The sequence below is a fragment of the Bos indicus x Bos taurus genome, chromosome 2, assembly GCF_003369695.1.
Source record: "Bos indicus x Bos taurus breed Angus x Brahman F1 hybrid chromosome 2, Bos_hybrid_MaternalHap_v2.0, whole genome shotgun sequence".
In the NCBI taxonomy this organism is placed as follows: domain Eukaryota; kingdom Metazoa; phylum Chordata; class Mammalia; order Artiodactyla; family Bovidae; genus Bos; species Bos indicus x Bos taurus.
In genome coordinates this window covers 123,840,207-124,346,599 of record NC_040077.1, presented here as the reverse complement: position 1 = coordinate 124,346,599, position 506,393 = coordinate 123,840,207, and the positions used below count along the sequence as shown (strand labels likewise).

The window sequence follows — 506,393 nt, the reverse complement described above, 5'->3', positions numbered from 1 at the left end:
GCACTGTGCTAATAACCCTGTAGTAACCTGGCCACATATCTTCTGTGCAAAATAGGTAGAGCCCAGTATCAAGGATATACATGTTTAATCTGAAATATGACTGACTTAGGCAGGATTCCATGTGTCCCAAGAATAAGAAATTCCAATGGGAATTTCACAATTCTTTGTGAACCATGTAACCATAAGGGTAATTGATTCATCATTATTTATTTTCTAAGGTTTGGAGATTCTCTTTTTTCTTACAGATTTTTAGCCCTTAAGGTGTCTCAGTTAAATGTAAAAACTTCTGTAATAAGAAAGGATTCAGAAAATAGATAATACTGTTGGATCGTGTTTTGCCCTCAAATGATTTATTCATCCCATTCTACACAACCCAGGCTACTAACTCAAGAGTGTGATAAAATTAATAAATTGCTGATTAATAACTAGCATTATTGTTAACGCTTAGAGTTGAGAACTTTGCTTTGCCTGAGACACGGTCCAGTATATCTAGATATTCCTATTTGCTAAGCTTTTTGAAATACAGTCCCCCCAAATCAGGGAGTCCTTTGTGCTTTTATCAGTTTGAGGATGCCCAGTTTCGAATTGGAGATGTAACATTTATTGCATTCAACTTAAGGTGAGACTTCTGTGACTTCTAGAGGACTCCCATGGGCTTAATGGACGTTTAGTATTTCACTTTTGAAAGGGAAAAAATATCCTGAGAAAAGCAAATTCAAAATCAGTTTCAGCTAGATTTTCCTACATTGTATTCAAGTTGGATATGAGATCATTTAAGATGCTTTTCTGCAATTTGAAATGTTACTGCCTCAGTATTTAAACCAGTCTTTACTTTTATATCACATAGAAAATACTGGTATTGCTTTGAGGACAAGCTGAAAGGAATTTGGAGCCTTTAACAAGGCTGCTCACTTGAGTGAGTATTGAGGGAGTCAGGATGTTAGATTTGTGTGTTTTTTTTAAAAAAAAAAATTGGACTTTTAATATATAAGTAGTATAAAAATTAGATTATATTCGCTCTTAAAGAGTTTGTCCAAAAGTTGGTTTGGTGAAGATCCCAAAATGCAGCTAAACTAGTTCTCTCATTTGCTAATGACAACTTTGCCAGTGGAAGTTGTTGACTTTTGACTGTTTGCCCTTAATGCTTTGTCTGTCATTTGTGGATGTAAGACTCCCAACAGCCATGCTTGTTCACCTCTCTCCTTTGTTGAATATGAAGGGAAACTGAACAGTCTCACAGCGTGCCATCAGTGTTAACTCAGAGCATTTTAAATCTTTAATGTGAACAAACTGTGTAAGTCTCCCATTCACTTGATTTAATACTTAATAGGCTACCGTTCTCCAACCATGTTCCATTTTTTAAAAACTTTGCAAAAATGGTGTGAAGAGTTCTCATATACCCTTCACTCAGCTTCCCCTAAATGCTAACGTTGTATATAAGCCACTGAACCATTTTCGAAAGCAGTAAATATCAATCCAGTACTGTTAACTGAACTGTAGACCTTATTTGCCTTGTGCCATTTGTTCAAGGAGTGTCTTTTTATTTCCAGCTCAGCATTCAGTCCAGGATCCCATGGTGTGTTTAGTTGTCTTTAGTTTGTGGACTGCAAGTTCTTCAGCCTTTATCTTTTATGATTTTGACACTTGGGAAGAGTACTGGCCAGTTGTTTATATAGTGCCCCTCGAATTGACTTTAATACTGTCTCACCACTGGATTGAAGTTATATTTTGGTAAGAATACTGCAAAAATCATATGCCCTTCCTGGTGCGTTATATCTGGATACATGATGTCCATATGTATTATTATTGGTGGTGTTAATTAATTTTGATCACATTAAGGTAGTATTTGCTGTGTTTCTCCACTGTAAAGTTATTGTTTCCCTTTGTAGTGAATAAGTAACTTGTGGAGGGATATAATTTTAAGCAATCTTTGTTCACTAATTTTGACACCTTGGATTGTTACTCACTGGCTATCAAGTATGTGACATTTACCAAGTGTTAATTCATTATGTCTATTATTTCTTCTACATTTGTACTATTAGAATTCTATAAGGAGACACTGTCCCTTGTCCCCATTTTATTTAGTGACATCATTGTGGACTCATAAGTATTTTATTCTATGTGTCACTGCTATCATTTGTTGCTCAAATTGTCCCAGCTTTGGTCACGGGAGCTCCTTCAAGTTGGCTCCTGTGTCCTTTTGACATGCCCCCAGTGTTCTTTGGAGCCTTTACTTAACATTCTGGTATGTACTATAAGATGTTCTTGGCTAGTCTTGTATTTTTAGTCTCTCAGCCCCATTTTTCCAAGGAACAAAGGTTCTTTTTATTGGAGAATATTTAGAAACCAACCCTTGATTTTTTTTTTTATAAAGCAACACTTTGAATTGCAATGGATTATTAAAGTGGGGGCTTTATTTCTTGTATAAGTGAAGAATTATTTAGCCTAATGAAAACACCTAACCACTCATCTCTTCCACTTTTGTAGAGCTGTGTACCAGTCTTCTGGAGTTGTGGAGAGGGCTTTTCACTTGGCTTATTAATACTTCATCTAGAGTAGGGGACAATGAGTGCGGGTTGGTTTGCACCCTTCATTAATTTCTATCTTTTTAGTGTTGTAAATTAGAGACCCAAAATGTTGAAAGTTCTGGCTTCCACCCCACCTAAACTATTTTAGGGGTTCAGAGCTTTTTCTGCCTGTGGAAAAGTAAGTGGTCATATGCTGACGTTTTTCATGAGGGAGCAGATAGCACTTGAATATTCCCACTCTTATTTGAAAAATGATTTTTTTTCTCCTGGAAATGTAGTCTTGTGTCATGAATGTAGGAGCCTTCCCTCTGAAAATGAAAATGAGTTTAAGTGTCCTAAGGATTCAGGTTTCATAAAGCCAGTTTACAATCTTCCTGTTTTTTGCCTGTGATAGTATCGCCACTTTCTCACGACTGTAACTCTCACTGCTAGCCCTGTTTCTGGCAGCGGATGAAACTCCTTACCCCTGAGACAAGCCTTTCTTTGCAACTAATACTTGTTACAACTGCTGGGTTTGCACGTGGAAAGCTGACATGGCTGCAGGGTAATCAGCCGCAGGGAGATTAAGTGGGTTGGAGGATGCCCCACAAACCTGCAGGGCTCTGCTTGCAGGCTCCCTGGACTGGCTCTAGCCTCGCCTGCAGGGGAGCGAGCATAGGGCACCCGCCCGCCCTTGTTCCCGTCGCTGGGCTCCGTGACTGGACAGCGCGCGCAGGTTGGTGCTGCACTTGGTGGCCATGGCATCGTGATCCGCAGGGAGGTGGAAACTTGTGCTCTGCTAACCTGATTCTCCGTACTCCCGCAACCCCGCTAACTAGCCCGCTGCAGCCTGGGGGCGGGGGGGCGGGGGGGCCCCGCTGTGCATACCCTGTCATTTGGTCTGATTTTCCCCTGACTTTGACCGCGAGAAATATGGGTTCAAGATGGTGTAGATACTGCTTTTGCGCTCTTGCAAAAGCCTCTCTTAGTGCCAAGCCTGTTACCTTCACAGGTGAGCTGGGTCTCTGCTGCCTAAAGGACAGGGAACTGGGGTTTCACACTGTCCTGCTAGCAGGGCAGAGATGACATTAGTGCCATGCATGACTTGCTGCTTTCTTCTCCCTTTTAAAATAATGCTTAACCGCGTGGCTGGCTGAAGGTTGTGAAACTGTTACTGTGGCCCCACCTGCTGGCGATGGGCAGTGTTCACGTGCTCTAAAAATAAAGTTACCCTGGAGTTTCCCTTTAAGGGGAAGCTCCCTAAAGAAACTCCCAATTTTGCTGCTTTGTCCAGTTTTTCGTGAGAGTGTGTTCATCTGCTTTCCCCATCTATTCAGTCATTCAGTCTCTATTTTGTGGGCCCCTGTTAGTGCTGTTGGGCACTGGGGGAGAGGGAATGATTAAGATTCTTGCCCTCAATTTAGTTCAAGGATTGCAATGTAGTGCGGGTTTACAGTTGTGGGAGGTACACAGAGTAGGAAGAACAGAGGGGCTGTACCCAGCAGGTTTCCCTTTCAGTACTGGATCTTCCTAGATTTTTCTTAGTGGGAACCACATGAGCTCCATGCCTCTTCATCTTCCTGTTGGCAGTTTGAGCTCACTCCTAGGTACTCTGCTCCATCAATGAGACGTCTGATTGGGAAAGTCAGGGAATTACTCTTTGCATGTATTTCCTCACTGGAAAGAGGAATTGACCTCTGAAGCCACTTGATGTATGGTTTTTGTGGGAATTTAGATTCATTTTAACTACTAGAGCTTTTCTAATCAAAACAACCTGTCCAGACAGTTACATATATAGACTAAAAAAAGTATATCTTGGTATAACACTTTGCTATCTATCCTTCTAAACCATTAAACAGATTGCTTTATATGTAAATTCAGTATATAGTATATAGCATGTGTGTATTCCTGAATATAATGCATATAATTTTAAGTTATTTTACAAAGATGGAATAATACTAAACCATCTATAGTGTGTGCCTCCCTGCCCCTTCCCCATCAAAATTTCAGGAATTTTTCTATTTTGGTCTGCCTGAGAAGGACCCAGGTCTTATAGAACAATATGGTTGACCTTCTGGGATCCTGGAGTGAGTAGTGCCCCAAGGACCTAGGTTTCTGTCATCAAAAGCTACCTGGCAGAACCTTGAACTTGTCATCTTGTTGTTCTTAAGCACTGGGACCCAAATTTTCCAGACCAGCATTTCCCCAAAGTCTTTCAACTTGAAGAGTTAGGCACTGTGTTTTCAGATGAATGTCATTCCAAGTCAAGGTACTTTGATGCAGAAGTCTAGGACATGCCCTGGATGTGGTTGAAGAATAAGCTGGCCAGGATTGGGATAAGGAGGATAATGTTGGGGAGCACTGCTAAATGCCAGGCAGAATTCTAGGCGCTGGGGCCACAGCGGAAAACTGAAAGCCCTTCCTTCAGTGGGACTTCAATTCTGGGATGAGTGCTATAGAGAAAAGAACACAAATGTTTGAGGCTGGAAGAGTCATGCTAACAAATTGAGAGAGGTGAGTGATGAAGACAAGCTGGGTAAGGCTTTGAGAAAGCACTTTTGAGAAAAATATCATTTTACCTCACAGTACCTCCTCCCTCTCGTTTCCTAAACTTGATGGTCCTCATAATCTCCCTCCCACCTTGTGTTCACTGTCAGCTCTCATGCCGCTTTCTCTTCATCTGTTTTAATTGACAAACCACAGTCTTGGTTACATAAAACTCTACCCCTACCCGCACCTGTGCAGTTCACAGTGGTTGGATAAAAACATTCAGCCAGTGTCTTGTCTTAGATTCATGATTATCAACCTCAGGAGGGGGGTCATTTCAACATTTCCCCCATCTATTCACTTTTCTGACTCACAAGATAACCATTTCCTACCATTTCCTCCCAACACCTCATATCCCATCTTCACTCTCAATGACTTTACATGACTGAGAAAAATGAAGCAATCAGAATGAAAATCACTGACTCCTGCCACTACATCTACTTACCTCATAACTGTGGATTGATGTTTATTAAAGCCTGGTCTCCAGGCCAGCAGTATCGGCACCACTGGGGAACTTGTCAGAAATGCAAATTACTGGATTCCACTTCAGACCTATTGGATCAAATTCTGAGGATGGGGCCCAGCAATCTGTGCTTGAGTAAGTGCTCCAAGTGATTCTGATGAAGTTTAAGAGTTTGTGAACCAATGCGTTTGGGACTATGTATGTTTCTATAAAGAGTCCCTTTCCGCACCAGACCTTAGTCTTTCAGCATCTCAGGAACATCACTCCATCAAATCTTCCACATCCCAATTTTACCTTTGTTGGATCATTCCCATCAGCATAAAAATGTGCTGCCTTTTTTCCCATTTCTTCTGTCAGTTACAACTCATTTCTCTTTCTCTTTGCAGCAAGACCCCAAAGAGGAAGCTGTTACTCCCTGGCTCCATTTCCCCCTCATTTTCTCTAACCCACTCCAATCAGGCTTTCATCCTCTTCATTTCAGTGGCACTGATCCTCTTAAGGTCACCAGTGACCTTACATTGTTAATTCTCAGCCCCTATTTGACCTATAAGTGGCATGTGATCTCCTTGATACACTTTCTTCACTTGGATTCCAGCATGGCACACACACTTCGTGGTTTTCCTCTTATTTTACTGGTTGTTCCTACTTAAGTCTCCTTGGTTGGTTCCTCCTCTGCTTTTTGCCCTCTTGATGCCAGAGTGATCTAGGGGCTTAGTCCTTGACCTACACTCACTAGATTTCATCCAGTCCAAGGGCTTTAAACACCATCCATGTGCCAACTACTCCCAAATGTAGAGTCAGTTCAGGTCTGTCCCTGGCACTCTGGTATATTCAGTTGCCAGTGCAGTCTCTCCACTTAAGTCTCACCAACATCTCAAACCTAACACTTATATAAACCTACAGCCCTCCCCTCCTCATCTGCCCCATCTCATGTAATAACTTCATCTCTCTCATTTCTCAGGCCAAATCCTGAGAGTAATGTTTGACTCTTTTCCTTATATCCTGCGTCATAATTGTCCATAAGTCTTACTGGTTGTCCACTTAGCATATCTATGGTCAAGTTATTATCCTGTCTCACCTAGATGACTGCACCAGTCTTTTAGCTGGTTTCCCTGATAGCTCAGTTGGTAAAGAATCCGCCTGCAATGCAGGAGACCGCAGTTTGATTCCTGGGTCAGGAAGATCCACTGGAGAAGGGATAGGTTACTCCAGTATTCTTGGGCTTCCCTGGTGGTTCAGCTGGTAAAGAACCTGCCTGCAATGCAGGAGACCTGGGTTCGATCTCTGGGTTGGGAAGATCCCCTGAAGAATGGAAAGGCTACCCACTCCAGTATTCTGGCCTGGAGAATTCCATGGGGTCCATGGGGTCGCAAAGAGTCAGACATGACTGAGCGACTTACACTTTCTGTCCTCCACACAGCAATACAGGGATCCTGTGGAAAAGTACATCAGATCATGCCACTTCGGAGCTCAGACTTTGTCTTGGCTCCCACCTCACTCTAGAGTAGAGGCCAAAGCCTTCAACAGCTCACAAATTCTTAAGCCATCTTGAGTGTTGCAATTCCATTTTCCTCTCACTGTGCTTGTCTTTTTCACTCACCTTGTTCTCCCCGCTTCTCTTCAGACACGCCAGGTTCCTATCACAGAGCCTGCACCCTGGTTGGGTCTTCCACCTGGAATACCTTCCCTCGTCTATCTGCAAGTCCCACTCACCCCTTTTTCAGCAGGGATTCCTGCACCAGTGAGATCTCTCCAGACTATCCTGTTTACTTTCGCTCTTCCATCTCCCATACTGCCTGCTTCCCTTGCTCTGGGCTTAGAGTGGGCAGCAGTAAACCTGAGATCGCACTCACCACAGATCTGTCTCTCTAAGGTGGAGAGTCAGGAAAGCTAATAAAAAGCTGACACAATTTAAAATAATTGAATATCAATTACTGGTTAACAGAATTTTTAAAATACAGTTTCTATTCTCCAATTCCAGATTTCTTGGGGAGATAGAATACTGACCTGGAAGCCAGAAGCCTTGAATTCTAGCCCTGGATCTATCATAAAGGCACTCTGTAACCTGTGGCAAGCAAGTCATTTAGGCTTGGTCAGCCCAGGAAGTGAGCGAACTAGGCTAAATGATCTATGAGGTTGACCTTCCAATCATGTCAACCCTGCTACCAAAATAAATTCCCACACCGTCGGTGTTTCTCATCTGCATTGCACCACCTCTCCATGCTGTTTTTATTTCCTGCCTGGGGTACTGCATCTGCCTCCTTTCTCATCTGTCACTCTTGTCCTTTAATCCTCCTTCCACACGGCTGCCTGAGTGAATGTACACGTATAAATCAGAGCATGCCCATTTCTCTCTTGAGCCCTCTAACAGCTGCCCGCTGCAGTTAGAATCACCCTGCACTCCTTCTCCTGGCCTGCAGGGCCCATCACCGTCTGGCCCTGGTTTCAGCCACGGTGGTCTCCAGCCCCTCCAGCATGCCAAGCTCATCTCCGCCTTGGCAGTCCTTTGTCTCGCTTGCACGTTGTTCCTCCTGTGGTCTCCTGGTGATTTCCTCTCTCTCTCTCTCTCTTTTTTTTTCTCGAACTCAGCTTCAACATCATTTCCTGAGCGTGAGCATTCTTTCCTGATCACTGAAGGTAAAGCCAGTACTCCTTTGTTTTTTAAAATTCACCTCCCTATTTCTGTTTACATCCTAACATTTATTATTTTAAATAACTCAACATTCACACAATGGAATACCATACAATTATACAAAAGATAGCTATGTATTGATATAGAATGATTTCTTAAGATATATTGTTGAGTGAAAAAAATCCCAAGGTGCAGTGTAGAGTGTGTAGAATACCACTGTTTGTATAAGAGGTGGGGGGTGGGGAGAATATATTTGCTTGTATATTCATATGTTTTCTCTGGACGGGTACAGAAGAAACTGATAACATTGCTGGCCTCTATGGAGGGGGCTAGGTGGCTAGGGGCAGGAATGGGAGGCTTCACTGTGTACCTTTTTGTATTTTGAATCATACGGTGTACCACTTATTACAAATAAAAACATAAATATTAAAAGTTGTGTACTTGCTTTGTTTCCTGTCTCCCCAAAGAGAACACAAACATGTCCTTATTCCCTACTATGTCCTCAGCACTTAACACAATGCCTGGCACCTAACAGTGCTCAATAAGTAACTACAGGATGAATGAATGAAAGGATGAAGGTCTCTTCCTGCTCTAAAGCTGATTTCAAGACTAGAAGACATGGACTCAAGGACCAGCCATTTAGAGGCACCGAACGAGAACTATTTTGTAGTGTGTACTGTTTTTCTTGTTATCAATAAACTTTGAAAAACAAAAGTGTTGGGGGGTGTATGGTGGGTGAAACCTGGAGAACCTCCTTCCCAATCGAGAGCCCAAGTGCCACAAAAGGACAGTGTCCTGCTTAGACCATGTCCCAGTCATGGCCTCGGCACATGGCAGCCTGAGGGACAGGCAAAGCAGCCCCCTTTCCTGAGGTCTTAAAACGTTCAGGATCATACCACACTCCAGTTCTGAGACTGTCTTCTTTCCTAGATGCTAAACTTTTTTGAGGTCAGGAACTGCATTTGTCTTGTTCACCAGTATACTTAGAGCCTGGCATAGACGTGATGAAAGAATGAATGAGAGAACAATTTGCGTGGAAAGCCCACGATCAGGACCTGTCATTTCCCATCTAGCCAGGAGGTGGCGTCAGAGGAGCATTTTCTGGGTTGTCGGTTCCCTCCAGTCTTGGGTGTAGAGCTGTATTTTGACCAGGGACCTGGCGGAGGCGGCAGGTACCTGATTTTTTGACAAACTTACTAAGCGGCTCTACTAGGCATTGAGGGTTGTAAGAAGAGATATAGATGGGAGACAGAAGCCTCACACAGAAATCAACACTATGTAGGAAGAGAAGAGCTATTTCTGGCCCTTAGGAACTCTGAGAAGGGAGGATTAAGTTTGAGGCATTTGGGGAAAGTGACATCTGAACTGGGCCTTGAAAAGGAGGGTTTAGGCAGTTGGAGGACATTATGGGTAGAAGGAATGGCTTCATGAGAAATTGTGAGACTGGTGAATTGCCAAGAATAGCTGAGTTATCCCAATTTGGTGGGAGACATTCTGCTCTGAGAATTTACCCTTTTGTTGAAAGGACAAAAGACTCGTGGAATTAATGCGATTCATGCACTAGTAGCTCAAGAAATAGTCAATGGACTGAGATCTTTGGGTCAGGTAAGTAGTAGAGACTCAATACATGTGTTGTTGAATGAATGAATCATGGGGCTCTGGTTTTTTCCGTGCTATGTCACATGTCCTTGCTGATGCGTTATGAGTGTGTTTTCCAAGGCTCTTTCCTCCTGTGTCTGAAGCTCCTCACGGACAGCTTTTCTTTCTCTCAAAGACAGAAAGCCTGACCCCAAAGGGGAAAGGATTACAATTAACCTGTGAGGTTCCCAGTGTCCAGAGCCTCCCTTATTAGAGGGTTCCCAAGTCCTGTTTCTGGAACATAGTCTCCTTCTTTGTGTGTGCGTGTGTGTGTTAGTCGCTCAGTCCTATCCAACTCTTTGGACTGTAGCCATGTAGACCCCATGGACTGTAGCCCACCAGGCTTCTCTGTCCATGGAATTGTCCAGGCTAGAATACTGGAATGGGTTGCCATTTCCTTCTCCAGGTCTCTTTCCTTAGGGCTGAGATAAAAGTAATCATCACTTATATTTTTATAGAAACTGATGTCTTCCATAGCTTTCCTATTGATAAACCCACTGGAAACATTTCAATCCTCATTCTTAATTCAGAAGACTGCTTCTTTCTTAAAACATTCTCCTTCCAACTTGTGTGACCCCGTGCTCTCTAGTTTACTACCTGCCTCTCTCCCCTTTTCGTTTCATCGACTGACTTCTCTTCCCCTCTGTAGCCACTTCAGGCTGAGTTCTAGGTCCTAGCCTCCTCTTGCTTTGTTCTCTGCATGGGTGATATTCTTGCCTGTGGTTTCAGCTATCTAGATGTCGGCCATCCTCTGGGCACCAGCCCACACATCCCACAGCCTACTTGACTTTTTTGTTTGGATGTTTCTTGGGCATCTTAATTTCAATATGTATAAAAACTCCTCATTTTCTCTACCTGTTCCCCTACCAGGGTGAGTGGCTGCATCACCCAGCCTGTTGAGCCAGCCAGAAGCATGCGTGTGTGTGTGTGAGTCATCGTTGTCTCAAGTCCTGATCACTCCACCCCCTCACTCTCCTGAATCTTTCCACTTTCTTCCCTTCCCGTCATCACTACTGTCACCTCCAGCTACCTGCTCTGCCAGGTCATTCTCTCCTCAGTAGCCAATGTGACTTTTTAAAAATGCCATTAAGATCATGCCACAACTCAGCATCATTCGTATCCCTTCCCATCTCTTTGAGGTCATTATTGTTGTTCTTCTATTTCCCTTCTATAAAGTCCTAGTTAACCATGACCTTCAAGACCCTGCATGATCTGGCTGATGCCCACCTCTCAGACTCCTTCTCAGGCTGATGCCCACGTCTCAGACTCCTCCTTCTCAGACTCCTCCTCCACTCTACTTCAGCTAGGAGGAATTTCATATAAGCATTCATTCATCATTCCTTCAGGCAGCCAGGTATTTATAGAGCACCTTATTGGTGCCAGGTGTGGTGCTATGTGTTTGGATGTGAACAAGGTGAATATCTCTGCCCTCGTGACCCCTCCCGAGGTTCCTCTTCCTGCTTCAGGCTGTTTTCATACACTGCTCCCTCCGCCTCAACTGCCTCCTCCAACATACACACTCTACTTCCCTCAACTACTAACCCCAGCTCCTTACTCAGGTCAAAACTGAACATCACTTCCTCTCTGAAGCTCTCCTGGGGCTGCCAGGCTCCGTTAGGACTCCTGTTACAGATCCCAGGGGTCCTGACCTTGCCTTCATTGCACATTCTGTTTCCCCTGCTGGACCAGAGGCTCCATGAGAATGAAAACCAGACCTCCGGTGTTCACCAGTGCCTGGCACGATGCCTGGCTCACGTCATGATTTCAATACAGAAGAATGAAAGGGCACAGGCATTTCCTTTGGGTCTGCTCTTTTAGAATATTTGAGGATGACACCTTAAAGGCTCATAGACAGGGCCACCCTAGTCGCAGCCTCGCACAGTCCAGTCTACCAGGTGCCAATGCTGTGCTTTAAAGGAGGCCTTTGACTGCGATATCACCTTGGTTCAAGGAAGCAAACACCCAGGCTGCACAGAGATTAGCTGCTAAAGCCTTTCATGCAGTCAGCCTGTCCTGCAGAAAGGCAGTCAGCGGTGTCAGACAAAGGACCAGGGCTTTCCAGGGGGAGGCATTCTAGCTTCCAGTCTTGGCCACTTGTTAGTTTCTGCCCCACAGCCTTCCCATCTGTGGGAAAGACAGGCATAATCATGTGTGTTGCTGGGCTGATGGGAGGAGTTCGTGAGCTGTCACAGAGGACTTGGGAGCCATTCATGTCAGTCTCCTTCGTAACTTCAGGGCAGTGCAGATTATTTGTTAGCATCTTGGTTCTGGGTCAGACAGACCAGAGTCTGAGACCTGGCTCTGTCACTTCTTAGTGATCTGACCTTGGGGAAGTCATGTCACATCTCTTAATCTTAGTCTGCACGCGTGGAAAATGCAGACAAAGTTGTACCTACATCCAGTGAGTGCTTATGCGAAGAGCATGTATATAAAGAGCTCAGCCCAGAGCCTGGTAGTGCTCCATAGACGCATACAGCATCAAGACGGTGACGGTCAAGGAGACAGAAAGTGCACCTGAAGTTCTGATCCTCACTGGTGAGTTCATTTCGGAACTGTTTACCAAGCATCTAACTTGTGGAGCATTTTATGGAAGGGTATCATTCAATATGGACCCCCTGTCTCCCAAGTCTAGGATGGGAGAGAGGACATAAATAAGAAAGCGTGCGCCAGTGGTAAATGTTATTTTATCAAAGGTTATTAAGGGAGTTCCCTGGTGGTCCAGTGGTTAGGACTCCTGGTCCTATTGGATTGGATTACTGGTCAGGGAACTGAGTGAGATGCCACAAGCTGTATGGTGTGGCCAAAAAAAAAAAAAAAAATACTAAACTAAACCAAACCAAACCAAGAGACTCAAAAACTTGTTGAATGAAAGAACCTAGAAGCAAAGGAGTCCGTACCACATGATTCCACTTTTATGAAGTTCTAGATCTGGTGATGGAGAGAAGTGTGATTCCCACTGGGGCACTGGCTGGGAGAAGCATGAGGGAACTTTCTGGAAATGTTCTGTCTTGATCTGGGTAGTGGACCCCTGGTCGTATGCAAAATATGCAAAAATTCCACAATTCGGACTTGTGGAAATCTTATATACAGTAAACTGTATGTAAATTATATTTTAAAAAATTGCACCAGAGTAGTTTAGAGAAGGGAGCGACTTCTTCCAGCCATATGGGCAAGGAAGGCTGCATGGACTGTAGAGGGAATAGCAGAGAGGAAATGACCCCTTTGTCTCTCTTGGTGGCTCAATAACAAAGCATCTAAACAAAGCACTTAAATGGAGTCAGAAATCATCAGTAAGTGGTTTTGGAGATTATTTGCTCTCTGTTTACATTGAAAAAAAAAAGTTTGAGATTATGTAATTGCCAAAGTTAAAGTCAGGGAGGTAATTATCAAGTGTAACATGAGTGCTCTATTTTTGGCCTCACGGCTAGCTCTTCTGGCCCTTCATTCCCTTCAGCTAATGTGATTGCAAGTTGTTTTGCTGGTTCTCTTCTGTCGGAGGCGGCTGGATGATGGGAGGCAGTGGATGGGGAAACACAGAGTGGAATGATAAATCATATCTCTGCCGGGCTTCGCTGTTCACAAAGCACCTGTGTGCACAGCGTCTCACTTGATGATAGCAATCTAGGAGGGGGGCGGGGGTATCAGTCAGGGTTATTGATTGCAAGCAACAGAAACCAATTCTGGGTAGCTTAAGCAGAGAACGAGTGTTATGGGAGGTCATTAAACAGCTCACAGAGTCACAGGAAAACTGGAAAACTAGGGTCAGAAAATAGGCAGGAATCAAAGGAAGCTTACTTAAGTCTGGGTATTTGAGGCTGTCTTTGCTTCAGCAGCTTAACTATCATGGTTACATTTGGAAATCATCGAGACAGATCTTCACGTAAGTGGTAGTGTGGACATCGCTGATGGAAAGTAATTTGACCAGCAAAGAAGGGAGTTTCCAGGACGGACTCATTGGATGAGCAGAGGCAGGGAGGTAGGAAGAATGTTGAAGGTGTGCTTGGGGAACTGAGTTTGTTGCAAGGTAGCAGAGAGCTAAAGCTGGGAAGGGAAGTGGAGGCTGTACCATAAAGAGCCTTGTGTGTCTGGGTGATGAGTTGGTACTTGAGCCAGTGGGCAGTAAGGATCCTTGGAAGTTTTTATTTACTTATTTATTGGGCTGCATCAGGATTTATTTGGGGCTTCCCCAGTAGCTTGACTTCCCTGGTGGCTCAGACGGTAAAGCATCTGCCTACAATGCAGAAGACCTGGGTTCAATCCCTGGGTCAGGAAGATCCCCAGGAGAAGGCAATGGAACCCCACTCCAGTACTCTTGCCTGGAAGATCCCATGGACAGAAGAGCCTGGTAGGCTACAGTCCATGGGGTTGCAAAGAGTCGGACACCACTGAGTGACTTCCCTTTCCCTTTCCCCAGTGGCTCAGCTGGTAAAGAACCCACCTGCCAATGTAGGAAATGTGGGTTTGATCTCTGGGAAGATCCCCTGGAGGAGGAAATGGCACCCCACTCCAGCATCCTTGCCTGGAAAATTCCACGGACAGAGGAGTCTGGCGGGCTACAGTCCCTGGAGTCATGAAGAGTCAGACACGACTGAGCATGCACGCACTCACACAGGGGTCTCATCTGCGGTGTGTGGGCTTGGTTGCCCCGTGGCATGTGGGATCTGAGTTCCTCAACCAGGGATCAAACCCACATCCCCTGCATTAGAAGGTGGGTTCTTAACCACTGGACCACACGGGAAGTTCCCCCTTGGAGGTTTTTGAACAAAGGAGGAATAACCTGGTACCCACAAGAGGACTGTGTGAAGCAGGAAGAGTCTGGACCTGGGCCTGAGATGCTGAGGCTGAGGACCCTAGAGGGCTTCTGTGCCTGGGTCACTGGAACCACGAGAAAGCAGTTTCGGGAGTGCGCTGAGGCCAGTGTGCAATGTTAGAGGCTGAGTTGGGGTGAGGATGCGGGGTTTCAGGCAGATGAGAACATAGGTCCTAAGTCCAAGCTTTCCACCAACTACCCCCCCAGCCCACCACTGTCCTCAGCTCCATCTGGGCTCCCTGTATCTCCCCCCACCCAACACTCTTCCCCTGCCTCAGGGTTGAGTCCCTCTGAATTTTGCTCTTTCATCCTGTTTCCCCAGCTTGATGGAGAATCTTAGCATCTGGGCCACCTAAAGACCTTAGATGGACCAGTGGAGGCTTGGGGAAGGGACGGGACTAGCCAAGGACAGAGCCAGGGAGAGGCAGAGCCAAGAGTGAAGCTTCGTCTCTTCTGCCCTGTTCAGGGCCCCGACTAGACACGTCTCTTCTGAGGCACTGTCCCCGACTGAGCCCTGTCACTGGGTTATATCATAGCATCATGGTGGCATGCATTCAGTTTGATTGCATATTCTGTGAGTAACTTAAAATTCCTGATTTGAAGTGTCTTCCAATGAGACGCGGCAGAGGCCTATTTTTTCGTCCTTGGTGTTCCCTCCAGAACTAGAGTCCAGGGCTCTTCATGGGAAGCTCTTAGGCCCGGGGTTGAGGCTGGCTCTCCATCTCAACCTGGGGAGACTTCTGAGCACAGACCCTGCAGCCTTCAGACTAATTCCCCAAGGCAATGCCCCGTGAGAGAACACGAAGCTAGGAGGTGCCCTGGTAGAAGGCTTAAGCCAGCCTTCTCCTCCTTGGAAGTCCCTCTAGAGACCGCTTCACCTTCCAAGGAATAGTCTAGCACCACCCCCAGGCTGTACAGGCCTGGTATGCTATGTCTTTCTAGAGTATCCTTAGGGGCCCAGGACACATTTTATGTTCATCCTTCAGCTTGTGCTTCCAAGGTCATGTGAGGAGTGTCAAGTCAAGCTACAAACCTGACCCTGAGGACTTTCCTGGTGGTCCAGTGGTTAGGACTTGTCATTTTCACTGCCAAGGGCCTGGGTTCAATCCCTACTCGGGAACGAAGATCCCACAAGCCACAGGTGTGTCCAAAAAACAAACATACAAACAAAAGACCAAAAAACAAGCCTGAGCTTGGATTAGAAATTCCCAGGGCAATACCCACCCTCCACTCTAACGCAGGCCAAGACATACACATTTCCTTGTTGTTCCCTGTGCCAGACAAGAAATTTTTTTCCTAATCTCCTCTTCTGCCAAGGATGTAGTCCTGGGAGGGTCCTGTCTCATTTCTAACTCCTCATCCTGTATCATTAGAACCTGGACTCAGCTACCCCTTGTCATCTCTCCACTCAATTCCCTACCCTGAGAATCTTCCCCTGCTGTTCCTCAACTTCACCCTGGAGGAATTTCAGCATGGCTCTGATCATGCTCAAGAACCTTCAGCGGCTCCCCATGGATTAGAAACGTAGCACATCATTAACTAAGTAGCGTTTCAGACCTCTCATCACCAGTGACTCCCAGCAGAGAGGCCACCGGGCAGGCAGAGCAGTAACCCAGGGGTATCAGGGAGAAGTGCCTGCCACCTGCTGGCCCTTGCTTGGCAAAACGATGCCCCCTTCTCTGTCCCTCACATTCTCCTCAGATTTCTTGTGCCTATTTTATTCATAACATAGAAGGGATGAGAAAAAAATCCTATTTTAAAAAAGCTGCCCCAAATGGTAAACTTTATGTTATGTATATTCAACAAGGGAAATAGTGGGGGAAATAGAAAGGGGAAAAGTGGAAGCAGTGACAGATTTTCTTTTCTTGGGCTCCAAAATCACTGCGATGGCAACTGCAGCCGTGAAATTAGAAGACGCTTGCTTCTTTGAAGAAAAGCTTATGACAAACCTAGACAACATATTAAAAAGCAAAGACAGCACTTTGCCAACAAAGATCTGTCTAGTCAAAGCTATGGTCTTTCCAGTAGTCATGTATGGATATGAGAGTTGGACCATAAAGAAGGCTGGGTACCGAAGAATTGATGCTTTTGAACTGTGGAGTTGGAGAGGCTCTTGAGAGTCCCTTGGACAGCAAGGAGATCAAACCAGTCAATCCTAAAGGAAATCAAACCCTAAATATTCATTGGAAGGTCTAGTGCTGAAGCTGAAACTCCAATACTTTGGCCACATGATGCAAAGAGCCAACTCATTGGAAAAGACCTTGATGCTGGGAAAGATTATGGGCAGGAGGAGAAGGGGTCAACAGAGGAGAAGGGGTTGGATGGTATCACCAACTCAATGGACATGAACTTTGGCAAACTCTGGGAGATAGTGAGGCACAGGGAGGCCTGGCCTTCTGCAGTTCATGGGGTTGCAAAGAGTTGGACACAACTTAGCAACTGAACAACTATAACAGTATTCAACAAGAAAAAAAATCTGCCAGGTTTCATTTTATCTTGGTGTAAGACTACTTAAAAAAATTTTTTTTAATGTTCTATTCACATTTGCTTTTTCGCTTTTAGTGTGCTCACAGAAAATTGGGACACCTTAAGCAGTTTAACAGGAATTTTTGTAAGCAAAGTTACATTCCATCTTTATGTCAAATTAGTCAAAGCTTCTCCAGTATTTACAAAACATGATAGACAAGATGCTACACAAAACCACTGCATCTGAAGATCTTTTCCTTTGTTCTGAAAGATCACTGGAAAAGAAAGCATTGTCAGCAGAAGACTGCCTTTTGGGGGACAATATTCCTACTCTGCCTCCCGTGATGCCAAGCAAGTCTCAGGATGAAAGTGCAGAAAGAAGCTGAGACCAAAAGATCAAAACGCGTCCCACCAGGAGATAAACGGTCAGCCTCTGGCTGATCGTTTCGTGGTTATTGTTGTTTGCTTTTGTTTGATTATAGATGCTGTGGTTCTTTCTCTGGAGGACCCAAGAAATGGGTGTGCGGCACAGTTTGGACACAGTAAAGTAGGGGCAGGGACGAAGAAGGTCTTGATTCGAGCAGGGAAGTCCCCTCTCCTGTGGCAGAGGCTGGAGTGGGTGGGCTGAAGGACCGGAGGGGCGTGGCTGAGGGGCCTGGTGACGGCCATACTGAGTTATCTAGCAGGGCATCAGTTTCCAGCTTTCATTAACTGAATTGCAATTTCCTCTCGACGTACCCAAGCTGTCAGCAAGGCTTGTGAGCGCCACAATTAGCCTGGGGCTGGCGCTGTCTTGGGGAATGAAGGGAAGAACCGAGGCTCTCTCTGGGTGGAGGTGATTGGGAGGGCGGCAGCAGCCTGGAAAAGTGATTACAAGGCAGCCTGGAGTCATCCGGAAGCAGCGAGAGCAGCTGTTCAGGTTACATGGCAACAAGACGTAACTGTAATCTATGAGTGTTTTTTTGCCATACTGCATGTCTTGTGGGATCTTAGTTCCCCAGTGAGGGATCGAACCTGGGGTCTCCTTTTCACAGTGAGAGCACCGAGTCCTAATCACTGGGCTGCCAGGGAATTCCCAATCTATGACTTTTGGATTCAGGCAGCTGGTTTTGATTCATGGTTGTACCTTACAAGCTGTGTGACCTTGAGCAAGTTAACTAACCTCCCCGAGCCTCCATTGTACCCTCTGTTAAATGAGAGTAACAATCCCGACCCCACAGGGCTGTCATGAGGCTGAAATGAGATACAGCACTCCCCACCTCATCTCTGGTTCTGCTTTCTGAAGTTTCAGTTACCCATGGTCAATCACAGTCCGAAAATATTAAATGGAAGTTCCAGAAATAAACAATACAGACGTTGTAAATTGTGCCATGTTTTGAGTTTGAGATGAGATCTCATGTGGTCCTGGAGAAGGAAATGGCAACCCACTCCAGTATTCTTGCCGCCACCCCACCCCCGCAAAAAAAAAAAAAAAAAAAAAAAGCGGCTCCGAGATCTCAAGTGGTCTAGCTCAGCCTCTCCAGTCATGAATCATCCCTTTGTCCAGCATATCCTGCCTGTTACTCGCTCAGTAACTGCCTCCGTTATCAGACCGACTGTCGAGGCATCTCAGTGCTTGTGTTAAGTAACCTTTATTTTACTTAATAATGGCCCCAAAGCTCAAGAGTAGCGATGCTGGCAATTCAGATATGCCAAAGAGAAGCCATGACTTGCTTCTTTTAAGTGAAAGTTCTAAACTTAATAAGGAAAGAAATCATATGCTGAGATGGCTGTGACCTACAGGAGGAACAAACCTTCTGTCTATGAAGTTGTGAAGAAGGAAGAGGAAATCTGTGCTACATTTGGTGTCCACCTCAAATAGCAAAGGTTGTGGCCACAGTGTGTGATAAGTACTTAGGTAAGATGAAAAAAGTATTAAATTTGTATGGTAAGATATTCTGAGAGAGTGTTATGTGCATTCACATAACTTTTATTATAGTATATCATTATAATTGTTCTATTTTATTATTTTTGTTAATTTCTTACTATGCCTATTTATTTATATTTACTATGTATAATTTATAAATTAAAATTGATCATAGGTAAGTATATATAAGGGAAAAAATATCATGGTGTATATCTGGTTTGTACTATCCTGTTTCAGACATCCACTGAGTGTCTTGGAACATATTCCTCTGAGGACAAGGTGGGGACTGCTATGCTGTATGTATAATTCATGTCACGTAGACCTCAGTTCAACCATATGATACCCTTTTTTGTGTTCAAATGGGGTTAAGAGGCAAATTGATATTGTTAGGCCTAACAAGGACCTGAGGGGCATCCCAGGTGAGTCAGTGGTAAAGAATCTGCCTGCAATGCAGCGGACAAAGTTCCGATCCCTGGAGAAGGAAATGGCAACTGACTCCAGTATTCTTGCCTGGAGAATCCCATGGACAGAGGAACCTGGTGGGTCCATTGGGTCCATGGGGTCACAAAGAGTCAGATATGACAGAGCAACTACACAATAAGGACCCAACAAGCACAGGACATTATTTTTATTGTTGTGTATCTCCTCTCTGGGAACCCTCAGAAATATTGGCAAGAAGACTGGACTCCCTGCAATTGTTCAGAGGGGAACTGGAGCGGTTTGGTTCTGATAGTAAAGGGAAGGGGAAGCCGGGGAGCTCAGGAAACAGGGGACTCTCAGGTGACAGTTGTTACCCTCTTGAAAATAACTTCTCTTACTTGGACCACATACTAAATGTACCTTGACCTTTAATTCTAGGTATTTCCCTTTCATGGCCCCTCTAACTCCGTCACCCAGTCCCACCCTCATGCAGATTTTACCTGGCCCATAGTTATTTTTTAAAGTAATTTATTATTTCTTTTATTTTTGGGTGGGCTAGGTCTTTGTTGCTGCACTTGGGCTTTCTCTAGTTGTGATCAGCGGGGGCTACTCTTCGTTGAGGTGCACGGGCTTCTCATTGCTGTGGCTTCTCTTGTTGCGGCTTGTGGGCTCTAGATCTTGGGGTCAGTAGTCGTGGCGCCGGGCTTCGTTGCTTTGAGACATGTGGGATCTTCCCGGACCAGGGATTGAACCCATGTCCCCTGCACTGGCAGGTGTATATCTATCCACTGTACCATCAGGGAGGTCCCTGGACCATAACTGGAGGGGGAGGCTGGTCCTATGGAAGCAGGTGAGGCAGAGCCTGGGCTGCAGAGAGGAAGTGGGGGTGGGGGGGGTGGGAGGGCAGGGTTGGCGAGGGGAGTCTCCAGGAGGAGGGAGGGGGGAAGGCCTGGCTCCCTCTGGGCTGCATGTTCGGACAGCAGGGTCTGCGGGCAGGAAGGGCTGGGGCCTTCAGGAGGGCGCTGGAAGCTGCAGAGAAAGGGGGCCTTCTCCAGAACACAGACCTGGGCATGAAGCTGGGAGGGGAAAAGATGGAAATGAACACCCCCGCCCCCAGCCCGCGTTAACTTTCCTGGCCTTGAGGGCAGGTGGGAGGTGTCTCTGGGGCTGGTGGGCAAAGGGCCAGGAGCTGGCTCTCTGGAGACAGCGGGACACTTGGGTTCCCCTCACTCTCCCTGTGGAAAGAGACAAGGGAGAGATGGGCAGCTTGCAAGTCCTTGGGATCTCTGTGCTCATTTCACAGACGCTTGAAGAGCAGTCTGAGTCACGTTGCCAATTGCAGTGAAGGCAGGACACCCAGCCTCTGTCTCCAGGCCCCTACCCGCACCCTCCCCCGCCCCCCACGCCGGCTGTCTCTGCCACTTCAGCCAGACTGGCAGCAGGAGGAGATTCACTGATTTAGAGGGAAATAGCTTTGTTGGATTTTTTTTTTCTGTTTATTATAAAAGATTTAGACAGTGACATAAAGATATCTGTCTTTCTTTCCTGCCTTCCCTCCTTCCTTCCTTTCTTTCTACCTACCTATTTATCCATCTGTCTATAAGTAAACAAAATCATGTGTTCCCTCCAGCCTCCAGATGTAGCTCCCATTAGCATTTTGGTGGCAAGCTTTCCACACTTTGTTTTCTTATGTATTCATATGCAGGTCACCCAGAAGTCTGTTGGGGTCTTAAGACGAAGAAAAGGTGGGCTTGAACCCTTCATCCCATGCCCATTGGAAATCTAATTCCCTCCTCGAAACGGAGTTTCCCCAGGGAGAAACATGAGCTCAGTCACCTCTGTCTCTATCTTCCCAGCTCCACCAAATGGCTTCCGTGGTGGTTTAGGAGTAAAGAATCTGCCTATAATGCAGAAGACACAGGAGACCCAGGTTTGATCCCTGGGTCAGGAAGATCCCCTGGAGGAGGGCATGGCAACCCACTCCAGTATCCTTGCCTGGAGAATCCCATGGACAGGGGAGCCTGGTGGGCTACAGTCCATGAGATCGCAAAGAATCAGACAACCTGAAGCGACTGAGCACACACAGCACATGAGTAACATATCCAGGTGGTAGCTGAGACTTGCAATTTAGCTCCTTTACTCCATTTCCAGAAAAGTTCTCTTCACAAGAAGCCATGTGTATACATGTTGCAAACTTTTCTAAGGTAGGAGGGATAATGGTGGGGAGTAGAAGCCACTGAAGATTGAAGGTTGACATACTGTTAAGTCCTTGGTGCCCATTCCGCCCTCCTTCCTTTTCTTGTTCCTTCCGCCCCAGTTCATGTTCTTCTTAATGCATCTCTCTCATAGGCTGGTCTGAGAGTGAATGCCCTTGGGTACACGCTTCCTCCTCAAGTGGTTTATCAAAGTGTTATCTTAAAGAGCGACAATTCTCTCTCCAAGGAGCCCACTGCCATCTGTTAAGATGACAATTCTTTCCATTCTGCTAGACATATCTTCTTTTTTTCAAATGAGCTCATTCTACGCATCCTCTATGACAACGAAACTGATATTTCCCCCCCTCCATTTTACAAAAGAGGAAACTGAAATGAATCTTGGCTCTTGCCTAAAGGCTGCTCTGCCCAGCTCTTCACGTGGCCAGGACTCTGGGTCAGGCAGCTCTATCCCTGGGGTTGCACACACTTCTGAAAATATCTCTCATTAGTGTGTTTAATATTGTGTTTCTTTTTCCTCCTTCCTCCAGAAGGTAAACTCACCGAGGCCACAGACTGTCCATTTTGTTCACTGCTCTGTCTTCAGAATTAATCACGTAGTAGATTGTTTCTTCAGAGAAACGGAGTCAATAGGATGTATATATGCAGAGAGACTCAGTTATTTTAAGGAATTAGCTCAGGTAATTATGAAAGCTGGCAAGTTGAAACCTGTAGGGTGGGCTGGCAGACTGGAGGCCCAGGGAAGAGCAGTTCAAGTCTGAAGGTTGTCAAGCTGGGGAATTTCTTCTTGCTTGAGGGAGTTTAGACTTCGTTCAATTCAGTCCTTCAGCTGATTGGATGAGACAGCCCCCACCCCCCGCCCCAGCATTATAGTGATTCCAGATGGTAGAGTGGTAAAAAATCTCCCTGCCAATGCAGGATATGCAAGAGACACAGTTTCAATCCCTGGGTCAGGAAGATCCCTTGGAGTAAGTTAATGGCAACCTACTCCAGTATTCTTGCTTGGAAAATCCCATGGACAGAGGAGCCTGGCAGGCCACAGTCCATGGGGTGGCAAAGAGTCGGACACTACTGAGCGACTAAGCATGTACGCACACTCACATTATGGAGGGCAATCGACTTTACGTGAAGTCTACCAACTTACATGTTAATCTCATCCAAAAACACCCTCAGAGAAACATTCAGAATAATGTTTGACCAAATATCTTTGCACAGTGCCCAGCCAAGCTGACCCATTTTATGTGTCACAATAGGCACGTGGTAACTATTTGTTGAATGAGTGACAGACTGAATGAATGAATGAATGAACTTAAGGAGAGTGAGAGTCTTCCCAGGTTCACACAGCTGGTAAAAAAGAAGGCCCAAGTCTTCAGAACTCAGTGCAGGCAGCTGTTCTTTCCATCCTACCGAAGGGCATCTAGGGATGCTGACCAGAGCCAGCCTTGTGTGGTTCCCAGGACTGCTTGTCAGGGCATACAAGACATTCTCCTTTCACGTCCCACAAAGGTCTTCGCTCCTGTCTGCTGTTATTACAAAATGACTCTTTTGATGGAAATTTTCACTACCTGTGTGACCTGAAGGGCTTCCCAGGTGGCGCTAGTGGTGAAGAACCCACCTAGCAATCCAGGAGATACCTTAGAAAAGGGTTCGATCCCTGGGTCGGGAAGATCCCCTGGAGGAGAGCATGGCAACCCACTCCACTATTCTTGCCTGGAGAATTCCATGGACAAAGGAGCCTGGTGGGCTATAGTCCATAGAGTCATAAAGAGTCCGACACAACTGAAGCAACTTAGCACGCATGCATGCGTGTGACCTGAAGCAATCAAGAACTTATTCTTTTACAAATAGGAGAGCCTCACCTAAAACCTTCTCCTGCAGGTATGAGTAAGCTAAGAGCTGGACGCTCTGGTGTGGAGATCTCACTCTAACCCACTAACCTACTCGCTGGATCCTTGCCTACTTCCCTTCCTGCTCACTCCTCTCCAGTCAAAATAAGCTACTTCCTGTGTGAGGTACAGGCCCTGCAGTTAATTCTCTCTGCTCTTGTGTTTCACCTGGTGCTGTTATTGCACCTGGAATGTATCTTCTCCTCCTCTATATTTTATCCATTTATTTATTCATTCAACAAAAATTTCCTTAGCATCTACAACAGGGCGGGTAGTAGGACTTAGCACTGGGGACACAGAGATGAATAGAGAGATAAAGTGCCTGCCTTTCTGGAGCACTTACATGCTAGTACTGGGAAAACAGACACAACTCAATCGAGGAAGCGAGCAAGATAATTTCATGTGGTCATCAGTGCTGGGAAGAAAACCGGGAAGTAATAACAGGTGACAAACAGGCTGATGTGAAAGATGGTGCTAGGAATGTAATTTAGATGGAGCTTAGGGCTGGTGTTTGAGGTGAGACCTCAGCCACGTGTGGAGTGGGGGAAGAACACTCTAGGTGGAAGGAACAATAAGTGCCAAGGTATAAGGTAGAACAAATTTGATGTGTTAGAAGAGAAGAGAGAAAAAACTTATACCTATTACACAGTTTCTGTTAGACATGTGCTAGGCTCTGGAATACAAAGATAAATAGGGCATGGTCACCAGGGGGGACTTCCTGGTGGTCTAGTGGTTAAGACTCTGAGCTCTCAATGCAAGAAACACAGGTTCAATCCCTGGTTAGGGAACTAAGATCCCCTATGGCAGGACCAAAGAAAACAAAAACAAAAAAGTAGGGCATGGTCCTTTCCCCTAAAGAGTTCATTATTGGGGGAAAGACAAACATGACAGCTGCCACCCTTTGAGAGATCTACCCACGCCATGAACCAATGACTGCATCCCTGGCAGCCATATTTGTACTCTGTGGCCACGGCTGATTGGTTGGGAAGGGTGGTCACCTGACTTAAGCAGGACCAATCAGATTTCTTTCCCTCAGGATCACTGAATAGGGGGTCAGACACTACCCTTGCTTGCAGGGTAGTGCTAGCTGGTATTAGTTATGTCTTGAGCAGGTATTGTCGGGGTGACTCAGCCTCCTGACTTTCCCAGGACTGAGAGGTTGCTGTGGAAAAACTTAAGAGCGTCCCAAGATGGTCCATCATCCTATCTTCAGTGTGCCGGATTGACTGTTAAACCTGAGAATTTAGGAGCTGGTGAGGAGGGGGTGTCAGACCTGTCACTGTGGCTGGAGCAGCAGAGGATGCTTGTCTGTAGAGAGAGGAGAAAGGAGGAGCGATGAGAAGCAGAGATCGAGTTCCTGGGATTCTATTCTTGGTACCAGGGTCTTTCCAGGGGCCATCTACATCCCTGACTATGGATTCTCAGACACCCTTGTTCCCCTACAGAAAATCTCCTATGTCTACTTGAGTCAGTTGCAGTGGGTTTCTGTTCCTTGCAACCGCAGACTTCTAACCGATAGAGACAATGACTATAAACAACTATAACCCAGGAGGTGTATGCTTGATAGAGAGGTGTCCGGAGCCTGGGGTGCAGTGAGGCTGTGGCCTGCCTACTTGGCTACATCCCCAGGAAAGCCTTCCCCAACTCAATCTATGGTCTCTGGCTCTCACCTCCCAACAGCCTCATCTGACCCTCACTCATAACACTCACTCCTCCCTTATATCTTCTGTCACCTTCTAGCCTGTAAAGACTCGTGTGAAAAAAATCTTTGTACTTTCTTCCAAACACAGTGTCTTATGTGGCTAATATCTTGTACTTTTGCAATGCTGCATATATAAAGCATTTTTTTTTTTTTTTTTGGCCAAGCAGTGCGGGTTGTGGGATCTTTGTTCCTCCACCAGGGACTGAATCTGGGCTCTCAGCAGTGAGGGCAGAGAGTCTTAGCTGCTGGATTGCAAGGGGATTCCCTACAAAGCATTTTCAAGTTCATTATCTGATGTGCATCCAACTCTTCAAAAATTTGAATATTAGCATTAATAATAGCAGCTGCTGTTTATTTTGTGCATACTCTACGTGCTAGGTGGGGGAAAAAAACTTGAGACTTAGAGAGGATATGTGATTTGCCCAACCAAGATCTCTAAATTTATGTGTCACAGATCTGGCCATAGAACGTTATTTTCAGGCTATAAACCCATGATCTCTCTGCCCTGCCAGCATCTTGGGGGCAGAGTGCAGGCTGCTGATCCCTTCCCTGGACCCTCTGACTCAAATCCTTTGGGCTGGCCCCAACTCTGCCTTGACGTTTTCCAGTAGGACAGGTCTCAGGTCACTCAGTTTGCCAGTCTGGCCAAGTCAGGCAAATTCGGCCCCCTGGAGCCGCTGTGGTTGCCATGGCACCTTCCCTGGGCTCCTCTCAGTGTAAACCTGGGGGCGAGCTGTTTTGCAGCAAATAGGGGTGAACACAGAAATTCTCCCATGAATGTGGGCAACTAGCAAACAGCTTGCCTTTCCTTGGAATTCCTTTTGATGCCTTGCAGGTGGGTTTTTAGGGCCATGAAATCTAATTCCTCCATTTCACAGGTGAGGAAACTGAGGCCCAGGGGCTTAGTGTTTCACAAAGAGATTTTGTGCTGTGGCTAGGAGGTCTCTGGAGTCAGAGAGACCTGGGTTCCAATCTAGCCTCTGCCTGACATTGGGCAAGCTCCTGAACGGCTCTGAGCCCTGCACTCCTCATCTGTAAACTGGGGCTCATGACCCTCCTTCTCTGAATGAGTTAGGGGAAGGGTTAAATCATATTTTTTCATATGTATACATAAAAGTGCTTCCCAAGTGCCCAGTATGTGAATAGATGCAATTGCCTAAGGTCACCCTGCCGGGAGTGGGGGAAAGTATGTTGTTACATGATTCAGGAGATATAGATTCTGGTCTTGACTTTGCTGCTAACTTGCTGTGTGTAAGTATCTTCACCACCTTGAACCTCAGCAACTTTTTCTATAAGCGAAAGGTGGGTTGGATGAGATGATGCCTCAGTTTTCATCTCCCCAGCCCTACAGTTCTGTGTATCTGCTGACAGAATGCTGGTTCCCAGGGCTCCTAAAGCTGTGCTTGTTCACCACACCATCCTGCCTCACCACCAGAGTGGCCCTGGGATCCAGTCAAGAGCCCCAGAGTCTTTGGCAGGAGAGGAAGGGATGCTCCTGAAGGTAGGAACTCTCCACGAGTGCTGGGGCTGCACTCATTCTGACTCCCCAGTGTCCTCCTCCAGTTCAGAGTCCTGCCCAGGCGTTATGGGGAGGACAGGGCTGAGTGGAAGGGAGAAGAAGGAGGCTGGGGACTTGCTGGTGAGGGAAACCCATCTGATGAGGTCAGCTGAAAGCAATTTTAAATGCTGTCAGCATTAGTGGGTGGAGATGAGAGGTGGGCAGTGTCGAAGCTCCGCTCAGATAGCAGCAACGACTGAGGAAAGAGGAGGAGAAACGGGAGGGGGTGGCATTAGGGATCCAGTGGAGGAAACAGGAATCCACGTTCGGGGGAGGAGGAGGTGAGCAGTGGGATGGGGAGCTGGAGGGAATGGATGGAGGAGAAGTAGAGACAGGAAAGGGAAGAACTGCTTTTTGTCGAAGGAAAATGATGGCTTGATAGAAAAAACTGGAGACAGAGCACGCTCACTCCCACTCACTGTCACCAGGAGCCAGGCTGGGAGGCATTGAGCACTGTCCTCAGAGGGGAAGTCCAGTGGCCCTTCTCCCCCACTGGGCTGCCCTGGATGGGCTGGCCTGCTGGGGCCCCGGGCCCCTGAGGGGCCTCACCTTCTGCATGTAGCACCAGGCTTCTAATCACGGATGAGCTGGGGGACTCTGAGCCTGTCTTGCACTCTCTTCCCAGCCACTATCCCTCCCCTGCTGCCGCCCAGGGGAAGTCCCTGAGCAGGACTCAGAAGTCCCTTCTAATCCCTTCCTCTCCTCCACTCTAAACAAACACATCCTACAGTTTGACACTTGGGAATGAACTCAGCACTGGCTCCTTGGGGGGGTGGGCCCATCTAGATCTGGGATCACTTTACCTCACAAGATTGAGAAAGGAAGCTTGATATAAGCATAGTCTTCTTGTTATTAGTATTGGGCATGATTATTGTAACAGTAGTACTAGTTAAGATAAGAACTTTTTGAATGTTTTCTGTGTCAGGCACACAAGCTCTGTATTTGCATTACCTCATTTATCTCCTTCATAATCCTAAGAAATATGTATTATTACCATTTCCTCTTCATAGATGAGGACACTGAGACTTGAAGTTGAAAAACTTATCCAAAATCATATAATTAGCATGTGACCAACCCAGTGTTCAAACCCAGAGTCCATACTCTTTAAGAATGCTACCTCCCCCAGTCTCCAGACAAAGTTGTAGTCATGCAGTAAGCCACGCCTACTCATTCTTGTGTCATTCTTGGATGTTACCCTTGGATGTTATCCTAAAGGATGTTACATCCTTTAGGAATGCTTTAAGCTACAAGTAAACAAAAAGCCATCATTAAGAATGTCTTAAACAAAAGATCTTGAAGTCCAGAGCCAGTATACTTAGAGTTCAACAACCTCATCAACTATCCAGGCTTATCCTTTCTTTCTATTGACAACCTCATCGTTTTGGCTTTTCATCCTCATGCTTATTGCTTTGTAATTGCAAGATGGCTGCTATAGCTCCAGGCATCACACCAGCATCCCAAGGGGTCTGGGCAAACAGATTTCTTCTGATGCAGCTTAGCTTTTTATCCTGAAAAAAAGGATGTCAGCAGATTTCTCTACACATCTCATTGGTTTCACATCCATCCTTAGACCAATCACTGATGTAGGAAGGTATGTATGTACCTATATATCATGATGGCTCCTGCTTAACAGATCATCCCAAAACTTAGGGGCTTGAAGAAGCATTCACTAGGGCTATGAATCTGTGGATGGCTGAATGGTTCTGCTGATTTGAGCCAGGCCAGACTCATCTTGGTTGGGTTTCCTTCTGTGCCTGTGAAAGTTGATGGGTCAGCTGGGAATTGCCTGGTCTAGGACAGCCTTACTTACTCACATGTCTGGTGCTGGCTGTTTGCCAGCTGGGGTGATGGAGTGACTAGGTCTTTCATCCAGCAGGTTGGCCCAAGCTTGTTTCCATGGCAGCGGTAGGGTTCCAAGAGATTGGGTAGAGGAAGGCAAGGCCTCCTGTGGCCTGGACTCTGGACTGGCACACTCATTTCCATCGCATTCTTTTGGGCAAAGCAAGTCACAAGCCAGGTCAGGTGTGGGGGTGGGGAAATGCATTCCGCTGTTTGATGGGCGAGCTGCAAGGTCACGTGGTAAAGGGCTCAAATGCAGAGAGTGATGAAGAATTGTGACTGTTCTGCAGTCTACCACAGATTTGTTGTTTCGTTTAGTCGCTCAGTTGAGTTCAACTCTTTTGCGACCGCATGGACTGTAGCCCGCCAGGCTCCTCTGTCCATGGGATTTCCCAGGCAAGAATACTGGAGTGGGCTGCCATTTCTTTCTCCAGAGGATCTTCCCAATCCAGGGATCGAACTGGTGTCTCCGGCATTGACAGGCGGATTCTTTACTGTTGAGCCACCAGGTTCATTTAGGCCAGTTCATCCCCTAAGGGTGGGAAGCGCTCCTTTCCCCCAAATCAAGGGAATACCCCTATGTCCTGATTAGGGTACAGGTGCAGGGAATAAAGGGAGGACATGGCTTGTGGGTAGACTGCGTCTAGACAGGGGCCAATCCCAGGCACAAGATGGGGAAGGGAGATTTTGCAGCTTCAGTTTCTCCAGGTCACCTTCCTTCTTCTGAAGAGGGTAATTTTCATCTGTCTTTTGTTGATGCTTGGTCTGGGCCTCATGATGCTTCCACTAACAGGCATATGCATTTCCTCAACACTCAGATGCAAAAAACAATTTACAAAAATAAAATGAACTCTGCCACCATCCACTAGTTGTGGGAAAATCCAGTGTCAGTCACTGAGGACAGGCCAGGGGGTTGTCTAGTCCTTCTCCCTGAGGTTTGCATGATTTAGGAAACATGAGGCAAAGCCTTTGGTATTTGGTCCATTAAAGTTTCTTGGGAGGTGCTTTTGTCCAAACCCCACCCAGGTGTCCATTCAAAAGCAAGAGACTCTATCTCTGCTCCCTTGATCCCCTCTTATTGCAGAAAATTTCCAGGTTCATGAAAGTTCCCTGGTGGTCCAGTGGTTATGATCCCACACTTCCATTGCCAGGGGCCTAGGTTTGACCCTTTGTTGGGGAACAAAGATTCTCCCAAACCCCACAGTGTGACCGAAAAAAAAAGACCTCTAGGCTCTTACTATCCATCAAAATCTTCACAAAAGGAACCTACAAACCTCCTCTGCTCTCCTTTTCTCAAAGAATACAGCTCTCTCCTGCCTCCCTATTCAACTCCATTCCCTCTTTTTCCTAACAGACCCAGGCCTCCCCGACAATGTCTGGGTGGGATTGTTTTCCAGGAACCCAAGACCTGACTGTGCTTCCTGGAAGAAAAAGCACCCCAAGAGAGCAGACAGTACGTGACAGAAACGAGTCTGAGGGATCAGGGAAGGAAGACACATCTCAGCTGAGATGGGCAAGAGTGTAGGAGTGGGTTAGATGACCAAGGGGCCGGGAAGCCTGCAGTAGAGTGTTCCAGGCAGAGGTGCCATCCTTACCGCAAGAGCCAACATACTGAGCGCTGCCTACATGCCAGGGTCCATGAAGCAGATGCTTCTGTTGTCCCCACTTCATGAAACTGACAGAAGAAGTTAAGGAACTGGCCCAAGAACGTGCAACTAGTAAGGTGCTGAGCTGGGATTTTCAATCCAACCATTTTGATGCTGAAGCCCCACTCTTAATTGTTTGGAGTACCAAAGGGAGTTTATTTTGCCTGGAACATAGCATGTAAAGGGGAAGGTGGTACAAGAGGTTATGGAGGTAGAGAGAGATGCCAGTGTGGCGACTCCTGCTGCCACGTCACTGCTTGGAGGCAGCCAGCCTAGAAGCATTTCAGAGGCTATTTCAATAAGCTTAGCAGGAAATGATGGTGGGTCAGTCTAAGCAGATGGTAATAAAAATAGTTAAAAAAAAATAAAGGACTTCCCTGGTGGTCCAGTGGTTCACTGCGTGCTCCCAATGCAGGGGGCATGGTTTGATCCCTGGTCAGGGAACTAAGATCCCACGTGCTGCCAGGCATGGCCCAAAAGTTAAAAAGAAATGGCAGGATTTGTGGGTTATTAGGAAGAATGGACAGCCCTTGGTGATTACGTAGTGGAAGGGGATTTGGGGTGGGGGAAGAGACAGGAGTTAAGAGTGACCCTCAGATTTCTGGGTTGGGAAACTAAATGGATGTTCTGACCCTATTCACTGGCTTGATTTGAAAGCATCTCCCCCAGGCTCTCTAGCTGTCTGTCTTCCTCGCTCTAAAATGAAGATAATGAAACCTGACCTCCCCATTATCCAGATGGTGTCAAGATAACATGAAGTCATCAATTTGGAAGTGCTTCAGGAAAGTCAGAAGTACTTTGCAAATGCAAGTGGTTATTATTTTATGGCTATCGCTTAGGTCCTGCCCCTCCTGGGGCTTGCAGATGGAGCCAGACTCAAGGCAACCCAGGGGAACTGCCCGCTCGCTCTCTCACTCACTCTCTCTCTCACTTGGAGGCAGTCTCAGCATTCCTAGCAGGCAGGGCCTCTTTGGCAGGTGGGAGCCACAGTCCTACGTACTAAATTGTTAATAGCTTCCCTGGGGAGTTCCTTTCTGCTCTGACTCCTTCAGTAATTTCTGTTTCTCTACTGCTGACGCCTTCTGATGCCCTGGGTTGGCCCAGGATTCCCCATCCATTTTGGTTTGTGTCTTTGTTCTGACCTGAAGTCAAGGATAGGGTCAAGCAAAATTGAATTGTTTGGCTGTCCAGGCATGGAGGGCTGTGTATTCTGTGCTCCACCAAGAGCAGGGACGGACTTAAGAATCCCTGATGTTCAATGACTCATTGTCCTTCACAGCCGGGGAAAGTCTGCTGAACAGAGACAGCAGCCACCGGTTCTTGTGTTTTGGGGGGACTGACTTTCTAGGTTTTGCTCTGAGCAGCAGGAGTGAGGTGCAGCAGGAGCGAGGTCTGTCAGGAGTGGCTTTTGGGGTCACACAGACCTGGCTTGACGTCCCTGCTCCGGCATCAGCATATCACCTAAGCTCTGCCAGATGGAACCACAATAGAAAGCTCTCACATTTCTAGAGCTGCCGAGAATTAAATGAGATAATCCACGGAGCACTTGGCCTCGGCGCCTGGCACACAGCCGACTCTCTCTAAATGGGAGCCAACGGGATCATTTATGAGTTGTGACCACAGAAATGAGACTGTCTTTTAAAGATAAGTAGACCAGAATGCTCACATCTGAGTAAGAATTGATCTCTTCAAAGTGTTCACTTTGGGAGTTCATTGGGGAAACTCCTTTGAGATGCCATTCAAGTTTCCATGTGTCCTTCCAGTGTCCTCGGGGCGGGGTCGGGGGGGCTCAGTTCACATGCACTGGCATGAGCCTTAGTCATCTGAGGTTGCTGTAACAAAGTACCATAATGGAGTGGCTTATCAACAACAGACATTCATGTCTCATAGTTCTGGAGGTTGAAAGTCTCGGTGCAAACAGGACTGGGTTCTGATGAGAAACCTCTTTCAGCTTGCAGACTGTTGCCGTCTCATCGTATCCTCCCATGAGAAAACAGAGATGGCAAGCAAACTCTGCAAAGGCACAGCCCATCATAGCATATGTGGTGTCTTAGCAATCGTGTCCCTCGTGTACTTGGTCATTTACTTATCTGTCACAGCTTCTTGACTGCGAGCTCCTTTAAGAGGGCAATGGTCTGACTCATGCTCTTGGTTTCATAACTGGTACTCATGCAGCCCTTTCTCAGTTGGCACAGCATCTGTTGTTTCACCAGATCCTCACACCAATCCTGCCTCTCTCTACTTTCTGGATGAGAAAACTAAGGCTCAGAGAACTGAAGGGAAACTTTCTGTCTTTTGCTTTCACCATAGCTGTGACTTTCCACCATAGCATTTCCTTACCCAAGAGGGACTCAAAAAATATGGTGGAATGTAATGTTTAAAAATTCCCTCCAGCCCAGTATGGAGAGGGTGTGGAGTCAGAAGAGGGGAACAGTAAACCCTGGGTAGGACCAGACTGGTCCCTGTGTCATTCACTCATGTCAGATTCTTTTGCAACCCTTTTGGATCGAAGCCTACCAGGCTTCTCTGTCCATGGGATTTTCCAGGCAAGAATACTGGAGTGAGTTGCCATGTCCTCCTCCAAGGGAGCTTCCCGACCCAGGGATCAAACCCATGTCTTCTGTGTCTCCTGCATTGCAGGAGGATTCTTTACCCCCTGAGCCATCTGACTGGGAAGGGCCTCAAATGCAATGCCTAGGGGTGACGGTAGACCTGCTTGGTAACAGTCAAAAGCCAAGGAGGCAATGGAGTTGGGAACTAGTACAGATGTTCTCTGCTTTGCAACGGTTTGATTTAAGATTTTTTGACTTCACAGTAGTGCAAAACTGCTACACATTTAGTAAAAACTGTGGTTTGGATTTTGAATTTTGATCCTGTCCAGGCTTGTGCTATGCAGTGTGGACAGCATCAGTGAACCACAGCTCCCACTTAGCCAGGAGATCACGACAAACAGCTGGTATACTTACAACATCCTGTGCTCACACAGCCATTTGCTTTCAGTAGAGTATCCAATAAATTAGTGAGATAGTCAACACTTTATTATCCAATAGGCTTTATGTTGGCTTTGCCTGACTGTAAGGAGTACATCAAGGCTGTATATTGTCACCCTGCTTATTTTAACTTATATGCAGAGTACATCATGAGAAATGCTGGGCTGGAGGAAGCATAAGCTGGAATCAAGATTGCCAGGAGAAATATCAATAACCTCAGATATGCAGATGACACCACCCTTATGGCAGAAAGTGAAGAAGAACTGAAGAGCTTCTTGATGAAAGTGAAAGAGGAGAGTGAAAAAGTTGGCTTAAAGCTCAACATTCAGAAAACTAAGATCATGGCATCTGGTCCCATCACTTCAAGGGAAATAGATGGGGAAACAGTGGAAACAGTGGCTGACTTTATTTTTCTGGGCTCCAAAATCACTGCAGATGGTGATTTCAGCCATGAAATTAAAAGACGCTTACTCCTTGGAAGGAAAGTTATGACCAACCTAGATAGCATATTCAAAAGCAGAGACATTACTTTGCCAACAAAGGTCCATCTAAGTCAAGGCTATGGTTTTTCCAGTGGTCATGTATGGATGTGAGAGTTGGACTATAAAGAAAGCTAAGAGCCAAAGAATTGATACTTTTGAACTGCGGTGTTGGAGAAGACTCTTGAGAGTCCCTTGGACTGCAAGGAGATCCAACCAGTCCATTCTGAAGGAGATCAGTCCTGGGTGTTCATTAGAAGGACTGATGTTGAAGTTGAAGCTCCAATACTTTGGCCACCTGGTGCAAAGAGCTGACTCATTGGAAAAGACCCTGATGCTGGGAAAGATTGAGGGCAGGAGGAGAAGGGGACGACAGAGGATGAGATGGTTGGATGGCATCATCGACCCGATGGACATGGGTTTGGGTGGATTCCGGGAGTTGGTGATGGACAGGGAGGCCTGGCTTGCTGTGGTTCATGGGGTCACAAAGAGTCAGACATGACTAAGCGACTGAACTGAACTGAAGCTAATGTAAGTGTTCTGAGCACGTTTAAGGTAGGTTAGGCTAAGCTATAATGTTCGGTAGGTTGGTTGTATTAAATACATTTTTATTTATTTATTTTTTGGCTGTGCTGGATCTTGGTTGCCATGTGGGCTTTTCTCTAGTTGCAGTGAGCAAGGGCTACTCTTGGCTGTGGTGCACAGGCTTCTCATTGCAGTGGCTTCTCTGATTGCAGAGCACAGGCTCCAGGATGCGAGGGCTTCAGTAGTTGTGGTGCGTGGACTCAGTAGTTGTGGCTCACGGGCTCTAGAGCACTGGCTCAGTAGTCATGGTGCATGGGCTTAGTTGCTTGTGGCATGTGGGATCCTCTCGGACCAGGGATCGAACCTGCGTCTCTTGCATTGGTTGGCAGATTCTTTACCACTGAGCCACCAGGGAAGCTCTTAAATACATTTTTTAGTTACCATGATATTTTCAACTGACAGTAGACTTATTGGGACATAATCCCATTGTGAGCCTTAGTTCAGGGCTGAGATTAAAGCCCTGGAGGTGCTGGGATGTGCTGGGAGTTCAGGGCCAATACTATGGGCACCTGATACAAAGAGCTGACTCACTGGAAAAGACCCTGATGCTGGGAAAGATCGGGAGCAGGAGAAGGGGGCGACAGAGGATGAGATGGTCGGATGGCATCATTGACTCACTGGATATGAGTTTGAGCAAACTCTGGGAAACAGTGAAGGACAGGGAAGCCTGGCGTGGTGTAGTCCATGGAATCACAAAGAGTTGGACGTGACTGAGTGACTGAACAACAACAATCCCATTGTAATTGAGGGAGATCTGTACTTAAGTTCCAAATAAGATGTGACTGCAGAGTTTATGCAAAGGGTTTTGAGTTGCTTAAGAGAATTCATAGGTCCTGTATTAAGCTGTAAATGCTCTGTCTCCCTCATCAAAGAGGGAGCTCACCAAAGGTGGAATTGAGCTTTCTAGTCAATCACACACCAAGCACTAAGGAGGAGGTGCAGAAGTGCACGAGATCTATTGTAGAGGTGATGCACACAAATCCCGTGATTATCCAGATAAATTTCTTTGAGGAAGAGGTGCATGATGCTGTGAGAACAAACGATAAGGACAGCTTCATCTAATTGTATGGGGCAGTGGAGGAGGGCAGTCAGTGAAGTTTTCGTGGAGGAAGTGATATTTAAGCTGAAACTTGAAGGATGAATAGCATTTAGCCTAAGGAGGTGGCGGAGCCCTTCCCAGTGGAAGAAATAGAATATGCAAATGTCCTGAAGTGGGAAAAAATTTGGCTTGTTGGAGGAGTTGGGAGGGGGCTGGAACTCTAGTAAAACAGCCCTCCTGCGTCCTGTCCCAATTTCTTTCCTCTGGCACCAGAAAAGTCTCTGAGTATACCAGGCCTTTTGGGATAAGGGAGAGAGTTTTGGCAGCACACATGACCACAGAGTAAAAAAATCACCTGTCTGATGAGTCCTTAGATGGTTGGGTGGGAAAGCCTTGAGGGGTGGGGAGTCTGCTGTAGCTAGTAGGGGGACTTGGACAGCAGCTGAGAGGGACAAAGAGAACAGAGAGGAGAGCTTCGCTGGTTCCCCTTCCAGTGGTTAAGAATCTGCCTGCCAATGCAGGGGACACAAGTTTGATCCCTGGTCTGGGAGGATCCCACATGCCAAGGAGCAGCTGTGCCTGAAAGCCGCAACTACTGAAGCCCATGCGCCTACAGCCATGCTCTGCAATAAGAGAAGACACCGCAATCAGAAGCTGTGCATTGCAACAAAGAGTAGCCCCCACTCAGCAGAACTAGAGAAAGCCTCCATGCAGCAACAAAGACCCAGCACAGCCATAAACAAACAAACAAATAAAGCTGTTCTTAAAAAAGAAAAGAATGGAGAGGAGGATGGTCTTGGGAATTCTGGCTTTGTTCTTTCTGGGAAAGGGTAAGAGTCTTGTGCGTAGGTGGATGACTCAAGCCAGAGAGTGAGGGGTCCTCACCCAGCCACTCACAGGGCCAAAAGTGTCACAGCAGAGTCCAGAGCTCAGGAACTCCAGTATTGTCCCATTCAAACCACCCCCCCCACTCCAACCCGGGTCCTTTATTCATCCAACAAGTATTTCCTGAGCATCCACTGTGACCCCAGCCCTCCATTGGGTTCAGGGATCAATCAAGCCTGGTCTTCCCAAGGAGGAAACAAACTTGGCTAGAAATAATTACCATGTGGGGTTCCAGTGATTTAAGACTTCTTGCTGCCACTGCAGGGGGCATGGGTTTGATGCCTGGTTGGAGAACTAACTGAGGCCAAATAAAAATTATCATATGAGAATATTAGTCTTCTTGTCTGTAAACTGGGGAATCTATGTCAAAGTGTTGCTTTGGATAAAGGGCTCAGCACAGTGCTGGAACAATAGGGAGAATGTTCTGGGAAGGACAGGGGCCCCCAAAACGAAGATGGCTCTGGGTTGGGGCTGGTCAGGTCAGAGAGAAGGTGTCAGAAATGGCCTCTTTCCACCTGCGCCTATAGCAGCCACAGAGATCCTTAAGGTGCTCTTTGAGATCCTGCCCACCTCCTCATTCCCTTCTCCCCACACTCCTTTTCTGTCCTCTGCTCTTCCTGGCTTTTTATCCCTCTGACCATAGGGTCTTTGCACATGTGATTAAAAAAAAAATTTAGAAACACTTTCTTTTAATTTTTGACTGTGCTGGATCTTCGTTGCTGCACGGCTACTCTGTACTTGCAGTGCATGGACTTCTCATTGTCGTGGTTTTTCTTGTTGCTGAGTACTGACTCGAGAGTGCTGGCTCGGTAATTGTGACACTCAGGCTTAGTTGCTCCATGGCAGGTTGGATCTTCCCGGATCAGGGATGGTTTAAACCTGTGTCTCCTGCACTGGTAGCCGAGTTCTTTACCACGGGGCTACCAGAAAGCCCCCATGTGTGACTTCTTTGACTGAAATGCTCCTCCCCAGTCTCTTTCCTGAGTCAGTTCCTCCTCACACTTCACATCTTACCTTAAGCGTCATTTCCTCAGGGAAGCTGTCCTGACCCCTGGCTTTTGTAGGTCCTGCCAAAGGAATGCCCTGCTTTCCTTCACTCTCCTCCGTGTGTGACCAGATCTTCCTCAGTGTGATCTTGCGATTGAAATCTCTCTCCTCCACTGGGCTGTAAGGAGGCAGGGCTTTATGCACTAGCGGCCCCTCAGTTGGGCTTCCCTGGTGGTTCAGATGGTAAAGAATCTGCCTGCAGTGCAGGAGACCCAGGTTTGATCCCTGGGTCTGGAAGATCCCTTTGAGGGAATGGCAATTCACTTCAGTATTCTTGCCTGGAGAATTCACCTCAATAGTACCTGGCTCATATTCCGCACCCAAAAAAGATCTGTTGAGCAAGTGAATGGGCTGCAAAAAAAAAACAAAAGGGATAATAATGTTTATTTATGAAGCGTTTACTGTGTACCCGGCACTGAGCTAAATTCTTTAACCGCATCATGTTAATCTTCCCAACAACCCTCTGAAGGAGGTGGTGTGATTATTCTCACTTTACAGAAAAGGAAAATGAAGTCGAGGGATGTTAAGTGACTTGCTCAAGGTCACTCTGCTTGTTAGCGCAGGGGTGAGGGGCGGGATTCATATACAGGTCCTTCCCACCCCCAAAGCAGTGAAAGATGCGGAGGTGAGTGCCGGCTGCGGTCCGCGCGGACGCACCAGAGCCGGCGGAGCATCCCTAGGGAGGGAGTGGGCAGTTTCCCCCGGCTCCACTCCGAGCCGGTGGTGCAGCGCCCGCCCCCGGTCGCGGGCGCAGACTGGCGGCCGCCTCCGGGCCACGTGGTGCGCGCCGCGGGCGCGTCCGAGGAGCCCGCAGCGGCTCCGGGCTCAGAGCTCTCCCGGCTTGGAGAGCGGGCGGGAGCCGGGGGCCGGGCCGGTGCGGACGGCGAGGCGGCTGAGGAGGCGCGGAGGTAGCAGGGAGGCCGGAGCTTAGCGTCCGGCGGCGTCGGGGCCGCGGCCTCGTCCCCGTCCCGGCCGCAGCCTCTTCCCTTGGCGCGTTGCTGGCACCGGGTCTCTGCGCCCAGGGCGCACGGCGGGCAGGGACGCAGTCCGGCCTCTTGGCCGCCATGGAGCCGGCCCCCTCCCGCGACCCCGAGCTGCAGCCCCAGCTCCTCGCCAACGCGTCGGAAGCCTTCCCCAGCGCCTTCCCCAGCGCGGGTGCCAACGCGTCGGGGCCGCCAGGAGCACGGAGCGCCTCGTCCCTTGCCCTGGCTATCGCCATCACCGCGCTCTACTCGGCGGTGTGCGCCGTGGGGCTCCTGGGCAACGTGCTCGTCATGTTCGGGATCGTCCGGTGAGTCCGCTGCGGGTTGGACCGCGCGGCAAGGCCCCAAGGGTGAGGGTGGGGACCGCGGACCTGGGACCCTGACCTCGGACTCCGCACACCCGGGGCCTCTGGGCTTCCTGAAGGGGGCGCCCGGGGGCCCAGCAGAAAGAGCCCTTCCATGGCAAGGGGGACCCTGGCGTGTGTGTGTGTGTGTGTGTGTGTGTGTGCGCGCGCGCGCGCGTTTAACTAACATTGGATAATCTGTGGGCCTCCCCCTATTTCTGTGTCAGACTGTGTGGGACAGACAGTTTGGTGACAGTTGTGTGTCTGTCACAGTTTGCGAGTGCGTGATTCTGTGTTTGTGACAGTACCGATGCGTGTTTGGACCTCCACAATCCTGGTAGTGGTGGGCAGAGATGCCTGAGGTGCGCTGGGCCTCGGGCGAGACAGCAGTGTGTGGGCTGAATATGCAGGTGAGGGCACAGGAGCGCTTGGGTATTTGCATCATGCTGACAGGCGCTTACCAAGTCACATTTGGGGACCATCTGTTGGGGTTCCAGTGTTGGTGTATGTGCTTGTCTCACACTGTCAGTTGGTGATTCTCTCTGTAAGAGCGAGTGACAACGTGACTGTTGTTTCTTGTCGGACCCTGAAGCCCCCATGGGAGGAGAGCATCCAGAGTGGCTCTGGACACTTGTGTGTGCATCTGCTGAGGGGTCGCCATGGTTCCCGGGTACAGTGGGCCAGCCAGTCACTCTCTGCTTCCTTCCCCGGGGCCATCTGGTTCTGAGCTCTGGACGTGATTCAGAGAGGCCGCGGATCCTCCTCACAAATGTCCCCTCTCTCACCTCCTCTTCTCCAACAGTCTTTTTTTTTTCCTGGCAAAAGCAAAAGTGATGTGGTTGGGCTGGACTGGAGTTTGTACTTTCATCTCAGGAAGTAAAGTTCTCTTCTGTGTCTCTGTTCAGTGCAGGGACCTTCTCAGAGAGTCTAAAGCATCATTGGCTTGCCCAGAAGCAGTCTTCCTGACCCAGCCCTACCAATGCAGACACAGGCAAAAGGGCTTGAAAGGAAACTCCCATCCTGGTTAACTGGAAATGGGTCATCTGTGCTGGCTGACCAAGGGACAACCCTAAACCTCTCTGGGGCCTGGTGCCACCAGACAGGGCAGAGAGCAGGGGGCAGATTGTGGATTCAGAGGCTGGAGATGTGAACTGTGGTCTTGGCCCAATTGCTGATGCCTGTCACACTGGGGGCCCTTTCTTCTCGCCCACCATCTACCCCACCTGCCTCAGTTTCCTCGTCTAGGGGATAGAGACCCAGTCTCTGTAGCTGGGACCATGAGTTCCAGAATGGGAGGTCTCTGTTGGACAGAGCACAGTACACTGGAGTGTTGTGTGGTGTTGGGGTGTTGTGGGAGCTTTGGCTTGGATGATTTCGGGGGAAGCTTTGCTCCCCCAGGAGGAGTGGAGGGCACAAGAATTTCCTGTTCTTTCAGTGACTCATCACCAGCTCCAGTGGGAGAATTTTCCCAAGCACAGGCAGGAGCAATCTTTGCTTTGTCGGTGGTTCTCCCCACTTTACCTTGGGAAGTAGTCCATGAACTGGCTCTGCCACTGGGGTAAACCGCTTGGCCTCTTTGAGCCTCAGTTTCTTCATCTATAGAATGGGGAAGTAATAGAGTCTTCTTTGACAGTGTTTTTGTGAGGTGGCACTCAGAGAGCATTATAAATGCAGCTGGCATGGTGTCTGGACCCAGTAAGTGTGAGGAGGAGGAGTAAGATTTCTCAGAAGGAGAGTGAGGGGGTGCTTTTCCTAAGGTGGGCCTGGGAGTAGCTCTGATTCCAAGAGTCCCAGGTTCCTGCACTCGTGCTCTGGGGGGCTGGGGCGGAGGTCTCAGTGCTCTGATCTGGGGAAAGCCAAGTGTCAGTGTGCTCACTTCCACCTCCAGTCTCTTTCCTGGGGCCTCTGACTGGTCGGCTGATGAGTGAACCCCCCCGCCCTACTGAGCCAGGGGAGGGCCTCTCACTTCTGAGGGTCCACTGAAGGCAGGCTCTGGGCTGCATGTGCTAGGGTGCTGCCCATCAACCTTCCCCACATCACCCTGTGTCAAGTGCATCTTGCAAGCAGCATAGCGGACCCCTTAGGTCCCTGTGTCGTGCCGACATTTCCCGGGGCAGCCATCTATGTGATCACTGGGCCCGACTGATTGAATCCTCTCCTGCAGCCTGGTAGGATAGGCATCAGCATCCCCATCATTGTCACTTCCAGTGTACAGTTGAAGAAGCCGCAATTCAGAGGGAGGCAAGGTGGCTTGTTCCCCTAGGTCCAGAACTTTTTCCAGAGCTGCCTGGGGTAGGGGACAAAGAATCGCATAGAGGAGGGGGCGGAATCCTATCCATCCTCTTGTCCTAGGGTTCTCAGAGAATGATGGAGACAAAAGCACGGTGACTACACATGTTATTCAGCACATGTGCTTTAGGCTGCCATCCTTGGGGAGGGGAATGACAGGCCCTGGCACTTAGTCCTCCCCCACTGAAAGGGAGGCTAGGGACAGGGCAACTGTCTGGGGCTCGACTTCTGCTGGCAAAGTCCCAAGAGCAGTGTGTGTACAGTGGGGAGCCAGGATGAAGAAAACCTCCAGTGTATCCATGGTTCTTTGAGCATGCAGAGCTCAGCCCCACCAGTAAGTGAGTCAGTTGATTGGCTGAATGAATGAGTGATTGAATGGATGAATTCTGCCTGTGAGTCCTGAGCTCAGCCTACTTGGAGAGCAGGGGAGGATTTGCAAAAATGATCCAGAAGGCCGTTGGGACAAAGAAGGAGGGAGGTGAGCGGCAGAGCTAGGGCTCTGAAGCCAGACACTGCTGCTGCTAAGTCACTTCAGTCGTGTCCGACTCTGTGTGACCCCATAGACGTCAGCCCACCAGGCTCCCCTGTCCCTGGGATTCTCCAGGCAAGAACACTGCAGTGGGTTGCCATTTCCTTCTCCAATGCATGAAAGGAAAAGTGAAAGTGAAGTCGCTCAGTCGTGTCCGACTCTTCGCGACCCCATGGACTGCAGCCTACCAGGCTCCTCCGTCCATGGGATTTTCCAGGCAAGAGTACTGGAGTGGGGTGCCATTGTCTTCTCCAGAAGCCAGACACATCAATGTGCAAATCCAGAGTTCAAAGCCACTTACTTGCTGTGTATTTGGACTAGTGACTTCACCTTTCCGAAACTCATTTCTTCGCGTGTAAAGTGAATGTAACAGCAGCACATCTGGGGTGGTGGTGAGGATTAAAGGAGACATGTTGTGTCTGAGCCCTTTAAGCCCTTTGAGAACAGGGAGGGTTTCTATGTGAAGGAATGAAAAGAATTAACTCATTCAATAAAAATCCATACTAGATGCTGAGATGTGATGGTGGGGAAGAAAATCCACCATCCCTGCCCTCGTGGAGCTTAGGTCTGGGAGAAATAGACATTCGTCCACTAGTCATCCAACAGATAGAAGTTTGCAGCTGTGCTGAGGGCCATGGAAGAGTGAGCTGTGAGACCCGGGATCGGGGAGGGTCTCACCTGGTCTGGAAATTCCAGGAAGGCCTCTGAGGAGCTGAAGGGTATGGAGAGGGTAACTAAGTAAAAAGGTGAGGAACAAGGCTGACATGAATGAGGGGCTGGAAAAAAAAAGATCACAGGAATCTCAGAATCCCAGAGCACAAAGCACTCCCTGTTCCCCCATCCCAACTTCCAAGGATATGCTTGGGAAGCCTGTTCACCCTCTGGATACACAAGAGGGGCCTCTGGGAATTGCACTCTTAGCCAACAGCCTGTGGTTTCTGAAATTTCCATGAAATGTGAGCAGGAGTTTGGGGATATGTGGTCCCCAGGCAGATGCTCCCTCCCTCCCCTTGCTGGGTGAGTTCAGCCAGTGTGGGGACTTGGGGAGTCTTTACAGCAGATGCCCGACAACCCCTCCTTCCGGGTGGAGTCATGCCCTGAGCAGGGCTGGCATCTCAGAGTTCCCATTCCAGCTCTCTAGGTGGAGTGGAGTGTGAAGGGCTTAAGGATCCCCACATCTCTGATGACTCCATCTTTAGAAGTCATCAGTGATGATGCCATCTTCCCTGTACGTGGCCCAGAACTTCCTGGTTTGCCTACCCCAAATTCAGGGAGGAGAATGGAGTCGATGCTTCTCCGGTGTGGCTGCTCGTCCACCTGCCCTGTCTGCTGCCTCCTCCTCTCCCTGACCCTGGTTTGGGCGTGTTTATACCTTGCTGTGTCTCTCACCAACCCCCCACCAGGCCTCCCTGTCTCTTCATAACTCTGCCTCTTGAGCTCTTCCTAGGCTGGTGTCTCTTCTGACTCTTCTCCTTGTATCAGATGCCAGCTCTGCCACCTGCCCAGATCTTTAGCAGGCTGGATGGCTGCTCTGCCCTGCGGTTTCGTCATTTATAAAATGTGGATTGTAGCACCTGCCTAAGAGGCACCTTTGTCCTAAAGATGACAAGGTGGTGTAGCTAGAGCATTGTGTTTTGCCTCCCATCCCAGGGAGCTGCAGCACAGAGCAAGCAGGGAGGGGGGGTTGGGCCTGGCAGCCTGGTGTGGGGCAGGGTCACGACAGATGAGTGAGGCATTCTGGTTGTCCCCTCTGTCTACTGCCCAGGTGCCAGGCGTGGCTGGAACAAGTGCTCGGTGGGGGGAGCCCTGAGTTCCTGTCTTGCTCTTGGAGACCCAGCGTGAACCTCCTGCCTTCTGGTCTCCCTCCCCTCTCTTGCCTGGATTGAGGTCTTGCAGACCCTGGGGCCCTTGGACCACGAGAGATCCCAGTGAGGTGAGACAGTGCAATGGAGAAGGTCACACCAGGAGGTCAGGTGGTGCTGGTCTGCCATCCCTGCTCTACCATATCCGGTGGCGTGGCTTTGGGAAACGGCTTAACTCTCCTGAGCCCCCTTTCTGCATTTGCAAAATTGTGGTGATCAGGATAGGCTCTTGGGAGGACTACGTGAGATCATGCATGTAAAGGTCATAGCACAGCACTGGGCACAGAGTAGGCCTTCAGCACATGCCAGATTCTGAGATTAACTGGCACCCCAGTGGCTGTTCCAGGCAGGCAGAGCTGGTGGCCATGAGATTGTCTACACTTTCCACCTTGGGTCCTTTCCTGCTTCCTGCATCATCTGCACATTTACTCATTCAACAAGCATTTGCTGATACTGATCCTGCCGGGCCTGTCCAGCTGCAGCCCCCACGGCCCAGATGCTCAGCTGAAGCCGCATCATGGGCCCTGGCTTCTGACACAGCCATGCGCCCTGGACCCCCTAGTAAGTTCCAGTTCCAGGGACAATTGCAAATTTTCAGAGCTGACGGAGTCTGGAGGCACCCAGCCAGGGCAGGTGGTGTCTGTGCTGAGTCGTGATGTGGGTGGGAGCAGTGGGTTGGCTCCACAGAGAGGTGAGGATGGAGCATTCCAGGCAGGGGGAACAGCACGAGCAAAGAAATCTTCAGGAGATGATCAGAAGGCAGCACTGCAGAGGGCGGGGAAGTTCACTGTGGCTGAACGAGGAGTGCTAGAGGGCAGGGCTGGCAGCCAGGCGCCAAAGCAGGAAAGGTCTTGCAAGCGGGTGTCCGCCTCAACAGGGTTGTCAGGTGCACCTGCTGAGAGCTGAGCTGCAGCCAGGCCCTGGGGCTGGTGATGAACCACCGACTACAATCTCTGCTTTCCAAAATTCCTGGGGGAGTGGGATGCACATATTAGAGGAACTCCATGAGCCAGCCCCCGGGAATTGGAGGGAGTCATTCTGGTGGGGGCTTCGCTGGTGGCTCAGATACTGGAGCTGTTAAGTTGCCCATTCATGTCTGACTGTTTGGACTGCAGCATGCCAGCTTCCCTGTCCTTCGCCATCTCCCGGAGTTTGCTCAGACTCATGTCCATTGAGTTGGTGATGCCATCCAACCATCTCATCCTCTGTCACCCCCTTCTCTTCCTGCCTTCAATTTTTCTCAGCATCAGAGTCTTTTCCAATGAGTCAACCCGTTGCATCAGGTGGCCAAGGAATTGGAGCTTCAGCTTTCACATCAGTCCTTCCAATGAATCTTCAGAGTTAATTTCCTTTAGGATTGACTGGTTTGATCTCCTTGCAGTCCAAAGGACTCTCAAGAGTATTCTCCAACACCACAGTTCGAAAGCATCAATTCTTTGGCACTCAGCTTTCTTTATGGTCCAACTCTCACATCCATACATGACTACTGGAAAGACCATAGCTTTGACTATACAGACCTTTGTTGTCAAAGTGATGCCTCTGCTTTTTTAATGCACTGTCTAGGTTTTGTCTTAGCTTTCCTTCCAAGAAGCAAGCATCTTCTACTTTCAAGGCTGAAGTCACCGTCCACAATGATTTTGGACCCCCATTTTTCCCCCCATCTATTTGCCATGAAGTGATGGGACTGGAACCCATGATCTCAGTTTTTTGAATATTGAGTTTTAAGCCAGCCTTTTCATTCTCCTCTTTCACCTTTCTGGGGTCAATCCCTAGGTCAGAAAGATACCCTGGAGTAGGAAATTGCAGCGCATTCTGGTTTTCTTGCCTGGAGAATTCCATGGACAGAGAAGCCTGGTGGGCTGCAGTCCAGGGCGGGTCACAAAGACTCGTACAGGACTGAGCGACTAACACTGTTACTACTATTCTGGCGCGGAGAGGGGAGGGAGAACTTAAGAGAAGCCTGGATTCAGGCCCAGCATGGCTGTATGAGGGGCTGGAGGCTGTGCTGAGGCTCGAGTTGTGAGACTGGACAGGTTCTTGGGCCCACGGTAAGGCAGCCATGCTGGGAAATGAGGGAACTTGGAGTCACAGGACATGGGGAAGAGGACTTTGGAGCAGTCTGTGCAGAATGGAGTTCAAGAGGATGAATTTGGTGTAGCGGGGCTGGATCAGGGCAGTGGAGAGCTGGATGACCTTGGGCAGGCCCTGGAAATCCTAGCCTTGGTTGTCCCTTTCAAACTGCAGTGTTGTGGGACCCGAAGAAGGCCGGAGGCTGGGCCGGATGAGCCCTGGTGACGCTGAGCAGGGAGGGCAGCTGCAGTCCTGGCCAGTGTCCCTGTGCCTCCTGGCCCTGCCCCGGGGCCCAGCTTCCTAGCCTGTTGGGTTTACTTTCTGGGGAGTGTGTATGACTCATAGGCACACCAGGGAGAAGCCGGAGGAGTCAACTTCCGCATTCCTGCCACAGGCCAGAGGCTCCTCTGAGCCACAGTGGGCCTGCAAGGGAGTGAGAGATGGGGACCAGAAGGCTCAGATGGAGCAGGTGGCTCTCACAGCCAGAAAGGGGCAAACCCAGGTCTTCCTGGCTCCCAAACCCCTCCAGACCCACTCTACCACTGCTGTCCGTGAGACACATGGGCAGTGGAAGCGAAGGCTGGGCCTGCCTAGTTAGAGGAGGGAGGACCAGGGCTGGGGCGGAAGGCAGATTGCTGTCTGCAAACCTCTTAGGCCTCTGCATGAGGTAACAGCACTTGAGAGCCTGGATGTCAGAGCCAGACTGATCTGGGAATCGCATTTACTAAGAGAGGGAGCTTGGGAGATACATGCATGACCTTTCTTGGCCTCAGTTTTCTCATCTGTAAAATGGGAGTAGAAATAGACCCCTGTGAGATCCCAACCCTCACAGGGTGGTTATGAGAAGCTCGTGAGGCTGGATGTGAAGGAATTCAGTACAGAGCCGGAACTTGGTAAGTATGCTGTACATATTTTCCGTGATTTTATCTATTTAGAAGAAGAGTGAGACTTGCATCTCATTCATTTGATTGACATTTCTCGAGCCCCAGAGGAACTAGAATTTTGGGGTGGATACTACAGGGAAACTATCAGCTCAATACTAAACATTTTCTTTTACAATAAACACAGTAACACATGTTGCTATAAGTAACACTAGTTATTTCAGAAAACACTGAGGCAGTTAAGCAGAGACAAATGTTACCAATGATCCTACCATAAAGAGAAATGCTTTGTCATTTTGATGTATTTGCTTCCCATCTCTTTCTGTGTCTCTCACTGTGTGTGTGTGTTTTAATGACATTGGAGTCATACTGTGCTGAAATAATGGGCACATCATATATAATATTTTGCTAGCAGCCTTCTCACATCGTTCAGTTCAGTCGTTCAGTCATGTCTGACTCTTTGCCACCCCTATGGACTGTAGCATGCCAGGCTTCCCTGTCCATCACCAACTCTTGGAGCTTACTCAAACTCATGTCCATCGTGTCAGTGATGCCATCCAACCATCTTATCTTCTGTTGTCCCCTTCTCCTCCTGCCTTCAATCTTTCCCAGCATCAGGGTCTTTTCCAATGAGTCAGTTCTTTGTATCAGGTGGCCAAGGTATTGGAGTTTCAGCATCAGTCCTTCCAATGAATATTCAGGACTGATTTCCTTTAGGATGGACTGGTTGGATCTCCTTGCAGTCCAAGGGACTCTCAAGAGTCTTCTCCAACACCACAGTTCAAAGCATCAATTCTTCAGTGCTCAGCTTTCTTTATAGTCCAACTCTCACATCCGTACATGACTACTGGAAAAACCATAGCTTTGACTACAGAGACCTTTGTCGGCAAAATAATATGTCTGCTTTTTAATATGCTGTCCAGGTTGGTCATAGCTTTTCTTCCAAGGAGCAAGCATTTTTTAATTTCATGGTTGTAGTCACCATCTGCAGTGATTTTGGAGCCCCCCAAAAAACAAAGTCTCACTGTTTCCATTGTTTCTCTATCTATTTGCCATGAAGTGATGGGACTGGATGCCATGATCTTAGTTTTCTGAATGTTGAGTTTTAAGCCAACTTTTTCACTCTCCTCTTTCACTTTCATCAAGAGGCTCTTTAATTCTTCTTCACTTCCTACCTTAAGGGTAGTATCATCTGCATATCTGAAGTTATTGATATTTCTCCCAGCAATCTTGATTCCAGCTTGTGCTTCATCCAGCCCAGTGTTTCGCTTGATGTTCTCTGCATTTAAGTTAAATAAACAGGGTGACAATATACAGCCTTGACATACTCCTTTCCTGATTTGGAACCAGTCTGTTGTTCCATGTCCAGTTCTAACTGTTGCTTCTTGACCTGCATACAGATTTCTCAGGAGGCAGGTCAGATGGTCTGGTGTTCCCATCTCTTGAAGAATTTTCCACAGTTTGTTGTGATCCACACAGTCAAAGGCTTTGGTTATAGTCAATAAAGTAGAAATAGATGTTTTTCTGGAACTTTCTTGCTTTTTCTGTGATTCAGTGGATGTTGGCAATTTGATCTCTGGTTCCTCTGCCTTTTCTAAAACCAGCTTGAACATCTGCAAGTTCATGGTTCACATACTGTTGAAGCCTGGCTTGGAGAATTTTGAGCATTACTTTGCTAGCATGTGAGATGAGTGCAATTGTGCGGTAGTTTGAACGTTCTTTGGCATTGCCTTTCTTTGGGATTGGAATGAAAACTGACCTTTTCCAGTCCTGTGGCCACTGCTGAGTTTTCCAAATTTGCTTCTTTGAAGACATGATTTTATTTGGTTGTGCTGGGTCTTAGTTGAAGTACGTGATGTCTTCCATTTTCACTGGGGCATGTGGAATCTTCAGTTGCAGCACTCAAATTCCTAGTTGCAGTGTGTGGGATCTAGTTCCTTGACCAGGGAGGGAACCCGGGCCCCCTGCAGTGGGATGGCGGACCCTCAGCTCCTTGACCGCCAGGGAAGTCCCTGCAGACATGATTTTTGATAGCTGTGTTGTATGAATGTCTTTTATATGGGGGTACTTATGCTGTTTCCCATATTATGCCAATCTAAATAATGTGTCTGTGAATGTTCTTAAATCCATATGTTTGTGCACATCTCATATTATTTCCTTAAGGAATTTTCTGATAGAGCTCTTCAGGGAGGTATGGGCCACTGTGTAATACAGGGAGTTTCCTGTCCATGAAGCTGTGCAAGAGGGTTCTGGCAAACCACTATGTGGAGGCTTGGCACTGGAGATTCAGGTAGAGAAAAGACAGACAGACATAATTTCAGGCTCCCCTTCCCGCAGCTGGGACTGGAGGAAGAATGCTTCTCAGATTTCCCTTCTCCCCTTCCTGGAGGATGATGCCTGAACTTTAGAGGAAGAGGGCTGTGCAAGGGCAAGACATGATTTCATTAACGTCAGAGTCCTGGGACCTCTAAATCTAATTGGCTACCCGGAACATCATAACATGCACAGGAAGAGGGATAATCGAGGGGTAGAGCAGAAGCCAGGCTTAAATTAGCAATTTACCATCATGCAAGCTGCAGCGGCCCCATTACCAGCTGAGGGGCACAGAGTAGGACGGGGTGTCTGGTTGTGTTCTATTGATTCAGAGCTCCCAGTGCAGCTGCAGAAATCAGCAGCTTTGTCTCTGGCCGGGGTGGGTGTGTACAGCAAGAATTTTTTCTTCTGTAACTTCCCAAGTCTTTCTTGATAAGTGGAAGGAACTCAAACTTCAGAGTCCTTTGAAGTCAAAAGGTCCCATTCAGGGCACTTCCCTGGTGGTCAGTGGCTAAGACTCCATGCTCCCAATGCAGCTGGCCCAGGTAAGCCCCATTCAACAAACATGACACAGGGAGAGGTAGAAATGGCCTCGCTGCCCTCCCCTGCAGAAGTAACCTTTTCACCAGGGCATAGAATTTTGAATCACAGATGATGATTCTCTTTACTGAATATTTATTTTGTGCCAGGCACTCCGCTTAGATATGTGTATATATTATCCTGTTTAATCCTCACCCTATTAGTGAGTACTGTTTACCCTATTTTCTAGATGGGGAAACTCAAGGCTCAGAGAATGTTTGATATAATAACATCCTCAAAGTCCTGGAGTCGGATTGAAGTCAGGTCATTCTGATTGCAGAGCCCACACTCTTTTTTTAAATTGAAGATTCATTGGTTTACAATGTTGTGTTAATTTCTGCTATTCAGTAAAGAGATTCAGTTATATATATGTAACTGAATATATACATATGTTCTTATTTATATTCTTTTCCACTGTGGTTTATCTTAGGATATTGAATGTAGCGCCCTGTACCATGCAGTACAGTAGGACCTTGTTGTTTATCCATCCTATTTATAATGTTAATAATTTGCATATGCTAATCTTGAGTTCCCACTCCATCCTTCCCCCACGGCAGTCACAAGTCTGTTTTGTCTGTGAGTCTGTTTCTGTTTGGTAGATATGTTCATTTGTTTCATATTTTAGATTCCACAGAGAAGTGGTATCCTATGGTATTTGTCTTTCCCTTTCTGATTTGTTGCACTTAGTATCACAGTCTCTAGGTCCATTTGAGTTGCTTCAAGTGGCATTATTTCATTCCTTTTTTATGGCTGAGTAACATTCCATTGTATATATGTACCACATCTTCTTTATCCATTCATCTGTTGATGGATATTTGGAGTTTCCACATCTTGGCTGTTGTGAATAGTAGAGCTACGTGCTTAGCCTTTGCCCTGTCCTCTGCCATCTTGTATGTCAAGTTCAGCCCCTCTGATTTACCAGTGAGTAAACTGAAGCCTGGAGAGGTTCTCTGTCTTTTGAATCAGTGGCCAGTGCAGGACTGGAACTTTGCTTTCCCTCACTTACATCTCTTTCCATGCTTGGGATTATCTGAGCCAAAGGGTGTCTGGAAACAGGAGTAGCTGGGAACGTTAAAAGTGAGTTCCTACACAGGGCAGCCCAGCCTGGGGGCCACTGACAACACAAAACGGGCCCAAAGAACCCAGTTCCCCCAGGGGCAAGGCCAGCAGCTGGTGAAGCAGCCTGTCCTTCAGAGACGGGATGCAAATCCAGGTCTGCTTCTTGTTGGCCTTCCACCCTTGGGCTCACCTCACTGAGCCTGTTTTCTCCTCTGAGAAATGGGGATGATAGAAAAACACCTGTGTGGCAGGTAAACATATATTCGGCAGCTCGTCCTAAGTACCAGGTAGGGTTCTAGGTGCTAGGTGTGCAACAATGATAAGACGCAGTCCCTGTCCTCATGGAGCTGACATTCTAGTGGCGAAAAGTTAGATGCTAAAGAAATAGATGTAAGGCCAATGGCATAGGCAATGAAATCAACTCACGCAGGCTCAAGGAGAGAGAGTGGCGGGGCTGCTGGTAGAGATGGCGAGGATGGTGGGGGACAGGGGAGGAGACCATCGAGTAGAGGCCAGTTGCTGGGAGGAGGTGTTTTAGCAGAGACAACAGTGAGAGCAAGCGTTAGGGGAAATGATGCAGGGCCTAGCGCAGGGCCTGGCCTATATCAGGAAGTTATTGGTGAGAACGATGCCTTTTGGCTGGTTGCCTGGGACTTGGGAGCAGGGGTAGGGATTAAGCCAAGGGAAAGAAGCTGCTTCTCCCAGCCAGGCCAGATGCCCCTGCAGGACAGATGGAGGTAATCTGTTTCCCTTGGTTACAAAAACTCATCCTCAAAAAAAAAAAAACAAAAAACAAACTCATCCTCCTGAAGTGCCGGGAAATGCCCCACATTTAGTGATTTTCCATTCCTCTCGGTGAGGAGGGCAGGAGCTCACATGTGGTCACAGGGCTGCCCTGTTGGGAGGGGCAGGTGGCCCCAAGACATTTCTTCCGTGGGCTCAGGCCTGGTCATTCTGGATAAGCGAGAGGTCTACAGCAAAGCATGGCATATCGACTTGTTGGACTTAACATCAAAGATACCACTGCTGACCTTTCTCGAGGGCTGACACACTGGGCAGCTCTGTACCGAGTGCCTCACATACATGGTCTCTTTTAATTCTCCCAGCGCTTTGACATACACGGTCCCTTGTTTCTTTCCATTTGACAGATGAGGCCACTGAGCCTCAGAGGTGGTAATTTGCTTGCTGAGGGCATCAGTGGGTAAATGGCAAAGTCAGCCTTTGAACCAAGGCCTGAGATTCCTGAAGCTCGGTCATGCAGTGCCCATGAAGGAATGTCCGTGAAGGAGGTCGAATTCAGGATACTCTCTGGTCCCAATTGTGGAAAAATGACTCTTTTGTACAGCAAGGGATTACAAGAGGCTGTGGAACGGGGTAAGTTGATTTATAGTTACGAAAATACTGAATTGTTGGGGACTTTTCTGGTGGTCCAGTGGCTAAGACGCTGCTCTCCCAGTGCAGGGGGCCTGGGTGTGATCCCTGGTCAGGGAACTAGATCCCACAGGCCGCAACTAAGAGTTCTGCAACAAAGATCCCACAACTAAGACCCGGCACAGCCAAATAGAGAAATAAATGAAAATAAATATTAAGACAATAAGAATAAAATAAAAGACTGAACTGTTAATAAATAAAACAAAAGTAAGACTGCTGTGTGTCAGGCAGAAGGAGGTATATATAATAAGGAATGCTCAGCATAGCCAAGGGCCTGGAGTGGGGAAGCCTGAGCTTTTCAGATCATGTGACTTTAGACCCTGGTTCTGTTCCCTCTGTGCTTCTTGACAAGCGCCTCTCTGTGCTACAGGTTCCTTCTGTGAATGAAATGTATTGATACCCACTTCCCAGGGTTGGTGTGAGTCAGAGGAGACTGAGTGTGAAGTGCTCTGCACGAGGCCTGCCTTGCCCATCGCCCTCCAGGAGTGGCCCTGGGCGTGAGGTCGGTGGAGGGACAGATCAGGCAAGCTGTGTAGCGTTCATATAAGATCACTAAGGATGATAAAGTTGTGGGCATTTTTTACACTGAATTATGGGATGGGAACATTCACTTGGCAATGGCAACGACTCAAAATAATTAAGAATCCAACCAGTTAAAACTGTGGCAAAAACGAGCCTGTGCTTTGGCCGTATTACAAGGTGCCATGCTGGAAACCTTCCATGCAAAATCCCACTTAATCTTCATAGCACTTTAATGAGAGAGGAACCACTGAATATGCCTTTACAGATGATGAAGCTGAGGCTCAGAGATGTAAGACTTTTGCCCGAGGACACCAAGGTTAGTAAGTGTTCCCCTGGCCAGGCCTGCCCTCTCTCCACTGACCACTGCCCTCATCACACTCGACCCCCTAAACAGCCTAGCACTCTGGTGGTTGTCATTGTCCTTTTCGGGGTGAGGAGATGGTGGCTTCTTGGCACCACCTTAGCCTAGAGCATGATTTTCAGGTCTGTGTCAGTCAGAACCCTACCAGAAAAAAAAAAGACCAGTGAGATATAGTTCAAGGAATTGGCTTATGCAACTGTGGGGTGTGGCTAGGGAAGTCTGAAATTTGTTGGGCAGGTTGGCAGGCTGGCAACTCTCAGGCAAGAGCTGATGCTGTGATCCACAGGCAGAATTTCTTCTTCCTCTGGGAAGCCTTAGTTTTGCTCTTCAGGCAAAACTCATTATCATGGATAACCTCTTAAAGTCAACTGATTGTAGATGTTAATCATATCTACAAAATCCCTTCACAGCAACAACTGGATTAGGGTTTGATTAAATTTGTTGTTTAGTCGCTAAGTAGCGTCTGACTCTTTGCGACCCCATGGACTGCAGCACACCAGGCTTCCCTGTGCTTCACTATTTCCCAGAATATGCTTAAACTCATGTCCACTGAGTCGGTGATGCCATCCAACCATCTCATCCTCTGTCACCCCCTACTCCTCCTGCCCTCAATCTTTCCCAGCATCAGGGTCTTTTCCAATGAGTTGGCTCTTTGCATCAGGTGGTCAAAGAATTGGAGCTTCAACTTCAGCATCAGTCCTTCCAATGAATCTAAAGGGTTGATTTCCTTTAGTGTTGACTAGTTTGATTTTCTTGCTGTCCAAGGGACTCTCAAGAGTCTTCTCCAACACCACAGTTTGAAAGCATCAATTCTTCACTGCTCAGCCTTCTTTATGGTCCAACTCTCACATCCACACATGATTACTGGAAAAACCATAGCTTTGGCTCTATGGACCTTTGTCAGCAAAATGATGTCTCTGCCTAGATATGCTGTCTAGGTTTGTCATAGCTTTTCTTCCAAGTTGCAAACATCTTTTAATTTCATGGCTACAGTCAACAGTCTGCAGTGATTTTGGAGCCCAAGAAAATAAAATCTGTCACTGTTTCAATTTCTCCCCCATCTATTTGCCATGAAGTGATGGGGCCAGAAGCCATGATCTTAGTTTTTTGAATGTTGAGTTTTAAGCCAGCTTTTTCACTCTCCTCTTTCATCTTCATCAAAAGGCTCTTCAGTTCCTCTTTGGTTTCTGCCATTAGGGTAGTATCATCTGCATATCTGAGGTTGTTGATACTTCTCCTGGCAATCTTGATTCCAGCTTGTGATTCATCCAACCCAGCATTTTGCATGATGTGCATATAAGTTAAATAAGCAGGGTGATAATATATAGCCTTGTTGTGCTCCTTTTCCAATTTTGAACTAGTCTGTTTTTCCATGTGCAGTTCTAATCATTGCTTCTTGACCTGCCTACAGATTTCTCAGGAGGCAGGTAAAGTGGTCTGGTATTCCTCTCTCTTTAAGAATTTTCCAGTTTGTTGTGATCCACACAGTCAAAGTGTTTAGTGTAGTCAGTGAAGCACAAGTAGTGAGTTTTTCTGGAACTCACTTGCTTTTTCTGTAGTCCAACGGATGTTGGCAATTTGATCTCTGGTTCCTCCGCAATATTGAGTAAGTAACTGGGCACTGTAGCCTAGCCACATAGACACATAAAATTAATGACCATCACGGGGTCAAACAGACCTGGGATTGAGTCCTGGTCGTATAACCTACTGGCTCTATGATCTTGGGCAAGTTTCTCTGCCTCTTTGAGCCTCAGAGTCCCCTGGTCTGCTAAATGCAGTGACAGTGTTCACCAGAGTAATTTGTCATGAGGATTAAGTGCAGTGATGGAAATCAAGTACCTTCATCCAGTGCCTGTCATATAGGAAGAGGGGAGACACACACAAACATCAGTGGTCTTGAATTGGGCATTTTCTGGCTGTAGTGTAATCGCACGTTCCGGTGCTTGTCTTCCCTTTTACACTGGTGGCTCTTGGAGGGCAGGGACTGCATCCCATCATCTTCTATCCTGTTTTCTAGCTCAATCCCTGGCTCTGAGGAGGCTTCACTGAGTGTTTCTTAAATATCTAATTGGGACTTTGTTAATGAGATTCCCTCTGAGGGGCTGGGATGTATAAGAAAACTCTCCCAATGACAAGACAAGAGGGAAAGAAGATGTGCAGGAACCTCAGACTTCTGTTTGCTCTACAGTAACACCCCTTCCTTTTCAGCTTCGTAGGGCTTCCCTTGTGGCTCAGCTGGTAAAGAATCCGCCTGCAATGCAGGAGACCTAGGTTTGATCCCTGGGTTGGGAAGATCCCCTGGAGAAGGGAACGGCTACCCGCTCCTGTATTCTGACCTGGAGAATTCCATGGACTTTATAGTCCTTGGGGTTGAAAAGAATCAGACACGACTGAGCGACTTTCACTTTCACTTTTCACTTTCTGCTTAGTAAGTCTCTCCTCCAGGGAGCCTTCTCTGATGCCTCCTCCGTGTTCCCACAGTGTCCAGCACATGCCGCATCAGAGACCCATACAGTTTTCAAACCCCTGATCACTCATTCCTGTCTCCCCAGATGAGGGGGTGCAGTGAGCATCCTTTGGAGCCCCAGTCTAGGGTCTGATACTCAGGTAAGCATATCAGTAGGTGTTTGCAGGACGGACATGTTCTATTTCCAGAGACCCATGGGCTGATACGTCACATCTAAGGAAATCTGCCTCTGGGGCAGTGTCCAGCTGCCTCATCCGCTGGTCCAGTCATCCTTACGCCAGAAGCAGAGCCAGAGTGGAGACGAGTTTCTCTTCCCTGCCTCCCATGGGTGTGTTGTGGTTCTTGAACTGAACCAAACAAGGTGCCTGCCCTGTTTATTGCTGAGTGCTCTCTGGAGGCCACCCCACCCCCCTCACTCATGTGCAGCTCAGGAGCCTTGTATTTCTATGTTCCAGCCTTCAATCTTCTCTTTCGACACGCTTGCTGGGCCTCGTTGTCATTAACCACTTTGCTTCCTCAGGCTTTGCCAAAACTGAGATAACTAACTAGTTTCTGGCTACTCGCCACTCAGATGGTGGGCAGGTCATAGCTTGCTGCCCTCCCTGCCCACCCCAACTTGTTTTGCCAGTGGGAAGAGCAAGCACCCCTTGTTTACAAATACAGGGAGCCTCAGCTGGACCGCTGGGTGGCCGTTGCTTTATTTAAGCTGTTCATCCCCCAGAGTGGGCACAGCCTTTGGGATCACCACTGTAGCTATGCCTTGGTTTCTTCATTTGTAAAACAAAGGGATTGAACTTGACCAACTGAGAGAAGATGGGGTAGAGGTCAGGACTCTGGGTTCTGGAATTAACCCAAGACTTACCCAGGTCCTGCCACTCCTAGTTCCAGGATTTTGGGTGAGTCACTTCAGCCCTCTGAGCCTCAACCTTTCTCACCTGTAAATGGGGAGAATAATGGTCACCTCCTGTGGTGGTTATGCCCCTTCAGTGGGATGGTGAACACACATATGGCCCTTAGCAAGGCAACTGGCACATAGTAAATGCCCAGTAAATACTCTTATCAGCTGTCTTTCTTTCCAGTGCTAGCATTCTGTATTTCTGATGAAAAAAGTCTTTTTGCTGGTCTTGCAGGGGAGTGGAGCAGTTTTAACAGACATTGCTTCTGTGTTTTAGGCCACTGCTGGCAAGACGGTTATCCTTATGTATTCATTCCCTAGGGCTGCCATAACGAATCACCATAAACAGGGTGGTTTATTTTTGTTTTCTAAAAAATATTTATTTTTATTTGGCTGTGCTGGGTTGCAGCAGGCAGGATCTTAGACATTCCATGTGGCATTCGGGATCTTTAGTTTTGGCCTGTGGACTCTCATTCCCTGACTAGGGATCAAATCCAGTCCCCCTGTCTGGGGAGCGTGGAGTCTTAGCCACTGGACCACCAGGCAGTCCATCAACTGGGTGGTTTAAAACAATAGAAATACTTTCTTTATAGTTCAGGAGGCTCGAAGTCTGAAATCAACAGGACTCTGCTCCCTCTGAAGGCTCTGGGGAAGAGTTCTTGGTCCCTGAGCTTCTGGTGGTGGCCGGCACTCGCTGTTATCCTCTGGGCTTGTAGCTGTGTCCCTCCAGTTCTTGGCTGCGTTTTCACATGACCGTGTCGCTCTGTGTATCTCTGTTCTCTTCTTACAAGGACACCAGTCATTGGATTTAGGGCCCACCTTAATCTATTCAATAGGACAACCATTTCTTTTTTTAAAAAAATAACTTTATTGTATTCATTGCAGTGGCTTCTCTTGTGTAGCATGGCTCTAGGGCACAGGCTCAGTAGTTGCAGGGCATGGGCTCAACAGTTGTGGTGAATGGACATAATTGCTCCATGGCAAGTGAGATCTTCCTGGACCAGGGATTGAACCCGTGTCCCCTGCATTGGAAAGTGGATTTTTAACCACTGAACCACCAGGGAACTCCTTAGGTGTGAATTTTGAGGGCAACTATTCAACCCAGTATGCTCTCCAAGGCTCACTTTCCTCCTTTGTTATGAGGATGATAATAGCAATTTCATAGGGTTGTTGGAGTGATTGAATGAGATAGTCTTTATAAATGTCATGGTAGGATGCAGTATAATACACCAGACTCGTGTTAAGTACTGAGTCTGTGTAGCTGTTGTGTTGGAGATGGTGGCAGAGATGCTGACAGTGATGGGGACAGTTGCATCCATGGACCCACCCTCCCTGGTTAACCACTGGACGCAGGGACGGACAGTGCAGGCAGCAATCTTGTCAGGAACTCTGAAGCCGTGGACAGGAGCCCGTTTCCCTTTGGCCTCTTACCTTGAACCCTCATCTGAGATTTAGCTCCTGGGAGGGCAGCTTCAAGAAGTAGAAAGAACTTGGGCTCCTAGAAGTCGGGGGAACTGCTATTCTGTGTGACCTTGCACAATTGTCTTTCCCTCTCCAGGCCTCAGTTTTCCCATCTGCAAAGTGGGTGGGGAAGTTTGAACTCAGTGTTCCAGATCAGAGCCTCTTCTAGGGAGGAAGTTCCAGAACAGGGCTCTGTGTTTCATCTCGATGGTGGTAGGTTACCAAAGGGCCAGAAAAGGAGTCAGGAGCCTGGGACCCCAGGGATCATTCTGGGCCCATCTTCCTCATCTGGACAAGAAGAGAAGCCATATGATACGAATGTGCCAGGAGTGTGCTAGGGAGATCATAGGCATGAACTCATCCCACACTCACCACACCCTCGAGAGGAAGGATGGTTATACCCAGTTCACAGAGGAGCAAACTGAGGCTCAGAGAAGTTAGAACTCACCCCGGGTCTTACGGTTAGAAGCATCTGTTGTTGTTCAGTCGCTCAGTCGTGTCCGACTCTGCAACCCCATGGATTACAGCACGCCAGGCTTCCCTGTCCTTCGTCATCTCCCGGAGTTTGCTCAAACTCATGTCCATTGAGTTGGTGATGCCATCCAATCATCTCATTCTCTGTCATCCCCGTCTCCTCCTGCCTTCAATCTTCCGCAGAATCAGGGTCTTTTCTAAATCTGACTTTCTGATGTGAAGTCAGCTCTTCGCATCAGATGGACAAAGTATTGGAGCTTCACCTTCAGCATCAGTCCTTCCAGTGAATCTTCAGGGTTGATTTCCTTTAGGATTGACTGGTTAGAAGCAGAGCTGGGGCTTAAATCTAGGTGTGTCTGGTGCCAAAGTCCATGCTTCTCCTTGGCTGCACTTTTACTGTATCATTTCCCAGAGCTGCTGTAATGCATTGCTGCAAACCCAATGGCTTAAGACAACAGAAATGTAGTCTTTTATATTCTTGGAGGCCAGAAGTCCAGAAAGTGTCTCCAGGACTGCATTCCCTCTGAAGGCTTTTGGGGAAAAATCTTCCTTTCCTCTTCGGCTTCTGGTGACTCCAACAGTCCGTGGCTTGTGGCCACATCAGTGTAATCTCTGCTCCCATCTTCACATGGCCTTCATTCTTCCTGTGTGTTGTGTGTCTCTTACAAGGACACTTGTCATTAGAGCTAGGGGCCCACCCCAATAATCCAGGATGGTCTCAAGATCCTTAACTTAGGGACTTCCATGGTGGTCCAGTGGTTAAGATGCACTCCCAATGCAGGGGGTTCTATCCCTAGTCAGGGAACTAAGATCCTACTTGCACAACCAAAAAGAAAAAAAAAAAAACGTATAAAAAAAAAAAAATGTAATTACATGTGTAAAGACCCCTTTTCTAAATCAGGCCACTTTCACCAGTTCTGGGTGTTGGGATGTGGACTTGTCTTTTTAGGGGCTGCCGTTTAACCCACTACGGTTGTTACTGGAACTTTGGTAGTGACACTACCTGCTGGAGGTGCAAGGAGCTCAGGGAGAAGTAGAAGAGGAACAAGGTTGTGAGCTGGAACAAAGTTGCCCGTCTGGGGTGCGTGATGTGATGGGAGCATGGCTTAAGCTGATGTCCCACCAGCAGTGATGTCAGTGAAGTAAGAAATACACAAAAACGCATCTGGGGGAAAATAAAAAGTAAAAAAATAAATAAAAGGAGAGACCCCACCACGTCTATGTATGGTGGATGCAGCCAGCCAAGGGGCAGAAACCTGAAAACGTATCCACAGAGGCCACCCTTCCTGGTGTGGCCCGTGTCCACGTTAATGGCTTTGGGGTTATAGATCCCACTGAAAGTAGATTCAGCCTCCCTTACCTGCCTGGAGAGATGGGAGAAGGCCTGAGCGTCTGTGATGTGGCTTACCTGCATCGTCTTGGCCCTCCCTTAACCCAGAGGTTGGTACCGTCTTTACTCGCATCATTCCATTTTTAAAAAGATTTTCTTTGTTTCTTTTTGGCTGCGCTGGGTCTTCGTTGATGATGGGCCTTTCTGCAGTTGCAGTGAGCAGGGGCTGCTCTTCCTTGAGGTGCACGGGCTTCTCATTGTGGTGGCTTCTCTTGTTGCAGAGCGTGGGCCCTAGGCACGGGCTTAGCAGTTGTGGCACAAAGGCTTAGTTGCCTGGAGGCACGTGAAACCCTCCTGGACCAGGTATCGAACCCATGTCTCCTGCATTGGCAGGTGGATTCTTAACCACTGGATCACCAAGTTGGATAATCATATTCTTGAATGCCTGAGGCCCAACTGAGATGGGGGCTCCAAGGAATGGCTACTCGGTGTGAGAAGGCAGCTTACCAACCAGCCATACTGAGCACTTACTCTTCTTCATATTAACTCAGGTCTCACCAAGCTGGGTGAAGGGAGTACCATTAACATCTTTATTTTCCAACACGTGGACAAGAGAAGGGTTAGGTTTAGAACCTGTGATTTGTGAGTGTAACCAGGAAAAATGGTGCCAGGTGACAAGGAGGGAGTTTTCAGCTCAGATAAAACCAAGAACTTGTTTTCCTGTGAGTTGTCCCCAATGGGAAGGACTGTGCTGCAGGTGGCGAGTTCCCCATCTCTGGATGTACATAAGCAGAAACTGCGTAGTCATTTGTCTGGAGTGCCACAGAGGGAATGCCCTCACTGGGAAGTTTCCTTCTAGCTCTGAGATCCTAGGAATTTCCCAAGGAGACCATCAGATATCTTTGTGCACAAAGACATTTATCACAATACTGTTTATAATACCAAAAGAGCAGAAGCAACCTATGTGTCTTTTAATCGGAGATTTATTAAGTAACTATCTTTGGGAGCATTAGTGTCTGTAAGTGAGACTAGCTCCAGCTTGTAGTCTGTTCTTGTATAGTCCTTGAGCTAAAAATGTTTTTTTTTACACTTTTCAGTTCAGTTCAGTCGCTCAGTCGTGTCCGACTCTTTGCGACCCAACAGGAATTCCCTGGTAGTCTAGTTGTTAGGACTCCACACTTTTACTCTTAAGGGCTGGAGTTCAATCCTTGTTCAGGAAACTAAGACCTCCACAAGCCCTGAGGCCAAAAAAAAAAAAAAAAAAACGAAACACACAAACAAACATGTTAAACAAAAAGCAGAAGAATATGCATCAGAGACCTTAAGGGGCCTGCTAAGTCACTTCAGTCGTGTCCGACTCTGTGCAGCCCGATAGATGGCAGCCCACCAGGCTCCCCCGTCCCTGGGATTCTCCAGGCAAGAACACTGGAGTGGGTTGCCATTTCCTTCTCCAATGCATGAAAGTGAAAAGTGAAAGGGAAGTCCCTCAGTCGTGTCCCACTCTTTGCGACCCCATGGACTGCAGCCCACCAGGCTCCTCCGTCCATGGGATTTTCCGGGCAAGAGTACTGGAGTGGGTGGCCATTGCCTTCTCCATTAAGGGGCCTATCGAGCCTAAAATAATTACTTTTTGGCTCTTTACAGAGAAAGTCTGTTGACCTCTGGATTAGAATAACAATCAGTCCCCCCAAATTATATTAATTTGTGTCTGTGGATATGGAAAGATGATTATAGCATATTTTTGAGAAGAAAGAAACAGGTTATATAATAGTATTAGAGCCAGATCCCATTTATTTAAAACAGGGCCTGTATATTTGCCTGTTATCTGTCAATGATAGTCTGTCCTACTGATGGTTTTTAAATTTTCTTTATGAAATGATTCTGTATTATTTGGACCTTCTATAGTGAGCAGCTGTTATTTCTGAGATCTGACAAAGCACTGGGGAAGAAAATTAACTCTGAATACTCCCAACAGTCCATGCTGTTTGGGACCCAGTGAGTTTTGATCTAGGCTGAAGCATTTTGTTTGATTTGGTTCCTAAGGTGCCGTAAGGTCGATCAGCCTGATTGGTGCCCTTACTTTGTTGCTGTTATTGTTTTTAGGTCTCTTGCCCCGTGAGCTCTTATGTATGAGAGGTAAAAGAAAATAGCCCTCAGCTCAGATAAAAACAAATTTGCTCCTTTCGGTAAATGATCTGACAAGATTTCCTTTTGCCAAGGCATAGCTGAGTCACTGCAGATTCAGGGCAGGTAGGGTCAGGCCCGGATGTCCTTCAGGGACCCTGGGTTGGCCTGGGTGGAGGAGAGAAGGGATGAAGGGAGCACCGTGGTCTATCTCAGAGCTCTTGGGTCTATGGTTGGTTACTTCCAAGGATCAGGGTGCTGACCCTCCGTCCTCCGGGAATCCCTCAGTAAATGCTATGTTTATGACACGGTTCCTGCCTGAAGGCTGCCCTGTCTAGTGTGGCGGACAGATGCAGTGACATTCATTCATTCAACAGATGTGCTTTGAGCACCTGCTTGGAGCTGGGAAGTCCCAGGCTTAGTGGTGACCGAGACAATGCCATGCCTTTGGGACTTAATGTTTTCCTTGTCAAAGAGAGTATGTTAAGGGTGCGCACTCTGGGTTTGCAGGGGAGAAGCTGAAATGGAAGTCCAGAGGAAGGCACCAGGGACTTGGAGATGCCCACAGGGGTGGAATCTCTGCTCCGCCTCTTTCTGCCTCTGCATCCTTGGGCAAGTTCCTTTATTGCTCCCCATAAATCAGGAATGATAAATCCTATCCACCCCATAGGGTACTGGGAAAATTAAATGATGTAAAATGCTTTCCCAGTGCCTGGCACAGAGTCAGTGTCCAACAAATGCTTATTATCTATTAAAGAATAAAACGAAGCACAGGTGTAAGAAGTACCTAAAATCATGCCTGAGAAAAACCTGGGATGCAGCTGTAATGCCACAAATTCTGGCTGCCACCCTTGTGACCAGAAGTGGACATATTGTTCTGAACTGACCTCTCTTCCTTGCCCCACCGGGCCCCATCATGACATCTGTGCCATTGTTCTGAGGTGTATAAGTCTCTCTCCCCTACCCTACCTGGACTGTGAACAGGTGGTCTCCAAACTCCAGATCATAGCAAAGTTGAGGAATGTGTGAGGGCAGGTGAAGGCTCTGGAACCAGCCCACCTCTGGACCAGTTCCCTCCCTTTGGTCCCTGCCTCCAGACTTGGCCCCTCTGCCATGGCTGATGTGTGATAAGCTAGGTCTTAACACTCAGGGTTGCAAAGAGGTTGAAATGAAATCATGCATTCAGTGCATTTGGCATACTACCTGGTACATGCGGGCTTCCTTGATAGCTCAGTTGATTCCTGGGTCGGGAAGATCCCCTGGAGAAGGGATAGGCTATCCACTCCAGGATTCTTGGGCTTCCCTGGTGGCTCAGCTGGTAAAGAATCCACCTGCAATGCGGGAGACCTGAGTTTGATCCCTGGGTTGGGAAGATCCCCTGAAGAAGGGAAAAGCTACCCACTCCAGTATTCTGGCCTGCAGAATTCCGTGGACTGTATAGTCCATGGGGTCACAAAGAGTCGGGTATGACTGAGTGACTTTCACTTTCACTGGTACAGGAGAGAAAAGACACTTAGAGAATATTGCTTTAAAAAAAAAAATGAGCCACCCAAAGCTGTCAGACCTGTCCCCTTGGGGCCTTGTACATAGGAGGGAATGTTTTAGTCTTCTTCTGGGCGCTGGGCATTAAGATGTCAATCAGTCTAACCAACCGCTCTGGGTTTCCCGGGGGAAGGAAATTCTTACCAGGAGCTTACTTGTCATCAAGAAGCCCAGCTCTCCAGAGACCCAGGAGCATGTGTGGATTTCCTGTGGCCCTGGCTGTGCATTAGACACTGAGCAAGGCCAGTCTGTATCAAGTTAAAGGGAAATGGATAGAGGTGGTGCCTGTTCTTCCCTGCCTGGGGCTGGCGGGGAATGGGGCTTGTCTGACAGATGGTGGAATGGGTTTAGGGCTCTGAAATCAACATGGTCAGGCACTCGGTGCTTCCTATAAGGGAAGCCTCCCTGAGGTCTGAGAAGGATTGTTGTTGTTGTTTAGTCAGTCGTATCTGACTCTTGTGACCCCATGCACTGTAGCCCACCAGGCTACTCTGTCCATGAGGTTTCCCAGGCAAGAACACTGGAGTGGGTTGCCATTTCCTTCTCCAGGGATCTTCCCCACCCAGGGATCGAACTCACGTCTCCTGCATTGGCAGGCAGATTCTTTACCACTGAACCACCAAGGAAGCCCCTGAGAAGGATGGTTGGGAGGAAATTCCCTAGCAGCTGTGTAATTCAAGATGCGCTAAAGGGGATTTTGACCTAGAAAAAAAGAAAAGCAATGAGTTTCCCAAGGCATCTCAGAGTCAATAGAGTTCATCCCCAGGGTTGGGCCCAATTCAGAGAGGATTGAATTCTATGAGAAAAATAAGCATAAAAATATCAGGGAAAATAAACCCTTAAAGGCTGCTAATTCTTACCTCTGTGCTGGCTAGTAAGCTAGAGGCTTTCGCTTGTGTTGGCTCCAAAAGCGTGATTACTCTGAAATTACCAATGAGGAAACGGCTTCAGAGAGGCGAAGTAATTTATTCAAGATCACACAGCTAAGTGTGTTGAGGAGCTAGGATCTGAATGGCACTAAAGAACTTCCTCATCAGACTCTCTAGCTCAGAAAACAGGCACAGTGAGAGCACTTGATTAGCCACAACTTATTTATTGCAGTAAAATACACATAAAATTTGACCATTCTTAATTGCACGGTTCACTGACGTCACGTATATTCACATTGTCATGCAGCCATCACCAGCATCCATCTCTAGAACTCTTTTTCATCTTCCCAAACTGACACTTTGTACCCATTAAATAATAACCCCTCAATTCTCTCTTGCTTCCGTCCCTGGAAAGCACCATTCTACTTCTGTCTCTGTGAATCTGACTACTCTCAGTACCTCATGTGAGTGGACTCACAGAGGTCTTCGTCTTCTTGTGACTAGCTTATTTCACTTGGTGCACGTCCTCAGGGTTCCTCTATGTTGGAGCATGTGTCAGAATTTCCTCTCTTCTTAAGGCTTGATGATGTTCCATTGTATGTATAGACCACGTTTTGTTTATCCATTCATTCATCTGTGGGTACCTCCGGCTGTCGTGGATGATGCTACTATGAGCATGCGTGTACCGATTACTCTTCATGACCCTGCTTTTTTTTTTTTTTTGTCTTTTTTTAGAATTTATTTTTAATTGGAAGATAATTGCTTTACAATGTCATGTTGGTTTCTGCCATACAGGTATACATATGTACCTTCCGTCTTGAACCCCTCTCCCACCTCCCAGCCCATCCCACTCCTCTGTAGGTTGTCACAGAGCCCCAGGCCGAGCTCCCTGGGTCATACAGCAAATTCCCACAGGCTGTCTATTTACACTTGGTAATGTATATGTTTCAGTGCTGCTCTCTCAGTTCATCCCACCCTTTCCTTCCCCCGCTGTGTCCACAACTCTGTCCTCTCTGTCTGCATGTCTATTTCTGTCCTACAAATAGCTTCATCAGTACCATTTTCCTAGATTCCATGTATATGTGTTCATATATGATATTTTTCTCTTCCTGACTTACTTCAATCTGTAAAACAGGCTCCAGCTTCATCTACCTCACTAGAACTGACTCAAATGCATTCCTTTTTATGGCTGAGAAATATTCCATAATATATATGTACACAACTTCTTTATCCATTCCTCTATAATGGACATCTAGATTGCTTCCATGTCCTGGCTACTGTAAATAGTGCTGCAGTGAACACTGGGGTACACGTGTCTTTTAGAATGGTTTTCTCAGGGTATATGGCCAGTAGTGGTATTGCTCATTACATGGTAGTTTTATTCCTGTTTTTAAAGAAATCTCCATATTGTTCCCCATAGTGGCTATATCAACTTACGTTCCCACCAACAATGCAAGAGGGCTCCTTCCCTTTTCTCCACACCCTCTCCAGCATTTATTGTTTGTAGATTTTTTGATGATGGCCATTCTGACCCATGTGAGGTGATACCTCACTGTAGTTTTGATTTGCATTTCTCTAATAATAAGCGATGTTTAGCATTTTTTTTTTTAGTCATCTGTATGTCTTCTTTGGAGAAATGTCTGTTCAGGTCTTCTGCCCATTTTTTGATTGGGTTGTTTTTTTCTAACATTGAGCTGCCTGAGCTGCTTGTATATTTTGGAGACTAATCCTTTGTCAGTTGCTTCATTTGCAATTATTTTCTCCCATTCTGAGTATTGTCTTTTCATTTTGTTTATGGTTTCCTTTGCTGTGCAAAAACTTTTAAATTTAATTAGCTCCTATTTGTTTATTTTTGTTTTTATTTCCATAACAACGCTGCTTCTAATTCTTTTGGGTATATACCCAAAAGTGGAATTGTTGGATCGTATGGCAATTCTGTTTTCAATTTTTTGAGGAATCACCATGCTATTTTTCACAGTGGCTGTACCATTTTACATCCCCACCAATAGGGCACAAGGACTCCAATTTCTTCACATCTTCATCAGCACTTGTTACTCTCTGGTTTTGTTTTGATTTTTGATAGTAGCCATTCTAATAGGTATGAAGTGGTATCTCATTGTGGTTTTGATTTGCATTTCTCTAATGATTAATGATGTTGATCATCTCTTCATGAGCTTATTGGTCCTTTGTATATCTTCAGAGAAATGTCTGTTTGAGTCCATTAGCCATATTTTAAAACTGGTTGTTTGCTTTTTTATTGTTGAGTTGTAGGAATTCTTTAAATATTCTGGATATTAACCCCTTGTCAGATATGTGATTTGCAAATATTTTCTCCCATTCTGTGGGTGGCCTTTTCACTCTGTTGATCATGTCCTTTGATGCATAAAAGCTTTGAATTTTGATGTAGTCCAGTTTATCTATTTTTTTAATTTGTTGCTTTTGGTATCGTGTCCCAGATTTTGTTGCCAAATCTAGTGTCATGAAACTTTCCCCCTGTTTTCTTCTAAGAGTTTTATAGTTTTAGTTCTTACATCTAGGTCTTTCATCCATTTTGAGTCAATTTTTAAATCAGGTATGATATAAGGGTCCAATGTCATATCTACAACTTTTTGAAATAGAAAAAAAAAAGAATGAGAAACCAACAGTAGGATTTTGAGATGTGGGGAGATAAAATTTATCTTCCTAGAAGTCCATTTTCTCAACCACTTTTGCTCTGCCCTCCAACCCCAGCCCCCACACGGTCGTCAGGATGACCTTTTGAAAACCACACATAAGTCAAACCCCATCACTCCCCTGCTTAAGAAGTGCAGCAATTTGTTCAGTGTCTGCCCCCTCCCTAAGATCATAAGTTTCAAGAAGTCAGACTGCCATCTTCACTCCTGTAGCCCTTCCTCAGTGCCAGCACATACCAGCTGCTCCACTGATACCTGTTGGATGAGTGAACAAACTTCAGCTTATAATAATAAGCTCACATTCTTTGACTTTTTCAAGGAATGTGGGGGAGGAAGGAAGTGGAGGAGGAAGGTAGCAAGCACTGAGGGGCAGAACAGCAAAGTCATTACCAGCTGTTGGCACTAGACTTCCTGATTTAAGTACCAGCCCTGCCGTTTCATGGCCACGTGACCTTGGCAAATCGCTTCACCTCTTAGGTCTCAGGTTAAGGGATGGCAACACCTATTTGGGTGATGAAAAGCAATTTGAACAGGAGGAACAGGCCGAGCAAGGGTGAGATGTGGGGCTGAAAACAGGGGTAGGGAATCAATTACCTATAGACAGAACAGTGAGACCCTTAGTTCCCCATCCCTTGTACCCTGCACAGCCAGGTGGCCGCCCCTCCACTCTGCAGGAGGGTGTTTTCCTTGGAGAAGGTAACCTAGGGGGACTGAATTTGCAGCTGCAGACACAGGAAGGGTCACAGCGAGATACCAAAGGAAACAAAAATGGCTTTCCAGACCCCTTCTGCTACCAGGGGTAGCTCTGCTACCAGAATCCTGACAGCCAGAAGTGTGCTCTCCAGGGAGGAAATGGCAGGATTCTTTTCTGAAGCCCCCAAAGAAGGGAGCTACAGTCACTGATATTTAAGTGTTCCTAGAAGAAAAGCCAGATCTCCATTCAGTCCACCTAGAATGAAGCACACCAGTTGACAGCCACTCCCCAGCCCCCAATGTTGTCAATTAATTAATTAGTGCTTCACTCAAATGCCAACCTTTAGGGACTTCCCTGGTGGTCCGGTGGCTAAGACTTCACACTCCCATTGCAGGGGGCCCAGATTCAAACCCTGGTCAGAGAACTAAACTCCACATGCTGCAACTAAAGCGCTGGCATACTGCAACGAAGATTGAGGATCCCGCATTCTACAACTAAGACGTGACACAGCCACATAAATAAACACTAAAAAGAAAAGGGCAACCTTTGATCACATATCACCAGATATCCAAGTCTCCGGGATAAAAGAGGGAGGCCAAAGCAGACAAATAAACAAAACTGTGTGAAGCAGATAGACCATGCAGAGAGCAGAAAAAAATACAAGACAAAAATTGTCAGTATCCTCAGAGACAAAAGAGAAGATATTACGTTCTTGAAATAAGATGCTATAAATGCTATATAAAAAGGAATAATAAGAGAAGAAGAGGCACTGGGAAATAAAAATGAGAGACAAAATAACATTTTAAAAAAGTCAATAGAAAGGCTGAGAGGTAATGAAAAGGAAAATTCCCAGAAGATGTACTGCAAAGACAGCAAATAAAAAAGAAGAAAAGGAGACAATCAATCTAGGAGGCCCAATATCTGACTACCGGATTGTCCAGGGATTCCAGAGAAAGCAGAGGGGAGGAAAGGACTGAAGAACTGATGAGGGGACATTTTATACTGAAGGGCATGAACCTTTGGACTGAGAGGGCCCGATAAAAATGAAAAAGAGCTGTCTTACGGCATATCATCACAAATGTCAGAAATCTAGGAGTAAAGAGAAGGTCCTAGGACTTCCCCGGTGGTCCAGATGTGCTCCCAATGCAGGGAACCCTGAGGTTCGATCCCTGATCAGGGAACTAAGATTCCCCCATGCCACGCGGTGTGGCCTACAGCGTTAAAAGGAATTAAATTTTAAAAAGAGAGAGAGAGAGAGAAGCTCCTAAAAGTTTCAGAGGCGGGAAGAATAGACTACATACAAAACATCAGAAATTAAAATGGTTTCAGACACCTCAGTGGCAACACTGGAAACTAGAAGATGAGGGAGCCATGCCATCAATTTTCTGATGGAAATGATTTCCAATCCACTATTTTACGTAGAGTCAAAGGAATCAGACGTGAGAATAGAAGAAAGACATTTGCTGGCTTGCCAGGGTGTAAATTTTTTCCTTCCTATGTACCCTTTCTTTAGGAAGTGACTAGAGGATGTGCTCCACCAAAACAAGGGCATAAGCCATGATAAACAAGACTTGTAATCCAGGAAACAGGGGCTCTAACACAGGAGGACAGGTGTTCAGCGCTCTGAAAAGCAACCAGTTCCAGATTGAGAGAGGAGGAGGGAAGCTCCGGGAAGTGGATTCACTAGAAAAGCAAAAGGAACTTGATAGATTATGTGAGTGCACGGAAAAGGCTTTTTGTGGGTCTGCTGGAGTGTTTGAAGAGATTTATCAATGTGTACACAGAAGTAAGCAAATTTAAAAAAGAAGCAATTGTTTTTTTATTGAGATACAGTTGTTTTACAACGTTGTATTGGTTTCTGCTGTACAACAAAGTGAACCAGCTTCGAGTACACCTATATTCCCTCTTGTCCCTCCCTCCCGTCTCTCCATACCCCACCCATCTCGGTCATCACAGAGCGCCGAGCTGAGCTCCTTGCATTATACAGCAGGTTCCCACTCTCATTCATGTCAGTCCCCATCTCCCAGTTCACCCCACCCCCCTCCCCCCGGCATGTCCACATGTCTGTACTCTATGTCTGTGTCTCTATTCCTGCCTTGCAAATAGGTTCATCTGTACCATTTTTCCAGATTCCGCATATGTGCATTAATGTATGATATTCGGTTTTCAAAAAGAGGCAGGTTTTAACTCCACAAAAAACAAAAATTAGTACCAAAAAACAAATACAACTATAGTATACCATTTGGCTCAGCAGTGGACAGTACCAGAAAGTCATAAGAATGTGAGCCCTGGGGACTTCCCTGGTGGTCCGGTGGCTCTGACTCTGTGCTCCCAACACAGCACGCCCAGGCTCAATCCCTGGTCAAGGCACTAGGTCCCATATGCCACAACCAAAGAACTCACATGCCACGACGAAGACTGAAGATCCTGTGTGCCACGACTAAGACCTTGGCACAGCCAAAGAAATATACATAAATAATTTTTTTTAAAAACCATGAATGTAAACCCTGGAAAAAAAATAAACTCTGGATATCAACTTGACTAAACAATTTTAAATTGTGGTAGAACTATATTGGGAGGATGGAGAGGAAGCTGGGTAGATGAAGAGAGTTCATCCTTATTGTGTGTGGAGGGCCTTAGTGGAGGTTTCCCTGGCGGCTCAGTAGTAAAGAATCCACCTGCAATGCAGGAGATTCAGGTTTGATCCCTGGGTGGGGAAGATGCCCTGGAGAAGGAAATGGCAACCCACTCCAGTGTTCTTGCGTGGGAAATCCCATGGACAGAGGGGTCTACAGTCCTTGAGGTCACAAAAGAGTGACACGATTCAGCAGCTAAACAACAAGGAGGAACTTAGTAGTATTCACTAGTACTTGGTGCTCCCTCCTTCTGGACACACAAAAGATTACTTTTCAGTCCCTTGCAATTGGATGAGGCCAATATAACTACTTCTGGACAGTCAGCTTCAAGAGAAAGTGCTGTGTTGCAGCTAGACTGAAGCTTAGATGACTGTGTCTGTCCCCTCTCCCTCTGTGGTGGCCAAGGCAGCCTTGGGTTAAGATAGCAGAGCCACAAGATTGAAGCAGGCTGGAACTGCCTCATGGAATATGGATATCCTGGAGACACTGAATGGATTCTGCAAGGGTAAGAAATAAAGCTTCTTCATGTGTTAAGCCATCAAGATTTTGGGATTGTCTGTTACTGGTGCATACCCTGACTTTGTTATTTTGTTTAGTCACTAGGTCATGTCCGACTCTTAAAGCCCTATGGATTGTAGTCCCCCCAGGCTTCCCTGTCCATGGGATTTCTCAGGCAAGAATAGTGGACTGGGTCGCCATTTCCTTCTCCAGCGGATCTTCCCACCCAGGGATCGAACCCACGTCTCCTGCTCTGGCAGGCGGATTCTTTACCACTGAGGCACCAGGGAAGCCCATAACCTGACTTAACTGAATACAAACTTCAACAGCTACTGTCTAAAATAGATAACATCAAGAAATAGACATTTAAACATAGTATTTAGAATTATGGAGATAATCACTAGAAGAATAACTTAAAAACATTAGAAGTGGTTGCTCTGGGGAGCAGGGCTGAGAAGTAGAGACAAGGTGGGGCAGAAGGGCAGCTGGTTTCATTACAGTGCTCTGACACCAGGGCGTTGTATTACACTGGCAGGAACTGCGTGTATGCAGTCGGGAGGATTCCTGCCAGACCAACACAGCGGCCGGCTCTTCAGAGGGAGGGCACGCTAGAATGAACAAGTGTCTGAGGCAACCACAGATGGGATTGGACAGGATGGGCGGGCGCAGTGGGGAGGGAGGCCACCCAGATGAAATGCCAGTGTGAGGAGTTTGGTTTTTATCCAGATGGCCATGGGGAGCCATGGAAGGATCATAACGGATAGAGTCGAATCTGCCTGAGCAGACTCACCTTTACTGTGAGCATCCTGACTCAAGTGGAGGATGAATGGTGGGGCAGGAGGCTGCTGTGATGGTCCCCATGAGAGCTGAGGAGGCCTGGACTGAGACATCTGTACCACAGATGTTGATGGAGAAGCTGCTATTCATCTGGCAGGCCTGATGATACGGCAGGGTACGAGATAAGCAACATGCCCTACCTTCAGGGAGCTTATGTGGGTGAGAGAGACAAAGGGGGAGAAAAGAAGATAAAAGACAGGCGGTGGTTCGTACTTCAGTCTTCATAAAGAAGACTGAAGCGGTGTAAGGAGATAGAGGGGTTTCCCTGGTGGCTCAGCAGTAAAGGAGTCGCAGGTTTGATCCCTGGGTTGGGAAGATCCCCTGGAGGAGGGCATGGCAACCCACCCCAGTATTCTTGCCTGGGAAATCCCATGGACAGAGGAACCTGGCAGGCTACACTCCATGGAGTCGCAAAGAGTCAGACACGACTGAGTGACTTAGCATGCACGCACACAAGGCGATGGAGGGGAGAGAGGGTACCAAGATATTGGGGCAGCAGCTCCAAGGAGGACATATTTGAATACAATCCTGGATTAAGTGAAGGGATGGGGGACTTCCCTGGTGGTCCAGTGGTTAAGACTCTGAGGTGCCAGTGCAGGGGCCTGGGTTCCATCCCTGGTCAGGGATCCCGGGTGCTGTAAGACTTCTCATGCTGCAACCAAAAATAAAGATTCTGCATGCTGCAACTAAGACCCAACACAGCCGCAAAAAAAAAAAAAAAAGAAGAAGAAGAAGAAGAAGAAGGAACAAGCCATGAAAAATTTGGAGGATGAGGGTTCCGGGCTGAGTGAACTGCAGTCCGGTGGCCCTGAGGTGGGATGGGCTTGATGTGGCCAAGGCACAGCACAGAGGCTGTTGGTGGGGGATAGGGGGCGGGGGCCGGGGTGGCGGGGAGAAGGGACACCCACCAAGAGGAAGGTTCTGGGAGCTGAGGCCTGAGAGGTGGTAGGGGCCAGTCTGTGGAACGTGGAGAGGACTTTGAGGAGCTCCTAGGGGACTGGGAATCCCATGGGCAGAGGAGCCCGGCGGGCTACAGTCCATGTGGTTGCAAGAGTTGGACACGACTTAGCGGCTAAACCACCGTCCCTAGGGGGCTGAGAGCCGTCAAGTGGCAGGACTGGCACTGAGGAGGCAAGGAGGACCCGGCTTGGCGGCCAGTGGACCTCCCCCTCCCTATTCTAGGCCCCACCGATCCCCCGAGTCAGCCGTGCCTCAGCCCTGTCTGGGCCAGCTACAGCAGCTTCATCACCCACTCCCCTTATCCCAGCCCCCTCTGGGAATTGAAGGATCCTTCACAAATCAAAATAGCAGGCAGAGAACAGCCTCTAATTGTTCTGCGTAAAAGAAGTGAAATTAGACGAGTCAGCTGTGGGGTTGGGACCGCCTCCCACACAGCTGTGATCCCGCACCCGCTGAAGGCAGACTTCCCGAGACTCGCAATTCTGCTGTCTCCGAGCAAAACTTTTTGCTTCTCCAGCCCCAGGGCAAATGACAGCTATTTTGGGAGGAAGTGAGACAGATGCTGGCCCTGGAGGACAATGAAAGAGTCCTTTTTATTTTTTAGCCAAAAAAGAAAAAAAGAAAATCAGTCACTTTGTGAAGGAGCAGCCTTAGATGATGTGAGTTCGTTCAGTCATTCAAAACAGTGGGCGCGCTCATGCTGGGGGCACCAGACTTGGCCGCTGTCAGGTAGGTTCGGCCCAGAAGAACAGAGGTGCGCGGTGTGGCTCCAGCCTTGGTGGAGCGGGGAGAGAGCGCTATCTGGGCGCCAGGAGGGCCAAGTTCTCCCCTTGGTCTGCCACCGTCGCTCTGTGGCCTCAGATCACTTTCTCACCTCTCCCCAGTGTGGGCTTTAGGATGCGTTGGGGCTACTTAGTCTTTCAGTCATGTCCGACTCTTTGTGACCCCACGGACTGTAGCCCACCAGGCTCCTCTGTCCATGAGGTTTCCCAGGCAAGAATATTGGAGTGTGTTGTCATTTTTTCCTCCAAGGAAACTTCCCGAAGCAGGGATCAAACCCATGTCTCCTGCGTTGACAAGTATTCTTTACCACTGAGCCACCAGGGAAGCCCTTTAGGCTACATAGTGTTTCTCAAGCATTAGAGTCCATGAGAAGCGCGCGCACGTGTGTGTGTGTGTGTGTGTGTGTGTGTGGTGTCTGGTTGAAGATGAAGATTCTCCAGGCCCGATTTCCAGAGATTAAGATTGAGAAGACCTGGGGTGCGGTCTAAGAATCTGCACTTCTCACAGACTCTTCTGGAAATTCCCTCTGGAGTCCCTGGACCACAGGGTAGTAAAAACTTTCCCTCAATCTCTCTGGGCTCTTCTTGCTGTGAAACTTGAAGAGTTGCTCATGCCTGGGTTTCTCAGATCATTCCAGGATCATGGAATGTATCCTTACCCCTGCCTTGGTGTCTGTGTGTTTCTGTGATGATCATGCTGCATGGGGATGGTCTGTTTCAGTGTATTTCGCCTCCTCCAGGCTACCTGGTGCCCAGCCTAGGCCTCCCCAGGAGAGGTCATGACTGTAAATGTTGGCCCAACAAGAGGCCAGCTGTAGGGCTGGCAGCTGGGCAGCAAGTAGACCAAGGAAGGATGCTGCCGAGCTCTGGGTGCCCGGCGTGGCTGCAGACATCTGGTTTGGACACCTGGACTCATGCCCTGGGTCAAGTGTGTGACTCTGTCACCTGCTTCCCTTGCCTGCAGCTGGGGGAGTCCAGCCACCTGGGGCTAAGTTGGCCTGGACAGGCCCACCGACTGGGAGCCCTGGTCAACCCTGGAGAACACCCAGGCAGTCTGAGGCCCCAGCCAGTTTGTCTCGGCTTCCTCAGAGTTGGGCTGATCATATTCCCCAAAGGCCAGGTCAGTGGCAGAGGCCAGAGGGTCATGTCACTCTGGTCTAGCCCCCAGCTTCATTTTTATATATGGAGAATAATAACAAATGTCATATACTGAGCACTTACCATGCTCTGAGCTCAAGGCTAAATGCTCTATCTTCTGTTATTAAATTTTATAACAGCCCTATGAGGTTGGTAAAAGTATCACTTTTTTTTTTTTTCTTAACAATATGGACACCAGGGCTTAGAGAGGTCAAGTTACTAGCCCAGAGTCACTCAGCTAATAAATAGTGGAGACAGTATTAGAACTGAGACCTGTTTTCCTCTGGAGCCAAGTTTTATCTTTAAGCATATTGCTTAGAACCCCCGAGAAGATAAGGGTTTTTCCTTGAGTAGCTTCCTACTAAAATTACTCCCTGCTGGAGATCTCCTTTTGAATCTGTTATAGTGGAAAGGAGTGATGCTGAATCAGATAGGTCAGGGTTCTAGTCCGACCTCTGCCCCTGACCTTTCCCGTCACTTTGGGTCAGTCATTCCTCTCCGTAAGTTTCATGTGAAACTGAAATCCATGAAATGGAACAATTATATATGCACTTCCTTTTAAGGTACACTAAGATGAAGACGGCCACCAACATCTACATTTTCAACCTGGCCTTGGCAGATGCCCTGGCCACCAGCACACTGCCCTTCCAGAGTGCCAAGTACCTGATGGAGACATGGCCCTTTGGGGAACTGCTCTGCAAGGTCGTGCTCTCCATTGACTACTACAATATGTTCACCAGCATCTTCACGCTCACCATGATGAGCGTTGACCGCTACATTGCCGTCTGCCACCCCGTCAAGGCCCTGGACTTCCGCACCCCGGCCAAGGCCAAGCTGATCAACATCTGCATCTGGGTTCTGGCCTCCGGTGTCGGTGTACCCATCATGGTCATGGCTGTGACCCGCCCCCGGGGTGAGTGAGGAAGGGAGCCTTGGTACAGATCACTGACCACAGGAGGCAGCACACAGGCTTCTGTGGGTTTGTAGACCTTTTACCAGGGTGGGTGTAGGTGGATCACCAATGGAGTGTGGGTTGCTGATCAATGAAAGGGTGGATGGCTGGCCAGTGGGAGTGTGAATAATCAACCAATGGGAATGTGAGTAATGGACTGATGGGAGAATGAATGACTGGTCAGTGGTCATATGGGTGGTTGGCCAAAGAAATTTTATGAATGGGATTATGGATGGCCAGATGTGTGGATGGATAGCCAGTGGGGTAAGGGTGACCAGTGAGCAGTGGGGGCCATAAGATCTGCAATCCCATCCCAAAGTCCCTTCCACCCCATTGGCCCAGATGACCAAAGCAGGGCCTAGAGAATGGCCTCCATAGAATGACAGGCGCATTTCCTCAGAGTAAAATGCTGTACCAATTAGTGTAGTATAGTAACTACCTGTATCAGTCAGGGTGGCTGCTGTAACAGCCATAGCTTAACACAGTAGAAGTTTATTTCTCACTCACATCACAGTCCAGTGTGAGTAAGAGGAGGAGGGCCTTCTACTCCACACAGTCAATCAGGGATCCAGCCTCCAAATGATGGTTTGGGCTACAGTGTGCTGGCATCTGGGCTTCCATGGTGGCTCAATGAATAAAGAATCCATCTGCAACGCAGGATATGAGGGTTTGATCTCGGGGTCAGGCAGATCCCTTGGAGGTGGGCATGGCAACCCACTCCAGTATTCTTGCTTGGAGAATCCCGTGGACAGAGGAGCCTGGCAGGCTACAGTCCATGGGGTCACAGAGTCAGACACGACTGAAGCGACTTAGCACACACACGTACTAGCCTCTGGCCAGCAGATGAATATGGGAGTGGTGAGAAAGCACAATTACTTGAAATGCAGGGTCCATCACTTCCTAGTGATAGCTGGTTAGTTGTTGCTTTAGTCATGTCCGACTCTTTTGTGATCCCATGGACTGTAGTCCTGCCGGGATCCTCTGTCCATGGGATTTCCTAGGCAATAATACTGGAGTAGGTTGCCATTTCCTTCTCCAGGGGATCCTGCATTGGCAGGCGAATTACCAGTGAGCCATATTGGAAGTCCAGTGATAGCTGGTTATATGACCCCAGCTTGATATAAATGGGAAAAGTAATTTAGCAGGTGTCAGAGATACTGGTCACTAACCTCTCTTGAGCCATGCTCTGTCATGGGGTGTTGAAAAGATTAAATGAGATGATAGATTGTAAAACACTTAGGACAAGGCCTGGCTTATTGTCAAGGCCCAATAAATAGCAGCTATTAGAATAACTGAGCCTGTGAGATAGACAAGGCAGGGACGCCTGCTTCCATTGGGCTGAAAGCAAACTGAGAATCAGAGAGGTCAGGTGGTTTGTTTAGCAGGCATCTGGGAGAATCTGGCCTAGAGCCCAGGGTTCCTGTCCCCATAACTGTTGCTCCTTTTTGCCGCCAGGGTGAAGGTTTGCATTGTCGTAGGAGAGGGAACAGGCCTGGTGGGGAGTTTCTTGGCTACCCTCGACCCTCACAAGGGTAGAGCTCCCCGTGCCCTTATATAGTCTCTGAGTGATTTGTCTTGACTCAGCAGCTGGACCTCATTCCTCACTGTCAGCCTTCAGTTTACAGGCCATTAACTTCAGCCCTCCTGGGGGCTGGGCCAGATGGGCCTCTTCATCCCCCGCCCCCTACTCGCTTTCTCTCTCAAACACACACACTCACACACATACACACACTCCCTAAGTGTGTGCCATTGGCACTCAGTTCTATAAGCCACTTGCTGTGTGACCTTGGACAAGTGCTGTTCCTCTCTCGGCCTGCTTCTGCCATCTGTACCATGAAAGTCCTTGGGTCCAGTTGTGGCTGGTGGTCCTGCCAGCCTGATGTCCTGTGGACCCACTCTGTCTGTGGACCCCAGCCCCTTTCTCACAGCTCTCAGGCTCCAAGTCTACTGGATGGGTCCTCAGATTCCGGGATCCCAAGAGGTCCTGGGAGTCCCCTGGGCCAGCCTCAGCCCTGTATCTGAATTCCATAACATCCCCAAGGTGCTCATGCAGCCTGAGCCCACACTCCAGGAGAAGGGAGCTTATTCCATCCCCTCTTATCTGTGGACAAGAGTGGCAGTCAGAACGATCTTGACATGAAGGTGAGATCTGCCTCCTTGGCCCTAGCTCTGACCCCTGGACTCCCATGTTTCTGCCCTGTGAGTGCACTTAGTGTTTGAACCATTCTGTGCTAAATGCTTTCCACACCATGGCCCATTTGATCCTCACAACAACCCTATGAGTTTAGGTACTGTTGTTAGTCCCACTTTATGGAAACTCTGGTAGAGGTTGAACAATTTGCCCAGGCCACATCACACAGTTAGCAGGGCCTGAGTCCTACTCTTAACACGTGCTCTCTAAGTCAATCTTAGCAGTACTGTCCCCACTGGAGCTACTTTGTAAATGTGTGCAGTGTTTTCAGTTATCATCATGATAGACATTTAGTGGGCTTGAGCTAAATTCTATCATTATATCACTGCTCCCCACGGGCACAGAGGCTGATAAAGGGACTGGGAGAGACTATAGAAAACAGACCTCCTTGGTTAGGGCCAGTTTTCTGGGGTCTTGAAGGATGAGTAGGAGTTCACCAAGTGCAGAAGTGGTGGAGGACATTGCAGGGAGGAGAATCGAAAAGGCCAGGAGGAGGCAGCGGGGCTTGGCTAAGCCTAAAAGGGTGGGTGAGCAGGGAGACAAAGTCCTTAGGCCCACCAGCCCCTCACCCAGTGTCTCTCCTTGTTCCCTGGCTCAGACGGAGCAGTGGTGTGCATGCTCCAGTTCCCCAACCCCAGCTGGTACTGGGACACGGTGACCAAAATCTGCGTGTTCCTCTTCGCCTTCGTCGTGCCCATCCTGGTCATCACCGTGTGCTACGGCCTCATGCTGCTGCGCCTGCGCAGCGTGCGCCTGCTGTCGGGCTCCAAGGAGAAGGACCGCAGTCTGCGGCGCATCACCCGCATGGTGCTGGTGGTGGTGGGCGCCTTCGTGGTGTGCTGGGCCCCCATCCACATCTTCGTCATCGTCTGGACGCTGGTGGACATCAACCGCCGCGACCCACTTGTGGTGGCCGCGCTGCACCTGTGCATCGCTCTCGGCTACGCCAACAGCAGCCTCAACCCCGTGCTCTACGCCTTCCTCGACGAGAACTTCAAGCGCTGCTTCCGCCAGCTCTGCCGCATGCCCTGCGGCCGCCGGGAGCCCAGCAGCTTCAGCCGCGCCCGCGAAGCCACGGCCCGCGAACGGGTCACCGCCTGCACCCCGTCCGACGGCCCCGGCGGTGGCGCAGCCGCTTGACCCGGGGCCGGCCGGCCCGCCGCGCGCCCCTCCGGAGGGACCCGGCGGTTAGGCGGAGTCCTAGTGGGGGCGGGGGCCACGACGCGGGGTGGGGCGGGCGGCGGCCCTGCCGTGGGGTGGATCGCTGGTCTGGGACCGGCTGGGAGTGGGCCGGTCGGCGGGGCGATGCCTCTAGGCCGAGCTCAAGGTCAAGGGCTTTGGGTTGGGGCAGGGGGAGCTCGCTAGCCCCGGGGAGTGGACCTGTGGCTCTGGGATTGGGCCGCTAAATCGGGGCCCCTTCGTTCTAGTTGGAGCTGGGTTGGCGGGAGTGAGAGCCTGGTCTGAGACCCGGCCCAGGACCAAGGAGGGCCGGTGCTGCGGACGGTGGAATCGAGCTTCAAGATCCGGCCCGGTGTGATGGGGAGGGGCCTCCTGACGGTGAGGCTGACGGTCCAGCTCCGGATGGGGCTGGGAGAGAGGGCCTGTGTACAAACAATGGGGCCGCAGCTTGGAGTCGAGTCCCAGCCCGGAGTTCCAGAAAGGGGAGGGGCTCGCCGAGGTCCAGGCCCAATTTGCCATTTTTATGAACGAAGAGAAAATAAACTAGAAAGGATACACCTTTTCTCTCCTCGACAGTCGTTTCCCTGGAATGGGCAGGGAGGCGCAGCATCGAAGTGAGCTTGAGATGGGACAGTGGAATTGCAGGACAGGGTAGCAAGCAAGACAGGCCTCAGCTGCGGCGGGGTCCCCACGGGGAGGAGTCAGGAGGGCTTGCAAATCCCAAACCAGAGCTGCCAGTTGGCCTCTGTGCCAAAGGCTGGTGAGGGGGGCTGAGGCAGAGGAAGGGGGCTTCTACTTTGAAGTTAGGTCCTCAAGCCACAGGGAGGACACTTTGGGGGTCCCCACGGCTGTGGCTTCTCTGGCCCAGATGCTGGAGGACAGAGGGCCACACTAATAGCTCCCTGAGTGTAGGAGGCCCCTGGCTCTGGGGGTGTGTGTGGGGGGGGGGGGGGCGGAGGGGGTGGGGGGGGGTGGTTTCTAAAGCACCAGGGTGGCATTTTCCTCCTCTCAGACACTGGCACCCTATAAGAACCTCCAAGAAATCCTCTCTCCCTTCTCCCAACATCTGGCTGCTACACCCAGTATGTCTGATGAACTGCATCCCGGCCCTGGGACCTGACTTGGAAGGGACTGGGGAGAAGAAGGCTTTTATAACCACAGTGCCAGCATCAGTCTGTGTCCCCAGGTCCCCACCCCCTGCGCGAGCTGCCCCATTCAAGCTGCTGAGGGCCAGGTCCACCAGACTTAGGCATAGAAGTTTTCCTTTTCATTTGGCATTTTATTCTGGCATCCCCAGGTCTTTGCTTCCCCCTATATCAGGGTCTGGTCTGTTCTCTGTGTCCCCCACCCCAAACTTCATCTCCACCATCCCCCCACCTCTCCCCTCTCTCCACAACACTGCCTCTGTCACATACACCCTGACTCCCTATTGAAGCTGTGTGCTGACATCTTTGTAAAAACAAATTTAATTTTCTTCCCTTTTTGGGACAGATGGAAAGAAATTGACGTCTTTGTCTTAAACAGGGAAAAAAAAAAAAACGATATACCTCTTCTCTCTTTGACAGTCATTTCCTTGGAACAAAAGCCTTTCTCCTCTCTGGGAGGCTGTCACTCCAGCAGGGGCTGAACTAGCATTCTGGGGGTTGGGGCTCAGGCACCAAGGTGGGCTTTGGGCACAAGAGGGGCAGGGATGCCCTTTGTGGGCAAAACGTAGTCACCTTCTCAGGATGAGAAGCCCCAGACCTGGGAATGTCCTTCCTTCAGAAGTGGCTCCACTAGTGCCCTGGAAGATGTGGGATCATAGCCACACTCCGATCAGGCTGCTAAGCTACCAAGGCCTGGGGTCCCAGTCCACCTGGATCACTGTCACCATCCAGATGGAGCTTGTGACTATAAAGATCTCTGTGTCTGAATGGGTAAGGGGTTCAGCAAGGCAGGGGACACACTCCGGGACACTTGTTATCATCACTTGGGACCCCTCCTGCTAGTGCTTTCTGGAGATGTCATAGAAAGGGGACAATTTAGGAACCAGGGAAGACTCTTGAAGGTGGTGACATTGGAGCCAGGGCTGTTTATTCTCCTTGCAAACACTGGGTCCCCTTCAACCCCTCTGGGACAGGTCTGTCTTGAGGCTGCTCTGGACCCAGTCACTGCCATTTCCTGTGGCTGTCTGGATCTGCCTGCTTGTTACCAATCCTGGTATATAATTTCGTCTTGGAGTCAGCAAGGGGCTGGGTCCTGACCACGTGCATTTAAGGTAAAGCAAACGTTGAAATCTACTTCCTGTGCGCACTGGGCTCTGGGACTCAGAAGTGAGTCCAATATGGCCCCATCCTCAGAAGGTTCAAGCCTATGCTTGGACCAAAGCATAAATGAATCTTTGCATCTCAGTGTGATGCATGTGAGGTGATAGGGAGCCCTGGGATGGGCGGGGGTGTCACAGGGAAATGCCTTTTCTAGCTTTTTACTGAAACCCATATTTGTAGCAATTCTGAGAAGGGTGGAAAGGGTCAAAGGGCCTTAAAAGATGACTAGGAGCTAGCCACTCAGAAGAGAGAACAGTGTGTATAAAAGCATAGAATGATCAAGCGCTTGGTAAACCCAAGAAGTTGCGTGCAGCTGACGCATCGGGCTCAGTTGAATGCTTCCGTGTGCTAGCCCCCATGCCATGAGCTTGATGCCCATCATTTCTCTGGTCCATGACAGCCCAGTGGAGCAAGTAATACTGCCTTTATTTTAAACAAGAAGTCAGGCTCAGAGAGGTCGAGCCACTTACCCCTAATTCACAGAGCCCATTCGTGGTCGCAGAACTCAAGTCCATGGAACTCCAGGGTCCAAGTTTTCAGTGAATTCCGGGCATCATTGAAGTAGAAGAGCCTTAGTAGCCGGTATCCTGGGGTGATGTTTTTGAAAACTTAAAACTAAATGGAAAAATCTGAGGGAAAAGGGCAATTTTCCGTGAACTTTTGTTCCTCCTGAAGCTCTCCAAATCTTCAAGTTTCAAAGTGTATTGTGCATGATGCATTTTAAAGCTGCAAATTGACAATGTAATTCTAGATCATCACCGGGCTCTCAAAGCGGTGGAGTAGGTCTGATTTCCTACAAAATTTCCACTCCTCTCTTTTCAAGAGGTGGGAGGAAAGTTTTCGCTTCTGGTTTCAAAATGTCCTACGATTTCATATCTCTTCTTGTAATAGAAGTAGTGGTTAAAGCTGGGGTCAGAGCTTGGTTTTCCCTCTCTGTGTCTGTTTCCTCATCTGAAGAATGGACTTCCTTCATGGGATTGTTGTGAGGATTTAATGAATTAATGTATGTACAGGGCCCAGCACATGAGCTATTAACATGTGTAAAGTATCCATTATTACTCAAAAGTAGAGTGGCTGTGCAAGGTCAGAGCTGGAGACCCAGATGGAAAAGGAGGTGAGCTTTCAGGGGTAGTGATGAAGAGAGAAGAAATGGGGGACCCAGCCTGGGGATCCCCTGCTTTTTAGGCTCAGGCGCCACCATGGAGAGTGAGAAGCTGCCAGAGAGGCAGGAGGAAGATGGGGAGAATGTGCTACCATGGAAACCGGAGGAGGAGGGCGTTCCCAGGGGGAGGGAGTGATGGATAATGTCAAGTGTCATGTAAGAGAGGTTGGGTGGGGAGGGCAGGAGAGTGAAGGGAGTAAACTGGAGCCTTCAGGTTCAGTCCTAGGTGTGGCCTGGAAGCCTCGACAGTGGATTCAGAAATCAGCTCTGATGTTAACTGTCTGGCTGTGTGACCTCTGTAAGGAATTTGCCCCCTCTGTGCTTCTGCTTCCTTCTAGACGTAAGACAAGGGAATGAATCAGCCTCTAATATGATGCTCAGTTTCTAGTAAGTGTCCTGATTTTGACGGATTCTTGACCACTTCTAGCATTAGGATCTTAAGCAAGTCACTTCACTTCCAAGTGCCCTCTCTGAAGGTCGGACAGGGCACATGAAACGTGAAAGTGTTAGCGCTCAGTCGTGCCCGACTCTTTTCGACCCCATGGACTGCAGCCCACCAGGCTCCACTGTTCATGGGGTTTTCCAGGCAAGGATACTGAAGTGGGTTGCCATTTCCTTCTCCAGGGGATCTTCCCGACCCAGGGATCGAACCTGGGTCTCCTGCACTGCAGGCAGATTCTTTACCGACTGAGCCACCAGGGTGCATAGTAGGCCTCCAAGCCAGGGTTCTCCTGTAATAAGAATGGGGGTGCTAGAGGCTGCTGTCTAGGGAGGTTTGCTTGGCTTGGAATTTGAGATGTTCCCCAAGATGAAGAGGGGTCACCATGTCCTAAGAGAGGAGGAGCAACAGTCCAGGTTGGGCCTCCGCTGGGCCCCTGGCCCAAGACCAGCCCCTTGGTTGTCAGCAGCAGATCCTCAGCCTGGCCTCTGCCTGCCTTTCCGCCTGGCAACTACCACAGATCCAGGCTGGGAGTCAGCTCAGGGGCTCCAAAACCCCTAGGAAGTGGTCCCCGTGGATCCTGACTCCAGCACTTACACACACACACACACACACACACACACACCCTTTTCTCTTATCATTTATTTACTCATCATCATCTCTTCCTTTATTTCGTCTCTGGGCACTGCGCACATAGTATGGAGTCAGGGGAGGTGTTGGATGAGGAGCCTCTAGCAGGGGCTCGAATTGTAGGCTGGGTGGTTCTTGGGGAGGGCAGCTTGGAAATTCAAAATGGTAGCCAGAGGGGAGCTGATGTGGTCAGGATGGACCTCCTAATGGAGCAGAGCGCTACGCTTGGGGCTTGCTCAGTCTCTGGTTCATCGGCGGCACCTGCCACGAGTCCCAACTGTGTGCAGCTCTTCCCGGACATGGAGTGCCTTCGCATCTCCATCTTGGTGAGAGGCCAGTGTCATCACCACAGGGAATACAGACAGCACGTAGGGCCCTTCGTTGTTCTAGGCACTAGACGTGGGGTAACACTTCATCTTCACAGCATAACTATGAATAGGCATTACTGTTACCCCTATTTTATAGGTGAGAAAACTGAGGCTCAGAGAGGGCAATGACTTGCCTAAGGGCACACAGCTGGTCCATGGCTGGTCTGGCTAGAATGCTGTCTTGGGTCTGTCAAGTCCACTTCCTCTGCTTGCCTGACTCCCAAGCGGACACTCTGTGATTACACGAAGGGGTACTAGGGAGACCCTCGTGTCCAGCTCACAAATGTGAACGGAGCACCCTCCCTGGCAGGCTCTGTGTCTCATCACCTGGGCGGCAGGGGCACCAGCCGGCCGCCCGAGAAACTGCTGTGACTTTGGTAGTTGCTTCTCTCCCATCCAGTCACCCTCTGCCTCGGAAGACTGCTTTGCTCTGTGAATTTGTGGGCTGCCTACCATGTCTGTGCTGTGTGACCTCAGGAAGTCACTTCACTCCTTGAGCCCATTTTGTCCATCGTGGACGATGATGCTCCCCTGGTAAGAAGTTGTGGGGATTTACAAAGAAGCTATGAGTGAAGGACCTGTCTGTGTGGGTCACACAAGCGTTCCTGGCAACTGAACTGCAATGACACACAGTAGTTGTTTTACTGAGTGGAGGAGAGAGGTGCTTGGCATGCAGTGAGTGCTCAACAAATGGAGCTTTTTTTTAACATTATCTAATGTTCTTGTTTATCCCTGCTCCGAACCCGTCTCTGAATGCTGTAGGTTGGTCAGGAGCAAAGAACTTTCCTTTTTAGCCATCTGCTTGAGTTTGAGTTTCAGAAGGTGGGACAGCATGCATTGGAGAAGCAAACTTCAAGAGGATGTCTTCTCCCCAAGTACCTTCTACAGAGCTGGCTCCTTTGGTCCTTGCCGGGTCTCCGAGACCCTAGATTGGGGCACAGCCTGGGAGGGAAGAAAGGTCCCCAGGTGGCACTGGCCTGGGCCTCCTGGCTTGCCCCGGCAGGTGTCATTGCAGGCGACATCCATCCAATGGGCTCATCTTCTAGAATCTCCTCTTGAAACGAGTCCCAGGCCAGTAGACAGGGAACGTGGGTTTGACTCTCCATCTCCCACTTGCTGTGTGCCCCTGGGCAGGGCTCTGTCCCTCTCTGAGCCTCTGCACCATGGACATGGGTTGATGGATTCTGAGGGCACTGTCTTCCTGGGAGAGAAAGAGATGGTTCCCTCATGTTCCTTGATCCCAGAAACAGACATCTATTGGTAAAATGCCCTGGGGATTTGGCAGAGACTGGGAGAACCAGAGGCCCTCTAGGGGTCCAGTGTGTGTCATTGGAGTTGGCCCCCTTTGTGGGTGAGGGAGGTAGGCATGTCAGAAACGAAGCTTGACTCAGACACCTGGCTTTTGCCTCTCCCAGGTTCCATTTGGGGACCAAGGACCCGACTTTCTGTTTTCCCAATAAAGTGAGCCCTGTTCTCAGTGTCTGCAATCTCCGGCTGTTTCTTTTGCTCACCCACTTTGGTCCTCTCATGAGGGGAGCCCAGTTTGTGGGGGGATGACCTAGACCTGCCTGCTCACAGAGCGAAAAGTATAGCCCCACCCTCAGGACCTGACTCAGAGGGTGATGTGACACTGTCCTGAAGAACCCCATCTGGGACTTCCCTGGTGGTCCAGTGGTTAAGAATGCAGGGGACGTGTGTTCGATCCCTGGTCAGGGAACTAAGATCCCACATAACTCAGGGCAACTAAGCCCACCGCAATTACTGAGCCCGTGTCAAAAACTGATCTGATGGGAGAAGGCGACACAAGAGACAGCTGTAGCCACTTCCTAGCATGTGCCCCACCCCTTCCCTCCAGATTGACTCCGCCTTCTTCCCTGTGGCCCACCCCCCTAATCTAAGGGCCCACATGCTCGCAAGCCTGTTGGGGCTCCCACTAATCCCCTCTCCCTCCCCTCTCCCTCCCCTCTCCCTCCCCTCTCCCTCCCCTCTCCCTCCCCTCTCCCTCCCCTCTATCTCCCCTCTCCCTCCCACCTGCCCTACAATGGCCCTGCCTTTGGTCATGAAAGTGAAAGTCTCTCAGTCGTGTCCGACCCTTTGCGACCCCATGGACTACACAGTCCATCGAATTCTCCAGGCCAGAATACTGGAGTGGGTAGCCTTTCCCTTCTCCAGGGGATCCTCCCAACCCAGGGATCGAACCCAGGTCTCCAGCATTGCAGGCAGATATCTTTACCAGCTGAGCCACCAGGGAAGCCTTTGGTCATAGAAGACCCAAATCTCCTCTGTGCGCGTTCAAGGCCCCCCTAGGAGCGGAAGTCAGAGCCTGAAGCCTCAGAGAGCGTCCCCACCTCCTCAGGGTTCTCCTCAAATAGATGCTGGCCCCGAGGTTACTCTGTAACTTTGGAAGGTGGACTTCCTGTCCCAGGACCTGCCTCCCCGCCGTGTGAGACCAGGTCCTGAAGAAAGCATCGAGGCACAGAGCCCCTCTTCCCCTCGAGACAGCCTCCCTTCTGAGCCCGGAGCCCTAGTCCTGGGCTGCCCACCTGGGGCCTGCTGTGTCGAGGGGGTGAGGTCCAACACGGGGGAGACTCGGAGCTCAACCGCGACCCCCAGCGGCAGTGTGGGCGGCAATGGCAGCGGGGCTACCAGGCTGCTCCGGGGAGGAAGGGGGCCTGACTGCTTGGCCTCACCCTCCTCAAAGAACCGCCCAGAGGCCCTACAGCTCTGCCCAGAGCCAATCCTCCCAGAGGCTGGAAAGAACAGCTCTGAGGGTGTGTGTGGGGGGAGGGAAGGGGAGAGGGAAGCGTGCACCAGAGCTTTAGGCGTTTGAGTATGTGCATGCTAGAGATTTTCTTTCTTCATCGCTGTATGTATGCCCCGAGGAAAAGCATATCTGCGGGACCACTCCGGGCATCTCTTTCCTTATTTGTAAAATAGGAGAGCAGTTACTGTAACCAGGATTCTCTTCAGGACCCAACAAGACAGCAGCTGTCGTGTAACGAGGGCGCATTATTATTGATGGGGAAACACATTCTGCTTTTCACCTTCAATAGCTTCCAGTTGCCTGAAAAGTCCAGATGATTTCTCCGTGCTCCTTCCCAATGGAGGATGCTAGGAGCCTGAGTTCAGTCTTGCCTGTCCACCACCTCAAAAGCCCTTGGAGAGAGAAGGGGACCCTCTACAGGGACAGGGCTACCGAGGCCCAGCCCAAGGACGGGCAGTTCTCAGAGAAATGGGGCAGGTGGTGCAGGCTCCTCTCAGGTGCCAACGTCATCACACTTCCAGGTCAGCGCCGCTTCCTCTGCCTCTAGGAAGCCTTCCTGGATTGCTCTGTGCTGACCCTTGACCCTGCTGGGATATCTTGCATCTGCTATCAGACCCCCACCCCACCCCCATGCTGAGCAAGACCTGCCCTTTCTCAGAAGGCGGCTGGGCCCCCACAGCACTGCCCAGACTCGGGAACCTAGCTGTTTTCTAACGGGGCGTGGGGAGGGGTAAGGAAATATGGTGGAAAGGAACACAGGTTTTTTTTGGTTTTTTCTTCATTGATGTTTATAGTCATTATAGAATGCTCATTATAGAGACTGAGAATAAGCTTAAAAAGAAGGGGGAAACATCACCCATAGTTCCCCATTCTGTTAACATTTGAAAGTACTCCCTTTACCCAGGGGAGCCCCTGGAGGTCCACCATGATTCTAGAACCCTCTGAAATGGGGTCTGCACTCTGTGTCATTAAAAGACGCTTGCTCCTTGGAAGAAAAGCTATGACAAACCTAGACAGCGTATTAAAAAGCGGAGACATTACTTTGCCGACAAAGGTGCGTATAGTCAAAGCTATGGTTTTTCCAGCAGTCATGTATGGATGTGAGAGTTGGACTATAAAGAAAGCTGAGTGCCAAAGAATTAATGCTTTTGGAGAAGACTCTTGAGAGTCCCTTGGACTGCAAGGAGATCCAACCAGTCCATCCTAAAGGAGATCAGTCCTGGGTGTTCATTGGAAGGACTGATGTTGAAGCTGAAACTCCAATACTTTGGCCACCTGATGAGAAGAACTGACTCTTGAAAATACCCTGATGCTGCAAAAGATTGAGGGCAGAAGGAGAAGGGAATGACAGAGGATGAGATGGTTGGATGGCATCACTGACTCAGTGGACATGAATTTGAGTGAACTTCGGGAGTTGGTGATAGACAGGGAGGTCTGGCGTGCTGCAGTCCATGGGGTCGCAAAGAGTCAGACTTGGCTGGACAGGACTGAGCCACTGAACTGAACAAGGAGACAAGCTCATTTCCCAGACGCTTCTGCCACCTACTGGTCTTGTGTGGCATTAGCACCCTTATTTGGTCCCCACTTTCCCCTGTTCTAGGAGAAGGCAATGGCACCCCACTCCAGTACTCTTGCCTGGAAAATCCCATGGATGGAGGAGCCTGGTAGGCTGCAGTCTATGGGGTTGCTAAGAGTCGGACACGACTGAGCGACTTCACTTTCACTTTTCACTTGCATGCATTGGAGAAGGAAATGGCAACCCACTGCAGTGTTCTTGCCTGGAGAATCCCAGGGACGGGGGAGCCTGGTGGGCTGCCGTCTATGGGGTCACACAGAGTCGGACACGACTTAAGTGACTTAGCAGTTCCCCTGTTCTGCTGTCTGCAGCTGATCCACCTGGTAAGCTCTCTCATCCCTGGAAGCTGTAGACTGGAACTGGTTCCTGAAAGAGGGTCTTGAATGAGGGGAGGCATTCTGTTGGGAATATTGGATGAGCATGGAGAACTATGACTGACCATCCATTATGTACCAGGCACTCTTATCCTTTCAAGTTATTACCTCTTTTATTCTTTCTACCCCATGGGCCTTATGCAGTGCCTGGCACATGAAAATTCATAATAAATATTTAAAGTGAATAATTAAAAACACCTTAAAGTGAGTATTTTTGACAAATGAGGAGCTGGAGGCTCAGAGAGGGGAAGTGACTTGCCCAAAGTCACACAACAGCTTCCTCTGATAGGACATTGCTCCAGAGAGAAAGAGAAGGAAGACACAACGAAGCTGAAATATTTACTAGGACCTACAGGTAGTCCAGCCCAGATTCCAACCCCCAGAGGACCAGAGGAAACACCCAGAGATGGATGAGGTCAACCTGGAGGGATGATTTCCCCACCCAAGAAGAATCCCCTGAGCTGCTAACTCAAACCCATTCATTCAACTAATAATGCCAACAGAGTGGCAGGCTCTGTGCTAAGACAGAGGATAAGCAGTGAGCAAACAGACAAAAGTCCAGTCTTTCCCCTTATTCAGCATGGGCTCCAAAAGGGCCCCTCTTCCTTGCTGTCCCACTCCCATGGCCCCTGGGACCACTTTGAGCCTCTCTTCACCATCCTGGCTGTGCTGAGTGGATACAGAATCCAGAATGAGACTGGAGGAAGATGTGAGTCGGCGGGGGGGAGGATGGTTCAGCCCTGACTGTCCAGTACTGAGGCTGAGCAAAGACAGCCTGAAACCTGGGCAGGCAGACTTAGTGCTACTGAACCAGGTTCATCTGCTTGACATGCAGCATGTCAGATGCTGAGATGCAGAAGTTTGCAGCAGTTATTGCTGTTGAGTTGCTAAGTCATGTCTGAATCCTTGCAACCCCATGGACTGCAGCACATCAGGTTTCCCTGTCCTTCACTATCTCCTGGAGTTTGCTCAAACTGGTCCATTGAGTCGGTGATGCCATCCAATCATCTCATTCCCTGTCATCCCCTTCTCCTCCTGCCCTCAGTCTTTCCCAGAATCAGGGTCTTTTCCAGTGAGTCAGTCCTTTGCATCAGGTGGCCAAAGTATTGGAGTTTCATCTTCAGCATCAGTCCTTCCAATGAATATTCAGGGTTGATTTCCTTTAGGATTGACTGGTTTGATCTCCTTGCAGTCCAAGGGACTCTCAAGAGTCTTTTCCAGCACCACAGTTCGAAAGCATCAATTCTTTGGTACTCAGCCTTCTTTATGGTCCAACCCTCACATCCATACATGACTACTGGAAAAACCATAGCTTTGATGGACCTTTGTCAGCAAAGTAATGTCTCTGCTTTTTAATATGCTGTTTGTCATAGCTTTTCTTCCAAGGAGCAAGGTCTGTTAATTTCATGGCACAGTCACCATCCGTAGTGATTCTGGAGCTCAAAAATTACAAAATCTGCCACTATTTGCAGCAGAGAAAGGGTTTATTAACAAGGCAGCCAAGTGAGGAGACAGGAGAAGAAATCTCAGATCTGCCTCCCTGAAGGTGAAGGGCTGGGGATGTTTATGGGATAAAGAAGCAGAGTCTCAGCATTGGGAAAGGTGGTTGGAGGTGGAGAAAAGGTGAGGTAATTGGGGTTCTGTGCAGGTGCATCTGAGTGACATGGCTTCTTTCTAGGATGTATGCTCAACAATGGAGGTGCTTAGCATGATCTGGGGAGAAGGCAATGGGACCCCACTCCAGTACTCTTGCCTGGAAAATCCCATGGACGGAGGAGCCTGGTAGGCTGAAGTCCATGGGGTCACTAGGAGTCAGACACGACTCAACGACTTCACTTTCACTTTTCACTTTTATGCACTGGAGAAGGAAATGGCAACCCACTCGTGTTCTTGCCTGGAGAATCCCAGGGACGGGGGAGCCTGGTGGGCTGCCGTCTATGGGGTCACACAGAGTCGGACACGACTGAAGTGACTTAGCAGCAGCAGCAGCAGTAGGATCTGAGGGTTGAGTTTTTGGCCTTTGTTGTCCAAAGGTCATTCATCTGACTTCTGTGCAGGCCCAGTTTTAGGGTGAGTGGTCTGATCCAGTCCTAGCCAGCTTGAACTGGACGGGAGCTGACTCCAAGCTCCTGGAAAACAACATAAGCTCCTGTTACCGTAGTGACCCATATCTCAGAGGTGTTATCTATAGGGGTGATTAAGGAGTCAGAAAATAATTAAGTCAGCTTGGTCAGTGGAGGCAGGTTATAAGCAGAGGGTTTTTTTTTTTTTTTTTTCAAACCATTCCCTTACCTGCTGTTCTGTAAGACAAGCCCAAGAATTTCTAATAGTTACCTGTTTCTGTTAACCCTATGTGGCATGGTTTCAGGATTTTTTAATCATATGGGGTACAGTTTCACTAGGTTTGAATATATCCTTGGCTACTAACTTGTTCTGTGACCTTGGTCACATCCGTTATCCTTGCTGCTGCTGCTGCTGCTGCTGCTAAGTCGTTTCAGTCATGTCTGACTCTGTGCAACCCCATAGATGGCAGCCCACCAGGCTCCCCCGTCCCTGGGATTCTCCAGGCAAGAACACTGGAGTGGGTTGCCATTTCCTTCTCCAATGCATGCAAGTGAAAAGTGAAAGTGAAGTCACTCAGTTGTGTCCGACTCCTAGCGTTATTCTTGCTAGGCCTCTGTTAAAACAACTTGATCTTAGTGGTTTCAACTCTTAGTTTCTTAGAAGGGCTGGGGGAGGCCAAGCAAACAGAATTTCCATATCCTCTTACACCCATCGCTTCACTCAGCATAGTCCTGCTTCTCTCTGTTTCTTACACTGAGCTTCTGTGGCTAAATGAGTTTGATATCACTTGGACTCGTCCATCTCAAGGTTACTGCCAGGCCTGAAAATTTTAAGACTCAGTCTCCATCTTACCTGATCACCAGATTATGAGCTAGAGGAGGGCTGGGACTGGGTCTGAGTCCTTTCTTTGTCTCTCACCCTCCACCCCTCAGGCCTCGCTGAAGAGGAGGGCCTTAGGATGTCCATCTAGGCTGACCACACGTGGATGACACCCTATGGACAGCACTTCAGGGATTCAGACAATGACTCTATACGGACCAAAGTGCCAAGCACAGTGCTGGCACTGCCTGGGGAGGTGAGGGCAGGCAAAGAAGGCTTCCTGGGGCTTATGGCCTGGGACCTCCCAGTCTGGAAAGCAAATGAGGGTTGGCCTGGATGGAACAGAAGATCCCCGAGCAGTCCTGGCTGGAGCAACCTAGCTGTTAGGATGTGGCCACACACAAGGTCCAGGTTGGCAGCTCTGGAGGACATGGGTGAAGAGCCTGGCTGTGGGGTATGGCAGTGGGGCTGGGGTGAAGGGGATTGGTTGGGAGACACGAACCCAGCTCCTGCTCTGGCTTCAGAATTCCCACATCTCCCATGTGTACCTAATACCTGACCCTGCCAGGCCTAGGGGTGGACTCACCATGAGGTCTATGTGTCAGTCAAGGCTTCGCACTCGCATAGGTCCTTCCCTAGGAAGGACCCTGGCCTTGTGTTCACAAGGTCGTAAATGTCTATAAAATTTGCAAAAGTGAAATACATTAACTTCAGTTGGTTAAGAGCACCGTCTCTTTCCATTCTGATTTTCCCTTCTTTCCACTTGTGTCCTGCAGCCTTGAGTGGCTACATGCATGCGTACTAAGTCGCTTCAGTTGTGTGTGACTCTTTGCAACCCTATAGCCCGCCAAGCTCCTCTGTCCATGGGATTCTCCAGGCAAGAATACTGGAGAAGGTTGCCATGCACTCCTCCAGAGGATCTTCCTGGCCCAGGGATTGAACCCATGTCTCTTATGTCTCCTGTATTGGCAGGCTGCCTCTTTACCACTAGCGCCACCTGGGAAGCCCTAAGTGGCTACAGGCATTTTTTATTTCTTTGTTGTTCAATCACTAGGTTATGTCAGACTCTGTGATCTCATGGACTGTATCATGCCAGGTTAGAGCTTCCTCAGATTCATGCCCACTGAGTCGGTGATGCTATCTAACCATCTCATCCTCTGTTGCCCGCTTCTCCACCTGCCCTCAAACTTTCCCATCATCAGGGTCTTTTCCAATGAGTCTGCTCTTTGCATCAGGCGGCCAAAGTATTGGAGCTTCAGCAATAGACCTTGCAATGAACATTCAGTGTTAATTTCCTTTAGGACTGACTGATTTGACCTTCTTGCTGTTCAAGGCACTCTCAAGAGTCTTTCTCCAACACCACTGTTCGAAAGCATCAATTCTTCATCACTTAGGCTTCTTGATGAACCAACTCTCATATCTGTACATGACTACTGGAAAAACCATAGCTTTGACTCTAGGCACCTTTGTCGGCAATGTGATGTCCCTGCTTTTTAATACACTGTCTAGGTTTGTCATAGTTTTCTTTCCAAGGAGGAAGCATCTTTTAATTTCATGGCTTCAGTCACTGTCTACAGTGATTTTGGAGCCCCAAAAAATAAAATCTGCCACTGCTTCCACTTTTTTCCCTTCTATTTGCCATGAAGTGATGGGACCAGATGCCATGATCTTAGTTTTTTTTTTTTTTTTTTAATGATCTTAGCTTTTTAACGTTGAGTTTCAAGCCAGGTTTTTCACTTTCCTCTTTCACCTTCATCAAGAGGCTCTTTAGTTCCTCTTCACTTTTTGCTATAGAGTGGTATCATCTGCATATGTTAGGTTGGTGGTATTTCTCCCAGCAAACTTGATTATAGCTTGTGATGCATTCAGTCCAGCATTTCACATGATGTACTCTGCATATAGACCCAGGGTTCGATCCTTCGGTCAAGAAGATTCCCTGGGATAGGAAATGGCCAACTACTCCAGTATTCTTGCCAGGGTATCCCATGGACAGAGGAGCCTGGTGTGCTACAGTCCATGGGGTTGCAAAGAGTCAGACATGACTGAGCAACAGCACACATTCTGCATATAAGTTAAATAAGCAGGGTAACAATATACAGCCTTGTTGTACTCCTTTCCCAATTTTGAACAAATCAGTTGTTCCATGTCTGGTTCTAAATGTTGCTTCTTGACCCACATACAGGTTTCTCAGGAGATAGGTAAGGTGGTCTGGTATTCCCATCTCTTTAAGAATTTTCCAATTTTTTGTGATCCATACAGTCAAAGGCTTTAGTGTAGTCAATGAAGCAGAAGTTGATGTCTTTCTGGAACTCCTCTGCTTTCTCCATGATTCAACTAATGTTAGCAGTCTGATCTCTGCTTCCTTTGCCTCTTTGAAGTCCAGCTTATGAATCTGGAATTTCTCAGTTCACATACTGCTGAAGCCTAGCTTAAAGGATTTTGAGCATTACCTTGCTAGTATGTTAAATGAGTGCAGTTGTACCATAGTTTGAACATTCTTTGGCATTGCCCTTCTTTGGCATTGGAATGAAAACTGATTTTTCCAGTCCTGTGGCCACTGCTGAGTCTTTCAAATTTGCTGGCATGTTGAGTGCAGCACTTTCACAGAATCATCTTTTAGGATTTGAAATAGCTCAGCTGGAATTCTGTCACATCCTAGTACAGAATTTTGTTCCTAGTACTACTTCCTAAAGCCCACTTGACTTCACAGTCCAGGATGTCTGGCTCTAGGTGAGTGATCACACCATCGTGGTTATCTGGGTCATTAAGAGTTTTTTCATGTAGTTCCTCTGTGTATTCTCGCCACCTCTTCTTAATCCCTTCTGCTTCTGTTAGGTCATTACCGTTTCTCTCCTTTATCGTGTCCATCCTTGCATGAAATGTTTCCTTGATATTTCCAATTTTCTTGAAGAGATCTCTAGTCTTTCCCATTCTATCGTTTTCCTCTATCCCTTTGCATTGTTCATTTACTCTTTACATTCACTTAAAAAAAGAGAGACCCCCCAAAGAAGCCCCACAATCCTGGACCTGCCCACTAGGTCCTGAGTTTTTCCAACTTCAAAGATGAGTAAAGGCTGTGAGGGTCTTCACAGGAGTAAAAAGGATCTCTTTTCATCCTCTCAAAGGCAGTGAGAGAAACTGAAGAATGAGGGTAAGAGACGTGCCAAGGGCCTCACACATCACAGTGAGTTGGGCTTGCAATCTGGGAGACTCTCATTCGAATGCCCACCCTCTCATGACAACCCCTGCCTTGGAGCTGACCCTCAGGCACCCAAAGCAGCCTCAGTCCCAGGCTGAGCTCCCTCTGGCAGCCTGGGTGGCCGGGCTCCACACTTCCACTGCAGCAGCTCTAAGGACCACAAGGTGGCAGCAGACACCATCTTTCCTCCTCGCTCCTCCCAGATTCCTGGCCCCAACTAGCCAAATCTTAAGCCTTCCCCCCAAATATCCCATCAGCATTTTCCTTCCCTCTCAGGAAACAGGGAATGCTGCTTTCAAGTCCTGGCCTTGTCATTGGCTAGTTGTGTGATTGCAAGTAGATCATTTCACCTCTCCCAGCCTCAGCTATAAAATAAGGGGAACTCATGGGAATTGGTTAGTGACATACCTGGCAGATATACAATAAACCAATCGCTGGCAACCACTGCTGTTTGAAAAGGGGCTTCTGGAGATGGCACCTTCCTTGGGAAGGGGTTCTCCTGGAGGGATTGGCCCCCTCCCCACACCTTAGCAAAGCAGAGGCCCTCTGGGGGCAGCGGGGCCTTCAGAGACCTTCCGTGTTTATTGGTGGGCACCCTCTCTGCCCCTGCATGCATCTTTCCCCAGACTGGGGCATCTGACTTGGCTTTTTCTGCATCCCTGCCAACCCCCATCTCTCCCTTGGAGGGGGCTCTGCAGCCTCTTGCCCACCTTAATGTTATCCTGGGGATCAGCCGTGGGCTTCGGTTGGATAGGAACAGGGTCCCTGAACCACCGCTCATCAATTTTCTCTCTCTCCACTTCAGGTGCCCCCAAGTGACTGCCAAAGCCCAGCCAGCAAATGGCTGTCTCTACCTCCAAGACTCCCTGGCTGACCCAAATGTCAGTATCTCTTCCCCCCCCCACCTGCCCAGCTCTTAACCTGGCATTCAAGGCCTTCCACTATTCGGTCACACGATGCACTCTGTGCTCCACATATACTGGAGCATTTTCTGTTCCCAGAGCACACCTTCACTATTCTATTTCCAGGCCTTTGTGCAGGCTGTCCTCCCCTGGAAGGCCCTCTTCCATTTCCATGCAGTAAAGTCACCCTTAAAAGTCTAGCTGGAAGGTCCCTTCTCCGGGCAATCTTCCCTAATCCTGCAGATGGAATCCTTTTCCCTTCCCTGGGCTCTGGGTACACAGCTGCTTTAGGGCCTTCATCACAGGAGGCCGTGAATCTCAACAGGAATGAATGTCCATTATGTATGGAGAGCAACTTTCAATTTACAAATGGCTTTCCATCTAATTATCTTAGAGTCTTAATGTCCCGGAGTCAGGAAAGGATGACAGGATGAGCGCCATGACCTCATTTGACTGGTGAGGAGACAGGCTAGGAGAGAAATATGACTGGCTGGGTCCTACGCCCACCCCTGAGAATGGTGAGATCGGGATTCAAACCTGCAACAGATTCCAGCCCCTGCCTCCTGCCTGAGCTTCCCATGCTGTCTCCACTGTTCCTTGTGACCTGGTCTTGTGACACCCTTCCTCACTTAGACTGGGCATTGGTCAGTTTTGAATAAAGAGCTCAATTAAGTTTTGTTGATGCAACAGACGCTCTCCTACTGGCCCTGCCTCCCACCCTCTACCCTCTAAGCCCCTAGCCCATTCCTTGGCCTCTTTATCACCCAACTCAAGACCCAATCACCCAGTGGAGGCTGATGGTAGGGCCCAGGCTCTGGCAGGATAAGGAGTTGGCTGGAGGCCCAGGCAACTCAGAGGAGGAGGGGGAGACAAAAACAGGTTCCTTCCCTGCCCCCCAAGCTTATCAGTCCCCCTCAGGCTCCAGGCACACTTGGTACTCAGCCGGGGGGGGCAGAGATCTGTTGCCTGCTTATAACCCTTAAAAGCTGTGTGACCTTGGCTGTCTTCTGCTCTCAGACCCTCTTTAGAACACTTTAGGTATAAGGATTCAAAGGAATCAAATGAAAGAATACAGGTAAAATAACAGTGATCACCTCCTCTGGAGGACTTCCTGAGAGGGAGCATCTCAGGAGGCAAATAACACCAAGTCTGGGGAGGGAGATGGAGACTTCACTGGCAGAGGCAGGGGGGCAGGGGGCTTGAAGTCCACGCAGGGACAGCATCCACCCATCCCACAGGCCCGCCCAAGCCAGCGACTTTCACCCACACAAGTGCACATGTCACTTCAACAAGAAACCCAGGCTGTGTCCTGAGAGAGGGTCCTGGGCAGGGCTCCAGGGCTCCAGGGCCTGGCTGGAGGTGGGGGAGGCACCAGTTTATATGACAACACAGAGACACAAATAGAGGCACACCCTCTGTGCAAACTCACCATCAAGGGCACACTGTCACACCCATAAATGCATCTATCCCGCTCCAACAATACACAGAGATGAGAGACACACACTAGGTCAAGATCACAAGCTCACTCCCACGTGGACATCCCAGGCACAAACTCAGAAATACAGAGCCCTCCCTGGCCACCCTCACGACACACACACATTCCCAGGCACACACACTTATCAGGCCGGGGCAGGCGCAGGCGCTGCTGAGTCACCCACAGGCAGCTCCAGCCTCAGAGAGGAGGAGCCAAGTGCTCGCCCCCATCAGGAGGGGGTGGGGCCTGCGGCAGTTCCTTAGAATAGCCGCGTCTGGGCCGCTGCGGGATTCTCCGCGCCCCGCCCTTTCGATAGAGGAGGAGAGTCAGAAAAGGGGAAGGAAACCCCTTTTGCGGAGGCTAGATCAAGGCATTCACAGCCTGCTCTCTCCAGGGTGCGCGAATACACGTGGGAGCAATTAAAAAAAATAACACTGGAACCATTACCGGGTATTTGCATATGTATTTTCACATGCTCATTTAATTTTCCCAACAGCTCTATGTGAAGTTGGGGCTATTATTAATCCAGAGGGAAAGGGATTTACCCAGAGGTACGGAGCGGCTAAGTGGAAGAGCCTAGACTCCATCATCTGCAAATCCCAAACTCTTAACCACTGGGCTGAGCCATACCACCTGGTGGGCAGGTGAGAATGTGGACAAGTGAAAGGTGTGTCGGTAGGCTTGGGAACCTGGTGTGTGTCAGCTTTCCATATGGGGTCCACTGGGTGAGGGACTGAAAAGGTCTCAAGGGTCCAGATTTCTGGTTAAAGAAACTATAGCTCCTGTGGTGCATTGGAGACTGTGCACCTTTATCAGAAGATGTGGGAGCTCAGACCTTCCTCTGCTAGACTGTGAGCTTCTTGAAGGCAGGGACTGGGGCTTGAAAACTAAAGACTAAGACTTGACCCAAAGGGGGCTTCGGTGAATTTGGGGGGCAAAACATGAATTTCTATAATAAAGGCTAACACTTCGGGAATGCTTACCCTGAGACTGGCACTGTTCTTATTAGTACTTTACATGGGTTATTTCACTTGATGGCCCACAGCTTGTAAGTAGTAGCAGGTTCTGACTCTCGGCAATCTGATTCCTGAGTCCATCGAATAGAAAGACCATTGAAGTCACAGGAAGTCACTTGTCAGTGACCTTCTCTATGTCCCATTTGCCCCCAAAAGGAATTCATGGGTCTCCAACTTGAAATAGCCTATGATTTTGTCATTCTCTAAGTCCTCAGCAAGGAAGAGGGATTAGGTTTGTTCTCTGTGGGCAAGACTCCTAAGGAGCAGAGTTCGGACGGGTTTAAAGTGAAGGAGGCCTGACTGGGAAGTGATAAGCTTCCCATCACTGAAAGTGTGTGCATTCATGCATGCTCAGTCATGTCCATGGCCCTATGGACTGTACTCTGCCAGGCTCCTCTGTCCATGGGATTTCCCAATAAGAATACTGGAGTGGATTGCTATTTCCTTCTCCAGGGGATCTTCCCGCCCCAGGGATTGAACCCTCGTCTCCTGCATTGGTAAGCAGATGCTTTTACCAGTGAGCCACCTGGAAGTCTGTGAGCACAGCTCTGAAATGCGATACAGAGGGGAGGGGATTTGGACCAGTGACTATGTAAGCCCCTTCCAGCGCTGATGGGACAGACGATAAGGAAGGCAAAGTCTCATAGTGGGAAGATGCGAATAAAGGGGACCAGAGTCCACATTTACTGAAGACCACCCACCGTGCTGGGCCCAGCCCTGCGCTTGGTACTTAACATATATTGCTAATTCTCAGGAAAATATTCTTCAAGATTTATAGTTGAGGAAACTCAGCTTCAGAGTAGTGACTCTGACACAGATGGCACAGGTCATCCAGGTGTCCTCTTCAGGATTACTTCCCTAGTCCCCTGTGACCAAGTCCGTGTCTCCCTTCCAGCCTTAGGGGGTAGCACCACGTGGCAAATTGCATCATACTTTTGCCATACGACGTTAGACACCGCGCCAGCCAATTCAGGAGCTCCCAGTGCGAGCCTCCGCAGACCCAGCGGGTCAGCAACCCTACCGGCCATCGCTGGGCGTCCCGTCAGGCCGCACCTGGAGCCCTCGCCCCTTCCCGGTTGCGACGCTCTCTCTGCCCCGCCCAGTTCCTCCCCCGTCCTCCCCGCCGCCCTGCTGACTAGCAGTTGCCTGCACCAATCCTAAGGCACCCCGGGTCGGGGGCGGGGCCTCACGCCAGAGTTGCCCTGTCAGTGCAGGTGGAGGCCCCCGAAGGGGCAAAGTGGCAGGAACCTCTTAAAGGGCGAGAGCGGCGGAGGGCGAGAACGCGGCCCGGCCCGGCCCGGCCAGGTCCCCGCCCTGTCCAGCCCAGGTGAGCCTGGACCTCCTGGCGGACAAGCCCGGGTCCCGGGAGGGACGGGGTGAGAGACAGACGGACGCACTCCCCAAGGGCCCGGGGCGTCCCGCGGGGAGCGGGGAGAGGTCTGGTTCTCAGGATCGGGGGCGCTATAGAGGTTCCGGGTCCCCAGTTCCGAACTGGGGGTCCAGTTGGGGGGGTCTGGGATTCCCGAAGTTCAGAGTGCGGGTAGGGGCAGGGGAGGCAGGAAGGGGGTCCGAGAGCTCGCGTCCGGAGCTGGGTGCTTGGCGCGCGGTCCCAGCCGGTTCCGGGCCTGTCCAGGGCGGGGGTCCGGGGTGAGGTGCGGGCGGGCGGGTCTCTGCGAAGGGCTGCAGCCCAGGCTTCCCCCCACCCCCCCACCCCCCCACCCCCTCAACCCCGCCCTGTCGGCCCTGCGTGCTCCTGCCGGGCGGGCTGCAGCGCGGCTGGAGCGGGCGGGAGGGCGGCGCGCGCCGGGAGCGGGCAGCTGGGTCCCGGCCCCCGCGCCCCGCTCCGGCCCTTACGTAACTGACTTTGAGTTTCCGGACTGAGGGACCCGCGAGCTGGGGCGCCGGCTCTGCCGGCCAGGGTGGCTCTGCTGTCGCCGCCCCGGCCGCACAGCTCCCTTTCCAGGCTGGGTTTAGGGGACTTCTCTCTGCCTCCGGTCGGCCGGGTCTCCCTGTCGGGCTCTGGTTCCGGCTAGATCTCATCTCCCGGTTCCCTGTGTCTCTCGTCTCCTCTGTGTGTGGCCCGGCCTCTCCCTGTCCTGCCCTCATCTACACTTTCTAGCAGACCCCACCTCTGTGGGTTGGGATAGGACTTCTTCTCTCCAGCAAATTGGAGGCCAGGACGTGTCCAGACCAACCTCAGCCCAAGCTTGCCCCAGATGGAGGGCGGGGAGGACTACCTGGTAGGATTAGGGGAGGTTACTCCGGAGGCCCACAGATTCTTCTGGGAAAGGAGTGACTGAATGTGACCCCTTAAATTCCCAGATTAGAACTGAAGGCAGCTCCTCCCCCCCACCCCCCCTTTGCTTCTGAGCCCTTTTCTCCAGGCTCAGGGAGAGCCTGACCTGGGTTGGGGCTTCGGGCAGCTGGAAGTCCCTGGAAGAACTGCTCAGCTACTGAAGGATGAGGGTGGGGCCCCGGGGCGCCCAGAGCACTGGCAGCAGAGCCCCAAAGGCTACTTACTGCATGCTCCCACCGTCACCCCAGTTACAAGCTGGGGACTGGCCTTGGCAGGAGGCTGGGGTGGGGAGGGGATCAACAGGAGGCCACCAGAAGACTTTTCATGGGGGGGTATGGGAGGGTGGAGGTATAAGTGACAGACTCTCAGGTCTAAGGGGCACTTGGTGGGGTCACTCTCTGCCTTCAGGGTCCTTCTGAGTGTCAGAGAAACAGACACCTCAGAAATAACTCCTGCATCGCAGCTGTCCAGTGCATGTAAACAAGGTGTTAAGGGCACCGGTGAGGTGGGAGTTGTTCATTCTGACCAGGGGTGGGGAGGAGAGACTTGGCAGAGGAGGTGGGAGTTAGGGGAAGAAGGGCATTCCGAAGCCGTAGGGAGCAGAGAGGAGGGACAGAAGGGGACTTCAGGGATCCTATAGGCTTTTCATGCAGCAGAACTGGGTTTGAAGCCTGGTCCTGCCATTTCCTTGCTATGTGACCTTGCATGAGTCACTTCACCTCTCTGAGCCCCAGGTTCCTCCTTCGTCAATAATCCAGATCTTACAGGCATTAGCAGAATCAAATGAGCACTGAGTGTGCAGTGACTGGAATGGTAGCTGGTCTGGGAACAGGCCAGCGGGGGTGCGTTAAGAAGGGAATGGAGTGAGGAAGCCCTGAGGTTTTCTCTGTGTATACAGAAGAGTCAGGCAGGACCTGCCAGGTCCCTGGAGATGTGGGATATGGGTGGAGTGTCTTGTGTGGGTGACACCCATCTGTTTTCTGATCAGCCCATCCCTGAACTGCCTAGACCAGGCTAGTCTCCCTCCTGAAGGCCCCAGGTACCAACAGAAGCTCTCAGGCTGCCCCGGTCCCTAGGCCAGTGGGAATGGGGCCCAGCACCCTGTTTGCAGAATGGACACTGGCCGGGAGCCTGGCTGGCTGCACCGGGCAGGAACATCCCAGCCTGGCTGGGAAGATGCTGACACTGTAGAGACCTCTGGAGGCCCAGAGTGCTGCTGGCTGGAGTTGGGTGGTGCTGATAGGATCTGAGACAGAGGCTGGCCAGGGTGGAACCGAGGAAGGGAGATGCATGGAGAGACCCCCTGGAGGGGGAGCCTGAGCAGAGCTATGGAACCAGAGAGGAATTTCATGTGGTTATTCCCCAAGCCTTCCCAGAGCACCTCCAGTGTGACTTGTATGGCTCTGCTAGCCAAAGGGCTAAATGTGCTGTGCTGTGCTTAGTCACTCAGTCATGTCTGACTCTCTGCAACCCCATGGACAATAGCCCACCAGAATCCTCATGGGGATTCTCCAGGCAAGAATACTGGGGTGGGTTGTCATGTCCTCCCCCAGGGGATCTTCCCAACCCAGGGATCGAACCCAGGTCTCCCACATTGCAGGCTGATTCTTTACTGTCTGAGCCACCAGGGCTGAATAGGATACCCATGAAAGGCTCACCGTAGAGGTCATGGTGACCTGAGACTTGTTGGGGGTTTGCGGAGTAGACCTTTATGACAGTCCCCTGAGGGATTGGTCACTCAGAGTTTCTCCAGGGCCTAAGATTCTGATGTTGGTTAACAGGGCAGGATTCTACTGCCTGATCATCTGTGGGCAGTCACTTTTCTGTCCGGGGTCTCAGTTTTCTTTCTGTGAAGGAACATAGAGTCTCTAAGATCTTCCAGCACTCATTACTGCAGCCCCCAGGACCTAGTTTGGGACTATCCTCACCCCACGTGAGGGGAGGGGAGAGAATGGGGATAAAGGGCAAAGTTGAGTGTAATGGGCACTCAAGTCCTGTTCTTGGCCTGTGTTCTTGAATCATAGAACTGTAGCCTCTTGAGCACTTATGCAGGGTGTGTTGTGCCAAGCCTTTCATATGCAACATTATGTATTTCTCATAATCCCAACATCCTCATGAGGGAATAGGTATTATCCCTATTCAGGGAGGTGAATTGACTTGAGCAGAGTCACATAACTAGGAAGTGGTTGGGGATTCTAAGCCAGGTCTGTCTGACTCCAAAGCCCAGATTCAGCTACAAGAGGGTGACTCTACCCAGTAGGTACTGAGGTGCCTGCATTACTTAACCCTTACTTGCAGAACCTGCCTGACCCCTGCTGGGTGAGCTCACAGCTCTGAGATGTTCAAGCTAGGGAGGTGGGGGACAGGCTGTGTGGGTGCACTCTGGGCCCAATGAACGGGGGCGGGGGTGGGAGTAAGGAACAGAAAGAGCAACTGTGGGTCAGGGCCTCACAGGGAACTTCTCCAAAGGGCCAGCCCTGCCTGACTATGCTCAGTGCAAGAGCTAGGCATGAAAGGCACCCTGGGGTATGTGGCCAATTTGGGCCTCAGTTTCTCCATCAGTGAAGCATGGGTTTGGAGTCGTTGAGTGCAGACATTCCTTGGCCTGTGGGTGAGTGGCTGAAGTTGGCAATGGGGTCAAGGGTTAGAGGAGGGGTCAGGTAGCAGTGACTGAGCCTGTGGAGGGAGAGCTTGGATCCTGGGCTGGCTGTTTGACATTTGAAAGGCTTGGCACAGAGTGCCATGCACAGTAAGTGCTCAGGAGGCTGCAGTTCTAATTATGATTCGAGATTTCAGAGGAAGGGACTGAAGCTGGAGATGTTCAAAGGCTTGTTTGGGACTGGACACATAGTATTGCAGAGACTGAAGGGGAAATGGAAGGGAGAGCAAAATCCAGGCAGGTGCCAGCTGGACTCTTGGCTCAACCACTTAACTCGGTTTGGAGATGTGAAATGAGGGCCCAAGAACACACAGAGAAGAGTTCCATCACCTCACTGTCTTCATCTGTAAAACGGGAATAGTAATCATTCTGTCTTTGTCCACTTCCTTGGTCACTGGGAAGGTCAAAGGAGAAGAGGCGTTTGTGGAATCAGGTGAGAAGGCTGGTTATTTTTCAGTTCAAAGCTGTAGTTCTAGGTGCATGTTTGTGGGGAGGGAGCATTTCTGACAGCAGCTCTGCAGGGATGCTTTATCCTGGGGTTGCACTGGAGAACAGTCCTATTTATGTCACCAATAAATGTCACCACTATTTATTGAGGAATTAGTTACCGTACACCAGGCACTGGGCTCAGAGCTTCACCTCTCATCTCTTTTCATCTCTACCTTCTCAGGTCAGTGGTGGCCTGACCCACACTAGAGGTCTCTGAAACCCACGCCTACAGCTCCCTATGGTAACAGTAGCTAACATTTCTGAAGAGTTTCCTCTGTTACTGTGTGCCAAGCGTTCTTCAAAATGTTTTACATATATTAACTCAATCTTCACAACAGCCCTGGAGGTGGGTACCAATACTTTCCCCATTTTACAGAAGAATAACTGAGGTGCAAGGAAATGAAGAAATGGGCCTGGTATCACAAAGCTAGTATGTCGTAGAGCCAGGGTACGGAGCCAAGTTCTCAAGTCTCCTCGTTGAAGCGCTCATCACAATTGCAATTCAGTTATTGTAAGATTGCCTCCTCACTGACTGTAGGTTCCATGAGGGCAAGGACTGACACCTGGCACACAGTAGGTGCTCAGCTAATGTTTGTGCACAGGGATCCTGCTGCTTCCAGTGGGCTGGGCCCTGGGAGAGCTCGTGAGCTCAAGGTAGATTATCAGATTTCTGACTAAGGGGGTATCTGTGCCAAAGAACCCCTGAGTCATAGGGAGGGCAGGGTTCCCCTGGGCCCACGCTCAGGCCGAGGAGGGACCCGAAGATGCATTTGCTGGCTGTACTGTGTCTCACTGCTGTTTTTTCTTTCCATGTGTCACCGTGGCGATGGCTCCATGGCTTCTCCCTGACGGCTGCGGGATCCTGTGGCTGCTTCTGGGTGAGTACTGGTTCTCCTAAGGAATGGCCACTGGGAAGTATAAAGGGAGGCCTGGGGTTGGGGAGGAAGAGACGAGGGAGGGTCCTAACTCTGAAGTTAGGATCCTGTCGCAACCAGCTGACTTCTCGCCGGATGCCTGGCATGCTGATGTGGTGATTTTGGGGTCACGTGACACAATGCAAAGGTCTCTGGGGCAGATTGGCCTGGACTAGAATCCTCATTCTGCCATGTGCAAGCTAGGTGGCTCTTTGCGTCTCAGTTTTGCCTCTGTGAGGTGGGAATATTCACACTTGCCTGATACAAGCATGTTTGTTGTTTTATTCCTGTGAACCCCACAAGGGGCCGGGATGTTTGTTCTCCTGCTCACTGCTGTCCCCCAGCACTGAGGATAGAATGGCTTGTAGTAGATGTGCAGTGAATATTTCTGAATGAAAGCACATATAAATTCGGAGTCACGGTGCACCCATCAATGTGCTTTGTATTGGATTAAAAGGCTAACACATGTGAAGTGCCCAGCATTATAGGGGCTCAGTGAACACGAGTCCTCGCTTTGCTCCCAAGATGGTGAATTCCTTGGGGTCAGGTCTCTGTTAAGTGAGCCCTGAGTCCTTTGAACTGAGCATGGTCAAGTACCAAGCAGGCATCAGGGAGCAGAGATAGTGGCCTAGGCAGCTAGACTCAGGGCCCTCTGCTTAGGTCTGGGGAAGGAGTGATGGAGCTTCTGGATTTCATCAGCAGGGTGGGGCTGCTTGCTGGGGAGGTCTAGGGCTGAAGGCGGGAGGGATGAGGAGGGACTCTGCCTCCCAAGACTGCCAGTTTCCTAGCTGTGTGACCTTGGACAAGACACAACCCTCTCTGAGTCCTGGAGACTTCATCAGAGACATGCATATCCTAACACCTGCCCCACGTGGGCAGCGGGAAGAGCTAGTGAGAAGTGCTGGGCACAAGGCCCTGCTTGGTAACTGCTGGTTTCCTCCCCACCCTGGGCTCATTCTGGGAGGGGACAAAGTAAAGGGTTCCTCTTTTGGGCTCCTTTCTCCTACTTTTAACTTCACACCCAGGAGGAACTAGAATCTAGGAGTCAGGAGCCCCAGACTCCCCAGCAGGCTGGCCAGGGTCCAGGGATAAGGGCTGGCTTCTGCCCAGTGTGGAAGTAGCTGAATGGAGGACTCAGCTCTGCCATTTTTTTTTGGTTGTGTGACTTGATTCAATAACCCACCATCTCTGGGCCTTGGTTACCTCACCTGTTAAAATAGGGTGAGTAAAACATACTTCCCTCAAAGGATTATTCAATGAGCAAACGGGGTGGAGCAGGGACTATCCTCACTGTTAGTGTTTGGCCCTGGCTGAGGAGGCTCCAGTGAGGGAGCCTGGAGAATTGCATCCTACCTTGGCCTGGGGATTCTGAGATTCGAGTCCTCATATGTACTATTGCTGCTTATTGGATTTTTTAATATGCTGGGCTGGTTGTTATATGTTATTTCAGACACATTATTTCATCTAGTCCTCCCAGTGACCCTATGAGGTAGGCATTATGGCCCCTACTTTATGGATGATGTAATTGGTGCTGAGTAAAGCAAGTGAGTTACAGAGTCACAGAGTTATTTGGGGGTAGAGTTGGGGCTCAGACCGAAGTCTGCTCACCCCATGGCCACAGTTCTTTGTGTGTAACTCACCTGCCCCACGAAGGTAGAGGCTGGGTCTGAGTCTTTTCTGTCTGTCTCCATCGCCCAGCACAGGGTTGGTGGGGGCTGCTGGACTCTTTGCTGCACGCACGCGCGCGCACACACACACACACACACACACGGCACCCCCACCCAGTCTGGTGCTCCAAAAGTATTGAAAGGAGAGAACAGAAAGCCAAAGCCCTGATAGCGTGGCAGTCGAGAGTCAGATAGACATGGCTTTGAATCCTGGATCTATTGCTTTCTGTTGCTTTTCTTTCTGTGACCTTGGGCAAGACATTTAACCCTTTAGAACCATACTGTCCTTATCTGTAAAATGAGAATAAAGAAATAACCTGCCTACCTTTTAAGAATTCTTATGAGGATTAAATAGTGTACATAAGGCACACGGTGAGTACTCAATGATAGCAATTATTGTTATTATAGTTATAATTATGAGTGTTATTTTGGGATTACAAAAACATCCCTCTTGAGACAGTGGAGACCAGGCCTGGGAGGAACCCGCTGGGGATGGGTAGGTAGTCACCAATCTAACAGGTTCTGAAAGGCGCCCACATGTGGGAAGGGAGGAGGCCTCTTGGAAGTAAGAATGTCCCTTCCTTTCCTATCTGTCTGCTTTCACTTACACCCACTCTGTGCCTGGCCCCGTGCTGGGCATGGGGCACAGAGGTGAATCTGTGTCATCTCTGCCCCCACTGTCTCCTGCCCTGAGGATGTCGGAGCCTGGCTGGGGAGGAGGAAACGGGAACTACCAGCTCCACCTCTGATGGATGCAAAGTGTGGCCTGCGACTGTCTCTTCAGGCAAAGACAAGGAGAAAGAGCCATCCTAGTGGAAGGAATTGCTTGGCTATGTACAGAGCCGTGACCTGCACTTGGGGGAACACGGCTGGAGAGACAGGTTCAGGGGAGTTAGGGGACTTGACGTGGAGGCCATGGGGGCCATTGGACATGAAGCTGGGGAAGGGGGTGGTCAGGCTTGTATTGCATTTGGATCACTGGGTGTGGACACAGACAGGAGGGAAGGGGCAGGGCAACTCTCCAGGTGAGCGGTGCTGAGATATGGGGCCTGGGACTGAGCTGGGGAGCGGGGAACACGCACCATGGGTGGTTGTGAGCTCTGTCCAGGAAGCAGAACCAGAGCCTGCAGGGCGTCAAAGGACCCCTGTGGGCAGGCAGGAGGGGACAGAGGTGAGGGTGATGTCTTAGGTCAGGGGGTGATGGGACCTGCTGGAGTCTCTGCTGAGGGACACAGCTGGGTCAGGGGGTAAAAGCCCCTTGTCTGCTCCTGGCACCTTCTGCCTCAGTTCCCCAGGGCCTATTCCCCTCCTCCTGCCTTAGGGGTCCCCTGTGGTGACTCTGGCAGGGATGGGAGCTCTTTGGGGGTGGAGGCCGGGTGGGGCTGTGAGATGCAGACAAGCCTTGGGTTCTAGCCTTGCCAATGCCATTGATGTCTGTGTGGCCCCTGGAAATCACCTCCTCTCTTGCCCTGTTGTCCTCGCCTTGGAAGTGTGGATGAGAAAACCTGTTTTGGGGGCTTCCCTGGTGGTCCAGCGGTTAAGATTCTGTGCTTCCACTGCAGAGGGCATGGTCTGATCCCCGGTCAGTCGGTTGGGGAAGTTCCGCATGCTGTGAGGTGAGGCCAAAGGGGAAAAAAAAAGTGAAAAGTAATAAACTTTTCAAGAAAAGAAAACCTGTTTTGCTTGCCTCAGTGTTTCAATGAGAAAATACAAGCAGAGACAACAAACATCTATCGAGCATAGACTGTGTACCAGGTTCTAGCGGGGCACAAAGATGATGCAGAGAGGAGGTTCCTCCCCTTCAGGAAGCATGAAGTGACTGAGCCCAGACCAGCAGGTGGTTAACACTGGGCATCAGGGGGAGAGATAGCTCAGCTGGGATTTGAAGGATGAATAAGAGCTCTCTAGGTAGGCAGTGGAGGGAACAGACTCTTAGGCACAGGGAACAGCATGTGTGAAGGCTCGAACCTACCCCATGTGCTCAGGTCCTAAGTACCTAGTTTGGTATGGCCGGAGCAGGAAGGGAGAGGTCGGCGCTGATTTCGATGAGGCTGGACAGGGAGGCAGGCCCAGATCCCACACTTGGTACCCTTTTCTTCCTGCGCCTTCGTAACTGCTGGCCCCGCCCCCCCCACCCCCCGAGACTGCCAGGGCCCTTTCCACTGTGCCCTCTCCCCACCCACCCTCCAGCTTCCCTCCTTGTTCCTCTCACCCCAACTCTTGTCACACCCAGCAGCTGCCTCTCTCAGGAGTTAACAAACTGGGGTCCCTGCTGGCTCTGCCACTTATGGGTTGTTTTGCCCTCCCTGAACCTCAGTTTCCACTTCAGTGAAATGGGGACAGTGGTCTTCCTCACAGGGAAGGGTGGAGGCTTCAATGAGGTAAGCCCCACAAATGGCCTTGTATGGTGTCTGAATGTCATAGGCCCCCGTCAAAGGCAGCTTTACTGAAATCATGATGATTTGGACTTCTTGGTCTCCCTGGTTCTGCCCACTGCTTCCCTTGCCTCTCCTGGCAGCCAGCACTGGCCAACAAAGGAAGGAAAGGATTAAGAAACAGCCCCATATCTCCAGAGGGGTCCTGGCCCTCAGCCGAGCATGTTCCCTCCTGTCCCTTGCCCCCCTTGGCCTCAGGCTCTAGGACATGTGGTCTTAAGGCCTGGACTCTTCCCAGCTCCCCACCCAGGAAGCTCCTCCCAGACTAGAGGCCAAAAGCAGCAGCAGCCCTGAAAAGGGGACTGAAATTTTGAAAATATGTAGCTTAATTTTTTTCCCCTGCAAGCTGATAATCAGGCCCTTTTTTTTTTCTGTGTGATTGGGAGAGGAGCAAATGTCATGTCCTGTTATCTGTGGGTGGCCCCGTAGTCTGGGTGGAACTGGATCCCTGAGTCTCTTGGATTTTACAGCAGAGGCTGGTGACCAAGTCTCTTTTGGTACAGATGTGGGAAACTCAGATCAGAGTAGGCGGCTGATGGCGCAGGGTCACACAGCAGGAACGTAGGTCTCCGGACCTGTTTTGCACTGTCCTGTGAATGCTTGTGATGCTGGCTATTATGGCACCGCCCTGAGCCTCGCTTTCCTCTGCTGTGGAACGGGGTGACTTTACTGTGAGGACTGGCAGTAAGGTGAATAGAGCACTCAGTCCGGGGCTCAGCACAATGAGGCCTCAATGGTAGGTTGTTGTTTAGTCGCTCACTGATACGGGATCATTGTGTGTGTGTGTGTGTGTGTGTGTGTGTGTGTGCTCAGTTGCTTAGTCATGTCTGACTCTTGCGACCCCATGGACTATAGTCCCCGAGGCTCCTCTGTCCATGGGATTTCCTAGGCAAGAATACTGGAGTGGGTTGCCATTTCCTTCTCCAGGGGATCTTCCCCACCCAGGGATCGAACCCGCATCTCCTGCATCGGCAGGTGGATTCTTTGCCACCAAGCCACCTGGGAATTCCCAGTGGTAGGGAGCAACTGTGATTGCTGCTGTGACAGCTGTTATAGCAACTGTGATAACTGCTGCCTCTGAGAACGTCTCAATCTAGGGACTTGGAGTAGTCGATAGTTTCTTGTTGAACAGATGACATCCAGTAGACTGGTTTCAAAGTCAGAGGCTCAGCATGCCCCCCCCACCCACACCCCCACTTCCCCCTTCCTGGTTGGCTGGAACACTCTAGCCTCACCCTTGGCCTGATTTTGGCCTCTGCCCCTGGCCCGTCTCTGCCCTCCTGGCACCATGCCTAGCACGGCCTCTCTTCCAGGAGTCACACGAGGACAGAGTTGCCCTTCTGCAGCCTCCTCTGCTCCATCGCCACTGCAAGTGCTTGGGAAAAGCAGAGTCGGGAGGGTCTTGCGTCACCCAGGCCTTGGCTGGTTTTATTACTGTGGGGACAGTTGAGGGCTCAGGGGCAGAGGTGGCTTCTGAGCTCTCTGGCACTGTCTTCAGGGAGCTAAGGCGACATGAAGACTTTCGCAGAGGCTGCGAGATAGGTCTCGAAGGGCAGACCTGGTCCAGGCCCCAAATCTGGTGGAGTGGAAGGACCGCTACACTGGGGGCTGGAGGGCGGCGTCCCTTCCCCACACCCTCTTGGAGCCTTTTTTTGATTTATAAAAGGAAGGGGATGGATTGATGTCAGAGGTTTCTACTAACACTACAGGATTAAAAGAAGGGATTTGGGGGCCAAGAGAGAGCTCCGTTTAGATTGCAGCTTCACCACTGACCAGCCATGGGGCCCCTAGCAAGGTGTTCTCCCTCAGTTTTCTCACCTGTAAAATGGGAAAAATATTAGCAGCTTCTCATGGGTTAAGGGCTAAATTAGATAATTCAGGTAGAGTACTCCTTCCATAGCAGGCACACTGAAATGACTGTTATTGTTGTCATTCTGAGATTAGCAGAGGCAAGAAGAAATCAGCCAAGGCCAGTTAGGGAGCAGTTCATGAAGAAGGCAGGGCTTGAGAATGTGCAGGATTCACCCATCTGTTCATTCACTCAACACAGACATACTTAGATTCGCCCAGGCGGGGCACAGAGAAGAGCAGCAGGGAGGCTGGAGAAAACCGGAGGCAAGCAGACCTGCCTGTTCTAGTGGTGTGGCGTGGGCTCACTGTGTGTGTGTGTGCTTGTCGTGTCCAACTCTTGTGACCCCGTTGACTGTAGCCCGCCAGGCTCCTGGGACCATGGAATTTTCCAGGCAAGAATACTGGAGTGGGCTGCCATTTCCTATTCCAGGGCATCTTCCCAACCCAGGGATCGAACCCATATCTCTTGAGTCTCCTGCACTGGCTGGTGTATCTTTTACCACTGCACCGCCTGGGAAGCCTCTGTGGGATCATTACCTCTCTTCTTTGGGTCTCGTTTCCTCAACCGTAAAGCAGTGAGACAAATGAGCATTATCCTTACCTCCAGAACTGTCCTAAGGTGTAAGAGAGCCCAAGTATACAGTAGGTGATCAGTCTAGCTGATGCCTTTTCTTTCCTATTTCTGTTAACGACTTGGAGGTTTGATCTCAGGTGGCAAGTCCTTGAATCTACCAGCCACACCGCCAACCCCAGGGCCTTTGCACTTGCTGGCCCTTCAACCTGGAACACCTACCCCAGATCCTTCCATAACTTGTTCTCTCATCTTCTTAATTTTTTTGTTTAAATGTCACCTGCTCAGTAAGGCCTTTCCAGACAGCTCTGTTTAACAGTGTGACACTGCAATGCCAACACTCCCTCTCCTCCCTCCTGGCTTATTTTTATCCACATCTCTTACCATTCTTTGACCTACAATATTTTATGGAGTATCTGCTTATTGTTTGACTCCCCTCACTGGCATGTAAGCTCAGAGATGATGGTGATATTTGTCTGTCTTGTTCATTGTCATATCTCCTGTACCTAGAAGAGTCTGTGGTACATAGTAGGTGCTCAACAAATATTTGTGGAGTGAATTTTTAAAAATTAATTAAGTTATTTTTTACTGTGCTGGGTCCTTGTTGCTGTTCACAGGCTTTCTCTAGTTGCGGCAAGCAGGGGCTGGATACGGTGCACGGGTTTCTCTTTGTGAGGGCTTCTCTTGTTGCGGAGCACAGGGTTGAGAACGCTGGCTCAGTAGCTGTGGCACATGTGCTTAGTTGGTCTGTGGTATATGGACTCTTCCCAGATCAGGGATCAAACACCTGCGTGGAAGGTGGACTCTCAACCATTAGCCCACCAGGGAGGTCCTTGTGGAGTGAATTAATGAATAAATGAAGCTTTCTTCTCTAGCACTAATCTGAGCATGCATACATACACACAAACACAATAAATTAATAAATAATTGCTTGAGTGGTCATCATTCTCTCCATTTGCCAGATAATACTTTGGTTGGGTCAATCCTGAAGCCCTTTAGCTTCTGACATTTTCTGCCAGGGCATCAGTTTCCGTTGGAGTGCCCAGATCTTTTGTTCCTAAGTCTGAGCTATGCAGAATTTCTAGTTGGGACTGTTTGGCTGTTGGGCCCACATGGTTATTATGTCATTATTGGTAATTAGCACTTAGGCCTAGAGGATTGAGCTTTTTGTTTCTCAGCAGAAATCACAGCAGACAGCTGTGCTGGCCAGTGGGGCCCCAGGCCTGGTAGCAGCTTCCTCTATAACCCCCCACTTCCAGCTATGGGTCCATGGCTTAGAGAGACCAAGGCAGAGGTGCCCAAAGCTAAGGGCAGCTGCATAACTAGTTTAATTGCTGTCTTTTCCAAGCAGTGTTCTGGAAAGTTTCTTCTCCCTTACACCTTTGGTTCTCCATGCCTGGCTTGGTTCAGAAGGGATCCCCATGCCCCTGGAGAAGCTGGGTGTGGTTTCCAAAGGTCTAGCTCACAGGGGGATTTTCTTTCTTTAAAAAAAATTAAAAAAAATTTTTTTAAAGTTCTTTTTGACTGCTCTGGGGCTTTGTTGCTACACACAGGTTTCTCTGGTTCTGGCAAGCGGGGGCTACGCTCTAGTTTCGGTGCTCAGGCTTCTCACTGCAGTGGCTTCGCCTGTTGTGAGCACAGGTTCCAGGGTGTGTGGGCTCAGTAGTGATGGCACACGGACTTGATTGCCCTGAAGTATGTGGAATCTTCCTGGACCACGGACCAAACCCATATCCCCCGCATTGGCAGGTAGATTCCTAACCAGTGGACCACCAGCGAAGTCCCATAGAGGCATTTTCTGATGCCCAGGATTCTGGTATTATGGGTAAAGGAAATAATCCAGTGTTTAAGACTCAGGAGCCTGAGTTCAAGTCCCTGCTTAGCTGCTAGCTGAGTTGTTGGGTCCCCATAGGCTTTTTGTTAACTTTTGTGGGGCTTCAGCTTTCTCGTCCAGAGATAAACAGATAAAGACACCTACATGGCTTCACTGGGAAAGAGAGGCAGGATAGTGTAGTGGGCAAGGATAGGGTTCTAGAATCAGACATACTTGGCTTCCCGACTATACCTCTCCTTAGCTGTGTGAAAGTGAAGGTGGCTCAGTCATGTCCGACTCTGTGACCCCATGGACTATACAGTCCATGGAATTCTCCAGGCCAGAATACTGGAGTGGATAGCCTATCCCTTCTCCAGGGGATCTTCCCAACCCAGGGATCAAACCCAGGTCTCCCACATTGGGGGCAGGTTCTCTACCAGCTGAGACACAAGGGAAGCCCAAGAATACTGGAGTGGGTAGCCTATCCCTTCTCCAGGGGTCTCCCCAACCCAGGAATCAAGCCACCCAAGAATCGAACTGGGGTCTCCTGCATTGCAGGCGGATTCTTTGCGAACTGAGCTATCAGGGAAGCTTGTGTGACACTAGGCAAATTGCTTCACCTCTCTGACTTCGGTTCCCAAAGCTAAAGAATGGGGTTAAAATAGTACCCACTCCATAGGGCTGTGAGAACTAAATCAGAGAATGCAGGTAAAGGATCTGGGCACACAGAGAGTGCTCTGTACACTGGTATTATTGTAATGACCATTACAGGAATGCAAACAATCTGTAAGCTGTAAGAGCACCAGCAATAAAGCCAGGCAGATGTGGGTTTGAATTCTAATTCTGACCCTTACTACCTGGGTGATCTTGGGGAAGTTTTTCACTTCTGAGACTCTTATTTCCTTATCTGTAAAATGGGCATTATAGTCATACCTTCCTCCAGAGGCTGTTGGAAAGGTTCAGTGACATGTTGCATAAAAAGTACTTGGTACAATGGTTGGCACGTGTCATCCCCATTTTATAGATAAGGAAGAGGAGTGGTGACTCGCCTGAACTCACATAGCATCTTAGTGCTGGAGCTATTGTTTTGTTTTTAATAAGGATTAAATGTATATATTTAAATTTGGCTGCACCAGATCTTAGTTGTGGCATGTGGGATCTGTAGTTGCAGCGTGTGGGATTTAATTCCCTGACCAGGGATCAAACCTGGGCCCTTTGTACTGGGAGTGTGGAGTCCTAGCCACTGGGCCACCAGGGAAGTCCCTGGTGGAGCCTTGATTTAAACCCAGGTCTGCCTACCTCAAAAGCCCCCGATCCTTTTACCTCTTCTTGCCATCAGCCAAATATGGGATGAGGAGGAGGATGTCTGTTCTTGGGGCTGCTGGACTCACCTCATTCATTCCATGGTCCCCAGTGCCCACACACAGGAGGTGCTCAATAAATGTCTGCGGGCTGAGGAAAGGGGGACCAGTGTGTCCTCAATTCCAGGGAGGCTTTTGCCTTGGGATTGAGAGTTTTTTCCTTGCTTGGTTGACAGCAGAATAAAATAAAAATAAACAATATAACTCATACTCAGTGCAGATGTGGGCCTGTCATCTGAAAAACCCTTTGCACCTCCTACATAATTGATCCTTCTTGCTACACTGTGACATCCTGGATAGGCACCTCCGTTTGATTGATGTGGAAATGGGAGCCCAGAGAGGGTGTAATGGATAAATATTTGTGTCCTGTTCAAAATTCACGTTGAAGCCTTAATCCCAATGTGATGGTATTTGGAGACAGGGCCTTTGGGAGGCGATTAGGGTTAGACGAGGTCATGAGGAGGGGCCCTCATGATGAGATTAGTGTCCCTGTGAGAAGAGACACCAGCAAGCTCCCCGTCTCTCTGCCATGTGGGGGGCTGAGAAGAGGTGGCTGTCTACAAACCAGGAAGAAAGCTCTTACTGGAATCTAACCAGGGTGGCACCTGATCTTGGACTTCAGACTCCAGAACTGTGAGAACATAAATTTCTATTGCCTAAGCCACCCAGTCTATGGCATTTTGTTAAGGCAGCCTGTGCTAAGAGAGAGGGTAAGTGACTTGCCCAGAGCCACACAGTGAACTTACTGCAGAGCTAAGGCTGGAGCTTATTTGTAGTGATTTCTCTCTTTTTTCCCCCACGGAAAAACTTCAGTCACTGGAAGGCTTAGAAATGGAGACTAGCTGAATGCAGGACAGACAGTTCAGGAACTGTCCTGCTTCAGCAACTTTGGAGGATCTTAGGGCAAGTCAAGCCTGGCCCCCAGTTCCTTCCTGCTTCATCATAGCTCCTCCTCTGCCCTCTCCCAAGGGAGGGTTGGGGCAGGCTGACTTCAGCAGGTTTAGAAGGGGCTCAGCTAGCTGGTGGCACTGAGCCTGTCCCCATGTTTCTTGGGAAACCCTCTGGGCCTGGAGGGTTCCCTGCCTGAGAGAGAGAGAATTAGTGGGTTAAGGTTGAGTGAGCTGGAAGCTTGGCTGGATCAGGGCCATTAGGCTCAGTCCAGCTGGTGAGAGAAGGGGATTGGAAGGGTCGTGGGAGGTCAGATCCCTGGGTCCCTCTTTAAATGTCCCAGGGCTCCAGTCAGAAGCAGCCGCAGCAGCCTCTCCCTGGGGTTTTGGGACAGACGTTGATGTTGCTCCTTCATCTAATTTCCAAAGTGCTTTCTTGAGAGTGACATGAAAGCCGTGTGTAGCAGAGGACAGAGGTAGAAGACAGATTTAGTTAAAGCTGTGTGACATGGTACAAATCATCTAATGTTTCTAGACTGTAGTTTCTTAGACTATAATTGAGGCTAATAACACTTTTCAGGGGTGCTATGAGGCTAAGTGCATTAATGCATATAAAGTACTCAGTATGTGCCTGGCACATAGTAAATATCTAATAAATATAATGGTCATTATTTTTAATAATAAGTTATTTCCCTTCTGGCTCAGATAGTCCTAGGTTTTATGGCTGTACAATTTATTGTGGCCTCCAACTTCAGAAGAGGAATGAGCTGGACTTATAAGAAGGAAGTGAACAGAATCTGTAGTAGGGGTCAGAAAACTTGAGTCCTGGTTTGGACTCTGCCACCCCTGTGCTGTGTGACTTCAGGCAAGCCTCTTCCAGTTTCTGGACTCCTTTTCCAAATTGTTTACATGTAGCTTGGGCTTGTTGATCTCTGAGGGCCTATCTAGTTCTACATTTTGTGAATCTGGAGGCCTAAAGAATACCTCAGTGACTGTCCACTGGAATCTCTTTTACAATTTCAATTTCCTTCCCTTTTGCCCCTTGTTTCTTGGAGTGTCTTCATAGAAGAAAGGACATAACTTGCCAACTCCAATATATGTATTTTAATCATATTTACTGTTTTTTTTTTCTTTTACTATGCACAGAGAACTCTCTAAAACAGAGCTTAACACAGTTTTTGTAAGCAAAGTGCATTCTATCAGAGGGGTCAAAACATGCTCTGTGTTTTCAAATATGTAAGAGTATTCATTTAAGATGTTGTCTTTCATTGCATTTGCTGATTTCTTTTGCTTTTCTCTTGACAAAGGCTAGCACAGGCAGCTTTGTATGCTGTAACTAAAAATATATATATACATATGTTGCAGTCAATGCATTCTAAAAAATAATCATGGGTATAATTTAGATATAAAAAGGATATTTGTCAAGTATTAAGAGAGACAAATGGGAAAACAGAAAAAGAGAAAGAAGAAAAAAATGAGAAAAGAAAAAAGAGAAAAAAGAAAAAAGTAAAAAGAGAGAAAAAGGGGAAATAACCTAAATGATTAACATTTAAATTTAATTAAATTATGGTACATCCACTTGAGGGCACTGTGGGTGTCATAATATATTATTAGGAGGAAAAAAAGTTGGTTCTGAAACAATACGATCTAAATTTTAAAAAAGCATTAGGCCGAACCATATGCAATTGCTAATAACTTATAAAATCAGCAATTTCATGTGACTTAATATATATATACAAAAAAGTATATGATAGGAGAGGTACTAGAAGGGAAATCTTTCACTAAGATATTGATGGTAGTTATTTCTGATTGATGGCTTTATGCTGATTAAAATTTTTAAATTATTTGACTATTTTTTTGTGAACAATGCAAGTACTACTAAAAGTAATCCCCTAGAAAGGCATATCATTGTAAAAATAGCAGTTTTTCTGCCTTGTTATAGCTTGTTTATAATTTGTGTTTAAAAGCTATAAAATGACTTCAATTCTATTATCAGGGGCCGTATGGAAAGCTCTACTCTTCATGTACTTTTGGTACCAGGGTTGGTTTTTATTCAGTAGTGACTGTTCAGAACACTTTGCTGGTGGGCCCAGCTTTTCAAAGCCTTCTTCATCTCTTGCTACCCCCATAACCAACAAATGCTTTCCATGAGCCCTATCACTGGGGCTTCAGGCCAGCTGTGTCCCTAATCCACCCACGTCCCAGATTTGGGAATGGTTCAGTCTCCAACTGTTCCCCCACCTACCCCTGCTTTCTTCCAATCTCATCTCTTCCAGGTCATCGGAGGCCCCATCTCCCCTCCCTGGCCTTCCTCAGTGGTCACCACCTAATTTCACCGTTTAATTTCACCCTCTTCTGTGCAGCTGGTGTTGCTTTTTTGCTGGAGCTCAGTTTGTAATGGGGAAGGATTAGGACCCTTTCATGCCGTCTTTTTCCTTTTTCCCCTTAGTGCCCTTGACCGCTCAGGGGCTGAGAGGCGGCTTGCAGGGCCTGAAACAGGAGGGATGGTGGGGGAGGCAGCAACGGGCTCAGCTGGCAGGCGGCATAGAGATGGCCGCTAGAGACCCCGTCTTGGGGCTTGGAGCGTGGCACAGCCGCCACCCAGGTGTGAGCATAGGACAGGGAGGGAGGAGGGAGCTGAGTTTCTTCCAAGGAAATTAGCTTCAGAGATGGTGCTTGGGACCTTTTACCCTGTACTCAAAGGCAGCCTCTGTGGGGTGAGCTGGGACCAGATGTCTGGTTTGCAGAGGCCTCTCCTGAGAGGGCAGATGGGCACAGGAGTTAGAGTAGTTTCTCTGCCTTTGATTGGGCATGATTTTTCTTCTCATTCTGTACTATGTGTTAGGCCCAGTTATGCCCAAGGATCTGGCACTTAGCCTAACAAGCTATGGTGTATACCTAACTAATTAACAAAAATCCCTCATGTGTGGATAGTACTTTACAGTTTCCAAAGCCCTTTCATCTCCAGTCTAAGAATTAAAAGCCAGGACTGGACTTAAATATTTTAAGATTCTAAAGCCTGCGCCAACAGTTTTTGATGTGGTGTCACACGGCAGTCTAAATTTGAGTGGTTTACATCTGCCTTATGTTCCGCTGTTTTCTTCTAGTCTGAGAACCCCACTTTTTTTTTTCAGGGTGATGATTATTAAATATTACCCACTCCAACCAAGCCTCTTTAAACAGAAACTATTATCCTTGCCTAGCAGTTCATGGCATAGAGAATATTGGTTTTCATGAATCTGTATTTGCTGGATAACACGGGGATGGTAGTGGTTAGCTGTCTTGTGATTGATCTTCAGGATTTATCCTTCATGGCACCAGATTTCCAGGTCTGACAGGTGAAGGGGACCTCTGAGGCACATAGGTGGTAGAGCTAGAGCTCCCTGAACCTGAAGACCTGAGGCAGGGGACCAGAATATTCAAGCACAGGTGCTTCACCCTACTACACAGAATGACCTTGGCCAAGCCACCTAAGTCTCAGCTTCCTTTTATATAACATGGGGATAACTCACTCACTCATTCAGCAAATATTTATTGAGTATGCACTGTTCTGGGGGATGAACAAAAAGACAAAGTCCCTGCCCTCCCAGAGCTTGTGATCTAGTGAGTCTAAACTGCAGCAATTTATTGAGAGGGACAAACAGATAAGTATACAGTAGAAAGTCAGGTAGAAGTGCCATGAAGCAAAATTAAAGCATGGCAAGGGTGTGCTGCTGCTGCTACTAAGTCACATCAGTCGTGTCTGACTCTGTGCGACCCCACAGACGGCAGCCCACCAGGCTCCTCTGTCCCTGAGATTCTCCAGGCAAGAATACTGGAGTGGGTTGCCATTTCCTTCTCCAATAAGGGTGTGTTAGTGGAGGCTGTTTTAGATAGGGTAATCAGGTGATCCTAAAGGGTCTCTTAGGATGTTTCAAACAGGTAACCATGTAAAGTGCTCAGCTCAGTGCTGACAATTTAGTGCTTACCAAATATATTATTGTTATGTCAGCGAGCCCCACGCCTCTCAGTCAATATTTTAGTCTCCAAATAGCAGGAATAATTAACACTTAGGTAGATCTTACTGTGAGCTAAGCCATTTACATATTTTAACTCATTTAATTTTTACAGTAACTCTTATGAGGTAGGTAGGAGTTTGTTACTATCCCCTTTTATGGGTTGGGAACAAGCACAGAGTAGGCCAAACAATCAGGGAGACTGAGAATTGAATTCAAGTAGTCTGTTTCTTGGAGAAGGCAATGGCACCCCACTCCAGTACTCTTGCCTGGAAAATCCCATGGATGGAGGAGCCTAGTAGGCTGCAGTCCATGGGGTGGCTAAGAGTCCGACACGACTGAGCGACTTCACTTTCACTTTTCACTTTCAGGCATTGGAGAAGGAAATGGTAACCCACTGCAGTGTTCTTGCCTGGAGAATCCCAGGGACGGGGGAGCCTGGTGGGCTGCCGTCTATGGGGTCGCACAGAGTCGGACACGACTGAAGCGACTTAGCAGCAGTCTGTTTCTAGAGGCCAAGCTGAGTTGTGAGGGGTCTAGGATTAGATACAAGGAGACAGCCTAGCTGGCATATACAGGCTCCCATGTCAGATTGCCTGGCTTCTTATCCTGGCAGGTCTAAGCCTCTCTGCTTGGGTTTCTTCATCTCTAAAATGGGAATACCAGAACTCTCTTACCTCTTACCATGCTTAAAACTGAGCCTTCTTTCTGCTCCCTGGTTTAGACACCAGCCTGGCAGGGAGTGTGGAAGGTTCAAGTGGCCTCTGAAGCTAATGAAAGGAAATAACGGGCACATCAGGCAATTGTGAGAGCTATTCTAAGCTCAGCTGGAGACCAGATTTCTGAAGCTAAGTTCTCACGATTTTGAGGGTGCCACAGCAAAATTAGGAGACCCGTAAATGCAGAAGACAGCTAAAATCTTGGCGTGGCCGCAACACTCAGCATCCATTTCAGGTCTTAACACAGCTACCAGGAGAGGTAAAGTCTCATCGATTGTCAGGGTTCGAATGGCGCCTAGAGATGTCAAGTTAGTAGGTGGGGAAACCGAGGCCCGGAAAAACTGAATGACTTATCCAAGGTCAGTAGGTGCATTTGGGGGACAGCCAGCGAGCGTGGTTAGCTTGGGAGCAACTTCCAAATCTCAGACCCTTATCTGGCCCTCCTGGGGGGTAAAGGGGTGGGGAGAGGAGCGGGAAAGGGCGTCACCTTCGTCTTGGGCACTAGCTACTCTGTTCCCCACGTGGGTAGCGCGGGGCCCCTGGGAACTTAAGGACCTGAGAGCCGGTTCGACCTGCGCTTGCGCACACGCGGCTAGCCCCTGGCCTTTTCCCCTTCTTTTCCCTTCCGCTCCCCTCTCTTTACCGGCCTAGGGAAGGGCGGGGGAAAACGTGAGGAGCGAGAACTCGGCCTTAGCCAATGGGCTGGCGGGCCGCGGGCCCGGCCCCCTCCTTCCCTCCGGCGCCGTCCAATAGAAATTTACTACAATGTTGTGGCGAACAGAGGGGGAGGGGCTCGCGGGGCGGGCTGGCTGCGGGCCGGGCCAGCCCTTGCCTCGCGGAGGGAAGGCGGGAGGGCGCGCGCCGGGGCCGCCCGCTCGCTCCCTTTGCTCGTTCGCTCGTTCCCTCCCTCCGGCCGGCGGGTTAGTAGTCAGTCAGTCAGTCCGCCTGCAGCCCGCAGGGCCAGCGAGCCGCAGAGGGCCGAGCCTCGGACGCCCGCGCCTTCTCCTGCCATTGTTCGTCTGGCGGCTGCGGCGGCGGGCGCGAGGAGCCCGGGCCCCAGAACCACCGGTGAGGCTAGGCTGTGGCGGCGCGCGAGCGGAACTGGGGTAGGAGGGTGGGGGGCTCGGAGCTGTCCCCGAGGGGACGGTCCTGGAGGCCGCGGCGGTGCCCCTGCCTCTTTGTCTCCAGCCCCTCCGCAGGCCCGGGCCGGGGGGCGCGGGCTGCACGGCCTCCGCAAAGCCCTCTCTGCAAGCCGGCGACCGAAGGCTTGGAGCCGGGACGCGGTCGGCCTGAGGGGGAAATAAGGCCGGGGTGGCGCTGGAGGGGAGCGTTTAAAAGTTAGGCTCCGGGTGCATTTTTGACGAGGGGGCGATTGGTACCGTCTGGTCAGGCAGTCATGGTACAGTGGGCAGGAGCCCTTGAAGGAAAGCAGGTGGGGGGCGAGTTGCAGGTTTCGGGTGGTGAAGGTGTGGGGTGCAGCCGCAGAGCGATTTCTCGGTGACGAGATAGCTGGGCGGTCTGAAGTCAGGCTCAGTTGTGAGGGGTGGAGGGAGCCTGCAAGGACTTGAAGGCCTTCCCGCCACAGATACCCATATCATTAAAAAAAAAAAAAAAAAAAATCCCCCCCCCCCCACCCCCAAGTCTCTATGCTTTCCCACTGAGTCTTCCCGGGTCCCAGAGACCAAGGGGTTAAACCGACTCCCAGCTTCGTGACCTCCTTTTTCAGTTTGTGCATCTGTCGGCTTGGACGTATTTCCTCCTGCTCGCTGGGCTGCCTTTACCTGTGGAGAGGGTAGTATCTGGGCTTGTCCACCGAGATGTATCGCCAGGCTGTTATTCCTGGTGGGGGTTTGCCAAAACAGGTTTGTTCTTCCCAGAAACCAGCGTTCTCTTGAGAGTGAAAGTGATCTCACGTGAAACAAATTGCCGAGGGATTGATTTCTGGCCACATGAATAGCGACTCTCATCCTGTTTTTTTCTCTAGCTGTACCCAACCGTAAATGACTAGTCTGTGGAGACTTGTCGTTTTTTGGCATGTATTGCTGATTAGGAGTTAGTTTTTTTCTTTTTAAGAGATGCCGAGCTTTTCTTTTCTTTTTTTTTTAGTAGTCTGTGTGATTTCACAGCTGCTATTCTGTTCTGTTTTTAGGGAAGATTGGAAGAAATGGTGATGTCTTCTATCTTGGATATTATTATAGTGAATTTATACTCTCTTGAGGATGTACACTGTACCCAGTGCTGTCAATATAATTCTCATCTCAGTTTTGTTATGCAGCATTAACTCTTACTTTTTAGGGAAACTTGACATACTCTTCATTTTCCTGCTCTGTAAGTTGGAAACAATAAGTTCTTTGCTAGCTGACCAATTTTGGCTATATAAAATAGTTTCTTGAGGTGTTATTAATATAATCCATGTGGAGTACATAACAATATATGGTACACAATAAGCTCTCAATAAATGACAGATTAAAAAGTGAATATAAACACTGAGCATCACATTGCCTTGATATCAAGGTGCTAATTCAGAATGCGTTCTACAGCAAGATTATAATTAAGGTAAAGATAAGCATTATTTATATCCGTGGGGAAACTGAAGTATGGTATATCTTTGTTACTATTAAAAGTGAACTTACCTGCAGCATGCTAACCTTCTGATTCCTCTTTCTTCTAGAACAAAACTATACTTTTTTCCCCTTGTATAATTGAATTCAGGCTTAGAAATATCAATAAATGATCTGACTCTTTAGACCTCACCAAAATTCTCCCAACATTTATGCCAGTGTTTTATAACCAAATGTCTTTTAGGTATGTCTGTACATAGTGTGGCCCTGGTCTACCTTTCTACCTTTATTCTCTTTATTACTTGTATTTTCCAGTCAAAAAAGAACTAACTACTCAGTAATAACCCATGCTTTCTCATTTGTACCTTTGGCCATGAGCTTCCATCTGTGCTTGTCGTTTATCAGTATATTCCTTCTGTTTTCAGTTCTCTTTAAGAATGTTCCATATTAATAATTTGAAGTGTGGGGGAAATGTCCCTTTGTGAAAGGGACTTGATGGAACTTTTGGTTTTGTTTTGAGTTTTCTTTGAGCTTCATTAATATGGCCAGCTGGTTGAATTTGAAGTGGTGTTTGTTAAAAGGATTAGGTCCTAAATGCCCCATCAGTATGCGCAACCCTTGTGGTAGAAGGTGGCTGGTGGTAGATTAAGAAAACCTCTTAGGGTTCCATTCTGCTCAGAGCTAAGAACTCCACCAGTTGACTGGTTGGACACTTGAAAACTCTGGCTGTCAACAAACAGACTAAACTAATAGAAGAAAGTTTTATCTCTTAAGTGGGCTTCTCTACATCTCTTCCGTTTCTTGGTGGTCTAAGAGCTGACATTTCCTTAATGTTTGTTAAACACTCAAATCATATTTATTGTGTCGAAGTAGTAGATATGGTATGGAGAAGAAAATGGCACCCCACTCCAGTGTTCTTGCCTGGAGAATCCCAGGGACAGAGGCCCCTAATGGGCTGCCGTCTATGGAGTCACACAGAGTCGGACACGACTGAAGCGACTTAGCAGCAGCAGCAGCAGTAGATATGGTAAACAAGCCTATATTTTAAAGTAAGCTTGTGTGCCTGCTCAGTTGATTCAGTTGTGTCTGACTCTTTGCAACCCCATGGAGCCCACCAGGCTCCTCTTTCTATGGGGTTTCTCCAGAATAGTAGAGTAGGTTGCTATTTCCTTCTTCTCCAGGGGACCTTCCTGACCCAGGGATTGTCTCCTGCTTTGGCAGGTGGGTTCTTTACCACTAGCGCCACCTGAGAAGCCTTAATAAAGTAGTTCTGTTCAGTCGCTCAGTCGTGTCTGACTCTTTGTGACCCCGTGGACTGCAGCACACCAGGCCTCCCTGTCCATCACCAACTTCTGGAATTTACTCAAACTCATGTCCATTGAGTCGGTGATGCTATCTAACCACCTCATGCTCTGTTGTCCCCTTCTCCTCCTGCCTTCAATCTTTCCCAGCATCAGAGTCTTTTCAAATGAGTCAGTTCTTTACATCAGGTGGCCAAAGTATTGGAGTTTCAGTTTCAACGTCAGTCCTTCCAAAGAATATTCAGGACTGATTTCCTTTAGAATGGACTGGTTAGATCTCCTTGCAGTCCAAGGGACTTACAAAGTAGGCTTATCATCAATATAATATATAAAATAATGTGATATGATAATTTATATATAAACAGAATAGCACACAAATCTTCCTCTTTTCATTTTAAAGGTACTTGTATCTCCTTTTTCTTTTTAGAAACATTTCTAAGCTAATATCTAAATTAAAAAATGATTTTAAATGATTCCTGTCTCTAAAAAAAATAGTTGTGGCATTTTGTTGAGATATGACCTATGTGTTTTTCCTGTTTTTCTCTTTTGTCAGGTTTGCACCTCACATTTAGAATTCAGCAGTGTGTTGTTTTGTATGCAGCTTGACTTTAACATTTTTGGAAACTACAGAGCCAGCCTTCCATTTCATTCCTTAGCTTATGGACTTCATTTTAAACAGATTCATTTTATGGGAGATAGTGTGCTTACAGTGTTGTTTGGTTTCCTAAAAAAAAAAGCTTCGGAGTTAAGCTTGTCAGAAGAGTTCCCTACAAGTCACAGGATTCTTGAATTCTCTAGGTACTTTGATATGCTTATCAGTAGATTGTGATTTAAAATACGAAGTCTGTGATAGGGCTTGCTTATATTGTTTTCTGAATGTCCAAATCTAATTTAATATTGGTGATCCGGTTTTATAACTTGGGAATGTTGGCAGCTATCAGGGGCTGAATGTGGTTCTGAAATCAAGAGGTGCATACTTTAGATCACAATCTGTTTCCTTATTATCTAAGAAGATCAGAGCAAATGCTGCCAGTGTATTTTTCCAAAAGTCCCATCAAATTTGTGATTGGTCACATGCCTATTCAGATACAGATTCATTGCTACCTCTAAAGGATTTTTTTTTTCCCACCTACTGCTTAAGCTTAGAATCATCTAATTTTATTTGTGAGCTAAACAAGAATAATTCTAGCAAGTTTTTTTCTCATGAACAACTTTGCTTTCTTTCTCTGAATAAAGCCCCCGAAGATTAAATTTAAAAAAATTTTTAAAGGGCCCTGTGAATTGATAAGTTACGAGTCTTATTTATGTAGAGAATCTAGAAGTACTGGAAGGTAATTGGTTCATTGTGTTTGTAATAGCTTTTAGTTAGAGAAGAGCCAGATTCTAAATAGAATGTTAAGTTTTGTTGTTTAAGTTTGTCGGTACGTCACTGGTGACTCTTTATGAGTGGCTTCAGAATGTGCGCAGGAAATGCACTGTAACAATCTGCCTGGTATGCACACTGCATTAGATCAGTATTTTGATTTACTACGCTCTGTTTTGATTTACTGTGCTGTTATTTAATGAATACACAGGGAGAAGGATAAAAGAGGTATAGCAGTAAACACTATTCAGAAATTGGAGGTGTTGGAAAAGAGAACTTGGATGTTTTGAGTGCCGGTCTTAGAATTACTTCCTCACTGACACTACTTCAAATGTTGGTTTTAGGGAAGTTATAGTGGGAAAATCTGATTATGATAAAAGTCTGTTTACACTTATTTTTGCTAATTATTTTTATTTAAGTGGGATTGTACCCACCTTGAAGTATTTGAAAATAAATTGACTACTTTTTGAACTTTAAAGAAAAGCGACATTCCATGGTTGTGGCCAGAACAATTCAAGGAATGACTTGGAGAGACTTTAATATACCCTACCTCCTAATTTTCATCAGTTTCCCCCAAGTCACCCTAAGTAAGTATGCCCCCCTAAAAAAGTCCTTTCCAAGGAGAAATTCCAGAGCCATTCTGGTATCATGTTTATTGTTTATTTCATTCTTTGTTGTTTTATTATTGTATTTATTAAGACCAGTCCTGATTCTGCAGGTACCTCTTGATTATCTCCAACCTAAATCCATGTGGATTAAATGGTGATTTGTGTATTGGATTGCCGTTCTCTTCCTTCCATGGTTGAGGGTTCTTTTGGTCGTTTCCTCCCAATTAATCTAGGCTGTCTTCTTTCTCACCTCTCAGGGCAACGTCTGCTTATAGAAATTAACGTTGTTTCTGAACTGTGTAGAGTAGAGCTTGGATAGGGATAGTGTAATCTTGGCAGAGTGGGGAGGAAGAGGCAAGATTATCTGATAAAATAGAAACTGTGATTAAATATAATGATAAAATTGGAAGAAGCAACAGATGCTCTATTTATATTATCTAATTCTGTTCTATCTACATTCAATGTATGTCCATAATTCTGCATTGTAGTTGATCCTTAATGCAGGGGTTAGGGGTGCTAACGTTCTGCACAGTTGGAAATCCATGTGTAACTTATAGTCGGACCTCTGTATGTGTGGTTCTTCCTTGTATGTGATTCTGCCTCTGAGGATTCAACCAACCTTGGATGATGTAGTACTGTAGAGTTCACGCATGAAAAAATCTAAGTATAAGTGAACTCACACAGTTCAAACCCCTGTTATTCAAGGATTAGCTGTATTATCTAAAAATATTATCTATTAATAGGGACAGGAACACCTCAATTTCTTTTGGAACTAGGTGGAAATAATAAGATAAAAAATTGGGAATAGTATATATTCCTATAGTTTATTGTGATTTATAAATGTAATCTGTCTCTCCTTGTGTCTTCCATCCCCTATAAAAATCCAAATAAACTTTTTGGTAGGCCCTTTATTCGTCTGAATTGTAACATTGGACACAGTATAGACTAAGGTTTAGTTACTTTCTGCCTTAATAGTCACTCAGACACTTTAATATTATATTTTGATAGCATCACCATTATAAAGTTATAAAAGTTTTAAGTGAGAAATTCTGTGATTTAGCAACAATACAGCATAGCAGTATTTTGAATTGGTTGCATTTGAGCCTGTTACCCAAAACTGTAACAAAATGTATACTTTTGCTAATTTGTGACTAGGGAGTACTATGCCAAAGTTCAGTTGTGATTGTGTTTCAGCTATTAATACTTGTGTAAATTAATAACACTATTATAATCATTTTAATGCAATGGGATTTTAACAGTACATCATCTTATAAAGAAATGCTATTTTAATTTATATGTCAGGCATGTATTTCAGTTAACCAGTTTGAAATTCTACATATATTCAAGTTAAAAGTGTTTCACCTTGATAATACACTTGGTACAGATTTTTGAAATTCATTTCCCCTGGTTGTTTTGACCATATGGACACAGGCAGAACTGTCAAGAGCTCCAAGGATTTAAGCTCTCAAATTTTACCTGCCAACCATTTCATCATGTAGTGGAGACACATGGAAGGCAGCTTAAAGTGAAGGCTCTTTGTTTTTTTTTTTTTTGCTACCACCCACTTGCAATTTCTTGCCCTTTTGTGATTTTTAATGATTCAGAGAATCGACACTGTTGCTAACTTACTACCTGCAGAGTCCTGCGAATCTTGATGGTATTACATAATTATATAAACCTTTTGCATGGTGTCATATGATGTTGTATTGTATATATGTCCTCCCACACGTGTGTCTTTAGAGTAATTTCTTTCCATCTGGTGTTGGAAACAAGCTCTTTGTGAGGTTATTTTTAAATCTTCAAGCTTTCTGGCATCCTCAACACTTGAAATAACACAATTGCTTTTGAAGGCAAGAAAATTCACACAGTATATTTAGTGCTTTTTTCCAGTGAAAATGTGAATAGTATTTTATTTTAAAAAATCATATCTTGCATTCCAAACAGGCAAAATATGTGCTTTATGTTTAGATCATCTCAAGATAGTTTTGTTAGTAGGAAATAATCACTCAGTTGTTGCCAAGTAGATAAAGTAAAGGAGAAGTGGTTAAAGGAAAAGGATGCCAAGAATAAGAGAACTGTTAGAAGAAAGAGGTTTCAAAGGTATTTTGTTCTCTGAGAGTTTATTGATGTCCTTTTCTGAGCTCTTGTGGCATTTGTTACAAACCCGATTTGTCACGTGTTGCTTTGTATTGCACTTGAAACTGGTGCTTCCCAGTAAGACTGTCAGCTTCTGGAGAGCAGAGGGTCAATATCCTGTCTTTCATTGCCCTCCTCAGTCCCCCAGACACAGACACTGCTTAGAACGGTAGTTAGATACATAACACTGGGGACATCCTAGACATGTAGAAGTGTAGTGAGAATGTGAATTCGAGCATAATTGAGATTTAAGACCGGGTTATGAATCTGACTGCTTCTGATTCCCTTTCTGTATGTGTGTTTTCTTGGAAAGTAAGTTGCAGATATGAAAATTTACCCCTAAAAGACTTCATTATGCGTCTTCTAAGAATAAAGACTTTATTCTACATAATCATAGTACCATTATCGCACCTAAGAAAATGAACAATATTTACATAATAACAATCAATATCCAATCCATTTTTAAAAAGATGTATCTCATCTACTGAAAGAGTCATCCAATAGTATCCTTTTTCTCCAGATGCTATTTTTGTTGACGTCTCTTTGCTAGTTGTATTATCTCTAACATGACTGTTAAGGTACACTGGTTAACTAGAAATGTTTAATAGTTAATGTACTCCCTTTGGTGTTTTATAGATTGAAAAAACTAGCATTGGGGCGATGATTGCATAATGACCATAGCATCATATTTAAATGCATATCTTAAAGGATATACCGGGTTTCCAAAGGTCAAGGTGTTTTTTTGTTTTGTTTTCATTCATGCAACAAAGACTTAGTGTGGTTCTGTTTCCTGGGGATACAGCAGTGAACAAACTCCCAGCCCACCTGAGATTCACATCTGGTCTAATTTGAAATTCTACTGCACAGTTGAGGATATCCACTGATGAGGATAAAAGCTGGTCTTCCAAAGGGCAGGGTGTTTTTGGATTTTTGTTATCTGTACTATGGTAAGCAGCCTTTAAGATGGCCCAGTGATTCCTGTCTCCTGGTATTTATGCCTTGCGTAATCCCTTCCCTTTGAGTGTGCCCTGGACCTGGTGACTTACTTCTGATGAATAGAATATAGCACAGTGGTGGGATGTCACTTCCAAGATTAGGTTACAAAAGGCTGTGGTTTCTCCCTCGGGCTCTCTCATCTCTCATCTCTGGCTCTCTTCCTGTCACTCGGATCACCAGCTGCTATATCCTAAGAACATTCAGGCAGCCTATGGAGAGGCCCACATGGTGAGAAACCAAGTCTGTTAGTAACTACCATGAAAATGAGCTTGGAAGCAGATTCTTCCGGCAGAGTTGAGCTTTGAGAGGAGCGTAAACCTGGTTGACAGCTTGACTGCAACTTCACCAGAGACCCTGAATCAAAGGTGTCGGACTAAGCCATGCGCTTGAATTCTTGATCCATAGAAATGGAGATAATAAATGTTTATTGTTTTAAATCACCAAATTTCAGAGGTAATTTGTTATATGACAGGAGACAACTAATACATCTATGCGTGCTCAGTCGTGTCCAACTCTTTGCAACCGCAAGGACTGTAGCCTGCCAGGCTCCTCTATCCATGGGATTTCCCAGGCAAGAATACTAGAGTGGGTTGCTGCTTCCTCCTCCAGGGGATCTTCCTGACTCAGGAATCAAACCTGTATCTCCTACGTTTCCTGCATTGCAGGTGAATTCTTTACCCACTGAGCCCTTGGGAAAGCCCCAATACATCTACCATTTATTAATTTAATAAAAATTTATGAATCATCTGCTATTTACCAGGTCCTATCCTAAGCACACTGGGACATAACAGTGAAGAAAGTAGATTAGAAATGTCTGTTCTTGTGGAGTTTACATTTAGTGGGAGAGGACAAATAACAAAGTATACAAATCAGGGATAAAATGTAAGGTTTTAGTGAGGATCAGAGAAAGCAGAACAAGGGAGTGAAGAGGGAGGGAAGTGGGGTGGATATTTTAGGTACAGTGGTCAGAAACAACCTCTCTGGTAAGGTAACTTTTGAGCAGAGTCCTGAATGGTATCTGGAGAAGAGCATTCCAGGCGCAACAGGTGCAAAGGTGAAGGATGTTTGGTGTGTTTGAGAAGCATTAAGTAAGCCAGCATGGCAAGATCAAGATCATCTAGGGGCAAATGGTAGGAGCTGAGTTCAGAGAGTCTGCAAGTGGGAGGAACAGTTGGTGTGGTGCCCTGGTGGCTATGCTACAGACTGCGCTTTTTTCTGAGATGAGAATTTTTGCAAGGGTTTTGAGCAGAGGAGTGGCATGATCATTTAATTAATATGTATTAATTGGTTGTCTGGGCTTCCCAGGTAGCTCAGTGGTAAAGAATCTGTCTGCCAGTGCAGGAGATGCAGGAGATGTGGGTTCAGCCCCTGGGTCTGGAAGATCCCCTGGAGAAGGAAGTGGCAACCCACTCCAGTATTCTTGGTGGAAAATCCCATAGACAGAGGAGCCTGGCAGGCTATAGTCCATGGGGTCACAAAGAGTTGGACACGACTGAGCGATTGGGCACACACACACAATTGATTATCTACAATGAGCAGGACCTTGTGGGTGTATGTGATCACAAAAATGTAGAAGACATGACTTCTTTCCTAAGGAAGTTTAGTGATCCAGTATTAGAAACGCCTGGGCAGGTCTTCACTGGGGGTCCAGTAGCTAAGACTCTGTGCTCCCAATGCAGGAGGCCCGGGTTCGATCCCTGGTCAGGGAACTAGATCCCACATGCCACAACTAAGAGTTCTCATGCCTCAACCAAAAATCCTGCATGCTGCAGCTAAGACCTGGCACAGTCACATTAATTAATTAATTTAAAAAATGACTGAGTGTATGCCTAAAGCTTAGGAATAGAGGCATTAGGTCCAAAAGACATATGGTTATGGGAAGAGCATGGAGTATAACCTGGGTTAACGTTCTGCCTCTTTGTTTTAACACCTTCAGCCACAATTTACTGGGGCATTGTATGTGCTTGATAAAGTAATAATGCTAGTATTTAATGATGACTTATTATGAGCCGTGCTCTGGACTGTGTTCTTTATAGGGATGACATAGGTATTGAAGGTTTGAGCCTGAGGGCTTAAATGCCTGGTTTTAATTTCTTGGTGTGTCACTTTTAAACTGGTGGTGACCTTGGGCAAGTTACTTCTGTACCTCAGTTTGCTCATTGTATAACGTGTGGATGATAAAAAATACCTTTTAAGGTTGTTATGATGATTAAATGAGTTAATATATGCGAGGTATGTGGGACAGTGTCTGGCACCAGATAAATGTTAGCCATTATTTTTACATTTAAGCCTCACCACAGCCCTGTGAAGTAGGTGTGAGTCATCCCATTTTATATTTTAAGTAGCAGGTTAAAAGTTAAGTAACTTGTCCAAAGTTTTATAATTAGCAAGTGAAAATTGGCCTCAAAGTCGAATTCTTAACTCCCTGAGCAGGGATCAAACCTATGCCCCGTGCAGTGGTTAAGACCACTGGACCTCCAAGGGAAGACCCCCAGATTCCTTACTGCTGCAGCTTTACTTAGTACAACCACAAACTTGTTAGGAGAGATGCAGTCTGAGATGATTTCTTAATGATGTGATCTTGTGAAAGTACTTTACTATGCCTCAGTTTACTCTTCTATAAAATAAGGATGATACATTACGCAGAATACATAATAATGACAGAAACAAACCTTGCAGTGTGCCCGTCATCTACAGGTAATCAGTGAACGTTAGTTCCCTTTTACCCTTGATAAAATCTGACTTGTGAACATGGGGAAAATAATCTTTGGTTAAGAAGAAGAATTTTTATATCTTGCCCCTTACATTTTCCATACTTCAATTGGGCATCTGTGGTGCTCAGTTGGTAAAGAATCTGCCTGCAGTGCTGGAGACCTGGGTTTGATCCCTGGATCAGGAAGGTCCCCTGGAGCAGGAAATGGCAACCCACTCCAATATTCTTGCCTGGAGAATCCCATGGATAGAGGGGGCTGGTGGGCTACAGTTCATGGGGTTGCAAAGAGTCGGACATGACTGAGCAATTAACACTTCCACTTTCTTTCAAATACAATATAGCTCTTTAGAAACATATATGGTTTTGTCTACCTTTGGATTTGATTCAGACCTACGCTGTAAGAGTTTTAAGCTTGCGTGTGAGTTTTCTAAAGACCCATTTCACAGCACCTCTGGCTTCAGAGCTTCATTTCCGGGTTGGTAGGACGCAGACATGTGGTTGATGTCCCCATTGTTGCTTTTATCTTTCACAGCAGATGTGAAAGTAAACATACGAGGTTGAAAAACAGGAAGAGGTCTGGCTGGTGTTCGTTGGGAGAGTGTTTTTGCAGGGGAACTGTACACAAGCCACCTGAAATTTGAAGTGCCTTGAATCTTTCTGACTTTTAGAAGATACAAAAGATGTTCTACCTTATTGCTGTAGACTAATAAAACAGTAAATGATTGTGCAGTTAATAATTTGTGAATTTGTGTTTCTGTGTTTAAACATATTGGAGAAGTGAGATAATGTGTTCCTCTTTTTGTTTGAAACAGAGGACTGATCAATAGCTTTATAGTCAGCCCCATTCTGTTTTTTTTCACTTGCGGAGTATTTTTTCAAGAAGGAGATATAGAGTTTTTGTCATCGTTGCTGTTGGGTATCTGTTCTAATGTCATCACACTTTAACTTCTTTAAAATCCAAAACTTGAGACGGCATTTTTCTACTATGCTCTTTGTTCTTAAGGAAAGGAATTAACACATGTTAAGTGTTAGCTGTATAGTAGGTACTGCTCTTCATATATGCTAAGTGCATACATTACTATTAACTATTTCCATTTTTGACATTCAGTCTGCAATGAGTTGTTTTCATTGCTTTGGAGAAATCTCTCCCTCTTTCCCTTTTTCTCCTCCTTCCCTTTCCTCTCGGCTTCCCTTCCTCCTCCTCCTAAATCATTCTCTCCCATATTTTTGCTGAACAGTTTTCTGTTAATATTATTTCGGAGGCAGTGTGATGTAGCAGCCAGTAACAATATGGATTTTGGAATCAGATAGACCTGAGTTTACAGTTAGGCTGTTTTGATAGAAAAAAACTACTTTCTCTCTTAGTAAATAAGAGCCAGGCTCCTCCAGAGTTGGCTTTTGAAGGAGATTCTGCACATGGGGTGGGATAATTGGAGCTCCCAGCAAGGACTTTTGTTCCTAAAGGTTCAGCTTTCCCTGGGGAATCCTTTGCTGGCCTCAGGGAGTGTTGCTTTCTTTTTAATTTTCAGCCCCAGAGGTGAGTCTTCTCTTAATACTCTTGTAGTACACAGCTGAGACCAGGCTGGAACATTTAGGGCTTTGCTAAAGGCTGCTGCTGCTGCTGCTAAGTCGCTTCAGTCGTGTCTGACTCTGTGCGACCCCATAGATGGCCTCCTACCAGGCTCCTCTGTCCAGGAGATACAAAAGAGAAATGAGCACTGAGTTACTGGAATGTTTCTGTATAATCTGTTTCACAAGATAAAACTCCTCTTTAATTGGTGGTTTTCTTTTGGGATGCCTCGCCTTTTAACTGCAAGGCATATGTCTGCCTTCCCATGGCAGAAGCTGTCTTAACTAATATTTCTACCTGAGAGTGCCTACAGCATATACAGAGTGCTCTACCCAGGGAAGGCCAAGAGGTGAAAAGGGGTTCTCTGTTTTGCCAGCCTTTGGTTATATTTGAGAGAGGAGCCACTTCTTGCTTGTGATCAACACTAGGTGTATACAACCCTTAAGGGAGACCACTGTTACTCATAGCTTAATAATTAGCATTCGTAGAAAAAAAAAAAGACAGTAGAGGAGTTTGGGAATAGAGGTGGGAGGGGGAGCTTCTTTTTGACCATTTATCTCAGATAATATAATCTCTGATTGTAACTCAGAAATTTGGCACAAAATAGCTCTCAGTAAGTATTCCCTCCCCATGTTTTGATTCTTAACATCGTTGGATGCCTAAGGAGCTATCCTTTGCGTTTGTTGTAATTTTATCTCAGGGTTTGCTTGAAGAGATCCTAGTCCTTAATCAGGTCCAGAGTTGGGCTGAGCACAGTGGCAATAAATGTAACTTGTTGTGATCCAGATGGAACACCGGGTGCTCTGAGCAGTCTAAGTGTAAATGTTAAAGGAAGTGTCTCTGGTATCACAGACTATTATTTCCAGAGGGGGACATATAACTAGGCTATTGATACAAGGTTTCTGGCTTGTTTTAATATAGAAAAAGTACAACAGAGTCAAAGACCTTTGGAGTCACAAACTTGCTTTATAATCCTGGCTCTGATACTGTTTAGCTGTGTATGGCAATGGCGCCCCACTCCAGTACTCTCGCCTGGAAAATCCCATGGATGGAGGAGCCTCGTAGGCTGCAGTCCATGGAGTCGTGAAGAGTCGGACACGACTGTGCGACTTCACTTTCACTTTTCACTTTCATGCATTGGAGAAGGAAATGGCAACCCACTGCAGTGTTCTTGCCTGGAGAATCCCAGGGACGGGGAGCCTGGTGGGCTGCCGTCTATGGGGTCGCACAGAGTTGGATACAACTAAAGTGACTTAGCAGCAGCAGCTGTGTATAAGTAACTTAGCCTCCCTATTTTTCAGTCTCTCTTTGTTAAATTTATATAAAGTTTAACATGACCTGCCTTTTAGAACTGCTGAAAAGACGCAATAATACATAATATGGTGGCACTAGTGGTAAAGAAGCCACCTGCTGATACAGGAGACACAAGAGACACAGGTTCAATCCTTGGGTCAGGAAGATCCCCTGGAGTAGGAAATGGTAACCCACTCTAGTATTCTTGCCTGGAAAATTCTGTGGACAGAGGAGCCTGGTGGGCTATAGTCCACGGGGCGGCAAAGAGTTGGACACAACTGAGCGCGTGCACACACACACACACCTGGTGCCAGGACACAGTGGGCACTTAATGAATAAAAAATTCAGTGACATTTCTGTAAAATCCATCTTCTCTGATTTATACATATTCTGACCTTGTTATTTTTGATAGCTTTATTGAGATATAATTAACAATATACTCATTTAAATATACAATTCAGTGTTTTCTAGTGTGTGCAGCTGTCACCTCCATCTAATTTTAGGTTATTTTTCTCCCCCAAGAAAGAACTCTGTACCCATTGGCAGTCAATACCCATTCCCCAACCTGTAATAATCCTAGCACTAGGCACCACTAACTACTTTGTGTCTCTGTAAATTGGTCTGTTCTGAACTTTTCTTGTAAATGGAATCATGTAATATCTGGCCTTTTGTGGTTAGCATCTTTTAGTTAGCATAGCATTTTTAGGGTTTGACTGTGCAGTAGTGTATCAGTAGCTCATACCTTTTAATTGCTGAGTAATATTCCATTGTATGGCCATGCTACATTTTATTTATTCATGTTATCAGCTGATGGACATTTGGGGTGTTTTCACTTGTTGACTGTTATGAATAATGCTGCTGTGACCAATCACGTACAGTGTTTTGTGTGAACATATGTTTTCATTTTTCCTGAGTATGTACGTAGGAGTGGATCCAGGCCTTATGGTAATTCTATGTTAACATTTTGTAGAACTGTCCTTGATTGGTTTTAATCATGTTTTCCTCTTTGACTGCATGATTTTCTGTTTTTTGCTATGGCTGACAGCCATAGCCATCTTCACTGTTAGTTACCAAGAGCTTACTGAATTTCTTTTTATTATCTTCTTACTGTTCAACTGTACCCTGTTTTGCTCAGCTCGCTAGTCATTGCAAATGAACCTCTTGTGTTTTTTTAATAGATTATACTTCCTATCCATGAAATGTTCTTTTCTGTTTCATCACCCTTGTTACTTGTAGTCTCTCCCCGGCTGAAGATGGGTTTAGAAATAAAAGTTCTAAATAAGTTCTATTGAAATTTGATCCATACTTCGGTTTACTTTACCTGGTTATGAATAATACTGAAGATCTATGATAGGAGGAGAGAGACTTAAATGAATATTTGGTACTAAATGTATGAGGCAGGCTAAATTATTCCATCCATATTCAAAATGCTTAACAACAGGGGCTTTTAAAAGAAAAAGAATACAAAATTAGAGATAAAAACAAATGTTTATTCAGAATGAGAAAATAAACCACAACAAATTTATATATTTTATTTATTTTTCTGTTGGTTGTGCCAAGTGGCTTGTAAGATGTTAGTTCCCCAACCAGAGATTGAACTGGGCCCCTGGCAGTGAGAGCACTGAATCCTGATCACTGGACCACCAGGGAATTCCCTAAACTATATCTTTTAAAAGCTGAAAAACCCAAACATCACAAAATTCAGAAAAACAGCATAATATTTTTTAACTACCTTATACACTGCTATAATTTCCCCTATATTCATGCTACTAAAGATTTTCATATTATGACTTTGTAATATCATTTTTATAGAGACCATAGAAAGATAATTCAGTCTTTTTTCTACCACTTGGCCTTGGCAGGGACCAATACAAATGAGGACCTTGAAGCTTAAGCTTCTTTAGCTTTATAGTAAACCTACCTCTGCATAGTAAATAAGCTTAAGATATTATCCAGGAGATTGTAAAATGCCTATTCTGTGTTCTAATCATTGATTACAATTATTTGTTGAAAGATACTTCCTGTGAATCATTCTTGGATTTAATGTTTACTTATCCATTTATCTTTGTAAATTTTTATAATATCTTTTCCTTCAGGAGTGTACAGTACTAATGAATCATCCTAAACTGTAAAGGGTATTTTTTTAACTCCTTCGCCCATCCCAGATGCAGATACTAGCTGGGTATTTGGTTGAATGCCCTTTATTTTAAGTTTGCCAGTTTTTTTTTTTTTTTCCCATGGTTAGATAGGTTGTGCATTTTTGCGGAGAATACCACAGAGGTAATGTGTCCTCATCACATCATGTCAGGAGATATATGGTATCAGTAGTTATTATTCCTGGTTAAGGTAAAGTCTGGGCTTCTCTGGTAGCTCAGCTGGTAAAGAATCCACCTGCAATGCAGGAGATCCCGGTTCGATTGCTGGGTTGGAAAGATCTCCTGGAGAAGGGATAGGATACCCACTCCAGTATTCTTGGGCTTCCCTGGTAGCTCAGCTGCTAAAGAGTACGCCTGCAATGTGGGAGAAAAGAGTACGCCTGCAATGTGGGAGACATGGGTTCAATCCCTGGGTTGGGAAGATCCCCTGGAGAAGGGAATGGCTGCCCACTTACGTATGTTGGCCTGGAGAATTCTATGGACTGTATAGTCCATGGGGTTGCAAAGAGTCAGACATGACTGAGTGACTTTCAGTTTCACTAAGGTAAAGTCTGCTAGGTTTCTCCACTGTAAAGTTACTAATTTTTTTGTGTCTTTTCTAAATATCTACTTTTCCTAAAAAGTGAGTCCCTAAGTCCAGCCTAGATTCAAGGTGGCAGAAATCAAGCTCCATCTCCTGAAGGGGAGAATCTGAAAAAATTTATGGGCATATGTTAAAACTGCCACAGGAATTAATAAATATTTTGGGGGACATACTTTGAAGCTATGCAAATATCATGTGTGTGTGTGCACGCTCAGTCATGTCCAACTCTTTGCAACCCCATGAACTGTAGCCCTCCAGGCTCCTCTGTCCATGGAATTCTGCAGGCAAGCATACTGGAGCGGGTTGCCCTTTCCTTCTTCGGGGATCATTCTGACCTGCGTCACTTGCATCTCCTGCATTGGCAGGTGGATTCTTTACCAGCTGAGCCATGGGGGAGGCCCTGCAAGTATGTTTCTCTGTAAAGTTTTGCTGCCTACTTTTAGTTTTATCAGGGATGTTGCCTGCAGTGACCGTTGCTGTGGTGTTCTAATAGTGATTTTCTATTTTGGGAGGGCTTCTAAAAACTAATTACAGGGCCCTATCCTGAGAGTTTTTGATTCTATAGGTCTGTGTGGGGCCTGAGAATTTGCATTTCTAGCAAGTCCCCAGTGACGCATTGATACTGTTCTGGGAATCTGAGAATCACTAATAGAAAGCATTATCACAATCTCAGCAAGTTCCCTTCCCAGCTAATCCCTGCCTCCCTACCCACTTTAGGAGGCAATCTCTGTTCTGATTTTTATGTAGTTACATTCTAAACACAATCAATCTTTTTAGGAAAGCTCAATTGATGAAAATCCAAATTAAAAAAAAAGGTAAATTAGGGAGAGTTGATTGTTTGTTAAATTTATTATTATTATTTATTTATTGGCTGTGCTGGGTCTTCTTTGCTGCACAGGGGCTTTCTTGAGTTCTGGTGAGCAGGGGCCACTCTTGACTTGCGGGGCGTGGGCTTTTTGCAGGGGCTTCTCTTGTTGCCAAGCGCAGGCCGTAGGCGCTCGGGCTTCAGTAGTTGCAGCCCGTGGGCTCGGTGGTCTCGGCTCTCGGGCCCTAGAGCATGGGCTTAGTAGTTGTAGTGCGTGATCTTAGTTGCTCCACAGCATGTGGAACCCAGACCAGGGGTCCAGTCGGTGTCCTCTGCATTGCAAGGCAGATTCTTAACCACTGGACCACCAGGGAAGCCCCAGGGAGAATTGATTCTCATCAAAGAAGGATTTCTTTCATTTTCTTCTGAAAACTTGCAGATATATGTGACATCTGCTGCCTTGTATCATTTTTCCTGTATGTGACAAGATTGTAAGTGGGGGACTTAGTCTTGTACTTTGTCACATTCCCTGTGGCATCTAGAAATCTTAGACATGGTCAGTACATATTCTGTTTTTTGGCCATGCCGCCTGGCATGTGAGGGATCTTAGTTCCCCCACCAGGATTAAAACCCATGGCCCTTGTGTTGCAAGTGGAGAGTCTTAACTACTGGACTGCCAAGGAAGTCCATATTGATTTTTTAAAGTCTTTTTTTGTTTCCCTTGCTCCCTTTTTACTAAACTTTAAAATAGCGAACGATTTCTCATTTAGGTTTCTCTTCTACTTCATTTTAAATTATCTAGAAAAACAGGTATGACAAATGATAGATCATTGACTCATTAGAGACCATGTTCTATGACCAAGACAAACTGGGTTTACTTTAGTGTATAAAAGTAACCCTTCACACATTGAAAAACTTTGCCTTTTTCTCCATATTTCATCATCTATTTTTCTAAGATTTTATGTATTCTTAGAGGTTCTATTGGGGCTTCCCAGGTGGCGCTGGTGGTAAAGAATCCACCTGCCAACGCAGGAGATGCAAGAAATGAGGGTACGATTCTTGGCTGAAGCAGTTGAAGATCTGTATTTTCCAATCTTGACACCCATATTCCATATTCCATTTCTGTCTTTTCACTGTCTCTGGGATAACTCCGTTTGGATATTTTGTGCCATCATCTCTCTCCACCATTCATCTATCCAATATTTTATTCTTTGCTAGTCACTGTACTAGAAATAAGAATTTCAGAGATGAAAATGGCACAATTGCTACCTTCAAGGATACTACCAGTAAAAGTGGGAATAGCTCCATAAGGAGATATGCACAGGACATTATGGGATTACAGAGGAGGAAAACCGAGGAAGAAAAGAAAATTCTACTAGGCACCAGGGAGTGGCCAAGGGAAGGCCTTCCAAGAAGTGACTGAGTAAATTCTTGAAGGACACATGAAAATAACGTTGTTCTGATTCTATTATAAATGGAATTGTTTTCCTAATTTCATTTTTGCATTGTTTATTGCTTATGTATAGAAATGGAATTCATTAAAAAAAAAATATTTGTTTTCGGCTGCACTGGGTCTTGGTTACTGTACATCAGCCTTTTCTAGTTGCGGCCAGCGGCAGCTACTCTCTAGTTGCAGTGCGGGAGCTTCTCTTTCCGGTGGCTTCTCTTGTTGCTGAGCATGGGTTCTAGAGTGTGTGGGCTCAGTAGCTCCCAGGCTCTAGAATGTGGGCTCATTGTGGCCCATGGGCTTCGTTGCCCCCATGGCGTGTGGAATCTTTCCAGAGCAGGGATCGAACCTGTGTCCCCTTCATTGGTTAACCACTGGACCACCATGGAAGTCTGAAATACGATTGCTTTTTGAATGTTGACCTTGTATCCTGCAATCTTGCTAAACTTGCTTCTTGTAGTAGGTGTGTGTGTGTGTGTGTGTGTGAATTCCATAGAATTTTCAATGTACAAGATTGTGTCATCTGTAAATTGACATAATCTACTTCTCCCTTTCTAATCATTTTTATATCTTTTTCTTGCTTAATGGCCCTGGCTAGAACCTTAAGTACAATGTCAAATAGAAGTGGTAAGAGCAAACATCCTGGTTTTGTTCCTGATACTAGGGAGAAAGCTTTTCCCTGTGTGTGGTATGTGTTGATGTTAGTTGTAAGTTTTTCATACTCTTCATCAGATTGAGGAAGTTTCCATCTCTTCCTTGTTTGTGTGTGTTTTTTCCATCATGAAAGGGTGTTGGGTATTGTCAGATGCTTTTTCTGCATCTATTGAGATGATCATGAAGAACTTTTATTGATATGGTGTATTACATTGATTTTTGTACATTGATCCAAACTTTCAAAGAAAAAATGTGATTTCATTGGTTTTCTCTATTGGTTTTCTGTTCTCCATGTTGTCTGTTTCTACTCTTACCTTTTCTCCCCACTCTTACATTTTTTTTTTCTTTTTGTTTTAGTTAGCTTGCTCTTCTATTTTCCAATTTCTTAAGGTGGAAGTTTAGGTTATTGATTTGGTACCTTTTTTCTTTTTTAGTGTGCTTGTTTATAGCTGTAAGTTTCCCTCAGAGCATTGGTTTCTCTGCATAAGTATGTTGTATTTTCATTTTCATTCATTTCAAAGTCTTTTCTAATTTCTTTTGTGATTTCTTATTTGATCCATTAGTTATTTAGGAGTGTATTGTTTAATTTTTATGTTTGTGAATTCTCCAAATTTCATCCCATTATTAATTTCTAATTTTATTCCATGTGATCAGAGAATATTCTTTGTATGAGTTTGATCATTTCAAATGTATTAAAGCTTGTTTTATGATCTAATTTATGTCTTTTTTGGAGAATGCTCTGTGTGCACTTGAGAAGAATATGTAGTTTTCTGTTGTTGAGTGGAGTTTTCTATAAGATGTCTGTGCGGCACAGTCGGTTGGTTGATTCTGTTCTGAAACTCTTCTTTTTCCTTGTTGGTCTTCTGTCTAGTTGTTCTGTCCATCACTGAAAGTACTTTTAAGACCTTGATATTTAAAAATTTAAAGGCCTACCGCAGTATTCTTGCCTGAAAACTTCCAGGGATGGACGAGCCTGACAGGCTTTGGGCAGGACTTTGTGAAAGTGGTTCATTTCCGCTCCATGTGGTGTGAGCTCGGGCAGCTTGTCTCTGTTTCATGCGGTGTGAGCACCAGTGGCGGGGCTGCAGCTGGAGGGCACAAGATGGGCTTGGGTTCATGTCTGATGCTTCAGCTAGGGTGGTTCATCATCTGGAGGCTGGCTGGAAAACAGGGCCTCATGTTGTGACTCTAATTCTTGATAGGAAGAGTTGGTGGCTGTCTTTGTAAGCAAACTACCGTAGCTCTTAAACAAATGTTAAGTTGGGTTGAGAGCTTAAATCTTTGAGCTGCCTTTTTTTTTGGCGGGGGGTGGCGGCAAGAATACTGGAGTGGGTTGCCATTTCCTTTTCCAGGAGATCTCCCTGACCCAGGGATTGAACTGAGAGCTTAAATCTTGAATTTAACTGTTCTTTCCTTTTCTGTACACTACTTTCAAAATAATTCTTGCTAATGCTCTGATGAAAGTTAGGTAACTAACATTAAAATATGTCACCTGAAATCAGATAGCAAAATATTTCTTGGGAAATGATTGAAATAACCAGTTTTGATATTATGTTTGGTTGGTTCAAGTCTGTTGGGGAAACTGTTCTAGTCTGGTTCCAATTACATTAAATTATGAGATGAGTTACTCTAGTCCTAAGTAGGGCAACCAAAATATTCAGAGATTGGTTGTATGTTGTGTGACTAAAAGAAAATGTTTACAACTGTCTGACCTGTGATGTGCCAGGAAATATGTATTAGGATATTCAATGTGTTGCTTGATAAGAAAATGAAAGCATGACATTTACTTTTTTTTTTTTTACTGGGGACTTTTCATGTCTCAACGTCTTAACGAATGAATTACCCATTACCCAGAGGTATGGGATATGAAAAGCAAACAAGAAGGCCTCAAGGAAAATCACTAGATGGTGATTTTGTCTTTGAGACACATTTCTTAGTATTTGAGAGTATATCAGATTATAATAACTTTTGTTGTGGAGACAAATGATGAGGAAGAATGAGTTGTAGGTAGTTGTAGGCAGGTTTTATTAAATGAATATTCTTTGGACGAAGAGCTTTTTTATTGAGTCTACACCGAGTTTTAAGACATATTTTTCAAAAATTACCTATACCATGGTATTAATTTATCAGCAGAGATAGTTTTCTGCAAAGAAGATCCATAGAAATAAATGACTTAAAATGTCTTGTCTTTAAATTTTAAAAGTAATAACTAGAATTTTAGAAATTTGGAGCAAAAAAGAAAAGTATGAATGCAAAATTAAGAATTACCCGTAATCATCAAATATCAGTAGCACTGTAAACATATTGATGGTATTTCTCTCTGGCCTTTTATATTTTCCCTTTTTGAGATAATATGGAGCCTTATGGATTTCATCCCTCCAGCCCCTCTCATTCTGATTTCTTTGGGAAGTCTTACTTTGTTCTTTTAATTATAATAGGAATAATAATAGGAAACTCAGTTTATTAGAAAAAAGAGAAAAGAAAAATTCCTTCCCTACACACATGCTAGGAGTATAGCTTTCAACCCTGGTCTATGGAACAAACAAAGAAAATCTAATGTTAGTTTGGTAAAAGCCTTTGAAGATAACAGTTCATTTGGTTCTAAGGGAGAAAATCAAGATTTCAAAATGAATTTGTAGAAGCAGACTATAATTCTATTTATAACATCTATAAATTTGGGAGTAATAAAAGTAGTTTTTAATAGTGATATGAACTGAATTATCTCCGATTATGCTATAATTGGCTTTATGTCCATGCAACCCCTACTATTGTTACTTGGTTAGTTCTCAGGCGATAATTACATGCAGACCATTCTTTGTATAATATATGTTGCTAAGGAGAACCTCACCTAGAACGTAAGTTGTCATCTTTTCCTTCTTCTCTTTCTTCTCCTTCCTCCTCCCTTTGTCCTTCTTCCTCCTTTGCTCCCTCCCTCTCCCCCTCCCTCTTCTCCTTCTTCATGTTGATAAAGATGGTTGTGTACATCTTTAAGGATGTACCTGTTACATAATATGAGTTCAGTTAATGTTTGTTTATGATAAGGACTACTTGGCAGTTTTTAAACTGATGGTTTTTAAAGGAGTTGTTTCCCCACCCAGAATATTGTAAAGGAGAATAGATAGAAGAATATCTTACATGGTAACATAGTGACACTCTAAAGGAAACAAAAGGAGTTTAAAAGAAGAAAGCAGTGTGCACCAGTAGAATGTACTAGGTGTAGGTATTTAATGTTCTTTTTCTTTTATTTTCTTTAAGTTAAACGATGAGCTATACTTATTGTGTTGATGTGTATTATGAAGTTATCATTCGATCTGTTAACAGCTGCTCAGACTTGCACTTGCAATAGTGACTCCACTTTTCCTTTCGTTCTGGTAGCGACTGTGTTTTGTTTCAATGCCTCCTCCTGTACGCCTTCCTCTCCCCAATACTCAGCATAAAGCTCTGACCGATAAAAATCAAGTAATGAAGAAGATGGCTAGCTGGTTCAACTCTCAAAGGGCTCTCCAAGGGTTCACTGGCCTCATTTGTGCTACTGATCTATTAAAGACATTTATAAGGGCACGTTGGGGCTCAGTGAATACCTCAGGTGTTTTACGTTTTTAATGTGGAATGAAGTAACGCACACAAAAAGAGAGAGGTGGAGAAGCCTACATCACGCTGAAAGGAAAGCTCCTGTGTATGGCAAGGACAGGCAGAGTGAGGCAAAACCAGAAAAAGTGAGACAAGGGAGAATGCATGCTTGTTCAGAAGTGGGCATGCAGCAGCTGTGGGCATGTGCAAAAGGGGAGACCAAATTCATGGATGTGTATAACTTCAAATTCTTTGCTTAATTATGAATTTTAAATAGATCTCTTAATCCTTGGAGGATGAATGGCTTTCTTTTTGTTAGGTACAGCTAGGGACTCTTCCAGTGTTTAGATGCTATTAAAAATGCAGCTAATTTTAGATATTCTACAGAATAGGTTGGAGATCTTAATGTTTACTTTTTAGGGTATTTTGTACTAATTCTGGTTAACTAAATTGCTTAAATTATTTTAGTATATTGACTAGAGGGCATTTTGGTTTGCCACAAATTGAAGTTACTTAATTACAAATGTGTTTTTCATGTTCTCTTTAAACATTCCCCTGATTCCTTATAAAACATCTTTGTGGAGATGGTCATACCTTAGCTTTTATACTATTCATACTATAGAAGCTATACTTTGTATGTCTCAGATCATGTGGAAATTTTGTTTCCTTTAATTAAGTAATTTATAGCTGTGCTGGGTCTTCACTGCTGCCCTGGCTTTTCTCTAGTTGCTGCAAGGGGGCTGCTCTGTACGGTGGTGCTTGGGCTTCTCGCTGCGGTGGCCTCCGTTGGGGAGCACAGGCTCTAGAGGGCGCGGGTTTCAGTGGTTGCAGTTCCTGGGCTCTATCTAGAGCACAGACTCAGTCGTTGTGGTTCAGGAGCTTAGTTGCTCTGTGGCATGTGGGATCTTCCCGGACCAGGAATCGAACCCGTGTCTCCTGCATTGGCAGGTGGATTCTTTACCACTGAGCCACTGGGGAAGCCCAGAAATTTTGTTTCTTCAAGTGAAATTTGTCATGACTTTGAGAGGAAACAAAGCATATCAACAGTTCTTGGAAAGCTGGGAAGGACAATACTATGGTAAAAATTGGCTATTGAGGCTCTGAAATGGCAAGTATGTGAGTGGAACAAGAATGGAATATCTTTTTTTTTTCCTGAAGTGTCTTTTTTTAATGATTTAAATCAGCACTCAGTATTCTTTCACACTATTTTTATATGCCTAACACGTGACATTTGATACATTAAAAGAATATGTGAAACAAAATGTAATTTAGGAAGTATAATAATAAAAGGAATGCTTGTGAACCTACTATCAACTTAAGAACAAGAACATTACCAATGCTACTCCTCTCCCCTATCTATTCTCCTGTCTTCCCCTCAGAGACAACTGCTGCTGTGCATTTTGTATTTTACAGTAATTAAAAAAATAATCTATTAATATGTATCCTTAAAATTATAGCATTTAGTTTTGCTTGTTTGGAGATTTATGAAAATGGTGTGTTTTGAATCCTTCTGCTATTTGGTTTTTTCACTCTACGTTGCTTCTAAGAGGCCCATGTATGTTACTTCATGTGATTGTAGTTGACTTACGTTTACCATGGTATAATATTCCATTGTGTAACTACTCCTCAATTAATGTGTTCATTTTCCCGAGGACAGACATTGCCATAAACATTCTTCTACATATTTACTTGTATTTGTGGGTATTGGATGAGTAGCCGTGGATGAGCACCTCAGAGTTTCTCTAGGGTAGATACTTAGGAGTAGAACTGCTGCCTGGAAAAATTTCTTGGGCAGAGGAGCCTGGCGGGCGATAGTCCATGAGGTGGCAAAGAGTCAGACATGATAGCACACGAGTGAGAGAGCATACATGTTTGGCTTTGCAAGATTATACCAGGCATGGCACTAAGAGCTAGTATTTAATAATCAGAATAGCTCATGACTTAGCAACAGTTTAACAAAGAAACAGTGGCTTAGAGATGTTATGTGTCCAAGAAGCCACATGGTAGCCAGTTGGCTGAAGAGGTTCAGATTAATGTTTGTCTAATTTAGAACCAGTCTCTTAAAAATCAGTCAATTGTTTTGCCTGTCTATGGTAAGTGTCCATAGCCAGATTTTTGATATGGTGTATCAGAATGTTTTTTCGTGTGAATGTTCAAGTCATGGATCTATTTTAGAGAGAAAAACCTATGTGTATTGTTGTTGTCCGGTCGTTAAGTCATGTCTGACTCTTTGCGACCCCATGGACTGCAGCATGCCAGGCTCCCCTGTCCTTCACTATCTCCTGGAGTTTGCTCAAATTTGTGTCTGTTGAGTTGGTGATTCTATCTAACCGTCTCATCCTCTGCTGCCCTGTTCACCTTTTGCCTATGTGTATATTTGAAAAAAAAAAAAACAAACTTTCTCGGTCCCATGAAATTAGAGACCTGGTCTTCTAAATTTATGCTCTAGCAGCCTCAACATATGGCTTCTATTCTGAAGGTCGTAAGATGATTACTTATACTGTAGCCAGCCATCTGTGTTCTAGGCTAGAAGGCAGTGGGGGGAGGGGTAAAAGGCCAAAGGGCAGTGCCTTCCATTTATATCCTATGGGTGCCTCTGTCTGTGAGGAGAGCTGGGAAATGTAGCCTTTTAGTTGAGCACATTCTGCCCTTAATTATATGGGGATTTTGTTAATAAGAAAAAAGTGACATAAAGGATAGGCACCCAGCAGTTTCCACACATGCGTATCAAGGCCAAGTGAAGAAATACAGCCCTCTTCCATTTACTAAGGATGGTTTATTGTTGTTGCTTTTTAATTATTGAGAAAAATGTGCTTATAAAAACCTACTTCTACATGTGAATAATAATCAGATTGAATCAGATAATCAGATTGAACCCAGCATCAGGTTGAACATTGTAGGTAGACTCATGAAATTTTAGTTTATTTTTGCATTATCCCATTGTATATTAGTGCTTAGAAGTAGGGCAGGTTTTAAGCAAAAAAGATACCGAAAAATGAAGTGATCTGATATATTTTGGAGACTGTGAAGCAAGAGACTGACAGGAGAACAATAATAGAGCAGAAGCAAATCAGTTAGAAAGCCTTGAAATGAGAGGGATAGTTATATGGCCCAGAATTGGTCTAGTAAAAGATTCTAGGTTCTGAATATTTCTTGAAACCAGGAGATTTCAAATTCGGAAATTATTTGAAGATTAATGTTACCTACCCTTTGAAATCAACCTATGGAGAAACAGAGATGACTCTGTCTTCTTACTCATGAGGAGAATGAAGAAAAAGATGTCTAGTTTACACTGGGACTGTGAGCAAGGGCAGGACTAAAAGAAAACGAGATTGTAGCCTATGTATTAAACTGGGCCAGATTGAGTTGTGCAGTGGGACTTATAATTCACTACATAATGTGGTAATTTAAGTTTTCTTCTGTTCCTGAACTGTAGGGACCCTTCTTTCCCCTGGGTATCAATGTGATAATACTCATCATTGTAAATCTGGAAGATACAAGAAAGGGGAAAGGAAAAACATCCCTTTACAGAAAGATAAGCACCATTTATTCAAGAGACTGTTTTAAAATATGCTATATCCATAATGTTGGTGTTAGGTTACCAATTTTGTATATTATACACATTTCAAAAGAAAAGCATTTATAGATAGTGGCTGCTCTCTAGAAGTTTCTCTCTCTTTTTTTTTTTTACCCATTTCTTTTTGTTAATAAATTACTTGTATAAATTAGACTAAAGATAAAGATTTAACTTGTCTTTTCCTGGAAACAGTGTGACAGATTTCATGCAGGACCTCAGCTGTGGTTTCTCCATCTCCCCATTTGGGGATAAGTTGATAGAGTGGCTCAAGGGAAGAACCAGCATATGTCTACACACTACAAACACTTAATAACGCCCTGGGCAGCTGAGGTCATCAGCGTAATTATCTGTGTGGACCTAGACCCTGGGATGGTAAAATACTGGTCATATTGTTTGCTAGAGAATTATGAAGACTTTGGAAGGCTGATCTCGTCACAAGAATATACTTTAGCCATTTCTTCCCTTAAATTGCAAAGTACAGTGCTCAGATGTGTGTTTTTAAGTTCTAAAAGTCCTAAATAGACATAAATGTTGAGTCTTTTCCTGATTGCAGTATTTCAGGTAATACTTGGGACAAATGTTACTGTCATAGCTTTGCCAATCTCTTTAAACTTGATTTAGTTAAAAACTTACATAAAATTTTTGAATGATTTTAAACATATATAATAGAACAGTTGACAGTATACTGTAATGAACCCCAGGTACTCATCACTCAGCTTCAACAGCTATCGACTCACAGACAATCTTATTTCATCTCTATCATCTACCTGCTTCTCTTCCCCATGTTATTGTGAAGCAAATCCAAGACATATAATTTTATATGTAATAGTTTGGTTTTTCTTTAGAGATAACTCTACTTTAAAAAGCTTTAGATCCTGAACTTTCATTATCCAGTGTTGTGTGTGTGTTGTGTGAGCCAGTGGTGAGTAATATCATTTCAATCACATTTGCAGTAGAATCTTAACAGATTAGACATGCCATTAGTGTGGTAAGAAAATTCCAGTTCCTGAGTAACATTTTTCTAAGGAAAGGCTCTAGCTTCATATGATACCCTAATATTTCTATTTTACATTCCACAGATCTCCGACTTTTAGGGCTGAAAAATTCTTTCACCAACTTGAAAAAACATGCAGAAGGGTGATTCCAGAGTTCACATACTTAATTTAAGGCCATGTTCAGTTTAGTTCAAGAACTAATTTATTAAATAACTTCTATGTGTCACCAGCAACAAAAATGACTTATGCACAGTTCTAATTCAAGGAGCCCAGTCTCATGAAGTGATTTTCTACCTAAGGTTAAGATATTCAACTCTTATTTTCAACCTCAATAACCATTAATTTTGTAGACTCCTCTTTAGATAAAACATTTTAGTAGATCTTCATGGGATTGTAGCTATAATTTTAGTAATTCTTGATTAACAAAATACATGACAAAGCTATTATAAATCAGTACATCTTTTAAGTATATTTTGATTTTATTAAGCGTAACAACATCTGTATACATTTGAGAAACAGTAATATATATCGGGGGCTTCCCAGGTGGCTCAGATGCAGGAGACCTGGGTTCGATCCCTGATTTGGAAAGATCCCCTGGAGAAGGAAATGTCAACCCACTCCAGTATTCTTGCCTGAAGAATTCTGTAAGCAGAGGAGCCTGGTGGGCTACAGTCCATGGGTCGCAAAGAGTCAGACACAACTGAGCAACTACCAATATATATGGGAGTCATTATTTAGTCTACAGGCAATAGTGGCTTTTTGAACGTCTTATAAACTTCAAAGCTTCCAACAGCCCATGGGGCCTTTACTTTCAATAAAATTGGTTATTATTTTTTATTATTAACAGCACTTGCTAGTGCAGGCTCACAGACCAGTTAAAATGGGAGTTTGTACAAGAATGAAGGAATTTTCATTCCTATTGCCATAAGGGAAAAAGGGGCAAATCTTTTCTTCCTATTTCTACTTGTAAATTAAATGTTAAGAAGTGAGTTGTTGTTGTTTTGTTCTTTAAAATCTGATGATTTATTTTGCTGCTTGGCTCTCCTCCATTTTCTGAATGGGTGTGGCTCGGAATTTGACAAGGTTAATGACAAGCTGCAGAGAAGACTGAACAGTGATGCTGGGTGGGAGTCAGAGGAGACTGGGCAGTGATGGGACTGTAAACAAGGTCCAGAGATCCTGCTTGTATATGTTGTCTGTGTAACTGTCTTAAGCACCGATCAATCAGATTGACTGAAAACTATGACTTTGCAGGAAAATCACAGAAAACTGGTAAGTAACAAATACTATAACTTTTGTTGTAACTTGAGAAGCAATTTTCTCAACAAATCTTAGGTAACTTTATTAAGGATTGCTTTAGGACCTGTATTCATAATTTTGCTTTGTCTCAAGTAAAATGAGTCCCTCCTTGAAATTAGATGTGGATAGGGTAAGAGAAAGGGATGCATCAATCTGCTGTCAGTGTTGTGAGTCAGTTGCAGCTGCTGTGTAAAACGTTCCCATTCAGCTACTGAAGTCTTGCATGTGCAAAATATTCCTAATTTGTTAGGAACACACATGGCTGTGTGTGTATACAATGTCATTGTGCTGTAGGCTGTTCTTTATTAGAAAAGTATAGATCCCTGTGGGGTACTAATTACAGCTTTGGCTAGCAAGCCGCGGAAAGGCAAATAACAAAGGCGAGGGAAAATATGAAGAGAAAAGAGGGAGCGATCTGGGCTTTGCTGTTTTACACCTCTCGCATAAATGAGCCATGGTGTGAGTAAACACAGCTGTATGGAAAAATTAGTTTTGAGGAACTGAAAGTAAATAACTGCCGGCTTATTCAGCAGATCTAAGAACACGAACTTTTCCTTGAAACTATAGAACTGTCACAGATTGATCTCTTTGTCTCTTGGGAAGCTGCTTGACATTAATCTTTGTGTTGGGTTGCAATCAGTATTACTACTACGGCCTTTATGCAACACATAACTACAAATACCCTTTAGGAGTTCCACGATTAGAAAATTACATGTGAAGGTTTACTATTTATGTGACTGTAAGGTAATTCACAGGAAGAATCATCTAAAAACACTGAGTGCCTACTGTACAGTTCCTCTGATTAGGCTCTATGGGATGTAATGACATTTAGGATATAAACCCCACCATCAAGGAGTTTGCAGTCTAGTAATATTCATGAAATAAAGAGGGCAAAGCAGAATTTAATAAAATGCTGGATAATGTGACATAAACAAGCTCTCTAAATTCCCAAAAGAGGAAGAGCAATTACAGAGGGCTTGCCTGGAAAATCCCATGGATGGAGGAGCCTGGTAGGCTGCAGTCCATGGGGTCGCTAAGAGTCGGGCAGGACTGAGCGACTTCACTTTCACTTTTCGCTTTCATGCATTGGAGAAGGAAATGGCAACCCACTGCAGTGTTCTTACCTGGAGAATCCCAGGGACGGGGGAGCCTGGTGGGCTTCCGTCTATGGGGTCGCACAGAGTCAGACACGACTGAAGCGACTTAGCAGCAGTAGCAGCAGCAGAGTTTAGGGAAGGCTTCCTGGAAGAGCTGCAACTTGAGTTTGGCCTTGAAATAAGCAGTGAGAATTCTATCAGCAAGACATGAAGAAAGCTTTGCTTGAGAAAGACTAGATCATATGTAGTGTGAAGAATGGGTTGGAGTGTGGTTGAATCTGGAATGTCAGTCCTATTAGGAGACTTTTGCACTGAAGCTTGAGTTGGTGTGAGCAGTGTACCCTGTAGGCGCACCTTAGGTCTGTCATACCTATTTTGATGGGGTCGAACCACACTATGTAGTAAAAGCCTTTCCCATGAGGGATGCTGTGCAGGGGAAGTTAGAGAATGTTTGAAGTAGTTTTAGACGTCATCGTGGCATATGGAGAGACTGTCAAAAAAAAAGCAAAAGAAGAAAAGAATGCTCAATCTGCTTGACAGAAACATAGCAAGAACATTTTTATGACAGGCTGTTGGTTTTAAGAATGGGTCTTTAAAAATAGCCAGTTTCACTATGGGGAAAAAAAAGTCAATTTCAGTGAACAGTTAATGAACCTGTGCTATTCCCTCAATTCTTCATACCCTTTTCTTTCTATAGTTTGATTACCTTAACCTTTTATATAGTGGAAGTAACCGTTATAGTTCTAGCAAATTTCTTTCTGTGCTGTTTGAGTTTTCGAATATTACTTTTTTTTTTTTTTTAAGGATCAACAGGTATTATCCAGCCAGTGGGATTATAGAACTTTTTTCTTCATATAAAAAAAGTAATGCTTTAAAAAAGGGCTTTCCAGGTGGTGCAGTGGTAAAGAATCCGCCTGCTGATGCAGGAGACACAAGAGACATGGGTTCGATCCCTGGGTTGGGAAGATCCTCTGGATTAGGAAATGGCAACCCACTCTAGTAATTCTTGCCTGGGAAGTCCCATGGACAGAGGAGCCTGGTGGACTGCAGTCCATGGGGTCTCTAAGAGTCAGAGATGACTGAGCAACTGAACACGCATCCTTGCTTTTAAAAAAAGTGTATGGCACTTTTTGAGTAAAACCTGTGACATTTATACAGTGGAATACTGTTCAGTTATTAAAAACAATGAGCTGGGGCTTCCCTGGTGGTTCAATAGTAAAGAATCCACCTGTCAGTGCAGGAGACACAGATTTGATCCCTGATCCAGGGGAGATCGCATATGCCGTGGAGCACCTAAGCCTGTGCACAACTATTGAGCCTCTGCTCTAGAGCCTGGGAGCGGCAACTACCACAGCCCATGGGTCCGAGAGCCTGTGCTCCATAACGAGAGGCCACTGCGATGAGAAGCCTGTGCGGGACAACAGGAGCAAGTAGCTCCTGCCACTAGAGAAAAACCTGTGTGCACAGCAGTGAAGATCCAGCGCAGCCAAAGTAAAGAAAGAAAAGAATGCGGAGATTAGTTCTGTTTCCCCATAAACAATGTATTGCATTGGTTGAGTGGTTTGTTTAATGAAGGAGAGAGTAGCACACTAAAGCTAAAGAACATTAGTTTAATGAATGTAAGTGAAAGTTTCTCAGCCGTGTCTGACTCTTTGTGACCCCCATGGACTATACAGTCCATTGAATTCTTCAGGCCAGAATATTGGAATGGGTAGCCGTTCCCTTCTCCAGGGGATCTTCCCAACCCAGGGGTTGAACCTGGGTCTCCCACATTGCAGGCAGATTCTTTATCAGCTGAGCCACCAGGGAAGCCCTAATGAATGTAAACCAGCCTAGGAATCAGAGCACCTGGTTTACAGTCCCAGCTTTAACATCCTAGGATCTTGAATAGATTGTGTTACACTCTAAGATTATATTTTTTGATAAAATGGGGATAATGTCTGTTCTGTCTACTTCATAGGATGAAGTGAGGTACCATTGTTGACTGCTGAAGTTGTGTCTTCCGTGTGTGTTAACGTGTAATACAATTTTAAAAGCTATGTATATGAATGTTTATCTCAACTCATACTTTCATGAAGGAGAAATAAAAAATTCAGCTTTATACTCGTGCAAATTACTGTCATAACTCAAGTTTGAGTCTTCCTTTCCAGATCCAGATCCAGGAGTTCTGTATGTCTTGAGAGTGCTTTTAAATTTTTAGAGGAAACTGTTATCAATTTGTTCTTCTTATACAAAAGAAGATATGCAATGTCTTTCATTAATAGAGAGATATAGCATACTTTAGTTAAAAGGCCCAATAGTGTAAAAGTGTCATTTTCCAAACATTGATTTACAAATTTAATATTATGAGAAATATATAAGTGGAATTTTGATAACTTGAAAAAATTTTAGGGTTCATCTAAGGGAATAAACAGACTAGCCAGGAAAGGTTAGAAACTGAGAAATAATAAATGAGGAACTTCTGCTATATTAATACTTAAAGTTTATTGTAACAATATAATGCTTTTACAACAATACAGACACATATCAGTAGACTAGAATACCATAGAATAGGAAAAAATAGGAAGAAATACACCAGAATGTTAGCAATGGTTATATGTGGTGAGGGTTTATATAATTTAAATTATTGTTTTTCATGCTTTTCATTGTTTTAAATTCTCTGCATTACATATTATTTTTAGCAAGGAAAGCTTACTTTACCTCCAATAAAAAATATTGAAGAAAAAATATAATTTTATTGAAATATTTTTGATTTGCAATGTGTGACTTTGTGTACAGCAAAGTGACTCAGTTTTATATATATATATTTTGTATTCTTTTCCATTTTATGGATTATCACAGGATATTGAATATAGTTCCCTGTGCTATACAATAGGCCCTTTTTATTTATCAATCGTATGTATAATGGGCTTCCCAGGTGGTACAGTGGAAAAGAATCCGCCTGCCAATGCAGGAGACGCAAGAAATGTGGGTTCAGTCCCTGGGTCAAAAAGATCCCCTGGAGTAGGAACTGGCAACTCATTCCAGTATTCTTACCTGGAAAATTCCATGGACAGAGGAGCCTGGCGGGCTACAGTCCACAGGGCTGCAAAGAGTCAGACATGACCGAGCATACATGCTGTGCCTATATGCAACAGTTTACATCTGCTAATCCCAAACGCCCATCCTTCCTTCCTCCACCTCCTACCTTGGCAATCACACGTGTGTTCTCTGTGTCTGTGAATCTATTTCTGTTTTGTAGATAGATTCATTTGTATTATATTTTAGATTCCACATACAAATGATACCCTACGGTATCTGTATCTCTCTTTCTGACTTACTGCACTAATCATCTCTGGTATAATATCTAGGTCCATCCATGTTGCTGCAAATGGCTTTATTTAACTCTGCTTTATGGCTGAGTAGTATTCCATTGTGTGTGTGTATTCTTTATGGTTAAATGTATATACACACACATTTATGTGTGTCATATATATAGATATACACACACATTTTCGTTATGGTTTTTGCTCTTAAAGTATTATATTTTGTGGGTTTTAATATGGTCAAAAGTTGTACAACCATCACTACCATCTAGTCCCAGCATATTTTCATCACCTCAAAAAACATCTTAACATATTAGTGATCGCTTCCTATTCTCCCCCCAGGCCCCTGGCAACCATTAATCTACTTTCTTTCTCTACTAATTTGCTGGTCTGGACGTTCATGTAAATTGAATCATCAATGCATTGCCTTTGTGTCTGGCTTCTTTCACTGGTGGCTCAGTTGGTAAGGAATCCACCTGCAATGCGGGAGACCTGGGTTCGATCCCTGGGTTGGGAAGATCCCCTGGAGGAGTGCATGGCAACCCACTGTAGTATCCTTGTCTGGAGAATCCCCATGGGCAGAGGAGCTTGGGGGCTACAGTCCATGGGGTCGCAAAGAGTCGGACATGACTGAGCGACTTTCACTTCACTTCTTTCACTTAGCATAATGTTTTCAAGGGTCACCCATGTGATAGCATGTATCAGTACTTCATTTCTTTGTATTGCTGAATAATATTTCACTGTATAGATATATACATACCATGTTCTGTTTGTCCATTCCTCAGTTGATGCACATTTGGAATGCTTCTGCTTTTTGGCTGTTGTGAGTAATGCTGCTGTGAACATTCATGTACAGGTTTTTGTGTGAACATGTTTTCGGTCTCTTGGGTTCATACACGGAAGCGCTGAGTTATGGTAACGGTGTTTATAGGGAACTTCCGCACTGCTTTCCGCAGTGGCCCCACCACTTTACATTTTGCACCGTTTTTCACAGTGGCTATTCCATTTTACCTTCCCGCCAGCAAAGTATGAGAGTACCAGTTTCTCCACATCCTCAACAACACTTGGTGTTTTCTGTTTATTTATTTTATTGTTTTTATTGTAGCTGTCCCCGTGGGTATGAAGTGTTATCTCCTTGTGGTTTTGAGTTGCATTAGTGATGTTGAACATCTTTTCATGTACTTGGTGGTCATTTGTATACCTTCTTTGGAGACTTGTCTATTCACATCCTTTGCCCGTATTAAAATTGGATTATTTTTCTTTTCATTGTTGAATTGTAAGAGTTCTTTATATATTCTTAGGGAATCCCCTAATAGCTCAGTTGGTAAAGAAACTGCCTGCAGTGCAGGAGACCTGGGTTCAATCCCTGGGTCAGGAAGATCCCCTGGAAAAGGAAATGTCAACACACTCCAGTATTCTTGCCTGGAAAATCCCATGGACAGAGGAGCCTGGCAGGCTACAGTCCATGGGGTCGCAAGAAGTCGGATACAACTTAGCAGCTAAACCACCACCAGAAATGTGCTGTAAGAGAAATGGCTATTCGCTTTTGCATGCCATTAACTTCTATTCAGCTTTTCTCTCTGTTAACAATACCGGTATAGTTAAAAATTCAGTGTTTTATTTGATATAAATGATTAACCAAAGGCAAATCAAAAGTCTCTGTGTTGTATTCTCATGTAAAGGAAAGAACGGTGTGTTAGTGATACCTAATAAAATATATTGACTAGTCCTGAGAGAATTAGGCCCCCGCTGTTCCACTGGCCTGTCATTGTTTAACTCCAAATATAAATATTATACTATGTTTATCAGTAACTGGAATTGATAATCTTTTGAAATCTTATCTCTTTTATTTGGTATTATATGTTTTTATGTTATTTTGATATCTGCTTAATCTGTTCACGCTAGCCTGTGTTAAAGTGTACTGAATTCTGAAGCAGTATATTTTTAAGAGAGAGTATACTTTTGATTTATACTTTTGGGCTTCCCTGGTGGCTCAGATGGTAAAGTGTCTGCCTGCCATGTGGAAGAACTGGTTTCGATCCCTGGATTGGGAAGATCCTCTGGAGAAGGAAATGGCAATCCACTCCGGTACTCTTGCCTGCAAAATTCCATGGATGGAGGAGCCTGGGTAGGCTACAATCCATGGGGTTGCAAAGAATTAGCATGACTGAACGACTTCACTCACTCATACTTTTGACAATATCATAAAACCTATCTACTCTAGATACAGTAAAGTGTGTACATATAAAGTGGGTAATATAGTATAGATACAAAAGCAGATTCCACTTTAATGAAGCAGAATGAATTTATCAGCTAATATGGACACCTGTCATTTATATAACTTACAAATGTAATATATAAAAGTTAATCTAGTTTTCTATCAGAATGATAGCTGACTATAATGTGTATTTTCTCATTTAGTCCTAACAACAGTTCTCTAAGTTCATTAATGTTTTTCAAATGAGATGACAGGTTTAGAGAAGTTAGGTGATTTTCTCAGGTTCCCAAGTTAGAGGAAACATAACTGGGATTAGATCTCAGATCTGTCAAAATGCAGAGCCATTGCTCCTCAGTCAAGGTCTTTATGACTGAGCTCACAGGCTATGTTGAACTGTCAGTGGTTGAGTATGGGACTCTCTTTTGCCACATATCTTATTTTTTTAATTAGGCAAAATTAAATAAATGTTGGCACAAATAAAGGTGTTTTTTATTCCTTCACTTAAAGTTTTAGGCATTTATTTATTTTGCTTTTAATGGATGACCTTGGGACTCTTATATATCTTTGTGTTCTTAGTACCTTCTTGGTAGGTGGTAGTAGCATTTATTGAATTAAATTGTAATAGGATTCTCTTACATGGAAATAATCAGTTCTCATTAGGAAGAAAAATTTCAGAAGTAAAAACAGCTTTTCATTTTTTTAGAAAAGGGAAATAGCAAAAACAACCCACAACCAATGCTTCTACTTCTTTCGATGTGCTAATGCCTATTCTCTTAGCACAAATGGGAAACAATTGACTATTGGGAAATGCCGATGGATCTAGAAAGCCAGATGAGGGCTACAAGCTGTAGTCAGTAAAATCTAAATTTGCATGTGTGTGTGGTTTTAACTTTGCATAACTGATTTGTTGTTGTTCAGTTGCTAAGTCATGTTTGATTCTTTGCGATTCCATGAACTGCAGCACGCCAGGTTTCCCTGTCCTTCAGTTTGCTCAAACTCATGTCCATTGAGTCGGTGATGCCATCCAACTATCTCATCCTCTGTTGCCTCCTCCTCCTGCCTCAATCTTTCCCAGCATCAGGGTCTTTTCCAATGAGTTGGTTCTTTGCATCAGGTGGCCAAAGTATTGGAGCTTCAGCATCAGTCCTTCCAGTGAATATTCAGGGTTGATTTTCTTTAGGACTGACTGTTTTGATCTTGCAGTCCAAAGGACTATCAAGATCTTCTCCAGCACCACAGTTCAAAAGCATCAATTCTTTGGCGATCAGCCTTCTTTAAGGTCCAACTGTCACATCCAGCTCTCACATATATGACTACTGGAAAAAACATAGCTTTGCCTGTATACACCTTTGTCAGCAAAGTGATGTCTCTGCTTTTTAATATGCTGTCTAGGTTTGTCGTAGCTTGAGAGGATCATGTCAGTTTGCTGGAATAGTGGAGAAAAAAACGTATGGAATTGAGAACCTGGGTTTGGGTTTGGACTTTGCTTTTGTTTGCAGTAAAAGTGAACACAGCCAAATTGTATTTCCATGTTCCTTGAGGAGAATAGACCAGGAGGTTCTTAACCAATTATTGGGAAGTTTTATTTTTGAAGATTTCTGAGGAGAAGGTCTTTACCTTTCATCAGATTCTCATGATAACAAAAAGATTAAGAATCACTCAACTAGATGATTTATGAGTTCTGATTGAGGTTTAGCATTCTCTGATGTTTCATTATAATCCTGGGTAGATCAGTTTACATACCCAAGGTTAAGCATGTATACTTGTGTTTACACTCAGGATTGTTTTTGAAAACTCAGAACTATTTTGGATGTCCTATAGACTCCTTAACATGTCTAAAAACAGAATAACCATCTTTCACTTTAAACCTGTTTCTTCTTTTAAATTTGTACTTTTCTCATCTATTGCTTTGGTAAAAACTTGTGCATCAACCCTAATTTCCTCTCTCTCATGACTTATATTCAGTCATGAAGGCCTGGTCACATTACTTTATGAATGGTAATTGCTACCATAAAGTTAGTGTTTACCAAGAGCAATTACTGAACTAAGTGATTTCCATTTTCTCATTTAATCCTTGTAAAACACTGTGAAGCTTTTACATATGGAGAAACTGAGGCTTAGAAAAGTTAATTTGCCAAAGGCCATGTTGCCAGTGAGTAGTTTTTCTGACTCTCAGCTGGTTGTAGCCCACTCTGTCACGCTGTCTTTTTTTTTCAGTAGTTTTAGAATCCATCTTCTTTTTCTGCCTCAACAATCTTGGCTCAATCTTGGCTTGTTTTGCGAGTTTCCGACCAGTCTCTGTGTTTCTGTTTTCTCCCATCTTCTGTACTCACTTACCAAAGAAGATTCTCTTAAAGCAGTTTTTCCTGTGGTACTTCCATGTTTAAAATCTTTTAATGGCTCCCTGTATTACAGAGAGTAAAGTATAGATTTTTGAAGTTGCAGAGGAGGGTCTACTCTAATCTACCCCTTTCTAATAGTTGCAAGCTTGTCATATCCTCTACGGTAGTCTCCCTTTCTCTACTGTTTGCTTTCTGTGGTTTCAATTATCTGCAGTCAACTGCTTCCTGAAAATACCTGCATAAGGTATTTTGAGAGAGAGAGAGAGATCACATTCACCTAACTTTTATTTTATAATTATCTACTTTATTATTAGTTATTGATGTTCATCTCTTACTGTGCCTAATTTATAAATTAATCTTTATCATAGGTTTGTATAGGAAAAACCTAGTGTGTATGTGTGTATGTATGTGTGTATGTATGTGTACGTATGTATAGGTTTATATGTATATATAGGTTTTGGTTCTGTCTGGTTTGGGTACTGTCTACGGTTTCAGGCATCCATCGAGGTCTTGGAAGGTATCCCTATGGATAAGGGAGGATAAGGGAGGACTGCTGTACTATTTTCTACCATCCTAAATTTTACACTCCAGTTGTAGGAAACCGCTGATTGTTCCCCATTCAGGTATTCATGCCCTTTCTAGGTGCTCATCCAGATGACTGTGCATTTTCCTCTTTTCTTCACCTCTTTCTACTCATCCTTTAAGACTTAGCATGGATTGTCTCTAAAAGGACTTCCCTGATAGCTGGTTTAAATGACTTTTTTCTGCCCTACTTAGTTTCTGCATATATTACTACATTAGTGCTTATTCTTGCCTGTCTTTTTAAAAATAGATTGTGCATTGTTTAAGAATAGCAGCCACATCTAGGAGCTTTTAGCTTGGTGCCTACAATACTAGTTAGTTACTTAAGGAAGGGGGAAAATTCTGTTTTCGATACTATAATTTTCTTGGCATCCAATGAGAATTTTATGATACTGCTTAAAAATGTTCATAGAATCTAATGCAGGGAACCACTCTATAGTTACTTATTTTTTTTATATAATTACCTTTTAAAGAATTTTTTCGAAAGTGATTTCCTGATAGGGTTTCTTACAGGGTAATTACTTAAAAGAATCAATTTTAGTTCTGAGACTGTATTCAAGAGAAGAAGATGAATGAATCAGAATAGATACAGAATGAGTTAACAGTGTTTCTGGGTATCTAGTTTGGTTCACAATTCTCTCGGCAGCACTGAAACACAACCTCGTTTTTTTTCTTTTTTTTCTAGAACACATATGAATGAAGAATGACCTAGAGGTTAGTTAGGAATGGCTAGACCTGCTTCTTTTTGGACTCAGACTCCTGGGAGCTGACCCAGAACTGTATACCCTTAGGGAATCTGAGGTCTTCACCACTCGTATTGACCCTCATCATTCTGATTTCCTTTATGTGCTACCTTTGTTATAGACTATCTGGATGACCCAAGAAATATTTAGAATGAACAAGCATTTTCAAGGTTTTGGCACATTGATTTCATTTTGCTGCTAGGCAACACAGTAATTTAGCTAATTGTTTTGTAATTAAATAACAAAAACATTTTCCTGTGAGCAAATGTTTTTCTTTCAGATAGTATTTGTAAGTTAAAAAAAAAACCCAAAACTTTAGAAGAGTAACACAAAGTTTCTAATATATTGCCCATCCTCAATTTATCCTGAAAGAAGGAGTTAACATGTCCACATCTGTAGTATCTGAGTATCTTGTTAATGTAAATAAACCTTTTGTATTCTTCTCGAGTGTCTGGAGTATCTTAATTTCTTTATCCTTCACCAAATGATGTACGATATCTCTTATCATGAGGAAGATAGTTTCTGGCCTTTAAGCCTATCAGTATCAGTTTCTTTCATTTGCTCATTTATTTCTTCAACTGATATTTATTGGCTCCGCATTCTAGGTACCAGGGATGTAGTAATGAATAAAATAGGCAAAATTCTTTTTTCCAGTGGAGTTTCAGCTGGTAAAGAATCTGCCTGCAATGCAGGAGACCTTGGTTCGATCCCTGGGTTGGGAAGATCCCCAGGAGAAGGGAAAGGCTACCCACTCCAGTATTCTGGCCTGGAGAATTCCATGGCCCGAATAGTCCATGGGGTGGCAAAGAGTCAGACACGGCTGAGTGACTTTCACTTTCATTTTGTATATTCTAGTGGGGTAGACAGACAAAAAACAAACTAGTAAAGACTATATAGTATGTTCTTGCTGCTGCTGCTGCTGCTAAGTAGCTTCAGTCGCGTCCGACTCTGTGTGAACCCCTAGACGGCAGCAGGAGTAGTAATTGCTATGGAGAAAACTAACGTAGAAAAAGGAGAAGTACAGTGGGGACTCCAGCTTAGGTAGGCTGGTTGAGTAGAGCCTCACTGAGAAAGTGGTATTGGAGTAAAAACCCAAAGGAAGCAAGCCTTGTGGCTACCTGGGCAGCAACTTTCCAGGCAGAGAGAACAGCACGCACAAAGGCTGCGTGCAGAGTGCCTAGCGTGTTTCAGGAACAGTGCGAAGACCAGTGTGGATGGAGCAGGGGAGGTGGTGGGAAAGACTTGCTATTTTTCCGAATGGTATGAAATGTCCTGGAGGGTTTGGGGGCAGTGGGTAGGATTTCCCGTTCCATTTGGGTAGACTGTGGTGTTTGGATTAAAAGCATCGTTCAGGGTATTTGGTGTTAACTTGAGATCATTGTAGCTAGGAAGGAGATTCATTTTCCTTAACTCTGTCTCGTGCATTGTTAACCTGAGTTCCAGGGGAACTCTGAGTTAGTTTATAGGGATAAAGCCTTATGTTGATGAAATTAAAGTAGCATTGGTCTGAAGGTTTCAAGGCCTGCATTCCTACCACCCAGACTTAATTATTAGCTGAGTTAATAGTTATTAAGTTATTTGTTATTTAAGTTGCTATTAGCTGAGTGACCTTAGGTAAATGACTTTGCTTATCTTTTTTTGAACCATAGTGACCTTGTATTTCAATGAAAGATAGTTGATAATTAAGGTATTTTTCAGTTATACATTTATTAATACATGATTTTAATAGTGATACCAAACTAACTAAAATGAAGGAATAGCCATTTCAACACTGGGTTATCAGTCAGAAAACAAAAAATGTATTCCTCTACTGGATCGTAAATTCCTTGAAGACATGAATGAACTGTATCTTTTTCATTTTTGTATTCCCTCATGTATCTAGAAAGTGTTTTTATTCGGCAATAACCTGAGTGTCAGTCATTGTGATAAACACAAATGATGTAAAGATTAGCAAGAGAGATACAATTGCTGCCTTTGTAAAACATTTTAAATAAGCAATTGCTATAAGGACAGTGTAATATATATGAAAATATTAGAACTGCAAGGGCACATGCAAGTGAGGATTTGAAAAGTTAGAAAGGATGTACTCTCCCCTTTAAAAAAAAAGGGAAAGCACACATAAAGTTTACCATCTTAAGTGTACAGTTCAGTGGCATTAAGTATACTGACATCATTGCACAGTCATTACCACTGTCCATCTCCAGAACTTCTTTATCCCAAGCTGAAACTCTCCCATTAAACCATAACTTTCCATTCCTCCCTCCCCCCAGCTCCTGCTAACCACTATTCTACTTGCCCTCTCCATGAATTTAACTACTCTGGGAGCCTTATGTAGGTGGAATCATATAATATTTGTCCCTTCGTGTCTGCCTTATTTTACTTAGAATAATGTTTTCAAGGTTCAGCCATTTCATACTAGTATATGTTAGAATTTCATTTTTTTTTAAGACTGAGTAGTGTTCCATTTCATATATACACCATATTTTATCCATTCATCTTACTCTTGCTTTTATATTTAGATAACTATAGTTTCTCCCTTCAGTCTCTAGCCTCCTGGAAAAAAAAATGAGAAAAAAATCCTCACCTCTTTTGATGGATTATCTGCAGTTATGGTTTCGAGACTACTCATTATTCTGGTCATTGGATATTCTCGGTTTGGTTAATGTCCTGCTTAAATTGTAGTGCTCAGAATGAAATAATACTCTGTGGTTAACTATAAGGAATGCAACAGTTCAGTTAATTCCATAATCTGGATACCACACTTTCATCAAGATTATGTTAATCTTTCTAGAAACCACACTGCATTTTTGGCTCATAAGAAATCTTTTAAAAATAATGCTACCAAGTTGTCTTTCCCATAATATAATTATGTAATTCTTAAAAAAATTTTTTTGTAAAATGTTTAAGAAATAGAAGGAGATAAACATTCCCCAGTTTACAAAATAGAACATAATTGATAAAGCTGAGTTCCTGCGGTACCTGTCTCCATTCTCATTACTCTCCCGCTCTTCAAAAATAACCACTCTTTTACATTTTGTGACTGCATTTTTTCGTACTTTTGTTACCTATGTGTTTCTAAGCAGTTTATATGATAGTGCATGTTTTTCAATTCTATATAGGTAGTATTACACAAAACATACTCTTCAGTATGCTTTTTCCCTCAAACGTGACATTCCACTGTGTTCATATGTATAGTTACAGTCCATTTTCACTGCTATAGTTCCATCCTATGAATTTATTATTAATAACTTCATCTGTTTTCTGATTTTTTTTTTATTAAAAAAATGTTTGGGGGGGTTGCACCACACACCATGTGGAACCTTAATCCCTTGGCCAGGGATCAAACTTGTGTCCCCTGGATTAAAAGTACAGACAGAGTCTTAACTACCGGACCACCAAGGAAGTCCCCATCTGTTCCCTGATTGACGGACATTTGTTTCCACTCTTTTTCTTTGTCGTTATTTTTCAAGCTTCAGTGTGGAAACCTTACATTGTTTTAAATTCCTTCTTGTTGGTTTTGATGCATCTTTCCAGCTTGAGATATTTTTGAACTCTGATTCAGTCATACTAACTGTGAATTTGGTAAAGACTCAGGTTTATTAGTGAATCTTAGATCAAATTTGGCAAGTCACTTCTGAACTTTGAAATAAGGTTTTTCTGGGATTGGAGAACTAAACACATTTTAACATATAAGGTTACGTATAATAGCCTAAATTATCTTTGATTATAAACCCTCCTTTATGTTGTTTGGTTTCAAAGAGCACAGTTAATTTTGTCTCTGGCACACATTAACACTATTCTGTTTTTCTCTCAAAGCTATAGTCTGAATTTGACCTTCCTTTTTTCGTCTCTTTCCTCCCCTCTCCTTTCTTTTTTGCCATTTTTAGAAGTTTTGTTTTGTTTGTTCTTTTTTTTTTTTTTTGCCTTCGGGTGTGGGGGAATCACACTAGCCTTTGTTAGGGTTCAGACTGTTGATCATTTTTGTAAGTAGTCCTTTGGAATGCTATTTTTAAAACTTCATTATATATTTCTATAATCTCCCTGCTGTTCATGACTGTCTCTAATACTTTCCTCATGTTTTCTAAAAATTTCTGATCATGTAGAGAAAATTTCACTGCCATATCCCCAGGGCCTAGAAAAGAATCTGGCACTTAATGTATATCTGTGAAATGTAATGAATGAACTTTACTTTCCAGAATTGCCTTATCCTTACAAATTCTATATGCGTGTAGATTCCTTGGCCATGCAGTCATGCCTTACTTTTCTTTAAGTGTTTACAGATTGGTTTATGGGGACTCCCCTGGTGGTCCAGTGGTTAAGAATCTGCCCTCCAGTGCAGGGAAACAGGTTCGATCCATGGTGGGGGAACTGAGATCCCACAGGCTATGGGGCAATTAAGCCAGCCAGCAGCCACAACTAAGACCCAATGCAGCTAAATAAAATAAGTTTAAAACAATTAAAAATTTGTTTATAATAAGCTCACATATTTGACTATGACCTACCTCTTTTCTCAGTACAAAAACTTTGTGAGGAATTCCCTGGTAGTCCGGTGTTTAGGACTCCATGCTTCCACTCAGGGGGCCTGAATTCTATCCCTGGTAGGGGAACTAGGATCCTACAAGCCACTTGGGGTGGCCAAAAAAAAAACTTTATGAAATTATTTTTTCTGTCAAGTTTCCTGATACATTCATGTCACCAACAAATTATTCTGTATTGCTCAGAATTAAGAACACAATAATAGGACATCTCCTTTTTGAGAGAGAAAAATGTCATCAAACTTAGTCAATAATTTTACTGAATGCTTTTAGCAAATAGTGGATTGTTTGAAATACTCCATCATTATTGAATCTTGTTTCTGTGCCAGTGTTAACACTGTATGAGAAAGCATTTTATCTTCTGATAGACTGTAGTGTATTTTTCACATTTAACAATACTGAATGACAGCCACAGCACATTTTCCAATCTTCACAATATCTGCTAATGCAAGCTATGATCCAGTGTTTTATTCATACGTACACTCTAATCAGATGACATTTGATATTTAATTATTCTACTGTAGTTTTCTGGCTAAAGTGAAGTTTGCAGTATAATAAATCTTAGGGAATTTCTTGAGTTTAAAATTAGTAAGTATTATTAGATTGAATTCTCTAAGATAATAAAATAAAAACAAGAGTGTAAGAAAAGTTCCATAGTCTTAGCCAAACCCCCTTTGCAGCTAGAAATTTTCGCGTATCTGCCTTGAGATTTTTGATGCTATTAAGTAGTTCTCCTCCTTTTCTGTTACATTTTCAGGCTAAATTGTTACTTTGTTTTTGGTTTTCCAAAAGAGTTTATATGAAATGTAACACTTTATATAAATAATAGTATTAAAGACTCTTGATCTCTACTTGTAAAGAAAGAGAATGTCATTATATTGGAGTGATTTATCTGAAAGTCATCCAACAGTCTCAACTAGTCACAGTATAATGGTAACCTCAAAGGTTTATATTTGAAGGGCTGAAGTAGATACCACAAAATCCATGGGACTAAATTATTTCAATGAATAATGTGAAGCATTAATCTTACTCTTCCTTTGCACTTCTTTTATTTTTTACACAATTTTAACACATTTGTCAATTTGACTTCCTATTCAACGGTAGACTAACAGCAGATTAGAAAAGGAAATGTCGGAAGCTACTCAAAGCTATGGTTTTTCCAGTAGTTATGTATAAATGTGAGAGCTGGACCATGAGGAAGGCTGAGTGCCGAAGAATTGATGCCTTTGAACAGTGGTGTTGGAGAAGACTCTTGAGAGTCCCTTGGACTGTAAGGAGATCAAACCAGTCAATCCTAAAGGAAATCAGTCCTGAATATTCATTGGAAAGACTGATGCTAAAGCTTCAATACTTTGGCCACCTGATGTGAGGACCTGACTCATTGGAAAAGACCCTGATGCTGGGAAAGATTGAAGGCAGGAGGAGTAGGAGATGACAGAGGGATGAGATGGTTGGATAGCATCACCGACTCAATGGACATGAGTTTGAGCAGGCTCCGGGAGATGGTGATGGACAGGGAAGCCTGGCGTGCTGCTGTCCGTGGGGTCGCAAAGAGTCAGACACAACTAAGCGACTGAACAACAACAACTCATTGGCAGACCATCTTGACATCAGCAAGAAATACAAGTTAATTGTTGAAATGAACAAACAGGAAAACTGTTAAAGGCAGATACATACATAACCCGCCCCCCCACCCCAGTTCTCAGGTATCCATATGGCAGAGTTCACCATCCTTATAAACCCAACTAGTCCTTGAGGACATTAGCTCTGCATAGTAATTGAGGTTCATAATGATGACTAAGTCAATAAAGATTTAATATGTTCTCTGGGTTTTTTTTTTAATGAAACAAGGGGCATATAATCCATTTAATAAAGATCTCCGTTCAGAATGGCTAACACATTTTGACAATTAAAGGGAGTAAAACTCAGTTCTGTGAGAAATGAATGTTTTGGTGTCACATCTTCAGTGATTCCTATTGTGATAGCACTATCATGAGGGTAGTGCACTCTTCTGGGAGAGCCCAGGTATTATACTTTTAGAATATGTCTGCTGCTGCTGCTGCTAAGTCACTTCAGTCATGTCCGACTCTGTGTGACCCCAGAGATGGCAACCTACCAGGCTCTTCTGTCCCTGGGATTCTCCAGGCAAGAACACTGGAGTGGGTTGCCATTTCCTTCTCCAGTGCATGAGAGTGAAAAGTGAAAGTGAAGTCGCTCAGCCGTGTCCTACTCTTTGCGGTCCCATGGACTGCAGCCCACCAGGTTCCTCCATCCATGGGATTTTCCAAGCAAGAATACCGGAGTGGGGTGCCATTGCCTTCTCTGAGTATGTCTAGACATCATCTAAGTACAAGCTTGAATTCTGTGGGGAACTAAAGAGTATATTTTGGTCTTCTTAGAAGGAGATGAGTAAGAGTTTGTTTATTTAAAAATATCTTTGAATGAGTTGGTTCAATGGTGTTAGTCACCATGGAAATGACTTAAATTAAAAATAAAGTTGTTGAAAACAGCATGTTCATGCTGAGTGACATTCCTGATTCACTCAATATGGCAAGAAAAGTTCACATAAGGAGTACTTTAAGGTCCAAATAATTTGGGGAGGATGAAAGAAGAATCACAAAGAACTTCTTTTGTGTATTTTAAGCTACCATTTTAATATTTTACATAAATAGTTTTCCTATTTTTCTAAAAGTGCTAATTAGCTTACTTAAATTGAGTTACAAATGAAAAACACTTTCCCTGTGGTTTTGAGGAGAGTGACTTTATTGGGAAACAAACTATTGATTTTATTGGGAAACAAACTATTTTATAGCAGATTTTCTGACACTTCAGTACTTGAACATTGTTTTCTTTCTGTGTGAAGGAATGTTACTGAATTCTGTTTTCTGACTAGAGAAGTAAAATGGCCTTTTATCCTTTTTTTACTTTTGGTTTTTCCCCTCTTATTTAAACCCAAATAGTAACTCTGACTTTATAATATAGTCTTTTAAAAAATAACCCAATTGCACCACTATTCTAATGTCCCTTTGTTTTTTTCCTTACCTTCCTTCCTATCTGTAAAATCTTAGCATTGGATGGAACCTTGTTTTTCCGTCGCTAATTTATGTCTCACTCTTTGCAGTCCCATGGACTGTGGCACACCAGGCTTCCCTGTCCTTCACTATCTCCCAGAGTTTGCTCAAACCCATGTCCATTGAATTGGTGAGCCATCCAACCATCTCATCCTCTGTTGCCTCTTCTCCTTCCCTCAATCTTTCCCAGCATCAGGGTCCCTTCAGTTCAGTTCAGTCGCTCAGTCGTGTCTAACTGTTTTTGACCCCATGAATCGCAGCATGCCAGGCCTCCCTGTCCATCACCAACTCCCGGAGTTCACTCAGACTCATGTCTATCGAGTCGGTGATGCCATCCAGCCATCTCATCCTCTGTCGTCCCCTTCTCCTCCTGCCCCCAATCCCTCCCAGCATCAGAGTCTTTTCCAATGAGTCAGCTATTCGCATGAGGTGGCCAAAGTACTGGAGTTTCAGCTTTAGCATCATTCCTTCCAAAGAACACCCAGGGTCCCTTAGAGGTCATTTAATGCAAGAACCCACTTTAGTGGAAGAATCCTTTCTCTGGCATCCATGACAGACGGTCATTCAGCTTTTAAGTAAATATTTCCAGTGATAATAAGCTCACTATTCCCAAGCAAGTCATTTAATTATTAGGTATCTCTAATTATTAGAAATCTCTTCCTTTTATATTGAGGTGAAAACTGTGTCTTTGTAATTTCCACTGACTAATTTGAGTTTTCTTTTAGGAATCACATAGAATTTGGCAACTCTGGAAATTTGTGAGGGCTGCAATCACTTCCCTGTTCTCTGTTCTCTTTTTCTAGGCTAAGTATCCCAGTTTCTTTCAATTATTTACCTTATGACATGTTTTCAAATTCCATCATCATTTTATATCTCTTCTTTGGACAGACTCTGGCTTCTTTAAACTGCCCAGAGCTGAATGTAAGGTTTAAGATGTAATATATATAACAAGAACTGAGACATTGTTACTTTCCATGATCTTGTGATTGGAGATTGTGGGCCAGGAGGTCAGGAATTACATTTATCTTTCTCAGTATTGTAGCCCACTGCTTACCATATTGCCTAGAATACTGTAACATTCTCAGAAAATATATGTTGAAGAATCAAATGAGCATTTTGGCCACTGTAAATCTAGAAATGTAGCTAAAGATTGTTAGCTCCTTTAGGATTTTATCTCTGTTGGAGTGTGTACAATCAAAACCTTAAAATTCTTATGAACTATTGTTAAATTGGGCTTCCCTGTGGCTCAGCTGATAAAGAATCTGCCTGCAATGTGGGAGACCTGGGTCCGATCCCTGGGGTGGGAAGATGCCCTGGAGAAGGGAATGGCTACCCACTCCAGTATTTTGGCCTGGAGAATTCCATGGACTATAGTCCATGAGGTTGAAAAGAGTCTGTCACGACTGAGCGACTTTCACTTTCATTGTTAAATTGGACAACCTCCATCCTGTATATGTATAATTAATGTGGTTAAACCTAAGTTTAACCTGATGCTGAAGCTCCAATACCATGGCCACCTGATGAGAAGAGCCGACCCACTGGAAAAGATCCTGATGCTTGAAAAGATTGAAGGCAAAAGGAGAAGGAGGTGCCAGAGTATGAGATGGTTAGCTAGCATTACTGACTCAATGGACGTGAATCTGAGCAAACTCCAGGAGATAGTAAAGAACAGGGAAGCCTGGCATCCTGCAGTCCATGGGGTCACAAAGAGTCAGACATGACTTAGCAACTGAACAACAACAAACGTATGCTATTATTTTTCCTATTTATTTATCCATTTGCTGAACAAATGTTTATTGAGTGTCTGCAGTGTTGTGCTAGGTATTAGGTTCTGTTCAAAGTCCTAGGTTCTATGCTGAGTAGCAGCACCAGTTCTGTTTTAGGTACTAAGTATACCATGGAAGAGAAAACAGCCCTTCTCTCAGGGCTATTACAGTGTGGCTGGAGGTGCTGGAGTGGGGCAGACAGACATTAAACAGGTAAATGACAAGTGTGATTGTATACATTGAGAAGAGGACTGTGAAGGAAGGAAGTAGGTACTGGGATAGAGAACTAGGGAAGGGACTTATGGACAGACTTATGTAGACATTAGGGTTGTCAAGGTAGATTGCTTTGAGGAGGAATTATTCAAGCTGAATTGCAAGGTATAAGAAGAAACCAGATTTATTGCAGGGGGTGGGGTGTATTCCAGTCCAAGGAAATTGCACGCACAAACGACTTTAGCCAGGAAAGCACTTGGCTAGCGTGACCATAGAATAGAGGCCAGGAGGAAAACGGAACAAGGTGAGGTTGTTGAGATCATACAAGGAGAAGTGAAGGAGGCTTGCACAAATGGGACAGTGGTGCAGAAGGTGGAAAATAGACTGGTTCTGAATCTATTTGGGAGGTTATAGGACTAACAGATGGACTTGATTGGGAAGGGAAATGGAGGAGGCTGAGCCAAGGATGGCACTTAGGTTTTCTGGTTAGAACATCTGGATGGTGTGTTTGAACCTGGTATAGGAAAAAGAATGCAAGAGTTTAATTTTGGACATGTATTGAAGATGCCTGTGAGATATCCATCTCACTTCTTTTCTCTTTTCTATTTTGGATCTAGTGCTAGACCTCTTCTGTTAAGCCATTTATCAGAGTGGGTTAATGAAGTGTTATAAAAATGCCTTCAGGCTCAGACATAAAATTGCCGGGGTTGTTGAGAAACATGCTAATGAGAACAAGCTAGAAAAACTAAGGGCAGTTGCAAGGCTTTTCAAGTTTATCTGCTCAGGATTGGTTTCATCTTCCCCAGGGATACCCACTGTGAATTTATTCACTGATAACCTGAATTTACCCAGTCATTTGTTGAGCTTCTCTCTGCGTCTAGGTCTGTCCTGCTTCCACTTTGTTTACCCGCTTCCCTGTTTAAAAATGCCCAGTGGTTCTCCACCACCTTCAGAATAAAGTCTGAACTATTTAGCCTTTCTTTCATAATCTTTCATAACATTCTTTCATAATCTGTTTTCTTTGTCTGTCTTTCCTTGTCTCCCCATTCCACCTTCACATACACTCCATGGGAAGAGAAATATGTATGTAAATTGTGAACTTGAAATTGGTGGCAATAGGGGTAGTCTTGGCCAGATTGAAAGCCTATCCATAAATTCTTAACAGATAGGAATTTGCTCCTTTCTTTCTCCTCCTCCTTCTTGAAATGTACTTGAATTACAATATTGTATTAGTTTCAGGTATACAGCAAAGTGATTCAGTTATATATATGTATTTTTTCTTCAGCTTATTTTCCATTTTGGGTTGTTAAAAGGAACTGAATATAGTTCCCAGTGTTATATAGTTGCTTATCTAATTTTTTGCATAAGAGTTTGTATCTTTTAGTTCAGTTCAGTCACACAGTCATGTCCGCCTCTTTGCCACCACATGGACTGCAGCATGCCAGGCTTCCCTGTCCATCACTAACTCCCAGAGCTTACTCAAACTCGTGTCCATTGAGTAGGTGATGCCATCCAACCATCTCATCCTCTGTCGCCCCCTTCTCCTCTTGCCTTCAATCTTTCCCAGCATCAGGGTCTTTTCAAATGAGTCAGTTCTTTGTATCAGGTGGCCAAAGTATTGGAGTTTCAGTTTCAGCATAAGTCCTTCCAATGAATATTCAGGGCTGATTTCCTTTAGGATGGACTGGTTGGATCTCCTTGTAGTCCAAGGGACTCTCAAAAGTCTTTTCCAACACCACAGTTTAAAAGCATCAATTCTTTGACACTCAGCTTTCTTTATAGTCCAATTCTCACATCCATACATGATCACTTGAAAAACCATAGCCTTGACTAGATGGATCTTTGTTGGCAAAGTAATGTCTCTGTTTTTTTAATATGCTGTCTAGGTTGGTCATAACTTTTCTTCCAAGGAGCAAGCGTCTTTTAAATTCATGGCTGCAGTCACCATCTGTAGTGATTTTGGAGCCCAAAAAAATAAAGTCTCTCACTGTTTCCATTGTTTCCTCATCTATTTGCCCTGAAATGATGGGACCGGATGCCATGATTTTAGTTTTATGAATGTTGAGTTTTAAGCCAACTTTTTCACTCTCCTCTTTCACTTTCATCAAGAGGCTCTTTAGTTCTTCTTCACTTTCTGCCTTAAGGGTGGTGTCATCTGCATATCTGAGGTTATTGATATTTCTCCCAGCAATCTTGATTCCAGCCTGTGCTTCATCCAGCCCAGCATTTCTCATGATGTACTCTGCATATCAGTTAAATGAGCAGGGTAGCAATATACAGCCTTGACGTACTCCTTTCCTGATTTGGAACTAGTCTGTTGTTCCATGTCCAGTTCTAACTATTGCTTCTTGACCTACATACAGATTTCTCAGGAGGCAGGTCAGGTGATCTGGTATTCCCATCTCTTTCAGAATTTTCCACAGTTTGTTGTGATCCACACAGTCAAAGGCTTTGGTAGAGTCACTAAAGCAGAAGTAGATGTTTTTCTGGAACTCTCTTGCTTTTTTGATGATTCAGTGAATGTTGGCAATTTGATCTCTAGTTCCTCTGCCTTTTGTAAAACCAGCCTGAACATCTGGAAGTTCACGGTTCACATACTGTTGAAGCCTGGCTTGGAGGATTTTGAGCAGTACTTTGCTAGCATGTGAGATGAGTGCAGTTGTGTGGTAGTTTGAACATTCTTTGGCATTGCCTTTCTTTGGGGTTGGAATGAAAACTGACCTTTTCTAGTCCTGTGGCCACTGCTGAGTTTTCCAAATTTGCTGGCATGTTGAGTGCAGCACTTTCACAGCATCATCTTTTAGGATTTGAAATAGCTCAACTGGAATTCCATCACCTCCACTAGCTTTGTTCATAGTGATGTTTCCTAAGGCCCACTTGACTTCACATTCCAGGATGTCTGGCTCTAGGTTAGTGATCACACCATCGTGTTATCTGTATCATGAAAATATTTTTTGTGTAGTTCTTCTGTGTATTCTTGCCCCCTCTTCCTAATATCTTCTGCTTCTGGTTAACCCAGTACTCCTGATTTATCCCTCCCCACACTTCCCTTTTCTCCTTTGGTAACAAGTTTGTTGTCTGTGTCTGTAAGTCTGTTTCTGTTTTGTGTATGGATTTATTTGCATTAGTTTTTGCTTCCACATATGGATGATATAATATTTGTCTTTTTCTGATTTACTTCACTTAGTGTGATATTCTCTAGGACCATCCATGTTGTACAAATGGCAATGTTTTATTCGTTTAGTGGCTGAGTAATATTCCATTATACATACACACACAACCCCCCACGTTTCCTTAAATCAGTCACCTGTTGTTGGGGGCTTGTGTCATTTCCATGTCTTGGCTATTGTAAATAGTGCTGCTGTGAACATTGAGGTACATGTATCTTTTCGGATTAGAGTTTTTGTCTTTTCTGGATAGATGCCCAAGAGTAGGATTGCTGGATCATATGGTAGCTGTATTTTTAGTTTTTTAAGGAACATCCATACTGTTTTCTATAGTGACTGTGCCAATTTACATTCCCACCAACAGCGTAGGAGAGTTCCAGATAGGGGTTTCTTTAGCAGAGAACAGTGGGATAGAAGTACCCAGATTTGGAAAGATAGACATTATTCTGGGAATTTACAATAGAACCATCAGCTTGTAGTATATTAATAGTTTCATTAAAACATGGTTTAATTCTGTGATCTGTGACAAAAAATTTAACCTCCCAGAACCAGTTTATATTTATCTGGGCAATGAAAACACCTAACGTTTAGAGTGATTCTAGGATAACGTGGTAAATTGTGTAATGTATGGTATTTCATAGGTACTCAATAAATGGTAGCTACTATTATTAGTATTTCAGTTATGATTCATTTTATTTTTATTTTTTTAGTTCTACCAGTTTATTGCTACCAACCCGTGACCCTCCACCCTCATGCACACATGCTCAGTCATGTAACACCATGGACTGCAGCCTGCCAGGCTCCTCTGTCCATGGACTTTTCCAGGCAAGAATACTGGAGTGGGTTGCCATTTCCTTCTCCTATGATTCATTTTAAATTGTACCTGTTCTCACCTTATGTCCTTGTAGCCCCATATCACCTAGTCTGGACTACTTAACTAGTTCTTGGATAGCTACAGTATTCTACTAGTGCTGGTTCAGTTCCTCATCTGGAATTTCATCTGTTCTTCGCACTTCAGGTTGCTTTCTATTGACATCTTGTGCTCACCCTCCAAAGCACAGCTTAAAAAACGGTTTCTACAAGACTTTTTGTGATCACTCTAGTTGAAAGTACTTTGTACTTCTCTGGTGCTTAATTGGTTCCACTCATGAAGCCTTGCCTGATTAAGTGCCAAGTACTACCTGTGTCTTGGTTATTTGTGTATATGTCTTATCTCCTTGAGAATTGTATTTTGTCCTTTTTGTTTCCCTCTCAGATGAGCCAAAACCTTATATATGATTAGCACCCAGTAAACACTGATAGATGTTCAGTGAACTAAGTTGAGGAGTATTACCAATAATTAAATTTTATCATTAAATGGTGCCTGTAAGGGAAATTTTCTTAGTCATTTCAAACTGTTGTGTTTTTACCAAGTTTTCCACCTAAAAAACATTAGTGGGGCACTGACTGTACTGTTAGAAAGAGATACCAAAAAAATGAAAGATGTCATCCAGCCCTTGCAATCTGCTCAGGATCAGGTTTGTGAAGATCTGATTTGCCTGAAGTCAACAGATGTACACTATTAAAGTAAGTGTATCTTTGAGAACAGATGGAGTATAATTCCTCGGGTTTGAAGGATTAGGATCACGATGGAATGAGACCACTCATCACTGTCTTCTTGGCTATGTTGATCTTTTATTCCCTTTTTTAAAATCAGAAGACATTTTTCTGACATTAAATAAACAGACAACTCCTTTTGGTTTTGTATCCAGAATAAAAATAGTATCATTTACACAGGAAGAGCCTGTTTATGGAGCATTTATCCTGTCTTTGCTGCTTGACTTTTTTGTATCTCTGTTCCTGGTTACCCATCCTACCTATTGTACTGTGAAGAACCTGGCTGCGTGTGTAACAGATTTGTCAGGATGAGTTTATTTGAGCTTTTAGGAAATGGCCTGTAGGACTTTTTTGTGTGTTTTTTTATTTTTTGTTTAATTCTCATCAGTCTCAGAGTTAACTGGAGATACTTGCCTGACTTATTGGTTTCAGTTGTAATATTCCCCATCCTCCCTACCTCCTTTTGCTCTTGTGACGCTTACTAAATGCATTGCTACCCACGTGTGCATGGCTGGAAAGGACATATATGAAAACTGTTGTTAATAATTAATTTTATTCCATTTATCCTTGTATAGACTGAATTGTAGTGTCTCTGCTGAAAATGTGTTGTCTGATTCCCTGGTTGTTTTCTTGCATTTATGGTATTACCTGAGGTTGGTTTCTGTGTGTTCTAAGAGAATTCTTTTACCCTTCTGCTTGTGTACCTGTTCTTTATAATGTGTTCTCATCTCTTTTTTACTTGTATTTAGCTTTTTTTTTTTAAGCATGAGTGTAATTATGTGTGGCAAAGTATATTGGTTTTATATTGATAGATATTGTTTTCTAATTCTTTATTCATATGTCTTGATCATTCCTTCCTAAATGTGGCAAAGAGGTTCATATCAATGGAACTGTCTAACCACCCAGGAATTGAACCCATGTCTCCTGCATTGGAAGCAGAGTCTTAACCTGCTGAGCCACCAGGGAAGCCTCACAAGAGATCATATCGATGGAGAAAGTCAGGTGTCAAGTAATCAGGTGTCAGGGCTGCATGGACAACTTGAAATTGCCACAGATCTGTGGTAGAAGGATTCGATTAACTTTTGATTAAATACCAAATGAGTTCTAAAAACATGTTAGTGGTCAGCTTCCACATTTAATAGTATACTGCATTCTTTGCTGATTCATTCATTAATTCAGCAAGCATTTGTTGGGCATTTATTGTGTCAACTATTTCTCGCTGTTCACATTCTACTTTCTGAAGGTAGCTTTCTCCCATCTTTGTTTCTGAGACATTTTGAGTATGTTTCCAAAGAGATAATAGTTTTCTCTGCCTTTCTACTCAAAGTGTGGTCAGTGGGCCAGCAGCCTTGGCAATATCTGGGAGCTCGTTAAAAATGTAGAGTCTTAGGCTCTGTTCCAGACCTGCTGAATCAGAATCTGTATTTTAAGATTACTGGGTGATTCAGCACACATTAAAATTTAACAAGCACACATATAGCATACAAATTGTAACCATGTGTGTGTTTTAAACAATTGAGTACTCATACTCATTCAGCTATTTTGAGATGACATCTTTTCATGGGAAAGAAATTATAGGAATATCCTTAGAAGATCTTTTCAGTTTTTTTAATGATAAAAAATTGAAAACACAAGAAAAATACTCTTTATTTATTGAAAAATACAAGTAAAAGATTGTTAGAATTGAATTTAAGCGATTTTCATGTCTGCTAAAATGTTCACGAAAGATTTATAATTTTTTATGGATCTTTGTGAGAGACCTTGTTGTAAAGTCTGTTGTGTAGGAACATTTCAATGTAGAAGTGGTTTCTGTGTCTTTTCAGTAAGATGAATGATAAAGTCATATCCAAAATCCGTGGAAAATAGCACTCAATCCTCAGCCTGTCCTCTTGTTTATTTTTGCGAAGGAAGTTTGAAGTAAATTGGTGCTCTTAAATCATAACTCTTTAAGAGTAACTGGTGGTTTGATATTCATGTTTTCTTTCTGGGTCAAGTTTGCTTATTTAGAGATTAAAGAAAAAGAACCTTGGAAAAATCAATTGCCTACTCCTAATATAAGGAGGAATTAAGACAAGTGTACCTCACTCAAGGGTAGCAAATTCAGAATATACATTGGTTGGTAAATGTTTAAGTAGTGTTTATAAAGGCCTTATTGTGTTTTTTATTAGCATAGACTAGTTTTGGTGACTTAGTAGATGAAACTGGAGAATATGCTTCTGTGAATATTTTGATTATTTAAAAATATTTTTAATGCTCAAAATAGAATAATTTGAGTAGATCAGCAGTAAGAACTCATATAAAGGCTTTTCCTTTTATTAATATGCCTTTATTTATTTCAGTATCACTTACAGTGGTTTGTCACCTACTATCAGTGTGACCTTGGGCCAGTTTTACTCTGAGTTAGTTTCTTCAACGATGAGATTAAGCAGTTCCACTTTCCCTTTCAGGGTTATTGAAAGGCTTACTTTAAATAATGTAGATAATGTCCCTGACCCCGGGGCCTGACACAGAAATAGTGCTTGATGCCATTAGCTTCCTTCCCTTTGCACTACTTTGTTCCACTTATACACAATTATTTAGATTTATGGCACCCCATTCCAGTACTCTTGCCTGGAAAATCCCATGGATGGAGGGGCCTGGTAGGCTGCAGTCCATGGGGTTGCTAAGAGTCAGACACGACTGAGTGACTTCACTCTCACTTTTCACTTTCCTGCATTGGAGAAGGAAATGGCAACCCACTCCAGTGTTCTTGCCTGGAGAATCCCAGGGACAAGGGAGCCTGGTGGGCTGCCATCTATGGGGTTGCACAGAGTCGGACACGACTGAAGTGACTTAGCAGCAGCCAGCAACATATTGTAAATAAGAATTCTCTTAAATATTCTTTCATTATACTGATTAAAGTTGAATCAAGACTATAAACTCCATGATGACATAGGCCTACTTGTTTTGTTTACTGTTGTATCCCTAGCATAGGACCTATGCATTTGAAGTAGATTTACTTAAATAATTTAGAGGAGACCTTTGCAGTTTTTGTCAAGTGTATTCAATTGAAATTAATTTATTCAACAGACTTTTTAAATACCTGTAATGTGCCAGGTACTATTCTGTCCTCATGGAACTTAAATTTTAGCTGGGGGGAAAGAAGACAAAAACCGGTTAACAGGATAATTGTAAATAGTAATAAATGCTATGAGACCATCTGGGGGGCCATTATTTTAGATAGGATGTGATTGGGAAGCCTTTGTAAAGAGGTGACATCTGAGCAGAGGCAGTAATGAGGAGGAGGGACCTGCTTTCTAATATACAGGAGTGGAAAATCAGAGAGAGAACAGCAAGTGTAAAGGGTCTGAGGATGGAATGGGCCAAATATGGTTCATCAGTTCAGATTTTTGGCATCCAAACTAGATGTACTTCATCTAAACAGCATGGAGCAGAAGCAAAGACAATGTAAACACTGCTTTTTGGGTGGAGTACTTTTAGGTATAGCAGTGAATCAAAATGTAAGGTCATTATTTAGTTCAGTTCAGTTCAGTCGCTCAGTCGTGTCCGACTCTTTGCAACCCCATGAATTGCAGCACGCCAGGCCTGCTTGTCCATCACCAACTCCCGGAGTTTACTCAAACTCATGTCCATCGAGTCGGTGATGCCATCCAACCATCTCATCCTTTGTCGTCCCCTTTTCCTCCTGCCCCCAATTCCTCCCAGCATCAGAGTCTTTTTCCAATGAGTCAGCTCTTCGCATGAGGTGGCCAAAGTACTGGGGTTTCAGCTTTAGCATCATTCCTTCCAAAGAACACCCAGGACTGATCTCCTTTAGAATGGACTGGTTGGATCTCCTTGCAGTAAAAGGGACTCTCAAGAGTCTTCTCCAACACCACAGTTCAAAAGCATCAATTCTTTGGCGCTCAGCTTTCTTCACAGTCCATACATGTGAAGAAACTCACACATCCATACATGACTACTGGAAAGACCATAGCCTTGACTAGGCAAAGTAATTAGTCAATTTCATTACTCAGTTGTTCCCTGGTATGGTGGTTACCCTTTAGTGACATTACTCTTTGGCATTATTATGCAACTTGACTAATAGCACTGGGAGTTGTGAGAGAAAGAAGCTGGAAATCAACAAGTTTTTGAATATGTGAGGCCTACAGCTTGCTTTCTCTTCTCTTACAGTTGAATCAGTATTTGCTTTCTAATCAATATTTTTCTTCTCTATTTTTCATCTTTATTTTTCTCTATTATCTATTTTCCTCTCTTGTAATAGTTACCTGCTGCTCTTAAAAATGATGAGTATTCTAAATCATATTTGTCAGAAGGAAAAAAGATCTTAAAAAACTTCAAGTCAGAGACTTTGGCGATTTAATGTTGTAACACGAAATCCTAAGGATTTGTTTTGTGATTATTTTAACTGTATACTTGTCATTGCTGTTGCCAAGCCTGATAAATGATCAGAATTCTACATTTCTGTTCTTAATATGCATTCTGAGAAATATAAACAATAAGACTGAAGAGCTGGGGAATCTTAATCCCATCATCTCTTGGGATGTAGAGAACTTTGCAGATAATTTCTACAAACCTTGTACCCGCAGATTGATGCTGTCAAAGAACAGTGTATAAATAAGATCTTTTTTTAGGAGGGATAAAACTGTGCTATACATAGTTTTGAGCTTTGAATTTAAAATATGCATTTCACTAAGCTGGCTTTCAGGGGGTCCTATTTTAAGCTAATTTCTCTATGTCATAACTTTAGCAAGTCAAGCATTAATAATTTATCCAGGGTGTATAGGTAAGATATTTTTGTGCTTTAATGGAAAGTCTCATGTTTAATGGATGAGAGCACTGTCTGTTGGTGGTTAAATACCTAAAGATACTAACTCTGTCACCCTTGACCTGATTGAGGGTTTTGCCTTCAGTAATGCGTTCTGTTTCTAAGAGACCCCCTTTGCCATCTTCTTTTTAATAGCAACATCATGACAACAGAGAAGAGTTTAGTGGCTGAGGCTGAAAATCCACAGCACCAACCGCAGAAGGAAGAGGGTGAGGGAGCCACAAGCTCTGGTCAACAGGAAACTCAGTTGGAAGAGGCTTCTCAAACAGCAGCTGAGGGAGATAATCAGTGTGAGCAGAAGCTGAAAACATCTAATGGAGACACTCCGACACATGAAGACTTGACCAAGAACAAGGAGCGGACATCAGAAAACAGGGGCCTGTCACGGCTGTTCTCCTCATTTCTCAAAAGGCCTAAATCTCAGGTATCTGAGGAGGAAGGCAAAGAAGTAGAGTCAGCTAAAGAGAAAGGTGAAGGAGGCCAGAAGGAGATAGAATTTGGAGCCAGTCTTGATGAAGAAATCATTTTAAAGGCCCCAATTGCAGCTCCTGAACCTGAGCTCAAAACAGACCCATCCTTGGATCTCCATTCATTAAGCAGTGCAGAAACACAGGTAAGAGGATGGGATTGAGAGGGAGGTGAAGGATTTCTTACTAGCTAGTTGATTGAAGTATTGTTAGTAATAAGTAACATAATGCTTTGGAGTTTCTGCTCTAAAGAAATTCACGTGGTCAAGATACTTATGTTACTTCCCTGGCAGTCCAGTGGTTAAGACTCCACCTTCAGTGCTGGGGTCACAGGTTCAATCCCTGGTGGGGAAACTAAGATCCCAGGTGCCTCTTGGCCAAAAAATGAAAACATGAAACAGAAGCAGTACTTTAACAAATTCAATAAAGACTTAAAAAAAGATACTTATACTGTCTAAATCAAAAAAGAGAAAATGAAAGAAATGTATCAAATGAATTTACATTTTGCTATAATAATGGAACAAGTCCAGGAGTTTTAATGGTGAGGGGGAAGGAAGTGAAGTGGTTCAGAGTTCATTTTGGTGGAATTATTAGAAATGGGATAATTTATCAACAAACGTAGTTCTTTTATGGAAATCTTTATAAAAGCCTTGGGATAGATTCAGGCCACCCAGAAGTAGGTAATAAGTTTGAACTATGTCTACCTTATCTTGTTGTTTTCTACAACTAGGTCATATTTCCACAGAGTGTAAGATACAGATGCAGGAATTTAGCTCTTTTATATCACCTTTGTAATATATAGTAGTTGTGGGGAGGCTTAATTGTTAGTGTAGTTAAACTGAGAATGAGTTGTGAGCCTGGTCATCGGTCCAAAACACTTGGGAAAATATTAGTACTGCAACTCAAACTATTTTCTAGGCATGTCATTTGTTTTCAGGCTTAATAAATTACAAATTAAGAGTTGTTTTCTAAGTATTTTATTTTTGAAACATGTGGGCATTATGTACATTGTAAAATGTGTAAGTCCTATATGTTTCTATTATAGGTTTCAGACTTGGGCTATATAGTTTTATTAGATTTAAAAAATAATACATGTATTTATGAAAATATTGCGTGTATATTAAAAGTTCTAAGTAAAATTTAGGATAAAGTTGTTATTATGTATTTGTTATTAGTTAAAGTAGGCTGAAGACAAAGTTTTATTTATAGTACATGACTAGAAGATTCAGTCACAGACAAGTGACACTTTTGCTTTATTAATTTTCTCCTCCGTACAATGAGGATAATAATATTCACCATACTTGGGCATTATGAGGATTAAAAAAGATACATATGTAAAGCTCTTGAGACATTGTCTGACATACTATAAGCACTGAGTAAATGTTAGTTGTTATTACTTAGTTAATAAAATATATAAACAGTAAAGGCAGAGAAACCACATATTTTAGTGTCATTAAATTAATTTAATTTTAGGAATACCAAAGGAGTTAAATTATGTTATGTTTCAGGAAGCCTGGTAGTTTCAAGAGGTTTTTAGCTGCCTTTTTCCCCCTTTGCTTTATGTACTGAAAAATCTCTATCTTGTTTTAGTTAGCATTTGAATCAGGATTAGTCTGTTTTGTCTAAAGATCATAACATTTGTACTAAAGTTGAAACAAATGACAAATTTTAGATTTAACTAAAATCTCATTCATCGATTTCATAGTAGAATTTCATTTTAATGGTCCTTTTCTATACAGGATTTTTTAAAATTGAGTTTGCATTGTAGGATTGCACTGGCCTTCATCTAGGGTACTTTGGGTTTTTTGGAAACCATGCGTCATTTTTTAATACTTTTTAATTTATTCACTCAACAAATTTGCTGAAAACCTACTGTGTGTGCCAGGCCCTAAGCTGGACAGACATTGGTAAATAAAAAACTACAATACGGCAAAGAGATCATGAATTCTGGAGTCTGACTGGTATGTGACTTGTTGACTGTATGATCCTACTTTATTAACTTTTCTTCCTTCAATTTTTTATTTGTCAAGGGGAGATAACAATAGTACACTTCCCACAGGGTTAAATGAGTTCATATAAGTAATGCTTTTAGAACAGTAATGACCCATTGTAACTTCTATATAAATGTTTGTTGTTGTTATTGAACAAACATGATCTCTACTCTTGATAACTTTATTGTCTAATGGAAGAGACAAAAAAAGTAGTAAATACAAAATAATTATTTATCGTCATAAATGTTACGAAGGCAACAAATAGGGTACTGACATGAAGAGTACTAGTAGAGTGGGGATAGGCCAGATAGGATATTCCACAGACAGAGGAGCCTGGGGGGCTACAGTCCATGGGTCGCAAAGAGCTGGACACGACTGAGCGACTTCACTTCACTAGTATCTAATGCAGGAGGAGCAGGAGCCAAATAATTAAATCCTCCTTCTCAAATGTCAACTATGTTTTCTTTTGAAAGAAAAGGATTAGTGAGGTTCGGTTAAGAATCTTTCAGCAGTTTTATTGTGTAAAAAGTAAGTAGGGGTATGCGAAAATGTCGTCTCACTTACCTGTATTGCTTTGGAATGACTTAATGATTGCCCTAGGGGATCCAGATTTCAGTGGATCTCTTGCTTCTCTGAATCTTCTTTGCATTTGTCATGGTTGATACCTGGTAAAAATTTAGATCACTGGTATTTGCAATTGTTAGCCTACTACATCTGTTGCCTTTTGCTCTAAATTGGTCAGGAACCCCTCTTAGCCATTCATAAAATTTAGACCGCATGACAAATAACAGCCTATTTTGCAATTCATAAGGCTACCTCATTAGAATTGAGGAGCAAGGGGCAAAGATGTTTAGATTTTGATAGAATTTAAGAATAGATAATGGTATAGCCAGTAAAAATGTATAGTGCTGAGAGCAACAGATTGGTATGCTCTAGTTTACCTGAAACCTTCATTTATTGATTTGAAAAATGACATTCCACCTGAAGATAGAATTTTACCTTGTATCAGGGGCCTTCCGTGGTGGCTCAGCTGGTAAAGAATCTGCCTGCAATGCAGGAGATCCAGATTCGATCCCTCGGTCGGGAAGATCCCCTGGAGAAGGGAATGGCTACCCACTTCAGTTTTAGGGGAAAAAGAGCAAATTTTACCTTATATTATAAAGTTTTGAGACTAGCAGAATCTGTGGATCTTTGGGGAGATCGTATCTCTTATAGAAAAAAATTATTTAATCTTCTTATCACTTGTATTTAACAGTTTTCTTCTTCAGTTAGTGCTTTTATTGGTAGCCACATTATAAGCAAACATGTGTACAGCATGTTGTGTGAAGTGTCTTTATTACTGACTTGGTGATGTCATGGCTATGTAGCCTGCTCAGGAAGAACACAGAGAAGATCCAGATTTTCAGACTAAGGAAGAAGGAGGACTTGAGGAGTGCTCTAAAATAGAAGTAAAAGAAGAAGGTCCTGAATCAAAAGCAGAGAGAGAATTAAAAGCTCCCCAGAAATCCCTCAGAAGGCACGGAAGCATGCACTGCAAGGTTTCTCTGTTGGATGACACAGTTTACGAATGTGTGGTGGAGGTGGGTGCGTTTCGATTTCCAGTAGTTAGAACGCGTACAGATTGTTTCATGTTTCAAAGCGGTGCTGTGGTCTGAGGTAAGACCCTGTATAATGACTGTTTCTATGGACTGAAATGTTAATTGTGATTTTCTAGGGGTGGAGGTGTGGAAGGATTATGAGTGAGTCTTATTTTCATCTCCAGTTTTTTCTGTATCTGCCAAATACATGTATTGTGAATTGAGTATGTGTTACTTTTATAACCCAAAATAATTTTAAGAAAAAAAAGGTTATTTATAGAGTGCCCTTCTGTGACGAGATTTCCCAGGATGGCCTCAGTTTCTAGGTCTAGCAGTCCCCATAATTGTACTTGTCAAAAAAAAAAAAATTACTACCTGTTCATTTTTGCTCTCCCAGATCTAAACTCTAATAAGCTTTGGTTTATTGAATGTATTTCTTTAGCTCCATGAGATAGGATATAAAAAGCTTACATCAAGTAATTCCATTTGTTAAAATTCTCTTATTTCCAGGAAGAATAAATAATTGAATCAAGAATAGAAATGTCAGAGTTATTAATATTTTAATTATTCTTTTGCTTCAAGACAAGTTAAAATCCTTGAAAATCTATCAGCTATTTTTTTAATTAGAGAAGTAATTATCAATTATAATATGCTTGATAAAAAGCAATTATTGAGATTATTTCTAATACATATAACTCATATATACTTGTATCTTAGGTATGTAACATTATTTTGAATTTGATTTATTTATATGCAAATATATCAAAGCACAAATAAGTAGTCTAAAATATTATATTGTATTTATTAATAGAAATTCCCCTTTGAAGTTTTGAAAAACAAGAAAAATACACTGTTGCATTTTAAAAATGGCTACTATTCCTGGTAACTAGAGGAGATCTAGGGTCTGCTCTTTCTGCTTCTCACTACTAACTAGTCTAGAGATGGAGAAAGCTATTCCGCATTCATTCTTCACACTCAGATCAAGATCTAGATAGGAATCCCTTTATCTGAAGCACGTGGGGGCAGATGTGTTTCGGTATTCAAAATATTTGGGGCTTTAGAAAAGCAATAAGTACATACTGTGGAAATTTTCGGGCTTCCCTGGTGGCATGGAAATTTTATAATACACCCAGTCAAGTGTGTAGCAGTAGGCACATGACCAAGCATGTTATTTCTATGGTAAAATATATGAAGACTCTAAGTTGGATAAATAAAAATGAAAAGTAGCCCATAATGGATCAGGTTAGAATTTCCCTTCAGATGAGCTTTGAACAAAAACAAAATAAACGTCACCTTTTACTTTTTAGGACTTCTGAATTTTGGAAGTATAAAGAAGAGAGTAGGGACCTGTATGTGAAGAATTCTCAAATCATCTCTGTCCTTTAGAAACATAGAAGGGAGAAAATGAAGAAAATGATGTAATGATATGGGATAAGTCTAAAAATGAATTAGCAACTATGTGAATTACTAATAGTCATTAAAAATAACAGCTCATTGAGAGAAGGGTATGTGTCATGTAGATGTGCCAATGATTTCTAATTTTTTGAAATGTTAAAACTATTTCTCAAAAGGTATTATCATGTTTAAGTTTTTCAACATTTCCAGCTGTTAGGTAGAGCAGATATAAATAATCTTTTCTTACAGATGAGAAAGTAATGTTCAGAAATATTAATTGAATCAACTCATGTTGTTTAGCTAGTAAATGAAAAGGCTGGGACTTTTTGACTCTAAATCTCAGTCCCTAAGTTATGGCATTTCCTCCCTATAAACCGGAGAAGGCGATGGCACCCCACTCCAGTACTCTTGCCTGGAAAATCCCATGGATGGAGGAACTTGGTGGGCTGCAGTCCATGGGGTCTCGAAGAGTTGGACACGACTGAGTGACTTCACTTTCACTTTTCTGTTCATGCATTGGAGAAGGAAATGGCAACCCACTGCAGTGTTCTTGCCTGGAGAATCCCAGGGACGGGGGAGCCTGGTGGGCTGCCGTCTATGGGGTCGCACAGAGTCGGACAGGACTGAAGCGACTTAGCAGCAGCAGCAGCCCTATAAACAGGAATATAAGTATCTCAAATTGGTGGTGGTTTGATTTTCTAGGTAGAAGAATGTTAAATTATTTGGAGCACAATTGTAGGAGTAATGTCTATAGAGCATCTAAAATCTTATACTTTATGCATTTTTCTGAAAGAGATGGCCATGAGTTGAGACACAGCTCATTGACTTGAGACTTTTGATCTGGGAATGATAGTCTTGATGATTTCCATAGCCACTGTTAACATCAGTGTCGACAGCTGATTTAGCTGTTTCAGGTGCTCACGGTGACTGACAGTAGCCCACAGCAAGCTTCAGGAAATACTGCACCAAAAATAAAGAATGTAATGTTTAAGATGAAGGATGGGGGATGCTTGATGCAGGGAATGTGGGATTTTGCTTTGAATTGCAGCACCATTTCCAAGCAACCATTTCTGTGATGCATATTTAAACTGACAAATTAAGAAACAAGACTTTCATTACATTGTTCTGTTTACACTGGGTAGCCATCTGAAAGTGTTAGTAACCAAGGAGAAAAGAGGAAATTGGAACCTGATGTTTTATGTTATTTCATAATAAATAAAAGAATAAGTGGAAACCTCAACCAAAATATGTATATCTTTGCAGAAACATGCTAAGGGACAAGATTTACTTAAACGAGTATGTGAACACCTCAATCTTTTGGAAGAAGACTACTTTGGTCTGGCCATTTGGGATAATGCAACCTCAAAGGTGAGAAGACTGCTTGTAATATAAGAAACTGACCTCCCCAACTTGCTTTTTTTTTCTTATCAGAAAGTATTTATTAAACATATATTTGTATTTCTTCCTGTGCTGATTTTGAAGCAGATAACTACAACAACTAGGTTGGTCCTCATTGCCAAAATTGTTTTAATTCATTTATTGTTGTTAAGAATGTATTTATGCCTGCCTGCCTCTCCAAGATATAGCGTAACTTAGTAAGGGAAGATCGAAGGTAACTCAATGTCTCTAAAACCACAGGGAAAAGCTTTCTGCCGCTGTGAGTTAGCAAATTCTCCCATGAACTGAGAAAAATATTCTGAGAAGTATTTTGTGTTATACAGTCTCAGTGAGATAAAATCGAATGTTTTTATATTATGTGTGTGTACCCCATTCAGGTGTATGTTACAGTATCTGAGAACACTTGAATTTGGCATATAAATAAAGTCACTAAGTACTGGTACCTACTTTAAAAAAAAAAATCACTGTTATAATTTTTCTATGAACCCAATATTCTTAAATTGCTGGGAACTGGCTCATCTGAAGGCATTCAGCAGTGAAAATTCTTTCAGTTTGCAGTTGAACTTCCGGGCTTACATTGGTACAAAACTGTTAGTTGCATTGAAAACTTTTCGCCTTTGTTAGTGTCATCTGCCCTCTGTCGTATCAGCAAGTTTTATTTCCTTATAGTAGCTCTTACTAGCCTATTTATTTTTTAATGAGAAAACATTAAATTGCTTTATTTATATTCATTGATATATTTGTGTATAAAGTCATGTTAAAAGTGTCCAATAAAAAAGCTGAATTTGTTTGTTTATACAGCAAAGTACAAACCTGGCTGTGTAAAAAAGGGCTTATTGTCCCCCTTCCTCAGATAAAATATTTCTGGGCAAAAAAGTTGATGTCTCTGAATCATAATCTAGTTTCAGTTTCTCTCATCTTTGCAAAAACCCCTTCTAGGGAAGCCAGTGGACTAGTGAATCCTGGGAAACATAGGGCCTTTCCCCCCTAAACATTCTTTTGAGAAACATTTTCTAACTGTCTCTAAGAATTAAAGACGTATTGATTGTTCACTATTAACCTTTTCTATGGGCTTCCCTGGTGGCTGAAATGGTAAAGAATCTGCCTGCAATGCAGGAGACCCGGGTTTGATCCCTGGGTTGGGAAGATCCCCTGGAGAAGGAAATGGCAACCCACTCCAGCGTTCTTGTCTGGAGATCCCATGGACAGAGGAGCCTGGCAGGCTACAGTCCTGCTGCTGCTAAGTCGCTTCAGTCATGTCCGACTCTGTGCAACCTCAGAGACGGAAGCCCACCAGGCTCCCCCGTCCCTGGGATTCTCCAGGCAAGAACACTGGAGTGGGTTGCCATTTCCTTCTCCAATGTGTGAAAGCGAAAAGTGAAAGTGAAGTCGCAGAGTCGTGTCCGACTCTCTGAAACCCCGTGGACTGCAGCCTACCAGGCTCCTCCGTCCATGGGATTTTCCAGGCAAGAGTACTGGAGTGGGGTGCCATTGCCTTCTCTGATATTCCTCTCCAGGAGCCTGGGGGTCATAAAGAGTGAGACATGACTGAGTGGCTAACACACACACACACACACACACACACACACACACACACCCCTCTTCCATTAGACTGACAGCTCCACACACACACACACACATACACACACACACACACACACACACCCCTCTTCCATTAGACTGACAGCTCCTTGAGGACAATCACTATTTTTAAATTCTTGTTTGTAACTTTGGTGCCTAGCACATGGAGGTATTCTACAAATACCTTTTGGCTAAATAAAATGCTCTGAATTGAATAATTAAACCTGGGTCCCCTGCATTGCAGGCAGATTCTTTACCATCTGAGCCACCAAAGGAGCCCTCAAAATAATATAATATATAATGTAAGATTGTGGTGATCAAGCCCACTCCTTGGGTAGAGCAGGGATGGCCACCTTGGACTTTGCCCTGGGTGGTACAGGGTGAGGAAGAGATACCTAACTCTTCTAAATACAACTGAAATTCCATTCTAAACTTTTGGGAGAGGGAATAGTGAGGGGGCGGGGATTGGGAGGAGGCATGGAATGGGCTCCTAGGGTACCTATAATGATGTATGTTCACTTTGATAATTTATTGATCTGTACGTATGTTTTATGTACTTTTTTGTATATGTCTTATGTCAATAAAAAATCTCTTAGACAATTCAATTTAGTCAAGTTGCCTATGAAATGGTGAGGCTCTTTTTAAGTGCTGTTAGTTTTGCATGGTCCACAGTGGGTTGAGGAGTCCTGCCTTCGTGGTGTGCAGACTTTAACTGTGGTTGGAGAACAGGGAAGGAAGAATTTAGTGTGGGCAAGAGTAGTCAGAGAAAGCAAAATAGTTATTCATTCAGTAAACGTTAACTGAGCAGGAACCGTGTACCAGGTACTGTGCTGACATGGAGAACTCGAATGATACTGGAGGTTAAAGTTGGAGTGAAAATTAAGGTCTGGGTGATATCAATAGTCCTGGTTGTAGAGCTTTACAGAATAATAAAAACAGCAAGTGCTTATTTAACATTTCTTATTTACTAAAAACTTGATATATTAACTCTCTTAATCTTCACAATAACTCTGAGGTAGGCACTACCTCTAATATCGCATTTTATTTCCTCTAATAGATGAGGAAACTGAGGTACAGAGATGCTTAAAATCACTAAGCCAGGAAGTAGTAGACCTAGGATTCAAGCCCAATTGTCTGACTCCTTGTTTCTCTGATCAGAAGCCCTATACTATGTGAAACAAATGCAAAGAACGTTGGAAATGTAGGTTGACCTGGAGACACTATTGGAGATGGTCCGTAACCCTGCTACTGGTACTCTGTGGTTAATGTATTTTGGAGTTCTATGTGAATGCCTTTTCTTCTTTTTACAGACATGGCTGGATTCTGCCAAAGAAATAAAAAAGCAAGTTCGTGGTAAGTGAATATAGCCATTTTATGGCTCTCTCTCTTTTTTTTAAAGTAGGTCAGAGGATTTCCAACCTTTTCTAGTGGTGAGTCACTTTAGAATCCTGGCTATGGCATATGGCTTTGAAATTGAGATAAAGCCTTCCTTTGAAAGGTAGAGATTCCATAATAGAAAGGCACAGCAGAGGTAGACACTATTGAGATGTAGGTCAGATCTTGATTTTTTTCTTTCTTTTTTTTTTTTTTACAACTAGGCAAAGTAGGGGAAGATAGGAATGACAGAGAGAAACAGAAGATGGAGACGAACAAAGAATAGAAAAGAAAAGGATATGAAGTCAGTTCTCAAAATGGTAGTGATTGAAACTGTAGCAGCCTACAGTTGAGAGCTGCTGCCTGATCCTGTTCCATTTAAATTGTCCTGGACTATTGAGTTCTAACCTTCTCCGTGTTTTCCTCTCTGTAGTTCTTTTTTGTTCCCTTTCAGCAGTCTTCTTTCAAATCAAAGTATGTAAGGAACTGTGGAAGGAACAAAAAGGATCGAAGAATGGAAATCCTTTGCCAGTGGCCCTTTGTCATTGTGGTTTTCTCTTTGCCCTGAGCCCATTGACACAAAATACTGCTAAACACCATGCTCAGACTTGTGCCTTGGGATAGATTTTTCTAGGTTGAAAATGTCTAGATTAGTATTTTGTGAGCTTCCCAGGTGGCACTAGTGGCAAAGAATCTGCCTGCCAATGCAGGAAACGTGAGTTCGATCCCTGGGTGGGGAAGATCCCTGGGAATAGCAAATGGAAACCCGCTCCAGTATTCTTGCCTGAAAAATTTCGTGGACAGAGGAGCCTAGCAGGCTACAGTCGACGAGGTCAGAAAGAATCAGACATGACTAAGCCCATACATGGTATTTTGTAGCCCCTGGTCCAGTATCTAAAGGGGTAGAGACTTTTCCCCTCCTTTATGACTAGATGTCCTTTTATTTTATTTTATATTTATTTTTTGACCACAGCATGCAGGATCTTAGTTCCCTGACCAGGGATTGAACCCATGCCCCCTGCGATGGAAATGTGGATTCTTAACCACTGGACCACCAAGGAAGTCCTTCAGTTCAGTTCAGTTCAGTTCATTCGCTCAGTTGTGTCTCACTCTTTGCGACCCCATAAATTGCAGCATGCCAGGCCTTCCTTAGTTTTGTTTATTTTTCAGTAAACTTGTAGGAACTGCAGTAAATGTTATTAATCATGATTAGTAAATTTTAACTGTATCACCTGAAAACAGATTTTGTTTTTCATTTGTTTTTGAAGGAAAACACTTTTGTTATGGTAAAATGTTTCCCTTTAGACCCTGTTTATTTATATTTCTTAATTTGGACTGGCAACTCTCCATATTTGTTCCCTGCCTGTAAAATCTCATTTTAAAATGAAAGTCAGAGTAAAAAATATTTAGAATAGTTGAGACATGACAAGAAAAAACTTGATTCCAAGCCCCTTTCAATGAGGATACTTTTTATATTCAATATTACTCAGGAGTAAATGATTGTACTAGAAAACTCTTTAGGGAGAAAAGTTAAAACAGAGTTTATGATGAGTAGAGAAGACTATCTAGTAGATTTTCAGGCTATTGGGGAAGAAAACTCTTACTAAGAAAAATAACCTAAGTGTTTGTCATTTTTTAAAAAAGAACTTTTCAAAATAATAAACCTCTTTCCTTCAATATGGGAAAGAAAAACCATATCTGTAACAAAAATCTTAATATCAAAATGTAAATATTTCATTGCTCCAAAGAGAAGATTGATATTTACCGATTGCAAAGATTTTCAATTCAGTTCAGTCACTCAGTTGTGTCTGACTCTTTGCAACCCCATGGACTGCAGCACGCCAGGCTTCCCTGTCCATCACCAACTCCCGGAGATTACTCAAACTCATATCCATGGAGTCGGTAATGCCATCCAACCACCTCATCCTCTGTTGTTCCCTTCTCCTCCTGCCTTCAGTCTTTCCCAGCATCAGGGTCTTTTCCAACAAGTCAGTTCTTTGAGTCAGGTGGCCCAAGTATTGGAGCTTCAGCTCTAGCATCAGTCCTTCCAATGAATATTCAGGACTGATTTCCTTTAGGACTGACTGGTTTGATCTCCTTCCTGTCCAAGGGACTCTCAAGAGTCTTCTCTAACACCACAGTTCAAAGGTATCAATTCTTCTTCGCTGAGCTTTCCTTTATGGTCTGACTCTCATATCTATACATGATTACTGGAAAAACCATAGCTTTGATTAGATGGCTTTTGTTGGCAAAGTAATGTCTCTGCCTTTTAATATGCTGTCTAAGTTAGTCATAGCTTTTCTTCCAAGGAGCAAGAGTCTTTTAATTTCATGGCTGCAATCACCATCTGCAGTCATTTTGGAGCCCAAGAAAATAAAGTCTGTCACTGTTTACATTGTTTCCCCACCTATTTGCCAGGCAGTGATGGGACTGGATGTCATTATCTTAGTTTTCTGAATGTTGAGTTTTAAGCCAACTTTTTCACTCTCCTCTTTCACTTTCATCAAGAGGTTCTTCAGTTTCACTTTGCTTTCTGCCTTAAGGGTGATGTCATCTGCATATCTGAGGTGATTGATATTTCTCCCGGCAATCTTGATTCCAGCTTACTCTTTATCCAGCCAAGCATTTCACATGATATAATCTGCATATAAGTTAAATAAGCAGGGTGACAATATACAGCCTTGATGTATTCCTTTCCCAGTTTGGAACCAGTCCACTGTTGATGTCCATGGAAAGATTTTGGGTTTTTAAAAAGATAATTTTATCCTATAAGTAATATATACTCATTGTGAAAAATTGAAACATAATGAAAATATATCATGAAGAAAGTAAAAGACCCCTAAATCCTACCCTCCAGATGGATCACTATTAAATTGGTGTAATCTGCAAGATTTTTCTAGGCATATATAAATTTTGCTTTTTAAAAATACAGTTATGTTGTACATTGTTTTATATTGTGTCTTCTGTGTACTATGTCATATGTATTAATAGTTTAAAATTTTAAAATATGAAGTATGAAATTAAAAGACCCAGATGAATATGAAACAAGATAAATTTCCCTTCTTCCCCTGTCCTTTAACTAACTTCTTGTGTTCTTTCCAGAGATTTTCTGAGTGTATATAGATAATACATTTTAATATAAATATGTATTTAATGTGTATATTATATTTTATATATAATATACTTTACAAATATATTTTGAGATAAATATGTATATTCGATATGTATTTAATATGCATATGCAAGCAATCTTTAATATAATTTGGGTACTCTTTATATTAACATATATAAATTCATTTCATTTGTTTAAATTTTTTTTAATGATTATAAGGTTTTAGCACCATATATATATTTTGGGTTGCAGTGAATATATATAAAGGGCTTCCCCGGTGGTGCAGTGGTAAAGAATCTGCCAGCCAGTGCAGGAGACCCATGTTTGATCCCTGGGTTGGGAAGATCTGGAGAAGGGAATGGCAACCCACTCCAGTATTATTGCCTGGAAAATCCCATGGACAGAGGAGCCTGGCAGGCTACAGTCCCATGGGGTTTCAAGGAGTTGGGCACAAGTAAGTGACTAATACTTTCATTTTTCCAGTTCAGTTCAGTTCAGTCACTCAGTTGTGTCCAACTCTTTGCGACCCCATGAATTGCAGCACGCCAGGCCTCCCTGTCCATCACCAACTCCCGGAGTTCACTCAAACTCATGTCCATCGAGTCGGTGATGCCATCCAGCCATCTCATCCTCTGTCGTCCCCTTCTCCTTCTGCCCCCAATCCTTCCCAGCATCAGAGTCTTTTCCAATGAGTCAACTCTTTGCATCAGGTGGCCAAAGTACTGGAGTTTCAGCTTCAGCATCAGTCCTTCCAATGAACACCCAGGACTGATCTCCTTTAGGATGGACTCTCAAGAGTCTTCTCCAAGAAAATGGCAACCCACTCCAGTGTTCTAGCCTGGAGAATCCCAGGGACGGGGGAGCCTGGTGGGCTGCCGTCTCTGGGGTCGCACAGAGTCAGACACGACCGAAGCGACTTAGCAGCAGCAAGAAGAAACATCAGAGAGGCATCTTTCTCTTTCTCACCACCACGTGAGGGCACAGTGAGCAGGCACTGTCTGCATGTCAGGAAGAGAGATCTCACCAGAAACAGAGTCAGTCAGAACCTTGATCCTGGACTTCTCAGCCTCCAGAATTGTGAGAAAATAAACTTTTGTTGTTAAGTCACCCAGAAAAAAAAAAAAAAGTCTTCTCCAACACCACAGTTCAAAAGCATCAATTTTTCAGTGCTCAGCTTTCTTCACAGTCCAAGTCTCACATCCATACATGATCAGTGGAAAAACCATAGCCTTGACTAGACGGACCTTTGTTGGCAAAGTAATGTCTCTGCTTTTGAATATGCTATCTAGGTTGGTCATAACTTTCCTTCCAAGGACTAAGCGTCTTTTAATTTCATGGCTACAGTCACCATCTGCAGTGATTTTGGAGCCCCCAAAAATAAAGTCTGACACTGTTTCCCCATCTATTTCCCATGAAGTGATGATGGGACCAGATGCCATGATCTTAGTTTTCTGAATGTTGAGCATTAAGCCAACTTTTTCACTCTCCTCTTTCACTTTCATCAAGAGGCTTTTTAGTTCCTCTTCACTTTCTGCCATAAGGGTGGAGTCATCTGCATATCTGAGGTGATTGATATTTCTCCCGGCAATCTTGATTCCAGCTTGTGCTTCTTCCAGCCCAGCGTTTCTCATGATGTACTCTGCATATAAGTTAAATAAGCAGGGTGACAATATACAGCCTTGACGTACTCCTTTTCCTATTTGGAACCAGTCTGTTGTTCCATGTACATATATATATATATATGTATAGTATGTGTGTATGTGCAACATATATATGTATATGTGCATCTAGATGTGGGGACTTGGCCAGTGGCTCAGTGGTAAAGAATCTGCCTGCAGTGCAGGAGCCATGGGAGATGCGGGTTTGATCCCTGGGTCAGGAAGAGCCCTTGGAGGAGGGCATGGCGACCCACACCAGTATTCTTGCCTGGAGAATCCCATGGACAGAGGAGCCTTATGGGCTACAGTCCATTCAGTCACAAAGAGTTGGACATGACTGAAGCGACTTAGCACTTGGCACTCATTCACCTAGATGTATCTGTAGTAAATTCCTAGAAGTAGAATAAAAAAGTATGAATATCTAAATTTGTAATAGACATTCACCAGCAAGATTTTTTTCTGTATTTCAAAAAATATAGAGAGAAGTATTGAGTTAATGTAGCATATACCCATGTACCCATCCCCCAGAATTAACATGGGTTAACATTTTACATTTAAAATAGAACAGTACAGGTAAGGTTTATCTCTTTTGTTTTCCTCTGCAAAATCTGTTCATGGAAATGTATTTTAATGAATTTGGGGTGATTCAGTCCATGTTATATTTTTCATTCATATATACATACCCATATACAATAGACAGTATTGCTTTGGCTGTGTTTTTGAAATTTCCCTCCAACCTAATTTTTTCCATTTGAACTTTCTTCTAAGGTCAGTCAGTCTCTCTCCCTTCTCCCAGCTTAGATTTTAGCTTTCTTTAACTTCCTTGGTTGTGAATGAGAGCGCTCTTACCTGCTGAGTTGGGCTAGCTACTTCCATCTCTTTCTGACATAGCACAGAGCAAAAGCAAGAAATCCTTATACCGCTGAAAAATAGTGATATATAAAAGAACACAAATTATGTTTAAGAAATTCTGTAGCCCAGAGTTTGCTCTTTCTAAATGCACCCCCCTCTCCTTCCCTTGCAGAAGTCCTGAATTTTGTGTTAATGATTCCATTGTATTTTTAAAATGTTTTTTTAGTACCTGATGTTTCAATGTTTCATACAATACATATTGAAATTTTAAAATTTACATTTTACCTTTTTGAACATCATGTGCTGTGTGCTCAAATAGCTCAGTCATGTCAGACTCTGCGATCCCATGGACAGGAGGCTGCCAGGCTCCTCTGTCCGTGGGATTCTCCAGGCAAGAATACTGGATTGAATTGCCATGCCCTCCTCCAGGGGATCTTCCTGGTTCAGGGATTGAACCTGCGTTTCTTATGTATATAAATTAAATTATATAGCAATCATAGTGGCTAGCTTTTCTTATGAACATGATACTGAAATTCATCTCAGTTGAAAAGAAAATTTCAAAAAACAGTTCTTATTCTTCACTATAAGTGATATCCTCTGACTTTTTTCTTCTCTGGCTGTGCCACGTGGCTTGCAGGGTCTTAGTTCCCTGCCTAGGGATTGGACCTGGGGCCTGGCAATGGAAGCACCAAGTTCTAACCACTGGACCACCAGGGAATTCCTCTTCTGAATTTTTTTCTTTTATACTCTTTCGTTTTTTAAAATGCTTATTTTGACTCACTAAACTGATTTCACAATGGATCATGAGTTCACAGTTTAAAACAGCCCTGATTTAACCTATATACCTTAAGGTGGAATTGCTAGATTATAGAGTATGTTTGTTTTCAGTTTTATCAGATATAGCCAAATTGCTTTCCTTTAAATTGATTGTACTAGCTTACATCTCTACCAATAGTGTATGAGATAGTTCCTGTTTTCCTGTGTACTTAGAAGGCAGAAATTTTTAAAATGTTTGGCTATAATTTCAGACTTAAAAGTTGAAAGAGTGGTACAAAGAACTCCTGGATACCCTTCAGGAATACACTCGATTCCTCAGATGTTGGTATTTTACTACATTCATTTTATCTTTTTTTCTCTTATACACACACATGACCTTTTTTCTGAACCAGTTAAGAGTAAGTTGCATCATAGCAGCACTATTCACAATAGCAAAAAGGAGAAAATAACCCAAATGTCCACCAATGAATGATGGATATATATATATATATATATGTTATATATATTCCATGTATACCATGGAATATTGTTTATTCTCAAAAAGGAATGGAACACTGATACATCCTGCAGCATAGATAAGCTTCAAACATGATGCTAAATGAGAGAAGCCAGACGTAAAAGGCCACATATTGTTTGATTCCATTCATATGAAGTATAGATCCATAGAGACAGAAAGCAGACTAGAGGTTTCCAGGGGCTAGGAGGAGGGTGGCAAGGGAGTAGCGATTGTTTAATGGCTACAGAGTCTCCTTTGTGGGTGATGAAAACGTTTTGAAATAGATAGAGGTGATGGTTATACAACATTGTGAATATACTAAGTGCCAGTGAATTGTATCATTAAATGTACTAAATTGTATACTTTAAAATGGTTAATATTATGTGAATTCCACCTCAGTTAAAAAGAAAAAAGAGTGAATTGCTGTTGCAATAGCTTTCTACCCCTAAAAACTTCAGTTTGCATATCCTAAAAGCTAGGATTTTTCTCTCATAGCCATAATACAATTACTAAAAGCTGGAAGTTAGCATTGAAACAATACTATAAATTATGGACCTTGTTTGTTACTTGTGTCAATAATATTCTTTATAGCGAAAATGCAAGGTGATGCTTTGCATTCAGTTGTCACATTGCTCTAGTTTTCTTTAATCTGAAACAATTCCTTAGTCTTTAAAATATTTCATAACATTGATAGTTTTGCAGAGTCCATGCTAGTTATTTTGTGAGTGGTCACTTTGAGTTTGTCTGATGTTTCCTCATGGTATATGAATCTTCAGGTTACACACTTTTGTCAGGAACATCATTAAAGTTTTGCTGAGGTAGAAGGCAGAAATTTTAGTGTTAAAAAATATTAGAGCTTTTCCAGTCTCCATTTTTTTCTAGTTCAAAATTGGGAAATGAGTACAACAAGGCTGTATACTGTCACCCTGCTTATTTAACTTATATGCAGAGTATATCATGTGAAATGCCAGGCTGGATGAATCACAAGCTGGAATCAAGATTGCCAGGAGAAATACCAATAACCTCAGATATGCAGATGACACCATTCTGATGGTAGAAAGTGAAGAGAAGCTAAAGAGCCTCTTGATGAGGATGAAATAAGAGAGTGAAAAGGCTGGCTTGAAACTCAACAATCAGAAAACTAAGATCATAGCATCCAGTCCCATTACTTCATGGCAAATAGAGGAGAAAAAGTGGAAGCAGCAGTAGATTTTCTTTTCTTGGGCTCCAGAATCACTGGGGATGGTCACTGCACCCACGTAATTAAAAGACACTTGCTTCTTGGAAGAAAAGGCTTAACAAACCTAGACAGCATATTAAAAAGCAGACACATCACTTTGCCAACAAAGGTCTTTATAGTCAAAGCGATGGTTTTTCCAGTAGTCATGTACAGATGTGAGAGTTGGACCATAAAGAAAGCTGAGCGCCAAAGAATTGATGCTTTCAACTTGTGGTGCTGGAGAAGACTCTTGAGAGTCCCTTGGACTGCAAGGAGATCCAACCAGTCAATCCTAAAGCAAATTGGTCCTGGTGAAGCTCTAATACTTTGGCCACCTGATGTGAACAACTGACTCATTGGAAAACATCCTGTTTCTGGGAAAAATTGAAGGCAAAAGGAGAAGAGGGTGACAGAGGATGAGATGGTTAGATAGCATCACTGACTTTATGGGCATGAATTTGAGCAAACTGCAGGAGATAGTGGAGGACAGAGGAACCTGGCGAGCTACAGTCCTTGGGGGTCACAAAGAGTCGGAGACAACTTAGTGACGCACCAACGGCAGCAGCCTTCTCATGTGACCTTCACAACAAAGCTGTGAGATCATTACTTTATGTCATTTGTTCACTCAACAAATATTTCTTGAGCATCTGTGATATGCCAAGCACTGTTACAGGTGCTCGGGGTATATACCATATATAAAACAGAAAAAAAAAAATCTTACCTTCAGGAATTTCCTTTATAGTGGGAGACAAAGATTACCCTTTAGAAAATGTGTGTGTATGCACACACACACAAAGTGTGTTCAAGTGGTATAAAAGAGTATATAGTGAAAATGGGTCTCTCTCTTCCCACTTTGCCCTCACCTCTCAGTTTCTCTCCCCAGGAGTTCCCCTTTCTAGTTTTGTAGCTACTGTACCCGGTTTACTGTGTATCCTCATAGGGAAAATCTTTGCCTAGATAATCATTCCTGTAATATGTACTTTTTTCTACCCCCACCTTTTGCAGTTGCTTTCTATGTGTACTGTTCTTTGCCTTGATTTTTTTTTCACTCCACAGCATGTCACGTTTGATGTAACCTTTGCTTGCTAAATAAGTACATTTAGGTTGTTTCCAGACCCTGTTACAATGTCTTGCACGTGTATCACGTGACCACTTTTAAGTGTGTGTTTAGATACATTTATGGAAGTGGAACTGCTGGGTGAAAGGGCATATACATTTTACATTTTGATAGACGTTGTCAGTTGTTCTCTGCAGTGTCCTACCATTTTATATTCACATCAGCAATGGAAGAAAGTACTTATTTTCCCTACCAACTGTGGGTGATATCAAGCTTTTTATATCAGTTAGCTCAAAGAGGGGGGAAAAAATCACACTTTGTAAACTGTTGCTTATTTGCTTTCCTTAATGTTAGTCTTCCTACCCTATTAAAAAATTGCCATTTATGTATGTTATGAAACAACTAAATTTATGTTTAAAGTTCTTAAATGCTGAATTCACATTTATTGAACATTTTTTAAGCTATCTTGTTTCCCATATTGATTTCCTTTAGCCAATACTTTTTTTTATAGGTAGCATGGAAGTCACCTTTTTAAAAAGCCTATGTGGGAATTATGAGTTAACGGTGATTAGATTGATGTTTTTATCGTATCAGAAAATGAAACAATAGACAATGTTTTACAGTATTTGAACTGTAAATACTGCCCCCCTATCCATTTGCCCCTTTTATGAGAAACAATTATGTGGTTGCTTTTCTAATCTAAGTTCCATTTTAAGTTTTGGGGATATGAAGAAGCATTGAAAGTGAGCTGATAGTAGACATTAAGAGTGACTAGATTTGAGACAGGTTTGTTGTACTGTCTGGAATTTGCCTTTTAACTCAATTTTTGAAGGAAAATTTCAACCATTTCCAAGAGACTCTTGTATTAAATGTTTCAGATGTTTAAAACTACATATTCATTAAGACATTCAAACTACTTCAGGTTGTAATTTGCATTTTGTCATTGCAACCAATAGTAATAAAAATGATATTTGGAGATTAAATACTATGGATGTAAAACATAACAATGTTTGAAACGGATGTATGTTATAGGGTATAGAGTCCAATGGTTAAAAGCATGGGGTTTGGAGTAAGAGAACCCTGGATTCATTAGCTATGTATTTTCTTAAGCCTCTATTTCTTCATAAATAAAATGAAGTATAAGAGAGCCAGCTTAATGCCTGGTAATGCAGTAAGTACTGAACTAAATGCAGCTCTCAGCATCATAACCAATCCTACTAAGATCAGGCACTGCCGTTTGGGAAACTAACAGTCACGTTAGAAAAACCTAGAACTGGTAGCACATAGCTGGAGAAACTGAAATGCATTCTCCACTTAATTTTTACTCATAATCCCTGATTTTCATTGCATATGAAAAGTGTAAAACACTTGTATGAGTTTTAGGATTGAACTCTTGTAGTTTTCATACCCAAAATATTTTATTAGAGCTATAGTTTCTAAGAGCCACGTATATTGCCTCTTCCTTCCTATTTCTAAAGTAATCTCCTAATCTCACCCATATGACTGGGAAGAATGTTTTTTGTTTATTTGACATAATATTGAGAGATGTCACAAATAAATAATACCAATACCAAAAGAAAACATCCATGAATCACTTGCAGGGCTTTTAAGGACCCAGAGTGGTATATAGATCACATTTTGAAAACCATTGCTACAAACATGTTGACCTAGAGGATAGTTTCATGTTATTTTGCTTATATTATTTTATAAGCAAAACTATTAAGTCTGGTAATAAAAAATGAGATAACTTCTTAGATGGTCTCTAAACAACTTTCTTATTTTTCTTTTTAAATAAGGGTAGTATTTTATCCACAGAGCAAAGAAGTATCAATATTAGAAGACCTCAGGGGAAAAAAAGATCAAAAAAAAATACTTTTAGGTAATTCTAACAACCAGAAACTTGGACATAAGTATAAAATTCTTCGCTTATTTTTACAGGTGTCCCCTGGAATTTCACATTTAATGTAAAGTTTTACCCACCTGACCCAGCACAGTTAACAGAAGATATAACAAGGTAAATAATGTATTAAGTTAAATATGTAATAAGTAATTTCATTATCATAAGGTCCAGGGAGTTCTTCATTCAGAATTAAAGAAAAATGATGAATTATTAAACCTAAGATAAAAAATTTCTAGTCACTTCAAGGCAGGCTTACAAATAAGTGAGGCAAAAAACCTCAAATATCTGTGACTTACCTGGAGGAAATTGGCAGGGAATTAACCTTGCTTATCAAGGATATTATGCCATGCTGTTGACAGGGACTCTATAAACCATGCCATCCTCCAAAGAATAGGACACAAATAGAGTGGCAGAATAGGGCTCTGCTGTTTTTTTGTTTTAAATACTCTTCTCTCGTGATGTTCTTTTTTAAGGGATCAAAAAAACTAAAGTCTCAGTGTTCTTATTTTTTCTTCCTATTCCTCTTTTAAATTGTAGGATTAGATACATGAATTGGATCTTTCTCAGTAATTTTTGGGCCTGCTTAATTTATGAAATAAATCTTGTACTCTTTAAAAACAGCTAACTGATTCCTTTTAAGAAAGTGTCCTTTATTGGATTCTATGTAAATATTAGCAAAAAAGGAAAATGGAAGAACAATATCTAATAAAAAGTACTACAGTAAATATTTCTATTCATAGCATCTTATGTAGAGCCTTATATATACATAGTAGGTATTTGGCAGTGTTTGTTCAATCAAATTGTTGTTGAGAAACTACTTTCTAATTCTGATTTTGCTGTCAACCGTCTGATTTCAGACACATATACTCTCCCAAATAAGAGAATAACCTAAGACTCCTAAAAAGTCTGGTTGTTAAGTGTCTATACCATTAAAAAAGTTATCTAGTTATTCTTAGTACATTCTTGAAGTTGAGATGCCATATCTCTGTCTGAAAAAGTTATCTTGGTTATTTCTGTTTCACAAGTAATACTTTCTCTTAGAGTTGCTGCTTACTCATCTTTCTTTGTTAAGGTTTATTATATATACAAATAACAAATCCCTAAAATTCTGTACTAACTACCTATGTTTTAGAGGAGTTGAAGACTCTTAATAATTTGATTGGAGAAGGCAATGGCAACCCACTCCAGTACTCTTGCCTAGAAAATCCCATGGACGGAAGAGCCTGGTAGGCTGCAGTCCATGAGGTCGCTAAGAGTCAGACACGACTAAGCGACTTCACTTTCACTTTCCACTTTCATGCATTGGAGAAGGAAATGGCAACCCACTCCAGTGTTCTTGCCTGGAGAATCCCATGGACGGAGAAGCCTGGTGGGCTGCAGTCCATGGGGTCGCACAGAGTCGGACACGACTGAAGCGACGCAGCAAATGATTTGATTGGCATTGTTCTGACTTTTAAAAAACATGTATGTAGTGACTAATCATAGACAGCAAAAATGATTGCTGATGCATATGTTATTCAATATCTTATTATAGTCAAAGCCGAGATATGATTCTAATTAATCATGGCCCTGACCTCCTTAGCCCTTGTTCTGACTGAGTTAACCAATTCAGACTTTTACCAAACAGGAAAACTGGAAGGTATGATTAAATTGAAAGAACCCAGTTTGGGCTATCTGACACTGAAACAGTACAATGAACAACCATATACCTTCTGCTTAGATTGAACAGTTTGTTAATATTAACTCATCTTTACTTAGTTGCTCTTTTTCTTCCTCCCTCCCTCCCTGTCTTTCCCATTTTCTTCCTTTCTCTCTCTATATATTTTGTTATTGTTTCTGTCACTGACACAGTAACGTCTTTTCTCTTTTGGCTATAGGTATTACCTATGTCTTCAGCTTCGGCAGGACATAGTTTCAGGACGTCTGCCCTGTTCCTTCGCAACCTTAGCGTTACTAGGTTCTTACACTATCCAGTCTGAGCTGGGAGACTATGACCCAGAACTCCATGGCGCAGATTATGTTAGTGATTTTAAACTGGCCCCAAATCAGACCAAGGAACTTGAAGAGAAGGTCATGGAACTGCATAAGTCGTACAGGTAAATATGTTTCCAGAGTTTGAGCTGTCTTCACTTTGACAGTAAGTTTAAATCCTTGACCTGGGATGATTTTAGTGTTCGTCTCAGTGGGAACTGGTGACAGAGAAAGAGTCAGCTTGAGCTCAGTCCCCTCCCAGTTCTTTGGGATTCTAGGCCTTCTGAACCTAAGTTTTTGGAGTAATGGTGCTGCACTGTTGGATGAAAACTAAATGAGGTAATATATGTAAAGCACTAAGCACAGTGGCTGACACATAGCAGGTGCTCAATAAATGGAAGCTATTATTACTATTGCCTTTTACCTTTTCTTTTTTAGATTTAAATGTATTATACTGTATTAGATGACCTTGAGATCTTTAGAGCAGAGGTTCTTAACTTGGGGTCTTTGTGCAAGAATAGACTTAAGAGGCCTCATAAAACCCCTGAAGATATTTTAAAATTCTTTCTTGAATTCACTAATTTTTTTTTTCTTGAAAATAATTGGTAATGTGAGAGATATAACACAGTGGTCAAGAACAAGAGCTTTAGTCAGACTGAGCTGGGTTGAATTTTTGTTCTGCTTGGTCCTAGCCTTGTGACCTCAGGTAATTCACTTAATCTCTCTGAACCTCAGATTCCTTATATGTCTGATAGAGATCATTACCTCAGAGGAAATAGGGTGATCCATAGGGTTAGAAAATGTCATAGGTGTAAAAACTTAATACAACGTCTTACACACAGTAAAAATTTAATAAACATTAGCTAATATTAATGTCCCAGAAAAAAAGTGTTTCTTTCTACAATATATCCCATTGTTATATGAGTGACTTCTCCGAGCTAAATTTTACCAGCTGCCTAAGGCATATCAAGGAGAATGTCTGATCCTGGCCTTGAGTTGGCACCTTGAATTATGTTAGCATGAATTAGGCTAGGATGCCCTTGAAGGTCACACTGCTGAGAAATCCCGAATGGTCATACAGTAGTCTATCTAGCTGTTGAACCATCTTATTTTCCTTAGAGTGGTTTCAATAGGATTGCATGGATTAAGATGCTTCAGATAAAAGAGTGTTAACTCAAGGTCCCCCAGTTCTAGTTGCCTTATTCCCGCTGTAGGTTCCAGTCCCTCAGTCATGAGAACCATAATAAGAACTTTAAAGTCTTTCATCTATGTAACAGTAGTCTTATAACAATTACCCCACTCTAATGAGATCATGCTGTTTCTACAGATAATTGCCAAGGTTAGTTTTTCAAGTTTGGGTATATACATTACAATACTTTGATATCTAAGAGCACTAATGAATCACTGTCAACTAGTTGATGATTCTAACTTAAAGGATGTTGTATTGTCCTTAAATATGTGTTTGGTGATGGCAGTTTAGTCACTACATTGTATCCAGCTCTTGTGACCCCCATGGACTATAGCCCACCAGGTTCCTCTGTCAATGAGATTTCCCAGGCAAGAATACTGCAGTGGGTAGCCATTCCCTTCTCCAGGAGATCTTCTCAACCTTGGGACTGAACCTATGTCTTCTGCACTGTAGGTGGATTCTTTACTGCTGAGCCACCAGGGAAGTGCAAAATATGTGTTTAAGAAACTTATTAATATTCTGATTATAATTCTAGAAATTTATATATATATGTAAAATATGTAATTATGCACACAAATACATGTATGCAAAAGTAAGTGGTAGAAGAAGCAATTAAAATTATTTGTTAGAATGTCAGGATTGTAGGGAAGTGTTCTTTTTATCTAATAATTTAAAAATAATTTTTATTAGTAGTATAATCTTTGAGCAATCAATAAAATGGTAAAAGAAAATATTTTACTGCTGCTGTGGAGCACAACAGCAGAAAATAGTGGTGTTAGATTATGATTGATGCCTTACTTCTGTCTCTGATGATTTTGACATATATTTGATCATAATGGAATTTCAGGTTTGGGAGGACTTTGCAGTCTAAATTTCATGCAATGCTTATTCTCCTTTATGCATTGTTAACATAGTCATCATCATATCATAAGCAGCTAATTATTATGTGTGTGTTATTATGTGCCAGATACCATGCTAAGCACTTTATGTATAGTATCATATTCAGTCTTTATAACCACTGTTTGAATTAAGCCATGTGTGCTCAGTCACTTCAGTCATGTCTGACTCTTTGTGACCCTATGGCCTGTAGCCTGCCATGCTCCTCTGTCCATGGAATTTTCCAGACAAGAATGGGTTGCCATTTCCTACTCCAGGGGATATTCCTGACCAGGGATTGAACCTGTGTCTCCTGTGTTGGCAGGTAGATTCTTTACTGCTGCACCACCTGGGAAGCCCTTTGTTGAAATGGTGGAGCACAAATCAAGGCAGTTGGCACCAAACTGTACTACTGGTCATTGTATGCTTCACTAGGGTGCACTTTTATTTTTTAACTTGCAGTTGAAAGGTGAAATATTTTAAAATCTGCCTGTTCACTTAAAAATTTTCATGATGAAGTAGTAAAAAGTATTGATTATTTTAAATCTTAAATACATTCTGTTTAATATTCTGTGTGATTTAACAGGAAGTACCCAGAAAGCACTTGTGCTGCATACTGAGGTACAACAGTTATCTTGAGGAAAAACACTTGTATAATTGTTTTACATTCTCAGCTGAATTCGTCACTTTTTTTTAGTGCAACACCTTTTTCGTTTGAAAAAAAATAACTATGATTAATGATTATGATTATTCAGACTTGGTTGTTTGGCATACATTTTCTCAAAAAAAAAGAAATGAGCCAGTCCTTTAAGGGTTGGTAAACAACTGACTGTTTGTTGCTAATGATAAAATTCAAGCTTTTAAGAGAAAATTAGAATTTTGTAAAACTTATATTTGCCATCATGGTCTTGACAGGCTCCAACTACTTAAAAGACTTTTCTGATGGAGTTGGTGATGACTTTAATGAATGTGATTATCTTCTTTTAATACTGTACAATGATATGTGTCAGCATTTGGAGGACTTGGATTATTCAGTCAGCCAATATTTTTCAGATATGAAATGCATGATGTTACAAAATCATGCATAACAATAAAAAGTCCATTCAAAAGGCAAGATAGGCCAATGGATTTTAATATAACAGGTTACAGAAGTTCACCATTATGTCTTCAGATTTCACATTGGAAACCCCCTTAGAAAATTGCCATTGTTGAGTTTTAGTGTAGTAAGTATCAAAGAAGATTTTTAATCATCAATTCTTCATTTTCCAACTACATATCTGTATGAGCTCAGGTTTCTTCATATACTACAACCAAATTCAACTATTGCAATAGATTGAATTCAGAAGTAGTTAGACAGGAGAATCCAGCTGTCTTCTAAGTCACACATTAAAAAAATTTTTATAAATATGGAAAACAATGCCGCTGCTTAACAACAGTTTGGGAAAATGTTGTTATTTTTAAAAAAGTTGTTAAAATATGAGTTTTTTATTGTTATTCTTTAAAGATTTAATCAGTTTCAAATTTTATTAGTTTTACCTTCCATTATAGTAAATATTGATAGAAATAACCCACATTTAATAAAAGCTCTTTAGAGTCCTCAGTAATTATTGAGAGGGAAGGGATCCTGAGGTCAAAATTTTGAGAACCACTGAGCTAGGCACTAAGGCAAAAGCCTGGGCTCAGGAGTCAGCCTGTCTTACTTTGAATTCAGTCTCCATTCCTTATTAGCTTTATGATTCTTAGTAAGTTACTTAAGGGCTTCCCAGGCTTCCCTGGTGGTTTAGATGGTAACGAATCTGCCTGAAATGCAGGAGACCCAGGTTCAGTCCTTGAGTTGGGAAGATCCCCTGGAGGAGGGCATGGCAACCCACTCCCAGTGCTCTTGCCTGGAGAATCCCCTGGACAGAGGAGCCTGGCGGGCTAGAGTCTACAGGATCGAAAAGAGCTGGACACAACTGCAGCAACCGTAGCACACATGCATGCTAGTTACCTAAGCTCTCCAAGTTTCCATTTTTCCATCTGAAACAAAAGGATGATAGTGTGAATTCTGTGATTATTTAATCAGAAATTCATGTAAAGTGCTTTGTACAATGATTAGTATATAGTAAAATTTCCAATATTTGTTAGGAAAATAATAATTCTTATTCCATTTTGCTAGTAATGAGTGTGAGTCTGGGTTTAGAGAACTGCTTTTTGGAACTGACTTTAAATCCAAATAGGTGAAACGATCTCAGAGGACAGATGGATGGATATGTTCCAGTTGATGTTCTGTGAGGTGTATGGGTAGAAATTGAGCAGTGATGTATCTCCATGATCAGAAAATTTAGAGGTCTGTCATCTTGGAATTTACTTGCTCCTTTTTGGAAAGATTGGCAGTCCTCACAAACAGAAAGCCAAATGGGAATTTTAATTATGTCCTGACAATGTGACATTTTAACCAGTCCAAAGAGACTTCTGCTTAGGCAGAAGCATTTACTATGTGTTGATCCCATTCCTCAGATAAAGAGAAGACAGTCTACATACATGGAATCCTTAGTAGTGGCTCTTTGTTTGCCAAGACAGAAACTGTGAAGCTATAATTCACATTAAACGTACACTAGCAAATCAAGGCTTAAAATTAATTGTCCTACATTTATGGGGACTAGGAAGATAATGTAAAGTTGTCACTTGTCCCCTACGTAATTATTTGAAACCACAGTCTTTAATCTGGAGATGCAACAATGTTATTAAAAGGCTGTCACATCCCCCACCAGATGAAAACTGTTGACTTGCAAGCATGTGGACCCCAAATTGGTTGAAATCCAGAAGATGGGTGATGCTTGAAACTTTGCCTTTATGCCAACCAACCTGAGAATTGTACACGAGCTGATCATGCAAACTGTACCCCCTCCCTCACGATGCCTTAAAAACCCTTGTCTCCTAACGAGCAACTTGGAGATGATTTTAGGACATTAGTCCACCATCTTCCTAGGTTGCTGGCTTCCTGAATAAAGCAGCTTTTCCCATTTAAAAAAAAAAGGAAAAAAAGCTGTCATTTAACACTGGAACTCACTGAGTGGCTCTGTATCCTGACTCAGTTTGCTCAAAATAAATACAGGGAAACTTTGTTATAACTTCTCTTTTTAATGAGCGAAAATTAACCTGTGCCAAACTCTCCGGTTAGGTACTTCTTGTAAGCTGCAATAATTTCAAATAGTAAATTATTAAGTGGTACTGAATTAATTCAAAACAGTACTCCTAATAGTTTAGAGCTGTCTAATCTCTTTCCAGCTAGTTTGTTACTATTTTCAAGAGTCTTGGAAAATATAGGAAAAAACACAATCTTTAAAACATTGAGTCAAAAATAATTAAGTTTAATTTGTGGTTTAATTGTAAAATATGATTGCATTGACATGCACAGGTATCTGTGGTTGGTGGGATTATGGGAAACTTTCTTCTGTTTTTTTTTTTTTATGCTCTTAAAGATATTTTCCAAATTTTATACAATGAATGTATGATTTTTATAATCAGAAAAAGCTTCCTGAATCAATTGTGTTCTACAGCCATTAGGTGGGATAGAGCAAGATAGTCATCCATGCTGGGAGGCAGTCTGGTTGGGGATACTGGGGCCTAAGCAGGGTGAGGAGAGTGTTTGTTGTGGGGGGCCAGCCTTGCAGGAGAAGTCAGAGCTCAAATAGGATGAAAAGGGAGTCATGGGTGGGCACGTGGTTGTGGTTATCAGACGCAGAAGAGAGTGAGAAGGGCGTCCATGTAAGGGTAAGGCCTGCAGAGGACATCCGTATGGAGTGGTACCTGATACCGGTGTTGAATCCTGAGCAGGGTGAAGATGTCTATGGAAGGGATAGCCTAACCCCAGGGGTCAGAATCTGAGTGAGGACACGTGTGGGAAGCAGCCTATCATGGGGAATTCAGAGTCTAAGCCAGTGAAGAGGGCATCCATGTCGGGGAGGAGTCAGTGGCAGGAGGTAGAGATTGGTTCTGTATGGGGGAGCAGGGCGGGGTTGATCAAATTAGTGTAGTAAGGATAATGGGAGTCAAGTTTCTGACTGTCAGTAAAGGGAGGTAGAAATTATAGTGAGAAGGAAACTAAAATGACTCCTATGGTATTGCGTTAAAACTGCAGGTTTCAGCAAAAACTGTTTCTGATGCATAGATGGATGGATAGATAGATAGAGATGTAAATAAGTACACACACACGCTCCAGCTACATCCAAAGATTAAAAAAAAATCATTTCTGATACTAGTCTCAGGAAGTAGGTATTATTACAGTTCTTACTTTATAGGAGATTGATGTCATACTCTTAAGTGCAGGAGCCAGCTCTAATGATGTGACTTGGGTCCTGGCTAAAGCCTGCTGCCTTAAACTAAGACTTATAACTTGCCCATGATCATGTAATCCCTTGAGCCCTATTTCTTTATCAGCAGAATGAAAGTGTTGGACTCTATAATCTAGCTCCATTCCAGCTTCAAATTCTAAACTTCAAGCTATCAATAATACTAACAACAACAACAAAATGCCCCAAATCTGGAAAGTGGGAGTAACCTTAACTAGAAACGTGTATAATTAAAGTGAGAGAAAAAACTGTAAAACTTTCCTGAGACGTTCTTAATGAGTTGAACATGCAAAATTGCTTGTTCAAGTGCTTATTTCCCCGTTCTTTTTGTGTGTATGTTCAATTTTAGTCATTAATAGCATTCAGGTGTGATATTTTTGTGCTTGCAGAAGTTTTTATTCAGGGATGCTGAGTCATTAACAAGTATGCAGTTTCTTTCCAGATTTTTTTTTTTTTTAATTGGGGAGGGGGTTTGTTATTCCAAGGAACCCTTTGTTCTTCTTTTCTTTTTTGGCGGCACCAGGCAGCATGTGGGATCTTAGGTCCCCAGCCGGGAATTAAACTCACACCCCCTGCACTGGAAGCATGGTGTCTTAACCACTGAACCACCGGGAAGTCCTCCTTTGTTCTTTTTAATGAGGATAAAGACACATGGTTTTGAAAGAGACTTTCTCTTGTTAAATGAATAGGTCACCGCTGCTTTTTCATAGCTTGAGGCAGGCAGTCTTTTGGGAAACAGGCATTTACGGTGGTTTTTCTTCGGGGGTGTGGCTGCATTATTGTTACTATGAAGTTCTATTTGATTGGTCCTGAATTGTGCAGCACTAAGAGTAATATCTTTTTCTTTAAAGCTCAACCTAGCTCATGAGCTCTTTTCAAAAGAGAAGAAAGTTATAAAGAAGAAGGAAAGACTGTCATAGTGAGTGTTTAGACTATGAGGCTGATTGTTTTCAAACAAATTTGATTCATTATATGCTTTGTAATGAAGACATCTTAATAACAGAGAGAGCAGCCCTTTTATCTACATGCTTCTATTAACCAATTTATTTTGTTTAGATCAGTGGGCAGGACACCATCTGTTACCAGAAATTTTCTTTTCATCAAGCCTGCCCCCATTAAGAATCCCCAGTTAAGCAACTTCAGCTGCCCTCCTGTTTAATTTCCATAATAACTCAATTCAGGGATATGGAGAGAAAAGGGCAGCTAAGAGGATATTGTAAACTGTATCATGCCCTCAGAGGATTTAATTTGGTCACCTCCTTGGCAAGATAAATTAGTGGGAGGAGTTTATGTGTGTTGAAGAAAAGGGCTAAGGAGAGAGAGGAACAGAACTAATGGTGGATGAGGCAGTTTTAAAGAATTTTAGTAGGATTAAAAAAAAACTTTTCTTCTAATAGCTTTTTGGTAACTTTTTATTTCTCCAAGAGCTCTTTTTCTAAGGCATATTTCAATTATTTAGACACAGGTAGGGATGAGTCCTTTTCCATATATAATATTCTATTTTTAGGAAAATGAAATACATCTACATATCTATTGGTATGTATACATTTATATGTTTATGCAAAGTAAAAGTGATATACAAATGCTATTATTATAAACATTGACACTGAAAGCTTTTTTTTTTTTTCTTCTATCAAAGGTCCATGACTCCAGCTCAGGCTGACCTGGAATTTCTTGAGAATGCCAAAAAGTTGTCTATGTATGGTGTTGACCTTCATAAAGCAAAGGTAATGGTAACTTATTAATATGCATGTATCAGACCTGTGTCATATAGTACCTCATACCAACCTTTACCTAGGGTATTATGAAACATTCAGAGGAGATAGTAATTCTTGTTAGAATGTTGTCTGTCCATTGAATCAGTCAAGGGTATTAAGTATATGAGTTGAGTTGCCTGTTTGCAATTCCACCAGCAGAACGAGGTTTCACACCTAAGCAACTGTAAAGATCAAAAGATACAGTGCCAAGAGCAGAAGAAATGGTAACTTCCTAAAATGCAGATACATTTGCAAATGCAGAGTGACAGCGAGGCTTGTTTCATAGCCAGTTACCTACCTCAGAATCACCTGGGGTATTTGTTAAGTATACCGATTCCTGAGCTCCTCCCAGATATTCTGATTGACTGTGGAGGAGAGGCTTAGTCTCCAGATTTAATGAATATCCCTTCATGCTTGAATCTGAGAATCACTTAGCATTGTCTAGGAACTTGTTTGAAATGCTCATCTCAGTTCCCATCCCAGAGTTACTGAATCAGAAACTCTGGGGGTAGGGCCCAGCTCTCTGTTTTAACAAGCTCTCCAGGTGATTCTGATGCACACAGGAGGAACACAGATGGCTCACTTGAGAACCACTGGTAACTGGAAACTTGAGCTTTCATCCCCATTCAACCCAAGACAGTCTAACACAGTGAATAATGCCAGGATGTCGCTTGACTTCTCTCACCTTCAGCTACTGAAGTGGCTGGGGAGGTTGAGGAGTTTGTGAGGGAAAAGACTCAAGGGATGATCGGAGGTTCATTCAGTGAAATTTAACTAGGATATACGATGAATCAAACCCATGTCCAGTGAGAAACAGGCAAAAGAATAGGGATACTTAACCCACAGAAGGGAAAGTTTAGGGAAGATATAATAGCAGTCTTTCTGGGTTTAGTGTGTGAAGCAGAGGTTTTACTGTGCCTCTAAGATGTAGCACTGGAGCAGGTAAACTGGGAGCTGCAGGGAGATACTGTTTGACTCAGTTGGGCAGTTTGTCTAACAGAGCTATTTCAAAGGTGGGATGGGCTACCTCAGAAGGGACAGAGTTCTTTGGAGATATTCCAGGTTAGGCAGAATAATCACTTGGTAGCAATTTAGAAAAGGACCTTCAAACATTTTGTGGTAATTGGACTAAAGTGACCTTTCAGGCTTCTCCCAACTTGAATATCTGTATCTGAAGTTTCTTCCTTATTTGGATTTCTAATAACCCTAATAAGATTCCTATGTATGTTAGTGAGTTTTCTTGATGTTGCTCTGGATTGTTTGGGGCTGGGTATTGTAACTTCTGTGACTCTCAGAAGTAGATGGTAGGAAGATCAGGTCAGGTCCAGAACTGAACTGGTGAGGTTTTGCTTCTCAATTTCTGCTGGAGGCTTGTGTGAATTCAGTAGGTATCAGGAATGCATGAGCAATCAGGCAGCATATTCCTTTGCCAAATGCTGTAAAGCAAATTATTTCTTCAAAACATCTAGTTAAAAGAGGGATGTAATTGTACCCACAGGCTTTAAGAACTTAAGGGGGCATCTTCTGGGAAATTGTGTTATGTAGTCATTGAGTTGAAGCTGAATATTATTTCTTTTTCTCTCTGTTGTGCTTGTACATAGCACATGTAGACACTAATATGTTTCTCTGTACTCATTTTGGGGAAAGGAGTCATTTAGAAGCATGTAACGTTGGGTTTTTATTACTTATCTAAATAAATAGTCAGCTGTAGAGATGAACTCAGGTGAAATTTATTTTCCTTGAATCAATTGTGATTGATAATACGGGCAGGTGACAAACTCAATGTAAACACTTACCAAGCATATTGTCAATAACAGGATTTGGGGTGATACAGAAATGAGTTAGATATAGTTTCCACCCTCAAGGACTGAATTTTAATTTTTTTTCTAGTTGTTTTCCTCATTATAAAGGTGCTGCTGCTGCTAAGTCGCTTCAGTCGTGTCCAACTCTGTGCGACCCCATAGACGGCAGCCCACTAGGCTTCCCCGTCCCTGGGATTCTCCAGGCAGGAACACTGGAGTGGGTTGCCATTTCCTTCTCCAAAGCATCAAAGTGAAAAGTGAAAGTGAAGTCGCTCAGTCGTGCCCGACTCTAGCGACCCTATGGACTGCAGCCTAACAGGCTCCTCCGTCCATGGGATTTTCCAGCAAAAGTACTGGAGTGGGGTGCCATTGCCTTCTCCGTTATAAAGGTGACATATATATATAAGTAATACATTTACATGTATGTATGTATATATTGGGGTTTCCCATGTGGTGCTAGTGGTAAAGAGCCCACCTGCCAATGCAGAAGACATAAGAGACATGGTTCGATCCCTGGGTTGGGAAGATCCCTTGGAGCAGGAAATGGCAACCCACTTCAGTATTCTTGCCAGGAGAATCCTTTGACAGAGGACCTTGGCAGCCTACAGTCAATAAGGTCACAGAGAGTTGGACACAACTGAAGTAACTTAGCACACACACAGCACACACATATGTATTATGCACACATAATTGTATGTGCCTAGAAAATAGGATAATTCAGGAAATTTTCAAAGTAGTACTGGTTACTGTTAAAGAGTATGGAAGGATGAGGGTAGATTTTTAAAATTTTACACATTTCTGTATTATTTGAATTTTTTACATACATGTGTTAGTTTTTTGACATTTGAATGCTTTTTAAAAGACAATACATGTCTATTGTAATTAAAGTATAGAAAACTAAAATAAAAAAATTTCGTAATTGTACCACCTAAAGAATGGCATTATTACCATTTTGGTGTACACATCTTTCTTCTATGAAAATCTTTTATATTCTTGGAATCAAATTATATATGCAATTTTGTCCTGCTTTATTTCACTTAATGTTAACAACATAGTTATTTTCCCATTTATCTTCCAAAGTCTAATCTAACTATTTTAACAGCTACATCATATTTCACTGTATGGATGGACAAAATTTAAGCCTAATGCTTGGATATTTAGGTTATATACAGTTTTTCACTCTTAAAACATTCTGAACATTATCATGTATAAAGCTTTTTCTGTGATTTGAATTATTTCCTTAGAGCAGATTATAGAAATAGTATTAAGGAGTGTCATTTGGAATTTTAAAGATAGTTATGATAGGTAATAATGATGATTTTTTTAAAACGCGGTATAGTAACAACATTTTGACGTAGACCAAGTAATTCCATGGGTTACAGTTGTTAGGGTAACTATTTTGGGTTGTTGATAGCTTCAGATTGTCTAATAAGAGTCAGCTATGTTGAGCATTTGGCTCAAGACTGACATTCTAACTCTTTTTTCCTCAGGACTTGGAGGGCGTGGATATCATCCTAGGTGTCTGCTCTAGTGGCCTTCTGGTTTACAAAGAAAAGCTGAGAATTAACCGCTTTCCTTGGCCCAAAGTGCTGAAGATTTCTTACAAACGTAGCAGCTTTTTCATTAAGATTCGGCCTGGAGAGGTACAGAGCTCATGATTCCCTTTCCTCCTGAATCAAACACAGATCATGTCTAAAACAGCTCTTCACGCCTGTTTCCCTCTCTACAGCCAACTGTTTAGGCGCTGGTATTTTGTTTCCTAAAGTAATCAGTCCCATGATGCTTCTTCCTTCCTTTACTGTTGTTGGTTTTCTGGACAGTTCTCTTCATGTAAGCAAATACACCAAGGCCAGCAGTGAAATTTGGATTAATAAACTTGTTCCTTGTTTGCTCCAGGTAAAAACTTGATGGAAAATATTTTTAAATTAAATAGCATGAGATATTTAACCTGTGAGTTTAAATTACTTTCATTTTGCACCACAAATCCCTTATCTTATATAAATAAATTTATTTGTATGTGTAGTTTCTGGTAGTGACTGGAAATGTGTTCCAGGGTCAAGTTCTAGATTTGTAGTAGAGTTGGATGTTCAACTTTGTACCAGATAACTCAGTTGTTAGTTAGTAGTCAATTTTCAGGATATACCAATGCTGGCTAAGTCTAACTTTTATATTAAAGCCCTGTCATGGTATAGCAGAAACTTGTTCACGTACGAATTAAATTAAAAAAAAAGTTCCAATACCTATTCTGCCACCTACTAAGTAAAAGACCCTTGACAGATCTCAGGCATTCTTTATCATTTAAGGGGGATAGTACCTTCTTCTGTCAAGGTTGATTTGAAGATCAAATGAGATGACAGCTGTAAAAGCTCTCAGCAGAAAAGCACACTACTAATGTAAAGAATCTTTTCTGTGTGTATATCACCATCTACTGGTGAAAAATGACTCATTGTTTCAGCATGGAAATACTGAATGTGCAGCCTTAAAATTTCGGATAAGGGTTATCGCTGAAGCATTTGTTTAGGACCGTAATAATTTACCTGTGCCTAGTTAAAGAGTTCCAAATACAAGAGTCATTCAGTCAACAAATGTTTTTTGACAGCTTTCTCTGTGTCAGACACTATTTTAGGGGCTAGGAACAGTGAATAGAAGAGTCTCTCCCTCTGCAGGCTTCCTTTTTTATGTTGGAAGGCAGAAAAGAAAACACACCATATATATATACATACATACATACACTTCCCATCATGGGAAGTCCTCTGTTTCTTTAAATGTTAACTATATAATATATACTAAAAATGCAAAAGTCTTACTTTAGAAAGCAATAAAGAACAACAGGAGGATTTTGAGAAGTGTAATGTAGTATTATGACTACAATAGATGATTTAGAAGTAGTGTGGTGTAGGGGAAACCATGAAATTCCGGTTCTGCCAGTTAAGAGGTGTGAGACTGAGCAAGTAACTTCTCTAATCTCAGTTACACATGAAGAAACTCGTGTGTAAAAATATAGATGATACTATCCAATCACAGTGCTATTGGCCATAATAGGCACTAGAAGTTAACTGACATTAACAGAGGCAAGAGGAGCAGGACAGTGTTTCTAGTAGCCCTGCAGGATGTGGTTTGCTTCAGTCAAAGAGGTTATCTAGATAAATTAACGAGCAATCAAAGAAAAAAAAGATATTTAATAATTCAAGAATCTGGTTTGAACCACAATCTTTAGTTTCTATTTCTAAAAATGACTGCATAATAATATTAGTTCATTGGAAGAATCATCTGTTATCCCAGTCCCTGATTATTGAGTAGCCTAGTATCCTAAATGCAGGAAGAACAGTGTCTGGATGATCAAAACATGACTTATTTATGTCTCAGAAAATGTACGGTGTATGTATACGTGTGTGTTTCTGAACAAAATAAGATGTGTAAATAGTATAAGATGAAAAACCACCCTCAGTGTACAAATTTCTTTTGTTAAGTTGGAAGAAATTTCAAGTGCTGTTTTATGTCCTTAGATTAGTAACATTCTTTCATTCGCAGCCATCTTCTCGTAGCACCGCGTTTCTCTGGTCCTGTTTCAGTAGTTGACTAATACTTTGTGTTCCGTGTTTATCTGTATGCTTACAGCAAGAACAGTACGAAAGTACCATCGGATTCAAACTTCCCAGTTACCGAGCAGCTAAGAAATTATGGAAAGTCTGTGTAGAGCATCACACGTTTTTCAGGTATTGTTCTCACTTCAGTATTTTTCAAGATTAAATTATTTATGCGTGTTTCTATTTTAAGCCTGCTGTTGAAATTCCCTTCTTTGTATGGTTGGCAGTCTTTTCTTTAGCTGAGGTGAAATCATCTTAAGCAAGACAAAATGAACCTAGTTCCCCTCCTTCGGGTTGAAAAACACGGCCTCCACAGCCCAGAGCATCTTTCTGTGTATGGTGGAAGGAGGAGGGAGTGAGGAATAGGAGCCTGTGTTTAAAAGAGACTCTGGGATTGCCCTAGGGGGCTAAATCCGGCCCTACCAGGAGGAGGGACTCTGACTGGCCTCCATGTGGAATGTTTTCTAAGGAGTGCCTAACTACCTGCTGTGGGTCTCTTACTCTAACAAGGTTAAAGATTTGAAGCTGATCCTTATCTTGGTTCTAATCAACCCCAGAAAGGGAGCACAGAGAACCACCTTTGAAGCCCAATTGTATCAGATAAACAGAAGACAGAAGAAAGTTTCATCTCCTTTACTTTTCCTGAGGCCACATGCTTAGCCCCTCTGTTCATCTGCCAAGCACTTCCTGTGTGCTTACCCTTCATACAGACATTGGGAATAACCTCTAGTAGTGCTGGTCTCAGTCCTAATGGAACTTAAAATCCAGCAGGCAGATCATTACTCACATTGAAAGGAGAGCCAACTAGTTGTTGTCATTTAGCCTTTTTAAGAAAATGAAAATTGCATGTGTAGCACAGTGAAGAGAATAATATAATGAGCTCTCCTTGTACCAAACCCCGGCTTCAATAATTATCACCCCAGTGCCAATCTCATTTCATCTGTATCCCCACCCACTCTTTCCTACTACTTCCCAGATTATTTTGAAGCAAATGCCAGACCTTATGCCATGTCATTCATAAATAAACTTGACTCTTTTTAAATGGCTCTCAAGAGAGAGAACCATGATATCTTTTTCTTCTATTTGTATTTCTTATGTCATACTTCACACTAAAGAACAGTGTACAGAAAAATAAGTCAGGGAAAATAACATTTCAATTCTCATTTCAAATAAACCATCAGGTTACACGTTACACTAAATTAAAAAATCTTAATTATTGACATTAAGATATTTCTTTATGCTTCCATCATCTACTTTAAAACCAAGAAATAGTTTTAAATGAAGGTGAGGAAGAATAAAAAGAACTTTTTTCTTTTTTTTTTTTAAATTGAATGATAGTTGCTTTACAATGTTCTGTTAGTTTCAGGTGTTCAGCAAAGTGACTCAGTTATATATATATTTTTTTTCAGGTTCTTTCCCCTTATACTGCTACTGCTACTGCTAAGTCGCTTCAGTCGTGTCCGACTCTGTGCAACCCCATAGACGGCAGCCCACCAGGCTCCGCCGTCCCTGGGATTCTCCAGGCAAGAACACTTGAGTGGGTTGCCATTTCCTTCTCCAATGCATGAAAGTGAAAAGTGAAAGTGAAGTTGCTCAGTCGTGTCTGACTCCTAGCGACCCCATGGACTGCAGCCTACCAGGCTCCTCCGTCCATGAGATTTTCCAGGCAAGAGTACTGGAGTGGAGTGCCATTGCCTTCTCCGCTTTTCCCTTATAATGACTACCAAATACTGAGTATCCTTCCCTGTGCTATATAATAGATCCTTGTTGGTTATCTGTTTAATATAGTAGTGTGTATATGTTGATCCCAAACTCCTAGTTTATCCCCCCCCCACCCCCCAAAAAAAAAGTTATTTTGAATGTTTAAATCTATGGTATAGATTTCAGTTGCATCTGGTGTATTTGCTTGTAGGATAGCATATTTATATCCACTGCATCAAAATAAGAGGATATATTGACATGTAATGCTTCATTGGGCTTCCCTCATGGCTCAGTTGGAGAAGGCAGTAGCACCCTACTCTAGTACTCTTGCCTGGAAAATCCCATGGACGGAGGAGCCTGGTAGGCTGCAGTCCATGGGGTTGCTACGAGTCGGACACGACTGAGGGACTTCCCTTTCACTTTTCACTTTCATGCATTGGAGGAGGAAATGGCAACCCACTCCAGAATTCTTGCCTGGAGAATCCCAGGGACGGGGAGCCTGGTGGGCTGCTGTCTGTGGGGTCGCACAGAGTCGGACACGACTGAAGCAACTTAGCAGCAGCAGCAGCAGCAGCAGCAGCAGCAGCAGATGGCTCAGTGGTAAAAAAATCCACCTGCCAGGGGAGGAGACTCAGGTTCAATCTGTGGGTCGAGAAGATTCCCTGGAAAAGAAAATAGCAACCCACTCCAGTATTCTTGCATAGGCAATCCCATGGACAGAGGAGCCTGGTGGGCTACAATCCATGGGCTTGCAAAAAAGTTGGACATAACTTGTGACTAAACAACAATGCTTCATTACATAAAAGAAAGTGTTTGCTGAATTAAAATAAGCTACCCCAAAGAGGGGCGGGGAGGACTGTCTTTTTGGTAGTATTTGATGTAGCAATGTATGTATACATTTATTCAGCAAACATTCACTGAATGGCCAGATTCAGCCAGGCACTATGCCAGAAGTTAAAACACAAAGATGAATAAGTCAGTCTTTATTCTTTATCCTTAGAGAGCTCACAGTCTCATAGTGGAGACTAGAACATAGATTGTTTCAATTCAGTGAAGTAAATGCCATGACAAAAGAGAGCAGAGAGTACTGTGTAGAAAGAAGATGAGGTTTCTGAGTTGAAAATACACTAAAAACCCTATTAAATAGATTACCAGGCATTGAGTTTGGAGTGCGTTTGACAAAATTATTCTAGGAGTGTAGAACAAGAGCCCTGGGCTTGAATTCTGTGACTACCCTATTTCTTAACAGCTATGTGACCTTAAGCAAGTAGCCTTTTTTGAGGTTCAGTTTCTTTTATATATAAAATGATGAAAATGTTACAGGGGTATAGTGATAATTCTTCAAGAGATGGGAATACCAGACCACCTTACCTGCCTCTTGAGAAATCTGTATGCAGGTCAAGAAGCAGCAGTTAGAACCAGACATGGAACAACAGACTGGTTCCAGATTGGGAAAGGAGTATGTCACGGCTGTTTATTGTCACCCTACTTATATATGAAATGTTGGGCTGCATGAAGCACAAGCTCGAATCAAGATTGCCAGGAGAAACATCAATAACCTCAGATATGCAGATGACACCACCATTATGGCAGAAAGTGAAGAAGAACTAAAGAGCCTCTTGATGAAAGTGAAAGAGGAGAGTGAAAAAGCTGGCTTAAAACTCAAGTTCAAAAAATGAAGACCATGGTATCCGGTCCTATCACTTTATGGCAAATAGATGGGGAAACAATGGAAACAGTGACAGATTTTATTTTCTTGGGCTCCAAGATCATTGCCAATGGTTATTGCAACCTTGAAATTAAAAGACAGTTGCTCCTTGGAAGAAAAGCCATGACCAACCTAGATAGCATGTTAAAAAACAAAGGCATTACTTTGCCGACAAAGGTCTCTCTAGTGAAATCTATGGTTTTTCCAGTAGTCATGTATGGATGTGAGAGCCGGACTATAGAGAAAGCTGAGTGCCGAAGAATTCATGCTTTTGAACTGTGGTGTTGGAGAAGACTCTTGAGAGTCCCTTGGACTGCAAGGAGATCCAACCAGTCAATCCTAAAGGAAATCAGTCCTGTATATTCATTGGAAGGACTGATGCTGAAGCTGAAGCTCCAATACTTTGGCCACCTGATATGAAGAACTGACTCATTGGAAAAGACCCTGATGCTGGGGAAGGTGGAAGGCTAGAGGAGAAGGGGACAACAGAGGATGAGATGGTTGGATGGCATCACTGACTCGATGGACATGAGTTTGAGTAAACTCTGGGAGTTGGTGATAGACAGGGAAGCCTGGCGTGCTGCAGTCCATGGGGTCGCAAAGAGTCGAACGCAACTGAGCGACTGAACTGAAGTGATGAGAGTTATGAAACTTTTTAATTCTTGATTTTGGCTTTAATTTCAGTCTCATTAGAGTAAGATAATGTATATAATATATGATTATTATGTTTTTTCCCTCCAGACTGACATCTACAGACACCATTCCTAAAAGCAAATTTCTTGCCCTGGGATCCAAATTCCGATACAGTGGCCGAACTCAGGCTCAGACCAGGCAAGCTAGTGCTCTGATTGACAGGCCTGCCCCACACTTTGAGCGCACAGCAAGCAAACGGGCATCCCGAAGCCTTGATGGAGGTTTGTACTGAGAATTAATGATTTCTTGTCATCGTAACTCTTTAGAGAGAGAGAAAGGAAATGTGTTATCGGATGTGATCACGTGCAAAGAAAGTACGGTTATCTATAAAAGAATCAAAGAAGGTCAGTGGAAAATGAAAAGGATCTTACTAATTGTATACTTTAGTGAAATCACCTTAAGAAAAGGAGAAAAAAGGTTCAGAGAGAGGAGTAACTAGATCAGGGTACCACTGCCAGGTAGTGGTGGGTTAAATACCAGTAGAATTAGAATTCAAAATTCTCTGCCACAGGGAGAAAACGAATGTAAAATACTATACTAACGCCCTCTTGGACATTCTTAAATAGTTATTTTTGAAGTAGAAAAGAAGGAGAGAGTCTGCCTCACTCTAGTGCTGTGGCAATCATTGGAAAAGTTTAGAATATTTGTCATGTGTCAATTATAGACAGAAAGAACAATCATATTATTGGAGTCTCCAAATTTTGTTTAAATACAAGGAGGAGGAAATAAATGTTTCATGATTGTATATACTGACAGAAGACCTGTTTCAGTTTTTCTAAGTTTAGTCTTAAGGATTTTAGAGCATTAACATTAATGAAATGAAGTAATAAGCCATATTCAGTTCTTTTTTTTCTCCCTGGCTGTGCCGCATGGCATGCAGGATCTTAGTTCCCTGACCAGGGATTGAACCCAGGCCCCAGCAGTGAAAGTGCCGAGTCCTAACCACTGAACATCCAGGGAGTTCCCAAGCCATATTCAGTTCTTTATGCCGCTAAAAAGAGGTGGCTAATAAATAAAAGTTCAGAAGGCAATAACAAAACAGAGTATCGCTGATTGCAGCTCTGTGTTGTCTACTGTAAAAGCAAGGTGCGTGGTACGGTAGTTAAAGGTTCGAGTTACAGAATCAGACCTGGTTCCCAGTCTCGGCCACTACATTTATGATCTATCTTGAATGAGTTACTTCATCTGTTTGAGTTTTCTCATTCATAAAGTGGGTATGATGAGGCTATAATATTACCTCAAATTTTCATGAGAACTAAATGAGATGATCTGCTTAGCACAGTGGTTGGCACTTAATAATTGATACTAAAATATTAAGTATCATTAAGATATTGTTAATGTTCTGGCCACAGAATTATTATTTTGTTAATTATTATCCAGAACTATGCTGCTGTATTCTGGTTTGTCGCATTGTGGGAGGATATATCAGAAACGCCTAACTCACTTTAAAGGAATCAGGAACGGGTTAGCCACGCTGGGAAATTATCAAGCAGCAGAACTTCTGTTCCTGTACTGCACGTCAGGTTTCTTTCTTTCTGGTTTTTCTCTACAAGGCAGATTGTAGTCTTTGATTTATTTATTCTTCATGATAGCACTAAGAATTAAGTTCCCTGGTGGCTCAGATGGTAAGGAATCCACCTGCAATGCAGGAGACCCAGGTTCGATCCCCGGGTCAGGAAGATTCTCTGGAGAAGGAAATGGCAACCCACTCCAGTATTCTTGCCTGGAGAATTCCTTGGACAGAGGCGCCTGGTGGGCTATAGTCTATGGAGTCACAAAGAGTTGGAGACAACTGAGTGGATAACACACACACAGAAATTAAGCTCAGAGATTAAATAATTTTTCTCAAGATATGATAGCAGGTAAGTGGATTGGAGTACATGTTGGTTGTTGGATACTTAACTCATTTATTTGTTCAGCAATTTGTTGTACATTTCTGTGTGTCAGGTATTATTCTAGTTACTGGGGATATAGGTGTGAACATGCAAACGTGGCCCTGTTCTCATGGGGCTTATGTTTATGGGTAGAAACAGAAGCAGAATAAAACACGTTCAGATAGTGGTGAGCGCTGTAAAGAAAACAGCCAGAGTGATGGGAGGGACAGTGTCTGGAGATGGGGCAGTTGAGAAGCTGCTTCAGGCTGAAGTGTTGTTCAGTCGCTCAGTTGTGTCCAACTCTTTGTGACCCCGTGGACTGCAGCATGCCAGGCTTCCCTGACCTTCACCATCTCCCAGAATTTGCTTAAAACTCATGTCCATCGAGTCGTTGATGCCATCCAACCATCTCATCCTCTGTCGTCCCCTTTTCCTCCTGCCCTCTATCTTTCCCAGCTTCGGGGTCTTTTCTAATAAGTCAGACTGAGTGGTCCAATCTGAATTCAGAAGGTTTCTCTGAGGAGCTTCATCTGAACTGAAACCTGAATTATGAGGTTAAATAAATAAATCTGGGGGAAGAACATTCCTGAAGAGAGAGCAGTGAGTATGAAGCCCTGGAGGTAGGAGTGAGCTTGGCAGGTGTCTAGATCAGTGCCGTCCCATAGAACTTTCTTCTATTTTGTGATGTCTAGTTTGATAGCCAGTAGCCACCTGTGGCCATTATGAACCTGAAATGTGGCTATGAAACTGAGAAACTCATTTTTAACTAAATATAAATAGACACATGTGGCTAGTGCAAAGATCTACTCCACTCCAGGGGTAGAAAAGCAGAATAATGGTGAAGTCTGTTGCTGGATTTGCATGAGAGATGGCAGCAGCTAGGACTTGAATATTGGCATTAAAGATAGTGCGAACTGATCAGGGATATAATTCAGAAAGTGCGAACTGATCAGGGATATAATTCAGAAGCCAGGTCTGACAGGATTACTGGTAAATTAAGTGTTGGAGATGGTAAGGAAAAGAAAATCAAGGTTTTTCCTAGGCTTGATCATTTAGTACAGTGCGAAAGTCTGAGAGAGGAGCAGAGTTGGACAAGTTAAGTCTAAGGTATGAAGACTCAGTCCTCATGTCTGCCATATTCTTATTTAAAAATAAGAATTTATTTAATTTTTGGTTGCACTTGGTCTTCATGGCTCTGCGTGGGCTTTCTCTGGTTGTGTGAGTAGGGGTTACTCTTCATTGCCGTGCACGGCCTTTTCAGGGCAGTAGCTTCTCTCGTTGCTGAGCACAGGCTCTAGTTTCAAAGGCTTCAGTAGTTGTAGCATGCGGGCCTGGTAATTGTGGCCCACGGTTAGTTGCCCCGTGGCATGTGGAATCTTTCTGGACCAGGGATCAAACCCATGTCCCCTGCATTGGCGATTGGATTCTCAACCAGATTCTTCCCTTAACAAGGAAAATCCTGCCATATTCTTATAACGGCATCAGGCATTGCCTTCTTGTCCAATAAATCACCCTACCTCCAGTTTAGTTTTGGAGAGCTATCATTCCCATTATTTTATCCCCATTTTTTAGTGAGAAAACTGTAATTGGAAATTTTAAGCAGCTTATTCAAGATCTCACAGATAGCTTAAACAAAAACCCATGTCTATCCAATACCATATTCCATGGCATTTTCCACTTTATGAAATTTCCTTGTTATATAGATATTATGCCTGATGTATCTTTTCTAATAGCAAAATAATCAACAGTTCAAGGGTTATTGAGCTTTGGTACTTTGACCAATTTAGAAAGTTTTACTTAGAAATACTCTTCTATTACTTATAGAAATCATATGTTGACTGTTTCTCTTTTTCTGGCTGTAGAAACCTCATAGTTCAAGATTTTAAAAAACCTTGATGTCTCTGTCTATTGACTAATATTGGCCAGTTCTTATTAAGTTATACACTGTGTTCTTAGGGGGGAAATCTGTAAGATATTATAGAAAAACCTGAATGAACTTTTTTGACCATAAAAAAGTTTTCAGTCATATCCTGATGACTAATGAACTTAAGTACCTTTTCATAATTTATAGCTACTTGCATATCATTATTTCTGAAGTGCCTGTTCAAATCTTTTGCTCGTATTTTTATTGGGCTGCCTGTCTTATTAATTTGTGGGTATTCTTTATATACTCTTGTCTTACTCTCAATCTCAGGGAGAAAGCATCAGTATTTCATCATTAAGTGTGATGTTTGCTCTGGGTTTTACATAGCTACCTCTTATCAGAGAAGGAAACTTCTGAGAGTTTTTACCATGAATGAATGGTGATTTTTATCAAATGCTTTTCACTTCATTAGTTCATATAGTAGTAGGATTTTTCTCCTTTTTTATGTTACATGATGGCTTAAACTGATTGCCTTTCCATTGTTAAGCCTTCTTGGCATTCTTGAAGTAAACTCAATTTGATCATAATATATTCTTCTTATGTCATTTAAAGCTTTCTGCAATGATATTCATGAGAGATAGGCCTGTAATTTTCCTTTCTTGTAAATGTTGTCAGGTTTTAGTATCAAGTTTATGCAGGCCTCAAAGTAAATTGAGAAGTATTCCCTCTTTCTGCTCTCTGGAAGAGTTTGGGTAAGATTGGTATTATTTCTTCCTTAATGTTTGGGAAGAATTCACCTATAAATTCTAGCCAGCTGGTTCTAAAGATCCCTTTGTGGCAGGGTTCTTTGCTTCCAGATTCAATGTCTTTATTAGAAAGGACTATTAAGATGTTCTAGTTCTTGTTTCAGTTTTGGTAATTGTGCTTTTTCTAGGAAATGCCCAATCCATCTAAATTTTCAAGTTTATTGCAGTAAAGTTGTATCTTTTTAATATTTGTAAGATCTACAGCAGTGTCCCCTTCTGTGTTCCTCATATTGGTATTATACACCTATCCCTATTTTTTTTTTTTAACAAGCTTGCAACTGATATGTTCATTTTATTAATCTTTCCAAAGAACCAGTTTTGGGTTTTGTTTTCTTCCTGTAATATATTTTTAATTTAATTTTTGCCAGCTAGTATTTTTATTATTTTCTTTTTACTTTTTTGAACTGTCCTTTTTCTAATTTCTTAAAAGAATATCCATTGATGTTTATTATTTCATCATTATTAAATTCTAAACCTTAGAATTTAAGTGACTTGCCCAATGTCACATAGTCAGTGACAGAGTTAAGAATATCTAAAACTGTTCTGCCAGTGCCATGTTTTTTATCCTTCACCAGGATAACTTCTTTTCTGTGGAAGAGGAAGGATAAAAGAGTTCATTAGGCAGTTCATTGAGCACTTAGCATGCTCTAGGTACTGTTCTAAATGTTTTTTATATATTATCTTTTAAACATCTAAATTGCATATAAACTGAGTAGGACTTTTTTGTAGTTCTGTTTTCAAACATCTTCTGTTTCTCTGCGTACTGTCTGCTCAGTATAAGAATTTGAAAACGTGTCTATAAAAACTATTTTTCCTCCTTTGCCCGGATCCTTTTCCATTCTTAACAGAGAAACTTTCCCCTCTTAGGCCTCCCTTTTTTTTCATTAATATAACCCTCTAAGCTCAAGATGGTGTATTAGGGAAACTTAGTAAGTATTACTTATAAGAGACCTCATTTTAATGAACACTCCCTTTCTCTTTTGTTATATCTGGTGCTCAGAGCATCTGCTTCACCAGCTAAAGAACTAAAACTGATTCAGATCCCAATTTATATGATAGAGTAGGAGGTCACAAGAATATGCTTAATAATGATGACAAGGATTTTTCAGCTTATATTTTTGTTGCATTTTTTTGATTTTCAAATCATTTCTATATATTCTTATTAGTGCCAACAATCTAGTGGACAAAAAGCGTTTAGGAATTCTTGTTTTATGATTGAGGAAACTGGGGCACAAAACAGTCATATAACTTCCCAGGTTCACACGCCAAGCCGTATCCGTCCTGTGCGTAGTTGGTTGCAGTGATTCTTGCTGGGGGAATATGTCCATGTCATCTTTGGAGCTTTAAAACAAAACAAATGCCCAAGCTTCACTCTTAGATACCACATCTGTCTGTGGTGGAGATGAGCATCAGCTGGGTTTTTTTGTTCGTGTCTTCAAGATCTAAAGATGAATCATGCTCCTCTGATAATGGAACCACTGACCCATTGCATACCCATTGTACCTATGCCATCCTAGCAGAAATTGTGCTAGGAACAGAGCTAGAACTAGAATTTAAGAGTCCTTTTACTCAATATGATCGCTTTGAGTTTTACTCATCACTGCTCTAATAAATAATTTGGTTCTATTGTTGTCAGATAAGAGCAATATAATACTGGAGTTAATGGGCCCACAAACTGATCACAACCAGGACCCTTCTTTGTCTAGACCTTCAGAAATGGGAAATAATTCAAATTTTTAGAGTTAATTGTTCTCTATATATGCACCAAAATCTTTTAATAGCTAACAAATGAACTCATAAAACTGAAAAGCCAGAATATCTTAAAAAGTAATCACTACGTCTAACACTGAATATATGAAAAAGCATTGAATTATACAGTTTACATGGGTGAAATTTATAGTATGTGACTTATATATCAAGTTGCTTAAAAATACAAGAAAAATAAAAAGATAAAAAGACAAGAACCACAGTCACTACCATGATTCTCTGTTGTGATCCATACTTTTTATAACTTTTTATGGAGAAAAGGAATTTGCTTCTCTCCAGAGGTCCTAGGTGATATTTTATGCTTGAATTGCATATCAGTGTGTACATAGTTAAGTTTTTGCTCAACATACTTTTGGGATAATATTAACCTGTAAGAAAAAAAGACAAAGATCTAGGTGTGACTTTAAAGTTACTAATATTTAGGATTTGTAATGTATTTTTATATCCAACTTTCCCATAGAGTTGGGGAAACAGATGGGGAAACAATGGAAACAGTGAGAGACTTTATTTTCTTGGGCTCCAAAATCACTGCAGCTGGTGACTGCAGCCATGAAGTTAAAAGATGCTTGCTCCCTGGACAAAAAGTTATGACCAATGTAGATAGCATATTAAAAAGCAGAGACATTACTTTGCCAACAAAGGTCCGTCTAGTCAAAGCTATGGTTTTTTCAGTAGTCTTGTACGTATGTGAGAGTTGGACCATAAAGAAAGCTAAGCACTAAAGAATTGATGCTTTTGAACTGTGATGTTGGAGAAGACTCTTGAGAGTCCCTTGGACTGCAAGGAGATCCAACCAGTCCATCCTAAAGGAAATCAGTCCTGAATATTCATTGAAATGACTGAAACTCTAAAAAAAAAAAAAAAAAAAAAGAAATGACTGAAACTCCAATACTTTGGCCACCTGATGCAAAGAACTGACTCATTGGAAAAGATGCTGATGCTGAGAAAGATTGAAGGTGGGAGGAGAAGAGGAGGACAGAGGATGAGATGGTTGGATGGCATCCCTGACTCAATAGACATGAGTTTGAACAAGCTCCGGAAGTTGGTGATGGACAGGGAAGCCTGGTGTGCTGCCGTCCATGGGGTCGCAGAGTCGGACACGACTGAGCAGCTGAGCTGAACTTCCCATAGAGTTAATATCTTCCATATTTTGCAAATGTTGCAACTTTCTGCCTCTGTTTCTAACTGCCAGTTACCACACTTATACCTACTTTTCCACATATAGCACAGATTGCCAGGGCTAGGAATACTGAAAACTTAAATCATTTGGCTCTGCAATATTAGTGTTGGATTAAAACCAAATGCAAGTGGCAAAATAACACATGGTGAAAGAATGGGCTGTGCTTCTCTGATGCCAGACAGAGTCGAATTAATTCTTTGAGAGGAGGTGTGAATACACATGTATAATGATACTTTAACGCAACTGTGAGCAAAATATTTTGTCACATTCCCCTGTGTTGTTAGATTTGGTCTGCCATCTGCCATTCTTGTGTTGACGGGCTTAGAGCACCCATGAGGAGCAGGGACTTGCAAGAGGCTACAGAGTTTCTACTGAAAGATAAATTAGATCCTTGGGTTTCTGTTGTTTTTTTCCTATGTATGCCCTGAGGAGTGATTTCTTTCTCTAGAGCTCATTACAGTACATCAAGCAATTCTTCTTTGGTGTTGTGTATATGACATTCTTGTGAATCTCAATTTTTTAATCTGTCCTGATTCATGGAATTCCTTTTATTTTACCTAATTTGTATTGCTTATGAGTCTAAATTTATTAGGAAAAGTTAAATTCAGTATACTTAATTTAAGAATGCTGGAAAGTGTGTAATAAAAAATTATACAGATTTCTATGTAATTTAATTAAGATTTTAAAGTCTCAGCACATGAAGGTTGATGATCAGAACTATTAAATCATATGGAAACACACTGCATTTCTAAACATTGCCGGCGAGCTCTTACTACAAAGTATATGGATGTCCTCTTTTAGTTCCTGAAAGAATGAAGATAAAAATCATAAAAAGAGTATGAGTGATTGTTTTAAAGTGAGTGATGTGAAACTTAGATGCCCAGTAATCCAAACCAAAACAGCTCTTAACTCTGTGAGATCAAGCTTTTGTCATAAGCATATATTGTATATTCCCTCTAAAGCAATCTATATATAGTCTTTGCCCTAAATTAGGGTTAATTAACCTAGCGATCAGTGCAAAGAAATAGAGGAAAACAATAGAATAGGAAAGACTAGAGCTCTCTTCAAGAAAATTAGAGATACTAAGGGAACATTTCATGCAAAGATGGGCTCAATAAAGGACAGAATTGGTATGGACCTAACAGAAGCAGAAGATATTAAGAAGAGGTGGCAAGAATACACAGGAAAACTATACAAAAAAGATCTTCACACACAAACAAAAAAAGATCTTCACGACCCAGATAATCATGATGGTGTGATCACTGACCTAGAGCCAGACATCCTGGAGTGTGAAGTCAAGTGAGCCTTAGGAAGCATCACTATGAACAAAGCTAGTGGAGGTGATGGAATTCCAGTTGAGCTATTTCAAATCCTGAAAGATGATGCTGTGAAAGTGCTGCACTCAATATGCCAGCAAATTTGGAAAACTCAGCAGTGGCCACAGGACTGGAAAAGGTCAGTTTTCATTCCAATCCCAAAGAAAGGCAATGCCATAGAATCCTCAAACTACCGCACACTTGGCACTCATCTCACACGCTGGTAAAGTAATGCTCAAAATTCTCCAAGCCAGGCTTCAGCAATACATGAACCGTGAACTTCCAGATGTCCAAGCTGGTTTTAGACAAGGCAACGGAACCAGAGATCAAATTGCCAACGTCCACTGGATCATCGAAAAAGCAAGAGAGTTCCAGAAGAACATCTATTTCTGCTTTATTGCCAAAGCCTTTGACTGTGTGGATCACAATAAACTGTGGAAAATTCTGAAAGAGATGGGAATACCAGACCACCTGACCTGCCTCTTGAGAAACCTATATGCAGGTCAGGAAGCAACAGTTAGAACTGGACATGGAACAACAGACTGGTTCCAAATAGGAAAAGGAGTACGTTAAGGCTGTATACTGTCACCCTGCTTATTTAACTTCTATGCAGAGTACATCATGAGAAACGCTGGGCTGGTTGAAGCACAAGCTGGAATCAAGATTGCCGGGAAAAATATCAATAACCTCAGATATGCAGATGACACCATCCTTATGGCAGAAAGTGAAGAGGAACTAAAGAGCCTCTTGATCAAAGTGAAAGAGTAGAATGAAAAAGTTGGCTTAAAGCTCAACATTCAGAAAACATAGATCATGGCATCTGGTCCCATCACTTCATGCGAAATAGATGCGGAAAGAGTGGAACCAGCGTCTGACTTTATTTTTCTGGGCTCCAAAATCACTGCAGATGGTGATTGCAGCCATGAAATTAAAAGACGCTTACTCCTTGGAAGGAAAGTTATGACCAATCTAGACAGCGTATTAAAAAGCAGAGACATTACTTTGTCAACAAAGGTCCGTCTAGTCAAGGCTATGGTTTTTCAGTAGTCATGTATGGATGTGACAGTTGGACTAAAGAAAGCTGAGCACAGAAGAATTGATCCTTTTGAACTGTGGTGTTGGAGAAGACTCTTGAGAGTCCCTTTTACTGCAAAGAGATCCAACCAGTCCATCCTAAGGGAAATCAGTCCTGAGTGTTCTTTGGAAGACTGAAGTTGAAGCTGAAGGCCCAGTATTTTGGCCACCTGATGTGAAGAGCTGACTCATTTGAAAAGACCCTAATGTTGGGAAAGATTGAAGGCAGGAGGAAAAGGAGACAACAGAGGATGAGATGGTTAGATGGCATCACCGACTCAATGGACGTGAGTTTGGATAAACTCTGGGAGTTGGTGATGGACAGGGAGGCCTGGCGTGCTGCAGTTCATGGGGTCGCAGAATCAGACACGACTAAGCGACTGAACTGAACTGAACTGAACCAGCAAGCTTATTCTGTACACACTAGAGCCAGTACCCCTTCCTACGTCTTTCCTCAGTTGTGACAACCAAAAATGTCTCCAGATATTGCCAAATGTTCATGGAGTGGGGGGCAAAATCACCCCTGGTTGAGAACTGCTGCTCTGAATATAATAGAGAATGGGAGTGATGATGCAGATTGATAAGACTCTGGAAGAGAGTAGGGTAGAACTCAAAGTGTTGTTTTGATTATTTTAAGGAGTAAAGACCAAAGGTTTTGAATTTATTTTATTTTTAAATTAATTTTTATTGGAGTGTAGTTGATTTACAATGTGTTAGTTTCTGATGGACAGCACAGTGAATTAGGTGCATATATGCACCTGATATATATATAATATATATGTATCTCCATTCTCTTTAGATTGCTTTCCCAATAGGTCATCACAGCTTATTGAGTAGAATTCCCTGTGCTATACAGTAGGTTCTTATTAGTTATCTATTTTATAGTAGTAGTATGTATATGTCAGTCCCAATCTCCCAATGTATTCCTCTCCACCCCTTTCCCCTTTGGTAGCCGTAAGTTTGTTTTCTACATCTGTCAGTCTATTTCTGTTTTGTAAATAAGCTCATTTGGATTGGATTGGCCAAAAAGCATCTTTTCATGTGTTGAGGAAAAACCTCAACAAACTTTTTGGCCAACCCAATAACACTGTTTTTTTTAATATTCCGCATATGAGTGGTAACATATGATATTTGTCTTTTCTGTCTGACTTAATCACACAGTATGACAATCTCTAGGTCCATCTGTGTCCTTGCAAGTGGCATTTTCTTGTTCTTTTCTATGGATGAGTAATATTCCATTGTATATACATACCACAGCTTCTTTATTTATTCATTCATCCGTCGATGGACATTTAGGTTGCTTCCATGCCCTGGCTGTTGTAACTAATGGGGCAATGAGTATTAGGGTGCATGTAACTTTTTGAATTATGATTTTCTCCAGATATATGGCCAGGAGTGGAATGGCTGGATAGCTCCGTTTTTAGTGTTTTAAGGGACGTGCATACTGTTCTCCATAGTGGCTGTACCAATTTACATTCCCACCAGCAGTGTAGAAGGGTTCCCTTTCTCCACACTCTCTGTAGCATTTATTGTTTGTAGACTTTTTTGATGATGGCTGTTCTGACTGATGTGATACCTCATTGTAGTTTTGATTTGCATTTCTCTAATAATTAGTGATGTTGAGCATCTTTTCATGGGCCTCTTGGTCATCTGCATGTCTTCTTTGGAGAAATGCCTATTTAGATCTTCCACTCATTTTTTTATTAGGTTGTTTGTTTTTTTGATATCGAGCTACATAAGCTGTTTGTGTATTTTGGAAATTAATCCCTTGTTGGTCACTTTGTTTGCAAATATTCTCTCCCATTCTGTGGATTGTCTTTTCGTTTTGTTTATAGTTTTCTTTGCTGCACAGAAGCTTTAAGTTTAATTAGGTTCCCTTGGTTTATTTTTGTTTTTATTTTCATTATTCTAGGAAGTGGATCAAAAAATATCTTGCTTCAATTTATGTCAGAGAGTATTCTACAAATGGATTAAATGCCCCAGCCGAAAGGCATAAACTAGCTGAATGGATTGAATTTTACTTTTTAATGAAAAAGTTAAAAAGGAAAGTGTCTGGTTCAAAGATTTGCTCTTAAATAACCATCAAAAAGTGTGCATGTCTTATAAGAAGATTCCTTTATCCCAAGTTATTTTGTAATCATTCCAAGGAGGCTTAACAGAAAAATCAGACTTAATCCTCTTTTCTAGAATATATTTTTAGGTTACTGAAATCACCTATTAATAAATGCATCTTTATTTCAAAAAGTCTTCTTGGAAGAAATCAGACTTAATTAACCCTTTTCTCCTTCATAGACTACCTAACAAGTTCTTAAAGCTAATAGATTACAAGGTTAAACAATGTTGCCAACTTTTTAATAAAATGAGCTTTTCATTTTTTTTTTTTAATATTTTGTTGTCCACATTCACCCCCGTCCTGCCTCCCATCCCACCCTTTATAGAATATGATCATCATCAGGAGTTTTTTAGCTTTTCTGTCAGGGTTCTTCTAACTTTTTTGTCCATTATAGCCGTTGGTCTCCTGCCAGAACACTGATAATTCATTTTTTACCTTCTGTGTGTTAACCACTGGACACGGTAACACTCATATGTGTCCTGAAGCCACAGTTCTTTGACCTGGTGGCTGTGAAGGTGGTACAGTGACTCTCGCCTTCACTTCTCTGTCACTTTTGTCTCTTTCATGCAGCAGCGGCCGTTGAGCCAGCAGACCGAAGTCCTCGGCCCACCTCTGCACCAGCCATTGCTCCGAGCCCAGCCGCAGAAGGCGGTGTCCCAGGAGCGCCTGTCAAGAAAGCGCAGAAAGAAACAGTGCAGGTTGAAGTGAAACAGGAAGAGGCACCGCCTGAGGATGCTGAGCCAGAGCCCTCGGAAGCATGGAAGGTATGTCATAAGCCCAGAGGTCCAGCTCACTCACTTTTGGTTCAGAGGTGTTGACTCCTTGAGCAGGAGGGTTCTCAAAGCACTGGTTTTTGTTAAATCCTAACGAAGTTATTTCTTCCTTACTCTTTCTGAAACAAGGTAACTCCCTGTAAACCTGTAAAATATTTTCAAAGAATTATGTCATGAAGACTGTAAGCTCTCCCAGATGTTTTCAGGTGACACACAGCTTTACCCAACTTAAATTTTAAAAACTGAGTCTGTAAAAGTCACCAGCACTGTGATCATCTGCTTTTAAAAATAATTTTTACTCATCCAGAAGGAATCTCCACATTCCTTTCTAAGAGTAAGCTCAGCTAGTATGATTAAAATATAATTTGATCTCCTAAAATGGATATATATGTAATGTGCCCGAAGAATATCCAGATACTATATGAAGCACATATATGTGGTTGTTCAAATCTTAAGTAACTTTATAAAAAGAAGATCCATTCTGTAAGGAAAGTTATGCTACTGAATTGTTTATAGTTCTGAGTTGATTGTACCACAGTCACTGAACTTTGTTGAAAAATCTCAAGTTTCATTAGTAGATTTCCCAGGAGTAACTGTACCTGAACTAGTCTTTTATATGTTGATGAGCTTTTAAAAATGCATTTAAGCAGCTATGGAGTTGAGGTGTCAGTTCAGATTTATTAAAGTAAATACAAGTCTCACTGTTGACAACAGAAGTTAATAGAAACAATCTTTATAAGAAAAGCTACATTTTTATATGTCTGTTAAGAAATGTAAAACTGTGTAAGACCTTAGTAAATGCTCTCACCTTGGCAGATAGATTGATTAATTCTGTTCTTTTGGAGCCAGTTCAATATCTAGTTCCTCTATAAAGCGTGGCCATTCTGGCTCTGTTTTGATTGTATTAAAAAAGTATTCAGTGTGACATAGTTCTCACTGTCCTTTGAGACCAACTCGAGTCCAGAGGTAGGGGGAGATTGAATGAAGGGTAAGTGTTTGCATTTTTGTATCTAGCCAAATGTGCTTGACATTGGCCACAAGGTTCAGTATCAACCGTGCCTTTTTGATGCTAGACTACTTCAGTTTTTAATGTTAGGGTAGCTCACCTGGCACTTTGACTATCTTTTCATTTATATTGCTAACTGAAAATGTTGAATTACCAGAAGTGGCAAGGGAATCTTTCTGGTGGCTAAGATTCCTTTGGCTTTGTGCTTACTTCCTTGTTCTTTCACCTATCTGGCAGACAAAAGTATCTTCATGAATAGGTTCCCTCCCTTTGCTCTTGGGACCTCAGCAGAGTGGAGAGATCACTTCCTGCTATATGCTCACCATTTAGGTGCCAGTAGGGGGCCTTCTTGCTGGTTAATTCTATATAAATACATTTTCAGATACTTGTATTGAGATCAGACTGAAAGCCACTTCTGATAACCTTCTACTACTAGTGACAGAGCTAACAGTGACTTGAGTTAATTTTATTTGTAGCAGTTAGAAACTAATTATGACATGTGCCTGAAGCTGTATTTACTATATAAAGCAGCAGTAGTAATAAAGTAGCCCTGTAATTGTGGAAATCTTATTACCTAACACTAATTTGGTGCCAGATAGAGAGAGCTTTTTGGCATCTTGAGTCATTTGACAAGACCTATTTTGCAGGTGTGGAGACAGTACCTTTCTTCGTGTGCATATTTATCTCAGTTAATATTCTCTATAGGAGCATATGCAGAACTACTTGGTCTCCATTCTTAAACTGTAGAGGCTCTCAACTTCTTGCTGTTGGATTGCTAAGGACCCAAAGCAAGAAGTCATTATTCATTTAAACAAGTAATTTAAGCTTTACCAAATAATTCAAAACTTACATTTGCTAAGCATTCACAACTCTATGGAGATATTGTCTCCATTCTATCAATAAAAAACTTGAAACTCAGAAAGGTGAAATAACTTGTGAACAGCCACACAGCAGGTGGGATTCAGAGCAGAAGTAACCCAAGTTGTTACTTACCCCCACAGTTAAAAGGGCTGTAGCCAGATGTGCTTATGATTTGACAGCATCACAAAATTCGTTGTCATCTTATGTTCCTTATATTCAGTCCCAGAGAAAACAGCACAATGACATAATATTCTGAGGTAAGGCTGCCAAATGTGATCAAGAAGAAGATGTCAAGGAAATTCCCTGACAGTCCAGCGGTTAAGACTGCGCTTTCACTGCTGAGGACCCAGGTTTCCATCCCTGTTTGGGGAACTAGGATCCAGCAAGCCGCTTGGAAGCCAAAAACAAAGAATATGTCAAAATCACAAATTAATGAAGTTCTGTGAAGAATGTAAAGATAGAGAGTGATTGATTTGACCCTTAATAAAAACATTTTTCTCATTTTGATATATCCAGTGCTTTAGGCATTGCTTACTATTATGCTTTCTCTTAACAGTCTTGTTTTTTAAATTTATGCTTACTCCACTTGGGGCATATACAATGACTGCTACTAAAGGTATTTCAAAGCTAAGCAGGAGGCCTTAGTTACTATCTTCCTACTACTCAGGATGAATCTTTCACACCCACCGAACACATGGGCTCCCACTCCCTGGAGAGGGGAGTACAGTGTGTTGAATGTTGCAGCTGAGCCCTGTGTGTGCTTATTTATAAATCAGCCTTGGAAGTAACTGCATGCATCAGTAACATTTGCATTGAGTTTATTGTGATATGTTGTTGCCTAATAAACTCAAGGGTTAAACTGCTTTCTTAAGTAGATTGATCAACTAACAGAATTTTTTTGTATTTACCTGTTTGGTGTCATATGTGATTTATTTTATGTGTCCTTTAAGTGTAAAGACTTTGTTTTTGTTTCTGTCATATATGTCACACATGTGTATCTTCATTTGTAAATTTGTTTTTAACTGTCATTTAAAATACTTCTACATCATTTTTTAAAAAGGAAAACATGACTTTTTAAAGCCTAAATTATTGTTTTTAGTAAATACTTTTTAAGAAACAAGTAGAAACATGTTTTATTCATCAATAGAATAATTACCTTAATTTTTTTTTTTTTTTTATCCTTTGGCTGTCCATATTACCTCTTCAGCCTTGAGAATGTGATGGTGAACTGACAGATTGTTATTGAGAACAGCAGCCTTCCCTGTAACACCCCCTGTACAATTGCATCATATCAGTTTATTTCATAACCACCTAAAGATGTGGCTGTTTTGGAAATATTGCCATTCATAGAAACCTACTAACCTGAAATGTTTTTACCACTTTATTTCTTAAATGTAGGTGGAAAAAACCCACATCGAGGTCACAGTACCCACCCCAAACGGTGACCAAACGCAGGTTTGTGCCAGCGGGCCGCTTGTTCCTTTTTCCCTCCCTCCCCAGTTTTTTCTTCTCCCGTCTTCCCTGCTCCTTAAAAAAAAAAAAAAATTATATATATATATAAAATGAAGGTTCAAACAAACTTCAATGAGACAATACTTTATCATTTTTCTTTCTTTTTTTTTAATAATGGCAAAACAGAAGCTTGCAGAGAAACCTGAAGATCTGATAAGAATGAGGAAGGTTAGCCATTTTTCACTTTCACAAAATCATATTACCATCACCCCTGCTGACTTTCATATTGCATTAAAAAGACAGTGATCCATTCTTTTCATTGATTTCTCTTAAGCTAGGAGTACTTTCAAGTAGCAGATGTATACACACACACACACACATATATACACACAAAAGTGTATATATATATATACACACACACATATGTATACTAAAGAAATTATAATCCTGTACTGTATATTGAAAAATGTCATTAAAATAAACTTTTTCAGTATGAAAACACCTTCTTAAATACAATGAAATAAGTGAAGGCCAAATCTATCCTTTAAACTATATAAGAAATATTTCACAGTGGCACCATATGCTTGGAATCAACATTATGCATTCAGTATTTATGCTCGATGGACTTGAGTTTGAGTAAACTCTGGGGATCCGTGAAGGATGGGGAAGCCTGGCGTGCTTCTGTCTATGGGATCATAAAGAGTCAGACACGACTTAGCAACTAAACAACAGCATTATGGAAACCATCATAGCAGCAACTCCCAGTATTGCTAATAATTATGGGTTTGGCTGTTCTGTGTCTCACTCTTCTTAGCTAGGGAGTGGGATGAATGTTTTTACTGAATAGAATATTGACTGACTCTGTATAAAATGTCCTTAGATCTTTCTTATGGAAGGCATTAGAGATGTATGTCCTGCAGTATTACTAAATACGAAACAATGTCAAAAAGCTAAATAATATTTTAAAGCATTTGCCTACTCCATGGAACACAGAGATTCAAGACTTCTTAAAGTCATGCGTTTTAAGATAACCCTCAAACAGCTTAGCTTCAAAAAGCAACATAAAACAGCTTGTTATGTAAGAAGCCAATGAAGCCAGGAGCACTGTCTGTTTAAATATCATCATCGCATTCTCCCATCATTCATGAACAAGGCCATCCATTTTCTGCTGGTAATTGTGTCCTCTGTGTGTCCTTGTGGTTCTGTGACCATTTCATGTTGGCATATGCTTCGCTGTGGACATTTAATTTTAAATATTTTTTTGGTTTGCCAATTTGCAGTTTTTTCCCGCAAGAACAACATTTTAATTTTTTATGCTTTTCTGTTTTTCCCTCTTTCATTTTCACAGAAAAAGAGAGAGAGACTAGATGGTGAAAACATTTATATCAGACATAGCAATTTAATGTTGGAGGTTTGTATGAACTTGAAGCTTATTTCAGTTGGTTGCCTGTAACCTGCATTCTTCGCTGATCCCCTTTCTTCTTTCTGTGCTGCGTTTGGTTTTGCATGCCATTGCATGAGAGAACTTTAGGTTTAAGATGCTTTTGCATGTTGGTAAACATGAAGATATGCAACCATCTCTACTTGTGAATCTTTAGTTTCCATTTCTCATACTTATCCAAAATATATGATTGGGACTACCTCTCTGCATCCCATGGTTCCATTGTTTTACCCACTTTCAGAAAAAACTGTATCACTGTTTAAAAGTTTCTTGACTTGTCCAAGAGTATAAATTCCTATATGTCTCAAGCATCAAATTTGTATGGTTTTTTAATCTTCTGAACCTAGAGAGTGTGGAAAAGTATGATCACAATTCAAAATGGACGTGTGAAAATGACAAAAGAGTAGTCAGGGAAAAAAAAGTAAAATACAGGAAGGAAAGAAGGGAGGCTGGCATTTAATGAGTAGTTCGTATGATATAAGATAGTTTAATTATAAAACAAGTCTGAAAGTGGAGGTCGCTCAGTTGTGTCCAACTCTTTGCAACCCTATGGACTGTATAGTCCATGGAATTCTCTAGGCCAGAATATTGGAGTGGATAGCCTTTCCCTTCTCCAGGGCATCTTCCCAACCCAGGGATCGAACCCAGGTCTCCTGCATTGCAGGCGGATTCTTTACCAGTTGAGCCACAAGGGAAGCCCAAAACAAGTCTATGGGTATGGAATTTTTATTTTAAAGAGAAAATTGAGGTTTAGAGAAATTAAGTAATTTATTTGTGGTTGTTATAGACTAGTAAATTGGTAAAGCTCGGATTTGTGTTGGGATCCATATAATTATTAAACTACACTTTTCTCCCATTCAGAAATAGCAACATACTATCTGCTATAGGAATTGTAAGGTCATTATATTCAATATTGATCAGATTTTCACCAAACTTATATTAGTATACTTTATCTAGTTTCAGACTCCACACTGGATAAGGAAATATAAAACTAACTAGAAGATTGGAGGAACTCTATGAGGAAAAATGAAGGAAATTGGAGTCATTCTGTGAAAAAACAGATCATGTTTACACATCAGAAACTCTTCTCTAATGACCTAATTATGACTCCACTCAAGACAGAACCACAAGAAACAAATATAAATTCTGACATCATGGATTTAACTCAAGTACAAAGGAAATATAACTGTGTAGGAAGATGATAATGGCACCCTGCTCCAGTACTCTTGCCTGGAGACTCCCATGGACAGAGGAGCCTGGTAGGCTGCAGTCCATGGGGTCGCTAAGAGTCAGACACAACTGAGTGACTTCACTTTCACTTTTCACTTTCATGCATTGGAGAAGGAAATGGCACCCCACTCCAGTGTTCTTGCCTGGAGAATCCCAGGGACAGGGGGGCCTGGTGGGCTGCCATCTATGGGGTCGCAGAGTCGGACACGACTGAAGCAACTTAGCAGCAGCAGGAAGATGATAAATGGCTCTTGCCTTCAGGAAGCATACAGTGTAGGGACAAGTGGAAGAGAGAAACAGTGAATAAATAAACTGATAAAATGATTGTAGTTATTATAAAAGCTATGAAGAAAATAGTATGCCATGCTAATAAAAAGGATCTGCTCCAAATAAGGTGGACAGGGAAGTTGTCTCTGATGAGGTAACACTTCGCTGAGACCTGAAAGATGAACATATGTAACAGAAAGTATTATTAAAGTGGAAGTTTGAAGAAATTTTTTTAGATAGAACTTAGCCTCCAGGAATTAATTAATCTCATCTTATTCTTTATCAATACATATATTTTGAGTGCCTGCTAGGTATAATATAATATACTTTGATAAAAATAAACTATGGCCAGTTTTCATTAACCGTGTACTGCATGGTGGGCACAATACCAAGTACTTTATATATATTTACCTCATGTAACATGGAGTTTCTTAGGCTGGATCCTAAGACATTTTAAACTTGGTAGCTAGATCTCTTTGCCTTAGCATGTAACTGAAACTAGACCTGAATGGTTCCACTTCTGAGATTAGGAAGAATAACAGATGTCAGTTGATCTCCTTATTATCAAGCAGTGTAACGTCTCCCAATTCCAAACATGCCTGTTTCTTGGCTTGCCCGTCTTTGATCCCTCCTCTTAACTGGAACCTGCAGTACCAATCATATATTTGTCCTTTGTTCCGTGAGGTGTGTTATGGCTTCTGAGACTCACAAAGTCCCTGTGTGTGATGTGTTTTTCCCAGCATTTCATTGACAGCCATGAGAGGGGATTTCTAAACAAGTGTGTGTGTGAAAATTAAAGCTACTAACTACCTTTTCAGAATATTTTCTATTTAATGACGTGTTTGGTTTGATTGCTGCTCAAGTTGTAGGATGATAGGCATCAAAAAGTGTCTCACCTGAAAACAGCCAAAACAGTTTGGCTAACCATCATTCTCTATATTGTAAAAGTTCCCCCCTACACCGCTCCCCCCCACCCCCGCCACTTAAGGAAGTTCTCTCAAGTTATCTGTCATACTAGCAGATTTTTAAAAGTATTCTATCCTCCCCCTACTCCTACCCCACCCCCACTAATGCTTTGTTCTGGCACAAATAAGGTCGAGTTCATTTTTAGATCTGCCGCCGCCTCCTCCATCTCCCAAAGAGAACCTGTAGCAAGTGTCTATGACAATTTCTATTTGGAACAGGTCCCTTTGAAATCTTAATTTTCCTCCGTGCCCCCACAGGTTTCCAACAGAGCCAGCTAAAAAGGTTGGAGAAAGCTCCCTCAGAAGCTACTGATTTTATTGAAACATTTATTTTCTTAGATGCCAAGCCAAACAAAAGCTAAGCAGGCCAAGTAACAAATCACCAACCTCTCATAAGTAAGAGGCTAATAACCCAGAGAGTTATGGTTTTATCGTAGCATCTCTTGATCATTTTTGTTTTGCTCCATTCCCACCTTTAACCCTCCCAAATCTGTTTAGTTGTTCTTGGCCCGAGCAGATTTGATTTTTCTCAGAAGCTAGGTCAAGAGCCGGACATGTCTGGTGGGTCTCAGTTGTTCAGCCAACTTCGGAGTCGTTGACAGAGCTTGTTTCTGCTTTTCTTTAGCTAGTAATCATGATTTTCTTGCTTTCAGCTAGAACAAAAGTGCAAACTGTGGTTTCCCCATGGTGATGCCCATTTTCATGAGCTATACTCACATGTCACCCCAGCAGGCAATGGGGGAGCTACAGGATTGCCCTTTTGGGGTTAGTTTTCTCTTGGATCTCAGATCACGTAAGCCTCTTTCAGTTTTGCAAAAATAAAAAGAATAGACTACTAAATGAATTTTCTGAATGAATATCTCCTGAATCAAAATTGTGTCATATGCTTCACTGATTCTTTTTCTTCTACTGTATTCTCTTTGACATTGCTTTTGAAGAAAATTTACTTAATTGAAGCCTCTATTGCCCCAGGAGAAACTTTTTAAGCAACTTTTTGTTTAAACAAGTTCCTTCCCCACCCCACCCCCTAAATGAGGCTGTTTCCCATGGAGCCAAAAAAAAAAAGACTAATCCTCAAAATTCACAGAGCGTATTAAGAGATATATTTAGTATTGTGCTTTTCTTGGATACAGAACTGCCTTGATATATAATAAACACAGAATTTTTAGCAGTCATCAAGTGACAGGCTCCCACATGTTTTGATTTCAAGCACAGATCTTTTGAGTTTTTTTGAAGAAATATGTTGGACAAAGAACATTTGAGGTTTTGTCTTCACATTGTATTTCCCAGATTATCTCTGGCCTAGTCTGTCTTTTGAAAGTTGGTTACTGCCTCCTGTTACATAAACTTGAATGTTATTTATTATATCATTTCTAGCTTTATTTGTCCAGTTTTGATCATTTCTCCTTGGAATATCCCCCATGAGAGTTTTCCCCTAGTTGTCCGGTAGTCACATCTGCTCGAATAGTTATTTTAAGTTGTCAGTGAGATATAATAAGGTATTTGACAAGTTCTTATTAAATTGCTCCCTATCCATTGACAGTTACTAGAAGACAGTTCTTATTTTGAATGGTACTAAGGGATGAAGTAAAGCTGTCAGAAGGTAGAAAACATAAGGCTTTTAGTGTGTGTGGATACTATTGACAAAGCAAAAAATTCCATTATACTGTATATCCTGAGTAATTACTCAGAGATAGTAACAATCTGCTCTGGAGGCTTGAGCCAGGAATTTCAATAATACATTTTTGTATCGAGAAGGGGTTATTCCTGTTTACCGAAACCCAGCAACAGCCACCAGGTATTAAGAAAGCAAAACTCTCTCCAGGTAGAGATAGAGGGATACTGTGCAGTAACAGTTCATTAAGGCAAGGCAGCCAGTAGTGGGAGTCAAATCTTTCACCATGTCCTTCCTTTAACAATTTCTCCTTATCTATTGCTATCTCCATCCTGCCTGAGCTGAGCCTTAATCAGTTCCTATCAAGCTGAGGCTAATTGGGCTGTAGGATTACCTGTTTGGGATGAGGAGTTGGAGATCCAGCGCTGTGACATGATGGGAAAAAGAGTTGTAACATTAAGGAGTGAGCTCTTTATAGGTTCTATAACTGCTAAGAGCTATAGAGTGATGATGCTTTACTGCTTCCAAGAAAAGCACCATGTTAAAAAAAAAAAAAACAACAAGAAAATATACCATATTGTATATTTACAATTTGAATGTAATTTATGGATTAATAACATCTATCCTGGATGTGGAGTTATTTTCTACCAGTGCCCATAGTATTCTGTGGGCTTCCATTGGTGTGGTCTTTTCCCTGAGTATTCATTGTTTTGCATCTTTGTCCTTTCAACTATAGGATTTAGACAAAAGTCAAGAAGAGATCAAAAAACATCATGCCAGCATCAGTGAGCTGAAAAAGAACTTCATGGAATCCGTACCAGAACCACGGCCTAGTGAATGGGATAAACGCTTATCCACTCACTCTCCCTTTCGAACACTTAACATCAATGGGCAGATCCCTACAGGAGAAGGAGTGAGTACTTTGTGTGATGAATTGTGAGAATGAGTGAAATAAATGCTTTTGTATATTGATAATCTGTACCTGAAAGTTTAGAGCTGAAATTTAGCTTTGGTGTCTCATCAGTTCATTCCAGCTTTATAACATTCGTGATCAGACACTTAACTTTTTAAGTCACGTGGACCACCCAGTCCAGTTATGGGAGCCATTTAGAGCGACCAGTTGATGATTAGGCCCTGAGATCTGTCTCTGCAGCTGCATGCTTCTGGCTAGTGTATGTTTACGAATTGACCATAAGCCAGTAGAACTTTATGTCCAAACTGTGCCTTCAAGGGCCAGAGAGTTTACTAAATTTAGTAAGATCAAAATTGGAAAGGGATAAGCATTTTTTAAAAACTCTGTTTGAACACTTGCACAACTTAGAAATGTCTGGAATGGTTGACCACAATTATATAATAAACTGAGGCGGCCTCTAAGCCAGAAAATGGAGAATACCAAGTCTTAATGATTGTATTTCAGTTTTAGAAGAACTATTGATGATTTATTTTATGAGTAACGTCAAATTTAATAATACTATTTTTTTTAAGATAGTCACAGTTAGAGGTGGTGATACCTTTTCGAGGCTGTCCTTTTTCTATTATTGTTGTCATTCCCTATTTTAGAAATCCTACACCTGAATAAATGAATCTGTGTAATGAGAACATATTGAAAGTTACTTTGAGCATGTATTCAAAAATCCTTTACTTAATCTTTACCCTGTACAGGTTAAGTATGTACGTGTGTGTATGTATATATAGTCATAGTCACAGTGTAATGATTTTAAAATTATATGTTTATTTTCCCTAAAAACAATAGCAGTTCTATTTAAGAAAGGTAAAGTGATATCTTAATAATTTTTCAAAATTTAGTTTTTATATTCAGAGTTCATAGTAAACTATTCCAACTTACTGTTTAGTTTCTGGAACTGGAGAAGATAGTAAAAGTTTGTTCACAAAGGATACATTTTATATTTTTCAAAATGTGATTAAAACTGGCTAACAGCTGTCCAAAGAGAGTTGAACCCACTTCACCAAGAAGGGTGGAGAATTCCTGAATGATGGGCAGTGAAAATGTTACTGGGGATGATAGGATGCAATTTTTCCTATTCTCTGTCCTCTCAGCCTCCACTCCCTGGTCCTTAGTTCCGTATCCCAAATCTGGGGCATGAGACAGTGACTACCTTCTATAAGCCCATGACCTCATGAGAAAGCACTTGTTGCTACCTCACCTGGCTAACCCTGCAACCTATAACTGCATATTTTCTAAATATGTTTTCTTTTTGACTCGTTGCAGGTAATAAAAGATGCTCAAATACTTTGAAAAAGTAACTTAGTACTCTCTTGGATGAAGTTTGGTAAATTTAAACCAGTCTCCATTTCCAGAAAATAATCTTGTGTCTTAATAGAAACCCTTCAGAAACCATCTCAGGGCTGGTTTAGGGAATATCTGTTTCATTCTGTGGATTTTGAAGAAATGACTTTTACAAATTAAATTAGATCAATATGGAGTACTTTAGCTCTAGGGTTATGGTGTTACCCCTCTGAATGAATAATGTAATACATAAGGACTATACTGTGATAACCTTTTATATAGGTTAATCCCACTTTCTGGCATATCTTACTTTTTCTTTGATAATTAGGGCAGTATTTCTGTTCTCTGGGATACCTCTTCCACCTTTGACAGCATTGTTGTTGCATTGTAAGGCAACTGAATTTCATATAATTTGTGTGTGACCAGGTGAAGAAAACCTCTGTCCTTCCCTCGGAAAGAAAGGTTGGTGGGCCAGAGGTAAAGCTGCCGTTATGACTTGTGCTTCTCAATCAGAATTGGCTCTTGTCGTGGCACTAAGCACATAATGCCCCCAAGCTGAACAGCAGCTGCTCAGTGATTTTTTTCTTTTGGCAATACTAGTAAATTCATATCCACCGCCTTTGGACCTAACACATGTAACATTTTCACTGCTGCATTTTGCAGCTTTCGATTTGCTTATTTCGGCGCATGGCTGGTTGAAAAGCTGCATGAAGATGTAAATATGTATTCAGAGAGAAAAACGAATTTAATTGTACCCTGTTCTTTTTATGTTGTCTTTCTTCTCCCTCTTATGTTCTTTTAAAAATCATTATAATTTTGCATCCTTTATTTTCCTTTTCTTCCTTGTTTTGCTGACCAGTCCCCCAGCTACTTTCTCCCTGATACATATCACTTAGGGGTGTGCAAAGAACCAGTGTCGAACTTCCCAACAGATCAGAGAAGGCTGGCTCAACTGAGAGAACTTAGAGCCAAGTTTTTCCTTTCGTAGCAAACATCTGTCTTGACTGGATGGCAGAGTACAGGAATTGCTGGGGGAGAAAAATTTCTCAATTGGGAAAAAATAATTTTCCGTAAAAGTATCAAAAACATTTGCTTAATGTGATGTATAAACCTTTGTGATGGTCCTTATTATTATTTTAAATCATGATTCTGAGTGGGTGGGGAGGGAGTTTGTAACTATTGAGATTTGTGAGGGTTTGGGTTAGGGTTTTTTTTCTGGTAGATCTTGGAGGCTCATATAAACTTTTATACTTTTGTTTTTCTTTTGCAATCTTTGAAATGTATAGGATTAAGATTTTTATTCCCTTGAGCAAAAGCTAATTGCCATACTGAATGAACTATTGAAGTTTTTTTAAGCCTATATGAAGAGATATGAGGATAACATTTTATATTCTGCCATTCTATTTGTAATAAAAGTAACTTTTTTGATGGCAAGAAGAATGCTTGATTATTGGCTTTGCCCAGTTGATCTAAGAAAAATTGGCAGCACCAAAGCAATGAAAAATGACTGAAAATTGGTTTGAATATCCTTAAAAGAGGAATAAATACTGTAACTAATGAAGTCCAGTGATTCCTTGAACTTTGAGGATTTCTGATCTTCATTCATTCACTCAGAAAATTACCTATTGAGTACCCTACTGTGTTCTAGAAACTTTGCTAGGATAATTGCCAAAGCAAAGTAAAATACAGTGTCCAAAAGATCTTCCCAAATCCTTTGCACATCCCCAAGTATCATTTTTGAGCATTTTCCATCTGTCATTTTGTTCATCTTTCTCTGTCTTTCTTGATCTTCTACCGTGAAAGCAGACACAGGAACGTGCTCTGTTAGTGCAGGACGAAGAGAAGGTTAAAAGGCAAGAGAGAGCTACTGAAAGAGCCTTGCCCCAGCAAGAAAATGAAGAAACTCTTCCCAAGGTTTCTATTCCAATCCCTGAGGATCACAAGTTTCTCAAAAAGTGCCACCTCTACTCTAGTACTTTTTCATCTCCTCGTGTTCCTTTCGTGATGTCTTTTCTCCTGGTTCTTGCATTGGCTGTCTGGTGGTTGGTCTTTCTGTGATCGGAAAACAGGGGGCTCGTCTGAAATGTCAAGACTAAAACCATTGAACTTTGTCGTTCGCTTCTACTGTGTTACCTCCTGTGTGTTACCCTCTGATCTTGATAGTTCCTGTCCCAGGGGAGCCCTTGTGATCATGTCCTGTCAATACAATGTTACTCTTTATAGATGATATATCATGGGGTACAAAGGAGTAGCCATGGATTGCCAAAGCCAGTTTTCCTCACTGAAGTTTAACAAGTTTAGGCAAATTGGATTTAAGCATGCAGCAGGTTGGTACTTTGCCCAGAAGCTTTAATTCTCTTATCCTGCATGTTCTTACTGTTTACTGTTGCTCAGTACTCCTCTCCAGTGCTTCTCACAAAGCAGGGTATCCTGTAGACACATTTGATGGAATGTCTTCCCAATCCTTGATAGTTACTTGTGTGGCATGGGCTTTGTAGTTTAAGAAAAAATTCAACTTGCTAAACTTTCCAAAGCCTTAAAATGGTACATTTTAATCTATGAATCCATAACCACTCCTTTTCTTGAGATATCAAGTCAGTACATACAAAAGCCTTTTTCTGAAAAGGGCTTTTGACTTCCGTGGCCTTCTTATGTATGTTTCTGAGGTGTACAGGGACAAACAACTTTTATCCTGCCCAATGTACAGAAGAGGTCTGCAAAAGTTAAACGCATTTTCCACAAATGTAATGTTGATGGTATAAGGAAAATGGTGCTGGTGCCCTTTAACCTCCAGCCAGGGCTGAATTTTCCAGACTACTCTGCCATCTTCAAAAGTCCTGGAATAACAAATTTCTTGAAGATCTGGACATATGCATACCCTTCTCTGAATTAGAATACTGTGTTACTTCTTTATTGAATTAAGTAATTATATTGCTAAAAGCAATATTTAGCCATTATGATAAGGTTAAAGTATATATTGATATATTTCGTTTTTCTGATAGACTTCAGACTTGTTTATTCTTACATGTGTGTTGAAATTAATTGTCTTTAATCCATGGTCTTGTGAGCTAAGGCTCTGTTGTGACAAGTACGTGTCTTCTGTTTGCATGTTGATTTTTAAGGCTTCCCTGAAGTAAATATGCGTGTGCTGTCTCTTCACAACCCAACTCAGATGCCTAACCTGTTTTTCTCCCCTCAGTATTAATGAAATCTTGCATGTAGCCTGTTTTTTATGGCACTTGAATGTACCAATGTGGATGATTTGGTTAATGTCTCAAATATTGTTTTGAAATCTGAGTTCATAGAGTTGTCAAACTGAGATTATTGCACTTTACTTCTCAACACTTTCCAGCTGATGAAACTTCTAAACAAGACTTTTTAAGGTGGTAGCTTCTTAGAGTTAAAAAAAAAAAAAAAAAAGAGAAAGAACAGTAGAGCCAAGACTCTTTAGTTCTTCAGTACCCACCACTGCTACTCTATTTTTTCTGGAGACATGTAGAAATAATACTATGGCATTTCCTGAAAACTGTGACTAGGTTATTATAGGCTCTCCAAAAAGATGGGAAAGAAGTGAGAAGCAAGTTAAAATTTAAAATCTGGTATAAGTGTATATATTTCATGTCACAGGCTACGTCTGTTTATAAGAAATATTTTGTAATTAAGCATATTTGTTTATACTCATAATAAGGAGAGAGAGACCTCGAATCAACCTGAGATATTGCAGAGCTGTTCTGTAAGACAGAAAGTGATCGTAATAATACTCCTCTTTATCTGAAATAGACATGGGAACTTTCCTTATGAAATAACAAAACTATAGTTATCGGTTAGATTCTTTTAAATTTTTTTCAAGAAACAAAGAAATAACCTTAGGATTTTATTGATGCTTTTATAACTGTTTCAGATTATATTTCCAGTTTTCATCCTTGTACATAGCTTTTTACTCATTATTGTAAGCATCACCTTGAGTTGTGTTTCCCTTTGTATTGGAGTTGATTTCAAGTCCATTAAAATTCTAGTGTAAGCCAGCAATACTTTTCGGTTTTCTGAAGTGCAGCAGGAGTTCTCAGATGGTCAAAGGAGAGGCCTTTTCTTCTGTTAATAGAGTAAGAATGGTTGAGAAGAGAAGGGCCAGTCCTTTGACTAATAAGCTGGCTGGTGCAGTCTCAAAAGATACGCCTGTCACAGTTATCTTAGGGAAAATAGTTGACACTGCTGTCCATATGTATAACATAAAGCTGTAAATAGTCTTGGTTTTCCTCTCACATCTCATTTCATTCTTGATACCAGAGACAGATCCAAAGAACTGTGTGTTGGTTTTAGCTTGATTCAATCTTCTTTTTTTTTTTTCTTCAACCTTCTTAACAATAGGTTGATGAGTGAAAAACAATTGGGACTAAGTAAAAAGTCTTGGGTTTTTGCCTTGGTTTTGCTAGTAGTTTATTCCTAGGGTGACTCTGAGAAGCTGACTTAACTCCTTGGTGCCCAGAGTTCCACCTAATAATGTAGAGACAAACCTACCTCTTGAGAATGTTCTAGGAACCAGGAGCTCTGGTGGGCATGGAATGCTTGGCCTTTTAGGGACTAGAAATTTTAAAAAAAAGCAAAGACACATTTGCTTCCTGGATTTTTTTAAAATAAAAGTAAGCAATTAGATAGCTGTATTTATTTCCATCTACTCCTTATTGACATTTGAGCAAACACTTAAAACAGCTAAAGTTAAGAATTCCTCTTACTCTTAAGCAATTCATCTTACCTCTGTGGTATACTTCGAGTGGACCATACTTGAAAATAAATCCCGCATCTATATTTTGGACCTGTCTTTTAGCCATCTTCTTATGCTAGACATATGGATTATTAGACATGTGGATTATGAAGGAGCTTCAGTTTTCATGGGTCAGTTCTATTACTTCTTTGTATCTTTAGCAAAAGTTTTGAAGGGAGAAGATACCAACTCTGTTGAGTAACATGAGACTAGGGATTATCTGTGGACTAGATTTTGTTGTCATCTTAGATCCTAGTACATTTCTTCCTATTAAATACTACTTAAATTCCTGTGGATGTAAGACAGTTCACCTTTTCCTACATTCCTAAGTCACTATTGTAATATTTCCTACAGAAGAGAATATAAGACATTTTTTGCATCAGAGGTTTGCTTATTTTTTGAAGGCATAACCAGTCAAAATTTATATTTAGCCTTTACCAGTGACCATGTAATTATGAAAGGAAGACAGAAAATTCAAAAATAGTATGAAACACTAGGAAGTTGCTTTTTTCTTGCCTAGGGTATTGAGCAGAGTAAAGCTATATAGAACTTTTCTACCAAGTTTTCTTCACTTTTGTTCTTCTTCATAGAAATTTTAAAGTCCCAAAGTTCTTTGCAGCATTCTCTGTCATACTGAGAGAGATTATTGTTATGTTGATTCTATTACATATAGAAATTCTGCCTTTTCCCACTGTACTCAAATGAGCCCTGTTGTTTGTAGTTTTGGTAGTAGGAGCAGAGACAACTCTTTACCTGTGGGATGACTCAATCTGCCTCCGCTACTCTGTAGGGAAGAGTATCCATAAGTCTGGTTCATTTCTGCTGCTTTTACCCCTCATGCCTTGGGATCTTCTTTTTACTGTGTCAGAACAAAGAACAGTGCAGAAAGAAACAGGTTGGTGTGGACCTTAGGATTGGATGCCTGAAACAGTTAAGAAGTTGTTTAAGTGAGGAAGCCATAGAAAGTTAGGTTGGAAGAGGAAGTGGGGGTAGCTATGATTCATGGAGTATTTCATTATGTAAATGAAATTCCTGCCATACTAGAACTTGAAAGATAAAAAGAAGAGAAAGTAGAGTGGTTTATTACTCCCACAGATCAGAAATAAAGGTTGAAAGCTAAATAACTTTAATAATAGTCTAACCAAACATACAGATGACAAATTGCCAGGGAAACATCTGCATTGAGAATGCTTTTCTAATCTTTTGTGATTGATATCCTAGAAGGGAGCCCTCCAGTTTATCATAGTCAGAATCCCATTTGGGGTAAATAACAGGATTAAATCTACTCTTAAAGATTAAAGGAGGTGGAGAGGCATAGAGTCCCAACTCTCTTTTCAGGTCCCCCAAATCAATAAAGGATGCAGTTAAATCTCTCATTTTCACCTCTGCTGCTGCTGCTGCAAGGCACTTTAGTCGTGTCCGACTCTGTGTGACCCCAGAGACGGCAGCCCACCAGGCTCCCCCGTCTCTGGGATTCTCCAGGCAAGAACACTGGAGTGGGTTGCCATTTCCTTCTCCAATGCAGGAAAGTGAAAAGTGAAAGTGAAGTCACTCAGTCGTGTCCAACTCTTCACGACCCCATTGACTGCAGCCTACCAGGCTCCTCCATCTATGGGATTTTCCAGGCAAGAGTACTGGAGTGGGGTGCCATTGCCTTCTCCTCTACTGTCTCTTTAAAGAAGAGTTTCCGTATGTACAGAATCCGTCTCAATGCAACACAGGGGATTAGAATTAAAGGCAAACCACTGTTTACTGATATCCATTCTTTAATCACTGCCCTCTAGGCAATGTGTTGCAGGGATGGGAAGCAAAGAAGCAGCATTATCAGAAATTTAGGATTGGATAGGTCCCCAGTCCAACTCCTCTCCCTTCCAGTGCTTGATTCTTCTGTGCTGTATCATTTAGATTAGCCTGTGATGAATTATTTCCCAGGATATAACACATTGTGTCTTTGGACATCCCAGATCTTTGGGTATTAATCACTGATGTATTCAGTCAAAGTCTGTTTCCCTGTAGCTTTCAAAAGTCTGGGTCCTAAATGGAGATATTCTGAAGAATTTTCCATCTCCCACGTTATAAGCTCTTCACAGAGTTAAAAGTAAGTCGTGCTGGAACGAGTCACAGTTCTTGCCCTCAGATAACTTGCCATCTGATATCCAGGTCTGTCCCAGTTTTCCCCCTAGCAGATTATCCTTCTGCTTTCTTCCTCTAGCTTTTCTTGTTTTATCGGCTCTTTTTCCTTCTGGCTCCATTATCCTTTGGTTAATTCCCAGTGGTTTTTTCAGTTTTATGTCCCTTCCCATTGACTCTCCCTCTCTAAAAGAACATTGTGAAGTTCCTGGAGATCTCAGCCTCACCATAGATCACAAGGCACACGGGGGTGTTTGTCTGTTAGATGAAGGAGTTGGGGCTTGCCTTCTCTGGTTTGCATCCTGTAATACCCCCACGTGCTTTGATGTATTCCACTTTGATATGATACAGTTACGGAAACTTATAACATTCTGATGATGATGTAGAGCCCCACCAGAGAAAGTGATACTAAAATTTTGAAATGTTAATCTCTCTCTTTTAGTTTTGCCTGTCTCCTCAAAGCCATGAGGTTCTCAGAGGTATGAAACCTTGTTTCATCTCTTTGCCAAAGATACCTCTGTATCTCAGATACATAACAAATAATTAATATTTGTTAAATTGAATTAAATAGTTCTACAGTAATGGATAAAGTCTAACTTTTCACTTAGAATCTCTTGTACTGGGGCACAAATTTGTACCAAGTGATCCCCACACGCGCAGTCAGTACATGCAGGTAGCCCAAACAATCCCTCTTCAGCCCAGAAGCCTCTCTCCCTCCTGTTAATCCTGTAGCACAGTCCTTGGTTTATTCACAGAATCTACATATACTTCTATGATGTTGTCAATCTCTCTTGTTAATATCTTATAATTTTATGCAGTTAAAAGCTCTTGTCCATTTATCACGGTAATAATCAACTATTTTCATTACAGAATGTTAATATTATCGAGACCAGGGTACTTGTTTATGTGTGTAAATTCATCCCGGGGTGTGATGTCGTTAAGAGTACCTGTTATTTGACATTTTGTTTATCTAAAATACATTTCCAAGAGCAGTTTGGTACATTTGTCTTGTGTTTTACATGCTATAAAAACACCAAATGTATCAAACTGTTGAGCTGTCAAGAGTTTTTGTGTATCAGATAGGCCAGGGGATCACAAACTTTTTCTGTAAAGGACCAGATGACATTTTAGGCTTTGCAGGCCATAGCGTCTCTGTCAAAACTGCTCAACGTTGCCGTTGTAGAGTAAAAACAGCATTGACAAGAATAAACCAAGAAACATGAATGTGTTCCCATCAAACTTTACTTGTGGACACTGAAATCTGAATTTCTTATCATTTGTGTCACTAAATATTTTTTCTGTTTTTCCTAGCCACTTAAAAACGTAAAACCATTCTTGGCTCACAGCTGTACAGAAGCAAGGAGAGGGCTGGCTTTGGCTGCGAGCTGTAGTCTGCTGACCCCCCAACATAGGTCTAGAGAAACAAAACTGATTAGTTAGACTTTATTCCTTTGTATTGTTTCAAAGAGCTGTAGTCACTACCTTAGCATCTTCATTCAGTGTTGAAGTATTTTTGGTCTTGTTTATGATTGAAAATGGAAAACAAAAGACGAGGCACTCATTCCTATTTATCTGGCAGCCAGGATACACGTGAACTAAAAGCTAAAATATCATCACTCCCGCAGCACCCCTGCCTCTGGCAGTTTCTAGACTGTTCTCTATTAACTGTGCTCTTAACATATTCAGTGACAGATTCAGTTAACCCCTCTGTTCTGTTGGATTTTTAAGGTTCCCAAATTCACCTTCTCTTTAGCCAGGTTTTAAAGATATCTAGTGAACATGGTAAGAAGATGACATGATTTTCACTCTGAACTTTTGGTACACCAAAAGTGTATAAATTTAAGGTTGGGTGACTAAAGGAGGTATTTGAAAGGTTCCCCTTTCAAAAGAAAGAAATTTCTCTGAGAGGAATTCCTTAATTCAGGGCCTACTTGGGCAGTATTTATCAATAAGTTAAAAGGAAGTTATATCCTTTTGGAGGCATCTTTGTGCCCTAGTCAACATGGTTGTTTTCTAAAGGATTTCTTCATATCTGTGACTAGCTTTGGGAGGTGCTCTGTAATACATTCCTAAAACTATGTTCCTTTGAGTCCCCTGGTCCAGGATCCTTCAGCTACGACACTCAGTGGAATAAATTGTTTATCCATTAGCAGTTGAGCAAGATATACTTCTCTTTGGGGGATATTTTCTTTGATGTTTTTTCACGTTATTTGCTCTGTTATTATGTAAATTGATCATGAATAAATCTTATTGCAAGTCTGATTCTGGTTGATACTAATCATTAAAGAAACAGGAGTCAGCGATACTGCACATATATAGACCCACTACCCAAAAGCGGGGTGAGGAGGAACCTCTGCTTCAGCAGATCAGCAAGAGATACTGTCAGCCAGTCTTTGTAGAACAATTCTCTTGTTTTCCCCATATTTTCACTCTTTTCTGTGGCCCAGTAATTGTCTTACGCTCAGTCCTAAAACAGAGATAATTTATTGACATGCATTCAGTTCTGAGAATATTAATGTTTTAAATCTGCTTTGGAACGATTTGACTTATTTATACCAAGTTTTAAAAATAACTTTTTTCTAACCCACATAATCAGTCACTACAACACATGTAATTATCACATCTGTTAGAAGCATTTTTAATATGCTGAATTTGTCTTTTTTTAAGAAGCACTCTACAAATTAGTAGTTATTAATACCTCTCTGATCATATTGAGAAACGAAGATATGTTGCAGGAAAAAGAGATTTTTTTCCTTTTCTCTCTTTTTACTGCAGCAGATGGACAGGTATGGACATATGGGTGTGAAGAGAGCTTGCTTTTATAATTAACAGAAGGCTCACTGCTCAATCTCTTATTTAACCATGGGCAAACCTTACCTCTTATCTTACTCTCACAGTCCTAGGGTCTATTGTATTACGCAGGTGGTTACTTAAAACCAACATTACACACTTTGAAGTGGTCTGTTTACTAGCACAAAGCATGTACCTTGTGGCCATGTCTGAGTAATATACAATTTTGTAGTGTTTCTCTACATTCCTCTTGGAAATTGATTGAAAGTGTTAACATGGAAAGCCATTTTCATTGTTATAGGATTTTTCAGGAAAAGAAGACACAGCTAATTAATATCTGATCCTTGTTTTCTGTTGTATGTAGTTCTGTGGAACCAAGATGCTGTTTTCTAGATATCAGATCGGGGTATCATGTTTTTCTTAAGTGCTTATTATTGGCTTTAATCATTTTTGGAATTGGGACTTCTGAGAAATCCTGCCAAATATGTTTGTGTTCCATACTAAGTGATCAGAGTTTTTATGCTGATTATAGCTTCTTGCTTTCCATCTCTTCAACTCAACCCTTCTTAGTATAATGAAATAAAATTGGCTGACCAAAGGCTTCGGGTCTCCTAGACGTGTGTAGTATAACCTTTAATGTATGCTCAATCACTTTGATTTCTGTAGCTCTATTCAGGTTTGAGAGCCCTCATTTGATCTGTGGAGTCCTTGCTGGTGAGTGCAGTGTTAAGGCAAAATTTTCTATTATGTAATAGTTAAAATTTTGCATCAGGCACTGATATTTTACAGCAATTTGCTTTTGCATTCACCTGTTCTGGGGATAATCTAATAACAGCTCTATTTAGGAAATGATAAAAACTGTTTTTGAAGGGTAATTGTCATTGGCAAATTCCATTTGCTGGCATTCATGAAAGGCTGCATTCGAGTGATTTTCCTGCAATAGGCAGTTCTACCAACTGTAATTTAATAAAGGCCAGTGTCTTCCTAAATAAGCTCCTTTATCCAGATGTAGTTTTTATATGACAGAATAGTAGTGGACCATGAAAATGACTCAAATTTTGTGGAGAAGCTAGCGAGCACCCCAAGGATGTATTTCTAGCCAAGGACCACCAGTAGCACACTAGCTTTATTTAAAAAAAAAAAAAAAGAGTAGGAGAGGATATAGACAAGAAAGAAAATGTAGGATGAAGATAAACATATTGTATGACTAGGAATGACACCATAGAGGGGAAATCTCTGACAATCCAGTGGTTACGACCCTGCGCTTCACTGTCAGGGGTCCGGGTTCCATCCCTGTTCTCTGTGTGGTGTGGCCAAAAAAAAAACAACACGCTAGAGAGGAAAGATGGAATTTTAGAATCATCTTTTGCTAGCTGCTTGGTCACTCTGTTGTTAGTTTATCCCCATCTTGAGTGTTTGTGATTCTAATATCCTTTTCTAAACTGCCAGTTGGTCTGAGTTTTCCACCAAAAGTGTATCAAACCTATTATTTATGAAGCTTTTGGGAGTGGAGGGGCCAGGGGGCGTTTTTCTTTTGGGTGATTTCTGTTCTCCTTTCTTCATTTGTTTCCTTTTTTGGCTGAAGAATGGGCTACTGCTGCTTGACCTGTCATCTTTATGTGCTGTTTACACATGGCTTTTACAAAAGAAGCCATTACCACATCTGATTTATCTCTTATTGCAAGTGCCCCTTTAAAAGCATTTGTTTTAACTTAACAAATTAAAAAAAAAAAATCACCAAGTTAGCATTGTCATACAACCAAGGGAAATACTGATATTATTAATTTTTCAAAATAGGGATAAGATTATAACTATTAATAATATAGTAAATGTATAAAGACATATGTTCTGTTTTTTAGAGCTTTTTCCCAAGGCATTTAAAGCCATTCTTTGCTAAGACATAAACTTGCCATATTTTGTTAGAGAGAAGTATGTGGAAAGAAAGCACTCGCAATTAACTGATTTTATCAGGATTGGAGTCTACATTTTTTAGTTTGCATGTTGTAGACCTTTTGGGGGTGTTATTTAAATACATTTTGATCATTTAAGTGACTGTAATATTTATTGTTTACTTTAGTTCAGAACCAGGAGCTGGACTCTTCTGCTGGGTATCTTCCTTCTGTGCTTTAGCAAGATAACCTCGATTCCTGCTGGTTCTGTGGTCATTTGCAGTGCAAAGCGTTTCTTACTGGGTTTGCAAAGCAAGGGTAATGTGCTCTGTGGGCGTATGTGTGTCTGTGCACACCCCTCCCCCTCAATCCCACTGCCACCTTCTGCTCATTCCCTTTGCCTTATCAAAACCTGTTTTTTAAAATTGTATAAGTAAGTCTAACGAGTCCCCCAAGCCCCTTTTTTTCTGACATACAGAAAAGCTGATAAACGTTTAATGTATTAACTTTCCCTGAGACATTTGCATTTTACCAGGCCACACAGTCATTGCAAAGATGATGGTGACATTACAGATTTGATCATATCAGTAAGCATGATTTCCAAGGTCAGTTCTGACTCTCGGTTTACTTGATTGAACAGCAGAATAGAAGGAAGAAAATGGGAAAACCAATGATAGTTTAATAGATGTAGGAGATTTAGGGTTCCTTTGGGTGAAATGATTATAGAGACAGTATGCTGACTCTGAGCCTCTTTTTACAGAAAATTCAGTAATTTCTGGAAACAGAATCTGGGTAGTAACACAAAAAGATATACTTTAGGCTTAGAAACAGCAATAAATCTATGAAGCTTTAAAATAGTACTTTTTGTAACTGATCAGAAATATTCTTAAAACTATTAAAAACAGCCTATCCAGTGTTCTTCTTGAGAATCTTGGCTCAGGAATACTTAAATATCTTCAGAGTGTATCAGTTTTAGTTATTATCTTCTGTCACAGTTTCTTTCTTCTAAGTTCTACCTGGTGATATCCTCTAAAATATAACGAGAACCTGACTCAGACCGTGCTAAGCTGCAAGGAAGACCGGCCTCAGTTAAACCCATGGTGTCGTTATTCGGTCACTAAGTAGTGTCCGACTCTTTGCGACCCCGTGGACTGCAGCACCCCAGGCTTCCCTGTCCTTCACTATCTCCTGGAGTTTTCTCAAATTCATGTCCGTTGAGTCAGTGATGCTATCTAACCATCTCATCCTCTGTCGCCCTCTTCTCCTGCCTTCAGTCTTTCCCAGCATGATGGTCTTTTCCAATGAGTTGGCTCTTTGCATCAGGTGGCCAAAGTATTAGAGCTTCAGCTTCAGCATCAGTTCTTCCAGTGAATATTCAGGGTTGCTTTCCTTTACGATTAGTTAAATCCATAGGGTTGGCTAATTTGGATACTTAAGAAACACTCATATAGGGACTAGTTCTGGGTTGTGTTTCTTTGCAAAAAGGCATATTTTGAGAAATACGACAAATAATATCTAGTATTTGCTTAGCACTTCATTTTGAACACAGTACACAGTTAACCCTCACAATACCCATATCAGGTATATAGTGGTGTTCTGGCTTTCTATGATAAAACTGAGTCTCAGAGCAGTTCAAGGACTGCTCAAGAACAGGCAGTTTTTAAGTGAGAAAACTAGAGCTGCAACGCAGGTCTTTGATGTTTCAGTTCAATGGTATTCTGTTATGCCACAGCTATATCCTAAGTCACTTAGTCCCCAGGTAAAAATGTGATGAAAGTTACAGAAAGTAAATTAAGAAGGCTGGAATTTGTGAGACTCTAGTGACTTATAAAACTACATATTAAAAATGGTGCTTTAAGATCCCCAACCACTAATGAGTTGATTTATTAACCCTGGACTGCCCTTAACTTGCCTTAAATCCCTCAGGTTATTTCACAGAAAGTCTTAGAACCTGAAATAGGATCTTTCAGTCAGTAGGAACCAGCAGATGGGCATGAGAAATGAGGCCTTGGGACTTCCCTGGTGGTCCAGCAGTTAAGACGTTGCACTTCCTTTGCAGAGGGTGTGGGTTTGATCCGTGGTTGGGGAATTAAGATCATGCATGCCATGGTGCAGCCAAAATACAGAAGAAAAAAAGAAAAGAAGCCTTGCCTACTGTTGAGACAGAGAGTCTCACAGCTTTTTTTGGCCTTGGGGGTAATCTGGTTCTTGGCTTTAAAATCATTCAGAAGAAAATAGTTTGGAAGAAAATAGTTGTTTCATTTACACATTTATTGGAAATATTATTAACAGATAGATTAATAGTTCAAATTCCCAGTAATTAAATCAGACTTCAAGTACCAGTTCTGAGGCAAATCAGATTTGGGTCCAAACGCAAACAAACTAGAAACACGATGTCATCAAACCAAAAGACATTTTATAACTGTAATAATTATTTGTTCTTCATCAAAGAGTATTTCTGTTTTTTTGTGCTTAAGCCTCTAAGTATATTTATGTAAAAGTGAAACTCTTGCTGATTTGGAAGTGAGCGTTAGAGACTCTTTAAGATGGCACTGGTAAAGTGGATTAAGACAGGATAGTTATGCATTTAGTGACAGAATTTGTATTTTGGTCTGGCCAGACTAAGAAAATTATTTCACAGTCATCATTTATGTTTCCTGCTTCTCAATTTAATCAATTTGATAAAACAAAATGTCACCTTATCCTGCTAATTGCCCTTCTCTTAAAATTTGTCCTGTATGATTTCAGCAAGTGCAATATTTATTAATTTGTCTATAATGACTGCACATGCATGTGTATATTTGATGATACAATTTTCATTGGTACTCTAAAAATAGATCCTGGAAACCACTGAGTAGAATATGAAGGAGAAGCATTTTTCTGAAAACGTAAGCATACCTTGATTCCAAGGCTCTCTTTAGAAGTTAGCTTTGTAGCTGATGTGACTCTATTTTCTTCCTTCTTTTAACATTGTTCTGTTAACTGTCTAATTCTGCTAATGGTGGACTCAATAACATTGTTGACTGGCTTATTTCAGTGTTTATGTCATGTTATAATACCTGAAAATGCACGCACACACACACACGACACCGTAATTAAGCTTACTCACCAGCTCTGTTAAAGTTTGCCTTCTCCCCAAGCTTTCATCATTGCCCCAACCACCACATAGCTCCGAGTTTATTATGCAGACATACTTAACTGCTGTTTGTATATATCATTGTTAATATCTTCATTCAGCTAAATCTAAGTACCCTGGAAATTGGATGACTTCCTTCTTTTATTTATCTCAAAATCTCCTAAAAGAGGATTCTCTTCTGAGGTGACAATTAAACAGCTATTTACTGAATTTGGCCAGTTCATTCTGATGTCTTGTACTTAATTTTAGTAAGAGAAGATTTCAACCTGAGGTATAGAGCACTCAGCCAAAACAAATAAAACCCACACACACAAAAGAAATATAAAGCATTCTGATGTGAAGTATGTGTTTATCCATAGTCAGTATCACTAATCTAGAGCTAATGTTCAGATCAGGTCTTGGGATACTTTAATATTTTATATTCCCAGTGCTTTTGTGACTTTGGCAAGTGAATGATCATTTTCCATGTGTCTTCAGATGTCTAATAAGACATTCTCAGAAAATCTGTGACAACTCACAGATACAGCCATATTTTTATTCATATGCCTGAGAATATCACTGCCATCTCTAAATCAGAAAACATTAAACAAAATGTAATTAAGCTACACTTTAAATTTGAGCTATTTTTTCCACTCAAATAGATTAAGTCCATCACCATTGACTTTGACTTTCAAAACCCACTCAAAACACTAAATTACTAGTGTTTTATATTATATTCTCCGTATAAAAGAATTTGTATACCATTACCAGTTGCTGACATTTCTTATTATTCTTTCCATTAACTACTTCTTCATTTAGGAAACCATTAAGGTTTATTTTTAACTGTTTTCAAAGGCTTGGAGGATATTAAGGATTTATTAGCACTTCCTTCATAGATTTTTTTACCAGACTCCTCAGGTTTTACAGATCATTTCATTATGAAACCAGTGTAAAAGCTTGCATAAGAAAAATCATTTAATAGCATTTTTATTATAGAGGTAATGCATATTCATTTTTAAAAGGTTGTGAAATACAGAAAAACACAAAGAAAGAAATTAAATTACTTGCAGTCCTACCTCTATTGATATTTTAGTATACCTTGAGGTCTTTTTCATGTGTATAATTACACATATTAGAAAGTATAATTCTTAAATGGATAAGAAATAAAACATAGTATATTATCAAGAGGAAGATTTAGTCTTTGAAGTTAGCATTTTTGCCTTCTTCCCTCATTCCAACAATCTAATCATGGTCCTGAAATCAAAATGTATCCCTGGAATCATGTGACAAGGTTGACAGTGAAAAAGCTGTTCTTCACTTGGTCCTCAACTGCCTACCCAGGATTTTAATATATACGAAGATAAAGTGAGACAATAGCAGGTTCTTTTTTTTTTTTTTTTTAACAGAGAAAGGAACTATTTTCCCATTGCCAACTAAAGGTAAAATTGGACTTTACTAGGCAAGGAACAAGTGACAAAATGGAGAGAATTACTACATAGACCCTCCAGAAAAAAGAAAAAAAAAAAAAACAAACAGTATATGGCTCTTGCTTATGCAGCAAAATTTTAGAAAGATTTCAGGATTTATCTTCACTGTGATGCTTATAGGATAAGAGAGTCTTGTCAGCATAACTGTACTTATTTCAATAAAATAGATAAATCCCTTCCTTCAAAAATAACCTAAAAAGGAAGACACTGGTTTGCATTTAATGAAATAACAGCGAAATACATATAAAACACCCATATCCCACTTTTAATAATATCTGTAATCCCTAAGTCAAGAGAGAGGTTATTTATAACTCATAAAAGCACATACATGCTCAGGGCTTGATCCTGTGACATAATCTGTTTGAGTAAGTCATTGTCAAGAGAAAGCCTTTAGGAGGAAAAAAAAAATTCCAAAAAAAAAAATCAAGAGTTTTTTCTCCCCCAAAGAAAATACTGGTTTATCATACTTAGCAGGAACTACTGACTTCTTAAGTAAAACAGAGTTTTCAGTCAAACAATGTTCCTGCTCACTTAAATACTGGTCTAACATTTTTCCTTCTCATATTCTTGAAACCAACTAGACAACCTTGTGACATATCCTTCAGAAGATCTGTTTAAAGTTTCCAGGCCAGTTTGGTATATGGGGCTGTGCAGAATCTTATATAATCCAATGGTCCATGCTGATGGTCATAGCCAAAGGCACAGCACTGTCAGTTAAAATTCTTTACTCATGTTAGATGCCAAATTGTGTGTGTCTTATGTCATAAGGATTTTATATCTTCTTTTTGCCCCAATCACTTCTTCTGGCTTTCCAGCCATCTGCTTATGTTTCAAAGTATGGTGTCAGCCACTAAGATCAGACTCCGCTGAGAGGACTTTGGGCAATTTTTGTACTTCTCAAAAGAAAAGTCAGGGTTATTGTATATTCTTTTGAATGTAATAGGATGTGTCCTTTGGGCCTACTAGAAATACTTTCTGTTGCCATGGGTAGAAATGGCCTTTGGAATCAGACACTGACCTTAGGGTTAGGTTAAACTCTAGTTCCATTAGTTCGCAGCTCTCGCCTGCTTACCCTCTCCATTTTTTCATCTATAAAATAGAAATAGTGACTACCTCGTAATGAGGTTGTGAAAAATGAAAAGAGAAAACTTGCTAGAGTACCTGTCACATGGTGAACATGCCATAATGTTAGTTTTCCTCTGATGTAGAACACAGAATGCTGGTCTGGTCAAGGGGGCCACTTTTTATGTTCTTCCTAAACGAGCCTTTTCAGTTTTTGAATAGCTTGAGGCAAAACAGTTCTCAGGGCTCCTGAATTTATCTAGTATAATTTCAGCAAGTTTTTACTGAACATCTATATGTGCCAAAAACTGTGCAAGAGAGATATAGAGCTAAGAACTACAGAAGTCCTTATCCCCCAAGGAGCTCAGTCTGATGGAAAAGACAGATGACTAAACCAATGATGGCAGGGTACAGTGGGAATGAAAGTCGCAGTATCTAAACATACTTTAGGCATCCAGGAGAAAACTTCCAGAAGAACTAACATGAGCTGAGTAAGGACTTGCAGGCAGAAGGAACAATACAATATTGACAAAGGCACAGGGGCAAAAGAAAGCATGCTCTGTTCTAAGAATTGCAAATTGTCTTGAGTTAGTAGAGAGAAGGGTGTGTGTGGAGGTGTAGCAGAGTGAAGCTGGAGAGAGAGAGAAGAGTCATATTTTAAAGTATTTTCTGTGTGTTAGAAAAGGACCTGAACGTTAACCAAAAGTCGGTGAAGAGTCACTGAAGAACTTTAAGCTGAAAAATGGAATTTTCAGTGTTTCATTTTTAGAAATAAACACTTTCACAGCAGAATAAAGGATGTGTTCAGGAAAGGATTGAGATGAGAAAGGAAGAAGGAAAAGAAAATTTGTTTAGGGCATTAGCAGTAAGTTGGGTGAGGCATTATAAGAGCCTGAATGGAGACATTAAGTGTGGGAATAGAAAAGAGCAGATACGGGACACACTAAAGTGGACTGGATGAGTTTAGTTTGGGGCATATTGTATCCCATATGCCTGGGAGAGTGTCCAGTAAGTAGTTGGCTGTGTTGTCCCAGAGATCTCGACAGCGGAGCCAACTGGAGCGGCTGATTCGACCATATGTGAGAGTGCTCTAAGTAGTAATCCAACCCAACTGTTATCAGTTTTCCTTTATTTCCAGTGACTAATACGTATTTGGTGATCGGTAAATATTTGTTGAATTGATATTACTGTGGCCACAGCTTTTACCCTTGGTCTCCTCAATTCCTGCTTTGGAAAAAAAATGATCAATCTATCTAATTTTACTCAGCAGTAGGCAACTTTGGGCCAGGTGGTGCTGGCCTCAGCAATGTTTGATTATCAGTTGGTCAGACTGGTATAAAATTGGCTCTTCCTTGATTATCTTAGGCATTTTCCTGGTTATTAATCAACCTTCTCAGTTGTGACAAAATTATCTGGAGAAGCCTCTCCATGTGACTGGGTTTGGATATGCTGTTCACAGCATTAGAGCTAGCATACAGCAATTTGAGAAAGCCAACTGTTTATTACCAGTGAATCTATTTTGGGCAGCTCCATAACAGCTTGTCTGACTCGAAAGAAATGGTGAGATAAGTGCCTTAGAAAGTAGTACAGAGTGTTAGTAACGTAACAACAAACTCATTCTGGTGTCCCCCAGGCCCTAGCCTATTATTGGTGCTCAGATAATGTTGATTGAATTAAGTGAATCTACATGGTAATTGAGAATTTACAGAGTGCTTTCCTATACTATTGTATTTGATCTTTCAGAACCCTGTGAGTCAAACCAAGTATTATTCTCACTTTAAATATGAGGAAATTCATATATGCTTAGCATGAATAGTTTATATATCTCTGATATACCTTCAGACAAAGACAGTTTCTCTTGTCATCTTTCAATCCCGTTTTTCATGTCCTACGTAATATTCATGATCAGTCAATGAAAGACCTACCTAATGTGAGTTCAACTTGTACCACTTTGAAATGCTCTTAAGTTAGACTGTTCTTAGAGGTAAAGTTGGCCTGGAGTTCTGAAGTGCAGTGCATCTTTTCTTCTCTTACTAGACCGCTGGTTTATATTCATCACAGTGTAGACTGGTTTACAACTTAAGGAGCAGCAACGATTTTTTTTTAAAAATATAATACACATAGTGTGATTGCAGCACTAAAACGTGTAGGCTGGTCCAAGCATAAGTTGTCTATTCCAGGAACACCTTTTTAAAAGAGTGCTTTTCTGTTAATTTCCTATATGGCATGTAATATGGTAAACTGATTTTACCAAAATTTCAGGCCTACGTGGCTTATTTATAGCTCTCTGGTGAGCACATGCCAGTTTTCCTAACATTTGGCTTCTGTTAGATTGTTCGTTTCTCACATGCTTCGTGTTCTTTTCCTGCTATGTGAGTTCCTACTCTTCTTCCAACCACATCACTTTTCTTTAAACATTAGGAATAGGTCCACACACTGTGATGTTACCTTCTCTTCCACATTCTCTTCAAAGTTCTTATTTTAGATCTGTTTATCCTTTGATGTGAGACATGTAGCCCAAGAGGGAACTCTGTGTTTCCAGGATTTATTTCTCTCAGGAGTTGGAGACATTGTCATTCATCCATGGAGAAATACTTCTCAACTGCTGATAAATCATGTTTATTCTGTTTAAAAGCATTGTCTCACTATTTCTGATATTATAGTTAATTCTTTGACCATGATTGGATTGTCTGTGCTGGATGTACTCACCTTCCATATCTCTGCCAACCAAAGTCTAGATTTCAGCTTCTCCATCATGGGCCAGCATGATGATACATATGGCTTGGAGATGTATGGAACATTTTTCAATCTGAGCAGACTCATCCAGCTATGTTTTATCAACTCATAAATTGCCCTGTGTCCTGTGCATAGTAATGAGTTAGGTATTTAGGAATAGTTTCCCCTCTGAGTATGAAGAGTATGTTTTACAGAGAAGTCCATAGTTAACACAAACTGTTCCTCTGTGAGGCACATCAGAATCATTTCTCAGATTAACCATGCTGTAGAACTATGACTAAAATGGTGTTGGAATTGTTTAAGCTGCTGACATGTTTAGTGAACAGCAAGTAATTCTTCCTTTTGACCACCTTCAGGAGCTTAGATTCCTAGTTTATATTAGTATTAATATTTTCGAGGCCTCCTAGAAATCATTGTTGATTCTCAGAGTTCACTGTGTTCCCCACCTACTCCTAATCTTCTCACTCTTGTGTGTGTTCATTCATTTGTAGAATATAAATGGCATTCGCACCGAGGAGGTGGCTGCCGTGACCACGGGGCCATCTACCAACCCTGACTCTGAATGGGAGGGCCCCAAGCGTTCAGTAATTCCTAGTAAGAGCCAAATGACCGCTTCACCGGAGTCTCCAAAAATCTTTGACTTTGGCTCCCTCCCTGTAAGCAGCAAGGAGACAGAAGACAAGGAGCTGGGGGCAGCTGGCTCTCTTGATATTAAGGAAGAGCTGAGAGGTCCCAGTGGGGAGTGTGTAGGAGTGGAGGAACAGGCCAGTGCCTTACGGGCCTCAGTATCACCAGCTTCCTCCCAGCTGCAACTTGGTGAGAAAAAGGCAGAGAGTAGTGAGCAACGTGTTGCACCAGGAAAGCCACTTGGAAAGCAAAATGGATCATTTCTTGACTCTCGTGTGGGTAACCAATTCCCCACCCTCATTCGAAGTTTCCAGGTAGTAACTGATTCAGTGATGCAGATCTAACGACTCACTTTGGGAGAGGGCCAGAATCTATTCTGCGGAGGAGGTGGTGGTGGCAGTGGTGAGGATAGTTGCCTCTTGGCTCTTTTCAAAAATCACAGAGTAAAATTGCAATTCTTGATTACTACAAGTAAATGTATTCAGAGTCATTAATACTACCCCCAAAACTCTTTTCCTCGATTGAGAACGGGCTTCGTAAAGAGGCGAATTTCTGAGACTTCTGTGATGAGGGGCCTTCAGTGTTCTGAGACCCTGCCCCCAAAACTCAAATACTCTTAATCAATTAAAAGGGGTAACTGACTTTTTAAATGAGGAGTCAGGCCCCAAATAATGGCTTATGTATTGCACCAAATAGTGCAGCCCACCACTCCCACTGACCGCACTCACGGGAGCTTCCATGATCATAGGCACTAATCTCCTATGCTAAGGTGGATGGCCACTTAACTTTACCACAATCATATGCTAGTTTCAGGGTGATTTATAGTCTTGGGGAAGGTGAGCTGATGGACAGGAAACCTTTGATATTTCGCTTAAGTTCATTCTCTGGAAATTCTGAGATTAATCACCAGGTGGTGGTAAAACTGATTATCTTCTCTCCACTTTTTCCAATATTGTTTTCTTTTCAATAACTCCAAAGTGAATGTCTGACATTGATTTGAAAGAAGTTAATGAATTGCAGGGCAATGTGTTCCAATGCCAGTGCTATGTCATGTACCATTTGTACTAAGGGGAGGAAATGTGGCTGATTTCCTTAATTTTAATGGTACAGTCACAAGGACAAACAGAAGTGATTGCTCTTTGGCAAATAGTTTTATATTCAAATTCTGAAGGTCCATCTGAAGTGTTCTGTTTCACCACGCGTAACTGTCTGATACCATTGCTTTCCATTAAGCCTGCGAAAGTGAACAGTAGTGCTGTTCTTTAATGTCCTTGGTGATTCGACACCTTGTCAGGGCTACACTGGAATAGTGTCCAAGGCTTGGGCAGAGGTTGAGCTAGCCCTTTGCTTGATCAGAGCAATCACTTTGATCAGATCAATGTCAGAAGATTAGGTAGCCACAGCCTCCAGAGGACTCCGGTAACTCTCTTTCTTTACTGCCTCACAGCCTCCCCTGGTGAAGACTCAGACCGTCACGATCTCAGACACTGCCAATGCTGTGAAAAGTGAAATTCCAACCAAAGACGTCCCTATCGTCCACACGGAGACCAAGACCATCACGTACGAGGCTGCCCAGGTGGGACACGGTTCAGTGTTTCAGAACCAGAGACTATCCAGTAAACATGATAAATCACCTCTCTACACAGGGTTTCTCATCACTTGCTGCAAATAATACTAGGCTTTTCTGGGGCAGTCCTTTTCAGAAGAGATCACTCATCTCAAGATGTCCCCAGATACTTTATTAAAAGCAAAATTATCTTGGATCTGATGGCTTATATCCACCGAGTTCAGTTAGGGAAGACAATCCAGTGTGATGGTTGAGAACATGGGCTTTGCGTCAAACAAACCTGAGCTCAGGTCCCAGCTTCTCCATATATTAACTTAAACAAGCGGTTGAGCATCTGGGAGCCCTGATGCCCCCGCTCCACCCCCCATACCCGCCTGCACCGTGTTAGTATCTACCTCATGATTCTGTTGTGAAACTTGTGTAAGATGGTACTTGAACACCACACCTGAAATGTAAGTAAGAGAAAGAAAGTGACGTTGCTCAGTCGTGTCCGACTCTGTGACCCTATGGACCCCATGGAGGACCAGGCTCCTCCATCCATGGGATTTTCCAGGCAAGAATACTGGAGTGGGGTGCCATTTCCTTCTCCAGAAGATTTTCCTGACCCAGGGGCTGAACCTGGGTCTCCCACATTGTAGGCAGACGCTTTACCGTCTGAGCCACCAGGGAAGTCTAAGTAAGGAAGTAAGAGCTAAAATATTTATAATCAATTTATTACAATTAAATTTAAAATCATATAAGAATTTAGTGCTTAAAATTTTGTTTACTTCCTACTTTTAGTAAAATTTCTCCTTCCTTGTTGATAATTTGAATGAACTCGTCTTGCTTAGGTTGAGTCATTTCCTTTTTCATTCACAGAAACCAAAAGTGCAAAAAACTTCTCCGTCTATAAACTGAACTGTTTATTCATTACTGCAGCAAGTATTTGAGCATTTATGTATTAGGCCAAAGCAATGTACAGGGTGGACACAGGCCCTTCTCTCTGAACTGACGTTCCAGTCTGGAGAGACAGGCAATAAAACCCAGATGTATACATTTCAGACAGTGATAAGTGCTTTAAAGGAACTAAAATAGGATCAAGAGTCAGACAATATGCGATAACATGAAGAGTTGCTATTCTGGGCCTGGAATAGTCAAGGAAATCCTCTCTGAAAAGGTGACATTTTAGCTGAAGCCTGCATGATGGGAAGGAGGCGGCCGCGTGGAGCTCTGGCTGGCTGGTTTCACACAAATCCTTTCGGTTAATCCTCACATCACCATAAGCTGGGTGATGACATCCACCTTTGGGCAGCAGTGTCACTTGCCAATTAAAAGCACATTCTTTGCAATTAGACAAGTGGAATGTATATCCCAGCTCAACCATGTACTAGTTGGATAACTTTAAACAAATCACTAATCTCTAAGCCTCTGTTTCCTGCCTATAAAATGGGGATAGTCCTACCTACCACTGCAGGTTTTGGAGAAGGATGAAGTGAAGTGGCGTCTGGACAGCGCTTGGTGTGTTCATAGACATTCAGTTAACGTGGTGTGCTTCCGGCTTCTCCCTCTTGTGGTCTCAGCTGTGGAATTTGAGTTTGGTAAATAATGACTTGCTCCATGGCTTCAGGTTTTCTGGCAGTGGTGATAAAGTAGCCTCATTTAGGCAGTGGTTTTGGAAGATGGTTCCTAAAGCTGTGTGCTGAATCTATTAAAGGAGGGGCTGCCTGGGGACAGGGATACGGCTTCTGGCAGGTTTAGGGGGATGCTTGTGAAGAACTGAAGTGTAGCCTGAGGAAACGAGAAGAAAGAGCTATGTCAGGAGAGACAGAGACGGATGAACAGGACTTGGCAGTGGCGGGGACTGCAGAGGAAGGCAGAGGACGTCCCTTTAAGATTGAGCACAGTGAGCCAGGAGTGTTTTGAAAGAAGCACTTGCATATGGGAGGGAACTCTCTAAGCCGTCACTACCATGGAAACCATGGAAACAGCTGTCTGTCAATAGAGAGCAGGTTTGCAATTTATAGTACGTCCAATTAAGGTAATTATGTGCAACCATTAAAAAAAGCTTCTGATGGGAATAATCTATGTGATAAATTGGTAAATGAAGAAAATGCAGTACAATATGGTATAAATAATATGCTGTTTATGTGAGGGAAAAGGGTTGTATGTATAGGTATGGATACAAAGGCTTATATGTGAATATACTGTCTCTTGAGTGGGTGCTCAAAAACACAAAAACCCACCACTGGATGGCCTGGGATGAAGAGGCCTGGGACTTCAGTCTGTGGTCAGGAGTGGGAGGGACACTGACATTTCATCTCCATTTTGAATATTTTAAATTTTGTAACGTGCATATCAAAAAAAATTTTTAATGGTTCAAAATAAATTACTTAAAAAACTGTTTGTGCCATTCTGCCCACAGAAGCCCATGTATGGTTTGAGTGTATCCCATACAAAAATTCATTTTAAAATATGCTAGCATGTAAGAGAAATACAGAGGCCCCATGATGTACAAGATAAAGCCTGTGGGCCCTGGAGTTAGAGAAACTTGGATCTTCTTTAAAAATATATATATATATAAATAAATAAATAAATAGTCATTTATTTATTTAGCTGCGCTGGTCTTCATTGTGGCATGTGAGATCTTTAGCTGTGGCATGCAAACTTTTAGTTGTGGCCTGTGGGATCTAGTTTCCTGACCAGGGATGGAACCCAGGCTCCCTGTGTTGGGAGTACAGAGTCTTAGCCACTGGACCACCAGGGAAGTACTCAAGAAACCTGGATCTTAATTCCAACACCTGCTAGCTTTGTGACCTTTAGCAAGTCAATCTCCAAGCCTTAGCTTTCTCTTCTGAGAAATACCTTTATAAGGTTATTGAGATAAAGATAATATTTTCCTGGTGCATAGTGGCTATTCCAGAATGATAGCTATTGTTATATTGTTATGCGTCTTCCTTTATTTCACTTTAACCAGGCTTAAGACACTTTAACCAGCTACCAGCTACCTAGTAGCTCAGCTGGTAAAGAATCTGCCTGCAGTGTAGGAGACCCTGGTTTGATTCGTGGGTTGGGAAGATCCCCTGGAGGAGTGATAGGCTACCCACTCCAGTATTCTTGCCTGGAAAATTCCATCGCCAGAGGAACCTGGCAGGCTTTAGTTCACAGGGTGGCAAAGAGTTGGATGCAACTGAGTGAATTTCACTTGTATACATCTACCTTCATTTCACTTTAACCAGGCTTAAGACAAATTTATAGTTTGTCTTACTTCTTACTGACTAGGCAGTGAAGTATGGTGGGGAAGTGTTGACTTTGAAATTGGATTTACTGGATTTGAACCTGTTCATCACTTACTAGTATCCAGTCAAGTTACTAAATCATTTTGTGCCTCAGTTTCCTCATTTGTAAAATGGGGCTAATAATAGTTCTACCTCATAGGGTTGTTGCAAGGAATGAATAAGTTAATGTACATAAAATGTGCATTTCAGATTAAGTTGTCACTACCATAGAAACCACCCAAGTGCCCCTGAATAGGGAACGGGTTACATAAATTATATATAGTACATCAATTATGGTAATTCTTTGCAGTTATTTTTTTAAGCTTCTAATGGGAATATCTACATGATAAATTGGTAAATGAAAAAGCACAGTGCAAGATGGTATAAGTAATATGTAGAAAAAAGTGACTGGCACATGATAAGCACCAGATAATTATTTGCTATTGTTACTATTTACTATAATTATTTCTGCTCCTGTTTTTAATATCTTGCCAGACAAGTAAACCTGGGAACCTTATTTCAATTGGTCCATAATTCCTACACTTTGGGATATGGTGAGAGGAGGTGGGGAGCCAGAATAGGGTTTTTTACTTTTTTCATGTATACGTATGTATGTGTACTTGAGGTAATATTTACATGCAGCGATATGCACAGTGATAAGAGTTCGGTTTGATTGGTTTTGATAAATGTGTCTATGTGTGTAACCAAGACATTTTGGGGACACAGAACATTTCCATGACCCCTGAAAACTTCTTCATAGCCTTTTCCAGTCTTTGCCTATTCTTGAACTTCATATAAATGGAAGTATACAGTCATACCCTTTTCTGTCTAAAGATGCTTTTTCAGAGTCACGCACGTTATATGAATCCATAGTCCACTGTTTTGTATCGTTGAGTAGTATTCCATTGTACAAATATACCACAATTTGTTTATCCTCTCATTTCTTGGTGGACAGTTGAGTTGATTCCAGTTTGGGGGAAATATAAATAAAGCTGCTTTAAACATTCACGTGCAAGTCTTTCTGTGGACACATGTTCTCACTTATCTTGGGTAAACACCTAAGAGGGGAACTGCTGTGTCATAGGATGAGGGAATGGTTAACTTTATAAGCAACTGTGAGAGCCACAGAACCCTTTTTGGAAACACCGGCAAGAAAAGAGGCCCCATGTGGGAAGAGCATAAGTCAGAAATCTTAACAGTGTCTCCTCCCTCTTCTACCTTCTCAAGACAGAAAAGGAGGAATAAGGGGGTGGGTGGAGGTAATAGATTCTCAGGTTTAGCAGAGGAGGAGCTCTTCAAGAAGATTTAGACCTCCTGGCACACAAATTCTTTTTTTTTTTTAATTAAAAATGTTATTGACCTTTGGCTGATTCATGTTGATGTTTGGCAGAAACCAACACAATTCTGTAAAGCAAGTAGCCTTCAATTAAAAAATAAATTAATTGAAATATAAATAAATTTAAAATAAAAAGTATTGAAATATACTTGATTTACAGTATTGTGTTTCAGGTATACAGCAAAGTGATTCAGTTATATATATATATGTGTGTGTGTGTGTATGTGTGTATATGTGTGTGTGTGTGTGTGTATATATACATTCTTTAGATTCTTTTCCATTATTGGTTATTATAAAATATTGAATATAGTTCCCTGTTGGTTATAGATAACCAACAGTAAGTCCTTGTTGGTTATCTATTCTATATATAATAGTTTGTATTTTAATCCCAGACTCCTAATGTATCCCTCCCTGCTACACACCCTTTCCTCTTTGGTAATCATAAGCTTGCTTTTGCTGTGTCTATTATTTTTTTCTGTTATACAAATAAGTTCATTTGTATCATTTTTTTAAGATTCCACATAATATAAGCGATATCATATAATATTTGTCTTCTTCTGACTTCACTTAGTATGATAATCTCTAGGTTCATCCATGTTGCTGCAAATGGCAAAATTATTTCATTCTTTTTTATGGTTGAGTAATATCCATTGTGTATATATTGGGACACAAATTCTTAACAACTTACAACATACTTTTATTTTTCAAATCTCTTTTGATCTTCACAGCTACAGTAGAAGCAGAGCACAAGACTTCCTGTTGTAAAAGTGAGAAAAACTAAAACTCAGAAAAGTCAGAATGACTTGCCAAGATCCCATAGCCATCCACTGTCTGAGCTGGGACCCGAACCCCAGTCTTTAGACAAGATGTCTTTGCCCTCAGTCCTAGTTGAAACACTTACTAGTGTAGAACCTTGACAGTTTATTTAACTTCTCTGGACCTCAGTTTTCTTAACTTTCTATACAGTTAAGTTATAGAAAGTTAACTTTCTATATAGTGTAATAATAGAACCTACTTCAGATATTGATAGGTGTGATTGAGGTAACAGTTGCATTATATGCTTGGCATATAGCATGAGTGCAATAAATATTAGTTGAGTCTGAATCTAAGGTAGAGCAGTGGGTCTGGGCTGAAGAAGGTGTTAGTGAACTAGTCAATAATATGGTAAGAGGTGGCTGGCATGAGTGAAAGACTTAGATGACACCATCAAGTTCCCTCTGTTTTATCCAGATTCCTACCTATCTGAGCCACCGTGGCTCAGAGGTTAAAGTGTCTGCCTGCAATGCGGGAGACCAGGGTTTGATCCCTGGGTCGGGAAGATCCCCTGGAGAAGGACATGGCAACCCACTCCAGTATTCTTGCCTGGAGAATTCCATGGACAGAGGAGCCTGGTGGGCTACAGTCCATGGGGTTGCAAAGAGTCGGACCCGACTGAGCAACTTCACTTCACTACTTGGAAGGGAGCCCAGCCAGGGACTCTTCCCTAATGCTCTTCCCCTCCTCCTGCCCTCCGCTCAATGCCTCAGATTTTTGGCTCAATGAAATGTGGTCCTTACTCAAAAGGGCTGGAGGCCTCTACTTATAATATAAATGACTTCTGTAAAGAGGCAGAGAAAGAGAGTAACCAACACATTGCTTGCTGCAGGATACTTTATGAAAACAATTGCAGTTCTCTAAATCCCCCGCTGAGTCAGTGTTTGATGCCAGTGTCAGGCAGTTCCGGCCTCGCCTGTCTGAAAAGCGTGTAGCTGTAGGTAGCCTCCATCCTCCTCCCCTCGTTTCTTTTCATCTTAGTCAGGGATTGTCAGCAGCTCTGAGTCTGCTACTGGCCCAAATGGTTGCTGATAACTGTTCATCAGGCGGAGTCTGGCTCCTGCCAAACATTTCTTTTCCTTTTTTGCTAATGTCGTTTCTCAGCCTGATCATAATATATTTATCTTGGTCCTAGTAGAGTGAGCTCCAGAGAAACAAGAAGTAGCCCCAGCCCTTGTTCTCTATGTAGACTAGTTGTGTAGCCCAGCGTTTTAAATAGTTTTAAACTCCTCCTGTAATGAGGAGGATGCATTTCAATGATAGTTTTGGTCTCAGTAAGTGTCATTGAGATATTCTATGTATTTCCCCCTACTTAGCCTTGAAAGAACATACCTCATGTGCTCCAGTCTTTCATATTGATCTTCAAAGAAGATAGCCCGAGATTCCTTATACCCCATCAGGGACCTTTCCTGGTTCTTTCTGGAAAGTTCTGGCATATGACTCAGAATCTAGCCTTGCTTTAGCAACCAAGAGTTTATACCTTTCCTTCTTGCCTTGGGTGGTGTGTAAATAGCTCTAGATTTGTAGAGAGGATTGGTTTTGAGTCCTTGGGCAAACCATTCACTTTCTCTGAGCCTGAGTCTTACCTCTAGTGGTAAAAAAAAAAAACAACCCACCTGCCAGTGCAGGAGATATAAGAGATGTGGGTTAGGTCCCTGGGCCGGGAAGATCCCCTAGAGGAGGGCATGGCAACCCACTTCAAATCTTGCCTAGAGAATCCCAGGGACAGAGGAGCCTGGTGGGCTACAGTCCATAGGGTTGCAAAGAGTTGGACACAACTGAAGCACGCACACACACACACCTTACCTGGGAGTGCTATTAAGTTTCTGCCTTTTCTACTCATATTGATAGGACTCATGTAAGCATCAAAAAAAGCTGAAGTTTTGAAAGTCATTTGTGAGCTGTCACATGCTGTATACTTATGCATAGTTACTGTCACTGGTTTTGAATCTGTGGTTACACAGCCTCCTCCGGTCTCTGATCCACTCCTATCCCTGACCCAATGCTGAGGAAACTGGACTCGTCCAGCTTTTTTGGAAGGAGCTTTGTTCCCAGGAGATTATTTTTATTTATTAAGTAAGAGATCACTGGAAGGGAATTGGGGGTTTGCTTTAGGATGCACAACTGCAGAGCAAAGCTGCATCTCCAGCATCTGCCCCCAAGGCTTCCTGAGAGGCATGCTGATGTGTTGTGTCTCCTTCTGCAGACGGATGACAGCAACGGTGACTTGGACCCAGGAGTTTTGCTGACAGCTCAGACCATCACATCCGAGACCACCAGCAGCACCACCACAACTCAAATTACCAAGGTAACAGACAGCTAGAAATTCCTTATGAAATCAAGTGGCATGCCAGGCTTCCTGCCTCTCTGCAAGAACCCCAGTCCATAAACAAGGATTTTCAGCTTTATCCTTACTGAGGCAAGTTATTCCCCATGTTCAGGTGGAAAGGCCCTGGTGCTTTCCCCAGTAATAAACCCAGGGAGACCCTGAGCATCCCTACCTCCTTAGTGGTCTCATAGAGTCACATGTTTTTCTCTTTACACATTCCTCTGTCTCCCTGGTCAGTGCTTCCTCTGTCTGGCTGGGGAGGTCAGTTTAAAGGCAAGTTTTGTTGGGATTATTAAGCAACCGTATTTTCTAAGCCAAAAATCAGAACTTGGGGGTCTCACAAAGAAGGTCTCACAAAGAATTTTTATGCCACATCGAGGATCCAGGCCATGGGAACTAGTTCAGATGCTGAAATATTGGAATCATTAGACTATTGTTTATGGGGGCAAGAGGGACAAAGTATCTAAAATTGGAACTACTCCCAGAAAATTATAGAGAATCCATGTTTGCAGTGGCACTAGAGGAAAAAGCATTTTCTTGTAAGTAAGAAATCTAGATTCCTGACCAAACTCCTTCATCAACACACAGATGACTGGAAGCCAGTTACTTTGTGTATCTGGACCTTGATTTCCTCATATGTCAAGTAGGGGCATTATTTGAGGATCTTTTGACATTAGTCATAGGAAACTGTTTTAAAACAAAGAGCTTAGTTTCAAGCTGCATGACATTTTTGTTTATAGTCTTCTGAGTTTTTTCCTCTTGAAAATAATCAAAATATACAGGAAAAGAGCAAAAAGAAACACCTGTTTTATTTACTCAAAGAATTATGTTTAGCTTATTAAGAATTTTTAGCAATACAGAGGAACAGAGGTGTGCTCATTTTAGCAGATCCAGTCCAAATTGTGAATAAGTGTGTGAGAAGGCTATCTATGCAGTACCCCACAGCAGATTAAAATTTGGAGTATAGTTTTCAGACTGATTGCTTGATGTTATTTGTTTTGCTATTTGGGTTTTTCTTTTCTTCCTTCCTTCCTCCCTTCCTTCTTTCCTCCCTTCCTTTCTTTATTTCTTTCTTACATGATAACTTTTCTCTTTGGTTGCAGACTGTAAAAGGTGGGATTTCAGAGACTCGGATTGAAAAGAGAATTGTGATCACAGGAGATGCAGATATTGACCACGATCAGGTAGGGATGCCAAGGAGATTCTGAATGTGGGAAGGTTTCCCAGTGGGTTGACCGATGGATACCAGAGTTGGCTTGCACAAGACAACAGCTTTATCTCCAAATAGCCCCCCAGCTTCTCCAGTCCTCAGTTAAGGAGGACAAAGGGAATCAGACCACGAGACCTGTTGGGGTAGTGGGGCAACGCAGATTGAGGAAGCAGCGAAGTGGAATAAAAGGAACATGGGCTGTAGACTCAAAAAGACTTGAGCTCGGATCCTAGTTCTTACCAGATTTTAGCTCTAACTCCCTCAAGCCTCTGTTTCCTCATCTATAAGCTAGATCTTCCTTCAAGGATGTTGTGAGAATCAAGTGAGATACAGATGTACATCGTGTGGCACGCGGTGGACTCCAAGCTAATGGAAAAACTGCCGCTGTTCGGGGGGGATCCTGTAACCTGTGCTGGAGGCAGTAGAGGCGATCAGACCAGCCTGTGATCTCTGCACTGGGAGGGGCCAGCCAGCGGGGACAGCGTGTGAGAGGATGGGACTCAGGAGACTTGGAACCTGCTTTCTTCCCAGACCTGTCACGAACTTGCTGTGTGACCTTGGGCAAATCACTTTACCTCTGATTTTTTGTTGTTGTTGTTTCGTCTCCTAAAAGAGAGTAGGTTGATCTAGATCATTTCTGGGCCCTTGTGAGTGCTAAAATTCTATGCTTTTATGTTAATTAGGTGCTAATTGTGTGCTTGAAGCAATTAGCAAATAATAAGGTCAGGATTAATGTTCCCAATTCTTTGGGAGCTGAAGTTAGAACAGTAAAGCTGCAGAAAAGAGGGGGTGGAAGAGACTGCATGCAAATGCTTCTGGAATCATTGACAGGAGCGCGGAGCCATAGTTCTGTGGCCTTTATGCTGATATGCTGAGTGCCTTAAAAAAAAAAACACAAAACTGAGCTACAGTGCTGACCATTCCCTTGGTAGCAGGGTTGAGACTTACAGCTAAAAACACTGGACTGAGGGTCCCAGCAGCGAGGCTGCAGAAGCCCAGGTGTGAGCCCTGGCAGCCTGTTTGCCCCAGCTGAGGGGATCATGCAGCGTTACCAGCCTGCATCCACCCACGCGGCCTGATGTGTTCTGAGCCCCTGCCACGTGCTTAGTGTGCTAGATGGCCTGGGAAGGAGCTTTGGCTTTGCTGTGAGACAGACCCGGCTTGAATCCTGACTCTGTAACTTACTGGTTATATGTCCTTGAGTGAGTTATTTGACTTCTCTTCTGTAGTTTTGCCATCTGTAAAACAAAAATAATCATAGGTTTCTTTCAGGTGACAAAGGGACATGCACATCTTGATAGCTCAGAGTGGTGCTTGATTGTCCTCCAGTCCCTGAGACATGGGGACACGTGGAGGGAACAAGACATGGTGGGCTCTGGATGGGGAGGGGGCTCTTGAAGAAGATGCAGGCTGTCAGAGAGAGCAGGTGTAGACCAGAGGAACCAGAGAGAGGGCTTGGGCGGGGCCTTGGTTAAGCAAACAGGATGAGGGGGGATGAGCAGGGCTCTGTAGGGGTAGCAGTTCCAGGAATGGCTTTCATGGAGTCAGGAGACCAAAAGAGGGATTTCCCTTCTTCCCATCCCTCCTAGGGGTAGTCTTAAGAGCCAGATTCAACAATCAGCCAGTCAAATCTAGCTCAAGCCCTTTCTGATGGAGGAGTGGGGTGGGGCACAGGCTGTCTCTGAGAATCCCATGCAGCCATCCCCCAAAGGCTGTATTGGGCTCTTCCACCTTGGGGTGCTCTGAGCTTGAGGCTCCGAGACTTGCAGCCCGAGGGGAGTAGCGATGTCATTGTGCGTGCATGCGTGCTCAGTCACTTCTGTCGGGTCTGACTCTGCGACCCTGTGGACTGTAGCCCAGGCTCCTCTGTTCATGGGATTCTCCAGGCAAGAATACTGGAGTGGGTTGCCATGGCCTCCTCCAGGGGATCTTCCTGACTTAGGGACTGAACCTGGTCTCTTGTGTCTTCTGCATCACAGGCGGATTCTTTACCGCTGAGCCTCCAGGGAAGCCCAGTGGTGTCATTACTCTTCTTTAACTTTTCATCTGCTCCTTTTTGCTTTCCTAAAATGATCACAACTCCTCCAGATGCTAAAACAGGGTCATCATGCCCTTCCACCTCCTGCTGAAACTGAAAACCAGTCTGGTAAAGGGGAAAGTCTGATGGATGTAAGTGAAAATCCCCTTTGTATTACTTACTAGCTCTGAAACATTAAGCATTTTAACCATTGAACCTTGGTTCTATAAAATGGAATTAAGGATACTACCTTGATTCATTGAGTTGTGAAGATCAAGAAATAATAATAAGTAATGGCATATCACACACCCTCCCACTCTCCCTTCCTTTCTTTTCTCTACTTCAGCCAAAGACATCTCTTCCTTCTTGTAGCATGCTTTATTATCTTATTCTCCTGTCCTGAGCCTCCCGGTTACCCTGCACTGAGCACAGATTTTGCTTTGTTCTTTAGACGCCCTGTCTTGAGTGAATCCTCCCAGAGCCACCCAGCCTGTCACCTCTGAAGTCCCCCTGACTTCCTGAAGACAGCTCTTAGCTTTCCCTGTGTCCAGCCCTCCCTAAGCAGCCCGGGATGGGTTCAGCTGTCATCAGTGTGGCTCAGCCCGCCCTCGGCCCTGCTTCTTCAGACAGCAAGGTTGAACTTGCCAGAGAAGTGGTGTCCCGTGACCCTTTCCTTCTTCACTAGCCAGCCTGCCTTCTGTCTGATGGGCGTCGTTTCTGTCTTCCTCAGGTCCTGGTGCAGGCCATCAAGGAGGCCAAGGAGCAGCACCCAGACATGTCAGTGACCAAGGTGGTCGTCCACCAGGAAACCGAAATCTCTGAGGAGTGAGCTCAGGTAGGGGCTGTTCTTGGGGGGCGGACCTATCCCTCCAGAGGGGTCCACATCAGCACTTGATCAACTGAAGGCGGAGGAAGGCTGAGGAGGAGGGTGTGGGTGGTTGTTAAGTCCCTGGCGCCCAACTAAAGCAGCCAGATGTCCTCCTCCTGCCCCAGCAGTCCCGTCAGTGATGGGTTGGAAGAGATTCCCCACACGTGGATGTAAACCCCACCCACCTCTTGAATCATCCCTCACCCTCTTGCTTTCCCACCTCCCTTTCTCCCTGCTGCTGTGTTCTCTGCTGTCACAGGGCTCTCTGAGTCGAGACCTGGGAGGTCAGAGGAAGAGAACAAAACCAAGAAAACCAGGACTACTTGTCCAGAAATGAGGCTTTTGGGAGGGTAGGAGAGAGATGGCTGAAGCCCTGGGGCCAGACTAGAGAGTTGGAAGCAGGGTAGCTGACTTTTGGGGAGCCAGGGTTCCAGATAAATCCATGCCTAAAAGTAGTTTACAAATAATTTGAAGAAGCCATCAGTCACCAGGTAGGACGGGGCCCTGTAAAACCCACTCAGGCCCTGATTGTCACCTGTGGCCTCAAGAACTTGGCAGGGGGACAGGGAGGTCTCCTTTGCAAGATTTTAAAACTTTGCTTCTTTCTTCCCTCTAGGAACTCTCCCACCCTCTCCCCCCAACCCCTGACCCCCTGCCCGTCTGCCATCCCAGAGAAAAACCAGCGGAATGATAAAGAAGCTAACCAGCAATAGTTAGACTTCAGACTTTTAAGATGATTGATTCTAAACCACCAGAAAATCAATTTCTTTTTCTATTTGGAGTTTATACCAAGAAAGTCTTCTAGACATCACTGATCCTTTTGAATACCTTTTTCTATATTGTGATACCAGAAATTGTGCAACTTTTCACTCTATGGACTGTTTTTAAAGAGCTTTTTTCTTTTTTTTTTTTTTTAAATGGGGTGGTTTGGAACCCCTTCAGACCAGCCCCTCCCCACTTACACTGACAGGGTCCATAGCATCCTGGAAATCCTCCAATGACACTGTCAGCTGTGCTGGGGGGACAAAGCCAGCTTAACGGGGCCTCCCCGATCCTCCCCTAGTCTATACTCTGTAGGCGACTGCAGAAACTTCATAAACCAGCCCTTCCTCAGAGCCAATGATGTCCCTGTACCAGAATGTCAGGCAGGGCGGCTGCCCTAAGGCGCAGGCCCTAGGCAAGTGCCCCCCATCCCTTTGCGGAGGTGGAGACTCTGCTCAGAATGCAGCGCTGTTTCCCTTCCTCTCCCCCAACTCTTTCTCTTTGGAGCCTCTTTAGATCAAAGACATAAGACGTTGCTTCAGACATATCTGATACTGTGAATGTTTGACTGTATCCGTGGCCTTCACCTTCCTGCCCTCCCTCCCCTCTTACCTCATCAGAAGCAGTGGCTCAGCTAAGAGCTCCCCCCGCCACCTCCCATCTCAGGAGACCAAAACTCACGGGGAAATAGGCACTTTGGGCCAGAAGCACTGATGGCACATTTTTACTGGTGATGTGGACAAGGCAAGCTGACGAGATTTTTTTTTTAAGGTTTTCTAGTTCTGGGAACGTGCACTTGACACGGGGGTGTGCTGGGGTTTGCCTCACTCAGCCAGATCTGCTCGGATGTATTTCCAGGAGACCACCCCTGGGCCTCTCTCTCTAATCCTCGGGTGACAGGGAGTGTAACCCAGCAGGCGACTGTGGTCCATGACCTTACTCCTCACCAGCGGCACCTGCTTGCAGATTATCCTTTCTGGAGCAGGGGGATGGCTTTCACGGGCCTCCCTCCCCACAAAACCTCCCTTGACAAAGGGGCACAAACACCAGCTCCGCTCATCCCCACTTGCCATCTGAGGTCTGTCCAGTTTCATGGCTTGATTTTTGTGGTGGGTTTAAGGTTTCTTTTTGTTTGTTTTTGAAAATGAGGAACTGATGTCCCCAATCCCACTATTCCTGGTAAAGATTTGGGGGCGGGGGGCATTTTTATTCAGTAGGCCTTCTCTAATCTTCCAGTAGACAGATCTGCCTACACGGTCTTAGAATCCTAAGTCTAGGACAGAAGGTCAGCTCCCTGAGGTGGACAGTGGGTCACACCCAGCCATCGCTGGGGGCTCCAGGGCGGTGAGCAGAGGCGGCTACAAGCCTCTGCTCCCCGCAATGGGACCCAGCAGCACATGCTTGGAGTCCACTGGCTGAACTTTGTCTCAACAGATGCAATTGGTTTGAACTGATCTCACGTGTGTGCGTTTTTCTCTGAGTCCTTCCTTGAGACTGTTACTAACCCACAGGTAGCTCTCTCTCTGGGCGGGGACAGGGAGGAGCTCAGGTAGGATGTGTCACCGGCCGTAGGGGAAGGAGAGCGCCCTGTCTCAGGAACAGACTGACAGCCTGGGAGTGTAGGTCTGGAGTGACGGGGCTTTCTGGGCGGTGCCCAAGCCAAGGGCTTTGTGACCCGGAGTGGTGGCGACCTTGGGAATCCAGCTCACATCAAGCAGATGTGCCAGATGAGCTTGCTTGCCAGTGGCCAGCTCTGCTGCTTGGAAGACCTGCAGGAGCCCAGAGCTGACACCTGTGGAATGGAGATGGGCAAAGGAAGAGGGCAGGGCACGTGCGTCAGGAATCTGATGCCCCTGTATCCCGTGATACCTGCTCAGAGTGGCTGCTTTCACAGCCCTGGACCACACATCGGGGGCCTGAACTTCCCCTCGGTCTGTTACCAGCTCACTTCACTTCTCCTTGCTTCCCTGACTATAAACTGGACCAGAAGATCTCCAATGCCCTGCCGCACTGTGAAGCCATGATATGGACAAGCCAATGCGAGGGGTATCCTCCCAAGCCTCTTTCACCTTCCTCCCTCTCTGGTTACCGAACTTGGTGTTTGGCGGTTGTTTGAATTTTTTTTTTTTCCTTCTTGCAATTGTGTGCGTGCGTGCGTGAGAAGAAAAACAGACTGTCCAGGTGGAAATGGTGAAGAGGGGAGAAGAGTTCATTTCCAGGGTCAACAACTTAGCAGGAACTTAGCAGCCATTTTCCTAAAGTGACTCAGACACACCACAGTACCAACTCTCGCTGCAATTTGATTTTTATTCCACTTGAGAAATAAAGATTTCCTCCAAGCCACTTGAGGTCTCTGTCACCCACCCACCCACAAAGCAGAACCTGAATTTATCAGCTGAGGCCCCACAGAGCCTGGCTGCAGGGACCTGTCAGGGAATCTTTGCCCGCCCCCAGTCCCCGCCGTGTGTTCTTCAGGGCGGCTAAGGGTGGCGAGGCAACAGTCCACCTTTGGAAATGGAGCCAGAGCTACGGCCTGACCAACACCAAGGAATGCTCATGGGAAATACCTGCCCAGTATCTCAGTCCCTGGGCTGGCTGGTTTTACAAATCTCTCTCAAATGTTTTATTTTGGTGACAAAAATGAAGGAGCTTTGTAAATTAAAAAAAAAAAAATTATGAATCATATCAAGTAGTTGTTTTCATTTCTCAACAAAATAGGAGACTATGGCAGCCGAATCAAATTGACAACAACCTTAGATTAAATAGGCAATATTTAGGTCTGCCATCTGGGTCTTTTGTAGTAAGAGAAGTGGTGGTAGTGTTTAGATACTACTGTTTAGTTTGGTCTTGCTTCCTCTTGTATTGCATTTTTCAATAAACTCAAAAAAAAAAAAAAAACCTGACTCTGTGAAGATTGATCAACTTTTAAAGTTCTCTTCCCCTACTGGCAACTTAGGAAAAACATGGGTCAGGGAGACCCAAATCCAAGCCATTTTCTAAGGCTATCCACACTGACCAAAAGGGTGCTTCAACATATAAAAGGATTTCTGAGAACTGACAAATGCATTTTGCCACCCGGAGAAAGATTTCACGGCATGGGCCACACGACAAAGGAGAGAAGGGGGCTTCTCAGGCCTGTTTGGGGAAGGGCCAGAGCCTAGTACGGAGGCATTGGCAGTAGTATAGCCCTTACCAGATGTACCCAGCATGGCTGAGGGTGAAAGAGGTTTAGGTGGTGGGAGTTAAAGGCTCAGTCCCAGATGGCAGTGGAAGGTCTCAACTCTACGGCGTTGCCCATCTTCCCAGAGGCCCAAACCCCAGCACCAGTGCCACCTTGGAGGGAGCCTGTCCCAGCCTGTAACACCACAACCTACCTTCCAGGTCTGAGGACCCTCACCCATCACTTGGGGTGTGCCAAGACACCCACCAGATGTATCCCCTGGGCCTCCAGCCCCCTCATATCTGTCCAGGGCTAAGGCCACTTTTGGAGGCTGAAGGAATTCCTGAGGCTGAGTCCTGCTGGTCTCCAGAGTCCACATTAAAACACAACCTCTCTAGCTTTTTGAACCCTTGTGCAGTTGGCATTTCTTTGCCGACATGCAAGTCAGGAGGCCTTGGCAGCTGTTGGGGCTGGAGCATCCATCCCCCTCCCCCGCTGGGATGTGACTGAAACCTCTACTAGACATCAGGACTCCTAGGGCTGTACCACGGTCCACGCTGCAGCCTCACAGCAGGCTGTGCCCCTCCTCCTCAGACCCGGGCCCCCAAGTCCCCTCCTGCTCCCAACTTGGCATAACCCCCCAGACTGAGGCGGTCCAGCCGTGGCCAGCTTCGGTGAGCACAGTCCCGAGCCGCTGGGGCCCCCAGCAGGAGCTCTCCGAGGCCCAGATCCAAAGACTTGGAATGTTCGATGCAGGAGCCAGAGGGCTGCACGGTGATGATCACATGGCCGGCCTGGGGCCGCGGACCCCAGGGTGGATGCAGTCCTGAGCCCTTCAGTGGGTAGCTGTTAAGCAGGGCAGGTAACCCCAAGCGAGGATTAGCTGGCTCTGAACGCAGACTCCGCACTGACGGGACGGGTGAGGTACCCCTACGCGGGGACAGGTCCCAGCTTTCTGGTTCCACGCAGCCTACGGCTCGGGGAGTCCTGGGGCCGGGGCTGGGGAGGAGCGCGCAGTCCCACCCTGGGCCGTCCGGGGGCCGCAGCGCCTGAGCCCGCAGCACCCCCTGGCGAAGCCGTCGCGTCTCCAGGTCGCGGTTCTCGTAGAGCAGCGTGTTGGCGCAGATGAACACGAACAGGCCGACGCCCATGACCACCGGCCCAAGGAGTCTCAGCCGCTCGTGCGGGCCGTGAGCTCGGCCGGCGCCGCGACCCTCGCGCCGCAGCTCGCTCAGGGGAGGCGCGCTGGAGTTCGCAGCCAGGGGTCCCGGGACTCCGGCGCGGTGCGGCCAGTAGCCGGCCACCGCGATGCCCATGCCCACCAGGACCACGAGCGCCCCCAGCGCCGCGAACGCCCCCGACGGCGAGCGCAGCCGCAGCCGCGCCCGCACCCGCAGGGGCTCAGGAGGGGAGCGCGCGCGCCGGCGGCGGCCCAGGCGGCGGCCCAGGCGCGAGACGCGGCCCTCGGGGCTCCTCCGCACCTCCCCGCAGTCTCCAGGGCTCCCGGCCGTCATCTCGCCGCCGTCTGGGCGCTCTGCGGAGAGAAGTGGGGAGGCAAGGAGTGAACCGACGGGCCTACGGTCGGAGCGCCAGGTCGGGGGCCCCAGTCTGGGAGGGAAGATGGGGCCGCCTCGCCCAGGACGCTTGGAGATCCCTGGCGGCCACCCCCGGATTTTCCCGGGCTGCGAGGCGGGGAGCCGCCCCCGCTCGGGTTTTCCGCAGCGGAGCTCCGAGCCAGGGACGCGCGGCAGAAGCCGGAGTTGGCCGGACCCGCGGGCGGAGACGAGGGAGGGGGGCGCGGGCTGCTCCTTGGCGCATCCTCGGCTGCGGGGCTCCGGCCGCCGGCGCCCTCTTGGCCAGCTTGCAGGTCCCTGGCTCAGGGAGGCGTAGGGCCCCCGGCAGCGGCGTCTGCAGGGTAAGTCCCGCCCGCGATCGAGCTCACCCCCGCACGTGGCTGCACCATATAGTAAAGGAGGGAGGGGGCACTTGGCCGCCCGGGGCCGCCGGGGTCGCTCGCGGGCCCCCCTTCCCCCTTCTGCGCTACACGTACCGCAGCGGAGGAAGGTGGTGGTGGTGGTGGGGGTTGTCACGGACTCCAGCCTCTTCCTGCCCGCCCCCTCCTTCCAGACCTCCTCAGTCAGCACTGAAGCTGCAGCAAGACAGACTTGAGCTAGACTCTGAGAAGACCGCTCAGACCAAAACCAGCGGCAGACTTTGCGCAGGATTTCTTGAAACTCCGCGAAGAGCCCCCTTCCCCTCCTCCAGCCGCCCATCTACGGTCCGGGCAGGAGGCAGGGGGCCATGGGTGCCAGGCTCCGGGCCTTGCCGGTGAGCTTCTCCTGGCCCCCAGGTTGCAGCGTTTCCAATTCGGGCTCCTCCGGATGAATCATCCCCCTTTCCCGCCGCCTGGCCTCCTTTCCGGCCTCCTCAGCCCGAGGCCTTAGTGGCCCGCGTCCCAGCCAGAGCAGCACCGCCCTTGCACCCCAGGGTCTGGGCCGCCAGGCGTAAGCCCTTCCCAGCTGCTGGTGCGACCCGGCCTGCGGCCTGAGGGACTGAATCCAGGCCGGGCGGGAGTAGCCGGGATACGTGTGATGTAGCCCCCACGAAAGACAGGGTGTGGGAGGAAACGGTGCCCCGGCCCAGGAGCTCCGGGCCCCGCAGGAGAGGAGGGTTAGGACCTCGCTGTCCGGTAGTGCGTCCTGACTGCCCCAGTCTGGTTTCCCAACAGCTGCATCGCTGGAACCCGTAGCTGAGGCCCCAGCAAGGCGGCCTTGTTACCCTTCTCTCTCCCCATCCGCACCCCAAAGCTCAAAGCAGGACATCCCATCCCTGCCTCCGACAGAAGCGCTGAAGGCCCAGGCCCTAGCATGGAGCCCGGCGTCTTCCGCGTCCAAGGCCTGGGGTTCACAGAGGGAAACTGCGGCCCGGAGAAGTGGACGGGTCTGCTGGGGTCACGCAGCGCACGCCACGCAGGACGGGGGGACGTCCACACAGAACCCAACCCCGGGCACTTCTCGGCACAGCCCTGGGAGCGTCCTGGGAGGAGGGGAGGCCCGTTCCCCTCCTGGTCTCTGAGTATGGAGCTCTTTCCCCAGCCCCAAACTGGAGAAATGACCACCCCAGCCCCAGCCCAGAGCTGGCGCCCCCGTCCCAACTCTCGAGCCACCCTCCGGTCCCGGCGGGTAGGGAAGGAAACGGAGGCCTGTAGAGAGAGGGATGGGGACAAGCTCAGAGACACTGAGATTTTGGAGGGCGTGAGTCGACGCTGGGGACCCCGGGAGAGGCAGCAACTTGGAGCCACAGTCCGAAGATCCCTGGTCGCAGGAAGTTGCCGAGGGCCGGATTCCTAACACTCCGGGGTCCCGCCTCCACGCGCGTCCACACTCCTGCCGCGGGAAAAAAGGGAACCCCGTTCCCGCTCCCCCTCAACCCCCAGGGCCTTTCTGGAGGTAGCGACCAAACAAAAAGTTGGGGAAAGTGGAGAGGCGAACCCCACCAGGCCCCTAGTTTCGCTTACCTGGCGCTCAGCGCCGGATTGGGTCCGGGTCCGAGTCCGCACGCCTGGGCTCCAGCCCTGCAGCGGTCTCCGTGGACTCTTGGCGCCCGGCCCCGCCCCCTGGCCCGGTCCCGCCCCGGTCCGGCCCCGCCCCCGCCCCGCCCACCGGGAGCCCCGGGGCCAGTTCGGCCGGTGTCCAGCCAGTGTCCGGCCCGGCCCCACGGCTGGAAGGAGGCAGCGAGTCTCAAGGCCGAGGCTCGAAGGTAAGCGCTGTGTACGCGCCCGGTGACTCGGAGGATCCGAGGGCCCCAAGTCCCCGGCTGACGTCTTTCAGAAGGCCTGGGAGGGTGCCCTCCCCACGTGGGAAGACTGAGACCCCTGCCTCTCCCCGCAACCGGAGCGAGCAGACCCAGGGCAAGCCGCACGTCCTCCCCCGCCTCGCACAGTCCATCCCTTCCAGGCGCCCCGGAGAGGACCCTCGGGCAACTGAGAGCCCACAGGTGCCAAGCGCCGTCCGGGGAGCTTCCCGAGGAGGCGGCCAGAGTTCCTGCTCCGCCCGACCTTACTATCTGAACCTTCCTGAATCTGAACCTCACAGTCTTCACCTGTAAAATGGGCGTGATGGTCTCTGCTTCACAAGATGCCGAGGGGTGAAAATTCGGCATTAAGGGCGGGGCACACTAGAGGGGCACAGCCCGGGGTACGCCCCCGAGCGCTCGGGAGAGGAATCACTTTGCTGTTTAGTTGCTAAGTAGTGTCTGACTCTTTTGGAACCCCCATGGACTGTAGCCCGCCAGGCTCCTCTATCCTTGGGATTCTCTAGGCAGGAATACTGGAGTGTGTGGCCATGCCCTGCTCCAATCACGTTGGCGGGGAGGTAAATAGAGAAGAACCGGATTCTCAGAGCCGAGGGAATCGGATGGAGCGTCGCCGGCCTCCCTAGCCTCCCCGAAGAAGATGCTGCCTAGCGGGAGTGGGGAGGCGGTGCTGGTCTCAAATGAGGAGGCGGGTTCGGAAATCCGCGGCGCCCCCCGCGGACCGGCCCAAAGGGGGCTGCCAGGCCTTCGTGTCCCGCCCGCCCCCAGAGGCAAGAATGTGGCGCGGAGCCAGGGGGTCGGCCGGCGGCCCAGTTTCCATGATGCGGGGGGCGGACTCGGAGGAGGAGGGGGCGGGGACGTGCGGGCAGATTGCCAGCCTCCGCGCCGGCCGCCCCCCCACCCCACTCCCGCAGCCCAGCTAGGGCCCCTCGGGAGGAATTTCCGGCCTGGGATTGATTATAACCCGCCCCTCCCCGGGTCGCCGAGACCCCCCGGCCCTCGGGGCGCTCGTGAAGGGGGATGGGCGGTAATGAGACCCGGCTGTGCGCCGGGGGGCCAGGAGGGGAAACTCGGTCCCCCCCCCACCCCCAAGCCCGCTGCCGGGTCCCGGAGCCACACTGCACAACTGGGCCTCGAACCCAGGCTCCGGTCCTCTGGCTCGACCGAGGAGACCAGGGGTGGCGTAGGCGCCCCGGAAGCCGCCTTGCCCCGCCACCGGTGACCAAGCATCCTCGGGAGAGACCGAGGCCACCGCCGGGGGCGGGGCCTCCCCCGTAGGCCGACCGCGCGGAGGCCGGGGTCCCCGAGGAGGCCGCAAGTGGGCAAGGCCGAGCCTCGGCCCCCGGAGCCACATCCCTGCGGGTCCGAGACCGCCTTCCTGCCGCCCGCGTGGGCCGCGAGGCTGCTGCGGCCCGAGCTCGCGTCTGGGCCGTGGCTGGCGCTCCGCAGGGGCCGCAGCCCCCTTCCTGCCTCCTCCCGCTTCTTGCTCCGCTGGAGAACCTTTCGTCTCGCCCTCGGTGCGCTCCTCACACACGGACCCCACATCCGCCTTCTCAGCGTTTCCCCAAGCCCCACCCGACCCCGTTGCCCCTCTCAGCTCACTGGGTCACCAACTCCAGAGGCCAACCCGGGGTCTCCCGGGCCTCGTCCCGCTGCCCCCTCTGCCCCGCCGTTTACCACCTGTTCCTCCCGCCTTCTGCCCTCCTCAGGACTCTGCCCTCCCCAGTGTTGGGGCTTCTTCCATTCTGGGCCCCAGGAGGAACCCCGCTTCCAGCAGCCAGCCATCTGCCTGGACCGCGGGGAGCAGTCGGTTCCTGCTCTTTCCCTTCTTCTCACTTTGTGAGTGGACCCATCACCCAGCCTAAGGCCAGATACTTCAGGGTCATCTGGGCACCTTCCTCTCCCGGTTCTGTCTAATCCATCAAGCCCCTGTGGACCCTGGTCCAGGGATCTTGAATCAGTGCCCCAGTGCCCCTGTCCTGCTGCAGGCTAGGCCTTGCTCTTCCCCAGGTGGGCACCAAGCATCTTTCTACTCACGATCAGATGAACCCAGGTCTCAGAGGTGGGTGAATCTGAACTCCTCACTCACTCCCTGCTTCAAGCCCTCAGGGGGCTCCCCAGTTTTTTCCCAAGTGTAGTTTGTGTACTGTGTGCTAAGTCGCTTCGGTCGTGTCCGACTCTTTGCAATCCTATGGACTGTAGCCCTCCAGGCTCCTCTGTCCATGGGATTTTCCGGGCAAGAGTATTGGAGTTGAGTTTAGATCCCTCTTCCTTCCACAAACCAGCCCTGCCCCTCTCACTCATGCCTCCTGGGTAGCTGAGCTTGTTTCTATCCCCAAATCCTCTGCGTTCTGGCACGTGCCTCGCCCCCTGTCGGGAGCTCCCGTGCCCCTGGTTGTCCCCGTGCCTCCTACTCATCCTTCAGACCTTCGCAGGGCTTCCCCTGGGCCCCCAGCCCAGCCCAGCCCGTCCTCTACCCTTCTGTTACCTTCCTCCCCACCACCCCCCCACCCCCACCTACCCACACACGCACAAGACTCCCCGCAGCAGCACTGCACGTAGATGAATTGGAATCAGTGTTAGGGAACTGAGTCTATGTCCTGTCTGTGTCCCCTGTGGCCATGAGCTCTGAGGGGCAGGACTCGGCTTTTCTTGCTCACCCCTGTGCCCAGCTCAGTGCCTGCCCACCACTGGCCCTCAACTGGCCCATCTCCCCCGCCACTGGGCCCCCTCCTAATTTCTACCCCTGGGGCCCATTTCAGGCAACAGGAGGTAAGAAAACGAAACAAAACTCTCTGTTTCCCCATCTGCAAAAAAGCGGGGAGTAATACTCCCAGTGTTTCGAAGGTTAGAGTCCACGTGCTCAGCCCCTGGCACAAAGCGGACATCCACTGAACAGCCGCTCCCCCTTTGCCTGTGGGCTTCAGACCCCAAAGACAGAGTTTGTGGGTCAGAGAAACTTTCTTTGGTCATTTGGGGTGGTTGGGGAGAAAAGGGCCCCTCTTCTTGGACACAACCCTTTTCAATTCTCTTGAGGGCTCAGGGAGGTCAATATTATGCCCACTTTACAGATGAGGCTCAGAGGAGCAAAGAGACCTGCCCACAGACACGCAGTCAGACTGACTGGTGCCCCCCAACCCTCCACAGATGGAAGTCCATTGATGGTTTAGCCCTGTGGGTGTGCAGGTGTGTAGACAGCCAGTGTCTCAATATTGGGACACTGATCTCAAATTGTGCCCTGGCCTTGTATGACCTGGACCCCTCCACTTCTGAACCAGGAGGGGCCTGGGTGAGCTGTCCCCTAGGGACCACAGTGGTCAGCGTGCTACCCTGAGCCTTCTTTGTGAAGGCAGAGAAACAGACACGGTGACCCTGAGGTCCCTGCCTAACTGAGGCTCCAGGTGCTTTCCAGAAGCCACCATGGGGAGGAAGCGACTAGTGACGCCTGCATGTCCCAGCCCCACCCTGGGGCCACACATCCGCAGGACCTGGGAATCCATCTTCTCTCATCATCATTTTTAGAACAGTGCATCTGCCTGGGGCTAGTCTGCCCTGGATTTCTTGCCTGAGCCCCAGAGGTTTCTAAAACCTTCACAACCCTGTGCCAGTGGGCTCCCCTTCCCCCCAACCTGCAACGGAACCACAGGCTCAACTAAGAATCCAGAACCCTGGTTCAGAGTGGAAGCCTGGCTCTGAGCCCCCGGTGTGATTATGCTGCTCAGTCATTTGCTGGGTGCCCTCAGCCAGGTCACAGCCCCTGCCTGTGTAACGTGACCTTCCCAGGGAGGAAAGGGCTGGGGTGCCCATTCAGAGAGAACTGATGGGTAAGTAGAGTCCAGAAGCCCAGTCCCGAGGCCCCCTGTTACAGGGATGGACACCAACAGCCCCAGAGGGGCGGGGCCTCGACCAGGGTGACCCGGCTGGTAAATAGCGAGCTGGGCTTCAAGCCCCAGAGTCACAGGTCCCACTGGGGCTCAAGGCCTTAGACGGCTCTGGGATATGGACCCCAAAGCCATCTCCTCCCACCCAGGGAAGCTCTGAGCTTGGCAAGCTGGGCTTCTCACCAGGTGTCTTGGTGCCACAGGCAGAACCAGCTCCCCATCTCCGCTGCCCTCCGCAGTCCAGAGAAGAGCCGATGTGACACTGGAAGGGCAGGGAGCTGAGATCCCTGCCCCGGGGGGACAGGATGAAGCCAGCCCCCTACCTGAGCCCCTAGACAGAGAGACAACAGCAGGAATACCACCACCGCGCAGAGCTCCCTGCTGCCGGGCTCTTCATACCTGTTAACCTCCCTAAGTGTGCCAGGCAGCTCTGAGAGTGAGGCATCGTCGTCACCCCTTGTCACACGTACAGAGACCCGACAGTGAGGTCCAGGCTTGCCTGCGGTCACACAGCCGGTCGGTGGCACCGCTGGGGACCGGATTTAACCACGATGTTACGCAGCTTGCCACTAGTCCCGTGACTGCGGCCCAATCAGCTCCCCTGCTTTCTGCCTCTCTTCCCTCCTCTGCAAAGTGGGGACAATGGCTGGAACGACCCCAAAGGGCTACGATAAGGATGGAGCCCCACGCTAGAGTTTTTCTGGCCTTTAGCTGGTTCTTACACCAATAAAACGTGAAGCTGAGGCTGGCGATTGTGTCTCCTTAGCCACCTCCTCTGGGCTGGCTGTTGGGGACCAGAGAGGCATCAGCCCTGGGCCTCATCCAGATGCTTCATGTGGGGGTGGTAAAAAGACCAGCCACCAAAAGTTGAGGAAGCAGCAGCTTGACCCCATGTCTGGGGCAGGCAGCAGGGAAGACTTCATGGAGGAGGAGTCCCCCTGCTGGATTTCAGGGTCAGAGTATTTTTCTGGCTGCAGAGCGGGGAGACATTCCAGGCGAGCAGGCAGGCAATCTGGAGGCATGGGTGGGAGTCACGTGCTAGAGGGGAGCAGAGGATGGCATGAAAGGGGGTCAGGGCCAGATTACAGAGCACTTCAAACAGGAGACTCAACATCTGGGGCTCAACCCCCTGGCACTGTGAGCCCTTGGAGGTCTGAAAACAGAGGAGAGGCTGGATCCCTGTGTACCTGGGGAAGGACTTTACAGACTGTCGGTATGGAACCTGAATTGTTTCTCTGAGAACACGGGAGAGGAGTTGCGTGATATGGAGCTGGGGCTGACCCAGGAGCAGGCGGGGAAACTTACCACCTGCAGAAGGAGATGAAGCCCCAGAAAGCCATGGGGAAAAGTGTCTGGAAGCAGCAATCCCCACCTCCCAGGCCCTATGGTTCTGTCTTTGAAGCCAGCTGCTTTGGCCTCCGCCCACCCAGACCCCTCCCAGTTCCCTTGCTTCACCCCTGCCCTGGGACCCTCCCCGCCTCCTTTTTCAGAGACAGGAGTGAAGGAAGGAAGAGAAGGAAGTGATTTAGATCAGGGCCCAGACCTAGGCATCTGAGACTGAGGCTGGAACTGTGGCTCAGCCACTTAACAGGCTGTGTGACCCAGGGGAGGCCACTCTGTATTCCTGAGCCTTCCTTTTCACTCTCTGTAAAATGGTGTTGTGATATAAACATAATCCCCCACTCCAAGAGAATGAAGTGGGACAGGCACAAGAGGGCTCAGCACCCGGTGCCCACCCGAAGGGGGCCCCGCCCTTAAGGAGGCCGATCTGCAGGGGAGGTGGACACACAAAGGGAGTACCGCTTGTGGTCTCTGGGTTGTGTCCAGCACTGGGGGCCCAGGGCATCTGCAGTGGAGGAGAGGGATGATGAAGGCTTTCTGGAAGAGGAGGTGTTTAAGCAGGGACTTGGAGATCAGGCAGAAGTCACTGCAAGGGCAGAGGTGTGGAGGCGGGAAGGAAAGGAATTGTGAGTCATTTGGAGAAAGCTGGGGGAAGAGTGGGGGATGGGGTAGGAGGGGATCTGGTACCAGGTTTTGAAGATCCTGGAATGCCCTGTTCAAGAAGTTAATCCCAGGAGAGACAGAGGTATGCGTGCCCAGATAACCTCAGGGCAGTCCTTTCCCCTCTTTGAGACTCAGATCACTTCATCTGATTACCGCCAGTTACCAGGATTTCATACTTGTCAAGCGCTCACAGATCCTACCCAGAAGCGCCTGATACACCTTAGCTGCCGTTATTTTCACTGTTACTATTTCTACTGCTATTAACTTAGTTCCAATATTCTATCTCATCTTCTGTGTCCTTTTTCAATTTCTTGAATATTTGGATTGGCTCAGCTTGGATCAGGTGTCTCTCCCTGGTCCAATCAGCTAAGGACTGGAAGTGGGAAACTGGTCAGGAGGTCCAAGCGAGTAGGGGCTAGAAATGTAGATTCTCTCTGAAGCCTGGAGGAGGGTGCTAGGTCCTGACTGCCGGGCTAGGGGAAAGAGATGGGACCTTGGGAGTTGAGTGATCTCCTAGCAAGATTTCCTGCTGGCCAGAAATGTGACCTTGAGCACCTATTTGGCACCCATGCCCTCAGCCATGACGTGTGCCCAGCAAAGGAGGGTCCCAGCTGGAGGGTCCCAGCAAAGATCTTTTCCCCCTTTGTTCCCTCTGGAGGGCTCACAGCAGACAGGTCACAGTAGGAACCTCAGAGCAAGAAACCTCACCCAAGAAAATCACACCTACGTGTTCTCCCTCCTCCCTTGGAAGTTAGGAACAGCAGCACTGATCAGGGAGGCATGTTTTTGAGTGGAGCAGGGCTGCAGACAACTCACAGGGCCAACATGTAACACCGTCAGGAAGCCTGTGTTTGTTGTACACCACTGAGATTGGACTAATTTGTTACCGCAGCATAACCTAGTGAAAGCTGGTTAATACACCTGGTGCAGTAAGCACTTGTTAAATAGTAGCTAGTCATATGATTGTCTTATTTCAATGACCAAACAAGGAAACTGCTGATGTTGCTAGAGCAGAAGTTAAGAACAATGATTTTAAGCAAGTTAAACATGTATTTCTCTTTATAGCCTGAAGCGCTAGCTGTGCAGCATCAATAAGGAGACCCCCACCACCAGCAGAGTTAGAGACCCAGGCTCCTTCCATCTTTTTGCTCTGTCATCCTTAGGGTGCAGCACCCTCCCTATCTTCATGGTTGAAGATGCTCAGTATTCCCTGTCCCTGAGTCTGCAGACCAACCAGGGAGAATGGAATGCTTCTTTCCCACTGGTCAGAACTAGGGCATGTGGCCACACTCAGCTCCAAGGGAGGCTGGGAAATGGATGCCGGGAGATGGCTAGGAGTCCTTGCCACAGCAACACCAGGGGTGTGGCACCTCCATTTGGTGACAAGTCACACTGCAGATGAGCCAGGCAGTGCCACAGCACTGGTGATGGGGGTAGGGCTGGCCCCTCTGGAGTCTGGGATTCTCAAGGTGAGAATCCTGTGGGCAAGGCCCCTTGGTCAGGGGAGCCCTGGTGTTGGCGGCATGCCCAGCCAGGCATCCTCCCATCCTTTGTGCCAAAAAAGCCAGGGACCAGTGGGGACGCTTTATCTGTCCATCTACCTATCAGTCACCCTGATCCCGCAGAGAGTGGCTCCCAAGCTCTCAGATCATACAGTCCAGTTTCTCCGACCCCACACTGCAACCCTGAACTGGTGCCAGTTCTGTCTACAACCTGGGGTCAAGTGCCAGAACCCAAAGGTCTTGAATGAACTGCTTTGTGTACTGTGAAGATAAAGTAACAGGCCAAGAGAGGGTGAGTGACATGTCCAAGGTCACACAGCCCTGTGAAGAGTCATTCAGTTCAGTCGTTCAATGGCGTTTGACTCTTTGAAACCCCATGGACTGCAGCATGCCAGGCTTCCCTATCCATCACCAACTCCCGGAGTTTACTCAAACTCATGTCCATCGAGTTGGTGATGCCATCCAACCATCTCATCCTCTGTTGTCTCTTTCTCCTCCTGCCCTCAATCTTTCCCAGCATCAGAATCTTTTCCAATGAGTCAGTTCTTCACATCAGGTGGCCTAAGTACTGGAGTTTCAGCTTCAGCATCAGTCCTTCCAATGAATATTCAGGACTGATTTCCTTTAGGATGGACTGGTTGGATCCCCTTGCAGTCCAAGGGACTATCAAGAGCCTTTTCCAACACCACACTTCAAAAGCATCAATTTTTTGGTGCTCAATTTTCTTTATAGTCCAACTCTCATGTCCATACATGACTACCGGAAAAACCATAGCCTTGACTAGACCGACCTTTGTTAGCAAAGTAATGTCTCTGCTTTTTAATATGCTACCTAAGTTGGTCATAACTTTTCTTCCAAGGAGCAAGTGTCTTTTAATCTCATGGCTGCAGTCACCATCTGCAGTGATTTTGGAGCCCAGAAAAATAAAGTCTGACACTGTTTCCCCATCTATTTATCATGAAGTGATGGGACCAGATGCCACAATCTTAGTTTTCTAGGGAGGGAACACAGCTCCACCCATCAGCAGAAAATTGGATTAAAGATTTACTGAGCATGGCCCTGCCCATCAGGACAAGACCCAGTTTCCCCCTCAGTCAGTCTCACCCATCAGGAAGCTTCCACAAGCCTCTATCCTTCTCCATCAGAGGGCAGACAGGATGAAAACCACAATCACAGAAAACTAACCAATCTGATCACAGGGACCACAGCCTTGTCTAGCTCAAAGAAACTATGAGCCATGCTGTGTAGGCCCACCCAAGATGGACGGGTCATGGTGGAGAGTTCTGGCAAAATGTGGTCCCCTGGAGAAGGGAATGGCAGACCACTTCAGTATTCTTGCCTTGAGAACCCCATGAACAGTATGAAAAGGCAAAAAGATAGGAAACTGAAAGATGAAGAGTCAAGTCATCCCAATTCACCCTCTCCCATCACAGTGAGGCAGGACTCCAGTTTCAGGCAGCAGTCCTCTGCCTCCAGGCCATGCAGACGGCTTGGTACCCAGGCCAGAGGCAGGGGCGGGGGCGAGAAACGCGTCACAGACACAGCCGTGGAGCCAGGGAGCCTGTGGACCGGCTGCCCCGGGAAGCCTGGACGCGGCGGGCCCGTGCGGGCGCCACCTGGCGGAGAGTCCCTGGCACTGCACCCAGCCCGCCGAGGCCCGCCAGGGGTCGCCGAGCCCCGGCTCTCGGAATAGAAAAGCCGCGGCCCAATCCCGTCTCTCCACCGACTCCCCACGCGGTGATCCTGGGCGCGCAGGTGTTGGTCTTTGGCGGTCATTGAGAACCCGGGGTCGCCGGCCTTGGGCTCTCACGGATGAATTTGCTGCAAACCGCAGGTTGCAGGCGACAGAAAGGGTTGCCCCCCGGGGACGTCGGGGGAGACGGGGCCGCGCCGCAGGGGACAAAGCCAGGGTGGCCGTGGGGTGGATGGAGGCTGCAGTCAGACTCGCCCGGCGTGGAGCCCCTGCGATGTCCTAACGCCCCAGGGAGTGCAGCACTGGCCCAGCCCAGCCCTGTGATCGGCTGGGAGACACGAAATGGTACCGACAGGGCTGGGTGGGCCCCCCAGGACTGTCTGCTCTCAGCCCAGACTCCAGCCCTGGGTTATTTGCCCCAGGCTCGCCTGCTTCCCTGCCCACCTCCACGCTCGTCCCTGGCCGTGTCCCTGGCTCGGCCGCGCAGCTCCGGCCTGCAGACCCTGGTTTTTTTTTAATCAGACAGGCCGCACGTCCTTTGACAGTTATGGTGACTGTTTTCCCATCGCAGAGGGGCCATCCGAGGCCCCCTGCCCCGCCAGCCTTCACTTCCGATGCGGGAGGTGCGGAAAGCAGCTCGCCCCGGGGGCACCCGCATCCGTGTAGCTTTGTTGCCCATTTTACAGATGATTCGAAGGGGACGGACGTGGGGAGCTGCAGTGCCCTCCCCGATGCCCGCAACTCCCTGCCCCCAACCTCGAAGCTCCAACCCGGGAGGTGGGGACCGGAGGAGGCAGCCCCCATGGAGGAGCTGATGTGAGGCGAGCTCTCAAGGTGCAGGAAAGGCGCCTGGGGCTGGAGGAAACCCCTCTCACTGAGCGCTTTACACCCGGCCTGCAGGAGGCCACTGACCTCATTTCCTGCAGTGTAGCAGGGACTGGATTATTTCTGGTTTCCAGGTTCTGCGGTGAAATGACCTCCGATCCTCTAAGTCACACAGCATATGGAGCAGGATCAAAGCTCTGGGCCAAGTCTGTCTGACTTCAGAGTCTTTTCCACACTGAGTTGGGAGATAGGGGATATGAATTATTATTCGTGTTTCCCAGAGGAGGGCACTATGGCCCAGAGAGTTTAAGGGGCTTGGCCAGGGTCACAGAGCAAGAAAGTAATGAGAATCCCCACCTTCCTAGCATCGCTCATGTCCTCATGTGTAGAATTTGGACAGCACACGGACCTTACAGAGCTGGTGACTGGTAACCAACCTGCCCCCGCCCCCACTGTGCCTGGCACACAGGTAGCATCAGATCACTCACTTGGCCCCTACTGCTATTTCCTGGGAGCCTATGTCCCAGATCGTATTCCAGTAAGAGGAGATTGCCAAGCGGAGGAGGAGACGATGTCCTCAGATAGTCGCAAGTCCCGGCAGAGCTTCTTCACTGGCACACTGGTGCCTCCGGCCATCAAGCTAAGATGTCCCTGTCTGGAGCACTCGCCGTTCGTCTGTGACACTTTTGGCTCTGGCACAAGTTTCTGGTTTGGAAGAACCACTGCTGATGCTCCGAGAGACTGCTCAGATTTCTTGCCAAGAGGTGCTTGAGGGAAAACCCTAAAATGGCTAAAAAGTCATTGAAAGACCCCACAGTCAACATGAATGGCGGCTAAATGACAAAGACAGCATACATCAGAGCCAGGGATGTGTGTGGTCATGAAGTGTCCATTTCAAGTAATTCAAGCCTTCCCAATAAAGGTGATTCATGGAATGATATTTGATTCTTAAGCCTTTGTAAGATTTTTCAGACATAAACTCAGGACTGAGGGAGGGAATTGCACAGTGATTTGGGGTGGGGAGCTGTGAAATGGCCTGGGAGGGGACTTAGGACACAGGTTGTGGAGAGTCCCTTGTGGTCCCACTTGGATGGTTCTCACGCATCTTCTTCTTATAAATGGCATCAGTATAAATACCTTTGTATATACTTGGAGCTCTTTTCTTTGAGTTGTCGCCTCAGGATGAAAGCCTGGGATCATGGGTCCCAGCGTTGCCCCTCCTGCTTGCCTCCCAGTGCCCAGTTGGAATCACAGCCCGGGTTCATAATGGATACCAGGCAAACACACTACCAATGGTTGTTCTAATTTGCTTTTCTTAGGGCTATCTTCAGGTTCTTAACAGACTCTCTAAGAAACACCAGGGTCTCCTGCAAAGTGTGAAATAAGGATAAGGATCCTATCTAGGAAAAAAGGAATTTAGATTTCCATGGACCTGATTCAATCTCCTCTTGCCTTTTGGTAAAACTCTTTCATTGTGAATATAACACACATCCAGGAATGCACATAAAACCTGAGGGTCCAAAAACTTTCCTGAAGCAAATTCCCACCTAACTCCCACCAGGCACACCCCAGGAGGCCGTTTCCAACCACCTTCTCTTCCCTCAGCCCCAAAGTACTCACTGTTCTGGCTTCTAATATTACAGTTTAGTTTTCTTTTCTTTTTCTAAACAGCTATAGTGTAGTTGGGGCTGTTGAAGAAGTTTGTATGTGTGTTCTTAGTCACTTCCGTCGTGTCTGACTCTTTGCGACCCCATGGACTACAGCTCGCCAGGCTCCTCTGTCCATGGGGTTCTCCAGGCAAGAGTATTATATACCTGGGGTTAAGGTCGTGTTCACCTGTGTGTCTGGCTTTTCTAGTTTGTAAAATTCCTCTCCATTTGTAGTTTGTTCGTATTTATTCCCGAGGGCGTCTGTTACAGAAACACGCCATGGCTTATCCACTTTCCTACTGAAAAGACTTCGGGGCTGTTTCTGGTTTCCGGCCCTTACAATTAAAGCTGCTGAGGACAGTCCCGTACCTGCCTTCTGCTGGCAGGTCCACACCAAACGTGCCGGTGCTGGCTTTGCTTTTGTTTTTTCTTCTCTCTCTTTTTTTCTTGTGTGACTCTGCTTTTCTTTGATTTACCTAGGGTAAATCAAAACATTAGCTGAAACGAAACATTCTACATTTCAAGTCCCGGCCTTTTTGCTTCATCCAGCTAGCACTCCTGCACCAAGCATGGATTAATTTAAATTCGGCTTTTAGCATTAAAAATGAGGCTTTCTGAAACTCTTGAGTCTCATTTAAGAAATTTTTGTTGAACAATATTTTAAATTATTTATTCGTGTGGTTTTGGCTGTGCTGGGCTCTAGGGCGCGTGGACTTCAGTGGTTGTGGCGAGTGGGCTCCTTGTTGCAGCTCACAGGCTCTAGAGCTCATGGGCTCAGTAGTTTGGCGCACGGGCTTAGTTGCTCCAAGGCATGTGGAATCTTCCAGAACCAGGGATCAAACCTGCGTCCCTTGCATTAGCAAGCAGACTCTTAAGCACTTTACCTCCTGGGAAGTTCTGAACTATAGTTGATGTATAATTGAGCGACTGATCTGATCTGATCTGATAACATTATGTAAGTTGAAGGCATACAATATAGTGATTCACAATTTTATTTAAAAATGTTTTATTATTTGTTTATGTTATTGGCCTCTCTGCTGTAGTTTGCGGGATCTTAGTTCCCTGGAGAGGGATTGAACCTACACCCTTGACAGTGAAAGGGTGGAGTCCTAAGCATTGGACCACCAGGGAATGCTTGGTTCACAATTTTTAAAGGTTATACTTCACTTATAATTATTATTAAACATTGGCTGTAGCTTATTTTATACATAAGTTTGTACCTCTGAATTTTCTACCTCATTTTGCCCCTCCCCGCCCTGTGCCCACTGGTAACCACTAGTTTATTCTCTGTATCTGGGAATCTGCTTCTTTTTTGCTGTGTTCACTAGTTGTGCGTTTTGCATTACACGTATGAGTGGAATCATACGCTATTTGATGTGTGATATCATACAGCACTTGTCTGATTTATTACTTGGCATGACCCTAAGTCCATCCACGCTGCTGCAAATGGCAGATTCATTCTTTTTTAGGCTGAATAGAATTCCACTGCAGGATGCCATTCCTCTTCTTTATCCACTCATCTGTGAACGGACACTTAGGTTGTGAAGCGTCTTGAAGATAAGTCCCGTGCCTGGTTCATCTCTGCTTCATCTTTGAATCCTCCTCAGGACATGACACCAGACTTTGAGAATAGGTAGCAGAACTTTGTGGGTGTTTGACTGCCCTCCCCCCAGCCTCCTACTTCTACTTTGGGGGAGCCATCCCCATTACAGAGCATCTTGGGGAGGCATTGCCACGCCCCTCTCTCCAAATCTGCGGGAACTAGATCCCCCTCTACCAGCCGGTTGGAACTTGCTGCTGGTCGTCCTCAATTGCCTGGATGCTCACCCGTCATCCAGTAGGGTCCCCCCAGTTTCTGCTGGAGTCTTAATGCACCAAGAACATTATGATTGCTCTGTAGTTTCATAACAGGCGGCCTGCAGAAACTTCCTTTAAAAAATCAGCTTAAATGGGGACTTCCCTGGTGATCCAGGGGTAAGTTCTGATACAGGGGGTGCTGGTTCTATCCTTGGTTTGGGAATTAAGATCCCAAATGCTGCACAGTGTGGCCAAAGAGTAAATGAATACATTGGCTTATTTTTTTTATTGTTGAGATTGAAAAGCTTCTTGTGTATTTTGTATACAAACAACTTTTACAACTCAACAACAAAAATAAATAACCCAATCAAAAAAATGGCAGAAGACCTTAATAGATTTTTCTCCAAAAAAGACATTAGATTGCCAGTAGGCACATGAAAAGATGTTCAACATCACTAATTATTAGCGAAATGTGAATCAAAACCACAATGAGGTATCCCTTCACACTGGTCAGAATGGCTATCATTAAAAAGTCTACAGACAATAAATGCTGGAGAGGGTGTGGAGAAAAAGGAACCCTTCTACACGTTGGTGGGAATGTAAGTCGGTGCAGCCACTGTGGAAAACAACACGGAAGTTCCTCAGAAAACGAAAAATGGAATCGCCATTTGTTGGTGTTCAGTCGCTCAGTCGTCTCTGACTCTTTGCGACCCCATGGACTGTAGCACGCCAGGTCTCCCTGTCCTTCACCATCTCCTGGAGCCTGCTCAGACTCATGTCCACTGAGTTGGTGATGCCATCCAACCAACGCATCCTCTGTTGCCCCCTTTCTCCTCCTGCCCTCAGTCTTTCCCAGCATCAGAGTCTTTTCCATGAATTGACTCTTTGCATCATGTGGCCAAAGAATTAGAGCTTCAGCTTTAGCATCAGTCTTTCCAATGAATATTCAGGGTTGGTTTCCTTTTGAATTGATGGCTTTGATCTCCTTACAGTCTGAGAGTCTTCTCCAACCCCACAGTGTGAGAGCATTGGCGCTCAGCCCTCTTTATGGTCCAGCTCTCACATTCCTACATGATTACTGGAAAAACCATAGGTTTGACTAGATAGACCTTTGTTGGCAAAGTAATGTCTCTGCAATTTAATATGCTGTCTAGGTTTGTCATAGCTTTTCTTCCAAGGAGCAAGTGTCTTTTAATTTCATGGCGGCAGTCACTGTCCACACTGATTTTGGAGTCCAAGGAAATAAAGTCTGTCACTGTTTCCATTTTTTCCCCATCTATTTGCCATGAAGTGATGGGACCAGATGCCATGATCTTAGTTTTTTGAATGTTGAGTTTTAAGCCTATGACCCAGCAATCCCACTTCTGGGAATATACCTGTACAAAACTAGAATTCAAAAAGATACATGTACCCCTATGCTCATAGCAGCACTGTTCACAATACCCAAACATGGAAACCTGAATGTCCATCGACAGATGAATGGATAAAGACGTGGTACATATATACAATGGAATATTACTTAGCCATGTGTGTGTGTGTTAGTGACTCAGTCACGTCCGACTCTTTGTGACCCCATGGACTGCATGCGTCTTGCCAGGCTCTTCTGTCTGTAGAATTCTCCGGGCAAGAATACTGGAGTGGGTTGCCATTCCCTTCTCCAGGAGATCTTCCCAACCCAGGGATCGAACCTGGGTCTCCTGCATTGCAGGCAGATTCTTTACCATCTAAGCCACCAGGAAAGCCCCCCAAAAGAGCAAAATAATGGCATTTGCAGCAACACGAATGCAACCAGAGATTATCATACTAAGAGAAGTCACTCAGACAGAGAAAGGCAAATGCCATATGATATCACATGTATGTGGAATCTAAAACACGGCACAAATGAGCTTATCTAGGAAATAGAAACTGGCCAATAGACATTGAGAAGAGATTTGCAGACAAGGCGGCGGGAGAGGGGCAGAAGCGGACTGGGAGTTTGGGGTTGGTAGTTGCAAACTCTTACGTATGCAGTGGATAAACACGGTCCTACTGTGTAGCACAGGAAACTAAATTCAACATCTCATGAAAAGTCATAACGGAAAAGAATATAAAATAGAACATATATGTGTATAACTGAGTCACTTTGCCGACACTGACGGAGATTGGCACATCATAAATCAACTATACTTCAATTAAAAAAAAATCCTTATATATTTTGGATTCAAGTCCTGTGTCAGGTATGTGTTTTGCAAATATTTTATCTCAGCCTGCCGCTTGTCTCTTCGCTCCCTTAGCAGTTCCCTTCACAGAGATATTTTTAATGATCAGTCCAGCAGATCGATTTTTCTTTCATGGATTGTTGTATCAGCATCTTACGCTGGAAAGTCAATACCAACCCCAAAGTCACCTAGATTTTCTCCTCTCTTATCTTGTAGCAGTTTTGCGTCTTACATTTTGGTGTACAATCCATTTGGAGTTCATATTTTTGTGAGAACTGTAAGGGCTGTATCTAGGATCGTTTTTCTCCATGTACAGGTCCTGTTGTTCCGGCACCTGTTTTAACATTTATTTACTTTTGGCCGCGCTGGGTCTTCACTGCTGCGTGCGGGCCTTCTCTAGTTGCGGTGAGCAGGGGCTACTCTTCGTTGTGGTGTGGGGGCTTCTCTTTGTGGGGGATCCTCTTGTTGTGGAGCCTGGCTCCAGGGCTTGGGCTCAGTAGTTGGGGGGCACAGGCCTAGCTGCCTTGGGGCTTGAGGAATCTCCCTGGACCAGGGATGGAACCCATGTCCCCTGCGTCAGCAAGGGGGATTCTTAACCACTGCACCAGGCGGGAAGTCCCTTCTCGCACCTGTTTTTGAACAAACTCCTTTCTGTGTTGCACCATTGCCTTCGCTCCTTTGCCAAAGACCAGTGGGCCTATTTCTGGGCTCTTCATTCTGTCCCATTGGTCTATTTTGTCTAGTCTTTAGCCAGTACAAACCTGTCTTGATGACTGAAGCCCAGGGTAAGTCCTGAAGGTGAGTCGTATACGTTCCCTGACTTTGTTTAATTTCAGTTTGGTGCTGGATACTCTGGGTTTTCTGCTTGCCTGTGTAAACTGGAAAATCAGTTTGTTGATAGTGAAGCCGTGGGTTAAATCCATTTTACCCGCCTTCGCTAATCGAGGTTAAGACTGGCATGACCTCCAAGTGGCACCAGCCTACATGATCACACATTTGCCTGAGTTATTGTCTACGAACTTGGAGTCAGCTGCTTCTAGTTGGTTAAGACTGGCTCGGACCCCTGGCCCTTCCACCAGGGCATGTGTGAGTGTCTCCTTTTTGCCATCAGAGGGCCAGAAACGCCACCCTCTGAACTCACTGAGGCCTGTAACCTAGTTACACCTGCATAGAATGAGTTACTGCAGCTTTCCCCAATTACCTTGCCCCACGCCCCCGGTGTCTCAGACCACCCTGCCTCTTTTTAAGCTCCTTGCCTTTTGGGGAGGTGGACGTGAGATTTGTCCTCCCATCTTCTTGCTTGGCTGCCCTGTGGGTAAGCCTCTAGTTGCTTCAAACCTCGGCATGTCAGCATTTTGGCTTGCTTGCGTGTCCAGCAAAGGGAAACTTTTTTGGTAACAATAGCCCGAGAATAACTTGCTGGGATTGCGCTGAATCTATGGCTCAAGTTGGAAAGGACAGACGTTTTTGACAATAGTGAGTCTTCCTACCTATGAACACGGAATATCTCTCCATTGGTTTTTGTTCTCTGATTTCTTTCACCAGAGATATTGGTACAAATTTTGTTAGATGTATATCTAAGTATTTAATTTTGCAGGGTGCTAATGTTATTGGTATTGTTTTTAATTTCAGATTCTAATTTTTATTGATGTACATAGGAAAGCAATTGACTTTTGTATGTGAATTTTGTATCCTGGAAACTTGGTATAATCGCCTATTAGTTTTAGGAGTTTTGGTGTCATTCTTGAGATTCTCTACTAACCATGCTATTTCTAAATGGAGACCATTTAAAAGTTTTTCCTCTCCTACCTGTGTACCTTCTATTCCCTTTGTCTTAGTGAATTTGCTGGGACTTTAGAGTGATGTCGAATTGGAGTGCTGAGGGGGGACATCCTTGTCTGATTGCTGATTTTAGGGGAAAGCATTTAGTTTCTCACCACTCAGTACGATGTTAGTGGTAGGCCTTTTGTAGATTTCATTATCAAGTTGAGAAGTTCCTTTCTATTTCTAGTTTGCTGAGAGTTTTTTTTTTTAATCAAGTGTTGGATTTTGTTAAATGCTTTTTCTGCAACTGTTGATATGCCCATGTCGCTTTTCTTGTTCATGTGATGAATTCCATTAATTGATTTTTGAATGTTGAAATAGTCTTGCATAACCTGGAATAAATTTCACCTGAGCATGGTGTATACTTTTTTTTATATCATTGGATTCTATTTGCCAGTATTTTGTTGAGGATGTTAATATCTGTTCGTGAATATTGGTCTATAGTTTTCCTTTCTTATAATGTCTGTCTGATTTTGGTGCTGGTCTCAAGTTAGAAAGTATTCCTTGGGCTTCTATTTTTGAGGATCGGTATAATTTCTTCTTAAATGTTTTGTAGAATTTACTAGTAAGCCATTTGGGCCTGGAACTTTCTGTTTTGAAAAGTTATTATTGACTCAATTTCCTTATTTTTTTTTCCTATCACTACATTTTCTTTTTTTCATTTTTAAAGCAAGTGTTTTAATTTTTTGACTGCAGCGAGCAACTTGTGGGATCTGAGCTTCATGACCAGGGATGAGACCTGGGCTCTGGCTCTTGGCTCTGAAAGTGCCAAGTCCTAACCGCTGTACTGGCAGGAAATTCCCAGCTTCAATTTCTTTAATAGATATAGGCATGTTTGATTATTTCTGTTAGTTTCGGTATATTGTGTTTTTCAAGAAATTGTTCCACTTCTTGCATATTATCAAATTTGTGGAGACAGTTATTTATAATATTCCTTTATTTTCCTTTCAATGCCCATGGGATCAGTGGCAATGGCACCTTTCATTTCTTTTTCTTTTTTTTTAACTGAAGTCTAGTTGACTTACAATATTGTGTTCGTTTCAGGTGTAGAGCATAGTGGTTCATTTAAAAAATTATATTCCATAATACGTTATTTTAAGATATTGGATATAATTCCCTGTGCTATATAGTAACTGTGTGGTTTATCTACTTCATGTAGTGTAGCTGTCTGTTAATCCCGTAATTCCCAGTCCATTGGCCTTTAAAGTAATTCTTATAGGTATGTGGTTATTGACATTTTATTTCTTGTTTTTCAGTTGTTTTTGTAGTTCTTCTTGGTTCATTTTTCTTTTTGTTTTTCCTTTTGTGAGTTGATTCTCTTTTGTAGTATGCTTGAGTTCCTTTCTTTTTGGTTTTTGTGAATCTGTTATTTGCTTTTGATTTGTGATTACCACAGGGTTCATGTATGTTAACCTGTAATTATGTCTCCTTGCTTTCAACTGATAGTCATTCCAGTTCAAACGTATTCTAAAAGATTTACATTTTTAGATGTAGATTCCATCCCGCATCTTGTGGTTTTGATGTCCTGTTTTTACATCTTCATACTTATCTTTGTACTCTTTATTGAAGCTATATTCAATTTTATAATTTTTTTGTTTGTTTTTTAATCTAAATACTGTCTTATTAAGTGGTCATCAGTCTTTACTGTATATTTGCCTTTCCTATTGGGATTTTCTCTTTCCTACAGATTCTTGCTTCTTTTTCATTTAGAAAAGACCCTTCAAATTTCTTTTCAGATAGGTTTAGTACTGTTAAATTATTTTACTTTTGCTTGTCTAAGAGATTCTTTCTCTCCTTCTATTCTAAATGATAATCTTTCTGGGTAGAATATCTCAGATTGCAGGTTTTTCCCTTTTAGAACTTTGAATATGTCATGTCACTCCCTTCTTGTCTTCAGAATTTCTGAAGAGAAATCAGATGATAGCCTTATAGGGTTCCCTTGTAAATAGCTCCTTTTCTCCTGCTGCCTTTAGAAATCTCTCTTTAACTTTTGTCATTTAAATTATGTGTCTTGGTGTGGATCTGTTTGTGTTCATCCTTTTGGGACTCTCTCTGCTTCTGTACCTGGTTACGTTTCCTTCTGTAGGTTTGGGAAGTTTTCAGCCATAATTTCTTCATATTGTTTTTGATCCCCTTCTTTCTCTCTTCTTCTAGAACCCCTATTATGCATAGGTTGAGATGTTTTATATTATCCCATATATCTTGTATGTTGCTTTTTCTTTCCCATTTGTCTGTCTGCTGTTCCGATTGGGCGATTTCTATTTTATCTTCCAGGTCACTTATTTATCCTTTTTATTTAGTTTGCTGTTCATTGCTTCTAGGTTGCTTTTTATCTTGGAAATTGAATTATTTATTTTGATTGGTTCATCTTTACAGTTTCTAGATCCCTGATACAGTGCTCTGCATTTATATTGACATTCTTTCTTAATTCAGTTAGCATTTTTATTACCACCTTTTTGAACTTGGGATCTAGTAGATTGGTGAGCTCTGCCTCATTATTTGTCCTTTAGAGGACTTCTCTTGCTCTTTAAATTGAGACTAACTCTCCTTTCTTTGCTTTTACTTGACTTTCTGTCTCTATGAATTTAGGAGAAACAGTCACCTATTGTCTTGAAAGGGTGTTTTCATGTGGGGACGTCCCTGTGTGGACTGTGCGCGTCCAGCGTCTTTGGCCCACAGGAGCTGCTTTTGATGAGGAGGCCAGGCATGCCTTTCCTCTGGGTCTGCGGCTGCTGTCACTTTGGTAGGGGGTGTGGTTGGTGTTGGAGATTCTAAAGCCTGTGCAGGGCACGAGGAGGGACTTCCTCTCGGCTCCCTTGGCAGTTGCTGCTCTGTCAGGGGTGGGGTCTGTTCCATCGTTGTTGGATTAGGAACCTTAAGGGTCATCTTAAAGGTCAGAATGACTTAAGGGTCATTCTCCTTGAGTGCCTGCCTGCCCTGCCCCAAAGGATGGGAGAGCTGAAGCACGTGAGGCCCATGCACTCAGAGGTCAAATGCCTTGCCTTTGTATGTGTCTGGGTCAGCTCAGAGTTTCCCAGGTGGTGCTGGTGGTAAAGAACCTGCCTGCCAATGCAGGAGACCTGAGAGATACAAGTTTGATCTCTGGGTTGGGAAGATCCCTGGGAGGAGGGCATGGCAACCCACTCCAGTATCCTTGCCTGGAGAATCCCGTGGACAGAGGAGGATGGCGGAGTACAGTCATGGGGTCTCAAAGAGTCGGACACAACTGAAGCGACTTAGCATGCTCAGCTCAGATGTAGCCCAAGGTCACTTACTTCTCTGTTGTGGTTGTACCCGATTTAATGCAAGGCTGAGGCATGGAGAGAGAGCGACTAGGGTGTTTGTTAGGCTGGCAGTCAGGGCATTGTGGCTACAGGAATCAAGACGGCTGTGCTGTTGCCAGAGACCTGGTGTGCCTCTGTGGTCGTCTTTTCCCAGGACCTGTCTGCCCCAGATCCAGCACCAAATTGTGGTGTGGGGTGGGTTGGGTGGGGCTGGAGTTTTTTCTAGGCTGGGAGACTGAACGTATCATGCTGTCTCCTGTGGTACTGTCACAGGACTAAGTGGTGACTGCAGCCTCTGCCACACCTCAGGCCCCCAAGCCACCTCTGGGTCTTTCCCAGGACCTGTCTGGCCCAGGTCCCGCACCAAGCTGTGGTGTGGGGTGGGTGGGGCTGCGGTGTTCACCCTGCTTGCAGTGTGGCAAGGTGATAGCTTGCCAGTGCAGAGCTCTCTCTGCTCTGATTGTTGGCAACCCAGCAGCCACTCACCCTTCACGAGTAGTCTAGGCTTCTCCAGCCCTCAGTGCCTGCAGTTCTCCTAGTAGCCAAAGGGGCTTGTTTCCTCTGTGTAGGACCCCAGACTGGGCTACCCAGTCTGTGACTTGACCTGCTTGCTCCCCAGGGTGAGGGTCCACCCATGCAGACCTTCTCTTTCTTTCAGACCCTCCCCAAGGCTGGAGGTCCCGACCCGCCTTCTGTCTGTCCTACTTGGTTACATGGAAATCTTTCTTGCACCTTCGGCTGTACAGGAGTTCTTCAGCTAGTTTTTGGTGAGTGGTTCTGTGAGCACTGTTCACATGTAGGTGGAATTTTGATGTGTTCATGGGGGGAGGTGAGCTCTTAGAATGTCCTCCTATTCTACCACCTTGATCTAAATTCCTGTTTCTGATATTAGTAATCATGTTTTCTGTTTTTTTATGGGTTAGCCTAGAAGTTTTATCAATTTTCTCAAGGACTCAGTTTTTCTTTTGTTGATTTCTTGCTTTTAATTTCATTGATTTCTGCTCGAATATTTCTTTCCTTCTGCTTCCTTTAGACCTAATTTGCTTTTTCTAGTTCCCTGAAGCGGCTTACTGATTTCAGCTCCTTTTTAAATAGATGCATTTAATGCTATAAATGTCCCTCTAAGGACTGCTTTTGCTGCATCCCACGAATTTTGAAGTTATATTTTCCTTTAGCTCAAAAATATTTTTCTTGAGACTCCTTTGATCTACGTGTCATTTAGCAGTGTATCGCTTGGAACTTCCCTGTTGGTCTAGTGGTTAAGACTCTGTGCTCCCAAATCAGGGGGCATGGTTGGGCAACCAAGATCCTCCACAGCACACGGCATGGCCAAAACCAAAAACGTGTGTTGTTTCATCTCCAAGTACTTTGGGACTTTCCAGCTATCTTTCTGTTGACTTTTCTAGATTAATTCTACGGTAGTCTGAGAGCATTCGTAGGATGATTTCTATTCTTTTAAATTTAAGGTATGTTTAGTGGCCCAGAATGTAGTCCATCTTGGTGAATGTTCCATGTAAGCCTTAGGAATGTGTGTATTTTGCTGCTGTTAGGCGGAAGTATAACTGTCAACGAGATCCAGTCATTGATGGCACTGTTCAACTGTCTATTGACCTGAATAGTAATTTGTCTCCTTCTCCTTATGGTTGTTTTTGCCTCATATATTTGATGCTTTGCTGTTAGGTGCATACACATTAGGCCTATCTTCTTGGAGAACTGACCCCTTTATCATTATGCAGTGCCTTTGTCCTTGATAATTTTCCTTGCTCTTGTCTGCTTTGTTTGAAATAGTTACCCTTTGATTAGTGTTACTATGGTATCTTCCTGTACACCTTTACTTCTACTATGTCTACAGGAAACCCATTTTAAATAATAAAGACAACATATAGTTGGGTCTTGTTTTTTTAACCCAGTTACTTAGAATATTATTTGAAGTGGTTACTGACATAGTTTTCTACCACATTTGCTAGTTTTCTACTCTGTTCCTATTTTTGTCTTTCACTCTTTTTAGGAGGCAGGGGAGAGGCAGATCAACTATGAAAAGAAGGGTACTTCAGGATATTGAGCATCCTGAAGTTGACTTATAGGGGCATTTGTATTTCTTTGGCGGGGTCCAATTTTGGGGAAATTCCCTACTGAATGCATTTTTGTGGGGATGAATGTACCGTTCTGCATCGTAGACGCTAAAATGAGCCACCCTTTTTACTGCTCTTTGGCATCTAGGATCTGGGATGACGACGACCTGGTTTGGCCAAATGGGCACTCCCAGGCATGCCTTTGAGTCTTGATGAAGTGACAGAGCAATTCAAATTTAATCACAGCAGTTGCAAAAACAGAGCTTGGTCCACAGAAGCTACCAATGTTAACCTAGCAGTTGTTGGGAGCAGGTGGACATCATGACAAAGTTCATTCAATTATATGAACACAACATAACTGTTTAAAAGTGAGTATGAACAATGATAATTTGGGAAAAGAAAGTTGTGTTAGAGACTGTAAAATTGGAGTGAATTTTTAAAAATTAGGCTTAAAAAAATTTAAACTTGGAAGAAAAAACCCCCTCAAACAGATGTTCACAGCCTTACAGGGATAAAATTAAGGGATGTTGAATCCTTGTCATCAACTGGAGACACAGAGTTGGACATGACTTAGTGACTAAACGACAACTGGAGACCAACCTGAAATCTGAGGCACTGGGAGGTCTACTGGCCGGAGTTGTCACGTTGTCAGGATGACACAGGATTGCAGGGAAAGCTCTCAGGTCCACCTTCCAGCAGCACAGCTCTACAACCTGCCTTCTCTATTTACGTATCTTCTACATTCCCCAAAGGCCGAATTCCTCCTCCACAAATTTACAAGTCCTCTGACCTGATCCACTTTGACAAACCTCCTTCTCTTATTCCCCATGCTTTCCCAGCTCCCCGGCTTTGCTCACAACCATTTCCTTCAATAAGGCCTCCTATCCCACCCACCGTCTCCAAAGGTTCAGCCTAAGTGCTGTCTCCTCCTTGATGCCTCTGAACCTAGGGGAAGTTCCAACTCCCTTCTCCGAGTGCCCGCTTTACCCTAGTGGGATTTACCACTTGCAACCAAACTCCAGGAGGGCAAGAAACACTGACGGGGTCTTCCCTGTGAGTCGTACAGGGTGTGGTCTATAACAGGCCCAGGACGGTATTTTAAGCCTAGGAACAGCCCCCAGTGCGTGCAGTCTGCAAAGTGGCGCTCTCTCCTCCCAAGCTCGCTGCAGAGCCACACAGGCCCTCCAGCTTCCCTGCGGCTTTGACGGATGCCTTTCTACAGCCCCTCAAGGGTGGAGGCCAGACCAGAAGCACTGTATCTCTGGAACCTCCTCTAGAGACGGGTCAGACAAGTGATGCAGAGGACAAATGGGACAAAGTTCCTGAATGGTTTTTCTTCCGGTTCTGATTAAGCCCAATTCTAAGACGATGTACTACACGCTTCAGACGGATCACGGCAAGACCCTCAACAAATAGCACAGAAGAGACAACTGTGTTCAGGAGCTCACCCAGTGATGCTGAGTTGCTAAACTGATTCTTTTCTCATCAGCTTGGCTCTAAGTGTCTTGAGAGGAAGGAATTATAAATTTCCAGGAAACGTGACCATATTCTGTTGGGTGAGAAAAATCCTTCAGGCAAAGTGCTGGCTTCCTACCCGTGGGTGATCTCAAGGAACAAAACAGCGATAATACCATGAACTTTTTATGCTAAGAAAAAGATATCAAGAAAGATCAGAAAACATAACTTCAAGCACCATGAAATTTTGTCAAGCAAAAATAGTCTTTATTCAAATTTAATGGAAACAGGGGTCACTATACTTTGCAAGACGGGGAAAAATAAAATTAAAAAAAATTCTTTTCTTTTCTTAATATAAAACAATATAATCACAATACCAGAATATGGAACTCTACAGTTTATTTCCTATGGGTTACTGCAGGTATCAATTTTCCTTGACTGTGCTTGCTATTCACAACTTTGTTAAGTCCAAAAATATGAAACCAAAGTGGTAGGAAACTTAAGACTTAGCACTTTCACTAAATGGCATACATCAAAGGGCATCAATTCAAGGGCAAAATGGTTGAACTCACCATACCTACCTATGACATCATTCCAGCCTTAAAGCCATCCAGGTTCTGAGCTCCCTGTAGGAAAGGCCAGGCCTGAACGCCAAGGCATTCTGGATATTCTACCGTGGGCCATGAGTAAAAGGGGTTTTCAAAGAGAAGATTGTTTTCAGTCGAGCAGGAAGGCCTGGCCCCAGGAGGCTTTATGGAGAGGAAGCACTTAGATTTAACAATTGTAGACACACCATTAGGGGAATTAAAAATGTACAGTAGTGACGTATGTTCTACTCCAATCACTTGTGCTACGCTACCAAACATGTACAAAAAGACGTCTCGGGGAGTTCCAGCTGTGGCCGCGGCCAGTTAGGACCTCGAGTGAGACCTGGATCTAGACCGGGAGGGCGATCTGGACCCAGACCTGGACCGAGACTTGGACCGAGACCGGGTTTTTGAGGCGGACTTTGATCTGGAGCGTGATTCTGACGGAAGGTTTGGTTTCGATTTGGAATTGGACCTCGACCTGGACCGGGTCTCCTGATTGGCGCCGGCATCCTCACCCTCCCCTCGGCCTTCCCTCTGGCCGGACTCGGACTTGGCACGCTCCCGCTCCTTGGAGCCCGAGCGCGAGCGTGACCGGGACTGCGAGCGGTCCGCGTCGTCCTTCTTCTTCTTCTTGCTGCTGCCGCTCCCGCCGCCGCTGCCCGACTTGCTGTCTCGCTTGCCGCCCCGTTTCCGGCTCCTCTCGCTCTTGCTGCGGCTGCGGCTGCGGCTGCGGCTCTCCTCCCGGCTCCTCTTCCTCCCCTTCCTCTTGTCCTTGCTTTTGCTGCGGCTCCGGCTGCGGCTGCCCCCTTGGCTGCGGCTGCGGCTCTTGCGCAGGCTCTTCTCCTTGCTTCGGCTCCTGCTGGCGCTGCCCCGCGCCTCCTCCGCGCCCCTCTCCTGACTGCGGCTGCGGCTCTTGCTCTTGTGCCGGCTGGGGCTGCGGCTCTTGGACTTGCCGGTGCGGTCGCTGTTCTGCACCTTCTCCTCCGCCGGGTCTTTGCTCTTGCTGCGGCGCTTGTCGGCGCTGCGGCTGCGGCTTCGGCTCTTGTCCTTGCTGGGGCTGCGGCTCTTTTCCTTCTTGCTGCGGCTACGGCTCTGGCTGCGGCTGCGGCTCTTGCTCCGGGAACGGGAGCCTGACCTGGGGAGACAGGGACGCTGCGTGGGACTTCAAACCTCAGGCCCCGTCAGAGGAGATGGACTACAGCTACCTGTGGAGCTCTGCCCCACAAGGGAAGGCCCGGCTCGTTCTGGCCCAGGACTGCCTTCCGAACCCCCACGACTGCAGTCCTAGAGCTGAGAAAACTGGGGTGAGGGAAGGCTGGGAACACAGTGACCACCGAAGCGGGACCAGGTGCAGGTGGGCCCTGTGTGAATTCCAGGAACGCCTACCTGGACCGGGATCTGCTCTTAGAATGACTGCTTTTGCTGCTGCCGCTCCGGCTTCTGCTCTTACGAGAATGTCTGCTTCGAGAGCGAGACCTAGGGGAACAAATATGTACTTTTAATACTTGCTGACAAAACACTGAGTGAATAGTCAATTAAGACATCTTTTCAACCAAACATGCACCACCCTGGAAGTTTCCAGACACCAAGCTGAAAGCGAACTCTCTCCCACGCACTGGGCCCAGAGATAGTCACCTGCAAACACTCCTCCAATCCCCAACGCCCGTTTCCCCGGCACCTGCTGTTTTGCTGGGTTTCTTCCTTATTCCCACCGATGCCACTGTGCTTCACCAGCTCCTGGCACCAGAAACCACAGCCATCCTGGACTTGCCTCCCTCCCTCACTCTCTTCTGCACTGGCGACTCTCCTCTTTATCTTCTCCACTTAACTACGTCGGCCGCCCCCCGCCCTGCCCAAGCCACCACCACTCTCCCTGCTACCACAAAGACCCCTAAGTGGCCTTCCTGAATACACCTCTGCCTTTCACTTAGTCATACAATTCACTGAGATCAGAGAGTTGTTTTTAAATACAGTTGACTCTTGAAGAACATGAGTTTGAACTGCATTGGGTCCCCTTACACATGGGGTTTTCTTCAATAAGTATGGCCTGCAATACTACACAGCTGCAGCTGGTTGAATCCATGGGTGTGGGAACTCTGTATATGAATGGTTGGTGCCCCAAACCCCACTTGTCCAAGGGTCAACTGTACACTTCAAGTTTAAAAAACCTTTAGTACCAAGACTGTAGACTCTATCATTTCCTATCAAAAGCAACCAGGGCTCCTTGGGGAACATGACCAATGCCTTTGCAGGAAAAGCAAAGATGGGACTTATCACCATGACAGAGACTTTCAAAGATTTCTGGACACTATTATCTAAGAAAGAACTGCTCAAAATACTTAATCTGTATCTTAATCACATCCCTCTAGACCTAACTTCCAGTTTATGAAGTTCAGGGAATAAAGTATAAGTTCAACAATATAAAGAGAAAACATAAATTCAGAATGTGGGGCAGTATTTAAAAAAAGAGACTAAGAAAAGTAAATGTCATGGGGTGGGAGAGGGGAATGATATAGGCAGGCTACTTCAGACTGAAGAGACCCAACTCCTTCCAACACATGACTGGATGAATCCTGGCCAGGAGAAAACACAGCTCCATGGACATCAATGAACAACTGGGGAAACCTGAATACGACCTGGACATTAGATGACTTTATGGAATCACCATTAACGTTGTTAGGTAAAAAAATATAAGTGTGGTTAATCTCATTCTTGGAGACATATTATTAGTTAGGGATGAAGTGTCAGTTTCTACACCTTCTCTTTAAATGGTACAGCAAAATAAGCGCATAGGGTGGGTCTATAAACACAGAGAAAGGCAAACTTTCAGCACTGTTGAAGCTATGGGGAGGGCATGAATGCTCATGAACTATTCTGTCAATATTTAATGTTTAAAAATGTTGTAATGAAAAATTTGGGTAAGTTTTTAGTAAAGCACATTCACACAGAAATCAAACAAAATCAAAAGACACAGAAGCCAGCTTGAAGGGCTCCCAATGACCAAAGACAGAATAATCTGAGCCAATAATTTGAGTCACTAAAAAATTGACTGCAATGCATCAAACACTAAATATACAAAGATCCAATAATTTATTCAAAATGATGCTAAACAAGCAACCTCATCACCACTTTTGGGTGTTGCTTGGCACATTCAATATTCTGCAAACTGGTAAATAAAGGTATCAACTTTTATTTTCCTTTTCTTATACAAATTTTTTGTTAGGGTGGTAGCAAAAGGGTATATGAGAGGGAAATCATCTCTCACAGAACTAATGCCTTTAAATGCACAAAGAATGAGAAAATTAGACAGCCATCCTGCTACAACTGCTGCTGAATGGTTTGAGCGGTGACGCTCAGCAGACACTGACACTGGGGGGGCTGCTGCTGCGGAGCTGTATGATGGGCAGCTCCCGCCGATAAACGTTATCATCATCCAGAGTGAGACATCCAGATCCCACACAAGGGATGCAACACAAGTACAAAGCCCCTGCTAAAATCCTGGCCTTACTCTACGCGCCCTCAAGATCTAACTGCAACATTATGGGAAACACAGGGGATAAGATAGAGGGATGTGTCTACACCACCAGAAAAATACAATCTGCAAACTTTCAACTGTGGAAAATCTTCAAAACAGAACACCGTTTCTTCTACAACTAAATGCATGGAGAATAAGGAGAGTGAAGGAGGAGATAGCTGTGATTTAAAGAACTGAGACACATGTCATTTGATTGCAATGTGCAGACCTACTGGGATTCTAATGTGAACCAACTACAAACATACACGTGTAATGAGGCACCTGAGGAAAGCTGAACACAGATGTGTTGTGACGTGGCTTCATTATTTTATTTCAAAGGTTAGATACCCACTGAAGTATTTATAGACGGAATGACAGGATGTCTAGACTTGCCTTCAAACAGTGTAGCAGGAGGGGGTGATGAAGCAAGACGGGCAAAATAAAAAGTACTGAAGCTGGATGGGCAATAAGTATAAGGGGGCTGAGGTTCATATTTTCTCTAATGTTTTATATATTTAATATTGTCCACAATAAAAAGTTAAAAAACAAAATAACAAAACCTGGAAGGCTTAATGCCTTCTCACTGCTCTTAACCCTCAACCTGGCCTGTGGCTCAGCAGGAACTGGCTCTCTGCTGTCTCATCACAAGCTGCTCTCCTCTGCTTTGTCCATTCCCCCACCAGGGCCTTCAAAAAACATTGTCTTCTCTGCTAAAAAGGCATTACCCCCTCTCTTTGCCCATCATGTCCAACACAGCCTTTAGGGATCAGTTTCTATGACATATCCTCAGGGAAGTCTCTGCCAGTTCTTCAGAGCTGGGCTATATACTTTTCCTTTAACATCCTAAGCACGATAGTAATTATTTGCTCAATGCCCATCATCTCCACTAGACTGAGCTTCATGAGAGCATGGACCGTATCTGTCTTATTTACAAGTGTCTGGTCCATCTGCAGAGCAGCTGCTGAATAAGACAAAGTCTCCGTTCCTGAGTAGCTGGAGTATCTGGGAGAGTAGCCAATGGGCCAGTGGTCATGCTGCCCCCAGTAATAGTATAATCTAGGGGACTCAGGAATAAATGTGAAAGGAGGTCACTGATACCTGCCTCAGAGAAAGGACTTTACTTCTATTTGTACTCATGACAAAAGTGTTCAAGAGTTTTACAAATAAATGTTCAGGTCAAAGTTCTGAGTTACTGAAGCAGATAGAACCACAGTACTGGAGACTTCCACAGGACAATAAAAATGGATTATCTATGTGCTCTTTGGGGCTTCCCAGATGGGTCAATGGTAAAGAATCCACTTGCAATGCAGGAGATTCAAGTTTGACCCCTGGGTTGGGAGGATCCCTTGGAGAAGGAAATGGCAACCCACTCCCGTATTCTTGCCTGGGAAATCCCATGGACAGAGAAGCCTGGTGGGCTACAGTCCATGGAGTCACAAAGAGTGGGACACGACTCAGCGACTAAACAACACGTGTTCATTAATGAATTTATAGCAAGCTTAAACACTTGAAGCCATCAACAGTACCTTGAGTGACTCCGGCTCCTGGAGTAGGACCTGCGTCTTCTGGAGCCAGGTTTGTCTTCAACTAATCTGATTTTTCTGCCATTGACTTCCGTTCCATCTAACTTTTCCAAAGCTCTTTTCATATCAGAGTAAGACACAAATTCAATCACCCCTTCATTTTTGCGTCCCTTGTGGGCATCTGCATAAGTCACTTCTCCTGCCTGACGCATATAATCCTAAGAAAAACAAAATCCCGGAATAGGTTGAGACACATTTTATGAAAATACCTAACACAAACATCATCATGAAAGTTTCCCCTTGCCTTTAAGAAGAAATGCCAGGTTTCTCAGGTTGACCTTAGGTATTTCCAGCTACACACCAACTATTTACTGAGGTTCTTTAAAGAATCAGACATTAGGTGGGTAGTAGAGATAATAAATATTTAACAGTTCCTGTAAACTGTTTTGTTTGAATATAAATTTTAGTTAACCATCATTTCCCAATTTTTTTAGTGGTAGGTTCTCTGATTATAGAAGTTTTAGAAACTCAAACTTAACTATATTTAAGTCAAGTCTTTTACATTTCATTATAAATTCTTATTGAAAACATGTATAGTTGTTGATAAACATCTAAGGTAAAATGTAAACAAAATCATAATGGATTGGTAAAGACAAAAAGACAACAGAACAGTGTTGTCCAGCCCTGGCTTCTGCAATGACTGCTGTAAAGCTCTTTGCTCTTTCTCTTTGAGGACTTAATATAATCCAATTGGTTGGCTGGAGAGAATACAACCAACATGCCAGATGAACACAGGAGATGTGATTAGTGTTTAAAAAGAAAACGAAATCTGGATAAATTTAAAACTTGGGGTCTTGTGGCCAGTTTCCCCATGTTTGTTTATACATAAAATATACCCCAAAATAAGTATCTGTGGAATGAATACATAAATATCCCATAGCAATTCGTTTTTGTTATTGCTTTCCTCTCCATATTTTACAAAGTTACCAACACTGAATATATGCTGTTTGATACTATTTCTTTGCTCAGTGTCATAAAACGTATACATGTCTTAACATGACCTACATTCTTCATAATTAGTGTGTCCAATACTTCCTAACTGTTGGGACTTTTAGGCTTTACATATAGTCTTTTGCTACTATTCATAATCTACCAATGAACATCTTCATACAAAAATTTCTTTACTTCAACTGAATTATTTGCAGGACTGGTGATTCTGGGCAAAAGGCACAAGGCCCATATATCAATGATTTATCATCCAAACTGGCATACATCTTAAAGAGTAAGGAAAATGTTATGATGTTATGCCACACCTGGGACTATCCTGGGCAAGGTGAGATACTGCCATACTTCCAAATCCTTAATAACAGCTCCTAACATATTGAATGTTGTTGATAAGCAGGATTTAATTAATGCAGTCCTATATACAGTCACATGAGGTAGATACAATCATTACTCTCATTTTACAGGAAAATGAAATACAAGAGATATTAAGCAAACTGTTCAAGATCATTCAGGTATTAATATTAAGCGAAGGAGCTGGGATCTGAACATAACATCCAGACTTCGGAACGTAATTCTTAGTACCACCCACACCGTGGGTGAAACGACCAATTCTCTGCAGTTCATCTCAACATCACCAGTGGGTAGCATGCATTTACACATTTTAAAAACTGACAGTATTCCTTTCGCTTATTTTATTTTGCATTTCTTGGTTAATAGCTAGCATTTATTGTGCCTGGAACCATTCCAATTTTTCATATAAAAATGCATTATTTTGTCAACAGACGTGAATATTAATCTTCTTCATAGTTCAACAGTATGAGGCCCAAGAGGAAAGTAAGTTACTCAAGTAAAATAACCAGTAAGTGGCAGAGCTGGGAATCCACCCAGGCAGGTAGGCTCCTAAGTCCTGCTCTGAAGGCTCCCTTGCCTTCCTAGGAAATCAACTGCTCTCCTCTCCTGAGTTAAATTGCCAAGTGCATGGAAGCATAATACCAACTGAGGATGTTGGCCAGGCTCCATTTTAACCCCAAATTTGAAAGTCTTTCTAGTTTTAATTCATAATGTTCAATTCTTAACTTTCAGAATACTGGAGTCATTTCTTAAGGGAACAGTCTTGCTGGCAGACACTCAGTAAGGGCCTGCTGTAATGCTGACAACCAACAGTGTGCTAGAAAAAAATACCAGCATATGTTTTAATCCCAGCTCTTCTGCTAAGACCAACTGTGAACTAACATTTCCTATATCTCATCTTTGTTAGCTAAAGACTGTTGAGAGCAGTTTAAAAAAAAAAAAGATGTAAAAGCACTTTGATAAGTTAAGACTACCTGAATGTGAAGGATTCCTAACTATGAACCTAAGTATACCCACTCATTTTGCTCAAGATGACTTGTTTAAGAAGAAGTGAGATAGGAAACTCCAATCCTCCTTTACATTTGCCCTCCTAAGACCACTCAGGTTAAGACACTACTCAATAAGGTTTTCTCCCTTTTGAGATTACAGCTTTTTCAGGATAGGGAATTCCTTGGCTGTCCAGTGGGTAAGACTCCGAGCTTTCACCGCTGTGGGCCTAGGTTCGGTCTTCAGCAGGAAGAGGGGAACTAAGATCCCACAAGCTCCATGGCCAAAACAAATAACAACAATAAACAGATTCGATGAGAAACAAATAAATCTTAGAAAAGAACATGGGCCAGACAGTTATTTGCACCAGTGAGGCTCTATGTTGGAAGCGGACACAAACTTGCATATCACAACTAATATTGCAGGAAACACCGTTAGTTGTAATTTTTTCTTTTATTAGGGCAAAACTACACTGTGATCTCTCTGTAACATTCTCCACAGAGAAAACTTCATATAACATAGGCTGTCCCCAGCATGCCGGTCCTGTAACATACAGGATAGTGAGGTTCTGATTGTGTTCCTGTGGAAACTTTAATTGGAAAATTTTCCGATACTCTGGGAAAGCTTTCTCAGTGTGCCTGGGCCTGTATAAAATGACCTCTTTCCCAAACTTAACTCCTGCCCAACTGTATCCCAGAAGGTTAACAGGGCCCAAACCTTTAGGTCTTGCCAGCTGCAGCGACTTGACAAATTCTCCACAATAAGTCTGTATTCTGTGCGTGTAGGAGGGCCGTATTTATCTCGGCCACTTCTTCTATAACCATATCCACCTTTGGAAGGTTCAAATAGATGAGATTACTTCAGTGGAGGAAAAAGAAAAAACAACACAGCACACATTCCCCTTATTAAATATACCATCTACCCCCACCCCAAAGAATATATATATTTTAACTCTATCCCCACCCTTAATTCTAATCTAGATTAAAATAAGCAATCAGCTAACACGAAAATTTAATTTAATTTACAAAGTTGTAAGTATATATATTCATTAATACTTATATTTAAAATTAACATGCATAAATTACAAATTATTAACAATTTAGAAATAAGTAACCAAATTACTAAATCGGTTACTGGTGTTACTCACAGTGATTAAAATTTTTGTGAATATTTTATATGGAAAAAAAAAGTTTTCAGGCACCTATTTCAGTTTAATCTCATCTGTGTCTAACCCTTGGGATCCTCACCACCCAGGTCTAATGGGGAAAGGTTGCGGTCGTCACATGGCTTCCTGTTTTTGGTCAGCCAAGGGCCACAATGGTTCAAAGAGCCACGCATGGAAAGGTAACCCAAGGTCAGCAAATGGAACAGGCAGTCATCTTAGCCTCAAAGGATTCTTTTAATTAAAACATTGAGGTCTTTGTTAAATCTATGTTAAACAATTGCATTACAGAGAAAAAAAACAACAACACAAACACACATCATTAAACATATTTATAAAGTATTAAAACAAGAAATTTATGTCAATTTAATTAAAATTAAACATTATTAAAGATGTTTATTTACAATTTTACATTTAAAGATACATAATTTATAAATCAAATGGCTTAAATAATCAATACATTTTAATGTAACATTAATCAATTAATTAAAAAATTAACATTTAATAACAGAGGCATGTCACCGATACAAATGCCCTTTAAATGCTTACTGCGTCCAGAACCGTAACTGCCATCTCGTCGTGGGCCGCGGGCATGCTCAACAATTACTCGCTCACCACAAAGGTCTTTGCCATTCAGTTCATAAACAGCATCATCTGCATCTCGCAGATCATCAAATTCCACAAACCCATATCTAGAAAAGAGCAAACAAAATCCTGGTTGGTACCATTCTGACACCGGTTTCACTAACACAAAGAGAAAGCACTGAGGCTCATGCTTAGCAAAGGTTCGGCAGGTCTGGCAAACTACGGCTCAGCTTTCTCTTCCCTTTAGCTGAAACCATTCAGTTTTGTGTCCATGGGCACGCAAAAGGGCAGGGAGACTTCTCAAGGTTGACTCCTGTATTTCTAGTAGGAGGCTGGCTAAATAGAGATCATTTCTTCTGTTCCCCAAGTAGCTGGTGGCAACTGCAAAGACCTCCACAGGGATGCTTGGTATAAGGTATTAAAATATGTAGTCCTACAAGATTGAATATTTGCTCTTTCAACTCATAGTAAAAACTCATCTTTTTAGCTTTAGTCTCAAAGTAGTATCTTAGAGAATAGTTAGACCTACATTCAGGCACTGTGTCTTAACTGTTAGATCATGCTTGGAATAATAAACCAAGTTTAAAAAAAGTACTGTAATTCTCCTCAGTGAAAGAAAAAAGCTTTTAAAGTCCCCTTTTCTCTACCTAAACAAGTCACAGGTGAATTGACTAACCCTAGTTTTTAGGAAAAAACTACCAATGAAAAAAATTTGGAGCTATTCTCTTCTTCACGATATTCCAAATTCACTTCCATGTTTATAGGTAGGCTAAAATTCTCTAAAATCTATATACAACTGTGCAAACTTCTTTTACATAGTACTGCTAGGAATTTCCCAGCAAACAAACAGGTTTGGTGGTTTAACACAGATCCAAAAGAAAACAACCTCCTATCCCAATCCTGTTAATGCCCGTTGAAGGGAAAAACTTATAAAACCCAAATGCAAAATTTGTAAGATATTTATAAGCAAAGTCAAACAAACGCCCTATAAACTATATTATCAATAAACTTAGTTTGGTCTGATGTGGCCGTGAAAAGTCTAGCTTTGTGAGAACTGTCTATACTGAAAAATCAAAACCATCTCAATCACACAAGTTACAATCAACACCTTTAAACTTTTAACAGAGCTAAGTACACAGACACTGACTGGTGTCCCTCTGGGTTTAAACCTACTGAGACTAAAAACAAGTTCTAAGACCTGCCAGAAGTTCATCCAGCCTGACCAAAATTATTCCACTTTCTTTAGCAGGTAATGCTGTACTCAGCAACATGTTAAGAGAACCAAAACTGAGGAAGTCTTCCTTTACTAAAGAGTCTCTCAAGGTGACAATGTACAGCTAAAAACTTTGTTATGCTGAAATGTCTGTGAGTGGCATTCAAACCTCAAGAGTCACTGAAGCTCAATTCCATTAAAGAAAAGTAACACAGAAACACCCAGGGTTTAATAAGAAACGTTCTACAGGAACAGAATTCAGAACACACCTGGCTCAGCTTATGGATTATGGAGACTTTAAAGCACGGTTCACACTTCCATGAGCTGGAACTGCCCAGCAGCGTATTAAGAATGGTTTTGCCCATAACTGTCATAGTTGATACAGCAAGTAAAACCTCTCAAAATCAGTAAAATGTACTATGTTAAAAAGTGCTTTATGGTCATAAAAAATCTCTAACAGATAAAATACACTGCAGCTAGCTGTCTTTTCCCAAGTAGACTGGGTCTTCAGGAAAGCTATGCTATCACTTTAAGAGACAAAATTAAAGAGCTGATTAAAATTTTTTTTTCTACTTTGGTTTATTTCTAAATAGATAATAAAACACCTTGCCCCCAGAAGTACATTGCTTAACTGTCAAGACTGGTCACAGGTCTGCTTTGCCAACTTGCCCAGATGCCAAGTACAGAGGGATGAGAGAAAACATCCAACACGGGCATGATGAAGTGGCCTCCCCTCCCCTCTAAGCGTTCACACTGGCTCAGCACCATTCAATGCCCTTAATTCATTTGATGTGATGTCAGAAGGACAACAGCTGATTTGCGAGGATTATATTAAGACATCACAGAACACCTGTTTTCTTCAAAACAACTAGGGTTTACAACCACTTGGGAGTCAGAGAACGCAAGACCCCAAGCCCTGCAAGTAACCTGAAATAGAAAGCCAGATGTGTGTTGATAAGCGATGCTTTGGTCAGAACTCTGTGGCAGAGCATCCTCCCAGACTCCAGGATCACCCTGTGCACACTAAGAGCTCATCCTGCCTCTGAGGGAAGGTGACAATCTGCTAAGTGGAGACACAGTTATCTAAAAAAAGATAATAATAATAATAATGCTCACAGTGATCAATCTTTCTCTGCAGCTGAGGCTCAAGCAAGGCACACCTTCCCAATAAAACTTTTCTCTGAGTTGTAGCGATCCATTTGTGTCATCAGAAGAAAAGGACCCCTGCAGTTCTTCCCTAATATTTACTACATTTCTAAGAAGTCCCAATGAGCAGATTACTTAGTAGCCACATTTTTGGGGGATATCTTAAACACCTATTAAAACAGCTGACTTAAGATATAATTTATCCCACAGAAAAATCTTGGCTACCACTCTGAAAAGCCACAAAATCTATCTGTAACGTTTTAATGCCAAAGTCCAGTCCAAGATTAAATCAGGACCTGACTGTCACTCTTCTCTGTCACTGACTTGCTGGGTGGGCCTGGAAGACAAAGCCAAATATCCTCCTGCACCATACACCATGCCTGGTGTGATTCCTGTTCTGTAAGCAAAGATCAGATCAGATCAGTGTGTGGCTGCTTCCACCATATCACTGTTCATGTAGATCCGTTTTACTGAAAGGATGACCTCACTTCACTGAATAGAGTGAATGAGTTCCCTAAATCAGGCAGAAGACTAGATAGCAACAATAAAATGGTACTGAATATTTATTAAGTAACCTCTATGTACTAAACGTTACTTATTTAATAAACACGGTACCCAAGAACCAGGTGCCGTTATCTGTTTTACAGATGAGCAAACTGAGGCACACTGCATTAAACAATTGAAACAGCAGATGTTCAGACTGCGGCCTGACTTCAGAACTCCATTAGGACTGGAGCAGCAGGAACTGGCCTGGATTTTAGTCTGGGTTCCGCTGCAAACCAATTCTGAAAGCACGTTAAAATCACTTTATTTCTCTGAATCCTAGGGAGCTATACTACGTATCTCTCAGGTTTCTCCTAACATCACAAGTATGATAAAGTTAGTCCTCCTCTGGCTTAATGATGGGACAAAATTTTAGTTTTATTTAAATAGTTTGTCTCTGAATTAAATTTTTGTGCCTTTAAGAAAGTAAAGCTCTCCCTGATAACATCAGAGAATCTTTCTAAATAGATCTTAAAATTCCTTTGTGCTTTGCAGCAAAAAAAAAAAAACACAAAACCACCACCATGAAACTGATCTCCTCTCCCCTAAAGTACTCTCCTCTCGAATTCTTTGCCAGAGTAGGGATGCAAAATACACACATGCATGCGTGCACACTGAGCTGGCATGCGTGCACTCAGACATTCCACTGAGATGACCTGTACACAAGCCTTATGGTCACAACCTAGCAGATAAATTTCTTAATTCTAGCTGCAGACATCCTTTCTCTTCTCTATGAAAAATGACCATCTTTCAGTAACTCTAGTATGAGAATGAAGATGAAGTAATTTGGGAGAATGAACCTATGACAGATTATAAAATCCCTCTAAGGCAGGGACTGATAAAAACACAAACCAAAACCCCACCAGTATGCCTCCTCTGGCTTGACTCTCAGATGTTACATCTGTCCTCTCTCTTACCTGTGTAAAGGAACAAAAAGCCTGGCCTACCTATTAAATGCAAATCTTTCCAATTAAAAGAAAAATTCCTTTCTTCAGTGTTCTTTTACAACTGCCTTTCCCCGAACTGTTTTCCTCTAGAATATGTTTAATCCTGACAAATCTAGTCAAAAAATGAAGGAAGAGGAATCCCTGCCATTTTCTAAGAAAAGTGAGTACCATGATTCTTACTGAATATTGACAGGTAATCTGGACACTACAAACAAAAGCCTTTGAGTTACGTGGGCTGTTCTAAACCTCAATCCATTCTTACATCACTGCCAATGCTCAGGTCTTCCCCATTCAACAGCTAACGGACTGCTCAGACTGTCAGTCAGAACTCTGAAATGCTGGAGCTGGAATGACACACTTTTAAAACTGAAGTACTCCAAGACTTCAGTTTTCGAAAAGTTGATCAGTTTTTCACCCAAGAAGAATGACCACCCGAGGTTGGGATATTGTGCACATCCCCTGATCCCAATAACCTACGCCAGTGGTCCCCAACACCACTCTGTATGTCCTACTGCAGAGAATGGGGAGCCTGCCTTACCCTCTAGGGAGGGCTTAGGGCCACCTCCGTCTTCCAAACACCTTCCCTGAATGGGGGTGACTGAAGGGGTGTGCACCACCAGCTGACTGACGGGGAGTGGGGCCGAGGGGCGAGGGGAAGCAAGCCTCCATGCGTGTGCCTGCCCTCACCCGCCAGCGCTGCTCACCGCGGGGCACGCCTTGGATGCTCGCTCTGTAAGAAACATTTGCCCCTTTCCACGGTGGATCTCTGCTCACCTTTGTCCTAAAACTGTGCCACATGCTTTTCTTTGTATGTGGACATGACAGTCCTCAGCCAACATCAGCAGGATGTGAGTTTTGTTTTCCCAATGTGGTGAGCCATTCCCACATTCACTGGCAAGAACCGAACCTCTCCATGGCTGGTCAGGATTAGGGATGTTGCTGTAGCCAAGGAAAAATTTTCATCTGTTGAAGTTAACCCATGGGGTGGCTTGAACCCTGAAACTAGGGTCAAAAGCAATGTACTTTAAGGGCACAGCCCTTAAATCTACCCTGAAAGAAATGGCATTCAGTGAACAGGAATCGAAACAGCTCTCTTTCAAAGCACTCAGTGTTGGTCCTACGCTTCAGTCAGTTTGTGTCATGAGGTGCAAAAGGGGCACACGGACAGGACTGTAATAAAAAAACAAATTCTTGCTCTCTGCATAAAGTGCTGGGAAAACTGCAGAAAGGCACTTCTGCAACCAACTCTCTAGTGCTCAGGTGAAGCCAACTCAGAAAGCTTGTGACAATTGTGTTACTATCCCCAATACCAAAAGTCGGCAAAATTCCAGGGAAGCAGTGGTCAGGCTCTCAAAATAAAATTGACCAATGTCCCATTCACTGCCCTGGGTCACAGATTACGGTTCCAATTTGACAACCCCAGTAACTGGGGGTTGTATGTAACCCACTGCTAGGAGCTGCTACCACAAAAAGTGGGTTCCTGAGATCCTTTCTATCCTGAGACAGGAAGGAGGCTGCTCTGGGCATTCCGGCCTCCCTCTTTAGCCTCCGAGGAGGGAGGGCCATCACGGCCACCCGTGGAAGGTGGATGACTTACCCGTGCTCACTGAGTGGCAGAGCTGGGGTGCGACTTCAGGGCTCACCAGTACCCAGTCTGGGGCTCTTTTCACGTCGGCAAACTGGCAGTTCCCGCACACCAAGAGCTCTCTGCTTAGAGCTAGTGTGGATTCCTGGTCTGCAAACGTTGGCCACATCTCAGTCTGCACTTGATCTTTCCCCACCTTCAAAGAAGAAAACCTACCTCATGATTCCTCTCTTCTCGGTCCCCCGACCGTTAGATTCACTCCTAACCGCCCTGTCATCGCCCCTGACTGCCTCCCCCTGGTGATCCCCTCAGGGCACTGCCTCGTTCTACTGTGCGCTCCCTCTGCTGGGCTCTCAGGGTGCTCTCTTCCTCGCTGGTAGACAAGCAGGGTCTCACCTCACTTTGCTCTAGAATGTGGCTACTTTTACTTAGGCAACTTGTCTGTTTCAACGTAGCAGGGAAAGCCAGCTGCTGTATCCTTCTTTTGCTCAGAGGTCTATGCTGACTCCTAAAGATCTTTGTTGACCCATTCTCTAACTCTGGAATGCCTTGATCACACAAGGTGAATCAGAACCACCGTCTTCTGTCGACTTGAGAATTCTCTTCCATGAGTCCCAGAAACTTCCATTAGCACTTCTATTCAATTTTTTGTTTTACATGATAATGTTTTGGTGACCTTTCAAGCCTTGTTCTTTTTTTTTCCTTTTCCACCAGATTTAACAGAATATAATGGAATTAAGTTTTAATCAAGGCAGAATTGACTAGGTCTCACATATTTCTTTCAGTATTAAAATGTAATTCAAACAGTAGAAAAATGTCAAGCCTTGTTCTTTTTCCTTGTGCTTATCTTCTCATTTGATTATGAGCTCTTTAACAAACGCTACTATCTAAATAGTGCCTAGCACAAGTAAATACTTCATCTATAATATTTCATTCATTCTTCATGACATGTGAAGAATGCACTACTACTCCCACTTTGCAAGGAGAAAATGAGGCTGGGAGAGGTTAGGCCATTCGCACAGAGTCCAGGAGCTCCCAGGCAGCACAGCTGGACTAGAGCCCAGGCCCACCTGACTCCAGAACCCGAGCTCTTAGCCACAAGGCCACACTGCCTTTGTAAAGGCAGGTGTTTCTTCTCTCCCACAGTCCCGAGTGTAATTCTTTCAAATTCAACAAATGCTGCTGCTTGGCTTGATAATCTAATCTCAGATAAGCCAGGCTATATTAACATTTTTTTTGATACAGTCGGGTAAATTCTCCAGAGCAAAAAAGAAATTGATGTTGGGGCAGGTGAAGAACCTCTAAGCTTGGGGTATGTGACAACCAGGTTACTTTCACTCCTCTTTTGGTTCCCATTAGCCAGTGTCAGCCATCTGGTCCTTCCGAAAACATGTGTGGGTTCAGAACATAACAGACTAGAAGAATAGAGGAAAAATAAGATTATTCTGTGCAGTCCCCATTCTGGAGGCCCCATATTAACCCCTGGAATCGGTCTTTGGTTTTAAGGCTCAGCAAAAATTAGACCAGCATAGAGATGATGGAAAGTTGGGCCTAGAGGTGGTAAATGTGAATGGACATTGACAGTATTATGTACTTAAGGATGCGTTTAATTAGTTTTGTAAGGAATGGTAACTGGGACCAAAAAATATAAGCATGAATGGTGTGGGAAAAAAAACAGACCAGAAATCAAAGAATATGATAAGGTTTACAGACTTTCAATTAAACAATGATTATAGCACCAACTAGAAAAATACTTTGCAGATGACAGGCATCTATAATTTAACTCCAAACCACTGTTTTGTTCTTTTTTCCAAACCACTATTAACATGACTATTCTAGCCCACCTCCTTCCCTTTTCATATAATAATATTATTATTCCCTATAATAATGTTTACAACTGTGAGCTTTCCTGATCATTTCACAGATGAAGAAATGAAGACTTAGAACAGTTAAATAAAGGCAACCCAATATCTGGGATTCTTTAGACCTAGGTCCTCACCTAATATTAACACTATTGCCATGCTCTTCTGTCTCCATGCCAGTGGAAAGAAGTGCTCCATAGAGCAGACAGTTTGAGAAATGTAAGCTCTAGCACAGAAAACCAGCTACATCAAATTACGTGCTGTGGAAGACTAATGCCCACATGAATATTAACATCTTATGAGAAATATTAAATGACAAGGAATATCATTTCTGCATCTGATGTGTACTGACAAGTTGCGAACATTCTCTAAGCTACTAGTGGAACCAAACCTGTATGTCAATTACCAACATTTCAACACCAGTCAAGGAATATACAGAAAGATGATATAGTCATTAAGAAGACCAGCCCATCTCTGAGGGAATATTCACATACTGGAGTGAGAAAAAAGAACAGACATAATCATTATTCTAAAAACTAAGTGATAATACAAAATTCCTTCAGAAAGCAGGAGGAAGAGGGGAATCTATAACCAAATTCAAACCTAGTTTTACTGTGCAACCGGTCTATGAGCTTATTTACCATTTTTTTTTCAACTATCCAAACTATTTCAAAAATGAACTAAGAAAATTCCCTTTCATATGCAGTTACCATATTCCTACCCTACAAAATGGGACTACCCCTAGTAAGCAACACACTTGTAAATAGTTTGTGGCTCAATCTATCACAACCATAACCCCTCTGTCATAATGGAATGTATCACTGTGACCTTTAAAGTCAACAGGGCTGCTTTCCTTAAAGGAGGGTAAACACAATCACACCTGCATCCATTTCAATTTCCTGACATTTATCAATATTAAGGGTAAATGAAATTAAGAAGTCTCAAAAGAGGTCAACTATTCTCTGATGGGGTTTCCCTGATAGCTCAGTTGGTAAAGAATCCACCTGTGATGCAGGAGACGCCAGTTCGATTCCTGGGGGTGGGAAGATCCACTGGAGAAGGGACAGGCTACCACTCCAGTGTTCTTGGGTCTCCCTTGTGGCTCAGCTGGTAAAGAATCCGCCTGCAATGCTGGAGACCTGGGTTTGATCCCTGGGTTGGGAAGATCCCTGGAGAAGGGAAAGGCTACCACTCCAGTATTCTAGCCTGGAGAATTCCACGGACTGTATAGTTCACAGGGTCACAGAAAGTTGGACACGACTTGAGAGACTAACTTTACTCTCTGATGACACACTTGAAGTTCATGAAGACTCGATCACAAATTAAAAACAGTTTAAAAGAACTCAAAGAGATGAAAGTCGTACTGCTGATTTAGAATAAAACTCTTGGAATGGAAGATACAATCACTGTTACTTGCAGTTAATGAAACAAAGGTGTACACTCAGCAGACAACACTATCTGGATCCACACCAAAGCTACAAACAAAACCAGTTTGTACTTACCTCTAAACGACACTACAAGCAGGGTGACAGACGTTAAAGCCTCTGAGAGGTTATGCCTCTTGGGACCATCTTGGCTCTTTCCACGTCCCTCATAACCGCCTCACAGTCTCTGTTTGTTTTGGGTTAAAGATGCCTCTCCCCGTGCTACCTTGGGGATGCCTTTCCCGTGAAAATTATTTAATTCACTTAATATTTTAACGCATGTTTCACATTCCTTAAACATTAATGGATCAATAGCTTTGTTTCATCCACATGAAGTAACTTTTCTCAAAGTCAGTCATCTGGTCTGTGGTTCCTGACCCCCTTGCTCGAGCCTCCTGCTCACCTCTTTGCCTCCAGTCCTCCCACTCACCCTGGGTCTTGGGGGCCGGTGTTCATGAAGGCCTGCCTCTGGCATCCAGGCACAAGACATGGCTGGGGACCCTGGCGGAGGGCCCCGAGTGCTTCTTCAGGAATCTAGAGGTGCCGTTCCAGGACCTCTAGACTTTCATCTCCACATACAGCAAGAGTCATGTAGGGCATTTCCTGAAAACACAGGCGTGCAAATCCAGGGCACAAACCACCCCTCACCTCCAGGATACTCCAAGACCAGACAGCCCTAGCAATGACAACACAACAGAGACTGTTTACGCCTTTTACCTGCACAAAATCCTACCTGGTTCTCAGCCATCACAAAGCTGACACCAGCCTTTAGCTCTTCAAACAGTAGCCTGAGAAGAATCAGGTGCAGTCTCTGCCCAGGGCCAATGTCATTAAAACAAAACAGACCACCTATCTCACTTGTTGGTCTGCTGGAAGCCAGTGCAGAGAGACTAAGGACTTCTGGCAGTGGAACCCGAACTATCTTCTCACCCCTGGAGGCAAGGCCCCAAAGGACAGGACTGAACCATCTGGAACAGCGTGAAAGCAGCTTTGACCTACACCGCCCATGTTGTATCTGGTATGTGCATAAATCAGATCTTCAGTTTCCAGAGTTGTCAATAACTCATTCTGTGACCTTGGACCAGTCACTCTAAATTCCTGTGCCTCAGTTTCCCTGTCAGTACAAACTAGAGATAACACTTGTTTATTTTAAAATTTCAGTGTTAACTTACAAATTCATAAATACTATCCCCAAGAGTATTCTCTCAGATGCTTTGAGCATCTTTCTTCTGAGGAACTCAAAATACAATCTTCTGTTTAGGCTACGTGGAAGAATAAGAAAATCCTGTGAACCCAAACCACATTTTATCTAGTCTACATCCTGTGCCTACTTTTTAAGAAGGGAAGAACATTTCACGTGGCCCTTAAATTCATTTGATACCTCAATCAGGAAAGGAGGAGCAAGCTATTAAAGTGAGAATAGAGATTTAAGATGACTTGGACAGGTTACTGTAGAAGATGTTTATTCTTTTCACAAACTGATTGGGAAACCAGGAACAAGGAGTGGGAGTCTCAAGCCAGGGCAGTTTAAGGTGGTAGGTAACACTTGGTCAAATCACAACATGGTATGATTTCTTGGTACTGACTTTTTAAAATGACAGAAATTTAAAAATTACCCACAGCTTAAGGGAAAAAAAAAAATATATATATATATATACACTATATATATATATTTTTGGAGGTATGTTGACTTCAGTACAAAAACAACTTGGTCACATTTGTAACAGTTACATTACGAACAAAACAGTGACAGATGCTACTTAATCCACAGTCCTGCTTTTTCATGATTTCTTATTTAAGAAAAGCTCTTGTAAGACACCTGCAACCATTTCACCTGGTAAACTAACAAAGACTTTAAACAACACAACTGCTCCTGCTGATGAGCTGCTGTGACGGGTGTGCCCAGGCACTGCTGGTACGAGTGGAACTGGCGTAGCTTTGCTGGACACTTATTTGGCTATGCCCATGGAGAGCTTTCAAAGTGTTCACTCCTGCTGTGACATGCATTTTACTTCCTAGAACCTGTTCTAAGGAATGATTAAAAATGTAAACAAAGTTTTATGCACATGACATCCATCACAAGGTTATACACAACAGCAAGAATTTAGAGACAACCTAGGAAGAATGCTTGGGTAAAGCATGATTCAGCCATACAATGGATTTTAGGTAGCCACTAAATGATGTTTATGTGAAAGACTTTAATGTAACAGAATATGTGAGAAAAATTAAGCATACAAAGAGGAACATAAAATTGCACATAAAACCTTGTCTATGTTAAAAGGATTATTAATGATAACTTCTACATGCTTTTGGTATTGTCTAAATTATCTACAACGAACCTGTATTTATTTTCTAGTCAGTCAAAAAGTTATTCTTAAAAAAGTTCTTCAATCTGTTATGCTTGGTAAGCTAAATGGATAAGGCTTAAAGGCTGCAAGATAACTTCTAACACATATATTTGGATATTCTAATTTAAAAAGTCATAATATTAAAACATTATGGTCAAGAGTAAGTTCAGAAAAATAGGAACTCTTAAATATGGCAAGTGAAAATATAAATAAATAATATGGAAACCAAAAGGTAGCCAAAGTTCAAAACGTGTATAGTCAGTTCTTCACATCTGTGGCTGATTGAACCTGTGGGTGTGGGGAGTGGACTATGGGACCTAGGCGTCCATAGACTTGAGTATCTGCAACGGGTCCCAGAACGAATCCTGTGAGTATACTGAGGGATAATGGTATACACTCTTGTTTCCAAGTCTATTTTTAGGAATCTGCCCTAAGATTTACATAAAGGATATTTTCCATATTTATATGGAAGATATTTATATATGTACAAAATAGTGGAAGACCAAAGACAATCTCGCCTTGTCGTACAACATGGTTTCGCTTATGTACACTATATTAAACAGTATTTACATGTGGGAATACTATGTAGCGCTTAAGAACTAGGTTGCAAGAGATCACTTAATGACAAAGAGGATCAGACTGTTAGGTAGCAGCAGGTTACAAAACAGAACCTAACAGTATGAATCCAAGCTTGTGAAAAAGGGAGGTGAGGAGGCTGAAGAAGTGCATGCAAGAAAAGGCAAAGTCTAAGTGCAAAGAATGTCATTTTTAATCAGAAATAAAACAGTATTTTGAAATGTCATACAAATTAAGTATGGGCTTTTTTCTGGGGGTGGAGGTGGGGCACACCTCACAGCTTGCAGGATCTTAGTTTCCTGACCAGGGACTGAACCCAGGCCCTCAGCAGTGAAAGCGCTGAGTCCTAATCACTGGACTGCCAGGGAATTCCCAAGAATGGGTTTTTAATAATAAACGAATAGTTCAATTAGCCAGAAACCAATAACTTCAAATTCAATTATATTTTCCTTATTGCCTCTTTAAAAAACAAGAAGAAAAACAAGCTCTCATCAAGGATTCAGTCAAAAGAGAACATCCCTGTGTAGGTTCTGGGGTTGGCAGAGATTCTATCCCAGTATCTCAGGCCTAACAATGTCCTACAGTGCTCAGGAACTAACAGAAAAACGATGCAACTCGCTGAAGCCTTAATACATTTAAAAAATTAACTAAGGTATCTTCCACTTGAAGGAATTTTAAGCAAAGGGTGAAAACAAAGAACTTCTTGGTAATACTTAGATATCATGAAAATCCAATTACACCTCTGAAAATTCTGGCTGTTCACAGTTTCACTGTAATATGAAACACAGGTTTTGAAATTTATAGCAAAGTTTCCCTGGAGAGTTTCAATTCACAGATTTAACCAACTAAAAAAACCAACCCCCGCCCCCCCAACTCCTCAATGGTTTGGGGGTTTACCTGTCCAGCTACTAGGCAAATAAAATAATCGTAGGATAGGATCTGTCTCATTCACTAACTAAAATATGGAAAAAATTAAAATATAAAGATCTATGAGCAAGACTACAATATTGTGTGGCAAAATACTGTATTAAAAACCTATCTACATTTTATATGAAAAAAGAAAAAAGTGACTAACAAAAAAGAAAGTTCACAGAATTCACAAATAATCAAAGACAGCAAAAGTTACCACAGAGCTGGCAGGGCTCTAACGGGTGCTAATATTGCTGCTTCCTTGACCCCTGGTCCCCCAGTGCTCCTGCTGGAGTCAGTGTGGCACATACAGATGGAGACCAGAGGGGATCTGGAGAGGCCTAAATGGTCGTGGGAGATTTACAGCACGTGTTCGTGGTCCCAAATTGAACCATCTTTCCAGGAGTTCTCTAAAACAAAGGCAATCTAGATTAGGGTTACCTGGTACAATAAAAGCAGGCAATGCACTCCTGTATACATCTCCCTTCTCCTGATCCCAAGAGGGTCCATAAAAGGTTCTCCTGGATACTAAATCTCCTCTGGAGAGTTCATCTGCTTCCTCGTTTGGTCAACCTTTCTATTTATACCATTGCATTATGCCTATTTAATTCTGAACTTTACACACAGTCCTTCAGCTCAACTTATCTACTGTCTACTGATGAATCTCACTTCTACAAATTTCCAACTCTTCAGCAATCTTCAAAGCCCTAACCATCCAAATTCTGCTTTTCAGTTTCAGAGATACTTATAATCACAATCCAGATGTGTTAAAAGTGATTCTCAAGGAGCTCTATTATGCTTCCTAAGTTCTCAGGACTGTAAATTTACATATGTTGCTAAATTATGCCATCCTTTTAAACTCCTCTGCACTACTGCCATCTACTCCAGTCAATTTGTGTTTGAAATACAACTATCTGCTTTGTTCAGAAGTCATTTTCCTCTGCAAGGATTCCTGAATGCTTCCAGGAGGTGCACCAGTTTGGTGTCTGTCACACCTGCCTTCAAATCCCTAGAATGACTTCCCATTCCTCATTCCTTTGACTTTCAACCGCAGATTTCATGCATCCCACGGTTTAGCTGCACAACTGCAAAAATGAATAGTCCCCCTAGAGACCCATGTATATACGGTCCTGCAAGGAGCAGTGGTTCTTCGTCTTGTATCACCATTTCTCAGGTTGCTCAACTACTCCCTCCAGAGCACGTGATTTTGAATGTTTAGTGTAAAACCTTATAGTTGTTTCTGATTTATGTTTTTAAACTTCTAGATCATTTGTTAGACTCATCCAAGCTAGGCTGTTTACTGTATTTCAAAATTCTTCCTCATTCAACCATCACCAGTTGGGACATACACTATTCCCAGACACTTCACTTCAAGACCCCATCAATCCATACTTCAAAGCCTATTTCAAACAAACTGCTCCAAGTTTCACTTTCTGAGTTTAAACAGAGAGCAAGCATTTCTTAATTCAAATGTAGGCACTTAATTTACTCAAGAGTGGAATTGTTTTTCTGCCTCCTCCCTTCATTCAGCACATCAACAGCCATCTTGGTTGTTATCAACACATTTGTTTCATTAATTAGTTTCCATTAATTATTTTCCCATTAGTATCAACATCATTTCTTGCTATCACTTGAGTAACCTTAGAGAACAGACCTCACCAAATATGCTTTCATGTTACTAAACATTTAACAAGCTGTCTCCTTAGGATCATGGTCAGATCCCTTTGATTACAGAAACCATTTACAGCTATAAGCCAAATGCTTTACAATTCTTATCTCTAATCTTCCTTTTCCTGGTGGATGAGGAAACTCAGAATCAGAGAAGTCACTTGTTCATAGAAAGTAAGTGGTGAAGATAGGATTTGACCCAGGCCTGTCTGCTTTCAAAACCCATGCTTTCCCCAAAATTTAATTATTCTGTCAACTTGGTTGGGCTCTGAAGAAAACCGGGAGTTTGAACTTAATCATTCAGACACATATTTATCACAGTAACAACCCCCTGCCCAACTTAAGAGCTGAAAGCTCTAATGTACAAAATGAAGAAAGTCCTAAGCCTTCTACTTTGAAAGAAATTAGCATTCATAATGAACACTTGACGGAGGACACTTCCCTTAATAAGAAGGTGATTCTTCCTAACAATTTGAAATGACTTTTTAAACTCAGCGAACAGTTTGAGTACATTCTAGCTTACGATGTTTGTCCAGTGTTCAATTAAAACTTCATAAACCTCTCAAGTGTTAGCTGCTAGCATTACTTTGGGGAATAAACTCTAGTCATGTCAGACCTGTTGCAGAGCAGGTCTTAAAAAGGGGAGGGGGCAGACAAGAGTTCTCTAACATACAAGGTTTAGTACCCTAAAATATTTCCCCTACTCCTTTTTTTAATATCCGTGTCTTTGAAGTCCTACATAACATTTCCTGGTTCTCCGTTTTCCCTGTTGAGTATCTTCTCCAGTCCTGACTCATCTGTTATCCCTGAAACTTGTAGCTCCTGTGGGCCCTGCTCTACCAAGATAGATCAGAATACAAGTAACACACCATAGCCGGGGAGGAAGTCAGCAATTTTCTAACTCTAGGTCTCCGTCTACATCAACGAGTTGACAACTCACAGTGGCCACTATTCTCCAACAAATTCGACAACCTCAGAGCAATTTCCTGGCAAGCTGAGGAACGGAAACCTCAGCATGGAAACTGTACGCAGTCTTAAAAGATAGGTGGCTAAGACTTTTAATTTACCTCTGTAGAGGGAACAGTGAAGGCTTTCAGAACCCCAAGTCGATACTTTTGAAACCGTCCCTAGACTATTCAAACCAGAGTCTCCCGCCCAAAAAAAGAATAGCACATGGCAAATCTAAAAAAAAGAAGGCGGGGGTGGGGGGCTGGTCCCTTCAGAGCTCCCGTCCCTGGGAGAGATGCGCTGTGACCATCTGATCCAGTAAACTGGGTAAGAAGTGAAAAGGAAGCAGGAAATCTGTTTCCAGCAGCCCTCAGAGCGGGAAAGGTCGGTCTCCGCTGGAGACGAACCAGGCCCCGGTCCCAGGGCCCGAGAAGGAAAAACCCAGGCCGCCCTGGAGCTGTGTGCCCTCCCGCCCGCAGCCCCAGTCCCACTCGGGTTTTCCTCCCCCCCGTCCCACTCGGGTTTTCCTCCCCCCCGTCCCACTCAGCGGCTCACCATCGCTCCCATTATCCCTCCGCCACCCCCACCCGCGCAGGCGCAGTAGGAACTGGGGCCTACCCGCGCCCCCGAGGCGCCGCTACTATGGCGGAGCCGGAGATGGCCGGTAACAGCTCCTAGTGGGGCAGGCGTCCCTCTCCCGTCCCCGCGGCCTCCCGCCACCGCCGGGGGCCCCGTCCCCACACGGCAGGCCCCTCTTCAGTCCTCCTCACCCGTTCTTCAGATCCACCTCCAGGATCTTCCCATAGCCCTTAAAGAAGCGCTCCACATCGCGCTCCCGGGCCTGGTAGCTCAGGCGGCCGATGTACACCCGTGGCATCCCGGCAACGGCGGCGGCTACTTGGCCCGGCCCCAGCCCCCCTTAGGCGGCGGCCGGCGAAGCGAGAGCGCGGCGACGGCGGCGGCGGCAACGGGCGGGCGGCGGGACGGACGTAGCCGAACCCGGTGACGTACGCGAGCACGCAGCTCGCGAGCACGCGCCTCCCGCCTCCCCGCAGGCGGAGGGTAACGGGAGGGAGAGAGCGCGTTCGCTTCCCGCCCGGCCAGGGACGGGGGCGGGGCCTGTCCGCGGGCGCGCCGGCGCGGGGCGGAGCCAGGTGATCGACAGGCGGTGCGGGCGGGTGCGTGGGCACGTTCTCTCGCGAGCTTGGCGCGCAGCGTAGCCCGCTGGCTTCGCCGCTTCCCCCGGAAGCGTCCATGCCTCCGTCCACAATCCTGCGAGTGTTTCTGCTTTTGTCCTTTGCACCGGGAGTGGCTTCGACTTTTCGAGCAGGAGATTTGGAATTAAACCTGGCTTCTAGTCATCTAAATATCTGTGACCTTGGGCTCGTTACGCCCTCCTCGTTGAGTCCCGTTTGTTTTCTCTATAAAAGGGGAGAGTAACTGCAACCCTCCAGAGTTGTTCTGAGAAGTATAGGACATCCCAGCGCATCTTAAGTGCCCAATAAAGTAACAGCAGTATTATTTTAAAAATAGGACTTGTTTTAATGAAACCAACGTGGAAAGTGAAGAAGGCTGGAACTAGAGCCAGATTAGGCTTGATACTGGCTACATTACTGGACCATTTTCTAATTTGTAAAATTAGAATAATTTATCCCATCTCAGTGGACTACCAGGGTAACGAAAAGTGGATGTGAAAGAGCTTGGGACAGTATCTGGAACGTGGTAGAAGCTCGATAAATATTGGGTCTCTTTTCACTAATCCAATTTACCTAGAACCACAAAGAAGTTTTGTTTCTTTACTGTTTTTATTTACTTTAAAAATCATATGTTGAACGGATAATTCATTAACTGGTTCAAATGTTATACAGTGAAAAACCTTAACCAGCTCTGACCTCTGGTGGCCTAGAGGCAATGTAATCCGTTTGTAAATGTCCTTTTAGAAGTATTTTACACATACAAAGTAAATGGTGGTGTACTATACATACAGTTCTGCACTTAATAGACTGATAAATTTGAAAATCATTCATTAGAGTACAAAAGGAGCTTTCTCCATTTCCTCATCAACACGTTATCAAACTTTATGATCTTTAGCTGAGTTAATAGATGAGAAATGGTATCTCGGGGTAGTTTAATTTGCAGTTGAGTGCGGTAAGCCTCATATATTTAAGAGATAAATTTTCTCTTTCTGCTGTGTCTTTCTATGTCTGCTTATATTTTTGCCCACTTTTCTTACAGGTTTATAGTTCACTAGCTCTTTGTCAAATGAGTTGCAAATATTTTTTCCCGGTTTGTTGACTTTTGACTTTGCCTAGAGTGCTTTTTTGCCATGCAAAAACACCAGATGTTCATGGGATCGAATTTATCCTTTATTTTACTTTGATTCTGGATTTTGTGTTGTAGTTTGAAAGGCCTTCCTCACTCTGAGCTTAGTAAAATTTTTTAGAAAATACTTCCCATGGTTTATTCTAAAAAAATCTTTTTTCCCCATGCCACAGGTCACTTTTGAGATCTTAGTTCCCTGACCAGGGATCCAACCAACTTTGCCCTCTCCATTGGAAGCCTGGAGTCTTAACTATTGGACCCCTAAGGAGGTCCCTATCCTGTTACTTTTAGAGCTGATTTTTATGTTGTAATCTTGATCCATTTGATATTTAGGAAAGTGTGAGGATCATAGTATTCTGAAGTGCTAACCTTGGTGGTTGGGAGAAGGCAATGGCACCCCACTCCAGTACTCTTGCCTGGAAAATCCCATGGACGGAGGAGCCTGGTGGGCTGCAGTCCATGGGGTCGCTAGGAGTCGGAGACGACTGAGCGACTTCACTTTCACTTTTCACTTTCATGCATTGGAGAAGGAAATGGCACCCCACTCCAGTGTTCTTGCCTGGAGAATCCCAGGGACGGGGGAGCCTGGTGGGCCGCCGTCTCTGGGGTCGCACAGAGTCGGACACGACTGAAGCGACTTAGCAGCAGCAGCAGCAGCAACCTTGGTGGTTATATCATCTGCTCAACCTATTGTACAGATGGGAAGAGCGCCCCCTAGAGGCGAAAGGCCTGTCGCTAAAACCCTCACGCTCAAAGAGCTCACTAACTCGGGCACCTCCTTCCAGCTAAGGTGCCACTCCATTCACTCTATCCTGTTGTTCTTCCTTCTAAGTATTCACGAATCCACTCCTCTCCACTCCCACTTACTAAGCCAGTTCAGGCCTCGTCATGTTATTCAGACACCGGGCTTTGAACATGTTGTTCCCCCAGCCTGGAAATTCGGCTGACTTATTCAGGGCTCAGATGTTCCTTGCCCAACTTCTCTCGAGTACCTCCCCCCTCCCCGCCACTATGAAAGCACCGTATTTTTTTCTCCCACAGCACTTGCTGTGCTCTGTAATCACCTCACTTACTCGCGCCTTCACTGGCTTTCTCTTCCACCAGAATGTAAACTCTCTGGTGTCAGGGGCCAGGATTTTTTTGTCTCCTGCTGTATCCCTAACACCTTCGACAGTGCCTTTTACATAACAGGTGTTCAGACTATTTACTGAATGAATAAGTGAATGAATTCTCAACTGGACTGCTTCAATGGCCTCCTTATTCTCCTTTTCTCATGCTTCTCCATGAGACGTGGACTCAGGGAAACTGGGTGACATGTCGTTTATCACTGAACAAAATCAAGGAGTCCTGAGAAAAGAGGGAACTCAGGGCCAACTGTGGGGCCAAAGGAACGGGGGTTGACTGGCCCAGTGACTGGATAGGGTCAGGGGGCCTGGCTTGTGGTGCCAGCTTGCTTCCTGATGTGTGGCCTCGAGCAGCTCACCTCCTCTCCCCATATATCTTTCTCTTCTGGAAAAGTGGTGATAGTAAAACCTCAATGACACAGGGAAGCTATAAAAATCAAATGATGGTGCGTGTGGAAACGTCTGAACACCGCAGAATGGCAGGGACACAGGGCAAGCTTTCCTCCCCCTCAGGTAATGTCAGCTCACCTGTCTTCCCAGGATCTTCCTGCCTTCACCTGCAGGCAGGTGCTGTGCCAGGAGTCTCTCTGCTTCCACCATTTCCTCCAGCTGTCCTGGCTGGGCCCAGCATCCTGCCCAAGGCGTGGAACCTGCCAGTGACCGTGGGGCTGAGCTTGAGAGCTGCAAGGCACCAGGACTGAGATGCCTAACGCCCACAGGTTAATGCAAGAAACTTTTCCTTCTGGGCCTCAGACTTTCCCTGAGGAAAGTGGGGTTAACTGGTGTCCCAACACCGGACAGTCATCAGTATTATGGCAGTGGCGGTAGGCGCCTGCTAGTAGAAACCAGTAGGCGGATGCTACTGGAAGACAACAGGGAAAGCCAGGCATGATGCTTCAGGACTTCAGGGGTGCCCAGGCTTTGGTTTAGGTCATGCCCGTTTGTCATCTTTCAGTCTCCTGGAGCCAAAGTTTCCTCCTCCTGCCATTTAAAAAGGGTATTGTTTACTTGGTGGGCTAGTTGTCCCAACTCCACATGCCCTGAAAATTAAAAATAATATCCTGTACTGGATTTCCCCCTGCCCCCTTGTACTTATTAAGTAAGAGATGATCCATTCTCTTCTTCTGACACTGTTTTGTCTTAGGCTCCTTTCCTCTGCTGGCCTCATTAAACGTTGGTAATCCCTATGTTGGTCTTCAGAATTTAGGGAAACTTTCCTTATCTGGGAGCTTCTGATTATCTTTCTTTAGGGCCTCTAAACTGTCCTCCAGCTTGCTGCCTGAGAGATTTTTCTAAAGCATAGTTCTGATCATCTGGCTCAGAAATCTTTTGTTCCCTACTGCCCACAGGGTAAAGTCTGAATTCCTTAGCTGGTAATCACAAACTGCCACTATTCAGATTGTGATTTTGTGAAATTTTCAGCTTCAGATGGTCTGACATGATTTCAATATAAATTAAATCAGACAATATGTATCAGTTAGGAGTAGGTTCAGAGGAAGCCCAAACACTAGGGGCTTAAATAGCACAGAAGCTTATTTCTCAAATCCTGAGGTGGGCAGTCAGGGTTTTTTGGGTCTCAGGGACCCAGGCTCCTTTGATTTTGTTGCTGTTCTGTTCTCAACATGGTCAAAGATGGCTATGCAAATTCCATGTTTGTTTCCTGGGGAGGGGGAAGGTGGAAGGGGAAGGAAAAGGTACAGGGATGGATGTCAGCTTTATTTTAAAGAGGTTCCTAAGAAACAGACACCTCCCACCTCTGCTTACATCACATGGGCCAGATCTTGTCAGCTGCTAGGGAGGCGGGAAAAGTGTTTATTCCAGCCTCCCATGTCCCCACCTAAAAGTCATCAGTCTTAATTCTTAGAAGTAGAATGGTATTTGGGGTAAAGGAGTAGATTCTGACATAAATGTTCTGCCTTAACTTAAACCTGTCCCTTGGTCTGTAATGCTTGTCTCCCTTCCCTGCCTGAGAAAATATCATCCTTTAAACCCAGGGCAAATGTCAGCTCCAGGGGCTTCCCTAGTAGTCCAGTGGTTAAGACTCCATGTTCCCAATGCAAGGAGTATGGGTTCGATCCCTGGTTGGGGAACTAAGATCCCAAGTGCCACATGGTGTAGCCCCCTCCACTCCCCCAAATCATCTCCAGACCCCCAGAGGTGCTACTCTCAGGGGACTCTGCACACCCTTCCCCCACCCATGAGGTCTCTAACTGTGCTGTGGTGTTATGAACCTTCCTCCCTTCTGTCTGCCCGCTCTGAGTCTCTACTAGGGGCCAGATCCGTCTCCATGGCTGAAGGCTCATCAGAGCCCCTAAGCCCAAGCTTGTGGAGCCCCCTTATGAGCCTCATCCTAACCTTCACCCCTGTAGCCTCAGGTGGCCTCCCCCTCCCTCTCAGGCTTTCTGCACTTGCCCACGTTGACCAGCTGCACAGAACGTCTGTCCCACTAACCTCAAGGACAGAGAACAGGAGAGATTTGGGTGAATTGGGGCTGATTCTGAGCCCAGGTGTACAAGGTGGCAAATCTTACCCAGAGGGTACCTGCAGACCTTTCGCAGTCCCAGGCTGAAGCCGAGTCCTATTCTCCAGAGGACACACAAGATGCTCCCAAAGACGGAGGATGACGCCGGGGCCCATGTACGTGCTGGTGTGCAACTAAACCGGAGCGTCCCCTAGCTTTCAGAGCCAGTTTTCCCCACCATTCCACTGCTTTAACCCCTCCAGTCCCTCCCCATGTCCTGAGGGCAAGTCCTGAGCCTTCCTGCTGTGAAGGAGGGCTCCCAACTCAGTCTTCCGACACCCCTACATCCAAGGTGTCAGCTGTACTCGCCCGTTGGCAGTTCCGTGATGGGCAGGCTCTCCTGGGCCTCCAGGCTCTCGTGTGTGCTGCTGGCTTTGCGTGGGACACCTCCTCCTGCTGGGCCTAGAGACTGCTGTGACCATACTTCTTCTGGGGTGGGGGGCCTTCCTTAAACCCTTAGGCAGAGCTGCTGTGTCCCCATGGCCCTCTGAATGCCTCCATAAAGTGGCTTCATGAGTAGATAAAGCTACCTGCGGGCCAGCCCCACGCCACTCATAGGCAGCCCTGGCCTCAGGCACGCACTGGGCTCTCATTAAGTCCACCCCAGTGAGGCTCTAGAGCTCAGGAACAGAGGGCCAGGTGATGAAGGAGACACCCTCAAGTCTCTAGTGCTTTGCTTTGGGTGAGTGGATCACGAAGCAAAACACCAAAAAGTCACGTAGTGTCCAGTTCTTCGCTGTCTGAATAAAGCAATGCCTTGCCCACGGCCCGCTTTCAAGCTTCCTCTGAGGAAGGTCTAGGACTGGACCTCGGTTAGGTACTCAGAGCACCTCGCACGGGTCTTCTTTAGCGCGCATCACTATGACAACCACTGTGGGACCTGTGGTGTGATGCAGGGTTTCTCCACGGTGGCACTGTGGATATGTGGGCTGATGGGCCCTGGTTGACAGAGACTGTGCTGTGCTCTGTAGGATGCCAGCATCGCTGGCCTCTACTCACTAGGCTCTGTACTCACAAGACTCTAGCAGCAGCCCTTCAATTATGACAATCCAGTGTCCCCTGGGGGTAAAATGACCTCAGGTGTAAACACTGATGTGCCTATCTCCCTAGTTAGAATGGAAGTGCCCCAGGCATGGTCCAGCCACCGAGAGAGACCCCATTGCCTTGATTTCTCAGCCTGGCATTCACTCCTCTTTGGAGCTGATCCTTCCCCCTGCCCCAGACAGAACCGCAGGCCACCTGAGAATGAGTCAAACCTTCCTTTTTAGAAGGGTCTCCTCAGTGGGCTGGCACGGCTGGAGGGCAGAGATCTGTCTGACTGGCTCTTGTGCCCTGCCTGTCCTGCCCAGGCATGGCTTTACAGGGCCATCAGGACATGCTGCTGGGGCACAGGCATAAGGCGGCTTCTTCGTGCTGGGAGATGGTGAGTGCCTGGGGATGGTCCTTCTCCAGAGAGGACTTCTGTTGGTTTGTGGGTTTTTTTTTCCTCCTAGGAGGTTCAGACTTTATTCAATACCCTGAGGCCGGCCCCCCAATTCTCTGAGTCAGAAGGGACAGTGGGGAGAGGTGCAGCCTGTGGGCGGTGGAGGCCCAACTAGGGGGTGGGGGGAGGGCCCGAACCAGTCCTGCTGATCCATCTCCCCTCCCGCTTGGCTCTGGGGTTATTACGTCACATGGTGAGAATCTGCTTTGAAGACACGAAGGGCTGCGTGGATGCTTCTAGGGCACACAGGTAGTCCTGCAGCGGGACCTCGGAGCAGGCGGGGGCCGTGAGTTGGCCTCGGCGGATGAGATCGCAGAGTGTGAGGATCAGCTCCTTGAACTGGTCTGTGGGAGGTTGGAGGACGCGGGGAGATGACCCGTGGGACTCCCTGCCGGTGGGAGCTGGGGCCGGGCTCCAGGGAGGCCTACACAGCTGCGAGACGCCTGGGCTTGGCCGGGGCGTGGCGGCTGTGGAGGCAGCCTGGTTCCTGCCCGCCCGAATTCGGGACAGTGAGAGCCGAATTCGAATTCGGGACAGTGAGAGCCGGGTGGGGATAGGGTTCGGGCAGCGGCCCCGGGAGCTGACAGGCAGGTGGTGGCTGCCAGGCACAGAACCTGACTGGGTGTAGCTGGGAGTCCCGAATGGTGCGAGGGCGGGAAGCCAGAGGAGGAGGAGGGGGTGGGTGGTGCCTGGCACAGACAGATGAGCTCTGCTGGGGGTGGAGAGCCTTCCCTGAGAGCCTGAGACTCCCTCAGGACCTTTCCTGTTGAGGCCACCAGGGTCCCCTCCCGGGGCCTGCCTCCCACTTAGGGACCCAGGATGGCAGAGGAAAATGAGAAGTGAAGGCCTGGCCTAAGAAGTGCTTTTTCATAGACATTAGTTCATTCGATATTCAAACTGAATTGTATCTCCTGCTTGAAACACTGTCCATGCTTCCCATTTCCCCTTAAGATAGAGTCTGAGCTCCTTAAAGAGGATTAGAAGGCCTCCCATAATCTGGTCACAACCAGCTTCCCACCCTCTCTGATAGCCTTTTGCACATGCTGTTTTCTCTGCTTGAAACACCCCATTCACAGGACCACTCCCCTCTCCTTCACTGGGAGAAGGCCACATCATTCCTCAGGCTCAGCCTGGGAGCGATGGTGGTCACACTCTGGGGAACCCATCCTCTGGGAGAGGAAGGAGAGTGTGTCTGGTTCAGGGTCTACAGTCAGAGCGACTGGCTGTTCACATCCTGGCTGCACACTCTTTAGGTGGGCGTGACTCGGGGCAATCGACTTAGCCACTCTAAATCTCAGTTTCCGCCTCTGTCAAACATGCTAACAATAGTTTAAACAATTATGACTGTTAAAAAAAATTTTTTTTGACCGAGCCTTGAGGCCATGTGGGATCTTAGTTTCCCAATCAGAGATTGAACTGCTGTGCTGGAGAAGACTCTTGAGAGTCCCTTGGACAGCAAGGAGATCAAACCAGTCAGTCCTACAGGAAATCAACCCTGAATATTCACTGGAAGGACTGATGCTGAAGCTGAAGCTCCAATACTTTGGCCACCTTCTGGGAAGAGCCGACTCACTGGTGATGCTGGGAAAGACTGAGGACAAGAGGAGAAGCGGGTGGCAGAGGATGAGATGGTTGGATGGCACCACCAATTCAATGGACGTGAACTTGGGCAAACTCCAGGAGATGGTGAGGGACAGGGAAGCCTGGTGTGCTGCAGTCCATGGGGTCGCAGAGTCTGACATGACTTGGTGACTGAACAACGACAACCCCCTGCAGGGGTCTTAGCCACTGGACTGCCAGGAAGTCCCAACAATTATGACACTGAAACCAAGGCAGGGGTTAAGTAACTTGCCTGATGTCCCAAAGCTGGGCTCGGCAGAACCTACAGCTAGTGATGGTGGAAGCAAGATTTGAGCCCAGGCAGGCTGGTTCCAGAGTTTGTTCTCTTTACTGGGCTGTCGTTCACGGCAGTCTTCCCCACTGTCAGCTCCTTGGGAGGGCGGCAGGAGCTGTCCTGTTCAGTGGTCCCCTTGAGGACAGGCCCACTTTAGCCTAAAACTATTTGCTGACTGTAGTTGTTTCTAGAGGCTGTTATCCTTTATCCTGTTTTGGGGTTGGGGTGGGGGGCTTCTGATCACCTCTCCTGGGCTCAGAGTCGCTGGTCACTTCTGAGTAGGCACTGCCCTCTCGTGTGACCCTTGGTAACAGGGCTATCATCCACTCACCTGGACTGTGGTCCTTCTTCCACTGGGATAACCAAAAGCCCCGAAGTTTGAGATCCTTAAAAATAAGCTGGCTCTGTGGAAATAGGAAGGACAGGCACTAAGGTGCTCTGAGGGCAAGAACTTCAGGCTCAAGGGACAGACTCCCCCAGGCGCGGGGCACTGCCCGAGTCTAGACGACTGTGGTGTTCAGACCCCAGCTTACCACAGAGGCGATGACAGGCTGCTTGGCCATTCCCCCATAGGTCACCATGGTTCCTCCAGGCCTGAGGAGTCCAGAGAGAACAGAGTGGTCACAGGTAGAGACAGCGTTACAGCACCGTCTATTCCAACCCTGGTTCCTGAACCTTGTTCTCAGAAGCCCTGCGTGTGTGCGCGCTCAGTCGTGTCTGGCTCTTTGCAACCCTATAGACTATATAGCCTGCTGGGCTCCTCTGTCCATGGGATTCTCCGGGCAAGAATACCATCTTGAGGTTGCCATCTCCTCCTCCAGGGGATCTTCCCGACCTACGTATTGAACTCCCTTCTCTTGCGTCTCCTGCATTGACTGGCAGGTTCTTTACCACTAGCGCCACCTGGGAAGCCCCCAGAATCCCTGGGAAGGGTTAAAAAAAAAATACACATTCCCACGCCTGCCCCAGACCCAGTGAATCAGGTGCAAGGATCTATATTAAAAACAACAGAAAACAAAGAAGCAAGCAGACACCCCCTGCAGATGACCTAGATGTCTAACCAGGGTGGGGAGCCCACTGATTTAAGCTCGTGCCCAGGCTTTGAGGAAGAGCTGCAAGGAAGAGTGCTCTGCTAAGGAGCTCATGACCTGAGTCCAGCTGGGCTCTGCTCCGGCTGTTTACTGGGTGTTTACTATGTGCCTGGGTGACCCTGGGCAGTGGGCAGTGGGCCACGCCGCCTCTCTCTCTGGGCAACTCTCTTTCAAAGGACCAGTGAGATGGAAGCAGCTCAGGATGCTAAGGGATATTGTGGACGGTGCAGAGGACGATGGTGAGTGTCAGGACCTGCTGTCTGACACCCCCAGTGGTCAAAGAGGAGAGAGGGGCTTGTGTCATTTTAAAACCATTAAGCTAAGTCTTCACGTGCCTGACTTAAGCTGTGTGCCTCTTCCTGCTCCCCCAGCTCTTACAGGAGTTTGCTGATGCAGGATGAGCTGAGGTTCACTCTGGGACAACACAAGGGAGGCTTGGTGAACTCCAGAAGGGCAGAAGCTGCTGCGAGGGGCAGGGAACTCTCTGTCCTTGAGGCTCGGGGCCAGTTTGGCCTTCAGTTCCTTCATCTGCCGCCCAGCTCTGGAGAGTAGCTCCTGTGGCAGGGAGCGGAGCTGAGCCCTCCCTCTGTGGGCCAGCACTGCTGCTGCTGCTGCTGCTAAGTCGCTTCAGTCGTGTCCAACTCTGTGCGACCCCATAGATGGCAGCCTACCAGGCTCCCCCGTCCCTGGGATTCTCCAGGCAAGAACACTGGAGTGGGGTGCCATTTCCTTCTCCAATGCATGAAAGTGAAAAGTGAAAGTGAAAAGTGAAAGTAAAGTTGCTCAGTCATGTCCAACTCTTCGCGACCCCATGGACTGCAGTCTACCAGGCTCCTCCGCCCATGGGATTTTTCCAGGCAAGAGTACTGGAGTGGGGTGCCATTGCCTTCTCCACTACACTTGGTTTAATCAGAATGGCTACTGCTTACGGCCTGGGTGGGAGGGGAGTTTGGGGGACAATGGATACATGTACATGCATGCATGTATGGCTGAGTCTGCTTTTTACCTGAAACTATCACAACATTGTTTGTTAATCAGCTATACCCCAGTACAAAATATAGTTGTTGTTTTTTTAAAAATCAGAATGGCTACTGTTTACTGGGTGTTTACTATGTGCCAGGCACAGGTCTGAGCATTTCACATGTGCTGGCCAATGAGTCCTCAGGGTGACCCCAAGGGAGGACTTTGATGATGCCTCTTTCACAGTCGAGAAAGTGGGGACCCACCTCTCATTTGTACAGCGCTCTGTGGGGACCTCAGAGCCCCTTAGACTCACCTTCTGAGGTAGAAAAGGTTTATATCCCCTCATTTGACTGATGAAGAGGCTGAGGCTCAGATCATTTTTCATGTATTGCCTAGATCACATAGATTCCCCAGCTAGTGAGCAGCAGCCTTTCTGACTCCAAAGCCTACACTTGTGACCACTGAGCAAGACTGTCCTACGATGGGCCACGCAGGGATGGCAGTTGGCCTCGGAGGCTGCCCGGAGTCGTGCTGAAGAGGTGTGCTCGGCTCACAGCAGCACGGGCAAGCTGACTGCCCTCTCCGGGCCTTGTCTGGATGGGGTGGGAGCGGTACCCCTTGCTCAGGTAGTTGCGGGAGAGGTACGTCACACACTCTGCACAGTCTGGTGCGTGGTACATGCTCTGTGGTTGTTACCCCAGCTCTCTGATCTCATGACCCATTTTCCCATCCAGTCTGTGCGTTCTAGAGTGTTCCCTCGGTGGCTCAGTCATCTCAGTACCCCTGGCTAAAGTGAGTGCTAGCAAACAGGAGTTAACAAACACTGGTGCTCTAGCTGGGAGGTGTCCCTTAAGGCGCCCTTCCGTTCCAGAAGTTTATGTGAAAGGAAAAAAGGATGAAAGGATGTACGCTGTCAGCACTGTCAACGGTGCTCATCCTCCTCTGTGGCAGGACGGTAGGTCAGTTTTGTGCTTAATTTTCCTTTGTGTTTTTACATGCTTTCAAGATGTTTTGTAATAATGGCATAATGTTACCTTTAAAATTAGAATCTATTTTTAAAAGCTAATACTCTAGGACTTTTTCAGATGCCCCTAGGTTATGAACCCTTAACTGCTCCCCTTTCACAGAGGGCCTAGCAGTTACTACTGGGGTCCCCGGGAAGACAAAGCCAGACGGGTCTCGGGGCCATCTGTAAAGAAGGCTGAGAAGGGGCGGGTCCAGATAACTAGGATGGGACAAGGGTTCCATCTTCCTACCCAGGGGTGTGCTGACCTGGCCTTGGCTTGCACTGGCCACTGGCACTTGGTGGTCCTCCTGGCTACAGCCCGGGAGGGCGCCGGCGCACTGGACCCGAGGGGCCGAGGGACTTACGCCAAATGCCGCAGCAGCTCCGTGGAGCTTTTCCCGCCAACGCAGTTGAGAGCAAGCCGTGGCTGGGGCACGTCCTGGGAAACAAGAGATCAGCAGTGAGTGAGCTACCCCTCTGTGGGGTGGAGTGTGTGCGTATGTGTGTGTGGAGGGGGTGAAGGGGAGGGTGGCTTGAAGCTTGCTGCAAACCGCACTTCCCTGGCCCAAGGGCTGTGTCTGGAGGGAGTGAAAAGTAGGACCCTCAGGCCTTCAAACTCAGTCTGGGGAGGGCCTTTTCTTTACCAGCTTAATCTTATTATCTGTTTTAGGCATACTCAGTCACCTCTTTGCAGACTCTTTGCAGGCTCCTCTGTCCATGGGATCCTCCAGGCAAGAATACTGGAGTGGGTTGCCATACCCTCCTCCAGGGGATCTTCCCGACCCAGGGGTCAAACCCACGTCTCTTCCGTCTCCTGCCTTGGCAGGTGGGTTCTTTACCACTAGCATCACCTGGGAAGCCCACGGATCAGCAGTGTTGTTATTGAGTTGCTCAGTCGTGTCAGACTCTGCGACTGCATGGACTGTAGCCTGGTAGGCTCCTCTGTCCATGGGAGGATTTTGTTCAAAACTCACCTCTGGAAAGAACAGACAGAGGGCATCTGTGCTGTGTTCTGACAGACTTCATGTCCCCTCTCCTTGGCACTTACAGGTTGGTTTTTATCAGACATGCTGACCTACTCTTCGGAAGTGTTCTCAGGTGAGTGTGTCCAGCCCCGCCAGGGGTCAGTGACTAGAGACGGGATGTGGTTTGATCACTGTGAGGGGTGCTGGGCAGGTTGAGGGGCTTTTGAGTCTGGAGAGGCTCAGGCCAGCCCCGACCCCACCACCTCTGACTGTGTGGTCTGGGTAAACTCCTCACTACCTCTGACTGTGTGGTCTCGGTAAAGTCCTTTGTCTTTTCTGAGTCTTCATTTTCTCATCTATAAAACAGACGGCACCTACTTTGTAGAGCTGCCGTGGGGGTTTTCAGGTAAAAAACATACGGCAGGTGCCTCATAAACGTGACTTCATTCCTTTCTCTTCCCTCCCGTACCATAGCCCCTCTCCCAGCTGAGACTCACGTCGGAGGTGTAGGCTGATGTAGCCCATCAGAAACCTTCAAAATGACAAATCAGGCGGGGTCTCCTAGACCCTGTCTGTCTCTACGCTGTCCCCTCAGCCCCTGTGCACTTACTGCGTGCTGTCCCCTGACTGAGGGAATGGGCTTTACCCAGCCACAAGGAGATGGAGGGGGGATTCTGGAGACGAACAGTGGGCCAGTGCCCAGCTTTCCGAACTCAAGTGACTGCCTTTTCTCAGTGAGATGGGCCTGGTCCCTTTTCACTGGTACCTTAAAGAAGCTTTTCATCTCAGGCTTTCTTAGTTCCTCTTCTGTGACAACGTGGTTGGCCCCCAGATTCTTCAGTCTGTCGGTCAGCTTCTGGAGGTCAGGTCTGGAAACCAAACACAATCCAGGGTCCTCGGTCACATCTGCCCACTTTCTCCACCAGAGGCTCCCAGGACCCCTCTGCCACAGGTATGAGAACCGGAGTTTCTCTTTGTGGGAAACCGGGCCCAGCCACCCAGTCTCAGCACACTCCAGCATCTCCTGGCCTCAGTTTTCTCACTGGTGTGAGAGAGCGCTGGGTGGTTGCTACCGCTCCTACTGGTCCCAAGGACGCTAGAAACCATCTGGCCCCGGGAGGAGTTGGTTCACTTCCTGATTTCTTCTATTGAAACGACAAAACTCCGCTTCCTTTCCCCCGTCTTTTCAAGAGGCTCTTCAGAGTGTTGTGCAAACATACCCTGGCCCACGAGTGGCTTTGTGCCTGTTTACCAAGGCAAACAGAGCAATTCTTGTTAGCACAACTAAGGGGATGGGGAACTGGCGTGAGTATCAGTTCTCCTAATGAGGCTGGACTTCCCTGATTGACCCAGCCACGTATGTGGACAGTGAGGCTTAAGGAGGCTGGATGATACGATGGAGAGAGAAAGAGTCAGGAAACTTAAGTTTGTCATTGATTTGCTGTTTCTTCCTGAGCAAGTGGCTTCCTCTCTCTGATGACAAACCTGCCCCGTCTCCTTTACATCTGTATTTAGTGCACTTCAAGGCATCACGCAAATGCAAGGGAAACGGGCCTTGGGTTAGTCAGTTCACAGAAAGAAATACAGCTTAAAACATTCCCAAGTGTGAACTGTGGTTTTGAAAGCATGGGCTTATCAGAAGTCAAGCATCTTAAAAACTCAGGTTGGGAGTGAGGGCCTTCTCTACCTCCTTCCTGCCCTCCCTTTACATTTCAGTCACTCATCTTATAGCCCCGGGGCTTCCCTTATAGCTCAGTTGGGAAAGAATCTGCTTGCAATGCAGGAGACTCGGGTTCGATTCCTGGGTCGGGAAGATCCCCTGGAGAAGGAAATGGCAACCCACTCCAGTATTCTTTCCTGGAGAATCTCATGGACAGAGGAGCCTGGCGGGCTACAGTCCATGGGGTCGCAAGAGTCGGACACGACTGAGTGACTAAAACATCCTATAGCCCCAAACCACTGGACTTGAGGGCTGGAGGCTGACTCAGCCCTTAGCGAGCAGCAGCTGCAGGAAAGGAGGACCGCTTATGCAAGGGCGCCACCTGGTGGAGACTCGGGCACCTGCGGGTGCCGGGCTGGAGAGGCCCAAGTGGTGGGCTGGGATCAGGCCTTTCCACACACCTGTCCCGGAGCACGTTGATGGTCCTCAGGCCCCGGGCGGCCGCGATCTGGATGACCGCTTGCCCCACTCCACTGTTGGATGCATTCTGGATGATGGAATCCCCTGTGGGGTCGGGAAGAGACTCAAGTGGAGATCTGTAACAGGTCAAGGGCTTTCAGCCTAGGATCCTATTAGAGGGTCAGAGGTGGAGTTCTCAGACTCTGAAGGGACTCAGGACCTGGCGGCTGAGCCTTCTCAGTCCTGGGAGTGTTGCTCTCTCCTCCCAGGGCGCCCCAGGCCTCTACAGCACCCATGATGCCTGCCAGGATTCGGCAACTCAGAGTTCACTCTGGATGCAACTTAGCCCCTGCCGTGTCAATGATTTTGTATCCTTCATCATCCTCCCAGCTCTTAGGTCAAGTCTCTGCTTAGGTTCTTTCTTTGGTTTGCAATGTCTCCTCTCTCTCCCATTGTTTTGAAATCCTATATACCATAAAAGCACAGCTCCAGTGTGGCTTCTTATGTGAAGCCTTCCTAGATTCTTCCCCCGTGCCCTCCCACAGCACTCTATGGTCAACTCTGTTAAGGCTCTTGGTCAGCCTCGACTTACAGCTTGTAGCTCAGTCCCTTTCTATCAACAACCTGTGGCTTCTTGAGGGAAGATGCGCTATTGTCTTGGAATGGGATTAGAGCTGCGATGGAGAAACTGGCAGCTCCTGAATCAGGGTCTGTGATCAAAGCCCAGGCCTAACTTTGCACTTGAGCTGAGTGGGGATGTGTGGGCTGTGCTGGGAAAGCACGGGCTCCGGAATGAGACGTACCAGGGTCTGAGTCCCGGCTTTTTTACCGACTGTAACTAGAACTGAATGGGGCGGGGCAAGCCCTGACCTCTTTGAACCTGTTTCTTCTCCATAAAAGAGGGGTCCCAGGAGCACCCACCGGGGTGCTCCTCATTAGAGTCCAGGGCCATCATGTCTGGGGAGGGGCTCCAGTCCTCTGAAATGCTAGCTAGGTTTAGAGAGGCAGCAGGGACCTCATGCTAGAGACAGAGGATTTTCTGGAAGAAGGCTCATCATTCTTAGCTAGGGTCAGCCTACCTCATCCAGGGGTTATGAAACCAACCTAGTGGGTTATGAACTTTTTTTCCTTAATGGTTAAATTTGAGGAAAATAGAATAAAAAATAGTGGAGTGTATCACACATGGTGAGGGTAAATACTGTTCCATGAAACTCTGGTTTCCATTACATATATATTCATACATGTCTATGTACTGGAGGACAGTGTACAGTGTTATTTGTTATCATGGGTCAAGATCATGTTTCACACCAGCCCTGGGGCAGGAAAGAGGAGACGTGGTGTTGGCACTTGACGTGGGTGGTGCCAGAATGGCCTGACTGGACCTTACAGCGACAGTCCTAACCAGAGGGGCCTGGGGGGAGGGGACGCAGGTGACCACAGCCTCTGCTGCACTGGGATTCAAGCGAAGGTCCCAGATCACACCTGCTGGGTTTCTCCGCTAGAGAGACCCAAGGCTGCTTGGCCACAACTGGGGGACCTGCATCTGTCTCTGCAGGAAGCTGGCACTGGCTTTCAGCTGACCACCTTCCTGCATCTCTCACCTCAGTCGCCTTATCAGCGCGACAGAGATGGGCTGGGCGATCTCTAGGGCCCTGCCTGCTCCTGGATATGTGTGGTGTGCAGGGTAACCCTGCAACCACGGTAGATGGGAGGTGGTGGGTAACTGGCCCAGCCTCCTGTAATTCGGAGGTTAATTCTGAGGAGGATTCTGTGAGGGTCTCTGGAGGCTCCCCAGCAGGACTGGGCCCTGGCCTCCCATGGCGGGAACCAGCCTTCACTGGCCTTTCCCCCTTCCTTGTCCCTGGCTCCAGTCCCCCACTCTTGCTTCCTGGGGTCACCTTCCCAGGGACCCATCTGCCCTCAGTCCTTGTCTTAGGCTCTGCTTTCAGGGAATCCCTGAATAAAACACCTGGCTTTGTCATTTCCTTGCTGAGTGATCTTGGGTGAATAATCTACCTCTCTGGACCTCAGGTTCCTCCTTTATCAAGAGGGAAGATGGTACCAGGGGTGCCCCTGTACCGCTCTGTAGGCCAGGCCCTGGGCTGAGGGCTGCTTGGCATGTCTCTGTGAGCGCTCAGAACCTTGCCTCCCTGTTTCACGGATGAAGAGTCTGCTGATCTGAGAGGTCAGCTGCCAGTCGGTGAGGCCGACTGGGGCCCTCAGCTCGCCGCTCTGACGGCCCAGTGCATTTGACGGGCGATGCATGGGAGGGCACGTATGTGGACTGGAAAGTGCTCTGGCCGTGCTGAGTGGCAAGACTAACGCTAAGTTCAGCATTTTACTGAAAACACAGGGACTGTGTCTGTCTTGTCTGAGCTCTGCAGTCCCGGAGCTCAGCACAGCGCCACACGATTTTTGCTGAGTGACAAAATTCCACCCCGAGTTCGAGGGAATGTGACCCCTCAGCGGTTTTCCAGGGTGTGCGCCTCCGTGGGGTTTCCGCCTGTTTTCCAGGACCCAAGCTGACATCCTTCCACCTAAAGCAACAAAAGACACACTCACCCAGGTCGGGGGCGTCTTCCTCGCGGGCCGTCACCCGTAAGTTCCCAGGCCTCGGGGGTCGGGACGTGGGTCACACCCGTGGGCCAGGCCCGCTGGCCCACCACGAGGCCTACCTGGCCGCAGCCGCTCAAAGTCCACCAGCATCCGGTAGGCCGTGCAGGGGTTGACGCCCAGCGTGGCAGCGCTCTGAAGAGGGATGTCACTTGGGACTGTGATGAGCTCTTCCTCGCCGAACACAGCCTCGGTCCGCCAGGTTCCTGGGGGAGGCCAGGGGAGTAAGGAAGGACCCCTCCATGCCCAACCCCAGCTCCCTCTCCTCGGTGGACAGGCGCTGAGGACAGCGGGCTTAAGGAATGCTTGGAGGAAAAAAAAGAAACCCTGAGGTCTTTCTGAATGTCTTTGAGCCCTGGTGATAATTAGGTTAGGGAGACTGTTAACCCCACATGAGTGACCGGGAGACTGAGCTGGTGTCACACAGCAGGAGGTGGAGGATCTCAAACCACTGGACTCTGAGGGTGAGAGAGCCACATCATTATCGGGGCAGGAGAAGTTGCAAAAGCCCCAGGTTCCCGCTCAGGCCTCATTCTCACCTAAGGCAGGGTGACTCGGGATGGTATTATGGAAAAAAGCATGCAGGTCATAGTCGAAGCCTAGGTGTGGGCCTGGCTTTGCCGGTCTGCTAGTCTGAGCACAGGGACTGAGTTCTGGTTACTCTAATGTGCAGATGACACCTGCAAGAAGAGCTTTGGGTGGTCTCCCCGAGAGATGCTGCACAGGTTACATGATATACGGGAAATGAAACAACCCTGTAAACTGGGAAAAAAAGGCTCCTTAACCCCCAACCTTAAAACTCAACATTCAGAAAACTAAGATCATGGCATCTCGTCGATCACTTCATGCCAGATAGATGGGGAAACAGTGGAAACAGTGACAGACTTTATTTTTTTGGGCTCCAAAATCATTGCAGATGGTGACTGCAGCCATGAAATTAAAAGACACTTGCTCCTTGGAAGAAAAGTTGTGACCAACCTAGACAGCGTGTTAAAAAGCAGAGACATTACTTTGCCAACAAAGGTCCATCCAGTCAAAGCTATGGTTTTTCTAGTAGTCATGTATGGATGTGAGAGTTGGACTATACAGAAAGCTGAGTGCCGAAAACTTAATGCTTTTGAACTGTGGTATTGGAGAAGGAGATCCAAGAGTCAATCCTAAAGGAAATCAGTCCTGAATATTCATTGGAAGGACTGATGCTGAAGCTGAAACTCCAATACTTTGGACACCTGATGTGAAGAACTGACTCATTTGAAAAGACCCTGATGCTGGGAAAGATTGATGGCGGGAAGAGAAGGGGATGACAGAGGATGAGATGGTTGGATGGCATCACCAACTCAATGGACATGAGTCTGAGTAAACTCTGTGAGTTGGTGATGGACAGGGAAGCCTGGCGTGCTGCAGTCCATGGGGTCACAAAGAGTCAGACATGACTGAGCGACTGAACTGAACTGAACCCCGAACCCACGTTCCAGTTCCAGACAAAAGAATAATAAAATGTCCAGTTTAAATGCCTCACTCGAGGGCAGGAACCAAGGCTGTGACCTGCCCCGAGTCACCTGGTTCCCTGGGCAGATACTTATCCTACACCAGCTGTGAGCCAGGCCCTTGAACAATGTGCTTCTGGTGTTCGTGGGGCACTTGCTCCAGTGGAGCAGAACAGGAGAGACATGAATGAGCAAGTATGAGTGTTGTAAGTTATACAGGGAGAGAGAAACGGGGAGAAAATGACTTCAGACACGAGGAGTGAGGGACAGCTTCTCTGAGGAGGGGACAGGCTGAGAGGTGAAGGCAAGAGATGCAGCCACTCAGTCCGTGAACATTCCCATGAAGTAAGAAGCACAGACTCTTAAGCAGGACAGAGATAGGAGCAGAGCAGGACAAATACACACTGGAGGGGAAACCGTGGTGGGAAGAGTGGCTGGAGATGCGGCCGATGTGGCACTGGCTGGATGGACGTCATGAACCAGTGAAGTTGCTCAGTCGTGTCCAACTCTTTGCGACCCCATGGACTGTAGCCTACCAGGCTCCTCCATCCATGGAATTTTCCAGGCAAGAGTACTAGAGTGGGTTGCCATTTCCTTCTCTAGGGGATCTTCCCGGCCCAGGGATTGAACCCAGGTCTCCTGCATTGCAGGCAGACACTTTACCATCAGAACTACCAGGGAAGTACCCCTTTCAAGATCTTGACCTACAGTAACCGCGTGTTACACTCTAACGCAGTCCATTTACGTATATACACACACACACACATACCTAACAGAAGCCAAAGTTTCATGGAACAATACTTAACCTTACTCTATGTGACGTGTTGTACTCTGGGTCAGGGCGTGAAGAATGGATTTTAGTGAACAGGAAGCTTCTAATTTTAAAAATAAGTCTGAGGTGATTGGATTTACGCTTTAAGATCACTTTGTTGCCGCATATGTACGGATGGCCAGTAGGTACGTGAAAAGAGGCTCGACATCACTAATTATTATTGACTTCCCTGGTGGCTCAGATGATAAAGCGTCTGCCTGCAATGCGGGAGACCTGGGTTCGATCCCTGGGTCGGGAAGATCCCCTGGAGAATGAAATGGCAACCCACTTCAGTACTCTTGCCTGGAAAATTCCATGGATGGAGGAGCCTGGTAGGCTACAGTCCACAGGGTCGCAGAGTCGGACGCAACTGAGCGACTTCATTTACGGTTTAAGATCACTTTGTTGCTGTAGGTGTATGGATGGCCAGGAGGTACGAGAAAAGAGGCTCGACATCACTAATTATTAGAGACATGCAAATCAAAACTACAATAAGGTACCACCTCACACTGGTCAGAATGGCCATCATTAAAGTTGACAAATAACAAATGCTGGAGAGCATGAGGAGAAAAAGGAACCCTCCTACACCGCTGGTGGGAATGTAGGCTGGCACAGCCACTATGGAAAGCAGTATGGAGGTGCCTCAGAACACTAAAAATAGCGTTGCCACATGATCTATCAATCCTACTCCTGGGAATATGTCCAGACAAAACTATAATTCAAAAAGATACATCACTCCTATGTTTTCAGAGGCACTGCTCACAACAGCCGAGACATGGAAAGAACCTGAATGTCCATCCACAGATGAACGGATAAAGAAGACGTGGTGCACATATACAGTGGAATACTACCCAGCCGTAAAAAAGAATGGGACAATGCCATCTGCAGCAATGTGGCTGCAACTAGAGATTATTTTAAAAAGTGAGGTGTAACTCATCAAGAGAAAGACAGATGCCACAGGATATCACTTACACGTGGAATCTAAACTATGGCACAAATGAGCCTATCGACAAAACGGAAACAGACGCACAGACATAGAGAACAGATTTGCGACTGCTGTAAGGGCGAGGCTAAGAGACTGGGATGGATGGGGAGTCTGGGGTTGGTAGACGCAAACTGTTATATTTAGAATGGATAAACAAGGTCCTACTGTATAGGCCAGGGAACTATAGTCCATATCCTATGATAAGACATAATGGAAAAGAATAGAAAAAAAAGAATGTCTGTAAATGTATAACTGAGTCACTCTGCTGCACAGCGGAGATCGGCACAACATCGTAAATCAAGTACGTGTGATGTGCTCAGTCGTGTCTGACTCTTTGCCGCCCCATGGATTGCAGCCCACCAGGCTCCTCTGTCCATGGAATTTTCCAGGCAAGAATACTGGAGTGGGTTGCCATTTCCTCCTCCAGGGGATCTTCCTGACCCAGGGATTGAAACTGGGTCTCCTGCATCTCCTGCATTGGCAGGTAGATTTTTAATCACTGAGACACTTGGGAAGCCCCAAATCAACTATACTTCAAAAAAAATAAAAAATCACTCTGTTGCTATGTGGAAAAGATGTGGGGAAAGGGCAGAGTAGACATAGGAAGGCTAATCAGGGGGCTATTGGAGGGGCCCAGAAGTGAGGTGCTGGTTGCCTAGACTTTGGTAGCAGGGATGAAGAAAAGTAGATGGATTTGAGTTATGTTTTGAAGATAGAATCAACAGGATGTGAGAAGCTTTGGGTGAGAAGCTTTGGATGAAAACATTGGGTGAAGGGTGACACGTCCTCACCCCTGCAGGCAGGGACCCACATAAACCAGAGTCAGAAATACGCAGATTCAAGCCCTGGCTTGCGGAGGACTTGCTGGGTCACCTTAGGGAAACGACTTGGAGCCTTGTTGGCGTGGTGTCTCAGGGTTCCTCAGCCTATCCTTTCAAAGTTCTTGATTATGCGCTCATGACCCACTGCCCTGGCTCTACTGTGGTCCAGGGTAGGGAGCAGGGGACAGGCTGTTAGGTGTTCTGCAAGAGGGGAGAAACAAGGTGGGCTTTAGGGGCCAGGAAATGGGGTCAGGAGGCAGGAACACTCTTTACTAAAGGCTGTGTCAATCCCAGAGAAGACTGCTGGCTGAGAAAATAAGAGACTGAAAAACTGAAGGGCTGCTTTGAAGTCCAGAAGCTGTCTTGTCTTTCTCTGGGCTTTGGGCAGCCTACTTTTCAGATTTCAGCATCATCTTTATAATCATCACCCCCTTCATCTTAGTCAACATTTACTGTACTCTACTCTGTGCCAAACACTTAGTGAATGGCTCTCTGTGCATGAAATCAAAGGTGTTTTCTAATTCCTCTTAATGGCAGGACAATGGAAATCCAGCCCTTGACACAGATTTCTGGGGCTTGGCAATCGCTAATCCTCTTCTTAAGAGAACCTGAGTGGGATGGGGGCAGCTTCCACGTCAGCCTCCAGGGCTTTCAGGGGAAAGTAGAAACCCTTGGGCTTTCGAGTTGGAGAGAGGCTGCTTAAAAACCCCAGCTCTGCAGCTCGCTAGTTGTGTGACTTTGATCATGTCACCCTTTTTGAGCTGCAGTTTTCCTGATCCATGAAATGCAGAGGACAACGCTCCTGTTACAGTGTGAAGGCTGCATAGACTATTACTGTGCCCGGTACACAGCACGTGTGGAGCCCCCATGGGCTCCTTTTCTGATCGGCATTTCCCAAGCCTGAGTTCTGAGGGCTCCCAGTCCCCACTCACGTGCACCCAAGCCTTAACTGTCTGCAGCTTCTAATGCAGGGGTCACTAAACTATGGATCATGGGCCAAACCTGGCTCGCCACCTGTTTTTGTAAATAAAGTTTCACTGGAACACAGCCCACTTTTTAGTGTATTGTTTATGGCTATTTACAATGGCAGAGTGGAGCAGAAGTGGAATGGGCTGCAAAGTCTAAAATATATACTCATCGGCCCTTTAAGAAAAGTTTGCCAACCTCCCATCTAATGCATATGGAAATTTAGTGTTTGCAAAGGCCATTGTATGTATTCCCTCAGTAGAGACAGACAAGGCAACGATAATTAGCTCTATTTTAGAGATGGGGAAACTGAGGCTCAAGGTCACTGTGATTTAAACAAGGTCATGGCGGGGGTGGTAGCGTTGGTGGTGGAAGGAGAGCCTGCATCTGACTCTCAGGCCAGTGCTTGCTAGGCCCCGAGGTGCCTCAGGGGGGTCTGAGTATTTCCAATGGGCAAGTCAGTTCGCACATTCTCTGGCCCTGCCTCCCCCGGGTCTGGGGAAAAGGCTGACCACAGGCACAGCAACAGCTGAGCAGCTCATAGCATGAGAGATGACCAAGATCTGGCCAGCTGAGGACTTCTCTGGTTAATGACGGCCACTCTACTCAACTGCAGTCTTCTCCAGAAGAAAGACTGTCTGTTCAGTGCTACATGCTAGAGCCCCGCACGCCACGGGTGCTCACAAGATGTTTACTGAATAAACAGAGTTAATTATCATCTTGACAATGATAAAACCCTCATCCTCTCCGACTGGCACCTGGTTTAGAAGAATCACCTTTTCTCTGGGGGAGAAATCCCAGTTCTGGCTATGCCCCCACCACACACGTCCAATTACCCACATACACCTGGCCCGTGTCCTTTCTTCTCTCCCATCTAATCACCAAGCCCTCTTACTCCAGCTTCTCTGTCCACCCGTCTCTCCAATGCCACAGCACTGTTTGTTCAGACCCTTATCATCTGAAGCTTGGATTGCTTGGCCACCTCCTCATTGGCTTCCTGCTCCCCACTCCCCGCTCTGCCCTTACAGAGCATTCTCTGTAAAGTACAAATCTGATCAAATTGTTCCTCGTCTTCACCCTTCATCAGCGCCCCCCACCTCCACACACTGACTATGGACGTGGGCTCTCCATGACCAGGGCCCTGTTGACCTCTCCAGCCTCATCTTGCTTCTCTGCACGCCCCCGCCCCGCTGTGACCCAGCCACACTGAGGGGCCTACAGTGTGGAGGGCGCTGTGCCTTCTCCCATCGCCACACCTTTGCCCCTGGCTGTGTTTCCGCTGGTCTCTTTTTGGCACCAGAGGCTGGTTTTGTGGGAGATAATTTTTTTTGCAGCAGTGGTCGGGGGTGGAGGATCAGGTGGTAATACGAGTGGTGGGAAAGCAGCAGATGAAGCTCCTGCTGGTTCCTAACAGCCTCAGACTGGGATCGGGTGCATGGCCCCCCGGGGGTGGGGTGGGGCGGGGCTGGGGACCCGTTCCAGACCCAGTTCAAGCCTTACTTCTCTGGGAAGCCCTTCCTGACGCTCCCCAAGACAGGGAGCTCTTGCCTATGTGTTCACCCTGGGATGACAGCACTCATCACACTGCACTGTAGTAAGTGCCGTCTTCCCACCCCCAGCCAAGGGCACGTGGAGGGCAGAGGCTGTGTCTGACCCACGTTGGGGGCCCTTCACTCTGCACAAGGGGAGTGTGTGGCCCGAAGCACCAATCGTAGCCTGTGAATCTTGGCAGCTCTCAATCTGCTCACCTGGCTATGGCTCTTTCACAGCGTGGGGTGGTGGAGGGGGGAAGAGGGGTATAGGAGAGGGTAAGGCCATTCTTGGAAGCCTCCCTGATCTCACAAAAGGAAGGAGCGTTGTAGACTCCTGATACTATTTTTTTCCTGCCCGGTACATTCTTCTTTCTAGAACTGCTCCCTCCTAACCTCTGGGATTGTCAACTGCAAGGCCCCCCTCTTTACACCACACATGTTGGCAAGAGGCTCAGCCGGGGCAACCGTGAGTGGCCCAAGCCCCATCCCCTGGTGATCGGTGCGTGGATGGGCAAAGACCCAGGTGGGCTGGTCAGAGCTCTCTGAGGGATGGGCGCGGTTGTGCTGGACACACTGTGGAGGACACGCTCTTCCGTTTGCTCTCAGGATGACGTAAGCCTCAGGCTGCCAGGGACTGTCCACTAAAGGTGTGTATCAGAGTGGGTCTGAATCTCAGCTCCACCAATTAATAGCCGGTGACCTTGGGCAAGTTGCTTCATCCTTTACATTTACTGCTGTCCCATCTGCAAAATGGGAATAATAACAATATCTACCTCACGCTGTGGGCACGTGAATAAACAGAGGTAAAGCGCTTATAACAGAGCCTGGTACCAAAGGAGTGGTGGGTACTTGTTGCCAGTTCTATATCACTGTGGGGACAGGTCCCATCGGAGGGCTAATGAGAACAAGAGAAAAAGCTCTCACAGCCTTGGGGTTTCTAGATCCAGTTGTGCCTGAAACTTTCCATCTCTTGTACCTCCCTGTTCTACAAACCAATTAACTGCTTTTCTGGCAAAGCAAGCTTGAGTTGACTCTTTGCAATTTATAACCTCAAGAGTCCTCATGTTGGAGAGAAGTGGGAAAGACAGAGGTGACCAGAGTCTAGGGGGCTCTCTTTGCAATCTGCTGTTTGAGTTTGGACAAGGGCTTCTTCTTAGGCTTCAGCTCCTCATACGTCCAATGGGGTGAACATCAGCCCTGCTTCCCTCTCGTGGCTGCTGCCAGGATCCATCTGTGTGACATTTGTGCCTCAAAACCCATCAAGTGCTAAAAAACACATCTCACCAAAGACTCCTCACGCCTATCAGAGAAACTCCTCACCCGCAGCGTGGCTTATGCAGGGCCTTCCCAGGCGGCCCCACCTGCTTTGTGACCTCCCCCCTCAGTTTTTTCTGCAGACCCTTCCCGCGGCACATCGTCTGCTGACGCTACACCGAGTTTTCCTCCATTTCCAAAAGTCACCGTTGTGTCTTTGCTCCATTTGTGTTCTCCAAATGCCACCAGTTAGGGCTCATCTCCACCTACAAAATTCATCCATCAGAGGTCCCTGCCAATGAAGCCTCCCCCTGAAGCCCTCGAGACTGTCTTTCTCACACACACAGTTGCCAGAGGTGCCCTCTGCTTTCCGTGAGCCCGCAGCACTCCCTTTGTGGAGGCTGTTGATTTGGAGATTTCGTCAGTTAGATTTTAACCTCCCGGAGGGCAGGGGCTGCCTTCTTGGATTCCCCGTTGCACCCTTCATTCCCTAGGGATGTAAGAGCTCCAGTCAACACGGGTGCACAGTGCTGAGAGCTGATGCACCGCCTCCTGAGCAAGAGAAACATGCTGCTCTCCTGGCCCAGCTTCCATCCCCTTGGAGGTGGGTGTATGGACCTAGTAATAAATCCTGTGCTTTCTTACACTGAGACAAGGAGGAAATGTGTACCGTGTCTGTGAAATAGGATCTGAAACAACACATGCTGGAGACACACGGAGAAACTCACCCAAACCAGGATTCGCTGGGATCACCCAGTCTCCTGGCTTCACCCCGGTCACACCGCTGCCCACGGCTACGACCTGTCCAACACCTTCGTTCCCTCCAACAGCAGGCAGCTGGGGAAGGAGGCCGTAATTTCCTAAGGGAGAAGAGCACAGAGGGTCATCCATGAAGCTTGGGTGGTGATAGCATGGGCTTTGGAGTCAGCCCTCAGCCTGATCTGACCAGCTGTGCGACTGACCAACCTCTCTGAGCCTGAGCGTCTTCATCTGTAAAGGGGGATGTACTCCTCGCTTTCAAGGGTTATTATGAGATTAGATAACACAGGGATTGAGCCCAGCATACTGCCGACACTTCACAATGGTTGGTTTGCTCCCCCACTGCAATCTTCCTAACTCTTGAAAAGCCTCACATTCCAGGGAGGGGAGGCTGGAGAGGGCTCACACAGTGTGCAGACAGCCTCATCTGGAGAACAGCTGCCGCTAATCACAGGAATTTCACACCCACACCTGGGGAGGAATGAAAACGAGGTGGCGGCTAAGCAAAAAAGCCAATTAACATAAGCCACAGAAACCAAGGTTACCTTGGATCATATTTATGTCAGATGGATTGATAGGGGCCGCCAGCATCTTCACATGGACGTCTGATCCGCCCACAGCAGCCAGCTCCAGGTTCTTCAGTCTAAGCACAAAGCCAGAGAGATGTTCATGTCACCCAGGCTAGACAGGGAGTCTTTTGCTCAGATCATCTCCCCAAAGTAGGTCAGGCAGCAACATTTTTGAGCTGCCATTGTGTGCCCAGGGATGAGGGTTTTGTTAGGAGAGAGGAGCTAGAAGGAATTCGCACAGGATACAGGTTAACTCTCATTAACTACAAGTGGACAGTCCTGGTGACCTCTTGACCCCACTGCCCACTCCAGGGCAGAAAATGGTTAGAACTCCTGTGGGCCTGGGTTAGCCCTGTGTTGCCCAAACTTGCTTGATTCACCTGGTATACTAATCTTATGGATTCTCAGACCCCAGCTCTGACCCACTGAATCAGAATCTCCAGATAAGGGGCACCCCAAGGAACAACCGGGAAACCCTTGCATGGCTCATTTGTTCTCCGATTTTTCCTTTTGCTCCAACACACATAGGGAAGACATTTCCATTAGCTGCAGAGTGGTGAGGGGAAAAGAGAGATGGCTCATGGAGGTGGGAAAGAACTCCCTGGGTGACTGTGGCTCGGCCCCTGGAGAGATGTCCCTTCATGACAAGGATCCTGGTCTGTCAGAAAGGATGCTGGATGGAGAGTTGCTGGTCTCAGTGTGAAACTCCACCTCAGACGGCTTTGTCACCAAGAGCAGGTTTCTCCCTTGCTCCAGGCTTCCATTTCTTCATTTGTAAAATGGGGGTGATGTTACCATCACCTTCACGAGCACTTGATCACTTCCAAGGGCTCTTTCCATTTCAAGTCTGTACGGTTACTGCCTCTGCTCATAATGTCTACGCCCTAGACACCACGGTCTGTATCCACTGGAATGTTGGTTAATGGGTAAAACCTGCCCAGTGGCAATGCCCACGTGGTACTTTTGTTTTTTTAATAAAAGGAGACCTTCCAACCAGAAAGGGCTGATCTGTGTATTATTAACAGACCAATGGGGCCTCATGGCTTTTAATTATTAGAGAATCCTTTTCTGTCTCTCTCTACACCTCTAAGACTTCTTGTTTGCAGTGCTTTTCTCTGCCCAAATGTACTCGCTAAGCAATAATTCTCCTTATTTTTACTTCCTGAAGGCACATGTAACAGCCAACCAGAGGTTCTCAGCATTCGGCAACAGTGTCACTTCACTGCTGCTGCTGCTGCTAAGTCGCTTGAGTCGTGTCCAACTCTGTGCGACTCCTAAGCTGATGTAATTCTACCCGCTTCCTGCTGTAATCTGACCTTTTAATTATACCTGAGGCTCTGCTAAGGATAAAAGTGTGATTTCCAAGAAATGGCTTGCACTGGTAGTAATAAAGGTGACAGGTATTTATGAAGTGTTTATTATACACCGGGTCCTGTGGTAAGGGCTTAACTTTTGTTTTCTGGCAGAGTCAGGCTGGTATTCAGGATCTTTAGTTTCCTGACCAGGGATCTAACCTGTGCCCCTGAAGGGGAAGCATGGAATCTTAAACATGGTCTACCAGGGAAATCCCTGTGCTGAAGGATTTAAATGCATAATCTAAGATTCCTGTGACAAAAGTATAAATATTCCCAATTTATCAAGCAGGAAATGAAGGCTCCTGGAAATGATGAAATTTACACAGAGGAGAATTGGCCAGACTTCCCTGATAGCTCAGTTGGTAAAGAATCCGCCTGCAATACAGGAGACCCCAGTTTGATTCCTGGGTCTGGAAGATCCCCTGGGGAAGGGATAGGTTACCCACTCCAGTATTCTTGGGCTTCCCTTGTGGCTCAGCTGGTAAAGAACCTGCCTGCAACCTGGGAGACCTGGGTTAGATCCTTGGGTTGGGAAGATCCCCTGGAGAAGGGAAAGGCTACTCACTCCAGTATTCTGGCCTGGCGAATTCCATGGACTGTATAATCCATGGGGTCACCAAGAGTCAGACACGACTGAGCACAGCACACACACAAGGGAGGACACGCTTTACCATGACTGACCAGTTCAGTCGCTCAGTCGTGTCTGACTCTTTGCACCCCATGGACTGCAGCACGCCAGCCTTCCCTGTCCATCACCAACTCCTGGAGCTTACTCAAACCCACGTCCATTTAGCTGGTGATGCCATCCAACCATCTCATTCTCTGTCCTGCCTTCTCTTCCTGCCTTCAATCTTTCCTAGCAACAGGGTCTTTTCAAATAAGTCAGTTCTTTGCATCAGATGGCCAAAGTACTGGAGTTTCAGCTTCAGCATCAGTCCTTCCGATGAATATTCAGGACTGATTTCCTTTAGGATTGACTTATTGGATCTCCTTGCAGTCCAAGGGACTCTCAAGAGTCTTCTCCAATATCACAGTTCAAAAGCATCAGTTCTTTGGCACTCAGCTTTCTGTATAGTCCAACTCTCACATCCATACATGACTACTGGAAAAACCATAGCTTTGACTAGATGGACCTTTGTTGGCAAAGTAATGTCTCTGCTTTTTAATATGCTGTCTAGGTTGGTCATAGCTTTTCTTCCAAGGAGCAAGCGTTTTTTAATTTCATGGCTGCAGTCACCATCTGCAGTGATTTTGGAGCCCAGAAAAATAAAGTCAGCTACGGTTTCCACTGTTTCCCCATCTATTTGGCATGAAGTGATGGGACCAGATGCCATGATCTTACTTTTCTGAATGTTGAGCTTTAAGCCAACTTTTTCACTCTCCTCTTTCACTTTCATCAAGAGGCTCTTTAGTTCTTCTTCACTTTCTGCCATAAGGGTAGTGTCATCTGCATATCTGAGGTTATTGATATTTCTCCTGGCAATCTTGATTCCAGCTTGTGCTTCATCCAGCCCAGCATTTCGCATGATGAATTCTGTACAGAAGTTAAATAAGCAGGGTGACAATATACAGCCTTGATGTATTCCTTTCCTGATTTGGAACCAGCCTGTTGTTCCATGTCCAGTTATAACTGTTGCTTCTTGACCTGCATACAGATTTCTCAGGAGGCAGGTCAGGTGGTCTGGTATTCCCATCTCTTGAAGAATTTTCCACAGTTTGTTGTGATCCACACAGTCAAAGGCTTTGGCGTAGTCAATAAAGCAGAAGTAGATGTTTTCCTGGAACTCTCTTGCTTTTTTGATGATCCAACAATCATCCACAATGATCATCCACAATGATCCATGGTGATCCATGATCCATTGTGGGTCAGCGTTTGGGGCACCGAGTGCAGCAGTACATGCACGGGGCCTTTTGAAGGAGGTTGCCATTACCTTCATTACCTCCACCATAGTTTGGCCTCAGTTCAAACAACAGGGAGGGAACATAGCCCCGCTCATCGGAACAAGACCCAGTTTTCCCCTCAGTCAATCTCTCCCATCAGGAAGCTTCCATAAGCCTCTTATCCTTCTCCATCAGAGGGCAGATAGAATGAAAACCACAGTCACAGAAAACTAATCAAACTCATCACATGGACCACAGCCTTGTCTAACTTAATGAAACTATGAGCCATGCTGTGTGGGACCACCCAAGACGGATGGGTCATGGTGGAGAGTTCTGACAAAACGTGGTCCCCTGGAGAAGGGAATGGAAATCACTTCAGTATTCTTGCCTGGAGAATCCCATGAACAGTATGAAAAGGCAAAAAGTTAGGACACTGAAAGATGAACTCCCCAGGTTGGTAGGTGCCTAATATGCTACTGGAGAACAGTGGAGAAATAACTCCAGAAAGAATGAAGGGATGGAGCCAAAGCAAAACAACACCCAGTTGTGGATGTGATTGGTGATGGAAGTAAAGTCTGATGCTGTAAAGAGCAATAGGAACCTGGAATGTTAGGTCTGTGAATCAAAGCAAATTGGAAGTGGTCAAACAAGAGATGGCAAGAGTAAACGTCGACATTTTAGGAATCAGTGAACTAAATGGACTGCAATGGGTGAATTTAACTCAGATGACCATTATATCTACTACTGTGGGCAAGTATCCCTTAGAAGAAATGGAGTAGCCCTCATAGTCAACAAAAGAGCCTGAAATGCAGTATTTGGATACAATCTCAAAATGACAGAATGATCTCTGTTCGTTTCCAAGGCAAACCATTCAATATCACAGTAATCCAAGTATATGCCCCCAACCAGTAATGCTGAAGAAGTTGAAGCTGAATGGTTCTATGAAGACCCACAAGACCTTCTAGAACTAACACTCCAAAAAGATGTCCTTTTCATTTAAGGGGCTGGAATGCAAAAGTAGGAAGTCAAGAGATACCTGGAGTAACAGGCAAATTTGGCCCTGGAGTACAGAATGAAGCAGGGCAAAGCTAACAGAATTTTGCAGAAAAGAACACCCTGGTCATAGCAAACACCCTCTTCCAACAACGTAAGAGAAGACTCTACACATAGACATCACCAGATGGTTATTACCATGACTGAAAAACAGCTGCAATCAATCAAAATAATGTAGAAACACTCTCTACAGAAAATGGTCACCTAAGAAGAAGTTGATGACTAGGGCAGAGAGAATAAAGAAAGGGCTTTTTTTTTTTCCCCTTGTAGGTTAGGTATTAAGAAATGTACGTATTTATACTTATCTGGAGGAGGGAGAGTCCTTGTAACAATAATAACTACTGTTCGAGTGTGCACCAGCCAGGCGCTCAGCTAAGTGCTTTCCATGCGAGTTTTCATACTATTATTCTGATTGTATAGCTGAGGAACAAAGGCGCCAAAGAGGTAGATAACTTTTTTAAGGCCCCCTGAAGTAGTAAGTGGCTGATCTGAATTGAACCTGGCAATGTGATACTGGAGAAGCCAGCTGGTGAAGGGCTGACCCCAGACCAGGCAGAGGAGGCTGTAGGAGGAGCACCAGTTTGGAGAGGTGGGTGTCTTCAATCCTTGCCTGGGGAGATGAAAGGGGCCAGCCTCCCCTCCCAGGATAAGCAGGAAGGCCTCAGCCCAGAACACATGTACAAATCCGAATTCTAGAGAAAATTCCTGCCCAGAGCAAATGGATCGTGGCCTCGTTGTCCCTTTGTATTATCCACACTGCTTCTCTCTTGCATTGCGACACATAATCAGAGTTTTTCTGTAAGCTGACAGAGTCCGTGCACTAAAGCTAGTTAAATACATTTTTTTCCTGCACATTTTCTACATGTTCCTCCCTCAGCCCAGGATTCCTTTTTCCACAGCTTCTCTGCGAAGTGAGAAATTCAACTCACCCTTTAAGACCTGGATGAAATTTTACTTCCTCAAGGCATCTTTGACCTTCTTCTTAGGCTCTGCAGCAATAAAAATCACTTGCTCCACTCTGAGTGCTCCCATTACATGGATGGTGTGACTATCTATACCATTTACGACCATCTTACACAAGTTCATTGCTTTCTACTTTACGAAGTTTTTTCAAGCATTTTCTTTAACCCATCACAACAAGGCAGAAGTTCACATTCCTTTTCCAACTTCTGGGGGAAGACATCCTCCAGAGCTCAGGCTCCTGTGTTATCTGCAACCCACCCTGGGGGATGGGCAGCACTCCCAACAGACATTGTTTCTGCAGCAAAATGTAGGAATACACACACGAAGTGGATTGAATAGTGGCTCCATCAAAACTTCACTTTAGATCAGCTTTTGCCTCCAAAAGAGTTATGAAAAAAAAAAACAAAACTGTTGATTTTCAGAACTTTCTGAATTTTGGAGTGCAGATATGAATTTGGATTCGAATCCAAGTCTTTTAGACTCAGTTGAGGGTTCTTTTCACTTATCACTGAGTTTTACAGTCAGAATATATGTTGTCTCCTTATTCGACTGTAAGCTTATGGGGGGCATGAGCTTAACTAAAAGTTAAGACTTTTAGTCTTAACTCAGTGTTTAGCAGTGTCTGGGACCAAAGCAGTGCTTGAGAATGCTTCTTAAAGAAATAATCTTATTTTCCTCTTAAGTGAGAAAATGTATTGTAAAGCTAACAGACATTTAGGGAATCATGGGCAGAGCTCACAGCACAGGGACTTGGCTATTAAGGCAGTATTTACTCTTTTTAGTCCTGGGCTGTTTAGGAAAATACTGGTGTAGGATGGGTACAAATAAAAATGGATATTATCCTTAAGGGAGTTCAATCTAAGCAAAAACCCACGCCTCTTTTCCTCAAGGGAAAGTGCAGATCAAATCTGTACTAAGACTGTGATTCTTAAAAATATAGATGACCATAGATAAGAATATAAGTAGATCTCATAAAGAAGGCTGACCACTGAAGAATTGATGCCTTTGAACTGTGGTGCTGGAGAAGACTTCTGAGAGTCCCTTGGACAGCAAGGAGATCAAACCAGTCAATCCTAAAGAAAATCAATCCTGAATATTCATTAAAGGACTGATGCTGAAGCTCCAAAACTTGGGTGAAAAGCTGACTCACTGGAAAAGACCTGGATGCTGGGAAAGTTTGGGGGCAGGAAGAGAAGGGGGCAGCAGAGGACGAGACGATCAGATGGCATCACTGACCCGATGGACATGAGTCTGAACAAACTCTGGGAAATAGCGAAGGACAGGGAAGCCTGGTGTGCTACAGTCCACGGGGTCACAAAGAATCAGACACGACTTAGTGACTGAACAACAACAACAAGATCTCAGTTCCTAGATGAAGGGTAGAACATGGATATGGAGTTACAGAGGCAGTTCTGGGTGTGAACCCTACCTTGGTTACTGACTGGCTAGCTGAACCTCACAGTACTCATCTGTGGAATGGGAGCACACTAGAAGTCAGCTCACAGATTAGATGAGGTACAGACATAAAGCACTTGCTAGAGTCTCTGATACACAGCAGAGGCCAGATAAATGGCAGCTGTTGCCAGTTGTGGGAACATCCAAGGAAATCTTTGAAACAGCTGGCTATCTCCCTCTGGAAAAATAGTCACCGAATCACTCAAAGGAGGAAGGCAACTTTTTGGAAAATCTGAGTAAATTTAATTCAACAAATATTTATTGATGCTCCTACTAAGTGTCAGGTACTGTGCCAAGGGCTTTAAAGATGAAAAAAAAAAAAAGTATCTCCTGCCCAGGAGCTTGATGGCGTGGGGACTCAACGTTTGAAAACACTGGGACTGGGACTGGCTGGAGGGAGAGCAAAGGGTTAGCAAAGGGACTTTGGAAGCTGTGACACCTTAGCTGGAACTTAAAGGATAAACAAAAGTTTATGGGGCGGACCGAAAGAAGTATTCCTGCCAGTAGGAATGGCAAAGAGTCTAACCTGACTATGGGCCGGGCCCAGATGCAGTCTGGATTGGAGCTGTGGGAATGGAGAGAATTTGATAACCTGGAATCCCTTTAATAAGAAGTGGCATTGATGTCACTGGGTGACTGATTCCATGGAGGAGTGGCTGAGGATCTTTCATGGCTCCCAGACTTCTGGTTTGGGCAACCGGATGTTGAGATAGGAGGAAGGAAAGAGTGGCGTGGAGCTGGGAGGAAGGTGTTAACATCTGCAGCCTGAAGCAGGTGGCCAGAAGTGTGTTGTGGAGGAGAGGGTACTCTGTGCTGGATGCCTGGGGCTGGGAGTCAGCTGTGTGTATGTGGAATCTAGGGTAGTAGGTAAACTTATGCTGGGTGATCTAGCTGGACAGTTAAACTATAATGTTAACAGCTTCTTGAGCTCCAGATACTGTGCTTATTAGCTTTATATACAAGACAATATTTAGTCCTCAAAATATCTGGACAGCGTTATCACCCCAATTTTCAGATGGGAACTGCAAGTCAGAAAGTTAGGTAACTTGCCCAAGGTTTAACAGTAAGTAGCAAGACTTGATCTTAAGCTTGACCCCAAAGCTCAGACTGTCCAACGCTAAGCCGGTACTCCCTACACTGTGGGTGTGGAATCTTTGTCCTGGGAGATACTATGAGGTGTTCCTTGAGGCACAATACTTTTGGGCAACACTAAACTCCCTTTATAAGATTCAGACTGCACATTAGAGTCAAGAAGGCTCTGGAAAGTCCTCCTGGGAAGAAACCCACGTGGCTTTGTGTCCTCCTGTGTTCCAGGGTTAGCTTGGCCGGGAACTCGACCCTCACAGCACACAGGGGAACCATCTGCCCCCAAATGGGAGTTTAAAAAGCGCTGCAACCCACTCCCAGTTCTCTCCTTTGTCTTGTGGGAGCCTAGCTGCGCGGCGGGAGGGGCGGGGCGAGGGGCAGGAGGTGGAAAGTTGAAGCTGCAAACACAGGTGGCTGAGGGCGGGACGGGCCTGCCACAGGCTGCCCACCCGGGGGGCAGGCGGGGGTTGGGGGAGAGCTGTGTTGGTCCAGCTGCCGCGCACCAGGGAGACCAGCCCCAGCCTGCTCCACGGAATGCCATCAATGCCAGACACTGCTGTTCCTGCAGACAGTTCTAACTGCGTCGTCAAGGACACCGCTCTGCAGAGACAGGAAGGAAAACTGGGCTGGGTCTGAATTCCAGGAGTTGAACCTTGAGTGTAATGATAGCAATTTCTTCCTTGTTTTTCATCTTTCAACTCACCAAAGGAGCGGGTGGTTGTGTGATGGAGTGCAAGCGAGGCACCCAAACACAGTCTGGCTGGATCTCAAGTCACTTTCCCAAGACTGTTCAGTACCTTGCCCCGCGAGCGTGATGGCGCCACGCAACTCGGAGGGCTGCCTCTGCCTTCACTCGACAGATCCCAGACGGGATAAGGTCACAATGGCTCCTTTGAGGCCAAGGCTGTACACCTGTGATGCCATATGAACTACAAGGGAGACAAAAGCAGGCAGAAGAAAGAGCCTTTTGAGAGGCGGGGAAAAGAGGCCAGTACTCTGGGGACTGGCTCGGTTATACTGGCTGTGTTGGATGGGCACCAGCCAGCTCTGCTAAGATATCTTTCCTGCCTTCTGCATTTAATTAGCAACCATTTGTCCTTATCCTGAATCTTCCACTCCATCACCTCAAAGTGCTTTGCAGGAAGACCTATCCTGGGTCAGGGAGGCTTTCTCCTCTGCTCGTCACAGAGAGCCAAGAACGTGCGCTCCATCACAGGGTGCTGGCTGAAGGTGACGGATGTCTTCTGTGGCTCTCCCGGGTCTGTCTCCAATCCCCAGAGTCACACACATGCCGCCTTCTGTGATTTAGTAAAGTGCTAGGCGTGCTGGGTACGCTGTTGTGGGATTTGATTTTACCATTAATAAGCAGGGCACAGTTGGGCCACCGTGGAGTAATGAAGTTCTCCAGCTTGCCCCCCAGCAGGAGATGCCAGTGGCTGCAGCTGGTGGGGTTCGGATGGAGTCCTGGGCTCTCAGGGAAGGCGCCTTTCAGGGGGCAAAGCTCACCATGTTTCATGGTGTGCAGGCACTCCCGCCTGCCCCCCTGTGCCTCTTCTAGTGTCCCCACCTCAGAGTCCTCTGGCCCTCCCACCGTTCAGGGCTTTTCTTCTGAAGCACAACCACTTTGAATGGAAGGGAATCAGAGACTGAGGGGCAGCTTCTGGAAGTTTCTACTCAGGACTGGCAAAGATATCTCTCTCTATCCTCTCAAACTCCTTCTTTCCCTCCACTAAGGTTACCAGAAAGCTTGCGGGCCTCCAATATTCTACAGCTGCTAACATCAGGGAATCTGCTTGAAGGAAGCTGCAGAGTCTGCTGCTTAGTTTGCTGAGGGCTAATATCAGTCACCTCAGATACGTAGATGACATCAACCCTTACAGCAGAAAGTGAAGAGGAACTAAAGAGCCTCTTGATGAAGGTGAAAGAGGAGAGTCAAAAAGCTGGCTTAAAGATCAACATTCCAAAAACTAAGATCACGGCATCCAGTCCCATCACTTCCTGGCAAACAGATGGGGAAACAGTGAGAGACTTTATTTTCTTGGGCTCCAAGACTACTGTGGACAATGACTGCAGCCATGAAATTAAAAGATGCTTGCTCCTTGGAAGAAAAGCTATCACCAAGCTAGACAGTGTATTAAAAAGCAGAGACATTACCGACAAAGGTCCATCTAGTCAAAGCTATGGTTTTTTCAGTAGTCATGTATGGATGTGAGAGCTGGACCATAAAGAAGGCTGAGTGCCAAAGAATTAATGCTTTCAAACTGTGGTGCTGGAAAAGATTCTTGAGAGTCCCTAGGACAGCAAGGAGATCAAACCAGTGAATCCTAAAGGAAATCAATCCTGAATATTCATTGGAAGGACTGATGCTGAAGCTGAAGCTCAAATACTTTGGCCACCTGATGCGAAAAGCTGACTCACTGGAAAAGACCCTCATTTTGGGAAAGATTGAAGGCAGGAGGAGAGGGGGCAATAGAGGATGAGGTGGTTGGATGGCATCGCCGACTCAATGGACATGAGTTTGAGCAAGCTCCAGGAGATGGTGAAGGACAGGGAAGCCTGGTGTGCTGCAGTCCATGGGGTTGCAAAGAGTCGGACATGACTGAGTGACTGAAGAACAATTCTCTGTGTTGCCTCAGAGAGGAAAATGGGGCCACAGCCTGCAGCCAGCCGCTTTTGTCTCTTTGCTGGGTATGATGACAACACAGCCCCTGCCTGGTGGGCTGCTGACTTTGATGGCAAAGGGGCCCCTTGGTGAAATCTTGTGCCCAGGACCCCTTACTTCAAGCCACATCCTTGCTCCCGGGACGGGTGCCGGAGCAAATCCTGGTGAGCAGGGTGTCTGCTTCAGCTTCCCAGACTCGTCAGAACTGGACAATTGTTGAATCAGAGGACTCAAGCCTCATAATCATTTCCATGGATACAGGAATACATTGAGAAGGATGCTGAGGCCTTGTGTTGTCTTGGCAGAAAAAAGTGTTGTTTGGGGAGAATGAGGCAAAAAGGAGTGTAGGTTTGAGGTACATAGAAAAGGAAGCTATGAAGCTTTGTCACTGGCTTTGTCACAGAAGACAAGGGTAGTGGGGATGCCCCCCCTCATGCCTATTTTTTTTTTTTGGTCACATGGCACAGCATGTGGGATCTTAGATCCCTGACCAGGAATCAAATCCACACCCCCTGCAGTAGAAGTTCAGTCTTAACCACCGGACCGCCAGGGAAGTCCCAGGACTGCCCATGTTTACTACAGCTTACCTTGGTCAATCCCTTTCTTTATCAAAAATAACTGGAAAAAAAAAAAAAAAGGAATAGCACAGGGAAAGATATTCAATACCCTGTGATAAACCACAATGGAAAAGAATACAAAAAAAGATATATATATATATAAACGGAATTACTTTGCTGTACACCAGAAACTAACATAACATTTTAAATCAACTATACTTCAATTAAAGAAACCAACCCAACCCCGCCCCCCGCCCCCCCACCCCAAGACAAAAGCAAAACAAGAACATCAAAACTGAAAAGAAGGGAGACTGGCGTGACATCCTCCCTCTACCAGTGAGTGGCAGGGTTGGGACCAGTGCTCTCGCGAGTGGTCCTGGTCGACACCCCATGAGCCACAGATTAGCCTCCTGTTATCTCTGCTCTTGCTTCTCTAAAATGAAGACCCTTCCCACCATTCAGGCTAGGAGAGGCCTAGACCACACAGGGGCTGCTAGGAGAGGCCAGACAAGAAGAACTCGGCACGCCCCGGCCGCGTCTAGGGGCAGTTCCTTGGAGGTGTGCCACCACCCTTGACTCTCAGAGGCAAGAGTGAGGAGACAGGGGTGGAAGGACTGGGCCCTAAAGCTGGCTGTGCAGTGTCAAGTCCAGAGGGAAGGTAATGGAAAGTGCGTCACAGGATACGAAATCCAGCTGGGGTCTGAAGCCTGTGACCAAGGGTCGTCCCTTCTGAGCCTCTTTCTGCAGATCCCTCCCTCAAGGACCACATACTGAGCGCACTCAAGGCGTGTCATCAGTCAGACACCCCACATTTTCTCTTTCCTCTGGGCTTCTGCCCATGCAGGCGCTTCTATTTTCACTCCTTGTATAGGGCCCCAGATTTTCTGGGGGCTCAGCCGAGACCTTGTGTCTCCAGAGACAGCACTCTGACAGGGGTGGGTGCTCTCTTCTGTGCGTCCAGCGATTCTATCACAGCACTTACCCCGGACCATCTCCTGGACTAGAGTGTGAGCTCCTGGAGGGCAAAGTCTACGGATTATTCACCTCAGTACCCAGCACTTAGTAGGCCCTCAAAGAACAAATGCTGGCTCACATCGTAGGCGCACAGTGAGTTCTGTCCCCTCCTTCTTCACTCATGACCACAGTGAAGAGCTCCAGGAGACCAACAAACAAGCAAACAAATCCAAGTTCTTTCAACAGGGTGCCAAATGAGAATGCTAAATTTTTTCTCAAACTACTGTAATTCTGGTTTAAAAACCAAGTCACTTGCATAGAGCTTCAGTTTTAAACACTGACATCAACTGTTAAAAAGAAGAAATCCCCTGAGAGTAAACTGGCCTAGAGTGAGAACTCACTACCTACACAGCCTGGGTCCCCACCACCTGCTCCCCCTAATTCCATCTGGCTAAGACAGAATGGGTATTTGTCCAAAGGCTTCACAGCTTTATTTCATTCTGTGCTAGCAGCAGGCAGGTGAGAAAGCCATGATGACGACGATGCTGTTTTATGAAAACTTCAGGATCCTGAAAAGGGGATGAGACAGAGAATAGCATTCCTACCGTCTTCCCAGGGGATGGGGTGGGGGTGGGGGGCTGCCCTTCCAATGAAGAGCAGAGTCTTGGGGTCACCTGAATGACCAATAATTTCACCTTCTCTTATGAACTTATTTCTAACTTTATACTCCATCTCATGCTCAAAAAACATTTGAGATGACGGTCATTGTTTCTTCAGGTCTATGTCTATATCATGGGCTGTTGGTAAAGTGACATCCTAGTTGTGTGATCGTGGGCAAGTGACCTTCAAGTGTCTTGAGCCTCAGCTCTCTTACCTGTAAAATGGTGATAGCAATGACCAAAACTGGGTTACTGTGATTTTAAAAATCCATAACATATGTGGGGAACCTTAGCCCAGTTCCTGCCACTTAGTAGGTACACAGTAAATGAGAGCTGTCATTACCACAAGATCCAGAGAATGGCGAGTTCTAAAAGGGGACTTGCAGGAACAAAAGGAAAGTGGACACTGGAGCTTCTGGGAATTATCTGATAGAGAATCCAGAACTCTGCACAAGGGGTGATGGTCATGGGGACCTCGGAAATTTCTGGAATGTTTGTAATTCTCCCGTGTTTGTAATTTTCTCCCACAGTCTTATTTCATTTAGATCAGCAGTTTAATTCTTTACATGAAAAAGACCCAAGTGCTTATTTAGGGGATTCATTTGGGGGTAAAAGAAAGACACTTACTAAGAGACTAAAGGAAAAGGTCTTGGCAGAGAACAGCTGGAATGTTTGGGGGCAAGAGGAATAAACAGAGGGACATTCAGAATGTTGACAGGAGAACAGGAGGTCCCTGGAGGCCTCATTCTGAGGAGTTCTGCCCCTGACTCAGACCTGAGCAAACTCTTCCTCCCTGCTGTGCCCAGAACTCGGCCCACAGTGTAAGCATTACAAGTCACATCAGGTTGGGGAACACTCTGCTGGGACTCTGCTCAGACGTGACCCCACTCAGTGTAACCTGACACATCCAGTCACCGGGATGTTTAAAGGACACCTGATTCTGTGACAATGTGGTTACCCTACACCACCTGACATGACAGCAGAGAGGAGAATCCCAGTCTCTGGCCTCGGTCCATGCTTAGGTCGCCTGAATCTGGGTCAGAAGGGAAGGCTGTCCTTTAGGGGCAGAGAGAATTCCTGCCTGCCTCAGTCTGTACCCACAGGGCAATGGTTTTCAACCCTGGCTGGGGCATCAGAGTCGCTTGGAGAGGTTTAAAAACTCAGATGATGGAGACTTCCCTGGTGGTCCAGTGGCTGAAAGTCCGCCTGGCAATAAGGGGATGTGGGTTTGATCCCTGGTTGGAGAACTAAGATCCTACATGCCACAGAGCAACTAAGAACACGCACTGCCAGCTACTGAACCCGCCCGCTCCAGAGCCCACGTGGCACAACTAGAGATCTCACATGACACAGTGAAGACGCCACGTGCCACAACTAAGACCGAACACAGCCAGGTCATAATACAATGCTTCGTGGAAAGACCGTGCTTTGAACTTCTGGGAAATGACCAGGGTTCCACACAAGGAGATAAGAGAAGCTCTTTTTCCTAAGTGGTATCTGCAACCAGATCAGTCTGTTCTATAATAGCTTCCCTGGCTCTCCAAGGGCTGGGAATCTACCAGGAGGCAGCTGCGCTTGGCTGCCTAACCTTCCCATGCCTTTCTCAGGGTCCCTGAACATCGGAGACACTCGCCTCATCACCACAGAACTCAATAAAAGGTACACTTATTACAGAAGCTAGATTCAGATTCAACTAACATTTTTGGAGCTCCTTGTCTGTGGCGGGCCCTGAAGCAGACACATAAAAACTGCAAGCCTGTGAGAGGCACTACCTTGTTCTCACTAGGGGTGTGTTCCTGGAAAAAGAGTGTTCATCAGAGTTTTACCAACTCATGACAGCAGTCCTCAGTAGATGTCTTCCCAACATGGTGATTTATCACCTATGATCAACATACAAACTGGGTTTTACTGACTGATGTATATTCTCAAAATTTCAATTGCTCTAATCGAGTGCATGACCATGCACTGATATCTGAGGCTTATCCTCTTCAGCTGTCAAGACATCTAGCTTGTATTTTTTAAGTAAAAATATGGAACACTTCACAAATTTGCGTGTCACCCTTGTGCAGGGACCATGCTAATCTCTATATCATTTCAATTTTAATATCTGAGCTGCTGAAGCCAGCACTCTAGCCTGAATTTGAATCATGAAAATAATTCCTTGTTTGTCTGTCATTTGGAAAGCAATCAAACCATTTGCTGGGAATCAAAGAGTTTTAAACAAGAGAGTATGCAGATACTTTTTGGTGAAGAGTATTCCTTTTATTGAAGCTGATTAGCACTATGAGCTATAACTACATTGTCTCCATTTTTAGAAGTGGTGAAACTGAAGCTCAGAGAATCTCAGTAACTTGTTAAACACACACAGCTAGGACAGGAAGGGCAAGGACTTGACCCCAGGTCTTCTCATTTCCAGATCCGTGCCTTTTCCCTCGTACCGCTAGCGGACCTCACTAGGTCTCCTGCATGGCTATAAGCACTTATGTGCAGATGTATAATTGTTGAAAATTCACATACTGTTTTTTTCAGCCACATGCAAAAATCATGGATTAAGATCCAACAGAATTTTAGGATATAATCACAAAAGTAACAAGGGCTCAGAGGGGCTGAGTGATTTGTCCAAGATCAAACAGCTACTAAGAGGCCGAGCCTGTATTTGACCTTAGGTCTGTATGGCTCCAAAACAACAGCTCTTTTCAACTAGCTAAAGGCACACACACAGTGTACTGGAGAGGAAATCACATGAGACAGGGCTCAGGAGCCAAGAATTCCTGTCTCTGTTCCAATCTTTATTAGCTAAATCACTTTGGACAAGTCCCTTGCCTTCTGCAAACTGGAAGCAATGATCTCTGATCTACTTCACTATGAGAAGTGAAGATCCAAATGGATAAAAAAGTATTCTGAAAATTCCTTCCATAAAACAATAGAGCATAGGAATTCACGTAGGCCAGTCAGACAGCTGTGGGTTCAAAAATTCTGACTCTGCCACTTACTGGCTTGTGTGATCTTGGACAAGTGATTTTACTTCTCATGTCTCCATTTTCTCATCTGCAAAATGGGGCTAAATCAAGTACCTACACCAAAGGGCTGTTGTGACGATTAAATGAGAGCATCCATTTACATACAGATTGGCCCACATAGAGTACAGGATCAGCGAACGTCAGCCACTGTCACCATAGCCGTGCCTGCCAGGTTTTCAACTTCCTCAAGTACGGACTTTCTGAGCTACCACACCTGGGCAACAGTTTCCTATTATTCTCTGCGTTCCTCCTCTGGCCTTGACCCTCCTTCCCTTTCCAGTCTCCCTTCCCCACAGCCCATCTTAATACCCCCCTGCCAACCCCAGTCCCCTTCCCCCATTTCGGCGCCGTGTCTTACTCGACGACCTTGGCTGGGTCCCCGTGGTGCCCATAGACCAGCGCCCGGACCCGGGAAGGCTCAGCAGAGGCAGAGAAGGAGGCGGAGGCAGGCCGCCGCCGGCGGGACTCTGGGAGCAGCCTCTGCCCTAGCTGGGCCGGGGCTCGAGTCCTGCAGAGCGCCCCGCAAACCCACATGTTCCCTCCAGTCAACTCAGAGACAGACGCTGCGAGATACGTCATCTTCCAGCGACCGCTCGCCTGCGCCCGGCCCCGCCCCCCAGGTGACCACGCCCCTCGCTCCTTTTAAAGGGCTGTCGCGGTCCTCCGCAGCTGGCGCTGGCGCTAGGTGAAACTCCGTGGGAAACCAGGAATAATCGGCGGAGGTAGTTAGGGGAGTCTCGGGGACTCTGAGCCTCCCAGGCTTGAACTCCTAACGTTAGAAATTGGCTTAAAGCTGGGACTGGCTTAAAGTCTGCGATTGATGTTTGATTTGGGGGAAGACAATTTCCCCTTTCCTGGCCTCAGTTTCTCCTCACAGTGAACATAAAGCTCTCTGTGTTCAAATGAGGCGTTATTTCATTTAATCCCAGCTGTCTTCTAACAGCGTCGGGTGGCAAACCTTACTTCCCTACACTAAGTAGAGTAGATGTAAGTAGATGTGGTGGTACGAGTACTGAGTTTGGAGTTAGCTGACTTAGGTTCAAATCCTAGACCTGCCGCTTGTTAGCTTGGCCACCTCGGGCAAGTGACTGAAACTGTGAGACAGCGTTCTCATTCCTTGCTGTTGTTCAGTCACTCGGTCCTGTCCAACTCTTCGCGACCACATGGACTCCAGCACACCAGGCTTCCCTGTCCTTCACTATCTCCTGGAGTTTGTTCAAACTCCTGTCCATGCAGTCAATGATGCTATCTGATCATCTCATCCTCTGTTATCCCCTTCTCCTCCTGCCCTCTTTCCTAGCATCAGGGTCTTTTCCAGTGAGTGCCACCTCTTCGCATCAGGTGGCCAAAGTATTGGAGCTCCAGCTTCAGCATCAGTCCTTCCAGTCAATATTTAGGATTGATTTCCTTTAGGATTGACTGGTTTGATCTCCTTGCTGTTCAAGGGACTCTAAAAAGTCTTCTCCAGCACCACAGTTTGAAAACATTTGTTCTTCAGTGCTCAGCCTTCTTTATGGTCCAGCTCTCACATCTGTACATGACTACTTGAAAAACCATAGCTTTGACTAAGCAGACCTTTGTGGAAATGTGGTGTAAAGAGGTGTAACCCAAGAAAGATGCTTAGCACATTATTTGTGGAAGGAAGACACAAGCATAACTAAAACCCTAGTTGAATATTAGGGCATGACAGAGGGCACTTCTGGAGTCTGAAGGAGAGAGGTGTTTTGGGACTGAGGTGGGGGTGGGGGCTCTTGGAGGAGGTGGTTTTGGAGACAGTCCTGTGACTCAAAATCTTCAATATGCATGAAAACCACCTGAAGTCCCATCTCAGACCTGAATTAGAATCTAGGGGAGGGATCCAGGAAACTACATTTTTAATATATTTAAAAAAATTTTAACTTAATTTTCACATAATTTCAGATCTGTAAAATAATCACATTCTCTCTATACCTTCATCTAGATTCCCCAGAAATTAATATCATGTATAACATGTATAACAAAATGATCAAAATAAAGAAATCAACAAGTCTGCACAATCACAAAATCTTGTTCACATTTTAATTAGTTATCCCTTGAATATAATTTTTCTTGATCAGGACCCAATTCATGATCACGTGTTACGTTTAGTTGCCATAATTCTTCAGGAATCTGCATTTCCTTTTTTTTTCTTTTGAATCTACATTTCTTACAAGCAGCTCTCAAGAATTTTCTGATGCAGGTGGCCTGGGGAACAAGCTTGAGAAACACTGAACCAAGACTTGAAAAGATAAGGAAGAATTCCTTTCACTGGGTTTTATTGACCTCAAAGTTGCCAATTTAGAGCCTTTCCTCTGAGGAAGAAAAGAAAGTGTCAGGTCAAAGGGCGCACCTGCTGCATTCTGGCAAACCTGGCTTTGAGTCCTGGCTCTGCCACTGTTTGGCCATTTGATTTTGGACAAGTCACCTGGACTCTCTGTGTCCCCATTTCCTTATCCTTAAAATGAAGGAAATACTGGTATCTGATTCAAGGTGATTGTGAACTATTACTCACTTGAAGCATTTAACACAATGTTTGGCATGAAAGCATTTGATAACTGTTATCGGGGGTTATTGTAAAGATTAAATGAGAAATATCATCTGTAAAACACCCAGACTGGCTTACAGTACATGCTCAAAAGTGTTTGTACTTTAAACAAAGTTATTTATTTATTTACTCATTTTCGGCTGCGTAGGATCTCTGTTGCTGCGCTCGGGCTTTTTCCAGTCCTGGTGAGCAGGGGTTACTCTTTGTTGCAGTGCTTGGGCTTCCCGTTGCGGTGGCTTCTTTTGATGTGGAGCACAGGCTCTAGGCATGTGGGCTTCAGTAGTTGCGGTTCGTGTGCTCAGTATTTGTGGTACACAGGCTTGGTTGCTTCACCACATGAGGAATCTTCCGGGGCCAGGGATTGAACTTGTGTCCCCTGCATTGGCAGGTGGATTCTTAACCATTGGACTTAGATTCTTAACCATTGGACTACCAGAGAAGCCCCTACTTATTTTTATTATTAGAAAAAATTAGTGTTCCATACTGGGAGGAAGACTTGGTCCCACAGTACACACACCGCCCCCCTCTCCACATCCACCCAGTCTTGCCTATCTTCTATTTTCACAGTGACCCACTGTTCTGTTTCTGTTGGAAGACTCCCTAGGTGACACTGAACTGTTGATTTTATCTTCTTTTTGAAACTGGTTCCTCTGAATTCCCTGGGCAGCTCATCCAGGAAGCCTGGGGAGTCACCCAGCCTCACCCAGCCTGTCTTCCTCTTTGGGGGCTGGATGTGGTCTCCTGTGTATCACGATAGCCCTCATTTTTGGCCCAGGACATCAGCTCTTATTTGAACTATGTCAACAGTCTTCTTCCTAACTGAAATTCTCTCCCTTCTTTCTCTCTCCATTTCCTTCTTTCTTAGGCCTCCAGAATTACTTTCTTTTTTTAAGAGAAAGACCAGATTTTGTTGTTCCCTTGCTTAAAATCCTTCCATGATTACTCAATACTCAGGGAGAACCAGAAGCTACAGTTTTTTGTATTAGAAAACTGTGAACTATTGACATATTAAACTTAAACTTGTAAACAAAACTATGGTTCTATGCTAATTTTATCATTCTCTCACACTACTGACATGTTTTAAAATCTTCAGAAATATAGATGGAGGAAAAACACCTTAAAATAACAACAAAAAATTTCTACTCATTGTAATTAATTTACCTTGAGTCAAGCCCTGGTGACTTCGGGTTTTCTTTGGGCTGGTGTTATGACCTTTGGGACATAGTCTCTTATTTATTTATGTGCCCATTTCCCCCTCCAGGCAGGAGTAGGGCCACATTTAGTGCATCTCCATGACACCAGCACCCAATATGGGGCCTGGCACAGGGTAGGTGTCATGAATATTCCATGAGTTGAAAGTAATTGAATTTCCTCGTGGCCTGAGCCTGTCGGTGGTACCATCTCCTTTTCCCTAGATTTAGTCACTTCAGGCCAAGACTTTCCGTTTCCCTTCCTTCTTCTCTCAAGGATTAGAGAAGCCTATGGTCTTTTTCAAGTGGACCAGAATGTTCTCTTTTCATCTGTCCATCTGTTACGTGTGTCCTTTTCTCCTTCCAGCTCAGTCTCTGCCCATAGTCTTCCTCTGCACAAAGAGGGCCGTGGAATCAGTCTGATCTAGGTCTGAGCTCTGGACCCACCATTATTAGCTGTGTGACCTTGGGCAAGTGTCTTATGCTTTCTGAGACACCCAAAAAACTTTTCTGCTTTTCTCAGTTTCCACATCCCCTCAAAATGGGACCAGCGGTAAACTCCTGCCATGGGGCTTCTGTAACCGTCCTCTGCAAAAGGCAGCATCCCTGGTTGCTGCTTCTTTTTTATCAGATTTTTCTCCTTGCGTTTCCTTTTCTGGATGGTCCTTTCTGTCTTTTCTCTGTGTGTTTGCTGTTTGTCTCTCCCGGGAAAATGTAAGCTTCACGAAGGCAAGAACCATGTCTGCATTCGTTCATCCATTCAATATTTCTTGAGTGCTGAATATAGGCCAGATACCAAGCAGTGGGATATAAGACAGAGTCCTTGCCCTTAGGGAGCTCGTGTTCTAAAGCTGCAGACACACAATGAATATGCCACAAGAGTAGGTGCTCCATTTAAAACAGCAACAGTCCCCTCTCCCCTACAGTTTCTCTCCATTTCCTTCTTTTATTTATCTACTGATGGCTGTGCTGGGTCTTCGTTGATGCACATGTGCTTTCTCTAGTTGCAGTGAGCGGCGGCTTACTCTTCATCGTGGTGCGCCGGCTTCTGATCGCAGAGGCTTCTCTTGTTGCAGAGCACAGGCCCTAGGTGCTTGGTCTACAGTAGTTGCAGCACGCAGTCTCCGCAGTTGTGGTGCACAGACTTAGTTGCTCCTTGGCATGTGGGATCTTCCTGGACTAGGGAATGAACCCTTGTCTCTTGTATTGGCAGGTGGATTCTTAATCACTGGACCACCAGGGAGGTCCCATCTCCCCCATTTCTCCAGTATACTACTGTCTCACACACCAGAGAATTTGTTTTTTTTTTTTTTTGGTTGTATATTGTTCTTGTCTTTCCATTGGAATATAAGCTCTATGAGGGAGGGATTTTTATCTATCTTATACCTTCACTTTGGCTTAGAGCAACTGTTGAACAGATAAATTGGTATCTAGTGTTTGTTGATTTGCTCCATATGGAGACAGACCTCAGCTTCTATTCATTTCAAGCCAGATGTTTTTGATTCAAGTCTCGGAGCTGCTGCATACTACACATGTTCTCGGAAAAGTCACTCTCTCTCTCTGTACCTTAATTTTCTCAACTATGTCATGGGAAAAATAGTGGTAGGGATTAAATGAATCCATATAGGTGAAACACACAGAAGGCACCTGGTCTTCTGTAGAAATGGACAACTAGTTTGTAGTCATTGTACAAGGGTTTATACTGGGCAGAGGCCCAAATGGACTTAACCTGTGTAGCCCAGAGATAGACTAGAATCAGTGAGAGTCAGTGAGGGGGGTAGATTTCATGGCATGAAGAGAAAGAACTTTTTAAAAGCCAGCCAGCAAAGCAAGGAGAAATAGCTGAATTCATTATTACAGCTGGAGACTTCAACAGCTCTCTCTCAGAAATAAACATGTCCAGCAGGCAGAAACTCAGGGAAGACATAATTAAACTCCACAACACCATCAATCAACTAAAGATAAAGGTCATCTAAAAACTACTTCTGGGACTTTCCTGATGGTCTGGGGGCTAAGACTCTGACTTCCCAGTGCAGGTGGCCAGGGTTTGATCTCTGGTCAGGGAACTAGATCCCACATGCCGCAACTAAATAAATAAAGACTACTTCATCCAACAACAGCAGAGCATACAGTCTTCCCAAGATTACATGAATTTTTACCAAGATAGACCACCTACTGGACCATAAAACACAACAAATTTGAAAGAAAAGAATCATACAGTGATTTCGCTTAGATCATAGTGGAATTAAACTAGAAATAATAACAGAGAGTTGAAAAATCCCCAAATGCTTGGAGATTAAATAATGTACTTCTAAATAACACATGGGTCAAAGAAATCTCAAGAGGAATTTAAATTTTTTGACATATTTATAAGTGAAAACTAAATGAAAATGAAAACACAGCTTATCAAAATTTGTGGGATGCTGGGTAAGCAGTGCATAGAGGGAAATTTATAGCACTGAATGCATATGTGAGAAAAGGAAAAAGATCTGCAATTAATCATCTAAAGTTCTGCCTTAAGAAACTAGAAAAAGAAGAGCAAATCGAATGCCAGGGAAGCAGGAAAATAATAAAAATTAGAGCTGAAATCAGTGAAATGAAAAACAGGAAATCAATAGAAAAAAATCAACCAAACCAAAAGCTGCTTCTTTGAAAAGATTAATAAATCGATAAGTCTCTAGCCAGACTAGGAAAAGAAGAGAAAGGACACAGATTACTAATATCAGAAATGAAAGGGGGGACATCACTACAGATCCCATGGACATTGAAAGGATGATAAAGGCCAACAAAAGTCCATCTATTCAAAGCATGGTTTTTCCAGTAGTCATGTCTGGATGTGAGAGTTGGACTATAAAGAAAGCTGAGCGCTGAAGAATTGATACTTTTGAACTGTGGTGTTGGAGAAGACTCTTGAGAGTCCCTTGGACTGCAAGGAGATCCAACAAGTCCATCCTAAAGGAAATCAGTCCTAAATATTCATTGGAAGGACTGATGCTGAAGCCGAAACTCCAATACTTTGGCCACCTGATATGAAGAACTGACTCATTTGAGAAGACCCTGATGCGGGGAAAGATTGAAGGCAGGAGGAGAGGGAGACCACAGAGGATGAGAGGGTTGGATGGCATCACCGGCTCGATGGACATGAGATTGAGCAAGCTCCGGGAGTTGGTGAAGGACAGGGAAGCCTGACGTGCTGCAGTGCATGAGGTTGCAAAGAGCTGGACACGATTAAGCGACTGAACTGAACTTAACTGAAAGGAATACTACGAACAACTCAAAGCTAGCGTTTCCAAGACCCCATCACCTGCCCTTGGTAGGTGATGAGCTCCCTGTCCTTGGAGATAAGTGTGGATGTGCACTGAAAGGGATCGAGGTAGAGGGGATTCAAGTATTGGGTAGGACTGAGAGGCTCTGTGTCCCTGGGTCTCTGTCCCGGAGAGCTGTGTGCGAGCTAGGCGCGAGCAATGAGCAGAGGAGTGGATCTGCTCACCTAAGCACGTCGGTGCGGGTGAGGCGGCTGGGAATCCAGGCCCAGCCCGGACCGCCAGGCAGGGGGCCGGGAGTGGGGGCGGGGCGCGTCAGGGCCGCCGGCGACCGGACTGGGCAGGGGAGCGCGCGGCTGCCAGTAGGGGGCGCCTCGAGACCGAGGAACGCGCGGCCGAGCCTGACGTCAGCGACCCGCTTGCTTGGGCTCCCGCTCTGGACTCGGCGCCAGTCCCGCTCGGCGCCGCGCCGCTTCGCTCCGGCTCTGGCTCGCCTCGGGCTCGGCTCGGGCTCCGGCGGCGGCGCCCCCCCGCGCCGGGCCCCGGGGCAGGCGGCGGCGCACCATGGCCCGCGCCCAGGCTCTCTTCCTGGCGCTCACCTTCCAGCTCTGCGCACCCGAGACCGAGACTCCGGCAGGTAAGCGCGCGTCGGTCGGACCCAGTTTGCCCCGCCGAGCCCTGGCGCCGGTGGCGTATCTCGAAAGAAAGTGGGAGTGTTGGATGACCGGACGTGGCGAGCTTGCTCCCGGTGTCTTGAGTGTTGTATGTGCGATCGTGTGCTCAGGGGGTTGTGTGCCTGCGAATGTGTCCTGAGGGATGTGCAAGAAAAGGTGCTGTGTGTGTTGTGTGTCCACGAGTATGTTGGGGTGAATGTTGTGTGCATAAAGGCATGGGGTGTGCGCCGAGTGTCGTGTCTGCCTCTGTGTAGTGTGTGTGTGGGGCCAAGTAGGATTGTATGTCTGTTGTGTGTCCATCCGAGTTCGGTTGTGTGGCAGGAGTTGCCTCTGCTGATGTGTTGCATTGTTGGGCATTTGTGTGTACCCTAGCCTGGAGTGTTGTTTGTTGTATGTCCGAGAATGGCTTGTGTGTTTTTGTTCTGCGTGTGGCAAAGAGTGCTCTGTGGATTCTGCCCGCGTGGGGAGCAGAGGACGTGTGTGCGATGTGTGTGCTTGTGAGATCCGTGTACGTGTGTGAAGGCGTGGGAACGGGTCCGGAACGAGTGTGTCCCCGCGCCGTGTGCGCGATGTGTACGTGTGTCTGGGGCCGGCGGTGTGCTCCGCCGGGGGCTGCGTGGGTCCCAGTGAATGCCGAGTGTGCCGGGAATGCGTGTGTAGGAGCGTGTCTGGAGCGGATGTGAGTGTGTTCGTGCAAGCTGGCTGCGTGTCCAGGAATGTTGCGAGTGTGGTCCTCGCCTGGACCACGGCTTGAATGTGTGCCCCGGGCCGGGGCCGCCCGAGGGGGCGGTGCAGGTTGTGTTGTGTGTGTGTCCCTCGGGTGTGCGCGTGGGGCGCGCGGGCCCCGGAACAAGTTGTCCTGGCGGCGCCCCGTTGCCTCCCCGGTCGGGCCGGGCCTGAGGCTTGGCAGCGACGGATGGGGGCCCGGCGGCCGCCGACTCCGACATGTCGGGCTGTTTGTTGTTTCGCAAGTTCAGCGCGGCGTTGGCTGGTGGCGGATCCGAGACGGCGCCGGGTCTGCGGGGCGCCGGGGCCCGGGCCCGGAGGGCCCAGCGCGGGGTGGGGGCAGCCGCGGGGGGCTGCGGGGCGCGCCGGGGCCGGCGGGAGGGGAGGGCCGTGCGGCCGGGAGATCGTGCGGGGACCGGGCCGCGGCTGCACCCAGGCGGCGGGGCGGGGTGGGGGTGCGTCCGGGTGGGCCGGGCCTGGCTCTGGGCGGCCGGACGGCGCCCCCTCCGGTTGCGCGCTGGAGGCGCCGCGGACGCCGGGGTCTCCTGGGACACCCGCCTCCTCCGTCGACTCCGCAACTTTGTACGGCCTCCGGGCTGGTGGGGTGTGAGTGTACGCGTGTGAGCGTGTGTCTCGGTGCTTCTAGGTGCCGTGTGACCGCGCTGTCTCTCTCAGTGTGTTTCGGAGAGTGGAGTCTTTTGGAGGTGTGTTGTGTGTGTGTGTGTGTGTGTGAAGTTGTACGTGTGATCGCGTTTCTGAATGTGTGTATCCAGAGCTGTGGCTGTGTGTCCGTGTGTGCTGTGGACCGTGTGTCGGCGGCGGCTGTGTGTGTTCATGTGTCTGTTCCCCGCCTCCCCCACCCCCCATCCTACCCGGAGGCCTGGGATGCCACACTGGGGGCCCTCTCCTGCGGAGTTGCTTCTGATGGCCCTTCTGTGGCGGGGGTGGCCTGTGCCCTCCCGGCGGCCTCAGCATCCCCGCGCCCTCTGGCTGGGCGGCTCCAGTCTGGTACCCGGGGCACCCGAGTAACGGGGAGACGCCCCAACGGGTTTCCGAGCCTAGACACAGGCAGAGCCACCTCGGCCCCAGGGAGCCTCCTTCAGGCCGCCGGTCTCCAAGAACTGGCCTCTCCCGATCGCATTTGCTGCCCTGCCGCCCGCTCCGACCTCTCGGGCGGAGCTCCCAGGGCGCCGGCAGCCTCTCCTGCCACTGACTCTGAGGTCAGCCGGACCCTGCGGCCCCAGGCCGTCGCGCACAGCTTTAGCTTTGACCCCTGAGCGCCGGAGAGTACCCCTAAGGCGACCTCCCTCCTTATCTTCCCCCAACACTTACCCCTGTACTGCAGCGACTTTGCCCCCTCCCCCACTCTGAGATCAAACCGAGGTACTACCTGCAATCCCATCCCTACCTCCATCACCTTGATTCTGAGAACCCTCAGATGTGCCCCCCCCCCACCCCCCGCCCTCTTCTAACAGGAGGGACTACCCACGGCTGAGGTTGGGGACTGAGATCTTGAGCCAGTTGCTTCCATTCCTGGGACCCCGGTTTTCTGCTCTGTCCCATGGGCTTCATGATAAAGGTGTATGGTACTTGGTAGATTGTAAAGAAAGCCTCTGTCTGTGAGTGCCAGGGAACAAAAGACGGTTTTGAGGATGGCTACAGAGCCCCAGAGGTTGTGATTTGCAGCCAGGGGGACCTGGGTTCAAATTTGCCTCTGCCATTTGCTGTCCTTGTGTCCTTGGGCAAGTCACTTCTCTTCCACAGTTCCTGACACCTGTAGCTATTACTGTTGAGCTTCATTCAGAAGCCCTGAGTAGAAGGGATGTGATCTCCCCGCGTCCCCGAACTGGTTTGAGTCAGCCCAGCTCCCTGAAAGGGCCTCCCGAGTCCCCCCTCCCCCCAAAGGGTGGGTGGTGATGTCTCTGAGCCATGCAAATCTGGCAGTAATTTATTCCGTTGCGTTCTAGCTCATTTTGTCCTTTTGGTTGCTGGCGCTGTGGACAGCAGGAATGAGGGAGAGGCTGCCCAGTGGTTTCAGGTTGGGCAATAAAGGCTTGTCTGGGCAGCTGGCCCTTCTCCCTGGGATGGGGGAGGGACTCAGCAGGAAGACGTGATAGTGGCCAGAGTGGGGGGTGCTGAGCTCCTGGGCAGCCTCCTGCCCAGCTCTGGTGCCAGGGAAAACCCAGGGTGGATGCCCTGCTTGTTCCAGGTGGGCCGCCATCCTGCCCTGCTTTCTTCAGCTAAACCAGACCAGGGTGGGGGGTGGCAGGTCATGCAGGACTGGGTTAGCTAGAGTTGTTGGGGGAGCCTTGTGCCCTCCTTTTTCTTTCAACACCTTTCCCTCCTCCAAGCTGTTCTCCTGTATCCTGATGCACCTGACCCTCATGCCATCTCAGGATCTCTCTCATCTGTCCCCTTCTCGCCATCCTTACCCATCTTTCCTGTGCAGGCAGGCTCCAGCCTCTTCCTTCCACTCCTCCCTCCTTAGTATCAGGGATCTTCCTAAAACGCATTTGAAATCCTGGTTTGAAACCCTTTGAAAGCTCACCCCATTACCTACCAGTTAAATCTCTTCCCCAGGTCCTCTTGCCTGCTCTGACCCCTGCCTGCCTGTCCAGTCCCATCCGCTTTGTGCTCTTTGCCTTGCATCCTGTGCTCTGACCAGTTTAACCCACCTCCCAACACCCAGTAAATGCCCACTGCCCTCCGTCTTCTCTCTGGGTCTCTGGACAAGCTGTGTCTTCTCCCCAGAGCTCTCTAACTCCACCTCCTCACTGTGTGAACTCCCGCTCCTCCTTCAGGTTTCAGCTTAGACATCACCTCCTCTCTGAAGCCTTCCTTGGTTACTCCCTCTTCTAGTCCAAGAAGGGAGGAGGGGGGTGTTGATTGGATTTTTTCACAGCACTGTAATTATTGTAATTACAGTTTATTGCTCTTTTCTCCCTTAGAGACCATGAGCTCAGTGGGGACAGGGACTGGGTGTTTAGCTCACTTTTGAATCTTAACTGCCAGGTACGAGGCCTGGCCCACTCCTGCTGAATAAATACACCAGGCAGGAAAGAATGAGTGATGTCCAGGGGGTCAAGTTCTGAGCTGGAGATGCCAGATGGGGGCGCACCGACTCCACTGAAAGTAGAGATTGAAGAAGTAGGTTTCCCTCCAGGAATCTGGAAAATTCTGCTGGGGGGGGATGGTATTGTATGCAAAGGCCACACAGAGAGTGTCATCTGGGAACTGGGAGTTGGAGAGGTCATCTCTCTGCCTGCGAGTCCCCCGCCCCCCGCTGCTGTCCGCCACCCCCTCTCCCACAACCACCCTCGCCCCCCAGCAGCTAGCAGGGCTTGGTGTCACCCCTGGTCTCAGCTCTTTGTCCTGGAGGCTCGGCAGTTGGTGAGAGGCATCAGAGTCCCAACCGTCACTCTGAGTGAGCGTCTGGTCTGGGGAGGAGGGGGAGGGCCCTGTGGGGGGAGGGTGGGGTTCCCTCAGTCCTCTGTCCTCCTCTCAGCCTCTGTCCTGGCTGCCCCTGAACCCAGGAATCGGGGAGTGCTGCTCCTGTGGTGACCCTGCAGGTGGGGTTCGGCGGGGGGCCGGGGGAGGTGTGTGCAGGTGTCACCCTGACATCTGGACCCTTAGAATGGTGTGTGTGTGTGTGTGTCTGTGATTGTATGATTGTAGCCTGGGGCACAGGACACATGTATGGCTTCTCGGAGGTGGGGGGTGGGGGTGGTCTAGCCATCTGTTCACCCTGTGTGGCAGGATCTGAATTCCGAGTCAGGAGGCACCCAGCTGCTCTGATCCCGGGGAGCCTGATGCTGGGTGTCCAGGTATCCATGTGTTAGATCCCTGGAGTTTGGGTGCAGAGCTCTTTGGGTGGGTGACATCTCAGGATCTGGGCATGGGTGTCCCAGGACCCGGATGTGGGAGGATCGGGATGTGTCAACATAAGAATATCTCAGTGTCTCTGGATCTGGAGGTGGGTGTACGCCGGTGGCTGGGAATCCTCAGGTTAATGGGTGTGGGGGACTGTAGCTGCCTTGTGCCCAGCTGTGGGGCTGCCCAGATGCCTGGGTGTGGGTACCAATGTGTCTCGGTCTGGGGTATCTATGTATCCAGCAATGGGGTGTGCCTGTGTTGGAGTATCCAGGTGTTGGTGGGCTTGGCTGTAAGGTGCTCCGTGGTCAGTGTGTCTAGGTGTATATTTAGGTGTCTGCATCTCCAGGAAAGGGGTGTGCATGTTTGGGTGGGGAATGTCCTTGTGGTTCTGCTGCACTGTGGACCAGGGCCTGGGCCTGTGCCAACCCAGCCTGTGATGCTGCCTTCCAGGGGGCCGGCCTCCTGATTTTCAGACAGTCCCCAGCGCCAGGGCCCTCTGGAGGAAGCCCCTGTGGTTCTGCTTCTTAATAGATAGTCACTAGAACTTTATCAAATGGTGGAATTGTTCTCTACGTGTACTCTCCAGTTTGGCGGCTACTCCTTCACAGGTGGCTATTCGATTACTAATTTTTTGTCTACACTGGATCTTTGTTTCGTGGCTTGCGGGGTTCTTTCCAGTTGCCTTGCGCTGATTCTCTAGTTGCTCCAGGCATGTGAAATCATAATTCCCCAAGCACGGATCGAACCCACATCCTCTGCACTGGAAGGCAGATTCTCAACCACTGAACCACTGGGCAAGTCCCTGGCTATTAGATTTTAATTTAAATAAACATTCAGTCCCTCAGTCTCACCACCCAGATTTTGAGTCCTCAAGAGTCACCTCTTGCTAGTAACTATTGTATTGGTCAGGCTGCGTATTGGTCAAGAGCATCTCCATCACTGCAAAAAACTCCATGGACAGTGCTGGTCTAGAGGTGCAAGGCCTACAGCATCTTTAGTGAGGCCTGGACACCTCACCAAGTGGCTGGACTGTCACTCTGTGGCCACTGAAGAAGGCTTTGCTGAATCCATGCCCCCTTCTCTGCAGCCCGTTCATTCCCTGCCTGGACCATTGTAGTGGCCCCCTCCTTGGTCTCCGTTCTGCCGTCTGCCTGCTTCCACCATCCCGGGATCTGAATGGCCTCTCAGGCAGACATAGGATGCTGCCACTCCCTTGCTGTAAGCTGAAGGCTCTCCAACGCCCAGGGGCCAAAGCCTGAGGTGGCAGAGAAGACCGTGTATGACCCAGTCCCTGCTCTCCATGACTCCTCTGTGTTTATAGCTCTCCTCCCCTGACCCCGCTCCTCCCTGTCCGCCTTTGGCTCCAGGCTCACCAGGCCAGTGTTGATCCCAGAACCTGCCAGGCTCTTTCACACCTCTCTACCTTTGCACATGCTGTGGCTTCTGCCAAGAATGCCCTTCCCACCCGCCTCAGTTCCTAGAAGCCTGCCTTCTTGCTCAGCTTTCAGAGTCCAGCTCTGATGTCGCTTCCCCAGGGAAGCCTTCTCAGACCCTTTCTGGCACGGTTGACCAGGTTTCTCCCACAGTGCACATGATTCAGTGGGCTGCAGCATTTCCCATCTCCTTCCCCACTAGGATGGGAGGAAGGGCTGGGTCAGTGGTGAAGAATCCGCCTGCGATGCAGAAGACGCAGGAGATGCGGGTTCTATCCCTGGGCCAGGAAGATCCCCTGGCAGCCCACTCCAGTATTCTTGGATCATGGCAACCCACTCCAGTATTCTTGCCTGGAGAATTCCATGGACAGAGGAGCCTGGTGGGCTACAGTCCATGGGGTCACAAAGAGTCGGACACGACTGAGACTACTGAGCACGCACGTGTGCACGCGTAGTAGAGGGGAGGAAGGATTGGGAGAGGGAAATTGGGAAGGCGTGTTGAGGTATTTGATGGGCAAGATCACAGCCAGGGATGGAATGACAGCTGTGGGGTGGGGAACCATGAGGGGGGATGGGACATAACCTGCAATAAAGCTATACTGGGGGGGATGGGGACAGCTGGGAATGAGGGGACAGGTGGTGTTGGGACAACTGAGGGTGGGGGAATAGATGGGGGGTGGCTAGAAGGGGAAATGGGACAGCTGAGGGACAAAAGGTGACAACTGGAAAGTATCAGAACCTATTTGGACAGGATGGGGGGTCTCAACTGAGAGGGTGGGCCATACATTGCTCAGGATGTGTGTGTGTGTGTGTGTGTGTGTGCGTACCTAGAGTGTAGTGGTGAAGTGTGGCTTGGGAACCACACCATCTAGGTTCCAATCCTGGCTCTCCCACTGCTAGCCACGTAGCCCTTGGGCGAGTTGCTTGACCTCTCTGACCCTTTAGTGTTCTCATCTGTGAGAGGAGAGATGATAATGGAACATACTGCATGGGACTGTAGTGAGGATGTATTTTATACACGTACGTGTATAGTTTAGAACAGGTTCTGGCATGTGATAAGCCCTGCGTGTGCTAAACTGTTATTAAGTGTGTGTGTATGTGGTACAGCATCCTATGTGCTCAGAAAAGCTTGTTCTTGGCTTCTGATCAAATCCAGGCTTGGGAGGGGGGATGGGGCTGCTGGAGGGGCCATCCAGGTTCAGTGGGTCTGGGAAGCCTTTTGCCCACTTCCCTCCCTGTTCATCCACTTCCCACCCACTCGGTACCAGGGCCGAGTCCAATAGGTGTCCCTCTCTGTCTCTCTCTCCTCCTGCCCCACACTGCCCAGCCCTGGGCTGGGGGCCAGGGGATGTGCTTTAATTGTCCAAAAGCTTTTCAGCAGAATCTGAATTCATTGTTCGCCTGCCAGCGCGCTGGGGCCCTGCTCAGATAGAAATACCTGGACCGTGTGCTCAGTTCTGGCTGCCCGCCCTGTGGGTGGCGGTGGCTTCATCCTGTGCCCTTGGAGAGTCACTGGGGTGGAAGGTTCTGGGGATGGGAGATGCGAGAGGGGGAAGCCCACAGGGTGGATGGGGCCTCAGCCCCCAACCTGTAGGGTGGTCAACCCAGCCTGGCAGAGCTGTAGACGCAAGGGTTTTCTGGGGTCTGGGCTCCCCTGCTGTCCAGAGCACCATGGGAGGTGTGTGCCACCTCTTGACCTCATGCTAAGAACTGCCCTGCATCACGGCCCTGGATTGCTCTGGCTGTGTGCTCTCCGGGGCTCCTGGACCCATCCCCTCAAGGCGAGGCCACTGGATTTCATCCATGCACTGCTCTGCATCTCAGCCTTACGCTGCATGCTGCACTCTGTTCGTTTCCACGCTGCACTGACTGTGTGGACTTTTGTGCGTGTGTGTTCGCTCCGTCTGCAATGTCCCGTTGTGCTGTGTCCTGTTGTTGTGCTGCCTTTTGTGTCTTTGCGGCTCTCTTCTGTGTCTTCTGTGCTGCGTGACCATCAGATGACGGTGTTGTGTCGGGCTTGTGGACTCTCCTGGAATCGGGCATGGTCTCTGACAATGCACCCCTGTGCTGTGCCAACAGATGGCATGCTACCACGATGCTGCATCTGCGTCACGTGGCCTCTGTAGGCGCTGCATGGTCGCCGTGGGCATCTGCACTGCATCGGGGATGGGCGGGAGCAGCCTGTCTGCGGTCCCCCATCCTGCTGTCCCGGGACAGCATCCCTTGCCGGCGCAGCACTTCTGTCCCATTGCTCCACTGTGCTGCCCCAGAGGTGCGCCTTCTCCTGGACTGGCCCTGCAGCCTGCACCACTGCCGCTCTAACACCGCCCCTGTGTTATTTCGGCCTTTCCCTGTAGAGCCATGAGGTGTCAGCCGGTGTCCTTCCCAGGATTCTGTAGGCAGCCCCAGATGAGCAATGTCTTTGCTTCAAACGGCTTCACTGCAGGTTTCCTCTGGCTCCCACTGCATGCTGCCCGAGAAATTGGGAGCTAAACTGCAGCTTGAGGCCACTTTGTAGGGCTCTGGACTGGTGTGGATTTTTACCTGCATTACCTTTGCAAGCACCTGGCGATGCACCTGTGCCCTGCACACCTTCACTGTCCTGGGCCTCTGCCTTGCACTGTACCTGTTCACCTGTTCGGGCGCTCTAGGATTTCAAGATCCAGAGCGTTTGCACCGAATTCCCTGTTTCACCTGGTGTCTTCACGACATTCCATTTCGGTGTCACTTTCTCGCCCTGCTCTCGAGTCTACACTTTCTGTGCTCCTTGGGACTGTGTGGAGCACCGGCAGTTCCTTCTGCACTGCACAATGTCCTTCTCTTTGCCAAATATCTGTGTGTTAAGCCTGCCTCCTCTAGACATCCTTTCGGTGAGGATTCATGGAGCGCCAATATGTGCCAAGCCTAGTGAAGCTTGGGTGGACCCCCTTGGTGTTCTTCTATACACCTATCCCTTGGTGCCCAGTGCCAGCCCAGTGTACCTCTAATTGCTCACTGGTGCACTGTGCCTCCGAGCAGCTCTGGGTCATGGCCACGATGGATGGGGCACCTCTCCGGTGCGTCATGGCACCGACCCGTCCTGCTGTGCTGTGTCTGGTGCCGTGTGAGGTCTGTGCACCCTGGCTCTGTTCCCGTGCATTGTGTAACAGCATTCCGCCTCTGTGCAGTGTGGAACTGCTGCACTGCACCCCGACACTGGGGTCACGTAGCCCTCTCTCTCCATGGGACCATTGGAAATCCAGGTCTTTGCACTGCACATGTTCATGCATAGCCCTCTGCTTCTCTACTCTGCACTTAAAAAAATTATTTTAAAATATTTTGGCCATGCCATGTGGCATGTGGGGTCTTAGTTCTCTGACCAGGGATCGAACCCACATCCCCTGCATATGAAGTGCGGGGTCTTAAGCACTGGACTGCACTGTGGTTTTATGTGACACAGGGTGTCTGTACTACCAGGGTCCATGGACTCTTTGCCCACTGAACCTCTGCACAGAACAGCCCTCCCTTCAGCCCTTTGCCTCTGGAGTCCAGCCTTGCCCCATGTCTTCCCCTTCAGTTCAGTTCAGTTGCTCAGTCGTGTCCTACTGTTTGTGACCCCATTGACTGCAGCCAGGCTTCCCTGTCCATCACCAACTCCCGGAGCTTACTCAAACTCATATCCCTCAAGTCGGTGATGCCATCCATCCTCTCTCATCTCCTTCTCCTCCCGCTTTCAATCTTTCCCAGCATCAGGGTCTTTTCCAATGAGTCAGTTCTTCACATCAGGTGGCCAAAGCATTGGAGTTTCAGCTTCAACCTCAGTCCTTCCAATGAATATTCAGGACCTATTTCCTTTAGGAATGACTGGTTGGATCTCCTTGCAGTCCAAGGGACTCTCAAGAGTCTTCTCCAAAACCATAGTTCAAAAGCATCAATTCTTCAGTGCTCAGCTTTCTTTATAGTCCAACTCTCACATCCATACATGACTACTAGAAAAACCATAGCTTTGACTAGATGGATCTTTGTTGGCAAAGTAATGTCTCTGCTTTTAATATGCTGTCTAGGTTGGTCATAGTTTTTCTTTCAAGGAGCAAGTGTCTTTTATTTTTTCCCCTTATTAACAATATGGCAGCCCTGCTGTTAATTTTGGGGCTTACTGTGCTTTTGATCCAGGAGTTGGGGAGTAGGTCTGGCTGAAGTTTCCTCTGCTGTAGCTGACTTCCTTCTCTTCTTAGTAGAGCTGGAAGGATGCTGGCACTGTTGGGTTCTGTATTGGCTCCTGTAGAGGGTAAACCTCAGCTTTCTCACCCTGTGGCCTGGCCCTGGGTAATCTTCTTGGTTGCAGCTCTGCTGAATGCTGTGTGATTAGAAAGTGAGCATATTGCTGCCAGCCCTGCCCTTGATTAATTGATCATCAGTTATTTAGGGCTCTGGGGAGCAGTGCCAGGGAGCCCTAGCTAATGTCTGGCTGTATTGATCTGGGCCAGGAGAGCAGTGAAGTGGGCTGGGCCAGGTTTCTGGACTGGAATCATGGTCTTTGAGTCTGGGTAGGGTTGGTCAGGATCAGAAGAAGTTGTGGTATTTATATGAATAGAATATTCAGTTCAGTCGCTCAATCGTGTCTGACTCTGTGACCCCATGGACTGCAGCATGCCAGGCATCCCTGTCCATCCCCAATTCCCGGAGCTTACTCAAGCTCATGTCCATTGAGTCAGTGATGCCATCCAACCATCTCATCCTCTGTTTTCCCCTTCTCCTCCTGCCTTCGATCTTTCCCAGGGTCTTTTCCAATGAGATATTAGTCAGCCATAACAAGGAACAAATTTGAGTCAGTTGAACTGGGGTGGATGAATCTAGAGCCAGTTATACAGAGTGAAGTAAGTCAGAAAGAGAAAAATAAATACCTCATATTAATGTATATATATGGAATCTAGAAAAATGGTCCTGATGAACCCATCCTCAGGGCAGGAATAGAGACACAGATGTGGAGGATGGACTTGTGGTCACAGTGGAGGAAGGAAAGGGTGGAACGACCTGAGAGAATAACACTGAAATACATAAACCACCGCGTGTAAAATTGGTAGCTAGCGGGAAGTTGCTGTATAACACAGGGGGCTCAGCCCGGTGCTCTGTGACGACCTAGAGGGGTGGGATGGGGGTGGGAGGCACATTCAAGTGGGAGGGCATGTATTAATACATATGATGTATACATACATATGTAATACGTATGTAATATATATACTTATGGCTGATTCACGTTGTTGTACAGCAGAAACCAACATGAGTTTGTAAAGCAGTTATCCTTCAATTAAAAATGGAGAGAAGGGAACCAGCTGGGATTGTGCCGTCAGTAAGTCCAGCCTTGGTTGGTATTTTCCTATACACAGGGCTTGGGGATGGTGTTCAAAGGCCAAAGAGACCTCAAGAAGGGAGGAGGTGGAGGTTAGACAGGCCTGAGATGGAGCTGTTGTTGGCGTGGAGAACGTGGGATGGGGCTAGGTTGGGCAGGAACGTCCAAGGGTGAGTCTGTGTTGGTTCCAGGGTGGTGTTGGGCTACCTAGAAAGGGGGTGTGGCTTCAGATGATGACATGAGCCAGTGTTATCCTTGGGGTTGTATCTGAGTTCCCCAGGCCAGGGTTGGGGCTATGCCGGGGGTAGGGTATGAGGCCAGCCCCTAAATTTGTAATCCGTCGGGAGGAGTTTTGTTTCTCCTGGGGCCATCCCTTGGGAACTGAATGTTCTATTGACAAACCAAAGGGAACAAAAATCTCATTGCAAACAGACTCTGTTTACCTAGGGTCTTTGGAAAACACTGATGCTGGCTGGCAGCCGTAGTTGGCACAGAGCACCATTCCCTGTCTGGTGGGGAGGAAGTCTGGTGCTTCCATGTTTGTGGTGCCCACACGCACAGGCACACACGCACACACATGCACCATTCTCCTCTACCCACCGCGTACACTCGCCTCCCCTTAGGCACACACTTGCTGCTGACCGTACCCCCGCATGTAAACAGACGCCTACATGCCCACAGCTTCACAGTGCGCTGCCTGGGAGACGCACACTTTGAGACCTGTGCTCCCCTCACATACCTGTCCCCCTAGCATCTCTCTGCCCTCAAGTTATTCTTACCCACATGCATGCTCACACAAATGGGATCAGAATTCTAGAGGTGGAGCAGCCTTAGAAGTCACCGAGATCTTCATTCTCATTTCATAGGTGAGCAAGTGGAGCTTCAGAGAGGGCAAGCCACTTGCCCAAGGTCACACAGGGAGTTAGAGGCTCAGTGGGAATTCGACCCAGGCCTCCTGCCTCCCAGTCGAGTGCTCACAAGTCAGCACCAGGCCATCACTCTCACTGGCATGTGCACGTGTGTGCATGCACACACACACACACATCTGTGCGTGGAAATACATGCATATGGAGGGGTGGAGACCCCCTCCTACACTCTGGTTCCTCTTGCAGAGGTTGCTTTGCCCCTTACATCACCTCATCCAGAGCCCAGCCGGATGTGGACAAACCATCATCCTCCCTTCCCAAATTGTGGCTGACGGTTGCTCAGGCAACCGCCTGCCAGATTGGGGAGATTAGCTGAGGAATGTAGCTGGGCCAGTTTGAGCTGAGGCTGGGGGAGCTGTTGGGGGTCCTGGGTTGATTCAGCCCACCCTCTCAGGGAGGCCCTGGCAGAGATGCTGTACCCACAGAAGGGTCTGGTTTTCTCCCTGTCCCCAGCTGAGACTCTGTCCCCAAAGCGTGGATGAGGCTGGGGGAAGAGAGTGTGAACATTTGAGCGTGTGTGTGTGTGTGTGTGCATGCACTCGCGTGTGCATTGTGCATCTCTGTCGGTGTGCTTGGAACGTGTGCTGTTTGTGTCCAGGATGGGCATTTGAGGTCCCTTCCTCACTGGTTTCTGACATCTGGTTCCAGACCCCTTGATAACTTATCCCACTTCTGACCCTATAGTGTCCTCTGGAGAAGCCCCCTGCCCTCCTCATGGCTTATAGCAGGGGTCCCCAACCTCCGGGATCTGGTGCCTGATGATCTGAGGTGGAGCTGATGTAATAAGAATAGAAATAAAGTGCACAATGAACAAAATGTGCTCGAATCCTCGCAAAACCATCGCTGCCCCCACCCTCCCGCCCTGTCTGTAGAAAAATTGTCTTCCATGAAACTGGTCCCCGGTCCCAAAAATGTTGAGGACCTGTGGCTTATAGGATGTATCACTTGTCTCATCTGAATCCAGGAGCTTCTCTGCTCCAATACGAATTGTGTCTTCCCAACTCAGAACGAGGCCGGACCTCTCGCTCTGGCACTCGGCTCTCCTAGATCTGGCCTCAGCCTCCTGCCCACCAGTCTCATCTCCCATTGCTTTGGCCAGTCAGGGCTCCTCTCTGTGTCCTGGATGAACTGTGTTACCCACTACTTCCCCTTGCTCCTCAAACGCCTCTCTCCATCTCTGCTGGCCACAGTGACACCCATCCTTCCAGGCTCTGCTCAGATGCACCCACCTCCAGGAAACCTTCCCCCTGCACCTGCCTTCCTCCGCTGACCACCTCCCCATCCCCACCACCGTGGCCTTGACTCTTCTGTTTTGTCTTGTTCCCTCACCTCACTCTAACTAGGAAGTCCTTGAAGGCAGAGCAGAGTCTTAAGCATCCATGTGCCTTTACTGGTGCCAACCTGGGGCCTGCTTTGTATTGTCAGTGGATGGATGTCCTGTGACTGGAACTGAATTGGCACATGTGGCCAGTCTTCTTGAATGAAGATAGATGGCTTAAATCCCAGCTTCTCGGACTTAAGATGTGGCCTTGGGCAAGCCACCTCCACCTCCTTGTGCCTTGGTGTCCATCTGTAAAATGGGAATAATCATAGTACCTACCTTGTGAGTTACTTTGAGGGATAGTGGCACGGCAGGTCCTGGTGGCAGGTGGCAGCCCTCATGGTGGCATTGATGTGTGTGTGCATGTCTGGGCCCAAGTCTGGGTCGATGGAGCCGGGAGGGATTTCCTGACCATTCTTGCTCTTAATGCAAAGTCTAATCTATTTTCTTCCCTCTGGGCTGGGGGCCCCCAGCAGGAGCTGGGTCTCTAGCAGAGGCGGGGACCTGGCTTTGGGACTTATAGCTCCTGAGCCATCCAGACTGGAGGTGATGGGGGCTTTTCCCAGGATCTGGGAGGGCAGATTGTTCCCATCCCAGGGTGAGCTGGGGACCAGGTCAGGGTGGGGCTCTCCATGGAGAGCCTGGCCCCAGATTTGTTACCCTCTAAGGACCGTGGCTGGAATGGGCCTGGCCCAGAAACTCAGGACTGGGGATGGACATGGGTCAGGGAGAGGAATCCTTCTGCCTCTGGAAGGGGATGCTCTGAGTGGTGACAGTCAGCTGGGGTCAGTCAGCCTGGTGGGGTCAGTTGCTGGAATTATTTGATAGCGGTCAGGGGTCACTCTGGCTGTGGTCAGCTGGTCTGAGGTCAGTCAGTCTGGTTGAAGTCAGATGGTCTGGTGGTCATCTGGATGGGGCCACTGGCTCAGGTCTGTCTGTTTGGGTGTCACTGACCTGGGTCAGGCAGTCTGAAGGTTACCCTGGCTAAGGTCAGACAGTCTGGGGGTCCCTCTGGCCAGATCACTTAGTCTGGGAGTCTTGACAGCTCACGTGGCCTGGCCTGGCTTAGAATGGATGGGAGGAAGCCAGGGGGCTGGCATTCTCAGGCTCGCCCTAGGGCCACGGGTGACATGTGTGGGACAGCTGCCTTGTTACTTGTGAGGGAACAGGAAGGACCTGAACCCCAGGTCCTTCTGAACCCCAGCAGCACTAGGTCTTGGGGTTCCCTTTATTGCAATTCATCTGGCTCAGGGAGGCCTTGACTGAAACCCTCAGGCACAGACTCAGCTCAGGGTGAATGGAGTCAGCTGTCTCCTCCTCCAGGAAGCCCTCCCTGACCATCTCTACTGGCCTTGTTTTCTCTCTGTGCTGTGCTATGGGTCATTTTCTAGGGGGAGAGCCAAGGCCTCCCCAGCACAGATGGGGTTAAAACCTACCTTCCATAGGCTACAGGGCACATGCTGACCAGAGTTCTTCATGCAAAGAGGCAAAGTGCTCAGCCAATGTCCCGCCCCAGCTCTGAAGCGAGGCTTTTATTATTTTGTGCCATCCACTCTGTGCCAGCCTCGTGTCCACTTTATTTTACACCCTGATGGGGTCCGTGAAGAGGAAAGGGAGACCCCCCCCCAACAGCAGTGAGCCTGTGCATGCCTGGCTTTTGCGGGTCAGTTCAAGGGGCTGCTTCACGTGGTCTGTGACAACCTGGAGAGGTCCCCTGCTGCAGAGGGCACAGCAGAGCCTCCTGAAAGTCAGGCCACCGGCCATGTGTGCAGCTGCCCACCGCTGTGCCTGGCATGTGGCATTCAATCCCTGTTACTCTCTGTTGCTCATCCCTCCTCTCCTCGAGGCTGAGAAGGGGCTCAGATTTGCTCCTTCTCAGAGTGAAGGTTTTTCTGGTGGGGAGTGTGGACCTCAGCCTCGGATCACCATGGGCTCAAATTCTGCTTCTCTTACTCAGGCGGCTCAGGTGCAGAGCTCCTGTCTTCTGAGTGCTTGCATGTGCCGGCATTGTGCTAAGTGGACCCCTGTGTTGAATCCTCAACAAACCCCCATGTGGATGGGGAAGCTGAAGATGAGCAATGGTCATGGTCACAGGACCAGTACATTGCAGAGTCAAGATGCAATCACAAGTCTGTCTGATGCCAAAGCCCACTTACCTATCTACCACCTTATACTGTGAACAAATTCCTTCACCCCTTGGAACCTCAGTTGCCTCGTCTGTCAAGTGGGGAGAAGTACCAGTGGCTGGATAGGGCCTGGCGTGATTTGTGTTTGCTTCCTGGCCGCTCATCCAGGCATTTTCCTGGGTCTCAGATGCCCAGGTTTACCCCTGGTAGTGGTGGCAATATGTGCTCAGTCCAAGCCCACCAGGCTCCTCTGTCCATGGGATTCTTCAGGCAAGAATACTGGAGTGGGTTGCCATTTCCTCCTCCAGGGGATCGTCCTGACTCAGGGATCAAACCTCAGTTTCTTGTATCATCCTGCATTGGCAGGTGGATTCTTTACCGCTGCACCAGCTCAGGGGAGAGTGCAAGCACCAGTTACTTCCTGAACCAGTGGTGTTCTCAGGTTTATTAGATCCAAGTCGGGGCTTTGATGAGCCAGCTAAGATACGTGGACCTCGTTACCAACCGAAGGACTAGCATCCATTTCCGTCCCCTCTTCCTGCCTCCCCTTCTCCTTATTTAAACTGTGCATAGTGGCTCAGAATCTTGGGAATTTGCTTCCTGTAGTCATTGGTGCCTGGACCTCACATGACAGTGTTTTTGCCTGCCATGTTCCTGCAGGCAGAGACCTCAGTTGGGTGACTTTGGGTGGTGGGCATCCCTTGAGCTCATTCATCAAGTAGAAGTAACGCAGTAGTGGTGCCTACTCAGAAGCCGAGGCCTAAACGGGACTCCACACTCAGCATTTAGCATTGTGCTGGGCTTGTTGTAAGTCACATGATCAATTGTTGTTATTTTTAAGGAGATGCCATCAAGGCTGGCTTAGGGTGATCGATTCTGCCAGTCCTGGGGCCCACTCTCTGTTCTCTCTGCAAAGATGCTGAACACTGACCATCAGTCAGGAGATCTTGGTTCAAACCCTGCCTCTGTCACTGACCTGCCGATTGACCTTAAAGGAGTCACTTAGCCTTTTTGGGCCTCAGTTTCCTCATCTATAAAATGGGGATAATTCTTGTCCTGATCTCATGAGTTGTCGTGAGACTTTAAAGGATAGTAATAATGATAACGTGCTTCCCTGGTGGCTCAGATGGTAAAGACTCTGCCTTCAATGCATGAGATCTGGGTTCAGTCCCTGAGTAGGGACGATCCCCCTGGAGAAGGGAATGGCAACCACTCCAGTATTCTTGCCATGGAGAATTCCATGAACAGAGGAACTGTAGCCATGTGACTTGACTGAGTGACAAACACACACACACACACGCACAGAGTAATAACAACCAGTTTTTGCTGAGGAGGGTCTTTAATGCGTGGTTGAGCTGTAGGGGGTTTTGGAACCACTGGAGGGGGTGGGCAATGTGGGAGGTCTTGGCATGGGGAGGAGACAATGGAAAGAGGGCCTTGGTGGGGGGAGAGGGTGGGGGAGGGAGCATTTTGTTGGAGGGAGCAGTTGGGGGATGGCTTGAGGAGACGGAGGGGAGGAGGGTGGGCCTGAGTAGGAGGGGACCATGTGGGCACCTGGAGGGTAGCCCAGGAGACCTTTGGGCCAGCACCTCCACTCCAGCCTGGGCTAAGCAGGTCCTGCCCTCACAGCTGGCTGCACCTTTGAGGAGACGAGTGACCCAGCGGTGCCCTGCGAGTACAGCCAGGCCCAGTACGACGACTTCCAGTGGGAGCAGGTGCGGATCCACCCCGGCACCCGGGCGCCTGCGGACCTGCCCCACGGTGAGCCTATACCCTCAGTCACCGTTCCTCCTTTGTCTCCTTCCAGGGCCAGGCCGCCTACCCACTGGCTGTGTTACCTTGGGTCCATTGCGTAACCTCTCTGGGCCTCATCTGCTCTGTAGTGACACATATGACACTGTGAATGTGGAGGTCCCCAGACTCAGACCAGTGGTGTACATCAGGTAGTCTTACCTGTAAAATGGGCGCAGGTTTTCAAGTCCTCAAAGACCCTTGTAAACTCTAGGATAAAGCCCACCTCCCGCTATTCCTGGGGCAGCTTAGCTCAGGATCCTCCTTACTCCTGCCAAGTCTTCCTAAATCCTCCACCTTCAGGGAGGCTTCCTTCTCCCTGTGACTGAATCCTGGTCCCCCAGGACGTCAAGATGCTGACAGAGCAGTCGCCCTGAGGGCTAGATGTGTGTAAAACCTTCCCTTCCTCTGCCCCTTTCTTCCTACAAGTCCCAGGTCTTTCCCAGCTTCTGCCTTGTCAAGTCCCTATTTCAGGATGAGGAGCATTTGGCTTCATGAACACTGGACTGGGAGTCAGGAAACTAATTGCATAGATCCTAGTCCTGGCCTTCTACCCTGATGATGGCCTCGAGTGCACTGAGTCATGAAGCCTGGGCTTCAGATCCTGGCTTCATCACTTTACCTGCTGTGTGGTTTCTGGCAAGTCACTTAACTTCTCTGAGCTTCCATTTCCTTAAATGTAAAATGGGGCACAGAATAATTCATTTTATAGTGTTGTAATGTACATAACCCAGGGGTGGCCTGTTCAATGAATGCTTAGAAACAATTGTTGGAGATATTTGAGGGGCCTAACTACTAAGATCCACCAATTGCCATTGGGTAAAGAATCAACTGGGGATTAAGAAGAGGATAAGATGGATGGAGGCCAGATTGTCACCTTTCTTACTGATAAAGGCTGGATCAGAGGACATAGCATAGTAGGAAAACCAAATGGGCTTGCTGGGGGAACCCAGAACTGGATAGCTTGAGGCCCCTCCCCTTGGCCCTGTCACAGTAGGAAGCCAGGACCTTTGTTGGTCAGCTCACAGAATGGCCAATATCACATCTGCTGTCAAGAGTGCATGGGAGGGACAGCAAAGGTTCTCACTGTGGGGCCAGGACTTGAAGCCAGCAGGAGGGAGGTCCTCCACGACCTGACCTCTGCAGCCTGGCCTCCTACCCCAGCCTCATCTCCTGGAGCCCTCTGGTGTCTCCCTGCTTCTGTGCGTTTGCTCACACTCTGCCCTCCATGGGACATTTGTCTCTGCCTTCACAGGACTCTTAGCTCCTTGTTTGACCTCTGTCCTGGCAGGTGTCAAAGTCTGAGCTGGGTGACAGTGAGCTGTCAAGGTGCCCACCATGGCAGGGATGCTGAGTGGGCCGACTTCATATCCCCAGGGCCCAGCCTTGGCCTGAGATGGGTTAGCCTTCAGGTCCAAGGTGGCTGATTTGAGTTCACCTCTTACAGTCCTGACCACTTTGTGTAGGTTCAGCTTCTCTGTCTCCCCCACACCACCAGAGACAGACCCAGTGAGAAAAGGGGATGAGAAATTTCATATGCAGTATGGGCCTTGGGCTGGATCCTAGGGATGCAGTGGTGAGCCAGATGGATGGAGTCTCTGTCACATTTTAGGGAAGGGAGCTGGGGGTGGAGAGAGAAGGGAGGAGGGGGGATTCATCGTTGAAGTCAGAGAGCAGGAGAGAAGAGAGGGTGGGGCAATGGGGATGAAGGGAGTGGCTGAGAGAAGCGGGAGGGATGCAGAGTGAGAAAAAACTAGGGAAAAGAAGAGAGAGAGGCAGAGGGAGCAGGAGGAAGAGGCAAGAACAAAGTGTCAGATTGAAACGGGGAGAGAGATGCACACACAGCTGCTCACAGGGAGAGGAGAGAGGATGGAGGCGTGGGCCAAGAGAGACTGTGCTGGGGGCTGGGATGCATCCCTTCCTGGGTGGGATGGGGATCTGGAGTTTTGTTTACGACCCCACCAGGACTGATGCAGGAGCTGCCTTCTTCACAGGCTTCTGGCTCCCGCAGATGAATGCGATTCCCTCCAGTGGAGTCCCTGGAGAGCCCTCCTGGAGCAGGGAGCCTCGTGGTTTGGGATCTGAATGAGCTTGTGTTGGCCGGTGGCCAAGCCTGGGAAGAGGCAGCCCTGCGTGGCTTTGGGCACCCTCTTGGCAGCTGCTGGGGCCTTCTCCCCACAGAGGGGAGGCCATAATCCCTCAGCCAGGTCCGGAGGAGTCCAGCTCCCTTTTCCCCCTCTGCCCCACTCCCCCCTCTCCCCTTCCCAGCGTGTAGCCTGGATCTCTGGGGAAGGGACAGGATTGCCTTTCTCCAGGTTTGAAATCAAGAGAAATTGTATCCCAGGAATTTAGATTCAGGGGGGTGGGGGCCTGAAGGGAAGTTAGAGTCCTTTCATTCAATCTCTGTTCTGTATGTTCCTTCAGCTTGCAGACCTGTGCTGGCAACACAGTGGAGCCCCGAGGAGCTCCACAGGCTGGTGGGGAGAGTGATACACACTTTATTAATGATCCAGGTGCCAGGACAGACACCCGTAGGGGGATGCAGGGGTGGGGGGGCTTCAGAAGAGGTGGACTTTGAGGGCCTGTCATGTGCCAGACTCTTGACTCCTGAGATGACTGTCATAGTCCCTGTCTCCCAGGACAGCTCAGTATGTGGGAAAAGACACGGACCAACAGGAGCTTGGATGGAGGTCATTAGGGGTGACGTGAGGAGCAATAAAGGGTTTTGACAAAGCCAGATTTGTGTGTTTGTTGCTGCTCCAAGCCTTTCCTTTGGGAAAGGGATGCAGGGAAATGGAGGGACTTATCCCATAAGTCAGAACTGGGACCAGAACTCAGGCCCCCTGACTCCACATGAAGTCCTTTGTTTCTGCCTCCTCCTCTGTGCCCACCTGACCGTGGTCCTCCCCTACGTTCTCAGCTCCTGCCTCTTCCCCTTCTCTTTCCAGGCTCCTACTTGGTGGTCAATGCTTCCCAGCATGCTCCAGGCCAGCGGGCCCATGTCATCTTCCAGAGCCTGAGCGAGAATGACACCCACTGTGTGCAGTTCAGCTACTTCCTGTACAGCCGGGATGGGCACAGCCCGGGCACCTTGGGCATTTATGTGCGTGTCAATGGGGGTCCCCTGGGCAGTGCTGTCTGGAATATGACTGGATCCCACGGCCGTCAGTGGCACCAGGCTGAACTGGCTGTCAGCACCTTCTGGCCTAATGAATATCAGGTGGGCTGGGTTCAGTCTGCGGTGAGTGTGATTGGGAGTGTGGGTAGAGTGGGGTGTCAGTGTGAGGTCAGGGTAACCAAGTGGCCAAGGTCGGAGTTAGTCAGTGTTCAGCATCAGGAGTCCATCTGTGGTCAAGGTCAGTGGCCAGTCTGTGGTTCTTCAGTAATGGTTCAGTCTGGGTTCAGCATCAGAGGTCATTGTTAACAGTGATAGTTTGTGACTGGGGAAGGGGTGCGTTGGAATAGTGCTGACTTGGAAACCCTGTCTTGGCTGCCAAGTTTTGCGGCTTGAAGGTAACATCCATCCGGGTTGGATGGAACCTCTGGCCTTGACCTTGTTAGCTCTGCGTGCTGACACCCTCTGCCACAACCAGCTGGCTTGGTATGGAGGGTAATTGTGAGCTGGGGCTGACCTCTGCTTGTTGGGGAGGATGGGGCTGGAGCAGAGCTTGAAAGGGGGCTCTTGTGGGCAGGGCTGGAGAAATGTCAGATGACAGGGACCCTCCTGCCTCCCCCAGGTGCTGTTTGAGGCCCTTGTCTCCCCAGACCGCAGGGGCTACATGGGCCTAGATGACATCCTGCTTCTCAGCTACCCCTGCGGTGAGTCCTGGCCCCGTGGGGCGCAAGGTGAGGGGTGAGGGCGGCCACGGCTCCTGCCGACAGGGGGGCGCTGGCCCAGCTTACGCCAGGGCTCTATTCCGGCAGCAAAGGCCCCGCATTTCTCCCGCCTGGGCGACGTGGAGGTCAACGCGGGCCAGAACGCCTCGTTCCAGTGTATGGCGGCAGGCCGAGCAGCGGAGGCCGAGCGTTTCCTTCTGCAGGTGAGCGGGGGTTGGGGGTGCCCGGGGTGTGTGTGTGTTGGGGGGACCTTAGCCAGCTTCTTACGAAAAGTTCAAGCTCCCTTGCGGAGGGCTGAGGCCTTCTGTCCTTCTCCAGCGCCCAAACACAGGCGTCCTGGTTCATTCTAGGCTCTCTGCCCTCTTGAGTGCCCCGTTCTTCCGACATCAGAGCGCGGCTCCAGGTTCCCCCCTCCCCGCCATCCCCCGTCTCCAACCACACCCCGCCACCAAGGCAGAGCGACCACATTCCCGTAATCGGGCCCCACACCTTCTTAGGGCAGGGCTGGTTCCAGGAATCCCACACGTCCCTGGGTAGTTTCGGGATGGCGAAATGGGGCCAGGACAGTTTACCACTCCGTTCGCCCGGGTCAGACTGAGATCTGGGCCCTTCTTCCCCGGCTCCCCTGACCCACTGGTCCCTCTCCCGGCTCAGCGACAGAGCGGGGCCCTGGTGCCCGCGGCCGGCGTGCGGCACATCAGTCACCGGCGCTTCCTGGCCACCTTCCCGCTGGTCGCCGTGAGCCGCGAGGATCAGGACCTGTACCGCTGCGTGTCCCAGGCCCCGCGTGGAGCGGGCGTCTCCAACTTCGCTGAGCTGATCGTAAAGGGTGAGCGAGCAGTCGGCCTCCGAGGAGCGGGGCGGGCGAAGGTGGGGTGGGAGTGGCTTCTACTGGGGGGCGGAGTCTCGTCGATGGGGCGTGGCCCGCGGACGGGCAGGGAAGGCCGCGTCCCACTCCTGGTGTGCTCTGACCTCCCGGGCCGGGCTCGCGGAGGGGGCGTCATTTCCTGGGAGATCCAGTCCTAATTGAAGGTCAGGGTGGGGAGGAGGTCCCTCTGAGAGGTGGGCCCGCGTGTGGACTGGGTCAAGGTGTGACCCGGGCGAGGCGGGATCGGGCTGTGGGCCTCCCAGGGTTGACCCGAACTGACAAGTGGTCAGCCCTTAGAGGCGAGGACTTCGGGATCTGGAAGGGAGTGAGGGAGAAGGTGTGAGGTGAGGGGCAAGGTCGGCTTTTGGAGTTCGGCGTCTCTTAGGGCCTGGGCATTTAGTGAGGGGAAGCAGTCTAGTCGAGGACTTGGGGGGCTGCATGAGGAGCCTAGGGTAGGGGTGAGGGACCAGGAGGGCTCTAGGGGTTTTGGGTGTTGCAGAATGAGGAACTGGGAGCCAGGGATTCATAGCGGCATCCGTCTGGCTCCGTCTTTCCCCCATCTCCTTGCAGAGCCCCCTACCCCCATTGCACCCCCGCAGCTGCTGCGCGCCGGTCCCACCTACCTCATCATTCAGCTCAACACCAACTCCATCATTGGCGACGGGCCGATCGTGCGAAAGGAGATTGAGTACCGCATGGCGCGCGGCCCGTGGGCCGAGGTGCACGCCGTCAGCCTGCAGACCTACAAGCTGTGGCACCTCGACCCCGACACGGAGTACGAGATCAGCGTGCTGCTCACGCGCCCGGGAGACGGTGGCACCGGCCGTCCGGGGCCGCCCCTCGTCAGCCGCACCAAGTGCGCAGGTGGGTGCTTCCTGGCTTCATTACCTCCTCCGGATACCCAAGTATGGACTCAGGGCAACCGAGGGGCAAAGGGCACATTCTGAGGGTAGTATGGCCTCCCTCTGTGCTTCTCAAACTTTCTGAACCATTGTGATTTTCGCTCCATCCCAGTTATGGTAAAGAAAAGGATGATAGCTAACACTTTACTCTGTGAAGGACACATGTGTGTGTGTCATATTTAAAACTCACAACAACCCCATGATCTAGGTACTCTTGTCAGTACCCATTTTACAGATGAGGTGTAAAATCTGTAACCTCTGTACAGATTATCATGAATAGAGATGTTAAGTGACTGGCTCAGAGTCACACAGCTAGTAAGTAGCAGAACAGTAAGGGATTAGAACTCTTGACTGGCTGGCTTCAGAATCTCTGTTCTTAATTCTACACTGTATCATCTAGATAAAATAAACAACTAAACAGCATAAAATAAAAGCATATTATTAAATTCTAGCTGGATTCTCTCACCTGGGCATTTAAGTCTGAGGTCTGCTTTTTCTTGTTTAAAAGGGTAAAGCATCTGTTATGAGCGATGGCACACCTGCACCAGAGGAGACTTTTTTGTTTAATCAGAAGAGAGACTGAGAACAGAATGATTTTCTTACTCTGTGATTTCAGCATTTTTGTGGTTGTTGTTGAATTTTTATTGCCATATAAAAGATTCATATGTGGTTATAAGGAAAAATACAAGAGATTTTCCTTTTCACTTTACCCTGTTTCCTGCAATGGTAACATTTTGCAAAACTGTAGTGTAATATTACTCTCAAGATACTGACATTGACAAAATCCACAGATCTTATTCAGACTTACCCAGTTTCATTTGTCCTCATTTGTGTGTATGTGTGTATATTTAGTTCCATACAGTTTATTTTAGTGTTGGTTTGTGTATCTACCACCACAGTCAAAAGATACTGAACAATTCAATCAGCTTAAGGATCCTTTGATTTGCCCTTTTGTATCATTGCTGTCCCTCCACCCCAACCCCGTGGGAACTATTAATCTGTTCTTCATTTCTAAAACATGTTGTATAGATGATAAAATCATACATTATATATATATACAGTATATAACCTTTTAGGTTTTTCTTTGGTTCAGTTCAGTTCAGTCGCTCAGTCGTGTCTGACTCTTTGCGACCCCATGAATCACAGCATGCCAGGCCTCCCTGTCCATCACCAACTCCTGGAGTTCACTCAGACTCATGTCCATCGAGTTGGTGATGCCATCCAGCCATCTCATTCTCTATTGTTCCCTTCTTCTCCTGCCCCCAATCCCTCCCAGCATCAGGTTCTTTTCCAGTGAGTCAACTCTTCGCATGATATTTATTCACTTTATTTACATGTATTTATTTCTTTTTGGCTGCACTGGGTCTTCATTGTTGCCCACGGTCTTTCTCTGATTGCTGCAAGCAGGGGATAATCTATTTGCTGTGCAAGGGTTTCTCATGGTGGTGGTGTCTCTTGTGGCACACAGACTCTAGAGCACAGGCTCAGCAGTTGTGGCAAATGGGCTTAGTTGCCCAGCAGAATATGGGATCTTCCCAGGCAAGGGATCAAACCTATGTCTCCTGCATTGGAAGTCGGATTCTTAATCACCAAACCTGCGGAGATGTCCCAGTATGTAATCTTTTGAATTGCCTTTTTAATTTGGTAATAGCTTTATTGAGATATAATCACATCTCACGCAGTTTGCTCATTAGAGTGTATAATTCAGTGGTTTTTAGTATATTCACAGAGTTGTGCAACCATCACCACAATAAATTTTAGAACATTTTCCCCTCCCTCAAAGGAAGGCTTGTATCCTTTAGCAGTCCACCCCTCCCCTCATGTCCCGTTAATACTTCCAGCCCTAGACAGCCACTAATTTATTTTTTGTCTCTATAGATTTGCCTTTCTGGACATTTTGTATATAATGGAATCATATAATATGTAGTCTTTTGTGACTGGCTTCTTTCTCGTAGCATACTTTTTCAAGGTTTGTCCATGTTGTGGCATGCTTTAGTACTTTTTATTGTTGAATAATATTCTATTGTGTAGACATACCATAATTTACTTATACATTTATCAGTTGGAAGGCATCTGCATTGTTTATACTTTTTGGTTATTATGAATGGTATTGCTATGGGTATTAATGTAGAGATTTTTGTATGGACATATGTTTTAATTTCTCCTGAGGGTATAGCATATACACATCATATGGTAATTATGTTTAACCATTTAGGAAACTGCTGGATTGCTTTGCAAAGCAGCCATTCCACTTTACATTCCCATCAGCTGTGTATGGGGGTTCCAGTATCTCTACTTATTCACTAACACTCATTATTATCTGTCTTCTGTTTATAACCCTCCTGGTGGATATGAAGTGGTGTCTCATTGTGGTTTTGCATGTCTTTGATGGTTAATGGCATCTGGTCCCATCACTTCATGGGAAATAGATGGGGAAACAGTGGAAACAGTGTCAGACTTTATTTTTTGGGGCTCCAAAATCACTGCGGATGGTGACTGCAGCCATGAAATTAAAAGACGCTTACTCCTTGGAAGGAAAGTTATGACCAACCTAGACAGTTATTCAAAAGCAGAGACATTACTTTGCCAACAAAGTTTCGTCTAGTCAAGGCTATGGTTTTTCCTGTGATCATGTATGGATGTGAGAGTTGGACTGTGAAGAAGGCTGAGCGCTGAAGAATTGATGCTTTTGAACTGTGGTGTTGGAGAAGATTCTTGAGAGTCCCTTGGACTGCAAGGAGATCCAACCAGTCCATTCTCAGCTTTGGGATTTCTTTGGAAGGAATGATGCTAAAGCTGCAACTCCAGTACTTTGGCCACCTCATGCGAAGAGTTGACTCATTGGAAAAGACTCTGATGCTGGGAGGGATTGGGGGCAGGAGGAGAAGGGGACGACAGAGGATGAGATGGCTTGATGGCATCACTGACTCGATGGACGTGAGTCTCAGTGAACTCCGGGAGTTGGTGATGGATAGGGAGGCCTGGCGTGCTGCGATTCGTGGGGTCGCAAAGAGTTGGACACGACTGAGCGACTGAACTGAACTGAACTGATGGTTAATAATATCAAACAAGTTTCATGTTCTTATTGGCCATTTGTATGCCTTCTCTGTATAAATGTCTATTCAGATCCTTTACTCATTTTTAAATTGGGTTTTTATCTTTTAATTATTGAGTTGTAAAAGTTCTTTATATATTCCAGATACTTGACCCTTATCAGATATATTTGCAAATATTTTCTTCCATTCTGTGAATTATCTTTTAATTTTCTTGATGTGTCCTTTGAAGCACAAAGGTTTTTAATTTTAATGAGGCTCAATTTATCTACTTTTTCTTTTGTTATTTGGACTTTTGATGTCACATCTAGAAAACTTTTGCCTAATCCAAAGTAAGGAAGATTTACTTTTATTTTTTTCTAAGAGTTTTATAGTTTTAGTTCTTACATTTAGGTCCTTGACACACTTTGAGTTAATTTTTGGATTTGGTGTGAGGTAGGAGTCCAATCTCATTATTTTGCTTGTGGGTGTCCAGTTGTCCCAGCACCATTTATGAAAAAGACTATTCTTTTCTCATCGAATCGTCTCAGCAGTGAGATTGACTCTTTTGGTCAGTGTAGTTCCCTGGGGATTCATCCAAGTTGTATAAATCAATAGTTCATTCCTTTTTAATGCTGAGTAATATCCCATGGTGTGGCTATACCAGAGTTTGTTTAACCATTCATCTGTTGAATGACACCTGAACTGGTCCCAGTTTTTGGCTGTTACAAGTAAAGCTGCCATGAGCATTCATGTACGAGTTTTTGCATGAACATAATTTTTCATTTTTTTCTGGGCTAAATGCCTAAGGATACAAATGATGGATCATATGGTAATTGCATATTTATTGCAGTTTTATTGAAAGCTGCCAGAGTTGGTTGTATTGTTTTATATTCTCATCAGCAATATATGAATGATCCAGGTTTCCACATCCTTGCCAGCATTTGGTGTTGTCCATTATTATTATTATTTTTTTAAAATTTTAGCCATTCTGAGATGTGTGTAGTAATATCCCATCCTGGTCTTAATTTGCCTTTCTTTAATGCCTAGTGACATTAATGGGCTTCCCTGTGGCTCACCTGGTAAAGAATCTGCCTGTAATGTGGGAGACCTGGGTTCGATCCCTGGGTTGGGAAGATCCCTCTGGAGAAGGGAAAGGCTACCCACTCCAGTATTCTGGCCTAGAGAATTCCATGGACTATATAGTCCATGGGGTTGCAGAGAGTCAGACACGATTGAGCACCTTTCACTTTCCATGCCTACTGATGTTGAACATCTTTTCATGTGCTGTTTGCCATCCGTATATCCTCTTCATGAATTATTCATGTCTTTGCCCATTTTCTAATTGGATTATTCATTTTTTATTGTTGAGCTTTGAGAATTCTTTACACATTCTAGATACTAGTCCTTTTTTGGGTATATAGTTTGTAAATATTTCCCCCTGGCTTTTAGCTTGTCTTTTTCCTCCTCTTCACCTGGGCTTTCATGGAATAATCATTTTAAATTTTTATGAGGGCCAGTTTATCAAAACTTCCTTTTATGAACTATGCTTTTAGTGTCAAATTTAAGAACTCCTTGCATTGCCCTAGATTCTGAAGATTTTCTTCTATTCTTTTTTTTTAAATAAAAGTGTTATAGTTTTACAAATAAATCCATGATCCATTTTGAGTTAACTTTTAGATAAGCTACAGAATTTGGTTGAGGTTTATTTTTTTGCCAATGAATATTCATGTGTTTTTAAGAGCTGATCTGAGAACCATCTAAATCACAGTTTAATGCCACACTTGGAGAGACCCTTGGGTGGTGGGTAAGAGTATTCTAGGGGAGATTACCTTCTAGCTGAAGGACCTGTGTCAGATTAACCTCTCCAACTTTAGTCCTGTTGTTTTATAAAAGGGGATAATAATAATGTTTACAGGGTAAATGTGAAGATTCATTCAACACATGTTTATTGAGTGCCTATTATTAGTCAGATACTGTTTAGTTGCTAGGGATATAAGACTGTGACCAAGATAGACAAAGGCTGCTAGTGTATGAGTTCCTCATGCCCAAACTGCATGGAACTCACATTCTGGCGGGTAGTTGGTGTTCAGTCACTAAGTCGTGTCTTTGTGAGCTCATGGGCTGCAGCACACCAGGCTTCCCTGTCTTTCGCTGTCTCCCAAAGTGTGCTCAAACTCATGTCCATTGAGTCGATGATGCCATCCAACCAACTCATTCTCTGTTGCCCCCTTCTCCTCCTGCCTTCGGTCTTTCCCAGCATCAGGGTCTTTTTCAGTAAATAGACTCTTTGCATCAGGTGGCCAAAGTATTGGAGCTTCAGCTTCAGCATCAGTCCTTCAAATGAATATTCAGGGTTGATTTCCTTTAGGATGGACTGGTTGGATCTCCTTGCAGTCCAAGGGGCTCTCAAGAGTCTTCTCCAACACCACAGTTGGAAGGCATCAATTCTTTGGTGCTCAGCTTTCTTTATGGTCCAACTCTCACATACATGACTACTAGAAAAACCATAGCTTTGATTATATGGACCTTTGTCAGCAAAATGATGTCTCTTCTTTTTAATATGCTGTCTAGATTTGTCATAACTTTTCTTCCAAGGAGCAAGCGTCTTTGAATTTCATGGCTGCAGTCACCATCCTCAGTGATTTTGGAGCCCAGGAAAATAAAGTGTCACTGTTTCCGTTTTTTCCTCATCTATTTGCCATGAAGTGATGGGACCGGATGCCATGATCTTAGGTTTTTGAATGCTGAGTTTTAAGCCAGCTTTTTCATTCTCCTCTTTCACCTTCATCAAGAGGTTCTTTAGTTCCTCTTCACTTTTTGAAATTAGGTGGAAGTCATCTGCATATCTGAGGTTGTTGATATTTCTCCCAGCAATCTTGATTCCAGCTTGTGATTCATTCAGCCTGACATTTTGCATTATGTACTCTACATGTAAGTTAAATAAGCAGGATGACAATAGATAGCCTTGATGTACTCCTTTCTCAATTTGGAACCAGCCTGTTGTTCCATGTCCAGTTCTAACTGTTGCTTCTTGACCTGCATACAGGTTTCTCAAGAGGCAGGTAAGGTGGTCTGGTATTCCCATCTTTATAAGAATTTTCCACAGTTTGTTATGATTTACACAGTCAAAGACTTTGGCATAGTTAATGAAGCAGAGGTTTTTCTGGAATTCTCTTGCTTTTTCTATGATCCACTGGAAATTGGCAGTTTGATCTCTGGTTCCTCTGCCTTTTATAAATCCAACTTGTACATCTGGAAATTCCCAGTTTCGTACTGAGAGCTAGCGTGGATGATTTTGAGCATTACCTTGCTAACATGTGAAATGAGTGCAATTGTGAGGTACTTTAAACATGCTTTGGCATTGCCTTTCTTTGGGATTGGAATGAAAACTGACCTTTTCCAGTCCTGTGGCCACTGCTGAGTTTTCCACATTTGCTGGCATATTGAGTACAGCACTTTAACAGTATCATCTTTTCAGATTTTCAGTAGCTCTACTGGAATTCTATCATTTCCACTAACTTTGCTTGTAGTAATGCTTCCTAAGACCCACTTGACTTCATGCTCCAGGATGTCTGGGTTTAGGTGAGTGACCCCACCTTTGTGGTTATCCACGTCAAGACCTTTATTGTACAGTTCTTGTATTCTTGCCACCTCTTAATCTCTTCTGCTTCTGTTAGGTCTTTACCATTTCTCTCCTTTATTGTGCCCATCTTTGCATGAAATGTTCCCTTGGTATCTCTTAATTTTCTTAAAGATATCTCTAGTCTTTCCCATTCCATTGTTTTCCTCTATTTCCTTGCATTGATCACTGATCTTATCTCTCCTTGCTATTCTTTGGAACTCTGCATTCAGTTGGGTATACATCTTTTCCTTTCTCCTTTGCCTTTCACTTCCGTTCTTTTGGCAGCTATTTGTTAAGGCCTCCTCGGACAGCCATTTTGTCTTCTTGCATTTCTTTGTCTTTCTGGCAGGAGGAAGTAGTAAACAAGTGGAATATATAGATTGTCAGTTGATGATCAGGGTTGTGAAGAACAAGCAGAAAGGGGGAGGGTATGAGGTTTGGAGAACTGTTATTTCAAAAAGGCTCAGGGACTGTTTTACCCGAGAAGGTGACATTTGAGCAGAGACCTGAAGGAGGTAAGGGACAGAGCCACACACAGGAAGCTAGAGGAATTGCTGGGGGAAGGGGCGTTCTAGGCTGACCTAATAGCAGGGAGTTCGGTAGTATGCTTGGCATATGTGAGGAGCAGCAAGGAGACCAGTATAACTGTGGTCTAGTGACTGAGGGGAGCTGGCAGGAGAGGAGGTCAAAGTCATACTGGGGATATGGACCCAGAGCCATTTTACTCTGGGTGGGCTGGGGGACCATTGCAGGTTTGGAGAGCAGGAGTGACATCACCTCCTATGTTTACAAGGATCACTTTTGTCCTTTTGTGGAGAACAGATTCTAGGAGGGCGAAGGGATCAGAGGAGAGACCAGTGAGGAAGCTACTGCAACAAGTCAGCTGGGAGATGGTGGAGGCTGAGAGCTGGGAGGAAGTGGTGGCGGTGGTGAAAGTGGTTAGATTCTGGGTTTGTTTTGAAGGCAGAGCTAACTGCATTTGTTGATGGATTGGATATGCAGTGAGAGAGCGAAATAGAAGTCAAGGATGGCTCCAAGGCGTTTTGCTTGAGCAGCCGAAAGAATGGAGTTATCATTTACTGCAAGGGAGCAGACTGTGGAAGGAGCAGGTGTGACGAGGTGCCATAGATCAGGAGTTCTGTGTTGGAAATGTTGACTTTGAGATGCCTATTAGACGTTCAAATGGAGATATCCATCAGGCGGATGGATTTACGAGTGTGGGGTTTAGGGAAGAGGTTTGGGCGGCAGATATAAATTTGAAAGTCGTCAGTATAGACATGGTGTAGATGATATTTAAAGCCATGAGACTGGATGAGATCTTTTATGCTGGTAGTTCTTAGTGGGGGTGATTTTGTCTCCCAGGAGTCATCTGCAGTGTCTGGTTGTCACAACTGGGGGTGGGGTGCTAATGGCATCTTAGGGATAGAGGAAGCCAGAGAAGGTGATAAATATCCTACGGTGTATAAGCAGCCTCTTCAACAAAAAATTATCTAGTCTGAGATGTCAGTAATGCCAAGGTTGAGAACCCCTGATTTAGTCCTTAGATTTTAGGGAATAAGTGTAGATGGAAAAGAGAGGAGCAGTGAAGCCTGAATTGTGCAACCCTCTAGTTTTGGATTAACTAGAGGTGACTGCATGTAAATGTATTAAATGCCTGTGAAGCTGAGTGCCTAACTCACAGTGAACACTCAGTGAATGACAACTATTATTGTTATGGTGTTTTTAACTCTTCAAGGCCAGTTCTGGTTAGGTACTTGGTATGAAAGAAATCAGAGCCTGGGGTGCACAGAGAGTCTCTCTTTCACTCCTGTTGGTGTGCACATGAGGGGATGGAAGCCCAGAGATGGGAAGGCACTTGCCTGTGACTATACAGTAAGTTAAGAACCCAAGTTTCATGGTGACAGCTATTGATCATTCCCGTTTTACAGATGAGAAAATTGAAATTTCGAGTTAGTCACTGGCCCAAATCGACACAGTGAGTCCATAGCAGAGTCCGAACCAAGGTTTGAATGTCCTGACTTCCAGTCTCATGTTGGAAACCACCGCCACCACCTTACTACCAGTAAGAGTTGCATAGCTGCCATCGTGGGCTGAGTACCCGCTCTGTGCCAGGCACTGCTAAACACTTTACATGGCCTGGCTGGGACAGAAGCTGTTAAATTAGCAGGGACCAGGCAGACAGGATCCAAACAACTCAGCCTGCTCCTCTTAATCACATGTTTCTCTTCGTTTGCATCACCACCCCCTCTTTGCTTAGGCGCCTTGACCCATAGTTTTGCTGTTGGCCAGCTGTGTTGTCATCTCTTTGGGCTCCATGAAACTCCCCTCCCACAGTATTATTTACTGTAAAAACAATAATATAACGCCAGTAGAGGCATTTAAAAGAAATCACTCTATATCTCACCATCCTAGCCCAACAGCTGTTTTAGTTTTCCTGCCTCCTGCAAATCTCTGCCCATATGCCTACAGTACACATTTCACACCCCTTGTCATTGGGATGTGGAAAGTGTTCTGCACTCTACTTCCTTTTCTTGGTGTTGTTACTTGTGTTATGTTGTTTATAATTGTGTTTATTGTCTGTAGGAGTCCACTGAGTGTCTCCATATGGCTGGGCTATTTGCCTCTAGATTTTTATTATTGTGAATAATACTGTATTGAAAAACTTAGTGCTGATCATGCTATATTCCCCCCTTGAATTATTTCTTTCACGTAAGTAGTCAGAGGTGATTTAAGGAAGGGCTTTGATGTATATTGCTTTAAAAAGTGGTTGTACTAATTTATACTGCTGCTATTTGGGCTTCCATGGTGGCTCAGACGGTTAAGTGTCTGCCTACAATGCGGGAGACCTGGGTTCGATCCCTGGGTCGGGAATTTCCCCTGGAGAAGGAAATGGCAATCCACTCCAGTACTCTTACCTGGAAAATCCCATGGACGGAGGAGCCTGGTAGGCTGCAGTCCGTGGGGTTGCAAAGAGTTGGATACGACTGAGCGACTTCACTTCACTTCATAAAGGGTGCTGCTATATATAAGGGTATATCTTATCCTTGTTGTTGTTCAGTCGCTAAATCACGTGTGACTCGGCGACCCCATGGACTGAAGCATTCCAGGCTTCTCTGTCCTCCACTATCTCTCAGAGTTTGTTCAAACTCATGTCCATTGAGTTGATGATGCCCATCCAACCATCTCATCCTCTGTCGTCCCCTTCTCCTCTTGCCCTCAATCTTTCCCAGCATCAGGGTCTTTTCCAATGAGCTGGCTCTTTGCATCAGGTTGGCCAAAGTATTGGAGCTTCAGCTTCAGCATCAGCCCTTCCAATGAATATTCAGAGTTGATTTCCTTTAGGATTGACTGGCTTGATCTCCTTGCAGTCCAAGGGACCTCAGGAGTCTTCTCTAGCACCACAGTTCGAAAGCATCAATTCTTTAGCACTCAGCCTTCTTTATGGTCCAACTCTCACATCCATACATGACTACTGGGAAAACCATAGCTTTGACTATATGGACTTTTGTCAGCAAAGTGATGTCTGTGCTTTTTAATACACTGTCTAGATTTGTCATAGTTTTTCTCCCAAGGAGCAAACATCTTTTATTTTCGTGGCTACAGACACCGTATCTCACCATTAACGTGCACATATTAATTAACTCCTATGAGTTAGACTCACACCATCTCATGTAACTCTCACACTGCTCTTCAAAGTAGGTGTTATTATATCTCCATTTTTTAGTTAAAGAACTTGGTGTTCAAAGGGAGTTAAATCACTTCCCTGAAGTCACAGAACTAATGAAATGTGGGGATAGGATTTGAACTCTGCTGTACCCAATCCCACTCCAAAGCCCCTTCCTCAAGCAACAGTTAATATTTCAGGGTTATTGAGTGCTCCTTAGCATCATTAAAATCAACGCATTGGGGGCTAATTTAACAGATGTTAACTGTTAGCCTTCTTGTTTAAAAAAAAAAAAATGTGCATTTAGACCTTTGACCTCTGAGTGGCCTACAGCCCTGTGGAATTTAGAGGGTTGGGGCTTTGAGGCCCCCAGGTTCTGTTTCGCCAGTGTATGCTGGCAGCCGAAGAGCGTGTGTCTGGGTGCCAGATGGTTTTTGGAAACACAGAGAGACTCATGAATTCACACCCCTCAATCAACATATCAGCCTGTAGTCAACAAACTATTTGAGCCTCTGGATCTGCCCAAATTTGTTCAGGGTGGGGAGAGAAAGAAAAAGTGCGCTTTCTTCTCAGAGACCCCTCTGTCTAGCCAGCAGGAAGGGGGCTAGCATAGCTGTTGGAGAATGAAATACTTAAGCATGAGGGTGAAAGTTTCAATCTTCAAGTTAGAGGTTACCATTTTGTGCCCTGAAAACTGTTGTTTTTTTTTCTTTTTTCTTTTGGCTGTGAGGAATCTTAGTTCCCCGACCAAGGATCAAACCTGCACCCCCTGCATTGGAAGTGTGGAGTCCTAACCATTGGAACACCAGGGAGGTCCCCTGGCAAAATGGTTTGAAAAAAAAAAAACCCGAGTAGGTTGCCAGTATTTAAAAATCTGGAGATTTCACACAAAAAATTGGAATTTCTGGCTTCATTAATGGGAAGATCTGGCAACCTGGCCCGGAACTGAGCGGCAGCTGCTCCTTTTGGTTGAGACGCTTACCATCTCATTGGTCATGGTCCCAGCCCAGCCTGTGTCACCGGTTTGCAGTTGATGGTTCGTGTCCTTGTCTGAACGCTGCAGGAAGGTGAAGGAAGCAGTGTGCTTCCACCAAACCTGGAAGGATGGTAAAGGCTGTGGAGCAGGTTTTCCCAGGGGTGGGGATGATGTGAGCAGAGCTTCAGGGAACCGAGATCCACTCTCACTAGTGCAAGTAAATCCATGGTACTTGGCTTTAGTAGACAGAGACACAGACAGAGGCACAGACACAGACACCCTGGGACAGGACACGTCGGGCAGCCAGGACCAGAGCCAGAAAGTCTCAGGAAATAAAGCAAAGACCTCTGAACAAGATGGCAGAGTGACTGCAGAGTGAACACACACAAAACTCACCCATTCCTTTCTAAACAGATAAGAACAATGAGTTATAACAAAACTATATAGAAAAGCATTAGGAGAATCTCCATGGCCCAGGAACAGCAGAGAAAAGACAAGTGTGGTAAGTGGGCTTGCAGTTAGCAGCCCTCAAGATGCAGTGAGCAGGGAATCAGCCTATTAACGTTTTTGTCGGGTGAGGATCGGGTCTGCCTTGTTGTGGGGATAAGAGAGCCAGGCTCTCTGTAAGAAGTCAAGAGGTAAGCCTTACTCTCAGGTGCCGAAATCTCTCAGTGGCATTCTGATGTATGGCTGGAGACGGCCACTTGCCTCTGGTCCAGGGAAGGAAGGAAAGTTGCACTGTGCTGGCCAGTGCACCTACCCATCCGCTCACAAGTGAGGAGCAGCCTGATGTTTCTCTCTGCATTGTCTTTGTAAGGAGCATCCTGAGCAAATTAATCATGTGAAAACGATAATAGGGTCATACTTAATCATCTTAAGAGGCCAAGCACTAGGACTTTCTTTCCTGTTTATTAAGGTGTGTCCTGATATCCTCTAACTGGGGACACTTGGCAGGTGTCACAGAACCTGCACAGTCAGAGGGCAAGAGAGAAGAGGATCATTAGTAATTGTGGCTTTGTCCGTCATGTTATAGATGAGGAAATTGACACCCAGAGATTTACTTAGGATTGCACAGCTGCTCAGTGCAGATGCAGGACTGGGGCCTGAGCCCCCAAGTAAAGAAGCCTCGATTTCTTTACTTATAAAATGTGGATAACATTCTGGTCCTATAGAATCCTCAAGAGGCTATGAAGCACAGTAATATGCACTTGCCTTATGTCAGAGAAGGCAATGGCACCCCACTCCAGTACTCTTGCCTGGAAAATCCCATGGACGGAGGAGCCTGGTAGGCTGTAGTCCATGGGGTCGCTAAGTTGGACAAGACTGAGCGACTTCACTTTACCTTTTCACTTTCATACATTGGAGAAGGAAATGGCAACCCACTCCAGTGTTCTTGCCTGGAGAATCCCAGGGACTGGGGAGCCTGGTGGGCTGCCGTCTATGGGGTCGCACAGAGTCAGACACAACTGAAGCGACTTAGCAGCAGCAGCAGTATGTTGGGTAGCTGCCTCTCCAGAGGCATTGGTGTGGTTAATTAATTAATTTTTAAAAAGATATCCTTTTTATTCATTTGGAGAAGGCTTTTGAGAGTCCCTTGGACTACAAGGAGATCCAATCAGTCCATCCAAAAGGAAATCAGTCCTGAATATTCATTGGAAGGACTGATATTGAAGCTGAAACTCCAATACCTTGGCCACCTGATGCAAAGAGCTAACTCATTTGAAAAGACCCTGATGCTGGGAAAGATTGAAGGCGGGAAGAGAAGGGGACAACAGAGGATGAGATGGTTGGGTGGCATCAACGACTCAATGTGCATGAGTTTGAGTAAACTCTGGGAGCTGGTGATGGACAGGGAGGCCTGGCGTGCTGCAGTCCATGGGGTCGCAAAGAGTCGGACACAACTGAGCAACTGAACTGAACTATTATTCATTTATTATTTATTTATTTGGCTTAATTTAAACTTATTTATTTTAATTGGAGGCTAATTACTTTACAATATTGTATTGGTTTTGCCATACATCAACATGAATCCACCACGAGTGTACACAGGCTCCCCATCCTGAACCCCCCTCCCACCTCCCTCCCCTTACCATCCCTCTGGGTCATCCCAGTGCACCAGCCCCAAGCATCCTGTATCCTGCATCAAACCTGGACTGGCGATTCGTTTCTTATATGATATTATACGTGTTTCAATGCCATTCTCCCAAATCATCCCACCCTCTCCCTCTCCCACAGAGTCCAAAAGACTGTTCTATACATCTGTGTCTCTTTTGCTGTCTCGCATACAGGGTTGTCATTACCATCTTTCTAAATTCCATATATATGTGTTAGTATACTGTATTGGTGTTTTTCTTTCTGGCTTACTTCACTCTGTATCATAGGCTCCAGTTTCGTCCACCTCATTAGAACTGATTCTATTATTTATTTTTAAAATATTTTACTTATTTGGCTGTGCTAGATCTTAGTTGGACGTGGGATCTTTGATCTCTGTAACAGCATGCGAGGGTCTAGTTCCCTGACCAGGGATCGGACCCGGTTACCTGCATTGGGAAGTGGAGTCTTAGCCACTGGATCATCAAGGAAGTTTCCTGGTTTATTTTTATGTATTTTTAGTTTTTGGACAGTGAATTCCTCGTGCGGAGGCAGAGTAGTGGTGGCTGAGAGCGTGGGTTCTGAAGCCGGCCTGTCAGGTTTGGATTCCAGCTTCACTACTTACTGTCTGTGTGGCAGTCAGCAAGGTTACTTAATCTCTCCTGTGTGCCTCTATTTCTACATGCACGACAAGGCTAATAATGGCAGCTTTCTGTTAGATTACAGGGAAGGTTAAATGAGATAAAGCATTTTAAAGCCTCTAGAGCAATGTTTGGCACAGACAAAGCCCCCAAGAATGTTTACAGCCATCATCATCATCATCTTTATAGAACAGATTGTATTTCCCTTTTTTCTTTGGCAGCCAGGGAACTCATCACCTAATTTGAGCCTTATATTTATAGCTCCATGTGGGACCTAATGGCATGCATTTCTATTTTCCTAACATTCTCTGGCATTATTTAGCTATTTGGCTCTCATTTCCCCCATTATGCTGACTTCTCTGTATTATTATATTGTACATATTACTGTAAACTGTTTTAGAACAAGTTTGGAATTAACAGAGAATGAAGAAAAATACAACAGTTGGTTGGTTCAGACTGTCTTAACTTCCTTCAGAAGGAATTTGGAATAGGAAGTAAACTGTATTATTAAAAAAATTATAGCTAATATTTTTGATGGCTTACTGTGTATTGGAGCTTCCCTCATAGCTCAGTTGGTAAAGTATCCGCCTACCATACAGGAGACCCTGGTTCAATGCCTGGGTCGGGAAGATCCCCTGGAGAAGGGAAAGGCTACCCACTCCAGTATTCTAGCCTGGAGAATCCCATGGACTGTATAGTCCATGGGTCACAAAGAGTCGGGTATGACTGAGCCACTTTCACATTGTGTATTAGCCATTGCTACACGTGCTTTGCATGTTTTACCTTAAACCTCACAGCCATCCTATGAGATCGAGCCTATTATCCCATTTTGCAGATGAGGAAACTAAGGCTCAGAGAGATAAAGTGACTTAGCCAGTAGTTGTCAGCTGCAAGCGACAGAGCCAGTATTCAGATGTGGGCCTGCCTGACTCCAAAACATACACTTTATTCCCTTTTTGCTGCACTGAGGGGTCTCTTGGACTCTTGGGGGCAAATGAGGGTTGAAACTAGTCAGCTGCCTGATGTTTTCTCTCTAATCCTACTTCTCCTCCTATTTCTTCTACCCTTTCTGTTACTCGGATTCCCCAGAGCCCATGAGGGCCCCCAAAGGCCTGGCTTTTGCTGAGATCCAGGCCCGCCAGTTGACCCTGCAGTGGGAACCGCTGGGCTACAACGTGACCCGTTGCCACACCTACTCGGTGTCCCTGTGCTATCACTACACCCTGGGCAGCAGCCACAACCAGACCGTCCGGGAGTGTGTGAAGATGGAGCGGGGTGTCAGCCGCTACACCATCAAGAACCTACTGCCCTACCGGAATGTCCACGTGCGGCTCGTCCTCACTAACCCCGAGGGGCGCAAAGAGGGCAAGGAAGTCACCTTCCAGACAGACGAGGATGGTAAGAGGCCTCCTGATCCCTGGTGCCCACAGACGCTACGTGTCTGAGACTGAAATTCCTGTAGGAGATTTTTTGCTTAGGTTTAAGCCGACTGTATGGTAACAGAGTAATGATACTAATATCTGTTCCTTGGAAGACTTTGGGTAAAACTGGTATAATTTCTTCCTTAAAATGTTTGGGAACATTTACCAGGGAAGTCATTTCGACCTGGGGTTTTCATTGTGGCAGGGTTTTTAATAACAATTTTAATTTTCAAAATAGATATTGGAATATTCAGACTTTCTAGTCTTTGTATAAGTTTTGGTGTACTGAGTTTTTAAGGGATTTGATCATTTCACTTAAATTTTCAACTATCTTGACATAAAGTTGGCTATAATATTCTCTTGTTATATTTACTGAATGTCTGAAGGATCTATTATGCTATCCCCTTTTGCATGCCTGATATTGGAAATTTGTATCTTCTCTTTTTTTCTCATGTTTGTTCTTGGTAAGAGTATATACATTTTATTAATCTTTACAAAGAGCCAAATTTTGGCCTAGTTTATTTTTTTAATTTTATACTTTCGTTCTGTTCTATTTCTTTTTAAAAATGCTTTCTTTGCATTTGATCAGCTGTTCTTTTAGTTTTTTGATATGGAAGCTTGTTAGATCATTGATTTTGAGCCTGTCTTCATTTCTAATATATGCATTTAAAGCTATAAATTTCCCTCAGCCCTGCTTTAGCTTTATCACACAAGTTTTGCTATATCCTATCTTCAGTATCATTCAGTTTAAAATATTTTCTGATTTCTGTTATGATTCATTCTTTGACCCAAGGGTTATTTAGAATTATGTTGTTTGATTTCTGACTGGGATTTCTCTAATTATCTTTTTGTTATTGATTTCTGGCTTACACTATAGTCAGAGTACACGCTCTAATTTTGGTCTTTTGAAATTTGATCCGTGCTTTATGGCCTGATACATGGTTGTGAGTGAGTGAGTCTTTCAGTCCGACTCTGCGACCCCATGGACTATACAGTCTATGGAATTCTCCAGCCCAGAATAGTGGAGTGGGTAGCAGTTCCCTTTTCCAGGGGATCTTCCCAACCCGGGGATCAAACCCAGGTCTCCTGCATTGCAGGTGGAATCTTTACTAGCTGAGCCACCAGCGATATATGGTTAAATTCTAGTAAATGTTCCATATCTACTTGAAAAAAATGTGCATTCTGTCATTGTTGAGTGTACTGTTCCACTTATATCAAGCTCACATTCATTAGTTTCAGAACGCTTTTTATATATTAATGCACACGCACCTCACGACAACCCTGTCTGGCTGTTTACTGTTACCATTCCTGTTTTGCCGATGAGGTCCCATTACTAGTAGATGGGTAGCAGAGCTGGGTTTCAAACCTGGCCATCTGTTTGAGAGCTGTTTTTCTTAACAGCTACATTCTAATCTCAGCACAGGTCCAAAGCCTTCCTCCAGATTGCTGTAAATCCCCAGGTATCCCTAAGCTCCTTGGTTAATAGTTTTTTTGTTTGTTTGTTTCCTCACATGTACAATTTTCTGTCTGCACAGCAGTGGCCCAGATATAAAATTCAAGGCCTTTCTCAATTTCCAGAAAACCCCACTCACCTGAGGAAGCGTGTATGCCCTGTGCCCTGCACTGATGAGGGTTTGCTGGGGGTGGGAGTGAAGTCTGGAGGGGTTTACCCTAAATCATTGTAAATGTAGGGGAGGAGAAACTTAACTTTTTTCTCCTAACCTATCTGAGGTTCATTGGCTCAGATCCTGTAAATTGACTGAGCAAAGATAGATTAACAAGATAAAAATATTAAACAAATTTTTGTTATAAATTCTATTTATTTTTTGTTATATATTCTTAAAAATTGAAGTGTGGTTAATTTGCAATATTGTGTTAGTTTTAGGCATAAGCAAAGGGATTCAGTTTATTATATATAATAAAATAAATTTTATTAATCTTTCAAAAGCTTATATAATGTATATATGTATGAATATATACACACATATATATATTCAGATTATTTTCCATTATAGGAAACAGGAGTTTATGAACACACGCTTTGCATATAATAGGGAGTACTCAGTGATGAGTAACTGAAAGGAGTGGTAAGAACTTGGGTTTATAAAGCATCTTAACCCAAGAACAATGAATTTTTAGAAAAGTGACAAGACAAAAGAAAAGGACTTCAAACTTCTAGGGGCCGCAAATTAGGGGAAATCAAATGTATGGGGAAACTAATGGTGGTCAGTAAAGTTTGTTATGTAGATTCCTCTGGGCTAATAAGGGTCCAGAGGTTTCTCCATGATTAACTTCTGTCCTACCAGGTCGGGGGGTGGGGCACCTGTGCAAATGTATGTCCTACTTTTAGGCAAATAGGGGAAAGGTAGAGAATTTTTTCTTGTGTATGCTCCTATATTGCCTTCTCAGTTCAACTCAAGATAATCCTTATTCCAAGTGACATATTTTGGGGTAGCATGTACTCAGAATTCTCTCCAGTAGGAGGTGTTGTCAGCATTGGGAGTTTAGTCCTTCCAATAGGACTGTAGCTGTGGTTTTACCTTTTCTGATCAGTGTATATTCTTTTTATGACTGGCTTCTCTGTCTCAGCTTTATGCTTGAGGGATTCAGCCAAGTTGCGTGTACAGTTCTAGAGAATTTATTCTCATTGCTGAATAATCCATTATGTGAATATTTATTCATCCTATTTACTATTGTTAGGCATTTGGGTTGCTTTCAACTATTTTACATTGGAGAAGGAAAAGGCAACCCACTCCAGTGGTTCTTGCCTGGAAAATCCCAGGGACAGAGGTGGGCTGCTGTCTGTGGGTCGCACAGGGTCAGACATGACTGAAGCAACTTAGTGGCAGCGGTGGCGGCAACTATTTTAAATTGTGCTGCAAATAAAATTCTTGTAGATTCTTTTTTTTTTTTGAAGATCTACACAATTTTGATGGGTTTATGCCTAGGAGTGGAACAGCTAGATTTCAGGGTTTGTGTTCATAATGAGATATATCCAGTTTTCTCAAGCGGTTGTGTTGAATTACACTCCCACTAGCAGTGTGTGAAAATTTCAGTTGCTCTGCATCCTCACCAGCACTTGGAATTGTCTTTTTCCTTTTAACGTTTTGGTGGGTGAATAGTGGAATTGCCTGGTTAACTTAATTTTAACCCAAGGTTCTTGAGCTGTTATCTTGGTTTCCGCCTTCCCCTATCTTAGAAGTTCAGCTTCCGCACAAAGGTTTATCAAAGTGTTTTCCCAAACAAAGGAGGCCATTCTCTTCCTAGAGGAAATTCCTTGAGCCAGCTGTGAAGATGATACCTTAAAACAAAAACAAAACAAAACCATATCTGAAAGGGCTTCTGCTGAAATGTTGACAGTGTTTATCTCTGGGTGATGGAACTGTCGGTACCATTACTTTTCTTTATGCTTATTTTGATTTTCTACATTGAACATATTGTTTGTGTAATTAGTAATTTTCAGACAAGAAAACATCTCCACCCATAATCCTGCCACTGTAAGGCAGTTGTTTTCATTTTTCTGGCAAATGTCTGTATTTTCTGAAAACCACTCAGCTGGAACAAAATAGGAGCATTCATTCTTCCTGAGAAATGCCTCCTGCACAGTAATGAAAATGCCAGCTGCCCTTTTTGAGCGCTCAGACGTAGGCCGGACCATATGAGAGTGCTGATAGGTATTTGCCTTGGGGCTTTATGTACATCACATCATTTAATTCTGGTCGAGGAGGTGTTGTTATCATCCCCATTTCACAGGTGAAGAAGCCAAGGCTCAGAGAGGCTGAGTGGTCCAAGCGTCCCAGCTAGGAGATGGCAAGGCTGGAATCTGGTTCCAAAGCTTGCTTTTCCCTGCCCCGTGTCATCTTTCCCTCGCAGTGCCTGGCGGGATTGCGGCTGAGTCCCTGACCTTCACTCCGCTGGAGGACATGATCTTCCTCAAGTGGGAGGAGCCCCAGGAACCCAATGGCCTCATCACTCAGTATGAGGTGGGTTGGGCCCTGGTGGACGGTGGGCCCACAGGTTGGAGAGGGCAGTGTGTGGGGTGGGAGAACAGAGGTGATCATTGGAGTTCCTTCAGCTGTGGCTGGGGTCCATACCCTATGGGTGATGGGGGACCTGAAGGCAGAAGGCAAAGGTACCCAGAGGCCTGGGCTGAGGGTACCCACGGTTCCCCCAAGCCTCCGCCTTTGCCCAGCCATTTCCCTGGCTCACCTGAACCATGATGGGTGGGAGGCTACTTCCCCACCCCTGAGCCTGCCTCTTGCCCATTCTGCCCCTAGATCAGCTACCAGAGTGTTGAGTCGTCAGACCCGGCGGTGAACGTGCCGGGCCCACGGCGTACCATCTCCAAGCTCCGCAACGAGACCTACCATGTCTTCTCTAACCTGCACCCGGGCACCACCTACCTGTTCTCGGTGCGGGCCCGCACGGGCAAAGGCTTCGGCCAGGCGGCGCTCACCGAGATCACCACCAACATCTCAGGTGAGCCCCGCCTGACATTGCCTGGCCCCTCTGGGGAGGGCCAGAGTCCCCTGGGCACGGAGGTGGGGCTTCTTGGGGGTGGAAATGGAGGACTCCTGCTGAGATAAATGAACCATTTAGAGGGTGAGGTCAGGGAGGATTAACTCAGAGGGTTCTGGAGATGGTTGGTGGAATCCGAGGGCTGAGGTCAGGGGTCAGGGAAGCTCAGGTCAGAGGGAACAGGGAGGCAGAGGCTGAAGGGGAAGCGGTCTGATGGCAGAGGTCAAGGAGCCTGGAGGCCTGGCCTTCCTGGAGTGGCCAGGCTCCGGGCTTATGTCCTTGTCCCCTCCCCCAGCGCCCAGCTTTGATTATGCTGACATGCCGTCGCCGCTGGGTGAGTCTGAGAACACCATCACCGTGCTTCTGAGGCCGGCACAGGGCCGCGGGGCGCCCATCAGGTGGGCATGCGTGTAACGGAGGGGCGGGAGGTCAGGGCGGTAAAAGAGGCCTGTCCTCTGACCCAGAACCCCAACCCAGGCCCGTTCACCCTTGTCTTCCCTCAGTCTCCTCCTCAGAGTTCAGAGTGTCAGGAGGAGGATGTTCTGTGATCCTGGGCAGGTGGAAGGCTGGCACTCACTCCCCTCAGGTCGTGGGCTGTCTGGTGGTGACTGTCACAAGATCTTGAACAGGAGATTGTTTGGATCTCTCCAGAGGACCTACCTCTGACACCTTGGGGCTTTATTTCTCCCCAGCTTTTCCTTTGGGGGTTCCTGTCGAGGGAGACACAAGGATGAGTTTTCTGGAAGGCTAGGGCATCTGGCCACATGGGGTCATCTCTCTGGAGTGTCTGAGAGCTTGGCTTCCCTACTTCTTTGCAGAGAAAGCAGATGCTGCAGTGACTGTTTCTGTTGGGGAGAAGGTGCTGGAGATAAGATGGGGTGTGTGTGTGTGTGTGTGTGTGATTGTGGGTGTGATGTGTGTGTATGTGAGAGTGTGAGTGTGTTTGTGCAATGTGTGCACACACTTCCTGTGGGCCAGACGTCATCTTAGGGACTTTACCTGCATGAGTCATTTGATCCTCACGGCAGCCGGTGGAGTGGGTATCAGCACCCTTATTTTCCGCATCAGGAAGCAGGCTCAGAGAGCCTGAATAATGTGCCCCTGAGGCCATACGCCTGGTAAGTGATAGCGCTGGGATTTGAAAGCCTGTACAGGCTGTACCTTTCCTTGAAGTCATGGAACCTCCCTGGCCCTCTGGTCCACCCCCTCCTTCCCATAAAAGCTCAGGCACCAGGAGAGGGTGACAGCCTGCAGTTGGCCATGAGAGAGTCCTACTGAGACCCCCTAAGGTGGCAGGGGGTTTCCCAGGTGCTCTTGACACTCACTCACTTCCTCACTCCTCCTCGCTTTCACTTTTTCCTCCTGCTTTGCCTCCCTATATTTGCTACTGCACAGTCTGATTTGGGCTGATTCCCAGACACTAACGGGAGCTGCAGGAAGAAGTCTGCAGAGCTCAGTGGAATTTGGCATTTTGCAGGAGGCTCAGGACACTGGTGCCTCTGAATTGGGAGGAGTTGGGGACCCAACTACTCCAAAAAAGAAGCACCTTCTCCTTTCCTTGTCCCCTTGGGGGATCCTGTGAGCAGCCCAGTCAGCGTCTCAGGCAAGCCTGGGATGGGGCGAGGAATGGACCATGTGAGGTGGAGAGGCCCGATGACAGTGTGACCTTGGACATGTCCCTTCACCTCTCTGAGCCTCCCTTTCCTTTGTGCCTTATGGTGATTGTCCCAGATCAAGATGTGCTTTGTTCACGCTTCATGATTATTAGCATCTCCTGGCGGGACCTGGGGCCAGAGGAGGCCTGACCTCGGCCTGGGAAATGGAGTTGAGAGGGGCCTGGGCTGGCTAAAGATGGGATGAACCTGTCTGGCCTAAATCTTAGGGTGCTAGGGTGATTCCCTCCTAACTTGGGAGCTCAAAACAAAACAAAACAAAAAAAACAGCTGGAGAGCAAGGAAAAGGCATTTCTACTTTCCCAGAGTGCAGGCTGTCAGTATGGGGTGTCACACGCCCAGACGTGACTGAGGCTGGGAGTGGAAAGATTTAAATTTGTCAGCATTCATTTATTTACTCTTGGCTTTGTTCCACAGAGGATTTGGAGGAGCTCATAGGACAAGGCCATTCAGTATGGTGATGAAAATAAATAGACACACACAAGATGGGATCGGGAGACAGAGACCAGGGAACACAAATCAGCCATCAGGCCTGGGAGATGGTAGGCTCAGAGCTGCAGACCCAGGGCTGCCTCTGGGTTGGGAGAGTATTTGAGACGTAGGTTTAGTGTGACCTCGTTTGCCTGCTCAGTGACTGGCTCCCCCACTGGAGGCCAGTTCCAGGAAGCCCAGAGCCCCAGGTGCCCAGCGTAGGACTCATGTCTGAGCTCAGTAAAAACTTTCTGCATGAATGAATGCATTGTGTCTTACTCGAATTTACTGAGGCCTAGAGGGAACAGTTGGGAACTTGGTTGGAGCCCGGGACTTGAGGTTCCCAGGCCCTAGGAGTCAGGGTGGAGCTTCAGGGCTCTGTTGGCTTGAGCAGGGCCCACATAGTTTCAGCCTTAGTTACAGTAATAACAGTTGCCAGGCACTGGCTGCTTGTTAAACTTGCCTCTTTGCTCACCTCTACCTTATGCAGCCATCCCTGTAATCATTCCCATTTTACAGAGGAGAAAACTGAGGCCCAGGGAGCCTAAGTGACTTGCCCAGAGCTGAGATGAGGGCTGTCCTGAGCCTGACCCCAAAGTCCGCACCCTTAGTCACCAGATAGCTCTCCCTGTCCTCTGGCCACTGTGACCACTGCCCTGTCCCCTCCCCATGTCCAGTGTGTACCAGGTGATTGTGGAGGAGGAGCGGCCGCGGAGACTCCGGCGGGAGCCTGGCAGCCAGGACTGCTTCCCGGTGCCGCTGACCTTCGATGCAGCGCTGGCCCGGGGCCTGGTGCACTACTTCGGGGCCGAACTGGCGGCCAGCAGTCTGCCTGAGGCCATGCCTTTCACCGTGGGTGACAACCAGACTTACCGCGGCTTCTGGAACCCACCGCTTGAGCCCAGGAAGGCCTATCTCATCTACTTCCAGGCAGCAAGCCACCTGAAGGGGGTGAGGGGCCGGCCAGGGTCGTGGTGGGGGCGGTAGGGGAGGGGGGCAGGCTCAGGACAGGCCGGAGCAGGCTGCTACAGAAGCTGGAGACAATGCCCCATCCTCTACCCCTCCACCCTTCGCCTCCCACTAACCGTATTCCCCACCTCCTTCCCCATATTGCGCCCAGGCCTCCCGTAGCCCTGTGCACCTCTGCCTACCCATCTGAGCCCTGCCCTCCTAACCCCAGACACCTTCTCTCCAGTACTAACCCTTTCCAGGGGCTTCTTCCCTGATGGCTCAGATGTAAAAGATTTGCCTGCGATGCAGGAGACCCGAGTTTGATTTCCTGGGTCGGGGAGATCCCCTGGAGGAGGGCATGGCAACCCACTCCAGTATTCCTGCCTGGAGAATCCCAGAGATGACAGAGGAGCCTGGTGGGCTTTTCCCGGATTCATTTCTATCCAAGCTCCCAGTCTGGTCCCTGCCGCCTCCTGAGGCCCTGGTCTTCCATCTCAGGTTCCTCTGGCTCCAGAGGGTGTCCCTCTCCTCGTCTGGCTTTCACCTGACCTTGAAGCCTAGGACCCGCCTCCTCCCTCCCTGAAGCCCCGCCCTTCTCCAGGCTCCTCCCTCCTCGGATCGCTCCTTTCCAGGCTGCCCCCTGGCCAAGCGGACCTCTGGACCTAAGCACTACCCTCATTTCTGAGCACCTCCTCCTTACCCACTCCTTGTTTTTTTTTTTTTTCCTGTTCCCACCCATCTCATTCCACTTTCCTAAGGCATCGGTCTGTTTGTGGACCCCTCCCCTTCTTGGCCCCTCCGTCCCTGGTTCCCCGTCGACCCTCCTGCTGGTGGGGTGTGTTTAGTTACAGTTCACACCAGAAAAACCCTGACCAGGGCCAAGACAGCCTGTCTAAGGTTGCCTCTGGGGAGGGTCAGGTCCTGGCTTCAGCGGTGCTGAGACCCGCTCCATCTGTGCCTCCAGGAGACCCGGCTGAACTGCATCCGCCTCGCCCGGAAGGGTAAGTCCCCCTGATTCAGTCCTTACGCCGAAGGTTTCTTACTTGCTGGGCTCTGGGGAGGTGGACGCTGGGCACTCAGGGCTGTGGGAGCTGAGGCGGGAGGTCTGGCAGACTGGTGGGGGCCAGGAAACATTTCCCTTCTTGGGCCTTATGTGCCCCATCTCGAGGGCTTCTTCTCCCAGCCTGGGCACACACCCTCACACCACTATGGTCACAGAAGGGGCCTGGCAGAGGGTGAGCCATTGAAGTTGGGAATGGGGTGGTGGGTACTGGACCCTGGTCCTGGAGTCTGTATCTGCCCCCTTTCCTGTGGGGAGGAGAAGGGGGATAGCATGGACCCTGTAGCACTGACTCTGCTCCCAGATGGGGAATGTGGGTGGTTTCCAGTCCTGAGATGCCCTAACCGAGCCCTCGATACGTAATTCTCTTCCCTTGTTGCCTCCCAGGAGGGCAGGAGGCTGCGTCTGAAGGCCCCGTACACATCCTCCATCCCCCATCCACTGAAGGATGGGGAGGATTTGAGGCAGGAGAGAGGGCATCGCAGTGGGCACCACAGTCCTGTGTCTGCTGGGCTGTTCTGATGAGGAGCTATTCCAGATAGGGGCACAGGACACCTAAGGCCTCTGACCGGAGGATGCAGAAGGTGGGAGGGACGGTGAGAGATGGGTCTGATTGACTGAAAGGCGGGACATGTGCTGAGGATGATGGGCAGATGTTTTTGTGCACCTGTTTGTGTAGCCTGGTTTATTCCTTGGGGCTTCAGTTTAGTCACTCAGTCACGTCTGACTCTTTGCGAACCCCATGGACTGCAGCATGCCAGGCTTCCCTGTCCATCACCAACTCCCGGAGTTTAGACCTCTGCAAGCAGGGGGAAGGTGGTTCCCGCCTCCACTCTGATCCTCTGTCCTGTGTTGTTCTCCCCAGCTGCCTGCAAGGAAAGCAAACAGCCCCTGGAGGTGTCCCAGAGGTCGGAGGAGATGGGACTCATCCTGGGCATCTGTGCGGGGGGCCTTGCTGTCCTCATCCTCCTACTGGGGGCCATTATTATTATCATCCGAAAGGGGTGAGTGAGGCCAGTGCCCTGGCCCACCCGGGGCTTCTGCCTGTCCGAGGCCGGGTGAGCAGAGAGGAGGCTAAGGGTTGGTTGGGCAGCCGCCTGGCGGGCGTGTGGAGGGCTGCCAACCTGGGCATCAGGCCTGTGGATCGACCCAAGCCGGTGAGGGGAAGCCCGAGACTCTGCAGATGGAGCTGACCCAGAGTGGCTTGGCTGGAGCCCAGGTCTGGCCGGTGCCAGGTGCCCCTGTCCAGGGAAAGGCTCTCAGTGCCCGCTGCCAAGGAGCCGTGCTGGGAGTGGGCCCCACCCGACTGTGCCCGCTGGGCTGTTCTGATGGGGATGGTGAGGAGGTGACCTGACTTGGCATCCTCAGTGCACGAGAGATCTTCTGCCGTCTCGTCTGCCCTAACCACGGGTTTGGCGTGTTGTCCCTGAGCAGTGGGGGGCGGGGCTCACTCCCCTTCACGCCGAGGACCCTGAGCAGCGGCTCTTCTCAGGCTCCATCTTCTCTTGGGCTCAGCTTGCCCTGGACTCTGTTACTGTTGATCCCTGAGGAGTCCTTCTGGGCCTGTGACTCAGAGGAGACCTCCCTTCCTGCCCTTGCCATTTCCCAGGCCTCAAAGGTCCAGCCTCATGTTTGTGTCGGAGGCACTTTCGGGTACATTTCACAGTGGGCGGAGTGAATACCAGCCTATCTTAGAACCTAGAACTTAAACTGTTTTGGAGTTTTAGAAATCCAGGATGTGAGATTCTGAGAATCTCCAAGTTTAGAACTGTGGAGGCTCTGAACCTGGACACTGAGAGCTGCCATTGTAGTTCAAGGATGTCTGCTGCTGCTGCTAAGTCGCTTCAGTTGTGTCCAACTCTGTGCGACCCCATAGACGGCAGCCCACCAGGCTCCCCCATCCCTGGGATTCTCCAGGCAAGAACACTGGAGTGGGTTGCCATTTCCTTCTCCAATGCATGAAAATGAAAAGTGAAAGTGAATTCGCTCAGTCGTGTCCGACTCCCAGCCACCCCATGGACTGCAGCCTACCAGGCTCCCCTGTCCATGGGATTTTCCAGGCGAGAGTACTGGAGTAGGGTGCCATTGCCTTCTCCCTCAAGGATGTCTAGCCTAGTGATTTTCCCATCTTCCAAAAGCAGCAGAACCTATCTTCGAAACACTAAATAAACCTCTCCTGAGAGCCAGTACATGGGGCACTAAAGACTGAGCCTTGGTTTGGAACTCGGTGGGCTTCTGAGACCCTGCCCCACCTCATTTTCCTTGCCCCACCTCATTCCCTACCAGGCAGCCCCAGGACACTGTGGTCCAAGCCCCTTAGTTGAGGAATGGAGACGCTGAGCCCCAGAGGGGGCAGAGACCTGCCCAAGGTCACCCGGGAGCCAGAGATAGAGCCTGCTCCATCCTCTCCCCTCCTGGGCTCTGGCTTCTGCGACCCTTGCTGCTGCCAAGTTGGGCACGTGTGGGTGGGTTGGCTCTGGGTCTCTGGGCTGTCAGGAGCAGATAAGCAGGATCCAGGGAGAGAGGGAGAACTGGGCAGGGACCCCCTTGCCTGAGGCCAGGCACCAGCAGGAAAGAGACTCTCCCCAAGAGTCTCGGGGTGGGGGCATGCCAGCAGTGGGGTGCTGGGATGGTCTGTTCAGGGCATCAGGCTCTGATTGTTCCCTGTGAAGCTTCCTGAGGCAAAATCATTTAAACTGTCATTTAATGAGTATTATGCTGTGCCAAGAGCTCTCCACACATCACCCATTAGAACCGTAGTTACTGATCACCTACTGTGTACCAGGCGCTGTTCCGGCACTCGGGAGACATCAGGGAATTTTTCCTTCCTGGATCCTGACTCACAAAGCAGATCTAAGTTCCTTTTCACAGGTCGGGAAACTATTATTAAGCGACTCGCCCATGTCACTTTAAGTAGCAGGTCCTGACTGGACCCAGGCCTGACCGCAAAGCTCATCCTCCTTGTGGCCTGGCATGTGAAGGGCCTCACCACGGCTGGCACAAGAAGTTCCTATAGGAGGCGAGGCCCTGGGGGGTGGGGAGTGGCACAGATAGAGGGCTGTAGGGGAGGGGTCAGATTCGGGGAATTGCAGGCGGTATTTGAGTCTCTCCAGATCTACTCTTGAGGGAAGACTGGCAAAGTAGGGAAGGTCACCCACCCCAGCAAAGAGAGTGCCAGGCCCAAGAGAGGATGGATGGGTCAGAGATGCTACCAGAGCCTCACTGGGAAGCCCTCCACTTCATGCAGCTGCTACTGGAAGCCTCTAGGATCCCTTCCCCGTAGCCACCTGCCTCTGCCCTGTCCCTTCTTAGATCCTCTAAAAGCCATTCAGTCCCATTCTGTAGCCTCTTGCTGCTTTCCCCCGAATCCTACCTGGCCTTCCGGGTTCACTGTGCTCTTGAGGGCTCCCTCAGTCTGCACCGTGGGTGCCATGGGGCAGAGCAGCTTTGGCAGGGATGGGGGTGTTCAGTTCAGCCTGGGGTATGGATGAAATGGACAGATTAGGAGGTTTCTAAGGGCGAGCAGCCCCCAGGGAGCTCCCGTGCACCCTACTGGAGGAAGGAGGCACCGGGGGTGGGGTGGAGGTGGCTGGGAGCAGGTCTCAGCTTCTTCATCCTGCCCCCTGGACAGTGAGGCTGGATGCACCTGCCCCTGGGAACTCTGGGCTGCCCCAGGCCAGTTGGACCCTTTAGTTCTGCTTCCAGAGACCCTCCCACTTCCCTTTGCAGCACTCCCCCCACCCTGCCCACCCCACCCTGCCCTTCACTCACATACTCACAGGCTTTGCTCAGTGTTTCTCTTCCCTGCTGGACTGAGAACTGCATGAAGGCAGAGGAGGTTCTGTCCTGTTGCCTGTGTGTCCCCCGGGTGCTCTGTGTATGACTTATGGATACTCGGGTCCTCCTGAACCCGCGCCCCAGCCCAGCAAGCAGAGGGGCAGGGAAGGGCTGGGTGCACGCTTGCTGTCCAGGAGGGGATTATTTTTAACCTCACTTGTTTAGAGGAGAAAATAGAAGCTCATAAAGATGGGGTTCTTTTAGTTATTTTTCTTCATTTATTGATTACTCGGTTTAATAAAATCTGTATTGAGGGAATGCATATTCCCTGGGCACTGTCCTGGGCCCTGGGGATCCCCAGTGGGCAAAAGCAACCACGATGCGGTCCTCTTGTGCTTTGTGGCTATGCATGGGGAGTCTGGCATTAAACTAAAAAAAGCACAAATTGTGAAAAGACCAGGGTGTCAGGGTGAAGGGGCAGAGAGAGAGTAAAGGGGGAACTAATGAAGTTGGTGATTGTGGGGGAGTCCATAGGATCGGCCCTTTTGAAGTTATGACAGTTCAGCTGAGACCAGAAGAATGCCACTCCTTCAGCCCATCTCCCTGCCCTCAGGGCCACTCTGACCAGCTCAGGGCCCTGGACCCCCACTCTGTCCCTAGGATGGAAGACGTGCTGTGCGACCATGTTTCTCCCGCCCTGGCTGGGCCTCTGTCTTCCCCTCCCCTCTCCTTGCCTTCCCCTCCCTGCTGATGGGGTGACGTGGGCACGGGTGAGTGGAGGACCCTGGAGCGGGCCTGGAAGGGGCCTCAGGAGGGGCTGGCTCTGGGGTCAGGGTCTTGGGCCTGGTCTGGACTCTCGCTGACCCCCTGTGAGCCGCGGACTGACATGACTCTTGGGACCCGGCTCCTCGCCGGGGAGGTGGGATCAGACCTGCCCCACGACCCCACTGCCGGTGCCTCGAGGTCCCGTCAGGGCTCTTGGCCCAGCTGTGCTCTGGGTGCTCACGAGGGCGCCACGCGGCTCCTTTAGTGGACCCCACACCCAGGGGCAGTCCGGGTGGCTGAGGGGGGCCCCCCTGGCGTCCAGCCCCCCTCCCCATCCCGGCCGCTCATTTCTTCCCAGCTTGCAGAGGGCTGTCCCTTCAGGGGCAGTGGAGCCTGCGGGGGGCAGGGGGGTGGCATGGGGACTGCCGGGGGTGGTCTGCAAGGATGACTGCACAGTTACCTCGAGTGTGTGAGTGCAGGCATCTGTGTGTGAGTGTGTTTGTGAACTTATGTCTGTGTATGTATCTGTGTGTGCCAGTGTGTGTGTTCGAGTACAGGTGTCTGAGTGTCTGCATGTAGGTCTGTGTAAGTGCATGAGTGTGTCCTTGTGCTTCTATGTGAGTGTGTGTTTGTGAATATATGTCTATGTATGTATCTCTGTGTGTTTGAGTACATGTGTCTGAGTGCATGTATGTCATAGGTCTGTGTTTGTAAGTACATGAGCGAGTCCATGTGTTTCTATGTGAGTGTGTATTTGTGAATATATGTCTCTGTAGGTATCTCTGTGTGTCAATCTGTGTGTTTGAGAACATGTGTCTGAGTGTCTGCATGTATGTAATAGGTCTGTGTTTGTAAGTACATGAGTGAGTCCATGTGTTTCTATGTGAGTGTGTGTATCCATGAACATGTCTGCATGTGTATTTCTCTTTGTGAACACATGTGTGTAAAAGCTCTGCTTCCCTCCCAGCCCTTTCCCCACCTCCTCTCACTCCAGCAGTGGGCTTGGGGAAGGTTCTGGAAGGAGCCGGGCCAGCCCTTGGGTCAGAGAAGGCCCTTCTGACCCTTCGGTCCCAGGCCAGCCCGGTCCCCAGCAGAGAAAGCACCAGGCCCCTCCCGCTGGCGGTGCTGCCCTGGGCCCCACCTCATGCACGAACCGTGGCCCACCTGTGTGTTCTCTTTGCACGCTGCCAGGAGAAACCACTATGCCTACTCCTACTACCCGTAAGTAGCGCACCTGCCCGGGGGCCCCGCCCCTCCTGGGGAGCGCCTCCCCCCCGCCCCGACCCTGCCTGGAGTCAGCACCTCCTCCACGGCCACTCTGCCTCTGAGCTTCCCTCCTCTGCTGTCCCTCCTCTCCCTGCCATCCTCCTGTGTGGAGGTCATGAGCGCTTGCTCTGTGCCAAGTCTCAGGTTCAGATCCAGCTCTCTGAGCCGCCCCAGACAAGTCATTGGACCTCCCAGAGCCTCCTGTCCTCTTGACCCCAGGGCAGCCCCTTGTGTCTCAAGCCACTCCTGCTGGTCGGGACCTCCCGAAATCAGACCTCAGTTAACGTCCAGGAAGGTCCTTGCTAGGGTCCTGCTCTGGGTCCACAGCCTGTGTACGCATGCATGTTGGGGGCAGAGACAGGGCAGCTCCCAGGGCACCTCCAGCCGTTCTCCAGCTGGGCCCAGCTCCTCAGACCCACCGATCCCTGCACACCTCCCCTAAGCTCAGTTCTTCACACAGAAACCACACGATAACCCCGAGAAGAGGCCCTGTGATCGCCCCATTTCACTGATGAGGAAACTGAGGCTCAGGGAGGTTAAGGACTTGTCAGAAGTCACAGGGCATGCAGAGACGGGGTTGCAGCCCGGGCACCCGTCTAACTCCACGGCCTGCCGATGCTGCTCTGTTTTCCGCCTCTGGGATCTCTGACCCTGCAAGCCTTCCAGATCATTCCCCTGCACCCGTGCTTGCCCCTCCTTGCAGAGCAGGCCCAGGTGGCCCCAGGCCAGCCCAGAGGACGGTGGTCTCTCACCTCCTCCCTGGACCCTCTTCTTGCATCGACATCACCCATTGTCACACTGGCTTTTCCAGCAACCACACCCCCGTCAACACACGTGGCGCCTCCAGCTCAGCTGTTCCTTGAGCTCCTAACAAGGCAGCGCTCCTGCTCCCTCTACTCTGCAGCTGTTTTTCAAAAACATTATTTTATTGAAGTGTAGTTGATTTACAATGTTGTGTTAATATCTGCTGTACAGCAAAGTGACTCAGTTACACACATTTTTGTAATCTTTTCATATTCTTTTTTTTATTTTTTTTTATTTTTAAACTAATTTATTATTTTTTTTCTTTTAAATTTTATTTTACTTTTAAACTTTACATAATTGTATTAGTTTTGCCAAATATCAAAATGAATCCGCCACAGGCATACATGTGTTCCCCATCCTGAACCCTCATATTCTTAAAAATTTTTTTAATTGGAGGATAATTGCTTTACAGTATTGTGTTGCTTTCTGCCATACATAAACATGAATCAGCCATAGGTATACATATGTCCCCATCTCCCACCCCATCCCACCCCTCTGGGTTGTCACAGAACACTTAATTTTGAACCTAAATGCAGAACTTTTCCGAGTTGTCCATATTACACAGCATCGGCTTGATTGCACCCTGAGGTCGGCTGGAGGCCACAATGCAGTGTCCCCCCTGGCTCTGTCTGCGGATCTGGTTGGTTGATGTTTGAAGTTCTTCTGCCAAGTAGAGCAGGAGGCCTGGGCAGGAACAGAGCCCTGTGGTTCACCGCTGCAGACTGCCTCCTAGGCCAGGATCTTCTCGGGACGGGTCCTCCTGGGCTCCAGGGTCCAGCCAGCCTGACGGGCTGTCCTCTGTCCGAGGCCCTCTGTCTGTCGTCCCTGTGGTCGCTGGTGTCTGACCTGTCCCCCGCCCCCCCGTCTCCTTCCCCACCTCTCTCCTTGTCATTATGCCTTTTTTCCCTCCTCTCCCTTCTCTGTATCCTCCTAATTCTCTTGTCCCACCCCCGTCTCCCTCTTCACCTCCCTTCCTCCTCCACATTCTCCCTTATGTTGATGCTCAAGGTCACAGCCACAGAGACCTCTCCTCATCTGCCCCCAAAGGGTCTTTGGCTCTGCCCTGGGCCGGAGTGAGGGAGATATCCAGAGCCTGAAGGTGGATGGGAGTCCGAGACCTGGGCCCGCTGAGCCGACTCAGATTGGGAAAGGCACACCCACCGCAGTGCATAGCCACACTGGTCCCCAGCACGGACACACAGCCCTCTTTCCTGTGTTTCCCAGAGGAAACACATTGTCGTCCTGGCAGGAGGGGCATCCAGAGGTCATCCTGTCCCTTCCCCTGCCCCCAGCAGCTCTGGAGCTGGGAAGGGCTGAGTGGAGTTTGTCTCTCTGGGAGAGTGAGTCCCACACTATCCTCTTCATCTCCACGATGACCAGTGTCCCTGAGCCCGCATGACCTGGAAGTCCTCTCTCAGGTCTGCCCTGCGTCCTGCATGCTGTAGGGCTGGGCAGGTGAATGGTTCTCTGGTCTTGAGCCCTCCCTGTGATCGGGTCCCGGCTCTTTTCCAGTCTCAGCGCCGTTCCCACATCCTTTCCCTTTGCTTGTGTTTCAGCCCCTCAGACGTGGAGCCTTGATCCTTGCCTTCCCATCCCTGTTCTTCCTCCTACTTTCCTCCATGTTCCCTGGGGTTGCAAACTACCATCCACATCTAAAGCTGGACTGGAGACCTGGGCTGTGCAGGGGTCCCTGCCCAGGGTCCTCTCCAGAAGCTCCCCTTCTTGGGAAGGACTGGGCCTTCTCCCTCTGCAGCTTCCGGCAGCTGGATGGGCTGGTGGGCAGCGACAGGAATATGGATGCTGTGTGGATTACTTAAGTCTAGTGTGGCCTGTGGGAGGACCATCCTGGGGTTCCTGGGGGTAAGAAAAAGTCGTGATTGGAATTTATTCCGTGTCCACTGAACACTGGACACTGAGACTGGCCGAGCTCTAGCCAGACCCTCTGCCTGAAGGAGAATTGCAGTGCTTTCCCATGCGGGAGGAAGAGGTCCCAGGGCAGCTGCCTGGTGAGGCCAGAGGAAGGAAGGTTATGTGTGGGGCCTGCAGGGGCCGGAGCTGGGCAGCCGTCTTCCTTGTGGTGGATGCGGTGATTGTTGTGACACAACAGTAGGCCTCGCGTGACTGTCCTCCCCATTTTCTGAGCCTTCAGGCCCAGTGAGAGTTAGGAGGCATATCCCAGCCCGAGGCCACCACTGCTCCATCCCTTGCTCTCAGCAAAAGTCCATGGATGGGGACCCTTGTTGTTCAGGTCCCAAGTTGTGTCTGATTGTGTCTGCGACCCCGTGGACAGCAGCACGCTCTCAGCAAAGGTCCATGGATAGGAACCCTTGTTGTTGTTCAGGTCCCAAGTTGTGTCTGATTCTTTGCAACCCCGTGGACTGCAGCATGCCAGGCCTCCCTGTCCCTCGCTATCTCCCAGGGTTTGCTCAAACCAATATCCATTGAATCAGTGATGCCATGCAAGCATCTCATCCTCTGTCACCCTTTTCTCCTTCTGCCTTCAATCTTGCCCAGCATGAGGGACCCCGCCCGGTCCCTTTTGGGCGAAGAGGCAGCTTTCCGGGTCTGGTGAGCAAAGGGTGGGGCCAGAGTCCCTTTAGCACCCAGAGATGCTTCTAGACTGGCTCCTGGCCTCAAGGCCCCTGACTGCCGGGTCTCCCCATCCACCTCTGGGTGCTGTCCTGTCCAGCTGAGCACCCATGTCTCCCATCGACCCTCCTCTGCAGGAAGCCAGTGAACATGACCAAAGCCACCGTCAACTACCGCCAGGAGAAGACCCACATGATGAGCGCTGTGGACCGGAGCTTCACGGACCAGAGCACGCTGCAGGAGGATGAGCGGCTGGGCCTCTCCTTCATGGACGCCCATGGCTACAGCCCCCGGGGTGAGTGCCTGCCCCTTCCTCGTGGGCCCCAGGCACTCCTGCCCCAGACTCCTGAGCCAACAGCACAGAGCCCCCCATCAGCAGATTCTGTAACACCCCGAACCACAGGACTAAGCATCCTGCTGGGTACCAGCACAGGCCCTGGGGATACAGAGAAGGCACCGGTGTTATCTTTGCACTGGAGGAGCTTTAGGAAAATGGAGGTCTTAGACATAGATTCATCTAAAAGGAGTGTGAGTTCCCATGTTAATTGTGAGAAGTGTTCTGGAGACTCAGGGAAGGGAGCGCTGCTGCCGGGTCAGAGCCATCTCTTTCCTTCTGTGTGAAAGGAAGTGCTCTGGAGTTAGACCTCGGTTTGCATCTCAGGTCCCCTGAGCTGTGTGACCTGAGGCAAGTGGCTTAACCTCTCTGGTTGTCTGCTTCCTCGTGTATAAAATGAGGAGGAAGATTGTCTCTGCTGGTGGTGCTGCTGGGAGACTAAATGAGAATGTATATACATCATTTAGTGCTATGGCTGGCCTGCAGGGAGAGGAGGGTGAGTCAGCTGTATATGTTAGGAGCTTCTCATCAATCGCTTCATCACACATCTTTTGATTCGACTTAGTGCTGATTTGTACAAAAGGAAATAGACTATTTAGGAAAATCATGAAGTCGTAATAATACAATAAACACTGCTGAAGCCCACTGGTGAATTTGAAAGTCATCTGAATGCGTCTCTCATAGCCCTTACCTACCTCTTAGATGTAAATATTCCCTTGAAATTTATGTTTATAACTTTCTTGGCTTTTGGGGAGTAATTTTTACCATGTGTGCATGTGTCCCCAAACAGTGCATTCTATAATTTCGCTCATTCTGAGCTTGATAAAAATGAAATTGCTCTCTATTTTTCAGCTCAACACCATGTTTCCAACATTTACCCAGGTGGATGTTTTGCTATAGTTCATTTATTTTCTCTGATGTATAGTTTTCCATTGTATGAATATATCACAATTTATTTCTCCATCCTGCCATCCACGGGCATTTGATTTGTTCCTAGTTTTCTTGTTATTACAAACGAGGCTGCTGTGAATGTTCTTAAATGAATCTCTAGATGCACCTGCACAGCAGCTTCTGGAAATAAGAGCTGCTGGATTATAAAGTATGTGCTTGTTCTGCTTTCTGAGACAGGGCCAAATTGTTTTCCAAAGCGTCTTTGCCTGTGTTCCTTCCTAGCAGCAGGGTGTAAGAGTTTGCATCACTCCACATCGAGATCAAAACTTGCCAGGCTTCTTCACTTTCGCCAAACTAGTTTGTATAAAGATGGTAATTCTCTATAGTCTTAATTTGCATTTCTCTGATTACTAATGAAGTTGAACATATTTGCAAATCATCATCGGCCATTCAGGTTTCTTCTTCCGTAAAATGCCTATTCATGTCTTTTACCTAATTTTCTGTTTGGTTTTCTGTTGCTTTCTTAGTGGTTTTTAGGAGTTCTTTATATATTTAGGATGAGACTCATTTGTCTCTTATGAATTGCAAATATCTTCTCCCAATTTGTGGCTCATCTTCACTGGTTATTTATAGTGTCTTTGGATGAACAAATTTTTGTGTAGATTTAGTCAAGTTCATCAGTCTTTTCCTTTTTGATTTCTATTTTTGTGTTTGTTTAATGAATTCTTCTGTATGCAAAGTTGCAAGACATTTTTTACTTTTTTCTAAAACTTTTAATATTTTGCATTTCACTTTTACGTCTTTATCCATTTGTAGTTGATTTTTGTATGTGATATAAATTATTTTTTTTCTATAGGGAAAACCAACTGAAAACCATCGGAAAACCATCATCATAATACCTGATGATGTCCCAGCATCAGGTATTATAGTTCATATTTTCACCACTGATTTGCAGAGCCACCCCGTATCATATATCACATTTCCATATATATATGGGCTATGTTTTGGCTCCCTGTTCTTTATCATAGGCCAGTTTGGTGATTCCTGTGTCAGTACCAAACTAGCTAATTACCATAGGTATCTAGGTCTTGATATCTGAAACATCAAGCCCTCTCAACCTTATTCTTCACCAAGGATGTCTTGGATATATTTGCCTTCATTCTTTTCCTTAAAAATTTGAGAATCATCTCTTCAAATTCCTTGGAAAACTTTGTTGGCGGAATGTGCATTGAATCTAAGGATTGGTTTTCATTTTGTAAAACCGAAACTCGACATCCATTAAACTCCCTGTTCCCTCTCTTCTCAGTTCCTGGCCACCACCATTCTACTTTCTGTGACTTTGATTACTATCTCATATAAGTGGAATCATGCAGTACTTGTCTTTAGGGACTAGCTTATTTCACTTAGCATAATGTCCTCAGAGTTCATCCATGTCGTAGCATCTTTTAGAACTGCCTTTTTTAAAATTGCTTTTTGAAAAAATTAATTTTTTTAACTTTTAGTTTTTGGCTGCACCGCATGGCATGAGGGATCTTAATTCCCTGGCTAGGGGTCATACCTGTGCCTCCTGAAGTGGAAGCTCAGAGTCCTAACCACTGGGCTACCAAGGAACTTCCATAATTGCCTTTCTTTTTAAGGCTGAATAATATTCTGTTGTATGTATATGCTTGCTTTTCTGACCCATTTGCCTGTTGATAGACACTTCGGTGGTTTCCAAGTTTTAGCTATTGTGAATAATGCTCCAGGCAAGAATATACTGGAGTGGGTTGCCATTCCCTTCTCTAGGCGATCTTCCCAACCCAGGAATGGAACCCAGGTCTCCTGCACTGTAGGCAGATTCTTTACTGCCTGAGCCACCAGGGAAGCCTGCTATGAACATGCTGCTGCTGCTGCTACTAAGTCGATTCAGTCGTGTCCGACTCTGTGCGACCCCATAGACGGCAGCCCACCAGGCTCCCCCGTCCCTGGGATTCTTCAGGCAAGAACACTGGAGCGGGTGGGTGTATACAGATATCTCTCTGGGTCCTTGCCTTCAGTACTTTTGGGTATATACCCAGAAATGGAATTGCTGGATCATATAGGAGGTCTATTTTGATTTTTTGAGGGCCTGCCATACTGTCTTCCGCCGTGGCTGCACCATTCTGCATCCCCCTAGTAGTGCCCAGGGGTTCCCGTTTCCCCACATCCTTGCCAGGACTTGCTTTCTGTTAAAGAAAAAAAAAAATTTATAGCAGCCATCCTCATGGATGTGAGATGGTATCTCGTAGTTTCGATTTTCTTTTCCCTCATGCTGGAGTGATGTGATGTTGAGCATCCTTTCATGAGTTTATTGGCTGTTTGTGTACTTTATTTGGAGAATTTTTGAATTGGGCTGTTTGTCCTTTTGCTGTTGAGTTTTAGGAGTTCTATATTTATTCTGGATATTAATCCTCATCAGATAAATGATTTACAAACATTTTTATCCCATTCTGCGGGTTGCCTTTTTACTCTGCGATTCGTATCTTTTGATGAACAAATGTTTACGCTTTGATGTTGTCCATTTTGTCTGTTTTTTTCTTTTCTTGCTTATGCCTTTGGTATCATAGCCCAGAAATTCTCGCCAAATCTTGTGTCATGAAGCTTTTGCCTTATGTTTAGGTCTTACATTTAGGTCTTTAGTCCTTTCTGAGTTACTTTTTGTGTATGATGTTAGATAAGGGTCCAACTTCATTCTTTTGCATATGGATGTCCAGTGTTCCCAGCGCACATGGGGTACATTTTTAGAATATTATATTTCTAAGTATTGGTCATATAGGGAAATGCAATTGATTTTTGTGTGGATAGATATTGGTCTTATATGCATCCACCTTGATAAACTTTCTTTTTTTATTGTATAGTTGGCTTACAGCATTGTTAGTTTCAGGTATGTAATATAGTGCTTTGATATTTTTATAGATTATACACCACAGAAAGTTATTACAATATTATTGGGTATATTCTCTGTGCTGTGTATTACATCCCTGTGGCTTTTACAATTTATAACTGGTAGTTTGTACCTCTGAATCCTTTTCATCTATTTTGCCTTTCTTCCTACCCCCTGCCCTTGTGGCAAACCCTAGTTTGTTCTCCATGCCTGTGAGTCTATTTCTGTATTGTTATATTTGTCTATTTGTTTGACTCTTTAGAAGCTACTCATAATGTCATTTTTCTTCCTTTAGTTTGTTAGTGAGGTGAGTGACAGTTTTAGATTCTCCTTTTTTTCCCTTTTTAAAAAATTATTTATTTTTAATTGGAGGATAATTGCTTTACAATATTGTATTGATAGATTTTCTAATGTTAAAATAACCTTCCATTCCTTGGGTAAATTCAACTTGGTCTGATGCGTAATATTTTTTTATGAATTCTTGGATTTAGTATAATATAGTTCAAGATTCTAAAGCTGTATTCCCCAGTGGGATTGGCCTGTAATTTGTCTTTTTTGTGCTATCTTTGTCTGGTTTCTGGTATCCAGATTCTACTCATCTTATAAAATGCATGGAGATCTTGTCTCTTTTTTCCTTATCACAGAAGATTGGAGTTGTTGGCTCCAACTCCCTGAAAGTTGGGTGGAATTCATCTGTGAAACCAAGAGTCCTTTTCTTTTGTTTTCTTTATGGAAACATTTAAAACTTTTAATTCAATTTATTTAAAGGAAGAAAGAGCTCCTCTTCAAGCTTTCTATTTTTTCAAGACACTTTTAGTGTCTTGAAAAAGGAATGTGTCTTGTCTAGGAATGTGTCCATTTCATTTATGCTTTCAAGTCCATTGACTTGCATGATGTTCTTTGTGACCTTCCCTCATTAAATTTAACTACAGCCCTGCGTGCTGCTGTTGCTGCTGCTGCTAAGTCGCTTCAGTCGTGTCCGACTCTGTGCGACCCCACAGACGGCAGCCCACCAGCCTCCCCCGTCCCTGGGATTCTCCAGGCAAGAACACTGGAGTGGGTTGCCATTTCCTCCTCCAATGCATGAAAGTGAAAAGTGAAAGTGAAGTCGCTCAGTCATGTCCGACTCTTAGCGACCTCATGGACTGCAGCCCACCAGGCTCCTCCATCCATGGGATTTTCCAGGCAAGAGTACTGGAGTGGGTTGCCATTGAGCTGTTAATCAACTCTTCATCTTACAAACAAGGAAACAGATGCAGAGAGGAGAATCACTTGTCTGGGTCAAACCGCCAGAAGGTGGCAGAGTCAGGATTTAAATGCAGGTCTCTTTGAATTGCAAATTGCTGTTTGGGCTGTATCACGCAGGCCTGGTGGACCGGGTAGGATTTGGGTTGGCAGAGACGGGGAAGCAAAGGCATCTGTGCATGAGGAACAGCATGTGTAAATGCACAGAGGACAACCTGGCGAGGTCTGCTTGGGCTGAAAACTCAAGTGGGTTTTGGGGGGAGTGGGAGGTGGGGGTGGTGTGGGCATGCATCTTGCTGCTGAGTCCTAAGGAGAGACGGAGAGAGGCAGGAAACATGGGCTCTGCACCCAAGGAGCTCACTGTCTAGTTGGGAGGTGAGATGGACCCAGGAGATTCAGCACTGGGCTAACTGCTGGGGAGGTGGGGACAATGTGTTGCCATAGTCTTGAGAAGACACACCTTTGGGCAGGGGAGGTCAGGGTTTCAGCTGAGATGGATAAGATTTGATGAGGGGTGAGGAGGGGTGGACACTGAAGGCAGGATGCTGGACGCAGGGGGAAGGTGTGACGGCTGGGAAGCTCAAGATGTATTCAGGAGACTGAAGCTCAGTCTTAAGGCTTCTCTCTTTCTTTATGTCGCGTCCTGGTCTAGCTGCTACTTTTCTTTTCCTAACAGATTTTTGTTAGGAAGAGGCCAGATTTTTGTGGTTTAGAACCATGTTGATTAGATTCAACCTTAGTATGGAAATTTTAAATAGGGACTTCCCATGCTGAGTAAATGTTGAGCTGGGATGTTCCCAAGTTGTTGGAATGTGCCCCTGTGGATTCTGATCCTGCCCTGAAACCCTCATACCCTCTGGGTTCTCATCCTTCCAGAGCTCTTGTCCACTATGGGAAACCAGAGGGTTCTGGCCAAATGGTTCGTCAAATAAATGCCCCTTATTTGACACCGCAAATGCCCGCTTATCAGGAAGAGGAAATCAGAGGAAGACAATAGGGTCCCGGAGTCAGATGGGCCTGAACGTAAATCCTAATGCTGCCACTTAAGGAGCAGGGCACTTAACCCTTCTGGCCTCAGAATATAGAGTGGGTTGTTATGCCCTCCTCAAGGGGACCTTCCTGACCCAGGTATCAAACCTGTGTCCTTATGTCTCCTGCATTGGCAGGTGGGTTCTTTACAGCTGGCGCCACCTGGGAAGCCATACAAGGGAAAGTGTAAGTCGCTCAGTCGTGTCTGACTCTTTGTGACCCTGTGGACTGTAGCCCGCCAGGCTCCTCTGTCCATGGAATTCTCCAGGCAAGAATACTGGAGTGGGTAGCCATCCCCTGCCCCAGGGGATCTTCCCAACACAGGGATTGAACCAGGTCTCTTGCATTGCAGGCAGATTCTTTACCCTGTGAGCCACCCTGGAAGCCCCTGTGTAACAAGGGGAATAACAATAATACCTACATCATAGGGATATTCTAAGGATTGAATGGCTTAAGAATCATGCCAGGCATATGAAAGCCCTCAGTATGTTAGATATTGTTAGCTATTGTTACAGGTTGTGTTTCTTTAAAGTTGCTTGCTAATTGCAGATAGTGAAGGAGTATAGTGTGCTGTTGGTTGCATAACTGGTGGCCTGTCTTCATCAAGGGTGGATGGGAATTGGGGGAAATGCCTGTCTTTGAGGGAAATCTAAGGATCCTCATTTTCAAATGAGGAAACCGAGGTCCAGAGAGGTCAAGTGACTTGAGTCAGAATTCACATTCAGGCTTCTCTGACTCCACACTCAGTGTTCTTTCCTCTGGGCCTCCAGTCCTCCCCGCAAAACATCAGCTGTCCAGTGGTTCAGTTCAGTTCAGTTCAGTTCAGTCGCTCAGTCGTGTCCAACTCTTTGCAACCCCATGGACTGCAGTACACCAGGCCTCCCTGTCCATCACCAGCTCCCGGCATTTACTCAAACTCATGTCCATCGAGTTGGTGATGCCATCCAACCATCTCATCCTCTGTTGTCCCCTTCTCCTCCCACTTTCAATCTTTCCCAGCATCAGGGTCTTTTCAGATGAGTCAGGTCTTCGCATCAGGTGGCCAAAGTATTGGAGTTTCAGCTTCAGCATCAGTCCTTCCAGTGAATATTCAGGACTGATTTCCTTTAGGATGGACTGGTTGGATCTCCTTGCTGTCCAAGGGACTCTCAAGGGTCTTCTCCAACACCACAGTTCAAAAGCATCAATTCTTTAGTGCTCAGCTTTCTTTATAGTCCAGCTTTCACATCCATACATGACTACTGGGAAAACCATAGCTTTGACTAGATGGACCTTTGTTGGCAAAGTAATGTCTCTGCTTTTTAATATGCTGTCTAGGTTGGTCATAACTTTTCTTCCAAGGAGCAAGCATCCAGTGGTTACTCCCCCAAATTATCCCATAATCATTATGGAGCTGGAGAAAGACAAGAAGCTGAGGGCTGGCTCTTACCTTCCTTTCTCTCATCCTTTCAGGGGCTTCCAGCTGTGTGGGCAAGCTAGTCCTCAGGATCTGTGTGTGTGTGTGTGTGTGTGTGTGTGTGTGTGTTAGAGAGAGAGAGATCCCATGGGAATGCATGGGTGAGAAGAGTAAGGACATGTCTTCTCTGGGCCCAGGAAATGGAGCATCTTCTTGGCAGCATCATCATTCATCATCCTTTGTCCTCTGGTGGTCTTGTTTGGAGAACATCTTGTGTTGCTCTCGGGCTTACCTGGAAGCTGCCCAGATTTGGCTCTGGCTTCCTCCCAACCAGAGGGGGCGTTTGCTCGTCTTCAGCCATTGCCAGATGATTCCATGCCTACTTGTGAGGCCGTATCAGGGCTTTCAGCCTTTCAAAATCTCTGAGATGAGCTGCTGGATTTTCTGCCTGGAGAGCTCACTATGGAGCTTCAACACGGTTTCCGTGAAGAACCCTTAGAGACCCCTTCAGAGATCTCAGAGATCCCCTTCATCTCTGAGATCTTTGAACCACCAGAAATCTTTTTTTTGGCTTGAAATTTGTGTGTTTGTCTTGTGTGCTTGTTGTGGATGCTCTAAGAATTGTCATGTCTTAGACCAGGATCCAGTGGTGGAGAAGGACCCGGGCAGAAAGGCCACCTCTTGTCAACCATCTGGCCTGGCTTTCTGAGACTCAGGGGGATCCTCCTTTTCCTGGCAACTCCCGATGATGTCCACAGCCCCATCTGCAGGTGCTCATGTGCCAGGCACTGGGATGGGTGCTGTATATACATAATCTTGGTATAGAATCTGCCTGCAGTGCAGGATACGCAGGAGACCTGGGCTTGATCCCTGGGTCAGGAAGATCCATCCCCTGGAGAAGGAAATGGCAACCCACTCCAGTATTCTTGCCTGGAGAATCACATGGACAGAGGAGCCTGGCGGGCTACAGTCCACAGGGTCACAAAGAGTCAGACACGACTGAAGTGACTTAGCGTGCATGCACATTGAATATTTATACCATCAGATTGGAGAGTAACAGTTTTAATCTTCATTTGCCATATGAAAAGGGAAATTTCTGGAGAGTAAGTAACATCCCCAAGGTTACATGCAGAGCTGGGATTTGATCTGAAGCCTGTCTGACACCAGATACTGTCTCTTAATCGCCATAGTATACTGTATTCCCCTGAGGATATTTCATGAAACAAACAAACTGTCGGTGGTAAAAGACGGAGGTGAAACCTTGCCATTCCCACCCATCTCTTGGAGATTTAAAATACGCACTAACTTGTTGGAAGCCCTAGGAGGTTTCACAGGGGAAAACAACCGACTTATTTTTATTTAAACCAGAATTTCACAAACTCCTTTAAAACACAGAACCCCTCCCCATGACCTTCTCTTTGTTGAATACGTGAGTCATCTGGCAAGACCAGTATTTTCTGGAACACACTTGGGCAGCCACGACTTTAGGCAAATCTCTCCTCTTCAGATCTCAGTTTCTCTACCTAAAAAATGAAGAGCTTGAGGCATTTGACCACAAATGTGTAATGGGTGGGCTTCCCTGGTGGCTCAGACAGTAAAGAATCTGCCTGCAATTCAGAAGACCTGGGTTTGATCCCTGGGTAGGGAAGATGCCCTGGAGAAGGAAATGGCAACCAACCCCAGTATTCTTGCCTGGAGAATTCCATGGACAGAGGAGCCTGGTGGGCTACAGTCCATGAGGTCACAAAGAGACATAAGTAACTCACACACACACACACACACACACACACATACACGTGTGTAACTGGTACGTGGCTTGCCCTCCAGCTGTAAGCAACTGGAAATCTGGATAAAACATGTGAAACAGTTGTTTTCAGACGTTGGGCACCAGGCAGTCTGCCACTGTGATTCCTGAGAAAAGCAAAACAAACCGAAGCACCTGCCTCGCATCGCCCCTCTACCTGGAGGCAGCTTTCAAACCTTGGCACAGGAAGTGGAACCCAAGCAGGGCCTGCAGTCTCCCTGATTTGAGGAGGCAGAGATTGGAGTTTGGGGAAGTGGAGCTACCCGGGGTGGGGTTGCAGTGTCTGTCTGAATACTGCATTCATTCCACCCATTAGTAAGACTGGGAATTAAGAGTCCAGACCTGAAGGATGGATATGAGTTCACCGGGCATCAGTGGGGAGAGGGGCAGAGGAAGACCATGTGTGAAGACTTGGGAAGGGAGGCCCCCTGGGAGTCCTCCGCCTGCCCCTGCCGGCTCAGAGCTGGGCAGAGAACAGTGGTGAGACATGCAGAGAAAGCCCCTGCACAGCAGCCAGCCCAGGAGGAGGGAATACATGCTGAGTGTGTGGGAGTGAGTGTTGGAAGCTAGGTGTGGCTGAGCAGGGCTGTTCCTCCATCCCAGGACCTGACCCTGGGGACCAGGGTGGGATGTTCTTGGGGAGGCTGGCCAGGAGAGCTGGGGAGTGGTGGTCCACGGGGAAGGGATGGTTTTCTGGAGTGTGGGGCAGCGTGAACCTCTCCACCTGCTCTCCATGGGCTGAGCTGCCACACAGGCTGACAATGGAAATGCTTGCGCTGGAGAAACGCCTCTATTCAGGTGCTTCCCGCTCATCTGTGGAGGGGGTGGCAACGGCAGCTAATTTTGGGACTTGCTTGTCTGAATGGGGTGATTGCTGGGAGTTGTCAGTGTTTCAGATTGTTCCCTGGAAGAGGGGGAGGAAGGAGGGGATGTCTGGGCTCTGCTGAGCCCTGCCCCCTGCAGGCAGTGGATGAAGTCACAGAGGGGGCCCTCGCTGGGGAGCCCGGGAGGGTAAGGGGGTGAGGGATCCCAGCCTCAGGGCTGGGCCAGAAGGGTCCCCAGAGCGGGGGGCCCGATCCCCTCATTCTACCAATGCGAAGACCGGGATGCCCCAGGGAAGGGGCTCGTCCAGGGCCACCCAGGGCGGCCCAGCCAGCTGCCTGGCTCCAGCAAACAACCCGGACATCCTCCACGCTGGCTGTGCTCCCATCCCTCCCTCAGCTCCCCTGAGTCCATGTGGGGTTCCCCCGGCTGGGGCCTGTGCACGTCAGGAACCCCTTTTCCCTTTCTCTGGCTGCAGGAGACCAGCGCGGCAGTGGGGTCACTGAGGCCAGCAGCCTCCTGGGGGGCTCACCGCGGCGGCCATGTGGCCGGAAGGGCTCCCCGTATCACACGGGGCAGCTGCACCCCGCGGTGCGTGTGGCCGATCTCCTGCAGCACATCAACCAGATGAAGACGGCCGAGGGCTATGGCTTCAAGCAGGAGTATGAGGTGCCTGCCCCCGTCCAGCTGGGACCCCTCGCCAGGGCCTCCCTTGGCTCCTCCTCACTGTGGACCCTGGCAGCCCTCAGCTGGTCCCCGGATGGATCCTTGCCCTGACAGTCCCCATTTTAAGCTAATTTCTTGGCCTTGACCTTGGCCCTAATCTCAGCCTGACCTGGTTTCTCCCTCATCCTAACTCTGACTTAAAAAGTGTCTGAATCTTATGTCGGTCTCTGTCTGGACCCTGCCAGGATCCTTTTTCTATCCCTGATGTGGACCTGACCACCAATACTGACCCTGACCTCCAGCCTAAACCCCAGTGTGACTTTGACCCTAACTTTCATCCTGAGCTCCGTTTGAACTCTGACTCGAATCCCATCCTACCTCTGTCTGGACTTATTTTGACCCTCACCTTTACCTTCATCCCAGCTCAGACCTGGATTTGACCTAAGCTTAACCTTCATTCTGAAATGTCTCTGAACTATAATTACCTCTTTCCCCCTCTATTTCTCACTCCCCTCCCCACACTGCTCGGTATTAAACTTAGTCCCTCACATATAAAGGAATATACAGTGACTTCATCTCAGGCCCCAAGTTTAACCCTGAACCTGACCCTTACCGTGGTCCTGCCTCCTCCTGTCAGGGTCGGGCTCTTGGGAGGGGAGGGGCTTCCCTCCCCGCAACTAACTATGCCTTTCCCTTCTGACAGAGCTTCTTTGAAGGCTGGGATGCTACAAAGAAGAAAGACAAGGTCAAGGGTGGCCGGCAGGAGCCCATGCCTGCCTGTGAGTCCTGCAGGAGGGCCTGCGGTCGGGGGCAGTGGGTGGGAGGAAGCAGGAAGAGGGAGAAGAGCAGAGTGAGCCATTTATGGAGGGCCTGTTGCAGGCCAGGCTGTACGCTGAGCACCCCGCTCCTCATCTGACTTAGTATTCTCAGCAGTCCTGTGACGTGGGATGTAGTAGAACTCCCACTTTACAGATGAGGAAACTGAGGCTTGGGAGGTTAAGCCCCGCTCCCGGCGTCACACAGCTGACACTTGCCGGAGCAGCACCGGGCCTCGGGCCTCCTTGACGCTGCAGCCCCGACTAAGCACTGGCCTGTCCTACCTCCAGCAGTACGGAGGGCCCGCTGGTCAGCCCTGAGTCTCTAGGTTCCCTGACTGCCCTGCCTGTGCCCTGGCTCTGGCCTCCAGGAAGCCTCCCCGCTACTGCCCCCAGGCTGGGCTCCCCAGTTCAGCCCCTGCCCACCCCACGGCCACGTGCTCTGTGTTTCCAGACGATCGGCACCGAGTGAAGCTGCACCCGATGCTGGGAGACCCTGACGCCGACTACATTAACGCCAACTACATAGACGTGAGTGCCTCAGCCCGTCGTGTCCGCCGACTGGCCCTGGCCGCTCCAGGCTCACTGTCCGGGCGGGGCGGGGCCGGCAGGGAAGAAGTCGGGGTTCACATGGCTGGATTTCTGAGCGCCCCCACCTCCTGCAGTCAGTGCCAGGGAGCTCAGCGGAGGGGAGGACAGGGTGGGCGGTGGCTGTCAGGAGGGCTTCCCTGGGGTGGAGTGTGAGTGAAGCAGAATGGAGGCAAGAGGGCAGACAGCCAGGCCTAGAGGTGAGGACAGGTCCCTTCTCCGTGAGGGGCCCCGAGGCTGGAGGTGGGGTTCTCACGGCACACAGTCAGGCTGAGTCAGGCAGGGGCTGGACTGTGAAGGCCTCGAATGGCAGGCTGAGGAGCTGGGCGTTTTTCCTAGGGGCGTCAGGGAGTATTGGAAGTGTTGGACTGTGACAAACTCAGGTTAACTGACCATGTAGTGTGTGCCAAGCACTGTGCTAAGCACTTTATGCCAAATATTTAATTGTCTATAATCCCGACAACCACCCTATGCTGTGGTCAGCATCGTGGCCTCACTTTACAGGTGAGGAAAACTGGGGCTCAGAGAGGTGAAGCCACTTTTCCTCTAGGTGACCCAGCTTGCAAGTGGTCAAGAAGGGAGCCGCATCTCAGCTGGTCGGGGTCTCCAGAGCTTTTGCTGCTGATGACACGGCTGTCCTGCCAGCTGCAGCAGCTACTGGTCAGGCTGGACCAGATGGAGGAGGGGCCGGAGACAGGGCAGGCAGCCAGGGGGGCCTGGGCTTGGGTGTGAGGAAGAGGCGATGAATCTGCTCCCCAAGTGTGGATGAGAGTGGGACAGGACAGGCCCAGGGACGCTGATCAGACTCCCCGACCGGCAGCAAGTCAAGTGTGCAGAGAATCACTTATTCATTCGTTAGATGTTAAATATATTTTGAGCATCTTCTGTGTACCAGGCATTGTGCTGGCCACCGGGAATACACCTGTGAAAAAGGAGACATAGTCCCTGCTTTCCTTGAATCCGTAGATTCTAGTCGGGGAGGCTCATAAACATACAACTAAAATGAATTCAGGTTAGATGGGCAGTCACAGGCCAGGAAAGAGAAGTGAATGACTTTCTCAGCATCGTACCACGAAGGTAGTGGTGGGGTCAGCTTTAGCTGTGTTGGGCTGCATGGAGGCAGAGGGCTTGTGCTGGCTTTAGGTGGCTGGAGAGGGAAGGGAAGGGTAATCTCAGGCAGGACCAGTGTGCCAGGTCAGAGGTGTATCTGGAAGCGGGGGGCAATCAGGGACGGTGGAGGTGACCTCTCTTCTCCTTCTTCACTTCCTCCTGGTGGCCAGATGCGCTCGCCCATATTTGCCAGAATCCCTTGCTTTCTCGCCCACCCACCCCTCCCCCACCCTCTCCCCAGGCTGCAGTATGGTCGGACCTGGCCTCACCTCTCAGACTTGGGCAGCTTTGGGGACAGGGACAGGGGCCTCGCTTCGGGGTCCTCAAGGCCCTAGTCGGCTTCTCCTGCGGCCCTGCCAGGGCCCTGCCCCTGCCCTTTTCTTGCCCAGGCCCGGCCACCCGTCTCTGCTCTGCCACGCCTGCTGGGCATCACCCATTCCAGCCACTCCTGTGCTCCGCCGTCCACCTCCATCTGCCTCTGGCCTAATATCTGTCTCTTTTGCTTTGTCCTGTTCCCTCACTGGAATCATTAAGATTCGGATAAACCGTGAAGTAAGTATCTCTCTCCCGTTTCCTCCTCCTCCTGTCTGTCTGACCGGCCGTATCTCAGGCTCTCTCACAGTCTCTGGCTGTCTCTCTCTCTCTCTCTCTCTCTCTCTCTCTCGTCTTTGTCTTCCTTCTCCTCCACTTGTGTGCCCAGCACCAACCGTCCACTTCAGCAGCCTGGTCAGGGGCCCCCGGGACTGAAAGTTTGACACGACCCCTGTTGTAAACAATGCCCTCCATCTCCTCTACCCTAAGGGGGGGCCTGCAGTGTCCGGGTACCTCCCCAGGTCCTAGCCACCTCCCTGGCCACCACCTCTGTCGCCCTTCTCCCCAGCTCCCTGTGCCCTATGAGTCCTCATTAACCATACCTTCTGTGGGTCTGGGAGTGGTCGGGTGGCAGGAGCTGCCCTGGGTGCCCTGTCCCCCCACTGCTTGGGGGTCCGGGCCTTCCAGGGAGCAGGGGTGGCCCCAGGCACTCCCCTTTAATAGTAATTTCCCTTGTGTTACAACCCTTTGTGATCAGTTTGCTTGAAACTCAACCCTCACCACTTTGCCCCAAATTTAGCCCTAATTTGAATGTTTTATTTTGGGGGAACAGTTGGGTATTTTATCTTAAAAAATTTTGCTATGTTTGGGCCTTATAAGAATTAAAAAAAAATTTCATCTAGCAGAGTCCTCTCATTTGATTTTTTTAATGTAACTTTTGTAACAGTTGATACCTGATGGGATTATTTTTTGGGGTACCTTGTCTATTTTATCTTCTTTTTTCTTTTACAAATGTATGTCTGGCTTTTTTCTGATTGCAAAAATACAACTCATTATTAGACTTTCAGACAACGTGTATATGCTTGGGGCCTTGCACTAATATATAAAGTGTAAGGTCCCTGCTGTCGCTTATGCTGGAGATGACAGTTGTTCCTTAAGTGCTCCTAGATACCCTCTGCGTTATTTTGAGTTTCTTTACACAGTTGATTTGTAAAGTTGCTAAACTTACATGGAATATTAGACCCACAGAAGGCAATGGGTGTACTCAGCCTTAGCACCCCCATTAGGAGGTGATGAATATAGATCATTATATATATTTTTTTACTTAAAAATTTTTTTTATTTTAAATTTTTTGGCCACACGGCGTGGCCTGTGGGATCTTAGTTCCCCAATCAATTTCCCAATCAGGGATTGAATCTGTGCTCCCTGCATTGGGAGTGTGGAGTCTTAACCGCTGGACGGCTGAGTAATCCCTAGATCATTATACGTTTTTACATCTCAATCTCCACATGACACATTCATTTAGTTGTTGCCAGACTCTTATGAAATTCCCTGAGGGGACATGGCTTATTTCATTTTCAAAGGCCTGTTACCAAAAACATTATTGGCTGAGTACGTGCTCTGTGCCAGGCATTTCTGACACCTCATGTCATCTTTGCCACACTCTATGAGGTCGAGACCTGCACTTGGCAGATGACAAAACTGAGGCTTAAAAAGATTGAGTGGCTTACTCATGGCCCCAAGGCTCTGGATTAGCAGAGCTGGGGCCTCAAATCCAACCTGAGCCCTGTACCCTTACATGAGACCCTCCCACCCTTACATGAGACCCTGGATCTCTCTCTTTGGGGGCATTGGGATGCCCCAGGGGCCTTGCCCACTGTGCAGGTAGTCAGTCTCCTAGCTCTGCCCAAAGGCACCAGGGAGGGGCGAGTGTCTGCCCAGGAACAGGCTCCTAGGACATGCTGATGCCCCAGAGTAGGAGCACCCCTGCTCTCTAATCCTGGTCTCTAAAGCGGGTGTGCTCACGGTGGCCTCCTTATCTTCCTTTAGCATCTGATCATTTAAAACTTTCCATTTCACTGTCCTCTGTGTGACGTAATTGTGCAATAATGCACATGTGCAACTAAAAAGTGAACATGCAGATATTGAAAGCCATCTGTCTGAAAAAGTATTGAGCTGTTTGCTGTATGTGTTGATTAGCAGTTGGGTGCTGGCAATATGCTGGGCACTGGAGACTCTGGCCCTCGTGTGAGAGTCTCAGGCAAACTGGCTTTAGTGGAGTAGCCTGTTCCCAGCTTGACTCAGGCTGGAGGTGGAGGGCAACACTGGCAGCACCTCTGCCGAGCGCCCCCTCTGACCCCAGTTGCCCAGCATCTCCCCTAAAATGAAGCAGAGGCGTGGCTGGGGAGACAGTGGGAAGGAGTTAGGCTAGGCCTGGAGAGGTTCCGGTAGTGAGGGTTGAGTGACTCTGGGAGGCTCTTCATTCTTGGTAACTTTGACTGTGTTTTGGTCATTTTCATGGGAACGTGTAGGTATACAGCAAGTGCGTGTCTTGGTATTATTCTCATATTCTGGAGGAGAACAGAGGCTTAGAGAGTCAGAGAGCCTGGCTACTCCAAGTGTGTTTTGAGGCCCCACCTTGGCACCACCTGGGATCTGGTTGGAAATGCACAATCCCAGGCCCCGCCCCAGACCGTCTGAATCTGAATCTGCCTTTTAACAAGATCTCCAGGAGATTCGCATGCACATTAAAGGCTGAGAAGTGCCTGCTTAGTGCCTAGAATCACACAGTTACTACTTGGCAGCAGAGACCCAGCTCAGCCTGACCCAAGACTTGTATTGTTAACTGCTGTTGTACACTGCTGTCTGCCCAGTAATTCTCGATGTTCACACCACTGAGACCTTCAGTGATACTTGTTGACATTTAAAGTGGTAGCAGTAATAAAGGCGACTCTCGATTAACTACTGGCTTTGTGTTTGCCATGTGCCAAGCCCTTAATGTGTGTAACTTTACCCTTCACAGCAGCCCAAGGAGATAAATACTATAATTATTTGTTGTACAGATGTGAAAATATAGACATAAAGAGATAAAGGAATTTGCCCAACACTTAGCAGGAGTTGTATAGAATTGGGATTTGTGCTCTGGCAGTCTGACTGCAGGGCCCCTTGGGCCTGGGAAGCCCACTGGGTCAAAGGATTTGCTGGGAGCTGTGTTGAGGGTGTGAACTTGAGGCCAGTGTCTGGTCTCTTGCACCAGCTCTGCAATGCTTCTTACTTATCCCGTGTCACCTGCATCGATTCCCTGGGTGTCTCATGTGGGCAAGATCTCATGGGTGGTTCCCGCCTCAGGGTGGGAGTGGAGTCTGGCTGGTTCCACTTCTCAGCCTGGGCGCTCTGGGGATGGAAGATGAAAGTAGCTCTTGGCCTCATTTGTGGGAGATAATACAGGTAAAGTGCTTAGCACAGTATGTGTCCATAACAGGGCCTCAAACATTTATTATTATTTTAATAAATAACTATGTAAGTTATTTATTATCGTTATTATCATTATTATTGACTTTGAAGATTTTAAAAAACATTTTATCTAAGGGCCATGAGCAACTCCTGTGCTCACTTGCTCCTAACCTGAAGCCTTCATTGGGCCACCCCAAGCCCTGGGTGACCGGGTTGTGGGGAGGGACATTGCCCATTCTGGTTGCCCTGAGCAGGGCTGAGATAACTGACAAGACCCAGCCTGGGGCCTGGGATTGCTTAGGGTCTCTGGGGCTTTGGGAACAAGGTAGGGTGACTCTGCAATGTATTTGTCTCCAAAGAGCAGCTGGGTTATAAGCAGATTACAGACAATTATCCCCAATTATGAAAGGGGAGACCCTCTAGGCCTGTGAAGGAGTCGTGTCTTCCCTTGGATCACGTAGCAAAGATGGGTTTAAACCCACGACCCTGGTATCCAGGCTCTACTTCCTTCCTTACTTGGGGATGGGCAAAGGACAGGTCAAGAGGGTGGGGCACTTCCCTGAGTGGGGGCTGTGTGTGCAGCTGCTGGGAGAGGAGGGCAGAGGGGCCTGAGCAAGTGAGGGGCCAATCCTCCGGGTCTTAACACACCCTCTTCTCCTGTTCCAGGGTTACCACAGGTCAAATCACTTCATAGCCACTCAAGGTACTCTGCCCATGTTCCCCCCACCCCCGCCCCAGTGTGCTGAGTGCCCTCTGTCTGCCTTCCTGCCTTCCCTGCTGCTCTGCCTGCCTCCCTGTCTGCCTTCCATCTGTCTGTCTGTCTGGATCTTCTGGAATCTGGACATCCATATCTGTTCCCTCTTTGTGTTTGTGTCTCCCGACGTCTGCTGTCTGTGTGTATCTCCTGGTCCACCTGTCTGTCTGCATGCAAAAGGGTCAGCCAGCCTCGGTCCTCATGGGTGTGGACTGTGCCTCTTGGTCTGGGGGCTGCCTGGGTCCCTTGGGCTGTGTCTTATCCTCTCCACTGTCCGTCTGTCTATCCCTCCTGGAAGCTTGTGCCATGGCCCTCCAGCTCTTCCTCCTGGGTTCCACTCAGGATGACCGGGGTCTCCAGGCAGGCTCTCTCTGATAATGACCACCCCAAGGACAGTTGATGGGGGTGTGTGGGGGTGAGCATGAAGCCCCCACTGGGGCTCAGGACCCTCCTGGCCTGCATCAGTGGTGTGGGCAGTGGTGTGCTAGGCCTGGGTGGAGACCTGGCCTTAGAGACAAGCCCTCTCTGTGCCCCAGGGCCAAAGCCTGAGATGGTCTACGACTTCTGGCGCATGGTATGGCAGGAACACTGTTCCAGCATTGTCATGATCACCAAACTGGTGGAGGTGGGCAGGGTAAGTGGGGCCCCGGGGGAGGGGGCGTGGCAGGTGGGGGCAGTGAAGAGCCCACTGAGCCTGCCCCTTGGGGACTCCAGGTGAAATGCTCTCGGTACTGGCCGGAGGACTCTGACATGTACGGGGACATCAAGATCACGCTGGTGAAGACAGAGACTCTAGCCGAGTATGTCGTGCGCAGCTTTGCCCTGGAGCGGGTGAGTCTCCTGTGGTCACCAGGCCCCTGCTGGGGTGCCTGAGAAGGTGGGGCAGGGCCCACACCGCCCCCCCAGCCCAGGAGTGGAGGGTGGGGGTGGCCCTCTGCATCCCGAGCAGGGGGCACTGTGAAAGGATGGGAAGGTGGCCGTCTTGACTGCTGACTGCAAGAGGAAGTCAAGATGATGAGGATGGTGCGCACGTAGAGAACGATGAGGACAGCTGCCAGGTGCCGATCCTGCTCTGTGCCCGGCTGTGCTCAGCTCGTTACACGTGTTGTTTCAGGCCTGCTTCAGTCCGTGGGTTAGGCCTTTGCCATTAGCCCCATTTTACAGATAGGGAAAGTGAGGCTCAAGAGTGGTTACATCACTCATGAAAGGCCGCAGGTGAGGGATGGCACAGTCTTATTTGACTGTCTATAAAGTCCTCAGAGGAAGGATAGTTTTCCTCCTTTGAACTAAGACTGAGAGCATCAAAATGATCTCTTCAGGCAGTTGTGTAGCAGGTGGTGGAAGTGGGTGACTTGCAGATCCTGGCCCAACCCCTGCCTAACGTGTGTTTTGTCTTGGGCAAGCGGTTTCTCGTCTTTGAGGCTTAGGTTTCTTACTTGTACAATGAGTCATTAATACCCACCTCGTTAGTCTCATTGGGGTGAACTGAGTGCCTGCGGTGAGACGCTCACTCCCGTGCCTGGCACACTGCAGGTGTCTGGTAGACGCTGGCAGGGGCTCTGACTGTCACTTCTGTTATCTCCCCAGAGAGGCTACTCTGCCCGCCACGAGGTCCGCCAGTTCCACTTCACGGCCTGGCCGGAGCACGGCGTCCCCTACCACGCCACGGGGCTGCTGGCCTTCATCCGGCGTGTGAAGGCCTCCACGCCCCCTGACGCTGGGCCCGTGGTCATCCACTGCAGGTGGGGTGCTGGGGAGCCCAGGGAGAAGGGGGTGGGGAACGAGGTTGTCCGAGGTTCCTAAAGGAGACCGGGCCCGAGTCCATCCTGCTCAGAGGCAGAGGACAGGGGAGAATGACCCGCTGGTGCCCTTTGCCCTTTGAGCTTCGGCTCTGGGATTGGCACCGTTGTGTGCACACTGAGAAGTGTAGCTGATTATTATGGGTTATTGTACTAATAAGTAAGCTTTAGGAATTTCCCCAATTTCACTGTGAAGGACTCAGCACTACTCAGATCAAGAAACAGAACATTAACAGAACCCAGAAGTCCCTGGAACTCCCTTCTGGCCTGTACCCCACCTCCTCCCTTCCAGAGTGATCGCTCTCCTGACTTCTAAGCCTGAGATTCATTGTGCATGCTTTTGAACTTTGTATCAGTGGAATCACACATCAGGTGCTCCTTGGAGTCTGACTTTCTCTCAGCCTTATGCTTGTAAGGTTCATCCATATTGTATCCAATTCTGCTGTGTGAACAAACCACCCTGTGCTTATCCATTCTGCTGTGGGGAGGCATTTGGGTGGTTTCCAGCCTTGAGCTGTTATGAACAGTGCTGCTAAGGACATTCTCTTGCATGTCTTTTGGCTGACACACACACTTGCATTTCTGGGAGGTAGGTACGTAGGAGTGGAATTGCTCTGTGAATGTTCAGCCTTCCTAGATACTGTGGACAATTTTCCAAAGTGGTTTCACTAATTCCAGCCCCTATCAGTGGCATATGGGATACCCACTGGCTGTGTGTCCTGGCCAACACGTCGCTCTCACCATTTTCAAGCTTGAGATCTTGGTGTCATCTTTGTCCTCCCCCCTCCTCTCAACCCTGCTCTACCTGGTGCTAAATGTGAGGATTCCAGAGATGGGTTCTACCCCATCTAGCTCTCAAGGAGCTCACAGTGAGGTAGGGAGACAGCCCCATAAACAGTGACCACGGAGAGGGAAGGGGGTTTTGGTAAGAGTCCGCCCAGATTGCTCTGGGAACTCAAAAGCCTGACATTTCCTGGAGGCTCCACTGAATATGGGTTTAAGTGTGTAGGGCTTTGAAGGATGTGTAGGAGATTTCCAGACATCCAAGAGACCAGAACATTCTTGGGTTACACTGAACATCACTTCTGTTCCTCTTCCCCCATCACAGCTGCCAAGTTGAGCTGGTTTTGGGTCTGCATTCTCTCCACCCTTTCTTTCCTCTCCATCCCCAAGGCCCAGCTCCCCCTCTGTCCTCTGTCACTTTCCCTGGAACTCCTCTTGCAGCCTCCTCTTAGGCTCTGCCATGTCCCCCATCGCCTGTGTGGTGTAGATATGGCCCAGGGCCCCAGGTCTCCTCTCTTCTTCTTCGCGGTCCTGGGCTCCCTCCCCAGGCCTCTGACCTGGCCCCCGGGTGCTCTCTCCCCAGCGCGGGCACTGGCCGCACAGGGTGTTACATCGTTCTGGATGTGATGCTGGACATGGCGGAGTGTGAGGGCGTCGTGGACATCTACAACTGCGTGAAGACCCTCTGTTCCCGGCGCGTCAACATGATCCAGACCGAGGTGAGGGTGCAGCCCTCCCCCACAGCCCCTCCAGGACAAGAGTCCCTCGTGTGGGAGCGCGAAGCTGGTGGAGGGTGTCAGAAAGGTGTCCTAGGATGTCGCCTTGTCCTTTCCCATCCCTGGACTTGGCCTGCCAGCCTCTTTCTTTTAAAATTTATTTTTATTGAAGTCAGTTGATTTGGATGAGATGGATGGCATCATCGAGGCAGTGGACATGAACTTGGGCAAACCTCGGGAGATGGTGAGGTTCAGGGAAGCTTGGCATGCTGCAGTCCATGGGGTCGCGAAGAGTCGGACATGACTTGGTGACTGAACAACAGCGTAGATGATTTACAACGTTGTTAATTCCTATTGTACAGCAAAGTGATCTGGTTACTCATATATACATTCTTCTTTTGAATATTGTTTTCTATAATGGTTTATCATACTGCTACTGCTACTGCTGCTAAGTCACTTCAGTCGTGTCCGACTCTGTGTGACCCCATAGATGGCAGCCCACCAGGCTCCCCCGTCCCTGGGATTCTGCAGGCAAGAACACCCGAGTGGGTTGCCATCTCCTTCTCCAATGCATGAAAGTGAAAAGTAAAGTGAAGTTGCTCAGTCGTGTCCGACTCTTAGCGACCCCATGGACTGCAGCCCACCAGGCTCCTCCGTCCATGGGATTTTCCAGGCAAGAGTACTGGAGTGGGGTGCCAGTGCCTTCTCCAGGTTTATCCTAGGATATCCTTTAAGACTGGAGGATAATTGCTTTGCAGTGTTGTTAGTTTCTGCTGTACAACCACATGAATCAGCCATATGCATACATATATTCCCTCCCTCTGAAGCCTCCCTCCCCATCACATGCCGTCCCCTGCCTCTAGGTCATCGCACAGCTGCCAGCCTCTCAGGGTCTTCCCAAGCTCAGCTCCATCGTGTTCACTTGGGTGAGGTCACACAGCACTGGGCCCAGGTCATAAGTTCTACAGTCAAGACATACTGCTTATTGGGTTTGTCTCCTCTCTAGATGTGTGACCCTGGGCTGTCCCCTCACCTTCAGAGCTTCTCGTAGGGTTATTATGGGATGCAATGTGAGATCAATGAACAAATATCCGTGGAGGCTGTTTCAAGTATGGTGGGTCCCACATGGAGTAACACATGGCTGGATTCTACCTCAGAGCACCCCAGCCGCAACTTTGAACTTGCCTCCTCCTGACCCTGAAGTCTCTCACTTCTGCTCCCCTCCTGGTTCCTCATATTCTCTCCTCCTGTTCTAGGAGCAGTACATCTTTATCCATGATGCAATCCTGGAGGCCTGCCTGTGTGGGGAGACCACCATCCCTGTCAGCGAATTCAAGGCCACCTATAAGGAAATGATCCGCATTGACCCTCAGAGTAATTCCTCCCAGCTGCGGGAGGAGTTCCAGGTGGGGCATGAGTGTGTGTGTATAGGTGTGGTTCGTGAGCGAGCATGTGTGTGGCATTGGGAGGCGCTCAGTGCTGTAGGGGGCTTCCCTGGTGGCTCAGATGGTAAAGAATCTGCTTGCAATGTGGGAGCCCTGGGTCCGATCCCTGGGTTGGGAAGATCCCCTGGAGAAGGGAAAGGCTACCCACTCCAGTATTCTTGCCTGGAGAATCCCATGGACAGAGGGGCCTGGTGGGCTACAGTCCATGGGGTTGCAAAGAATCAGACATGACTGAGTGACTGAAAAACAACATCAAGAAGAACAAGAGGAAGAAATGGAGACTCCATGAGTCAGGATGCCTGAGGCATGAAGGCAGGAGGGGAGGGGAGGTGGCCCAGAGTCCTCGGCTTGCTCCTGTGCCAGGCGTTCCTTGACAGGCCCGGGAAGATGGCCACCTGTGCCAGGGCCCTGGAGTCCGCTTTGTGGAAGACTTGGGGTTTCAGGGCTTGGCTCCTGGGAGTGATCCTTACGGTGCCTTCTGTGTATTGAAGGTGGTGCACGTGCCAGGCTTGGTGTTATCTCACTTTATTCTCCCAGCAATCCTTTGAGGTAGGCAAATAATTATTCCATTTTACAGCAGAGGGAAAATGAGGCTTAGAGATAGAGTAGCTTGTCTACAGTATACAGGTGGCGAGGAGGCAGACTCCAGTCTCCAGAGCTCCATCCGGGCCCTGCACAGCCTGAATCCAGGGAGCCTGGGTTCCCTCCCTCTCTCTCTTCTTTCTGGACCTCAGTTTCTCCATCCATAAAATGGGCATAATAACCCAGCCCAGTCTCCTTCATGGGGCCTCATGCGGGGAGGAGACCCCACAAACACAGGACATCACCTTCCCTTCCTCTCCCTCTCTGTAGACTCTGAACTCGGTCACACCGCCGCTGGATGTGGAGGAGTGCAGCATCGCCCTGCTGCCCCGGAACCGGGACAAGAACCGCAGCATGGATGTCCTGCCGCCTGACCGCTGCCTGCCCTTCCTCGTCTCCACGGACGGGGACCCCAACAACTACATCAATGCGGCCCTGACTGACGTGAGGCGCGGGGGTGGGCTGGGCTCTGGGACACCCTCACCCAGCAGTGAGGGAAGGTGCAGGAGCCAGGGAGGACTCAGGTTAGGGGAGCCCTCTGCCTTTCTGGGGCGGCCCATTGGGTGGCCTTCCTCCCGCACCAAGGATCTTCTATTCAGGGCACTCAAGAACCAGTGCTCCCCCTCAGGTATTACCCTCAGTCTGAGTAGGGATCTGGGTGGTGGAGTTCAGGCACGGCTGTCTCCATGGTTAGGCCCAGCAGAACCTGGGGTAGGATGAATGATTCAAGGGCTTTGGCTGGGGAGGCTGGGAGGGTTTGGGGTTGGGACGTGAGATTTGGTATCTGGAGCCAGGGGAGCTTGTCCTGGGGTGGTGGAGCTAGAGCCTGCCCAGGAACCTGGCCTGGAGTAGCTACTTGCTCCCCATGCCCAGTGGTCTGAGGACTCAGGAGCTGTTTAGAAGCCTCTACTCCCAGCTCAGGAGGCTCCACCCCCTTTATTGGGCTTTGCAAACAGAACCAGGGAATTTAGGGTCCAGTGAATAACTTCAGGGTGCCGCTGCCTGAGGGGGACAAGTCTTGTGAGTGACCCCCTATTCCTTCCTAAATGGAACCAGTTTGAGAGAGAGGTACAGGGCACACAGGTGGAGGTAAGATGTTACTGTTCTAAGGAAACTGGTGAGACTGGAGAAGGTGACTTCAGCTGTGTGGCTACGTGGATGGCTACTCCTTCAGCCTCGGGCGGGGAGACCTGTCCTCCCAGACTCAGTAGTCCAGCTGGAGCCCCTCCCCGCAAGGGGCAGGCCTTTACATGTTGGTGGGAGCGGCAACAGTTAAATGCACAGCTTCTGAGGAAGAGCTGGCCTGGAAAGAGAAGGGGAGGGCCTTCCCTTCAGAAGCTGAGCACTTCTGGTCTTGTCCCAAATCCACCTGTGAAGGTGGATGTCACCACTGGATGTCCATCCACGTGGAGATGAGGGCTGTGGGGAGGGAGCTTCCCCCATCGCAGAGATGAGGCAGACGGGCTTTTCTTGGCCCAGTTCTTAGCCAGAGCCTCTTGGCACAGCGGTGCAGGGAACAGTGGGGTTTCTCCAAAGAGAGAAAGCTCCCATACTTCCTTCCCCAGGGGCTTCCTGGAGTGAGCTGAAGGCAAGCAGGGGCGAGCAGTCACAGCCACTGAAGGGAGTGAACGGAGAAGGGGCTGGGGTCCTGGGGAGGTGGCCTAGGGTGCTGGTGAGCTTTGGAGGGGGACGTTGGAATCTGTGGCCTCACTCTCGGCTTGCTCTCTGGCCTCAGTGTGCCCGTCTGCACATGGGGGCGATGGAGGGGAGGCTCTCTGACGTCCTGAGCCCCTGAGCTGGAGAGGGTCACATTGGGCTCCTTGGCCTGGTGGGAATGGGCCAGTCCGGTGGAGAAGCTTCCTTGGGGCTGTGATAATGTCACACTTGATCCCAGCCATGCAGGGCCTGAGGCTTATGAGCCAGGCCCTGCTGCTTGCATTGCGGTGAGCTTATCTGGGGGCCAGGTGGGGGCCGTTTTTGGTGGTTAAGTCTGCAGGGAGCCCCACTGGGTGCCCAGGCCTGAGTGTTGGAGAGTCTGGCTGGGCTGGGCATTGGGGAGCTGCCAATCAGGAAGCCTTTGGTGGGTCCTGGGGAGAGGGGGTGGTAACAGAAGACCATCAGGAGAGGGAGGGGACATGGCACAGCAGGGACAGGGCAGGGTACAGGAGACTTGGGGCTGGAGCACTGAAATGGGGGGAGGGCTGTGGCTGGCTCACCTGGTGGGGCAAGGTCAGGAGTAGGGAATGGGGTCAGTACTGGTCACTGGTCTGGGGGCTTGAGTTGGGGTCCAGACCCTTCATCCATGGAGTTGGAAGGCACCTAGATATTTGTTTATTAAAAAAATATTTCTTGAACTCCTATAAAGTTCTGGTCACAGGCCACACCCTGAAAAAAATCTGCTCTCCTGAACCTTGCCTTTGGGGAAATGGGTTGAGACAGTCAACAAACAAGTATACAATGGACTGTCAGTTACTGTTAATTTCTTAAAGAAGCAACCAGATAGAGGAAGTGTTTAATGTGGGTTTTGGGGTATGCATGTGGTTATTTTTGATGAATTGGTAAAGAGGGCCTCTTTGAAGCGGTTGAAGTTAAGGAATGGCCAGAAAGAAGTGAGGGGAGAGCCCTGTACACCTGGGAAGTTTGTTCCAGGTAACAGCAACAGCAGGTGCGAATAGCAGGGAGCAAGCTTGGCCAGCCTCTGCCCACCACGCCCAAGCTCCCATTGCCACCTATTGGGAATCTTCCGCTATTTAGCTCAGGGGGGCCATGGGCTTGGGCCTTAGAGGCCTGGGGGCTCACCCTGTCAACTCAGGCCCCACGGTGCCAGCCAGACTCCACATTGGGTCCCTAGAGGCAGCCTGGTCCTGTGGGGTGGAGCTGGGGTGGGCAGGGCAGGAGGACAGTGGGGCAGAGGCTTGGCGGTGTTGGGCGCTGAGTCCTGGTTTCCCTGCAGAGCTACACCCGGAGCGCGGCCTTCATTGTGACCCTCCACCCGCTGCAGAGCACCACTCCCGACTTCTGGCGGCTGGTCTACGACTACGGGTGCACCTCCATCGTCATGCTCAACCAGCTGCACCAGTCCAACTCCGCCTGGGTGAGGGCTCCGCTGGCCAGGCGGCCAGCTGCCTGCTGCCCAGGCCTCAGTCTGTTCAAGGGCACATGGGAAAAGTCAGGGGTTGGAGCCCAGCTCTGCCACCTTGCCTACTTGCTGAGCTGCCTCAGATGTGTCCAACCCACTCCCAGAGCCTCGGTTTCCTTGTCTGTAAAACCAGGCTCAGCCCAGAGAAATGCAGCTGCTCTTTAGGCAGTATCTGATGTATACTAGGGACTCTGCTCTGCACTTATGGGCTGCAGGTGAGAAAATTAAGACCCAGAGAGGTGGAGGGACTTCTCCCAGGTCACACAGCTGGGAAGTGGCAGAGCTGTGCCCCTTACCTGGGGCTGCCTCCTCCCAGAGCCTCTGCTTCCTGTCACTCAGCTAATCATGGGGGCCTTTGAGGCAGAGTAGAAGTCCAGCCTCCTTACTTTCTGACAGTTTGATCTAGGGTAAGTTAATACACCTCTTCGAGCCTCAGTCTCCTTTTCTGTGAAATGGGGACTATCTCAGCACCTGTTCCGTCATGAGATTATCATCAGGATGGTGTGAGATGTGCGTGGGATGCTTAGCACTGCGCCGTGACTGGCACATTGCAGGTGCTCGGTACGTGACAGGGGTGAAGATGATGAAGGTGACCATTGCTTCTGAGGATGGTCCAGAATGTGGTCAGTGATCTCGGCCTGAGGCAGCTCCCCTCATTTCTTTCTGGGGCTCCAAAAGCTGGAACTCCTGGGAGGTCCAGACACCCCGCCTTCCAGCTCCATATGACCATTGCTATAAGATGAGCATGACAGCATGGAGATGGCCGCCTGGAGAAGATTGTTAACTGGGCTCCTTGCAAGTCAGGCAGTTGGTATAAATGACCTAGGACTTCAGGGTAATGGGCTCCAGGATCTGGGCAGAGGTCTAAGGGAGTCCCATGTTGCATGAACCCTGCCCTTACTAAGATGGAGGGGAGGGACCCAGAGGGAGGCTCACAGAGATGTCATTCACTAGTCACATATTTGTTCATTCATTCAACCACCTTTGCTCATGGGCCACTCCCTATCAACCTGGTGGGGAGGTGGAAGGGGTACATGTGGCCCCTCCCAGATCTCATGATTTAGGGGAAGCAGGTACTGAAACTGATCATGACAGCAGAGGCAGAAGGCTACCATGGAGCTGGTACAGGGACACAGAGGAGCCTGGGGGATGGTGTATCAGGGAGGGCTTCCTGGAGGAGGTAATGTCTGAGCTGAGAGGTACCGGAAGGGTAGAGTTGAGTTGGTGAAGAGATGGGGGACAAGTGGTCCATGGGGAGGGAGCAGCATGTGCAAAGGCCTGAATGCAAGGAGTTTCCAGGACCCCAGGAGAAAGAGGAAGGTGGTGTCTTTCCTTCATGGTCAGAGAGGGAGGCAGATGGAGCAGGGTATTGCCTGGGAGGAGCCCGGGGACTATTTCACAGCTGGAGAAACTGGGGCTCGGAGGAAGGAAGAGCCTTGCTAGAAGGCTCTACTGGAGGGCTGGGGCCTCAGACCAGCTCCCCAGAAGACCCACATATTTGTGTGTAAGGGGGTTGTGCCTTCCCTGTCCCTCCACTGGCTTGAGAATGTGACCTGGAGGGGGGTACCTTTAGGACCCTGACTCCACGGAGGGGTCCTGGGGCAGGAGTAGGGGGGTGCTAAGCTGTGCTGCAACAGAGGGACACCCCATGTCTGTAAGCTGATGCTGGAGGGCTGAGGCAGCGAGAGAGAAGGCCTCGGGGCAGGGGTGCTGGGGTGAGCGGGGGTCATTTGAGGCTTGTCCTTGGAAGAAGGCAGCCAGGGGGAGGTGTATGTGCTTGTGAGGGTGTTACGTGTAGCTGTCTAGCGGCACAGCGGTGTCAATGAACCCACAACAAAGAGTTTGTCTCTGCTGATTTGAGTGTATCAGTACAAACGCACCGGGCGGGTGTACACTGTGATTTGATAGGTGAGTGGTGGGATGTTGGGGGGCGGAGGGGGGACTTGAACGTGAGTCTGGAGTGAGTGGTGGGCTCCTGGGCAAACATGGAGGTCTGGGGGTGGGTGTGAGCAGCAGCTGCCCCACCAGCTCGGCTCAGCTCAGCTCGCCTTCCCATCCTGCACAACAGCCCTGCCCACAGTACTGGCCGGAGCCAGGCCGGCAGCAGTATGGCCTCATGGAGGTGGAGTTCGTGTCAGGCACAGCGGACGAGGACTTGGTGGCCCGAGTTTTCCGGGTGCAGAACATCTCTCGGGTGAGTGGGGTGGGAGCTCCAGGATGAGAACCTGGGTGGGGGCTGGGCTGGACCCTCTCGAGGTCCCCAGGGGGCCGTGGAACCCTGGTGCTCAGGTCCCCTGGCTGATTGCTTCCACCCCAGATGCAGGAGGGGCACCTGCTGGTGCGACATTTCCAGTTCCTGCGCTGGTCTGCCTACCGGGACACTCCTGACTCCAAGAAGGCCTTCCTGCACCTGCTGGCGGCAGTGGACAAGTGGCAGGCGGAGAGTGGGGACGGGCGCACCATCGTGCACTGCCTGTGAGTGCCGGCCCGCCCTTGGGTGGGAAGAGGGCTTGGGGCGCCATGGACCAGGGGCAGAGGTCGGGGTGAGAGAGGGCTTCAGGGCTGGCATCCCAGCCCTGAGCTTCCGGACAGCATGGCCCCATAAAGCTGACCCTGCCTTCCTTGGAGGAGCCCTGTCACTTTCCAGGGTGTGGACTCCATCCTAAACGCGTGACCAGTATAGCCTCTTTGTGATGTTTGACTTTGCCAGTTTAATTGGAGAGAGTCCTGTGTAAATAGATGAACCCATGATACGGTAGTGGTACACTTTTTAAGCCAATGGAATCCTGGCCTTTGTTCGTGCCTGCATGCAGTACTTTCTTTCTTTCCTTCCTCGTGCATTCATTTACATGCCTCATTCACAGGTTCATCTATTCACTCACATCTGGGTGCACTCATTCCTTTGCCCCCCACATTTTCATGCTTTCAGCACTTACTGACCCTAGTGCCAGGCTGGGCACACAGGATGCAGGGGCAGGGAGCTGAGTCAGGCAGGGCCTGGCCCTCTCAAGGGCTTTTGGTTTTAGTGGGAGATGCCCCTCAGGAAGGGGACAGAGGGCCTGGTTTGTCCCTCATCTCCCAAAGAAGCACCGCCCCGGGTCACAGAGAGCAGAGGAGGGAGAGGGCTGGGGGAATCAGAGGGTCTCCCTGGCGGTGCCGCCCGTTTGGGAGTGTCTCTGTGCGCTTGAGGCTGTGTCTGTGATACTGGGGGTGACTGGTGATCTCAGTGTTTGTTTTCCACTCTGCTGCCTGGATTTTTGCTTGCTGCCTTGCAGCGCTCCTCTGTCACTGACTTTGTCTGGGTGTCTTTCTCCTGGAGTGTGTCTCGATTCCTTGTTCTCAGAATCTGCTCTGTTTCTCATAGAGGTTCTGTTCTAGATACCTTCCGCTTGGGATGCTAGTCCTTTATCCTCTGACTCCACCCCCTTAACCAGCGCTTCCTGCTGCCCACCTTTGGGCTCCCTGACCCCTTCCATCTGGGTTTCCTAGCCCCTCCCCTCTGGGTTCCCTGACTCCTCCCTTCTAGGGTCCCAGGCCCCGCCCCTCCCTTCTGGGTGTCCTGGCCCCTCCCTTCTGGATTCCCGGACTCCTCTCTTTTGGGTTCCCTGGCCCTGCTCTCCATCTTTGAGTTCACCCTACCCCGCAAGCCCAACCCCAAATCTTTTCATGTCTCTCCTTTAGAAATGGGGGCGGCCGTAGCGGCACCTTCTGCGCCTGCGCCACGGTCCTGGAAATGATCCGCTGCCACAACCTGGTGGACGTTTTCTTTGCTGCCAAAACGCTTAGGAACTACAAACCCAATATGGTGGAGACCCTGGTGAGGAGCCCTGTACCCCTTGCCTGTCCGCTTCCAACCTCCTGGTCCACTCCCTACCAGGCCCCCCTCGGATACCCTCTCCCGTATCTGGGCCCCACAGTTGGGCCTTGGGGTCTAGTCCTGTGGTGGGAAAGCATCACCCCCATTTCTCCCCTTCTCCCTGACCGTGGGGCAGAGAGGGACCTGGCTGGTGACTCCTGTCCCTCTCCCAGGATCAGTACCACTTCTGCTATGACGTGGCCCTGGAGTACCTGGAGGGGCTGGAGTCAAGATAGCAGGGGCCCCTGGCCTGGGGCACCCACTGCGCACTCAGGGCCAGGCCCACCATCCCCAGCGGACCCACGAGGAAGACCTGCGCCCCCAGGGAAAGCACTGGAGTGGGTGCTGGGCCAGCCTGGTGCCCCCTTCCACTGTGGGCAGGGCCTTTCAGCACGGCCGTGAGCAGGCTGTGGGCCAAGGAGGAGCTTAGCAAGACTGCAGCCAAGCCTGCCTCACGGAGTCCTGCAGGCCTGCTGAGAGCCCTGGCACCTCCTGGCAGAGTGGCCGGCTCGGAACTGCCAGCTTAGGGGGCCCCAGACCCAAGCCCCTGGACTGCATCCCAGCCCTTGGCAGAGATGAGTGAAGCCCTGCAGAGCAAATGGCAGGCCAGGGTTTCCACCCAGCTTGGCCCCACGTGGGGAGAGCGTGCACTGGGGCTTGGCATCTAATATCCCATCTGGCCAGCCCCTGCAGGTCTTGGGGAGACCACACTCTGCCCTGATTCTCCAGTAGGCACTTCAGACTGGTCCTCGCAGGGGCAACTTCAGCTCCCTTCTCCACCCCTCGCCTCCCTGCAGCCCTAGGGATATTTTGCTCATGATCCCCCCAACCCCGAATTTCTGCATCCCTGAATGTGCCCTGACCTCCCCCAAACCAGGATCTGCCCATCCCTACCCTGTCCTGTGTGGGGTCCCTTTCTTGCTTGACCCAATGTCTGCAGAATGACTTCACCTCAGCCCCCTCTGCCTGTCACTTCAGGCCTCACTGGCTGGGTCCTGCTCCGCCTGGCTCAGTGACAATCGGCAAGGCTGCACGACAGCCCCTGGGGTTGAGGTCCCTGTGGCTCCTGGTCAGGGTGCCTCCTGGGGCGCTGTTGTCAGGGGTGCTCACCACCCCCTAGGGTTTGGAGAAAGAAGGTATATTTTGAGATGGAAGATCAATGCTTTTCTGTTTATTTTTTGATGGGTGGGTGGGAAGTTCTCTTTAAAATGGGGCAGGCCACACCCCCATTCCGTGCCTCAATTTCTCCATCTGTAAACTGTAGATATGACTACTGACCTACCTCGCAGGGGGCTGTGGGGAGGCATAAACTGGTTGTTTGTAAAGCGCTTTGTAAATAAACGTGCTCTCTGAATGCCACCGAGCAGCCTTTTATGTGTCTGACCAGCCTGACTGGAACCTGCCCCCAGCCTCCCAGTGCCATGGGAGGGCCCCGGTCTGGTCTTGGATTTTCCATCCATAAAATGGGGGGAGAGGCATGGACCCGAGCATCATTCAGGGGCCTTCCACTTGCAGAGCTGGCTCCACCCAAGCCTCTGAAGCACTCAGACAGGAGGCTTTATCCCGAGACCTCTGATGGCCATGGAGCTGCCTCTCAGCCCCTGTGGGCTTGGATCTAGGTTGAGCTCCTTTGGGTCCCTCCTGAGAAGCTCAGGCTTTGGTGTCAGACAAATGGTCCCCCAGGGCTGTGAGACCCTGGGCCAATCAGCTGCCTCTCCCGACCTTGGTTTCTTTTCCATTTGTAAAATGGAGACAGTTCTATTTAGGATGAAATGAGACAGTGATTAAGTGCCTGTGTGGTGGCGGGTGTGTGGAAAGAGGTCCGTTTAAAACACAACACAGACCGGACAGGGTGGACCCACTTCAGCTGCCCGAGTCCGGCCCATCCCCAGTCTTGGAGGAGGAGTGAGCTGGCTGGCAGGGACTCAAGTCACCCCTGGCTCTGTCACAAACTTGCTGTAGGACATGGGCAAGACTCATCGTTTCTGGGCCTTGGTTTCTTCATGTGGAGACTGGCACTATGATGTACTGATTTTGTCCACACTGACTGACTCTGCCTCAGTTTCTCCATTGGTTGAAGAATACAGTCCATTCTAAAACCCTCACAATTCAATATCCTTTAATCTGAATTAAAAATCTTTTGATGGTTATGATCCCACTTAGCGAGGGCACAAGCTGACCTTCCCATTCATTCTGAACTGACCACTAAGACTTACCTGATGGGCCACAAATGTATGTCATAGATACCGGCCAAGCATTATCTGGGACTTGCTTTGACCAACAGAATGTGGCAGAATTGACATCAGGTGAGCTTCTGGGCTTCCCAAGTGGCGCTAGTGGTAAATAACCCACCTGCCAATGCTGGAGACATGAGTCGTGGGTTCTATCCCTGGGTCTGGGAAGATCCCCTGCCGAAGGGTGTGGCAACCCACTCCAGTATTCTTGCTTGGAGAATCCCATGGACAGAGGAGCCTGGTGGGCTACAGTCCACAGGGTCATAGAGAATCGGACGTGACTGAAGCAACTTAGCATGTAGCACGAGCTCTGGCTTCTAGACCTCGAGAGGCATTGCAGCTTTTGCTTTTGCCCTCTTGGCACTCTGCCGTGTAATGAAGCCTGTCTCGCCTACTGGGAGATTCAAGGGCACATGGAGAAGAACCAACATGTGGTGAATGAGGTCATCTTGGGCCTTCCGGTCAGGCTGACCTGTCAGGTGAGTATACCCACATGATTAAGCTTAGCAGAAACTGCTCAACCGACCCCTAGAACTGGAAGAGATAGCAAATTGTTCTTTTAAGCCAGGAGGTTTGGGGATTGTTTTGTTATGCAGCAAAAGCTAACTAATACATATGAGTTCTGTGCAGTGGGTCAGCGGTCCTGCTTCTCCATCAGGTGCTGAGTTCCTTAAGGGCAGGAAGTGTTTCCGTGTTCACCTGATTGTATCCATTGCCTGGCAAAGTACTGGACTTGAAGCAGATGCTTAGGAAATGTTGGCCTGAGGGAGGGAGGGAGGGAGGTTCTGCCTGTCTGTCTGGCCTTACTCGAGCTTTCAGAGGAGCTTAGGAGGAGTGCAGGCTGCAGAATCAACAAGCCAAGCTCCCACATCCCCCCAGCTGGTGACCTTGCTCGAGTCCCTGAACTACCCCAGGCTCAGTTTCTTCATCTAGAGAAGGGACATAACATTACCTCCTTGCAGGATTGGTTGCAAAGTCTAGAGATAAAATGTTTGAAAAGAACTAGCAGAGTCACCGTGACATTACTGGCCCTCAGACTCACCATCTCTTATCATAATCCTGAAGCCCTGGATAGTAAATGTGCTCACCATTGCCCAGTCGTTTAGCACCTGAAGCCTTTGTCTCTTACTTAATCCATACAACAGCCCTTCAAAGTAGAGGCTACCCCTTCATTTTAGAGATGAGGAAACAGAGTTTCAGGAAGGCAGTTTCCTCACCCAAAGTCATAGCCTTTGCCCGGCAGAGCTCAGACTTGAACCTACATCAGGCTGACTCCAAAGGCTGCGCCTGTAGCTGCACTGCGGCCTGCCTGGGGGTGTCGGAAACCAGGGGACCCCTTGATGCAATGCCAAATGTGATTGGTGGCCTGCGCACTGACTTTCAAAGGCTGTGAAATGTGTCAGAGCCGGTGGCCTCTCGGACAAAGTGGCCTGGAGCAAAGACATTGAATGGGCCAGCCTGGCTCTGCCCAGGGCCGCAGGGGGAGCAGACGTGGGGTAGAGGCCCCACCTGCCCAACTCCAGTCATTAGAATCTCTGCAAGTGCTGAGGGGCCAGCTGCCTATTTACTGCCTGGAGCTAAATTTTTTTCTTTATGTCATCATAAATCTGGCTGTAGGAACCTGCCAAGGTAATTATTACCTCTCACCACCTCTCTGCCGGGCCCTGATTGGGACATGTTATACATCCTGGGCACCCAGGAGATGGAGCTGTGACTTTGATGGATGCTAAGGCCATTTGTAAGGCCCTGATTGAGAGAGGGGCCTGGCTGTTCCCTGTTACCAGGCTCCTACTGACCTCCCCTGTCAACCTCTACTGGACAGGGGATTAATAGACACCCTCAGGGTGGAGGCCAGTGCAGAAAGAAAGGTGTTGTTATGTGGGCAGAACTGCCTTGTGATGGGGCAGTGGGAGCAGAGACTCTGGCGTCCAAGGTTGGGGCTCCGAGAGTTTAAGTGACCTGCCCAAGGTCACAGAGCCCTGGAGTGACTGACAGTGGTGGCCAGAGTGGTCGCTCGAACAACTACGCCAGGTCCCATCACTGGTCTGCTCAGACCCCCCGCGACCTCCACCACTCGGTGGGCGAAGCTGAGCTCCTGGGGTGATCTTGAAGGCCCTGGCTGAAGGGCTCTGCCTTCTCTCCGCGTGTCCCTCTTGCTTCTCTGCTCACTTGGGCCTCCCTTCTCATGGCTCCGAGCTCTCTGCCTGGGTGCCTTCTGCCGGCCTCTGCATGGCTGGTCCTTCTTGGTGTTCAGGTCCCAGTTTAGCAACACCCCCCATCACGAGCCCCTCCCTGATGGCCCCAACAGGGACCCCTGCCCCACTGACCTGTTGTCTCAGGGCCTTACCCTTTGTATGTCCCTCCTCACTCTCCCGAAGCTGGTGATGAACTTGGTTATTCATTGATTATTTATTCACTGTCTCGCCCTCTAGACTGTGCAAGAGTCAGAGTTGTGTAGATCAGATCCCTCTGTGTCCCCTGCACTAGCATGGGTGCCTGGCTTGTATCGGATACTCAGTGAATATTTGTTGAATGAATGGAAATTTCAGAGAGAGGACTTGAACTCGGGCCTGCCTTGTTCCAGAGTCCATACCCTGAAGCACATTATTTTTAGTTTTTTCAGATGGTCACGTGGCTTGATGCCATTTGAGGCCTGGTTCCAGTGTGGGCTTGGCCAGCACCATGCTGGGCTGCCTTGGATCATCACCTGCCCTCTCTGGGGTTCAGTATTCTGGTCTGTCCAATAAGGAGGTAGAACTAGGTGGGGCAGTGATGGTTCAATATCAGTGGTGATGGGCTGGCATTGTTTGGTGGTGGTGCCAGGCCCCTGGCCTAAGCATCTGCTCTCTGGGTCTGGTGAAACCTAGGGTGTGGTTTGGGCTTTGGTGTGAAGACCTGGGCACCTTGGATTATATTTAATACAGACATTATCCCTGATCTTTCCAGCAACTCTGAGGTAGATATTGCCAAAATCACTTGATACACGAGGAAACAGGCTCAGAGAATTGAATTGCTTAAGGTCGTACAGTCACTAAAGAGCCAAGACAGAGGGTGTGTGTGTGTGGGGTGGTGGTTAAAAAAAGAAGAAACAACAGACTGAGAACCCATGTCACTTGACTCCAAAGCCCTTGCTCTTAAAATCCTCATAGAAATTTTGGAGAGTCTGAACCCGAACCACATTAACTTGTAATTTCTCTAACACTCGCTCAAGCTGGGCTCAGCCACAGAAAGATGTAAGCAGGCCTAGCTGAGGCCCACAGCTAAAAAGCCTCCCAGACTCACTGCTTGGCACCTAGTAGGCCTGCTGACAACGCTGTTGAATGAACGTCTGAATGTCTGTTGAATCTGCAGATGGTGGAGGTGGCCTGAGTCAGCAGGAACCAAGGAACTGAGAAAGCCTCTTGAAGAAAAATGAAATGCATCCTAACTCACTTCCTACTTGCTCCCAGGGGTGGGAAGAGGGAACTTTTCCAGGAATTTTATTTTCTGTTCATTTGAAAGCTGAACAATGTGGCTTTGTTGGGCTGTGTTTATTTTGTGACTGCATTCTCCTTTTGAAGTGGGCTGGGGACAGAATTTGCTCTGCAGGGTTACAGCCTCTGTCTGCCCCTCCTCTGCCAAAGGCGGAGAAACCCTGGCCCCTGTAGCCTCTTTTCCTGACAGACTCTTTGCTCCCTTCCATGTCTGTCTCTCCCACAGTACCAGTTATCTATTTTTTTTTTCTTTTTGTCTCTGAGCTTCAGATCCACCCTTTTTTGCCCTGCTTTGAGATACTGCAGCTGGACCCTGTAAATAGTTTTTTCCAGTGGGAGCAATGTTCGGATTTGCCAGTAGGGGGCACTAGAGGGACATTGCGAGGTGACGGCGTGGGCAACTCTTTCAGGTTCTGATCCTCCACCATCTTTTTTTTTTTTTCCCTCGGCACAGGAGCCAGACCTCAGTGGCCTTTGTGGACCAGCTCTGATATATCCTCAAGCTTCACTCTCCAGTTCTAGCCCATACTCCCTGGCAAAGTTCTTAGCCACTAGAGGCTGCATGTGCTTGTGTTCCTCACATCCTCCCTGAAGAGGTCTGAATTTTGGTCTTGCTGCTGCTGCTAAGTCGCTTCAGTCGTGTCCGACTCTGTTCGACCCCATAGACGGCAGCCCGCCAGGCTCCCCCGTCCCTGGGATTCTCCAGGCAAGAACACTGGAGTGGGTTGCCATTTCCTTCTCCAATGCATGAAAGTAAAAAGTGAAAGTGAAGTCGCTCAGTCGTGTCCCACTCTTCGCGACCCCATGGACTGCAGTCTACCAGGCTCCTCTGTCCATGGATTTTCCAGGCAAGAGTACTGATCAGATGAGATCAGATCAGATCAGTCGCTCAGTTGTGTCCGACTCTTTGTGACCCCATGAATCGCAGCACGCCAGGCCTCCCTGTCCATCACCAACTCCCAGAGTTCACTCAGACTCATGTCCATTGAGTCAGTGATGCCATCCAGCCATCTCATCCTCTGTCGTCCCCTTCTCCTCCTGCCCCCAATCCCTCCCAGAATCAGAGTCTTTTCCAATGAGTCAACTCTTCGCATGAGGTGGCCAAAGTACTGGAGTTTCAGCTTTAGCATCATTCCTTCCAAAGAAATCCCAGGGCTGATTTCCTTCAGAATGGACTGGTTGGACCTCCTTGCAGTCCAAGGGACTCTCAAGAGTCTTCTCCAACACCACAGTTCAAAAGCATCAATTCTTCAGTGCTCAGCTTTCTTCACAGTCCAACTCTCACATCCATACATGACCACAGGAAAAACCATAGCCTTGACTAGACGGACCTTTGTTGGCAAAGTAATAATGTCTCTGCTTTTGAATATGCTATCTAGGTTGGTCATAACTTTCCTTCCAAGGAGTAAGCGTCTTTTCATTTCATGGCTGCAGTCACCATCTGCAGTGATTTTGGAGCCCCCAAAAATAAAGTCTGACACTGTTTCCACTGTTTCCCCATCTATTTCCCATGAAGTGATGGGACCGGATGCCACGGTCTTCATTTTCTGAATGTTGAGCTTTAAGCCAACTTTTTCACTCTCGTCTTTCACTTTCGTCAAGAGGCTTTTTAGTTCCTCTTCACTTTCTGCCATAAGGGTGGTGTCATCTGCATATTTGAGGTTATTGATATTTCTCCCGGCAATCTTGATTCCAGTACTGAGGGAGGGCTTTTTCCTGTCTTTTAGTTCCATTATTATTCACTCTCCCTCAGCCTAGATATATTACAACTTTTTTTTTTTTTCTGCAGCCCACTTTTTCTTCTGGATATTTCTTTCTTTAAAACATACATTTTCTTTTGATGTAGGCCATTTTAAAAAGTCTTTATTGAATTTGTTACAACATTGCTTCTGTTTTATATTTTGGGCTTTTGCCATGTGGGATCTTAACTCCCCAACCAGGGATCAAACGTGCACCCCCTGCAATGGAAGGTGAGATCTTGACCACTGGACCACCAGGGAAGTTGCTCTTCTGGGTGTTTCTTTCTTGCTGTTTTCAGGTCCTTTAGAGTCCTCTTTTTTGGAAAATCCCATGGACGGAGGAGCCTTGTGAGCTGTAGTCCATGGGGTCGGTAAGAGTCGGACATGACTGAGCGACTTCACTTTCACTTTCACTTTTCACTTTCATGCATTGGAGAAGGAAATGGCAGGCCACTCCAGTGTTCTTGCCTGGAGAATCCCAGAGACAGGGGAGCCTGGTGGGCTGCCATCTATGGGGTTGCACAGAGTCGGACACGACTGAAGTGACTTAGCAGCAGCAGCAGCAGCAGCAGCAGCAGAGTCCTCTTTTACTCCTGTTGGTAATTAACTACCCTATGCTAGTTAATAATTCTTTATATTAAAATTTTTCATGCTCAGTTTATGGGTTCTGAACTCTGTCTCTTGACTGGGTTCTAATTGATATAGAATTGGGAGCAGGGGTGGTCTCAGGAGACAGACCTTCAGTGGTGGAATTTTGATTGGCTTCATTGCCCTTGGGCTTGAGCATAGCGCTAAGCACCTTGCCAATGGGACTTGGGATGCTAGTAATCAGCAGCATAGTGGCATCATAATTATGTGATCACCTGTGATGGATTTTGATGGAATGCTAACTGAAGCAAATGTCTGGGGAGCCCAACTGACTACTGCACTTGACCATCATGTCAGTAATTATGACTGCGAAGACTGTGGTGTGGGATGGATTCTTGAAGGCACTGGAGCACTTACTCGAAAGAAAATAAGTTCAGGTCATTTAATTCTCAGCTCAAATCATGGTTTGAGAACCACAGAGCTTCTGCGGCATCTTTAAAAAAATCTTATTTCATGTAGCCACAGGGCTGATATTGCTGAAAAGAAAATATAAAATTTAATGGTGTGGGTCACGGAATTTAAATGTCAGTGAGATTTATAGCATTGCCAAGTTTCTCACATGAGAGCTTGAACATAAGTTAGGAAAGAATGGGATCCTGAAACAGCTGGTAGAGACATCTGGTTGGACTCAGATGAAATGGAGAGTCACTCTGAAGCTCCCTTTACCAATGGAAAGAACTTTCCCTCTTATATCTGAACAGACTAGTTTTCCTTTGTTTGAAAACCCTGTGATATGGGACAGATACCTTGAAAAAGGATGACCATTCTCCTGAAGACATAACATATGCGTCCTTTGTTGTCATTAGATCCATCACAAAGGTCAAATCTCAACGTGCTCCAAGGGATCAGGTACACACTGTGGTCTGGGGGAGATCGCTTATACAATAGAAGAATGCCAAGATTTGACATCATCCTGGGGAATGTATACAGGAGTTGATGCTAAGGGTAGGGAAGAATACGAAATCATTCTGAATTCATGGGTGTAGACTTGAGATTTAGAGTGTCAGCTCGTGCAGCTGAAGGTGGCTCTAACATTGTAGTTGGTTGACTGAAACTTGGACTTGAAAGTGGCTTACATTCAAAGAGTGGAGAGACTAGAGTTTCCAAGGAATAATTTGGAAGAAAAGACTCCAAAGGTTTTTTAAAGAAGGATAATCTATTTTATTTTAAGTTTTTTACAGGAGATCCTTTTTGTTATCCATTTGAAATATAGCAATGTGTACATGTCAATCCCAAACTCTCTATCCCCACCCCACCCTTCCCCTCTGGTAACCATAAGTTCATTCTTTAAGTCTGTGTGTCTGTTTCTATTTTGTAAACAAGTTCATTTATATCATTATTTTTAGATTCACATGTGTGATATCATATAATAAATGATATTTGTCTTTCTCTGTCTTATTTCACTTAGTATGATAATCTCCAGACCCATTCATGTTGCTGCAAATGGCATTATTTCATTCTTTTTAATGGTGGAGTAATATTCCATTGTATGTATATGCACCACATCTTTTGTACCTATTCATCTGCTGGTGGCTCTTTAGGTTGCTTCCAATATTGGCTATTATAAACAGTGCTACCATGAACATGGGGTGCATGTATCCCTTTGAACTGTGTTTTCTCTAACTATATGCCCAGGAGTGGGATGGCTGGATCATATGTTAGCTCTATTTTTAAAGGAAACTTCATGCTGTTCTGCATAGTGGCTGCACCAATTTACATTCCCACCAACAGTGTAGGAAGTTTCCCTTTTCTCCATACCCTCTCCAGCATTTATTGTTTGTAGATTTTTTGCTGATGGCCATTCTGACTGACATGAGGTGACATCTCACTGTAGTTTTGATTTGCGTTTCTCTAATAATTAGTGCAGATGACACCACCCTTATAGCAGAAAGTGAAGAGGAACTAAAAAGCCTCTTGATGAAAGTGAAAGAGGAGAGTGAAAAAGTTGACTTAAGCTCAACATTCAGAAAATGAAGATCATGGCATCCGGTCCCATCACTTCATGGGAAATAGATGGGGAAACAGTGGAAACAGTGTCAGACTTTATTTTTTGGGGCTCCAAAATCGCTGCAGATGGTGACTGCAGCCATGAAATTAAAAGACGCTTACTCCTTGGAAGGAAAGTTATGACCAACCTAGATAGTTATTCAAAAGCAGAGACATTACTTTGCCAACAAAGTTTCGTCTAGTCAAGGCTATGGTTTTTCCTGTGATCATGTATGGATGTGAGAGTTGGACTGTGAAGAAAGCTGAGCACTGAAGAATTGATGCTTTTGAACTGTGGTGTTGGAGAAGATTCTTGAGAGTCCCTTGGACTGCAAGGAGATCCAACCAGTCCATTCTCAGCTCTGGGATTTCTTTGGAAGGAATGATGCTAAAGCTGAAACTCCAGTACTTTGGCCACCTCATGCGAAGAGTTGACTCATTGGAAAAGACTCTGATTCTGGGAGGGATTGGGGGCAGGAGGAGAAGGGGACGACAGAAGATGAGATGGCTGGATGGCATCACCAACTCGATGGACGTGAGTCTGAGTGAACTCTGGGAGTTGGTGATGGACAGGGAGGCCTGGCGTGCTGCGATTCATGGGGTTGCAAAGAGTCAGACACGACTGAGTGACTGAACTGAACTGAATAATTAGTGATGTTGAGCATCTTTTCACATGCCTCTTGGCCATCTGTATGTCTTCTTTGGAGACATGTCTATTTAGGTTGTCTGCCTATTTTTTTGATTGGGTTTTTGTTTTTTGGGTATTGAGCCACATGAGCTGTTTGTAAATTTTGGAGACTAATCCTCCGTCAGTTGCTTCATTTGCAAATATTTTCTCCCATTCTGTGGGTTGTCTTTTTGTTTTGTTTGTGGTTTCCTTTGCTGTGCTAAAGCTTTTGAGTTTAATTAGGTTCTGTTTGTTTATTTTTGTTTTTATTTCCATTACACTGGGAGACGGATTGAAATAGATATTGCTGCAATTTATATCAAAGAGTGTTCTGCCTATGTTTTCCTCTGATCCAAAGGCTTAAGGATACAGGATTTTGTAGTGGATTTATTATATGTGACCTGCACAGCCACCCCTAACCTATGTTCCATGAACATTCCAAAACACACTTTCCTAAATAAGTCTTTGAAAGGCATATTAATGAGGTGAGAACCTACATCCTTAAGATACTCTGTGGATGTTCATCTTTGTAGACCAGATGTTACGATGCTGTATTCAGATGGGCTCCCTGATTTCACGGGGATGGTAGGGTCCTGGAGTGGTAGACGGTACTTAAGTACTTAACAGCCAAAGACAAGGTGAGTGCATTTACCATAAATGGCAGCAGGAATGTAGCAGTAATCAGAATGCCTTGGCCAATAGAAATCAATTAGTAGTAACTAATTGTGTTCATTGGAAGGACTGATGTTGAAGCTGAACCTCCAATACTTTGACCACCTGATGCAAAGAACTGACTCATTGGAAAAGACCCTGATGCTGGGAAAGATTGAGGGCAAGAGGAGAAGGGGACAGAGGATGAGATGGTTGGATGGCATCACTGACTTGATGGACATGGGTTTGGGTGAACTCCGGGAGTTGGTGATGGACAGGGAGGCCTGGCGTGCTGCAGTTCATGGGGTCGCAAAAAACCAGACACGACTGAGTGACTGAACTGAATTGACCAGTGCAGCCCTAGAAATGAGCCAGGTGGACAGACTACTCGAGTATCGCTTGATTTACATAACAGAAAAAAAAAAACAGCCAATCAACTTCTGAGACTGGTGGCCTAAGCCTGAGTTGACTCACCACATTGGAGAGTGGTGGCTTTTCATCAGTTTAGAGACAGATTTGAGCCCCATGACTGAAGAGAAGGCCAGGCCCTCGAAGAAGCTTCCTGCAGCAGTGCTCTGAGTATGTACCATAAATCTTCCTCCAAGCTTTCACCAGATGGGTCTGTGTCCATTTACTAAACAAATGCACTTGGGAAGGGGCTTCCCCCATGGCTTAGTGGGTAAAGAATCTGCCTGCAGTGCAGGAGACACAGGAGACGTGGGTTTGATCCCTGGGTCTGGAAGATCCCCTGGAGAAGGAGAATGACAACCCATTCCAATATTCTTGTCTGAGAAATCCTATGGACAGAGGAGCTTGGCGGGCTACAGTTCAAAGGGTCACAAAGAGCTGGACATGACTGAGCGGCTAAGCACTTGGGAAAGGAAGGTACACAGACCTTGGAGATTATTAGACACTGCTCTGAATTTATGATAATTCAGAATGCCAGAGTGAATGATAGTTTCTCAGTCATGCCTGACTCTTTGAGGCCCCATGGACTGTAGCCTGCCAGGCTCCTCTGTCTATGGAATTCTCCAGGCAAGATTACTGGTGTGGGTTGCCATTTCCTTCTCCAGGGGATCTTCCCAACCCAGGGATCCTGCATTGCAGCAGAGTCTTTACCATCTGAGCCACCAGGGAAGCCTACTATTAAGAGACATTTCTAAGTATAAAGACAGGTCAACTTAAAAAGTATCAGCAGATACTTGATTTTCTCTTATAATCTATAGACAATACATTAGAGTATGTAATGAATCCATACACCTTTCCTAAAGGAATGCCTAAGACAGAAATAGCAATAAAGTTATAAATGACAGGGGATGCAAAACGGCACTGAGGCCTACCAGTCAAAGTGAAAACTTAGGGAGTCAGGCATTAGATCCTTAGCTCAGATGTGTCCAGTGGTCACTTCCCCAATTCCAGAATGTGTAATTGAAGTACACATACTTGGAAGCTGGAAGAAATCTCCACTTTGGGTCTCTGACTCATGAAGTGAGGGAAGCTGTGAAAGGCAGGGCTCAGTAGAAGTTCCTGGAACTTCCTCTCTACCCCTGATAGTAAATTGAAAGCAATTCTCTCTCTCTGGGGAAAGTTCAGAGAATGAAGAAGGCTGAAGTATACAAAGGGGATGATTCCCATGCCATTCCCATTTAACCTGTCTGTTTGGCCTGGGCAGACATATGATGAGTTTTGAAGAATGATGAGGTTCTTCATCTACTTCACCTGGGAAGTAACTCCTACTGCAGCAGCCATCCCAGATCTAGTATTTTTACTGGAGCAACTCAGCATGGCACTTGGTATGTAGCCATTGACCTAGATACTGCCTTTTTGCCCAAACCAAGTTGTGAAGACCATCAAAATCAGTTTTCCTTTACCCGGAAAGACCAACAATACATCTTCACAGTATTTTTATTTGTGTATTGATATATTTATTTATTCATTTTTGGCTGCTGTGGGCTTCCGTTGCTGCTTGCATGATTTCTCTAGTCGTGGTGAGCGGGGGCTGCTCTTCATTGCGGTGCACGGGCTTCTCATTGCGGCGGCTTCTCTTGCTGTGGAGCATGGGCTCTAGGCGCTTGGGCTTCAGTGGTTGCAGCACGTGAGTTCAATAGCTGCAGCCTGTGGGCCCTAGATCTCGGGCTCAGTGGTTGTGGCACTCGGGCTTAGTTGCTCTGCAGCATGAGGAATCTTCCCAGCCCAGGGGTTGAACTCATTTCCCTTGCATTGGCATATGGATTCTTATCCTCTGTACCACCAGGGACGTCCCTTCTAGGGTTTTTTTTACACCCTCTTTTGCGTAAAACACTTTCCTTTTTGAGAAACAGTTTCTAGTTTTCTATTGAACTGTGGTTAAGAGAGTATAGTAGGTGACCATGCTGCCTGAGACCCCATTTAGGATTCTCCTGACACAGCTAGCCATAAATTTAACTTTGTGCAGCAGCAATCTATCATCAGATAGAAGTGGTATAAAAGAGACCATGCTTGGGCAAGTCTGAGAGATATGAGTAAGCTGTATGAATTCAGACTCCTGCTTCATTGCCTCCTCTTCCTCAAATCTTGCTGATGGCTTTGTGGGGAGTGCCTTATGGCCAGTTAGCTGAGAAATACAAACTTAAGCCTGGTGTACAGGTGCTGCTCCATGATATGTCAGTACCACCTCAAAATAGAAGACTGCAGCATTAAAAGACCATCAGGGGGTGACCCTGAAGGAGAGTGGTAAAGGAAAATCTTTTCAGTGGGTAGAACTTTAAGCAGTATATTTGGTTGTGTTTGGGGATTAGACATGGCCAGGAGCAGGAATCTACACAGATTTATGAGCAGTTGTTAATGGTATGGTTTGGCTGGATGGTCAGGGACTTGGAAGGAATGGGATTGGAAAATTGGTGACAAGGAATTCTGGGGAAGAGGTACGAGGATGGACTCTTCAGGATGGGTACAGACTGTGAAGATTTGTGTCCCACATGAATGCTCACTGATGGGCATCTGCTGCCCTGGAGGCTTTCCGTTATCAAAGGAACAGTATGTCATGCTTCGTGGTTATCAGTTACCCTGCTTACCGAGCTGTCCCTGTTCCTGTCCAGTGGTACTGTGCATAAAGTGTCCTTAGTGGCAGGAATGGAGGACATGTGTGGGCTCAAAAACATGAATTTCCCCTTACTAATGCCGACAAAGGTCCATATAGTCAAAGCTATGGTTTTTCCAGTAGTCATGTACGTATGTGAGAATTAGACCATAAAGAAGGCTTAGCACTGAAGAATTGATGCTTTTGTATTGTGGTGCTGGAGAAGACTCTTGAGAGGCCCTTGGGCAGCAAGGGGGTCAAACCAGTCCATCCTAAAGGAAATCAACTCTGAATATTCATTGGAAGGACTGATGCAGAAGCTGAAGCCCTAATTCTCAGACCATTTGATATGAAGAGCTGACTCGTTGGGAAAGACCCTGATGCTGGGAAAGACTGAGGGCAGGAGGAGAAGTGGGCGACAGAGGATGAAATGGTTGGATGGCATCATTATCTCAGTGGGCATGAGTTTGAGCAAACTCTGGGAGATAGTGAAGGACAGGGAAGCCTGGTGTGCTGCAGTCCATGGTGTCACAAAGAGTCCGACACGACTGAGACTGAACAACACCACCACCAATGGCTGCCTTGGATATCGCCGTTGCTGGGTGCTCAGTCTTTCAGTGGAAAAGACCAACGTAAGCCTATGATACAGCACCTTTCCCTGGATACGCCAGCTGTTTACCTGGTGGCAAGTTGATTTCATTTTATCTCCTCTGTCCTGTACAGCGCGGAGATACTTCCTTATTGGAAAAGATATTTTTTTTCCTGGATACAAATATGCTGTCTCTGTCTGTAATGTTTTTGTCCACACCATCATCCAAGTACTTACAGCATACCACCATCATGGTATTCTACCCAAAATTGCCTCTTCTCAAAGAATTCATTTTGTAACAAAGGAAGTGGAGCAGTAGGCACATCCTCATGAAATTCATTAGTTTTTACAATATAACTCATCACCTGGAAGTGAATGGCCTAATTGAAAGGTGGAATGACATATTGAAGGATCAGGTAGGGCACCAGTTGGCAGACAAATCCTGAAAGGATGTAAGGTATGCTTTGAATCAGACACCATTGTATAAGGCTGCCTCCTTCATCATTAGAATACATGGATCCATTAATCAAGGTGTGGAAATGGGAGTGTTCTGTGTCAGCCAAGGTCCAACCAGGAGACAGAAACTACATTAAATTAACTAAAGGAGAACAAGAAAGAACTCTAAAGAATACAACTAAGCTGGAAGGAGAGTGTGCAAGGAATAAAACTTGAGAGGGAGGGAGGATCCTCCCCGAGTGGAATTCAGACCCTTGGACAGAGCGTGGAAGCAGCCCATTGGATGGCAGAAAAGTTCACTGGGTTGCCCAGGGCAGAGGTGATCTGGCTCTGCAAACAGGCCAAGGTTAGTAGGCAGAGAGCGGCCTGCTGGGGTGCTGATGAATTTCTGAAGTTGCCTGTGGGTAACTGCTGTTGAACTTGCTGAGAAGCCCACTGAAGAACTGGCTGCTAAGAAGTTTCCCACAGAATTGGGATTAGGTTTAGGATTAGGGAGGACTGGGAACATTCTTGGAAATGAGCTGGGGCTCCCATCAACCTTGCCTTTGTGAAGCCAGCTGCGCAGTTGCTGCGGATACCACAAGGGGTGTGGTCTCCTAAGTGTCCTGCCCCCCAACCTGGTGCTGCAGGAGCAAGAAGAAGCAGAGGGCAGTGAAATCAGATAGCGTGTCCTGTATACTATCAGTGCCATCTATTGACAAAGATCAACATCATGCTTGTAAGGATAACTATTCCAGTATTACGAGCAGGCCCTGAAGGCTGGATTTGGAGCTGAGAAGCAGTAAATGATGACTGGCACTTTTCACTCTCATTCTCACACACTTGCAGAATTGTTGCTTCTTGTTGTAGCAAATTTGAGCTCTTCCAGCTTGGAGATCTTTTTTCCTGAGAGGGCATACCAGAGGATACCATGATGGTTCCGGTAAACAGAAGGAGGAGACTGCCATGTAGCTTTTTGAGATCTTTGTATCACTGAACAAACACCAAAGCCAAAAAAGGGTTACTCTACTGGACAGAAGGATTGATCCTGATTCAGCTCAGTCGCTCAGTCGTGTCTGACTCTTTGAGACCCCAAGGACTGCAGCATGCCAGGCTTCCCTGTCCATCACCAGCTCCTGGAGCTTGCTCAAACTCATGTCCATCTAGTCGGTGATGCCATCCAACCATCTCATCCTGTGTCATCCTGTCTCCTCCTGCTTTCAATCCTTCCCAGCATCAGGGTCTTTTCCAAGGGGAAATTGGGTTGCTGCCACACAGTGAGAGTACAGAGGACTATACATAGAACTTAAGGATTGTCTGGGGCACCTCTTAATACTTCTGCATCCAACTGTAAATAGAACCGAAAAACTTAAGCAACACAAAAATGCAGAGTAATTGAGAGGAGTCATACCATTCAAGAATGAAGCTTTGGTTCACTCTTCCTTAAAAAAAAAAAAAGCCAAAACTCCAACTAGCTGAGGTTCTGGCTGAGGGGGAGGAAATGTGGTACAGATAGCAATAGATGTTAATATAAATTATAGCTTGACTAGTTACAGAAATGAGGACTAGAGTAGCTCCATTTGTTATGTTTATAAGTTTATGTCCATATGTTAACCATTTTCTTCTCTTCTCTCCTTCTTCCTATTATTATCTATATATAAGTCATTGGAGGTTAACTGTACAATTTAGTCTGTAGGAAACAGAATATTCAGTGTGACTGTGCTGTATTTGAGGAGTCACTCATATAGTCAGTAATGGAGACACTGACATTGGAGCTCTAGATCTCCTCACATCGAGGCATGTGTGAGAACCTCTGTGTTTGCACGGGGGATAACTGTGCCCTGTTAGGTGGTAACAGAGTGGTTACCAGAGTGGAAGTTCCAGAGTGCATGGAAGGTGTATGTGGAAGCTGGTTGGCCCAAGGTAAGGACTGTGGCAGCTGTCACTTTATGTTCTCTCAGCTCCACGTCTACCCTTCTTTGCTCTGCTTGTGATGCTGGAGCTGGACCCTGTTAACATTTCTTTCTGCCAGCTGGTGCAATGCCAATATCTGTCAATAGAGGGCACTGGAGGGATGCTGCCAGGCGATGGCATGAAAAGACGCTTTTCTGTGTTCAGACCTCCTTCAGTGTGGGAGCTGCCCGGTGGTACTCACCTGAGCAGCCACTGGGGACCAGCTCCATGGTGATGCTCTGCTCATCCAGCAGCCACTCTTCCAGACCAGCTTCAGCCACACTCTCGGACATTGCTAGAGGTAGTAAAATTTCCCTACATTTGCTGTTCTCTGCTCTTTAGTATCCTGTTTACTCCTTTTAGTAGATAACCCTTTTTTCTAATTAACACTTATTTACAGTAAATTTTCCATGTTCAAATGACTGGTGTGGTCTTTTCCTCCTGAACAGACCCTGACTCAAGTACACTCCACCCTGGTTTCCTTTGCTCTCTTCATGTCAACCTTTGGGAGATTTGAGCTCTCTTTTGTTCTTAAATTTTTTTCTTTTTTAAAAAAATTTGGTCATGCTGGGTCTTAGTTGCAGCACATGGTATCTAGTTCCTGACCAGGGATCAACTCCCCTGCATTGGGAGTGTGGAGTCTTAACGACTGGACCACCAGGGAAGTCCTTCCCTTCTGTTCTTGTCTTGGCCTTTCTTCTCACCTCTGCCTCTTTCAGATCCATCTTGAACAACCAGCCACTGTACAAGGACAAGGACGTAGGATCCTCTAAGGACGTCTTGCCAAAGGATGGAATTTCACAAAACCAGTAGTCTGGAAAGAGCCTGGCTCTCGGAAGCAGGGTGCCTGGGTTCTAGACCCAGTGCAGCCTGTGAGCCATGTATTTTACGTGGGAAAATGGAGCTGAGGTTGTGATAAATAGCTACTCATACATCTCTAATCAGCTGTCAAAGGTTTTCTGCTGGCTTCAGCTCCCATTATTTTGTGTGTTCCTCTCGGGACCCATTTTTCACATGGTGTGACTGGACAGGTCTTCTTATTCCAATTAGGACAGTGGTTCTCAACTGGGGCAGTTTTGCTTCTGAGAAGACATTTGGTTGTCACAATGGGTGTGTGTTTCTGCTACTGGCATCCAGTGGATAGAGGCCAAGGATGCTGCTAACATCCCATAATGTTCGGGACAGTTCCCCACAATAAGGAATCATCTGCCCCCAAATGCTGGTAGGGCTGAGGTTGAGAAGTCCTGAAGTAACATACAGGAATGGAGATCCAAAAGAAGGGGAACGATTTGCCTAGGGTCACACAGAAAGGGGGCAGCAGAACTTGAATGACAGTCCACTGTCACCCATTCTTCTTGGTTCAAGGACAGCAAAGGAGATAGGAAGCCAGTACGTCCTGTCCCCTTGCCTTGAATCCCGTGTGCCTGCAGGGGGCTGGCATTCTCTTCTTGCCACCCTGCCCTGCCAAATCCCAGCCATTTTCCAATGCAGCCATCTGCTTTCTCAACTTTTGTTCTGAGCTGCCAGGAAGCCATCAAGAAAACTGTACTCAATGAGTACTGGCAACACTGCCAGGAAGTAAGTGCCAACATAAGCTGGCTCCAGCATCGTCCATCCTTCTTCTGGCCTTCCCGTAATCTGCTCTACTCCCCTACCTTCAAGGACTATTCAAGTCCTCCACCTTCACAAGCCCTCGCCCATCCCAATCATCAATCAACTCCTTCACTCTCAACAGGTAACTGAGTTTCTTGGGTACTCCCTTTGCTCCTACAGCTAAACCTATTTTCCCTCAGCTCAGGAAAAGCATTATTAACCATCTCAGGAACAGAAAATATTCTCTTCTGATGGAAGGCATCCCTTCCCATCCCCTGGATCCATTCCTTTCTGCATTTTCCAGGGCTTGTCCCTATTGAGTGTTTTCTGTCTCTCACATTTGTCAACTTCCCCAACTCTACTACCTACGGCTTCCCCGCATAAAGGCTGCTCAAATCTCCCCCATAATTAATTTTAAAATAAATTATTTTCTTGAAACCCTCTGGCCCTTTAAGCCACTTTGGTGGCTCAGATGGTAAAGAACTTGCCTGTAGTGCAGGAGAGCTGGGTTTGATCCCTGGGTGGGGAAGATCCCCTGGAGAAGGGAATGGTTACCTGCTCCAATATTCTTACCTGAAGAATCCCATGGACCGAGGAGCCTGGCCGGCTATAGTCCATGGGTTCACAAAGTGTTGGACACGACTGAATGACTAACACATATTCCCATCCATATACTCTTCAATTTGCCTGGATTAGCCACTCCCCACGCCTACTCCAGCTGCAAAACTCCTAGTCACGCTTCAAATCCAGCTCAAATGTCAGCTTTTCGAAGAAGCCATAGCAGATGCTATTGATCTCCCACCTCACCACCCCCCCAACCCCCCCGACTTTCTGAATTCTCCTGCAGCTACAGAAATTTCTGGGCCTGCTGACAGCTTCCCACCCAAGTGACTGCATTTCTTTTATTCCTTCCTCAGAGGGTCCCCAGCAGGACCGAGCCCGCTCATGGACCCAGGCTCCCTGGCCCTCCTCCCTGCCCTGCTCAGCGTCTCCAGTCCTCACGTGTACTCCCGGGCCCACCTCCCAGATGAGCTACTGGAACTAGAGCCCTTGCCTCAGGGTCCAGTTGGGAGCCCCACCCTAAGACCCACGCCTGCCCTACCTGCCCCCCAAGAAAGTTCAGTGTTCCCTCCTTCTGGTCCCTGGGGCCTCTTATTGTACTTCTTGAGGCAGAGCCTCTGTTTCCTGTACCAGACTGTCAGCCCCATCGAGGGTAAAGGCAAGTTCTTCATCACCCCTGTGTCTCCTTCACCTGGCACATTACCTGTCCCATCACCGGCCAAGAAGTTTGCTGAGTGAGGGGGTGAGAAAGTAATTGGGTAAATGATGGACATGAATCTCGAAGGCACCTACCCTGGATGACAGACCCTGTGAAGTGAATTCTCCCATCAGTGTGGCCCCCTCAATCCCCACCTTCTCCTCTCCTGTCAGGGGGTCTATCCCTGCTCCCTGTCTCCCTGAGGGTCCTGAGGCCCCTCCCTCTGTCATCAACACCCGTTCTGTCCTCTATAACGCCATTGCAATCAGTTCCCAGGAAGCTGCCCACCAGGAAAAGTCCTCATTGAGGGGAGTGGGTCTCTTGGTGGGAGATTCCGACTTCAGTTAAATAAAGGTTCTGGGAACCTGGGGAGACGCTATTATAATGTGACATAATTCGGTGTCACCGTCTAGCAGACGTCACATTGGAGGGATGAATTTGTGCCAGCTGGACTCCCGAGCCCATTCAGAAGTTCAGATCAACGACTTGCTGCTTCTGATGTGAACAGCCCCAGGAAATGTTAATTTCTACAAATCAACTTATTCAGCCCAAGTGCATGGAGCTGAGTTTCCAGCAGGACGAAATAAAATCATGGCTGGGAAGTGAAGCAGCTGCTGCCAAGCCAAGAGGTCATGAAGACCATGTCCAATTTTGAAACCCCCGGGGGAACGAGATGCTCTGAGTACATCCAGATTACCTGGGGAACTCAAACTCAGTGACCTGGTTCTGTCACACACATAAGAAAACTGAGGAGCACAAAGGCAAAGAAGAGGCTGCCCAAGGTCACACACACTGAGTTGGTGGTAGACCTCAGACTCCTAAGTCTGAATCCACACAGATCTGCCCCCAACCACCCCCCCTCCAACTTCTCAGAAGACCAGGAAGGATGGAAATCATGATGAAACTAAACCCCAAACCAACCAAACAAAAAAAACATGAACACGTGGACAGACTCACAGGTTGTGCCCGCCTTTTTTTTTTTTATAGACACGGACCTGAAGATTAGAGACTCTGGGCTGGTTTTGCCTCTTTCTTGCTGGTGACCCTTCTCTGGGTTTCAGTTTCTTTATCTGTCAAATAGAAGATTAATGACCTCTAGAATCCTTCAGCTTCCAAAAATCACTTTGAGCCTCAGTTTTCTCATTTAAGGGGTACAGTGCTCTTCTTCCTAGGGTCCTTGCTATGAGATTCCTTGCTATGAGAATCGCTTGATGTCCAGAAGCTCCTTGACACAGTCGTGTGAAAATAACCTCAGGGTCAGTGTTACCATCACTCCCACGTCTGCAGCAAGGTGACGCTGAGGATAGAGCTAGTTCCACATCTAATCTGTAGAAGGAGTGAAGGGAAACCCATGTGGTCTCCCAGGTGGCCCTGGGAAGGGGTTTAAATCTGGATTCCCTCCCCATGAGGTGAGGTTGTCTCTGAAGCCATTTCCCTCTTGCTGTCACAGCAAGTGATGTGGAACGTCAAATCTCAGGGTGCCTGTTGAAAGGGATCTTGGCAGGGCTGGGCTGTAGGCAAAAGCTGAAGGAAGGGGAAGGGAGAAAGTGGTGATTTACAAACAGGTGGGGAGGAAGAGAAAGGGGTGAAGGGAAGAGGAGGTGAGGAAGAAGAGGGCAAAGAGGAGGAGAAGGGGTATCTGGAGGGGGGTGACTATTTCCTTTCAATGATGCAAAATGCAAGCAGAAGGTGTGGGCTCTAGAATCAGAAAGACCTGACATCAAAGGCCTGCTCATCTACTTATCATATGGAGGGACTTTGCACTAGTCATTCAACCGTTCTAAACCTGTTCCCACATCTGTAACATGGGGATAAGAATGGTGCCTCTTTCTTACAGATAATCTTGGCAAAGTGTTTGGCACCACACCTGACCCAGAATAAGTTTTCAATACACAATAACTAGAGTGGCCACATAAGCAGAGCAAGTAGCTGTAAATCTACAGATTACTGTGTTCTTCAGAAGGGGATGCAGAATCCATCCCAGTGACTGTGGATACTGGAAGATGAGAGCCTTGATCAAGTAGAGGAGCAAGTGGGTTTGTCCAAGTTGACAGAAGCCTGAAAAAGCACAGAAACTCAGGTCATACAGGCAGAGAAATATAGTTAACACATACTGTGCTGATTATAGCAGGAATTATTCTTATTGGTTAACAGCAATTATATTAATAAGGACAATTCATGTGCTAATGATGGCTAAATTGATTAAAATAACAAGAAGGCAGATTTAAAGTCATTAGATCAACCAGGAAGAAATGTCAATGTCAGTGACTATCAAATGACTGTCATATGTATAAACAATCGGTGTGATGTTAGAGAGATGGGAGAGGGGGGTGACAGGGCATTGACCATGTGCAGACACCCTGGGCACTCACTGGAGTCAGCATTGATATCAAACAAGATGCAGCAGGTGAAACAACATCCCCTCAATTCCCCAGTGGGTGAGTGGAGCCCAGACTCCAACCCAGACGTCTGAAACTGAGGCTTGACCACCTGTCAGAGTTGATCAGCACCACATCTCCAGGCTGGAGTTTCCCAGGAGTCGAAGGCCTAGCAAGATTGGAGGGCAGAGCACCTGAGGACTGAGGGCCTGGGGGGAGGGGACCTTCCCTGCAGTCCTGATGAGCTGGACAGGAAGTACAACCAGGATAGTGCCTGCCAGAAGGAAGGATGCACTGAGCTGTGGGTTTTCCAGCTTCCTGGGATTATGAAATCCTTGCAGGCTTTCCCCACGACATCCACCAAGAGGGGAACCCTTCTCTCGGGGATGACAGATATTTCTCTTTTTAGCATGTCTACCTGGTTGCTATGACCAGAAAGCTATGGGTGAAGCTGAAAAAACTCAGAATGTTAAAATTAGATGTGTTTAAATTTAACACATTTAAATAATTAATTAATTTTTGTTTTTATTAAATTTTCTTCCAGTTCTATTGAGATATAGTTGACATGCAGCACTGTATAAGTTTAAGGTGTACAGCATAATCACTTGTATATATCATGAAATGATTATCATGATGTTTAATGAACATTCATCATCTCATATAGATACAGAATTAAACAAACAGAAAAAAATGTTTCCTTGTGATGAGAACTTAGGATTTATTCTCTTAATATACAGCAGTGTTATATTTATCATACTGTACATTACATCCTTAGTATTTATTCATCTTATAACTGGAAGTTTGTAACTTTTGACTGCCTTCATCCAGTTCCCCCTCACCCCACCCCATGCCTCTGGTAACACAAATCTGATCTCTTTTTCTATGAGTTTGTTTGTTTGTTTTTGAAGTGTAATTGGCCTACAACACTAGTTCCTGTTATACAGCATAGTGATTCGCTATTTTCATACATTTAAAAATTATCATGGAATGATTACATTTTTGAATTGGGATAAAATTTCAGCTAAACATTTGCCCTAGATTTTCCCTCTTGAGTAGCTGACTTATGAGATGCCAATTGTTTAATATGAGAGATGTATCATCTCGGAGAATCTATTACATGCAGTCAGTCAGATACGTACCTATGCATGTACACACACACACACACACACACACACACACACATAACTTTGGGTTTCTTGCTTCTTCAAGAACCCAGGATGGTTCTTAGGAAGTTGAAAAAAGTCTCCAAACTCAACAAAACATTTACCCTGAGGTCTGTGAATGCCACACACAATTGCTGTAATCTTGGTCTCCAGCTTTCCTCCTTAACCTCCATCACTGCCTTGCCCTGAGGATTCTGTCTCCTGGACTGAAGGGTAAGTAGTAAGGAATATTCACTCCCCAGCCCTTAGGGTTTCTCAGCTTCTTGAGATCTGAGCCTGCCCTCTTCATCTTCCACAAGATAGAGATAGATCAGAGACTTAAAGATCTGAATTTACCTGTTGAAATGATTTAATCCTGCTTCAGCACCATGGACAGATCCCTTCAACAGCCCCGCCCCGCCCCGCCCCGCCCTCCAGCCTGCCCCAGAGAAACAGGAACTGGAAGTTTCTTGCTAATTGGCATGACAAGGGAACACCAGGTTACCAAAAGGTCTGAATGCAGACAGTGCTTCATCAAGACCCCAAACCAGGATAACAGGTTCTTTGAATTCTCCAATTTAATATTTCAAAAATATGCATAATTTGCTATTTATATTATACCCATGATTATTTTAATACAAAATATAAGGACTTCCCTGGTGGTCCAGTGGTTAAGAATTCGCCTTGTAATGCAGGGGATGTGAGTTCGATCCCTGGTTAGGGAATTGAGGTCCCACATGCTGCAGAGCAACGATCAATAAGCCTGAATGCTCTGGAGCCCATGTGCCACAAATACTGAGCCCGCATACCACAACTAGAGAGTCCATGTGCTGCAATGAAAGATCCCGCATGCTGCAACAAAGATCCTGTGCACCGCAACTAAGATGCAATGCTGCCAAATACATAAATGTTAAAAAAAATACAAAATACAAAACAATGGTATTTTTCATGTATTAGAGTAAAACTGAAACAGAGGGAAGATGTCCTATACCTATGTTATGGCTTCTTGTACTGCTAGGCACACCTGAAAAATTCCTCTGGCAAGTGTATTATATGTGTGTGTGTGTGTGTGTGTGTGTGTGTGTGTGTGTGTGTGGTGGGGTACAGTGCTCACAGGATGAAGCTCAAGACACTTATCTTGGAATTCACACCATCATGTGCTACTTCCTCCTTTTCCTCTACCACTTTCACGGCCACCCCACCCTCACATCTCACACAAGGGCTACATATACACACACATGCCACACATATATAGGATCCCACTGAACCCCTGACTCACCCTTCAGTGCTCTTTGAGTTGTAGCTTTTCTTCCTGGGAGAAGATGATTCCCTCCATCCCTGCCTTCTCTGAGCCTGCCTGTGAATACACACACATGTCGTACACTCTGAGATGCAACCCATGCGACCCAGCAAAGGAATAAACCTAGATTGATCCTCCGCCCACCCCGAAACCACCCCTGACCTCCCCGCAACCCATCTCATTAATTTATTTCACTCTTTGATTCTTGTCAAAGCATAGACTCTTCATCATTGCCTGCAATGAGCAGACTGAGGAAAGAGTCTTAGAGCTTTACTGCCCCAGGTCAGCTGCAACCGGAAAGTAAAGGGTTGAGCTTTTGGGGAATTTGTTTTCTCACTCTACAGATCAACTGTGTTTCAGTGAGCCTTTAATAGCATTAGAGGTTCTGTGTGAGCTGAACTATGCAGGTTGCAGGCTGAATCTCTCCCAGCGAAATCTCTTTCTGCTGCTCTAAGATGGGGCTGGGGTCTCCAGGAAGCATTTTGGGTGAACAGAGGAACAACTGGTCCCCTTACATAGGAGGTAAGAGCTGGAAGGTACAGCTCCCATACTGATTGATCAACAAGCCAACTGATACCTGCTCTGGCCAGGGTTGCCCTGGGTTCTGGGGCTGCTTGGACATCGCCCCAGAGCTCAGTCTAGGGGCTCGTGGGTGAATCACAAATGGAGCATCAGAGAGGGAGTATGATTCACACAGAGCCCCACAGTCAGGCAACTGGCTGGCTTAGGATGGAACCCAGGACTCTTGACACCTGGGATCCCTGAGAAGGAGCCAGGGCAGTGACATAGTTGTTCAGTTGCCAAGTCATGTCTGACTCTTTGTGACCCCATGGATGGCAGCATGCCAGGCTTCCCAGTCCATCACACATAGGGCAGTGATAGGGGTCAGGGGGTATTTTCTGGGGGAAAGATCTTGACTCCTAAGTACTATTCATGGAGATGGCATCAAAGAGAAATGGGATCTGACCATTTCCACCCTACCCCAGGTTGTGGCACCTCTTTTCCAGTTCTATCCAAGTCTCTCCTCCAGAAATGCCCTGCTTCAGTTAGGAACTTTTCACTTGAAGGTAACAATGTACTAAGACACTTCAGTTGTGTCTGACTCTTTTTGACCCCATGGACAGCAGCCTGCCAGGCTCCTGTGTCCATGGGATTCTCTAGGCAAGAATTCTGGAGTGGGTTGCCATTCCCTTCTCCAGGGGATCTTCTCAACACAGGGATTGAACCCATGTCTCTTATGTCTCCTGCACTGACAGGCACAATAAATGGATTAAACAAACGTGGGAGAACTGAGACCTACAAGGTACGTCCAGTCAGGCTCCATTTCTCTGACATTCTCTCCTCCAGTGTCATCTTTGCCCCTAACTCCTCACTCCCTCCCTCCATGGAGCCAGAACACCCTTCTGGGAGCTCTCTCAGAAGGGAGAAAGTGAAAAGTGTTAGTTGCTCATTTGTGTCAGAGTCTTTGTGACCCCATGGACTGTAGCCTGCCAGGCTCCTCTGTGGAACTCTCCAGCCACTTCCTCCTCCAGGGGATCTTCCCCACCCAGGGATCAAACCCAGGTCTCCTGCATCACAGGCAGATTCTTTTACCATCCGAGCCACCATGGAAGACCCTCAGAGGTGAGAGGTGAATCCTTTTCCCAGAAAGCTCAGCAAGCATCTCCCCACTCATTGGCCTGAGCTGGATCATGTGCCCTGCCCCAAACCAATCACCTACCAGCAGGATGGAGTGGGCTGATGGCTTAAGCCAATCAGGCCCTACCTCTGGACTTGAGGGCAAATCATTCACATCCCCTGACTGAGGAAGCCGGCAGCTCAGCCAAGGAGTGTGGTGGAATTGTTGGGAGGAGGTGAGTTGGAAGCTGGGGGTGACAGCAGCAAAGGTTGTGACAGATGCTCCCACCTGAGATGGGTAATAACATCCAGTCAATGAGAAGTCTTCACTGCCACATCTCTCATGTCCAGCCTCATGTCCAAACCTGTTGAGAGGCATGGAGTCTCCTGTTCCCCACCACCCTGGCTCAGGACTCCATCCCTTCTTCCTGGCTGTGCCCCTTAGCTGGGATTGTCCTTCCCAGCCCAACCCAGTTCACTCTTTAGATTGCAGCTCCTGCTTCACCTTTAGCAATTATGAAATGAGTTACCTCTGCTGGGGGTTCCCATTTGCTGCACCATTAAGGTCAGATTTTCTATTGCCAACCCCCCTCAGCCTCCCCCCTCCTCCGCGCACTACACACAGAGTTTGCCAGTTCCTTTAAGGTATTGAAATAAATCTCTAGGCCCAAGATCAAGCCACTCCTGCCCAGGGTGCTACATCAGCATAATGAAACCCAGGTAACGTTCCACTTGACCAGAAATGCAGTGTATCTAATAAGCCAGTCCCCAAAGGCCAAGCCAGCACTGGACTCTAGGCTTTTTCCTTGTTTCTTATTTATTTTCCCCTTTTCTCGTCCTTGTTTTATATTGGTTTTCTGTTTTTCTCTTCTTTGTTCTTTATTCTTTATCTTATAAATGCTTCCTGCCTTCTGCCCCAGTTTGCAGTTCTCTGGACCCTTGAGAACACAGACTTCCTGCTTCATGAAGTGTTAAGGTTTGTGTCACCTACATTGTCTTCTCTAATCATTTTAAAACAAAGGTATGGACCTGGACAAGTCTTAATTAATCTCTTTATTCCCAGCTTCTAGGTACTGCCTGGTTTAGAAAAAGAAGTCAATAAATATTTGTTGAATTAATGAAAATAAGTCCGTGTTGAAGACACGACTCCTGTGGAGTTGTTTGTGTTTTTACAAAGGACAAAGCCTCAAGCTTTAGGAATGAAGCTCCAATAGCAGAATTTCAGGCACCAGTAACTTAGGACAGAAGCTTCCTCTATTGTTTAGTGCCTGGAGGAGGAAGTGTCTGTCTCAGCTAGGTGGAATTTTCCATTCATGGCTCTCCAGTACAAAAACAAGCACATGGGCTCCTGAAAACATGTGTCATGAAAACAAATGTATTTCCCTTTGGCTTTCTTGTGGGAGGAAACTTCTCCAGTTCTATCAAGTTTCCTGCTCTGGCTCTGGTTGACAGAATGTTCCTTCCTGACTCCCTGTGAACTGTGAAGATGACACACTGATGACCTGCCTCAGCTCTTTGAGCTCATAACCATGGAGCCCTGCCAGTCAGTCCAGCTCTACCTTGCGGTGGACACCCATCCTGCAGCCCAGACACTTCCACATCAAGCCCCTTGGCCTGGCTGCTTCTCCTGAGCTGACCTGGGCCTCACCCTCACCACTGGGCTCCTTCCTGGCCCTCTGGCTGACTGCCACCCCGCCATACCCCAGCTCTGTGCACTGACAGTCTCTTTGCCCTTAAACATTTCCCCTTCAGCCCACCCTCCACTCTGCCCTGGAGTGGTCCTCCACAGCACAAAATTGACCAGGTCCCTCTGGCTGGAAATCTTTTCCAGGCTCCATGCTGTCCTTGGATCCTGGTCTAAATTCCTTGGCCCTTCACCAGCTAGGCAGAGGAACGGACATTAACTAGGAACACACCATGCAAAGAGCCACCCCTGTTTTTGCACCTGCCCTTTCCTCTGCCTAACTTCCCTGATGCCTCAGATGGTAAAGAATTTGCCTGCAGTACAGGAGACCTGGGTTCCATCCCTGGGTTGGGAAGATCCCTGGAGAAGGGAATGGCAACTCACTCCAACATTCTTGCTTGGAGAATCCATGGGCAGAGGAGGATGGGATCACAAAGAGTCAGACATGACTGAGCAACTAGCATACTTTCCTCTGCCTGGATGCATGGAGAGCTCTTACTCATTCCTCAAGACCCAGCCTCTACACCCTCCTTTCTGTGAACCTTCACTGAAGAGTCTATTTCTGTCTCTGCTCATGGCCCCTCATTATTGATTCCTTGTTCTGTCTCCCTCACTAAAGTGGGAGCACCTCCAGGTCAGAAGCCAAGCCTGATTTTCCACGTTCCCAGCATCTGGCAGCAGAAAAGATGTCAGTGTGTTTGTGGAATGGATGAAAGAATGGACTTACTGCTGTTAAGATAGCAGCAACAATTTATCTCTAATTTCTGAAGCGCTGCACTAGGCGATTGGCCTGCCTTAGTCCACTACAGTGGCACATCCTCTCCTGAGTCTGGCATGATTCTTAGGTCCATTTTACAGAGGAGACACACTGGGCTCAGAGAGCTCAAGATGCAGTCCAGGGTTATAGTGTAAGGGAGTGAAGGGGCTTGAACTTGAACTCAGGGCTATCTGGCTCCAACTTCTTCACTTACTGAGGACCTACTCTCTGCTTACTATTCCTGGAAACAGAACAGAACAGACTAAGTCCCTGATCTCATGGGGTTCCTGGTGTATGGGGTGGGGAAAGGGCAAATAATAACCACACATGTGCGTATATAAAATGTTGGAGCTGGTAAGTGCTATACAGAAAGATAAACTAGAGTTGGGGGCTGTATTAGTTTATGTGGGCTCTCTTAATGAAATACCACAGACTGGGTAACTTAAGAAACAGAAATCTGTTTTCTCACAGTTACAGAGGCTAGAAGTCCAAAATCAAAGTGTTGGCAGATTTAGTTTTCCTTGAGGCCTCTCTCCTTGGCGTGCAGACAGCCGCCTTCTTGCTGTGTCTTCCTCTGTGTACACACACCCGCTGGTGTCTCTCTGTGTGTCCCAATCTCTTCTTCTCAGAGAAAGAACAGCAGTCAGATTAGATTAAGTCCCTTCCTAACAGCCTCATTTTAACTGAGGTGCTGTCTCTAGATACAGTCACATTCTAAGGTACTGGGGGTTGGGACTTGAACACATGAATCTGGAGGGGGGACAAATTCAGGGGGTCTAGGAGTGGTAGGCTGGGGTGGGTGACACTCTAAGGGATGTCTGAGCTGAGATCTGAATGAAACGAAGGGACAAGCCTGGTTATACCTGAGGGAAGCAGAAGAAACAGCGAGTGCAAAGGCCCTGGGGCTGGAGTAGGCAGAGCCTGTGTGAGGAATGGCAGAAGGTCATGATGGCTGTTGCTTTGTGAGTTGGGGGGAGGGGAGGGGGATAAGGTCAGAGGGCGTGACCCCACACACATCCCATAAACATCCTCAGAACTTGGTTGCCCAGTATGACCGACACTTCACACCTTTCAATACCTGCTTTGAGCAGATGAGGAACCTGAGGCTGAGGATGAGAAAGGCTGGCCCGCTCAGAGTCCCATGGTGTGTGGGTTGGATGTCCTGCCCTGTGACAGCGTTGAGCACCCTTCTTTCTGGGGAGGTGGGGGGAGTCCAGCTGGTGCTGACAAGCGCTGCTGGGAGGGTGGGTCTGTGAACTGGGATGAGCATAATTATTGTTACTGTTACATCTGCTTAGAAATGACAGTGGATCCTGCCAAGAGCCAAGTGGGAGATGAGAGATTCAAGTGTGGGGGGGACTTGGGGCAACTGACCCCTAGGTGGGGAGAGTAGTTCTCTCAGGCAGTGTCCTTTCGGTCAGTTTAAATAGTTTCTTCCCTGTGCCAGGCTCCACATATGGGGTGACCTCAGTCCTTCTGAACTTCTACCAAACTGCAGATGGGGTGACTGAGATCCAGAGAGGTTGGGTCACCTGACTCAAGCGCCTAGCCTGTGACTAGGAGACGGGATGTGAATTCATATCCACTGGGCTCCAGAGAACACCAGCACTAACAGGCCAGCATCCTCAGCCTCTGTCTCCTGGCTGCTGCCTGCCACTTGCCACCCTTGGGTAAGTCATGCTCCTTCTCTGCACCTCAGCTTTTCCATCTGGAAAATGGAAGAGACGCCCTCAGCTCTTCTGCCTCCCACGGATGTAGTCATGACCCCTTCCCTCGGGAAGATGGATTCATGATGATATGGGTGATAGCACTGAGGACTGAGCCACACATGAGTGCTTATCAGACCCTGAGGGAAGGCCGATAGAGTGAGGGTCTCAGCCCTGCTTGGTGAGGAGGGAGATGAGGCTCGGAGAGGTTCAGGAGTTCACCCAAGCTCACACAGCTGAGAAGGACAGAGCCAGGGCCCTAATGTCCCTATCTGAGGATTCCTCCCTCCCCTTCCCATCCAATAGGAGCTGAGCCTCCTAACACCTTATTCAGGAGTGACTGTTGGACAAAGTAAGGCTGAGCTTAAGGGGCACTTAGAAAAAGCTGGATCATGTTACTTCCCCCACTTAAAAAGCTACACTCTGAACAGGCCACTACTTTGGCCACCTGATGCGAAGAACTGACTCACTGGAAAAGACCCTGAGGCTGGGAAAGGTTGAAGGCAGCAGGAGAAGGGAATGACAGAGGATGAGATGGTTGGATGGCATCACCGACTCTATGGACATGAGTTTGAGTAAGCCCCAGGGGTTGGTGATGGACAGGGAAGCCTGGCGTGCTGCAGTCCATGGGGTCGCAAAGAATCAGACATGACTGAGCGACTGAACTAAACAGGCACCTGTGAAGCCCTCCGTAACAGAATCTCATCCAATCCCCACCCTCATCTCAAGCACCTCCCTCTCCTTCCATGCTCCCACCTGCTGGCAGTTTCTGCTTCTTCAGGACTGACCTGACTGCCTGCAAGCTGTCCCTTCTTCCTGGAATGCTCTTCTCCCTCCTTTCCCCTCCCCTAGTCCACTCTCCACAGGGAGGACAAAAGAGGTTAAAACAAGGGCCTGATGGCATCACAAACCAGTTTAAAGCTCTCCCACCCCCACCTGTCTTGAGATGAACCACTTCTAGACCACGTGGTCCCTCCTGACCTGGGTCCTTGTCAGTTTCCAGCCTTGCTCTAGCCACCCTGGCAGCCTCTGTTCCTGGGCTGCCCCAACCTCCTTGCTGCCTCAGGGCCTTTGCTTGGCAGTTACTGCCACCAGGAGAGCTCTTCATTTTTGTCTGACTGCTGATCCTTCTGGTCTCAGTGCAAATGTTCCCTCAGGGAGGCCCTCCTCAGACCCCTAATTTAAGCCTGATTTTCTTCTCCTTCATGTTGTTCTCTTCTTTCGCTTCACAATAAACATTCCAGTTTCTGATTATATTCATTAGCTTATCTATTTATGTCTCCGTCCTCAGCTAGACCATAGGATATCTGAGGATAGGGAACATGTCATGCTGTTCAGAACAAAATAGATGCTAGGGAAACATATGGAATGAGGGAGGGAATGAATTAACAAAGTAGGGGGTCCTCAGTCTTCTGGATGAGACAGAGATTCAGGGGTGGGGTCCCCAGGAGGGTCTGACAGGCCCCTCCTCTCCCAGCTTCCCGTGTCCCCTTTGGTGAGTGGTGAGACAGCATGGATGCTGTCACCATGGCTACATACTCCCCAGCAACCTCTCCAGTCAGGCCGATATTTAATTCCACTCGGTTCCACTCATCATTTCTTGCAGGAAAATCATAACATTTTGACATCATCAGGGGCCTGGAGACAGGAGTGTCTCAATGCACCACTGAAATGTCAGGCTTGGCCCCCCCCCTCCCTGCCTGCGATGAAGGCTTCCATTCAATGGAAGGTCATTTTGTCCTTGTGTGTTCAGTAGGAGAGTACCCTCTGCTGCAGGAAGTGGGGAGACTCCTCGAAGCCCAAATTCATTGAGCATCTGGAGGCCGCACCAATGCCACCCTCCCTGTTTCTGAATAGCAGCTCTCAACAGGTGACTGGCTGAAAAACGAATTCATCTGATTGGTGCAGCTGATGGTTTTTCCTGCTGATTGGTTCCTTTTGTGATTTGCTCATGCACTGATACTTAATCTTTCCCAGTCAGTTCAGTTCAGTTCAGTTGCTCAGTCATATCTGACTGTTTGCGACCCCATGGACTGCAGCACAACCAGGCCTCCCTGTCCACCACCAACTTCCAGAGCTTACTCAAATTCAGGTTCATTGAGTTGGTGATGCCATCCAACCATCTCATCCTCTGTCATCCCCTTCTCCTGCTGCCTTTAATCTTTCCCAGCATCAGGATCTTTCCCAATGAGTCAGTTCTTTGCATCATGTGGCCAAAGTATTGGAATTTCAGCTTCAGCACCAGTCCTTCCAATGAATATTCAGGACTGATTTCCTTTAGGATGGACTGGTTGGGTTTCCTTGCAGTCCAAGGGACTCTCAAGAGTCTTCTCCAACACAACAGTTCAAAAGCGTCAATTCTTTGGCTCTCAGCTTTCTTTATGGTCCAGCCTTCACATCCATACATGACTACTGGAAAAACCATAGCTTTGACTAGATGGACCTTTGTCAGCAAACTAATGTCCCTGCTTTTTAAATATGCTGTTTAGGTTGGCCATAGCTTTTCTTCCAAGGAGCAAGCATTTTTTAATTTCATGGCTTTAGTCACCATCTGCAGTGATTTTGGAGCCCAGGAAAATAAAATCCCTCACTGTTTCCATATTTCCCCATCTATTTGCCATGGAGTGAGGGGACAAGATGCCATGATCTTGGTTTTTTGAATGTTGAGTTTTAAATCAGCCTTTTCACTCTCTTTTTTACTTTCATCAAGAGGTTCTTCAGTTTCTCTTCACTTTCTGCCATAAGGGTGGTGTCATCTGCATATCTGAGGTTATTGATATTTTCCCTGGCAATCTTGGATTCCAGCTTGTGTTTCATCCAGCCCGGCATTTCACATGATGTACTCTGCATATAAGTTAAATAAGCAGGGTGATAATATACAGCCTTGACGTACTCCCTTCCCAATTTGGAACCAGTCTGTTGTTCCATGTCCATTTCTAACTGTTGCTTCTTGACCTGCACACAGATTTCTCAGAAGGCAGCTAAAGTGGTCTGGTATTCCCATCTCTTTAAGAATTTTCCACAGTTTGTTGTAATCCACACAGTCAAAAGCTTTGGTGTAGTCAATAAAGCAGAAGTAGATATTTTTCTGGAACTTGCTTTTTTGATAATCCAATGAATGTTGGCAATTTGATCTCTGGTTCCTCTGCCTTTGCTAAATCCAGGTTGAACATCTGGAAGTTCTTGATTCATGTACTGTTGAAGCCTCGCTTGGAGAATTTTGAGCATTACTTTACTAGCATGTGAGATGAGTGCAATTGTGTGGTAGTTTGAACATTCTTTGGCATTGCCTTTCTTTGGGATTGGAATGAAAACTGACCTTTTCCAGTCCTGTGGCCACTACTGAGTTTTCCAAATTTGCTGGCATATTGAGTGCAGCACTTCCACAGCATCATCTTTTAGGATTTGAAATAGCTCAACTGGAATTCCATCATGTCCACTGGCTTTGTTCGTAGTGATGCTTTCTAAGGCCCACTTGACTTCACATTCCAGGATGTCTGGGTCTAGGTGAGTGACCCCATCATTGTGGTTATCTGCGTCATTAAGATCTTTGTTATACAGTTCTTCTGTGTATTCTTGTATCTTGTATTCTTGTGTATTCTGTGTATTCTTAGTATCTTCTGCTTCTGTTAGGTCCTTACCGTTTCTTTCCTTTATTGTGCCCATGTTTGCATGAAATGTTCCCTTGGTATCTCTAATTTTCTTGAAGAGATCTCTAGTCATCCCATCCTATTATTTTCCTCTAGTTCTTTGCATTGATCACTAAGGAAGGCTTTCTTATCTCTCCTTGCTATTCTTTGGAACTCTGCATTCAAATGGGTTTATCTTTTCTTTTTTCCTTTTCCTTTAGCTTCTCTTCTTTTTTTCTGCTATTTGTAAGGCCTCCACAGACAACCATTTTGCCTTTTTACATTTCTTTTTCTTGGGGATGGTCTTCCCCAATCCTGGTTTATTCTAAGGCACCCCTCTTCCTATTGTTTATTCATTTGCCCCCTTGGTACAGGAAGCAGCCTGGCTAGACCCAGAGCCCAGGAGAAGGCCAGGGGCATTATCTCTTCCAGGGCCCCTGGAGACTGTGGTGGGAGATCGAGCTCTGGCCTCCAGTCCCTTCAGATGTCCCTTTGTTTCCTGTTTCTGATCAGAAAGACTGGAAGCAGATTCCTGCCTTTTCCAAATTTTCCACTGTCTTCTGAGCCCTTTGATCTAGCCCACCCTGCCCTTACTGACACCATCAACCTCACAGCTCACCTTCTTGGGCTGGGGGGGCATGGACGACAGTTCCACCAGGGAGACAGACCATCGTTCTCCCTAGGTCTTGTGAAGGGAGGGTGCTTTAGCTCATCTGGAGGAGCTCTGAGGGGTCTGTCCAGACCCTTCCCTTCTCTCTTATTAACAGGATCGTCTGATATGGACACTGGGAGGGAGACAGGCCCTCTCCCTCTGGGATCACACAGCTGTAAGGACCAGCTAAGCCTGGCGTCGCTGGTGGCCATCTTCCCCCTGGTGAGGATAAGACTTGCCTGAGAAGGGTGTTGACACAGAAGGAAGCAGAGCCGAGGGAAGGGAGGAAGAGGGTAAAGCCTCTGCCCTTAGTCATCCCTGTGACGCCAGTTCCACGTCCTATGGGTTCCAGTTTTCTGGGTCAGTAAGTCCTCATACCATGACTTTAACTCTCTGTGCTCTGCCCTGTGCAATAAAAGGTTCTGCCTAAAACAAGCCAGAGTCAAGGAGGAGAACCCTACTCAGCAAGGGAAGCAAGATCTGGAACAGAGAAGTAGAGAAACTGCAGGGCTGAGATTCTGGGAACGACGGGCTGTGTTACCAGCAAGGGTTGCCAGCTGTCAGCTAAACCAGAGGCAAAGCCCG

The 506,393-nt window shown here is 46.1% G+C and overlaps 6 protein-coding genes and 1 non-coding gene across 39 annotated transcripts; 3 read left to right on the top strand and 4 right to left on the bottom strand.

Annotated features, from left to right (window-relative positions):
• Positions 1-38,060: 38,060 nt before the first annotated feature.
• On the top strand, positions 38,061-78,743 carry OPRD1 (opioid receptor delta 1). Its single transcript, XM_027518490.1, has 3 exons — positions 38,061-38,549; positions 74,423-74,772; positions 77,601-78,743. Exons 1-3 carry the CDS (start codon positions 38,323-38,325, stop codon positions 78,140-78,142), a joined length of 1,119 nt encoding a protein of 372 aa, XP_027374291.1. The 5' UTR covers positions 38,061-38,322; the 3' UTR covers positions 78,143-78,743.
• Positions 78,744-98,455: 19,712 nt separating this feature from the next.
• On the top strand, positions 98,456-279,997 carry EPB41 (erythrocyte membrane protein band 4.1). Of its 19 annotated transcripts, XM_027518337.1 has the most exons (23): positions 119,768-119,999; positions 178,157-178,634; positions 181,847-182,059; positions 184,715-184,819; positions 187,741-187,783; positions 198,914-198,989; positions 200,753-200,971; positions 208,885-208,972; positions 212,295-212,447; positions 214,423-214,520; positions 218,542-218,714; positions 231,058-231,251; positions 234,526-234,582; positions 234,766-234,807; positions 235,928-235,990; positions 240,834-241,010; positions 242,772-242,822; positions 244,152-244,259; positions 264,391-264,519; positions 272,120-272,221; positions 273,346-273,426; positions 276,200-276,304; positions 276,954-279,997. In XM_027518337.1, the coding sequence occupies exons 2-22, from the start codon at positions 178,164-178,166 to the stop codon at positions 276,296-276,298; spliced, it is 2,742 nt and encodes a 913-aa protein (XP_027374138.1). In that variant the 5' UTR covers positions 119,768-119,999; positions 178,157-178,163; the 3' UTR covers positions 276,299-276,304; positions 276,954-279,997. The 19 variants fall into 19 exon arrangements, with proteins under 19 accessions (XP_027374249.1, XP_027374239.1, XP_027374163.1 ...); XM_027518362.1 differs by lacking the exons at positions 119,768-119,999; positions 242,772-242,822; positions 244,152-244,259 and adding exons at positions 98,481-98,601; positions 262,808-263,257 and having other exon boundaries at positions 178,174-178,634; XM_027518372.1 differs by lacking the exons at positions 119,768-119,999; positions 242,772-242,822; positions 244,152-244,259 and adding exons at positions 102,638-102,662; positions 262,808-263,257 and having other exon boundaries at positions 178,174-178,634.
• On the bottom strand, positions 279,387-283,883 carry TMEM200B (transmembrane protein 200B). 3 transcript variants are annotated; one of them, XM_027518470.1, is made up of 3 exons: positions 283,777-283,883; positions 282,310-282,408; positions 279,387-281,793 (listed from the first exon to the last, which is right to left on the bottom strand). In XM_027518470.1, exon 3 carries the CDS (start codon positions 281,771-281,773, stop codon positions 280,850-280,852), a length of 924 nt encoding a protein of 307 aa, XP_027374271.1. In that variant the 5' UTR covers positions 281,774-281,793; positions 282,310-282,408; positions 283,777-283,883; the 3' UTR covers positions 279,387-280,849. The 3 variants fall into 3 exon arrangements, with proteins under 3 accessions (XP_027374271.1, XP_027374279.1, XP_027374262.1); XM_027518478.1 differs by lacking the exon at positions 282,310-282,408 and having other exon boundaries at positions 283,777-283,881; XM_027518461.1 differs by lacking the exon at positions 283,777-283,883 and having other exon boundaries at positions 282,310-282,551.
• A 24,615-nt stretch (positions 283,884-308,498) lies between these two features.
• SRSF4 (serine and arginine rich splicing factor 4) lies at positions 308,499-334,207 on the bottom strand. Of its 5 annotated transcripts, XM_027518203.1 has the most exons (7): positions 323,420-326,313; positions 322,597-322,761; positions 317,938-318,080; positions 316,944-317,056; positions 313,887-314,101; positions 310,233-310,322; positions 308,499-309,981 (listed from the first exon to the last, which is right to left on the bottom strand). In XM_027518203.1, the coding sequence occupies exons 2-7, from the start codon at positions 322,659-322,661 to the stop codon at positions 309,168-309,170; spliced, it is 1,440 nt and encodes a 479-aa protein (XP_027374004.1). In that variant the 5' UTR covers positions 322,662-322,761; positions 323,420-326,313; the 3' UTR covers positions 308,499-309,167. The 5 variants fall into 5 exon arrangements, with proteins under 5 accessions (XP_027374004.1, XP_027373993.1, XP_027374013.1 ...); XM_027518192.1 differs by lacking the exons at positions 322,597-322,761; positions 323,420-326,313 and adding an exon at positions 333,913-334,207; XM_027518212.1 differs by lacking the exon at positions 323,420-326,313 and having other exon boundaries at positions 322,597-323,411.
• A 2,290-nt stretch (positions 334,208-336,497) lies between these two features.
• Positions 336,498-376,652, bottom strand: MECR (mitochondrial trans-2-enoyl-CoA reductase). Of its 5 annotated transcripts, none has more exons than XM_027518273.1 (10): positions 376,431-376,651; positions 360,404-360,501; positions 359,828-359,959; positions 351,306-351,449; positions 348,633-348,735; positions 347,278-347,380; positions 345,912-345,985; positions 343,020-343,080; positions 342,818-342,890; positions 336,498-337,569 (listed from the first exon to the last, which is right to left on the bottom strand). In XM_027518273.1, the coding sequence occupies exons 1-10, from the start codon at positions 376,649-376,651 to the stop codon at positions 337,520-337,522; spliced, it is 1,059 nt and encodes a 352-aa protein (XP_027374074.1). In that variant the 3' UTR covers positions 336,498-337,519. The 5 variants fall into 5 exon arrangements, with proteins under 5 accessions (XP_027374074.1, XP_027374056.1, XP_027374047.1 ...); XM_027518255.1 differs by lacking the exon at positions 336,498-337,569 and adding an exon at positions 338,284-340,936 and having other exon boundaries at positions 376,431-376,650; XM_027518246.1 differs by lacking the exon at positions 336,498-337,569 and adding an exon at positions 342,333-342,582 and having other exon boundaries at positions 376,431-376,652.
• LOC113882049 lies at positions 375,077-375,180 on the bottom strand. The gene has a single exon (XR_003508266.1). It is a non-coding gene; the product is annotated as a U6 spliceosomal RNA (small nuclear RNA).
• A 6,960-nt stretch (positions 376,653-383,612) lies between the features above and the next one.
• Positions 383,613-472,018, top strand: PTPRU (protein tyrosine phosphatase, receptor type U). 5 transcript variants are annotated; one of them, XM_027518144.1, is made up of 32 exons: positions 383,613-383,725; positions 401,126-401,257; positions 404,236-404,507; positions 405,025-405,106; positions 405,212-405,327; positions 405,779-405,953; positions 406,563-406,856; positions 422,013-422,321; positions 426,218-426,327; positions 426,622-426,823; positions 427,158-427,260; positions 429,684-429,957; positions 430,922-430,958; positions 431,883-432,021; positions 436,751-436,780; positions 440,356-440,513; positions 451,120-451,310; positions 452,011-452,086; positions 452,577-452,653; positions 454,355-454,372; positions 458,252-458,288; positions 458,876-458,973; positions 459,054-459,170; positions 459,927-460,081; positions 461,505-461,640; positions 462,894-463,043; positions 463,935-464,108; positions 466,618-466,758; positions 468,872-468,997; positions 469,121-469,278; positions 470,485-470,620; positions 470,833-472,018. In XM_027518144.1, exons 1-32 carry the CDS (start codon positions 383,653-383,655, stop codon positions 470,893-470,895), a joined length of 4,359 nt encoding a protein of 1,452 aa, XP_027373945.1. In that variant the 5' UTR covers positions 383,613-383,652; the 3' UTR covers positions 470,896-472,018. The 5 variants fall into 5 exon arrangements, with proteins under 5 accessions (XP_027373945.1, XP_027373962.1, XP_027373953.1 ...); XM_027518161.1 differs by lacking the exon at positions 436,751-436,780 and having other exon boundaries at positions 383,614-383,725; XM_027518152.1 differs by lacking the exon at positions 454,355-454,372 and having other exon boundaries at positions 383,614-383,725.
• The last annotated feature ends 34,375 nt before the right edge of the window (positions 472,019-506,393 follow it).

Coding starts and splice junctions, on each gene's coding strand:
- OPRD1 (XM_027518490.1), top strand. CDS start 38,323: ATGGAGCCGGCCCCCTCCCGCGACCCCGAGCTGCAGCCCCAGCTCCTC. Junction 38,550..74,422: donor GTCATGTTCGGGATCGTCCG/GTGAGTCCGCTG, acceptor CTTCCTTTTAAG/GTACACTAAGATGAAGACGG. Junction 74,773..77,600: donor GGCTGTGACCCGCCCCCGGG/GTGAGTGAGGAA, acceptor TCCCTGGCTCAG/ACGGAGCAGTGGTGTGCATG.
- EPB41 (XM_027518301.1), top strand. CDS start 178,164: ATGACAACAGAGAAGAGTTTAGTGGCTGAGGCTGAAAATCCACAGCAC. Junction 234,583..234,765: donor CAAACGGTGACCAAACGCAG/GTTTGTGCCAGC, acceptor ATGGCAAAACAG/AAGCTTGCAGAGAAACCTGA. Junction 235,991..240,833: donor ATAGCAATTTAATGTTGGAG/GTTTGTATGAAC, acceptor TTTCAACTATAG/GATTTAGACAAAAGTCAAGA.
- TMEM200B (XM_027518461.1), bottom strand. CDS start 282,532: ATGGGCGGCTGGAGGAGGGGAAGGGGGCTCTTCGCGGAGTTTCAAGAA. Junction 281,794..282,309: donor CACCACCTTCCTCCGCTGCG/GTACGTGTAGCG, acceptor TTCTCTCCGCAG/AGCGCCCAGACGGCGGCGAG.
- SRSF4 (XM_027518192.1), bottom strand. CDS start 334,019: ATGCCACGGGTGTACATCGGCCGCCTGAGCTACCAGGCCCGGGAGCGC. Junction 318,081..333,912: donor GAGGTGGATCTGAAGAACGG/GTGAGGAGGACT, acceptor GCTCTTTTCTAG/ATATGGGTTTGTGGAATTTG. Junction 314,102..316,943: donor GCAGCTGGCAAGACCTAAAG/GTTTGGGCCCTG, acceptor TGTTTTTCTTAG/GATTATATGCGTCAGGCAGG.
- MECR (XM_027518246.1), bottom strand. CDS start 376,651: ATGACGTATCTCGCAGCGTCTGTCTCTGAGTTGACTGGAGGGAACATG. Junction 351,450..359,827: donor CCCAGCGAATCCTGGTTTGG/GTGAGTTTCTCC, acceptor GGCCTCCCCCAG/GAACCTGGCGGACCGAGGCT. Junction 345,986..347,277: donor AGATGAAAAGCTTCTTTAAG/GTACCAGTGAAA, acceptor CTTGTTTCCCAG/GACGTGCCCCAGCCACGGCT.
- PTPRU (XM_027518144.1), top strand. CDS start 383,653: ATGGCCCGCGCCCAGGCTCTCTTCCTGGCGCTCACCTTCCAGCTCTGC. Junction 404,508..405,024: donor TCTGGCCTAATGAATATCAG/GTGGGCTGGGTT, acceptor TGCCTCCCCCAG/GTGCTGTTTGAGGCCCTTGT. Junction 466,759..468,871: donor ACCAGTCCAACTCCGCCTGG/GTGAGGGCTCCG, acceptor CCTGCACAACAG/CCCTGCCCACAGTACTGGCC.